The sequence below is a fragment of the Sciurus carolinensis genome, chromosome 3, assembly GCF_902686445.1.
Source record: "Sciurus carolinensis chromosome 3, mSciCar1.2, whole genome shotgun sequence".
Classification (NCBI taxonomy): Eukaryota; Metazoa; Chordata; class Mammalia; order Rodentia; family Sciuridae; genus Sciurus; species Sciurus carolinensis.
In genome coordinates, this window is record NC_062215.1 from 50,211,525 (window position 1) to 50,627,399 (window position 415,875).

At 39.6% G+C, this 415,875-nt stretch overlaps 4 protein-coding genes and 1 non-coding gene across 11 annotated transcripts; 2 read left to right on the forward strand and 3 right to left on the reverse strand.

The window, feature by feature from the left end:
* The first annotated feature begins 864 nt into the window (after window positions 1-864).
* Dhrs7c (dehydrogenase/reductase 7C) lies at window positions 865-18,511 on the forward strand. 2 transcript variants are annotated; one of them, XM_047545628.1, is made up of 7 exons: window positions 865-1,003; window positions 1,205-1,364; window positions 10,153-10,265; window positions 11,904-12,117; window positions 14,228-14,320; window positions 16,919-17,074; window positions 18,250-18,511. In XM_047545628.1, the coding sequence occupies exons 2-7, from the start codon at window positions 1,211-1,213 to the stop codon at window positions 18,456-18,458; spliced, it is 939 nt and encodes a 312-aa protein (XP_047401584.1). In that variant the 5' UTR covers window positions 865-1,003; window positions 1,205-1,210; the 3' UTR covers window positions 18,459-18,511. The 2 variants fall into 2 exon arrangements, with proteins under 2 accessions (XP_047401584.1, XP_047401585.1); XM_047545629.1 differs by having other exon boundaries at window positions 11,907-12,117.
* A 30,992-nt stretch (window positions 18,512-49,503) lies between these two features.
* Usp43 (ubiquitin specific peptidase 43) lies at window positions 49,504-117,355 on the reverse strand. Of its 5 annotated transcripts, none has more exons than XM_047546699.1 (16): window positions 116,731-117,355; window positions 110,144-110,275; window positions 100,393-100,493; window positions 91,707-91,799; window positions 89,914-90,049; window positions 87,588-87,723; window positions 85,672-85,807; window positions 82,904-83,015; window positions 79,156-79,259; window positions 74,832-74,909; window positions 73,937-74,063; window positions 73,517-73,844; window positions 66,167-66,325; window positions 64,461-64,628; window positions 56,368-56,457; window positions 49,504-51,181 (listed from the first exon to the last, which is right to left on the reverse strand). In XM_047546699.1, the coding sequence occupies exons 1-16, from the start codon at window positions 117,238-117,240 to the stop codon at window positions 50,109-50,111; spliced, it is 3,483 nt and encodes a 1,160-aa protein (XP_047402655.1). In that variant the 5' UTR covers window positions 117,241-117,355; the 3' UTR covers window positions 49,504-50,108. The 5 variants fall into 5 exon arrangements, with proteins under 5 accessions (XP_047402655.1, XP_047402654.1, XP_047402658.1 ...); XM_047546698.1 differs by having other exon boundaries at window positions 73,502-73,844; XM_047546702.1 differs by lacking the exon at window positions 56,368-56,457.
* Window positions 117,356-118,986: 1,631 nt separating this feature from the next.
* On the reverse strand, window positions 118,987-165,356 carry Cfap52 (cilia and flagella associated protein 52). 2 transcript variants are annotated; one of them, XM_047545841.1, is made up of 14 exons: window positions 165,233-165,356; window positions 156,079-156,278; window positions 155,557-155,693; window positions 151,640-151,768; window positions 148,587-148,686; window positions 147,171-147,287; window positions 142,131-142,231; window positions 137,940-138,110; window positions 129,825-129,973; window positions 126,725-126,870; window positions 124,094-124,245; window positions 121,484-121,586; window positions 120,596-120,707; window positions 118,990-119,503 (listed from the first exon to the last, which is right to left on the reverse strand). In XM_047545841.1, the coding sequence occupies exons 1-14, from the start codon at window positions 165,300-165,302 to the stop codon at window positions 119,328-119,330; spliced, it is 1,863 nt and encodes a 620-aa protein (XP_047401797.1). In that variant the 5' UTR covers window positions 165,303-165,356; the 3' UTR covers window positions 118,990-119,327. The 2 variants fall into 2 exon arrangements, with proteins under 2 accessions (XP_047401799.1, XP_047401797.1); XM_047545843.1 differs by lacking the exon at window positions 120,596-120,707 and having other exon boundaries at window positions 118,987-119,503.
* A 692-nt stretch (window positions 165,357-166,048) lies between these two features.
* On the forward strand, window positions 166,049-414,771 carry Stx8 (syntaxin 8). Its single transcript, XM_047546175.1, has 8 exons — window positions 166,049-166,177; window positions 170,834-170,933; window positions 174,267-174,361; window positions 184,243-184,353; window positions 213,860-213,984; window positions 227,190-227,282; window positions 311,430-311,531; window positions 414,581-414,771. The coding sequence occupies exons 1-8, from the start codon at window positions 166,161-166,163 to the stop codon at window positions 414,646-414,648; spliced, it is 711 nt and encodes a 236-aa protein (XP_047402131.1). The 5' UTR covers window positions 166,049-166,160; the 3' UTR covers window positions 414,649-414,771.
* Trnat-ugu (transfer RNA threonine (anticodon UGU)) lies at window positions 344,283-344,357 on the reverse strand. The gene has a single exon. It is a non-coding gene; the product is annotated as a tRNA-Thr (tRNA).
* Window positions 414,772-415,875: the final 1,104 nt, after the last annotated feature.

Genomic DNA, 415,875 nt, shown 5'->3' on the forward strand with positions numbered 1-415,875 from the left:
CCAGTGAGTGGCACACTTCTCATATGTATTAAACATCCATAAAAGGTTGTGGGGAGTTTTCTTTATTTTACTGCTTGTTCCTGGTTTCCAAGGGGGGAAAAAAAACGTGATTTCCCTCATCCCCACCCCTGCACATTGCTGTTTGCCCTACTTTCTGGTCAGCCTCATAGCCTTCACCACACAATTAGAACATTGTTGGGACCATCCTCTGAGTTTTCATGGCTTGAATAATTGAACTGAATACTTGTCTCTCCATTGCTAATTGTACTGAGTCCCCCTCATGAAATTAAAATATTTAACATGTAGGATAAATTCTTAGTATTTTAAATGATAAAAGATAACAAGAGTCATCTCCTTGTGGGTCAGGCAATTCCAGGTGCACAATTTGCAGTATCTTATTTTGTCTTCCCAACTGTTCTGCAAGAAAAGACTGTTATTCCCATTTTACAGATGAGGAAGTTAAGGCTCAGAGAGTTAAGAAATGCTCCCCAGACAGCGTTCTTTCTGTTCTTTTTTTTTTTCACACCTCCAATTGATTCCATCTGCAACATGCTTTGTTCTGTTCAATAATTTTTCTGTGCTTTTCATTCCCAACCAGAAGGGGAAGAACAAATAGCCTTGCTGCTGCCTCAGTCAAAATTTCTGGAAGCTCCCTTTTACAGGAAGATGTTTGGGCAGAGAATCCCAGGTCCTCCCTAATGCTCAGCCCCCAGTTGCAGAGGAAACCTCTCCTAGTCAAGCAAGCCAGGAGAGCTCTAACAGTCCTGGCAAGGACTTTGAAATCAGAGCCGGCCAGCATGTGTCCCTGAATATCAGAATAGACACTATATTTACCCTGAAAAGTCCTTTAGTGCAAATGAGAGCTATAAATAACCATTAAGGCCCAAGCAAGTGGCCTTAACACATGGATTTCCTTCCAAACATGCAGACCCATTTTAATTAAATTTGTAATTAACCTTTGGGAGAGCAGGCCCCCTGGATCCGGCTTGCTTTCTGAGACACCGTGAGTAATTTCCTATTTGTTGGACATTTGGGGATGAGCATGCTCACTGGGTGTTCAGCTCGGAAGGAAATTTCCCGGGAGCTTGCACAGAGCTGAGGTTCCAGGAGAAGAGTCCCTGGGTTGGAGTGACTGTCCCCTGCAGACCCGGGCATCAGAGTTTCTCTGCAAAGTCAATCCTTCTCTGACCCTGTTTTCCCCCAGAACAAGATGGGAGTCATGGCCATGCTGATGCTGCCCCTGCTGCTCCTGGGAATCAGCGGCCTCCTCTTCATTTATCAGGAGGTGTCCAGGCTGTGGTCAAAGTCAGCGGTGCAGAACAAAGTGGTGGTGATCACTGATGCCATCTCAGGACTGGGCAAGGGTAAGCGGGCTTCGCTCTGTCTGTGCTCATCTCCAGCCTGAGGGACCGGTGGTGGCAGGGGAGCGCAGGAGCAAACCTGCTAGGAGGGGAGGGATCAATTCTGTGTTCTCTCCTTGCATCTGTCACTAACCAGCAAGATTTTTGCCCTTTGGGAGGCCGCAGTTTCCTTACTTGATCAATGAACAGATTGAAATTTATCCGGTTGCAATCTCACAGCCTAAAGGCTAAAACTGATCTATGAATGTTCATGATTTTGCTTTCATGAGGTTTCCAAAAATTTTGAAATGCAAAGCCCTTAGCTGTGGTTGCATCTGGTTTTGAGCCCGGACTAGGGAACTGGGTTCAATTCTTGGTTCCTACACTTACCTTGGTCATTTCACTTCTCTGCCTTCAATTTCTCATCTATAAAGCAAAGGTGCCAGCAGTCTCTACCTCATAATGTCATTGTGAGGAATAAATGAATTCACACCTGGGTAGCACTTAGAAGAGCACCTGGGGCTCTAACAGGAGCCACTCAAGGGTTTATAATAATGATAATGATGTACAAACTTGGGCAGAGCATGCCCACCTCCGTGTGCCACTCCCCACCACTCCCTGTTGTATCATTCTTGGCCTGATTCTTTCAACCACCTCACCGAGTAGTCTTGAAGGCATTTACATTTGTAACCCTTGAATTATATAGTCCCAGGGGCCGCTCTGCTGGTGGCATCTGTGACCTGAGGGGTTCTGTGTCTTTGGTTTTGCAAGATTTTGACTGTCATTCCAAAAATGGTTGCACAACCCTCTCTGTTATATAGCTTGGGGGTGATTTCTGCTGTTGTTTTTGTTAATCTAGCATAGAATCCACACAGCCAAGCATTCATTAGTCACTCAACAAGCGACTGTTGGTCCACTGTGTCCTGAGAATTAATCCCTTTCAGAGTCTCTACTGGGGGGCTGGGCACTTCCTCCCCTGGCGCCGCCGTCATGAGAACATGTGTAACCTCCTCTCTGAGAATGCCCTCAGTGCCTTCAGCTCACTGGGGCATCCCAATGGGAGTCAATCCGCATGCTTTGAGGATGGCTTAGATTTCAGTGAGTGTTCAACTTGGGTCAACCATGTCAGGATAAAACAAAGCGTGAGGCAGATAGACTTGGGTCCCTACATGGCTCCTTCACGACCCCCTGAAGCAATTCCCAAAGGGGGTATCCTGCTTCCACCCTGGAGCCCTCCCTGCCACATTCCCCTTCCTGTTGGCCCCTGAGGAACTGCCCTCTGAGATCCCACAGTCCTGTGTGTCCCTGCACCGTCTTCAGCTCACTCCTTGGCTTGCACCCTGACTGTTTCTGAGTTGGTCCCCTAGACAAAGCTTCCTGATGGTGGAGCCTGACTTTTGTTCACCAGGCATCCCCAGCACCTAACTTGATGTGTGGCGTCCAGTAAATGCCCAGCCCATGTTTATGTGATGAATAGCCTTTAACAGAGACCATGGGTTCAGGGAAGTCACTCGTGTAGATAAGCATGTTCTTGTGTGTTTGCTTTATTGGTTTCCAGTATGGTCAAAGAATATACTCTGTGTGATTTCAATTCTTTTGAATTGTTGATGCTTGTTTCATGGCCTGGATATGGTCCGTATGGGTATCCATATTATCTGTTCTGTGGGGTCTTGGAAAGAATGTATATTCTGCTGTCTTTGGGTGGAGGGGCCTACAGAAGTCAACTAGAGCCTCTTGTTTGGGGAGGTTATTCAGTTCTTCTATGTCCCTGCTGATTTTCTTACTAGATAGCACTACTGTTCTCCCTATTGCTGAGAGTTGTATATCTGTTTTAATTGTCTCGTTTTTTAAAAATCTCAATTGGTTATAGTCACATATTGTATCAGGACCCCAGGAAATACATCTCAGGGCAAAATGGTATTTGCAGGGGAATGTGGCCTACTCTGTTCTGACTGCTGTCAGTATTCTTTCTTACTGCATCTCATTGACCCACCCTGGAAAGAAATGCAAAGCAGAAAGAAATGAAGTCCAAGTATTTAGAAGTAACTTGAGAAGTTGGGCATGTGTGACCTTAAGCAAATGGTCGTGCCACTGATTCCAGGTTCCAGCTGCTCCATTTCTCAAGCCCAAGGCAAGAAAAAAGTGAAGGACAGGGAGAGGATGAAGTGGGCGCTGTGCAGCCCACAGCACACCCTGAACCATGGAACCCGGAAGAACCCCCCGGAAGCATGGGCAGCGTGGAGGAGGCAGCACCAGGTGGGAGACTAGGAAAGTCAAACCAACAGACCAAGGTCAGGACATTCAACCCTCGCCCCAAATCCCCACAACTCAGACAAGTTGGGCATTGTGCCATCCTACACCTGCCGTGTCTTTGGCAAGAGTGACAAAGTCCTTCAGCCACTGCACTTGAACTGCTTCAGAGGGTTCCAACCAAAATCATCCCTGTCAGAGTTTTTATCACTTCTAAAATTCACAACATTTCCCCTTTAAACATTTCTAAAATCACCCCAGATACAGTGGTGCATGCTTGTAATCCCAGCACCTGGGGAGGCTGAGGCAGGAGGATAGAAAGTTCAAGGGCAGCCTGGAGAATTTAAAACCTGTCTTAAAATAAAAAAATAAAAAGGGCTGAGGATGTAGCTCAATAGTACAGCACTTCTGGGTTCAATCCCCAGAATCAAAAAAGACAAAAGCTGAGATCAGGCTATCTTTCAGGGCATCTTCCAATCCCTATAAAAGTTATCATTTCACTTCCAAGGCCTCTGAAGTCAGGAAGCATCTTATATAGTCAATGGCATCTAAGATTTGATGAAATATTGGGAAGCGTTCTTTGTGTGTTTTGGCCAGTGTCCTAGTGCCTGACACAAGATAAATGCTGAGCTGAGCTGATAAGGAATAAAAATAACACCTGGTACACCAAAAGCCTGGCCTCAGCAGAAACGGTTTATTTGGGAGTGGTGCTTGCAGTGTGGAGCACAAGAGTGGACTACAGCCTCCAGGGCCTGCCTGAGAAAGCAAGGTGTTAGCAGAGGAGAGGACGTGGAACCTCAGGAAGCAACCCTCCAGCCTGGCTGCCTCTCCTAAGGAGGCCAAGGCTGCAGGTTTAGTCTGGCTCCTGACAACAGGCCCTCCCCTCCCAGGAAACCCAGCTTGAGAGGGAGGGAGAAAACAGGTGGGGGACAGTGTACCCCCAACATGCTCCCTTCCCAGCAGTAGTGACAGCCTAGTGTTGAGAACAAGTTAACGGCAATTTGGATGTCAGACTTCAGATGCCTTGGCTTTACATCCTGGCCTCACGGCTCACTAGCTGTGGGACTCCAGGAAATTCAGATCAACTCAAGGAACCTCACGTCCCAATTTGTAAAATGTGACCAGCATGGCTGCTTTACACCCAGCATGGCTGCTACAATGTTACCGTTTGGATCTGGAAAGTCCCCTGTTAGAAATACCAAGGTGCCACAAGAAATCAAACACCTGCTCAGAAGCGGGTGGGCAAGGCAAACTTTACTTCTGACAAAGTGTGTACTGCAGATCCTGGCTAGCACCGGGCCTGGGCTGCCAGTCCGCCTGCTCTTATCCCTCACTCAGCACTGCCCTTCGCCCTGATAGGAGGAACTCTGGGTGACAATCCACGTGATTGGCTAATTTTAAAATTGGGGCGGGGAAAAAGGGAAGGCCTGTGGTTACAATAGCTACAATTGGATCTTACATCCCAAATAAGGCTAAATACTACTTTTTGAAAATGGACCACCCGACTTTCTGTTTTTCACACCCCACAAAAGCTCGTGTGTTGGAACATCTCCACCATTGCAGCAAGGTTCAGAAGTGGAAATTGTAGGGCATTTTAGGCAATGATCGGATGGTGAGTACTGTAACCTCCTAGGTAGATTAATCCACTTGATGGATTAATAATTTGAATGAACTACTGGTTGGTAACTATAGACAGGTGGAGTATGGCTGGAGGAAGTAGGTCACTGGGAGCATGGCCTTGGGGGCTTTGTCTGTCCTTGGCCTCTCCCCACTTCCCAACTGCCATAAAGAGAGCGGCATTTCTCTGCCACACCCTTCTGCCTTGATGCTTTTACAATGGAGTCTGTCGACTGTGAGCCAAAGTAAATATCACCTCCTCTAAGTGGCTTTTTTCAGGTATTTTGGTCATAGCGACAAAAAATTAACACTTATAGCCACTCAGAATTATGGCCTAAACTCCAAAAAGTTAGGCTTTGTCCCTCCAAATGAAATGTCTTCAGGAATTCTGTTATTGTCTAGGCCATAAATATAAAAAATGATTAAGCTAAAAACAACAATAGTTAGAACCCCACTCACTGGGGAAAATGCCATGCCAATGCTTCATTCTGATCCTTCCCCTTTAGGATGCTCATGGATATGACCATTTGTGAAAGAGACTAATCACGGGGTGTCCTGAGACAAATTGCCTCAGTCTCTTTCAAATTTATTCAAAGGAGGAATTCCTTCTTCTGCAGTTTAAGGGGAAAAAAGAAAAAGAAAGAGAAAGAAGGAAGGAAAGAAAGAAAGATCAATCAGGCATCCCATGGCCTTCTGGTTACTATAGATTATGCAAAATCCTTTGATCACGGTAGGTTCAAAAGCATAGCACTGATTCAAAAATTGGGATGCCTAGTCCAATATATAATAAACGTGTCCATTTTCTTTAAAGTTGAACTTTCTTTCCCCATCCCTACCACCCCCCAATAAAGCAAGTTGTAGGCTAGCTTCCTGCTGTTTCTGACCCTTCTAGGGGCAGAGGAACAGGAAGGAGAGAGAGAGAAGAGCAAGGGACACTCTTACCTCAACTGACATGTTACAAGATGTTTCCAAGCTGCATGGATCTGGCATGTGCTTAAGCCTGGCTGGAGCTGTAGATCAGCAGTTGAGTGCTGGCCTACCACGTGCAAGGCCCTGGGTTCCAGCCCCAGTCCTGCAAAAAAGCAGTTCATCTGCACTTCTGTGAAGTGGGGCATGTGTGCTTTTCCTCCCCATTCTCCCTTTGGTCCCTGGTTTTTTGGCTAGTCAACTCCATGGAGAGTCTCCTTTCAGAGTTCTACCTCCCTTCTAAGAGGTCTTCTTGGGCAGACTTCAGAAGAGCTCTCAAGCCAAGCATGGCCTACCTCTAGTCCCCTGTGACTGTAAGCTCCTTGGTGCTTCAGACTATTGTTCTCCAAGGAGCAGCCCCACTTTTCTTTGCCGCTGCCCCTGGCTCTTGCCCATTACATTTCTCAGGTGCAACAGCTGGCTTCTAGTAGCAGGGAACTCCTAGTAGGTTGTTCAGAGGGTCCCTCTAGTGCCTTCTCTCTGGGATAGAGGTGATAGGAAAGAAACATATCTCTAACCCTAGCCCATGGGCAGAAATTCACTTAACAGTTCTCTCCAGAGAAATCCTCCTCCCAAGTTCCCCTTCTCTCTCCTCTTCTCTGATCCATTTGCATGATTCAATTTTTGACTAAAGGGAATAGAATTTTATAAAATAGGGTTTCTGCAATTTTCTTTGAAAATCTGCATCTTGGACTGCCACCTAACTTTACAATTTTAATTATTATTTTGTTCTAATTAGTTATATATGACAGTAGAATGCATTTATAGATTTTGATAGATCATACATAAATGAAATGTAATCTCTCATTTTTCTGATTATACAAATTGTAGGATCACATAGGTCATGCATTCATATATGCACATGAGGTAATAATGTCTGTTTCATAGAATTTTGTATCTATTTCATCTTAGTGCTTCAGTTAAACTTTTAATTTAATATCCTGTTACATATAGATAAGATGACGTATCCTGTTATACACATAAACAGGAAGACATGATCAAGTTATAGTATTATATTTGACACCCTGATTTTAAATCTTTTTTTAAAACTTAGTTTATTGTGAACTTCTTTGCAAGTCAGTAGATGCATTTCAGCAAAATCAGTTTTAAGGGTTTCAAAATATTCTGTCTACACATACTATAATTTACCTTACCAATATCCTATTGTATTAGACATTTACAATTATCTCCAACTCTTTACCATTATAAATGGTACTGAGATAAACAATCTTATAACTGTCTATGCAAACAAATGAATAAATGCCTAGAGTAAGTGCTCTTAAAGATCCATCCAGTTTTTCTTCCAAAAGACTATAGCAATGTATATTTCACCAAACTGAAAGTGGGAAAATAGTACCCTTCTCTCTTATCTTGCCAAAACTATTACCAGTTTTGCTCTTGGTTATCTGATAGATCAAAATTCATGCTGTTTAAATGTGCATCTCTTTATCATTGGTATAAACTCTTACCCTCTGTACATTAACTCTTGGTCCTTTTTAAATAAATTGCTATCTCATCTCCTCAGTCCACTTCTTTATTAGTTTTTATCTTTTTTCTTGTGATTTGTATGAGTTATTTATATGTGAAATAAATTAGTTCTTCACTTATATACAGGTTATAAATGTTTTTTCTTGATTTGTTCTTTTTTATGTTTTTTTGATGTAAGTTTTTTTTAAAGGTAAAATCTATAAATCAAGCCAGGTGCAATGGCACACACCTTTAATCCCAATGACTTGGGAGGCTGAGGTAGGAAGATCCCAAGTTCAAAGCCAGCCTCAGCAACTTAGTGAGGCCCCAAGCAACTCAGCAAGACCCTGTTTCTAAATAAAATACAAAAAAAGAACTAGTATATATATATATATATATATATATATATATATATATATATATGATGGAATATTACTCAGCTTTAAAGAAGAATGAAATTCTGGCATTTGCTGGTAAATGGATGGAGATAGAGAATATCATGCTAAGTGAAATAAGCCAAACCCAAAAAACCAAAGACCAAATGTTTTCTCTGACATGTGAAAGCTAATTCATAATAAGGTGATGGGGTGGGGGGAGAAGGAAGAATAGAGTTACTTTATATTAGGCAGAGGGGAGTGAAAGAAGGGGAAGGGGTATGGGGGAAGGAATGATAGTAGAGTGAAACAGACATTACCTCATGTGCATGTATGACTGCATGACCAATGTGACCCTACAATATGCATAATCAGAAGAATGGGAAATCACACTCTATTTATGTATGATCTATCAAAATACATAAATGCATTCTACAACTAATTAGAACACATAAAATTTTAAAATAAAAAAAAGAACTGGGGGGCTGGGCTTGTGGCTCAGTGGTAGCCCACCTTCCTAGCATGTGTGAGGCACTGGGTTCGATTCTCAGCACCGCTTATAAATAAATGAATAAAATAAAGGTCTATCAACATTTAAAAAAAAAAAAAAGAACTGGGGATGTGGCTCAGTAGTTAAGCACCCCTGGGTTCAACCTCCAGTATCACAAAAAAACAACAACAAAAAACTATAAATCACTTTGGTTGTTTGTTTCTTCAGTGCATGCTCAAAAGACCTTTCCCCAACTCGAGAATATATATCCATCTCTACTTTCTTCTAGTTCTTTTATGATTCTGTTTTTAGTATACTTAGTATATTTTGGTATAATGCATTTAGTTTTTCCCTCCCAAACACATATCCAAACATCATTTTTTAAACAATATGTTCTTTTCCACTAATTCAAAATACTAACTCTATCAAATGTTTACTAAATTCTCATTAATGCCTGGCTCTATATTTACCAGTATTTTTTATGTATGCTTGAGTCTCACTGTGCTTTCATTTCTGTGTTTTCATATTTTAATAATTATTTTCAAAATGTTCTTTGTTTTCTTCATATTTATTATTCTGATTCAAATGTGCAAATTATCCCAAATAATATTTAGAGTCTTTTTGTAATTTCTCAAGACCCGTTGGGATCTTGATTTCCTGCATCAAATTAACATAGAGATGAATTGACATCTTTATTGAATTTTGCCATCTGGAATCATGATGGACATCCCCTTTCTCATAAACTTCTTTATGATTACACGAATGGTATGAATCTACATCTTGCACAACCATAGAAACAAAACGATGTACCCCAATCATGTACAATGAATCAAAATGCAGTCTGTAAAAAATAAAAAAATAAAGAAATAATTTTTTAAAAATTCTACATTGTGAGGAAACCATACATTTTCTGCAGTGCTGACAACTCAAAGTGATGTGATTAATGCAGACACTTGTGTGTGAAACTTACTGGGCAGACTGACCACAGCCCCCCTCCTTCCAGCTCTCTCCATTACACCTGTTTTTATTTTGTTTTGTTTTCATTTGTTTTCAGTGCTGTGGATGGAACCCAGGGCCTCCACATGTGGGGCCAGCACCCTACCACTGAGCCACGGCCCAACCTGTTTTCAGACCTCACTGAGATCTCCTCCCTAGAGCCCTTGACCTTCACTCCTGACCCTGCTTGGCTCAGATAGCATGGTCCAGCACCTCAATCGCTCTCCCTCCAATACCCCAACCCCTGTGCCCACAAAGCCAGCCAACTATCCTGTCCATCTGGCATCCCCCTCTCCATCTGCATCAACCTGCTGCCCCTGCAGGAGAAAAATCACACAATTACAAAATCACTTTGAACTACTACATACAGGTACCTAGCCCCCAGTGGATGCCCAGTTTGCCAGGCTATCCTTCAGTGTGCCTGGTCAGCCTGGGTTAATCACTTCTTGGTGCCCAGAGGATAATACTGGATACCATCCTGGAGGAGGGGATGCTGGTGCCTCCCATAGATCCCTGTGCTTGGCTGGTTCATCCATCCTCCAGGTGCTGTGCATCCCACCCCCAGGTGTGGGCTAATGGCTCACAGATGCTTTCTTTCCCAGAGACTTGTCCTCTGCCAATGAACATTACCTTGCCGACTTCTTCTCCACAGAGTGTGCCCGGGTATTCCATACAGGTGGGGCAAGACTGGTGCTGTGTGGAAAGAACTGGGAGAGGCTCGAAAACCTATATGATGCTTTGACCAGTGTGGCTGACCCCAGAAAGGTAAGGCCTTCGGCAATTGGCTTGGGTCACTCCTAGGTATCCTTAATCCCCAGTGATTGTTGAAGAGAGGCTTTTGGGCCAAGTGGAAAAACTGGTGACTGCTTTGGGCAAAAGGGAGGTGATGACCCCACTGACCTTGACATAGGCATAAGGGGTAACTTGCTTTGACTACTCATCAGGCCAAAAATTTGACCTCTCACCCTGATTCTGTGTAAGTTATACTCAACAAGAATCTAGAATACAGCAGATGTCCCAGGTATGAGCTGATTTTAGACATGGCTGGTTTTAAAACAAATAACAACAAAAATTCTCAAATGACCTACCTTCGAAGAAATCAGAAACATGAAGTCCCCTCCCAAGAATTATCCCAGGAAGCAACTACTTATCTCAAATGCAGCTATAATTTTCAAGCATTTCAGGAGCATTGTTTAAGAAGTTGCCCTTGAGGCTGTCTTTGGGATCTTCTGTTTGTTTTTAAATCTGTACCCTTGAGGTTGGATTTGATGCTTGTCAACAGCCAAAAGTAATATAGAGCTAAATTCAGGATTCGAGGCGATGGATCAAATAGTACAACACAGAATTCTCCAAAGCATTTCTTGGGATTTTACAGGTTACAAGGCTCTGCAGTCAGTTGTGTGGGCAATGTTCAGGTTTGTGTGCTTTCTTGATTGCAGGACCTCTCTGAGACTTCGATATGCTAGTGTGCATAGCGTATCTCCAAAAAAGGACTTGAAGAATAGTCTATATTTCCCACACAAATATGACCACACAGTGAGAACCTTCTCTTGAAAGTCATATCTCAGAACTAGTGTCTGTCATACACTAGGATTGTATCGACCACACAGTGCCACCCCTGGACCAATAGTCTTTTTTTTTTTTTTTTTTTTTTGTACCAGGGGTTGAACCCAGGGGCTCTTAACCACTGAGACACATCCCCAGCCCTTTTTTGGATACAGGGTTTTGCTGAGTTTCTAAGTGCCTCGCTAAGTTGCTGAGGCTGACTTTGAGCTTGAGATCCTTCTGCCTCAGCCTCCCTGAGCTTCTAGGATTTCAGGAGGCATGACACCATGCCTGGCCCAATAGAGGCTTGATAATTGCAAGTATCTAGAGCTGAACACAGTACCTAGCACATAGTAGGTGCTCCAAAAATACTATGTCGAGTATATAATTTGGGTCCAAACAAAAATGTGGCTTCAGAGTACTGTGATTGATCTGAATCTTTTAAGCCAGTCTGGAAAGCAATTTCCAAAAAGCAGTTCAGAAATGTTGAAAGTAACAATGTTGCCTTTTGGAGCCCCAGCAGGGTTGACCACTGTCAAGGGCAATACTCATTTGGATTTATCAGTTCTGGAATCTTGGCCAAAAAATCAGACTTACTACTGCATTTTGAGATTTGGAGTTTCTGTTGCCCTGGTCCCCAGAATGAATTCTTCATCCATCTCCTTCTTCCCAGAGTCATTTCAACTTCTTCTTCTTTGACTTTTTTGTTTGTTTTGGGTGTTGTTATTTGTCTTATTTGCAGTTATTCCATGAGCTTTGAATTTCAAAAATGGTAACTCTTAGATTGGGGATCCCCAGAGTCTACAAAAGAGGTGATCCCACACATTCCCTGATCCCACACATCTCTCATCGGTTCAGCAGACATTCACCCCGAAGCTGGTCCTATTGGATCTCGCAGACATCAGCTGTGTCCAGGATGTGGCAAAGGAAGTCCTGGATTGCTATGGCTGTGTGGACATCCTCATCAACAACGCCAGTGTGAAGATGAAGGGGCCTGTCGATAAGATCTCTCTAGAGCTCGACAAAAAGATCATGGATGCCAATTACTTTGGGCCCATCACCCTGACCAAAGGTCTCGTGAGTTTCATTTCCCTAAGGATTTCTGGGCCACAGGATGCCATGGAGGGCTCTGTTAGGTAGCCAGACAGGCATCCCATTCTGGACGGAATTCCCCAACCCATCAGAAAACTCCCATACTTAATAACATTCTCACTGTAAACACTGGTGACAGAAAAGGGCTCCTGGAAGAGTCTCACTGGTATATTCCAACCTCCCTCTTATGAAACCCTCTGCTCGCCCAAGTTCTGCCCTTTCCCCCTCTCTCCACACTCACACCCATGGCCCCCCTCAGATTCAACATCTCTGCACCCTGTCTTCATCTTTTGCCTGTATTTTGCTACATCATCCTTCTAGTTGTGCTGCTCATAACCAGGACAGTTGGTCAAAGGTTCTGTCCTCAGAAATGAAGGAGAGGAAGGGTTTATCCCCGAACTACAGGAGACCCAGTGTTCTTTCAACCTCTTCATAGAAACAGAGAAGATGCCTCCCTAAAAGGGTGAGCTGGAGGTTCCTATGTGGGCCACAGAAGAACTCTAAGTGGAGCTGCTGCGCTGCTGAGCTCAATGGCAGGTCCGAAGCCCAGGAGGTTAGGGATGGAGATCACTGTGAGCTAGAAGCACAAGTCAAAGCCTCTCCCTGAAAGAGAGAGAGAGAGAGAGAGAGAGAGAGAGAGAGAGAGAGAGAGAGAGAGAGAGGAAGAAAGGAAGAAAGAAAGAAAAAGAAGGAAGGAAGGAAGGAAGGAAGGAAGGAAGGAAGGAAGGAAGGAAGGAAGGAAAGAAAAGAAGGAAGGGAGGGAGGGAGGGAGGGAGGGAGAAAGAAAGGAAGGAAGAAAGAAAGAAAGAGAAGGAAGGAAGGAAGGAAAAAGAAAGAAAGAAAGAAAGAAAGAAAGAAAGAAAGAAAGAAAGAAAGAAAGAAAGAAAAGAAAAGAAAAGAAAAGAAAAGAAAAGAAAAGAAAAGAAGGAAGGAGGGAGGGAGGGAGGGGAAGGAAAGGGAAGGAAAGGAAAAGAGAGGAGAGGAGAGGAAAGGAAAGGGGAAAGGGAAAGGGAGGGAAGGGAAGGAAAGGAAAGGAGGAAGGAAGTTTTCTCCAATCAGCAGCTCAGGGGAGAGTGTGAGCCTGAAGAACCCCTCCCCACTTAGGCAGCAGAGTGTCCCGCAGCAGTGGAGAAGGCATGGCCTCAGAGACACCTTCCAAATAGCCAGCTCCCAGCCTAAGAACCTCCAGTAATGGGATTCTAAGACAGACAAGGGGAAAGAAGCAGTTGAGGCAGAAAGAGGACTTTCCAGAGCTTCTAGAATGGTACCCCAGAGGTAATGGTACCCCAGTCCCTGCAGACACATCAAGCAAAGTGGTGTGTCATTTCATCAACCTTTGATGCGGACTACTCTATGGCAGCAAAGTGAGGAACAAAAAAGTGAAGTGGGAACACATGGGACTGGTTTCTCTTCCTGGTTGGGCCTCTCACGTGCTAAAGGACCTGCATCTGGTCACCAGCTCTGGCCTCTGCTCTTCTCTAACACAAAGGGGCTAAATTCAATTGAAAGTTAGTCTTCCAGCACCATCTTTCATTTTTGGCCCCAGCCCCATTCACCAGTACCTTTCTCCACTTTTCCCCATTTTAAAATCAAATCCACCTTAGGAAGAAATATTTATCATACCAACATACCTATAAATACCTCTTCCCTCTCAATGAATAGAAGGCACACTGAAAACTAAGTGAAGTGAATTCTTCCAACACAGCCTGGAGGATGTTCAGTCTCTCTTCTCTTTGCGAAAAGATTTGTTAGCACTTGCAAGACAGGCATTAAAGACATATTAGACCAACATGAGATGTTGTTGAGACAATAGAAGAATTAAAAAGAAAAAGTCTTCCCTATTATTAAAATCAGTGTCGTTTAATTAATGCATATTGGTAGGTCATTTAAAATCATCCAGCCATACACCAGGTGAGCTGAGTCTCTCTTGGACACTGGGTCAATGATTGTGGGGTCCATTCCACCCCTGTCCTGCTGCAGTCTGTCACTGAGGTAGTGGGGTCATATGTGATGGGGGGGGCGGGGAAGGGACTGCCTGCTTCTGCCTGACCCCACTCTGATTTCTAACTGTGACTCATTGTGTTTTCCAGTCCTACTTCCCAACATGATCTCCCGGAGAACAGGCCAAATTGTGTTAGTGAATAACATCCAAGGGAAGTTTGGGATCCCATTCCGCACAGCTTGTAAGTTGCTAAGATGAAAATGGCGTGCCTCGTGTTGTACTTCTTATGATAAGCACAGTTGTGTCTAAGACCAGGCCTGTGATTGATTACACGGGGCAAAGGATGTCTCATCCATAGATGAGATGGTGTCTATGACACTGTGTCTTTTATTCATTCCTTTCCTATTTTTTGAGCATCTACAGCATACAGATCCCTTTGGGAGAAGGTAGGATGTAAGACATAAGGTTCCGCTCCTCCTGGAGCTCAGCCTCACAGATGGGCAGGACATGTGCTGGCTGAACATGACAAAGCCAGATGAAGGTCATGCTCCTTCCTGGATGCAAAGCCCAGCTCAAAAGCCCTTTCCTCCACGAGGATGATGCCCCTGAAGGACAGGAAAGATTGAAACTAGGGAAAAGAAGGTTGGGTGCACATCACAAAATGGAAGAAAGATGGAGACATTCTGAGGAAGGAAAAGAAAGAATGGCAGAATTCCAGGAGAGGGGCAGCCCCCAAGTTGAGAAGGTCAAGGAACAGAGAGATTTCCAAATATATGTTCATGGGATCTGTTGGGAAAGTTCTAGAGACATTTCTACCTCCAATGAGGTAGGCTCTGGCCATTTCCTTGTACTTGTGCCCACAGTACAATGTGAAAATTAGGAGCTCATTGAGCATCTAACGGACAAAGGGTAAGAAGGGAGAGAGGAAAGAAGAAAATTAAAATAGGCAGGCTCCCTGCATGAGTTTCTAGGTCTGCTATAACAAAATACCACAGACTGGGAAGTCTTAAACAAAAGAAATGTATTGGTTAAGTCCCTACTGGGCCACCTTTACCAGTGCAACCCGGTGCCATTCACTCCCATACTTTTTGATTCTCATTCTTCACTATTCACAAAATGGGTGTAATAGTTCCTCTACCCCTCTTCATTCAATATGCAGTCATCCCTCGCTATCCACAGAGGATTAGTTCCAGGAGTCCCCACACACCAATACCAAAGTCCATGAATGCTCCAGTTCCTTAAATAAAATCACACAGTATTTGCATATAACCTACACACATCATCCTGTGTAATTTCAATCATCTCTAGATTACAATACCAAAGAGAAAGTAAGTTCTATGTAAATAGTTACTAGATGGTATTGTTTATGGACTAGTGAGCAAAAAAGAGTCTGTACATGTTCAGTACAGATGTGACTTTTTTCTGAATATTTTTGATCCATGGTTGGGGAACCCATGGATACAGAGGACCGAATATATTAAAATAATGAGACAGCGAGTCTCGCACAGGTGCAGAGACTCACATGAAATGATGTCTGCAGCTTCATTGTACACATGGGGCAGGGGGCAAGCTGGGGGGAAGGGCTGCAAGTGGAGGCAGGTGCCCATCTGGGTTTGGTTCAGCCAGCATGATGGCAATTTCTTTTTGTTATTTAATATTTAGTTATGTAAATGTTGGGAGATTTCAATAAATGTCAGGATTTCGGTTTCTGAACAATCTGGAAGGTGTTGCCCCCCTTCCATGGCAACAGCTGACTGGAGCTGGGAGCACCTGCAGGCATAGCCTGCACTATCTCATTCACCTTGACTCCTGGGAGGCTTCTCTGTACTCATTGCTCACATTTTTTTACTTTCAAACCTAGAAACTAGAGTGGTCATACAAAAACTGACCACTTATCCAAGGGTTTCCATGAGCCAGGCACCATGTGACACCCTTCACACATGGTGCTTTGTTCAATGCTTAAGGCAACTCCTCTTTGGTGAGCCTCATTTTACAGGTGAGGAACTGGAGCCCCAGCCCTGCGTCCCAAGCCCTGCATAGTAAGGAAGCTGAATGGTTTTCCCAGGGCACTCTGGACCAGCAAGCATGAAAAAGACAGCCTGGCCCCTCAGACTGGAGAACAAGGAAAGGGCTCTGGTTGTAGGTATCTGTGCCTAGGGGAGGGCACAATACATTCACCTACTGCCTCCCTCTGCCTGCAGTTGACACATCTGAAATGTGAAAATGGCACCCACACATTCAAGAGGTGGCTCTAATTTCCCAAAGCTTTGGGAGTATCCACCATTTGGAATTTTTAGAACAATTCTTTACCCAATTCATGGCCTTTATGATTCGAACTGAATTTGGTACTAGATGATATGGACAGTTTCTCCAAAAAAAGGCAGTGGATGGGGGTGGGTTTCTCTCCTCCAGGCTTACCACAGCCACCAACTGGCCCCAAACCTTAGATAAGTCCCTTGGGTATCAGCAGTCCTGGGAAGGAATGGGAAATCATACCCAGGCTGGGCTTTTTACATTGGCTCATTTGATCTTCACAATAACTTGTCAAGAGAGATTTCATCTTCGTTTTTAAAGATAAGAAAACCAAGTCTCAGGTAAATTTGCCCAAGGGCACACAGCATGCAAACAGCTAAACTGGATTCAAACCCAGCTCCACATCTTTCTACCTCTTCAACAGGGCTTTGTCCTCATCTATAAAGTCAAGCGTGGACTTTTTAAGGCCACTTTCAGCTCTTGAGTTTGTAGGAATGTGTATGTTGGCCCTCTGGTCTCCAGTGTACCCATCAGGAAACAGGATTGGGGCCCTTCTGGCACCCACTTCTGACTTGTTTTCTTCTAGATTCGGCCTCCAAACATGCGGCCCTCGGCTTCTTTGACTGCCTAAGAGCAGAAGTGGAAGAATACGATGTTGTGGTCAGTACTGTGAGCCCCACGTTCATCCGGTCGTACCACGTTTATCCAGAGCAAGGAAACTGGGAAGCCTCCATTTGGAAATGTGAGATGTCAAAGGGAGGCTGGGAGCTTGGAGGTGGGATGGGGAGGGCGAGGCAGGGTTCCTGAAGCATGAGTCTGGGGTTGGTAGAACCTGGGCAAATAGCTAATGGCAGGCCTCAAACCTTTAGGACAAGACACCAGGGAAAGAGAATCCCAACCTGGAACCCACAGAACATGGCTGGGCTGTTCCACAGCCTGCCACATCTCACAATCAGCCTCCCAGCCTATTTTGCATGTTTAATAACCAGAATTTGGGCTTTAAGAATTGTCCTGTTAGCTAGGTATGGTAGCTCACGCCTGTAATCCTAGCTGCTGGGGAAGCTGAGGCAGGAGGATCATAAGTTCAAAGCCAACCTCAGCAACTTAGCAAGGCCCTAAGCAACTCAGTGAGACCCTGTCTCTACATAAAATACAAAACAGGACTGGGGATGTGACTCAGTGGTCCAGTGCCCCTGAATTCAATCCCCCGTAACAAAAACAAAAATAAAAAAAAAACTGTCCTGCTCCCCCTTTCCAAAATGGCAGCACAGAGTGTGGGCTAAGACTTTCAAGCCAGACCACCTGTACTGGAAGCTTGCCTCTGTTACAGATCAGACTGTTGAACACTGGCAAGTCCTTTAATGACTCTGTGCCTTGGTTTCCCCTTTACTGAGGGATAATAATACCTACTTCATAGAGTTGTTCAGGAGCCTAAAACTTCCATCTCACCAGCCCACAGTGAGTACTCTATAAATACATCATTATTATTCTAGAATATTCTAAGCTCTACATCTAGCCCAAGGCTCTAGGTATACATCAAAAAATCAGTATGAACCAAGTTGGAAGAAAAAGCAAGTGGTCCCAGGAGGCTCTGGACAAACACAGCTTCACAATGACAAAGGATGGCCTCCTAATTCATCTAGCACTTTCATATTTCCTAAACTCTTCTGTATCCCTTCTGCTCAAAATGCCCTAGTCAAGGTATTAAGAGGGCTAGGCCCATTTCACAGATGAAGAAACAGAGCCCGGGGGTTAGTGTCTCCCCAGGGATAGAGGCTAGTGGATGGCAGAGTCGACCTGTAAATGATGCTGCCAGGGATGGCCTACTTTTCCTCCAGATTTTAGGCAGGCAGAGGGTTCTGGGAAGTTTGCTCCCCTGCCAGGCCATAAACCCTGCCCTCTCCTGGGGCCCTTCAGTCTTCTTCAGGAAGCTGGCCTATGGCGTGCACCCGGTAGAGGTGGCGGAGGAGGTGATGCGCACCGTAAGGCGGAAGAAGCAGGAGGTGTTCATGGCCAACCCCATCCCCAAGGCCGCCGTCTACATCCGCACCTTCTTCCCAGAGTTCTTTTTCGCCGTGGTGGCCTGTGGAGTGAAGGACAAGCTCAATGTCCCTGAAGAGGGTTAACTGGAAGAAGCCAATGGGTTACTCCATGGAAATAAAGGCTTTCTTGGCAGGTGCCAGCTGGTCTGTCCTCTCCCCGGCACTAGGGTCCCTCACAAGCCCTATTCCTAACGCGTCGGAGCTCTCCCTGTGGAGGCACTCACCATCCCAGCGACGGTGGCTCTCGGAGCCTGCTAAGAAGCTACAAGGCTTCTGGGTGTCTCCCACTGATATTCCCAGGACACACTTCCAGAACCTTCCCTGCTCTGGAAGGTAACAACTGAGCAGGAAAACAGGAGCCACAATGCGTCCAACACCCACATTGTACACACACACTGTGGCCACTGACCTGCTCAGAGGCTCACTTGGAAAACCACCTCCACTGTATGCAAGGGTGACCTGCCCACATCAGCCTTGACTCAGCAACCTTTATGATAGAACTGCCCAATTGGACTTTCTTTAGGGACAGAACTATAGTTTGTATTGTCCGATATGAGGCTGCCAGCCATCACATGAAAAACTGAAATTTTAATTTTATTTGTGATTAATTTTAACAGCTGTTATTTAAGTATTATATAATGTAATTGTTATATATTAGTTATTAATATTAATGATATTAATATTTATAATGAATATATTATATAAATAATATAAATATATAAAATGATATGTTAACATGTATTAACACACTAATATCAATCATTGATATATTATTTCATATTAATGTATAGTTATAAATTAAGTTTAACTGATATTATTAATAGCCTCGCTCATTGGAGCAGTGCCACAGAGCTATGATAGACAACCCTGGCACCTTCCTTAGGGACTGAGTTCATTGGCCAGAAGGGTGGTGCAGCTGAGCTAGATTTTTAGAGTCTCAGTTTTTCTAAATTGTGCAGTGAATGCTGAGAACCTCTGGGTTTCCACTTCATTGCAGACTTTCTTATGTTCTCAAAGCAAAATTCATTTAAAACCTCCATTCACGTTACTGGTGAGCACTTAGTTTTTTTTTAATACAGTAGATGATTCTTGGTTCTTGGAAAATGTAGAGCAGGTTTTTTGCACAAATATTTTAAGTTGGCTCAAAATTGTATAATATTTATAGACGAAAGCAAAACTTTCTTTCCTGAACCTGTCATTTACAAAATTAACGTATACAAGGTACACAGATGCACATATAAATCTTCATTTAAGAAGTAAAATGCCCAGGATCACAGGATCACCCTGAAGTCCATCCGACCCCAGAACATGGCTGATGGGTGAGACCTCCAGCCATAGGAAAGCAAGATGTGGGGGTAAAATTTAGGAGGGTCAGTCAAAACTTCTTTTGAGAAGTTTTGTCATTGTTGGACATCGACACTACAGAGGTGCTCAGGACAGAGCCAACAGATGGCAAGTGGGGGTTTTGGGGGCACAACTGCAGCAGGAAAGTACTGAAACTTAATTAGTGGCCAGAAAGTAGGGATAGCAGCTCTGGAACAGGCGGGACTGCATCTGGGGCCACAGACAGCCAGTCCTAGGGACTCACAGGGCTGGGATCTGGCCGGAATTTGGCCATCACCCAAACCCAGGATATGGGTCCTCACCTGCTTCCTTTGGGACTCTACCTGGTGGCAGGTGAGTTCCAGACCAAAGGTGAGGGTGAGAGGCTGAACTCTGGGTGACACAGGGGCACAGTGGGGAAGGGACTGAGTCTGGAAGTATCCACTTTGGTACTAAAAGTCCCTCTCTGGGAGTGCGAGGACTCTGAGGTGCAGGAAGACAACAGACACCTGGGATTCCCCAAAAGAAGCCACCAAGCAACAGACTTGTAGAAAAAGGACTCTCCTGTGGACATGGGCCTGCTCACTGTTCTCCTGTCAGCTACCCAAGCGTGCACTGGAGCAGAGGGTGGTCACAGACCTATGATAGAGCTAGTAAGAGTGACTGGCAGATACACCCGGTCCCCCGAAGTCGGAATTCCTGTCTTGGACTTCGTTCTCTCCATGACTGAATATTCCCTGTTGGTTTCAGATGCCAACGAGTCTCCGTGTCCGTTCAGGAGGCCCTGCTGCCTTCTCAGGATGAGGTATCTCACCAACCCAGTAAATGAAAACCCACAACCTTTATGTGGAAACAGTGGGAAATTTTTTTTAAATGTCAAAAGGGCTAACACAAGAGGTTGGGGTTGGAGCTAGGAAGACATGCAGTATGAATAATGGCCACCAGGTGCCACTGTGGCTCCAAACCCATTTTGTCTGTAACTTCTCTCCACTGAAACATTGCATAGCAATAATGAGCTCACATATGATAGTCACAATTTCCAATGACCAATCACTTTCAGTTCATAGATGGCTGCCATAGGTGAACAGGTTTCCTTTTCCATGTGCTCCTGCCATGTTGTGCCTTGTCCCATTTGGTCTTCACAGAAACCTTAACTCATTCATTGCAAGGGCTGAAAAGCCATTTCACATATAAGAAAACTGAGGGTTCTTATGGGATTCCAGTGCTCTGGGAAGAATGAGTGCAACCTGAGGGTGATTGGTCGCTGAGACACAGAAGGTCCAGACTCTTGAAGGACCCGGTACCCATTGACTGTTCCAGACCACAGAGTGGCCACCCTGCAGTACTGCAGAGCTTTAAAGTAGACTTCACACCACGCTGGGGAAGGTGGAGATGATTTCCTGGGAGTTTCCCCCCCCAATATCTACAAAATTGGACTAAATAAGAAAGCATAAAGAAACAGAAAAAAAATCACATTCCCCAACAACCACTTTTAGCCTTTGGGCCCTACCCTGAGAAGTCCAGAATCCTTCTCAAGAGCACGTGGCTTGGAGTCTCAGGGGTCCCCCAACGTGCAGCTACAAGACCAAAGACACACTGCAGGGGGCAGCCACACCAGTGTCCAGGACCACCTCTCTTTGCCCCTCCAGATCCTGGTACTGTCCCATCTCAGTGCCTCAGGATCCTGGCCTGTGTGGACAGCAGTAGTGGGCTCCCTTGCTTCTTGTCTACTGACCTAGCTCTGCCCCAGGGGAGAGGCAGGCAGGAAGAGAAGGAGGCTGGAGTACTTAGGCCCCAGCTTTCTCCCTGCGAGATTGCTGTAGGTGACTGAACCCTTGCTCCCACCAGGCAGGTGTTGGGCAGGTATCCCATTGGGAATGGCTCCCTCCTTTTGTCCCTTCAGGTCTAGATGATAATGGCTCCTGCCATTGTTAGCCCTGGGTGTTTCATCACCCTTCCTTGGTTTCTCTTAACTCTAACCACATCTGTAACTAGTTCCTTCATTAAACTCTCCTTGATTACTTCATGTGATAGGTTGAATGGCGTGCCCCCAACAAAAAAGATATATTGATATCCTAGTCCTCAGTAGCTTAGAATGTGACCTTATTTGAAATGGGATCTTCACAAGTTGAAACTAGTCAACCCCTTTTCAGTGTGACTGATGTCATGATGAGATGTGACACCAGAGACACACAGGGAGAAGGTCCTGTGCTACTGAAGGCAGAAACTGGTGTTATGCAACTATAAGCCAAGGAGTGCCAAAGATTGTCGGAAAACCAGCAGAAGCTAGAAGGAGGCAAGGAAGTTGTTATGATTTGGATCTTAAATGTCTCCCAAAGTCTCATGTGTTAAAGGCTTGGTCACCAGCCTGTAACCCTGTTAGGATATGGTAGGACCTTTAGGAGGTAGGTCCTGGTGGAAGGAAGTTAGGTTATTGGGATCCCTGACCCCTTCCTCTCTCTCTTTGCTTCCTGACTGCTGTAGGTGCACAGGTTTCCTTTTCCATGGGCTCCTGCCATAATGTTCTGCCTTGCCACAGGTCCCAAAGCAAAAGGGCCAAGCAACCATGGACTGAAATCTCTGACACTATGAGCCAAACAAACTTTTCCTCCTTTAAGTTGATTCTCTCAGGTATTTATCATCAGAGTGATGGAAAACTAACACAGAAGTGCCTTCTTCTTCAGGTTTTGGAGAATCCAAGGTCCTACTGACAGTTTCAATTCAGACTTCTAGCTTCTAGAACTGTAAACAACAGATATCCATTTCAAGCCACCTAATGTGTGGCAATTTGTCACAGCAGTCCTAGAAAATTAATATATCCCATCTGTTTCCAGCTTGGACCTTGACACAGCCAATTCCCAGAAGAAGTTCATAAGACTCATTCAGAGACACTCTAGAACCAGAGGAAATAGCTATTTCTTCAAAGACACATGTGCAGTCTTCTAGGTGCACTTATTGTGCTCAAAGAAACAACTGGCCCTCTAAATCATCATAGACCTAAGCAGCTTCTAATTGAAGGGCCCTACTCATCCCAAAATTGCTAGTAAGAATCTCAAAATTGCTAGTGAGAATGGAACTTCTCTAAGGTTTAACTATTATCTGTAGAATATTCCAAGCAAATGTGTTCAGTGACAGATATCTGACTACACATGAGCAGAGGACTTGGCTGTGGAGGCAGAACTCACCAGAGCTTTCTACAGAGAGGGTCAGAAACACTGAAATCCTGGTGCCCTGAAGAAAGATAGTATGTATGACCAGCACGGTGGGATAAACCTGTACAGGAGGATGGACCCCTAAATTAGTGGCCCTGTACCAGCAACCAGCCAGATGTGGTCTGCCTGGCCAAGAAAGGCTCTGCTAGCTGCCAACCCAGATTCCCACACCATTCCTGTAAGGGGATGGTCTTCTCTAACATGGGATCCCTCACAAGAGTGATTCAATAGGCCGGCAGATACACACCATGAGCCAATGTAAATGAACCATGGGCCCCCTGGCTGTCCTTGACCTCTCACTGTCATTACCACTCCATATCCTGTGGCTGACCAAGTGAATCCTAGGAAGTCAAATGCTGTGTCAGTTATGATTTTGAGGGTTACAAGCAACAAGAATTCAACTCACATGTTTGTTCACCCAAATAACCAGGAAGTTTTTATTTCAGTCATCTTTAGAGTCCAACGTCCAAATGGTGCCATTAGTATTCCATCTTTTTCAGACATCTCTCAGCAACATACGCCATTATGTGGGCTTCACTCTCAGCTCTCCCTACTATCAGAATGAGATGGACATCAATAAATCCAGACTCATGACCTATCTGCTTAGAAGACAAATAGAAATAGATTTCTCTTTCCCAGTAGCTTAAGTACACATCCCCTTAGGGTGGATGGCCATTTGAAACAGCCACTGCCTGTCTAATTATCCTGTCTTGGGTGGGCCATGTGCCCATCCTAGGACAGGAGACATGGGGCAGCTCTGCCTCAACAAGTGCAGAGAGAGGAAGGCTACTTCCCCAATGGAAAACGAGGATGCTCTTTCAAGGAGAGAACACATATTTTGCAGGAAAAACAGCCTTTCTTTCTAAATGCTTGTCCCGAAAGAAAGCAAAGGAACAACACATGCTGGGCATTAACAACTCTCCTGCTGCCCTAGTTGAATCTCTCAATCACCACTTTATGCAATGGTCCCAGCAAGCCTCCAAGATAAATATTGATTCCATTTCTATTGATGAAAGAAATAGATGCTCAGCAAGCTGGACAGGTAAATTAGACAAAGTCACAAAGCTGGTCAGTGGGAGACCTAGGGCTTGTTTATGGAGATCTCTAGACCACTCAAATACCATGATCAGTTATCTATCATTTTCTTCTCCATGTGAGAACTGGATGAAGTTTCTGAGTATAGGATCAGATCAGGCCCCAGCTCCTGGTTTTCCCTGGTCAACAGTGGCACTGGAGAAGGTCTAGGTTGCTAAAGCAAGTCAAGGAACTTCCATCAGGATGGCTGAGCTATGGTGGAGGAGTTTGGTCTGAATTAGTGTTTTGTAGACACAAAGGGGAATGACCATGTATATATTCAAGAGAGGAATCTGAAAAATTTAGCAGACACTTTTAGTGCCCCCTGACACAACTTCCTCCCCATTCCCATTTTCAGGGGCAGCTGTGGTAAGAGGCTCCCATGCATGCTGACACCAATTCATCTCACCTCTCCATTCTCCACTTTTGTCTCAGGACTTTCTCTGAAGCTTGAGAGCTCCTTAGCTCCTTGCAGGACAGTCCAGAATTATAGAAGAGTTCATGTTCCTGGGAAACCTCCACCAACAGGAATAGGAATTGGTGGGCAGTGCCCCAACCTCATGCTTTGGAGGTGCAAAGGAGGCACATTCTACATGCTTCCTCACAAGGTCTGTGATAGGACAAATCAATAGCACAAATTATTGGCGTTGGGAGCCATGAATGAATTGTGGGCTTGTCTGAGCCATCTCTGAGTGGAGGTGTGCCCCTGGGAGAACTCTGTCATCTCACCGATCTGAGACTGCTCTGTTGCCTTGGCAACATCCTGCTTAATAGATAAGGCTGTGATACCCCCAAATTTATTGGTTCAGACAGCCCCAGGTTCAAACACAACTTGCCAGAGGTGGAAAGAGATACCAGTGCACCCAAGTAGGCTTGAGGTACCAGCTGCCTGGAGGAGGAAGGATTACTGCAGAAGTGATAAGGCTCCAATCAGGCCAACTTCCCACAGCCTCTTACCTCTTGTTTATCTTGAACCCCTCTTAACAATAAATTCCTTTGATGTGTTCCTCTATAAAATAAGTGTTGGCAGGCTTTCTCTCTTTGTTAGGATGAGACCCATCAGGTCTTTTCCACCTGTAAAGCCCCTGCTCTAACATGTGTCCATTGTCTTTGTTTCTTAATACTATTTTTCAGCCTTTTATTTCCAACTGGCCCACACCTGTTTGCTGATTCCCTCCCTCTGCAGGCCACAGTGAGATATTGGCATTTTATCTTTCCCTGCCTCACTCTCCCCATTCTGTGGCTTCTGCTTCCTGAGGGGCAGTTTGGAAGGGGGGTGCCTTCCTCATAGGTACCTCCTCCCAACCCCTATCTCAGATTCTTCTTTCAAAGAAACCATAAGACAAAATACTTTTTGGAGGTTGCACCATTTGAGGTGGAATAACATCATGTTAGGGATTAGTAGTTCACAAGAAACTGAAATTTACTCAAACTTTTTCACACAAAAAGGGAATTTATTAAAAGAATAAAGAGAAATTTCAAAAAGCAATGCACCAGGGTTCTTGGAAATTGAACTATTTGGAGAGCACCTCTCTATTCCTCTTTCTCTCTCTCTCTCACACTCCACATGGTATTTTGCCTGGTTCTCTCTGTGTCTGTCCCATTTTTCTCTTCTCTTGCAGGTTGCCTTCCTGTTTCCTCAGGATTTCTGTTCCCACACAGATCTGACTTGCACACAGCCTCAGCTTGCTAAATGTCAATCTCACCCTAAATCTCTGAACTCTCACAGCTTGATTCTCCAGAGAAAGATAAAGCAGTCTCTCAAATGCCCCCCTCCTTTTCCTAATCTGTGGCCAAAAAAGGGGGTCAACTTGGATCAAGGGTCCATCCACAGTTCAGTTACCTCTCAGGCTATCCTCTTCCAATTCATGTGGATGGGACTGGACCTGCAAGAGCAGAGTGAAGAGAAGGCAGTGACTAGTCAAGGAAATGAGGCAGAGCTGAGCTTCAGAAACATTAAAGTGGGCATGGGGGTAAGAGCAATTGGAATGGCAACAGGTCAGGGGAGACGTGTTAGGAGACTACTGGGCAATAAGATGGTGGACAAAGGGGGTCAGGTGGAATGAAGAGGAGAGGCACACAAAGTGATGCAGGGTACAACTGTCAAGATATGGTGACTGATTAGGAGCAAGAGGTAAAGGAGAAATAGATGACTGGGAAGTTTTACCAGGAATATAAGAGGATCAACTATACAGAAGATGCTGAAGTCTATGATATGCTCTATTTGAAGCAGAATATCTAAATATGAATCAGATAGGTCCATCTACATCCTTGAGTGGCAGATGTTTGGATATTCTTTTGTTCTGCATGTTGAGGTGTGGTTATTTATATAGGATTAAATTCTTTCTGCTCAAATTGAATTGAATCTCACATCCACATTTGCCTAGTCATCTAAGTCTTAATAAAAGTGAAATGTTAACAATACCCTGCAATGATGAAAAAAGACAATTTAGTCAAATAGAAAATTCTTTCCAGTTTAGATACAGCCATTAATAAAAGAAAGGAGGACAAATTATTCTAGGCTTAAATAAATGGATTAAGCTAAAATTTGCAAAATTAAAGATACAAAAGAGAGCAAATTTAAAATATCTAATGTTTGGAAATAAGCAAACTGAGTCAATATACTAAGCCTGTAAGTGAGGGAACTAAAGAAAATCAGGGAAGGGATGAACTGCAATCAGGAGGACAATTAGGGGTGGAGATGCAGCCTAGGTGAGAGGCAGGGTAGCTTCAGACACACTGGTGAACTTGGTATTTCTTAAGCTTAGTACTGGGTTCATCAGCGATGCTTTGTTATTCTTCCTTAAACTATTTGCATACATGATTTACACTTTTATATGTATAAAATTATATTTTTTAATTTTTACAAGTTAAGAAAAAAGACAACATCCTTCTTTACACCATGTGTGTAAACAGCTGTGTGTTCACTCTCCTCTGAGTGTGGCAGCTGTGCCTCCCTACAAGAGGAGGACCACCGGAAAGACCTTAGGGTCCGTACATGAGTTGTAACCTAAGAGAGGTTAAGACAGCTGCTGAAGTTTGAAGCCTCTGATTCTTCTCTGAGATACAAAGATTCTTGGGATCCTGATCAGAAATGCAAAAAAATTCCACAATCTAGCTATTGTGAACTGAGCTACTGTAAACATTGATGTGACTGTATCAACAGATGAATGGATAAAGAAACTGTGGAATATTATTCAGCCATAAAGAAGAATAATATTATGACATTTGCAAATAAATGAATGGAATTGGAGAATAGCATGCTAAGTGAAATAAGCCAATTCCAAAAAACCAAAGATCAAATGTTTTCCCTGATAAGTGGAGAATGATATAATGGGGATGAGGGTGGAGGGAGTGAGAGAATAATGAGGAAACTTTAGATTATGTAGAGGGAAATGAGAGGGAACGGGATATGAAAAATGGTGGAATGAGACAGACATCATTACCCTATGCACATGTATGATTATATGAATGGTATGAATCTACATCGTGTACAACCATAGAAATGAAATGATGTACCCCATTTGTGTACAATGAATCAAAATGCAGTCTGTAAAATTTCAAAAAATAAATAATTTTTTAAAAAAGAAAGAAATGCAAAAACTTCCACCTCCACAACTGACTGGTTGTGTGATGTTGTCTTTTTCAAGTATTAGTAAAATGGGTATGAAACTAGTGTTCACTATACAGCATTGTTTGTAGGATAAATGAAATGTTTTGCACATCTGAAAGTAAAGGGTACTCAGATGTAAGGGCCCAACTACAAATCTTCAGCATCTGTCAATCTTTGAGCAACCTGCAAGTGGGAAGCTATTTCTGAACCACTAGCCAATTAGAGTATCCACACAAATAGGGATTAGAAAGAGAGCTCTCAGCAAATGGACCAATCATGGGGCAAATGATCTTTAACATCCTGCTGGTTTCCACCCCCAGGCTCTGGGGTCTTAAGTCTGTTTCTAGCAGGAAAGAATCACAGTGGATTATTGAAAAGACTTAAAGGAAAATATAAAAAAGAATGACCCAAAACAATGACAACACCAATTTCAAATTTTCCTAAGCATAAGTTGAATTATGTATTTATTTTATTTTAAATAGCACTGAGTATCTGCCATGTGCTTTGCTATAGATTATGCAAAGACAAATAAGACTTGATGATCTGTTATCCCAAGACTATGACATGACAATCTTTGCATTGACCTAAATACCTAAATACTAACTTTATTGTTATTTTATAATGAACATCCCTACTTTTTATTGCCCTTTACATTATCAAAGTTTTATACATGTTCATCATTAAAATTCTTTACAGAAAAGGTAATATTGAAAATGAAGTCCCAACCTGCTTCTATAATTTCTTAGGGACAATATTAAGGATTTTAAAAATTCTTCCAAGTCAGTTGGCATATAATTTTTCAGTTTTTCTCTTAAGCATCATATTATACTACACTATTTTATAACTTGTTTTTTCTCTTAGAAGTATGGTCTTGGGCATTTTTGCATGTTCTTACATAGAGGCCCACTTCTTTATTGTTGTTATTGTTGTTATAGTTGACATGTTAAAAATTCCTTGAAATGTTTTATAAAGGTAACACATCAATACAGGGGGTGGGAAATAACACCATAAGAGATTAAAAAGTGAAAAGTAAAATTCATCTAATTTCTCAACTCAATACCAGTCCATAAAGGTGTCTATATGTTTTGGTAAACTTTTAGATTAAAATATAAAATTGTTATACAGAAAAAAAGTACACACCATCTATGGATTTTCAGTGGACTCAGTGGAAGATCAATGAATTTTTACAAGAGAAAACACCTGGCAACCAGCAATCTGTAATGCCCATCAATATTTCACTTGTTTCTCATCATTTATTTCAAATAATAAAAATTGGCATTAAACATCTCAAAGTAAAGCAAATACAGAAGATAAAAAGTCACTAACTTTGACAGTCATTAACTCAATGACATGACTCCAAACCCACTGCATCCCTCTATTTTCCTGACTTTCACATCTCAGAGGCACCCCCTCTTAACTCCTGGAAGCTTCCTGTGAGACCATTGGTTTTCAACCACTAGGTAAAACCAGGCTACACCACATTTCACATCACCCAGGTATGCCAAATGTCATTAATAGAACAATAGCACTTTAAAAACCAGAGTGAACCACTTACAGTCACCAAGACAACGTTGGGTGAGTGAAGGGAAGAGACAAATATAAGAACGGAAAAGAATAGGATCCAAACAGAGGTCAATTCATTCACAACTCACAATAAGGCAATTTAGTTTTCTTTTTTAATGCTTTTATTAGTGCATTATAGTTAGACATAATAGTGGAGTACATTTTGACATAATCCGACATGCATGGAATTTAATTTGCTGCATTACAATCCCCAGTGCCTCCTCTTTCCCACTCCTCCTCCTTCTCCCTAGGCCCCTTCTTCTATTCAGCTGGTCTCCCTTCTATTTATTTATTGATTTTTTAATTGATGCTTTATACATAAAGGTGGAATTTACTGTGGTATATTCATATATGTATATGTATATATATATATGTATATATATATATACACACACACACATAGTGTAATTTTGTCAAATTCGTTCCACACTTCCTCCCTTTACTCATCCCTCCTCCCTCACCTTCAATCTTCTTCCTCCACTCCACTGATCTTCCCTCAGTATTTGTGAGATCCAACATGCCCCCCTTTTTCCCCCTTACTCTGCTCCAGCTTCCATATATGAGAGAAAATATTTGACCCTTGACTTTCTGAGTCTGGCTTATTTCATTTGGCATAATATTCTCCAGTTCCATCCATTTACCAGCAAATGTCATGATTTCATTCTTATTCATGGCTAGAAAGTTCTATTGTGTGTATATAGACCACATTTTCTTGATTCATTCATCTGTTGATGGACACCTGGGCTGGTTCCATAACCTAGCTGTTGTGAATTGCCCTGCTAAAAGTATTAATGTGCCTGTATCACTATAGTATGCTGATTTTAGTTATTTTGGAATACATACTGAGATGTATGATAACTGAGTCATATGGTAGTTCTAGTCCTAGCCTTTTGAGAAATTTCCATACTGCTTTCCAAAGTGGTTGTGCTAATTTGCAGTCCCATCAGCAATGTATGAGTATACCATACCTCCCCCACCCCACCCACATCCTTGCTAGCATTTATTATTATTTGTATTCTGGATAAGTGCCATTCTAACTGGAATGAGATGGAATCTCAATGTAGTTTTTATTGCCAGGGATATTTAACATTTTCATTTTCAACAAAGGTGCAAAAATATTCAATGAAGAAAGGATGAATTTTTCAATAAATGGTGCAGGAATATTTGAAGTCTTTATGCAAAAAAAGACCCTCAAACTAAATCTCACATTATACAAAATCAACTCAAAAGTAATCATAAATATAAAGGTAAAAGGTAAAACTATAAAAATTTTATAGTTAATTATCATAATAATTTTTATAGTTTCTCCTATGTTAGGAGAAAATCTGTGGGAGCTAGGATTAGAAAAACTTCAGGTTAAGCAGAAACAAGAGCTATAATAGAAAAAAATGATAAATTGGACTACATTAATATAAAAAATTACTCTATATATGACATTTTTAAGAGAATGAAAAGATAAGCTATCAGCTGGGCAAAAATATTTGCAAATCATATATTCCACAAAGGATTACAATATATAAAAGAATGCTCAAAACTCAATAGCAAAAAAACAACCCAATTTTAAAAATGGACAAAAAATCTGAACAGAATACTTCATCATAAACTATAGAGAGAGAGTAAATAAGCATATGAAAAGTTTTTCAAAGTCATTAACCATCATCAAAATGTAAATTAAAGTTACAATAAAATATAACTACATTCCTGGTGGAGTGACTAAAACAAAATTACTAAGAATACCAAGTGCTGACAAGGGTGTGGAGAAACTAGAATTCTCACTTTAGGGGAATACAAAATGGTACCACCATTTAGGAAAACAGTTCAGCAGTTTCATAAGAAGCTAAACCATATTTATACCATGTGATCCATCAATCTTAAGCCCAGATATTTATCCTAAAGAAATAAAATCTTATGTTTATATGAAAATCTGTATATAAATGTTTAATACCAGTTCTATTTATAATTACTCAAATCTAGAAATGGCCCAAATGTCTTTAATAGGTAAATGATTAAACTGTGTTTCATACATACAACAAAATACTATCCAAAATGAACCACCTACACTTGTAACAGCTTGAATACACATAGCCCTTGATTCTGTTCTGTCATCAGAGGCAACTCAAAAGATGTCCCCTCAATATGTACCGATTACTATCTGGATTCCTGATTCTCTTCTCCAGGCTTCATTTAAAATGCCAGTTTCCCTTAATTGTCCTCTGTACAATGGGGTTTCCAGTTCACCTCAGCACCTACCTTTTATATATGGTAACAAGTAGCTAATATTCTTCTTAAAAACATGGCTCCTGGCCTGTGAAATGTGTGAGGGAGGCAGAAGATGAGAGGATGGTTAACAGGTCCAGGGATGTAAGTGGGTTCACAGAGGAATGGCTTCTCATGCTCTACAACTTAGGAGGATAACTATGGTTGGCAATAATTTATTGAATACTCCAGCATAACCAGTGGAGAGGATTTGGAATGCTTCCAACACAAAGACAAATGTCTGAGGTGACAGGCCAATTATCCTGATAAGATCATTGTGCATTGTATACTTGTGTTGAAATGCCACACTGTATGCAAAAATATATATGCAATTACTATATGTTGATTAAAAATAAAAATATTTTTTAAAAAATCCTCCCAGAACTAAAGATTCACTCCAAACATGATTTGACTAGCCCACAATAGGCCAGGATGCTTTCACCTACACAAATCTGTTTATGCCATTGACATTTTAAACCTTAAACTAACTATACTTATTCATGTTCTATTTGACCTTTGTTCTATTTGATCCATAATTGTTAGAGGAAAAAAAGAAATCTGCAAAATTGATAAGCAGGCTATCTCTTCCTCCAACAAGCTACAGATAAAAGTAAGCCAGAATCAGAAAGCAAAATGCCTTGAGCCTCACAGGATTTATCTGTCCTTACTTGATGCAACTAGTTACTGGAACCATAACCAAAAAGAAAGTAAACTTTCTTTTTAAAATCTTTCATTATTTTCTTCCCTTTTTTGTTTTAATTTTGTCCCGGAAAGCTGAACCTCAGTTCCAGTCTCCTAGTCTCCATACAGTCCTTGCATAGACATCTCTCAGCTGAATCACATTTATCTACCATGGGGACAATGGTCAAGGCAAGTAACCTGCCCTTTCACAGCTGCAAAATGGCTTGGGTTGGACAAGGTACACTCCAAAGCCCCTCCTAACTTTACAGTCCTTTACCCCAGGTAGCAGTATCTGCTGGTCAAGCTCCCCACATCGACCTCAAGATATCTGCAGAATCAAATCAACGCACTGCATAGAAATATCTGCTTCCCTGTCACCTCCCACAAGGGTCCTGGAGCCACATCTGACCAAGCTGCGGTGCAGTCAGAACAAGCATTTTGTTTCCTTTCTCCTTTTGGACTGAAAGTAATCACAAGATATCACTTAGAGTAAAATTGTTCTGGCATACTTAAGTTCTAAAGAAAACTAAATCTACCCATTTGCCTAGAATGCCAGTTTAAATCCAATCAGTAAAATAATTTTAAAAGTCTGGAAAGGAAGGAAGAGGTTGGTAATACATTTATGGGTCTCCCCAGTGATAAATAACTTACCAAATATTTTACTTGTCAATTGGCTAATCCTGGGTTCATTTCAATATAACCCAAGATAAAGTTTGCAAAAATTAAATTATTTTATGAATGAAGGGCAGAGCTACTGTGTCTAAACTGGGGAGGTGTGTCCTATGCACTGTAGGATGATTAGCAACGTCCTGGTCCTCTACTCACTAGGTGTCAGTAGTATCATTCCTCTTGTCCCTCCTCCCAACTTGTCTCCAGCTATTTCCAGAGGATGCCAGGGAGGCAAGACCATCACCACCACCCCCTCCACTGCTGAATTACTGGTGTACCTGAAAGTTAGCGGAACTTGGTTATACACACAGACATCTCACTTACCCTCCTGCCCTGACCCATTCCCAGAAACTTGTTTCTCAATAAAGAAAACAACATATTTCAGTTATTTGCATCTTTAAGAGAATGAGCTAGAAACTGGGTGAAGGTATAGCCTTGCCTTGTTCCCCAGCTGGTGAACCTCAGCTGGATGATGGTTGCTTCCTGAAACTTCCCCCAATTCACATTCTCAATTGCCAATCTGGTTTCTCCCCAGAATTTGAAGGGACATTGGTGCCACAAATGTCAAAGAGAAAGAGGCTTCCAGAAAGAAATAATAACTCACAGTAGAGAAGCAATAGAGAACTGAGTTGGAAAGGAAACCATTGTGTTTGGCCTTTACACAAAGCCATCAGCTATGCCATAGAAGAATCACTGCTCGATTGACAAGAGCAGTCTCACAGCCTTGGGTATGGCCAGCTCATTGCAATGAATGAAAGACTAAAAGGAAGATGAGGGAAAAGTGGAGAAATCCAGGGAAGATGATTGACAAAAACATGGAGAGCAAGATCATGGCTCACAATCTACCCACCCCTCACCTTCCTGGAACCCAGAGGGCCCTGGGGTCAAAGCTGGAACATATTCCAGTAATAAGCCATCTATCTGTGTGGAACAATGACATACCATTGAATCGTAAAGAATGGATTTTTCTATTGAGGTTAAAAGGAGCCAGCGGTCTTTTCCCTTCTTATAACAAAACATGTGCTTAACAAATAATCATTGATTTACGTATGATCCCTAGAGACTTAAAGACCTGTAAAGTAAATTCCATCCCTTGTCTCCTCTTTTGGAATTCCACATGCCTGTCTTTATCTTGATGGGTTCCTTCCTGTGTATTTCTCCAGGCAAATTTTACACACAAATGTTATGTTACTTGAATAAGCACAATAAATCCTGTCCAACCACTGCAATTTACCCAACCAAACAAAAATCTCATAAAGAAGGCTGACACAAATATTCATTACAGAAGACTTTAGAAGAAAAAAATGTTAACTATGAGGAAAGAATGTTGATGGCAAAAAGGGGGCTTGAATTGGAAGCCATATTAATTGCCAATCATCTCCCAGTTGTTTGGGGACATTACCTTGTTTTATTTTCTTCATATTATATATCACTATGAAAGTTTTTATTTGTTTTTGTTTTGTTTTGTCGTATCTTGAACAAAAATAGGCTTTGTGAGATCAAACCCTGATCAGTAGACTATCCCAAAGCATAGAACAGTGTCTAGCTCATAGCATATAGTCTATAAATGTTGATTGGAAGGCTAGGTGGATGGTTGGATGGATCCATAGGTGAGTGGGTGGGTAGATCAATGAATGGATAGATGAATGGATCAATTGAATGGATCAATGGGTGGATAAGGTGGGTGGATGAATGGATAGATGGGTATGTTGATGAATGGATGGATGGGTAGATGATGAATGGTTGGTTTAATAGCAGAAAGATGGATGGATACATCGATGGGTGGATGGAGCCCTTCCCTTCCCTTCCCTTCCCCCTCCCTCTCCCCCTCCCCTCCTCCTCCTCATCCCCCTAACCTCCTCTTCCTCCTCTTCCTCCTACTCCTCCTCTTCCTCCTCCTCCTCCTCCTCCTTCTTCTTCTTCTTTTCCCTCTCTCTCTCTCTCTCTCTCTCTCTCTCTATCTCTGTTCAACTCAACCCAAATGAAGGCCAATCTAGGCTCTGATTACAATCTCATACCATCCTTGGTCAACTGAGTTTTCAATGTTTACACAAGGTAAAGATGTTGACTCATCTTTTTATCTTCTGTTCCAGGTGCTTCTTTACTAAGAAACAGAGAAATAGAATCTGTCAGAACACCTCCTTCTTTTGATCAGTCATGAGTAATTCAGAATGAGAAGTTACTCTCTCATATCTAAGGAATTAAACCTGAGATTTCTTGGTGAGAACAACTTAGTCCCTTATCACACTTATTCTGTGAGTTACAAGACAGGGCCCTAAAGGAAGAGGAGGTTCTTGGATCTGTTGTTTCCTGTCTGGTCCAGCGCTATATAGCTATCAGGAAGTCAGAAAAATGGAGCCATTCCTAGGGATTCCCTTGAAGATAAAGAGGTTCAGGTCTATTTCATTCCCTGTGTATTCAATAAGAACATGCTCATTTTAGACACTGATATACATCAATGGTTAACATAATGAATAATCTGGAATGTGTATAAATATTCTCCACCTTTGCTCTGTCTACAATGTAAACCCTTTGAAAATGCCAATCCAGGTAAGTGTTCTTGTTCAAACTGAGGATGCTTCGTATGCTTTAAAAGAAAAAAATTTCAAAAATTTGAGTGATATGATCCTACAATATGTATAATCAGAAAAATGAGAAATTACACTCTACTTATGTATGATCTATCAAAAATGTATAAAAGCCTTCCACTGTCAGGTACAACTAATTAGAACAAATAAAATTTTAAAAGTTTTTAAATTTTTTGATCTGGTTAAAAAATTGGGGATGGTGTCTAGCAACTAAAAGGGCTATGGTTCCTTAAGGGCTCTATATGAACCCTTTTACAGTTAAAACCATAATTTCACTCTTCTTCTCTTCAATGTCAGCTCTTCACCCACCAGTTTTACCAAACCCTTCCTACTTATCTGTACACCCCACTTAGAGACTTGACATATTCCTAGAAATCTAAACTGAAAGGCAACACAGCAAAGCCTAGTGACCCCGGCATCACTAAGTGTGCATCACTAAGTGTCCACTTGGAGGAAGAGGCTAACAGGGCAAGCAGAGGCTGGAGGAGTGGACAGTGGAACAAGGCAAGGTGATATGGAATGAGCAGTGATGTGAAGGACTGATGTGGCCCAACACTGCAGAGCCTCCCCATTGGCCTGTTCTTTCTCAGCCATAATTCCTGCTGAGCAGGACACTAGAAATCAGTGCTCAACTCTTCTTGTCTGTGATTTTCAGTTTGAACAAGAACACTTACCTGGATTGGCATTTTCAAAGTGATTTTCCAGTTAGGACGTAATTATGCTTTCCAGTTCCTTTGTATATAATAGGGATCAATAAGTATTGCCATATAATATATCTTTTTGATGACTTCAAAAAGTTTAGGTTGCTTCTTGCCAATGTTTTCCAGAGTCCCTGAGGTTCCCCTTCTGCCATCTCAGCATTTCTGCAGAGGTGTGTTCATCCACCAGAAAACTAAGTCTTGGCTCTCTTCCTCCAGAAGTTACCACCATTTCTGGTGTATATCACCCCATCAATCATATTTACCTGTTCTTTCATTTCATATAAATGGAATCATAGAGTGTGTACTTTTGTATGTTTTACTTTTCTTACAAAATGTCTTTGTGAGTCATTCAGGTTGTTGCATATATCAGTAGTTGGTATTTTTATGTTTTGCTAGGAGATATTCTGATATATTTCACAATTCGTTCCTTCTAGGGTTATTTTCTATTGACCTATTTCTTTAGTTTGGATCTTTATCCCAGGGTGGTTCTACTGGGAAGTGGTGGAGTTAATAAGAGGTGGGGCCTAGTGGGAGATTCATAGGTCATTGGAGAGGTCCCCTGAAAGGGGCAGTAGGACCCCTGCCCCTTCCTTCCTCTCTGCTTCCTGGCTCATGATGAGGTGAGTGGTCTTACTCTTGCATGTGCTCCTCACCACGATGTGCTGCCTCACCACAGACCCAAAGCAACAGGGACAATCACTCATGACTGGAACATCAAAAATGTGATGAGTAAAAATGAGCCTTTTCTTTATATAAGTTAGTATTATTAAGAGAGCAAGAGTGCAGAAAAAGAGAGGTAAGATAGGAAACTATTACCGTTGTCCAGGGCAGATTCAGTGGTATGTACATGAGCAAAAATCATGAAGATGGAGAGAAGTACTTATGTTTTAGGTATCCTGCATCTCTTACACAGGTCAACTCTGCAAGCTCTGACTGCATTTTACTTCCCAAGTGCACTTGAACGTGGTGCTCATTATGAGTCTATTAAGCTTATCACTGTGCCTCACATTTTTATATGACTTCTCATTTGAAAAATGATGTGGGCCTCTTTTCTCATTGGATTCCCACAGCATCCCTATGAGGCAGGCAAGTCAAAAGTTACTTGAAGAGGTTAAAAATCACAAAACTAGAAAATGGCTCACATAGGAGCTCTGATTTCTCTTCTGGGCTCCCCCTACACCAATTAACACATTGTCTATCCACAAAAATCAAATAAACAGTTCCATGGAACTGTGAGAATTTAGCCCATGTTGACAAAGAGTTTACAGTCCAAGATTAAAAACAAGCCAGGCAAACATCTCAATATATTTTAACTGGGCATATTTTAACTTGTAAATGACCAATGCTGGAAAGATAGATACATAGATAGATGATAGATAGATAGATAATGATCGATCTCCACATGGACTTTCACTAGACAAGGGGAAGTGACCAGAAAGAGACTTATTTAGGTCATAGTAGAAAGTTATAGGGAATAGGAGAGAGGAATAAAGTTTTGGAGGATTTAGAGTATTAAAGCTAGAAGGAAATGTAGCAACAGAGAAATACTGTTTTGCAGATAAGCAATTCAAGGTCCAAAGAGGGAAAAAGTGACATACTGAGATAAATCTGTTGAGTGGATAAAAAGAGTGGTTGGGTTGGAAGCACGCAGGATGAAACTTATTGAATGAATGGTTCTGTCTAAACCTGCATGGGAAACAGGGAGGCTACAGGAGGTAAAATGCACAAGTGAATCAGATGAAGAGGGCAGGGCAGAGAAATGGCAGCCTCACTAAGGGTGGCTGTCACTGTCTCCTTGTTGACGCCCATTGGTAAGCACTCTCTCCTTCAAAGAGGGTCAGTAGCACCCAGCAGACATTCACTCCTGAGCATCACCCTCTGGAGCTAGAATCTTCTCCTTCTCTCTCTGACAGTCCCCAACCTCTGCTTCCTGTCCATTCCTTTCATTGAGTTATTTTGATCCTGACCTACATCAATCACCTTTTTGCCACCATTCCTTTCCTGAAATATCCTGTCTTTATCATTTGTCTTTGCTGCTTGAAAATTCTGGAGGGGTAGAAACTTATAGGAAATATGTGAATTAGGGACTCCCCACTGGTTGTCAAATAAGGTCTAAAGAACTTTGCTGAACATTTAGCCATTGACTGACCAAAAGATACCAACTTTATTCCACCCCAGTGCTCAGTGCATATTCTACACACTTGTCAACCCTAACATGTGTGAGGCCCTGGGTTCAGTTCTCAGTACCATATAAGAAAATAAATAAATCAAATACAGGTATTGTGTCCATCTACAACTAAAAATATTTTTTAAATATGTATGCTTGAATATAGGCTTTCTATCCCTGCTAGAGGCATTAACTAAACTAGAATAGGCCCCAAAAGTGGCAACAACTGATATGACATATGTAGATAATCCTTCCTGACATCCTATGAAACTCCAAATGTAAACCAGAGAAAGTGATGAAAGCTCTGGTTGCTCATCCTTGAATAATCTTTTCTAAATGAATGGTGTTTTCTCTTTTGCAAAGTGTAGTATTATTTATTCAGTGTTAAAAGTTCACACTGTTAACCAATTTAATTCTAGCATCGACACTGCAAGATGGGTATTATCATCATTTCAATATGATGAAACTCTGGCTCAGATAGATGAAGCAATCTGCCAAGGTCACAAACTGGGAAGTAGCAGAGCAGGGTTTGAGGTCATGCTTGGCTGGTTCCAAAGCACAGGTTTGCAACCCCTTTGCAAACACCAACTCTTCAGTTTTTGGAGATGTTTTTCTAAATAATCCTACAAGGTGTCAAGTGACTGTTTCCTAATTCCACTGCTGTGCTGGTAAATTGCCTCTCTGTGTAAAACAAAAAGTCCCAGTTTGTAATGCTTGCTGATTTCTATTGTGCAGATAAGTCTACTGTGACCAATTTCAAAATACCAACAAGAAGTTCTGAATATGTAACAATTGGCCCTCAGCAGTTGATGTGCACCCTTTACAGCATCCCACTGCAGAGTGCCCATTTGACTAATGAACAAGCCAAGTACCACAGACATTGATTTATTCGCCACAAGGTCATATAACTGATCGGGAATCCTGGACTTGAACTTAGCACTTCTACCAAAAGGCCAGCAATGACTTCCACTGCTCCATGTGTAGTCACCATGCAGATAAGAAAAGAAGAAAAGCACTGTTACCAAAGATGTTCTCCAACGTACCTTCTTGAAGGGGGAAACTTCTTAAAATTTGATCTCTAATTCAGTTTTTTCGATATTCTGACACCAATTGGGGTTTTTTTCATGGAATGGGCTAAATGGGGGGTCCTACAAAAATGAGAAAAAGAAAAAAAAAAGAAATTAATAAGGAAAAAGGGGGGAAATAGGATGGGAAAACATGCAGAAATATTAGCACAGGCAGAAACTAAATGAATGAGAGAATAATGAAACTAAATGAATGAGAGAATAATGTTTCTAGGCTACAAGAAACATTATTCTGTTCTGTCTGCCCAGTTCCCAGTCTCTGAGAACATTGCCCATGTCTTTGTTCTGGGGAATGGACTTTCATTCCCAGTCCCCAGAGTTTGGCCAGAGTTGCCCATATTTCCTGGCTCTAACGATGAACTTGAGGCCCAGGAATGATCAATCAGTGTACAACATGGACCTGGTCATATTGATGCTCATGTATGTTTTCAATCAATCCATATAAAGCCACTCAGAGGAACCTCTGGGTCTTAAACTAGAACTATTGGGAAAGAGGTCATGCTGGTGTCATATATGTCTGGAACTCCCTTCTTCCCACAGAGGGAGAACCTGCCTGAGCACAAAGTCAACAAGAAAGAAAAGTAAAGTCAAGACCTAAAGTAAAACTGAATCTTTTGCAGGGAGGAGGACCAGGGGTTGAACTCTGGGGCATTAGACCACTGAGTCACATCCCCAGCCCTATTTTGCATTTTTTTTTTTAATTTAGAGATAGGGTCCACTGAGTTATTTAGTGTCTCACTTTTGCTGAAACTGGTTTTGAACTCACCATCCTCCTGCCTCAGCCGTTCTAGCTGCTGGGATTATAGGCATGTGCCACCAGGTCTGTTGGAAAACTGAATCTTAATACCACCATGTGAAACTCAAGAGTCAATCATGCATGGAACACTACCTCTTGACTTTTCAGTTATGGGAGCCAATATATTCACTTGTGGTAATTTGAGTTGTGTGTTCATGATGCGTGCCACTTAAGAGGGTCCTGATTAATGCAGCTTCTGTATAGAGTTGGGGTTATTGTTCCTTCATCCTGAAGTGATGAATCTCAGAGGCACCTTTAAAAACACTGAAGGCAATCTCAGACTAGCATGAGCTTCAACAGGGTACCCCTTATGGGCAACATTCACATTATATTCAGATAGTTTAGGTCTCCCAAGATGTGAATATTGCCCCATGGATGTGATCTGTGACTTGGTGGCCCTGCCAACCACCCACACAACATAAAACCTACCTGAAAGAAACTAGGCTTCGGGCAACATCAAAATGATTTCATGAGCACAACTCTTTAATATTTTTTACCAGTTTGCTAATTTACTTGTCAAAATTTTTCCCTGTATTCAGCAATGCACAAGAATAAGCACAGCCTCTAGGCAGGTCCAACAGCTGACAGATGAAGAGATAGGATCTCTAAAAATGGATTCATTGGTCCATTTCCCCTAAGGTAGTGGGGGAAAAAGATTTTTAAACCTCCAGAATTAATTACATTTTATCCAGCTTCCCAGGAACCATCTCACTAATATTCTAAGGATATGTCACTTGGGCTGTCTCCTCAAGGCCCAAATCAAGTTGTTTCAAAAACCAGGAATTTTAGTTCCCAGAATATGACTGACTTTAATTCTCTATGGTAGATCATAGAGTTCTGGTAATGGTGTTAACTAGTGTTTACTTATTAACTCATCTAATATAATAACCTCATTATTATTATCTCCACTTCACAGATGATAGTAGGAGGCACAGAGAACTTAAAGTAACTTGCCCAAAGTCAAACAACTAAACAGTGACCTAGTAGGCTTTGAACCCAGGCACTGACTCCAGAGTCTGGTGTTGTCTATGCTCTCCACTAACTAAAAACTATCAGTGCTGGAGAGGCTCCCAGAGACAACCTGGTCCAACATCAACCAAGATCAGGAAAAGGAAGACCAGACAGATGAAGTGACTTCACTAAATTTATTCAGCAACTCTGATGACAAAGCCTCTTCAAAAGTTCTTGTCCTCCAATCCAAGGTGCTTCCCTCTGACAAGAGGAAGAGAGATGCCACTAGGTCAGATATGAAAGGTCCCAAAGTTCAAGTCAACCAAGATTTGAGGAATTCTTCCCCACAGACTCAGAGGTTAAGCAGATGTTGATGCAGAACTATGTACACAATCCTAATTTGAATCCAACCCAACATGCCCCCCAAGATTCAGTTCCATGAGTTTGACCTGGCTTTCCTGAATGTGAAGGTTCAGAGCATGGCCAATAAATACACAGAATTATTTCTTAGGTCTAGCCCTTTGAACCTCCCAAATTCTTGAAGTCTCCAAGCAAAACTCCAACAGGACAGGCCTGCTACAAAATATAATTGCCCTTGATTTCCATCCTTCATTTTATAATGACACAGAGCCTCTGTCTTGGTCCTTGATCACAACATGTATGTCAGTTTCCAATCCTGATGTTTCCTTGCCAGGATATGTGTGGGTACAGAAATCTGTAGCAACAGCCCCAGACCCCACTGTGTTGTTATCATGATGCCACACCAAGTTTTGTTCACTAAGGATGCCTTTGAGGGAAACTGGAGACCATACAGATAAAAAAATCAATCTAAAAAATTAAATTTTTAGATAAAACTTTAATCTAAAATATATCCATACATAGGAAGGACACTGTAGAATTTAAATATAGAATAATAAAAATGGATTACCCTCATTTGATTGATTGTGATTGCCCAGATTTAAGGCTGGCACCTAAGAATTAGTCTCATTTTTGGGGACACCCTGGTGTATTTCACAGGGAGGGCAATTTTCCATGGCTATTGTCAATCCAGAGAGACTCTTCTACTTAACTTGTGGACCAGGATTCAGTAGCAAGTATAAGTATCCACTCATGCAACGATTATACCCCCGCTTCTTAATTTATTCAGAGAAAGACCCTCATTAGAGACCCTTTTATTATAGAAATTCTGGAGATGGGTGTTCAAAGAATTGAAACAATATGCAGGATTCCACCAAGGAATATGTGCCTCACGATTTGTTCAATTTACATCAATCACAGCTTATAAAGAGGGTGCTATTACTCAATTTCTCACTGAAACTTTCCATACTCTCAGAAAAATAAGAAAATAAAGCTTGAAGAACAGAAAGCAATTTTTCTAAAAGCAAAAACATTAAGATTCACCCTGGGAAGATCAAGTTTTAAATTATATCTTGCTTTCAACCCTGGATGCAGCAAAAAGGGATGAACTTAGAGCAGTTGGAGATGCTTTCCCTGTCAAGACAGTAAAACTGGCTCTGCAGAACCAGTGTGGGTGTAGCTGGGCCTCCCACCTTTGCTTCTCTCCAAATATTCACTTCATTGACCACCACTGAGGAACAACTTGTCCGGTGGGCACATGATCATCCACTTCACATTAGATCCTCCCATTTCTGCCACCAGAGAGGAACTTGGAGTCCTCCTTTTCTGTCCCTCAAGACCAAAAATACTGATGGTGAGATGAGACAGACATCACTACCCTATGTACATGTATGATTATATGAATGGTGTGAATCTACATCCTGCACAACCATAGAAATGAAAAGTTGTGCCCCATTTGTGTACAATGAATCAAAATGCAGTCTGTAAAAATAAAAATCAAATAAAAAAATGACTAAAAATACTCTTCTAAATAACTCATGATTGAAGAAGAAATCAAAAGGGAAGTCAGAAGGTATTTCGACCTAAATGAAAGTGAAAGCACAACACATCAGAATTTGGGGAATGCCACTGAAACTTGTTAGGGGACCAATCATAACATTAGATGTCTACACTAGACAAGAAAGAATCACCAATCACTGGTGTCAGTGTCCACCTTCAGAAACTATAAGAAGAGCAAATTAAACCCAAATTAATTTGGAGAAAGGATACCTAATGATAAAAACAGAAATTAATGAGCTAGAATTGAGAAGAAAAAAAAAAAAAAACTCAAGAAAACCAAAACTTATTCTTGAAAAGACCAATATAATAAAACTGGTAAACTTCTAGCCAGAGTAATTAGGTAAAAAAAAAAAGGACACAAATTATCAATATCAGAAATGAGAGAAATCATATCACTACAGATTAAACATATTTCCAAAGAATAATACTGTAATTTTATCTCAGTAAATTAAACAACTTAGATGAAATGTGAAAATCCCTTGAAAGATGCAAGCTACCAAAGTTCACTCAACAAGTTGGTAATCTGAAAAGTTTACCTTCTTTGGAAAAAATTTGAATAAGTAGTTTAAAACCTTCCCACAAGGAACAGTCTATATCCAGATGGTGTCACTGACAAATTCTACAAAATATTTATGGCATAAATAATACCAATTGTAAACAAATTCTTCCAGGACATTGAAAAGGAGAAAATATTTTCCAACTCATTCTATGAATATAGCATTATTACCCTGATACCAAAAAGAGACAGATATTGGAAGAACAAAAACAAACCAATAAGTCTCATGAGCACAGATGCAAAAATTCTTAATATAACTGCAGAAAATAAAATCCAACAACATAAATTAGGATGGTATACCATGGCCAAATGAAGTTTATTCCAGGAGTGCAAAGCTGGTTCAATATTCAAAAATAAATCCATATAATACCTTCTGTTGACTGGTTAAAAAATAAAAATTATGATCTTCTCAAATTGTGCAGAAAAATTATTTGTCAAACTCCAAATCCATACCTGATTTAAAAAAAACAAAACCTCTCTCAGCAAATAAGGAATTAAAAGAAATTCCCTCAACCTGATTGGAATATATACAAAAAACCTACAACTAATATTACATGTAATGGAGAAACTCTGAGTTCTTTCCCCTCATGATCCGACAGAATATGAGGATATTTACTCTCACTAGTATTCAAATTATACTAGAGTTCCTGATGCAATATGGCCAATGCAAATTAAGTGCAATATGACAAGTAAAAGAAATAAAGGTATACAGAATGAAGGAAAGAAGGAAAACTATCTTTATTTTCACATAACACAGTTACCTACATAGAAAATACTCTAGAATAAACACAAAGGCAACCAGAAAAAAAATTAGTGAATTTAAATTAAGCCAGGTCACAGGATACAAGGTCCATTGTATTTCCACATGACAGCAGTAAAGTTTCAGAAATTGAAAAATTTAATGTCTCTTTACAATACCATCAAAAGTATGAAAATTGAGGAGTAGATTTGACAAAATATGTGCAAGACATATGTACTGAAAATTACCTAGCATTACTTAGAGATAAATAAAAAGACCTAAATATATGGAGAGATATACCATGTCCATGGATTGGAAGTTCATGGATTGTTAAGATGCCTTAATAAAGAACTACCTATCTAGTTCTCTTCAATTCTATAGATTCAATGTAGTCTCAAATAAAATATCGGGAACTTTTTTGTTGAAATGGACAAGTCTGTTCTAAATATAGTGTGGCAATGCAAAGAACCTAAAATAGCCAAAACAACTTCAAAAAAGGAAAATAAAATGGTACAACTTACACTACCCTGACTTCGAGATTTTTGTAAAATTAAATAATCAAGACAGTGTAATACAGATGCAAAGGTGGACAGATAGGTTGGTGGAACACATAAAAATCTAAAAATAGACACACATATACTGTCAATTGATTCTCAACAAATATGCCAAGGTAATTCCATGGAGGAAACTATTCTTTCTAGCACTACATGCAAAAATTAACTCAAGAAAATCAAAGATCTAAAATTACACAACTTGAATAAAAGATGGGTGAAAAATCACTGTAACCATAAGCTACAGTGATTTCTTAGATTTCTTAGACCTGGCACTAAAAATACAACCTATTAAAGAAAAATATTGATAAACTGAACTTTTCAAAATTAAAAATAACTTTGTTCTTCAAAAGTTAATGTTAAGAGAATTAAAAGTCACAGACTGGAAGAATATATTCCTAAGGTATATATGATGAAGGGTTTGTACCTAGAATACATAAAGAACTCTTAAAACTCAGTTTTGTGGGACTGGGGTTGTGGCTCAGTGGTTGAGCTACATGCTTGCCTAGCACATTTGAGGCACTGGGTTTGATTCTTAGCACCACATAAAAATAAATAAATAAATAAAATAAAGTTATTGTGCCCATCTACAACTAAAAAAATTATTTAAAAAATTTCAGTTTCGGCAAGAAATAAATTCACAGATTCCATAGGCTGCTGGATTACCCTGCCAGTTAAATTGTCAATCTTTCCAGATCTTTTAATTTAAAAATTAAGGGATTGTTCAGTAAAGAATGTGATATGACCACTGGAATTGAGATATCTGGGAGAATTCAAAACTTCGTTGGACTCTACTGAACCCAGAATGCTTCTGAAATTATCCCCATTGTGCTTCTTCTCTGATTAAATTGTGGCTTCCTCTTGGGAAAGGACTCATCATTTCCCTCAGGTTCCATCTTTCATTGTTGCTCCTTAGCAACCAAAGTTAAAATTCAACACAGTCTTTAGTATGAAATGGGGCTGAGTCTGTAGAGGGAAACCTTGGTTAGGGATCTAAGAGAAACCCTACAAATTCCTTAAAAGGGGAAAATTTTCCAGAGGATAAATTTTTTGAGCAGTCAGCCAAGATGGATAAAATGTAATTAGGGATCTGGCTCAACAATGATATGGACACATTTACCAATGAATCTAATTTGAAAATCAGCCTGCTGTTGTTCTAAGAGTTTGCCATTCTAACTAACATTACCTAGACCTTACTGTGTCCAGAAAAGAAATGAAACCAAAAGACATTAATGAAAAAGAAAGAATTCAAAGACCTCAGGAGATGTAGCCCCTTCACATAGCCCCCAACCTCTAACCTTGCCAAGAGTGGCGGATGAGTGAAGTAAGTAACAAAAAGCACCTAATGACTTTACTCAAGGAGGAATGCCGCTGGATAGGGCTGCTATTCTAATGAAGACCTTGATCTTCGTGGTAGCAGAACCACTAAGTGGCCAAGCCCAGTTAAGAGCAATTAACCATCAAAGGTCAAGTGGACATAGTCATGTAATCAATTCAGGGATGACACACCATGCAGGGAATGCTGTCTATAGCTTGGTTCTCCAGAAATTAAATCAATGGGCAAGCTATTTAGTGTTAATATTTCAAATACCAAAAATTCTCGGGTATGTAAATACCAGAAATCTGATGTATTAAAAGTCTTAACTTTGTGTGTGTGTGGTGCTGGGGATTGAACTCAATGCCTTGTGCATGTGAGGCAAGCACTCTACCAACTGAGTTATATCCCCAGCCCAAGAAGTTTTAACTTTTTATTGACCCGAGATAGTTTGCAAATCTGGACTCCCTTAAATGACAGGATGGCTGGGCACCATAGTACCCACCCACTATATCTGCTGCACAGACTTCTCTCCCAATCACTCCCAAAAGAAACTGTGGCCTTTTGCCTGGTCTGTCACTAATCCTCAGGAATCTGAAGCGCCACTTGGCTTGCTCAGTCTGAGTGGGGGCTTATGGTGACTTAGAAATAAATGAAGCTCTATCCCAAGATGCAAATCTTGGCAGGTCCAATGGAAATGGGACCCTTTTCAAGAATACTTCACTCTTCTGAGTGCTTAATTGGTCTTAGCAAGTAGCAGAATGCTACATTGGTTTCCCTTGGCCAAGTTTCATGTGATACATATACTTAACACTACCTGAAATTTATTTATATTTATTTACCTGAAATTACTTTCATTATGTTTACTGGCTCTTGGTCTTTTCTAACTAGAATATGTATGTTGCTTAAAGGCAAGAACATTGTCTATCTTATTTCCTATTACATTTCCAGGGCCTGAAATAGTGTTTACTATCTAGTGGACCCTCAAATGTTTATAGAGTAAATTATGATGGGGTCAGGAAAATGTCACAGAGCAATCCCTTCCAATAAATAAAGCGAATCAAGAACAAAATTGCTTCCCTACAAGAATCAGATGTTATGGCCACAAAGGCTTTAAACCCATCTGCTATGTCCTGATTCCTGTCACGTCTCCACTCAGCTCCCCAATTTGGTGCAAAACATTAATGGGATTTGGAGAATAGCTATCTTAAGACTTAATTAAGGAGTGAGTCCAATGAGAAGGGCTTTTCCAGATATAGTTGCCTTGCTGGAATAAGTAAATACAGCTCCTAGCACTTGGAAATAAGCTATCGATCTGGCAAGTCCATTTTTCTCCAGTTTGATGAAGAGGAAATACCAGAAGCAATTTGATTTCAATTGACAGGATTATAATGTAACTTCAGAGGGGTTGTGTTGCTATTTTCAGTGATTCTGAGAAGAACTGCAGACCCAGGGTTGCCTGGGTTCAAATCCTGCTCTCCTACTTACTAGCTGTGTGATCTTAGGTGAATTGCTTAACTTTCTGTGCTTCAGTTTCCTCATCTGTAAAACAGAAAATAGTACCTACCTCAAAGGATTATTATGAATTAAATGAGTGAATATTGTAAAGTGCTTAGAAGACAGCTGTACACACAGTAAAGTGCTAGTTGGCTCTAATTGGTAACTGCTATCTTTGCAGCTCTAGGATACAATTCAGTCAGGAGGATGCTTGATTAACTCACCATTACCTAGGACACCATGCTGGTTCATTGCAGGTGACATCCCAGTGATGGAATGTAGCTAGCATACACACCTTCACTTGTTCCCAGAACTCCTACGTAACTCCTGGTGATTATGGTCTCCCCTCCTCTAGGCTTCCTGGCTTTCTCCTCTGACCACATGGGTCCTTGAACCTGGGTCCTTCTGGCACTAACAGGGTGACCTCCAAGTCCAAGACTTGCAAGCCTTTCCTGCCACAAACAAGGGGAGGGAAAAAAGGAGGGCCCCAAACCTGAGGACCACTTTAGGAGTGAGAGATAGGATGTCACTATCAGACTGTGCCTCGATAGGAGGGATAGACCAGGCAGAGTTCTCGGGCTTCCAGAGGAGGAATGGAATGTCTCTCTGCATTTTGAGCTAACTCCATCTCTGGCTGTGCTATGGGACTCCATAGCTTTTAACTGTTCTCTAATTCCAGTTTACAAAATTTCCAGGGAGATCTTTGTGGTTAGAAAAAAGCATCCAAGTGGTCCTCCTATGCCTCCTCCCCCAGCATCTCAGGCTACCTACAGCCTGTATCCAGAGGCACAGCCAGTCTGGACAGAAATCTCACTCAGTTATTCTCCATCTTCTTCTTGCAAACTTTCCTACTGGTTCCTTCTAGGGGGAGAAGCAGCCTCAGGGAAGAGGATACAGAGACGTCAGGCATCTGTGTTGGAAACCTGGGAGACACATACATCCACCAGTGTCTAAATGTAAAGTCTTTCTAACTCCCAAAATTGAAAACCTGGGGTAAATACCCTAATCCATAGTATATCACTGAGAACACTGTTAACAACTGGGACCCTATCATGAGAGGGTTCCAAAGTATGCAAAGGTATCCTAAAAGCTGAGTCTTAGGGGAGAGAAGCCTGGAGGTACATGAGTGAACTACAATTCAGTCTCTAAGAGGGCAAAGAAGGTAGGGTAGAGCTCAATGCACGGAAACAACTGCTCTGAAGGGCAACAGAAAAGAAAAGCCAGATAAAGGAGAAAGACCGCTAAACTCCTATCACTCAAGGGGACTTGGACAATCATGTCTTCCACCATGTTGCCCAGAGTACAGTTGAAGGCTTGAAGAAACGTGAACTTCCTTCAGAATGCAAACACACATGCCTTTGGGGATACCTGGCGCCCTCTGGTGTCAGGAGGCTGGAGCTTCTGCTTCCTCTATTCTTTCCAATCTTTCTATTCTGTTGCTCAGAGGAAGGATGAGTTGTCGTTTTCACTGGGGTAAAAGAGGGACTCCAGGCTTAGCAACTTCTTAGAAATGATAAGGATATTTGTACAAATAGCTACTAAAAATGTGCAAAGCTTTAGAGAACACACGGTCCGTTAAGGGCAGGCTCAAACTCTCAGATACTGGCAAGTCCAAGTCCTCCAAGGAGAGAGAGCATACCGAGACTTCTACTTCTTTAGAGAAAATGGCATGTCATTTTAGTTACCAGCACTTTTAAATTTTCAGAAAGAACTCAAGTAACAACTTTCTAATAGACACAGCAATGAGACAAGTTTGTGCAACAGGAAAGAAACAAGGTACTTTATCAAACTTGAATAATTCAGATAGTCATTTGCATATTTCACTGACACGATTTTATTAAAATTGTACATAGATCTCATACTTTAAAAAAAAAAACTTCCTTTTTTTTCCCCGGTATCAAAATAGTTACATTTTTAAAATACCTTTAAAAACGTTAATACAATTACTTCATTATATATTAAATACTCTTCTAAAATATCAATCATTTCTCTTCCATCCCTCTTAGAATCTTGCTTTATTATAATGATCACTTTTTCTCTTTTTCAACATCTTTAACACTAATCCCAGAGAAGCACTAAAAGGAAAAGATTTTCCTTGCAAGTTCACTATTTAAAAAAGGAAAGAAGGAAGGAAAAGTCACTGATAATATTTCACATGACACAGAGGATTCTTTTTAGTACACTTATTCGCCCTGGAATTTTTAAACAAAGTATCAGTTCTTGCATTGACATGGTAATGTTAGCCCAACAGCATCCTCTGGTGGCCAGGCTATATCAAAGCAACCAACAATATAGTAGAATATTTGGATAGTAGGTGCTGGAAGTCCTTATGGTAACTTAAAAAAAAAAAAAAAAAAATTCCTTTTTCAGAGATCACAAGACAACTGGATTCCTAAAAACCCACTCTGAATGCAGGCTGCCTACAGCTGCTCAGCGCAAAGTCCCAAGAACGCCAGTTTCATGCAATACTGAATATTCCATCAGAAGCTGGATTCTGGTAAAGTTTTCTTTCGACCTAAGGAAAGAGTGTGGTATTTCACCCTTTGCAAGGTGCCATAAGAAGTCTGATCCCCAAGAATACTCCTTTGTGAGGTGCCAGTGGCATTGGTTCTCGGGGGCCTGCAGGCTTTGCGAGGGAGATGAAGAGAGCTAGGTGCAGATCGGACGTCCCTCTCGAGGTAGCTGCCCAGGCCCCTGGCCAGGCTGTCCTGCATCCTCAGGGCAGGAGAGGGGCTCTGAGCCTGCTTGTCCACAGCAGGGCTCAGCCTGCCACTCACCTGGGAGACTGGGGGCGCTGGTGGGGAGCCCCCAGTCCTGTCAGTCTTCCTATTCCCCTTCTTCCAAAACATAGACCTCAGGAGAGTGAATGTGCCCTGTGGGAGCCTGTCTTTCTCCGAGGTCCTTTCCTCCACAGCAGCCCTCATCTTGGCTAAGGTGTCTTGGCCACTTTCCTTACTGTTTCTAGACAATCCTGCAGAGGGAGAGGGTGGGCTGCTCTGGCTTCTCACCTGGCCACTTCCCTTCCAGCTCATGGTCTTCTGGCCCTCCGGGCGGGCCGATTTCTCATTGTTTATTGAGGGCATCACGGTGAGGGGCAGGTCAAACTTTTTGGGAAGCCTAATATCCTGGCTTGCATTTTCCTTTAATGTCCTGGCTGTATTTAGACCATCTGAGAATCCAGGGGCAGGATGGTGATTGGGGTGTCCTGAGGGACAGGGCACCTCGGCTAGTCCTCTCCCACTGGGTTGACCACTATCTTCACCTTTAGAAGAAAGGGTGACATTTGTCCTCGGCGACGCTGACTTTTCATCCCCACCAGCAGCGCCCGTCAGCAGTGGCACGATGGACTGGCTGGTGGATCGAGGTCTTCGTCTGGACTCCAAGTACTCCACCAGCTCCACAGATGCACCAGGGCGCTTCTCCCTGGGTCCCAAGGACCACCGGAGAGGCATGGTCTTGAAGGGCCCCTGCTTGGCTCGAGAAGGGGTGTGCACCTTCATGCTGATGCTTCTGCCAGGAATACCCCGAACCAAAGGGCTGGACTCCAGTCCACCTGAAAAAGACAACAAGACCATTAGTGCCCGAGTAACTCTCCCATTGCAAAAGGACTACCTGCAATGCCTTTCATCTAGCAAACACTGAACACCTCTGAAGTACCAGGTGCTGGGCGGGCACTAGCTATGCAGCAGTGAGCGAGACACACAGGCTTCCTACACTCAGGGAATGCCAATGGTCTCACCCATGGTTCCATGGAATCCGTTCACACCTCTGAAGCCACAGGGAAAGCCACAGCCAGATAAAATACGTTGCAGATGTTCCAAGTCCCTTATACGAAACGTGTGGTATTTGCATATGGCCCATGAACATCCTCCCATATACTTTAAATCATCTCTAGATTATTTATAATATCTAATACAATGCAAATGTGACATAAACACTATCACTTAGGGAGTCATAATAAGAAAAAATAGTCTGTACGTGACCTGTTCAATAGAAACAAACAACAATTATTTATTTATTTAGTACCAGTACTGGGGATTGAACCCAAGGGTGCTTAACCACTGAACTACATCCCCAGACCTTTTTTTTTTTTTTTTTTTTTTTTTTTAAAGTTAGAGACAGGGTCTCATGAGTTGTTTAGGGCCTCACTAAGTTGGTATGGCTGGCTTTGAACTCACCATTCTCCTGCCTCAGCCTCCTGAGACACTGGGATCACAGGCGGGCACCAACATGCCCATCTACAGACAAGGTTTTTAAAAAATTCTTTTCAATCCATGGCTGGTTGAATCTGCTGACATGAAACCCATGGATCTGGAGGGCCAACTGCATCAATATCCCTGGCAGAACAGGGTCCTGATAAAGCACATTCTTAGAGGCAACCAGCCCTAAGATAGAAATCATTTTCATCCATCTTCAAATGTGCCGGTGAAACAGAATGCTCAGCACGAGTCTCTGCTTTTTCAGGTCAAATCAGGTACTCGTACCTTTCAAATGCAAGAATCTCAGATATCCTACTCTGGGCTAAAAAGGATTTTTTAAAAAATCTGTGTTTAATTTTATCATCACTGCCATACACGCCTTGTATTGCAATAGCTGTGTATAGCTGCGAAGACATTTTTGATGTAGTGTTAGAAATAGTTTTTAAAAACAAGCATAATCCAACTTGCAAAAATATACATATGTGCTTATGTATTACACAAGCATGTGAAAACACACAAGTAGGGATGAAGAAACAGATACCACAAAAAACAAGGTGCAGAGTTTTAGGGTGCTGTGTATAACTGATTTTCTTCTTTATTCTTTCTTATATATCAGCATTTCTACAGGGAATATATAGAGAACCAACCCTATACATTTTTCCTTAAGAAATTTCCAGTCATCCATCATTGTACCATTAAAACGTCCTGATTTACATGATGCCTGCAATCACTGAGAAAGAAACCTTCAAGTGTAACACAAAATGCACACGGCACAAGGACGGTCATTAACATTGAGAAAAGGTGATCCGTCAAGTCTTTCTCCCACAACTGGCTGCTATCAATGTGCCACTCCCATCATGGAATATAGTGTTATAGACTAAAGGTTTGAGTCCCTTCAAATTTCACATATGGAAATTCTATGCCACAAGTGATGATGTAAGAAGTGGTACCTTCAGGAGGTGATTAGATTATAAAAGGAGGGCCCTTGGAATAGCACCCTTAAAGAAAAGATAAGAAAGAGCTAACTGGGCTTGGCAGTACACACCTGCAATTCCAGCAAATCAGGAGGCTAAGGCAGGAGGATCACAAGTTTGAGGCCAGCCTCAGCAACTGAGCAAGTTGCTCAATATAAAAAGGATTGAGGTGTAGCTCAGTGGTAAAGTGCCCCGTGTTCACCCCAGTACCAAAAAAGAAAAAGGAAAAGATAAGAACAAGCCTGTAATCTCAGCAACTTGGGAGATGGAAGTAAGAGAATTGCCAAGTAGGAGGCCATCCTAGGCAACTTAGTGAGACTCTGTCTCAAAACTTAAAAAACAAATAAATAAAGGACTGGGGATAGAGTTTAGTAGTACAGCACCCTCAAAAGGGAAAAAGGAAAGAGCTAATTAGATCTCTTTCTGCCAGATCTAGATCAACAAGAAACCCACTGCAACCTGGAAGAGGCCCTCCCCAGAACCAGTCAGGCTGCACCAGATCTCAGGCTCCTAGTCTAAAGAACAACAAGGAATAAATTTCTCTTGTCGTTAGGCCACCAGCCTATGGTGTTCTGGTAGAACAGCGCAAATGGACTCAACAGAGAACACCTCCAAACACAAAAAAGCACCATGGTCAGAAAAAGTCCCCCACCCATCAGGAGCACAAACAGTGTGCCAACTCAGTGTGCTCTATGGGGAGGGTCCTGTCATAGAGCAGTCCAATAGTCCGGCCACACCTTGTTTCTGGAATCTGTTTCTTCACCCATGTTTGTACGTGCACGCATGTTTTACGTGCACGCACCTGAGGTTTATAGGGGCACAGGCGACAGCTTGGGGAGAACAATGGGGTCACGGTGAACACTAGCGGAGGAAGCAAACTGCCCACAAACCACACAGCCCAAGAAGGAATGACCAGAGAGAAGTTGGGTGTGGTGACACATACCTGTAATCCCAGCCATTAGGGAGACTGAGGTGGGAGGATTCCAAGTTCACAGCCAGCCCCAGCAACTTAGAGGCCCTAAGCAACTTAGCAAGATCCTATCTTGAAATAAAAGACTGGGGATGTAGCTCAGTGGTAAAGGGACCCCGAGTTCAATCCCAGATTACCAAAAAGAAAGAAAGAAGGGAGAGGGAGAAGAAAAGAGAAGAAGAGAAAAGAAAGGAAAAGAAAAGGAAAGAAAAAAGAGAAAAGAAGAAGAAACAAATGCCTGGAGATGGAAGAAAGAGAAACTCATTACCACAGGAGGAACTGGAAAGCATCTCAGAAGTTTCTCCTAGGATTTTTACCTTTCAGGTTTTTCATAGACGATTTTTGATATGTTTTTTAAAGCATTTCTTTAGCATTAGCCAAGAATAGACATGATTTCACCCAAAATACTTTGTCATTTCAGTTTGGATTGACCTCGGTGCTCCATCATTAAATTCCCATACCTCCGGAAAGATGAAAAAAAAAAAAAAAAAAAAAAACCTGTTGTGGAGCCAGAGATATATGTGAACTTTTCTTTTTTTCCTCTTCCACAGCCGTGGGAAGAGCAGAAAGGCGAGCTTTGTAGGAGGACAAAGCTGTGACTTCTGCCTTTCACAATGTGAGAACATTGCCTGGAGCCCTGGCAGGTGGCTAGGGGACTTGGCAGCTGCCCTAAATAGCTGTCCTTCCCTTCTTCCTGGTATGAAAGGGCCGGAGGCCAGGGCTGACATCAACTCCTGCCCTACATGGCTCAGGAACCACGAATGCCCGCGGAATCTGCCTACGGAATCGTTTCTCCTCTTCGAGGCAGCAGTGAAAAAGCACCCTATCTTTATTTCTTCCAATCTAGTTCTCGTACTATTATAACAGGATCTGAACAGCATAAGGAGGGATAGAAATGGGAAATACCCGCGCTGATGCGTGCTCCCGCTTCTTGTCTTGGGTGGACGCGTGTCCTGAAGTCCCCTGGGGAGATGGGCCTTCCGGGAGGCTGGCAGCTAGAGGGAGGGATGGTGTTCAGGGAAACCTGAGCCCTGACTGTGACCCACCCCCACCCCCACCCCCTCCTCAAGAGGAGCCCATGGATTTGCTTATTTCCAGCCTGTCTGGCCTGAGAATCAGGCAAGTCTTAAGTCTTAAGCTGTTTTAAGGATATAAACAGTTAAGTCTTCCTGAAGGTTACGGAAGCTCCATTGTCTACAGAAGGATCTTCTTGGGTCCCACCAGAGCCCTCTGCACACAGATGGTGCGTGAGCAGATGACAGCACAGCCCACACCCCCATGGCAACTCTGGAGCTGGCAAAGGCTGCTCCAAGAAATGCCACCTCTGCTCTGTCTGTGTGGTCACCTGGATGCCTCTGCGACTTTCTATCCTTGGCTTGTGAAATGAGGCAGCAGTCTGAGCTCACATCATCTGTTATAAGGGGTCTGGGGGTCCTCCTCTCCCCATCCTCAGCCCACATGACTGGTCAAATGCTTCCAATCTCTAAGGACTTCCACTGTGCCTCATCCGTCTATCCAGTGATGCATCCAAAGAATATTTCATGGGAGCCTACTGTGTGCCAAGGATTGTTTTCAGTTCTGGGGATATTGCTGAAGGAAAAAATACATATATATATTTTTATATATGAAGTTCCTGTCCTTAGAAGGTTTAACAAAAAGCAAAAATGTACGATTTTACATAGTGTAGTGATAAGTGCTACAATGAAAGATAAGGCAGGGTAAGGAGGAAATAAGGGTGGCAAGTAGGTGATGAGTGATATTGGAGGGGAGACCTAAAAGGAGGAGGGAGGAGACACATGGAGATCTGGGAAAATAGGCTCCAAGCAGAGGGAGTGGTGAGTGCAAAGGCCCTGAGGCAGAGGCAAGCTCAGTGGGTCAGAGAAGCAGCACAAAGACAACCATGGCTGAATGGGCAGGATCAAAGGGCACCCATTAGGGATCACTATCTTCTTCTCTGCCCCCCTCCAAACCTTGTCCTGGGGATTAAACCCAGGGGTACCATCTACCATCAAACTACATCCTCAATCCTTTTTATTTTGAGACAGGGCTTTGTTAAGTTGCTGAGGCTGGCCTCAAATCCTGAGTCGCAACCTATATTTGGTGATATCAGTCTCTGGCTTTGGTGTCCAAAACAATTACAGGAAGTCTCTGTCCCTAGGTTTGTTGGTTTTTATGTTGTTTGTGATCTTTACAATTTCCTCCCAGGCACCCTTCCATTTCTGAATGGAAGTCCGAGTGCAACCCTGGACAAGTCTGACCCCAAACTTCCTTCCACTCTCCCAGAAGGTAAGGCAGAGACACATATGAGCTGAGATGTCTCTGTCACAAAGACTGAACCATCAGGCCAGGCATGGTGGTGTATGCCTATAATCCCAGTGACTTGGGAGGCTGAGGAAAGAGGATCACCGAGTTCAGAGTCAGCCTCAGCAACTTAGTGAGGCCCTAAGCAAATCAATGAGACCTTGTCTCTAAATAAAATATTTAAAAGGGCTGAGGATATGGTTCAGTGGTTGAGTCCCCTGGGTTCAATCCCCAGTACCAAAAGAAAAAGAAAGAAATTGAGCCACTAGTATGAGGCTGGGAGAAGAAGGGCTACCTGGCATGCCACCAGTCTTTGGGAGCCAAGTTCCTGCCCCTTCCATCACTCCAAGAATCGCTGCTATCCCAAAGACAGTGGAGCAGAGCCCTGAGGGCAGAAACAGAAAAAACACATATTTAGGGAGTCTAGCAGCCAGAGACTGAGAAAAAAACAGAACCCAATTAGAATGGGCCACTCGTGAAATAAGCTACCGGAGGAAACGGATGACAACTAATAACAATCCCATTCAAGTCGAGAACACCAGGGACTGAAAAATACGACTTTCGAGATTTAAAATTTAATAAATGAAGGCTTGCAGGATCACTGTCAAGACTCAAACGAACGTCAGAAAGATAAAGTAAAAGAAAGATCTCACATCATACAGCAAAATGACAAAGATAGAAAAACCATAAAAGAACAGGAGTCTGAGAAGCTGGATCCAGAAGACCCCACAGACAAACTGAGGAATCGGAAAAGCAGGAGAGATGATCATTTAAAAATAAAAAAATAAAAATAAAAAAGCATTTCCCTAAATAACAGCCTGAGTCTGTAGAAGGAAAGGTATCCCCAGGTCTAGATAGGGCTGGTACACAGAAGCACAACCCAGGCGTAGGCTACTAGAATTTTCTGAACTCCAGGGTCAAAGAGAGACTCTTCAAAGATTCCAACCAGAAAGAACAAGTGTCACTCACATGAAAGAGAACAGGCTGTACTTCTCACCTGCAACCCTGGGGCCAGGGAGAGCGTGGGAAAACAGCTAGAGAGGCCTGAAAAAAAAGGACTGCACCCACCCGTCCCGCTGCCAGGCAGGAAGTATCTGTGGCTATGCAAGGACGTAGAATATAGCTCAAAAGAGGACCCTACCAAGCACTACGGAAGCAAAGCCGTGACCTCAAGACAGAGGGTGATAAAGAGGAGAAAACCCACAGCGTACAGTGGACCTCGAGATCCGTGAACCGTCCACCCTACGTGGGGAAGGCCAGTGGCTCGGAATATCACCTCAAGTTGAGTCAGGATGTTTAAGACAGGAATGCTAGAACAGTCTGGAACAGAGTACCATTTCAGGAACACCTAAGAACTGGGGAGTCAGAGGGGACTTCTCCCAAAACACACCAGAGGGAGCACAAGAAAACATTTCAAAGGGAAAAGAATGATAGCAGAAGTATTATATCTTCTCACCTTATTGGGACTGGGAGAGGACAGAATGCATGTCTCACAGGAAACAGTGTCCATCTAATAGTTGGAAAATGTGGTTGTTTATAAATATTGAGAAAGCAGAAAGTAGCAGCAGAACTTCCAAATTAAGGGAAAGAGGGACCAAGCAGCAACATGATCCAATCAACCAAAATAAGAAAAGAAAAAAGAAAAAAAATTCTAAAATTATATGAATGAAATAAAAATTTGCAGATGTTACACTAATTATGAATAGACTGAATTTCCAATTATAAGACAGACTCTGGGGCTGGGGTGCAGCTCAGTGGCAGAGCATTTAGCTAGCATGCTTAAAGTCCTGGGTTCTATCCCCAGCACCACAAGAAAACAAGCAGGAAAGAAAAGCAGGTAAGAAAAGAAGAGGGGCTCTGAATTTTTGACATCAAACAAATAAAAAAGTCCAACAACATATCATTTACCAAAAAGCACTTAAAACTAATTCAGAAATAAAGGTTCACAGTTCAGCACAGTGGCACACACCCGTAATCCCAGCAGCTCAGGAGGCTGAGGCAGGAGAGAGCCAGCCTCAGCAAAAAGCAAGGCACTAAGCAACTCAGCCAGACCCTGTGTCTAAATAAAATACAAAATAGGGCTGGGCATGTGGCATACTGGTCAAGTGCCCCTGAGAGGGAGGGAGAGAGGGAGAGAGGGAGAGAGGGAGAGAGGAAGAGGGAGGAAGGAAGGAAGGAAGGAAGGAAGGAAGGAAGGTAGGTTGGTTCACAAAGCAAAAACAAAAGGATACCCTGCAAGTGCAAACAGAAAGAAAGAAGGACGGGGTAGGATTATCTATCTTGAACAAAGCAGAATTTAAGGTTAAAAACATTAAGTGGGGAAAAGAGCAATGTTATAATGATAAAAAGCACAATTTGTTAAAAAAAAAAAAAAAAGACACAATAGTCGTAAACTTGTAGACATCTAATAATGAAGCAGTTAATGATCTAAAGCAAAAATTATTAAAATTCAAGTAGGACGTGATTAAAAATACAGGAAGGTTTTAATATATCTCCTTTCTGTCAGGCAGTCCTAGAGAAGGTTGAATTTAAAGGCACAGAGGAACTAAATAAATGATCAACACACCTAATTTAATAGTTATGATACAAAGCTCACATTCCTCAAGTAGACAATGCACATTGTTTTACATGTACATTGAAACATCTACAAAATACTAATCATGGACTGAGTTACAAAGAGGGAATAACTTTTGAAAACCACATTCTTGGATCATAATCCACCAAATTACAAAATAACGAATAAAAAAGTGACTAAACAATATTAAACACTTGAAACTCTCAGATAAAGTCTAGATCAAAGAGGAAATGAAATACTTTCTGGAAAGAGCTGAAAGAAAGAGAAACAAAACCTTTGAGGCCCAAGGAAAGTTACAGAGAAATCTGTCAATAGAAGCTTGCTTGTGTTCTGGACTGGGGTTGTGGTTCAGTGATAAGCACTTGGCCTCATGTGTGTGAGGCACTGGGTTTGATCCTCAGCACCACATAAAAATAAATAAATAAAATAAAGGTATTGTGTCCATCCACAACTGAAAAAAAAAAAAAAAAAAAAAAAGAAGAAGAAGAAAAAGAAGCACGTGTTCTGAGAACCAGGGAGGAGGTCTAAGCCTAGGGATCCTTACTGAAAGGTGCCTTCTGGGAAGAACGCCTAGTACTCTTTCACATGGTCATATTTTCCTAATAATTGCAAAAGTTTCCTAATAACTAGAATAATTATATTCTAGTGCTTATAGAGTATCCCCCCATCTCCGTCCTGATTATATAAGACACAGTCTTACAAAACTCAGATCCATTCATTTCAGTTCAAATACCTTCTTTATTATACCATTCCATAGCAAGAGCTCCTGGAAGGACAATAATCCCAGACTACTTCTCTATGGAGGACTGCTGGCCTGTGGCAGGGGCAACTGTTTAACCAAACATCTCTGGGCATTGCAGGACACTCAGCATCCTCACCCCACCCCCAGGACTAAAGGCCAGGCATTGCCCCTACTAATTCTGACAATTAAAAAAGATCTCTCCCAACTTGGTACAAGGGTGCATGCCTGTAATCCCGGCTACTCAGGAGACTGGCAGGGGGATCACTTAAGCCCATGAGTTCAAATCCAGCCCAGACAATAGAATGAGATCCTATTTCAAAATGAAAAAAATTCTCTCCCATATATCATCAAATCCACGTCGGAAACCTCTGCACCACATATTTTGGTCTTGCCCACGTTGGGTGTTAATAAAAAGAGGAAAAGACTAGATTTTTTAAAAATCATGCTTTGGATTCAAAACGGATTTCAAAATCTGTCACTATCTTATTCAAAGCTCCAAAGGGAAAGCTCCCATTGGAAGCAAACCTTTTGCAGTGTCTAAAACCCTAATTAGAAACATATGTCTAAGAACCTCAGAGCCAAGACTGGTATCCCAGGGGAACAGGGTCATTTTTCTAGGGGTGAGCTTGTTACTTCCCTTCTGAGTCTGTTTTCTGTTTTGTGCAGGGCTGTCATTTCATCTCTCCTGGTGAATTTCAAGTCCGACTTGGATCATGGAACTAAAATGCCTGCAGGGGGCTGCAGGATAGTTACAGTCCCTCCACTAGCCCTAGGGCTGGGCCCCACATTGCAGGGTTGGGTCACCCTTTGGCATTGCCTCCTTATGGGGTGGGCATCACACACATTTCTCCTTGGAAGGAATGAGCAAGGGTCCAGGGCACTGCACTTCCACAGAACTGGGATGATTTTGTGAGCCTGTCACAGGCAGTACCTTTCTTGTGTTACAGACACTACTACCCACAGTGTACAATCATGAAAACCCGAAGGGAAAAGAAATGCCCAGACAGGGTGAGTCACAGGAGAGGGCTCTGAGGAACCCAGATGAAACCAAGATGTGTGCACATGCTACAAGCAGCATCAGGTCTAACACTGAAAGGCTGGCAGCGGGAATGCCAAATACTGGGGAATAAATTAACCCAACTGTGATACATGAACCATACAAATCAGAGGGCTGGACTCAATGATAATCTTATTGCTTAAAGATTCTATCATATCTATTCACTCATAAATATGTAACAAGAGCCTGGTATATGCCAGGTACTGTGTTGAGTACTTGATACAGTGGTAATATAAAGTAGAAGGAATCAAGCAGCAAGTAAACACATACATGATGCCCCAGTAATTCCACTTCTAGGTATACACCCATATACAGTGCAGACATATATGCACTAAAAGACATGAACAATCAGCAACTCAGGAGGCTGAGTCAGGAGGATTGCAAGTTTGAGGCCAGGCTCAACAACTCAGTGAGACCCTCAGCAACTTACCAAGATCCTGTCTCAAAATTAAAAATATATAAATAAAAGGAGCTGGGCATGTAGCTCAGTATAAATCACCTTGGGTTCAATCCTCAGTACCAAGAGGTTTAAAAAAAAAAAAAAAAAGGCATGAACAAATACATTCATAGAAGTACAGGCTAAGTATCCCTTATCCAACATGCCTGGGACCAGAAGATTTTAGGATTTTGAATTTTTTCAGATTTTGGAATATTTGTGGATATATAATGAGATACTTGGGGATGGGACCCAAGTATAAACATGACATTCTTTTGTGTATCCTATACGCCTCATGCACACCACTTGAAGGTAATTTTATGCAACATTTTAAATAATTTTGTGCATGAAACAGAGTTTCAGGGTATGGAACTTTCCACTTGGGGCATCAAGCTGGGACTCAAGAAGTTTCAGATTTTGGAACATTTCAGGTTTCAAATTTCCAGTTTAGGTAGGCTCAACCTGTACTGTTGATACTTTCTCCAATCTGAAAACAACCTCAAAATTGAACCACGATAGAATAAATAAATGTGGTCTGTAGAACAATATGGGAAACTTGGATGAAATGGTGCAATCTACCAAGAAGCAGACACTTTGTGCCCAGATAGTCCATCATGTAGGCTCCACAGTAAAAGGTGCATGGGTTTTTGGAGAAGCCATAAATATCTTGAAAATCCATATATCTGTAAATAATTCAAGGTTCTTCTTTTAACAACCAGGCCATATTTCTTCAGGACCAACCACCAGGCTAGCCTCTGTGATGGCTCCCAGCCCCTCAATGAACCTCCAGAAGGAGGTAGTTCTTCTGCCTTGCCCTGCACACTCTTCTTCCAAATTCCTGTCTTTGCTATTTTATTGACAAAAGTCAACAGTCTCTTTCTCTTATATATACAAGTAAACTTCTGGGCAGAAAACTATGTATCTCTGAATTGTTTTTGTTTACAAATAGAATACATGAAAAATTATTGCTATACATGACAAATAAATCTCGCAAAAATGTTAGGCTAAAGAAGCCAAATGAAAAAGAATACATGCCATATGGCTCCATTTCTGCAAAGTTTTAATGAGGGTAAAACTGATCTATGGTGTTAGATATCAGAATAAATGCTTACCTCCATGAAAGTAGGAAATGGTAATGACAGAGAGAACCAAGGGAGGAGGGTCCCAGAATTTTCCTAATCTGGTACATCCCTATGTTCATTTTATGATAATTCATCAGAGATACACTTGTGATTAGTATATGTTACTATATATAATATATATAGTTATAATTATATAATATGTAAAAATACATAAACATGTACTGTATATATAGTAACATACTGATCACAAGTATATATTTAAGGTTTCTATGTGTGATATTTCTCTATATATAATGTTTCTATTAAAATTTTATATAAAAACCTACATTAAGAGATGATAGGAAACATGAAAACTAAAGATGTAATTTGACCACTTTAGGGCTGAAGGAGCACAGAGGTTAAAGACACGCATACACACGTGCACACGCACGGACACACAGAGTTCTGAAGGACTTTATTTCTGGAATGATCTCCTTGCTCTCCAGCACTAGGATTAATTTTTCCCTCTAGACTGGATTGTCTGAATGCTAACATGTTCTATTATTTCCCATTTTGCAAAGAAAAACAAACAAAAACCACCATCGGCCCCTTGCTCTGCTGCAGCTGGCCCCTCGATCACACTGCATGATGGCCCGTGCTTGCTGTCACTTCCAGGACCCCAGGCTCTTCTCCACGTGCTGCAGCCAGGCTTCCATTCCCTCCAACCCACAGTGGATGCTCTTGGCGTGTCACAGGGGGCCCTCCCTCCTGACAGTCACTTGCCCATCCTCACACCACTCAGCCTCCCAGAAGTATTAGGCACAGCTACTTCCTTCTGCAAGAGGCGCTTTTCCGCCCCTGGAAGCCATACTTCCCTGGCTTCCTTCCCATCTCATGGGCGCTCCTCTCCACCTCTGCTTGACCCCTAGACGTGGCCGACTGCCTAAGTTTGGTCTTAGGTCTTCACTTTTTTCTACCTCTACTCTTTCTCAAGGAGAGCTCAGCAAGCCCTATGGTTTTCAATTCCTCCTGTGTGCTGATGACTCTCAAATACTTATCTCCACTCCCTAATTATTATGTTGATATGGATGTCTTACAGGAATCTAAACATTACCCAGCCAAAAACTTGACTTCCCTCCAAAATTGATCCTATTCCTACCCAACTCACTCCCAGCTCATGAACTACATGACTATTCACCTTATTATTTGTCTTCAAGAGCCTCAGTATATCTTAAAGAGCCATCCTGGATCATTCTCTTACACCCTGCATCCGGCATCAGAAAATCCTGCTAGCCCCATCTTCAAGATCCAGTCACGGCTTGGCCCTCTCTTCCCTAACACACCAGCCCAAGCCACCATTCGCTCACAAGGGCCTCCTAATCGGCCTCTTTCTTCCACTCTTGCCCTCTACCATGGACTCTGCACAAAGCAGCACAGTAGACTTTTAAAACTGTAAACCAGACCAATTTCTTCCCTGATGAAAACTCTCCAGTTCCACTGCCTTTGGAATAAAACCCAACAGTCTTGTCCTGATCATCTCTGGTTCACCTTCAATCAGTCTCGATTCCTCACTCATTCTGCTCTCACCACAGCTCCTCTGGTTTCTTCTGCCCCACACACACACCCCAGGCTCACTCCCAAAGACAGCTCTTCTCCTGCGGCACACTCCACAGAATTCCACGGTCACCCTCTCTCACTTGATGTCACTTTCTCAGAAAGGTCTTCCCCACTCACCCTACAGAACAGGATTCTGTATCTCTTCCCCTTTTGCCTCCATATCTTGTTTCCCAATTATGTGTTGTTTGTTCTTATCTCTGCTTTAAATCACATTGCTATCTTAGTTAACCTGTTGGCAACATGTGGCACAGTAAGTTCCATGGGAGCAGAACAAGAATGTAGAGTCATCTCTTAGTATCCACAGGGGACTGGTTTCAGGATCCCCTGCAGATACTGAAAACCTTGAATGCTCAAACCCTGATAAAAGGGTGTTGAATTTGCATGTAATGTACACACATCCTTCCATGTACTTTAAATCATCTCTAAATTATAATACCTAATACAGTGTAAATGTTATGGAAATAGTTTGTTACAGTATATTTTCTTGGGAACAATGACAAGAAAAAAGTCTCTATATGTCTGGTACAGGCACAGCTTTTCCCCCAAATATTTTCAATCCATGGTTGGTTGCATCTACCAACATGCGTCCTGCAGAAATGGAGGGCCACTGTATTATACATGGAGGATCAAGGATGGGGGATGAGAGGCAGGCAAAGGCAGGTCATGGAAGTCCCTATTTGAAAGATGAACAAAGAGGTGAAAATGCTGACTAAAACAGAGAGTAAAATATTCATCATAAGAGCTGCAATAAAAATTTTTTCTACACTTATAAGAAAGATGAATAAAACTCTCATAACACTGTCTACTCAAGGCTATGAAATGTCAACACTTTCATAAAGAGAAGGAACAATGGTTGCTACATAAAGTGAAAAGCAAATCAGCAAAATTCAGTCCACATACCCTTTTCCTGATTGCAGAGGCTGTTTGAAAGGACAGGTGAGTCAGGCACCTGAGCCAGGGAAGGGCAGGGGGCAGAACTCCAAGACAACAGGCTTCCCCTGGTGCTGTTGCCATTGTTGCTCCCGAGCCGCATGAGCCAGTGGTCAGACAAGGAGGAACTGGTGGAGCCTGTGGAAGAAGCACAGAGAGGGAGGCTGGACCCAAAGCATCCCTCTGGGCCCCAGGGGAGCTTCCTACGCCCAGATTCCCATTCCAACCACTCACCCCTGGAACCACAGAACCAGAGCAGAACTACAGATAAAAAAGTGAATGACCAGAGGGGAAACCTGCGATGGGTATCCATGTGACCAAGATTACAACTTTAGAGAGAGGCATTTGGTCACAGGAAGCAAAGTACAGCTGGGGATGTTGCCAGCTGGTAGAGTACTTGCCTAGCATGCACAAGGCCCTGGGTTTGAGCACTAGCACCACCAAAAAAAAAAACAAAAAAAAAGATTAACGAAAGAAAGAAAGATACATTGATGAGCATTAAAATGTTTTTCATGAAATTATTGATTGCCCAACTCTGGCTTCCTAAATATGCTTTTTTGTTTGTATTTGCAGACCCAAAGGACTTTATTATTCACATCAATAGTCATAGAGTAACAGCATTTTATCCCCAGGACCCATGTCCCCAGTTCATACAGGTCAACATTCAATAGCTATATCATAGGAGCAAACCTTAGATTCCAGGAAACCAAATCTTTTATAATAGGCATTAAGGCTGCCTGCCTATCCTTTGATCTGTGGGAGACGTCATTATACTGAAAAATAAGAAAACCTATCCATCTCTTATATGCTAAGTGTTTATTCTTCTTTGAATGTCTACCTTCTACAAATGGAAGTCAGACTTGCATTCGATTTTATATAGACCTGATGAGGGCTCTTGGTTTTATATGGTAATTTTTTAACAATAGGAGAAAATCAGATTCCTTTTTGTAAAGTGCTCTCTTGTCCCAAAGATAAGGAAGGCCACTTTGCAGAGTGGAATATGTCACATGAAAGGGTCAGCTTTGGTACTTCTCCCCCTAGAACTCCAAGCAAGTTTAAGGCTAACAAATGAATTGCTGGGGTGCTGTTAAGCAGCTACATTTTCTAGAAAGGCCCTGAACCCCTTATAACTGTTCTTCCTTTTCTAACAAGGTTAATCAGGTTTATTTGGTATAAGTTTAATTAAATCTGGCTTGATATGTCCAAGATTAGGAAAAAATGGAATCACACACCCCCAAGCATCACAAGTCTGCATAAAAATACTTGCTCCTTTCCCCTTTCTTGACTTGGAATATATCTATGCCACATTCTGACAAATGGGCTATTGACCTTTGGGGCTCAGACGTTTTTTGTTTTGTTTTTTTTTTAACTAGGGATTGAACCCAGGGGCATTATACCACTGAGATATATGCTCAACTCTTTTTACTTTTATTTTGAATCATTAAGTTGTTGAGGCTGGCCTTGAACTTGCAAACCTTCAGCCTTAGCCTTCTAAGTCACTGGGATTGCAGGCATATGTCATAACACCTGGCTTGGGGGCTCAAATTTTTATAGAAGCAGCCACTTTCCTCTTTTCAACCCTCACCTATCTTCTTGGTCCTGAATACTCAACTAAACACCTTCACAATTCTTAGTGACTTCCCAAACCCCTTCTTCTAATGAGCAACTGTACCCACCTCTCATGGAGCTGCTGGCTGACCAGGGAGGGATGCTATTTCGCTTCTGATAAAATAGGATGTAAGCTCCTCTGGTATTGACCTCATCTTCTCGAAGTGGTTCCACCATGCTGTCATCGTAACTGTACCACTGGCCATCCAGAGAGTTTCGGCAATAGGCTGCAAAGGTCCAAATTCCAAGTCTCAATTATCAGAGCTCCAAAGGACAGGAGGACATTTTCCACTAGCATAGCTGTAAAATGGACATGCTTATAACAGAATGAGAAAAAGAGTCATTTGGGGCAAGAAACGAATTTGTGGAATCACAAAAGATCAATAGGTTATACTTCCTAACTCCCTAATTCTTAATGATAAAGAGCACTGCTCAGCCTAAGTTGAATCCTTATGTTGCAACCCTTCCTCAGGCAAAAATCTCCAATAAACGGGAGCCCCATATTATGTATCCAGACAATATAGTCTACATTCATCCCATTTCTTGTGAAAAATTTCAAAATGCACATCTGTAATTAAGTATGCAATAAGTGAAAATGAGAATCACAGTCAGGATTCTGGTGAACTTTTCTACCTAAGAACTGGAGTCAAACCTTTCAGGAAAGATAGTAGATATGATTCTCACCACCTCCCAAGTAACAAAAAATATCCCTCTTCTTGCCCTTTATATTTCAGTGAACAATACCAAAACCCACTGACCTGAAGTTAGCAAACTTTTTCTGTAAAAGACCAGATGAGCAAATAGTTCAAGCTTGCAGGTCACATAAAGTCACATATGCTCTCTGCCACATATTCTTGCTCTTCTTTTTTCCACCTGAATAGTCATAAAACTTATAGGCTATACAAAAACAGGCCCTGAACAGAATGTGTCCCATGGCCCATAGTTTACTAACCCCTGCACTCACCTGGATCAGGCATCTAGGAGTTCCTCTTTGTTCTTTTCTCTTCCCACAAGACCCAATCCAAAAGTCATTCTTACTGACTCTACTTCCAAAACATGTCCCGAATACTCTGTCAATATCCAGTCAATGCTGTTGCTCACTAGAGCCCCAGAAACATTCTCCTAAATATAATCTCAACTTCTAGTCTTGTTGGAATCTACTGTCTACCCATTTCCAACAGAGCAGAACAACTATTTCAATTTGTACACTAGGCTATGTTGTTACTTCTCTACTTAAAACCTTTAAATGGCTTCTAGGATGTTTACTAAAATCCTTGGAATCATGAAAGTTATAGTGTCTTTTTCTATGCTGACAGCTCTTGGGTAGCTTTAGGATAGGACCAGTCACCAGAATGATCAAGGCAGGATTTGTAGGTTGGAACTTGCAGTCAATGAGACAAAAAAAAAAAATCAAAGTTCACAAATAGACCCAAACGTAAAGATGTAATATCTGATATTGGAGAGAGCATTACAAAGAATTAAGCATACTTTTCAATTAGTCATGGTCTTGGGCAAATCAGTATCTTCTTGAGTGTGTGTGTGTGTGGGGGGGGGGTGATTGGAGATCAATATCAAGATCTTCTCTCTCTCTCTCTCTCTCTCTCTCTCTCCCTCCCTCCCTCCCTCTTCAGAGCACCATGAAACTCCAAATAGCAGATTTAAATGTAAAAAAATCTAAATCTAAAAACCCCAATATTGCTAGAAAAAAAAAAAAAAAGATGAAGGTTTTCCACACATGACTCAAGATCCAAATGTCACAAAAGAAACAATTGACAAGTGGGCTACCTAGAAAAAATGAATTAAAAACATGCATAAATGCAGACCACTGAAAGAGTCAACTGGCAGAAGTCAGGGGATGTTCCAACAATCAGTTTGAAAAACAATCAAAGGATATGGACAGAAAGTTCACAAAAGAGAAACCTGATGACTATTAGATGAAAAGAGGCTCAAACTCACTCTTAAACTTATAGTCAGATATCATTTCCTCCTCTAGACTGGCAAAAATCCAAAGGTTTTATAGCATATTCTCCTGGACAGGATATAAGGAGACAAGCATTCTCTTACTGCTGGGAGGAGTGGAAATTTCCTACAACCCCCTGTGCTGGGAAATTTGATAGTATTTGTCAAAATCCAGATCCAGTAATGGAGCACTTGCTAGCATACAGGAGGCCCTGGGTTTGATAGCCAGCACCAACACAAAAACAGAAACAAAAATAAAACAAACAAATAAAAAACCCAACTCACTGGCTCCTTCCACCTTCAAAGTCAGTCAAGGTCAGTTGAGGCTGAGTCCCCATCTGCATCACTGACCCTTCTACCTTCTCCTTCCACATTTAAAGGACCCTTGGATTATATTTGGTCCACACAGCCAATCCAGTAGCATCTCTTTATCTTGAGGTCAGCTATCCCAGTTCTAAGAATTGATCCTACCTACAAACTTGTACCTGTAGGAAATGACATGCCTAAAGGGTTAGTACAGCAATATTGGTCATAGCAAAACAATAAACCAGGTTCAAAGTCCATCTACAGGACACTTGTATAATGAATTCATATACCTATTTGGTACGTTTACAGAAGAAGTGAGGAAACTTTTTGTAAATCTATAAAGATTTTCAAGACAGATTTTAAGAAGGGATTAAAAAAAAAGCCAGGTATAACACAGAAAAAATAGTATTTTTTCTTAACTTAGGGGATGAAGAGGAAACACACAAAAGGAATATATTCAAGTATATATGACCATATACTCACAATTGCCTGCATTTATAAAAAGACAGCATGAAGAAGAAAAAAGGAATTATTAAAAGTAGTTATCCTTGACAGAGGAGGGGACAGATAAGGGACAAAGATGGGATCCAGACTTTTCGCCATCCACCTTTTTTAGACTATGAGTTGTGTATAGAAACAGTGCTCCATCACTATTGAACATATTGAAAACGAGACAAAAGGCATTTCTGACATGTAGTGAAATGACCACGGTTCCAGAAAGCAGAAAGGAACAAACTCACAATGTCAAAAGACACTGGGGGTCTCAGATTGTGAGAGCCCAGAATAGAGATGCAGTGGCGTACCTCTCCAGCAGGGCTGAGGGAGTTCAACCCGGAGTGAGGGCGGCCGCGGGGGAGAGGCGGGAAGGAAGCCTGCACCAGGATGTAGCCCCAGAGGCTCAGAACTACAGGTACTGACTGGGTGCTACAAAAGGCTGGGTGAGGCGGAAGCCAAAAACAAAACCAGGATGCTTCAACAAAGAAACAGGACAAGAAGTTAAATCACGACAGCCACAATTAAAAAATGCAGGAATGTGGTCAGAAGGCAAAGCTGAAGCGATCTCCCAGAGTACATCAAAGAGAGACAAGGAGATGGAAGAGTGAAAATGAGAGACTACTGTAGAGTGTCTGAGTTTCCTAGTGTTGCTGTAACAAATTACCCTACACTCAGTTGCTTCCAACAACACAGATTTTCTACTGCGGAGTCCAGGAAATCAAAAGTCCAAAATGGGTCTCAATGGTCTACAACTGAGGTCTCTACGGGGCTGCATTCCTCCTAGTGCCTCTCAGGGAGAATGAGTTATCTCATTTTTTCCCAGCTTCTCAAGGCTGCCCACATTCCCTGGTTCCTGACTCTTCCACCTTCAAAATCAGTCAAGGCCAGTTGAGGCTGAGTCCCCATCTGCATCACTGACCCTCCTACCTTCTCCTTCCACATTTAAAGGACCCTTGGATTATATTTGGTCCACACAGCCAATCCAGTAACATCTCTTTATCTTGAGGTCAACTGATCAACCACTTTGACTCACCCCTCGTCAGGTACACCATAGTCACAGGTTCTAAGCCTTAGGATGTGGACATATTTGGGACATCATTATTCTGCCTACCACAGACAAGAAATGTCCACACATACATGAAGTAATACAATGTACAGTTATTCATTGCAGTACAGGTTGAGCATCCCTACTCTAAAAAATCTGAAATCCACAATGCTCCAAAAATCCAAAATTTTAAGTGTTGACATGATGCCCCAAATGGAAAATTCCTTACCTGACTTCATGTAATGGGTCACCATCCAAAGGCAGGCACACTAAAATTATTTTATACAATATTACCTTATATGCATTACCTTAAGAGTATGCATATAAGTGAATATGAAACATAAATGAATTTTGTGTTTACACGTGGGTCCTCTCCCCAAGATATCTCATTACAAATGTGCAAATATTTCAAAATCTGGAAAAAAAATCCAAAGCAATTCTAGTCTGAAGCATTTCAGATAAGGGATACTCAATTGCATGATAGAGAAAGTTTGGAAACAACTGAAATGTCCAAGAATAGAAGATTGGTGAAATGAACTGTGGTATGTGCATACCATGAAATACTAAGCAATTGTTTAAAACCAAGAATGGGCTAAGTCTCTGTGTACCGATATGGGAATATCTTGAAGATGTATTAGTAAACAAAAAAGCCAGGAACAAAATTACATATAACATATTCTACCCTGGGTTTAAAAAGACCATGTGGGAAGTAAAGCTTAGGACTGTGTATCTGCTTGTGTTTGCATACAGAAACTCTGGAAGGACACATAAAACCAATAAAAGTGGTTTGAAGTCCAATGAATAGGTGTCAATGTTAAAAGCAACACTGTTTGGTGTTTGTGTGTGTGTGTGTGTATGTGTGTGTGTGTGTGTGTTTTAACATCATTTGAGTTTTTTGAGCCGTAGGAATATATCTACTTTAATAATTGAATTTTAGAAATAAGCAGATATGTTAAGTGAAATAAGCCAGGCACAAAAAGACACGTACCACATGATCTCACTTATGTGGAATCTAAAAAAGTTAACCTCATAGAATACAATGTTGGTTACCAGAGAGTGAGGAAGGAGGAGTGGGGAAAGGGTGAATGGTAGGTACCAAGTCATAGTTAGGAGTAAGAAGTTTTGGTTCTCTATTGTGCAGTTAAGATGACTAAAGGTAATGACAATGTGCTGTAATTTTCAAAAAGTTACAAGAAAAGATTTTGACTGTTTTCACTCTAAAGAAATGATGAATGTTTGAGGAAATTGCTTACTCTGATATGAACACAATATAATGCATATATGTATCAAAACATCCCATGGGAGGCTGGGGATGCGGCTCATGGGGCTGGGGATATGGCTCAGTGGTAGAGCGCTTGCCTGGCATGCATGAGGCCCTGGGTTTGATTCTCAGCACCGCATATAAATAAATATATAAATAAAGGCCCACAGACAACTAAAAAAAAATTTTTTTAATGTTTTTTAAAAAATCACATGGTATACCCTAATATGTAAATTTTATGTGTTACTTTTAATTTTTATTAAAAATGAACACAAGGAAATTTCCAGATCTGAAGATCAGTCACAGGATCCCCTGAGTGCCCAGCGGAAAAGAATGAAATCATCCCCATGAAGGTCAGCCTGTAAAATCCAGAACACCAGTGATAAAGGACCTGAAAGCCTCCGGGAAGAAAAAAACAGATCCCAGATAAAAGAACAGAAATTAAACTGGCCTGACCCATTTCGACACCAAGACCTCCATTCCATTCTCATGATGCATCCCTGTCCAAAGATGGACAATGACCATCCATCTAGAATTCTATGTCCAACCAGGCTGCCAATCAAGGGTAGAAATAAAAGCATTTTCTGACATGCAAGGACTCAAAATGTATGCTCCCATCATCCTTTCATAGGAAGCTGCTGGAAGTTGTGCTTCCCCTAAAATAAAGAAGGTGGTGCTCATCGACAGCATCCTCTGCAGTTTGGGGATTATTCACGTTAGAAGTCACTCATCTCTACGGGGTAGAAACCATGGAGCCTGAAGAGCTGAGTGGCTCAGAGCTCCGCCATTTAAGCAGCAGTATGGGAACATCAGGAAGAAGATCCTGCAAGGTGGCACAGATGAGAGGCCCTAGCCCAGATCACTCCTGGGCTGCACCGGCTGTAGACACTGTCCTGCTTCCACCACTGCCAGTCCCCACTTCCCCTTGGACTCTTCTCCCCCTGGATTTAGTATTAAGCAGATTTTTTTCCCAGGAAATGGTGGCATAGAGTATGAGCAAATAGACCCTGGGACACTGCAGAAACTGAGTGTCTTGTCACTAGCTCAAAATTGCAATTTTTTTTCTTTAATGCTCACCCCCAGAAAGGATTTGGATTATGCATTTGATGAGACAATTTACTGGGCACACAAATACCAACCCTTCCCATTCCTATGCCCCCCTGATTTTACATCAATGTTGTTCATTTATGCTGAAGACACCCCATGAGTTTATTCATAAGAAGCCAGCACATGCAGCCTGTTAAATAACAAGACCCAAGTTCCAGTTGTCCTTATTTTCATCACTAATGTGTGCACAGGGACTAATTCATCTCTGAAGCTCACTGTTAAAAAAAATATATGTGAGGTTAATACAGCAAGAAAGATGTCTCCCCAGATACAGATGGATCGCAAGAATTTCTGTTGAGCTATTTTTAGCCTTGAGAAGGGAGACTGGAGAAGTGGCTGGACAGAATGGTGCTTCAGGCTACAAAGATGGCAAACCTCTCATCTGGTGCAGAGCAGCTATAGAAGAATGGGAAGGTACTGTACAGCAATAAAGGAACAGCACAGTGTCCACCGAAACCTTCAGTATGACCAGACCGGCCCCACCTCCAACCCTCCTCTTTGTCTTCTCATGTGCCCCCTGATTTGCTACTACATTCTCATTTCCCTCTCCCCATAGTGGGCATCTGTCCTCCATGGAAGAGAGCATGTCCTAACCTCTCAGAATCAGAAGGATCACAGATCAGCCTCCACTACTATCCACACAATGGACACTCAATTGCTGCTGCTTCCAATAGCTCTCCTGCAGGCTTTCTGTGGTCACTAAGATGTTTTCAAGGGACAAAAGCAAGAAATGACATAATCAAAAACAGTGATGGGTCATGATGCTCTCTAAAAGCACTTATGGGGAAGACTATGAACCACTGAAAGAGCTACCAAGTAATTTGCTTCTGTTTTTCAATTCATCTGTGGCTTCCAATTCCTCCAGATGAACAGAAAAGAAACTTACTCCATAGAATAAAAAGATACCAGATCTGATAAGATTTCTTGTGTTGAATCGCAGATGAGGTTAAACATCATTCTCTGGGTTCCAATAATGATCCTCCTACATTTAACGTGCCTGAAAAGTCGGCATGTAACTATATTTCAACCATGAACCTAACTCAACATCAGCTCTACAGGTGGGTCCAGGCACCCTCCTCTCTGGCACACATTCTGGTGTGCAGGTGGGAAGGAGTTGGCCACACCAAGTGCCCGGTCAGTATTCAAGGAGTGCCAATTCTTTTGAGGCCCAAGTCACAGCCAAGACACACAGCCACGGCTACTACGTGCAAGAGGCAAAGCAAGGCTCACCTGTGTAATGCCCACCTTGCAGACTGCCGTGGTGGTTACAGACCGCGTACAAATCATACAGGAAGTCCAGGGGGTAGGTGGTGGGCAGGCAGGCTGGTTGCTTCCAGGAGGGCCAGGGGCCTGGCACTGGTTTGGTGCTTCTCTGGGCCACGTGGGGAGCCATGTTGAGTCCAGAAAGTGGGAACTTCACCAGCGTGGAGAGCTTGTTCCTTCTCTCTCCCACCTGACAGAACCTTTTGAGGTGGATGATGAGGATGTCAGGCAGGGTCCACAGACTCAGCTTCACCATGCCCCGCTGGAGGACTTTGCAATGGGGGCACTTCCACGCGTCATCCTGGGCCAGCTAAAAAGGAAGCCACCAAGACCATCAGGCCTTCACCCACCGCAAAGCAGCCAGCCCCCTTCCTGGCCAGGGAGGGCACCCCAGGGCGGGACCTGCTCCTCCTTGGTGTAGAACTGAAAACATTCATCCAGGGTACAGCTGGGCTGCTGGTGCGTCTGCTGCTGCCGCCAAACGCTCTCCGCGTCCTGGACCCGCTCCTCCTGGAGGCTCCCAAACAGGCTGCATGGAAGGAGAGGACACCTGTGGTGTTCAGAGCTTCAGAGTTCTCTCTCCCCAGGTTCCATCTGTCTCTCCTAACAGCAAACCCGGTGGACAGCACCAGCCGGGGGGGAGTCACAGGTTCCTGCTCTTGCTCTATCTTATAGGAATCATCTGTCTCCCCCACCAGCTCCTCAAAAAACCAAGTCTCAGGCTCGTTCCCCTTTGTTTTCCTCTGTCCTAACACAATGCCTCACACCTGGTAAGGGGTCGTTAAATACTTGGACTGAAAAACATCCTTTTTCAAAGGTAGATTGCTGCTTTGTGATAAAGAGCCTGGACTAGAGGCAGACGGCCTGGGTTCCATCCCCAGGCATGTCTTCTAGGAGCTGCATGACCTTAAGCAATTGCTTGACCTCTCTGTGCCTCAGTTTCTACCCAAGAAATGCAGAATACAGCAGTACTCACCTCAGAGTTCCCTCACACACGATGTCATGAAGATTAACTAAACTGCTTAGAGTGAACAAAGTGCTGGAGCAGTGGCCAGCACAGGTGAGGGCTACCTGAGCATTTGCTACTCCTACCGCCACCATCATGATGACTGTTACTATCGTGACTACTTACATACAGACAGTTCTCACTCAGGTTTGTCAGAGAAACAAGGTACAATGGCATCAAGGATGTGTGCATACTGCCTGATGATGGCATTGTGGGGAACTGGGCCCGTGGAGGATTTGTGGGTGCAGGCAGGTCATCTCAGCTCTAGGGAGGTCAGTTCTGTTGACTCACCACTCCTTGGCAGAGCTCTCCCACTCCACGGCCAACTTAACATGGGGGGGCCCTCCTGGCTTCCTGAGGTGCAAGGCCCTATGGAGAGAACAAGGAACCCATCAGAAAACACAGAACTTCCCACAGCTCGGCAGGGCTCAACAGCCCGCCTCCAAATGCAGACACTCCAAACTGACAGTAAACTGAGGTGAGCTAGCTGGGCAGTTGCTGAAGGCCTAGTCCTCAACCTACTTAAGGCTCTCCCCTTAAGCCTGTGGGAGCTACTGGGTGTTAGGACATTTTGAATACTATGAGGGCACAGATCAACTTTTCCTCTGCAGCTCCAGTGACCTTCTCAATGTCTTCATAGGGCTGTTCCAAAGAACATCCCAGACAAATACACAATACTGAGGCCCTAGGAGACCTTTTAACTTCCCCACACCACAATGCAGAAGGAGCACCCTCAAGCCCACCCACACAACCTAAAAAAGCCTTCTCCTTCCAAAACCTCCAATGTACAGAAAGTCTCAGTGTGAGTCAACCTGTAGCTCTTCCCAAGTGCAGGGACTCAGCCTTTTCCAGAAAAAGGTTGATTAGTTTTATTTAACATAGAAGAGAAAGGACCAAAAAGAAGGGGAGGGCATGAGGTTTTGCTCTGAAATCAAGGACAGCAGATATAAGTGGTGGTGGAGTCCACACCCAAAAGACTGTTGAGAATTAGTAGCAAGACAAAAGGGGGAACGTCAGATGAGTTGTTTTGTCACCCACATGACTCAATAGAAGTTTCCAAGGGAGGAATCGTCCTAGGGTGGGGAGAAAATAGAGGAGTTAGAAGAGTCCTAGGGTGGAGTCATGGCGCCTTCCTGCATGGCTGAGAGCAGGTGGAGCCAGGATCAAGGTGTGGCTGGGAGAAGTTCTCCCAGCTCAGCGAGCCCTGTTGGTTCAGGGCTCATCCCTCCTCATCTTTCTGTCAGAGATCAGGGAAAACTAAGCCTTGAGCAGGTCACTGCCTTCCTCCTCCCTCCCCTCCCTCCTTCCCAAGGAGGGGAAGTGCCTTTTCTGATGGGTGTGATGGGGAGGAATCCTCCAGCTCTGCCCCTCTCCTGCCTCCTTTTCATGACCTGGCAATCTCCCTCACCCACACCCTGAGATTCCTGGAAGCGGCTCTGCCCCTGAGATTTGTGACAAATATTTGATTCAAAGGAGGTATCCTGGGAGACCCTCCATCTAAGCTCCTTTCTTAGGACCCCAAACTCCCCATTACTACCACAAGGGAAGGCTGCCACTGAGAAGCTCTGCCTTGATGGTGGGGGGAGTAATTTAATTCTGGGGTAACATAATTGAAAGTTCAAGTTGGATTCCTATCTAAGTCACATCCTGTTAATCAGTCTTATCAACTGGGCCACAGAAGGGGCAGAGGGATGGCTGTAGCCCAACCTTTGCTCTTTACATGGAAGGAATCACTGGATGGACAGCTTCCTCTCCTCTGATTACAGTCCATTCAGAATAGAAAGAGGACATTATCTGATACACATGAAGAGCCCCTATGTCAAGCACGGTGAGTGCATAAACATCTCTACCCAAGAAGGAGTTCAGAGCCTAATGGGGGAAGCACTGCAATGCACCCACCATGTATGTGGGGACTCAGAGGAAGCGCCTGGCTGCTCTGGAGGACAGGTAAGCAGGTGTTAGCCAGGTGACAGGTGGGGGGAAAGGATTGCACAGGCAGAGAGCTGAGCAGGAGTGAAGGTGTGAGCTGGAATATCCAAGACATGGTGAGTGGCAGCCCATCTGGTAAGAGGAAGACCTCATCCGTGGTCATGTGGACATTGCCCAGTGGGCTCTGGAAGGTCACAGAAGGATGTGTAACAGACAAGTATGAAAGCAGAGGGAGGAGAGGCATGCTGATCTGGAAGCAGGTAAGTTCAATAGGAAGCTTCCAGAGCAACCCAGGTAAGAGGTGAGCAAGGCCTGAACTCACACGACAGTGGTCACTGTGGAGAAGAGGGAATCGATCTGAAAAAACACCAGGATTTGGACAAACAAGATCTGGTGATGGACTGAATATAAAGAAAAGGTGAGAAGGGTGGATCAGGGATGGTCCCCAGGTTCCTAGCTTGGGTTCCTGAGCAGGTGGCAGTCACCATGTAGACAAAGAAAATGGGAAGAAGAGAGGTTTAAGCAAGAAGAGTTCAGATTGGCAAACATTCAGTGTCTATGAGACCTTAAAGTATGACAAGCGGGTGTGTATCCAAGAGAAAAATCTAGTCTGGAGATGTAGAACTGGGGCCCTCAAACTAAAGAAAGCTGATAGAACCAAGAGCAAGTAATCTAGAAATGGAACACAGAGGGAGAGAGCAGAGGGTCAAAGGCAAAACAAGGAGGTACAATGACATTTGAAGGCCCCAGAGAGGGAGAGGAACACCTCAAGGAGACAAAAAAAAAATTGTAAGAAATAAATGTCTATGTGGTATATCCATTCAATGGAATATTATTCAGCCTTGAAAAGGAAAGAAATTCTGACACATGCCACAGTGTGAATAAACCTTGAATATATGATACTAAGTGACATAAACCAAACACAAAAGGAATAAATGCTGCACAATTGTAAATACATGAGGTATCTAGAATAATCAAATCTATGGAGAAAAAAGTAGAATGGTAGTTGCCAGAGGGTAAAGAGAAGGGAAGCGGTGGGCAGGGATGGGGTATGTAGCTTAATGGCTACAGAGTTTCAGTTTGGAAGGATGAAAAAATTCTGAAGATAGATGGTGGCAATGGCTGTACAACAATGTACATGTATTTAATGCCACTGAGCTATACAATTAAAAATGGCTAAAATGATGTATTTTATATCATGTACACTTTATCACAATTTTTTATAAGGAAGAAGTTTCTAGAACCAGAAGGTGCTAGGATAGATAGGTGAAGAGGAGCTGAATGGAGGCTCTGTGAAGGAGGCAAGAGATTGATGATGGCAAATACTTGAACAAGCTGTACTGGCAGATGGGGCAGGAGGGGTGGAACCAGGCTACAGTGAGACACCAGGTGAATGGAAAGATGTGGATCAGGACAGGAACGTAACTCGACTCTCTCGCAGTGCTTCTCAAACTACCTATTGTGAAAGACCAGTTTGTTGGTTTGTTTCCAAACCATTACAGAACATTACTTTGATCAAAAAAAATAAAAATGTAATTTGGGTACAAGTTCCATTATTTTTTAAAAATTACTACATTCAGTATAGCTTACCTCACTCTATCCTATTGCTCTGACATTTCTAAGTGTTTCCTCTCAAGCTCTCGTCATGGACCCGTGACAATCCACCTGCAGGCTGGCACCCATCTTCAGAACAGACTTTGAGGAACACAGTTCTCATCTCCAACACTGAGCACCATGAGACTCTTCTCCCCAGTGCTGTATGTTCCTGTAAGACCCAGATGGGCCCTGGCTGACATTTCTCCTGCCTCCCTCTCTCTCTAGAGCATGTGCCAGCCCAGGGATGTAGATGGCATATAGGTCCTAAAACCTTCTAGATTACCCCCATCCTAATTCTAGTCTCTTTAGAAAGGGAGATAATTTTTTAAATGATAGACTTTGTACCCAAGTGATATTTTCTATTATTATTGATCAAACTAGTGTTCTGTAACGGTTTGGAAACACACTGGTCTTTCATCATAGGTAGTTTTGAAAAGCACTAGAAAAGAATATACCTGCCTGAGTCAGGAAATCAGAAAACCTTATTGAGAACTTCGAGTCTGTGAGAAAATGAGCAAAAAATGGCAATGACTAACGGACAGAGCAGAATTACCCCTTAGGTACTGCAGTGGCCCTTGCAGATGGCCCTGCCAAGCACAATGACTGGCTGTAGAGGTGGACATGGGGAGAATCAGGAGAGTCACAGGATGCATGGCCATGCTGGCTTTGTCCTCCAGCCCCACTTCACAGTTTAGGGCCAATGTTTGGATGGCAGCCTTTTCACCCATTCTAGGGGGGAATGCTCCAGTTAGACTCAGTAGCATGACCTCTTTAAAGAAATATGGGTATTTGAGTTAGACCAATCTGGATTCACACTTGGGCTTCCCTGTTAACTAGCTGTGTGAATGTAAGCAAGTTCATTAATCTCTGAAAAGTCCCCTCAACCTTTGAGATGGCCATAATAGTAGTATTTCTCTGGCAATAGGGGTAAAAAGCAGAAGTTCTCTAAGGACCCAAAAAGGCTGATGCTGGAGAGGTCAGTGATCAAGAATAGCTAGTATTGTGAGCAATTTTATTAATACATAGCCTCAAAGGAGTCTAGTCAAATAAAAGAGCATTTGTTTTCCTACCAAAGCTAGAGCCTCCTTACCTGTCAACTGCCCAGTGGCACAGTGGCCGACTGTCCTGTGGGGACAAGTAACTGCAGGCCAGGGAAAGCCCCACAACCCGGATGGAGAACAGAGACCCCAGGTTCTGCCAAGACAAAAGCAGAGGAGAGGGGTCATCAAGGGGTCATTAAGTGGTCCTTGTGTTGATTTAAACTGGACTCTAGCACAGAAATGACTCAAAAAAATGTCCATTGCTCTTTTCTAGTTTTTTGGGTTTTGCAGTACTAAGAATTAACCCTGGGCCATTCTACCACTGAACTACATCCCTAAGCCTTTTTATTTTATTTTGAGACGGGGTCTTGCTTAGCTGCCCAGGCTGGCCTTGACAGCCTCTCTCAGCCTCAGAGTCACTGTGATTACAGGCATGAGTCACCATACCAGCTGTTCTACAGTGTACCTTGAATATTCCTTTAATAATCAGTACTTAAATTGCCCAGGCTGGCCTTGAACTTGTGGTCCTCAAGTTCAAATGTGAGTGGTGGGAACATGAGGCCCACTGCACTGACCCCCACATGTTTTCCCTTTTAAAAAGCAATTCGGGCTGGGGATATAGCTCAGTTGGTTGAGTGCTTGCCTCGCAAGCACAAGGCCCAGGGTTCAAATCCCCAGTACCACAAAAAAAAAAAAAAAAAAAAAAAAAAAAAAAAAAAAAAAGAGTTCACATTAAAAAGCAATTCACCTGCAGCCCTGCCTGGCTTATGTTAACAGGATATGTTACATTCCTTAGCAAGCTATCTGTTATCTGCAGGAGAAATGCAGGCACAAAATAATGCCGATAAGAGGAACACAAGTTACCCTCAAGGAGAGACTTGTGTGAACTTTTTACATAGACTAGATCCCAGAACTTAGGTAGATAAGCATAATTCCCTCTGACCATAATATTTGTAAGAAGAGGTTCCAATTAGAACTGGTCAGCATGGGCCAAAGTGACCTAGAATGGTTATTGTCCTGGGGACTTGCAAGTTTAATGTCAGTCAGAAGTCAAGAGAGAGACCTGGGTGGAACTCTCTGGAAACTTCCTTGGGACCAATCTCCAATAAAACTGGAGGGCAGGAGAGGTGTGCTGTCCCTCCTCTCTCTGAGAGGACCCACTTTCTCCCTTGAGAGTGTCCCCTTTTCCTAGCCCTTTTAATAGTCTCATGCCTGTTAATCTGAGCAAAATGAAATCTTTCTGACTTGATGGCAAGAATCAGGGTTTGAAGGGGGACCTTCGTGGTACTGCCTCAGTTTCCCAGAAGGTCCCAGCATAAAAAGTTTTAAAAAGGTCTGGAGATGTAACTCAGTGGTAAAGCATCCCTGGGTTCAATCTCCAGCATGAAAAAAAAAATTCCAGGAAAGATGAATGGTGAGCACTTGGGAAGAGAGAATGATCCAAAACAGACTCAGAGTTGAGAGGATTCCTTTGGCTGGGGCAGCTCATATGTGCAGGGAGGGAGCAAGAGGAAGGGAGGACTGGAGGTGAACCAGAACCTGGCCGTAGAGGGTTGCTAGGATTTGGATATCATTTGTTTAATTTAATCATTCCCCAAAGGGCCATTGTTATCGAGGGTCCATAGGGTCCACAGGGTGGCATATCAGGAGGTAATAGAACCTTCGGGAGATAAGGCCTTGTGGGAGGTCATTAGGTCACTGGGGCACATCCTGGAAGGGACTGTGGACCCTTTGCCTGTTCTCTCTCTGCTCCACTTGGACATATGATGATTTTGTTCCTACACACATTCCACCATGATGTGCTGCCATCTGCTGCCCTCACCAGAACTGAGTCAGTCAGTTCCCAAGTCCTTGAACCTCCAAAACTGTGTGCTAAATAAACCTTTTCTCTTTACAAGTCAGTTTCCTTGGGTATTTTATTGTAGTCATGAAAAGCTAAGTAGTACAAAGGTCTTGAATGTGAAGTTCAGGGAGTCTGTACATTTGCCTAATCTATAAACCACACTCTAGTTGATCTGTGGCTTCAACAAAGAAAAATCAATGGCTGGAAGCCAGGTGACTTTAGGGGAATGGATTCAGGGTTGGCCATGGAAGGATATACTTCCTAAGAAGACCATTAATTTCAATCTGAGGAGAAAACATTTTTCTCTGTCACTCCCTGAGCCTTGCTGGCTGCATGGCAAGACCATCCATCAGCAAGGCACCAACATCTGCATGAGGGCAGCTGATCCTGCCCTCACACAAAGGAGTAGTGCTGGCCACACAAGCACAATTTTACAAAGTGACCATAAAAATGTTTCAGCAATAATAACCTTTTTCATGATTCATGCAAATGAATTCTGTCCAGCAAACTGGTCACTTTCATAAGAAATAGTTCATTGTCTTCCATTCTTGGCTGGGGAGATTCATTTTAGAACCTTCAATAGATGTTGACAATGTTTAATGTCTTCGGTTCACTGTTGAGAACTCTTAATATATTCTCTTCAAATTATTACCATATTGAGCCAATATTTAATATAGCATTGAAAGAATGATGGGTTAACTAGGTGGACTAGTCCTCACAACCATTTGGAAAACATTATTCCTACAGAAAAATTATCCTGACCACACATTTACCAATGAATCTATGGGAAAGCATAGGTGGACAAGTTGCAGGCTTCCTGTAATTGAATTTTGCTGGTCCCACTGATGGCTTGATTAGTTCCTAAAAAACTGAAATGATTATAAAGATATAGAAGCAAAAGTATCATATAATACTAGGTAAAGAACCAGGGCAGCTGAGAGAAATGTTCACATGAAAGTGGTTTCACCCACTTTCAACAACAAGCAGAAGCACACCAATTTAGGAGATGGCTAAAGCTATTACTAGATTTTCTGACCTACTTGTAGAGAAGTTAGTTTCTAACTTAGGCACCACAGCGGATCTGCTCTGTAGCACCATTAACAAAACCCTTTGGAGATAAAGGTTGGAACAAATGTAGTGAACTTAACCAAGTGGTATTTGGTGTAAACCCTAAATCAAACGTATGGCTTTTGTTTTCTGAAAAGGAAGGAACATGAATTACTAGGGTTATCTCTGAAATAAGACTGGCATATCCCCCAAATGAAAGACTCAAAGAGGAGAGTTGGGAAGAAACAAGATTCTGATACTACTGACCTGTTCCTAAAAATTTCAATATCTTCTATGATGATAAATGCCAAATATCAATGATTTTTAATTTTTTTTTTTAATTTGGGAACTACCAATCTAAGAATAGCTGAACAAGGCAAAAAGGTGTTTCCCCTTCAGTTCTGAATCTCAGTTTCTCAAAATTGGACAAACTTATTTTAATATCTAGACTTTCACATGAGGACAAAATCATTAATTGTAACTTTCAGCAGAAATGATATCTCCATTCCTTGCAATTTTTCATCTTTCTGTATAAATTTATTATATCTATAAATTTTACAATTTATTACAATGTGCTATCCTCTGGGGAAAACTATGGAAAACCATAAATTTACAAAATTGAGAATAATGTAAATGCTATACTTTTTTCCAGTGGTGTTTGGAAAAAGCAAAGAAAAAACTGTGCATGAAAGGTATTTTGTAATAATGCAAAGATTAAAACATTATAGGTCATAAACTGATTACATTCTTGCACATAAATCCAAGTTGTTGGATAAAGCAATGAACACTCTCGTTCACAGCAAATTCTTCTCTCTCATGAGTCACCCTGGATTCCATCCTCTTCCCCACACAAAACGCACACACACACATACACACACAAGCACCACAGTGTGAGAATTCACACTGACCTGTGCAGGGGCCTCATTCCTCATGAGATAGCGGACTTTACTGAGAATACACTGCTGGAGTTGGGCCCAGGAAATAGTTCTGTCTTCCCTGATGAGGAAAGGCGGTCCAAATCTGAAAATCCAAGGAAATCGGGTTATTTCAGCATAGGAAAGTCCCCAACAATACACAACAATCATGAGTGTTTGTTCCACTCAGGGTTCCTTCCAACTAGATAAGTAAAGAGTTAAAAGTCAAGCACAATACAAAACTACCAATCAGAAAGCATCATTACCTAAGAGATACTGCCTTGAGTGTCTCTGTATATAAGAGGCCCAGAGATGCAAAGCGAGGGAGTTATTGCAATGTAAACAGACTACTCCAAATGATCAATTGACTAATAAAATGCACGGTAGCAGAAAGAGACCAGAACATCAGAAGGAGAGGAAAGCAGGGCAGAGATAAATCCAGATGACACAATTGTCAGCTTTGTATTTGAGGAAAATTCTCATTACTGGAAATGTTTTCCACATCCCAATCTACAGAACAGCAGTGAACTTGTAGTGCAAAGAACAATGGTTGTGCCTATGGCTATAGGTCCCAGCTGTGCCTGGACATCACTGGACAGATCACTGACCACTCACTGTTCCCTGATCATGTGAAGACCCAATGGAGCTTTGTCCAGTAAACTTTGCTAAAACACAGCACAGATATGAAGTGATGTGTGTGTGCATCCACTGAATGGACAGGCTAGTTCATTAACTAATCCTGTATTATTAAACATTCAAGTTGCTTTCAATTTTTTATTGCTTATGGAAGGAGCTACATGTATTCTTTTACATACACTTTGGCTGTACATGACCAATTGCTCCTTTGGAATAAGGATCTAAAGTGCAAAGGCAAGACCAAAGCTATTTATCCCCAAACTGCCCTCCAGAAAAGCAACACCAATTTGCCAGTGAGGCAAGATCTCAATTCCCTGGACTCTTGCCCAGAATGCATATTTTCAATTTCTAAAGATCCCTTAATAATTTCAAAGTATAAGAATAGTATCCTCCCATTGCAATCAGAATTTCTCCTACTAATGGGCTGAATATTTAACCTATGCCTGTATTTCTTCTGTGAACTCATGTTCATCTCTGTAGTCTCATTTTACTAAGACTGTATTTATCTCATTAGTTTCAGAGAGGGAGAGCTAGGTTTTACATAATGGACATGAATCCTTCACCTCTCACATGACATAAATATTTTTCCTCACTTGTCCTTTGCCTTTTAAATTTGCTTTTAGTTTAAAAGGTTAAATATATTTTAAAGGTTAACCTTTTCCATTATAGCCTCCTGCCTTACGTGTTAAATATCTCCTCCACCCAAAGACATAAATATTCCCCTAAATTATCTTTAAGATAGTTTATGGTTTCCTTTTTTATAATTACCTTTCTGATCAATCTGGCATTTATTTATGTGAAGTCATGGCAAGGATAAAGAATTGATTATTTTAAAAAAACAGTCAATTAGCTCAGTCATACTGAATAATTCATTCACTCCCTAAAAATGTAAAATATATACCATTTTATTATATAATACTTAAAGATACTTTGGACTATTTTAGAACATTTATTTAATTGTATATTCTTTTGTCTATATTATAGTATTTAATAAATAAAACTTTATTTTGTTTTAATAATAATATCTTTTTTCCTTTTCTCCTCTTTCAATATTTTCTGGCTTTTCTTAACAACTTACTATTCCAGAAAAATTTTAGAAACACTTTATCAATCTAAACATATCTTGTCAGAATTCCCTCTTTCTCTCTCTCTCTCTCTCTCTCTCTCTTTCTCTTTTTGGCTGTACTGGAGATTGAATCCTGGGCTTTGTGTATACTAAGTATGTGCTCTACACCTGAGTTACATTTTTAGCCTGGAATTCTATCTTTTAACACTTTATCTGTATTTTTAAAGTTTTATTCTATTTTTAGTAGACAAATAATAGTTATACATATTTATGGGATTATTTTAATACATGTATACAATGTAGAATGATCAAATCAGAGTCGTCAGCATATCCATCACCTCAAACATTTATCGTTTCTTTGTAAACACTATTTAGACCATATAAGAAAGCTATCTGGTTTTGTTTATTTGAAAGGTAACCAGTCACTTTTTCCTGAATACTTCCATCAGTTCTACTCACTTTCTACCATATCATACACAAATAGCGGCAATTTCATTTCGTCTTTCATTTATTTATTTGTTTGTTTGTTTTATTCTTTGAGATGGGATCTTGCTAACTGTCCAGGGTGGTCTTAAAATCATGATCATCCCCCTCAGTCTCCCAAGTAGCTGGAACTACAGGTGTATACCACCACACCTAGCTTTTGGCAATACTGAGAATTGAACCCCCAGGGCCTTGCACATGCCAGGCAGATGCCCTGCCTCTGAGCAACATGCCTGGTCCTTTCCTCTTTTCATACAGCCAGTTTCTTTGAGCTTAGCTTACTGTACTGCCAGCCCTTACAACACAACACAAAATAAGAGTGGTGAGGGCAGGAATAATTGTTCTTGCAATTAATAGGAAAACTCTGATGTTTAATTGAGGATGATGTTAGCCATCTGCTTAAAGCAATTATTTCTAATCCTCTTGTTCAGAAAGTCCCCTACTCCCTTCTCCTAGTTTATTAACCTTGGGAGTGGATATTTAATTTTATCAAGTTAAAATTATTCTAGACAGAATCCCAAGTACAGGTTCACAAATCCCAGACATGAGGTTAAAAAAAGGATAAAGTGAAACATACCTGCTAGCCTGTTGCCCTGACCCCACCAGGTTACAGAAAAGGATTAGCACCTTGTTCTCACTGTGGAGAGGCAGGGAGAACCGCTGACCCTCTCGGGCTGCCAAGCGTGGAGACCCCAACAGACCCGATGAATGAGCTGGAGGACACAGAAGTATGTTAAAGGAGCTCCTTTGCTGGCCCAGAGCCTTGGCTTCTCTAGACCTCTTCCTTTCTAAGCATCTATTTACCACCAGTGGAAGGACATCAGGGGGTGATCGGGGAGGAGATGATAAGATTCATGGTACTTGTGCCATCAGTAACTGCCATACAAAGATCACATGCATGAATTTGGAGTTGTGTTTGGTCAATAATTTTAAAATAAGGGCAGAGGTTTAATGAACTCCAAAGTTACTTTTATGTCTTGATCAGAGAGCCCCCAAAGGTGAGTCTTATCTACGGAGGAAGAAGAGGGATTCAACTATTCTCCATTTAAAATCAGTTCTGAAATATTGACTTTCAACGAAAATATATGTGACCCATGAGTAAATTTGAAATGAGGGCTTGGTTTCACTGGGTTGTAACAAAGTCAGGATCTATCAGTGTTATGTTCCAGATTCCAACGCTCAGAGACTCCCTGTTGATTCAGAGAACATCAAGCATTCAGTTCTCATAGCCTGCAGCCACAGTTGGCTGAGGATTTGGGGCCAGAGCACAGGATTCATCTGGGGTATGGCAGTCGTCCCTTATCAAAAGAAAACACATTCTAAAGTGTTCCACAGATGCTGCCAAACCCTTAAAAGCTACTATGTTTTTTTTTTCTTATACCTTTATGCCTATGATAAAGCTTAATTTACAAATTAGGCACAGAAAGGGATTAACAAAAACAATAATAAAATAGAACAATTATGGGTTGAGGATATATCTCAGTGGTAGAGCACTGTCTAGCATGTGTGTGGCCCTGGTTTGACTTCCAGCACCACAAAAATAAATATATTAAGTAGAATAACTATAATAATATACTATAAAAGAAGTTATAAACTTATGGACTGCAGCACTGAGGGTACAGTCCGTGATAGTCAGTTGGCCTGGCATGCGGTGAAGATCCAGGTTTGATCCCCAGCATCACCAAAAAAGTTATGATATGTCACAATGTATCCCACTATTCGGTGTAAACATAATGCATCAATAAAAATATGTAATCATTCAAAAATTTATAAATTGTTATTTCTGGAATTTTCCATTTAATATTTTCAAACCAGGTTGACCATGGGTAACTGAAACTGCAGATAGGGAGGAGATAGTTGCTACTGTAATACTGGCACAAGGTCTTTAAATATGAGCCTTCTAGACAGGCTAATTGAGCCAAGACAGATGTATAAGAAACTGTTAGAAACTGACTGTGCCAGTTTTAGGTTTAGGAAAACCAAGCATCAGGAAATGGAATTATTAACAAAAATGCAATTTACTAACTTCTTTGTCATCTACTGCACAAATTTGTAGAAATTTTACTTCAAGCACAAATCTTGAATCATAAGAGTACTGCAAATGAAGACCATACAAGTACCTACACTAAGTAGTGATTCTCAAACTGTTGTCCCTGAACCAGCAGCATCCAAATCTCCTAGGAACTTGTTAGATATGTGAATTCTAAGCCCCACCCCTCTGAAGGCCTACTGAAACAGAAACTCTGAAGACAGGGCCCAGAAATCTGTTCTAATAAATCCTCTGGGTGATTCTAATGTTCACTAAGGTTTTGAGAACTCTACTATTAGCTGAATAATTTCTAATATCAACCCTCTGCACACCAAATTGCAGGAAAAAGAAAACTGACACTCTAAACACTAAAACTCAATGTTTTGTGTCTTAGCATTCAGAAAGGACCCTCTCAAACTATAAATCATAATATCTAAATGAAAGTATTCAAAGCACTATAGTACCTGAGAGAGTCCCTTGGCCAGGTGACGGAGGGACTTGGAAGGCATACACATTATCTCCCTCTGCAATGGTATTCAAGTCCTCTTCATCAAAGAAAGACCGCTGGAATCCATTGGGATACAGTTCAACCAAGATCACCTGAAATGAGAAGGATTATTTTTCCTCTTGATTTCTCTAAGAGAACCTAACAGATAAGAAATTGAAGTGACGAATAGTCTTAAAGCTCTTTTACCCTTTCCTTGCAAGTGGCTACACATTTTAAGTAATAAAACTCAGTAGTTATAAAAATCAGATTGCCCACAGACATCTCAACCACAACTCCTCCCAAAAAAAATCTTTGAAAATCTAATGTTTTATACCCAGCTAAACTATCATTGAAGAATTAGAATTAAATAAAGTCCCTTCAGACAAAAAGTGAGTGTTTACCCCTTACAGAGGTTCAATGAATAGTTTTACTAACCTTTTTTACATTATTCCATATGTGAAAAATATGTTTATGGAACACAAGTAAACACAAGGAGATGGTTTGGTAATGGAGAAGTGGGGTCCTGGCTGCCCCAGACCCAACTCTGCTGCCCCAAGACTGAAGTAATCAATATCTCAGCATTTATAACTCATATACCCATTCAAGGCACATCCACTGGGAAATTCCCTTGTAAAAGATACATTCCAGTATTTAGAAAAAAACTTAATCAGAAGGAAAATATGAGTTGTAAGAAGAAAAGATAAACCAAAGAAAATGGAAAACATAATGAAAACTACTTTTGCTACAAGTCAGGAAGAAGGTAAGAGGTATTATAATATAAAACAAAAACATCTATCTATAATTATCTAAATCAAAAAGGTATAAGGGTAAGCCAGGTGCAGAGGTACATGCCTATAATCCCAGTGACTAGGGAGGCTGCAATAGGAGGATCAAAAACTTGAGGCCAGCCTCAGCAGCTTAGCAAGACCCTGTCTCAAAATTTTAGAAAGGGTTGTAGCTCTATGCTACAAGAAAGAAAAAAAAAAATGCCTATAATAGCATCCCCAGTTTTTTCTATTTCTTTGAACCAATATATCACACTCTCACATTTCTGACCATCCTTCTACTATTCAAACTCTACCTCTCTGGAATCATCCCCTTTTGATATTTTTCCCAAAAACTTCTCCCCCCCCCGCCTCACACACACACACACACACAAGCACAATAGGTCCCCTAGAGTATTTTAGACTTTACAAAGCAAGATACATATTTTTCCCCTATTTAAGATCCTCGTTTAAAAAAAAAAAAAAACTGCAGAGAGTAGTAGAGATCAGAGAGATTGTTCTGATGGGGACAGGAAGGAGACGCAAGGGTGGTGGAAAGGCTCAGTAGCCATGGTGGCTATATGGGCACGTACATAAGTAAAACTCAACAAACCACAACTTTAAGGTCTGCAGTCTGCACACCGTATCACAAATATGTCATACCTTAATAAAAAAGTTAAAAGCATTTTTTAATTTAGCAAAAATTCTTTGAGGCGGTCAGAGAAGAAAAAAAAAGTTCATTTTACAGCTAAAGAAACAGCAGAATAACCATCACGTACACGGTCCAAGGTCAGGGAGCCTAAGTGTGGCTGAACCCGTTCAGAGCTCCTTCCATTCTGCCACACTACTTGTCACCACCTCTGACCCACCATGACACAGGGACCCCTCAGAAAAGTGAATTCAATCCTTTACCAGGACTCCCTAAAGAACGACAGAAGATAGCCATCCCACCTTCCCCCGCCTCTCCTCTCATGTCACACATCCTCGTCTCTCCCAGTTGTTCCTCATACTTCACGTTTTCTCCCATCAGCACCCCTGGTTTATATTCTCAGGAGCAAAAATACAGAATAGGAGCTCAGACTCTGGAACCAAAACACCTGTGTTCACATCCTGCTCAGCCACTTCCTAGCCGTGTGACCTTGGGCAAATCACTCAACCTCTCAGGACTTCTTCCCTCATGATCACAGTGAGGACACTTGTAATATTCACTTTATAAGATTGGTTGTGCTCAAATCAGCTGTGAATATAAACGGATATATAATTCACAGAATTGTGCCCAGTACTCGGTAAACATGCCTGAGGTTAGCTTTTGTCAGAATGATTCCCATCGCAGTCACCATCGCCTTCTTGGAAGGCAAAGCATCCTGCGTAATGTGGGGAAAGTCAAGGCTTGGTAACCTCAGACACCAGGAACTACTAATCAGACAGAAACCCATGAGTCATGCTGGAGTCACCTGGGAACCACACATTAGCCTAGGCAGCTGGCCAGGTCAGCATTCTGTCATCCAGTGACCAGGCCCCCATGCAATTCCATCACACCTCATCTGCAGGGACGCCTCCTTCCTCAGCAACCATCTTCCTCAGGGAGGCCACTGTGCTGAGGATCGGCACAGCCAGGCCAACCCGCAGGAACCGCTGGCTCTTACAGAGGAAGACCAAGGTGACACTCAAGAACCTGCAAAAAAGGAAGGGAGGCACATCCTTAAAGAATTGACATGAAGTGTCACCATCAATCATTGATAACAGCTCCTTTAGCACAATTTGGGTTCCTTGATGAGTCCCTGTACTTTAGGTATACTACCACCAGGTGACAGCAGAGAGCCAAATCTCCTAAACTGCTTTTCCAAAGAGTTAAAAAACAGAGTATTGGATTAAGAATCACTTCACAGAACTCTGATTCTAAGACTCTAATTGTTAAATACATAACATTAAGCAAAAGCAAACTGTAAAGTTTGAAAAATAGAGCAATCAAGCTCCTTCTAGTACAAATCAACCCTATTAATGATTCTCTCCTTTGTTTGTTTGTTTTTGGTTTGTTTGGTTTTTGTTTGTTTGTTTGTTTGTTTTGGGGGGGTTTGGTACTAGGAATCAAACTCACAGTGCTTACCACTGAGGTACATCCCCAGTCTTTCTCACTTTTTATTTTGAGACAGGGTTTTACTAAGTCGCTGAGGGTATCCCTAAGTTGCCAAGGCTGGTCAAAAACTTGTGATCCTCCTGCCTCAACCTCAAAAGTCACTGGGATTACAGGAGTGCACCATTGCACCAGGCTGATTCTCATTAATGGAATTTACCCTTGGAAATATTTGCTTCTACTTTCCACTATCCTGGCTGACTTACCAAAGGCCACTTTCCTGACTGATGTTTCTCCTGTTCCATACTATTCTATAATAATTGTCCAAGTCACACAGCTAATTAGTAGAACTTGGATTTGAACCTGGGCAGTCTGTCCCAGAGGCTACATTCTAAGCACTGAGCTATGCTGCATCAGGCCAGGAGTCTCAGATCACATCTATCACTAACACTATCTAATGACAGTATAAGTCAAGTTATGGCATAAGCCAATAGTTACAATTGTAACAGACAGCACAGGAAATTAGAGAAATGGAGGTTAAGCTGGCAGGGAAAGCTCTAAGAAGATGTGCCTGCAGCTGTATCCTACAGATAGAGGATGTCAACCGGTAAAGGGTAGGAAAGAGAATACTTAAGGAGGTAGGAAACACAATGAAGAAATGTGTCCGTCTCAGTGCCGGTGACAGCTCCCTACCTACAAGCCCCCTAATATTCCATGACTCTGACATGGGCCAGCTGCCTTCCCAGCCTCTGTGTAGCAGGCTGCAGAACTTTCACACTGCAGAGCCGTGGAGCCCTTACTGTTCCTGCCTCTGCTTCTCCTTTTCTCATCTACCCCTGAACAACCCTTTTCTTTTCTTTGCTCCTTTAAGAAATCATTTTCCTACAACTCACAAAGGAGAAAAAGCATTTTGAGATAAAACAGAGGGAAGCAGTGGTAAGTGATTTGCTCTGATTTGTTTCTATTCAACCAGGTGATTCCAAGGGACCCCAGCCAGCTTCTCAATGGGCGAGAGACATAGGCCTGGCCATGGTGCCCATACACACAGTTTTCTGTTGTCCTGATTCCCTCCGTGGCTAAAGAAGGGACATCACTTTGTCACATTCAATAACTGAATGTCACCTGACTATAAGACTGGTTTCTAGAGAAATGCTGAGAGGGAAGCAAAAAGAAAAAAACATGGTAGATGCAAGACCAGAAGACTCAATGAGCAAGGAGGGAAGTCAAGGGCACAGAGCCAACTACAACGCTCACATACCTCGTCTGGCGCAAGGGAATGGGAAGGGACACACACAGGAAAGGATCAAAGGTGTTGCTCTGTTTCAGGCAGTGGGGGCAAGTCAAGGAAGATCTGTGAGGACAAAGAACAGAGATCAGCGTGTAAACACATGGACAGTTTGGTGGCCCCTTGAAAAGTTCAACATAAAATTCCCGATGCATTTCTACTCCCAGCAATTCCACTCCAGAACTGAAAACGGGGGTTTGATCAACAGATACCTGTAAACAAATGTTCCCAATGGCCCTGCTGCTCACAAGAGCCAGGAGGTAGAAATAGCACAACTGTCCATTGACGGATAAGTGGGCAAGCAGAATGTAGCATAACCACACCGTGAAATATAACTCAGTCATAAAAAGGAATGGAGTCCTGATACAATGTGGGCGAACCTTGAGAACATGATGCTAAGTACTCAGAAAGATCTCAGAGGCAAAAGGCCACGTAATGTGTGATTCCATTTATATGAAATGTCCAGATCAGGTTAAGTCATAGAGACAGAAAGCAAATTGGTGGTCATCAGGGGTTGGGGAAGGGAGAATGGACCATGGCTGCTAACTGGGTACCAGAGGTTTATTCTGGGTGATAAAAATGTTTAGAACTACACAGAAGTAGTAGTTGCACAGTGAATGTCATGTAATGCCACTAAGTTGCACATGTTTAAACATAATTTAAAAAGAAAAGCAAAATGGTTTATTTTATAGTAAGGGACTTTCACCTCAATAAAAAAGAAAGGAAGAAAGTTTAACCACATGTAAGTGCATTAAATATGGGAAGGGACACTCTAACCCCTCTGGATCATAACAGCATGCCTGTTTTCCAACTGAAGGGATTTCAGAACCATCTTTGCCCTGGGGTCTCACCTTCCCTGTGCCCCAGGATTATAAGGGCAACGTTTTAAATATTCGGATGCCCAGGTCTACCCACAGAAGTTCTATTTCAAAGTAGGTGTGGAGGGAGCCCAGGCACCAGAATTTTAAAAGTTCCCTCGGTGCTCACCTGGAGTGGTGAGCCATGAATGCAGTCTGCTCACCTTATTGTACAGAGCAAGCGGCAACAGAGTTCAGGAAATAGCAGTAAATCATAATAGCTGACATTGAAACAGTACTTATAGGAACTGGGCATCACTCTAAGCATCAAGTACAGATTACCCCATTTATTTCCCATAAACAGTCACCATGTTACCCATTTAATGGAAGAGAAAACTGAAGCACACAGAGGTTAAATAGCTTGCCAAAGGATACACTGCTATTAAGTAACAAAGTGAGGACTCAAGTGTCCAGAGTTCATGCTCTTCATCATTCCTGAATTCTTGAGTATAAATAAGTAAGAAATTGCTTACTTCAGAGTAGATATTTATATATTTATATTATTTCAACTCTTAATTTAACACTCTCTTACTTTAACATGGATTGCTGAAAGTGAAGCACAAGTATATATTCCACACGGGTGCACCAATTTTATTTCCTTGACTGTATAATGCACCATATTATTCCAAAAGATGAGGGATTTCTGCAGTCTGTTCCTTATCCTAAAGTCTGCATTAACATCTTTGGGGATACAGAACAATGCCCTACGGATAGCCTGGCTCTGTGCTCTTTGCTCTGGACAAACTCACCTTGGTTAAGTCAGCAGTAAACCGGAGCAGGTATCAGGACCAGGCTTCCTGAATTCCTTTGCAAAGTGCTTGTCCTGCTCAATTGGTTTTCCACTGAGCAGACAAAATAGGAAAACCCAGAGGCAAGCAAGAACGCAAGCCTGGGGTTGCTACGCACGGAGAAGCTGAGCATCTGCTCACGGCTAGGTGAATCTTTTGGATGCCGGTTAACAGAACGAATACAAGTTATCAGAAGGTCAACAAATGCGTTTGGAAAACAGACCCCAGTGGTTTGGAGAATATTTTGGTTGTTTCATGAGGACTGTTTGAGGAGTGTTTTGCTTTATTTCATTTTTTCTAGTTCTGGGGGCTTGAACTCAGAATACTGTGCATGCTAGGCAAGCACTGGGCCACTGAGTTACACATCCCTGGCCCCCAGTGTTTTGTGTTCAATCTAACATTCAATCCTACTCTCTGCCTCTGGTAAACTTCCCCTTGGAGAACCATGGTAGTGTTTTGGTAAAGGCAGCATAAAAACCATAGCCAGCCAGGACTTGGCAATGCTGGGGGGTCTCCTCTGCTGTTGCCCTGGTTCCCTTCCAGTCCCCCTCCCGCTTCTCTCATCACCTACAGTGGCATAAAATTGTTCTGAACCATGTACTTTTGTCTTTGGGAAATTTCCAAATCTCCATTTCACATTTATGCAAACAAAGGAAAGAGTATTTTTTGTTGACTTCTTCATTTTTTTTTTTCAGCCTATTTCAACTAAGCTGGGCTGCATTTTTTTCCTTAGAGTAACATCATCTTAAACTGGTCCAGAGATATGACCTTTACATTGAGTCCCAAATGTGGGTCGGGGAGCAGGAAATGTGTAGTTTGCAAAAACCTCGGAATGAACTGATTTTATTTTATTCACACACTCATTCATCCTGCAGTGCTAGAGATGGAACCCAGGACCTTGCATGCGCTAACCATGCACTGTACCACTGAACTACATCCCCAGCCCCAAATCTCAGTATTTAAAGAATGAAAATATGGTATTGTTTGCAAAATGAACTACAGAAAGAATGGGAAATACACCCATTTCACCAAAGTTGAGAAATGAGGACAATCAATGTGACCAACAGATCCAACATAAGGAGAAGAAGCAATTTCACTTTTACAAAAAGCTCTGCCCACGGTAGCAGGCTATTGTAACAACCCAAATGTGGCCTGAGAGGTCCTTTTGCCCTCACTACCTCCCCCAGAGTACTTGCTATCCTGTGCTGTTATACCCTGGGCACTCTCAAAAGAAAGGGACAGAAAATCGCCACTGCTTTTCAATGTTCAGGAAACTATTACCCTATGGCATTCATTGTCCTTGTCAAATTGTTTTAAAACTATACTCTGCCTAGCTGGGCATGGTGACACACACCTGTAATCCCAGTTATATGGGAGACTGAGTAGGAGGATCACAAGTTTCAGGCCAGGCCTAGGAACTTAGTAAGACTGACTCAAAATAAAAAATAAAAAGGACTGGGGATGTAGCTCAGGGTTCGATCCCCAGTGCCAAAAATCAATTAATTAATTAATTAATTTAATTAAAAATATACTCTGCCTAAATGGGAATGTTGCCTGAAATAGGAACAACAGGTTCGATTTTCTGGAAATAAAGTCTATTAATGATAGGAAGACTATGGAACACCCACATACACGATCCCTGCTCTAGAGAAGACTCCAACATTGCACCAACTATATTTTTCCTGTAGCCCATAACCTCCAGCATTCTATTCCCTCTTCTCTCCTCCAGCCCACATCAAAAAACCAGCCCCTTAAAAAGGGTTTCAGGGGGCTGGGGGTGTAGCTCAGTGGTAGAGTGCTTGCCTAGCATATATGAAGGCCCGGGGTAGAGCCCGAGTATTTAAAAAAAAAAAAAAAAAAAGACTTGATGGAAAACGGAAAAGGGAGAACCTCAGTGTGCAGAGGCCTGTGAATTTCTCCATAATTCCACATCTATTCCCAATTTCACACAATTCCATAAGGAAGGTTGATAGCATCCTAGCCCACCCTCCTGCATGGGAACAGACAAGGAGCAGCAGGTGCCAACTGTCCAAGGCCACCAGTTGTCCCCACCCCCACTGCTGCAGAAAGTCACTTCTCAGACCTCAAAAGTCCTCACCTGGATAGGGCCTCTAATGACACTTTACTAAAGACTCTCCCGCACAAAGCGAGTATTTTTAGCGGTCACCAGTCCATTTTTAGCACCCACACCAGAAGTCTTACTCATCATCCTAAAGAAGAGAAATCTACCTAAGACACTGCTAGTCCTTAATATCTGATCAGCTCAAATGTCCCTTGCTCAGGAATCTCCCGATTCATCCACACCAAGCTGGGCACTGATGACATATACTTTAAAGCACTCTATGGAGCACTCACCAGGTAAAATTCTACAAAAGCCCTGGAGTCACCCTAGATGCCAGTATTTCCTCAGTCCCTTCACCCCACAGCCCTAAGCCCACGAGCAAGCCTTAGTGACAACATCCAAAACACAGCCCAAACCCAGCTGCCTCCTTCCATCTCCATTGCTACCTCCATGGTTCCAAGCACCCTCATCCCCACTGAGATGACTACGGCAACATCGAATCCAGCTTCCATTATCACCTCCCTCCATTGCCATAGCAACCGAGTCACCTCTTAAAATGATGAACTAGAGTACAACCTGCATTAACCTCTGCAGCAGCTTTCTGTGTCTCCCCGCCTCCTACCTGCTGGGTACTGGGGATTGAACCCAGGGATGCTCTGCCACTGAGCTGCATCCCCAGCCCTTTTTTATTTTTTATTTTTAGAGTAGGTCTTTCTAAGTTGCTGAACATCTCACTAAGTTGCTGAGGCTGGCCTCGAACTTGGTATCCTCCTGCCTCAATCTCCTAAGGAGCTGGGATTACAGGTGTGTGCCACCACACCTGGCTTCCTGTGTCCTTTGGACTGAAACCCACACATGGACTAAAACCCTTCCTTGCCCACCTCCCTGGCCCCATCTCCTGCTCTCTCACCACTTGGCAGTCACATTGGCCTTTCTACCTCTTGAACTTGCCAAGATCACTCCCCTTTGCCTTTGCCTCTGTCTGGAATGCTCTGTCCCCAGTTACTTGAATGGTGGACTCCTTTCACCCAACTCTAGGCTCAAATGTCCCTCTGAAAAGAAGCTTTGGTGATCACCTATCTAATGCTGGCTGCCTCCCCACCTCCCAAGTTACTCCCTGTCATTCTCTGAGGTTGTTGGTTGACTTGTGTATTGTCTAATGTTGCCCCAGTAGAATGTGAGCTCCATGGGAACAGGGGCTGGGTGTTGTTCACAGCGCCTAGAAGAGAACCAGGCACACAGTAGGGCACCCATAAAACATCTAGAGAATGGGAACAGCCATCCCACATATCCTCAGGATTGGTCCAAGGACCCCCTGCAGAAACCAAATTCCGCACATGCTCCTGTCCCTCACATAAAGGGAACAGTATTTGCACAGAACCTATACACATCTTCCCACACACTTTAAATCCTCTCTAGATGACTTTTCACACCTAATACAATATAAAAGTTCTACCATATCATTTAGGAAATAATGACAAGAAAAAAGTCTGTATATGTTCAATACAGATGCAAAATTTGGGGGGTGGGGGGTCCTAGGGATCAAACCCAGGGGCCTGTTACCACTGAGTGGTATTCCCATCCCTTTTTATTTATTTGTTTGTTTGTTTGTTTTACTTTGAGACAGGGTATTGCTAGGTTGCCTGGGTTGGCCTCAAATTTGTGATCCTACTACCTCAGCCTCCCAAATAGCTAGGATTACAGGCATGTACCACCACTTGGCCAGGTGTGACTTTTTTCCTAATATTTTTACCCTCAGTTGGTTGGCAATGTGAATACAGAACCCATGAATACAAAAAGTCAACTATATATATATATTCGGTTACTATTTCTCTCATGGACAAGGAGTTATAGTCCTCATGGTATTCACTGGGTCAAGCACAGCAGTAAGGACTTGAACATTTAATAGAAAGAAAAAAAGTGTATACATGGACATGAGGGGACAAGGGTAGAGAAAACAAAGTGAGAAAACAACTGGGTTCATTTATGCTACAAGGACACCAACGAATGGGACACCTCCCCCCTCCACCACAGATTCTCCCGAGTCTCCCCCTTTCCCTCCTCAATGTCTTCTTTCTCTCCCTCTATTCTTTTTTCTTCTGTCTCTTTATTTTTGTTTCTGGCAACCTCTGCTTTGGACACCTGAAGATAAGACAGATGCCTTGTCACGGCTAGGAGCTTTCAAGGTCTGCAGGCATGAAATCTGGGTTTGCTCTCTGCGTACCTCCTAGAGGGTCTCCTCACCTCTCAGGGAAGGAGCTGGTCTTCCTTCAAGCCCAGCAATGAAATTTAGGCTCATTTAGAAGGGATTTCTGTCACCCCATGTTCCAGCAACCCAGGGCAAGTCATTGCCCCTCCCCCCGTCCTCCCCCCCTCCCCCACCACACTGGTTCCTCCCTCCCTGGTTAGGCAGAGAACCTCAACTTCTCACATGCTATGAGTCTGGGGTACCTGCAAAGTGCTCTACTGGGTCTTTGGCCTTCCTAATACACAAACACCCTCCAAGATGGTGATCCTATCATATTTATCAGTGATTAAGGAATATAATTTAAATCCTAAAGCCAGTTAGTTTCTGGCAGTTTTAAGTGACCTCCTCCTGATCACATACGAAGAATACAATCCCCCAGAAGTATGGAAGCAAATCATTGTAGGTTGGAAGATTCTACAAGACTGAGCGGGTGTCACCTTGTTTAAAGAAAAGTAATTAAAAGAGGAAAAACAACAGGACAGGGACTGTCAATCCAGAAGAATCCTGAGAAAAGCTCTGCTTTGAAATGATTTATTGCAACCTCCAGAAGGGAAAAAATGTTTTAAGGTTTTGGTATCCATAATAGAAGACAAGATAGCCCAGCTTCTGTGCAATGAAAATCACAGAAAATCGCAATGAACAATCAAGGTGAGATGGAAAAGCAATGGAAAAGGAAGAATTACAAAGAAAGCAAAGGCAGGGCTCACGCTTCAGGGAATGACAGAAGACAGATGCTGGCTGTGCCACTTACTGTGACTACGTGCAAAAAGCCCCACCTCCCAGGTCACAGCACTCACCACCTGGAGTCTCACAGGATTAAATACAAAGCATATTTTACCCATATAAGTATATTTACATACACAAGAATGTATACAGCTCAATGGTAGAGCACTTGCCTAGCATGCATAAGGCCCTGGGTTCAATCCCAGCACTGCAAAATTAATATATTATATAAATGTAATAGCACAAAATATATATTATTTTATATATTCCATATATTATAAATATACATTTGTATTGTGTAATATGCTATGTATTATATCACATATATTTCCTAGATTTTATATAAATATCTGATAAATACTATTACATATAAATATAAGTTATAAACCAAATGCTGTGGTGCACACCTGTAATCTCAGCGACTCGGAAGGCTGAGGCAGGAAGATCACAAGTTCCAGGCCAGCCTAGGCAAGTTAATGAGATTCCGTTTCAAAATAAAAAATAAAAATGGCTGGGGATATAACTCAATGGTAGAGCATTTCTTGGTTCACTCCCCAGTACCAAAAAAAGTGTGTGTGTGTGTATGTGTGTGCATATTTTAAAATTATATATAAACATATACAGACTCTAAAAAAGTTGATCTCAAAGAAGTTGAGAGTCAAAAGGAGGTTACCAGAAGCTGAGAGAGTAGGAAAGAGGCAAAGATGGGGAAAGGTTGATCAGGTTGCTCAATCATCACTAAGTTACCGTTTGAGGGAGCAGCACCTCTGGGGTGCAATTGCACAGTAGGGTGACTATGGAGAATAAAAATTTGCTATATATTTCAAAAAGCTAAAATGAAGGATTTTTAAAATTTCACCATAAAGAAATGATAAATGTTTGAAGAAATATGTTTAACCTGATTTAAAGACTGCACAGTGTTCACACATATGAAAACAGGATATGGTATGCCCATTAATAAGCACGATTGGTATGTTTTATGTATCAGTTAAAAATAAAGTTTAAGGATTGATTTTTCTTTTTTGTTACCAGGGGCGCTTGACCACTGAGCCACATCCCCAGCCCTATTTTGTATTTTATTTAGAGACAGGGTCTCACTGAGTTGCTTAGCACCTCGCCGTTCCTGAGGCTGGCTTTAAACTCTTGATCCTCCTGCCTCAGCCTCCCAAGCTGCTGGGAATACAGGTGTGCGCCACCACACCTGGCCTAAGTATTGATATTTAAAAATAAATAAACACACACATGTACACGTGCACACATACACACCAGCAAGCATCTCACCCAAAGCTTTCCTATAACTAATGGTTTCCCCTAAATCCTGATCACTGTGCCCACTCCCACCTTTAAGCTTGACTCATTCTTGTTGAATCTGTTCCCTCCCCACCCACTGGCTCCTTATTCATCCTTTAGAACCCATCAACAGGCATGTTCCACTAAGACCCTGGAGGCAGGGTGGGGTCTCCTCTCTGACCTATTACAGCAATAAGTGTTGTGATACTTGAAAATAATCTGCCTGTGTTGAGTGTCTATACTTTCATTTAAAAATTCCCAAGAGCAGCACATGCTTTTTGAACTAAAAGGCTATGTAATTTATCTATTTTTATATCCTCCACAATACTGGGAACTCTTGAACTCGGAATGACTTGTTCAACTGGGCTCTCTGGCCGTAAAGAGCAAAGAGGAAGGATCTCCCCAGCTTTGGGGTGATTGCTCACTGGTGAGATCCCGGCCTCCACATTCATCCTCTATAGATTCGCCCTCTATCACCTCTTCTTCAAGGGGAGATAGAAGGCCTGGAAACTGGGAAGAAGGAAAAGAAGAAATATTGAAGGTCAGAGACAAGAGTGGTGACTAATTGGGGTTTAACATAGGAAAGAGAAGGGTTTTTATAGGGTTTTTTTTTTTTTCTTTGTAATCTCAGGGTCAAATGACCAGGGGAGAGCGGTTACCAGCAAGTCAGTTTGCTGAGCCCTGATCTTACCTGTATTGTGCTTGAAAGTGGCTTTGCACAAAACTTTGGCCTAGAGAAAGTTGGGCTGATGAGGACAAGTTCTCAGAGGGTTCATTGGCTTCTGGTGGCAGCTGAAAAGAAAGGAAGAAAGGATACAAGATGAGAGCAATCCCCAGGACCACCTGTCACATGACCACTTCGGAGATGAGACCCTTTCTCTATCCTGGGTTCATGTCATCCCTTTCTGAGCCTCAGTGGACTCTTGTGCTTCAATGCTGCCTTTAGCATCACTCAATGCTCTCCCAATCCCTCGATCTCCCCAAATCCCTAAGACAGCATGTGTATACTGGATGAGCAAGATGGAAGAACGAACCCTAGCAAACGCTCACTCATACCTGCCAGCCTCAACTCCTCCCTCAGGATGGATGGCTGGGTCTTTACCTCCATCCTGCTGGGGCCTTGATGACTAGATGCCCCTTGTACATTTCACCTGGGTGGGTGTCCATCACTCAAACACATCCACACCATATCTCTCCATTTTCCACCTACTAAACTTGCCTGTCCACATTTTCCAGCGAACCAGTTTCCTGCAGAGGAAGCAGGCTTTGAATTTTGTAATTTGATACACAGCTTCCTTCACTTCACATATATCATCAGTTCTGCCAGGTACCTCTTTGCACTCCCTTGTGTATTAGTTTCCTGTGGCTGCTATAACAAATTATCACAAACTGGTAACTTCAAACAACAAATTTATTTTCCCACAGTTCTTGTGACTGGACCTCCAAAATCAGTATCAATGGGCCAAAATCAAGATGTTGGCAGGGCCATACTCCCTTCCCGGCCCCCACACACACTCTGGGGAGAATCCACTCCTGGCTTTTTCCAACTATGGGTGACCACTAGAATTCCTTGGCTATGGCTGTGTCACTCTGGTCTTCGAGATTACCCTCTTTGAATCTCTCTTGGTTGTGTCTTCCCACTGCTTTCCCCTCTACATGTCTCCAATCACTGTCTTTTTTATTAGAATACTTAATATTGCATTAAAGGTCAATCTGGATAATCCAGGTTAATCACTCCCATCTCAACATCCTTAACTTAATCACATCTGCAGAGTCTTTACCATATAAAATAAGATTATAGAATGGAGATATTTGTATCTGGTATCATTGGGCATCATTTTGTAGCTATCTGACCTTGGGGCTTCTGCCTGCCCCAATGCCACCAACTTCCTCTGGACTCCTACCATTCCTGATATGAATTACCCCAAGCTCCTAGTTTCCCTAAATTTATTTTTAACCTCTTGTATAATTACTCCCTACAACACGTGAGACACAATTATTTATTAAAGCCATGCTATGCAAAAATCACTGAAAGATCTGTCCCTAAGGGCAATCCCATAATCAAAACCACCCCTACTCTTAAGCTAATTGTTTAAGATATAATATTAACCTATAAGAGCATCCATAAGGCCACCATAAAAGATGCCCTAGATCAGTGTAACTCAACTTTTCATCAGAGCTCCCCTCGAGGAGTCTTTTTAGACTTTTTTCCTAAACACCCCCACCCTGAAACCAGGAAATCACAGGTAAACTGTGCATGTGCCTATTTACTGTATGAATATCTGAGCATCATTTTTGGTGCTCTGGGGCCTTCAGTGCTTGTGGGATATCATCCCCCATAGAGAAGGAACATTCATTAGCAGAACCTTCAGGCAGCGAGCAGCAGAGGAAGCCCTGGGTGGAATTTGAGATGACTGTTGAAGGATTTTCGAAAGCTAAGGATGAAGGAATACATGTGAAATACCTGGGGTAAAGTGGGCTGATGTGCACAATTCACTTCAAAGTGCATCAGAAAATTAGCTAGAAAAGAAAGATAAGCAGATGAGTAAATGTGTTTTAAAGTTGACTTAGTAAAATGTAAATTGGAGGTTCCGTGTGGTAGGTGTGAGTGTTCACTGTATAATTAATCCAACATTTCCATGTTATGAAATTTTTCATAATAAACTATTGGAACGAATAAGTGACAAACACTCAGGACAGTCGTTGTTATTTGTCCCAATATTTCATTGTGGTCAGTTTGACTAAAATACAGGATGTGCAAAGGGAAGTAGAAAACAGCTAAAGAATGAGTCTGGTGCCACATTGGGTGAGGTCTTCAATGCCTGAGATAGACTGCGCACCTACTTCAGTAAAGAGTGAAGACCCAGTTCAAGAATACTGACTCAAAATCGGGGCATCATGGTGCATGCCTAGAGTCTCAGTGACTCAGGAGACTGAGGCAGGAGGACCACCAAGTTTGAGATCAAACTTGGCAAAGCTCTACGCAACTCAGTGAGACCCTATATCAAAATAAAAAATAAAAAGGGCAGGGGATGTAGCTCAGTGGTAAAGTACCCCCGGGGTTCAATCCCCAGTACCAAAAAAGTAATATAAACTCAGAAGTCAGAATACTGGATTCAAAATCCCTGCACTGGTACTTGACTCTTAAGAGTTACTCAACATCTCCGATCCACTTAAAAGTTACTCTTATTTGCTCCATTGAGTCCATTTTCTGTTGCTCTAACAAAGTACCCAAGGTTGGATGGTTTATAAAGAATTGGGGTTTATTTAGCTCATAGTTCTAGAAGCTGGTATGTCTGAAAGTATAGCATTATCCTCTGGTAAGGGCCTTCTTGCCATATCAAAACACGATGAAGGGAATTCCGAGGTCTTTTACTCACTTGGGTCATTCTTCCTCTTTTTCTAAAGCCATAAATACCATCATGAGGACCCACCCTCATGACCTCATCTAATCTTTATTACCTTCCAAAGGCCCAACTTCCAAATCCACTAACATATGAATTTGTGGATTGTTCCAACACATGAACTTTTGGGAAACACAGACCACACCAACTTTCCAACTGTAAGAAAAGGATCATGGGGGCTGGAGAGATAGCTCAGTCGGTAGAGTGCTTGCCTTGTAAGCACAAGGCCCTGGGTTCGATCCCCAGCACTCAAAAAAAAAAAAAAAAGGAAAAAGAAAAGGATCATGATAACCAATCTGACAGGCCTGTTTTGAGGATTTAAAGAATATATATTTTTTATTTACATATATTATTTAGGTTATACACACACACACACACACACACACAGTGTACGAGGTGGCTGTAACAATGTGGAGTCTCTGATGGTTTTAAATACATACTTGGAGAGATGCTTTAACTTGACAGCCATTCCCAGGCAAACAGGAAGCTCAGGGTACAGGTAACAACCAGGTGATCTAGAGCAGGAGCCATGAAGAGGAAAGGAAGGGGTGGATTCAACACACCCTGTGTGCCCAGCTCATAACCCAGCACCTGAGCAGAGGGAGGAGGAAGCGGGTAAACTTGAGCGGCTCCAGGGTTGCAATCCAGCACCCCATGGGGAACATCAGTTTCGATAATGGAAGTAGGAAAGTCAAAAGGAGAAGCAGGCTTGGGAAGGACACGTGGAGTTTGAGGGTCACTTAACACCCAGATAGAGATGTCAAACAGATGAAGGCCCCTGGACCAGCAGGGACACTGTGATGTTTGGGCTGCCTGGGACTCTCTCCTCCTCCTCCTTCAGTTGTAGTACCCCTCTTGGGACCCTGAATCTAGTCCCTGGGTGAGGAAGGTTCTTCTATCAGGGATCCTGCTCACATAGGAACAGAATCTACAACCCAAGAACTGGTGAGCTGTTCCTGCCCTGAGCGTGAATCATGGGTAAAGTGACCAGAGGGCTGAACACGTTCCCTCTAGCAGTTGGGTCCAGGCAGGAGAGCAGAGAGCAGTTTCTGCTACTGAGACACCCTCACTGTCCCTGAGCAGTCTGATTCTTGACTACTTCCAGCCTGTTTTTCAGCCTTCTGCTTGTTCCTTCTTGACCATCTCTTAAGTTCCCTCCTTGAGTCAGCTCAAGTGGGCTGAATTCTTTACAACCAAAAAGCTCAAAATATCACAGGATGCTCCTTCACAGGTGACAACATAAGTCATCGGGAATAGCTATGGATGGGATCAGCAGGGATTGGGTCTGGAAAGAAAATCCTGAGCAAGGCCAGGTGAGAGGCAGCACAAAGTCACCCATGAAGCATGGACTACGAGGTCATGTACATGGCTCTGCAGCCAAGTGACCCTGGGCATCTCTCAAAGCTTCATTCTACACCTACAAGAAATAGCTCTCCCTCAACATCAAGCAGCTCTGTGACACTCAAGAGATAGCATGTGCCTTTTGCCTAGCACACTGTAGATGCTTAATATGTGTTAGCTTGCCGGCTCTCTCCCCAACTGCATCACCTCCTTTATTCTACAAAAATGGCATTTTCTGGAAAACAAATGGCCACAAAGATTTCTGATGTATTGGTGTTGATAGGGTAGTAAAAATATACCCTTTTCGGAGGATGAAAACATTTGAGAAATGTTAAAGTAATGGAAAAGAAAGGGGTCCTTATGTTTTCTATTTCAGTTACAAATAAATCTAGCTATATGGCTTTCCTATGTCCTCAAAACAAAAATAACTTCAAAAAGAAAAGATCATTCAGAGTTACACAGAGCACGCCAGCTTTCCTTCTCCAAAAGGGAAAATGAAGTTTCATGCCAAATAATCCCAACAGCTCTGCTCTCTAACTTCAAGCAAATACAGTTAGGCTTCCTCGGGCAGCCCTATTTCCAGAGAGCAAATTTCAGAACAGGCTTTGACATGACCACAAGACAGAGAAAAAGATGCTTTCTGGTTTCACTGGGTCAAAGTAAGGACTGGGTAAGCTCCTCTCTCTGACCACAGCCACACCCTGGTCCTGCCTGGGAATGCCATGCTCCTAATATGCAGGGCCCACTAAGGGACAGAAAGCAGCAGATGTGATCCAGGACAGTGAGCCAGAGGGGCTGAGGGTCTGGAATCACGCTGAGCAGTTGGCAGGCTGGTCAGATAGGAGTCTAGATTCCAAGTACAAAGCAGGGGAGTGACATAATTCAATTTCCTTTCTGAGAAGATCTGGCTGCATTATAGAGAATATAGTAGGGGGACATATTAGAGTTGGGGGCTGGAGGTATGGCTCAGAGCACTTGCCTAGCAAGCATCAGAGTTCAATCCCTAGCACCTCCTTCATCCCAAAATAAGGAGGAGGTTGGAAGACCAAATAGGTCTGCTTTTACTAGAAGTCCTGAAGTTATGGAAAGGAATTGTTGGCATGCCCTCTTGGCTTAAATAAACTCAACAATATCTTAAGGACAGTTTTGGGATGGTGCACCAGTTAGGAACAGAGGTTCTAGGGCAGGGCTTCTCAACTGGTGGGGGAGGAGATTTTGCCCCCTTCCGGGGATATATTTGACAATGTCTGGAGGTATATTTTTGGTTATCACAACTGGGGATTACCACTGGCATCTAGTAGGTAGGGACATTACAAATGCTACAACCCATCAGCCACACACCCCACCAAAGATTTATCTGACCTAAAATGTAAAAAGTGCTGAGGTTAAGAAACCCTTGTATGGTGCTGCATTTCCTAGATTCAGGTCCTTCCTGGCTCTCCCATTTATTAGCTATGTAACTTAGGCAGGTTACTTAACCTCTCCGTGATCTTCTTAAGCCCAGTGACTTTTCCTGTTACCAAGGACAGAAGAAGAAAAATGAAAGGGAATTTGGAAGTCTGTTCCTATAGTTTGGATCTAGAATATCCTTCAAAGTCCTGTGCATTAAAGGCTTGGTCCCCAGCTTATTGCTATTAGGAGGTGGAGGACCCTTTAAGAAGAGGGCCCTAGTGGGAGGCCTTAGGTCACTGAGGGCATGCCCTCAAAGGGGACTATGGGAATCCAGCATCTTCTTATCTCCCTTTACCTTCCTGGCCACCATGCAGCAAACAGTTTATTCCACCACATGCTCCCAGCTGCTTCTCCACAGGCACGAAAGCAATGGGTCTACCTGCCCATGGATTGAAACCTCCAAAACTATGAGCCAAAATAAAACTTTCCTCTTTATAAATTGATTATCTCAGATGTTTTGTTACAGTAACAGGAAGTTAACACAGCTGACTTCCCCACCTACTTTCTAGGTAGAAAGAACACTCTCGAATAGCCATTGGGAGGGGAGTGGGGAAACAGGATAAAAGAGGTACCACCTGTCCCAAAGTCTCCTCTTTCCCCTAAGTAGAGAACTAAGAAGACGTGAGACACAGCTTTAAGAAAACGGATTCAATGCAATGGATTTGGAATAGATGGATCCAGGTTCAATTCTATTTCCACCAAGTATAGGTGACCCTGGGCAACTTACTTAACCTAAATCTCTATTAACTGTAGCGTTATCCTTATAAATATTAAAGCATGATAACTATTTAATTCAAAAGTCTACTGATTATCTACTATGTGCCGGGTAGTAATGTCACAAAAAGCACCAAGTAAGACTTCTGGCATAGAAAGAACAGTGTATTTATATATACATATGCACATGTATAAATATGTATATATAATTCTGATTTCAAAATGTTTGTTATTGTTATGGTTTAGGTGTGAGGTGTCCCCCAAAAGCTCATGTGTGAAACAATGCAAGACAGTTTGGAGGAGAAATGATTGGGTATGAGAGCTTTAACCCAAACAGTGAATTAATCCCCTGATGGGTTTAACTGAGTGGTAACTGAGGGCGGGTAGGGTGTGGCTGGAGGAGCTGGGTCACTGGGAGCACGCCTTTGGGGTATATTATATCTAGCAAGTAGAATCTCTCTCTGCTTCCCCATCATCATATGAACCACTTCCCTCCACCATACTCTTCTGTCATGATGTGCAGCCCATGAAGTGGAGCCTGCTGTCTATGGACTAAAACCTTTGAAACTGTGAGCCCCAAAATAAATTTTTCCTCCTCTAAAATTGCTATGGTCAGACTTTTAGTCACAGTAGTGAAAAAGCTGACTAATACAGCTATGAACTTACAGAATCTACAAGGTAGTGGACATATGTTTATCTGTTAAGCATTCTATTCTTTGAGGAGAAAAAAGTTGTGATCCTATAAAAGCCCTCCTTGGCCCACATTCACCCCCACAGGCATGTGACCCAAGTGTGCTCATTCAGAATATCCCATTCTTCTGGCCACATGCCCAGAAATGGCCCTGGAAACCAAGCTGGGGCAATCCACTCTTCCCTGGGCTTTCTCCGGAATCCCAGGCTCTAAAGATTATCTGAGCCTTGCAGAAGAGCTATGGAGGCAGAGCCAGTGTGAGACTGAAGCCAGAGACAAGATAGGGTGAGCCAAAGACCTGGTACATTGTCTGAGTCCTCGGAGCCAGTCCTACCTGAAGCCACTTGAACCCTTGGACTTGCAGGTGATGGTGATAAAAGGCGACAAATGCCTTTCCTTAAGTTGGATAAAGTTACATTTCTATCATTTGCAACTAAAAGAGTTTGAATAAGATAAACAGAAAATCATTGTAAATAAAAGAAAAATCACCCATAACCCATAACCCACAGAAACTACCATTAACCTTGGAGTATGTGTTTCTCCTAGGCTTTGTTGGGGTAATTATTGGCTATGTTTTTGGAGGTTGGAGGTCACTAGGGTGATTATTTTTTAAAACAACAGAATTTTAAGATAGATTCTCTTGAGTTAGACTCTTGATTCTGCCCCCTTTGACTGGGTGACTTTGAGAAAGTGACCCAACCTCTCAAATACAGGGGATATACATAAATGACCAAGTTGCACAAGGACATTTTATTTAGTACTTATTTATTATGTATTGAGGACTGAACCCAGGGGCACTCTACCCCTGAGCAATATCCTCAGTCCTTTTTATTTTTAGGCAGGGTCTCACTAAGTTGCTGAGGCTGAACTTTCTATCCTCCTGCCTCAGGCTCCCAAGTTGCTGGGATTACAGGCACAAGCGGCCATACCAGACACACCTTAACATTTAAAAGAAAAACTCAGAAAAAGAATAGTTACCTATGTGCACAAGTTTTAAAAAGAATAAAAGCCTGAGTTCCCTGGGCCCTTCATTCTTTATTAATCCAAAATGATGGTCTCTAAGCAAATGATGAAGGGATGGGAAACTGGGGCTGAACCATCAAAATGCTTTCTGTGATTTTTAAATTATTCAAGAGAGGGTTAGGAATCAAATGTCCAGATTTAAAGCAAAACAAAGCAAAATTAATAAAGCAGTTCTCCTAGCTATATCTGGATCAGTCATGTAATATGTACTGGATTAGTTGCCACAGCTCGTGAAACATCTTTTTAAATGACAGCAGATTATTCAAGACTTTTTAATTTTTTTCTGGCACCAGGAATTGAATCCAAAGACACTTAATGACTAAGCCACATCCACAGTCCATTTTTGAATTTTTTTATTTTGAGACAGGGTCTCTTTGAGTTGCTTAGGGCCTTGCTGAGTTGCTGAGACTGTCTTTGAACTTGTGATCCTCCTGCCTCAGCCTCCCAAGCTGCTGAGATTACAAGTGTGCACATTCAAGAATATTGTTACGCGCAGTGCATCCTGGGTCGGCGCAGCCATGGCGGCTCATGTCCTTTCCGCCTGTGTCCGCCGCCTGCCTGCGGCCTTCGCACAGCTGCCCCAGGTCCCCGCACTGGCCCTGGCCCTGCTGCTCAGCACCGTTTTGTGCCCCGCAGGGAACCAACGAGACCTGGACTACACAGCCAGCCTTAGTGCTCTCGCAGGTTCCAGAGAGTTACACAGTTGTGCCGCCAGTATAGTGACGCACCTCCTTTGACGTTAGAGGGAATCAAGGACCGTGTTTTGTGTGTCTTGAAACTCTATGACAAGATTGATCCAGAAAAGCTTTCCATTTTATGAAAGACCTGGGCTTAGACAGTTTGGACCAAGCAGAGATTATCATGTCCATGGAAGATGAATTTGGGTTTGAAATTCCTGATATAGATGCAGAAAAGTTAATGTGTCCACAAGAAATTGTTGATTACATTGCAGGTAAGAAGGATGTATATGTATATAAAGTATCAGACCCCTTTTCCTCACCAAGAGAGGATTCAGATGATCCTGGTGAGTGTGTGGAAGTGAGAACCCATTCTGGCGTCACCACTGACTTTGACAGAGCAGTTCTCCTGGACTTGTATTTAACTTCTCTAAGTGTACTGCCCTTTGAAAATAAATCTATAATAAAAAATAAAAATAAAAAATAAAAAAAAGAATATTGTTACAATAACTTTGCTCACTCATGATTTAACTTCACTCACTTTTACTTAAGTGAAAAATAAAGGGATAGCTCTAAAGCACAAGCCATTATTGATCTTTATTTAGCAAAGTCCATAAAGAACATAGCTGATGTATCAATTAACTGTGGCTATTATAAATTAGTGTAATGCTTTCCTCCTCCCAAAGGTCTGAGGTTTCATCAAAACTCCAAATGCTAAAGGCACATGTGTAAACCTCATCCATCCTGCATCTTCAGAAAAAAAGGTTAGGAACTGCTGCCCAGTGGGATATGTAATCGAGAAAGCAATGGTAGAATTGAAATGGCAAATGAGGAATGGCGCTCAGCCTCCAGACGAATGTGAAGAATATAGACCAAAAACATATTCTTTTCATTTCAAATTAAGTTCAAAATGAAACCCTACACACTACCTCACTGGGCTTAGGGAGGATGAGAAATACTGCAACAGGAAGAAATGCCTTGTCTAAAACAAACAAGAGCTCCAAGAAGGAAGCAGAGAACAGCACTGTGTATACAGCAGCCAGAACATGCAGGAATCCACATTGAATAAACATTCAAAGTGGGGTGGGTGGGGAGAAGAAAAAAAATTCTGTGCAATGATTTGATTAGCAAGTGACCAACCTTCTCAGACACCAGCCCTCGGGACGAGCCCTCCAAGTCCTCATGGACACGATCAAGCAACCAGAGCAGGAATTCCAGGGCGTCATGTTGAGAATTACCTTGGAACTGAGAGCCATACTTGGAAACAGCATTCTGAAAGGGAATCAAACAGAGTTCATTTCAAACCTTGATTCAACCAAATGAATGTCCTAGAAGCACCAAGCTATTGAGTGCTCATCTTTCAGCCTTGACCTGAGATGACAACTTGCAAACAACCCTGGGGTAGAACTGTTCTTGGCTGCCAACACTGCTCCAAAGTGGTATGAGGGTCTTGGTACAGAAGGCCCCTTCCCAGGAAGGACCACTAATGTGTCCTATGCCTTGAAAACCCAGTGTTGTCTCTGTTAGAGGATTTGGATCTGATGGGCTTCTGTGCTCCCTGAAGCTCTGGTCCTTTGATTATTGGGGTCCCACACTCTGCTGGCCTTCCCTCCATGGTTCTATTCCCATGCTGTCACAGGCAAACATCCTTCCCACCCTGCTTTCTCCTTCTGATTTCACACTAACATCATTCATTCCCATCGCTCCCGCTAGTTCTTGCGTGGGAATGACCACACCTGCAGCAAAGCTGACTCTCAAAGACCCACTGTATATAGTTCCTTTACTGCCTCTTTCAAATATGGATGAAAATTTAAGAACACAAAGTTCTCTTTCTGTGGTTTGATCAGTAAAAGATTGATCCAACCCTCTAGTCCTTTAATAAATTTGTCCTGAATGCTGCTCACATGCCTGGCACTATTCTAAGGACTAAGTCACAATGAACGAGACTGACAAGACCTCCTGCCCTGGTGATCCTCACATTCCCTGCCCCTTGTTCACTGTCCTTCTCTTAAACTGTGTAACAATTCTGTCATTCTCTGTGTAAATGCACATTCCAGTTTTTGAAAAGTGTATTTCAAAGGGTGATGGATGTACATACTAAGAATAAAGAATTCAAAATATAAAGAAGAACACTAATGAAAAGTGTTCCTTCTACTGGAACACTACTGTTCTCTATCCCTAATGACCCTCGCCAGCAGGTAGCCACTCCCAGCTCCTGAAGCATCTTTCTAGGGATTTCTGTTCTGCATGTACAAGCATCCAAGCAACTTAGTGTAAGCAAGTCTCACACATGCACATGCACAGTGCAGTATAGCTGTTTGTCCCACTCTTAGAATGCAGAGCCTCCAGGTTCATACCAAACAGGTCTGTCATCTGCTTATGCCTGCCAAAGGGGCCAGTCTGAGCAAGGCGAGGGACCAGGACAATCCTCACCACTGCCACATGACCTGAGCATTTCCTTTGCTCTTTCTTTTAATCTTCCCTTGAGACTTAAAGGAAACTTTAGGTTGAGATGAAGCAAAATTCAAGATCTAATTAACTGAAATGCTGGTTCTGAGTCTTTTATTCTGATCACATTAGTTTGGATTCTTCCCTAAGCTTTCCTATACTTAGATTCTCAAGGGCCTAAGTCCCAAAGTAGGGCTGTCCGATTTAGCAAATCAAAAAAGACATAGGGACTAGGGATATAGCTTAGTAATACAGCTCTTGCCTGTCTGCACCAGGCCCCAACACAACCAAAACTAAAAAAGGCTCAGTTAAATAAGCAATGTATAATTGTTTCAGTAGAAATGTGTTCATATGGGCTGGGGTTATGGCTCAGTGGTAGAGCGCTTGCCTAGCATGTGTGAGGCACTGGGTTCATTCTCAGCACTGTATATAAATAAGTAAATAAAAAGTAAAGGTCCATTGACAACTTAAAAAAATTGCCTATTAAAAAAAAAGAGAAATGTGTTCCTATATCCCATGCGATACTAAAAATTTATTGTTTATCTACAATTAAAATCAGCTGGGTATTCTCTGTTCTATCTGGCAACCCTACCCTCAAGGGACCATCAAACCTACATCTTAGTACCAACATTCTCTCCTGGGTGTCCCATCCAACTCAAATCTCTAAAACCAGCCCTTCCTCTTAATGTAGGTGTCATCTCTCAGATTCTCCCTCATATCAGCAACCATCAAGTCATCTGTCAAGCAGCATGGCTCCCAAAATGTCTCTGCCCTTCCCCCATACAGCTGAATCTCATTGCCAACATTGAGGTCTAACTGCTGCTCACCCAGAAGAGAAAACCTACCTAAGGAGGAGCCAGGCTCTGAGAATCTCCGCCTTCGCCCGCCCCCGCACCCTTATCTGCACTGCACTCATGGTAGACCAGACCAATCTTCTGCAGCCCAGCTAGGTACTCGAAATCCTTCTGTGCTCTTCTATTCACCACCTAATAGTCCAAACTTCTTTTGTGATCTGGCCCCAGTATATGTCTTCTACCAGTCTCCTGCCTATTCCAAGGGCCACTCAGGTACACCAAACATGCTTTCCATCTTCTGTAGTCTATATCTCTATTTTTGCTCTTCCTTCCATGTGAAATCCATTCCCTTCCAATATCAAGATAATCCTTAAAGATGAATTCTCTTTATCTTAGACTGGCTATATTGCCATAAAACCTCTCCAGAAAGAATATGACAACTTCAAGAAGCTGGACAAGATAGGACCTTAAAAATGTCCGTCTATATAAACACAGTCATTCCATTTCGGGGGCTTAGTCTAAGCGAATGAGAGATACAAGCAAAGATATTCCTCTGTGTTTCAAAGTTATCTGATGGAAAACTAATATTAGGTGGCCAAAACACCAGACTGATGAAGAAGGGATCCTGGTTTTTTTAAACAGCAATGTCTCTTGTACATCACTGAGAATCTAAAATTGATTTTAAGCACATAAGCTAAGATAAACTCCAGATGGCCAAAAACCTTAATATAGTCTTAGAAAAACTAGAAGTACATAAAATAGAACATCAAAAGGCATGACATAAATAAACCTAAAGCCTCCAGTACAGGGGTAGGGGGGAAAAGGGGACAATTTAGAGAAAATATTTGCAACAAATACGACAAGGGTGAGGCACTTACAGCAACAAATGAAAAGAACATTAAGACCAAAGCAAGATGGAAATAAGCAACATGAAGAGAGACTGCGAGAGCAGACTTATAACTAGTCAAGAAACACGGAAAAATCTCCCCCCCACTCCTAATCAAAGAAACAAAAATAAAAACAAGATGTTATTTCTTTTTGTTCAATAAATTAATAGGTGATGGAGCACAGCAACTATAACTAACATTAATAAATTACATACTTGAAAAATTCAAACAGAATACATCTTAAACGTTTTTACCACAAAAAAAGGTAAGTATGTAAGATTGGTGGATATGTTAATTAGCTTGAATTAATCATTTTACCATAAACACATACATCAAGACATCACATTATATATTGTAAATATGTACAGTTTTTGTCATTTATAACCATCATAAAGCTGAGGAAAAATTAATGAGAAAAAATATTCAATGTCCAGGAAAATATGCATCACTGGTATATCTTATCCTTGTCATAATTATTTGAAAGGGAATTTATCAATGTAGATGGTAAAAATAATTGAACCCAATAAAATAGATTTAAAAGTTAAAACAAAAAGTTATATGTTTAAAATTGGGGTGATGATTACACAGATACATTTGTTAAAACTCATTAAATTCTACACTTAAACAGGTTGTTCTTCACTGAATGTATTTTATACCTCAATAAAGTTGACTTTAAAACAACAGAAAGATAATAAAATAATTATACCTTTACTTTGACTATGTAATGCCCTTTATAGGAATTAAATTTATGGAAATTGTAACAGAGATGAGGATGATGATTTAAATAAAAGAAATTTCAATTCAGTGTGATAACTGGAAACATATATAGTACATTAAATGATATATACAATTATGAGAAATTGAGTTTTGTAGACTATTTTAATGATCAGGACAAAGTCTTAAAATAATACTCATGTGAAAAAAAGCAGGCTACAGAAATGGAATTTCCAGTCTGTCTATACTTTGCCTGTATATGCTTTGAAACACATCAACATGCTTACTATGATTGTCTCTAGGGGGCAGAGTTACAGATCTTTACATTTTCCGATTTTTTGCAATACCCATTTAACCGCATCATTAGAAATACAAAGAATTACAGATGAGGCTCTAAACAGAATTTTTTAAAGTGTTTTTATTCATTTGCTATTAAAACAAAGAGTGCTCCTCCTATCTGTGAGAGGCTGGAGAGACTCTGGGACAGGTAGGGACAAAAGCACAAACCCATCCCATATACAGAGCTGAGTATATACATACCCTAGTGTGCTGGCCCCTTCCTGGGTCTCAAGCTAACAATCCATCATAAAGACAGGTCTTCTTAACAAAACCTTATGTGCCTCGGCTTCTGCCAGTTCTCCAGCCTCTCCACGCGAGCCACATGAACTTTCATTAATTCATTTGGTGAAGGGGCTTTCAGCCCCACCCACCTCCACAGTTGGTATTTTCAGTTCCCAGAGTTTGGAAGGCACTTTCCCATCATCCATGTCCTTGTTAATACCTTATCCTTCAAAACTCAACTCAATATTTGGTTACCTCTTCAGGTAAGCTTTCCCCAATTACCCCAGGCCCTTCCCCAATCAAATCACATCCTCCTGCCATTACCGTCACAGCACGTTGTATTTTGCCTTCTTAGCATGTCAGCAGTTCTAATCATGTGTCTGTGGGATCAGTTCATTAACATCTATTTCCCCCCTAGACCACAAGCTCCTGGAGAAGCTGATTTTGTGCTTATCACACATTCTATGTTCCTGATACACTACCTAGATACTGAATAAATACATGTTGAATGAATGAATGTTTCATCATCAGTAATAAAATGAGCCCTCCTAGATTTCAATCCCTAATGTTTGAGAGCCCAGATTCTGGAATCCTCCACTTTACCCTCCAAGCCTGGTTACCTGAAAGACCTGGGAAACCCCAGATTATATCTCCCTCATTAACAGATTAACAACAACTCAATTATCCTTCAATTCCCCAAGGTTCACTGGGGAGTTCCCAGGCCCTGGAGAGAGAGGAAATGCTGGTGAGTCACTGAGAGTGAATACTAATTTGGGAGGTTTTTTTTCCCCAAACTACTCCATCTCTTCCATGCTATAGTAACTGGGTGGGAATGCATCTGGCAAGGGAACAGTTATTCAAAGATTACCTCCTTCCTTCCTTCAGGTCTTTCCAGGTAAGGAGGTGTAATTCGAGAACAACGGACACTTCTTAGGTGTCAGACATTGTTGTCAGTGTTCTGCATATAACTCAATACAACAACCTCACGGTCCCACATTACATATGAGAAAAGTTGAGGCACTGTAAAATTCAGAAACTTGCTCAAGGTCATGAAGGCCCAGAGATATTGGTCTTAACCACTATTAGTACTGCCTCTCATATTTAAAAAGCTAATGTTGCCCAAAAAAGACATTAATGACACCCACGTGACTGCTGCAAAACAGTGCTTCTTCATTAATGGAGGTGGGAGAGAGGAAGGTGGGGGTTGGCATCCTTGCAGATCACAAAGCAAAAGACTGCTTTCTCAGGCTGAAACTCAAGAGCTGTGATGCTTGTGGAATGAACACTGACAGGTTCCCCCCTCCCCCCAGGAACAACAATCACTGGTCTGTGGGGAGCTTCAGCTCTCTGCCCAGAGCTGTGGTTTTTCAGCAGGAAGCAAGCCATGTGCATCAATTATTAGGAACTCTTTCATCTAACTGGGACCCCAAACACATACCCCACTTTAACCCCGGGCAAAGTGATACGATTTGATTTACAATGTCTCATGACCCTGCAGCATCCAGAGCAAGTAGACCGTGATCCTGCAGACAATAAACGCAACCCCAAGCTAACACATTATAGGGGGGTTAATGCGCATGAAACAAAAGGATGCCATCTCCAAACTAGCATACTCACTGCCTCCCCTGGCCCCTCACTCAGCATATTACCCAGCCTATGGTTGGTTCTCAGTGTCCACTGAGCTTGGAATACAACCCAAAGTCTTTACCACTGCTTGCAAGGTCGTACATGATCTAGCGAACCTCGTCTGCTTCCGTGAGCTCCAGCTACACGTTTTTTTTCCACGCCTCCCTACTGGGCTCCTTCGGGAGGGCCTATGGGTACTTGCTGATTCCTCTGCCTGGATTACTCCTAGATTTTGACCCCGCAACATCCTTCTCAACAATCAGATCTCAACGTAAGCATCACCACTTGACCCGAGGCCTCGACCTTCAAAGTCTTGATTCCCCACCCTGCACCCTTCTTAATTGGAAGCAGGCGTTAGAACCCTGGCCCACCGCATTTGATACTTCAACAAATTTTGTTGAATGCAAAAATGCTAAATACACTTAAACCTGCCAACTCTCTCCACCCCCGCTCAAAATACTTGGGAGAAATTAATTCATAAAGAAAACATACGCAAGCACTACTGTAACTCATCATCACAAAACAAAGGCGGTAACCGAGGCTAAATTGGTAAATGAACTACAGAAGATTGAACTATGGAAGACCCCAAGAAAACCTTTTTCTGGTTGTGCACACACTTTTCAAGAAGCGAAATCACCAGGACAGAAAGAGGTTGCCGCGGAGCGGCGAGGGTGGCTGGCGGCAGAGCGCTGCCTACCTTGAACTCGGCGGAAAGTTGGGGCGTATATTCGCGAGTCCAGAGCGCGCGCACCAGCGCCGCCAGCTGCTCGGTGACCTCCGCGCGGCCGGGCGCCGCCCGGTAGCGCCCTAGCGCCAGGAACTCGGCCAGCAGGTCGGTGTTGCTGAGACACTGCACCACGGCGTTCATGAAACAGGTGTTGCCGTGGTTCTTCAAGCCCTGAGCGCCCGGTGGCCGCGCCCCGTCGCCCGCGGGGATCTGGGGCTGGGGTCCGGCGGTGCACTCAACCCCAGGGCTCCCGGGGGCCGCAGGAGCCGGGCCTGGAGGGCCGACAAAACCCCCCTCGCCGTCGCCATCGCAATGTCCCTGCTGGGGCTGGGGCCGGGACCGAAGCGGCGAGTCCCCGGGGCGGGAGCGACTGCCCAGCGCCAGCAGGAAGCGGCTGAAGAGGCGACGCAGGGAGCGGCGGCGGCGGGGCCGGGGCGCGGGCGGCCCCTCTCCTGCTGCGTCCCCCGGGCCCGGGTCCATGGCTCCCTCCGGTGTGGCTCCCGGAGCGCAGACCCCGGGCCCGAGGCAGACAAGCAGCTCTCAACACCTTACAACCCCGGAAAGGCGCCTACCACCGCTACCTGCGAGCCAGGTGTGCGAGGACCGGGCGGGGGCGGAGCCAAGGGCGGGGCCGCCCCGCCCCGCGCGGGAATCCGGCCTCAGGGCCGGCCTTAGGGCAGTGCCCGGCCTTCCGTGCCCCCGCCCTGTCCCCCCCCTCCCCGCACAGAAATGAATAAAAGCACTGGGAGACTGTTGTAGCCTAGTTCCCCACCCTTCCTTACCTCTCGTAAACCGAGGGACCTGGGTTTTACCTCTGCTCTCGTTCCCCGCCCATCCTTCAAGCTGTGGAAATAATACAGGAATGGAAATTTCGAAAGTGCCTAGGAAACTGCAAAGCCCTGGCTATTACTAATTTTCTAGGTTTTTAAGTTCAAATAGAAACGAAGAAAAGGGAGAGGAGAAAGTCTCCCAAGGGCAGTCTCAGGTGTGGTGAGAGACGCGCTTTGGGAGCTAAGGGGTGGGGAGCGATTTTGTGCACCGCTGGTTCCCCCACAGGCTCAGTTGTGTGCGGACAGGTGTTGCCATTTCCTTGAAGCCCGTCTGCCCCATGGAACAGGCAGAGTCTTTACTCACACCCGCCATCCCAGGATCTGAACTGAGAGCCGCGTTGTTGCCCTGTGAAGAAACACCCAGACTGGTAGTGGATTTCTTTTTCAGGCTACAGACTAGAGTCATGTTCCAAAAACTTGCGAGACTTGATCATCCTTGTTTTAACTGGTGAAGAAGTGGGCTTTAAAAGGTTCACCCAACGTAGGGAGGCCACCCGACCCGTAAGGAGAACCGGAACTCGACCCGGCTCGATGGATTGCCAAGCTCAGTCTTTTTCCAACCTCAGGGAGTTTTCCGGCTCTCAAGCGCGCCCCCTACGCGTTTGCCTGTTCACTCAACGCAAAATCGTAGCTGAATCATTGCCCAATCAGAGTAAGTTTAACCCTACCCGCCCTTGATTCCCTGAGTAACCCTAGAGGCCTCTGCTCACTTTATCCCATAACTTTCAGGTTTATAACTAATTAGGCAAATCTTGCAAAATAAATTATCATCAGTTTCTAGCTAAGAAAGAGGTCAGCAGCATGCAGGATGCAGTGTTACAATAGCACCCTGAAATGTTTTTTAATAAATAAGTGATCATCATTTATTAAACATCCTTGATCTTTCAAATAGGGTAAAATTACCTTGCTATAACAAAAGCAGCATTAAAGGATACAGAATATGCTTAGAACATAAGACTACTGTGACCTGGGGACTTGAAGTGTTTCTGGAAAAATGCCATCATTTACCTTCCCTGGAAAAAGATACCCAGCTGGATGATTAATACCCAAGTTCCATTTCATCACCCTTCTGGTGATGAGCACTGGAGGAGGATATCATGGCCAAGTTCCATAAGGCACCTCTGAAATTTCATCTTTGAGAATCACCCCAAAATCCCAACAGGCAGTTTAAGAACCCATTTGTACTAACTCTATAAGAAATTCTGTTAATGCTTTGACATTATTTCACTCACAATGGCCTTTTGAGCAAGAATTTATTCTCACTTGAAAAAAAGAGAAAAGTCAGGCTGACAGTGTTTTAAAAGCCTGCCCAAGGTCTGGGTTTAAACCTAAAGTCTTGCCCCATGCAGCTTGACCCATGAAAGTTCTTATTTTTAGAGAATAATAGCAATGCTCTCTGTGGACAGATCATAAGGAAAGTCTGTGGGTTTGGCAGAGTCACAGAAAAGAGATTATGACAGGAAGCCAACAACTGGGAATGTACTTGTAATTAAAAAAAAAAAAACTTTAAAAAAAAATTACAGTCTGGACAAATTATTCTTGAACATATTTCAATTTTATGTACAATTTAAGAATGTAAAATGCATTCTATAAAGGAAAGGAGAAACTTAGAGATAAAATATTTAAAGACAAAAGAACAAAGACCACCATGAGAGAAATCAAGACGAACGGTGGAGCTGCCCAAACTCAGTCTTCAGCAGGACTGTGCCGCGCCGTGGCCAGGGAGGTCCGGGGGCTTCAGGAGGCAAACGGGTACTTCCATCGCAAAATGGCTCCATCTGCACTTACGCTAATGATGTACTGATTTCCAGGACTGATGCGGAGGCGCGTGATATTGCCACTGTGTCCCACACCAACGTGAGTCACTTCCCCCTCGTTATAATCCCAAACTTTAACCAGATGGTCACTTCCACCTGAAAAACAGTTATACAGCATCACTGCAATAGACTAGTGAGAAATTACCCTGGCCTCAAAAGAACCTTTTTTGACCTGGTATCTTTCCAGCTTCATGATACAACTTCCCAAGTCACTGGGATTACAGGCATGGGCCACTGAGTCTGACAACCAGATCATTGCCAATGCATTCCCATGTGCCAATTTAAAGAAAAACCTATCTTTATATAATGCTTTGATTATAAAAATCAAGCATGGCTGGGTATGGTGGCCACACATTTGTAGTGCCTGGAGACAGAGGAGAGTCCCTTCAGCCCAGGAGATCCAGACCAACCTAGATAACATAACTGCCTATCATTACAAAAAAAAAAAAAAAAAAAAATCTATGCATGTTATAGTAAATTCAGGGGGGAAATGCAAAGAGATGAAATTACCCTTCATCCTATCACCCAGAAATAACTACTAATAACATCTTGGTTCAATTCCTTCCAGTCTTTTCTCTATTGGTGTACGGGTATATACATATATCTGTATGTGTGATTGGAGCACACTGTGTCTGGTTTGATATCCTACTTTTAGTCAATGTGTTTGTGGAATGTGTTTGTGGAATTTTAATTCATTGAGAGCATTTTTTATTAATGTCCTGAAGAATCAATCAGACTGGCAGGAAATTATACTGATATTGTTCCAATCATCATATTGTGTAGTTAATGCTCCCCTGAAATAATGGTGAATTCATTTATTGGAGGTGGGGGCACATCATAACATTCAACAATAAAAGGGGATGAAAAGACTGGCATTTAGGACTTCAGCAGAACAGAGTGAAGAAAGGCAACTGGATGACCCAGGACACCTAAAGGTCCATTCCAGTCATCCAGTCCCACCACAAAAAAGAAAACCCAGCAACAGAAGGCTCCTTAAGGCTCCTCTCATTGAGTGTGTCTTCTGGATCTTTCTCTTCCACCCACATTGGTTGTTGTCTTCAGATATGAATCTAATCAAACTGCCCTTGAGACCCTTTTGCCAGCTGCTCCAATTACCTCCCACAAACGAGTCCCCTGTTCCCATCTAAATAAGACAAGCTTGGCTTGCTTTTCTAATCCAAGACCAACCTGTGACAAAGTGCACTCCTTCCTGTGTGATATCCATACCATTTACTGACCCAGACAAGGAACCTTCCAACTCTCTGATTACTGACCCATCAAATACTTCCCAGTAAGCAATCTGGAATTCAGGAAAAAGCATTAGGCAGGATTCAGCTCAGTGGAATCATCCACACACATGCTAACAAAAGATGGTTCTACTTTATATAGAAGGTAGCGAAAATACACCATGGGATGGTATGGGCTGAAATTATAAATAGGCTACAGCAGGGGGTGGAGAAACCATTTTAATATTTTTAGTATTCCTTTTTAAATTTGCATGCTATTTAAAGGGATGTTGATATGCTGATAAACTGAGATTGTGACAGAAAGAGCTTTTGATAAGACTAAGCAGATTAAGTCTGTAGCAAAATGTAAAAGAAAGAAGAACCACTGACGGTTCTGTTTCTGCACTGAGAGGAAGACAGCAAAGCTGCTGGTGGGAGAGGAAGTTCCTCCCTTCCAACTGGCGAGTGAGGAGTGGGGATTGAGCACTCCCCAGAGTTCTGGAGATGGGGGCCTTACCCAGTCACCTCCCCACTGTGGTTGGACCCTCCCTCTTCCTGGACCTACCCACTCATTCCCAACTTCCCTTCTGCCCCAAAGCAACGGAACATTCCATAGGGTGGAATTTAAAGACAAATATAATGTTGGTCCTCTCCTAAAAAGGGGAACTAAATTAGGGGCCCGGAGAGAAAAGTATTGAAAGCAGGGAGACTTTTCTCTGAATATACAGTTATAGTAGCCCCGGGTATTAGCCAGGGAGATTGGTTCCAGGATCCCCCGTGGATACCAAAATCTGAGGATGCTCAAGTCCCTTATATAAAATGGCATAATATTGCACAGAACCTATCTTACCTTTCTATCTGTCCCACTGGTGATGATTTGGAATTCTTCAGGATGATAACACACACACTGGAATAGGGTATTGGCCAGGATCATCTGATTTCTCCTAAGACGCCTGAAAAGTAGATTCCAAAGCTGTGAAGCTCGACTTTCTCTTCCCTAGAAAATGTTCCAAAGCTGTGAAGCTTGACTTTCTCTTCCCTAGAAAATGTATTTAGTATTCAAACTGCATTTGGTACAAGCTTGGACTCGGGGTGGTTAATCTATCTCAGAGTTCTCACACTGTTCATCAGGGTAGCATTTGTATTTCTTCAAAATAGACTTCTGGTTACTCTGCCTATCTACTTCTGTATCCTCTCATCACTTCTATCAGTGGCTGTCAGATGATGATGGGCAGATAGCAGGGGCCTTTCCTAAAGACACCACAAAACCCAATGAGAATCCTTAAGTTCCAGGGAAAAAGGAGCAAAGGCTAAATTCAGAGCCAGCCTGCTGTCTCCTGCACAATGTAGTTGACACTCAAGGCCAACATTTGGAGCTAAGTAAAGCTCTCCATAAGCTGAGTGGCACAGTGTGGGGAAGAATCTTTTTAATAGACATTATTGAGCCTCACCTCTAGGCAGTTGGACTCAGAAGGTAGGATGGGGTCCAAGGATCAGTATTTGAAACCAGCTTGTCAATTAATTGTTCCATGCACAACAGTTTGGGAACCTCTGTCTTGGATAATACACAGGTTGAGTACCCCTTATCAAAAATACTTGGGACCAGAAGTATTTTGCATTTTGGAGTTTTGAGGATTTGGGAATATTGTATAGACTTTACCAGGAGAGCATTTCTAATCTGAAAATCTGAAATCTGAAATGCTTTAAAATTTCAAACTTTTTGAATACTGACATGATGCTAAAAAAGATTCAGATTCAGATCACTTCAGATTTGGGGTTTTTATGTTAGGGTGTTCCACCTGTAGCAAGATGTTACAATTGTTTTTCCTTGCACATGTCCATCTTATAGGCCAGGCTCTCCTGGATTTAAAAATGTACCTTCTGCACAGTTTCTTCTCTTTATGGAAGTTTTCAGATGTGGTATCTGAGCTAAATGTTTTAAAAGATTTGGGCACAAATTAGCAAAACATTCCTGCTGCACAATTGGAAGACTTTAAGGATGTGAAGTGGCCACAGACCATCTGTAGTTTAGACATTCCCTTCTGGTTACAAATTTTCCCAATGTTGAAGGTCAAAGGTAGACTCATTCTTTCTATAAGTGTGCTTGTTGGGCCAGTATTATCACTTAGAAGCTTATTAAAAATGCAGACTCTCAGGTGCCACTCTAAACCTATTAAATCAAGATCTACATTTTGATAACATCTCCATATGATCAGGGACCAAAGAGACACACTGGGCTAGAAGACAGAGGCTTGCTTTGCTTTTTGCTCTTTAATGTGTTAACTCTGCCTTTGTCTTCAGTCCTCAATCCCTTCTCTCCAATGAAAACATTTCATATTCTTTTGCCAAATCTCCTTTTTCCCATTTTTGCATTTATTCTAGTCTCTCTTGTACAGTTTTACAGTAGCAAAGAATTCCAGGAGTGGTAGAGGGTATATGGGGGGCAGATGGTGGCAAGGCTTGGGAATATAGGGTGTGATTCCAAAATAAAACATATACTGCAAGTGGAGCACCATGGTGCACACCTGCAACCCCAGCAACTTGAGAGGTTGAGGCAGGAGGACAGCAAGTTCCAGGTGAACCTAGGCAACTTAGTGAGACCCTCCCTCAAAGTAAAAGTAAAAAGGACTTGGGGATATGGCTCAGTGGTAGAGCACCCCTGGGGTTCAAACTCCAGTGTGTCAAAAAAAAAAAAAAAAAAAACTGCAAAAAAATGCTAATGGTCAAAAATTCAAAAATCAAACCGTGCGTGATTGTCAATGCCTATAATTCCAGCTACTCCAGAAACAGATGCAGGAGGAAAGCAAGTTCAAGGGCAGCCTCAACAATTTAGCAAGGCCCTAAGCAACTTATCAAGACCCTGACTCAAAATAAAATATAGAAAGAACTGGGGATGTAGTTCAGTGGTAAACACCCCTGGTTTAATTCCCAGTACCAAAAAGAAAAGAAAGTTAAAAATCACCTTTGAAAATTCTTTGACTTACTCCTGTGATTAAGTTCACATGCCTAGGTCTAGTTAGTTTGGAGTTATCACATTCCATGGAGATGGGATATGCTCATAGTGTAAGAGTTCTCTGGGAATGTGGCCAGTCAAGGGGAAGGACAAATTCATGCCTCTCCTGTCCCTCCCTCCCATGGCAAGTTCATCCAGGGCTTCACGTGACCGAACTGCTTGCATTACTTATTTCCCTTGTTCTTTTTGTTTGGAACATTTAAAGTTGAATTAGTGCAAGTTAAATCATGCTTTGTTACTTCCGTATCTATACAGAAACTTTTGATATTCACTTCTTCCCACTAGCATCTGTAAACCATGGACAGCCATGGAGGCCAAGGGCTTCCAAGGAACATCCCTTTGCTGTTAAACCTACCCTCCTTTGGGATGTCTGCTCATGTTCAATAAAATGCTGGCACGACTGGGTTTGGCATGTGTCTTGTCATCCTCCCCATCCCAGGTACCTACACAAGGTCCCAAATGATGCAAGTCCCATCAGTGCTGGCGGTGACACACTCCTCGTTGTTCTTCTTCACCCGGATGCAGGACACAGAGGACTTGTGCTCCTTTAGGGCCTCCTCCAGTTTCTGGGTCTGGCATCCTATCTGCCACACCCTCACCTGAAAGGTCCCAAGAGCATGCTCTCAATACAAATTGGGATTTTTTTATTTTTTATTTTTGGTACTGGGGATGGAATTCATGGGATGCTTTACCAGTGAGCCGCAACCCCAACCCTTCTTATTTTCAATTTTGAGGCTGGGTCTCGCTAAGTTGCTGAGGCTGCCCTCGAACTGCAGTCCTCCTGCCTCAGTCTCCTGAGTTGCTAGGATTACAGGTGTGTACCACCACAATGGACTACATATTTGGGAAAAGATCCCAGAAGATTGTTTCACCTGTGCTGTGTGTGTGTGTGTGTGTGTGTGTGTATGAGTGTGACTTGGTTTTTGAATTTCCTATCCTCTTCTCAGTTGGGTGAGGTGGGTAGGAATGGTATGATTGAAGGGTAAAAATATTCACATACAAGATGTAATTACCTTCCGTGGTGCTTGGAAAATGCCACCAATGATCCTGTACCTGTTTCTACTTTCAGGTTGAGAAATTTATCAGATACTCACTAGGAAAATCAATAATGTAAGGGCCTCTGCTAAACCAAGTGAAATATTATGTCTACTCATTTCTGCTGAACATTGCTCTCAAATTTCTGGTGCCATCAGGAAATTTCTTGGGTACCCCACAGCCACAGTTAAACATTCATATCAGCTGTTCAATTTTAATCATTTAAAACCAATGGTTCTCCACCCTACAAAACCCAGTACCCATTTTCTATTGCAAATATTTTGTCCTGTCTGTTCTGAAATGAAATTCACAGGTAATACAACAACCTACACATATTTCAACAATAAATATGACACCCTAATTGTAATTTTAAAAAGGATAAATGAAAGGTCTTTTGTTATTATAGTAAGTCTTTTAATAGATAAAGGCTGTTACAACAACACCAACTACACCAAATAACAGTAATGTAGTCAGGTGCTCACACCTTAGCATGAATATAATAGATTTTATGAAAAAGAGAACAGAGAGCTAGGAATGATGTAGCTCAGTGGTAGAGTGCTATCCTGTGTGAGCTTTGGGTTTCACTGTCAGTACTAGGAAGGAGGAGGAGGAGGAAGAAGAAGAAAAGGAGGGAGAGGGGGAGGGGGAGGAAGAGGAGGAGGAGGAGGGGAGCACAGCCATTATATACACATAGTACAAGACAGGGAAATAACAGTGGTCCAGGTGAACACTAGATTCAAAACTAGTGTTAGGATAAATAATAACTCTGAACTTGATTGTAAATGATAAGGGGAAATGACCTTAACTGAAGTAAGGAAAGCATTCCTACAGGCTTCCTACATTGTCAAAGTAAAGAAAATGAGGCCAGGTGTGGTGACTCACACCTATAATTCCTGCTACTCAGGAGACTGAGGTAGAAAGATCACAATTTGGAGTTCAGCCTCAGCAATTTAGTGAGACCCTGCCTCAAAATAAAAAGGGCTAGGGATGGAGCTTAGTGGTAGAGAACTTGCCTAGCAAGTGCGATATCCAGTACTGGTGCGGGGGCAATATAGGAGTATCATTATCTTTACACTTCAGAAAACTGGGGCACAGAGAGGTTAAAGCACACGCCCTGGGTCACACAGCTGGAAGTGATAGAAGGGAAATATAAGCCCAGGCATTCATCTGCATCACCTAAATTCTGCTAATGGCTCCCTCGAGACATTAGATCTTTCTTCTCTCTTGTAAAGTCTTCTTATGAGAAAGCTGAGGAGAATGTCCAGTATAAGCAAAGGGAAGGCTTTGGGATTTTTTTTTTTTTTTAAGTCTGGGGAATAGAGGAGAGGAGACCCTGAGGGAAACATGCCAGTGAAATGTGTTTTAAACGCTTCAGAATGATGAGTGTAATAATTTTAAAATAATGGCCAAAATGTGTGGGGTATTAAGGAATTAATTCTAAAAATATCATCTGCTTTAAAAGATAGAAGATAAAGAAAATGTAACTGGGCATCGTGGTGCACATCTGTAATCCCAGCTACAAGGGAGGCTGAGGCAGGAGGATCCCAAGTTTGAGGCCAATGTCTGCAACTCAGCAGACCCTTTGTCAACATACAAGCAAAAAAGACTGGAGGTGTGGTTCAGGGTAGAGCACCCCTGGGTTCAATCCCCAGTACTAAAAAGGAAACAAAAAGGAGGGGGAGAAAAAGAAAGGAAGAAAGAAAAGAAAGAGAAAAGGTATACAACTATGATCCTCAGAGGAAAGAACAAGTCTGTGAAATCTCTGGCAATACACCAATAGGATTCATAACTTGATTCCATATAGAGCACTTTCAAATTTATACCTTAAATGTCCTTTCTGTGAACAAGTACATTTATGTCTATTTATACTATTAGAACTTTAATTTATGATGTATTTTAGAATTTCATCACAATTTTAATTTGGCCTTGCCTGACTCCTACTATAGGTACATATTAAAAAATCAAATAGATGGCCTTCTGTGAGTTAGTTACTCAAATTGATGTGTTTAAAAAAAAAAAAAAATCTGTTTTCAAGAACAATACCTCCCCTTCCCCACCGCCACTGATGACCCTTTTACAGTCACTGGTGGTAGCGATGGCAGTCACTCCGATCCTGTGAGCGCTGTTGATGACATACATCAGCCGGCCTGTCTCAGGGGCGAAGGCTCGGATTTTCCCGTCGTCCCACGCTGGCATGAAAGGGAGACAAAAGGCAGCAGGATCAGTGCGTGCGCCCCTTCTGCTCTGCTACATCATGAACGAGAGCCGGAGTGCGGAGAAGAGGTCTGGATGCAAGGAAGAGCCAGCCACCACTCACTTCCCAGAACCCTCTTTCCTGAGGCCCTCAAACTGGTCACACCTGGTTGAGGGAAAGGGGAGGTCTATCTCTGTTGAACCTGCCTACAGGTGCGTCCCATACCAGGCGAGGGAAAGTGGAGAGGAGAGGAAGGACAGCTCCCATCTCCCCATGAGCCGCAGCCCAGTACACACGACTAACTAGTTCATAGGATGCCTGGGATGTATCATTTAACAAGCCCCAAAACTACTGGTTTGCCGCCCAGCCCCACCTTTCCATCTAATATTCCTCCCCCATTTGCACCATCTTTCCCATCTCAGTAAAAGTCTCCACCATCCATACAGTTGCTTAAGCCGAGAACCTCAGGGTTATTCTCGATTCCTCTCTATCCAGCCACCCAACCCAATCAAACAGCCAATCCATCCGCAAGTCCCGTCACCTCTACTGTTAAAAACACCCAGAACTCGACCGTCTTTCAACCCTTCCTCGGGCACCACCCTATCGGAGCCACAGTCACCTCTCTCCGGGATTATTTGACCAGTTTCCTCCCTGGCCTTCCACTTTTGCTTCCAAGCAGTCATCTATACAGGAATTGGGATGAACTTTTTAAAACCATGTCACCTTCCTGATCAAGAACATACCAAAGTGCTTCTCACTGTACCTAGAATGAAAATCCAACTCCTCTAATCCTGCATCGTAACCAGGAACTGCACCTACCTACCACTTCCGTCTCCCTGAGGCCCCAGCCCAATTGTCATCACTAAGCTCCAGACACCCTGACTTCCTTGTTATTCCTCATATACACCAAGGGATTTTCTCTCTGGGGGCCTTTACACTTGTTCCCTCTGCCTGGAATGCCTCCCCGTGGGTCTTTTCATGGCTGGCAGCTTCTCATCAACTTTAATGTCATCTTGACCTTAGCAATTTGAAATAGGATGCTCAAGGTAGATCCCATTACAGTAAAGATTTGAGGAAGTAAGAGAATGAGGATGAATAAACCTTGGGGGTGTTTGGAGGAGCAACATTTCATGAAGATCGAATGACCAGAGGAAAGCCCTCTGCAGAATGTGTTTGTGGAAAACCAAAGAATCACATATGGCTGGAGAGGGTAGGCAGTAAGAATAAATCAGAGGCACCTGGTGCCTGTGATTACAGTGCGGAGCCTGTAATCCCAGCAACTCAGGAGGCTGAGGCAGGAGGATCGCAAGTTCAAGGCCAGCTTCAGCAATTTAGCAAGACCCTATATCAAAATTTTAAAAAATAAAAAGGGTTGGGAGTGTGGCTCAGTGCTAAAGCAACCCTGGGTTCAATCCCCGGTACAAAAATAAATAAAAGAAAGAAAGAGCAAAAAGAAACCAGAGGCAGGAAGGTAGAGGTGGGGGAGGAGAAAAGTTTGTATAAGGCCTTTGCAATTACTAGATCTGCCCCACCGACCACTTCAATCTTCTCCATATCACTTTTCCTGAGCTCCCACCCCAACTGGGACTTTGTCTTTCAGAGGGTAAAAGACTTTTGAGACCTATAAATATCAATGATCTGAATTAACATTTCATTTTATTTCATTTTGCTGTGCTGGGGATTGGCAGTTACTCTAACCCTGAGCTGTGTCCCCAGTCCTGACTTAGCATTTTAAAATAGATTTCTGGCTTCTGTATTGAGAATAGACAGGGCAAGAGTTGAAGCAGAGAGCCTTGGTAGGAAGCTGTTGGAGTAATCTAAGGGAGAGATGATGGTGGCCCAGACGAGAGTGGAGGTGAGAAGTGATGGAACTTTGATATACTTTCATATGAGAGCCACCCACCAGGGCACAGATGTGGACATAAGAGGAAAAGCAGAGGCAGAAACAACTCCAACGTTTTTGTTTGTTTTCGTGCTGGGGACCACTGAGGAACACCCCAGCCCTGCCTCCAAGGTTTCCAACCTGAGTATTTGTCAGCTCTTGGTGTAACTGAGAGCTCCTGGTGACCCCTCTGGAGAAGAAATGCAGGTGGGTTGGGAACAGAACCAAAAAAAAAAAAAAAAAAAAAAAACAAAGGGGGGGATAAGATGGGCTCCTGCTGTCACCAAGTTCGTGGCTATACCTAAAGATGCGCTTGACTTCATCCATGTCAACCAGTAAGATTTACTTATTGACCACTGGGGAAATTTGCATATAGATTAAACACAAAACAATCTTAATAAATTATCCTTTTATAGGAAAATATTTTTAGATTTTTAGATTATACTGAAGTATTTAGAGGTGGGATATCATGGCATCTATAATATATGTTAAAAATACTTTAGCAGAAATTGAGTTTAAAAAATTCTCTTTGAAGTATAACTTAGCTTGAGTTGGGTTTTTAATCTCTTGTACAACAAAAAGGGTTCTAACACAAGAGTCCTGTAACTCACTAAAGCCTCAAATCCATTTCAAAATTGGATTACTAAATTTCCCTACTGAGAGAAAGATCTGTGCTGTACACAACAATTTGGGAGAACAGAAATTGCTTATTTGGTTCTTTCTAGCTCAGAAAATCTCCCAGCTGGAAGGGGACTTCGAGGGGAGGCTGATTAGAAGAAAGGAGGGGTGGACAGCAGGAGGTTCTCCCAGGTTATCCTCACGTAATGACTAGTGGGGACAGAGTGACACTGATGGAAACCACAACCAGAGAGGGGCTGCATCTTTTTCTTCCCTCCAAGGCAGAGACAGAAGTTTATTTAGGAAAGTAGAAACATACTCAAGGGAGAATGCGGGCCATCTCAAAAGAGCCACCTTTAGGGTAAAGCAAGAAATATGCACTCAGGGGAAAAGGCAGGCTATCTTCAGAAGGAGAAACAGGCGGTGCCAGATCTTAACGGAAAGGTTACCTGAAATGATGCTCTTGCCATCTCTCATGAAATCGAGGCCATGGCAGGTCATGTTGGGCACAGTGATCCGCAGCAGCTCCTTGTTGGACAACGTGTGCCACACCCTGATGTCTTTCTTGGCACAGGTGGCGAACAGCTCAGCAGTGCCACTACAAAGAAGCCAGCGAGAGATAAGAGAAGCAGTCGGAAAAGACTCACAGTGTTTCTCAGAGGCGTGTTTGACAACAGGAGGTGTGATGAAGGGCAGGATGTGTTTTAGATACTGATTCCTTGGGGACTTGGTGATCTTAGAGATTCCTTGTATGAACTGACATTCGATGCCCTCAAACCATCTTTCATAGTCCTCTCCCTTTAGGAAGAGTTGGGACCAAGTTGCTAAAAAAGAAAAGTTGATTTGAACTCTGTCTTGGTAGACTGTAGGATGGCAACATTAAATTTTTTAAAAATCAGTGTATTGGGGTACAGTTGACACAAAAGGCCATACACACTGAATGTATGTAATGACATGAGTTGTATACATTTGGTAAGTAGCATTTCTCTAGATAAATACATCCATTGCATATCTCTAACATATGTTTTGTTTTTGGTACTGGGGATTGAACTCAGGGATGCTTTACCACTGAACTACAACCCCAGTCTGTTTTATTTTTAGTTCTGCAACAGGATCTCACTAAGTCGCTTAGGACCTTGCTAAGTTGTTTAGGCTGGTTCTGAACTTGTGAACTTCCTGCCTCAGCCTCCTGAGTTGCTGGGATTACAGGTGTGAGCCATTGTACCCAGCTTATTAAAATTTCAGGGAAGAAAATGACAATGGTGATAGAATTCACTTACGCAGATAATCCAAGACCCTTCTTTGGTTAGTTAACAGAAAATATGAGATTATGGACAAAGAAGAGTACCCCAGAAGAATTGTCTGTCAGGCTCAAAAGAAAAAAAGTAACTTTTTTATTAATATATCAAAAGATTATGAATTATCCATAATCTTTGATAAGAAAAAAGAGTATATTGGGATATAATAAACCATCTAGTTTAGAAGTTTCAAGTTAGTCTCTGTGGAAACTAAAGTTACCCTTTAGATGTAAGTACTTCTCAGGCATTTTCTACATTTCTTCACAAACACATTTCAAAAAGGGAAAGAGCACCTCTCTCTTATTTTAACATCTACTTACTTTGGAAATAATTGAAAAAATTAATGGATCCCTTCTACCCTTTAGCTTTGGGACTCAGAATTAAAATTATGATGCAGGACTAGTAACTTAGAAGGGATACATGCTGGAACAAGACAGGAAGTACATTGAAGCTCCTACAAACAGTCCCGATTTACAGAGGTCCAATCAAGCCAATATTAGAATATTAATGGATTTTTAAAAACAAGACTTGTTTTATATCAGATACTGCCTTCAGTAGATGAAGTCCTCCTTTGGGGAAAGCAAGCTCTTAATAAGACATATGGATGCTCATGAAAATTCTTTTATCATGAAAGGACTACCTATAGAGAACTTTCCCAACTCCCTACCATTGATGGGCAATCCTCTACCTCAGCAAACTCAATCACTTGAGCCTAATCTGACAATGAATCATTCAAGTTAGGAAACTATTCTAAGTTTAGAATGGGAAAGATTAAGGTACAGAAAGAACAAACCCAACTGGATCATGAAGATGCACTAGGTCCACATGCTCCCTCCTTGCCACTTAAAATTCTGTTAAATGAAGACATATAGAGATTTAGAGGTAGATATGTATGCATATGTTTTTTCATATAAATAAAAATTCTCATAAATCATTAGAAGCAAATAAATCTTGTAAAGGATAGCTTCATCTCTGCACAAACCCACGGGTTGCTGCATAACAGTGCCAGTTCACAGGGGTACATGGGGTCAGGCTAAAACACTGCCCTGGGAAGCAGCAGAAATATCAGTTTATGCACACCATGGGGAAGACAAAATTTGCAGTTTGAATCCAGGTCAGTAATCCTTGGAGAATAGAGTTGCTACAACTTGTGTATGTAATGGCAAGTATTCAACAAAAAACTCCCATACCTGCGAAGAAACAGGACAATGTAATTCAGGGAAAGGTAGTCAAAAGAAACTGACCCTGGGGTTGAGGGTGCAGTGCAGTGGTAGAGCACATGCTTAGCACTTGTGAGGTCCCAAATTCAATTCCCAGCATGAAAAGAAAAATTAAGAGCAAAAAGAAAGGAAGAAAGAAAAGAAACTGTCTCCAAGTAGACCCAAGTATTAGATTGACAGCTTTCAAAGCAGTTACTTACAACTTTTTAATATATTCAAAATATTAAGGGAAACTATAATATCAATAAACATATAGGTAATTTCATCAGAGAACGAGAAACTATTTGTGTATTATAATTATATATTTTGTGGCAATTATATTTTTCTATAGGTGAAAGGTGCAAAAGCAAATTTACTATATGGACTCATTGGAGGTGTTAAAAGAATCGATGTACTTGAAGGCAGATATAATAGAAATTATAAAATGAAAAAAAAAAAACCAGAAAAAGACTGAAGAAAGAAAAATGAGCAACCTAAAAATCCATGGAAAAACATCATTTTTTTCAACATGTGTAATTTGAATCTCAGGAAGATAAGAGTTAGAAAGGGTGAAAAAAAATTTTGAAGAGTAATGGCTGAAACCTCAATTTGGTGGAAAACATCAGTTTACAAATTCGAAAAGCTTAATAAACTCCAAGCAGGATAAGTGCAAAGAGAAAGATACTTCACAATCAAACTGACAAAAGATAAAAACAAAGAGATAATCTTGAAAATAGAGAAAAATTACACATTACAAAGAGGGGGACAGTAGTGAGCATACAGAATGACTTTTCATTAGAAACCATGGAATCCAGAAGGCACCAGAATGATGCATTCAAATGCTACGGTTCTTAGGCTGAGAGAGAAAGACACCAGATGGCAGCTAGCTATATAAAAAAGAATGAAGAGTATCAGAAATTCTTGGGGGTAAACACATGCACGCAAATTTTTAAAATTTCTATTTATTTAAAGCAGAAATTATAATATTGTATCAGTGGACTTACTACCAGGTAGGAAATAAGGAAGTAGGTGAGATCAAAGAGAAATGTGTTGTCACAAAATTCTTATATTTTATTTTACTTGAAATAATTTAATGTTAACTCTTAGTATACCATGATATGTTAAAGACGCATACTGCCATCTTTAGCACAATCACTAAAGAAAAATTAATGCAAAGATACATAGCTAGAAAACCAATAGAGCAATTAAGTAACATGTTGGAGATGGTTAGTTGGCACAAAAGGAGGCAGCAAAGACACAACAGAAGAACAAAGAACAGGTAAAGAAAAAAACAAATTACATTAAATGTAAGTGCACTAAACATTCCAAATAAAAAGCAGAGATTTTTTGACTGAATAGAAAAGCAAGAATCAATTATATACTACTTCATGAGATGCACATTAAATATAAATATATATGATAAATAATAGGATAAAAAGATATATCATGAAAAGAACAAGCATAAGAAAGTTTGAATGTGCATACTAATATCATATAAAAGAGCCAGGCATTGTAGTGCACACCTGTAATTCCAATGACTTAGGAGGCTGAGGCAGGAGGATCACAAGTTCAAGACCAGCCTCAGAAACTTAGGGAGACCTGTCTCAAATTAAAAAATAAAAAGGGCTGGAAATATGACTCTGTGGTAAAGTACCCTAGGTTCAATCTCCAGTACCAAAAAATAAAAAATAAAATAATATTATTATCATACAAAACACTTCGTATCAAAGAGAATTACTAAAGAGGAAGAGGAACACTTACTAATTATAAAAATGTCAAGACAGCAGGAAGACATGACAAATAATTAATAACACCTAATTAACAGAGTTTCAAGATATACAAAGCAAAAACTGATGGAAATAAAGGAAGAAATCTACATTAATTGCTTGAGATTTTCAACACTTATCTCAGTAACTAATGAAACAAGTAGACTAGAAATCCATAAGGATAAGAAGATCTATATGATACTACCAACATTAAAAGCTTCCACAGAGAAAAAAACATCTCCAAAGAATATATAGAATTATTTCATTTACATAAATTTCAAAAGCAGGGAAAACTCATCTAAAGGGCTAGAAATCCAGGTAGTAATTATCTTCAAGTAGAATGGTGAGGGTAACAATTGGAAGGGGTGTTTTGGAGTTGAAAATATATTAATGCTATACCAGGGTGATAGTCACAAGGGGTGAGGATTCAAGTACACTTATGATCTATGCACTCTCTGAATTCACGTTATACTTTTTTACGCCTTGCCAAACTATTATTCAAGTCTGAGGGTAAAACAAAGACCTTTTCAGATAAATAAGGAGTGATATGTTCATACAAAGACTGTCTCTGAAAATGTGGAATATCTACACACAATGGAGTTTTATTCAGCCACAAAGGAAAATGAAATTATGTGATTTGCTGGAAAATGGATGAAACTAGAGACTATTATGTTAAACAAAATAAGACAAACTCAGGAGGTCAAGGGTCATATATTTTCTCTCATATAAAGAAGCTGGAGAGGAAAAAGGAAAGAAAGTTAGGGGGTGCAGGTGAGGATCTCATGAAAATCAAAGAAAGATCAGTAGAGAAAAAGAAGGGGGAGAGGGAGGTGGGGAGAGAGGAAAAGTGCTGGGGAGTGATATTGGCCAAATTATATTGCATGTACATATGTGTAACAACAAACCCTATCATTATGTACAACTATAAGGCACCAATAAAAAATGTGGCAAGAGAAAAAAAAAAAAGAATGTCTCTGAAAGAATTTTTAAAAAAGAAGAATCCAAGAGGATTGATGTATGAAACAAGCATAATAAAAGCAAAGAAGAAAATTTAGTTAAATCTAAGTACTTACATGGAAAAAAAAAGCAATCATAATGTAATCTGGTTCTATAATTCACAATTAATTTTAGCATGGGAGACCGTGAAAGAAAGATGAAGAGGGAAATAAAAATATTCTGACTCTTAGGTGGATGTGGTGGTGTACACCTATAATCCCAGCGGCTGGAGGTCAAGGCAGGAGGATTGCAAGTTTGAGGTTAGTCTGGGCAACTTAGCAAGACCCTGACTCAGAATAAAAAGGTCTAGGAATGTAGCTCAGTGGTAGAGTGCTTGCTGAACATGCATAATCCCATTAACTAACTCTCTCTCTCTCTCTCTCTCTCTCTCTCTCTCTTTCTCTCTCTCTCTCCCCCACCCACCTTCCCTTTATGGTAGATAGGATATAAATGTTGGTTAATTCCAGTGTTTGATAAAAAAATATATTTGAATATGTATATTAAAAATTAGCTGGGCATGGTGGTGCACATCTGTAATTCCAGCAACTCAGGAAGCCATGGCAGGAAAATCACAAGTTTGAGGCCAGCCTCATCAACTTTGCAAGACCTGCAGCAACTTAGCAAGACCCTGTCTCAAAATAAAAAATTAAAAGGACTTGGGATGTAGCTCAGTGGTAAAGTGTCCCTGGAGTCAATCCTCAGTACCAGAAAAAATAAGGATAACAATTAAATGAATAAAATAAATAGTTTCCAAGTTGTGTGTGGTGGGGAAGAAGGCTGGACCAAATAAAACATAATCACTAGAACAAATGACAGGAAAAGAATAAAGGTAACATTAAACTTGAACTTTCCAGATACAGGTCTGCTTCCCCTGCCAAACTGTTTTTTTGTTTTTTGCTTTTTTTTTTTTTTTTTTTCTTCTTTTCTATACTGGGGATATACCCAGGATCTGCACATGCTGGGCAAGCCCTCTAACACTGAGTATATCCCGGCTCTTCTTATTTTATTTTGATACAGTGTGTTGCTAAATTGCCCAGGCTGGCTTAAACCTGCAATTCTGTTGCCTCAGTCTCCTGAATCACCGGAATTACAGGTACATGCCACTGCGCCTGGTCTAACTGTCCTTTCCATCCAACACTGTCCTGGGGGATTTTCCCATGATTTCCAAAAAAAAAAATTTATGATTCAGAAGGCATTCTTCTATGTATTTCTAAGGCTTCTGCCTCACCATGCTACACATGGCCACACCCTTAGCCTCTCCTGTGCTTGACCCAGATCCTTCTAGCCCTCAGCTTCATAGGTTGACCTTGTATATAAAACTTTATGCCAACATATTTGAAAATCTAGATAGAATGGATGCCTTTTAGGAAAATATAAATTGCTAAAATGGATGATGCAAAACTGCATTATTCATAAAAGTAAAAAATGTGGAAACAACCCAAATAACCATCAACGAATAAATAAACAAAATAAGGCATAGCCACACAATGGAACTTATTCAGCAATAAAAAATGGAATGAAGTATTGATGCATCCTGTACTGTTTATGCTTAAAAACATCATGCTAAGTGGAAGAAACGGTCACGAAAGATCACACATAGTGTATGAACTTTTTATATGAAATGTCCAAAACAGAAACTTTATAGACAGAAAGTTGCCAGTGTTTGCCTAGGACTGGGGGATGGGAAGAGAGCAAAGGGGATGGGCAGTGATTGCCAGTAGGGTTTTGTTTTGTTTTGTATTTTGGAGGATAATGAAATGTTTTAAAATTAGATCAGTTGTGGCATTGGTTGCAAAACTCTTTAATTATGCTCAGAACCATCGAATTGTACACTTTGGGTGAACATTGTGGCACATAAATTACATTTTGATGAAGTTTTTATAAAACAAAGAAAAGAAAGCAGAGGTACAAAACCTGAAGGACAATTATATAAAAATTGAAAAAGATCGTTTAAAACTCTATCTTCATAAAAAGCATGAGGACCAAACAATTTCAGAGATTGAGTCTACCAAGCTTAGAAAAAGGAAAAATCAAGAGAGAAATGACCCCATTTCAAATAAAGACTCACTTAATTGGAAAGTACCTGCCATTTTCCCCTTTAGAAATACTTGGAACTGAATCACAAGGACTTAGGGAACCAAAACTACAGTTCACTGTCTTAAGGGCTGAGTTGCTTTCTTTTGTTGTTTTGCACTAGCGTAGTGAATTATTTTAATAGATTTCCTATCTTCGCCATGAAGTTACATGAGTTTTCTCAATTCAAATTTAGGCTTCTTTAGAATGTTGACTTTTTAAATGAGCCCATCACTGAAAGGGTATGTGCCTGTCAAAACTTTTCTGTTTTGTTAGTCACTTTTCTGTTACAGTGCTGAGAATCAAATCCAGAACCTTGAGTCTATTAAGCAAAGGTTCTGCCACTGAGCCACATCCCCAGCAGGGACTGAGTTTTGAAAATAAGTCTTATTGGTCTGCAGAACAGTGATTTTGAGTTTTGTAAGTTCAAGTTGAGCCCTGCAGAAGTTCAGAGCAAAAACTGTCTGACCAGCTTCATGGAATGGATCTCACCAAAGACAAAATGTGTTTCAAAATTAAGTAATGACACAATGACAGAAGCTCTTCTGGACATCGAAACTGATGGATATTTTGTTTTATTTGTTTGGAGTGAAATTGATGAAGAATTATAGCTATCAGATCCAGAGGAGCTCATGTCTACCACCATAAGGTCTGTCTAATCTGGAAGACCCCCAGCAGTATTGACAAATGACTGGAAAGAAGTTTGGAGAAAGACATTGCTAAGCTTTTTTTCAGATGGCATTGGGAACATAGAAAAGTTTTGACAGGCACATACCCTTTCCATAATGGATTTATTTAAAAAGTCATCATTCATTTTTTTGGAGGGGTACAGGGAATTTAACCCAGGGGCGCTTACTCACTGAGCCCAGCCCTTTTTTATATTATTTAGAGATAGGATCTTGCTGAGTTGCTTAGGGCCTTGCTAAGTTGCAGAGGATGACTTTGAACTTTTGATCCTCCTGCCTCAGCCTCCCAAGTTGATGGGATTACGGGTGTGTAACAACATGCAGGCAAAAATCAACATTCTAAAGAAATCCAAATTTGAATTGGGAAAACTAATGTAACTTTGTAGTGAAGAAGACAGGAAGTCAACTAAAATAATTCACTACACTAGAAAAATTTGAGGAAAAAAATCATAATTATGCTAGATGATATTGAAATACGTTCATAAATTAAAATTTCCTTGCATACTGCATCAGATTTCTACGTCCCCATTTTCCAGTTCTACTTACAATGGAAAGACAATGTCCTGGACAGCTTCAAAGTGGCATGTTGAAATAAGAGTCTCTTTGAAATCTGTGAAGTTGACACGATAAATGTGTGATTCTTCTGTTCCTACAAAAAACTGGTGCCCTTCTCCTCTCAGGGCAATAGAAGTGACGCCACCTTGTAACTGAATTTTCCTTTAAGGAGAAGCAAAAAGGTAAAGCAGGTTCACTCAAGTTAATGGACATATTTTTGTACCTTTTAAATTATGTATATGTATTCAAAATACTTAAAGAATAGGACAATGGAAAATGTAAGTTGAAATAAAGCAGCTTAACTTCATTTTTTTCTGAAAGAAAAAAAAAAGTAGACTCACTCAACCATCAAGTTATATTGCCCATCTGAAGCATTACAGAAGATACAAGTTAGGCAGTTGATTTGGGACATGCCACCAAGCAAGTGACACAATTGGAAAGGCACAAGTTATTCACAATGTTGTGTCCCTATGGCCAGCAAAGGGAGAGGTCCCCAAAGGTTACAATAGTCAGGGGAGATTCCTCAGTGAGATGTAGTTTGAAATGGGTTGTGCAAGACGGGCAGGTTTGTGGGTACAATGACAGTGGCAACTCCATGCTTTATTTATTAACTCCATTTCTGGAAAATAACCCTAAAATTGGGGCATGAGAGATACTGTATGTAAAAGGATGCTATTATAACCTTATCTAAAAGTAAAATGTAAAACAACCTAAATATCCAATTATAATGGAATGGGTAAATAATGATCTATGGGACATTGACTTCATAGAATATTTGCCTACCCATTAAAATTATGTTTAAAAGGTTATATGTAGTTTATATATATATTTGCCATCATAATAAAAATATCAGGTAGTAAAATTGAAAGTGTGTATGATGTCTGCATGAAATAAAAAACAGGCACATAAAATTTTATATATAAAATAAGCACAGTTGGACCAAGGGTGGAGCTCAGTGGTAGAGCACTTGCCTAGCATGCACCAGGCCCTGGTTTTGATTCCTGGCATCACAAACTATGAAAATAAAAAATAAAAAGCATAAATATTTTACTATATGTATGAATAAGAAAAGACAAGAAGAAATAACAAAATGCTCACAGTGATTTTCTTTGCCTGAACCTTAAAATAAGAATAAGAACCTTAATATAAGTCAACAAGGTCCTAGGAACCCAACCCATTGCTTTGCAACTTATTTTGTTTGAACAATAAGAGTTCAATGAGGGTTCTGGTGCAAGGAGCTGGCCTGGGAAATGGAATGTTTTAGGAAGATCCGTTTATTGGGAAGAAACAGAACAGTTGATGAAGGAAGGAAAAGCACAAGCCAGACCCCCCAGCTCCTTTGCTACCTGGAGGTCTGTGGCTCTGGACAACTTGCCAGAAACTTCTGGCCTCATTTTACACAACCACAGGCTAATTCCTCCTTGATAGGGCTGTGGTGAAGATTAGTGGTAACAGAGTCAAGTGCACTAGGAGCCCACAGCTGAGAAATACTGGCTCTGGTGTCTGGGATCCCTGAAGATGAGGTGAAATTCAGTGGTGAAAGGGAGGGCCAGAGGCCTGGGAACTCCAACAGTCTAAGTCGGGCAATTTTCCTTTTTTTAAAAAATGAATTTGATTACTCTTTTTTTTTTTAATATTTAGTTGTCAATGAACCTTTATTTTTTACTTATTTGTATGTGGTGCTGAGAATCAAACCCAGTGCCTCACACATGCTAGGCAAGCGCTCTACCACTGAGCCACAACCCAGCCCCAATTTTCCTTTCTAGACTCTGTGACTGCTCACCTGGGCTGCATTACCACTCTACTAAAACCCAAGGAGGCAGAAATCATTGGCTCCACCTTGAGCCTTCACTGTCACACAGGGCTATTTTGGAAACACACCATAAGCTTTGTAATAATTGCTCTGAGTCTAATTATCTTCATCACAATGGGAATGTTTGTATATTAAAAATTAGGGGACTAATTTACTATATTTACTTCGTGTATCCAGAGTCTATTCAGCTTTTTTTTTTTTTTTTTTTTTTGCATTATTAGGGATTGAACCCAGGGGCACACTACCACTGAGCTATATCCCCAGCCCTTTTGATTTTGAGGCAGAGTCTCACTATGTTTCTGAGGCTGGTCTCCAGCTTGTGATCCCCTGCCTCAGACTCCTGAGTCCTGGGATTGTGGGCCACACCCCCACAATATTGAGCAGCAATATTCTTAAGTTGCCTCTGTCCCTTGCCACCTTTCATATGAACAAAACCAGTCCAAATATATTCTTAATTAGACCGATTTCGCACTAAATTTAAAATTGTATCTTGTCCTCTGCCACTTTTCAATCCCCAGTCCCCTTAACTCTCTACCCTACTTTATTTTTTTCCATTGCACTCATCATCCATTAATATTACAATAGCCCCCTCTCCTCATGCAGTCTCTGGTTTTGCTTTCTTTGGTTTTCATTACCCATGTCATCTATGGTCTGAAAATATTAAATGGAAAATTCTGGAAATAAACAATTCATAAGTCTTAAACTGCATATTATTCTGAGTAGTGTGATGAAATCTTGTGCCTTCCTGATCTTCCCACCCAGGACACGAAGCATCCTTTATCCAGCATGCCCACACCACATGTCCCTAAGTCACTTAGTAGCCATCCTGGAAGTCAGATCAACTGCTTTGATAGCGCAGTGCTTGAGATTAAGTAACCCTTATTTTACTCAATAACAGCCCCCAAAGCACAAGAAGGGAGATGCTGGCAACTCAGATATGCCAAAGAGAAGCCATAAAGTGCTTCTTTTAAGTGAAAAGGTCAAAGTTCTCAATTTAAAAAAAACAAATCATATGCTGAGATTGCTAAGAACTAATCTTTTATCCATGAAATTGCGAAGGAAAAACAAATGTGTGTTAGTTTTTCTGTCAACTTGTTGTTAATTTCTTATAATATCTAATTTATAAATTAAAATTTATCCTAAGTACATATGAATGGGAAAAAATAATATGTGGTTCAGTGTTCAGTCCTATCCATGGTTTCAGACATCCACTGGAGGTCTTGGAATTTATATCCCACAGATAGGGGCATTACTGTATGTACTTTCTTGCTTATTTTATTATTATTCTTTCCCCTCCTAGTAGAATGTAAGCTCCATGAGGGCAGGGAATTTTTTTTCCTTCTTTTTTGATTCACTGAGATGTCCAAACATCTACAATAGTGCCTGGCACATAACGACTGCTCAGTACATATTTGTTTAAACAAAGACAGCTGGTGTTCCTTTCTACAATGCATATGCAAATACCCCTAGCTCCCTGAGGGTGGGCAGTGGCCACACTGAGGGAACTTGGTTAGGGGTATCTGGCTTTTGTTGAAATCAAGGTAAAAGTTTGGCCTTGTCTCTGCTGTGGAGTGAATTCCCTATCTCTCTATCCTGAGAAGATAACTTCTTTCTCTGATCTTCTCTACCATGATGTATTTTACCTTAGCTGGACCATGATGTTTGTGCTAATAACTATCTTCTACTGTGGTAACCTTCTTTTCCTGTGCAATATACCTTATCCCCAAACCAGACTGTAAGTCCCAGGAGGACAAAGACCATATCTTATTTTTCTTTACTTTTAAAATAGTAGCTAGCACATTGGTTTGGGGGAGGAAGTGATTGATAAGTACTCGTTAATGACAGTGTAGATTTTATTTACATTTATTTTAACTAGATGAGTGATGAAAAGTACATAGTACAATATGTGGCACACAAAAATAGCTATTGAACATTGCCTGTTTGTATTCAAATACATAACTACTAGCACAGGGTCTTAATCATAATAGGTATTCATTGCATAATAAATTTCATTGACAAAACCAATTTTGAAAGTTTAAAATTTGAGGGCTGGGGTGGGGATAAGTTAATAACATCAGATTTCCTTTGCTATGGATCAATACATTAGTTAAATTAAAACTTACAATTTAATAAAAGGGCAGTGTCCCTCTGCGTCACAGTGGACAATTTTGGTTTGATTCAACAGATGCCTTTTCATTAGCAAAGAAACCACTATATATTTATTGTGATTCCAATGACTCGTTTTAATAGCAAGATGAGATTCTTTAACCAAATATCACTTTGCCAATGTCATATTAATTGCTGACTTAAGATGAACCTCCCTCTGGAGGGTCTTGATCTACCCCCAATTCTGGGGACCCAGAACTTACTTGATGGGTTTGTAGCTGGGGCTTTTACAGAAGACCAGCAATCCGGCTCCAGAGCCTACCAACAAACCCCCCATCTTCAGGCATTTGATGGCCGACACTCCCTAGGGGGAGAAACAGTGCTATGAAAAGGCCAGGTGGTCTCATCATTAAAAATTAACACAAAGGGCTGGGGGTGTAGCTCAGTGTAGAGCACTTGCCTAGCATGCATAAGGACCTGGGTTCAATCCCCAGGACTGCAAAAATAAAAATAAAAATAAATCAATGCAGTGCCTGCCATGGTGAGCAAGGCCTGGGCCATGATGCTGCTGCACATATTGCATGGTGAAGTTCATGAAGGAACCATCCGGATGTACCCCCAGGCTGGCCAGGGGAATTTGATGCCAACAAAAGCTCATGTGCTAGGAAGTTGCCTCCCAGTCCTGCAAGAAGCAGACCTGCTTCCCCACACTTCCTCTCTACAATCATCTGTGCATTTTGCATAAATTAAACATTAATGCTTTCACATCCGCTTAAATTCAGTTAGAACAGAAGGCTTAAGCACAGCCACCGTAATGTTAGCCCTTCAGTTGCCATCATGTTCACCAGAACTTAATTCTTACAAATGCAAAGAGACCATATCTGACATCCAAAGACAGCACAAAAGACTCCTGTTTGGTGACTATGTTTTCTGAATTAAGGCACATAGTACATATTTAAAATTCAAAGTAATTTTCGAAGTTTGGGGAGGTACAATGACCAGTATATAGTATTCACTATGAACTTATTTTTAAATGTGCATTACTGTTAAGGTTTGAATGTGTCTCCCAAAGTTCAAGTGCTGGAAACTGAATCCTTATTACAGCAGCATTGGGAGGTGGAGCCTAATAAGAGGAGATTGGGCATGAAGGCTCTGCCCTTACAGGCGGATTGATGTCATGATTGAGGGAGTGGACTGGTTGTCAACAGAGTGGACTTGTGGAGGCTGGTGATGTAGCTTAGTGGTAGAGAGCTTGCCTAGCATGTGCTGGATCCAGGGTTTGATCGCCAGTACAGAAAAAAACAGAAAAAGGAAAGAAAAGAGAAAAAGTTGCATAAGAAAGTGGGCTTATTTTAAAAAAAATGAGTTTGGCCAGGTGTGGAGGCACACGTAAGTCGCAGCTACATGGAAAGCTGAGGCAGGAGGATCACCTGAGCCCAAGAGTTCAGGGTCAGTCTGGACAGACCCTATCTCTCATAAATAATAAGTAATTATAATAATAAAAAGTGATTTAGAGGGGCTGGGGAGATAGCTCAGTTGGTAGAGTGCTTGCCTCGCAAGCACAAGGCCCTGGGTTCAAATCCCTGGCACCACAAAAAAAAAAAAAAAAAAGTGATTTTGAACCTCTCTTGCTCTTTTGCTCTCGTATTCTCTTCCTCTTCTGCCTTCCCCCATGGGATGATGAAGCACACTGTCCCTTGCCAGATGCCAGGCTAAGCTCTTGAACTTTCCAGCCTCTGGAACCATGAGTCAAATAAACTTCTATTATTTATAAATTACCTAGTGTCAGGTATTCTGTTATAGTCACACAAAATGACTGAGACAATTTACCAATAATAGATCTTAAAATATTCAACAGTAATATAGCTAGAGAATTTATAGACTTGCTTCTTAATGAAGTTTGATTATTATAAATAAGTTACTTTCAAGTTACTGTAAACTGAATTTTGCCCGTTCTGGCTCACAAGTCATTCTACTGTGTGTGAAAAGAGAAACTAAGACTCAAGAATATAAAGGCAGGGACTAGAATTATATGCTTTATGAGATGTGTCCTTTGCAAATATTTTCCTCCCACTCTATGACTTGACTTTTTATTCTTTTTTTTTTTTTTTTTTTTCTTTTTCTTGGGCGATGCTGGGGATTAAACTCAAAGCTTCACACATGCTAGGCAAGCACTTTATCACTGAGCCACATCTCCAGCCCCTTCATTCTCTTCACAGTATTTTTTCAGAGCTGAATTTTTATTTTAATCAAGACTATTTTATGAATTCTTTCTTTCATGGATTGTACCTTAGGTTGTATCTAAAGAGTCATCACTAAATCTTAGGTCATCTGGATTTTCTCCAATGTTATCTTCTAGGATGTTTTTGTTGTTGTTTGGTTGGTTTGGTTTTTGTAATAATGGAGACTGAACCCAGGACCCTGTGAATACTAGGTAAGTGCTCTGCAGCCGAGCCATACCCTCAGCCCTTTTTATTTTATTTTGTGACAGTTTCTGGCTAAGTTGCTGAGGCTGGCCTTGAACTTGCAATCCTCCTGCTTCAGTCTCCTGAATAGCTGGAATTACAGAGGCATGTGCCACCATGTCTAATCATCTTCTAAGAGTTTTATATTTTATATTTAGGTCTTGGGGTCAATTTTCAGTTAATTTTTATCAAGGATATAAGGTCTATGTCTAGTTTTTTATTTGTTTGTTTCACATGTGAATATCCACTTGTTTGGGCATTTATTACCTTTGACCCTCTGTCAAAGATCACCCGAGTATATTTATGCAGGTCTATTTCTGAGCTATTTTGATACATTATTTGTGCCTATTCATTGACCAAAACTAGTTTTCTGGTAAATCTTGAAGTTGGGTAGTGTCAGTCCTCCAACTTTATTCTTCTTTAGTATTGTGCTGCTTTTGGGGGTGTTTTGCCTCTGTATATAAACTTTGGAATCTTGCTTGTCAATGTCCATGAGACAACTTGTTGGGATTTTGATTGCAATTATATTGAATCTATAGATCAAGTTGGAAGAAATGACATCTTAACAATATTGAGTCTATCCATGAACATGAAATATTTCTCTAAAATGTAGTTTTTGATTATTTTCATTGGAGTTTCATTTGATTTCTCTGTAGAGCTTATAAAACATGCATTGTTATTATCCTCATTGTTGTCATCATCTTCATTCATTTTAGTGCTTTATACCTAACAGGTTAAATTTAAACCAACCCAAGTAATTAATTAATTAATTTCACTACTGGAGATTGAACCTGGGGCACTTTACCACAGAGCTACATCCCCACCCCTTTTTAAAAAAAAATTTTATTTTGAGACAGGGTCTTACTAAGTTGGTTAGGGTCTCACTGAGGCTGGTTTTGAACTCACGATCCTTCTGCCTCATCCTCCCAGGCCACTGGGATTACAGATATGCAGATATAAACCACCATGCCTGGCCATCCTCAGTCATTTTTATGTTTTATTTTGAGACAGGGTCTCACTAAGCCACTGAGGCTGGCCTTGAACTTGTGAACTTCCAACCTCAGCTGCTCAAGTCACTGGGATTACAGGTATGTGCCACTGTGCTGGATTTCATTCCAATTCTTTGCCTTTCTAACCCTAAAGCAAACCTTGAAGTAGTGTTTCAAAAGGGATAACTGTCCAAGATCACCTGATATTCAAACCCAAAGTCTTCAATGGCACTTCTTACACCTTCCCTTCAAAGAATCATTTTCTTACTCTCTGTGTAAAAGGTATCTTGAAATCACTGCTTTTGTGAAATTGATCATCAGACCTGAATGGTCAGGAATGAAAGCATCACTAGGAGACCTGTATGCTAAATGTTTGAGGGACACAAAGACAGCCAGGATCCTTTTTGGAGAGGCACTCCATTCCCAAATGCTGACAGGCAAAAGAGTATCCATACCAAGTTTTCAAGTAGTGTCCTTGGAGGTATTTCAGGTGTTGAAACTGGCAGGGTTCTAGGACTTGCCTTTCTTTAACTTGATCTGCTTTGCTCTTAAAATAATTAGAAAAATATCAATCTAGCTACACTTTGATCTCCTGTGGAATTATTGCTACCTCTATACCTATTCTCTACCTATTCTAGAGCTTTTCTCCATTTTTTTGGATCACTTTAAAGACTTGAATTTTAAATGATTATATGATTAAAAAAATAACTCTGACATTTTCCCAGGAGCACAGTGCAATATTTCAAAGTTTCTTGAGAATATCTGCACAGTGGAGAGGATCTTAGTAAGCTTAGTTAGAACCATCTGTTCTGTTATCAGAAATGAGATAGGCAGGTGTAGAACTTAGGACAAACTTTTAAATTCAATTTAGTAGAAACAGCCCTTGGAACTTTCTGAGGGTGCTGGGAATAGCAGCCTTTATTATGTAAAATCATTGTTTGATGGTAGAGTTTATATTTTGTTTAAATACCAACATTGTTCAGTGGACTTCTGACCAGAATTGTTAGGAATTCTGAAAATCTGAACCATGGATTGTTTCTAGGTCTCATTCATGACTTACAATGTCAGCTAAGTCTAAAATAAAATCCAATATAAAGTTATTAGAATAGAAAAGGGAATACACACATATATACATATACATATATAGGTACCTGTATGTGTGTGTTTCTTATAGATCAAAGACACCTTTTTTTTTTTTTTTTTTTTTACATATAGCAACTGGGCTAGAACCAATGTACTTTAGGGAGGTGAGAAAATAAATGGTACCAATTTCCTAATCAAGGGCACCTAGTTAAGTCTTTATACTGAAAAATAACCAGATGCCAGGTACTCTGGTGCATGCCTGTAATCCTAGTAATTTAGGAGGCTGAGACAGGACGAACTCAAGTTTGAAACCAGCCTCAGAAACTTAGAGAGACACTGTCTCAAATTAAAAAATAAAAAAAGGACTGGTGATGTAATTCAATGGTTAAAGTGTCCCTGAGTTCAATCTCCAGTACAAAAGAGAAAGAAAGGTGAAGGAGATGGGGAAAGAGAAGAAGGAGAAAAAAGAAAGAAAAATAACCAGAGATAAGGACTTAGAGAAGGGGCTGGGGAGATAGCTCAGTTGGTAGAGTGCTTGCCTTGCAAGCAGAAGGCCCTGGGTTCAATCCCCAGCACCCAAAAAAAAAAAAAAAAAAAAAAAAGGACTTAGAGAATTAGCCAGTGAACTTTGCAAATGTAAGTGTGGCCTTGGGTATGTAAATGACTTTTTATTTTTTTCTACAGACTCTTTCCTAGTGAAAGTCTGTGTTGCTAGGAGAGTAGGAGAAATGACAGGGCAGAGCAAAACATGTTGGTCTCTACTCACTAAACTGTACTTGTCTTTCACAGGTCCAGTGTCTGCCAGAAGTTTGGTCCTGGGGTTCATTTTTAGAATATCTCCAGTTGTGGTGCCAAGGTAGAAAAAACTGTCATCATCAGCCATCTGAGAAGAGAGAAAACATAACCTGAATACCAGTTTCCTCAGTGATCCTTGAGTCCCTGATAAGGGCAGGGGTGAGCTTCCCCTAAGACTCCATGAAGACTTCTGAAGATGCTCATGGCTACTTCTACTTCCCCAGACTCAAAGGTGGTGGGTAAAAATAGCTCCAAGAGGAGCAGAATCAAGGCCAAACACAGACCTGGCAGAAATACCAGGTTCCAATTAGCCTGTGTCTTTCACTTGATGTCTACTTGGGTCTGATGTTAACAAGCACGCCCTGTCAGTCCTGACTTCTCAGATGCCTTCAAAAAGCTCCTAGGACGAAGGTGGGTTTCACCAGAGGGTATGCATTTGCTTCATTCCTTATTTTCCAAAGAATATATTCATAAAATGACTATGAATTAAATAAGAGGAATAAGTCAATAGAGAATGAGGTTATATGCATGAATTATAAATCCAGACTGAAAACATATTGCCAGGCACAGTGGTGCATACATGTAACTCCAGCTACTTGGGAAGCTGAGGTGGAAGGATCACAAGTTCAAGGTCAGCCTCAGCAATTTAGCTAGAGCATCAGCAATTTAGTGAGACCCTCTCTCAAAATTAAAAGTTAAAAAATGGGTTGAGGATATGACTCAGTGGTAGAGTGCCCCTGGGTTAAATCCCCAGTACAATAATCAAAATTAAAAAATGAAAAAATAAAAATAAAAGTGGTTGGGATGTAGTTCAGTGGTAAAGCACCCTTGGCTTTATCAGTATTGGGGAAAAATTAATCATTCTCTTTATGGTAGAGAATAATATTTTAACAATAAATTTTACTATCAGGAATCATACTTCCAGTGGCAAAAATAGCATTGGTGACATAGAGATACATTGTAGGCTCTGAGCACCACCTGGCTACACTGCTTCCATTAGAGCCATGTTCCTTCCTGGTGAAGTAGGTATTGGGCATCTGATGACAGCCTGTAAAACTGAAGTGAACTTATAATCCCAGAGACTTGGGAGGCTGAGTCACAGTATCGCAAGTTCAAGGCCAGCCTCAGCAACTTAGCAAGGCTCTAAGTGACTTAGCAAGACCCTGTCTCAAGATAAAAATAAAAAGGGATGGGGATATAGCTCAGGGATAAGGCACCCCTGGGTTCAATACCCAGTACTGCAAATAAATAAGTAAAACTGACATTCCATATGTTACAATTTACCTTCCTATCCCCAAGCCAACATGCACACACACCCCTTGGCTGGTACTATTAACAGGAACTTGTAGTAATAGTTGCTTAAAATAATATTTGAAGTAATACTTACTGTAATACTCATGGCTATTCTTTTCATCTGTCCTGTTTGGCACTCAGTTGGCCAGATTTTTCTGTTTGGGAGATCCAGTTCCCATACTCGAATTGTCCCACTATAAACAAAAATCACAATCAAACAGATACTCATTTAATCACTTTCTCATCTCTTTTATGTTTTCTGTATTCTCTTGAAGGAGAAGCTGAAGGGAAGAGAACATTTCTGAGGGTGTTTTTTTTTTATGGTCCTAGTGCTGTAATTAAGATCTTTCACTCAATCCTCACAACAACCCTAAGAGGTAGGTTTTCTGATCCCTCCAAATCATCTCTCCAAATCAGAGAATGCAGAGCTGTACACAGCAGAGCGAGAACTCATGCCCAGCTGTCACTCACTTTGAAGAGCATTCTCTGACTTCTATTCTGAAAACAAACACACCTAAGCAAGGAAGGAAATGCACAGAAAAACCAGTTTGTTAAGTTTCTTTCCCTCTTTTTTCTTTTTCTTTTTTTGCTATTTAAATATATAATTTGTTTTCCCCTTCCTATCTTTTAATTGGCAAGTAAAAATCGTATACATCATGATAAATAGACACTGCATACATATACACACATTGTGGAATGGCAAAATTAAGGTTTGAAAAATAGGTATTGCCTCTTTGTGGTGAGAATGCTGAAAATCTGTTTGCCATGTTCAATGTACTATTTCATATATACTACATAAATATATTGTGTATGTATATTGTAAATATACATTATATGTGTATATATATATTAACTGTAGTCACCATAATGCACACAATCTGAGTACCCCATCAGAAAATGAATGGATAAAGAAAATATAGTATATACACAAGAGAATATTCAGTCTTAAGAAATCCCATCATTTGTGAAAGTGTGGATAAACCTGGAAAGACATTATGCTAAGTGAAGTAAGACAGTCACAGAAAGACAAGTACTGCCCAATCTCACTCAGGTGGAATCTAGAAAAGTGGAACACATAGGAACAGAGACTAACATGGTGGTTACCGAGGCTAGGGTAAGAGGAGACACTTGTTTGGGACACCAAATTTCAATTAGACAGGAAGAATAAATTAAGGTATTGAGCTGTAAAATAATTTTTAAGGGAATTACTTTAGTATAGACAGTCCTGTCTCCAAGGAAGAGAAATGAGAATAAGCAACTGAAAGTTTAAGTTAGCAGCTAACACCGTACTTGATATATGGTTGGTATGTAATCATTGTGTGTTGAGTTAATCTGAATAATTGTTTTAAAATGTCAAGGTCAACATCACAAAGACTTCAGCTAATACCTCAAGGCAGAAAAGATTAATTAAAAATTTATCAAGTTCAAGTTTATTTTTTATTTTTTATTTTTTGACCTCCAAAATGACATTAAGTGCTCAAAAAATATTTTAAATGTATTTTCCAAGTTAAAATAAGAGCTTTTCCATGGCTCTCATGGTACATAGCATTTGGATACTGAAATCCTGGAATGTTTAGGGGACAATATGATGGAATACACAAAATCAGAATTGTGATAGAGAACCCAGGTATACATGGACCATGACGGAAACCTTATTTGAAAATGTTAACTTTCTCAGTAACTAGTGTCACATGAAATTGAAGCAGAGTTGGAATACAGATTGTTCTAAAAATATTCTTATTGGTATAAAATTCCAATTTTGACTTCTGGTGAACATTGCCCATGGACCTTAGAATGGATCAAAGCCTTCTGCATAAGCAGCCACTAAGGAACAAAGGCACTCCATAAAACAAAGCGTAGTCAATCCACTTTGTGAACCCAAAGGGCGCTGGGTCATCTGTGGCTTTAGAAGATAGAGGAGGGCATGGCTAGTTGATCTTGCCTTAGAGCACTGTCCTCATGATTGCTTGACAGGGGCTGATGTTCACATAGGACAGCAAGTTTCAGAGCCTCTCAATGAATCTTTCCTCATAACTAGCCATGGGATAAATGTAGGCAGTATGTCACAAAGTGGGGACAGGAAACAGTGCAGATGTAGAGCAGCATAGATTCTTTACTCTGGCTGGAAAAGTAACCACTGTGTGTAACTTTCACAGAAGGGAGATGAAGATAACAATGTATACTTCAACCCTACATTTTCAGATTTCTCACCTTTGAACTGGTACATGACATAGAAAGGAATGCTGTTATACATGTTTAACCTTCCCTATAACTCCATACAGGGCTCTGATTGTCCATCTGTAATTAATTTATTCTGTTAGAAGCAGGCCTCTGTTCAGATGTTCAACTTGGTCACTGTAAGTTGCTTAAAACTGATCCCGCTGGAAATTATGTCATATGGCTAACAATCCAAACATTTGAAACTTCCTGGCACAGTTTGTTTGCAAAATATCATTTCATGAGCAGGTGGTAAGAAACACCAACCAGTAAGTGAATCTGTGCAATTGTGCAAATTACTTTGTGAGCACAGATTGGAAATAATTTGTTTTCAACAACAAAAAAAGAACCTGAGCCAGGTATGATGGTGCGTGCCGGTAATTCCAAAGACTTGGGAGGCTGAGGCAGGAGGATCACAAAGTTGAGGCCAGTCTCAGCAACTTACAGAGACCCTTGTCTCAAAATAAAAAATAAAAAGGCAGGGAATAATATTGGCCAAATTATATCGCTATATTGTGTGCATGTATGACTACGTAACAACAAATCCCGCCTTTTTGTACAACTATCATGCACCAATAAAAAAATGGAAAAAAAAATGAAATCAATAAATCAATAGGGCCAGAGATATAGCTTAGTGGTAAAGCATCCCTGGGTTCAAATCCCAGTACCAAAATAAATAAATAAATGAACTTGAGATGAGTTTAGCAGCTCAGTGGACTCTTTCAGTAGGAGTCACAGAATTTTCATATTTAAAATGGTATTCAGCTAAAAGTCCTTCAACTTCCGGTGACTCTGAAAGCTCTGAAAATTATAACGTAAGGTGTTTGTCCAGAACTAAAGACATGGTCCCCTAAACTGGAATAGCCACATTTCCTATGCAAGCAAATTGTAGTAATTTATGACTTCTGAAACTAGACTGTGGAGACGTACTTTCCAGCAGTAATGAACATCTCATCCCGGCACCTGGAGAACACCACAGTGGTGGCATTCCCAACGTTGAGGCCAGCTGCAGGACTGCCACAGATGGCGTCTCTCTGGGCTATGCTCCAAACCACCACACTGCCAAAACAAGCAGGAAAGGACTATCAGAGAACATCCAGCTTTCAAAATAAGAAAACAACTATTTCAGTGGCTCTAGAGAGAAAAAACAAAACAGGTTACTAACAAAGGAACAAAAACAAGTCTCTAAAGCCCCAGACATTTCCTCTCTCTCACTGGATATGAGAAGACAAATAGTGAAACTTCCAAAGCATTGAAGGCAAATGATTATGCGGCTAGCAATCAGTGAGCCCATCAAAGTCCGATGCTAAAATAAAGACATTTTCAAACACAAAAGCATAAAAATTTAGTATCCATTTATCTCATGTAAATTTTTTTCCTTGAAGAAGTATTCCAGCAGCGGTTAAGAGGATGACCTAAGAGAGTGTTCTCAAACTTGAACATGCAACAGAATCAGAAAGACAAGATACTTACCCCATCTGATTATCCCACACCATACACATGGATCAAATTATCACACTGTATCCATACATTTGTTAAATTAAATAATAATTTTTAAAATAATTATTGATGGCAACTGCCAGGTCCCTCTCCCCAGAAGGGAATTTAGGAGATCTGGGGTGGAACCTGAAAGTTTGCTTTACTTACAAGTCCCAGCTGATGCAGATGCTACTGGTGTGGGGACCACACTTTGCTTTAGGGTAACATTTCCTTCTTTCCTGGTACAATCATACAACTTAGTCCTAAACTGAATAATGTTTGGATAAGAGTACCAAGACTGTTGGTGAAACATATCATGCTAAATGTTTGAATCAAAATATTTAAAGCAAAAGAATGCAAATGTTACAAACCTTGTTAATGTAAAAACAGGCATATCTAAACTTTCCTCATTATCTACATATAGAATGTATTATTACAGGTAGTTTGTTTTCATTTGTTTGTAATTTCCACAACCGCAGGGTGCTGGGGATTACGAACCCGGGCCTCCAGCATGAGAAGCAGGCACTCTACGAGATGGGCTATATGGTCTGCACTCACAGGTAGTTTAAAACCAAGATATCACCAACATCACTAGGCGTGAGGAAGAGGAAGTGGGGCAAAAGCTACAAATTCTTCTTTTTTCATAGTGGGAAATTGAGAGGTCAACCACTTAAAAGGTTAAAATGATAACTAGACAATGAACAACAACAAAAATGAAGACTTCACATCCAAGAGAAATGTAAACATGGCCACAAAAAAATCTCATGCATGTGCTGGGTATATTGGTACACACCTGTAATCCCAGCTACCTGGGAGGCTGAGGCAGAAGGATTAAAGTTCAAGACCAGCCAGGGCAATTAGCTAGACCTTGTCTCAAAAAATACAAAACAAAAATAAAACCCCAAAAACAAAACAAAAAACTTTTACATGAATGTTCATAGACATCATTAATAATAATCGCTTAAAAGTGGAAATAGGTCCCAGAGACTTGGGAGCCTGAGGCAAGAGGATCACAAATTTGAGGCCAGCCTCAGAAACTTAGTGAAACCCTAAGCAACTTAGTGAGACTCCGTCTCAAAATAAAAATACACACACAAATAAAAAGAGTTGGAGATGCAGCTCAGTGATAAAGCACCCCTGGTTCAATCCCCACCCCCCCACCCCCCCCACCCCCGCAAAAACAAATCGGGAAATGGTGGCTGGGAGCTCACTCACAGAGCATGTTGTTAGCATGTTCAACCTTAGCACCCAAACAAACAAAACAAAAACAAAAACAAAAAACTAAAAACAAAACAAAAACAAAAGGCCCAGAGGTTTATCAACTACATTAACTATTGCATGGATAAAGAAAATAGTGGTATCCACACAATATTATTTGAATATTATTTGATTATAACAAAAAATGAATATATATGCTGATATATCCTACAAACGGATGGACCTTGAAAGCATTACACTTAGTGAAAGCAGTCAGCTAGAAAAGGCCACATATTGTATACTTTCATTTATGTGACATGTCCAGAATAGGTAGGCAAATATACAGAGGCAGAAAGTAGATGAGTGTTTGCCTTGGGTGGGAGAGAGGAGAGATGGGGAATGATTGCTAATGGGCTATTGGAGTGCTTTTTGGGATGCTGTTGAAAATGTTCTAAAATTAATTTTAATGATGGTTATAAACCATATATACACTAAAAACCACTCTATTAAACACCTTGTATAAATTTTATAATATATGAAATATATCTCAAAAAACTGTGAAAAATGCAAGAGTCTCATGGTTCAAGTACACGTGGAGTGGCTCTGGAATCATACTTTTGAATCTCGGATCCTTTTGTATAGGAGGGCAATATGTTTTATACACCTAGGCCAGGTATAGCTTTAATTTTTCAGAAGCAAATTTAAGATTTAAAAGTAAATAAATGTCACCAACATAGTGAGTTGGCCAAATAAATTTTGGCACATCTGCACAATGGACTTGTGTGTAGTCATTGCAAAGAGCCATATATGTGTCTGTGTGTACATACATAGAGATGTCCTTGGTGTGAGCTGCATTAAAACATGGATAGTATGATAGCATTGATACAAACATTTCATAAATAGACTACAAGACATAAAAGGTAAATGCAAACTGTAGAGTGTCCACTACAGTTCACAGCATCCCTTTCATTTCTCCCCCTTTGTGTAGAATCCAGGTGACTTGGGTAGAATGGACCCCTCCCGCAGGTTCAAGGTGATCCTTGGTTGTCCAAAACCAGTCATCAGAACACCATCTTCCTCCCCACAGGGACTAACCAGGGGTAGGCATATTGTATTTTACTAGCAGGGCACACATTCATTGGCTTCTCAATGTTCCCCAATTTTCTGTGAGCAAGTTTTAGATAGCCTAAGGTCAAGTTTAAAATTACAAGGAGAATAACAGTTCTGCCAGGTTAACCTTGGCGAAGGGGCCATTTTTTTCCCCAAAGACCTACTCTCTCTGGCAGGGGGAAGAGGAGGGATGGCCTACCAGTCAAGCTCCAAGAATGTCCATGGGTAGGATGCAGGCATCAGAATTTTTACAATCTCCCCAGGTGATTCCAGTGTGCACCCAAGGAAGGTAAGAATTGTGTGTGTGTGTGGCGGGGGTACTGGGAGAACCCAGGAGCATTCTACCTCTGAATTACACCCTACACCTTTTTTTCCTTTTTCTTTCTTTCTTTTTATTTATTTATTTATTCTTCCTTCTTTTATTTATTTATTTATTTATTTTTTTGTTCACCCCAGACCTTTTAAAAGAAATTTATTTTAAGACAGGATCTCATTAAGTCGCTGAGGTTAGTCTCAAACTTGTAATCCTCCTCCCTCAGTCTCCCAAGTTGCTGGGATTACAGGCACGTGCCCAGCTCTGAGGTAAGAATGTTAGAGATGATTTCTGGATATGTTCCTCATAAAAGACTGTCAAATGGGGATAGTCCAGGGACGGTGTGACCACTTACTAGCAACCACTAAAGGAGGGAAAATCATGAAAAGTTTGTTGATTTTCTATATATTAAGAGAACCGTCAGTAGATAACCATACATAAACACTAACTTCCTTTACAACAAACCCATGAAGCTCAAACAAGGAAATACTGTATACGTAAAAGCATATAGGGCTAGAGTTGTGGCTCAGAGGTAGAGTGCTTGCTTAGGACGTGTGAGGCACTAGGATCGATTCTCAGTAACAGCATATGAATAAATAAATAAAATAAAGGTCCATCAACAACTTAAAAAAAAGTGTATGGAAGTATTAGTAGCTGGGTCAACAGACAAAATTGCTGGGACAGGATGCTTGAAACCTCTGGAAATATACCTGGTAGAAAATAAGTGTGAATAGGTTCAGTTCTTTACCTTCCATCATCTGGGCCTCCCAGAGACACCAAGTACAGGTCATTTGGTGAAAAGGCCAAAGCTTCAATTTTGCCCTTGTGAAGTGATAGCCGAGCAATCAACTCCCTTTTCTTATAATCCCACAAAATGATATCTGCCTGTGGGCAAGAATACGCTGTTAGAGAAAAGGCTTTAAAAGAATTTGAGGAGATAGCAACCCTTCTTGGTGAGAAATAATCAGGAATGACACTTTTCTAGAAATTAGACCATATTTTATAAGCACGCCAGAGAGCAACAGAATGGGAACAGTTTTTAAAGCAGGGTCTTTTGTTCCTGACCATTATCAGTCATGAGCTGTGATATCTGGTGTAAAGACATCATTCCTTCCCTCTCAGCCTGCTGGAAGGGAAATGGGTTTAAAGAGAGGTCAGAGGAAGAACGAAGGACAAAATCCAGGGCAGCACAGAATTTAGGACCTGGAGTGGCATTTCCAGGGAGGCATCCTCTAAGTATATTGACAGGAATTGTTTTCAATCTACTCACCTTGAACCCCATGAATGTGACTTGTCCAGAGGCAATGTAATCTCCATTCTTGGAGATAGTCAAACAGGAGACATTGTTTCCATGGCCATGTAGGAATCTCTGCTCATGAGTATTTATTGCTTGAATGAGGACTGTGCATCCCAGGGGATAAACCAGATGCTCCTGGTCAGGATGGCATTTGAGACCAGTAGGAACATGTCCTAAAAGACAGAGATTAAGAATAATTATAATCAGGTGCAAAAGTACTTATTTTTTAAAACTAGAATACAAAAGACAACACTTTTAGAATGACCCTTAGTTCAATGAAAATAAGTAAGGGACAACAGGTAATTTCATTCCACAAACAAGAAGGCTGGTGTAGTACATCCCTTCTCAATCTTTGATGTGCAAAAAATCTCAAAGGGATCTTACTAAAATGCAGGTTCTCCAGGTCTAAGGTAGGAATGAGATTCTGTATTTTTTAGTTTTGAAGTAAATATAATAAATGGAACCCACGGGTGCTCTACCACTGAACTACATCCCCAGCCCTTTGTGGTTTTTATTTTGAGACAAATTCTTGCTAAATTGCTGAGGCTGACCTCAATCTTGTGATCCTCCTGCCTTAGTCTCCTGAGTCACTGGGATTATAGCATGAGATACCATGCCCAGCTGAGATGCTGCATTTTATATAATCTCCGAAGGGATGCTGATGCTGGTCGAGAAGCTTCATCATGTTGGACAGGAAGGCCCTAGGGTCAATTCTTGTAATACTGAGAAGCAGGAGTGCATGGAGCAGGGCAGTGTGTTTGGGTAAGAGCATAGGTATACGAAGAATGTGAATCCCATACCTCAAACAAGATTTTGGCAAAGACAAAGCACAATGTCTTCCAGGTTCATCTTCATTTTTGCAAATGGCATGATTTCTTCTTTTAAAGACTGAATAATACTAAAATGTATTTGTGTGTGTATTTCACATTTTCTTTATCTGTTCATCTGTTGATAGACACTTAGGCTATGTCCGTTATCTTGATCATTGCAAATAATGCTACAATGAACATGAGGGTGCAGATATATTATCAAGATAACTGATTTCAGTCAGGCACAGTGGTTCATACCTGTAACACAGTGGCTCAGGAGGCTGACACAAGAGGATTTTGAGTTCAAAGCCAGCCTCAACAACTTAGCAAGGCCCTAAGCAACTCAGGGAGACCTTGTCTCTAAATAAAAATATAAAAAAGGGCTGGGGATGTGGCTCAGAGGTTAAGTGCCTTTGGGTTCAATCCATCATACTGAAAGAAGAAAAATAAAAGATACTGATTTCATTTCCTTTGAATGTATACAGAATTGGGGTTGCTAGATCATAAGGTAGTTCTATTTTTGATTTTTTGAGGCTCCTCCATGCTCTTTTCCATAATGGCTGTTGCTATTTTACATTCCCACAAACAGTGTACAAAGGTTCCCTTTTCTCCACATCCTCACCAACACTTGGTATCCTTTGCCTTTTTGATAATAGCTATTCTAACAGATGTGAGGTGACATCTCGTTGTGGTTTTGATTTGCTTTTCTCTGATGATTAGTGATGTTGAGCACCTCTTTATATACTTGTGTGTCATTTGTATGTCTTTCGATAACTGTCTAGTCAGGTCCATAGCCCAATTTTTTAAATGACCATAAAGAACATTATGCTAAATGAAATAAACCAGACATAGACAGACACATAACAATTGTACATATTTATGGGAATCCAGCATGATATTTCAATATATATATATAATGTTTAATGATCAGATCAGGTAAGTGAGTTATCTATCACTTTAGACATATATTATTTCTTTGTACTGGGGATGTTCAAAATCTTCTCTACTAGCTATTTTGAAATATTCAATTAATTGTTGTCCACCATAGCTACTGCAATGTGCTATATATAGGACATCAGAAGCACCTGTTAGCCATTCTCTCGCCATCCCTCCTTCTCCCACATCCTTCCCGGACTCTGGTAACTGCTATTCTATTTTCTACTTCTTCGAAAGAAACTTCTTAGCTTCTGCATGTAAGTGAGAACATGTGTTTTTTGTCTTTCTATGGCCAACTTACTTCACTTAACATAATGTCCACCAGTATTCTCATTTTCAAATGATTCCTCTTTCATATTAACTCCTTCTGGAATTCATTTTGTTGTATCGTGCAATTCTCATAGCTAAATAGATTTTTTTGTTGTTGTCGTTCAAACAGCCAAATGCAGGTTTTGGTTTTTTGTTTGTTTTTTGGTATGGAGGATTGAACCCAAGAAGACTTAATGACCGAGTCACATGTCCAGCCCTTTTTTAAATTTTGAGACAGGGTCTTTCTAAGTTACCTGAGGCCTCACTAAATTGCTGAGGCTGTTTTCAAATTTGGTATCCTCCTGCCTCAGCTACCCATGCTGCTGGGATTATAGGTGGTGGTGGTGGGGACACTGTGCCCAATTCAAATGCAGTTCTTGGGGCTGGGGTTGTGGCTCAATGGTAGAGTGCTCTTCTAGCATGCATGAGGCCCTGGGTTCAATCCTCACTACCACAAAAAAATAAAATAAAATGAAGGTATGGTATCCACCTACAATTTAAAAAATACATATATATGTATATATATAATATGACATTATATATAATAATTATGACATTATATATAATAAACTATTTATATATATAAAATGTAGTTCTTGAATAAATGATTCCTTTCATTTTAATTGTGAGTATTCATTTTTTTTCTGTTTTCTTTTTTCTTTAAATGAAGTAAGTTCTTATAAAACTAAGGTTTGGTCGGGCTTGGTGACTGTAATCCCAGTCACTTTTGAGGCTGAGGCAAGGGGATCATGAGTTTAAAGTCAGGCCCTAACCAACTAGGGAGACTCTGTCTCTAAATAAAAAATAAAAAGGAAATGGCTCAATGGTTAAGTGCCCCTGGGTTCAATCCCCAGTACCAGAACAACATCAACAAAACAAAACTGAGATTTGTGCCTTTCTGAGTGTTCTATTCCTACTTAAAACATGTTATTATTTTTGTAATTGTAGGTTTCTTATAAACAATCATATGGCTATCCATATGGAAAAAATAAAATTAGATTCCTATCTCACACCATATACAAATAATACCTTCCAGGTAGACCAAAGACATAAACATGAAAATAAGACTTAATATTTACACAGATGTAGGACATGACTTTTTAACCACGTACAAAAATAGCAAACCTAATGAAAAGATTGATATTTTTATCCAGTTATGTTAACAAAAGACAAAATGAAAAGAAAAACTCTATCCAGGAGAAGATATTTGTAATGTATATAATAGACAAAGTATCATTGCCATAATATATGAAAAACTTCTACAAATCAGTAAGAAAAACACAAACTTTCCAACAGAAAAATGAACAAAGTATATAAAAGGGCACTTTATGGTGAAGGAAATTCAAAATCAAGTAGACGTATGAAAAGATGTTCAATTTTGCAAGTAAGCAGAGAAATACAAATTTTATCCAAAATACCATGTCATATCCACCATAATGCCCACAATTAAAAAGGTTGACAGTACCAGGCATTGGTGTTGGTGTGAAACTAAGGTAACACTTATACATTGCTTGATGGGAGAGTAAATGGGAAGAATTGCTCTGGAAAACGGCGTGTTTATATTGATGATGGCTGAATATGTACATGCCCAGGACCAGTTATTCTACTCTTAGGTACATAACCTGCCCAGAAATGACTTTAACATGTAGGTGTGTGTGTCTTCATAGTTAAATTTTTTGTACTTAATAGTTAGGATTCTCGATTATAATCAAGAAGAGTGAACTCTGTCCAAATGCAGAAAAAAAGAAAAGAAAAAGAAAAAAAATAGTGGGAGGAATACAAATAGCTCACAGAATTGATAGGAAGTATAGAAAAATCACACTTGAAAATGGGCAAGACTATAAGAAAGCAGGACCAAGCAATATGAACTAAGGAACACACGTTTCACATTGCTCAAAATTCAATGTAACATTCAACTCCCACAGTACTCTGCGCCTTTCCATTATTCCCTTGAGAGGGGAAGTTCTGAATGGGAAAATCTGATTGGCTGAGCTTGTTATGTACTATCTTCCTAAATTGGTTGTTTTCAACAGGAATATCTGCCTCTTAGACTCTCATCAAAGACACAGCGGCAATTTGGCAATTTGAGAGTAACAATGTCACTGTCTTAATAGCGTTTTAAATTTTCTGGGTAAAGAGGTAAAGACAATTTATATTTCTTATATTTATGTTTCTTTGCCCATTATCAATTTTAGTCACAAATATAGTAATATTTTAGACAGTAAATATTTTAGGCTCTTTGGGCTATATGGCTTTTGTGGCAGCTAGTGCTAGTGTAGTGTAAAAGCAGCTACAGAAAACACATGAACAAGCGGACATTCCAATAAAACTTTATTTATAAAACAGACAGTAGCCCACAGGTTTTAGTTTGCAGTCTCTTTTGTTGTTGATGCTATTTTTAGTTTGTAAGAGCTCTTTGAATAACAAAAATTATTTAACCCAGTCAATTGATAAAACTGACCATATTCTTAATAACTATAACTTTATAAAATGTTTTCATATTCAACTCAGCTATATTTGGTTTCCTTATGTGTTAGTCATTTTTTTGTGTCTGTGACCAAAATACTCAACAAGAAAAACTTAGAGGAGAATTTATTTTGACTCAAGTGTCAGAGGGTCAGTCCATGCTTTGGGCCAAGTCTATTGCTCTGGGCCCAAGGTGAGGCAGGACATCATGGCAGAGAGTGTGGAGGAGGAGCAGTGCAGCCATCATGGCTGGCCAGAAAGCAGAGAGAGGGATGGGGGAAGGGGCCACAGGAAGATGCACCCTTCAGGGCACCCCCTCAGTGGCCTATCGCCTTTAGCCATGCCCCACCTGCCTTCAGTTACCACTCAGGCTAGGATGGACTGATTAGATTACAGCTCTCACTATCTAATCATGTCACGTCTGAACATTCTTGTATTAACATAAGAGCTTTGCCGGGACATAAACATTACACCTAGAAGAGACAAGTACATTTATATTTGCACCTTCAAGTTCAACTTCAAATTTAAGAATATAACCCTACCATGAGTTCCAGTTCATGATAAAATGGGCCTTGCTTTTACTTCTAATTTGCATCCCCAAGACATCTAATCTTAATTATCTGGCATTTAAGCCCTCTGGAATCTACCCCCAGGTGCTCTTTCCTGGGTTATCCTGCCAGTGCCTGACCCTGAAGTTTCACCAAACTATTTGCCATTCCTTAAACAGGCCCCATACTTTTCCTTCTTTGCTTCACTGTTCCTGCTACTTGGGATGGTGTGCCCTTCAATCTTTACCCACTGACTCTAGCTGATTTTTAAAAGTTACTTGAATTTAAAGAGGCCAGTCCTTCTTTGATTGAGAATAAAATCTTCCTCCCAAACTTTTACAAAACTTTGCTTATTCTCTTTTCTGAGAGCTGGTGTATTAGTTCATTTTCTGTTACTACAACAAAATAGCTAAGACTGGGTCTTTATAATGAAAAGAAGTTTATTTAGCTTACAGTTTTAGGGGCTGAAATTCTAAGATCACATGAAGGGAAAAACAAGACAGGAAGCCAGAGAGATTCAGAGGCCAGGTTTACTCTTTCGTAACAACCCATTCTAGTAGGAACTAACCAGGGTACTATGAAAACTACCTTGATCCCTCCCAAAGGCAGTGACCTAACCAACCTTCCATTAGTTTCTACCACTTAAAGATTCTACCATCTTAACACTGCCTGTTTTAGTCAGCTTTTTTGTTGCTGAAACCGAAAGACCTGACAAGTACAATTTTAGTGCAGGAAAAATTTATTTGGTGTTCTTGGTTTCAGAGGTCTCAGTTTATATGTGGTCAACTCCATAGCTCTGGATTCAAGGCAAGCAGAACATCATGGTGGAGGAAAGCAGTCCAGGACATATAATCAAGAAGCAAAGAGAGAGAGCTCTGCTCATCAGGGACAAAATATAAACCCCAAAAGCATGCCCCAGTAAAATACCTCTTTCAGCCACACCGTATCTGCCTACAGTTATCACCCAGTTAATCCATTCACATGGAATAATGCATTGATTAGGTTAATGCTCTCATAACCCAATCATTTCACCTCTAAACTTTCTTGCACTGTCTTATACATGAGTTTGGGAGGACCCCCCATATCTAAATAATAACACTGCCACACCAGGGATCAAGCCTTGAGCTCATGAATCCTTTGAGGGACAAACTCAAACCATAGCAGCTAGTATAGCCTTTTTAAGTAAGCATTTTTCTTTGGAGACAAAATACAGAAAACTCAATATCCTTTTACCAAACAAACACACTTATAATGATAGCCCAGACTAAGAAGAACATTTCTGCACTCCAGATATCTTCCATGCAACTTTTCCCAGTCTCTATTTCTTGAAAGGTAGTCACTATTCTGACTTCTCTCTCTACAGGTTAATTTCTCTCATTTTGGAACTTTATATGAATGGAAGGACATAATGTGTCCTCTTTTGTGTCTTGTTTCTTTGATTTCACATTATGTTCGTGAGATTCATCCTTCTTGTCATAGGTAGCAGTTGTTCATGCTTTTTTCTTGCTGTAAAGTAGTCTATTGACTGATGTACTACAATTTATTTGCCCTTTCTCTTCTGATGAACATTTTGGTTGGTTCTAGCTTTCAGCTACTAGAAATAATGCTATTAGAAATATTCCTAAGGGTTGGGGAGATAGCTCAGTTGGTAGAGTGCTTGCCTTGCAAGCACAAGGCCCTGGGTCTGATCCCCAGTATCGCAAAAAAAAAAAAAAAAAAAAAAAAGAAATATTCCTAAACTCTAGTACCCCTATCTTTGGGTTCACTTTCCAAGACTTCAACTTACATCTGAAGTCTAAAAATATTAAATGGAAAATTCCAGAAATAATTGTCTACCGTCAACTGAAGTCTGAAAATATTAAATGAAAAATTCCAGAAATAATTAATATATTTTAAACAACTTCTGTTATACTATATTGTTACAATTATTTTATGTTATTTTCATTATTGCTGTTAAATCCTTCTGTGCCTAGTATAAATTAAAATTTTAAATAGGTATATGTATATATAGCCCACAACACAGCATATGTAGGATTTGGTACTATCCTGGTTTCAGGTACCTGCTGAAGGTCTTGGAACCTATTTCTCATGAATAAGGGGAACCACTGTTTATTTTTTGTAGATATTTCTGTGGCATATATAATATTTGGAGGATACATCAAAGTCTTTAGGATGTACTTATTACTTATTATCAGGAAAAAAGTTAAAGAGCTAAAAGATTTAGCTATGCAGATGTTCTTTGTAGCATTTTAAAATAAATGTAAAAAATAGAATTATGCTAAAAATTAATAATTATTTAAATAAATTATGGCATCATGATGCAACAAAATATATTAACTATTACTTTAAAATTTATAGTATAAAGTATATTAATTTCCAAGGAAAGATTTACACAGCATATTGTTAAGTGAAATAAATTCTGGTTATAAGAAAATACATAGACACACACAAAAATATGATTCTACTTTCACTTAAAAAATATTTCTATGTAAGTGGGTATTTGAAAGGATCACACCAAAAGATTAACAGTGATATCTTTGGGAAATGTAACGATGACCAATTTTTCTTTCAGTTTCACTATATTTTTCCAGTTTTCTGAACTTCTTAAACATGGCTATGCATTTATCTCTATTCTCAGTCCATAGTGTACTATTTGGTATATTATGGTTCTAAATAAAAGTGTGTTTGACTATATTAAAAAAAACATAAATGATCACAAAAACCAACAAGATGAAAACAATTCCATTAATTTGACCATCCTAAAAGACTAAAGAATTAGTAACTACCATGAAAGACACAGGATGTAATATAACATGTTTGCTCCTGGGGCTCTACAAAACGGCAAGAATTCAGTTGCTCAGCTCTGTGTGGCTGTACATGGCTCAGCAGGGAGCCTTTGCAACTCACTGGAGGCCACTCAATTCCTTTACCAGTGATCTTATATCCAGTTCTAAAGATGGTCAACATTTCAGAGTATGAAGTGCCACTTTCTGCAGAGATTGTTAAAGCAAAACACTCAAGGGCTATGTCCTAGAATGTGCTCAAAACTTGTCAGCGATTATTCTGCATCTACAGGATTGTAATTTTAAAATTTTCAGGCATCGCAACACATTTTTTAAAAAAGTTTGCTTTTTCTAAAATTCAATTAATTGTTTTTTCTCATCCCCCAAACAAACCACACACACAAAACAAAAACACGACATCTTTCCTCTTTTTTGCGGGGGAGGGGAGGAGAAAGCGTACTGGGGATTGAAGCCAGGGGTGCTTAACTACATTGAGCCACATCTCCAGTTCTTTGTTTTTTATTTTGAGACAGGGTCTCACTAAATTGCCTAGGGTCTGGCTAATTTGCTGAGGCTGACCTTGAATTTGCCGTCCTGTCTCAGCCTCCTGGGCCGCTGGGATTACAGGCGTGTGCCACCTCTTTAATGTGCACAACCACAAGCAGTCACAAATAAGATGTAAGCCCAATGGTCAGGCCTCTCCTGCGATCAAAAACACCTCTTTCCTCTCACTCCCCCTGGCGTCCCATTCACTTTCTATATTGGCTTGAAATCTTCACCTTTGAGAATCCTCACTTCGTGTTACAGGACCCAGATCATCCCCTAAAGCTGTTACTCAAATTCATGTTCTCTCCAAGCCTGTTCTTAATAGTACATCGGCTAGGATTTTGGAAGTTTCGTTAGTAGGTCCCAGGAGTCAACACAGAGAGCATCCGGCGGTGACCGAGGGTCCAACGACTTTGTGGTGCTCAGAGCCAAGGAGGGCTGCCCTGATGGAGAAAGGTCACAACCACACTTACTCATTCATCACGTTCCGGTGAGGAGACATTTGGTCCCTTTTAGGTGCTGGTACTTATCTGAGCAGTTTAAAAAAAAAGCCATCCCACTCTCTGAGACTCGGAACGAGGAAGTGACTCTCCAAAATCCTTGGGCGAGCGAGGACGCGGTTCCCCGGTCCTTGCTACTGTCCCGCTCTGCCTTTCAGATGCCGCCCAATTTACACTTCGCGTCCTCGGGGTTCCTAACCCGCCTAGCTCGTGGATGCTCCAAGTCTCACCATTGAAACCGATTACCGCATCAAGCTCCAGCTCGGCCACTTCGGCCTCGGGCGAAATTTTCTCATTCATCACCAAGAAATCGCGCTCACTCTCTTTTCAGCCCCAGCTGGTACAGCGTCTCCCGGTCGTTATGGTAACGGCCGTGCGCATGCGCACCAGATCCACGCCGGCGCAGAAACTCTTCGGAGTTTATTTGCTTTCCTGCGAAAGTAGGGAGGGCTTCCTTTTTCTTTCCATTCTGTGGAAATTTGGGGGCTGGGAGCTGGGGTGAGCACTAACTGTACCGAACCACTTCCCCTCTTTCCCTTGTAAAGAGCCTGTGACCTTTTGGGTAATTATATAATTAAGCACCTATTGACATTTAAAAAATACTTAAATACAGAGGATTGCATTTGATGAGTGGACTGCTATAAAATAATATGTAATTGATAATGCATTGGGCCCCTTGTTGGAAGCAGAATAAAACAATTCTTAAAAAGATTTCTTGAAAGCGTTATTTGAAGGTATAACTTACATATTATAAAATTCACCTAAAGTGGGTTTTAGTAAATGTATACAGTATACATTTATCGCCCCGATCCAGTTTTGTTTTGTTTTTAAAGCAGGATAAAAATCTAAGGAACAGCGAGAAGGCAGGCTTGAAGCGCTTTCACCTTCCTGGGGAAATGCTTAGATTCTGTACAACAACAGTTTTAATTGCGCCAAGTAGTTTGCATCTTTTAGTGGAAAAAATTGCTCCAACCTACTGTCCTCACAAGGAGTGCTTTTCTTTTTTCCCCTCATAGTTCTGATGTGCTAGTGTACGAATTCACTTTGCAAACTCCAGGCGGTCGCGCACCGGCCGAACCGCGGAGACTGAGCCGCGCGGGCCGCCGTAGTCAGCTGCTGCGAGCAGGAAGTGTCCGAGCTGCGGGCGGAGGCGGCACGATGGCACCGGACCCCTGGTGAGCCCCGGGTGAGGGCGGCAGTGCTTGGAGGGACCGGGGAGGAGACCCGGCTTCCAGCGAGCGAGACAGTTGTTCAGCGTTGAGGCTGGAGGCCTGTCCGGGTGAAGAGAGTAGCAGCGAGGAGTCCGAGGGGGACTTAGTTGCATCCCACCACCCTTGGTGTTTACATGGGTGACCCTGGAAGGAGACGGGGTAGACTTCTGGGATGCTGAGGACTTGAGCCGAATCTTAAGAGTATTTCTCCAGCCCTTCTGGGCAGCGTCTCGCCTCGGGGACTTCCCGCCTATCCTGGTCGTGGGGCTGACTGGCGCAGACTTCTCTGGACTTCTGTAAAAGTGAGATAGAAATAATGTTTTTGTGAAATGTCGGTGCACCCGCTGAACTCCGTAGTGGAGAAACCAAGGTTTAGAATCCACGGTCACCAGCTAGGTAGTAACTAGCTGGACGTAGATCTTGTGGGCCCTTCAAAAACTTGTAGGAATCTGCGAGGGAAATTATGCACTTGTGATAAGGCATTTTACCCTTTCCTGACTTCGTATCATGAAGACTTCCATCAGCAGCTACTTCTGCAGAAAAACAACAGCTAATAAGGGTAATTTTTTCAGCAGCTAAGTCCCAAGGACTGCATGATGAAAGATACAAGTCGTGATCCCAAGAAACAAATCGATAAACTTAACAGACTTGACCTTTCTCTTTGATAATTTATAACATTGTAGTTCTATAAAGTTCTTGTTGCAGTATGTCTTATGTTGGTGTTTCTAATATGTTTTATTATTGTTTCAAGCAATGTGTCAAGGTCAAATTTACTTGGGATCTAGATTATCTGGATCAATTGCTGAATTGAACATTATCTTTTTCACCTAATTTTAATAATCGTGTATACTTCTAATAGAAAATTTAGAGAATACTAAATATTTGCAGAGAAGAAAATAAATGACATTTTAACTTTTATTTGAAAATAGCTGTTATTGATATTTTATTTTGGATTTATTACTGTAATCTTTATACACACACATATGCTTTACAAAACAAGCAGATTTGTCCATATCACCAAATGTTTTCTGGTTTTTTTTTTCTTTGAGACAGGGTCTTGCTAAGTTGCCTCAGCTGGCCTTGATATTGTGATTATCCTGCCACAGTCTGTTACCTGTCTGGGATTTCAGGCATGCACCATGAACACAGGAACTGAAAACATTTTTATGGTGTATATCAGTGATATGAATGATGATTATTTATTTTAGGTTTTGGTTTTGTTTGTTGTAATTTGCTATTGCAAAATATGTTCCTTTTTTTTCCATCTCTTTTCTTTGGCTCCCTTCACAGAAGTAGAAGTATTGGGTTCAAGATACAAACATTTTTAAGGCCCTTGATATATCTTGCTAGGTTGCTTTCCATCTAGTGGAAGCCACCTTTTAGAAAGTAAAACTCAGAGATAAGGAGACCTTTTCCCCCATCCCAGAAAACCTGCAGAAAACCAGATCCTGCTACAACTTTGCCTTTGTACTACTGAATGTCATAGACCATTGATGACTTCCTTCCTCCTGAACTGTGTTCTAATATTTAAAAATGTAACAACGTAGCAGGTACTGTTTTAATGCCCTACCAAAGCAAGTGATAAACTCTCTGTTTAATAGAAGTAGCAGATGATTACTGTCTCTGAACTGGTTCTTTGCCAAAGTTAATTAGCTTTACTATTAGAGCAGCTTATTTGTTGATGATACACCGTGGAAAAATTATTTAAACCTTAATAGTTTTATATTCTGGTTGAACTTTTTTTTTATATTGGTAGTGGGTTTCTTTTTTTTTTTTTTTTTTTTTTTTTTTACTGTTTTAATTGTTATGGAAGGTAAAAGATACATGAAGTAGAATATTGTAATGGGCCCCTTCATACTCATCATTGAATTTCTATAATTATCGATATTCTGTCCTTGTTTGAGTTCCATTCTCCACCTCCACATCACTTTTTCTTTTCTAGGTATATTTTAAAGTAAAACTTATATATTAATTGTACATTCAGTGTTTGGTTAAAAACAAGGACTGGTTCATAGTCTGTAAACTTCTTTTATGCTTCCATTTCCAGTTTCTTAGTCTTTGTTTTGGTATCACCATCCTCTTACTCACCTAAGCCTGAAAACTAATCATTTACTTTTTACTTACTCCTCATAACAGTCTCTCTTTTTTTTTTTTTTAATATCTCTAACCTTTTTTTTTTTTTTTTTTTTTGCCCCTATTCCTGCTATAGTCCAGCCTTCTGTATCCCAAATACCCTGCAGATTGTAAGATTGGTAACTGATTGTGGAATTGAATAGCCCAAGAAATCTACTGGTCACCGGCCATTACTCTCATGTTCTTACATTACTATTTATATAAATGGAATTCAGATTAATTTTTCTAGACCAGTACTTTAGGTACTGGGGTGCTTGACACCATGATGAGGTTGCCCATTATCTCTCTGTAGAGTACAGTGGTACCTGGGGAGCTTTTCAGAAATCCTCATATCCAGGTCAAACCCCATTCTAATTTAGTCAGTGCTTGTGGGTAGGGGGGGAGTTAGGCATTGTTTTTTGTTTATTTGTTTGCTTGGTTTTTTAAAAAGATTCCCCAGTGATTCCAATGAGTAGCAAAGTTTCAGGAACCACTACTTTTGAGGGGCTAACTCGAGAAGATGAGAATTAGGAGTAAGACATCTGAGAGTTTGTCCTAGCTGTGTGACCTTCAACATTTCACATGTCTTCAAGGCCTCGCTTTATGTGTTAAAGTGTCTCCTATGGCTCTAAAATCCCCTCATAAGTCAAACCTAATTAGTCTGGTGTTCCAGCTCTGCAGAAACTTAATTTCTCATCTCCACTGTTTTATATTGTACTTCCTTCCAGGGCCACTACTCGGCCAAGTATGCCAGGCATGTTTTCTCCCCTTGATGTTTGCTTGCTCCACAGCCCTTTTACCTTGTCTAGAATGTGTTCCTCCCTCCTCTCTGAACAAGAGTCCTGTGTTAACCTTGAAGTCAGCCCATTGTGTCCTCCTGAGGCACTCAGTCAACAGTAATTTCTTCTAGCTCCTGAAATACTTCATTTAAACATTACATTTGGCAGAATTTTATTATGGAGTTTGACATATTTAGTCTGGGACCACCGAACCAGATCCAAACTTCTCTTGTCATAGGTGTTAATATGGAGGAAAATAGGTAAAATGTGGCAAAGCTGGGACCAGGACCCAATTTTCTCCATTAGCCCACTATTAATTATGTCTTATATCACCTGCTCTTTTCTCATATACATATATACCCGAACACATTTACTTGAATGATGGCACTTTAGAGTCTAGGGTTAGTGGCTGAGGATCCTGCCTCCTAGGATCCTTTTGAAGTTGATAACATAAAGCCCTCAACATAGGACCTGGCTCAGATCAGGCACTTAGCTGTTAGCTATTGCTATATTTACCATGGTAAGATTCCTAAGGGAAGCAATTGGAACGTCTTCCTTCATTCTGAAAAAACTACTTATCAGGTTCCTGTCGTGTATAAGTGATATGTGGGAGTTGGGAGATTTTTAAGAAATAGACTGATTCTTAAGCAACAATTGGGACATTAGGGCCAACAACAGTTTTCAGTATTTTGTAATGGGTAGTACTGGAAAATAATGGTCATGTAAATACAGTACAATCCATTTTTTTAGGAACAGAAAGTCAAGTAGGGAAAATGAAATATATTCATGCTTAAATATTTTCTGCAAAACAGAAGGTAGAAGTTCTATGATAGGAGAAAACCAGGGGCTATTGGGAGTTCACTATGAATCCTTTAAAGTTCCCAACGCTGCTAAGTAACAGGTGGGTTGGTATATGTTTTGAGAGAATCTGGCAAACTGAGATGTCAAGTGGACACATGTCTTATGTTGCCAGAGTGTTTTGTTGCAGGATACATAGCACTGCTGTTCCTGGACAGTGGAGCTCTTCCTCAGGCAGATCTCCATGGCTGACCCCTCACCTTTCCCAGGGTCATCTAGTCTTAAGTAGCACCTGCCCATCTGTCTGTTCCTTCATTCTACTTCCTTTTTCTTCTTAGCACATGTCAACATCTGACATACTATGTATTGATTTGTTTATTTTTTAACCATTCTCCTTCCCTGGAATGTATGTACCTTGAAAGTAGGGATTTTGTCCGTTTTGTTCCCAGCTCTATTCATTCGTAGTGTGTGGAACAGTGCTTAGTACACAGCACAGGATGTGCCAGAAATGTTTGTTGTGTTTTACAAATGAATGTCTACAAATGCTTTATCATCTGCAGAATATGAGGTGGTTTAAGAGCCCAGGCTCTGGGGCCAGACATTCTTGGTTTACAGCTCACATTCCCACATGAGCAAGTTCCTCTACCTTTTTGTGCCTTGTTTCTCATGTGTAGATGGATGTGGTAATGGTACGCAGTGTGGGTACCCAATGTGGTTGTGTGGATTAAGTGAGTTTTTACAAATGAAGCATTCAGAATGGTGCCTGGCGTCTAGTAAGTACCATTGGATACATGCTACTCTTAAAGGTCCTGTTTATTATCTTCTCTTCCTGTTTGAACTTGTGACTAGAATTTAAAACTCAACTTGGACATTGCAGACGTTTCTTTTAAAGAACCTCAAGCACTTTTCTCTTTGTATGACTTTAATACAGGTTCTCCACATATGATTCTACCTGCCAGATTGCCCAAGAAATTGCTGAGAAAATTCAACAACGAAATCAGTTTGAAAGAAGAGGTGAAAAGACATCCAAGGTAACACCAGGAGAGAATTAGTCTTAAAATGATTTCTTTGAGCTTTGAGGTCTGAAAACCTTCTTATATCTGAAGGGGTGTGTGTGTGTGTGTAAATCTTTGAAATTTATTTTCTGTGTTGTAGATTTTATCCATTTTCTAAATTATGAATCTTCCCAAGATGTGAAATATTTCATGTTTCACTCACTGAATTTTTACATACCTGCAGTGTTCCTGGGCCTTCTGTTGATGCAGTTGGTAACTGCCAGCATCATACTCAAGTTTTGTTTTTTTTAAATAATGTCTTCGTATCCATTTTTTATGGCCTCCTTTATTACACATAGTCATGGCTTTTCTTACTCTGTTTCATTTCTCCTTCTCTCAAAGTAATTTTGTGAAACATTATTTTAAAAAATGTTGTGCTTTGCCTCAATTCCCACTGCTTCTCCAATAAAAGAACTCCAAATGGGATTTTGAATAGATATGTAACACATTTATAGATTAAACTGAGGAAGATTTACATTTTTACAATAATATTTCATTTTATTCCTACTCTATTGTTACTATATGCCAGGCACTGTGTTGTATATTTTTTTAGATTTTGTTGGTCTTGTTAATGTAAATTTTTTTTTTTTTTGGTACTGGGACTTGAACTTAGGGGCACTCAACCATGGAGCCACATTCCCAGCCTTTTTTGTATTTTATGTAAAGACAGGGTTTCACTGAGTTGCTTAGGGCCTCACAGAGTTGCTTAGGGTCTCGCTAAGCTGATGAGGCTGGCTTTGAACTCTCAATCCTCCTGCCTCAGCCTCCCCAGATTCTGGAATTACAGGCATGTGCCACTGTGCCAGCTATTAATGAAATTTAAAAAGAACAATTGAAAAAATTCTATCTGGTTATTACTTAAATTTAGGAATGCCCTGGAGTTTTTTCATTGTATGATTTATAACTATTGAATTCTTTTAAGTAGTCTTTCAGTTATTTCTTTTAACTTTTCTAAGTAGACTATATCTATCTACACATAATGGTACTTTTGTCTCCTTTACAGTTGATCATATAGTCCTTATATGGTTCATTAATTTGTCTCATTGCCTTGACTAGACTGTCTAGACCAAAGTTAAATGATACTGCAGTTCAGGCAGTAGTGTTCTATTTTTACTTTTTCTTTTTTCCTTTACTTTGTTTTTGTTTTAATTTTTCCCATACTGTATTAATCATATATTTATTCTATTTTTAATCATTAACACCATAAGCTTTATATTTAGGTTGTTTGGTTTCAGACTGATCTTAAGGTACTAGAATAATTTATATTTGGCAATATTATATTGTCCTTTTTAATGTAATTCTGAATTTGTTTTGCTAATTTTTTAAAAAAGAGTTTTACATTTGGGCTGGGGATGTAGCTTATTGGTAGAGTGCTTGCCTAGCAGGCACAAAGCCTGGATTCAGTCCCTAGTACCACAAAAAAGAAAGATTTTTGCATTTATAATCTTTGAGTGGGTTTGATGTATGGTTTCCTTTTTTTGGTTATCTCTCTTGGTTAGTGCTTATGACCAGGGCCGTGGTATCTTAAAATATGAATTAGGTTTTCCACCTTTTTCTATGTTCTGGAAGCTTCTGTTTAATTATGAAAATGGAACTTTTTCTTGATTATAAAGGTATCATTTTCTTATAAAATGATAAAAAAATTCCCTTACTTAATAGATATTCACAGTTGGCATTTGGTATATTTAGTTCCTGTATTTTTTTCTGTTTGAGTGACATTCTATTTTATGACTTGATTTTTTTTCTTTTAATAAGTTATGATGGCTGTATTTCTATGCTAACACATTGAACTTTGAGTCATATTTTTCCATATTTTAGAGTCATATATGTGCATGTGTATGTGTATTTTTTTTTTTTTTCTTGGTACTGGGCATTGAACCCAGAGGCACTTTACCACTGAGCTACATCCCCAATCCTTTAAGTTCTTTTTATTTTTTTATTTTTGAAGCAGACTCACCAAGTTGCTTAGGGCCTTGCTATTGCTGAGGCTGGCCTTGAACTTCAGTCCCTTTGCCTCAGCCTTCTGAGTTACTGAGATTATAGGCTTCCACCACTGCACCAGTTTAGAAACATATGGCTTTGTACTCCTTCATCTCTTTAATTCTGTAGACTCTTCATAGATGTGGTTGTGTTTGTTGCATGTGTGTGTGTGCATGTATGCGTATGTTTTGAGACAGGGTCTTGCTATGTTGTGCAGGCCTGTCTCAAATTCCTGGGGCAAGTGATCCTTTGATTTCAGCCTCCCTCAAATGCAAGCCATCGTGCCCAGTTTGTTGTGCTTTTTTTGTTTATGTTGCTCTTTACTCTGTAAATGAGAACCTGCTTTCCTTGACATTCTCCCATAAGTATTGTGGGTGGTTCTTCCTTGGTTTCCAGAGGTTTTAGAATAAGGTCACACTTTTTCTTGGCTGCTGATACCTTGGAGGGTTGCTTGATGTGTATCCCTTAGCCAGCCTCTGACTGTGTCCTTGGCTGTTCTAAGGAAGGGGCATTTGCTTTCCCCTAAGTTGTGCAATTGCTGCTTTAACAAGGTAGTGAATGAAACCTGTGATGTTCTACCTTTTTAACGCATCTCTGATTTCATCCAGGCTTGAATATGTTTTCATTTAAATGGGAAGCTTGGTTTTTACCTTTCCATATTCCAGAGAGCTCTCTCCCCACCCCTCCTTCATCCTTTAATGTAGCGCTTTGGAGTCACAAACAAAAATTTCCTCTGATTCTTTAGAATGATTGGAGAAAATTCACACAGTCCTGGAGAAAGAGTCATGTGTGGTTAAAATTCCTCTAGTATGGAAAGAACACATTGCTGTAATTGTTCAAATGGTTTGAAAATATACCATTCTGTTCAGAGACTGGTCAGGATGGTAATGGGACTTGATGCCATGTCATCTGAAGCATGGTTGAGGGAACTGGGGTGTTTGCTGTTGAATGAAAACATTAGGGAACACAGTTTCTTGCAAGGCTCCAGGGCAGATTAATAGGATCAATGAGTAGAAGCTCAGGGGACAGAATTTAGCTGAGTGTGAGGGCAAATGGACAGTTTCTAGTCAATGTCCATTTTTAGGTATGGACCCAGTAGCCACTTGAGCAGGTTGTAGGGAACATAAGAACCTCAGGTGAGGTGTCTAGACCAGGTGACCTTTGAGACTCCTTATAATCCTGAGTTTGTCATTGGGAGGCTAAGGATCTTTTCTAGCCCTTCCTTGATTGAATCATAATCTGTAAAGCCAAATTTCCATGATTTAAGTTAGTAGATTCTACATCTCACCTCTGGGTTTGAATACTTAGGATGTGTTCTTTTCTTTTCAGCTTACAGTGACAATCAGAACTTTGTTGCAGAATCTGAAGGACAAGATCGCCCTTTTGAAGGACTTATTGCTCAGAGCTGTGTCAACACATCAGATGTATCCATGTAAACATTTCCACCTCTTTTCTAGAGTGGGAGGAAAAGGAGTCTTATTTTAAGAAAGGAAGGAATCTGGGTGTGGGCTACCCAGATTTTTCCACAACTTGAGGAGGACCTGGTTTTTACACTGTTGCCTTTAATCTTGATTTCTGTTTTAAGTTCCTGTTACATGTTTTACAGTGAATATGCTGGCAAGGCAAACCCTACTGAAGTAAAAGAATTAACTTGTTTGGGTGTGAACTTCATAGGAAAGGAAGCTAATAAAGGTTTCTGTCAGTGTTATATTTACAGAACCCTGCATTGCTCTCTGTCCACTGCTTTGAGGATGACCAACCGCTGCTCCAACAGTGAAATTTCTTAGGCTGTGATTCTGTTTCTGGGATTTTCAGAGTTTGTAATGATCTGTTTCTTCCTGGGGAGGCCAATACCAGTAGAGATCATACAGCATTTTTAACTATTTATGTAGATTATTAAGATGTGACTTGTTTGCTGTATTATTTTTCCAGGAGCACAGATACTGCCCCTAGTTTGAGAGTTTTGGGGTGGAAAGTAGTAGGAACTTGCTTTAAAGCAAGTTGGGCCATCATCTTAATCTCCTCTCAACTGTCAAGTGTGAAAACCTTTTTTAGAAATTCATAATCTGATCAGTGTAGAAAAATATAGTGACCTGTTACCCAAATGAACCCTTTAAACCCAAGTTTATATTGGTATAGAAACTAACCTCAAATGGTCTTCTCTCATTTCTCTAAATTGTGAGTAGTTTATACCAAAGATCCAATGTTTAGTATTGACTTTGAATATGTCCCAACTTTAAATATGGGGAAATGTAGAAATATAGCTTTTCAGGTAAAGCAATTGAAGGTGTTTAAAAAATATATTTTTCCAAGTGTAACTCTTTTTATATTACCAGGAAGGTTGATTTAGATTAGTTTCATGGTTTTCCAAGTAAGCAATTATTAATCCACTAAGGTTTCTAATAAAAGTTTGATTTCAGTAAACAGTTGGGACCTTCTTTTTCACATAGTTGGAATATTCTGATACACTGAGTTTGTAACTTTACCCTCCATCTGGTATTATTTGTTGCTGCCCAACAACAGCAACAGTGTGTTATACCAGGAGCTTTTACTTTACCAGAATCAACATGTACTAAATATGTAGGCATCAACTAGTTTCACATGGTCAGAGATATTTCCTCTACTAAGTACTGGGAGGTCTCCACATGAGATCAAGTTGTGAAAACTCATTTTAGTGTTATCAAAAGCACATACATGAGAAAGGTAATTATTGTTTCATGGTATAATATTAGTACTTAGGTATTTGCTAGCTCCATTAAGATAATTGGCTAGTATTCATCTTATTTATATGCTAAATCTGCAGGGCAAGAGAAGTATATAAATTAAGAACTCTTACTTTTTCCTATTAATAATGTATGCTAGCTGTTAATTAGAGAGTATTAAGCATGCCACAGTAACAGCTGACTTTGTTCTCCTGAATACTTATAGTCTGACCATCCGCTGAAATCTCTTGGATTTTTGGTGTTGGGGTAATCTCAGAAATTACCTCCTAATTATTGAATTATGAACTGAACTTTAAAAGCACTGAGAAGAGTTGTCTAAAACATTACAAAAATATTTAGGAACTTTAATGTAAATAACCCAGAGTTTCCTGGGAGAAATAAAAAACACAACTGAAATACATCAGCTTTCTTAAAAATTCTATTTTTTTTCAAATAATTCCCTATTGTAACTAGCCAGCATTGCAGGGGGTGGCATGCAGATAATCCACCACATGGGGGCGCTCCTAAACCTCTGTCTTTATAGGGAGCCCATTTCTCTTGACAGAAGAGAAAGGAGGAAGCTTCTGTATTACAACAGCCTCTTTGTAATTCTCCTTCTGCTCCCCAGTCTTTCCATTTGCTGACCTTCTTCTTAAATATTTTAAACAATATTATAGCAGTTATCTTCCCGATTTAAGATACATCAGATAGCAACTTCTCATTCCTAGTAGTCTTATATTATTGGTTTGTTTTGGTGAGTCCTTCTCTTCTTTACAAAAAGGGCAGTGAGTCCGAGTCAAACTTTGCCCCTGAAGTCACTGATGCAGTTGGAAGGGGAAAGCAGCAGTCTAGCAGAGGAGTTTTTACACTGTAGAGAAGTATCTTGAGAACTTTTAGTAATTCCCAGCACTCCACAGCTGGGAGATAGAAGAGCCAGATTTAAACACAAGGCTGTCTGACCCCAGAATTAGTCATTTAAAACTGAATTCTACTTTAGTAGAAATAATACAGTTAACTGTCACCTGGCACGTATTCAACTAGAATTCTCTATTAATTGGCATGTTGCTGTAGTGCCAAGACAAATTCTTTTTATAATGCAAACCCTCAAGAACTGTATTAATCATCAGAAAGATTAAACAGTGTTCACTGTGGTTTATTAGGTATATACTTTATGATGTTGTAATTTCTGGAAAAAAATTTGAGTATAAATCACTTTTAGAGTGACTTTTTAATCCTTTTTTTGAGGCATAATTTATTTTGGGTGGCTTTGTAAATGTGAATATTTTGAATACCACATTTCTTTATTGTGCTGGATAGTTGAGAGTTTATGGTACTTTGCTTAATAAATTAGTGACTTTCTGCATTATGGAGTTTTCCAGAGAATACTAGGAATTGCTAGAAAGATAAGTCCTATGAAAATGCTTTCAAAACATTTCATGGAGTTTAGGCATGAGATGTTATGCTCTTTCCTGAAGAAGTATTCTTCTCCTGGGAAGAATGGATGTGAAATTAAAATAAAAGTTCTGTGCTTTTGAATCTGTTAGTTTGCAATTAATAAACCCAAATTCTACAGCCAGAGGGTTTAAAATTTCTGGAAAACATTGGCTTCTATTCACAGTGTTTCTTTGAGGTGAAATTATAATGGCCTCACCATTGAGAGAAGGTGCATGCTGCGGGAAGCTATGTGTGAAATTTCAGGTATGCCCAAAATATCCTCAGAACTCGCTTTACATGAAGCTTGTCCTTTTGTTAGCATTTCAAAGTCAGCACCTTTTGCCTCTTTAAAAAGAATAAAAATAATCTCTTTACAAAGGGATTCAATATCAGAAGGTATTTTGGTGCCTTGGAGAAGGCCTGGGGAAACAATTTTTTTAAAAATCTATAAATAACTTTTCCCAACTCTGTATTTTAGGGAAAAAGATAGGTAGATAGAGAAACATGGCCATCACTGTGTAATGAATGTGAATGAATGTAGGCATGGAGAGGCTAACTGCATCGACTCTAGAAGTATCCCTAGTGGCTATAGTGGAAGCAAGGTGGTTCCCAAATACTGTGCCTCGAATTCTGTGTTTGGGACAGAGTTTTCACTGCTACCTGGAAGCTTGAGACAAATAAGGAGAAGATAGTGTTTATATATGTAGAAATTTTCTGGCTTGTAGTTAAGTCACATGATTCTTTCTAGTTTTGATGTTAAAATCTCCTTGCTTTTTCTCCATAATAGTAAGAATAGATAGTTTTATTTGATTTCTTTTGTGGGGGTGGGAGCTATATCCTGTTCATACCTAGCAAAATGTATAATTGGTAATTCTAAATTAGTACTTCCCCTGTTCTCCAGTTTGTTTACTGGTTTATGAATCTGAAATAGGTGTAGTGGAACAACACTGACTTTGAAACTAGACAGAACTGAGACTGAGACTGAGAACACAGCAGTTTAGCCTTTCTGAGCCTTAGTTTCATCATCAATTAATTAGGATTAATCTTATTTTGCAAGGTTGCTATGAAAGTTGGAGAAAGTTGGTTTTTTTTTTTTTTTTTTTTTTTTTTTTTGTGGAACCCAGCACCTTGTGCTTGTGAGGCAAGCACTCTACCAACTGAGCTATATCCCCAGCCCAGGGAGAAAATATTTTTAAAGGACCTCACAGGACTAGCCCCCTGTTGTGGTGCATGTTCAATAAAAGGTAGTCACCAACACTTAGTAACTGTAACCTTAACTGAGGTGCTTTGCGTACAGTAAGTCCTTCTTGAGGATTACCTTCTATTTATTATTTATTATTTTATCATTATTATAAAGATTATTGCTGCCAATAAGAATTTGTGGATAGTCCTTCCTTTATTGAATTTATAATCAGGTAATTTGGTTCTATTAAAGCACATGAATAATGATGGTATTAAAGTTGTACTTGCAAAATGTGATCAGTACTTTGAGGAAGGTGAGGACTTGGCCTGGTACATAATAGATATTTAGTGAAGTTTGTTGACTTTAAAAAAAGTGAGCCATTAAAATCTTCTGGTCTCACAAACTTTAAACTGTCTCCTTGCAGCTCTTCTGTTATAGCATGGAGAAGTAATTATCTGCACCCTTCTTCCTTCTCCAGAGCAATTCATTTACAAAGTAAGACTTACCTACATTTTTAAGTCTTCCACTAAGTTTTAAGGAAACCCAGGAGCTGAAGTGGGTTGGTTTGTGGCAGGGATCCAAAGACCTGTCCACTCCACTGCCTCTTCAGGTCATAGTGTTGACCAGGTTGTAGCCAAGAAGCTGGGCTTAAGCACACTGGGAGTAGTTATTAGTAATGTGAAATCAGGATCTAGTTTCCTTTACAGCTTACGTTTCCATGAATTGCCTAGAATTACATTGAAAATCAGCTGAGCCAGTGACAAAGTACCATGTAGTTCTTTCTCCTCCTTATTCTATTCTTTGAATTTCTTCCTTGTTTATCCACCAATTTGGTGGGAGAGGAGGTCTTCAGCACCAGTCACTGATTGTGTGTCTTATTTTCTATTATCCTTATTTCCTCAGGTACACTCTTGTCCCCACTCCCCTACTCTACCCAACTGTCATAGCTATGTCCACATACATGCAATGTAGATTGTTGCCTGGATGATTCTTTGATCTCTTATTAACATTCTGTTTAGTGTCTTGTGTAGAGGGTCTGTTACTCTAGTCTTCTACCTCCCCTCACCCCAATTCCTTATGGCCTGTTCTCTCAATATATTAAAATAAAACAAAATAAAGAAGCAGAGTGTTCCTAATTGGATAGTTTCTCCAAATTTACAGAGAGTCTCTGGGAATATTCTGAGTTAGTATTATAGGTTGAGTGTGTCTTATCCAAAATGGGACTTCTGGTTCCATGCATTTAGATTTGTTTTTTTCAGATTGTGGAATATTTACATATACATAATGAAGTATCTTGGCATGGGACCTAAGTAAGCACAAAATTTATTTGTTTCATATACACTCTATGTACATAGCCTGAAGGCAATTTTATACAATATTTTTAATAATTTTGTACATGAAACAAAATTTCCCAGTATGGAATCTCCACCTGTGGTATCATATTGGTGTTCAAAAAGTTATAGATTTTGGAGCATCTCAGATTTTGAATTTTTGGATTAGGGGTACTCAACTTATACCAGTACTGTTTTTTCAGGATTCTAAGAAGTGACAAAGTAAAGTGGGCAGTGCTGGCAGCCCCAAAATGGAGAAACCTTTCAATTTTTGGTGCCTAGCATGATGTGGTACAGAAGGCCCTGACCAGGGGCAGAAAGAGTTTAACTCTACCCAGCTTTGCCGTTAACCATCAGAACAACTTAGCCGTGCTGGACCTTAATTCCCTGTCAGAAAAATGAATTCAATTTGGGGATCTCAAAGACCTCTTCCTGCATCAAATGTCTGTGATTCTCCACTTACTAACCTATAAAATATAATTAGCAAGTTTAATGCCTTTGAAATTGATCTTCTTTAGTTGTTGGTTCATTCTAAACTTTAGTTTGTTTTTACGTACAGTCCTGGGCATTGAACCCAGGGGTGCTCCAGCACCAAATTACATTCCCAGTCCTTTTCATTTTTATTTTGAGACAGGGTTTTGCTAAGTTGCCCAGACTGCCCTTGAACTTATGATCCTCCTGCCTCAGCATCCTGAGTAGCACCATAGCACCTGACTTAACATTAATTCTGTAACTAGTATTTATTAAGTATTAAAGATTACCTTGAATTTCCTTTATTATACAAAGTACTTTCTACCTCTAACTATACATTTTGCAAGTGATTCCTCTCTATTCCACTTCCATATCCTGCCCCATCTCATTCCTCATAGCTAATAATGTCAATGGTTAGTACTTCTCAGCCCAGACTTTTCTAGGCATGAAATATGTACATATAAATATGAAATTCTTTTGATGATAAAAGGATCATATTGTACAGTTAGTTCTGAAACTTTTGTTTTTATTAATTAACCAATGGCAGAGTCACACAATACAAAACAATGTTCAGTCTCCCTCATACTCTGAATTTTCAGTTTTCCTTCTTTAGGGGCAGTTATTTGTATATACTTTCAGAAATTTTTGTTGTATGTACAAACATTTATCTGATTTTTTTAATAAAGTGGGAGCATACAATTCTCCATTTAGCTCCTTGTTGCTATTACTGCTACCCCCTTTCTTGGGTTAATACTGTATTTTAGAGCTTATTCCACATCAAATAATTCATATGAATGCTCATAAATGCTCAAAAATGTTAATTGCCATTATTATCAGTAGCAGTTTTCCTATTCCTTTTTTTAGTCTGCAAAACCTTCCTTTGCACAAGATGCACTAGTTCCTTATTGGTGAACTTTTAGGATATTTCTAGTTTGGGGTTATTATAAATAATGCTGCAGTGAAGATCTTTTTTCCAAAGTCCTGGTATGGAGTATGAATGTATCTGCAGGAGAAATTCCTGTTAAAAGAATGTACTTTTTTTTTTTTTTGCTGGGTGAGGTGGCACATGCCTGTAATCTCAGCAACTCAGGAGGCTGAGGCAGGAGAATCACAAGTTCAAAGTCAACCTTAGTAACTTAGCAAGACCCTGTCTCAACATAAAATTCAAAAGGGTGGGCTGGGGATATGGCTTAGTGGTTAAGCTCCCCCCGAGTTCAGTCCCTCATACCCATTATCTCCCCCCCAAAAAAAAAAAATCGAAAGGACTGGGAATGTAGTTCAGTGGTAGAGTACTCCGAAAAAACAAAACAAAACAAAAAAAGTGACTTTTAAATTTTGTTAGATATATAGAAGGCAGTTTGGCAGTTGGTTGAACCTGTCTATATCCCCACTGTGAATTTAGGAGAATTCCTGGTTCCTTGACCCTTTCCCAAACTTTCTTGAGCATAGCATATTAGACAAGGCTGACTTTAGAATGTAGTTAGTAGTTTATACAATTTAAAATTCTCGTTTTGTCTTATATAATTTTGTGGGGGGCTGTGCTGGGGATTGAACCCCAGGGCCTTGTGTATGTGAGGCAAGCACTTTACAACTGAGCTATATCTCCAGCCCTTGTCTAATATGATTCTTATCACAGCTTCTGTTACTTCTGTAATTTGTGTGGAACTTGTTTTAGATGGAAAAGCCTTCTGCTTTACTGACAGTTTGCCATTAATTTGAAAGACATGGATATTCTTGATATTGCATCGATCAAAAGGATAATATTTGACTCTTTTATTAATACAGAAAAATAAGGTCATTGTTTTTGAGGTACTGGGGATTGAACCCAGGGATGCTGTACCACTGAGTCACATCCAGCTCTTTTTATTTTTTATCTTGAGACAAGGTCTTGTTAAGTTGCCCAGGCTGACTTGGAACTTGTGATCCTCCTACCTCAGCCTCCTGAATTGCTGGGATTACAGGTATGTGTCACTGTGCCTGGATGAGATCACTGTTTATTAGTTATAATTACTACTTCTTGGTTTCCAGGATAGGGTACTTAGTGACTGTCATCAAGTGGGAAATGGAAAAGTAATAGTAGTAATTTCACCCAGGGAAGTGTAGCATTCTGGAATGTTAAGAGAACTCATTTGTTATTATTTTTCTTTTTTAAATATCTAAAGCCATTAGCAGTGCTCAACTAGATTGTTTTGGGGCATTTATGATTTTTCAAACAACTGTTGTTGGAAAATTTTGCCTGGGTATGTTTACCATCTAGTCAGTTCTTTAATGTACAAAATGAGCAACAAGATTTATAGATTCCCTGGGCTATAGTTTTCCCATCCAGGCAATGTTGATGCTACTACTTGATTCTGTCAATTCCTCAGAAACTTTTAGGCCAGAATGCAATGTTTTTAACCCTTTTTAAGAGGAAAAGTGTAAATCCAAAGCGGCAGTCTCACTAATATCCAGCTATTATTACTAGGACTAGGTTTTTGTGGTCAGGGCTTGTTTGAATCACCAGCCTTCCATGTCTAATTAAAGAAAGGCCACAGCTAGGCATAGTGGTACTCACCTCTTATCCCTTCTTTGGTTGAGGCAGGAGGATTGCAGGTTTGAGGCCAGCATGGGCAACTTAGTGAGATCCTGTCTCAAAATAAAAAATAAAAAGAGTTGGGGATGTAGCTCAGTAGTAGAGCACCCCTGGGTTTCATCCCCATTAACACCCCCTGCCAAAAAAGAAAAAAAACAACAACAAAAAAAAAAAAAAAACCCAACAGCCAAAACAAGAAAACCAAAGGCCACTTGATAAAAAAGTAAAAGACAGTTAAAACCTAGTTGAAGTGTGTTTGCTTTTTGTGTTCAGTGCCAGCTATATCCTTTCAAAAGTGTTAGCTTTCTCTATTCTTTTTCTTCATGGCAGAAGTTTTCTTCTTCAACATTTCCTTTACTTTGTTTTTTAAAACACCCACCCCACACACACTCACGTACTCACACAGCCTTAAACCTAGAAGAACTTGTGTAATTTGTTTCAAGAAAGTGTATAAAACTAGATTTAAGGGCTGAGGGTGTAGCTCAGTGGTATCCTCAGCTTAGCATGCATGAGGTCCTGGATTCAATCCCCAGCACCAAAAAACAAAACTTTTGGATTAGGTTCTGATTTATTATTGTCATTTTTAAACCGTCACTTAAGAATTAGAAAGCTGGGCGTGGTGGCCCACACCTGTAATCCCAGCCACTCTGGAGGCTGAGGCAGGAGGATCACAAGTTTCAGGCCAGCCTGGGCAATTTAGCAGGACCCTGCCTCAAAATAAAAAAATAAAAAGGGCTGGGATGTCGTTCAGTGATAGAATAGCCCTAGGTTCAATCCACAGTACAAATAAATAAATAAATAAGTAAATAAATGAATAAATACATAAATAAATAAATAAATAAATAAGAATTGTAACAGCTGATTTGGTGTTACATATAAAAAGAGATCCCCAAATGTAAAGTAACTGATTTAAGATTGTAGATAATGGTCAAAATAGGACTAAAACTCTAGTCTTTGAAATTTCTACTTGAGCATACTTACAAGAATTTCTTTGTAATTTTCCTTAAAGATCATGTAATATATATAAACAAGGAACTGATGGTGACAATTTTTACAGCAAATTATCCATAAAGTGGCACTTTAAAATATATATTCCTGGTCTATTACCAGGTGTTAAAAAGCAGGCAATTTAAAACATGGTATCTTGGAGCTCCCTCCACCCCAAGTTTGATCTCAGTTGGGGATCAAACTCAGGCCATACATACTCTAGGCAAGTGCTCTACCACTGAGCCCTATCCTCACACCTGTCTTAGGAAAACACCCTTGAACACTGACACCTAAAACTCAAAACCTAAAGAATCACTGAGCCAGACTGCTCGTTTGACTGGTCACTGGAAGGAAAATATTTACTTCGTGTATTTCTCAGTGCAAGAATTTCTGTAGTGATCTGTCAATGTTCATACATTCCTTTGCAATAGTATTGGCAAGGTCATTTACCTGGAGGATCAGTGGAGTTGAAAGTCAGAGCAGGAAAAGCTGAAGAACGGGTTCTCTTCTGGATAGTAGTGATTAAAATGTAAGAGCTGCAGGTGACTTGAATAGAACCTTTAAAAACATAATAGGTAAAACCAGGTAACACATCCACCACTGGACCTTAACAAGGTGTCCTCAGAACACAACTGGAAGGGGATCGGAGACAGAACCTACTGGATGATCTTGTAACACGAGAGAGACTACTTCTGGCATCCTTTAAGAATGAGGGTGCAGAGCCAGACCTAATCAGGTATGATTTTTTTTTTTTTTTTAACAGGAATTACTTGGCGGGTACAGATTTACTTGCTGTTATTACAATTGTTTCCAGAATGGTTTTAGATCTTTATAAAATCTTTTTGGTTCATTTGGAGTGTTTGAGTAATTTTTTATTCAGTTTAATTTTTATTTTCTAGATTTAGTAAACTGAGTATGTTTAGCTGTATCCCATATTGGGTAGAACATACTCAGGAGAATACAGCATCAGAAAATTTGATTTACATTCTTTGGTTGAGTTTTCTGCATTGTTAGCTGCCTTGTAAACTCTTAAAGTCACTACTTAATCAACGTGGGGAAATGAGTTTTGTTTTTAAATTGGTGTGTTGAAAAAAATGTGTCCTGGTAAGACTGTAGTCTGGGGCTCATAGAGGTAGGGGTTTGCATTGGTTGGGTTCTTTTCCTGGCTCTTTGCCACTGAGTGATTCACACACTAACAGAGCTTACAGCTGCTCAGAACTGAGCTCTGTTGGAAGACCTGGAGAAGGAGTCTGACTTTCAAGGATGCAGTTAATGAACCATAAATTGTTACATCTTTACAATTGGCCTCCCCCCTGCTTCTTGAATTCTCTTAACTTCTTTGTGGAAACCATCCCAGAAGGGGTGATGTGTTCATTGTGGAGAAGCTGCTAGTTTTTGCTTAGTTCCTCATAAAGAATAATAAGTTCCCTGAGGGCAATGTTGTTTTATTTACTTATTTATTTGGTACTGGGGATTGAGCCCAGAGGTACTTTATTACTGAGCTACATCCCCAACCCTTTTTCATTTTGAGACAGGGACTCTTTAGGTTGGTGAGGCTGGCCTTGAGCTTGTGATTCTCTTGCTTCAGCCTCCTGAGTCTCTGGAATAACAGGAGTGCACCTCTGTGCCCAGCTCAGGGCAGTGGTTTTTGACCCTAGACTTGCACTACCAGACTTCTCTCCAGCTCAGGCCCAGTGGGGATCTCAGGTGATTCTCATAAGCAGTCAGGATTGTACCCTACCCTAGGACAAATGGAAGAGGATCCAACACATTCTTTCCCACTGGTCCCAGGCATCTTAGGAGTAAACAGTCCAAGGTTTTCAAAAAGAAATTATGAAATGCAAGAAGTTAGATGAAATGATAAGTTATTTCTGTGGAGAAATGAAATGTGGAGTCGGCAATGGAGGAGTTGTGATCTGCTCTGGGCAGTGTCCTAGGCAGGGTTTTCAGTGTAGACTGTAGCTTGTGGTGGGCTGATTAACTGTGGCCCCGAATAGTCTCTGCAGTATTCAGTCCCATGGATGCAGAAGTGGATGACAACAGTGATCTTGGCTGGAATAATAGAATAGTTGAGCAAAGGAATCCAAGAGGGGCCATTACATTAAAGGAAGAGGTCTGTTTAGTTAAGAAAATAATAGGGGCATGTTAGGGGGAATGTGTTTCATGGCGGAGAGGGGATCAAGAAGAGAGAAGGTGGTCAGAAGGGAGAAAAAGCATTTAAATAATTGTACTTGGTCATGGCAGAGGTGGTCATGATAAATAGTAATTTTTATCATTTGGTAAGAGTCTGTTAGGAGGCCAGGAAAAAAAAAAATCTGTTAGACACCAGACTCCACTTATTGCTCTTCATTAACTGTAATTTAATGATGTTGAAGGGGCCAGCTTGAGAATTAGCTGACCCTAGCCTTGCACTATTGGCTGGGCTGTGGTGGGTGGGGGAGGTCTGGGGGTTGTTTGCTAGACTGAGGATGGCACACATCCAGGACCTCACACATGCTAGACAAGTATTTTTTCACTGAACTACATCCCCACAGGTTTTTATTTGTTTGTTTTTTTTAAATTTTGAGACAGGGCCTCAATAAATTGTTGAGGCTGGCCTTAAACTTGTGATCCTCCTGCTTCAGCCTCTGGAGTAGCTGGGATTACAGATGTGCACCACCAGCCCAGCCCTTATGGCTTTTGTTTAGTTGTTGTTTTGATTCCTTCTTGCCTGTCTTTTCTCTCACCCCTTATCTCTCTCATGATAATCTCTGTATCCTTGCTATTCCAAGTGGGGCCTGCAGAGGAGCAGCATCAGCATCACCTGGAAACCTGTTAGACATTCCGAAACTAAGGCCCCAACCCAGACCTACCAAATCAAAATCTGTATTTTAACAAGATCATCAGATGATCTGAAGGCATACTACAATTTGAGAAATACTTTATATGGTTTGTAGCACTCCACATATGGTTTGTAGCACTCTGAATCAGAATTACACAAGGGGCTTACCAAAAAAAGAAAGAGACAAACAGAAAAATACAAGGGTTTGGACCATATACTTGGAAAATATGATTAGTCATCTTGGGGTAAGGCCTGGATAGCAGTAAGCCTGGAGGATGCTCTAGGTAGCAGGGTTAGAGCCACTGCTTCCTGTCATGGCACAGTAGTAATGATACTAATCTACATCTGCTGTTTGTTTTCTTTGTGCCAGGATTATGCTTGGCTTTGCCTGTGCGTTTGCTCAGGAGATCTTTACATTATCCTGTTTTACAGAAGAGAAACTGAGGCTCGGTGGTGTTAATTCTAAAGTTCATTGCACCATACAAAGAGCTGAACTAGGCTTCAGAAGGACCCAGCTCTTTAGCTTAGTTGTTCCTCACTCATCTGGGCCTCAGAATCATTGATCTTAAACTGGGGTATGTGTTCTGTCCATCATTTATGGTTGTTAGGACCCAGTGAGGTGATTGCTATGTTAAGGACTGCAAACTTTAAAACTTTTATACATACAAGGTGATATTACTGGAGCATTGTGTCTCCATCAGGTTAGGAGGGAGCTCACGTTACTTCCTGGATGTGGATACCTTATGTCCTGTTATACTTCCAAGTTCTATAGGATCCTGACCTCTTCTATCAATTTTGTTCCATGTGCTGCACCTGGACCTCTGCCCTCCCATTCTCCCCTTCCAAATTTTGTTTGTTCTGTGTCCTCTTTGATCAGTGCTTAGCTTGCTGCCTATTGTCTTATTAGTAGTCACTCTCACATTAATTCTGGCTATGGAATCAATATCTGGCAGTGACTTGTCTTCTGGAGATATTTTAACCAAAGCCTACTTGAATCCTAGGATTTAAACTGAAGTAAATTAGTTGATGGAAGGTTTTGGGGAAATTGGCAGGTTAGTTGTAGAGATGGGTTTTGCTTGTTGATTGTTTTTTTTTGGATGTAGGCCTTCTGAGGTCCTCTTAAATCCTACTACTAGGACTGCCTCCTGCTTGTCTGTGTATATAGCTGATACACATGGAGGCCTAAGCTGTTACTAATTGGTTTGCTGGTGAATGTTTGGGGTGACTTGGGGGCAGAGAGATCAGAGTGATGAGAAAGTGTGAAATAAAGGTAAGTGAAGTCTTGAGCATTGTAATAACTAAGGTAACTGACCAGACTTACTTACATGCTCTCAGTGTGAAACTGAGGGGTGTGTGTGTATGTGTGTGTGTGTGTGTGTGTGTGTGTGTGTATACTTTGTCTTTTTCATTTAGGAACAAAAGTCTAGAATCATTCAGAGTAAGCTTTCAGAAGAATTCTGTTTAAAAAGTATGTAAGCACTGTGGAGGAGAAATGACTGCTGAGGAGTGATAGGGAGAAGGTGCAAATGGACATGACAGATGGTGATGATCCATTCCACATGGCATGGAGTCTGGCCAAAAGTGAAAAAACAATGTGACAAAGAGATATCGACCAAGAAGAAGCCAAGAAGCCAAGAAGAAACAAAATCGTTGCAGGTTAAAAAAAGGAAAGAGAATAGCAGATGACCTGGAAGGTGGATTCCTTCCCTCCATTGGTGAATCCTTATTGGGACAAGATTGCTTTAGAACACCGCATCCACCCTGAAAGGAATATGTCTGCAGATACTTGTCCAAAAAGTGCGATAGACATTCCAGGGGAGTCAAATCAATAAGGAAATGAATACTAGATAAAAACCACTCTGAAATATTGCATGAAGGGACCCCTGTAGAAGGGTTATAAAAAGTGTACACTCAGATTGCATTGATCCAGCTGGTTGGGGAAGACAGCATAATCACTTACTTACAAGCAAGAAGTGTAACAATGATTTGCATGAATGAAGTCAAAATAGTTCATCTTAGATCCTCTTAGAATCAGTGTTTGCTGGTCTTTGATTCCATTCACCTGCTTATATCATAGTGTTATTTTCGCCTTCTTTATCTCTGATCCTCTTTCTTGAGACCTCTTCTTCCATCCCTAACTTCTCATACCTAATAATTCTTTTTCCTGGACCTAGCCTCAGCTCTGAGTGTCTGAATTCAGTCACAGACATGACCAGTTTCAGCTCACAATTTGACCGTACGCTCTGGCCTCCCGATTGTCAGGTTGCCCACATTTTTTTTTTTTTTTTTTTTGCGGTACTGGGGAGCGAACTCAGGGCCTTGCGCTTGCAAGGCAAGCACTCTACCAGCTGAACTATCTCCCCAGCCCCCCAGTCATTTTTAATATCAACTGTTAGGACTTTTCAATCTGTAGAGAAACTTCATTTCCTTCTCTGCCTGTTGATTTCTCTGGTGTCCCCAGTGACTCACAAAGATTTCCTCAATTCTTTTCACAGTTAGTTTCTAGTTTTGGGCTCCTCTAACATTTTTGTTTACTTCTGAAATTCTTGATACTAGGGAAGTCAGTTTGGTTACTTCGTCACTTTGGGATGGGCCAGGGGCACATGTGTTTCCCTTAGATCATGCCTACCAAGTTGGCCAGAATGCTCTGTCAGAACTTAAAATGTTACTGACTTTCCCTCTGATACATTTTGTCCATTAGTGCTATATTGTCACTTTAGAGAACTGGAGTTAATCTACTAACCAATGTTTCAGAGTTCCATAATTGCTCCCAGCAATACCTCAAAATCACTTGCTCCCCCAGAGCTCTTCTTGAAACCCCATGAACCTCTCTACCTTCCTAGAGCTTCCTACCTCAGTTTCCCTCTTTCTTGTTTGCTTTGTGCAGTTCTCTTTTCTTCCCCATCCTTCATTCCCAAGAATCCTTGTACTTGGCCCCTTTCTTCTTTTTGCTCTTCCTCCTCAGATGGGACCTTATTAAGGGAAGAAGAGTATTGTCAAACTTCAGTTTGGATTAGCATTTTCTTTAAGCAGACATTAATGTGCCAGTCACATAATTGAATGTGTAGCTGTCATGTGATGGAATCTTCATTTTACCTTAGGGATTATTGGTCATTATTCTAGAGCAGTAATCCTTTGTCCAAATAAGCAATGGTTGACTAATTTAGGGCATTTGGCAACTCGTTAAACAAGTCTCTGTGCAACAATGTCTCTTAGAAGAAGATAAGCCCTGACTCATAAAGCTTCTGATTTAAAAGCCCACCGCTCTTTATATTTGGGAGCATTGCTAAATCTTACAATTAGTTAAATCTTTATCTGTAAAGAGAAAGAAAAATCATTGCATACTCCATTGCTCTGTGACCATCTCAAAGATTATGTGATTAACTTGACTGCAGTGGGTGGCTAATTGGCTAAGCTTTAATCTTCACACCACCAACTAGGTAGAGGATTATAGGGAAGAGGAAGTTATTTAAAGTTTGAGTTGGTAGTTATATGTCAGGAAGAATGTTAAGAGGACCAATTGCTAAAATCAAAAGGAGGTGACAGTGAAATGCTCACAATTTCTTAGAAAGTGAATCTTTAATTTCAGATATGTACTTTTTTCTTGAGTGCTGAAAAAACCCTTGGTATGTCTGATATCTGTTTCCTGTTACCATATAGGTAGACCTGATAGGCAAAAGAAAAATTTACATTAAATCTTACATGAAAAATACCCCTTCCTCATTTTAAACCATTGAATATTGTATTTCAGTTCAACATTTGGTTTATAAGGAGGATTTGTATCTGATAGTATTTGAATTTCCTAAAGAGTTATTGATCTTATACTTTGTTATTTAATGTTATTAACCCATGACAGACATATTCTTCTAGAAGTTATGAGGAAATATACCTACATCATTAGCTAGCTCATGTGAGACAGTGGATAAGTCATAAATACTTGTTGCTTTTATTTATGCCCAGAAATATGGTAACTACTAGCTTTTCTGACATTGAATGTGCTGAGATCAGTAATGTTTGACTTTCCTCTATTTAAAGAAACCCAAGGATACTTGGGCCAAGGAGGTATTAAGGACAGTCAAGAATATTGAAAGTGCCTGCTAATTTAATCAAAGGTAATTAAGCAAGAATATAGTGATAAAGCCTTCTTTCCTTAAATAGTTGTCTGTTGGGTGCCTACTGTGCTGGGAATGTGGTGGCAAAAAGCCAAGAGCAAAACACCTACATTTTTGCAACTAAGCTGATAGTTCAATGAGTTGCCTATCTTGGTTACCCATACAATGATATGGAATACACAATGATGTAAAATGAAAAATATCACATCAGTAAGTAAATTCAGTAGAAAAGCATATTGTGCTTTGAGAGAGTATCAGTGGGAAACCTGTTTTGCTAGGGAGACCCCATGGCTTAATACCGAATCATTTTTCTTTTTTTTTTTTTTTTACAGGTGTGTATTTTGTATCTTGATCAAGATTTTACATAACTCTGGGGCAAGAATCAAAACCTACACACTGCTGAATGAGTATTTGTTTAATGAATGGACATTGTTCCACTTTTTTCTGTGTCTCCCATCATACCCACAGAGTTAGGTGTGTAGCAAGCAACTTTTTGCTGATTGAAAGGTTGACTGAGTCAGGATGTGATAGGTTGTGCTGTGATACCTAAACAAACCTGGGATGTCAGGCTTTTAATATATGAACGCTTTCTTGCCTGCCTAATGTCAAGTCTGGCAGTTCTCTTGGATGGCATGATTCAGATTGATTTTGTTTCCATCTTAAGTGTATGTGGTCATGGCACAAGACCTCCATGTTTCCCCAGATTGGAGCAGAGAGGGGATGTGGAGAACTCACACCCTCTTACATGCTTTGGCCTGCAAGTTTCTTATATTCACCCCATTGACTGTGATGAGTCTCATGGCTCCAAGAGGTTGAAGACTATAACCCCTCTCTGTGCTTAAGAAGCAACTGAAATGGGACATGAACCTTTGTCTCTGCCTCACTGATTATTTTGAGTAATTTGATGGAAAGATTAGTGACTCTGGTATAGTTTTGCTACTTTCTTAGTCCATAGAGATTAGAATTGGAAGTTACTAGAGACAGATAAGGTGGGATTTGTTCATTTATAATGCCTATTCTTGAAGCGGTCAGTCTGGTAAGGGAAACAAGAACAAACATCATACCACAATAAAACAAGGGTGAACAGGTGTATAAATGTTGTTTCTGTGGCAGTTGGAGGAGGACTAAGTGCAGGGTCTGAATAAAGAAGATGGTACTTATTGTTCTGCTTACTCCAACCAACAATTAGGTGGATGCCTGAGTTTAGCTCCCTATACTAATATACACTACTCTCAACTACAGGGAACATGTAAATGCTGTTCAAAGTGGATTAAATAAAGAAAATATCACATAATAATTTCCAAATTTAAAGCAAGAAAAGGGTTGATGAATTTACCAGCTCACTGATGCCATCTAGTATCTGGGTTCTTCTTTTCTTGTTTCTTTGGTGCTGAACCCAGGGGCACTTTACCACTGAGCTACATCCCCAACCCCTGCTTTTTTTTTTTTTTTCTCTTTTTTTACAGATTGCATTTTGATTCCTTATACACAAATGGGGTATAACTTTTCATTTCTATGGTTGTACACAATGTAATTTCACACCATTCATGTAATCAAACATGTAATCGGGTAAGAATGTCTGTCTCAGTTCACTAACTTTCCTTCCCCGCCCTGCTCCTGCCCCATTTTCCTCTACACAAGCCAAAGTTCCTCCATTCTTCTCTTACCTCCCATCCCTGTATGTATCATTATCCACTTATCAGAGAAAACATTTGCCTTTGTTTTTCTGGGTTTGGCTTATTTCTCTTAGCATGATAGTCTCCAATTCCATCCATTTACCAGAAAATGCCATAATATTATTCTTTATAGCTGAGTAGTATTCCATTGTATATATATACCAGTTTCTTTACCCATTCATCAATTGAAGGGCATCTAAGTTGGTTCCATAATCTGACTATAGTGAATCGAGCAGCTATAAACATTGATGTGGCTGCTTTACTGTAGTATGCTGATTTTAAGTTCTTTGGTTATAAACTGAGGAATGGGATAACTGGGTCAAATGGTGGCTCCTTTTCAAGTTTTCAGAGTCATCTCCAGATGCTTTCCAGAGTGGCTACACCAATTTGCAACTCTATCAGCAATGTATGAGTGTGCCTTTTCCCCCACATCCATACCAACACTTATTATTGCTGTGTTTTTGATAGTAACTGTTATAATTAGAGTTAGATGATATCTTAGGGTGGTTTTAATTTGCATTTCTCTAATTACTAGAGATGATGAGCACTTTTTCATATATTTGATTGATCACCTATATATCTTCTTCTGTGAAGTGTCTGCCCAGTTCCTTGGCCCATTTATTGATTGTGTTCTTTGTATTTTTGGTGTAAAGTTTTTTTAAGTTCTTTATAAATTTTGGAGATTAGTGCTCTGTCCACAGTATGTGTGGAAAAGATTTACTCCCTCTCTGTAGGCTCTCTTTTCACATTTTGCTGAGAAAAAGCTTTTTAGTGTGAATCCTTACCATTTATTGATTCTTGCTTTTATTTCTTGTGCTCTGGGGGTCTTGTTAAGGAAGTCTGGTCCTAAGCCAACGTGATGAAGATTCGGGCCTACTTTTTATTTTATTTGGTGAAGGGTCTCAGGTCTAATTTCTAGGTCCTTGATCCATTTTGAGTTGAGTTTTATGCAGGGTGAGAGATAGGGGTTTAATTTCATTTTACTGCATATGAATTTCCAGTTTTCCCAGCACCATTTGTTGAAGAGACTATCTTTTCTCCATTGTATGTTTCTGGCACCTTTGTCTAGTATGAGATAACTATACTTATGTGGGTTTGTCTCTGTGTCTTCTATTCTGTACCATTTGTCTACCTGTCTATTTTGGTGCCAATACTATGCCATTTTTGTTACTATTGCTCTATAGTAGAGTTTAAGGCTTGGTATCGTGATGCCTCCTGTATCATTCTTCCTGCCCAGGATTGCTTTGGCTATTCTGGGTCTTTTGTTCTTCCAGATGAATTTCATGATTGCTTTTTCTATTTCTATGAGGAATGACATTGGGATTTTAATTGGAATTGCATTAAATCTGTATAGTGCCTTTGGAAGTATGACCATTTTGATAATATTAATTCTGCCTATCCAAGAACATGGGAGATCTTTCCATCTTCTAAGGTTTTCTTTAATTTCTTTCTTTAGTGTTCTGTAGTTTTCATTGTAGAGGTCTTTCACCTCTTTTGTTAGATTGATTCCCAAGTTTTTTTTTTTTTTTTGAGGCTATTGTAAATGGAGGAGTTTTCCTAATTTGTCTTTCAGAGGATTCATTGCTTATGTATGGACATGCTTTAGATTTATGTGTGTTGATTTTATATCCTGCTACTTTGCTGAATTAATTTATTCTAGAAGTTTTCTGGTGGAGTTTTTTGGATCCTCTAAATGTAGAATCATGTCGTCGGCAAATAGTGATAGCTTGAGTTCTTCTTTTCCTATTCATATCCCTTTAATTTCTTTGGTTTGTCTAATTGAGCTGACTAGTATTTCAAGCACGGTATTGAATAGAAGTGGTGAAAGAGGGAATCCCTGTCTTGTTCCAGTTTTTAGAGGGAATGCTTTCAATTTTTCTCCATTAAGAATGATGTTGGCCATGGGCTTAGCATAAATAGCCTTTACAATATTGAGGTATATTCCTACTATTCTTTTTTTTTTTTTTTTTTTTTTTTAGTATTTGAGCATGAAGGGGTGCTGTATTTTATCAAACACTTTTTCTGCATCTTTTGAAATAATCATATGATTCCTAACCTTAAGTCTATTGATGTGATGAATTGCATTTTTTGATTTCTGGTTGTTGAGCCAACCTTGCATCCTCAGGATGAACCCTACTTGATCATGGTGCACTCTCTTTTTAATATGCTTTTGTATGTGATGCCAGAATTTTGTTAAGGATTTTTGCATTTATGTTCATCAGAGATATTGGTCTAAAGTTTTCTTTCCTTGATGCATCTTTGTCTGAGTTTGGTATCAGAGTGATACTAGCTTCATAAAATGAGTTTGGAGGGGTTCCCTCCTTTTCTATTTCATAGAATACTTTGAGGAGTATTGGTATTAAGTTCTTCTTTGAATGTCCTGTAGAACTCAGCTGAGAATCCGTCTGGTCCCAGACTTTTCTTGGTTGGTAGGCTTTTGATGATTTCTTCTATTTCATTCCTTGAAATTGATCTGTTTAAATTGTATATGTCCTCCTGATTTAGTTTGGGTGGATCATATGTCTCTAGAAATTTGTTGATGTCTTCGAGATTTTCTGTTTTGTTGGAGTAGATTTTCAAAGTAGCTTCTAATGTTATGTATTTCAATGGTGTCTGTTGTGATATTTCCTTTTTCATCACAAATTTTAGTAATTTGAGTTTTCTCTTTCCTCTTTGTTATTGTGGATAAGAGTTTATCTATTTTGTTTGCTTTTTCAAAGAACCAACTTTTTGTTTTGTCAATTTTTTTGAATTGTTTCTTTTGTTTCAATTTCATTGATTTCAGCTCTGATTTTAATTATCTCTTGTCTTTTACTACTTTTGGTGTTGTTCTGTTCCTCTTTTTCTAGGACTTTTTTTTTTTTTTTTTTTGCGGTGCTGGGGATCAAACCCAGGGACTTGTGCTTGCAACGCAAGCACTCTACTGACTGAGCTATCTCCCCAGCCCTTTCTAGGACTTTGAGATGCAATGTTAGGTCATTTGATTGTTGACGTTTTATTCTTTTCTTAATGTGCTTCATGCAATGAATTTTCCTCTTAGTACTGCTTTCATAGTGTCCCAGAGATTTTTGATATGTTGTATTGTCATTCTCATTTATCTCTAAGAATTTTTTATCTCTTCCTTGGTGTCTTCTGTTATCCATGCTTCATTCAATAGCATATTATTTAGTCTCCAGGTGTTGGAGTAGTTTGTTTTTTATTTTATCATTGATTTCTAATTTTCATTCCATTATGATCTGATAAAATACAAGGTAGTATCTCTCTATTTTTTTTTTTTTTTTGTATTTACTAAGGGCTGCTTTGTGGCATAACATATGGTCTAATTTAGAGAAAGATCCATGTTGCTGATATTCACTTGTTGATGGATGGAATATTCTATATATGTCTGTTAAGTCTGAGTTATTGATTGTGTTATAGAGTTCTATGGTTTCTTAGTTCAGTTTTTGTTTGGAAGATCTATCCAGTGGTGAGAGCAGTGTGTTAAGGTCACCCAGATTTATTGTGTTGAGGTTTATTTGGTTCCTAGAATTGAGAAGGAATTATTTGATGTACATGGATATGCCATTGTTTGGGGCATAAATATTTATGATTGTTATGTCTTACTGATTTATGTTTCCCTTAAGCAGTATGAAATGTCCTTCTTTATCCCTTCTGACTAACTTTGGCTTGAAGTTCACTTTATATGATATTAGGATGGAAACCCCTGCTTTTTTACTGAGTTAGTGTGTGTGGTATTTTTTTTCCCATCCTTTCACCTTTAGTCTGTGGATGTCTTTTTCTATGAGATGAGTCTCTTGAAGGCAGCATATTGTTGGGTCTTTCTTTTTAATTCAATCTGCCAGTCTATGTCTTTTGATTGATGAGTTTAGGCCATTAACATTCAGGGTTATTATTGAGATATGATTTGTATTCCAAGTCATTTTGGCTTACTTTTGGTTTTTAACTTGACTTGATTTCCCCTTTGATTGGCTTTCCTTTAGGGTGGTTCCTCCCTTTGCTGACTTACATTGTTGTTTTTCATTTCCTCCTCATGGAATATTTTGCTGAGAATATTCTGTAGCGCAGACTTTCTATTGGCAAATTCTTTTAACTTTTGTTTGTCATGGAAGGATTTTATTTTGTCCTCAAATCTGAAGGTTAGTTTTGCTGAGCATAAGATTCTTAGTTGGCAACCATGTTCTTTCAGAGCTTGAAATGTGTTGTTCTAGGCCCTTCTAGCTTTTAGATTCTGGGCTGAGAAATCTGCTGATATCCGTATTGTTTTCCCCCTGTGTGTAATCTGATGCTTTTCGCTTGCAGCCTTCAAAATCCTATCTTTATTTTGTATGTTAGGCACTTTCATTATAATATGCTTTGGTGTGGATCTGTTGTAAATTTGTGCATTTGGTGTTCCATATACCTCTTGTATTTGATTTTACACTTCATTCTTCAGGCTTGGGAAATTTTCTGCTATTATTTCATTGAATAAGTTGTTCATTCCTTTGGTTTGTATCTCTGTGCCTTCTTCAATCCCAATAATTCTTAAATTTGGTCTTTTTTTGATATCCCATAGTTTTTGGAGGTTCCGTTCATGATTTCTTACCATCTTCTTTGTTTGGTCACCTTTTCTCAAGATTAAATATTTTGTCTTCATTGTCTGAGGTTCTGTCTTCCAAGTGATCTAGTCTGTTGGTGATGCTTTCTATTGAGTTTTTTATTTGGTTTATTGTTTCTTTCATTTCAAGGATTTCTGTTTGTTTTCAGAATATCTATCTCTTTATTGAAATGCTCCTTTGTTTCCTACAGTTCCTCTTTTAATTGTTTATTGGAGTGATCACTTGCTGTCTGCATTTGCTCTCTTATCTCATCCTTTCTTTGTGAATCATTTTAATTATGTATATTCTGAACTCCCTTTCTGACATTTCTTCTACCCTTCTGTCATTGGAGTCTATTAATATAGAATCTTGGTTTGTTTGGAACACTTTCTTCCCTTGTTTTTTCATGTTGTTCACTTATCTTCACCTCTAGCAGTGCAGATCTGAGGTATTGCAGTTTCCCCACTATAGGCTTAAAGTGACCCTGCAGGTTTCCAAAACTTCTCCTTTAATGGGGAGATCTATAACAGCAGCACTCAGTACAAACAATATGCAGCCCTAAACCAAATAGCCCCTATGAAGGTATTAACAGTATTATCCTAATAAATAGAGGATAAGTTCAATTATTATCTATAATATAATCTATATATTTGCAATGAGGTCTACAGTTTCTAATGGTGGACAAAGAGGATGGGGAGGGGTGTAGATCTTGTTAATGCAAAAAGAAAAGAGTATATAGAGGTACTAGGTTGTAGGAAGAGTGAAAGTGGAATCAAAAGAAGTTGATTGTTAACATCAGAAAAGGGACAAGACTCTAAGGAAACAGGTAAACAAAAGGAAAATAGAGCAAGAAAAATAAAGAAATAAAAACTTAAATATTCCAAAAAGGAGAAATAAAATCAACACTATAAATCATATACTATTTAAACCTCCCAGTCTTCAGTAGCCTGATGCATGGGAGGTACCTGACAACGAGCTTCCAGTCTCCAGCAGGCATCTCAGGATGGGAGTTGCCCCATGTAAAGATGGCGGCTTCTGCTTCTGGGATAATCCAAGATGGTTGCACTGGCTTCCAAAGTGTTGGCAAATGGGTAGGTGCAGCACAGGCACCAATTGGGTGTGGGTGCCAAGTTCACACGGGGTGTGGACAGGGCTGGGGGTCCTGAAGACAGGGCGTGATAGATTGGGCGAGGGATCCTACAGGTCCTGGCTGTTGTCCCAAAATGGTGGCAGCCAATCCAGCGGGCTGTGACAGTGGACTTCCAGGCAACAGCGGGCAGCCAGTGATCCGCTGGTGGTCTGTGGGCTGTCTGCAGGATACCAGTGGATGATTGACAGGTAGAACTCGGGCAGTGTGTGATGGGTAGATGAAAGGCAGGCGATGAACAGGCAAGAGGTAGGCAAACGGGCAAATGGTGGATGATAGGCAACAGTCAGTCAGCGATTTGCACTCAAAAAGTAGACGATATGCTGTCAGAGGGCCGGTGATCATGGTGGACAAATGGGTTGAACAGCAGGTATTGATGAGCAGCAAAGACTGCCTCATTGAAAAACAGATTTTCCTCTACTTGAAAAATAAGGTATGGAGCGACCAGGAGCACAGCCTCCCTCTAGTTCACCACCTCGAACCCCTCCCCCCCTTTAATTTTTTATTTTGAAGCAGGGTCTTTCTGAGTTGCCAAGATTGCCCTGAAAACTACAATCCTCCTGTCTCAGCCTCTGGAGTAGATGGGATTACAAATATGCACAACTGCACCAGCCCAGGATCCTGGTTCTTGATACTCTTCATTTTGCTTTCCTCAGAGTGTTGACTTTCTCTTCAGACTGACTCCTCTTCTGGTCTCAGAATAGCCATAGCAGTTTGAAGGCACACTCTAAGCATAACACTACCAGAGGAAGGGGATATTTTGTATAAGCGAGATACTCATATGGCTAAGAAATCTAAAAAGCACTTAACAGTATTCACTGAAGACCCTATCACTGTCCCTCACTACTCAACAAAATTGTTAATAATTTTTGGTATATCCTTCTTCCAGGGTTCTCTTACGCATTTACCAACAAATACAATTGCATTTCCTTATTTTCTTCTGTCTTTCACACAAGTGGTAACATATTGTATGTACCATTCATTCTACAGCAATCTTTTGTCACCTGATCAAATATCTTGGGTGATTTTCCCATTGAGGACATAAGGTTTTGTGTTTAGCTTTTATAGGCTTAGAATATTTCATCGTATACACATAACCATAATTAACTAGTCTCTTAATAGATAGGTGTGTTCTCAGTCTTTTTCTATTACAGAATCATAGCAGTGAATAACTTGAAATGTAAGATATTTTGCACATATCACTAGACAGGTTCTTAAAAGTGGGATGAGTGGGTCAGAGGTATGTGCATTTGTAATTTGGATAGCATTTGGCAAGTTGCCCACCAGAGGGCTAGATCCAGTTTAGATTTGTGCCAACAATTTCTGTGAGTGCCTGTTTCCCTGTGGTTTTCCCCAAGGAGAGTTACTAAACTTTTGTATCCTACTCCCAACTGATATATAATGATAGTTTCATTATAGTAATATCTTAGAGTTTTATGTAATTACTGCATACAGTTATGGTGAACTAGGGTTGCAAAGTAATTCTCCTGTTTTTCCTAGTACTTTTGTTTTATAACTTAAATATTTGATCCATTTAGAATCTAAGTGACAAGGAATATAAATCCCACTTTTTTTTTTTCCCTACCTCACTATCCTATTTTTGTGTCTGGTTGTATTTCTTTTATCAAGAAGGTTATCTCATTTTCAAATTTGAGATTCTGACTTTATCATATAGTACATTCCTATGGACTGTTTCTGGACTTTGATGTGTTGTGTTGGTTCTTATGTGTTAGTACCTCAAAATATTGAGGTTTTCAGCTTTAATACATGATAGAGCTAGTCTTTTGTCATCAAACATCTTTTTAAGAGTTTCACGTTTTTTTGAATGAACTCTTCAGTCAGCTTATTTGATTCTAAAATAGGGGAAACAATTCATTTAAAAAATTAGATTGTATTAAATCTTAAAATTCTTTATGATCTTATTTTCCTATCCAAGAACATTAGATCCCCCCACCACCATTTGTTCATGCTATCTTTCAGTAGTGCTTTCTTCAAATAAGCTTAACACATTTCTGGTTAAATTTATTCCTGATTATTTATTCCATTATGCTTTGTGATTGTTGTTTGTATAAAAACTTTTGCTACCTGATGTAACATTCTCTGAATGTTTTTAATTGTTTTTTCTGTTGATTCTCTTGTATGTTCAAGTTGTCTTTTAAGAGGAATGAAGCACTTCCCAGAAACTTCTCAGTTTTGACTTTGGCTCAAGATAGAAGTAGACTAGGTTGTATCATATGACCATGTTATGCCAGAAACATATGAGGGTGTGGGGTTGTTGTCAGTGGCTTGATTTATTCTGGATAGATGTCTTCCTGAACTGAAAACCAGGATGGGGTCATGTTCTGTGGGTGGATGAACCTTCACTCAGGTTGAAGTTCTGATTGTAGGAGAGAAGAGACATAAGGCCTTTGGGTGGGCAAACTGCAGTGACTGTCTCAGCTCAGCTCCACAGCTCCCTTAGCAATAGATAGCAATAGATAGCTATCTATTGAATCAGTAACTCAAAAGTTCTTCAGTTCTTTGACTTTATTAAAAGAAATTTAATGTCTGGCTATTTGGCCTGTTCCCAAAATCCCAGAGAAGTAGCAACTCACTGGCCTTTTGAATAATTTAGGTAAGCTCAAGTAGAAATTGGATTGTGGCTTTTACTCTCCAGTTCACTTTTTTAAGGAGTTGGGATATTTATACCTATCTCTGTCTTCCAAAAGAGATAGAGAAGTATAAATGAAGTATAACCAGTTATGACCGTACCAGATTTACAGTTCGATCAATTTGATTTCTTCTGCAGATAATCTTTTGTTGTTGTTGTTGTACTGGGAACTGATGAACAATGTTGACACTGGAATGAATGTTCCAGCGGCTTATGGGAACTAATGAAATAGAATATTTGTTTTTGAAGAATACCTTAAAATATAAATTCATTTTAAAGTGCACATGAGGTAAACACTTTACCAACTGAGCTATATCCCCAGCCCCTGCAAATAATCTTGTGTATTGTTAATTCCTGTTTAATTCCCTTTTGAGAAGTGCAACAGGTTCATTGGGTATATGAACTGATAGTATGACAACTAGAGTAGTATTTGAAATAGAGACTGATCTGAAAAATTTGGCATATATGTTGCCTGAGCACATTTTCTCCCTTATATTAGCTAGTGGGCTGATATTAGCCATAACATATGGTTATGGTTATATCATATGACAAAGTTTTATTTATTTTTTTTTGTTTTTGGTACCGGGTATTGAACCCAGGGGTGCTTAATTATTGAGCCACATCCCCAGCCCCACCCCTGCCCTTTATTTTGAGACAGGGTCTTACTGAATTGCTTAGGACCTCACTAAGTTGTGGAGGCTGGCTTCAAACTCGTAGTCCTCTGATCTCAGCCTCCCGAGCTGCTGGAATTACAGATGTGCACCACCACACCTGGCTCTTTCCTCCCTTCCCTTCCTTTTAATCTCCCTCTCCCCTTTCTTTCTCCTCCCCCTTTCCTTCCTTTCTCCCTCCCTCCTTCCCTCCTAGTGCTGGGGATCAATCCCAGGGCCTTGTGCATTGTAGGAAACTGCCCTACCCAGTCATATGATTCTTCTTGGTAGAAGAGATTATTAGGCCACAAAGTTGACACTGGAATGAATATTCCAGTGGCTTATGGGAACTAATGGAATAGAATATTTGTTTTTGAAGAATGCCTTAAAATATAAATTCATTTTAAAGTAGCATGTTATGTTTTAAAAAGTAAAACTACAAATGAAAATCAATGAAAATTGAGATTCCCTCCCTGTTCTAAAATGCAGTTTCCCATTTCCTTCCCAGAGGGGGCCACTTTTAATAGTTATTTGTGTATCCTGTCAAAGAGATTCTCTATGTATACTAGGATACACACACCCATCTTTAGTCTCTCACCTTTTTAAATTTTAACTTGAATTATAATGTAATATACTCTTTACTGTGCACTTTTTATTGCTTAAAAATATATTCTGGAGATAATGAAATAGGATGTTTAAACTAGTTAAATATCTTTCACTGAGAACTTGGCAAAGTAGTATTTGAAGTTTTTAGGGTATGTATATACTTATGAGACTGGTCATTGCTTGAAAGTTGATCAAGCAAATGAAACCAAAGACCTTGAGATCTGAACAAATATTAGTTATTGTAACTGCATGTTATCAATCAAGTCAACAGAGATATTCAGTTATTACCATGGGAAATAGGTATGTCTGTAGGTGGTGAGCAACCTGGAAGTTTCTCCCTTGAGAAGATCCAGGCAACAAAGAAATCATTGAAAAAAATTTTAAAGATTCCATTATTTGTATTTAAAACGACATGGAATATTTAGGAATAGGTTAAAGGAGATCTCTAGACTGAAAACCATGACACATTATATAGAGAAGCTAAATAAAACCTAATAGAAGATTATACCATATTCAGAGATGAGAACACTCAATACTGTAAAGGTGTCAGTTCTTTCTGAATCAGTTTGTAGATACAGTGCAAACCCATTTATAGTCTCCAGTTGGTTTTTAGTTTGTCATTTGAAAAGTTGATTACAGCTACAGCTTACCTGGCAAAGAGACAAGAAAACCCAGGCAGTTTTGAACAAAAAGGTTGGAAGATCCACATTATCTGTAAAGATGTCATAAAGCTGTAGTGTGGTGTTGGTAGAAGAATAAACAAAGAATCCAGTAAAACAAAATAGAGCTCAGAATCTGTCCTCCACACATATTGATACCTAATTTGTGACAAAAGTGACAGTGATTGCAATGGAGAAGGTAGACTGTTCAATAAATGATATTAGGTCAACTGAATGTCCTTATGGAAAAGTATCTTGCTCCCTGCTGTCACCCTACATAAAAAATAAATTACAAAAGTATTGTTTTAAATGGGAAAGGTCAAAGAAGATAACTTTTAGAGAAAACATAGGAGAATGTCTTTATGACCCTGGAATAGGCAAAGATTTCTTCAACAGCTCACCAAAAGCACTAAATACAAAGGAAATGATGAACTGGACTTCATTCAAATGAGAAATGCTGTTTACCAAATATACTATGAAGAGCAAAGACAAGCCATAGGATGGATATCTTTATTAGCAGGGCATATATCTGATGCAGGAAATGTATCCAGGATATATGAAGAACCCCTATAATTGAGAAAAAGACACCCCACTAGAGGGGAAAATTGATAGAGGACTTGCACTTCACAAAAGAGGATATCCAGTAGCTGATGAACAGAGAAAAGGTTTCAACTTCACTAGTCATCAGGAAATTGCAAGCTGAAACCAGGATATCACACCATTATATCTATGAGAATGGCTAAAATAAAATGACAGATATAACAAATATTGGTAGGATGTGGTCTGGAATTCTCTTATACTACTTACTGGTATACTCTTTGGAAAACTATAGTCACTAAAACATAACTGTACAAAAGACATACACAAGGATATTTATGGCAGTGCTGTTCTTAATAGTCCCACCTGGAAACCAACAAGTGACCTCTACAGCATAATGGCTAAATACATTAGGGCATGTGCATACAGTGGTGCTGCACAGCAAATGAAATGAACAGTTTACAACTATATACCACACTGTAGATGGGTCTCAAAACATCATGTTGAGTGAAATAAGCCAGCCATGAGTACAGATTGTATGATGCCATTTCTGTAAAAGCAACATTTATTCATGATGGTAAGAATCATGAAAGTGGTTCCCTTTGAGAGAAGTAGTGAATAGAAGGGGATGCAGGTTCTGGTAATGCTCTGTTTCTTGCCCTGGGTAATGGTAGAAGTATTCACTTGGTAAGTTATCTTTGAGCTTTATACTTATGACTTTTCTTTTTGTACATTCTACTTGAATTTAAAAATATGCGTTTAAGTACAAATATACATTATATACTACATATACGTTTGTTCTGCATGTGTATATTTGGGAGTATATATATATATATAACACCACACATACTTTACATATAAGTGCACTCATACACACACATGCCTGTTACATATGCGCACTCTGAGAGCTATGTCCTGAACAGACCACAAGATGGAGCTATAAGTCAATAGAAAGGAAACAACTTCCTGGTTGCTATATTTTGGAAAAATTAGTTTCTTCCTTGAAAGCAAGGAGAGAATGTTAAGATTGCTTGTGCTTCCTAACTTTAGGAAAGGCATTGTCTTTGACCTTTCAATTCCCTTTGACCTTTTTATCCTCCTGTCCGAGTAACTGCAACCCTGTTTACCATTTTTATACATCCTCTTTTATCACTATCTAGACTGTGCCTCATCCCTAGTCTGTCTCTGTATTCCTTTCTTTCATCTTCCTTTTTTACCTTTTACTTTCATATTTTTTTTCTTCCATTGCTCTTTCTCCCTGAAAAATTTGCTTGATTTTTGGCATTTCTTGATTTTAATGTTTTTTTCCCCCTAGATTTTAAAATAAAAGGGATGAGTTCCAGTAATAACTTGCCAGCCAGATGTCATAGAGTCCCAATTCCCTCAGCATTGAGGGATGAAATAAACAGGGGAGGAGGGATTGAAACTGAGAGCTGCTGAACTTCCTCATACTGAGAATAAAACTACCCGTGCCTCCCGCTGGGCTGCCATTGACACATTCCCTGGCTTGCACAGCCTAGCTGAATCCACATATGTATGTCACCTGGTTTTTGTTTCTATAAATCGTAACTGCCTCTGTGGGGTTGGGGGAGAAAGCCTTTTAGATGCTTTTCCCCAGTTTGATCAAACTGCAAAAAATCGATTTTTCCTTAAAAGAAGAGGGATGCTTTTAATATATTTTCTAATAGTTTTCACATAGTTGTCATTTACTTTTTTAAAGTTTATTTTTAAAGTGGTACATAAAAATATAAAAATTATCCGCAGCTCCTTGGGAAAAAAATAAATAAATAAAAATTGTACATATTAATGGGGGATGTGTAGTGTTCAATATGTGTATGTATTGCTGTGATTCTCTATTCCCTATTATCTTCCCTTCCTCGTCTCTCTCCTGTACTCTCAATGGAGCTGACAAATTCTTTCCAACAGCTGTTATTCTGCAATAGAAATATGCAGTCATTTTTTCAACTACTACCCATTTAATGGATGTTGGGTCATTTTGGTTTTTGCCATTACACACAATGCTGAGGTAAATACCCATAGAGACTATGGCCTCTCTTCACATTGGACAAAGTCTTTGAACAAAAGGAACGGATATTCAGATTTTGACAGGAACAGCCCCATTTACTTTTTAAAAGTTGTAGTGCTTTATGTTCCTCCAGCAATACAAGGGAGTATTAGGGATTGAATCCAAAAGCACTTAACCACTGAGTCATATCCCTAGACCTTCTTATTTTTTATTTTGAGTTGCTTAGGACCTGGCTAAGTTACTGAGGCTAGCCTTGAACTTGTGATCTTCTTGCCTCAATTTCCTGAATCACCGGAATTACAGGAATGCCCCCCTAGCACCCAACAAGAGAGCCCATTTCCTGACAACTTGGCCATCAGTGGGTGTTGATGAACTTGGTGGGTTTTGGTAATATATGGACAAAAATGATATCTGTTTTGAATTTCAATATTTAAGTACTGGTATAGTTATTACTTTGGTATGGAAAATAAAAAGATTCCCTATCCCTGTATGTAATGATTTTAAATCAAAAAAATTTTGTGAATTGAAAAAGGAAGAAAATTCCAGTCCATTTATAAGCAGGAAGAAGAAAAAGGAGTTACCTTTACATATTGTATTTGACTTTATTATGTGAATTTTTAAAAGAACTTGTTTAATACTCTCCAATTTGTGGATTTTTCTTTTTCTTTCTTTTTATTTTAATTTTGAGACAGTGTCTCGCTAAGTTGTTGAGGCTGACCTCTAATCTGTGACTTCTTATTTTATAGTGATCTTCAGAGGTAAGAAGAGGATTACTTTTTTGGTTTAATAGATGAGTAGGCCAATTTTTAGAGCTAAGTCGTTACTTAAGTTGAATCAGTGGCAGAGAACTAGAGCTTAAGTCTTCTTGTCCTTTGCCTTAGGTTTTGTTTCCTAGTCCTTTTCTCTTTTGCTTTTGGTTTCCTACCACAGTTCCTTTTTAGGGGTCCTCACTTGTCCATTGCTTACTGACTTTGAGTACTTTGTCCTTTTTCCTGTTCATTTTACCTACAGGCAGCATTATTCCTCCACTACATGTTCAAGCAGCATATTGCTAGTTTTGCATTGTGTGATTCAGTGGAAGGAACAAAAGATTTAGTATGAGAAAGCCTGGGTTTGAGTTCTGACTCCATTTCATTATATGTGAGATGAAGATAATCATGACTTTTCCAAATATTATGCGGTTCAAATGAGAAGAATGTCTGTGAAGGCTCTTTGTAAACTGGAAAGTGCTTTATAAGCATGAATGAACACTTGCTGTCCCTGATCTTGGCAGCAGGAAATACATAGGTGGCGTGCCATTTGGGGGAAGTCTCTCTTGCACACAACATCTAGAGGTCAATATGAGTAGTGAATATTAAGGTGCAAAACTGGGTGTATGGGCCATACGTAGTCTACATTAGAAAAGAGAGAAATCAGTTTCAGGGGAGGAGTTTGAGGAGAATATGGAAGAAACACACTTGAGATAGCCGTGGTTAAGTGGGTAAAATTTTTTTTTCTCTTGTGTACTTTCTTGAATCCTATACTTTTAAGCTTCCATACCAGATTTGCACTTTGGTGTCCTGCTGGTTGCATAAAAGTCACCTGAGAGAGCTTACTGATTTCCTGGGTTCTGTCCCCAGAGGAAGAGTTGCCATGGCTAATAGAGTGGGTGTCCATCTCAATCATTTGTATTTTTCAGTATGATTTAGATGAATTGATACAATGAAAAGCAAGGTCATTGGGGTGGAAATGATGTCTATCTATGCAGTCCTTGATTTTTATGCATCTTGAATGTATATGTATTATTCATTGATACCCTTAAATAGTCTTTTAATGCCAAATTTGGATTTTTGTACATCAGTTGAAAAACCCAAAATTCTACTTCTGTTGTTGGCACTGCCTGTCACCCAATGACTTTGTTTTACTGCCCTCACATCTCAGTCCATAGAACAGTGTTAATTTTCATACGTAAACATTTGATTGCATTTTATCTTTATAAAATAAGTCAGAATGGAAACTTATGCTAACTAAGAGGAAAAACAATAGTGTCAAGATAAAGTTGAGACTCTTTAGACATACCAAATGCCTACATGCAAATTGCAAATTGTGCTCGTCAATTGGACACTCATTGGATTTGTCATTTCACAGTGTTTGTGAAGAACCAAGTGAAGGAAGAGCGGAGTTGTTATTAAGGACAGGGTCCAGAAGGCCTGGCTCCAAGAACAGAAGCTTCCTTATACTATATGAGCTTATTGTTGACTTTTGCACAGTCTGTTTCTAAGCATGTTTTCAAAGGTGCCTTATGTAATAATAAAGTACAGAGCTGCTTGCAGTAAAAGTTGACTATTGGATTGTTGTACTTGAACTTGAACCACCAACCAGCAGATGGCTCTCTGTCACCATAAAGTTTAGCAGTCACTTCAGCTCTTAGAATTCTTAGGTGTTTTGTATATCAGGCTTCCTTGCCCTCTTCTACCTTTTAGGTACCCATGGCAATCAAACACTTTAAGGACAATGTCCTTTGGATTTATTTGGTTTTAAATTTCCTGGATGACCTTGAAGAACAGTATTCTCAGATTTCTGAGATTTGGGTTGGAGAGCCAAAATAATAACTTCTGATGGCCTTTTCCACCCCACATTTCTATTCTTCTGTGAACTGTCTTATTAAGGTTTTCATTACTATTAAAAGGATAGGATACAGGAAAAAATAGGATGGAGTGTTAGACTGAAAGGAGTTAACAGTCTAGTAGATACGGCTACAAGCATCCATTCATCCACACAGGTCCTGATCTTGAAGGAACATTCTTACTTTGGAGTTGTTATTAGCTACTATAGTGAAATTTAAAAGATAATGAAAAACTTCCCTTTTATCAAATTGTGCTAACTCCCCAAGGTAAATTTGGCTAACAACCCAAAAAAAAGATTGGTTTAAAATTAGAAAAATATTTGCATTAGGTTTTCAAGGTCCTGTGGTATGATTTCCTTGAATGATAAGGAAAATATTTTCCTTGTTTTGAGTTCTTATTTGCTCTGGATTAATACTCAGTGAAGATTATTTACTTAAATTAACAAAAATATTTTGAGAATTTCTTTTGCATTAGGTACAATGTTGGACCTTTTTTTCCCTAGAGTGTCAACTTCATGAGGTGAGGTATTTGTTGCTCTTGTTCACTTCCAGTTCCCTGAGATGAGCACCTGAAACGTAGAGAGTGCTCTGTATTTGTTAAATGGTTGGAGGGATGGATGGTTGGGGTACAAAAATATAATGGGATGGAGTATTGGACTGAAAGAAGTTAACAGTCTATAAATATGGCTACAAATATTCATATACCCATAGAACATGAGCTTCAAGGAGGAGTGTTACTTTGGGGTTGTTATTAGGAACTGTGTGATGCTTGAAAGGTAATGAAAAATTTCCCTTCCTAAGTTATGTCCATTCCCCCAACTCAACCAGGTCTGGAAATCTTTATTCCTATATCCAGTCTGCTCACCAGTCCTTGTGGAATTTCCCTTTGAATCAGTATGTTAATTGTCCCTTTCTCTGTGTTCTCTGTTGTCCTTTCCTTTGTCCAGACCCCCATTGCTGCCCACCTACATCACTGCACAGCCTTTGGCCTGCTTCCCCACTGCAGCCTCTCTTCCGCGTAATCCAGTCTGCATCTTGTTGCCAGACTTTGTCTCTAAGGAATTTATGTCAAAGAATTTATTTCTGATTGAAATTTGAGCCTCTGTGCATCTTTATATTCACAGAATGAAACTACACAAAAAGTTTTGAAAAAGGAATTGCCCTTTCATACCATAGTAGCATTTTCACATCTATAGGCAAGTCTAGTTACGAAACTTTGCAGACTCAATTCAATTCACTGACACCCTAGAAATAGCTTTGCTAGTCCTAACTGCAAACCTCCCTTGTGGTCTGTGAATACTCAAACACTGATATTTCTTCCAGACAAAACAAACATTTTGTATAGTCACTCTGACATCTTTTTGAAAAGCTACTTCTTGGAATTCACTGCCTTTTCAATTCTGTATTCAGTTGATAAGAACGCCCTCCCTATGAACTCTAACAAACTTCAACTTCATTTGTCAACAGAAAGATGGATTATCTGTGCCCCCATAGTATTATAATTTAATAACATATGCAATTTTCTTTTGGGGATGAATATGAAATCATTTTTTGTCCTTAGAAAGCGACCATGAAATCTTGTGGTAAGATCTATGTAAGACAGATACTAACATTTTTATTAATATGGCATTTATCTGATAAGTTCCTTTTATTAGGTAAGTTCCACTTACCTAAGAACTTGGATAAAAAATTATATATTTTAAAAAGATGGGAGCCAGGCACTGTGGTGTAGACCTATAGTCCCAGCCACTTGGGGAAGCTGAGACAGGAGGATCTTTGAGCCCAGAAGTTTAAGGCAAAGGACTCAGGGTGTGGTTCAGGGGTAGAGCACTTGCCTAGCATATGTGAGGCCCTGGGTTACATCTCCATCAAGGGAAAAAAAATCAAGTCCATCCTAAACTCAGCAACATAGGAATTAACATTTTCTTTCTTTAACTTAGTTTGCAAAGGAAAGGAGAAATGCTCCTTGCTTGTCATTCCAAAAATGAGGTTGAGATACAACATGTTTACCAAGAAATTCTCTCCATCTGCTTGAACAATATCAGTCTTGGCTGCTAAAATCTAGAAGGCAGGTAGCAATTGATAAGTAGGATTTCTTTTTTAATCTGTCAAAATGAAAATGTTAAATACCTTCTTCATTTTGTCTTCCTTTGGCTTGAAGCCCTCAGGGTCCCCAGTGGTTTTCCCAGTTCTGTTTTGTAAACATTTACTGAATGCTGCTTCTCTGGCATATTCTGAAGCTGTTTTTTTTTTTTTTTTTTTTTTAGGGGGGGTACAGGGGATATAAACATGACTGTCATGTGGCCTCTTTCCTCACAGAGCTCATAATTTAGGAAGGGAGACAGATGAGTAAATAACTAAGTACAATCCTGCTTGATAAATGCCACGTTAGAGGTTGTGAGCAAAGTGCCATGGGAGCACCAGCGAGTGATTGATTCGAGGGAAGGGGGATGGGATAGGGATCAGGAAGGACTAAGCAGCAGAAGTGACATTTGAGTTGAGCCTTAGGGGATGAATAGAATTTTGCCAGATGGACAAAGAGATGGGGGTGGGGACACTTCACACTCATACAAAAACATGAGAGTGTGAAAGTTTGTGCCTTTGTCTGAGTGGTTGAGCAGTGTGTAGGGCTGAAGGAGAAATAGGGTGTGGAAGGGGGGATGTTGGAAGATGATAATGCAGAGATCATCAGGACCATCTTGTTAAGCTCACCCTTGACCTGTAGCTTCTGGGGAGTCACAGAAGTTTTGAAATATAGAAATGATACGGTGAGATATTTTTTTTTAGAAAGATAATTCTGGCAGCAGAGTATAAGATGATTTGGGCGAGTGTGACTGGGAACACGGAGACCAATCAGAAGACCATCACCATAGTCCTCATGACAGATGATGAGAGTCTGAGCCAAGGCTGTACCACTGGGGATGGAAATGAGGACGTGGACTTGAGAACCACCTCTGAGAGGCCTTGCCACTGATGCAATGTGGGAGAGAGGAGACAAAATCATGGCTTGAATGACTTGCTAACCAATATAGAGAGCCCAGGAGAAGTAAAGGTTACAGGGTGAAAATACTGAATTTGACTTTGCATATGTTGAGTTTGAAGAGGAATACCAGTTGGAGATTCTTCAATGAAAAGGCACAAATGTTGATAGTACCTATAGGAAAATATCATGGGTAGAGATAAGTTGGGAAGACTTTAACACAGTGATTTTCAATTAGGGTAAGGGTTGGAGGATATGCCTTGCCTGAATTTTTATATGTGGGACTTCTTTTTAATTATTCATGTACCATTACTTCCCTTACCCCCAGATTCTGATGCAGCTCTGCTTGGGGCCACTGTATATAGAACTGTACTGAATAATAGGCATCATCCCAAATGTTGAGTGTAAAAGGTAATATAAAGAAAACAAAGTGTTCTGCATATAAAAATACCTATGATCTTAATACCATACTGGCTTTTATTAGTAAAGGCACACACATTGCTAGATTTCCTGGCAGGTTTGGGACATCAGCAAAACTGAAACACTAAAACAGAGAGGAGAGAAGAGAGGGGGAGATGGGAAATCAGCTTTGGGAATTGGATAACTCCAGGAAATCTTTCCTATATGTCTGTTGGTAATGTGTATTTAATAGTAATATTAAATTGTGCCTGTGTTGTCACTTTTATTCTCTAAAAGGTGTTTAAAATACACACATTGGTGAAGTCCTAATTTGTCATTTTTTGAGGTTGCTAAAAGAAATTGTACATTTTTCCCTTTTAATATTAATTTGTGTGTGTGTGTGTGTGTGTGTGCATGCACTTGCTTGTGTGCTCTAGGGATTGAACTCATAGCCTCACTGGTATTAAGTGTGTACTCTATCACTGAGCTATACCTCCAGCCCTTTTGTATTAATTTTTAAAAGTATGTGTTATCACAAGGATCAACAATGGGACATTCCAGCAATAACTTTAGAGAAGCAATATCAACTAGTTGCAATATATTTATTTGAATGGATGCTGATAGCTGGTCGCTGATGCACTTCTGAGGTTACTTTACATGCCTGTGATCCATGCATTGGAGTGAGCTGTATACAGAATCCCACGTGGTTCCTGTTTTGACAAAGGCTGGCACTTGCAAGATAGTTTAAGGGTTTAGGGGGGTATGCTTTGATTGCAAATTTACTTCTTTCCTTGCTTTTTCTTCAAAGCTAGGTAGAATTGAATAATTATTATATGGAATAAATCTGAAATCTTGACATCTTGGATTCTTGGGGGCCAATCATGTGAAGTAAGGCTTTAAAGAACACATCTGTCTTTTAGATAAAGAGAAAGTGTTTGACATGCTAATTATAGTACACTTGAATAAGAGAAACCAGCTATATGCTTAAAATCTTAGTCTAAGGATTTCAAAAATATTTTCCCCATTTGGCCTGGCTGTGTTTCTTGATACATATTATGTTCTTTGGTTTTAAAGTGCTAAACTAAAAATGAAATTAATATAGCTTTTGGGGTTTAAAAAATTTCAGTGTCTCCTGTGTATATAATACAATCATTGATATAATGATAAGTTACTTTCTTGAATGATTATTACTTTCCAAGGACTACATTAAGTACTTTGCACACATTTTACACATTGTCCCCTGCACCCCACCTCTGCCACACGCACAAGCTATAATGAGAATCTGCACTTTGTAAGGCAGAGACTTTGGTCTGTTTTGCCTGTAGTTGTTTTTTCTTTATCCCTGTTGATTAGTGTCTACCACATAAATAAATACTGAGCAAAAAAAAAATTTTTTTTTTCTAGGGATTGAACCCAGGGGCAGTTAACCATTGAGCCACATCCCCAGCACTACTGTCCCCCCCGCCTTTTAATATTTTATTTAGAGACAGGGTCTCACTAATTCACTTGGTGCCTTGCCAAGTTGCTGAGGCTGGCTTCAAACTCGAAATCCCCCTGCCTCAGCCTCCCGAGCCACTGGGATTATAGGCCTGTGCCACTGCACCTGCCACAAATTTTGTTTTGAATAAACAAACTGTTTAATCCTCCCAGCACTCCTGGAGGTGGGTTTAACTGTCCATACATTGCTGGTAAGTGATGTACTGTTAGCTGTTCATTCAATAATGGGAAACAGGGTACAGACGAGTAAAGGGTGATTTTCCTTTTTCTTTTTCTGCCAAGACTTATTTATATAAAAGGCTAAGCAGTAGGGTATCAGTTATTTCTAGACAATACAAGAGATACCATCAGTGCTAGAAGAATGATCAATGATGGAGAAGTGAGTGAATATACATAAATGGATAGAACAGTGCCTGCACATAGCAAATGCTTAATCGTGTTAACTGTTGCTGTTACTCCCACTACTGTAATGTTGCTGTCATCATTATTGCTTTTGAATTCAATAAGTGCTGTAAAGTGAACATTCATTTGTGTTGAAGTGGTCAGACATGGTTTCCAGGACAAGGTGAACCTCACTGCTCAGACACAATGTAGACACGTTGGGGCAGGAGAGGCGGAATTTGAGATGAAAAGAATCCAATAAACTGTGACTGAGGCAGAGATTGGTCATTTCCTGTTCCTGTACGGGTGCAAACAGGGCATGTTGGTTACTATAGGGAGTGACAATTAAGATTAATAACTTGGACTGTGTTGATTATGTTATGAATGCTACATTATAATCATAAAATTGGATTTGAATGCATGCATTTCTGTCTGTAAGCAATTAAGTACCATTTTATGGGAAATTATATTGTCTTTTTTATTCTATTATCTGTAATCAGCATTGTATCTGGTTGAGAAATATTGTTTGTACCTTTGGTGTCACATAGCCTGCGAGAAACTTTGCCCTAGTAGGAAGACCACTTCTAATTGGTCTTATATTGTTGAAATTTAAGAACTTCATCTATCAGTCACTTCTATTATTATTGAGTCAAATGTATCTTGGAGGACTATACGAGTATTATTATGTTCTCCCATCTTCTCTTTAACAGGCTGTAATTCCCTGGGAATTAAGTTTGAGCCTTATTCATCCTTGTAACTCTTATAGCACTAAACACAGTTCTTGGAATAAACTAAGGATGCAATAAATTGTGCAAATTGAATTTTCAAAGCATTTGAGGCTGGCCACCCCTGCACTTGTGAGAGGAATTTGCATCTGAGCTATATTTTTTGAGATGTGTAATGCATTTATTGTGGTTCTTAGGTCCAGCCTGATGAGTGAAGAGGCTAAGCGAGGAGCACCCAACCCTTGGCTCTTTGAGGAGCCAGAGGAGACCAGAGGCCTGGGTTTTGATGAAATCCGGCAACAGCAGCAGAAAATCATCCAAGGTACTAAATACCCAGAAACCTTGTCTGGTTTTTGACAGTGGCCTTGAATGTTCCTTATCCCCACTAAAAATTGGAGTGAAACTGTTGGTCCTCTAAAGCTCTTGGCATTTTTGTGCCTCAGGATACCTGAAGACTGGACAGCTGTTGTCACCTGTCTTACTTAGTAGCTGATAGAAGCAGTGATTTTCCACTGGGCGAGAACAGGTCTGAATCTGTGAAGTCCAGGGGACTTGGTGCATATGCTGTTCTCCTAACACAGGACTCTGCCTTTTTTTTTTTTTTCTTCCCATATTTTTTTAGCTGTCCATAGACCTTTATTTTATTTATTTTTATGTCGTGCTGAGAATTGAACCCAGTACCTCACACTTGCTAAGCCAGCACTCTACCACTGAGCTATACAATCCCAGCCCAGGCCTCCACCATTTTTGTCCCTAAAATAAATCAGTTGACTTTCACCTTCAAGTTCATCTTGCTCATTAGTTATTCAATTTGACAATTATTTTATAACTTGTATTTTTTAAATTTCAGAAGTAATGTATACTTGCTTTACAAAGTTCAAGCACTGTAGGAACAGATAAGATGAAAAGCTATTTCGTCTTCAATCTTTAACCATAAATGGATCAATTGTATTTCCTCAGATTTTGTATATATGTGCATATATTCAGTATAAACACACATGAGGTATATAGCTGTCTTTTAGGTATTGTTCCATAGGTTTATTTTTCTTACTAATGTGTTATGGACATTTTTTTTTATGTCAGCATGTACAGATATATTATTCTAATTCTACTTTTTAAAGAACAGCTTTATTGAGGAATATTTGACATTATCATAACTAGCTCATGTTTGAAGCATATGATTTGATAAACTTTGACATATGTATACTCATATGAAACCATCACTACAGTCAAAATAATGAACATAATCATTACTTCCTGAAGTTTTCTTCATGTCTTCTCAAAATTCTTCCTATTACCCCTCCCCCATCCCTAGACAGCTGCTGATCTGTTTTCTGTCACTATAAATTATTTTCTGATTTCTATAATTTTACTTAAGTAGAATGATACAGTATGTGCTCTTTTGGGAGGGAAGGGGATCTGGCTTATACTAGGCATAGTTACTTTAAAATTCATCTATGTTGTTGTGTATATCACTGTTTCATTCTTTTGTGTTGTAAATGGTATCCCATTTTTCAAATTTACCACAATCTGTGTAACTGTTCACTTACTGATGGATATTTGGGTGGTTCTCAGTGTTGGGCTGTTACAAGTACAGCTGCTATGTTCATTCATGTATCTGTCTTTATTTGGATATACTTTGTGTGTGTGTGTGTGTGGTACTGGGAATTGAACCTAGGGGCACTCTACCACAGCCCTTTTTATTTTTTATTTATACTCTGTTAAGTTGCTGATGTTAGCTCAAACTTGCTCTCAACCTCAGCCCCACAAGTTGCTGGGATTATAGGCCTGTGCTACCTCACCTGACTGCATTTTTACTTTTCTTAGGTAAATATCTGTAAGTGGAATAATTGAGTTATGTCTTAGGGGTATATTTAACTTTTATTTGTACATGTGATGCTAAGGATTGAACTCAGGGCCTTGCACATGCTAGGCAAGTGCTTTACCACTGAATAACTCCAGCCCTTTGACTTTTAAAAAGTTTTTTAAAGTTTTCAGTAGATAAGTAAAAATTGTGTATGATGTTTTGAAAATATGAATACATTGTGGAATGACTAAATCAAGCTAACATAAACATCTCATATATTTATTTGTAGTGAAAACACTTCAAGTCTCCTCTTTAAGAAATTTTAAAGTATGTTAGTCACCATGATTAAATCTTTTTTCTTTCTTTCTTTCTTTTTTTTTTTTTTTTTTCTTTTTTTTTCTTTTTTTATAGGTACTGGGGATTAAACCCAAGGTTTTGCACACTAAGCTACATCCTCAATCCCTTTTATTTTATTTTGAGTAAAGGTCTTACTGAACTGGCTTTGAACTTCATACCGGCCTTGAACTTGCAATCTTCCTGCCTAAGCCTCTAAACCTGACACAATAAGAGCTTTTAAACTTATTTGAAATTAACTGAAATTTTGTGTCCTTTGACCAATCTCTTTAATTCCCCCAACCTTCCTCCATTACCTAGGTCCTGGTAACCACATTCTTCACTCTGCTTCTGTGAGTTTAACTTTTTTAGGTTCTGCATATTAATGAGATTATTAAGCATTGCCTTTCTGTGCCTGTCACTTAACATAATAATGTCTTCCAGGCTCATCCATGTTGTCATAAATTACAGGATTTTCTTCTTTTTACGGCTAAATAGTATTCCATTGCTTATATGTACCACATTTGTTCTATACCCCTTAGTGTTCTTTAATTTTTTTTTATTTTTAAATATTTTTTAAATTGTTCTAATTAATCATACATGACAGTAGAATGCATTTTGATACATCATACATAAATGGAGTATTACTTCTCATTTGGTTGTACCTGATATAAAGTTACACAGGTCATGTAATCATATGTGTGTATAGTGTAATAATGTCAGATTCATTCTATCATTCCTACCCCCATGCCCTCTCCCCTCTTTTAATTCCCCTCTGTCTAGTTCAAAATACCTTTACTCCCTCCTGCCATTGTGAATTAGCATCTGCATATCAGAGAAAATATTCAGCCTTTGGTTCTTTGGGATTGAACTATTTTGCTTAGCATAATATTTTCCAGTTCCATCCATTTACTGGCAAATGCCATAATTTCATTCTTCTTTAATGCTGAGTAATAGTCCATTGTGTATATATACACCGCAGTTTCTTTATCCTTTCATCTATTGACAGGCACCTAGGTTGGTTCCATAGTTTAACTATTGTGAATTAAATTGCTATCAGCATTGATGTGGCTGCATCACTGTAGTATGCTGATTTTAAGTCCTTTGTGTATAAACCTAGGAGTAGGATGACTGGGTCAAGTGGTGGTTCCATTCCAAGTTTTCTTAGAAATCTCCATACTGCTTTCTATAGTGGTTGCACCAATCTGCAGTCCCACCATCAATGTGTGAATGTACCTTTTTCCCCACATCCTCTCCAACATTTATTGTTGCTTGATGATTGCCATTCTGACTAGAGTGAGATAGAATCTCAGTGTAGTTTTGATTTGCATTTCTCTAATTGCTAGAGATGTTGAATATTTTTTTCATATATTTGTTGATTGATTGTATTTCTTCTGTGAAGTGTCTGTTCAGTTCCTTTGCCAATTTATTGATTGGGTTATTTGTTTTTTTGTGTCAAGTTTTTTGAGTTCTTTATATATTCTGGAGATTAATGCTCTATCTGAGATGCTTGTGATAAAGATTTTTTCCATTCTGTAGACTCTCTTCACATTATTGTTTCTTTTGCTGTGAAGAAGCTTTTTAGTTTGAATCCATCCCATTTATTGATTCTTGATTTTACTTCTTGCACTTTAGGAATCTTGTTAAGGAAGTCAGATCCAAAGCTGGCATGATGAAGATTTGGGTCTACTTTTTCTTCTATTAGATTAGGGTCTCTGTCCTAGTGCTGAAGTCTTTGATCTGCTTTGAGTTGATTTTTTTTGCAGGTGAGATATAGGGGTTTAATTTCATTTTGCTACATATGGATTTCCAATTTTCCCAGTACCATTTGTTGAAGATACTATCTTTTCTCCAATATATGTTTTTGGGGTCTTTGTCTAATGAGATAACTATAATTTATGTGGATTTGTCTCTGTGTCTTCTATTCTGTGCCATTGATCTATATATCTGTTTTGGTACCAGTACCACTGCTGTTTTTGTTACTATGGCTCTGTAGTATAATTGAAGGTCTTTATTGTGATGCTTCCTCCTTCAGTTTTCTTGCTAAGGATTGCTTTGACTATTCTGGGTCTCTTATTTTTCCAAGTGAATTTCATGATTGCTTTTTCTATTTCTATGAAGAACACCATTGGAATTTTAATAGGAATTGCATTAAATCTGCTATGCCACATTTTTTAAATCCATTCATCCACTAATGGGCACTTAAATTGATTTTTTTAAAAAATCTTGACTATTGGGAGTAGTGCTACAGTGAACATGGGAACTGACATCTAAACCATGAGTCCCAATCCATAATATATATTTAATTCTAAATAAATGTGTTTATTTAGTTCTTTAATTTTTCCAAAAGTGCTTTCTAGTTTTCACTATACATATCTTGTACATCTTTTATCAGATTCATCCCTAAGTATTTCATATTTTTATTCTATTGTAAATAGCATTTAAAAAATTTTAGTGACTGTTGTTCATAGATAAAAACACAATTAATTTTTTTAAATATTGTTTTTGAATCACACAACCTTTCAAAAATCACTAGCTTGTTCTAACAGTTTACTTGTTGAGAATGTAGGATTCTACACAAATGATCATGTATGTTAATAAAGACAGTTTTGTTCATTTCTGTCTGGTTACCTTTTATTTATTTTTCTTGTCTTATTGCACTTGCTACAACCTGTAGTACAATGCTGAATAGAAATGGTGAGAGCAGTCATCCTTGCCTTGTTTCTGATCTTATTGGAAGAAGCATTCACTTGGATACCAGCCATTGTGACATTTTTCTTTATTCAGTACTGGATATTTTTTAATTTGTAGAAATATTCTTGAATTTCTATGGGATGCTATTGAGTTATTTGAGTCTTGCTTTATAAAACAGACCAATGAGGTATTATACAGCAGGAGTCAACAAACCATGATCTATGGACCAAATCTGGCCTAGTGTCTGTTTTGTAAGTTCTACACGTTGGAAATGACTTTTAAATTTTTGAAATGGTGAAAAATAATCAAAAGGAGAGTATTTTGTGATTTGTAAAAATTATATGAAATTCGAAGTTTAGTGTTCATAAATGCAAGGTTTTTTTTTTTCTTAGTTGTAGATGAACATAATACCTTTATTTATTTTTATGTGGTGCTGAGTATCAAACCCAGTGCCTCGTATGTGCCAGGCAGGCGTTCTACCACCGAACCCAACCCCAGCCCCATAAATACAGTTTTATGGGAGCACAACTGTGTTCATTAATTTATACATTATCTATAGATGCTTTCCTGCTTACAGTGGCAGAGTTTAGTGATTGCTCTAAGGATCATATGAACCACAAAGGCTAAAATACTTACTATCTGCCAACTCCATTCTAGAGGTAGTTTATCCCACTAATGAGGCAAAATCATTCTGAGTCTTCTACATGATGCTGCATATATAACGAAGTAACTTGGTTGGTGGGAATAGGAACCATGTCTGATCTGGTTGAGCCCATTTACTGTTTAGAGTGATTCTTTTCTCCATTACTCATGCAACACTCAGCTAAAGACTCACTGTGAATGCAGTGCAGGTCTAGAGCTCTCCCCATGCAGATCTGTCCTCTGTGATAGTACCCTGCATGCTTGAACCACTTTGACCTATTTGGACTCTTTCAACTCAATTCTGCCAGCTTCCACCTGGACTCTCCCAATCCCCCACTATAGGTGAGAACTCTCACAAGGCAGTAATCAGGGACAGTCTTAGAGTTTAGCTTATTTGTTTCCCATTGCTTGGGGATCACTGCTCTTTTTCTCCTGACATGTGCGTTTTCAAACTTGTATATTTTGCCTGTTTTTTCTCCCTTCCCAGTTATTTCAGGTCAAAAGGAAATCTGGTCCCTGTCAGTCCATCTTAGCCAGAAGCAGAAGTCTAATTCTATTTTGAACTTCCTTTTACAGTGAAATTGTCTAGTAAGTGAAACACAGCATCTCTCTTGGGTCTTCACCATAAGTATATTTGAAGGAAAGTGAAAAAAATGAAAAGCAATACACCTTTACACCTTGCACAGTGATTCTTGTACAGCACATTTTTCTTCAGGATTTACAATTCCTGAAAGGAATGCCCTCATGCTGATTTTTATAGATCAATCTTTCCTTTATCTTTTAAAAAATATTTTTTGGTACTGGGGATTGAACTCAGGGGCACTTTACCCCTCAGCGACATCCCCAGGTCTTTTTTTTTTTTTTTTTTTTTTTTGAGACAGGGCCTCAAAAAGTTGCTGGGGCTAACCTCTAACTTGAGATCCTCCTGCCTCTGCCTCAGCCTCCTGAGTCACTGGGATTGCAGGTGTGTGTGCTCTGATGAATTTTTCTGGCATTGTTGCCTTTGCCAAAGAAAAGCTGTTTTCTGTTAGGGAAAGTATCTGTGTCACTAATAAGGGACTGCATTCAGGGATTGCTGCCAGTTGGATATGAGAGAATGCCCCTGTTGAGCTTTAGTCATGGAGTCTGCAGAACAGAGCACATCTATATTGAGTTTCTCACTCTTTGAAGGCCTGCTGTCCTATGGGGCCTGGGAACAGGAGGATGATGTGAAGGGGAGGGATGTGGCATATTTTAAATTAGGTTTTTTTCCTTTTCTTACCTTCATGTTTTGAAATGCTGTGTTCCTTGTTGCTTTGTGAGCAGGCTGTTTTTCAGGGGTAAACACAAACATGGAAGTAATCTTTATGCAAAACCCTTACTAGCCTTTTCTCTGCCTCAGGAATCTTGATGATGTGCTGAGGTTGCTGTGGTTTTGCCTCATCGCCACGTCCTGCATTAGATAAAAATAAAAGCCAAGAAAGATCATTTTTAACTTCCTTTTTGTCCATGGAATCCATTAGCCCTTCTTTGTCCTCCCCCACCTTTTTTTTCCTGAGGTGCTGGGGATCAAACCCAGGGTTTTGTACATGTTAGGCAAACGGTTCTACCTCTGAGCTATTTCCTTGGCCCTTTTTATTTTTACTTAGAGACAGGGTCTGACTAAGTTACTGAGGCTGGCCTTGAACTTGAAATTCATCTGCCTCAGCTTCTCAAAGAGCTGGGATTACAGGCAAGCACCACCATGCCCAGCCAGTTAGCTCTTCTGTGTGTCTCTCGATCCTTTGAAACACTTTGAAAAATCATCCAAAATTGACAATTTATCGGTAGAATTTAGACTTCAGGGCAATGAATGCCTTCCTTGCCTAATCTGGAAGCTAGACCTCCTCGTAACCAGTTGGCTTATCCTGGCTTCTGTGTTTTTTAAAGCTGAAACTTGAGGCATAAATGGGTATTAGGGAAAGGTGGCTGTGGTGGTGACAATGACTTGGTCACCTAAAACATTCCTAAGATGGAGCAAAGGAAGGAAACTGGATATAGCTAGACTCTTGTCCCTAAGTTGGAAGAGGTGCGGGGTGCCTCACCTTTGCTTAGGAGGTCTCTGTTGATGGGGGTCTCTTAATTGGCACAATAGAGTCTTCTTATTCTGTAGATGTTCTTTCTAGATTTGAGCAGAAATTTGCATATTTATTCTAGATTTCTGTGTTCTTAGGTCTCTAAATGTTTTCATGTGAAATGAGGGGAAGGTGGCTATCCAGACTCCATTTTACACTGAGGAAGCTTAGTTGCTAATCTTTGAACCCTTGTAGTCACAACTTCACAAGTTTCTTGGAAGATGTCCTTTCTTGGAGCTATCCCAGAGATTAGAAGGTTCCCTTTCCTAAGATCTTAAAACTAAAACAAAAATTAAATCATCTATTCTTAGGATTTGTTCTTAGGGTCTTCCTAAAGTTGTAATTGACTCCTTTATCTAGTTGGATCCAATCTTTCCTTCCTTTGTTTCTACTTTTCGTCTAGGGAGAACTGCTTACGTATGTTAAATGTGAAAAGTTTTATTGCGTCTCTCTAGACACTGGATAACACAACATCAATTGCTTTATCTGCTGTATTACTTTCAGGGCTATCTAGTATTGACCTGATCCTTTCCATCTAGCAGAGACTGTATTTTTTTTTTTTCTTCTATAAACCTAGAGAGCCCTTTGTTGTCGTTTGATTGATTGAAACAGCAAGTGCTGCCTGTATAAGTCCTTAGGTGAACCTAGTAGTGCCACTAGCTGGGCTTGCATTGGTGGCAAGGACAAGAAAAGACACATTCTCAGTCCTTGGGGGTCCTTGTCATATGCTCAACTAGGGGACTGTGGTTGTAGCTCTTAGGAATGTCCCTGTATGACTTTCCAATGACTTCAAGAAAATATAGGGTCAAAACTCCAATATACAGGAACAGGCAAGGACTTCCTTAATAGGACACCTAAAGCTCAGGAAATAATACTAATAATTAATAAATGCATTGCATCAAATTAAAAGCTCTGCACAGCAAAGGAAACAAATAAGAATGTGAAGAGAAAACCTACAGAATGGGAGAAAATCTGTTAGCTACTCTTCTGACAGAGGATTAATATGTAGACTATATAAATTCAAAAAAACTTAATACCAAAAAAACCAGAGTTAATAAATGAGCAAATGAACTAAACAGATACTTCTCAAAAGAAGAAATACAAATGACCAATAAATATATGAAAAAATGTTCAACTAGCAATTTTGGAAATACAAATCAAAACTACACTGAAATATCATCTCACTGCAGTTAAAATGGCAGCCATCAAGAATACAAACAATAATAAATGCTAGAGAGGATGTGGAGAAAAAGGAATACTTCAACACTGTTGATGGGATTGTAATTTAGTACAAGCACTGTGGAAATCAGTATAGAGGTTCGTCAGAAAAGTAGACATGGAACTACCACATGACTCAGCTATACCATTCCTTGGTATTTGTACTAAAGAATTAAAGTCATCATACTGTAGTGATACATGCATACCCATGTTTACATCAGCACAATTCATAATAGCCAAACTATGGAACCAGTTCAGGTGTTTGTGAATGTGTGAATGGATTAAAAAAAAAAATGTGCTTATGTGTACCCATTGGAGATTTACAGCCATAAAGAAGAATGAAATTATGTCATTTGCAGGAAAATGGATGTAACTTAAGAACATTATGTTAAGCAAAATGAAACCAAAGTTAGAAAGTCAAGGTTGTATATTTTCCTCTTATATATGAAAGATAGGGAAAAGGAAAAGAAAGGTGGGGACTGCAGACTTCATGAAAATAGAAGGGGGACAAATAGTGTAGAGGAGAGGGATCAGAGGGAAGAAAGAGGGGAGGGAAGGAAGAACTGGGAACAATATTGACCAAAATCTATTGTAATATATGTGTTTGAACCAATATGTAATAATGAATTCCACTATTATATATAATGATAATGCATCAGTGAGTAACATGGGAAAATATGGATAAAAACAGAAAAAAAATTTACTTGTTAAAATATTGATAATTTTTTATTGTGGAAAATTTCAAACCTGAAAGTAGAGTAAGATAATGACTCCATTTCCCCCCTCATACTGCTTCAGCAATTACACCCCATAAATAATCTGACTTCATTTATATGTCTACCCACCCACCCATCCCATGGATTATTTTCAAAAGAAATATCAGACATATTATTTTGTTGGCGAATCTTTCAGAATATATCTCTATGTTTATAAAATATGAGGACTGTCGTTTTTAAAAGAAGTATTGTTCCTAGGTAATTATCATCTCTACTAGATTAATAATTTCTTAATCAAATATCCAGATAGTGTTCAAATTTCCTTGATTGTTCTGTGAGGATTTCTTTTAGATTGCTTTTAGACTGTTTAGCGTGGTCCAAACATTGCAATCAGTTGATATGTCCCGTAAGTTTCTTTTTTTTTTTTTTTTTTTTATTGTAAACAAATGGGATACATGATGTTTCTCTGTTTGTACATGGCGTAAAGGCATACCATTTGTGTAATCATAAATTTACATAGGGTAATGTTGTTTGATTCATTGTTATTTTTTCCCTTCCCCCCCACCCCTCCCACCCCTCTTTTCCCTCTATACAGTCCTTCCTTCCTCCATTCTTGCCCCCCTCCCTAACCCTAACTCTAACCCTAACACTAACCCCTCCCACCCCCCGTTATGTGTCATCATCCACTTATTAGCGATATCATTCGTCCATTGGTTTTTTGAGATTGGCTTATCTCACTTAGCATGATATTCTCCAGTTTCATCCATTTGCCTGCAAATGCCATAATTTTATCATTCTTTTCCTGTAAGTTTCTTTAATAAAAAAGGTCTTTTTTTTTTTTTTTTTTCCAACTCTCCCTTTTTCCTCTGAAGTTCTAAACGGTGCTATTTGCCTTGTAGTTCCCACTATGTAAATTTCACTGTTTGAATCCTGTGTTGTTTAGCATCATCTTCTCTCCCAGATATTTTCTGTAAATTGGTGGTTAGATTTAGTGAGTTGATCAGAATCAGGTTTGTTATTTTTGGCAAGAATATATTCTGATGATTGTCCCTTTTGTTGTTTTAATCTGCAGTCACCAGATTGTCTTCCCACAATTACATGACATTCATTCAGAGAATGGTTTTCCTGAATGTCTAAAGATAGGAAGTATCCACATACACCATTGCTCCAAAGGGATTTTCAGAAAACGATTGTATTAAGTTTTCTGTTGCTGCTGTAATAAATTAGCACCCGCTTAGTGACTTAAAACACATATTTAATATTGTGCAGTTCTGTAGGTCAGAAGTTCACAGGAGCTGCATTCCTTTCTGGAGGCTCCAAGGGAGAATCCATTCCCTTGTCTGTTCCTGCTTTTAGAGGCCACCCACATCCCTTGGCTCAAGGTACCCTTCTTCCTTCTTTGAAACCAGCAATTGCATCTCTCTGACCCTTCTTCTTATGTCCCTCTGACAGCATCAGCTGGGAAGGTTCTCTGCTTTTCAGGACTCATGATTATACTGGGTCCACCTAGTTAATTGACACTAGCTTCCCTTCTCACTCCTGTTGACCTAAATCACATCTGCAAAGTTCCTTTTGCCTGGTAAGGTAATATATATTCACAGGTTCCAGGGATTAGGACATGGACATCTTTGAGCAGGAGCCATTATTCTTTCTACAACAATGATCATCCATCTTTTAAAATTCACACCATTGTAAACCTGAAGGTTTTGTGGTCCATTGTCAGTGATCTATTATGATACCATAATGTCTTGGGTTATGTGATAGAGTAGGGCAGGTTATGGAAGTGAACTGTAATTATGACATCATCATAGTTTTGCTAGTTGCAATAGACTGTTTGCATGGTTCATGGTTATTTTAACTTTTGTGGGTGGCAACATTTTGATTATTATCCCTATGTGGCCATACCACCTACTCTTAGAAATGCTTCTTTATAACTTGGAGAGGCTTAGGTGGTTGAACTTCTCAATGACCCTCACAGAGTCTCCATGTTCAAGATCTTCAGTGTCTTTGGATTAGGGAGTGAAATTTTATTATAGTACTTTAAACATGTTGAGGAGATGCTAAGGTCCTAGAGAAATTACTTAATTGGAGCAGCATTTTTAGTCCTCTTTCTGTTATGCATTAGAAATATGGCTTTTAGGTAGTTGTTAGACAATAAATTTGAGAGAAAAGAAAAATGTAACTATTTTTCATTCATAATGTATGTCTCTTTTAGATAAAACAACTCAGGACTTTGATGACTCTTAACCTAATTGAAAGCACTAGAGAAATCTCCTCTTATTAAATTGTTTTACCTATTAATTCACTCTGACAATTTACCTTCAGTCCTATGTATAGATTATTCTGCAGATGCATTTAGAGTTTTACTGTAACATCAGACATCCTATAACAGTGTTTGGTTGATGATAGATTTCTCTTGGAGGCCATCCAAGAAGTTGTTACTAAAGACCAAAAGAATCTCATTATAAAGTGATTTTACTATAAAATGGTCCCTTGGAATGGTCCCTAGAGATAGCAGGTCATTTATAGTTTAAAAAAAATACAGTGTCAAAAAATGTCACTAAGGTATCCTTACCTCACACTTTTAGTTAAAATAAGTTCCAGATGAATCAAAGAGCTAAGTGTAATGGTTCAATGCCATCAAAAACCTTTGAAAAAATATAAATAGATGTTAATATGATCTTGAGTAGGATGACCTTTGTGATTTCTGCTTTCATAGATACACCTTCACGTGAAATAGTCATTTAAAAAGCCCATAAACAAATGGAGTCACAGCTGGCATAATCTGCCTTCATCTGGCATATTGTTTGGGTGAAAAGAGTCAGTAGACTCAACTTCAGAGGGTTCTTTCCAATGTACCTGAAAACAAAGGAAAAAAAGATTGTGGTCACTGGATTTCACATGCATTGAAGTAGTGCTGCCCTCTAGCTAGGGTGTCAAGGAAAAGTGTCCATGGGGAAGTATCTCATTGGAGGCTCTCTTATTAGGAAATACACAAGCAAGGCACATGTACTGCTGTCCACTAGCCACTGCACACTGGAAAAGCTGACATAGAAGTTGCAAGCATTGACAGATTCTGTCAAGAGACAAGGCTCAGGGACTAGGGTATAGCTCAGTGGTAGAGCACAAGCTTACCTTTGGGTTTTAGCTCTAGCAACCACTCCCTCAGAGAGATAGCAGGCAGTGATTGTGGTGGGAGACAAGACAGACAGACAGACACACACACATACACACACATCTACGGGCCAGGGGGAAAAAACCTGGCAAAGGAAAAATATATTTAAGGGGTTCACATAAATTTTCAGAGAACTCAGAAAAGATGATTTTGGAGCTGAGAGACAATGAATTGATATCCAGCTTCATGTTTAGTTATCTTCAGGGAAATACTTCAGGGAAGATCTTTGTAAATACATCATTGCATATTATCTGAATGTTTTCTTATATATGTATTTCTTATATATACTCCATAGACTTAGAAGTGATAGACTAAAAGGGGCACAATCTACTCTCAAGAAAGATTTCGATCAATAAATTGAACTTATCCTCCTATTACATAGTACTTCAGAGCTTCTAGTTCGTCACACTTCAGTTACCTTAGGTATCATTGTTCTTTTTAATCCTTACAAATATGATAAATCCAAAAAATCTTTTTTTTTTAAATTAGTGGTGTCAAAACTTTTTTTGTGTTATTTTTCCCTTCTAAAATTCTTTTGTGTATTTCCCATCTGTATCCTTTGCTCATTTAAAAAATTGGGACATAAGTCTTTTTATTATTGATTTATAGATGCCCTTTTAAGTACCAGAAAGTTTGTATAATCAAATTTTATTTTTCATATTTAAAATTTTAATTCTTCTGAAAATAATTTTGGTATAAGGTGTAATATACTTATTTAATTTTTTGTTTCTATGCTAATTATTCTATCCCTTGTATCATATATTGAGTTGTGTTACATGCCTAAGTATGTTTATGGACTTTAAATTTCTTTGGTTTTTAGATAGTTAATTGTTTTTCTCTTTCTTTCAGAACAGGATGCAGGCCTTGATGCCCTTTCCTCTATTATAAGTCGCCAAAAACAAATGGGACAGGAAATTGGGAATGAATTGGATGAACAAAATGGTAAGAACTAGTTTGAGATTTATCACGTTTGCCATTTGGTATAAATACTATAGGCTTAAATATTTGTTGAGAGTTTTAAAAATATATAACATAAAGTGGTTTAATATCAATGGATTGTTAAGGATTAATGCAATTGAGGGTGGTTTGTGACTGATTTTGACTGTAGTTATAAAATACTATGTAAGGAAATATGATTTCAAAAATATCTATTTCTCAGTCACTGTTTATTTTATTATGATTTTGTCCAGGGGGGTTACTAGTGATTTAACCCAGGGTCAATTTACCACTGAGCTTTATCCCCAGCCCTTTTTTATTTTGAGATAGGGTCTCACTAAGTTACTTAGGATCTCACTAAGTTTCTGAGGCTAGCCTTGTACTTGTGATCCTCCCATCTCAGCCTCCCAAGCTATTGGGATTACAGGCATGACTCAGTAGCTGCTTTTGAAAATACTTGTTTTATGATCCATTTGTCCCAAGAGCTTTTGTTTCATATGGCAATGACATGAAATTGCTCAGTGCTTGGTACACTCTGATTTAAGATTTAATTAGGCTGTGTGGACCTCACATTATCTACACAACCAGTCGAGTTTGGGCTTCTTTGACTATACATACCAGGTTGCAGGGCAAAAGAACTGTTAAAGGATCTTTGTTCAAGATTTGATGTGACACATGTAGTTTGAGAAAGATTAACTTGAAAATGATGGCAGACTGGATTGGGAGACACAGAGCTTTGAGACATGGATGGTACCTGAAAAACTCTTGCTTGAGCTGTATAGTGTGAGGAGATATTATGGTTTGGATACAAGGTGTCCCTCAAAAGCGCCTGTGTCAATGCAGGAAAGTTTGGAGGTGAAATGATCAGGTTGTGAGAGCTGTAACCCACTCAGTCCATCCTAGTTAGAATGTACTGGGTGGTGCCTTGTGACTGGGGAAGATGGATCACTAGATGCATGCCTTGGAAGGGTTCTTCTTCCCTGTTGTTGTGTCCTCCATTCGCCACTTCCTGGCCACCATGAGGGTAAGCAGTCCTTTCCACCATGCCCTTCTGCCATGATGTGCTGCCTCACCTTGGGCTCAGAGCAACCAACTTGGTCTGCCATGGACTAAACCTCTAAAACTGTCAGCCAAAAATAAACTTTTCCTCCTTTAAGTTATTCTTGTCAGATATTTTGATCGTAGGACCCAAAGTTGACTAAAATGGGATGAGAGCCTGAATCAGAGTTGTAGCAGCAGGAATGGAGAAGAAAGGATGGATGCAAGGGACTGACAGTGCTTTTACTGTGACTGACAAAGGGAAATTGAGAGGAGTCATCTTGAGTGAAGAGCATAAGACCAGTTTGGACATGTACAATCAGTGAAAGGTCACTGAAAGGTCCAAATGGAGATGTTGGGTTGATAGTTGGAGACATGGTACCAGAGCTCAGGGAGAGAATAGGAAAAAGAAAAAGTGGGAGAAACGTAGCATAGAGATGGTACATGAAAACAAGAGTGGGTGAGGTTCTAGTGAAGAACCTTCATTTACAAAAGCCTCCCTGCTGTGTGCTAAGCACTGACATCGATGTCATTTCATTTATTTTCCCCAATATCAGGAAGGCAATATTATCCTTATTTGTTAGAAACAAAACTCAGAGCAACTGAGAGACCTCAGAATGCCACATCATTTATAAGTGACAGGATTGAAATACTGACTCAGGGTTTCTGATTCTGTTGTGACTGACTTTTCTGTTACATCAGTTTCCTTTCAAGGCAGATGAAGTAGGGAGAAAAAATACAAAGAAAAAGGTTCTGAGAACTTAGCTTTTGGTGATGGTACCATGATAGAATGACTTCCAAAGAAAGTTACCATGATGTATAAGCCAGCATTGAAGTCCTGGTAATGACTTCAAAAGTCTCGCTGTGAAGGGAAGGCTACATTTGTCAAAATTATGTAATGGGCACTTCCTTTCTTGTTCCTAGGAAGAATGAGTTCATTTGTTCCCAGAGTATTATTCCATTTGTCTATCACATCCATTTATTATCTATCACATATTGATTATTAAAGCAAATGGAAAAACACTGCATAATCTTAATAGTGGTTTTTCATAGTTTCAACATAGAGAGGAAAACAATTTGGTCCTTTTCCTGATGCTGCTAACATCAACATATATGCAGTTTATGTTTTTGCATATAATTCATTTGTTGGTGAGTTCCTTAGTTGAAATTGTATCAGTAAGAAAATAAGCTTTATAGAAAAATCTGTCAGGGTGAAGATATAGCTAAGTGGTAAGAGCTCTTGCCTAGCAGTTGTGAGGCCTTGGGTTTGATCCCCAGAACCATTAAAAAAAAAAAGGAAGGAAGGAAGATATGCCTATTTGGTGTAAAATTGTTCCTTATCCCAAAGAAATTTAGCTTATTCAATGGGTCTGACTACAAAAGATTCTGGCCCCAAACTGGCAAAGCATGCCCATCCTGTGATGTGTGTGGATAGGCCACAATATCTATGATAGATTGTTAAGAAAAGGTGTATAATTCAGTGGCGATCTTACCAACTTCCCAGGTGAAATCACATATTTTTCCAGCACAAGCAATCATACTAGCACAACTTTATATTGCTTTTACTTTAGTGGTTATCACACTTTGCTTCCAATTAGAATCCCCCAGGGAGCTTTTTAAAACTTGCAAAGCCTGGACTATATCTTCGTTAGTTTTCTATTGCTGCTGTAACAAAGTTAGTGGCTTAAGATAACAATACCAACCTAGCTTACTGCTCCATAGGTCACAAGTCTGTCATGGACTTCACTCGGTTAAAACCAAGATGTTGGCAATGCCACATTTCTTTCTGGACACTCTAGGAGAGAATTCATTTCTTGCCTTTTCCAGTTTCTAGAGGCTACCCACATTCCTTGGCTCATGACCCCTTGCTCCATCTTCAAAGCCAACAACAGTAGCTTGAGCTCTTCTCATATTGCATCACTTCTTCTGCTAATGCTGCCTCCCTGTTGCACTTTTAAGGACCCTTCTGATTATGTGGGGCCCACCCAGATAATTCAGTGTGATCTCTCCACTCACAGGTCAGTTGATTAGCAACCTTAACCTGCAGTGTGGATGCCCCTTTGCCATGTGACCTTACATATTCATAGGTTTCAGGGACAAAGACGTGCACATCTTTTGGGAGCCATTATTCTGTCTCCCACCAGTACTTTATACCAAGTCGATTAGAATCTTCAGGACTGGGGCCCAAGCATTAGTACTTTCCAGAGCTCCTCAGATTGATTTCAGTGTGTTGCCAAGCTGGAGAACCAGTGACCTTGCTGAATGTGCTGAGAATATATCTAGCACTATCTTCCTCTGCATCTCCCCAATCCACATCTCCATTTGAGACCCGAGTGGATACATGTGTATATAGACAAACATGAGGTATTTTTCCCTTAGCTGCCAACATAAGCTGGATTTTCTCTGTGGTGGCCTCCCAGGGAGACGACAGTTAAGCTGGTGGTTTTCTAATGTGCACATTTTCTCCTCAGAGATAGGGCAGAGTCAGCCATTTTCTCTCACAGGAACTGAGGGAGAGACTCTCTGAGGATAAAAAATTATATCCCTGTCAGGACAACAGTCAGCCTCTATTCGTTTTGTTAAAGTGAACAAAGGCCATTATATCCATAGGTGGTAAGTGTAGAATTGCAGCCCCATCTGGATCTTTATTGTGATCTGAGTGTGTCATAAGTCAGGGGCACTGGAGAAGGATACCACTTTTGTTGTAAATATCTCCATATGATTTACCGAACTACTGAATTATTCTTTTGGTTTTCATTAAATGAGAGAAACAATAGGCTGGGATAATGGCCAGCCAGGCCATTTTGGAATCAAGTATCAAAACCTTACTAACAAAATCATTGTACTTAGAACATAACCACAAAACCAAAGGGTCAAATTATCTTCAATTTAGAAATTCAGTTTTCAGTCTTCTCCTAGAGAGTTAAAGAGCCTGACCCACACCAGTCATTACCCTGTTCATATGCCAGTGACAGGGCCTAATGAGGAAGAGGATTAACAGTGAAGTGAAAATCCCAGTGCTGGGCACTCAAAGGTACACTGGTTATGGGGGATGGCAGGAGGGAGGGGTGCGGAGCCACTGAGATCCCCTCATGGAACCATTGAGTTTGTGCTCTTCAGCTCAAGGTGAACTGTGAGAATGGGTGGGCACAAGGGGTTGTGACAGACCACCCAGAGACTGTTCCAAAACCAAGAGCTATGGTACTGGTTTATTGGGAAATTCTTTACAGTTCATGCTCAAGAAGACAGACTTTTTAAAAACATGAAAGCAAGAAAATAAATGGGGTTGACTTGACCAAAGTCAATGCTCTGAGAACTAATTTTGGCATTAACCTCAACAGCAGCACACACAGAACTGTAGAGACACAATTCTGAGGGTGAAATGGCACAGAAAGCACATCTCTCCCAGCATGCGTAGGGTCTTCATTATTCTCTCAGTTGCTAAGATATCCCCAGTTGACCAGTCCTTCTGATGTTTCTCTCAGTCTGTGACCACGTCCTTGCTTTCTGCAAGAATAAGATGTTCCAGGCTCACCCTTTTCAGACATGTCCTAATCTTGGAATCAGCTTTCTTCAAGAATCCCTGGCTCCTTTCACTGGGAAATGGTGTGAAGAAACCAGAATTTCTGTGCAGACTTGCCCATTGCCACAGGGGTGCCCTTGCTTTTTAAGCAAGGGTGCTTTACCACTGAGCTACAGTCCCCAAACCTCACCTTTAATTTTTTTTTTTTTTTTTTTTTTGAGAAAGGATCTTGCTACATTGCTCAGGCTGGCCTCAAACTTGCAGTCTTCCTGCCTTGGCTCTCTGAGTCCCTGGGATTACAGGCATGTGCCACCATACCCAGCTCTCTCTCTTGTGTGGATGAGAGAGGGAGAGAGAGAAAGACAGACAGACAAACAGACAGACAGACACACACACACACACATAAAATACACACACACACGTATACATATATATATCACCAATACTAGGATTGAGACCGGTTTTTCCTTTGAAAGAGCTAAAAAAATGATTCTTCTCCTTAACACAAAATGATCTGATTTCACACATATAGCAGTGAGTTGCCTTTCATTGATTAGTTGAATTTTCATGTTAAAAATGGAGAAAAATAATGTAGTAGGCTGTATAATGAGCCTCCCAAAGACATCCACATCTTGATCCTCGGAATCTGTGAATATTATCTTGTATGGCAAAAGGGACTTTGCAGTTGTGTGAAGGTAAGGTTATCAAAATGAGATTATCCCAGATTATCCAGGTGAGCCCTAAATGCAATCACAGATGTTCTTATAAAAAAGGTGTTGTAGGGTGCTTGCCTAGCATATGCAAAGTCTTGTTATTTGGTCCCTAGCACCTGCAAAAGAACAGAAACAAAAACAAAAAACTGAAGGAGAGTTGGAGGTTTGACATGGAATAATAAAACAATGCAATCACTGAAGAAGGACACTACCCTCCTGGATTTGAAGATAGAGGAAGGAGTCACAAGCCAGGATAGCAGGAATAAAGCTCTAGAAGCCAGAAAAGGTCAGAAAATGGATTTTCCCCTAAGCCCCTGAAGGGACACCTTGATTTCTGTCCAATGAAACTGGTTTCAGATTTGTTTCTAGAACTATAAGGGAGTCAGAGTGTATTGCTTTGAACTGCTAAATTTGGGATACTTTGTTATAGCAGGAATAAGAAAGTAATTGTGGTAATCCCAATGTCCTTTTGTCAGTTGTCAGTGAATTCAGATTAACCACCCTTCTGCTAAAAAATGTATTTGGAATTACCATATGTCTCTAGCTCTCTTAGCTCTTAAGGTGATTTCTTTAAAGCTCACTTCACAAGAAGAGGCTTACATTGCTAGTACCCAAGTCAGCCTCTGTCCCAAGTCTCTCAATCTGTTTGCTTAGCTCTTTGATGACAGAATTAGTCTTGCATGGGAAAATTTTATGTGGGCAGTTTGATGAAGGATCCTTTGTGTATTATCCAATATCAGAATCTCCCAAAGCATGCTAGGCAAGCGTATTTTAGATCATATGGAGAGAAACATTTAACATTTTAATAGTTGTATATTTTATTGTATGTTAGAAATAAAAATGACTAGCATTTAAAACCTATGGATTTTACAGCCTTATAAAATTTCCCTACTCAGTTAACTTGTATAATCCAGAAAAATAATAGTGAATTGATATAAAGAAAAGCTTTAAGCATATTTGGTACAGATGAAATATCAACATGGCAAAAAATTCTGAAGGTGGTATTTCAAGTGTTGAAGTTTGGGAAACATGGCTATAGGAAGATTCTTTTTTGTTAAAATCTAGGTTGCTATAGAGCCTTTACTTCCGTTTTGGCCCTGTCCTGGTACAGTGACTTGTGATTTAATTCACGCAGTTTTCCACTGGCCCTCCTGCTGCTGGGACCACGTGTTAGTTGATTGGAGGGTTAAGAGGATCTGCTGAAATGATGCCTTCATAGCCCTGGTTGCTTACTATGTATTTGCTGAATTGATTTTTTTTTTTTTTTTTTTTTTTTTTTGGGTGCTGGGGATCGAACCCAGGGCCTTGTGCTTACAAGGCAAGCACTCTACCATCTGAGCTATCTCCCCAGCCCCGTATTTGCTGAATTATTAGAAAAAAATATATGTGTGTAAAGAGGTGACTGTGGCAGAGGTGATGTTATCTAATGCTGCTTGCCCAGAACTTGAGTATGTTTACCTTTTGAAGAAAGCAAGACCAATAGGAACTGCTTTCTTTAAATTAAATATAAATGAATTTGAAGTGGAGGGAGCTCCTGTTTCTGCTTGTCAGGTGGAATGTGAGGAGGAAAACATCCCACCCTGATCCACTCCTCAGAGCTTTAGCCAAAGATAGGCCATCATGACAACTTCTCATTGTCCTAGACAGATTATAAGTCAAGCAGGCATTTATGTATTGTCCTGGCTCAAGAACCCAACCTTCCCCTTTTCAAATTTGGGATATGGAAAAATATGATTGTCAGGTGGGGAAATGGTTTTCTCTAAGTGTCTATGCTGGTCTGATTTCGGGTTTCCTTTAATGAGATTCATTCAGTACTCCTGGGATTAATGGAGTCTGCTTTTCATTCATAAATAAATTTGCCAGTTGCTTAGTCTCAGAGAATCTTGGATTGGAAAGGAGTTTATGAGGTCATTCCCTTGCCCTACCTCCTGCCATCTTTTCTTGAAGAACTTCCACCTCGTCATCTCTGACCTGTCATCTATTCTTTCTTCTAAGATCTTCCCAGAAGTCATCGTAAATTCTCTTGATGTGTGAAATCAGCAGCAGCAGTGGCAGTTCACCTTTCTTCTGTCCACATTTGTCCATGTGTGAACATTTTACTGAATAACTATCCTTTGTCTAGATTTAATAAACTTGTTCCCTTGCTGATAAGAAAAGACCTTATTCTAGTAAGATTTTTTTTCTAGAACCAAAGTGAAGTTTTTTTTTTTTTTTTTCTTTCTTAGCACATTCTCACATTTATTAAGGAGATACTGAGTGCCTGTTAAGTGCCAAGCACTGGACTAGAACCCACATCAACAGTTGTGGCAAAAAACATGGCTCCCTCCCTCATGGGATTTTTGATCTCAGGAGGGAGGCAGTTGAGACAGACACTGCATAGATATGCCATTGGTGGTTAGATTGTGGTAAGTAACAGAGAGTTACTAGAGCATATAACAGGAGAACCTGGCATGGTTTGAGGGTGAGGAAAACCTTCCCTGGGGAAATGATATTTGAGTGGACATTTAAAAGTATAAACCAGGGTGCTGGAGGTGGAGTTCAGTGGTGGAGCTTGTGCTTATTGGCATGCACAAGGCACAGGTGTGATCCCCAGCACTGCAACATAAATGAATAAATAATAAACAGGAGTTATCGATATGAAAAGTGAAGGGCAGTCCATCTCAAACAAAGAGAACAGCATATGCAAAGGTTCTTGTTTGCAAAGGAGCATACATGGTCAGGAAAGCTGGGAGAATGCCAGTCAGTGTACCAGAATGCAGAGAGCCGGGGGAGGAGATGGGAAGGCGAGTCTGCCGACGGGGGGGAGTCAGGGCTAAGGACTCAGGGCTCAGGGCATAGGTGTGGCCATCGCCCTATGTCTTATGATAAGTCCAGTGATTTCAGTTATGTGAAATTACTCAATTTGCTACTTAATTCTGTGATTTTGTCCATGTAAGTTACTTAAAATAAAGGAGACATATAATTCTCCAATACATATAATTTATGTATTATGCATTTTAAAAGCATCTGTTAGTTGGCTAACATGCCTGAGATGATCAATTTATAAAGAATAAAAGTTTGTCTTGACTTAGTTTTGGAGGTTCCAGTCCAATCCTTTGGCTTTGGGCCTGTAGCGAGGAAGCACATCATGATGGGAGCATATGGTAGAACAAAAGCACTTACCTCACAATCTGTGGAGCAAAAAGAGAAAAAGGAAGGGACTGAGTTCCCATATTCCCTTTGGGGACATGTGCTGAATGACCTAAGGACCTCTGCTTAGGCTCCACCTCTTAAAGTCTCTACCACCTCCACATACTGCCATTCTGAGGGACAGTCAAGATCCAAACCATAACATCATCTTTTTGTTGTTGATTGTCTTATTAAATTACAAAGGGATCAGGGAATTATGTTCTGTATGCTACCATTTCTTTTGAATTTGTTAAGATCTCTTCTCAGGCTTAGTTACGACTTTAAGTTCATAGCTAACTCCATGTGTGACTGAAGAGAATGTATATCTCTAGTATGAGGGAGCTAGGGTTTTATAACATTTATTAGATCAGGCTTATTAATTATTATGACAGGCTTATTAATTATATGTCTTTACTACCTCCATTTCTGTCTGTTCCTGAAAGAGATGTGCTAAAATCTCCTTCAGTGTTTGTGAATGTAGCAGTTTATCCATGTAATTGGTCCCATTTTTTTGTTTTATAAATTTGAAGGAAAGGTTACTAGATTTTTAAGTATATGTATTAGGGATATGTAAAGGTTGTCATGTATGCGTACACAGTTATTTTTGTTGGTTAAATCTCTTTGTTCATTATATAAATACCTTTAATACCTTCCATTTTTAGGTGTCTTCATCTGATATCACTCTATAGACTTTCTTTTGGTTACTTGTACTTAGTAACCAGTTCTCAAGTTTGTGGTTTAGGACCTTTATGTTCTTAAAAATTATTGAGAACTCCTAAGAGCTTTTGTTTGTGTGGGTTATATCTTTTGAGGCTTATTGCATTTGAGGTTGAAAGAAATATATTTATTAGTTTTTAAATAATAGGCCATTATATGTTAATATAAATAATTTCATGAAAAATAGCTATATTTTTCAAAACAAAAAATTAGAGGAGTCACATTGTTTTATATTTTTTTCAGATATCTCATGTCTGGTTTAATAAAAGACAGCTGGATTCTTGTATCTGTTTCTGTATTCAATCTATTGCAATATGTCATTTTGGATGATGTAGACAAAATACATATCACACAGATATGTAGTTGAAAAAAGGAATATTTTAATAACCTTTCCAGATATTATAATTTTTCTTCTTTAATACTATACCAAAATTTAACAAGTAGTAGTTTCTTAAGGGTTAGTTGCAGTGTGGAATCTGAAACCATACCAATTCATTTTTTTGTACCTGATGTTTAGATGAGGGGAGAGGGACCATTACATTCTGTTGGTCTGTCTCACTTTGAATGTGTGTTTTACCCATGTGTAATTTTGTAATATCATGCATTGATCATTTGGAAAATACTGATTCACCAGTTTAAACAGATCTTCCAAATGTTGACACATTTCATTATACAATATTTCAAAAATCACATTTAATATAAGCACTGATCTCATCAGGAAAGTCTTTAAGTATTGAGAAGCTTTCAAGCTTGTGGTGGCAGATACAAGTTTTCCAAGATTCTAATTTCCACTTGAAAACTCAAATTTTATTAGCACCAACCAACACTGTTAGTCTTTTGCTTTCAAAGTGACATGCTTACTTTGCTCATTTTCAAGAAATTGCCTGCCAAATAACTAAACTTTTTAGCTTTCCAAATGTCGTTGCTGATGTCGTCTCTTCCATCTTTTTTGTCTGTTGTGTCTTAAAAATAAAAATCACAATGTCATCATTTTCATGGGGTTTCTGGGAAAGGGCAGAAGTCAGTAAAAGAATTTATTCAACCTCACATCTCTAACCAGAAATGTATTATCCAGATCTCTTGTTTTTCTTTCATAGTGCCCCTGACTTGCCTTACAGATTGTTCCTTTTTTGATCTTGTTGAGAATTTTAAACATTTAAAACTCTCTCTGATTGTTATATAAAGTTCTTTGAGATTAACTTTCCCCTTCATTACTTTTACATCACTTCTCTTATGGTGATTTTTGTGTTTTGTAATTTTTTGTGTATGAGTTTATCTTTCTGTATTTTATGTATTATATCCCCTGCATTAATTATTTTCTGTAGAAGATTCTACAGTGGGTCCTCGATCATAGAATCATCTCTGTGTTCTTGTGTTGTGACTACTACTACTATCATCTTATGGGGACCACTGGTTGCAGATAAGTTTTAATATTAGTTTCTTGGCTCTGATGAGAATTTGATTTCTTAGCTTCATAGAGCACTGGTCATGACAATTAGTTTTGTTTTGTTTTTTTTCTGAATATCTCTACAGGTTTGCAAGTTATATATTCTATTTCTCTTGTTTTATTGAACCCCACACCTTTTCATCTAGAAAAGTAGGTTGAGAGACTCTGTCGGGATAAGTTAGGTTATGCTGTCATAAGAAATACACAGCTCCCAAATATAAGTGGCTTAAAACAAAAAAACTTTTAAATATCTAAATATATTTCCATTGTGGTTCAGTGGTGGACTTAAGATCTCTGTTTTATAGAACAGGTACCATTTCAAACATTTCTGGGCACTGTACCAGAAAGTAAGAGACTTCTAGGGGTCTTGTCCCTGCTGTTAAACACTCAGGCCTAGAAGTGACAAGTCAATTTCATTCCCACCTCAGTGCTCACAACTAATTGGGAGCCCCATCCAACCACTAGGAGGTATAATCTTACCTAAGGTTTGGATGGGGGAAGAGTTACTGAATATACTTGTTGAATGGCATGAGCAAATATCACAGTGGTAATATTTTTGAGTTGAGATTTAAACTGCTTCTGATATTTACTAACCGTGTACCTTATCGGAGTTTCTATAACCTTAACTTTTCTCATCTATAAAGTAAGAATACATAGAACCTATTTTATACTGATATGAATATGAAAGAGGTTAGTATGTCTGATGCCCACATTGTAAGCACTCTGAAGGTATTTTTTTATTACTTTGTTTGCAGTATAGATTTTTGGTTAAAATGGTAGACTGAGCTAGTGACCCTCCCTACTTCCTTTTCCAAACATGGATCAAAAGAGAAAACTTACAACCTATTTAGTTTAAAGGTCTTAATTGACTTTAATTCACGGTTCTAGAATTGGGCAGCCCTCTTAACCAGAATAAAATGAAAGAACTCTGGGGCTACAGTGTAGTCAGGCAGCATTTAGGGATAGAAAACTGGGAGTGAGCATAGTTGGTTTGCCTTGTTTGAATTGATTGACTGCCTATGAGTGACTGAAGTTCAGATACTGTAACTAACCCACATTTGTTACATGAATAATTCCTAATAAGTCAGTTTTATTTAGTAAGAATAATTCCATATTGTTTGGTCTGTTGGGTCTAGTACAGGAGCTTAGCCCAAATCAATGGCCTCCTACAAATTTTATTTAACACATAAAAATGCATTTTTAAAAACTGTTTTCAAATTCCTAGCTGAGCTTGAGAGCAACAAAGGAAGTTCTCCAGGTACCAGAAATGAAGCTGCTAATCCATGCCAGTGACTAGATGGGAGCCTTGTGGCTCTCAGAGGTAATGGAGCCCATCATGCACCTTAGAGCCTAGTGTTTCCATACTCATGCAGGGATGAGATTGAGGTTATGGTTCCTATGCCTTGCAAGCAGCTGGAAGTGAGCTTTGCAGAGAAAGCTAGAAGCTGGGAAATGGCAGTTTTATGGCAAAACTAATTTCCCCCTTCCCCACTCAAGATGGGACACTTGGACCACCCACCTTGGGCCACAACATTTTTAACATGCATACCTAAGTTTATATTTTTCAAACAAAGTCTAAAGCATATATCTCTGAATAAATCAAGCTTAGAATTCTTAAACCTCCTTTTCAACTCCTCATCTTTCATGTTTTAAACCAAAGCCCCCCTTTTTTTCTGTAGTGATATTTTATTTAGATTTACTGACATTTTACTGACTTCTGTTATAATTGCTGTATCCCTTCTATTCCTAAACTCTTCTAATGGGCTTTTTTTTTCTTTTTTTGGTGGTGGTACTAGGAATTGAACCCAAGGGTGCCATACCACTGAGCTACATCCCTAGCCCTTTTTATTTTAAGACAGGCTCTCACTAAGTTGTTCAGACTGACTTTGAACTTGCAATCCTGCTGCCTCAGCTTCCTGAGTTGTTGGGATTACAGGCATGTAATCCACACGTAGCTGGATTTTTTTTTTTTTTTTAATTTGGGGGAACTATAGTTTTAAACACCAAGAAGCTTTAATATAATGATTGCTTTTTTCCCTGTAAGTGTGTTTTTAAGGTGGTACACGCTTCTAAAACTTTGATTGATACTAGTTAGAACCAATCTATGTATGTTATTTCTTTTTTTTTTTTCTTTTTTGGTACTTAGGATTGAACCCAGGGGTGCTTAACCACTGAGCCATGTCTCCAGCCCTTTATATTTATTTTATTAAAATATATATGTTTATATACCTATATACATATATATATATAAAATATATATATATATTTAAAATATATATATTTTATTTAGAGACAGGATCTCACAAAATTGCTAAGTGCCTCGCTAAGTTGCTGAGGCTGGCTTTGAACTCATGATTCTCCTACCTCAGCCTCCTAAGCCACTGGAATTACAAACGTGCACCACCATACCCAGCTTGTTTCTTGAGGTGAGTTTTGGTTTGTTAATCTCTGTCTTTCTCTTTCATGCCGTTATGAGCTGAATTATGTTCCCCTTCGAAATTCATATGGTGAAGTTCTTCAGAATGTGACTGCATTTGGAGAGGTTAAAATGAGGCCATTAGGGTGGGCTCTAATCCAGTATGACTAGTGTCTTTTAAAAGAAGAGATTGTGACTCAGATACATAGAGGAAATACTATGTGAAAATAAAGGGAGACGACAAGCTACCGAGAGAGGCTTCAGAGGAAACCATCCCTGCTGACATCTTGGACTTCTAGACTCTAGAATTAGGAGAGAATGCAGGTTGATGAAACCACCCAGTCTAGTGCTTTGTTATGGCAGCCCTTTGCAAACTAATACACATACCATGGGCTTTCCCTTACGTATCTGCTAATTCTTTATCGACTGTTGATGTTTTTGAGTTAAAAGCTATTTTTGTTTAGTAGGAAGGTCGCTGGGATAGGCCTTCATTGTATTGGGGCAGGTTTATTTATCCAACAGTCTGCTTTCTTGACTGCGAGGGCAGGCTGTGTGCCCTGTAAGTGGGTTTCCCTTCAGGTCTGTGGTTAAGTGGGAGAGGGTAGCAGCCGACTCATGAGCCTTTGCTGTAACTCTCACCACAATATTAGTAAAGTAAGGAGGACTTTCACCTTGGAGTGATATGATGTCTTTTATATATTTTACTCCTGTGTCTATCCCTGAGTCTCTTCTTTGACTCATTTCCTATCCTGGGCACCAAAACCACAGACACTCTCTCCAGAGAGAGCTGTTCAAGGGCTCCAGCTGGGAGCAAACCTTGCAGACTGCAGCCCCCACAGGGCAGGGCTCAGGGCAGCTGGGCTCAGCTGTTTAGTAGACAACTCTCTGCTCAGAGGCCCTGACATCTGCCTTACAGCCATTTCTTTGTAGGCCATTCTGTGGCTGCTAGTAGCCATTGACTATAACCTTGGCGCCTCTCCAGTGCTCTATTGGGAGAAAGGGCTCCTCTCTGTAGCTTCATGTATTTCAATTTGCACCCCTCAAACCCACCCCCCACTAGTTTTGGTTGATCTTTTTAATACCATCTCAACTGCTCTTCTTTAAGTCAGTGAACCTTCAAATGACTTATTCACTGATAGTACTACTTTTGTTGTTAGTGCCATGGTGGATTCATTCTCATAAAAAAAAAAAATTTCTCACTGCTATTTCATTGTGCTCTTGGGAAGGAAGGAGGCAACCATGTGTGCTTACTCCATGGTCTTGAGCTCAAAGTCTCTTACATTTTTTTACAAGGTCCCAGTAGCTATAGAAATTGCTCCTCTGAAACAGTTGGTGTTCTGGAGGCTTCAGAAAAATAATTATTTAATATGGTCTATGAAAGGTGTTCCTAGAGCCCCTGTAATTTTAATGGCACCACCAGGTTCTCACCTGGTGAGATGTACTCAGAGATGAGCTTCCCTAAAGATAATATAGTTAGAGATAAGGAAGAAGGCAGTTATTATCTTTGCACTTTTGGCACTAAGTACTTGGTGAGAGTGCAATCCGTTCTTTTTCAGAACATTCACTATTCATTTATAGGAAGGGGCTAGTTTATAGTATCAGGGATTGATGAGAGAGCAAAGAAGAGAGTAGGTCATTTCAGCAGTTGTCTGACACCAATTGGGAAATCTTACAATTTCTGACACTGCCCAAAGTTAGCATCAGACTCCAGAGGCTTAAGGGCTCATCCCGCAAGATACCAGCTATCAGTACTCTGACTGGCTATGAATTCAGGGATTCCCACATCCTCCTTCAGGATGTGGTAATTCACTAGAGCAATTCACAGAACTCAGGAAAGTGCAGTGCTTATAATTACAGTGTGGTTATAATGGATACAGCTCAAGAAGAACCAAATGGAAGCAGTACATAGGGCAGGGTGAGCAGTGGGGCAGAGCCTCCAGGGCTGTTTAGGTGCACTATCCCTGTCGCATACTGAAATGTTCACTGACCCAGATGCAACCAGAACATTGTTCAGGGGTTTTATGGAGGCTTCGTTACATAGGCTTGATTGATTAAGTCATTGATCACTTGATTGATCTCTATCTCCAGCCTCCTCCTTCCTGGAGGTTGGGGTGGGCCTGAAAGTTTCAACCTTCTAATCATTTCTGTGACCAGTCCTTCCCACAAAATTATCTAAGGGCCTACCATGAGTTACCTCTTTAGTGTAATTCCAAAAGGACTCATTATAAATAACAAAAGGCACCCCTATGAAGGATTTTTGAAGCTCTTGCCAGGATCCTGGGGTAAAGACTATATATATTTTATTACACCCATAAGAAAGAATTCAGATTCTGTGATTCTGTTGACAACACTGTGTTTGTCACATGGCTTTGGTGCTAGCTTTAGCTCTGATGAGGAATTGGGTTTGATCTACTTTTTAGTCACAAGGACTCCTTTTGCCTTTTCTGGTCTAGTGCCTCCTTTGCTGCTTTCTTCTAGGCCCATATGTTGGTCTTAACCCTGGTTAGGTACCAGTCTGGGAGGCCATCTTATTAAGAGAGAAGCAAGGGTTTTCCAGAGGAAAAGCTATGGGAACACTTGTCAAGGAAAAGGACATTTATCCTCTGGTCCTGGTACAGCCGGTGAAGGTGACTCATCAGGCTTCTTTTCCCCTGGGCTTTGCCACAGTTCCTATTTGACCTTCAGGAGGGAGGCTACCACAGACCCGTCCAGCTGTAGCAGCTGAATTGGAGAATGCTCTTCAAAATAGCAAGCCAAAAAGAAAGGCCAAAGAGAATCTCAAAGGAACAGTCAGAGTGATCACAGATGCAGAAAGCAGTTCATACTGGAAGCTCCACCTCTTGCCACTCTGGCACAAGAATAATGTTTTTCCTCTTCCTCAGTACTAGTTGCAGGAAGGGGAAACCTGGAGCTCTTCTTGGAGTCTATGTTGAATACCCCCTAGGCCACACCCAGGTTTGATGATTTCCCAGAAGGAAAAAGAACCTACCAGGATGAGTTGCTTTTAGGATTTAAGATTATAAATCGATGTGAGATATGTATATAGAGATGTACATATTTCCCTTAGGAACAGTGGTTCAGTACTTGCTAATTCAGTGTTTGTGAAGACTTTTAAAACATAACTTCTACAAATGACAAGAATCAACTTGCTGTACTCATGGTTATGATTTATCACAGAAAAAGGACACAAAACTAAATCAGTGAAGGGAAAAGCCTCATGAGCAAAGTCTAGTAGAAACCTGGTGTAAACTTCCAAGAGTCCTCTTGCAGGGAATTCACACAGAGTGCACTTAATTCCCTCCAAAATAAGTTGTGACAACTACTGAAGGCAAATCTTAGCTCTTTAATAGTACCATCTAGAATATTTGTAGGCCATCACCATCATTGAAATGAAGATCTTTGGTTGAACTTGGCTTCTCTTTAGACTTATCAGAGAATGTGCTTTCAAAATTAGAAGTTGTTTAGCACATGGGGTGGTAAAAAAGACTGAAGAACTTTGGTAATAAAAACCAAAGCCACAGGAAGGAAGTAGTCAGGTTAGAACCAAGTGCTTAAGCAGGGAAAGACAGCATAAGAAAGGAACTGAAGTTGCTGAGTAGTAGTTTGAATTGATTTAGAATCCTTCAAGGAGCTTGAGCCAGAAGGTAATGTGGTCTTGACGGTTTACTTTAGGGAAAGACACTATGTTCTCTTTCTTTCCATCTGGATCGTCCTGCCAGAAGAGGCAACTCAGAGAAAACATTTTGAATGCAGTGATAAGGGCTCTTTATTTTGTTATTGTTTTAACCATTTCAAAGAGTAGTTTGGAAACCAGATTTATATCAAAGGTGAGAGGTTTCTGTTAACCAATTTGGTTAGTTTGAAATATTGAAGGGTTTATTATGTACCAGAAAGTCAACAACTAGTCATTTAGAATATGTGTATAAGAAGGCTTTGACATGTTTCAGTGATAGTTGTGTATCTATGAATAAATGAACTTAGGGAGGTTCCCGATTTTTTTCTGTGTCCCTTGGGTCCTTTGCGTATGATAATTTCAGGAGCAAGTAGTGACCTCACTTCTGCTTCTAGACTCACTCCTAACTCATGTAGGGTTCGTGCTGCTAAAGTCATTCTAGGCTTTGGCCATTTCTAGGGTTGAAAGTAAAGAAAAACACTCATTTTACCATTTTTATTTGTCATTCAATTGAAGAGCACAGGAGTAGCTGTTTTCGTTTCACTGTTTTAAAAATAATACATTCTCCTTGTCAGGAATGAGCAGAGTATAGGAAGAAGTAAGTCCTTTTGTTTATGGAAGATGTGTTTTGAGTTTGGTGTTGAAGGAGTGGTGTGAAATATAAATTAAGGAGGTGAGCCAATGTTTTTTCATCTTCTATCACATATGTACATGTAACCTGACTAATATCACTAAACTGTAGTTGGGCCTCAGTTTTCCATTTGAAGGATGAGAGAGTGACATGATTCATCTTCAAGATTGTATGGGAGAGTGTGTTTGTGAGAGAGAGACTGTGTGTGTGAGACAAATCTTAGATTTGGATGGTGATACGTCTAATCATTTAGGAGTTTGTGATCCACTAAAGTGGGTTAGGAGTACTCTGCTCAAGGGAGATTGATGACTGATCAGGTAGGTACCCCAACTGTCTCAGTAAGAGTTCTGTTGTATTCCTGTATTTGCTTGAAACAACACAAAAGATCAACTTAGGCTGAGCTGCCCAACCTTCTTCTAGTTTGGATTTTAAAGACCTTTGGTGAATAGGTCACGTAGAGCCTCCTCTATGTGGTAGCAAGATAATTATAAAGTTATAAATTATAAAAATATAAAAATAATTTTGTTCAGCCATCTTGCCAACGTGAGCCACTTACCTTGAAAGTACATTTCTTTTTCTTACCCAAGCATTGAGTCAGGGATTGGATTCTCTGTGGGAGCAAATTCTAGAGAGAGTTTGGTGTGCAGGATGTTTGGGGAGTGCCTATGGGATCATCATATAGAGACTGATAGTTGAAGGCAGTCTGCCAACAGTACTCCCAGTGACTCAGGCCTTCCTTGAAGTGGAACTAGGTGGTGCATTTTCATGTTTACCACACATGGGATATTTCTCTGCCAGTATTAAGCATTTGAAAACTGTAGGTAAAGAGTAAGAAATCAACCAGGTCAAATGTTGTAAGAGTTCCCTAGAATGCAAGTCTTTGAAGATGGTGCCCACACTTAAGATTTTTATAAGATATTTAACAATCCTTGAAATGAAGCCAGTATAATGCTTTTTGTAACCATAGCCTTGTTAGCTACACTAAAAATATGAAACTTTGTGTTTATTCCCTTCATCTTTTAGGGTTAAATGTATAATGTTATGGGAGGTATATATTTTAAGGCCTTTTGTGTTTAAAAACTATGATTCAGTTACAGCTCTTTCAAAACAAATTGAATCAATCTGTTAGCCAGATAGAAAGCCTATACTTCCAAAATTTGTGAAATAAGAATTAAAAACCCAAACCCAGTAGAAATGATTATTTGCTATATTTTATAATCTAACCACTAGCCCAACTTCAGCATTTCAGCCCTGTACCTTTAAAAAAGATCAGCCAGACTTTATAGTTTTTGTTGCTGTTTATTATTTTTATTTTTTGCAGTGGTGGGGATTATACCCAGAGCCTTGTGCATGCATGTGCTTTACCACTGAGCTACATGCTTAGCTCTCAGGCTTAGTAGTCTTCTTTTATTTCATACTTACATACTTACTTAGTCATTCTTACTATTAAATAGTTTATTTAAAAAGAGAAAGTTGAAATGGGTAGATTTTGAATTAGAGACTGAAACACTTGCCCACAAGAAAGTGATTAAAGAGCCCAACTCTCTCAGTTCAGTTGGAAATACAGTGGTTTCCCTTAAGAACTAACTTGTCTGCTGTCTTTACCTTTAAAAATTAACAAGTGCCTCTTTCCCAAGTAGTGTTTTCCTGTATCTACCATACCCAAAGATCCATGCTGAATTAACCTTTGTTAAAAAACTGAAGGAGAGTGATGGCTGTGTTGGATAACAGGCCCTTAACGTGACCAAAACAACTCAGAGGGTCAGAGCAGGTGACCCCCGGAGTCTGCATCCCAGAGTCTCTGATCATTTATCATTCCATACCCAGAGCCTCCCTGGAGAGTGGAGTATGCACAACAGGCCCCCCTCCTCCAGGACAGGACATCCCCTGCATTGCAGGGAAGCAGGAGTGTATGGGAATGATGGTTTCGGTTACTTCCCTTTTGTTGTCTTCCTTTTCTTCCTCCTCCACAGTGAGCCCTTTCCAGGAAGTTCTTTTCTTCACCTCATTAACTGAACACACTTTCCACCCCTCAAGGGAAAGAAAGTTCTTCTTAGCCGATTTCCTCTGGTCACAGTGTCGTCAGGAAGGGAAGGAGTGGATGAATATTTGCTCTGTTCTTTAACACTGGAGACAGTAGAATCTTAGTTACACTCTTACAGAGTTCTGGAGCTAGGCCTTGATTTCACCCCCTGCAACAAAGCCTTAGTGGCTTAGAAGCTTAGAAGCTTCTGGGATTCAAGCAAATAAATCACTTAACTTTTATATGCTTCGGTTGTCTTATTTATAAAGTGGAAAAAATATTAGCACCCACTTCATAGGCTTGTCATGAAGATTAAATGAGATGAAGCACATAAAGGGTTTAGCACAGTACCTAACATATAGTTCCAGCTCAGTAAGTGTTCATTGTTATTGATATCATGGTGTGTCTTCATAGGTGATTGGTGAAGATCCTACTGGTTCTCATAGAGTCACTGGGCTACACCACTGTTCCAGTTAACTCCATCAGGTCAAGGGTGTACTGGAGGAAAGTCTGTGTCACTTTTGTAGGTCTATGTTATTGGGTAGGGATTTAATATCACCATACTTTTGAGGATGAAATTGGATAGGATCTGTACCCTTCTTGAGTTTTTGTTTGTTTGTTTGTTTGTTTTATTTAGATTTTAAAGACCTAGCAAATGTCTGTCTAATGATTGTTTCCATGTCTTACATTGAAATTTCAGGACTTCTCAAAAGCCCAAAATATGTTTCATCTTGGAAGTACAGGTTGAATATCCCGTATCTGAAATGCTTGAGACCAGAGGTATTTCATATACCTCATTTTTTTTTTTCAGACTTTGGGATATCTGCATTTACACAATGAGATTGGTTGGGGATAGAATCCAAGTCTAAACATGAAATTCATTTATGTTTCATATATACCTGATATACATGGCCTGAAGGCAGTTTTATACATATTTCTAGCACACCTGTGTTTTGACTGTGACCTGTGATGTGAGGTCAGGTGTGAAATTTTCCACTTGTGACATCATGCCATCATTCAAAAATTTTGGATTTTGAAGCATTTTAGATTTTGGGCTTTTAGACGTGGAATATTCAACCTGTGATACTTAATTTATCTTTCAAGATGATTAATGAATTTAGTTTACCCTTTGGATATAGGTTCTCTCATGTTTTCCACAGCCATCCTATGCAGCAAGTACCTAGTTATGTTCTAATGTTTCTTCCATCTAATTTCCCACTTTTTCACCTTTTCCGTGAATATCAGGGCAGGAGAAAGGGGGAAAAATATCAGATGAACAGTGACCAAAGAGCAAGGTTTTGGAAATGAAGAAATCGACCTCTCTCCATTTTTTTGCCATGTGACCAAGAATGGTTTACTCAGTCTTTCCAAGCTTTGTCCCATCTGTGGAACAGGGATGGTAACACCTACCTTCTGGATTGTGAGGATGAAACTAAATACAGCCATGTGGATGCAGGACTCAGTGCAGCAACTGCCCCAGGTTTAGTCCTGGGCGTCCTTCCTAAATAGCAGCTATTGCTGCTGCTGTTGTTGGAGTGATCAGATACCGCATAGCACTGTTGGGTTTTTCATACTCTGTGATGACAGGCGTGCTGCTTGAAGAAATGTTTGAACTTGCCTTTTTTAAAGTTCAGTCTCTCCAGGTGATCCCGCACACCTGTGATATGGCTGATCTCAGGGTATAAATTTCCCCAGCACACCAAATTTCCTTTTCACCACGCACAATTCATTCCTGATATTAGTCACTGAACTTGGAACCTTCTGGTTTTGATTGGCTAGTCAGGGTTCACTGAGGCAAATTCTTTCCTGAGATTGCTCCATATGTTCAGGAAAGGGAGTGTTTGTGAGCTGTACAGGCAGTAATGTAGACATGAGGCCAGAAGACAGCAGTGTGTTGCCATTTTCAGCTACTCCCAGTGGGCAACTGGGCAGGATGATTAATATTTTAGCATCTTTGTTCTCTCTGTTTAGTTATAACACCAGAGCTTTTAAATCACTCTGAAAATAGCATGCCTGACATTTCTCCAATTTTAAAATAAAACCAAAAAACCCCTTAAGTCATAATCCTCTGCTTGTTACTGAGGAAGTGTTTTGGTGAGAAAGGAGGAAAAATTGGATGACTTAGGGGAGAAGGATAATTCCAGATAGCTTCGTGGTGGGGAATACATTAAAACCTAAAAGACTGAAAGGCATGAGGTGATGTGTTTATATGGGAGGATGACGTTGGCATCAGAGGGCACTTTATGTACTGTAGCTGGTCCCTGTGCTGGGCTTCTGCACTTGTTTTGAACTTTTATTTTATGTCTACACTCTTCACTTAAAACACACACTTGAGATTTCTTTAGCACATACAACCCTCCAGAAGTCTCACTATTGTACTTAGTAAGTACTAGAGACCAGAGATCATGGTTTGATTTCATCTTTAATTACTTGTCTTTCCTTCTTATGTTATAAGCCTCAAGTCGTTCAGCAATCTTGTATCCAGCCTACTCTGTGTAAACCATGAGGCCAAGTTTGAGATTTTAAGAATTGTATCCTAATAGTAAACTTATAAGATGGATGTAAACATTTGTCTTAAGTCATGGCTATATTCCTAACATAATTGCATGTCTTGAAAGATCATAATTGCAGATCATAATTTAAATCCCTCGGCACACCTTTCTATTTCTAGGAATACCAGAGAAAATCTTCTTCTAAAGTACCTATTCTTTTTCATAATTGCCTCTTGCAGTTACTGAGTTTTAAGAATCAAATTTAAGAATATATGGGTAACTGATTTAAAGCAGAATATTTCAATCCTATGATAAATACAGTCTTTGAATTAGGAAGGGAAAATGATTTTGATTTGGAAGAAAGAACTTGATACTTAAAAAAGAGTTTCAATGAAATAGATTGCAGTGATACCTTTTATTATCAATCATTCTTTTGCAGTGAGACAAACATGTAAATTACATATTGGGTGCCTGCCCTGTTCCAGGAACAGTTCTTCCTTGTTTTTTTTTTTTGTTTGTTTGTTTTTGTTTTTGTTTTTGTACTAGGGATTGAACCCGGTACCACTGAGCCACATCCCCAGCCCCATTTTTTATTTTATTCAAAAACAGGGTCTCACTGAATTGCTTAGCACTTCACTTTTGCTGAGGCTGGCTTTGAACTCGCAATCCTTCTGCCTCAGCCTCCCAAGCTCCTGGGATTACAGGCATGTACCACCATGCCTGACTCAGTTCTTCCTTGTTTACAGGAAAGTGTTGTATTTAATCCTCACAGCAATCCTATGAGCAGCAGTCTTATTCCCATTTTCTAGATGAGAAAACTAAGAATCAGGAAATCGAACACCTACCTAAGGTCTTACTCGTAATAAAGTGACATAGTCTACTTAAGCCCTGAACCATTCAACTGATTCAGCATAGCTGAATATTCTGGAATGAGAATTTGTTTACATTATTCCTCTATGAGACTCTTTCCCTCTCATTAGAAGAGAGACCTTGCTTCAACACCTTTAGGGCCCAGGTCAAATGAATTTTGGACTTCACAGGATTGCATTCCTGTCTTCTGGTGCCTAGGAGGTATGGCCAGCTCCTTGGCTTGTCCCTTTCTCTTACTGGTTCTGACTCTTCCTTAGCTAATCCTGCCCCAGTGTAGAGGAATCCAGAATGTCTCTATACAGTTTCACTTTACTAAAAGGAACTGTTATTTAGAATAACAGGCAATTGTTATTTAGAATTTTATGGGCTGTTTTATCACCTCACATACTATTTTCCTGATGGAAATTCTCAAAAGATAAAAGGACTTGGGATTGAAATAAGGTTTTGTTCTTAGTTCAGTCACAGATTATCTCTGCCTTGATGTGTTGGTCAGCTTCCTATTACTATAACAAAATACATGAGATAATTGATTTACGAAGAGAAAAGGTTGATTTGGGCTCACTGTTTTATAAGTTCAAGTTTGTGATCGATAGGCCCTGTTGCTTTGAGCCTGTGGCAAGGCAACACATAATGGCAGGATTGCATGGTATAGCAAAATTGCTCATATCATGGACCAGGGAGCAATGAGAAAGAGAAAGAGGGGAAACTTCACTTCATCCTTATGAAGTTAGTACTATTATTATCCCCGTGTAACAGCTAAGGAAAGTGAGACCCAGGCAGAAAGTAGCTTAGCTACTAAGTGTCAAAATTTGAATTTGAACCAGGATCTGTTTGATGATCAACTGTATTCTTTTCATCACCATATATGTTTACTGCCTCCTTACATGCTGAAAACAAACCGTTATAAATTTAGTAGTTCTTTTAAAGATATCTGAAGAGCAAATATGACTGTATTCTTGTCCATCCCTTTCCTCCCAAATAACAGAATGGGAGTGACAGTAACATCACAAATATGATGAATATTATGACTGTAGAAAGAGGGAATAAACTGTAGTCTCTGAAGCTAAATAAGCAGTTCCAAAATATACATGCTGTTTTTTATTTTTTTTTCTTTGCCTTCTTTTAAGCATTACCCTCTAAGCTCCTTTATTGTTCCCAACAATGTCTTTGCCACTGGCCCCCACAGGCCAGTTGTCTGTTGTACCCTTTATTGTCTCTCAATTCTAAACACATCTTTCTCTGCTATCCTTTGTGATGCTGGAGCAGGAGTCTGCAAGCCACATTTCTGCCTTGGCTGCTTTATTAAGCTCTGCTAGTAGGGAGTGCTAGGAGGATGCTGCAAAGCTGGAGGACAAAGAGGCCCTTCCCGTTTGCTTCCTGTGCATCACAAGACAGTGTGTCTTCATCCTGCTGCACCAATTCTTTCTTGAAACAGCAGCTGAATTCAGTTCACTTTTTTGCCAACAACTTGTAGAATCGGCCCTGCGGGCACCCATGAGACATTTGCTCCAGCTGGGCAGCATCTCTTCTTTAGAAGCTTCCAAAGAACCCTCTCCCAGGCTCCCCGTTTGAAAAATCCTAACCCCTTCCTTTTGTTACCTGTACTGCTCCCATGATGCCTGAGAGTTCCCCTTTTACCCTCTCTGTTACCTAGTTAACGACTTCACATCTTGTTAACAATTCTTTCCTAAAATAAATGGTGTGATTTCTACCTCCTGATTGGACCCTGACTGATGCACATATAAAATCCAGATGTCTGGTACTTAACTTCTTCTTCATTTTATCATGTGCCACTGTCTTCATCTGAGAGAGCTGTCCTCTAAGCAGCCCTGAAAGCATGCTTGTGCCATTGGAAATGCTGGATTTCTGATGATTTTTGAGGACAATAGCATGACAGCAAACTCAACCTTAGGACTTTGGATATGTTTTCTAGCAAGCCATGGGGTGGGCTTCCCAGTTATGATTACTTCAGATAGTACTGCCCTAGATCAGAGTGTTTTGGTAGAAAACAATGGATTTCAATTCAACTCTCTTGTTGCTAGTAGACAATAGGCCTGCATTTACATGTATAGTCATCTTGTATTTATAAGGGATTTGTTCCAGGACCCTCGCAGACACCATAGTCCACAGATGCTTATGCTCTCATGAAATGGTGAAGTATTTGCATATAACTTAATACACATCCTCCTAAATAGATTGTCTATAGATTACTTATAATATTTAATACAATGTAAATACTATAAAAATAGTTGTTAAAAGGCATCATTTAGGAAATAGAGACAAAAAAGATCTGCATGTGTTAAGTACAAATGTAATCTTTTCCCCCTGGTTTTTTTCAATTTGAGAGTGTCTGAATCCATGGATGCAGAACCCATAGATATTGAGGGTCGATTATGATAGTATATCCAGAAATATCTGTAATTGGAATACATAGTAAAATTCTAACTGAGCCTTGGTTTTCTTGGAAAAAGTGATTTTAATACCTCCTTCACAAGTTTGATGTGAGATTGAGGTGACATGAAAAACATCTAGCACAATTCCGTACAATTTAGTAATAAGTGCACTTTAAATAATAATCCTCTTCCTTTCTTGGTATTTGCTGCACTGTTGTGAGTAGGATGGTTGACTCTTTAATCTATCCTAAGTTATAAACCTGTGCCAAGCACAGTATACCTATTCTTGTCATGGGTTAATAATAGTCAATGATCCATCTCAGCCAACTAAACATGAAGAAAATCTGTTGTAGAGCCCATGGCAAAAATTTCTTACCTTCTAAGAAAGAGGTTCAAAAGCATTGGCTCGCCCTTTTATTCCTCTGATATGTTTGGGTATGACTTTGAAACTATTCTAAGTACTGTCTTCTGACCTTTAAAGGAACCAGCATGAAAGCAAAGCCCCCACTGAAGCTGAGCCATACAGAGATTGTGGTAGGCAGAATTATTCCCCCACAGATGTCATGTCCTAGTCCCTGGAACATGTGAATGTTACTTTACATGGCAAATGAGGCTTTGCAGATGTGACTGTGTGAACATGGAACTAGAGATGGGGAGATTATTTTGTGTTACCCAGTGGGCCCACTTTAATCATAAGGGCCCTTAAAGTGAATGAGGGAAGCAGGAGAAGTCAGTGTCAGAGTGATGTGACTTGAGAAAGACTTGTCCAATCATTGCTAGCTTTGAAGGTGAAAGAGGACATGAGCCAAGGCAAGCTGGCAGCCTCTAGAAGCTGCCACTGGCAAGGAAATGGATTCCTCCCTTGAGTCCCCAGAAAGGAACATGGCCCTGCTGATACTGATTTTAAACTGATGAGACTCCAATAGACCTCTAAACTCCAGAACCATAAGATAATAAATTTGTGTCGCCTTTAAGGTACCGAATCTGTGGTAAGTGGTTGCAGTAGCAGTAGGAAAGCAGTTAAGAGAGATGAAGAGGACCTGGGAACTTCATGTCTTTGCTCTACCTCTAAATCAACCATCCTGGAGCTAGCCCTGCATTTCTTATAATGCGAGACACGTCTCTATGTTGTTTAATTCAGTTTGAGTGAGATGTTCTGCTACCTACAATCTCAGTTGTCCTAAGCATGATACATATGCTCAGCAGAGCACTGTGTATAAGGTGGACCCTAAGTGAGTATTTGTTGAACAGTGAAAACATGTTGGGGAGAAGAACCAGAATTCACATCTAAAGAAGCAGGACTGTTTTCTGATTCATACTAAGTATAATAACTTAGAACTTTTTTTTTAATAAAAGACACAAAAGATGTTTGTAAGGATGGATAAATTATTTGAATACTGAGATGGCCTGCAACTTCAGCAGGTGCACTTTCAAATTGCCAGATTCATTTCCTATTATGACCTCCAGGCATCCAAATTCTCTTTTCCGAAATAACATTTCAGCAGACCCTGTGAACATGCCAAGAAGTGATTATTTTTACAAATCCAGATGATTTCCTAATTTAGGATAGCTCAGGCAGAGAGGTAGAAATGAAAGGAAACATAGTCTGTTTTTCCATCTCCACAGAGTAGGAACAGCCTAATACTGGCTTTAAACAAATGTTGCTGACAACTATGAACGTGGTTATCATCGGACAGCTGTTCAATGGCCTCCTTGAACTCAGCTGGAGGCTCAGCCCAGTTTTAGATCAGAGAGGCCAAAGATCAAATGCTATTTCAGTTGGTTTCTAAGGTTTTTCCCTGCTAGTTCTGGGTTTCAAATTAATTTTTGTAATTTCTGTTCCAAAGGCCATTTAGAGACCCACAACCACCTTCTGCACTTGCTCCATCTGCCACCCTCCTAGCACACTTGCTCAGCCTTGCCCCTCCCCCTCCTCTCCTTTTCTAATAAACTCTTTTTCCAAAGTGAAGTTCACATTCATGGGAGAGTGGTATCCAGCTGCTGCCTATGTAGTGAGGGTCTTCTCTATCTTCTCTGATGATTGCCTATTTAAATACTTAACATCCTTGATCAGGATCATGCCTACTAGGATTCAAATCTGGTGCACTCACAGTTGTGGGGAGGGTTTGTGGGGAATAGTAAATTGTGCCTCAAATCCAGATGGAGGATAAGCTGCATGCCACAGATTGGTTAGTCAGTTGGGTTTTTCATAAGAAAAATGGTCAGAACCTTAATTAGACTTATTGGTTGTTGACTATTCCTTAGAGTAATAAAGTTACAAAGTTTTGTAAAAAATTTTGAGGGAATCTTGGATAGAAGACTGTATGCGTAGTCAACCCACTTTGTGAATAGCATTAGTAACATACTATTAACCTACTTTCTGCAAAGCACTAACTGTATTACTGGAACTTCGGTATTGTCCATATTTTAGGCTCCTCCATCCTATACTCCATAGTCAAAATCTTACTGTTTTTTGTTGAAATGCTGTTTTCATTACCTATTACTATAGACTTTTCCTTTGTACATTTTTCTTCTTCACACCAACCTGCCAAAATATTTTCCTTGCTTTACCTTCCCTTATATTCATAAGCCTTCACTATTATTCATCTACTGTTGTGAAAATGAGTAACCAAGGGCTAGGGATTGTACTTAGTGGTAGAGTGTTTGCCTAGCATGCACAAAGCTCTGGGTTTGATCCCCAGCACTACAAAAAGAAAGAAACAAAACAAAATGCATCTCTGAATATATGACTAAATACCAGCTACTTCCTTAGGTTTCCAAAAAAAACTCTTCCCCCCTGAAAAAGTATATGTCCTAGCTTGGAATATATACTTGCAGGGATACAGTTAAAATAATCAGAGTGTTGAGGTTATAGCTATATAGTTAACCATGAGATCCTGAGTTCAGTTCCCAGCACAGAAAGGAAGTGAGAGAATCAAATGACTAGTTGTCATATTCAACTTACTTAATGATACATATTTAAAATAATTTTTAAAAACATTTAGAATTGTAGCTGTTTCCACTTTAACTTTGTGAGACATTTTTTTTAAATAAGCCCTTTATGCAAAAAAAAAAAAAAAAAAACTGAGCAGATACTTCTCAAAAGAAGAAATACAAATAGCCAATAAATATATGACGTTTTCACTAACATTAGCAATTAGGGAAATGCCAATCAAAACTACACTGAAATTTCATCTAGGTCCAGTTAGAATGTCAGCCATCAAGAATACAAACAGCCGGGCATGGTGGCACACACCTCTAATCCCAGTGGCTCAGGAGGCTGAGGCAGGAGTTCAAAACTGGCCTCAGCACAAGTGAGGTATTAGGCAACTCAGTGAGACTCTGTCTCACTGGGTATGTGGCTGAGTGGTTGAGTGCCCCTGAAGTCAATCCTTCATACCCACCACCCCACTCAAAAAAAGAATACAAACAGTAATCAGTGCTGGAGAGAATGTGGAGAAAAAGGAAGACTTTCACACTATTGGTGAGATCGAAAATTAGTACATCCACTATGGAAATCAGTATGGAAGTTCCTCAAAAGACTAGGAATGTCTGGACACTGGCACACACCTGTAATGCCAGTGACTTGGGAAGGTGAGGCAGTAGAATTGCAAGTTACAGACAGGCCTCAGCAAATTAATGAGGCCCTTAGCAACTTAGTGAGACCCTGTCTCAAAATATAAAAAAGGGAAGGTAACTCGATGATAAAGCACCCCTGGGTTCAATCCCTGTTCTCCCCCCACATCAAAAAAAGAGACTAGGAGAGACTAGGAATGGAACCACTGTATGATCCAGATATACCACTCGTGGTATTTATCCTAAAGAATTAAAGTCAGCACACTGTAACAATACATGCATACCCATGTTTATAGCAGCACAATTCACTTTAGCCATACTGTGGAATCAGCCTTGTATCCATGAATGAATGAATGGATAAAGACAATGTTGTATATATGCACAATGGATGTTTTAATTAGCTTTTTCAGTGCTGTGACCAAAAGATTTGACAAGACAGTTTTAGAGGAGGAAAAGTTTATTTGGTGCTCATGGTTTCAAAGATCTCAGTCTAAAGGTGGCCAACTCCATAGCACTGGACTCAAGGTAAAGCAGAACCTCATGGTGGAGGAAAGCAGCTCAGGAAATGACAGTTGGGAAGCAGAGAGAGCTCCACTCACCTGGGACAAAATATAAACCCCAAAGGTACACCCCCAGTGACCTATCTCCTCCAGCCACACCCTATCTACCTACAGTTAGCACCACATTAGTGATTAATGCTTTGATTAGGTTAAGACTCTCATAACCCAATCATTTGACCTCTACACTTTCTTGCATTGTCTCACACATAAAATTTTTTGGGACACCTCATATTTAAACCATTACAATGGAGTTTTATTCATCCACAAAGAAAGATGAAATTATGTCATTTGCAGGAAAATGAATGGGACTTGAGAACATTAAGTTAAGCAAAATAAGCCAATCTCAGAAAGTCAAGGTTTGTATATTTTCTCTCATGTGGAAGCTAGAAAGGAAAAAAGAAAAGAAAATGTGGGGAGAGGATCTCATGAAAATCGAAGGGAGATCAGTAGAGGAAAGAGACTGGGGGAGAGAAGTGGGGAGGGAAAAGGGAAATACTGGGGAGTTTTATTGTCCAAATTATATTGTTCTATTGTGTGAATACATGAATGTGTAATAACAAATTCTATCATTATGTACAACTATAATGTACCAATAAAAAATCTGAAAAAATCCCCATCTCCTTTGCATCAGTATTTTTGTCAGTGAAGACCAGCTTAGAGCAGCATTTCAGAGCCCATACCTCCCTCTTCCCTGTTTTAATCCATGCATCTCTGTCACCTGCTCAGTAGGTCCAGAGGCTTTTACATAAGCCCTTAACAGTAAATCCTCTTGGGAAAGCAAGAGTTTCATGGCACATTATATTTATTTATTCAACAAATATATATCCAATATCTGCTCGTTACACTGTGCTAAGTGCTAAATACAGAGGTAAATTGGAATCTGTTCTCTTGGCCTTGCCCTACTCCCAAAGGAACGTACGCTTTGATGGCATAGATTGCATCATGAATAGAGATTTGCAATTTTTTACAAAAAAGACAGATAGCAGGAGGTATAAAGTGCTCTTTGAAGATTTGTATAGTTTCTGTCTTCCTGTCTAACCCAGATCTGGGCCTCTACCTTTCATGGTCTGTCCAACAATTAGAGCACAGTGTTAATAAAAATATTTTCTCCATGGGGTCTACATGATGATGATAAAATTGCTTTAACAGTGGCAACTAAGTGATTTATAATGATCTTTCTTGCTTTTCCTGGATTTTGACAATGACCTAGACCAACCTGTACTCTGAACCAGAGTTAGTGAGTTTTGGTAATGTCCTAGGACATTAAACTTTTGGATGCCCACACTGAACTCTAGTCATGTTGGGCCCTAGAAATGAGAAGGGGCTGAAAGAAAGCTGAGGTCCAGCCCATTCTGCTGGGAACATGTGGTTAACTGAGTGTTCCCAAATGGATTTTGACCTTAAAGTCATGAACAGCTGAAGGGGTTCATTGATGGAGCACCCTTCTCATATAACTGAACTCTGTGTATCTCTTAGGTTGTCACCAGTATTCAAGAACTTCTAGTTCTGCTGCTTTCACCCAAAGCCACCATCAGTTTGGGAAGTCATTTGCCCCATGAATTCACTACTTTGCTTCCACTGCATCAGGCTCAGCATCAACCCCACCCCCCCCAAATTGGGTACTTCTACCACCCACTTAAACCTTTCAGAGCTGCAATGTGTTTTAATGGACTAATTCCCTCTAAGAGGATATATTATAATTGACTAATTAAGTACCGGTGTTCAGATATAGGAATACATTTATATTTGACTTCTAGTTGAATAAAGATTTATTTTTCTGTTTGGTAATTAAATTTCATTGATGATAGAAGAGAATTATTTTTTCTATTATCCCACCTTCCTCCAGCATCAACTTTCTTCCTTACAAACATTCTTGTGTTTGAAAGCAAGAGAAATAGAACTAATTATTTCAGGTATTTTCAGATAAGATGAAGGCTTTACCAAGAATCTCTCAGGTACTAGGAATATCTGGGGTGAAAACAACCTGATGAGAATAAAATGTGAAAGAACATACCAGAGGGACTGTGGTTGTAGCTCAGTGGTATAGCACTTGCCTAGTATGCATGAGGCACTGGGTTCAATCCTCATCACCACATAAAAGTAAATAAAACAAAGGTATTGTGTCCATCTACAACTAAAAAAATTTTTTTAAAAAGAACATACCAGGTTATGTTATAGTTACTGAATAACTGCTGATATGTGTACCAGCCAGGTTGTTATATAATGAAATTTCCATTAAAATATATCTTATGGTTACATGTTATTATTTGAGTAATAGAATAATCCATGCATTTTATATTAAGGAGTTGCAATAATTCATCTATATGTTAACTATAAATCATCTTAATTGGATTGAGATAAAATCATAAATCAGCTTGAATTAAATTTTAAGAGTTATCAAACTCATATTTTCTAGGAAATGAAACTTTTGTTCAGTTTTCTAAGAATCCAGGATCAGTTGGTTTATCTGTCTGCCTGTCTCTTTCTCTCTCTGTGCATATATACATACATATACATATACATGCATGTGTGTTTAAGTTGCACATTTGTTTCTTTGAAGTATTCAAGAATCATTGATCATTTAAATACTCATTTGTTATTGAGAGTTTAGAGATGCTGCTTATTTATAAAATTATCAAAATAATTTGGACATATGTATTATAATTCTTGGAATGGGGTGTTAGTCAGCTCTCCAATAATGTAATAAAATACCTGCTATGAACAGCCTAAAAGGAGGGAAGGCTTATTTTGGCTTATGGTTTCAGAAGTTTCAATCAATGCATGGTTGGTTGGCTTCATTTGCTTTGGGGCCTGTGGCAAGGCAGTACATCATGGTAGGAAACTATTCAACTCATGGTAACTGGGAGGAAAAGAGAGACAGGAAAGGGCCAGGATCCTAATATCCCCTCCAAGGGTACAGTCCCAGTGACCTCATTTCCTCCAACCTCTTAAAGTTTTCCAAATAGTACCTTTAATACATGGGTCTATGGGGAACATTTCAGATTGAAACTATACCATAGGAATTCTAGGGTCTTTTGCCTGATGCAAAGTACATAATATTTTCAGTTTTATATGTCATTGGACACCATGAACTCTATCTAGCAGGGGCCATATCTATATCAGAGGTATCATTTTATTTAGAAAAATCATGAAAACCATTGTACTCAAAGGTAATTAGTGCTACCTTTGGAAGGTTACATTAAAAGTTGAAATGATGCCTTGTTTAAATTCTTGAACAAATGTCTGTCTTCATAGAGCACACATTTAGTAACAAAGTGTGAGATGAAAAGATGAGATGAAAGGATGTTGGCTCTTGTGACCCCATTTTTTTCTCTACAGTGAGATAGATAAAAGTGAGACTCAAGCTCTAACTGCTCTGAGTTAGGCTTGAAGAAGTTAATTCAGAAAGTAATTGCTAGAAAGGGGGAATAGTATAAACAAAGAGAATTTTTAAATATTACATATGCCAGAAGCTTTGGGGATTAGGTTTATGTAGGCTCAATTGCTTTAAATAGTAAGTCTATCTTGTTCATTTTGTGTGTGGTTCTGAGCACAGGGCTGGGTGTATGGTCCATGGTAGGCAAACGTTTGCTGTGTTGTTGGAAAAGGGCAGAAAAATGGCACCTCCAATGGAGGAAGGCCACAATAATAAAGACTTGTTTCAAATGCTGGTTGGACTTCCTCCATTGGTGGCTTAGAGTAGATATCTCTATAAGATACTACCAAGAAATTGTTTTGTGAAAAGAACTACCATATGAATGAGAAAAAGATGCTGATTTGAAATTAATTAATTAGGTTCTACCCTGCCAAATCACCATGGTGGTTTTTGCTGGAATGGCAAAATTAATTATATTTTTAAAAACAAAAGTAAATCATCAGTTTATGAGCTAGCTCAATAAAAATGTGCCTGTGAACACTGGTAAAAGTCATGAGAGAATATGAAGGAATATTTATTACTAAAGCATTATTATCCTTTATTACCTTTCTGTTGTTAGGTTTCAGCTATAATTTATATATAAATTTATAGATATGTTTATATATAAAATTTATAAATATATGTTAATATATATATTTTGAACATTTTTGTGAACAGCTTAATGAGCTTTGATAAATGTTATCAGGACATAGAACAGTTCTATCTCTCTAGAAAGTTCTTTCAGGCCCCTTTGCAGTCAACTCCTCTTCCCATCCCCAGCCCCTGGACATCACTTGATTTACTTCTTTCTATCCTTGCGGTTTTTTCTTTTCTTTTTTTCTTTTTTCTTTTTTTCAGTTGTACATGAGTATAATGCTTTTATTTGCTGAGAATTGAACCCAGTGCCCCACATGTGCCAGGCAGGTGCTCTACCACTTAGTCATAATCCCAGCCCCAGTTTTGCCTTATCTAAAATGGAATATAAACAGAATCATGAAGTTTGTAGCTTTTTTTTTTTTTTTAAGTTTTTTTTTTTTTTATTATAAAATTGTAAACAAATGGGATACATGTTGTTTCTCTGTCTGTACATGGCGTAAAGGCATACCATTTGTGTAATCATAAATCTACATAGGGTAATGTTGTTTGATTCATTCTGCCATTTTTTCCCTTCCCCCCCTCCCCTCCCACCCTTCCCCTCCATCTATACAGTCCTTCCTTCCTCCATTCCTGCCCCCCTCCCTAAACCCAACTCCAACCCCAACACTAACCCTTCCCACCCCCCATTATGTGTCATCATCCACTTATTAGCGATATCATTCTCATGAAGTTTGTAGCTTTTTGTATCTGCCAGTTTTCACTAAGCAAAACACATTCAGATTTCATCTATATTGTTGCAATCCACCTACGGTTCCATTTTATTGCTGAGGAATATTTCATTGTACAGTCATACCTCAACCTGTTCCTCATTTACCAATTGAAGAATATTGAGCTGTTTCCAATTTGGGACAATTTTGACCATAGCTAATACACACATTTGTGTTTGTGTTTCTGTGTGAACAAATATTTTTATTTCTCTGGGTAAATAGAAGTAGGATTGCTGGTTTATATGGTAAGAATATGATTGTTTTCCAAGAAACTGACACATTTACAAAGTGACTGGGCCACTTGCATCCTTGTCAGTAATATACGAGTTTTCAGTTGCATCTTATTCTTGCCAACACTTGGAACTGTCATTTTTTAAAAAATTTATTCATTCTTACTGTCTCTTTAAAAATTGGTTCCATTAATATTTTTATAATATAGAGAACTTACCCTTCCAAAGCTGTCTTTTTCTGAAGAATAAAGATTTTGTATTAAGGTCATTTGGCAACACGTGGGTTAGGTAATTCAAATTTCACAGCTCTGTGCTGGTCTATAAGTGACTATAAAAGTAAGTGCCTCTAGTATTGTTTAGGAAGTTAAAACTAGATTTTAGCAAGTAAACAGATTCATCAGTATGGAATCCATGAATGAGCTGTATTTTAATATTTTAGAAACTGCTTAAATTTTGTTCTAAGTTTAAATGAGTCGAGTGATTGGTTTAATGTCAAAAGTAATTAAATATTTTGTTGCAATAAATTGATAAGAAAATAACTGAACAAACCAGAACAATTTGGAAAGAAAGTTGCTTTAAAAGGGCCTCAAATTCTTCCTAAGATTTTGTCCCCAGGCAAGTGCAAATACCTGATTTTTATGTTAGAAGATCTGTGTACCAGTCAAACCTTTTAAGTTCCCACTTCATTCTTGTAAAGTAATGCAAAACACCCAATTTTGCCATAGGAATAGCTGCAGGGTATGTGTTTAAATTCAGAGACAGATTAATGCACTTACCAAGCCCAGATTTTCTAAAAGTAATTATAAGTTTTCTAGATTGACTGCCAATATGATATAGGTCCCAAAGAAATCACCCCTCTTTACTGAGACAGAACAATAAATTGGTTTTCCTGAATACAGTGGGTAAAGAATCCAAGTTCTTGACCTTGAATATTTCACTGGTAGTGTTCTATGCAGTGGGGAACAATCAGGATGACATTTGCTGAAATGTCTGAGATTTATAACATAATAGCTTGAGCATATGTGCCAAAAAATAAAAATCTTAAATCCTCTCAGATCAAGATTAATCACCTATTAAAATGCTAACAAATAGTATGGTGCAAGTGGTGTAATAAGCCATCTCTCTTCATATATTGTTACAAAACAAACGATTTTGGCGGTTACATGAAACATCATGTATCTTCTATCTCGCTCTCAGTGGGAAAACGGAAAAAAAATGCTCCGTCAGTCATTCTCGGTGTGGATTTTGGCATTTCATTAGGAAGTGCTATCACAAACCTTTTCACTGAAAAGCAAATGCAACTCTCTGGAAACTGCTAAATTTCCTGGCTTTGTACTCCTGCCAAAAACCTGTTGCTTCTCCCCATCATTAACCACTACGTATTTATTCCTTTCCATCCTGGTGGACAGAACCTGTACAGAACTCCCATGAAAAGGAAAACAGTAGTTTGCTTCCTCCCCTTCACTAGCCTTGAAGGAATTAATCCCACAGGCTAAATTTCTTCTTTCTCTTCTGCTTTCATTTATGTTAATAGTTCCAACTGTTGACCAGGTGGTAATAACTGAAATGATCAAATGATTGTATTCCTTCAGTAAAATGATTTTTGGAAGTTGTGGGAAAATTAGTCATGACCTTTTATCATTAAACCTTCTATTAGCCTACAATAATAAGTCATGGTGTTGCTAAGTTGGCTTCCAATGAATAGTTAGTCAGCAAATATTTAGTGAGGATCTATTATGTGCCAAACCTTCTTCTATGCTTGGTGACACTGTGGTGAATTAGGTAGTCCTGGCCCTGTGTAATTATTCTCTCTTTTTTGTGTGTGCTACAGCCCTTGGTTCAAATGTCCTTTATAGGAACAGGATGGAAAAGAAGTGGAATAACTGACCAGTAAAATAAGTGTACTTAAAGTATCATGGTTTTAAAAGTAGGTAATGGGTCTGTAAAATTTTTTGGATTTTTAAAAATGATTTTTTAAAATGCACAATTTTGGAAACTTTAATAACTCAAATTTGCACTAAATAAAGCCCATCAGGAAGTTAATTAGTTTTTCAAATTTGTAACTTAGGTGCTAGTTTTCTTAAACAAGTAAATATGCCTTGTCTGCTTGCATGGTGTTTCAAAGCTCTTCATTTTGTGAGCCCTCATCCCACTCTGCATTCTAAAAGAAACCCAGCAACATTCTGTTGTTTTGTTTTTGTTTTTGTTTTTGTTTTTTTTGAGATCCTGGACCATCTAGCTATGAGTGATGTAACAAGCCATACTTCTTCATTTGTTTTTACAAAACAAACTCTTTAACAGTGACATGAAATATCATGTCTCTCCTTTCTCACTCACAGTGGGAAAAGGGGGAAAAAGTGCTCCTTGGTCATTCTCTTTGTGGATTTTGGCATTCATTGGAAAGTGCCAATAGGTATTCATTTCTTATGTTGTTCTGGAAAGCTATAAGCAACCTTCCAAGTCACAAAGCCAACTCAGTCCCTAATGGTTCTCCAAATGCAGGTCAGAAAGGTGGGAAACTTTATTTTTCTAGGCAGGGAGTACATGAATAATACACTTGCAACCTGCTTAGCTTCCCCAAGTTCTCCGCTTTAGCCAGCTTCTCCACTCAAAGAACTGCACATCAATCTGTCACTGATGGTCAGCAGTGCAGCAAAGAGCCAATGTTATTGTGAACCTACAGTGGAATGACTTGCTTCCCAGCTGGTGATCAATCTGTATTAGACAGCAACATGTTTGCCTCTACAAATGAGCTGGGCCCCTCTGCCACATCTCTTTGCCAACTTTTGAAAGAAAGAGTCTGTTTCAATTCTTTTCGGGGGTAAAGACAAAAGGTCTGTCTCCCTTTATACAACCAGCTATTGAACAATTCTTTGCAAAGATTCACAGCCAGTATCCTAAGGAAATTGTTTTTGAGAAGGCAGGAAGTTGCCCTAAAAAAAGAAGAAATGTATGTAAGTATGTATTTATGCACACATACATTCATGGTAAATACCTTTTGTTTTTCCTCAGTCAGGATGATATGCTCAGGGTCCTAGTTGCACTGTCTCCAGAGACTTCTCACTTAAATATAAAAAATATTTTTTTAAAAAATTCTGGGGCTTAGGATTTTAGTTGACTTCTTCAAACTCAAGGTGAAGGCAACATTGTGAGGATGCTATAAAGAATGCTGCAAAACTTTAATCAAGTTTTATTATTACTATTATTATTATTATTATTATTATTGCAGAATGACCAGGTCTAGGCTGGAAGTAATTCCACTGAATCAGTGCTAATCAGAATACACATGTCTTCCCAGAGTGAACTTTTGAGGGAGACATTTCTTAAGGTTCATTATGGCAGAGGTGGAACAATGTAATCCAGAAACCATGACTTTGGGTTGGTAGAGCTAAATAAGTAATTAAGAAAAGAATGCATGAAAGGTCATGTGAATGAAGAAGGGAGAGGATGGAAAGCAGAATTGTAAGAGAGGGCTCTTTGTGTCAAACTAGCTATGATATAGTACTGTGGTACATTTGGGGTTAGTAGGAATGAATGACAACAAATGGAATTATTCATGGAAGAGGATGGTAAAATGGAGAGTTTTGGAAAAGGATCAAAAAGAAAATGTGTATATTTGGGTGGGGATTTAGTAAAAAGAACTGTTGGTCTTTCTTACCTATGATCAAGTTAGTGAACATACTTCATTTAGTTATCATTTAGTAAAGAAGTATAAAGGAGTAATAAAGTTTTTGCACCTTAGGGTAAATAGAGTTTCTCATTTGTCCCTAGAGAGTAAGGGTCTCCATGGAAGAGCCAATAGGAAATAATATAGACGAAGCAGGGAAATGGGAACTATGGAAAGAGTGTTGGAAATTACTTTGGCCTCAAATTACTGCTCAGCTGGGCCATTCCCCTGGAGCAATAGAAGGGGTTTCTGGGTTAGTAAGCAATTACATTAGATGAACTTAATAGTACCTTCTAAAATCATACCACATGAAGCTTGCAGACTATACCACATTGTTGAATTTAAAGTTCCTACAGAGTGGGAAATGTCATCTTTGTGCTCCCCACTTTACACATTGTATGTACTCAATGGATGAGTAACTCAGTCTTCAGTTCTGCTCTGGCAAAGAGAAATGAAGATTCTATGACTATTTTTAGCAATCCATTTAGCTATTCAGCTTCAAACATGGATAGTCCCAAGTCATAAGAATCCTGATGTTGCCTTCTTGGGTTGGACATATGACCCTCCTAGTCCCCAAACTTGCCTCTTAAGGTATAAGGAGGACACATTACAGAAGGACGTGATTATCTTCTTCAGTGTTTACTTTCATGACTACTAATATCTTCTCAAACATCTGAGCAATTCTCTATAGCCCCCCTTCTCTTTTATCTACGCAACTAAGTAGTGTAGTCTCTAGCCAGAATGTCTTTAGATTTACCGGATTTCAAGATAAATTCTCATTGATATTAATGCCCAGTGAAGCTTGATATTAATATCCATATCTCCCCAACTTCCTCTTTAATTGTTTTACTGTCCTTAGGAATCTGAGCTTCTAATAATCTACCAGTGCTGCTCTACCACTTGGAGACTATGTTTGCCCCTCCCCCCACCATGACTTGTCACCAACCACCATTCACCTCTTTTTCTCCAAGATGATTAATTAATTTTACATTTTAAAAAATATGGCTTTGACGTAATGTGGATGATGGGTAAGAAGATTAGGATGAAATGTAAGGAAACCAGTCAGGAGGTGGTTTGAAATGGTTAAGTAGAGATGGTATTGGCCTAGACTGCAATGGTTGGGGTAAGGAGATGATACAGAGAGAAGTGGACAAATCTGAAAGAAGGTAAAATTAGTAGAACTTATTGGTCGATTGGATTCTTGTGCAGCTACATCGATATCAATGCCCCTTAGGCACCCAGCGAAAACACATGGAGATAAAGTGAGAAGACATGAATGCCTGAAGTGCTCTCGGGGTAGTTGTGTCAGAAATAGTATGCTGCTTTGGAATTGAGCTCAGTGGGAATTTAGATCTGAGAGTCAACACATGGACTGTGATCACAGCCATGTACTGAAGATAGAGGAATAGGATCTTAAGCCTACAGCAGAGCTCTGATGAGCAACGTTATTCTTGGAGAGGGTATTGTCACATAGCAACCTGAGATGTATGAGAAAAGGTAGGAGAGTATGATTAACAAGTTCAAATGATATTTTGACTAAATGTCTAAAGGTCTTTTCTCATTAATGAACTCTGTTTTATTCTACCCATCTTAGCTTTTGCCCTGCCATACTCAGAAATAGAGTATTAATTATTCAGTTATATCTTTATGCTTCCCATTTGGCTCGAGGTAGAAATGTTGAGCCCCATTTGAAGGTGAGGAAACCAAGTGAGAAGGGTTGAAACAGAGGAGTGAAATCAAACCCTAGGTGCTGGAGAACAAGAGAAGTCCAGTCAGCCAAGTGAAGGAGGAGTGGGTGATAACTTTGGGAAGACTATTATGGGGCTAATATTTTAATTATTGGGAAACTACTGAAGATCATTTAGAATGATAGTTACTTTGAAAGAACAGTGGTTCATTATGGATTGATCAGGCAATGAAATTTCATTGATGTCAGTGACCAGTTGGAGAGGACTGCAGTCAATTTGGGTTGAAGCATGAACTAGGATGGTGATAATATGAATGGAAAGAAGGGGTACCTTTGAAAGAGATTCTAAAAAGGAAGAATCTGCAAACTTTGATGATAGATCTAAAGGGAGTTCTTAGAGGAAGGAATGAATAAGAGATGACTCATAACCTTGGAGCCCATATGACTAGATAAGCAATGGTACCAATGATAGTTCTCCAAATATTAAAGTTAGAGAATGTCTTTAAAAGTCATCTGATTCAGTGTTTTCCAAATAGACTCTGAAGGGGGAACCCATGTTGGAAACCATTAGATTATAGGAGTAATTCTCAACTCTTCTGAGTTCCCTTCTTTCTGCCCTTTTCCAGTGTGATTTTCCAGGGTTCTTGAAATATATTAGCTTAAAGCACCCCTTTGGTCTTCAGGTTTTCTCTAACCTTCCTGGGTAAGGTTTGAAAAATTCCATACGAAGAGGTGTTCAGTTGTAGAATATATCCTTTGCCACATACATTTTCTTTTCATTTTTTATGTACACTAAGCACCACTGGGGTGAGAATTTAAAAGATAGAAAATCATAGTACATTATTTTCCTTCATCCTACCACGAAGATTGGCAATTCTTTCCTGATAAAAATTACTGAATTTATATGGAGGAAAATGCAGTGGTGCCAATAATCATCAACTACTCTAGTGTAGAGAATATATGACTACCAAGATCTAAGTTCATTTTGCAAAAAGGTATCAACCTTTTACTTGCTCATTAATATATCATTCAGCTGAATTATATGCTGCTACATTAACATAAATGTTGTGTTAGGCATTGGTTTACACAGAAGGAAATCCTGAGAAACAATGGTCTTAACTCTCCTCAGTAAAGTAGAAACATCTGTTGTTTTAAATGTTTGCTTTTTGCTTTTTTGGTTTTTTGTGGTGACTATTGAACCCTCACCCATGCTAAGCACCACTGAGCCCTGCCTCCAGCCACATTTGTTATATTTGATTCAGTTACACATGCCACATTAATGAACCAGAATATGTTACCTAGAGTCAGGGACCAGGCCCAGGAGGAATTGGCAGATAATGTCACATGAAATACTAGAGTATAGAGCTGGTGTCAGCAAACTACGGCTTGTTGCCTGTGTTTGTACAGCCTATAAGCTAAATGTTTTTTTAAAAAACAGTTGGAAAAAATCAAAAGAAGAATACCATTTTGTGATACGCAAAATTATATAAAATTCAAACTTTGCTGTCCAAGAAGTTGTATTTTTTCTTGATACAGTCCTGGTTGTTTGACTACATATCTACAGCTGCTTTTTCACTGCAACAGCAACATTAAGCAGTTGCAACAGAAACATGTGGTCTGCAAAGCCTAAAATATTTACCATCTGGCCCATGGCAGAAAATGTTTACCAATCCCTCATCTAAAGCCATGTCTCCCAAACTTTCATGTGCCTATGAATTACCTAGGAATCCTGCACAATTGCGGATTCTGATTCAGGAGGTCTAAGGTGGGACCCAGTAGTCTGCATTTCTGATAAGTGCCCAGTCAGTACCAAAACTACTGGACCTTGGATCACACTTGGATTTGCAAGTGTTATTTAAGATGGGGGTGGGGAAGGAGGGTTCTGGGGGCATAAGTTCAGTGGTGGAGCACATTCTTAGCATGTACAAGGTCCTGGGTTTGATCCCTAGCATCAAACAAAACAAAACAAACAAAAAAACAAAAAATGTGTTCTATAGGAGAGATTGTCAAGTTCTTCTGAAACAGAAATGACTTGTTTTACTTTATTCTAAAGGTTGGGATAAGAACCAATGGGTGTGTGCCAGCTTTGATTTTTACCTTAAGAAGAACTTTGTAATGATTTAAGATAATTATAGAACCATTGCAGTGACTGCAAGCAGAGGTTAAGATGGGGAGCATTAGAGAGGAGATTTCCACTCTGGGAAAGTAGTTGGATTGGTGGATGCAGTCTCTTCCAGCTCTATTTCTTTGACAATGATAAGGCAAAAAGAGAAGATGAGATGGGTAGGTAGACATTGAATTGTACATTGGCACGTTTAGTCTAACAGGTATGGTAGTGATCAAATTAATCTCTCTTAAGTGACTGGTTTACCTTTATAACAAGAATAGCAAACTGTTGAGACCTTATGTTGAATAAATTCATAAAGAATAAATGTTTGGGACTGGTGATGTAGCTTAGTGGTACGGAGCTTTTCTAGCTTGTGTGAGGCTTTGGGTTTAATCCCTAGCAAAGCAAATGGAAAAAAAGAGTAAATGTTCAGCTGTGAATTTTATAATTAATTTATACTTAATATTACTTGTGTGCACTGAAAAAGCTGTAGTTGTCAGACTTAAACAATTTTGCTTGTTCACTTACGATTCAGTTAAAAGATAATCCCTGCCCTTCTTATTTTCCTCTTGGGTTCATTTCTTCCACATCCTTCCCTGAAGTCTGTTTTATCAGCCTTATGAATAGATGTACACTTGTAGTCAGATCTACCAGCTGCAAGTCATTTTTGGCCCCGACAAGTGAATCCTCTTGTTAATGGCTCCTTTTAGAAGTACTTTGGGAGGTGGGGGAAAGAGGAGGAAAGAAACTAGTCATTTTCACCAAGCTGATAAATGTTGGAGACTAGCACACTTAGGCATATGAGTGAGTCATGGAGTATTTGAGAAACCTGATATTTAACCATTGATGAATTTCAAAACCATAAAACTCATTAATAGTACAGCTATCTGCCCCAAATCCAGTGAGTGCCCATAGTAGTGGTTTCATTGTATTTTTCTACTTTGAACGCTTTTTATTTCAGCTTGTCATGGGTCTTTAAAGACATGATTTATGCTTCCTAATCCCCCAGGGAGCTTAAGTATTTTTATATTTATTGTGCGGAAGAGCATTCTGTGATTGCTTGCCTGTCCTGAAGTCAGTTTGGCTGGAAAAGGACATGAGAATTCTGACCTCAGCTCTGTATCCAAACCAGGAGTCAGCAACTTGAAAAATGTGAATCAATATCTTGCCCAGAGAGAGAGTTTGTTTCATCCCACCAACTTGGGAGAAGAACAGATGGTGGGGAGGCAGCAAGCAAACAATGCTGCTTTTTCTTTTGTAAATCCACCTGGATCCCTCCATCCCAGAACTTGGGTCATAGTGATAGAGGCCAAACATCTTTCAGGCTTTTGAGACAGTTCTTCAGTATCTATCATATTAAGTTGGTTGCCATCCTAACTATTATCCTGACTATGAAAACCCGAGCAGTTCAAAGAGTCTAGGTTCTGTCCCTAAGCATGTTAGTGATTTTACTCTCCATAGTTTGTGTGTTTGTATTGGCATTGTTTAAAATTATCATTTTGTGTTGCCCAGAAATCCTTTTCTATTCTTCCCAGTCCATCTTCTGATTCACCTTTCATTACAATCCTTGGGTTTATTATGATTATTTATTTTTTTGGTAAGTCAGAGATGGGGAACATTTTAAGAAAAACATTTTAGGCAGGGCACAGTAGTACACACCTGTGATTCCTCTATCAATAGTGTGGGGGAAGACGGAGAATGAGAGAGAGAGAGAAACCATTTTGGATTAAAAATAAAGGCTGGAGGTATAGCTAAGTGGTGGAGTACTTGCCTAGCATACATGAAACCCTGGGTTTGATCCTTATCACTCTAATAATGATAATAATAATAATAGCAACAATAATAAAAATGCATTATATATCTCAAAATGGTTAAGAGGGTATTTTGAAGGTACTCACCAAAAAGAAATGGTGAAAGTTTGGGGTGATGGATATGTTAATTTCTGAGTTGATCATTTCCCAACGTATACCAGAATCAAAACATCACACTGTATCTCATAAATATGTACAAATATGGCCTATCAGTACAAAATTAAAATAAGTAGTGTTTTACCATTAAAACACTTTAGGACCCACGTGTTGTTCTTCCTTAGCTGGATGCACTCACTGTAACTACCTCACTGCAGGACCAGTGACTTGATTCTCACATTTCACTCCTAACACAATAGATTTTTCTTCCACTCTACATTCCACTCTCTTTTTATTTATTTTAAATTGTTTTAATTGACAAAGACTGTATGTTTTCTATGTATAATATGTTTTGAAATATATATATGTTGTGGAATGACTGAATCAAGCTTAAACTTTTAAAAATACTGTTGCATGATTTCTATCTCAAGAAAAACTTTGGTTGTTTTCCTATTATCGAAAGGATGAAGTTAAAATTCCCTAGGCCATTATTTAAACCCTTCTTAATCCAACCCTAATGTTCTTCTATTCCATGTAAGCTACTTCTATTTCAATTCCACGAATGTCTTTCTTTTATTTAGGAGTTACTGTTTTAGGTACTCTGTAAGGAGTGGGATAAAGTCTTAGTTTTAATCTCTTTGGGAAGACAGTATGTTTTCACAGTGCAGATAAATAATGATACATGCATGTTTTTAAGTGTGAACTGATTAAGAATAAACTGGTCTCTTCAGGGCTTTGTCCTTGTTTTTCTCTTACCTACTTTGTATGCCCTTATTGGGGTCCTGTCCTATTCCTAATAGTTAATATATATCCTAATTCATTCCTGTGGCTTCAATCATATATGGTGCCCATATTATTTCAATCTGTATTTTTCCACAATCCCAAATCCTTATTTCCAACTTAACATCTTCACCTACGGGAGCCTCAAATACAATATATCTAAAATGCAACTTAGTGTCTTCCCACCATCCTATTGTGCTTCTTATCATCATCATCATTTTGGTAGTAGGAATTGAACTCAAGGACACTTTACCATTGAGCTACATCCCCAGTCCTTTGGATTTTTTTTTTTTTTTTTTGAGACCAGAACTCACTCAAGTTGCCCAGCCTTGAACTTGCCATCTTCCTGTCTCAGCCTCTTCAGTTGCTGAGATGATATGCATGTACCACTGTGCCTAGCTGCATGTCTTAACATTCTTTATCGTGGTCCTTGGTGTTGCCATTCAACTTAACTTCAAGGTTAGACATTTGCAGATAGTCACTTGATTCAGTTGTTGTTACCTCTGCAGTGGTCTCACATCTTTTCTCCCCACCACTCCTGCCTGTGCTTTCACCTGAGACCCCTGCCCCCTTTCTCCCTTTGGAGATTTTTGCTGTACCTCCATGCTTTTCCTTTTTCTTTCAGTGCTACAGTCTGTTTCTCCCTCTGCTGACAGAATTAGCTTCTTACAACACAACTCTGATTGTGTTATTTTCATGCTAAAAACCTGCAATAGTTTCTGGTCATATCAGAATAAAATAGCAACTTTCAAAGGTTTGCATCTTACAGTCTGTTTCAGGCCCTAGGTAGCAGCATTTGTTCTGTACTCACTGACAGCAACCCATTTCACAACTCTTTGCCTTGTTAGAGATTGTTCCACAGCTTTGTGACATTCTTCCTGCCTTTTTTATATGAAAGATTTGGTCTGAGTTCAGATGTCATCTTTGTCCCCACTTTCCTAGGAGGAGTTGGCCCCTTTCTTAGGAACCCCATAATACTCTATGCATAATAGACCCCATTATACTCTAAAGTATTCACTATTTTGGAATCCCCCCCAACCCCAGTAATTTGTGTATCCCTCAAGAGTAGGGACTTTCTCGTCGTTCATTTTTCTTTTTCTGCAAATCAAATGCTGTGCATATTTAATGTATACAACATGATGAGTTGGGAAATAATTATAAACCTGTGAAACCATCAGCATAATCTATTTTAAAAAAGGAACTGCAATGATTTAACTTTTTATCTTCAGTAGAGCCAGTAGGCAGTGTTTGGGTGAATGAATGTTTCATGAGTGATATTATGGGCTAAAGATGTTGAGACAGGCTTAGTGAGAAAGGATCTTTGAGTTCATCTAAAACCACTAATCAAGCATCTGTTCAAGTACAATAGAACTTTGAGGTGATTATTATCATTTCCATTTTATACATATGGTTAAATTGTTTGGTTAAGACAATGTAGCTAGTAAGTGGAGGAGCAACATTTGAACCCAGAGCAGACTGAAATCTACCAAGTCAACATGCTAGAATTTTGAGTATATCTCAACAGTGAATTGTAAGGATAGTGCTTTGGTGATTATAAAGCACTTGGGAACGCACAGAGGAAGTCTGTGGTTTTGTTGAAGACTAGAACTATTTGCACAACTGGTTTCCCTGACCACATCCATATCTGTGTGGCCTTAATATTGTTTGATTCACAAAGGAAAATTGTTGATCCAGAGTGAACTAGTTCAACTTTCGTCTCCTCAATCTCAAGGGTATTCCATGGAGGAAAATGTTTTAAACCGCACCTGAGCTATAAACAATTTATTCTGAAGGTAACAGTGTTAGTATTGCAGTATGTAAACCTTTAGCTAATAAAAATCAAAGTAGCCTAATTTGGAAAGTACACAGAAGGTTAGAGGGAAAGCTTGTAAATGTTTTCAAAGACTCTGTATTTAATTCTATCACCAGCTAGCAAAATAAATAGTCCAGCTGCTAACTCTGAAACAGACACGTGTTGGAAATGAAATGTTAATAGTTTAAATGCATTGGTCATTAGAAATCAAAAGGAACATGAAGTACACTTTCTAGTTTATGAGAAACAAGGTGAAAGTTCCCTAAACACATTTGTGGTGACTGCATTCAAAATTGCTTCCTCATCTTTTATTTTAGTAGCTAATACTTATTATGGCATATATGTGACTATGGGAGCATTTTTTCCCCCTATTTAGATGCAAGGTTGGGAAATAAATGGAGAGTGCAGATCAGGAGATGTTAAATTCCACTTTTCCATGTGTCTAAGCTGTTTGCCGTAGATTGCAAGCTGCATGCCAGACTTTTTCTGAGGAATGGGAGGTTACTTTCAATAATGTGCTAAGATTGACCTGAAATATTTAGACAGCACATCTGCTTGCAAGCACTGGCCTTATGTGAGGAAGTTATACTGGAATTAATTAACTCTGTTTGGTACTCTGAAATGTTTGCTCCACATCTTGTTTTGCCATGATAAAGCTTATAAAATGAATTGGGGGAAAAAGCTAGGTAAAAAAAAAAAAAAAAAAGAATCTGTAAAACCATGTTTTCTTGCTTAAAGCAAACATTAAAAAATAATAAGCATTAGAAGTAGAATTTATTTCTTCAGGTATTTCTTTTTAACTTAAAATTACGGTGAAGTTGTATATCTTTCATTCGTTGTAGTGATACCATTTTAAAACTGTTTGGCTTTATTCTGGGGAAAAAGGAGATTGAATAGAGAGGTGTACTATGTGCTGAGGTACTTACAGCATTACAAAATATTTTGTGAACCAAAATGTTATCCTAGAAACACTTCAATTTCGGAAAGAAGAAGGAAGGGAGATTTCTCCGAAACTTTTGTAAACACAGCCTTGACCTGTATTTGGAGACAGTATAGCACTCACATCCAATACCATGACATTAATGCCAGGGCATTTGGCGTCACTGTATTATCATTGACTTGTTAACCCCAAGAGCCTTATCAGCTTTCTTTAGTTAGAAAAGTTGGGAGGAGGCCTCCCTTCTGGATCTCTACCACAGTATCAGCATCATGAGTCTTTGTTCCCCTTCCTTCAAACCTGTCACCCAGTGAAATGCTCAACAACTATTTATTAAAATAAACAAACAAAAAGGAGCAAATCCAAGTATCCATCAATAGATGGATGTGTAAACCAAATATGGTATGTACATACGATGGAATATTACCCTTCCATCAAAAGGAATGCAGTTGTGATATGTGCTACAACATGGACCAATCCTGAAGACATTGTACTAAGTGAAATAAGCCAGACACAAGAGGTCAGGTATCATGTATTTCTACTCCTATGGAATATCCAGAATAGGCAAAGTTACAGAGAAAGGCAGGATGGATTAGAGGTTGTTAGGGGCAGTGGGAAATGGAGAATTACAATGTAATAGTTAAGAGTTTCTGTCTGAGAGAATAAGAGTTTTAGAAATAGTGATTGATGGTTACTCAGCATTGTGAATTTAAAAATAGTGAAAATGGCAAATTTTGACAATTCTGTGCTTTAAATGGACAAATTTACGGTGTGTGAATTATACTCAATAAACCTTTTAAAAACATACTCATATAGTTAGGAGGGGGAATGTTCTTGGTAATTAAGGATTAATATGTTCACTTTGAAACTAACTAAGTCAAAGTTACTTTTGTGTGGAATATAAGATTAAGAACTTAAAAAACATTTTTTATGCTTCATTAAGTTGCACATTCTTTGAATTCTTTTTTCTTTTTTAATTATGATGCCTTGGTCTCTGTAGAGTCTCTGAATATCACTACTGTGCACTACAGTAGTCACAGGTCACTTGTGACTATTGAGTGTTTGAAATGTGGCTAGTCTGAACAGAGATGTGCTATAAATTCAAAATAACACTGGGTTTGGAAGACTTGGTATTAAAGAAAGCAGAAGACCTTATTAATAATTTCTGTATTAATGGGATGGACTATAGCTCAGTGGTATAATGTGTGCTTAGCTATGTTCAGTCCTGAGCACACACACACAAAAAAGTTATATTGATTACATGTTGATTTGACAATATTTTACATATATCAAGTAAAATATATTGCTAGCTGAGTGCTATGGAACATGTCTGTAATTCCAGTGACTTGAAAGGCTGAGGCAGGAGGATCACAAGTTGGAGGCCAGCCCAGGCAACCTAGTGAGACCCTCAAAATAATAATAATATAATAACAACAACAACATGATGATGATAATGATGATGATGGCTGGGGATGCAGCTCAGTGATAGAGTGCCCCAGGGTTCAATCCCCAGTATTGCCTTCCCCAGAAATATATATACACTACTAAACATATGTTTCTTTTTACTTTTTAAATATGACTTCTAAAAATTTAAAAATTACATATGTGGCTTACATTTCTTCTATTGCACAAGGCTTATCTAGAAATCAGACTAATGTACCAGGATCAACATATTTTGAGAGAAATTAAGAATCAATTCTGATGAATAAGTAGAATGCTAAGAATTCCCTGAGGTGACATGGATATTGAGAGAATTTACCTCCTGAAGGATGCCTTCTCTAATTCAGAGTTCTCAGAAATGGCAGACTTAGGAAAGAGCCTTCTTTAAGTAGGTAGAGATTTCTGAGGATCAACAAGCCACTGATCCTAGGAGAACAGTTTGATCTGCCACTGCCCTTGGTTCCATAACACAAGTTAATTTAACTGAAAAGCCGGAGGATGATGTCAGTATCTCCTGGAGGCTGGATTGGTTCATAGGCGGTTTTACTTTGGCAGGAGAGCAGGAATAGCAACAAAGGAAAGAGCCCTCACAGGCTGCAGATGCCCTTTCAACTCAATAGGAAGAAAATTAAAAATTGAGTACCTGCACCCAGAGGTCTCTCCCCAGTATGGGCACCTCCAGTCTTTTAGGACTGTGGGTTTCTTGTGGGGGTCCCTCCTTTGAGTCCACCTTAACAGCAGCCTTCTGGCTCAGAACTTCACTGTGTCTGGGAGCCAATGTTGCCACTCTGTTGTCGTTTGCATGTTTAATATCCCTTGTGGCAGCCACAGCCAAGCTGCTTGCCTAGGCTGTCCAAGTCTTCTCCCTAGGTATTAATTATACTTTTGGTTAGTGCTCTAGTTACATAGTTACATGGACTTTGAGTGGTCCACCCCAACAGTGTTTTCCACCAGAAACCCTGTTATTTTTAGAGTGTAATTTTGCAGGATGTGAGATTTTTCAGGAATGCATATATTACATTGTAGCAGAAATACCACAGTGAACTTTGTCTTGCACATTCAGTAGACAGATCTCAAGCTGCCAAGGTGACTGTCTGCCACAGTGGGAAGATGTACTCCTGGCATGCACAATAAACTCAGATTCAGATGTGTACATGGTGATCATGCAGGCTAGATTAATTCTGTAACTCTTAAAATGTGATGTGATAGGCCTTTTGGGCTGCCTAGGAACTGGTGTACCATATACCGTCAGCCCTCCATGGGTTCTGTATCAGTGGGTTCAACTAGCCTGGAATCAAAAATGCAGTTAGGCAGATGGTTGCATCTCAGTTGAACATATATATTCTTTCCCTTTGCTATTATTCCCTAAATAGTACAGCGTAACATCTATTTACATAACATTTACATTGTATTATGGATTATAAATACTCTAGAAGTAAAGTATAGGGGAGGATATGTGTAGGTTATATGCAAATACTATACCATTTTTTATAAAGAGGTTAAGCATCATTGGATTTTGGTATCCATGAGGGATCCTGGAACCAATGTTCCACAGATACCAAGAGAAAAATGTACACAACACCATTTCTATGGGAAAACGTATTCAGTATCCTTGAATTCTAAACAGCCAACTCATTACTCCACTTTGGATTCATCCTTTTTGCAAGTTGACAGATGCCCATAAACCTCTAGATAATTCTCTTACTTCACCATCAGTTAACAAGGTGGAACTTGGAAATGTGGACTTGGAAAGCCAAAAGTAGTTACAAAATCATAGAAAGTCAAAAGTAATTGATGGTAAAATGTGAATTTGAAACAACTTTTGTACCTCTTAAGTGGTAAGTACATGTAGATGTAACTTACATGGAATTATTTTCTCAGCTCAAAACAGATTTTGTCACCTTGGTTCTTTATTGACATAAAAGGAATCCTTTAGAATGTTAAAATTCAGGATTTGGAGTGTACCCAAATTCAAGATAGGCAGTGTATCAACTAAAAAGACAAATTATGTGGGTTGTAATTAACCCTTTTCGTGGTTGACCAATTTTACTTGAGAAGAGAGAGAACAGTTATTACAGGTAAAGGACATCACCTTGAACTTGTGTGTGCATGTAATGGGAAAGAGGGGTCCAAGATGGACCATCTACAGAAGTCTAGGCTTTTAAATGTGTGTATTGAGCTTTTCTTGGTTTCCATTGCCTGGGCTGATCTCCAAGGATCTAAACTAAGTAGGACCTTAGTCTGTCTCAGGGAGAAACTTCTATGCTTATAGAGCTTGTAGAGCTGCTCAGTTTACCCTTTACCTAACCAGAAGTAAGAACTGGCTCTTACACTTCAATTATTTTCCAAGTATTACTGAAGAAATCATCTTAATGAATTGAAAACTGTACTGAATCCTGATTTGCTTCTCACTGTGTTAATGTTTAAAGTTCATGTGTTGCTAGTTTGGTATCTCAATAGCTAGCAGCTATAATCATTAAGTGCAATTATTAAGCAAAGTGCCCCTCTTCATTTTAGGCACACATCTTTATTTTAATGACAAAGGAAACTATCACATTTATCATATAGATGTTAGTAGTGTGCATAATTTTTAAATACAATGAATATATGAGTAATGGGGTTCATTAGACTATTGAAAAGAATGAACCTGCACATATAAACTAGAAGTTCTTGAGATTTCCTGGAGGATTGAATGATGACTCTCTAAAAGATATTTTTCCCTGTACTTTGTTGGATGATATAGTGTAGTGTTTTAGACAAAAAGCTAGCTCATTAGAAAGAACATATTGACAGAAGGCCAGATTTGCTCATTATTTAATACATAGGATTTGAAAAATATACTTTCTCCTACTCAAACTATGGCCTTCGTCCCGCCCCACAGAGTTCCTGATCATTCATCTATATCAACTGCAACTGCTGCCTCCTTCATGAGCCCTTTCCTGTGTGTTCCCAGTTGGAGATGATCTCTTCATCCTTTACCCTCTGGGGCATTCTGAAACCCTCTTGTGTCACGTGGTGGCCTTTGCTTTGGATGATTTATAGTTTTTTTTTTTTTTTTTTCCTGGATTTGCCTTTTCTTGACTAAATTTTAGACTTGACTAAATTTTAGTTCCAAGGGAATGGAACTGGCATATCTTTGCACACTGAAATGATATACAAAATATTTTGTATGTACGCAACATCAAGAAAGATATTATTTTCAGTCTTAGATTGCTTCCTCAGTTAAGTTTTTTTGTAATTTTGAAGAAAATATACCACACGTATCCATTGGGCCCCAGTGAATCTGCCCAGTACACTTCTATGAGAAAACTGATACTCTAACTAGGACTTGATCAGTAATGGGCTTTGACCTGTAGGGAGGAGACAAAGGATCTGGAAACAGTAGTTTCACAGTGGGAGAAGCAAGTATCAGGGGGAATGGAGATCCCTGCTGTAAGTGAAGGGAGAAAAGCTAGGTGCTCCACAACGTGGGTCCCAGGCAGGGACACTGCAGTGTTGTTAGTCTGTCTGGACATCTCTAATGGGTTGACAGATAATCTGAGCATAGACAGGGAGTTGTGTTATACTGATCCAGGGGGCAGGGTTGAGGGACAGACTGAGATGGTGGCCTATGCAGGGCCACCATCTTGCAGGGACTCATAAGGATACAAGGAATGGGCTAATTCTTGACACTGGGGAACACAGGGTGAGGCCTGGGTGGATGTAAAAGTGCCCTGCTCCTGTGCTGCCCTGCCCTGCTGTTATTCTCTTGTCCAAATTCAGATCTGGCACCTAGCCCAGCTTCAAAACTGAGAGATCTGCTCAGCCATAGAACCTAGGGTACTGCTAGAGTTGAGGGGTGGGGAAAATCTAGGCTTAGAGCAATTTGTTCATAGCCTGTGGGAAGTCTCAGTTTTATGAGGTCAACACATCTGGAAAATGTTTAGGGGCATCAGGATGTGAAGATAAACCCTATAGACCAACCTGTCATGGCTGACTTGTGTTCCGAAGCCTAAGTCACCACCATACCAAGCTCTGTGGCAGTAGAGGATTTGCAGTGTCCTGTGACTGACAGATGCGACATGCTTTTCAATAATAATCATCAGAAAAGCAGGACTGAAACCTAGCCCAGGACTGACATGAATAGCATCTTAAAAGGTCATCTGGTTCAGCATGTAACTTTCTGGCAGAAAAAAATTTAGTCCTGGTGGAGGCTTTTCTTTTTTTGTTCGGTGGTTCTTCAGAGGGTCATTGATCTACAATGATAAAAATAAAAATAAAAAAGTGATAGCTCATACAAATACATAATTCATGCCAGATATTAACATAGCATTTAAATTTTTTCTCTTTTCCTTCTTTAAAAACAATACTGGATTTCTTTTTTACTGTTCTAATTAATTACTATTACTTCTTTTAAAAAAGACCAAAACTAAACAATGTAATTTTCTCATGTAGTTAGCATCTGTGGATAGTGCTAATAAAAAAAATGCACGAAGGGTCAGGGAGAGGATGGGCAACAAGTACAATGTTATTTGAGAGAAGGAATAAGTGTTGGTGTTCTGTGGCATAGCAGGGTGACTATAACCAGCAACGGGGCATTATCTACCTCAAAATAGAAGGAATTTAAATGTACTCCCCATGAAGAAATGATAAAAGTTTAAGGTGGCAGATATGCTAATTACCCTGGATTGATCACTACCTAACGTCTATATGAAGCAAACCATCACACTGTATTACATACATATGTACAAACATTATGTGTTAAAAGCAATTTTTAAAAAATTAAATTTTTGGACAAAAAGTATGTAGAGAGTTAGAAATTTCAGACAGTCCAAAAAGGTACAAAATGAAAAGTGAAAATTGTGATTTTTAGAGAAGTTTTATGCAGATAAGTATATATACGCTTAAGTTTGGATTATTTTTTAAGAAAAAACTATTGTTTGTCTTTGGTTTAACTTCATCAACCCTAGTGTTCGGTCTATATCAGTATGTATAGCTCTTCCCTTCTGAGTTGTGTATTGTTGTTACATTGTTTTGTATTTACAATAGTTGAACCAGTTCTCTAATGATAGTCATTTTATTTTCAGTATTGTTCTATTCCAAAGAGTGACCGTTAATACAAGCTGATTCTCAGAGTCACTACTTATGAAGATAGGGGCATAGTCCAGTCCAGGGATTGGCAGACTTCTTCAGCAAAGACCTGGACAGTAAGCCTTGTAGGCCATTCACCATTGTAGTTGTAGTGCCAAAGCAGCCATTGCTGTATAAATACAATGTTGTCTGTCTACACAGTGGGATATCATTCAGCCATGGAAAGGAGTGAATACCGATATGTATGTGCTGCACCATCAACGAACATGAAAACATTTGAAGTGAAAGAAGCCAGACACAAAAGGTCACGTGTTGTCTGAGTCCATTTGTTTGAACTGTCTAGAATAGGTAAATGCCTAGACATAAAACTCGGATTGGTGACTGCCAGGGACTAAGGCTATGGGGAGCATCTGCTTAATGGGTATGAGTTTATTTCTGGCATGAGGAAAATGTTTGGAACTAGATGGATGATCACTCAACATTGTAAATGTACTAAATGCTTCTGTTACATGAATTTCACCTCAGTTTTAAAAACAACAGTTACAAAGTTCACATCCCATGGGGTGGAGAATAGCAGCTATAGTCAATATGTAAATGAATGATCATAGCTGCATTTCAATACGTTGTACATGAACTTTGTTTATGGTAAGAGAAGGCAGGCCAGATTTGGCCCCTAGACAGTAGTTTACCAACCTCTGGTATAATCTGAAATATGGTTTGATAGTAATGTGAAGGTTGGATTAGATAAGATATAAGAATTAAGGAGATATAAGGACTTGAGACAGGGAAACTAGTCAAGAGACTATGACAGTACTCTAATTGTGTTTCTAATTGTGTTTTCACTTTGGAGAAGATGATAAACTTCTCTGAGAAGTTGATGACACCGTGGGACTCTTCTCCATCCCTCCCCCAATTTTATGTGCATGTACTTAAGTTTTTCTATGAAAATGTCCACAATTCCAAGTTGAGAGACTGTATTCCAACAGGATGAGAGGTTAAACTCCCAAGGAAAAAGGGAGGAAGGAAGTAGGTTGTCCAGGGTCCTGAGTTTTAAGTACTGTAGGAAAGTCGATAGAATGAAGCTTGATTGCAAATAAACTATTGGAATTCTCAATTAGGTTACCTCTGTAGGAACAGTGTCACTGGAATAATGGCACCGTAAACACAGTGTAGTGGGTTGAGAGGTAAAGAGGGTTCAAGTCATAGGGGTAAGAATTGTAGACTAACCTTTAAAGCAGGTTGGTTTTGAAGGGAAGATGGAGGCTTAAAACACATGAGCCAGAGGGCTGGTTTTTCATAAGAAGGGAACGATTTGAACATGTTTACAGACTGAGGTGTAAGGAGTGGGTCCTGAGGCCAGTGACTTGACAGAAAGTTTTCATTATCCACGGTGAGCAGTCCTGGCATTGTTTTCTTCTTGATTCTCTTTGTGACTTTTTAAAAGAGGTGACCACCCTACCTTTGAAACTCTCCTCTATAAGTTCCACAAAACATACTGACTTGTCCACACAGTGGGATATCATTCAGCCACGGAAAGGAGTGTTACACTTCTCTGTGCTGGTACCTTTTCTTCCTTTGGAGTTTTCCCAGATTTCTCTCCTGGCCCCTTTTGGTTGAAATAGTAATGAGTTCTCCTGAATTTATTTACAACTTTATAATGACCCTCGAGTGGGCAACTCCAGGGATTCATTTCCCTTGAGCTCTAGTTGTCTGTCTCCTAGTATTTCAGCAACCATGTCCATGTCAAGGTCTCAACCTTACTTAAAACATCTTTCTCTACTCTGTTTTTTACATTAGAAGCACCAGGGCTCTATTAAGTCACACAGTAACTGGGCTTCATACACTGAGATTCTGATTTGGTTGAGCTGGACATGGGGCTAAGACTTTGATTTCTGTTTTTTGGGTTTTTCCCCTTTCTGCTAATTCTGAACATCTAAAATCACTGCCCAAGATTAATGCTTCTCAAATTGACTGCATACTGTAATCATCTGGGGGAGCTTTAAAATGCAGATGCTAGCCTGGCACATGGTACACCCTTGTTATCCTAGTGACTCAGGAAGCTGAGGTAGGGGGATCACATGTTTGAGGCCATCCTCAGCAACTTAATGAGGCTCTGTCTCAAAATAAAGAAAAGTAAAAAGGACTGGGGATGTAGCTCAGTGGTAAAGTGCCCCTGAATTCAATTCCCAGAATGAAAAAATGAATGAATGAATGAATGAATGAATGAATCCTGATAGGACACACTTAAGTGTCCTTAAATGCTTGGTTTCTGCTCCCAGAAATTCCGATTTAGTTGGTTATGGTGTAATAACTATTTTTTTGTCTTTGTCTCCAGTTTGTGGTAGAGTTCCTAAAATTTTTGGAATTTCCTTAGTAATATGTGTCTTTTGTTATTCATTACAAGCTCCTTTAAATTATACCTGAGTTTATGCCAACAAGGTGACTCTTGAGGAACCCTTAAATAGCTTCAGGATGAGGTCTGGTCAGTAGAAGGAAGCAACTACATGATTGTCTTTCAGCCCTACCCTGTGAGGAGCTGGAGTCCAGCCACCAGTGGCTAATGATTTAATAAAAAATGCCTACATAATGGAGCCTGCATAAAAACCTCCAAATGATGGGACTCAGAGAGTTCCCAAGTTGTCAGACTTAACCACGTGCCAGATGGTTGGCATGCCTACCTCCATCAGGGCAGAAACTTCTGTGCTTAGGATCCTTCAGGACTTTGCCTTAAGTACCTCTTCATCTGGCTGTTTATTCGTATTCTTATGATGATAAACTGCAATCGTTAAGTATAGCATTCTCCTGCATTCTATAGCTACCCCTTATCTCCATTCAGGACCCCATGCCCAGTTTTTACCACTTCTTAGATGCTGTCACTTTCTTCCATGGTTGGTTGGATGGGTGGATGGATACATACATTCAGACTGTCCCTGAAAGTTTTTTCTACCTAATTATCTGTGAGCACTCTCACTCTCCCTGTTGGCAGCCCCTTTTCTACAGCCATCCTCAGCCCCCCTTCATTTAGGTGCTCTTACTCTTGGTTTTCTTTGTATTCACCTATTTTTTAAATAAATATCCTACAGGTATGTGTGGTATTGGGGTAGTTTGAAACATTGGACACTTGGCCATGACTCCTCAAGGACTTAGGTCTGGGAACTGCCTTGCACAAGGTACATAAGAATAGAAAACAACTATAATAGAAAGATGAAGGGTACTTTCAAAACCCTGTATTCCTGCCTGTGGAATTACAGTTTGATGCTCAGGAAGCCTCTTTCTGGGTATTCCATCTCAAGAAGCAGATCTCCTTCCTTCACTGCTATTTTTCTTTTTTTAATTCCTGAGATTGCTCAGAAATCTCCAAAATACAGCTCCACATCTGGAGCCTAGGACTGTAGCCTCCTAGTCTACACCTTACCTTTGGATAGCACTTATTAGTTTATATATAGTAACATTGTAGGAGTTTGCCCTGCCACTCTGACTCAAGTAAAATGGTCCAATTAGTGCTAGTCATTCTACATGAGCAAAGAATTTTCTACTCTGTGACTAACTGTATGAGATCTACTCTCTGTGCCCCTCCTTTTCAGGCTTCTGCCACTTGCCTAGTTCAGCTCCTTGTTACTCCTCAGTGCTATCACACAACCTCCTCACTGATATGTTTTTTTTCTAGTATAGACTGTAAGCTTTTTGAGGATAGGGATCTTGTCTGCATCAATCACTCTTTTGTACCTAGTATTTAAACCAGTGTCTGACACATAATTGGTGTCCAGTAACTATTTATTAAATAGGCCCTATCTGCCCTATCACTGTTTTCTTCCTAAAGCAAACATCTAATCATGTCCTGAAACTCTTTTATTATCTTTCCCTTTGATTATGCCCTTTCTCGGCTTCCTCTGCACTCCATCTGTGGTTGAGCCACCTATTTTTGTCATCTTCTATCAGCACTCCAAAGACAAAGCACTTTTAAATGCAAAGGGCATTCTGTACACAAACATATTTTGACAGTTCTCAAAAGACCAGAGAGAAGGCGAGCTCTGAGGCCACCTTATTGGGTCCACCATTTATGGTGTCTTGTGGCATGGAACAGAGACTGGGTGTTGGGTGATGTGAGTGTGCCATTTTAGGGTTAACTTCCACTCTGCTTTATTTGAAATACTTTTTAAAAATTTGCTGCCATGATTAGTTATAAATAACTTTTAAGCATTTGTTTGTTTGTTTGTTTGTTTGTGGTACTGGGGATTGAACCCAGGGCCATGCTAGGTGAGCACTGTACCTCAGAGCTACATCCCCAGCCCTTTTTAAATTTTATTTGGAGACTTGATCCTGCTAAGTCGCTGAGGTTTTCCTCAAACTTTTGATCTTCCTGCCTCAGATTCCTGAGTAGCTAGGATTATAGACATGTGCCATCATGTCTGTCTAACTTTTAAGTGTTCATTTTTAACTAGTTTAAGATTTATAGAAAAGTTGTAGAAACACAAAAATCTCAAATCACTTACCCCACTTTCCCTGATATGTACCATTATATTCCTTGGACTGTGAATTTGAATGCTTTTTAATCTTCCTCCAAGTTGACTGGACACTCACTCGTTACTTTTGGGATTTAATATTTTCTTGAATAATGACAAAGATATTTAACTTTTAGACTTTCAGGTTACATATCCTGTTTTCTTTCACAGATAGTATATACCACTCTTAATGAAATGACTTCTAGCATTTTTTTCCCCAAGTACTAGGGACCAAACCCAGGACTTCACACATACTAGGTGTGTTCTACCACTTAAAACACCTCCCAGCTCCTTTCCCAATATCTTTAGATCATGATCCCAGTAGCCATGAGGTGTGACTTGAGGTGTAGCTTAGCGGTAGAGCACAAGGTGTCCTGGGTTTAATTCCCAGTTCCAAAACCAAAATCAAACAAAAAATTATGAGCAAATGTTCAGAATTTTAAATTTTTAAAATTAAAAATTATAAATATTATATATTATAATTAAGAATATAATTAAAATTATATACTGTTTTATATATTATATGACTTCTAAAAGTAGAAATTTTTAAAGATTGAGATTAAAAAGTAAGTATATTAATAGACATGTTAATATTTTTTTCCACATTCCAGTGAATCATCTTATACATCCTAGTTTGTAGATTATTGGTGTAAATTATCTTGGTTTAAACTTCTCCCTCCTTTTCCAGCTGAAATGGAACCTAGTGAGGAAGTGATGCCGTTATGTATATTGTTTTAACATTATCCTAGACTACGTAATGTAGGAATTTTCTGATGTGCAATGTGGAAACAGCTGAACTGCTTCTGAGAATCTTACAAACTGAGTTTTACTTGAAAACTTAGTGATTAATAAGTTAAAACTATTTCTCTTAAGGCAAAGCTATGGATTAGGTTTTTCTTAGGATTAAAAGAACATTAGTCTTATAAACAAGGATTTCACTGTCTTTATACTGGAACAAATGCTTTTTTCAGATCTTGTCCCCCTATGAAAAATAAGACTCTTTGCAAGGTGCTTGGGAAAGTTCTAAGTAGTTCCCCAGTGGTGAGGCCTTTGTTCTGGAGGAAGAGGCCTAACCTCAAGGGTTAATCAGAGAGACATGGGGAACATCAGTCACTGCTAGTATAGGTCAGAGAGAAAAGTTCACATCTGGGTGTTACTGACCACCAAGCCCTTTCTTGTGGTCCTTTCAGAAGTGATATATTGTAAAACATCCCTAGAGCACAAACCTCCAGGGTAGATTTATTGGAGCAAAATACTCCTTGTTCTTCTGATAAAGTTACATATTTACTTGCTTTGAATCTCAGGTAACAAATAAGGACTTTGTGGTGGTGATTATTTGAGTAAATATGCTAGTAAGTAATACTTGCCAAGTGTTCAAATTAGCACCTAATGTACTGATGTAGAGTTGATGTTTGTTGATTGCCTATTAGTGAATGAGTTTAGATTTTTACAAGGTTGATTGGTCTAGTATCGCACTACCAAGTTGGACAAGCACATAATGGTTATACAGTTTTTGCCTTGTAATTGTTTGTTAAACTGAATAGTAAGTCTTTTGGTTTTTTCATTGTTACCTCTCACAATAAAAATGTTTTTAAACATTTTAGGGCAAATATATTGAAGTAAATGCTATACAGGAGCTTGTTTCCTTTAGAGGTTTATAAAAAATACATTGAAATTTCCTTTGTCAAGTTGAAACGTAAACATTAGTGTGTTTGCTTGTCAACACATGGAATTTGTTAATTAATTTATATTTGGAAAACCTGTTCCAATTTTGAACCTTTTGGGGGAAAAAGATTTTCAAGTGTATCTTGCTAACAGCCAAGAACAGCTGCATTATACATAGTTTTTTCAGATAGTTTCTCTGTGACATCTGTGAAAATAGACAGTTTCACTAACTGAGTGTGCCCGATTGCATGGCATATTACAACATTTTATGATGTACAGGGACCAGAGTCTCCACTGTAACAGAATACTATGCTGATTTGTATAAAAATATTTATTTGACTTAAATTTTGTTTCTGTTAGAAACTTCCATGGTTAGCAAAAAGTGTACAGTACATTATGTAACTTTATTGACGAATGCTTAAATTCAAGAATAAAGAGATTATGGTTTATCAATTAATTCAATTTGTAATGCAAGTTACAAATCAATAAGAAACACAGATGGGCTGGGGATATAGCTCAGTTGGTAGAGTGCTTGCCTTGCAAGCACAGGGCCCTTGTGTTCAATCCCCAGCCCTGCAAAATAAATAAATAAATAAACAAATAAATAAATAAAAATTAAAAATTAATAAAGATGAACCCTGACAATGGTCTAATGACCATTAGTGGTCAGAAAGGAAAGGGAGCCCATGCCATTCATGCAAGCCCAAAACAGAATGGAAGATATCTGGGTGGGATGATGGTGGTGTGAGCGGCTACACCTGTATACCCATGGCTTTTATCTGTTCTCTTGCCAGAATGGTTTTTGGAGCTGTTTCACTTGCATTCCTCTTCTGTCTCTCTCAACCCCAGTCCTTTCTTCCTTACAATTCACAGGAAAAGACAAGATCAGTCTTATAAAAATCACCTTGTTAATTAGAGGTGACCAGGGGGCAGTTTCCAAGTTTATAGATGTTCAGATGATTAACTGTGGCAAAGGAAATTTCTTTTGCACAGACCATTTTAGTTTTTACTAATAAAAGCATTCACAAGGGAGGAACCACTGACCTGCCCCCACCCCCAACCGTGCTTCCAATTAGGGATCTATTATCTCATTCCAGATAATTGGAAAAGGATATTCAAAATACTACTTCGTGTAAATATGGCTTTTGCCTGCATTATATTACTACGAGTTCTGAACACATCTGGAGTGAAGGCAGCCCCAGGGACACTAAAGCACGCTGTTTTGGTTGGCACAGTGACATTATAGTATATGCCAATTTGTAATGGCTTTTGGAAACAGGCAGTTTTAAACTCTCCCTGAACTATTCCCTGGAGAAATTATTCAATTAAGTACAACTAAAATTAATGTTTAGCATTTTTTTGTTTAAATAAAATAGGCAGCTATAAAGGGAAATCTGTGATTCATGCTCATGTTCTTATTTTACTCTATAACCAAACTCCTAAGAAATAATTGGGTATTCTGGAATCCGTGCATTTTCTAGAAGACACATAGTTGCCAGATTCTTCTTAGCACTTTTCTTACTGTATAAATGACTGTTACTGTCTGGGCAGTTTTAGACAATAGAGGGGATTGCCTAGGCTCTGTGCTCCCAGGGTGGGTAGGGGAATGCAAAAGCCAGAAGGACTCCTTTCTCTATCATCTAAGTCAGCGCTTCTCAAACTTTAATGGACCTAGGTATCACCTGGGGATCTTGTTAAAATGAGGATTTTAATTCATTAGATCAGAGGAGGGGCCTGAGATTCTGCATGTCTAACAAGCTCCCAGGGGCTGCTGTTGCTGCTGGCCAAGGACCACACTTGGAGTAGCCAGGTTCTAAGTAGAGTGTGTGGGGGTGGGGCTGTGCTCTGGGGGAAGGCACTTGGACTTTGATTTTCAATTTGTGGCTTGGCTCTGAATGCATTTGGGTAGGTATGACTCTTATTTTCTTCTTAGTATATGTCCTTACTTATTTCTCAGAATCCCTAATTCTTCTGGATCTTCATAGATTTGGTCTCACAGCTCTTAGGTTCAGGACTTTGATGGTTAGTTTATTTGATGGTGGGACATAGTTAAAATCTACACTAGGTAAAATCCCTTGAGAGACTGATTCATAACCCAGGTGGTTCTTTATCCATAGAGGACAGAATGTTCTACAAGAAAGACTACAATGTATCTGCTGACTGGCTATCCCCTTCCTTGTATTGAAAACTAACTGATAGTTAAAAAAAATTACCAGATAGATGAAGATTAAGAGATTAAGACATCTTTGTCATGACCTCCACATTCACCCTTTCTCCACTCTTCTGATAGTCCTATAGCAAACAGGGTACAGGGCTGGGGATGTACTCAGTGATAGAGCACTTCCTAGGACTTGGGTTTGATGCCCAACATCACAAAACAAACGCAAGACAACAGAATCCAGAGTGTTCTTTCCTCAGTTCAGAAAATTTGCAAGAAATTTGGTGTATGTGTGTGTGTGACCTTCAGGTTCTCCCTCTTTGAGTTCATCTTTTTTTTTTTTCTCCTATCCCAGTATTTCCTAAAATGTAGTTCTGATCATGTCACTTACTTCTTCATTGCCTAAGAAGTACTTCTAAGCCCTTTATTTATTATTTATTTAATGTTCTTAAATTTGAAAGTATTAAGAACATCTTAAATGTTCTTAAATTTAAATGTATTATTTAATGTTTTTCTTCAAAGATTTAATCTTCAAACACACTTATTATTATCAAAATAATGCCTCTGCAAAGTTTGAAAATCAGAATTAGGCAGTTTAAGAGAAACAAAAGTTGGTTCTATTGGTTCTCCTTACACCAAAGTCCTACTTCCAAAAATAGTGCTTCTATTTATTTTAGTGGTTTATATTTCAGTGTCAGTAGTGCAGTATGGTTTAGTATCTATTGTTTAAAATAATATGCTGCTATTTCTTGATGTTTTCAGCCTTCCCATGTCGATTTCTTCGTAAGGAAGATGTTAATATAACTTGCAGTACACCTACATGTACACCCTTCTCTCTCCCCCACTGCACACACATTTCTGTTAAATCTATGTTGTTGGTATGATAACTATATAAATGTTTATGGCTGAGCCATAGGGTGTACTATGAGTAGATTTTTATTCCATTAGTATACCCTTACTGTCTAACTGTCTAAAGTCAGTAATTGTTCCTTATTTTTTGATTTGCTTAGTTGTCTTTTTTTTTTTTTTTTTGGTACCAGGGATTGAACCCAGGGGTGCTTAACTACAGAACCACATCCCAGCCCTTATGTTTTATTTTGAGACAGGGTCTTACTACGTTTCTTAGGGCCTCACTAAATTGCTGAGACTTACTTTGAACTGACTGACCTCCTGCTTTAACCTCCCAAGCCCCTGGGATTACAGGTGTGCACCACCACATCCAGCTTAGTTGTCTTATTGAATATTTACCACTGCCCCCATACTTCTGCTGGGATTATGAAATTCCTCTTGATATTGGTATATTGTTCATACTTTTCCTGTCAATTTCATCTTTTCACTGATGACTCCCCCTGTCTCACTCCTGAGTCCTTCATCTCTCTGTCCAGTTTGTACAGAGTGTTCTCAGGCTAATGTGGAACTGTCCTGAGACATTTCTTCTCCACCTTGTGGGGAATAAAGTGACCTTTGTCTCTTTTTAATGTATGTTCTCTATTTTCTGGATCCCACATGTCCCTCTTTCTTCCTATTCTCATTTTTGGTAAAACACCTGCTCTAGGAGCTTCTGAAGAAAGGGCGCATGGGAAGTAAATACTTTAAGACCTTGCATGTTTGAAAATCATTGTTTTCTTCCCTTCATGTTCAAAAGACTGACCACATTCTATCTGGGTGTTTTTTTTTTTTCTCAGAATTAGGAAGGCATCGCTCAGTCAGCTTCCGGCTTTCAGTGTTGCTTTCAAATCCTGCTGTTCTGGTCTTTATTTTATGTGAGCTATTTTTTCTTGTCCCATCTCTCTCTAAAAGCTTTGAGAATCTTCTCTTCATCTCAGGTGTTCTAAAATTTCACATCAACATGGGTGTGACTGTTTTCCCCATTTATTACCCTGACTACTTGATATTCCCTTTTAATCTGAGAATTCATGTCCTTAAATTCTGAGTTTTCTTGGATAATTTTATTGTTAATTTTATCCATGTGATCTCTCCTCTTTTCTTTTTCTATAGCTCTTCTGTCAGTGTTGGTTCTCAAAAATCAACTTCCCATTTAACCATTTAAAACATTTTTTTTCTTCAGGCAGGGGTATAACTTAGTGAAGAGCGCTTGCCAGGCATGCATGAAACTGGGTTCAGTCCAGTGAACCTATGTGCATTGGGCTGGGGAGCTAAATCAATCAAATGATTTTTTCATTTTTCATTGCTTTATATTTTTGCTTTTTTCTGAATTATGTCTAGTTCTGTCTTCCAGTACTCTTTCTCTTTCACATATGCATAATATCCTCTTTTTAAATTTTTTGTTTTTTAAAATAATTACAGATTCACAGGAAGTTCCTAAAATTGACAGAGGTCTATGTATGCTGTACCCAGTTCCCTCGATGATTACATTTTATCTAATTATCATATCAGGACCAAGAATTTGATATTGGTACATTGTGTTTGTACAATTGTACTATGTGTGGATTCCATGTAACCATTACCACAATCATGATACTAAACTATTATTGATGACCTAATTTCTAAGAACTTTTTCTTGTTCTCCGAAAATACCTTTTAATGATTTTTTTATACACTTCCATTTGAATTTTGTGAATACATTGCCCTCTCTCTCTCTCTGAGGGTATGTGAGCATGTTTTTCTTTTGCCCCTCTGTAGGCCGTTTCCTCTGAATTCCTCAGAGGTTTCTCTCCTCTGCAGTTTGTTTTGGAACCTTTTCTCAGATATTTGTTGATTCTTGGACAAATGTTCCTTCTTATCTAAAAGTGCGGCACCCAAAAGTTGATGAGAAGAACTTTGTGTAGGCTGTAGTTGTGAACTGGTAGGTTGCGTAGGGGGCACCCGGCCATTGTATTGTCAGAGTTTCAAATATCAGAATATGCACCCTTTCTCTTGGCCTAGTTTGTTTCTGCAAAATAAACCTCGCATCTTCTCTTAGGGAGTGTCTGCTGCTAAGGTTCTGGGTGCTGACTGTCAAAAGAGATCGGAGTTGGAGGGATGGCAAGGTGATGCGCACATATCTTAGTGGGCAGCATTTCATTTATTACTTCTGTTTTTACTATGCCATTCACACTTCCTCAACTGTGCCCAGAGTCCTGGACACAAGCCCTCAGTTGGGATGCAGACATCACTGGAGGAGGTGTGGCATTCTTCACAGTCCATTGGATATCAGAGAAGTTCCCTGTATTATTCTGGCCAGAGCTGGTTCCTAGTTACAGGAAACAGAAAATACTGCCTTTGGGGAAGGCAACTGAACTGGCAGATGGGGATCCACAACCAAGATTGGTGAACAGGAAACATCCTTTGGGGTAAGGCAGGGCAAGGCAGGTGTACACACAGGGGAATTGAGACACTGGGAGTCAGCTCCCCAGCCAGATGGTGTGAACCCTGAGGTCTGTGATGTCTGTGTCAGGAGGGCTGTGGCAAGATAGTGACCTGACCACAGCTGTGAGCTCATTGAGTGGTTGTCTGCTTTGGGCTCACAGCCGGGACGGGACACCCTTGGGTGTTCTCCATATCCATAGTCACTGATATACCCCAGATCTTGCAGAAGCCTTTTCTTTATCCCTTTCCAGTGCTCTCTGATGATAAAGCTTAACAACATGCTCACCACAAAGCAGAAATTCTCAAAGTGCTTAGCCCTTCTATTGCAAAGCAGATACTGAAGGGAGCTGAGAGTTAATAAATCAGTAACTGGCATAAAGGAATACAATGCAATGCAAAGTATTGGTTTGTTGATACATTTCATAAAATTGGGACATTTTCAAGTCAGTATTTCTTTCATTAATGGGGTATCCCTACTCTTTGTTGTTGTTGTTTTTCTATAATTCATGTAGTACTTTACATTGCTTGGAGAGAAATTCAAGAAGCAGTGTTGGAACAGAATGAACTATTATAAAATGAGGTATTATATATATGTATGCATCTGTCTGAGAGAACTTTCTGTAAATACCTGCCTCAGGAAAATGCTATTGTGGATTTCTTCCCTTTATACCTTGTTTAGAATGGTGAAACTCACCTAAAAATGTGTCTAAAGAGTCATGACTAGGTGGAAAAAGGTAGGAGAAATGTTTCTTCAAGTTACTTGACTTTTTTTGCTGTTTGGTTTGGGGGTTTTGTTTGTTTTTTGTGGTACTGGAGATTGAACCCAAGGCCTTGCACTTGCTAAGCACACACTCTACCATGAGCTACACCCCCAACCCAAAATACTGTTTTTTTAAGAGCAAGAGTACATGGTTAATTTCAGTTTTCTGACTGACAGATGTCATGATGCTGAATCTCTCAACACCTACGTCTTACCCAACTACCTCAGCTTCCTTAGAGATCTATACAAAAGAAAAATATGGGGAAACCAAGGTGATGTTCCCATGGAATGGGAAAAATGCAGACTATGTTTAGTCTGGAGTTAGACATAGACCTGAAATTTGAGACATGAGTGGCATGAGTTCCTGAGTAAAGCATTTACACTGAAACTCAGAGACCTCATCTTCTCAAACCCTACCACTTATTGGTCAGGTAACTTAGGCAAGCTACATAATCTCTGTGGGCCTGTTTTGACATCTGTAAAATGTGCTAACAGTTTCCCTGTCTACATTTCTGGATCAATAGGAGGACAATGAGATAATACATATTACAGTATTTTAAACTGTTAGCGTCATCTTACATATTATTAAAACTCCTCACTTATGCAAAATCAGATGGAAACAGTTGAGCATAATCCTAACTTAGAAATAGTATTTCATGAAATTTTCATGAAAAGTTGGACTAAAAGTTTTGTTGCGATCTAAAAGGAAGAACCCAGAGATAGCATTCAAGACTTTTTCAATCATTGATGTTCTCTTTTGGAACTTACATATTTTGTTCTAACTATGATGTAGGAATTTGAATGTTCTGTAAATATTCAGTAGTGGGGATAGATAAGGGAATGTAAGTCTGATCCTGTTGGCATTTCCGAGTCCTAGAGAAAAGGAAATTTATCAGGCAAAAAAATCCTTTTGGATTCAGTTGTAGACTATTTTTCAAAGGCATCAGAATTCTGGTACTTTATGTCTAGATATGACTCTCTAGAAGCTTAAGTGAAGATAGAGGTATAAACACTGTCTAGGGTTTTCTATATTTGTGAAACAGAAAATGTTAGCAAACAACCTTGGCTCATTTGAGACTTGATGTTAGGATGGTCGTGACTGTGACCAAAAAGATATGGCATAACAAAAGTAACAACTGTACTCTCTTACAACAATTAAGAATTATGTTTTTTGTTTTATTGCCTTTAAATAACTACTGACTATGGATAAGTCTGCAGATTACTACAAAATGTACACACAGCATACAGAAACATTCAACTGGATCATAAATTTTGCCTAATAAGCTAATATGTTCATTTTAGTAAATAATAATTAAATATTTACTTAATACTTTGGAAGACATTTATGGGGGAAACTTGAATGATCTCATCTTTCAAACAAAGCAAAACAAAACAGAATAAACAAGGCAGTCTTGGGATGTGTGAGCTGATGTTCTCCTTTTTCTTTCTGAATGTTGTAAAAAAGCCTTGGGAACCAAGCAGATTGTGATTCAGATTCCACCTTGCCACTATTGGCTCTAACTTTGGACAGATCATGGGACCTCTCTGAGCATCACCTTTTATAACACTGGCCTCATAGGCTATTCTAAGTATTAATGGAAATAGTACCTAGGTCATAGGAGTCACTCAGAAATTGTTGACCTTTGTTTAATATAATTCTCATTTTTGCATATAACTATAGATTCTAAGAAAATTGAAGAAATAGGCCTGCTGACACTTCTTATGGAACCTGAGGTTCATATGGATATCCTTAGTAGGAAATCAGTTGGTGATAAATGTGAATCTGTTGCCAGACTCTTTTGTTCCATTCACCTACTTTTCTATCCTTATATCAGTACTATACTGTCTTGATACTGTGGCTGTAGAGGAAGTCTAGAAACCAGGTAGTATAACTTTTACAACTCTGTGTTTTTCTTTTTCAAAATACTAACTCAAAGTGGAGAAAGTAGACATTTTTGCCTTGTTCCTGATTTTGGGGGGAATGAGTTTAATGTGTCATCTTTAAATATGAGGTTAGTTATAGACTTGGTTTTGTTTATAATAGGCTTTATTCTTTAGAACAGTAGTGCAAAGGTTTCTAGATACCCCACACTCTATCCCCTGTTGTTTACATCTTTTGTTAGCAGGTTGTTTATTCAGCTTTTATCTAATATTCTTTTTCTGTTCCATGATCCTGTCCAGGATGCCACATTGTGTTTAGTTTTCTTGTCTCTTTAGATTCCTCAGCTATAACAGTTTCTAGACTCTCCTTGTTTTTTTATGATACTGACATTTTGAAGTGTGCTGGTTAGGTATTTTGTAGGACACCACAGAGCTAAAATTTCTCTGTTTTTCTATTAATATTGAGCTTATTGGTTATAGCCATTTTCATCATACTGAGGGTACATACTATCAGTGTGATTTGTAACTAATTGTTTTTTTACTTCTCCACTGTAAAAAAACCAATACTCCTGATACTCTTGTCCCCTGACCCCTATTCCTGTACTACATTCTTTTATGGGAAGTTACACCATTCAGCCCACACCTAAATGCTGTTACTCCCGCCTCCTTGAAAGCAGAGTGTCTACATAAATGGTTTGGAATTCTGTATGAGATTCATCTCTTTTCCTCCAGCTATTAATTTATTCAGTCATATGTTTATGTCAGTATAGACTCACAGATGTTTATTTCACACTTTAGATTTTAACCCCAAACTATTTATTTTGTTGTTTAGAATCTTCCACCTTTAGCCACGGGTAACCCTTTCAGTTGGCTACTATGCTCCTTCAACACATGCCACAGCGGGGGTTTTGGGGGTTTTATTATTTTTTTAAGCACTTTCTTACTACCTGGAACTACAAAATTCTCCAGGCTCCTCTTATGTATTCCTTGACTCAGCTGAATAAATCATTTCTCCAAAGGGTCCTGGTTCCTTTTATTAGAGAATTATATTAGAAACCAAGATCTGGATGCTAAGTGTGCTTGTTGCTACTGGGGTTATTGGTTTTTTAAAATCTTCTCAGTTAACAAAGCACAGAAAGATATGTATATCTGCTAACCTGTGTGTGTGTAACCATTCATATCTATATTAAGCTAAACATGAATTTATCCTGTCTCTTGCTCTGATTCATTACCACATGTACTGTTCCACTGTTTGACTTTCATCATCGGCTTAATTGTTCAGTTCTGGTCCCATAAATAGCAGTATGAAAACTGTAAACCCCCAGCCCCCTGGGAAACAACCTTATCAACTAGAATTCAGTGTTTTTCTGCAGTTCTTTTTGCCTTTTGTCTTAGAGATGCAACTCTTTTCCAGAGCTACATAGACTAGCACCTTTTGTTCTACCTTTTCAGTGATGTTATTTCGTACATTCATATATTCAGTTAGATGTTTTGGACATTCATATGTTCATAGTTAAATCCTTTTATCACAGTCTGCATTGCTTCCTGGAACCACCAACCTCCTAAATGATTTTTTATTTTAAATAACAACATACATTAAGATTATATTTTGTACTGTAACATTCTGTAGTTTTTGACAAATGCATAATGTCATTTATCTGCCATTTGTTTTATACAGAATGTTTTTACTGCCCTAAAAATTCTTATGTATCACCTATTCATCCCTTGTCTCCTCCTAAACTCCTGGCAACCTTGAATTGTTTTACTCTCTATATAATTTTGTCTGTTCCAGGATGTCATATAATTGGAATCATACAGTATATTGTAGCCTTTTTATGCATGCAGGTTGCTAAGAAACACATGTTGGTTATCTGTAAATCATTTCAATCAAAGCTGAGCACATTATCATCAAGATTCCAGTCTTCTCAAATAATGGAAAGTGGTTGAGTTTTTAATTTTTTTCCTGTTCTCATTTTTGTTACCTTACTTAGCAATGAATCTGATGTAACTTACATTTTTTTAAAATAAACTTTTTATTGAAGGGCTAGGAAAACTGACGAAGTCTTTACTTAGTGCGCCTAGCCTAAGGCTATTAGTAACATGATGTATGTAACTCTTTTTAACAGTCTTCAAACTAGTAATAATAGTATCTTCTCTGAGCTCTGTGATTTTTTTATGACTGTTTAAAAGTTTTGTGTTTCCATACTGATAAGAGTTAAATATTAAGAGAATATTCTGGATCATGTAGAGCATCACTATATTGTGTTTTGCTAAGCTATTCTAGTCCACATTTGTATGCATATGTGTAATTGTTTTGGATTCCAACAGTTCTTGGCTGATGAGAGAAGGAGGTATATTTAATATGTAATAATGTATTTTCTTCTAAGAGAAAACCAAAGGCTGTCACTAGGCATTGTATAAAGTATGTCTCCACAGCTGGAAAATAAAGGATAGCAGGACAAACTAAAAGACCTATATCCTATCATGTTTTAAGCAGCAATTTACTATTCATAAAATAAGTTTTGTCAACATCATTATTGTTAAATAGAATTTTAGTGTTTTTTTTTCCTTTTTGGGGGGGATGGGGTGGGGGAGACCAGGGATGGAATCCAGGGTGCTTAACCACTGAGCCACATCCCCAGCTCTTTTTATTTTTTATTTTGAGACAGGGTCTCACTAAGTTGCTTAGGGCCTTGCTAAGTTGCTGAAGCTGGTTTTGAACTTGGAATCTTCTTACCTCAGCCTCCCAAGCTGCTGGGATCACAGACATGCATGCTATGCCTGGCTAGAATTTTAGTTGTGTAGTTTATTTATTTACTTTTTGATGGTACTGTGGATTGAACTCAGGGCTTTGTGCATGCTAGACAAGAAGTCTACCACTGAGCTATACCCCCAACCCATCATTTTATTTTTTTAAAAAATTTTAGTTGTTGGTGGACCTGTTGTTTTTTATTTATTTGTATGTGGTGCTGAGAATCAAACCCAGTGCCTCACACATGCTAGGAAAGCGTTCTACCTGAGTCACAACTCCAGCCCCATAGTTTTTATTTTTAATGTGAATATTTTCAGTACTATAAAGAGCCATAAATATAAAGAATATATATGTGCATTTATTTATATTTAATTAATTTAATGTAAAACATCAATACTGAGGGATGCAGAAGAATTTTTCTAAACTGTATAACCAACTGTATACACCTTAAGATTGGGAAACCATGGCTTAACACATGGCAAGTTTTCAGTAAATATTACTAGTTGTTGTTATGGTTTTAAATACTGTGAGCTTTTAGTAATGCACTGGTCTAGTCTGGCTGTCTTCCCTTCCCCAACATTTTGGCATGCATTCAGTTCTGCAAGTCAGGCAGATTGCTCCCTCCTTGCCCTTTCCTCCCACACCAAAGCAGCTTGAACACGGTCAGCATTACCTACCCCTTTGCCAGTGCAATAGACTTGGTCTGTTCTATACCTGCTTTTATCAGTTACACCTGTGTTCCAGCCTTCTCTTTGAGTTGTTTTGTTTTGTCTACTGCTTTGCTTCCCTTTGTTTTTCTTCTCTTGTTCTTTAAGTTTTGGTGTTCTCTGAGATTGTATCTTTACCCATGACTCTGTTATATATATTTTTTTTAATTTTCAAGTTAATATGCAACAAAATTGACTTGTGCATCTGTTTGTGTGTGTGTGTGGTTCTGAGCATCTTTACACATGTATAGATTTGTGTAATCATTACCACAAACAAAACTTAGAACAATTCCTTTTCTCCTAAAAAGTAACTTGTGCTATTCCTTTGTGGTCATATCCTCCTTCAATCCCACTTTGTTTTAGTATTTCACTTTAATTTTCTATTGAGTGTTTTACTGTGTCTCTTTGCATTTGCATAGATTGTTTTAGTAGTTACTAGGAATGACAATACCTATTTTGTTTTTATTTTTAAAAATTTTTATTTATAGGAAGGAATGAATATGTATATACATTTCAAAATGTATAGTCTACTTAAAAATCAATATTTAACCTCTTGAAGTGGAGTGTAGAAAACTTACCAGCATAGGCCCCTTAACTCTCTCCACTTTATTTTGACCTCTATGTCACACTTACATACACTGAAAACCAGACCTTGTAAGTTTGATTTTTAACAGTGAAGCATGTATTAAGAAGTCCATTGGTAATATATTTATCCAAACATTTGTCATTTTTTTGCTTGTCCTTCATTTCTGATGCCCCAGGTTCTCCTCTGGTATTCTTTCCTTTCTGTCTGAATAACTTCTTTGAGTGTTTCCTTTACAGTAGAACAACTAACAATAGATTTTCTTAGTACTGTTCTTCATCAAAGAATATCTTTATTTTTTGCAGTGCCAGGGATCAAACCTATGACCTCTCGTGTGCTAGATGAGTACGCTATCACTGAGCTACAGCCCCAGCCCTGAGAATGTCTTTATTTTACCTTCATTTCTGAAAGGTATTTTTGCTGAATATAGATTCTGTGCAGAAAGCTTGTTTCTTCCAGAAGCGTGCGTGCGTGCGCATGCGCGCACCCAAGTGTTCTACCACAGAACCACATCCCCAACATTTTTTATTTTATTTTGAGACAAAGTCTCACTAAGTTATCCAGGCAGAACTCAAACTTTCAATCCTCCTACCTCAATCTCCCAAATAGCTGGGATTACAGTTGGGCACTTCTACAAAAATTACTACTATAGAAGTTACACTTCTTTCTGACCTCTGATTTCTGCCAAGAAATCCACAATCTTTGACATTTTTGTTTCTTTAAAAGTAACATGTCCTCTTTTTTAAGTTGTTTTCAAGATTTTTTCTTTCTCTATCTTTAGTGTTTACAGCTTGGTTATGACATGGATTTCTTTGTGTTTATATTGTTTGGGGTTTGTTGTGCTTCTCAAAAAAGGAAATTTATGTTCTTAGCCAAATTTAGGAGAATTCAGCCATTATTTTTTTTTTCAGCCATTATTTATTAAAACATTTTTGCTGCCTTTCACTCTTTGCCCTCTCTTATAAGACTCTAGTGACATAAATGTTCTTTCCTCCCCTTGAGGCCATATTCATTTTTATTTTCCTAGCATGTTTTCTCTTTATTTTTTGTATGGATAGTTTTTATTGCACTATTTTCAGTTCTCTGCCTCTTTCCTTATTTTCTGTATTGTGCTACTGAGGTCATTCAGTAAACTTTCTAATTTGGTTATTATATTTTTCAGTTCCAAAATTTGCATTTGGTTCTGCTGTATATCTTTGTTGAGACTCTCTGCTTTTCATTTGTTTCAAGAGTGTTCACTATTACTTGTTGGAACATTTTTATTGTGGCTGCTTTAAAGTCTTTATCAGATAATGCCAAAACCTATGGCATCTTGGCATTTCATTTGTTGACTTTTTTCCTTGCAGCTTGAGATTTTCTGGTTGTTCATGTGCTGAGTATTTTTGAATTGTGTCTGAACTTTTTGATTGTTATAAGACTCTGACTTTGGTTTACTGTAGGGATGTAATCATGGGACAATACTTTGAGACTGTGAATATACTGGTCTCCATTGACTCCTCATTCATTGGTTTTAACATCAATTTCCTGAATCAATTCTTTTATAGGTGCTTGCAAAATGATCTGAATATTTGACTTTTGTGAGTGATAAAACTATATGGAAAAGCATGTAAATGTTATTAAAACTTAGAATGCATTGGAGGAAGAGGGAAAAAGTAATAATTAGAAGGCAACATAGGACAAGGGTATTATTGTTGAGACTTATTCAGCCTCTTTTTTCTTTACATTGGTAATAATTAAATGGTTATTCACTGTGATAATTAGGACTGGGATTGTAACTCAGTGGTAGAGCTCTGGTCTGGAATGTACAAGGCCACAGGTTTGAGCCCCAGCACTACATAAAAAAAGAGAGAAAAAGCCCATGTTTTGTGATAATTGATTTATACATATGGTTTTTGTATTTTTCTATATGTGAGGTATGTTTCACAACAAAAATTAATATTTTATTTATTTATTTATTTTGGTACCAGGAATTGAACCCAGGGGTGCTTAATCACTTATGCACATCCCCAGACCTTTTTTATTTTTTTATTTTGAGAGAGGGTCTTGCTAAGTTGCTGAGGGCCTCATTAAATTGCTGAGGCTAGCTTTGAACTCATGGTCCTCTAGTCTCAGCCTCCTAAGCCTCTGGGATTACAGGCATGCACCCTTGCACCTGGCAACCCAACCAATTTTGATTTTCTTTTTTTTTTTCCTCACTTATTTATTCATCATTTGGAAGTACTTCCTTAAGTAACTTTATTTTTCTGGAATGGTGCTTTAATGGTATACACACAGACTTTGAGAGGATGTTACAATGTTGTTTATCTCTGAAATACTTTTCTAAAAAATGTGTATGGGTATATTTCAGAAAAATATATATATAAATAAATAAAAGTGATTGTATATCCATATACATACATGCACCTGTAACAGTTCATTTTGACACATTGTTCATTTATAATTTTTCTAGCTCTGAATACTTAGGCATGCTTTCTGTAAATGGGAGCTAGGCCAGCAGATTATATCCCTAGGCAGTGAACATTACTGCAGCATGGGGCATTTGCTCGCAACCATTTAGTCCTCCTAAACTGAATGTTTTTGCATGTATTATTTACTATATTTAGTCTTTCTACCACTTAATTTGTGTTCTGACAGTTTGGAGCTCTAATAGCTGGCAAAAGTATGTAAGTGATATTGCTGTATCTGTCATAAAGAAATATAGGCAGGTGATTTTGCTGGATTTATAAAGTGCATGTTTTATGGCAGCTCTGGGTGATTTTAAGTACATAGAAGTTGAAGATGAACAGACAGGGATTTGGACAGCCCTTTGCTGTGAAGGACATTACAAACCTCAGTGCAACATGGAAAGAGCAAACCAAGAAGTAACTAAATAATATTGGGGAAATTGGGCCAAAGGACTGCCTGCCCTGACTTCAGAGCCCCCCAAGCAGATTGCCATCCTGTGATGCTTAGTCCTTTACTGTAACAAACCTGTGTAGTTTGGTCTCATTTAGTGTGCTTGTTTTCATTACCTCGTTCCCTATATTAAAAAGATGGGTGTGTGCTCTCTGGCTGTGTGTACCATTATATCTTTCTTTTATCCATCAGCATCCACCACAGCATAGCTAGATATATTTATTTACCTATTATGTGTGTATAAATATGTTACTATGTTGCCAGGTTGGCCTTGAATTCCTTGACACAAGTGATTCTCCCTGCCTCTGCTTCCTGAGTAGCTGGGATTTTAGGTGCACAAGTGCACCCAGCTTGGAATGGCTAGGTCTTGAAATCATAGATCACAGTCTTTGTCCTTACTTTGTCCTTACACATTTTTCTACTCCATTGTTTTCTGGTATTTAGTGAGTCACTCTCTGAAACCAGTTTGATTTTTTTCCCTTTGTTGTTAAGCTTTCTTTCCTACCTCTCGCTTATTAGAATGCTTGTAGGATTTTTTTCTTTATTCTCACACTTAGAAATTTTATAAACATTGCTAGAACCTTTTCATTAATGTTGCACAGAAGTGAGGTTTTCTGTTATTATTTAGGAAGACTCAAGTGTTTTATGAGCTTAAGGAAATTTTTTTCTTTATTTGATTATTGTTTCTCCTCCTGTTTTCCTGAGTTTTATTCCTGCCTCTCATTTGTCATCTCTAAACCTTTTTCCTTTGTCTTCAGGGAGATTATTCAAATTCATTTTCTAAACCTTTTACCTATTTTAACTGCCTTCATTGTAATTTTTTCTTTGACAATTATGCTTCTACTTTATATAGTGTTATTAATAATATTAAGTTGTTCTCTTGTTGTGGCGCTCCGTTCTTGTTGCACTGATTTAGTATCCTCTAAAATCTTTTTTAAAAAGAAAAATGGATGGTTTTTCAAGGTTTCTTTTTCTTGAAAGAATTTTGTTTCCTAGGGCACAAAGGGAAAGGGAAAGAGAACAGTCTTTTGAATACTCCTCAGATGTTTCTTTATTTTGAGCTTTTTATTGTCCGTTTGCTCTGGCCACATGTAAAATGTGGCCAAGGGAAATTTCTCCTAGGCAAGGGAGCCATTCCTATGGCCTTAAAGCCTGCCTGGCTCCCAGAGACCCACATGGTTCTACAGGGGTTCCCATCAACTTCCCTGCCATAGGGTGCTTTAGATGAGTTGTTGCTGTCCTTTTTCTCAGAGGTTAGTGTTTTCTTCTGTCCCTTTTTTCCATGATATATTTGACATCTCTTCTACAGTATTATTAGATGTCACCATTCTCATTTTTAGTTTCCATTGATCATTTCAAGTATAGATTAAATGGTAGGAAACAGAGGGAATTAAACTAATACTTTCAAGACAGGCTCTTTACTCATTGCATTGTATGTTTGTTTTTTGTTTTCTGCATTTTTTTGTTTGTTTTGCTTGAGGAACTGGAGTTAAAACTTAGGGACTCACACATGTTAGACAAGCATTATACCCCTGAGCTACATCTTTAGCCCTTTTTTATTTTGAGACAGGGCCTCACTTAATTGCTCAGGCTGACCTTGAACTTGCAATCCTTCTGCCTTCACCTCCCTAGTATCTGGGATTATAGGCATGCACCACTACACTCAATGCTTATTTTTATTTAGTAAGCATTTATCTTCAAGTGTCATTAGCAATGTTAAAGAATAGCATAATAGCATAATGATTGCATCCTTGAGAATCCATTATGCATATAAAAAAACATCAGATTCATCTGGAACTATCTGACATATGTTCTGCCTTTATATAGAATTTATTGAGGTTGTAATTGAGAGTAGAAAAAATTATGTAGTATAATTGGAGTCTGATATTTTGATATCATACAATATTTCTTAGCGCTTTTCATTGTCAATTTTGTGCTATCGTTACATTGTCCTTTTTTTCCCCATTCTGTGCTATAATGGCACTTGATATCACAAATGAAATGTAGGCTTCTTCTTGAAACTAAATGCAAACACTTATCAGGAAGCTAGATAACAGTTCCTCTTTGGAGGCCCAACTGTCAGAAATCTGAAATAATCAGCTGGTTGTTTCACAGCCAGTACTCGGAAACCTGTATTTAATTTGCTCTTAATAGACTGTGGTTAGGGGAATTCCCACCTTAGTCACTGTGGTCTGCAGAGGAGGAATTCCCTTAGGCTCCCTGGCTTAGAAAATCTCCTTGTCAGAGTAACTGACAAGTGGAGTAAATTCTACCAAACCAACCAACAGTGGCAGAATAAGTCTTTTAAAAAATAATTTGGCATTCTGTTTCAAAGTTCATAAAGCAATCATGTTGTACTTTGTTAATTTAAGGAAATGAATCAAAAGAATGAAAATGATAATGGAAGAAAGAATTCATTGATTCATTATTTACAAATAGGAATGCATTCCAAGTATTCGACAATGGGCTGTTACTTAATGAATGGTTATGTAATGGAATGAGTATTTTGTAACCATTAGAAATTGTAACTGCGAAGCCTATATAACTACATGAAAAAGTACAAATACTATTGTGTTGGGGAGACTCTTATACTGCAATTATGAGAAAAAATATTTCTATCAGTTTTTAGACAGGAACTGTCTTTGTCCATTTGCTACTGCTATAATATAATACCAGAGTCTGGATAATTTATAAAGAAAATAACTTTCTTGAACTTGTTGTCCAAGAAAGGGGCCCTACCTGGTAAGGGCTTTCTTACTGTGTGATAACATGGCAAAGGGCATTACATGGCAAGATACAGCTAGTGTGCAAGTTTGGATCTCTCTTCCTCTTCTTATAAAGTCACTAATCCCATCATGGGGACCCTAGTCTCATCACTTCATCTAACCCAAATTACTTTCCAAAGACCCCACTTCCAAATACCATCAATTTATTAATTTGGAGGTGAAGTTTCTACCACATGAACTTTTGGTGGACATATTCAAACCATAACAGTCTGCCTCCCAAATTCATGTGCTTCTTACATGCAAAATAAAAAATTCAATCTATTCCAGTAGCCCCAAAGTCTGGTTTCAGCACTAACTCACAAGTCCAAAGTCTCATCTGAATGAGATATGAATGAGACTCAAGGCATGATTCATTTTGAGACAAGTTATCTCTAGCTGTGAATCCATGAAATTACACAAGTTATCTATTCCCAAAATATAGGGGGAGACAAGCATAGGATAGACATTCCCACTCTAAAAGAGAGATATAGGCAAGAAAGAGGGATACTTGGTCTTAAGTAACCCCAAACAGGGAAAGTAACATTGCGTTTTAAACTTGGAGAATAATCTCCTTTGACTCCATGTCCTCACATCGTGGGCACACTGTGCTGGGGTTGGGCCTGAGGACCCTACCCCTTTGGCTTTCCTCGACTCTGTCCAGGCAGCACCTCTCACAGTTTGAAGTTTTATTCCTCGTTCTCCCTGGCTGGCATTGATGCTGATAGCTCTACAATTCTGGGATTGTAAGGGTGATCCTGCTCCTATGGCTCCATTAGGCATTTCTCTTGTAAATGCTTTCTGCAATAACTCTACCCCTGCTTGGACCCTCTAGTAGCCTGCATCCTCTTTTGAAATCTAGGCAGAGGTAATCATGTTTCCATAGCTCTTGCATTCTGCAGTCCTGTAGATTGACTACCTGTGGATGTTGCCAGTGCTTACTACTTGTACACAACTTCCGGACCAATGGGTCGGGCTAAGCCACAGCTGGAGTGATCAAGGAACACCATGCTAGAATGAGGGGAGCAGAGACCTGAGGTAGCTCTGGACCTGTTATGACAGGGCAACCTCCAAGATGTCTGAAACATCTTTCTTATTCTGTCTTAATGAATAGCACCTGGCTCCCTTCTACTTCTGTGAATCTCTTTAGTAAATAGTTACGTGAACATACCTTTAGTATTTTCTTCCAAACATTCTTTTTCATTTCTTACATGGCTGTCCTGAAAATCTCCTGACTCTTTCTTCTTTGCTTTTAATTATAAATTCCATCTGAAGTTATCTCTTTGCTGTGACATCTCACTGTGTGTCGTTGAATATAGCCATGGAGCAGTCTAAATGCTCTCATGCTTAGATAGTTCTTCTGCCAGATTTCCTAGTTCATCACTCTTAAGTTCTCCATTCCACAAAACCCTAGGACATGGACACAGTGTCCCCGTATTTTTTGCAACTGTATAACAAGGATGACCTGTACTCCATTTTCCAATACGTTGTTCCTGACTTTCAACTGAGACCTCATCAGAATAACCTGTGCTGTTCATATTTCTACCAGCATTCTGATGACAGCCACCTGAGTAATCTCTAAGAAGATTCAGACTTCCTATAGCTTTCTTCTTCTGGGCCCTCACCAGAATTACCCTTAATGTTCCATTTATAGCAACCTAGGCTCTTTATGGCCTTCTGCAAATTCTTCTAGTGTTTACCAGAGGTGCTTCCACATTTGAGGGTATTTATAAACTGCTACTAAATTGTTTTTACATCTTAAAAATTAGAGTTGGTTTAAAAATAATAACTAATCAGAAGTGGGTTACCAACCAAAATGAAAAACTTTGGTTTAGATTAAAACATTAATTCCCTTCATTGTGGACTATTGATTTTTGCTGAACTAATCTATAAATTTGTTGATTTACCTCTTAACATACTTGTGAATATTTACAAATTTAAAGAGTAATCTATATAGAAACCTGGTTTGCATATAACAGCTGACATATTTATTGTCAGACAAGGAGTATTTTGCACTTGACTTTCCTACAGCAACAGAGGCTATTAAACCCGAAGTTTATATTACATATTATGGCATTGAGACATAATGTGAAAGCCTGACTGTAATCAGTTACAAGAGAAAAATGTACTCATCAACTGTACAAATCATGGACAGTTATTGTAGAGTATCCTAATAGGGCATGAGGCCTGGATCATAAAAATACGTACTTTTTTTTTAACAGATTTTTTAATGTGATGCCTATGTATATATGGACAACTAAGAATAGGGGAAACCTGCAAATTAATGTTTTAACAAATTACAAACTGTTGCTAAAGATTTTATGCTTGAGGTTAAATCATTCAATAGTCTCTCATTCAATTGAGCAGATTAACCAATCCTTTTTATAAAGCTGACACGTCGTAGTAGTGTAAATTCATCTTTTTTTAACACTCCGTATTTGTTCCTTTTCCTACATCGAGTTATTAGTTGTCTCCTACATACGAAAATAACATTGAATTTAAATCAGCAAACAAAAGTGCAAATTTGTACAGCGAGGCTCAGCAGCAAAAGTGAGTAACAGTGAAAAGTGAAAAGCTTGATGGAAGCTACACAGAACAAGGACGTTCATGAAGGTCCTTGTCCTGTGCGCCACACAGTCAACATTTCATCCAAAAAATCCTTACTTTTAGATGCTCCTGAATATAAACATAACTGTGTTCTGTGCTGACCACACACAAATGAAACAGCTTCTTCAAGTCCTGTCATCATGTTTTAGGAAGAATACTGTGACTAAACATCAGGCATCGCAAGATTAGGAAATCGCTTCCTTTGAGGACTTGCTAAGGCTCGAAGTTGTCTTTAGCCTAAAGAAAAGACAACAGAGATACATGAGGAGACTTATGAAACAAAGAGCACTGAGATTGTGTCAGTCGAGAAGTAACTGAGATTGCAGTTGAAAGCAGATTTTCAGTTCATTATACAGAACTTTATAATAATTATAGTCACCCAGTAGCTCAGCCTTGGAACTGATTGTCTCACAAGTATCCTTGTTAACTGTCGCTGGAGTGTTCAGTGGAAGATTAACTGTTCCACTGCCAGGGAAATTGTAAAAGAGGAAGAAACTACGATGGAATGACTTCTTACAGTTCTAAAGTTTTGTTATTCTTAAAGCATTTCTTCCTCGCTCCCTTTCTCCTTACTTCCTTAGTATTTACTGGACAAGTGTAGGAGTATTGTAAATTGTAAACTTTAAATTATTCTTTCTGGTTTACATTTTCAATTGTATAACTTACATAGAGTCAAATGCACAGATCTTTAGTGTTCAGTTCCATGAGTTTTGATAACTAAACACATTTTTGTGACCATTTATAACATTTCCATCATTCTGAAAAATTCTCTTGTGTGCCTTTTTTAGTCAATCCTGTTTTAGGCATTTCTATCCTGTGAGTTGTATTTATCCTTCTTTTCATATAAATGGAACATAAAGCACTTGTTGTTTTTTATTTTCATCTTTTAGCCAAAAAAATCTTTTGAGATTTATACAGTTTTTGCATTCATTAGTAACTCATTTATTAACGCTAAATAATATTTGATTCTACAGATACACCTTGATTTGCTCACCATTCTCCTAATAATGGATATTTCAGTTGTTTCTATTTTGAGATTATACTAAATAAGGCTCTACACATATTTTTGTATAAGTCTTTTTGAGAAATATAATTTTATTTTTATTTAGTAAATACCTAGGAGTGAACGTTCTGACTAAAAGAGAAGATATATGATTGACTTGATTAGAACTGACGTATGTGCCCACATATTTCTCAACAATTAGCATTGTCAGTCTTTAATTTTAGTATTCTAGTGAATGTGAAGTAGTACCTTTTTGTGGTTTAAATTTGTATTGTCCTATGACTAATAATGTTGAGTTCCTTTTCTGGGTGTATGAGCCATTTATGTATCTTCTTTCGCAAAACATCTGTTCCGATTTTTTAAAGCTAGGTTGTCTTTTCTAGGGCTTCTTTAAATGGCGTAAGTACAAATACTTTGTCAAGTATATATCTTGCAAATACTATTTTTGCCAGCCTATGACTTGTTTATCAGTTTTTGTATAGTGTCTTTGGATGAGAAGAGATTTTTATTTTGATAACATCTGACCAAAGTATTTTCTTTTGTGAATAGTCTTTTTATTTCCTGTGCAAGAAATATTTGCCCATCCAAGGTCATAAAGATTTTCTCCTATTTTTTCCTTCTAGAAGCTTTACAGTCCTGGAATTTAGAGTTAGTTAGGTCTGCCTGGTGGGAGAAAAGTCATTTTATTTCCATGTATATATATCAGTTATTCTAGCATCATTTGTTGAAAAGACTTTTCTTTTCCCATTGGAATGACTTTGTTGATGATTTTATAGAAAATTGAGTGTACATGCATGTGTGCACACTGTCTTTGGACTTTGTATTTTGTACCACTGCTATTTTGTCCTTATTCTAATACATGCTGTCTTAATTAGTGTAAATTTATGATAAATATTGAATTTTGGTAGTTTAATATATCTAACTTTATTTTTCCTTGTTAAGATTATTCCAGACACTTAAAATTATTTACATTTCTATGTGAATTTTAGAATTGACTTGCTAGTTTCATTTAAAAAGCCTGCTATGATTTTGGTTGAGATTATATTGGCTCTACACATCAATTGAGAAAAGTGAATAGGTATCTTTTAAACTTTGAGTCTTCTAATCTGTAAATGTGCTATAATGTTTCTTTTTTGTTTTTTTAGGTTTTAATGTTTTTTCCCCAACAACATTTTGTAGTTTTTAGTGTGAGGATTTGTACATCTGTTAGATTTATTCCTAAGTACTTGATAAAGTTTTTGATGCTATTACACTTTATTGGGTTTTTTACTATTGTTCGTTTCCTGTATTTGGAAATACATTGCCTTTCACAGTTGACTTTGTATCTACAAAATTTTTAAGGTCACTTATTAGTTCTAATAGTTTTGAAATAGATTTCATAGTTCTTTATGTACACAATCATGTCATCTGCAAATACAGTTTACATCTTCCTTTCAAATCTTTTTGCCCTTTCTCTTGTTTTATTGAACAGTATGTCAGATTTCTGTCGCTGTGTCAAAATACCTGAGATATAACAAGTTATAAAGAAGAAAGATTTATTTGGTCTCATAGTTTTAAAGGATCCCACAACCTAGAAATAAAATTATCATCATAATCATTGTGTGTGTGTTTGTGTGTGTGTGGGGGGGTACTGGGAATTGAACACAGGATTGCTCTACCACCAAGCTATATCCCTGGCCCTTTTTATTTTTTATTTTGAGACAGGCTCTTGTTAAGTTGCTGAGGCTGTCCTTGAACCTGAGATCCACAGCCTCCTGGGTATCTGGGATTTCAGGCATGTGCCACCACACCCAGGTAGAAATAATCATTATTAACATTAGAATGCCTCATCCACATATATCCCTCTAGATATGTAAATATAGGAAGATGGATATAAATAATTTCACATAATTAAGATCATAATATGCTATTTTAAATGTCTTTTAAAATGAATTTAAATGTGCTTAATTTTACTTTTTAAAGATTAGCATAAAAAAAATGAACTTCACAGAAAGGATCCTTGCAAGAGAGAGTAATTACTAAAAGGTGGTAATTGCTAAAGGTTAACCAAAAAACGACATAAAGCACAATTGAAGTTTTAGTGGTTTTAGAAAGCTATACATTTCTATTTTAACTTTATAATGGCTTGATGTGACTTGCTATGAGAACTGAAAAAAATTATTTCAACTTCTTTTTACTTTCCTTCCCTACTCCCAGTGGTTCCCCAGTTTTTCAGTTGGAATTCTGTGTCACATGTTGTTTGCAACATTTATGTGTTTTTCTGTTATCCATATATTTGCTTAGTCTCAGTTCACTTTTGCGATGAATTTCATTCTAACCATTATGTCTTATGCCACGGTCTCTGGATTCTTCATTAGAGTTTTTTTTTTTTTTTTTTTTTATTCATCTCTTGCTTGGCTAGTTTTCTCATCAAGTGATTTTTCTCAAGAAGGGCCAAGGTCATGCCTGAAGTTTTGATACTGTCACTTTTATACTTTATTTATTTTTTTAGTTGTAGATAGACACAATACCTCTTTTTTTTTTTTTTTTTTTTATGTGGTGCTGAGTATCTAACCCAGGGCCTCACACATGCTAGGCGAGTGCTCTACCACTGAGCCACAACCCCAGCCCTCACCTTTATACTTGAGTTAAAATTTGACTGGGCATAAATTCATTGGGTCATGCTTTCTTTCCCCTGAATTTGCTATTATTTTTGTGTCCTAGAATCCCATTAAACCAGTTTTCTTTCTTTACTACTATTTTCATTTTGGTGTGTTTTAATCAGAATTGCAGTTTTCAAAGAATATCTGCATACCTTGTCACTCACTGTGCTTGAGAGATTATTACTAGAAATAACTACCACAACTTTGGAACTGCAGTGTGAGCTGGGGTATTGTGGAATATTAATCCTGCATCTTTGCTTTCCTTCACAGAGATAATTGATGACCTTGCTAACCTTGTGGAGAACACAGATGAAAAACTTCGCACTGAAACCAGGCGTGTGAACCTGGTGGACAGAAAGTCAACCTCATGTGGTAAGAAATGGTCATCATATGGCTCTGCTTCTTTGATCACTTGCAGATTCACTCTGCCTTGAGTTTCCCATTTGTCTAATTGTCGTGGGAATTTGGTTGCCCTTTTAATGCAGGTAGTACCATTTGATGAAACACTGAAATTGCTAAAAGATGCATTGATGATTATAATGAAATTGTTCGGGATTTAGAGGAATATCATTCATTATCTTTTTCTTTTTTAAATTTAAAATGTGAGACCTTTCTGATTGTAGAGATTAATGTTTAGGGAAGTTGTATGACATTATGCAGGTTGATAGTGGTAGTTCTTGTAGATTTTAAAGATGCTCTTGTTTGCTTTTTTGAATTAAAAAAAAAAAAACAAAACTCTTAGCTTATTATTGAACCTGCCTTAGAACAGTTAAGAATTGCTCAGGTTTTGAAGTCTGATCAAGTTAAGATCCTACATTTGGTGATGTTGTTTCTGTCAAGTCATTTTACCTCCTGATGCCTTATATATAAAATGGGGATTCATATTTCAAGATAAAAATCCCTTGGAGTACTTAACATACTTGGCTAGATATTCTGAGTGAATAGGTCTAAGGTGCATTATTTATTAAGAATGCCTAGCAGTTCTGATGCAGGTACTTGTTATTCTTCAGTAATCCCTATGCAGCCTTTTGTGAGGTTTAAATTATATATTGCCCGTGTAGAGTGCCTTGTCCAAACATAAGTGATAATAAATGTGGTGACAGTGGTAGCAATCACTGTGATTGTTATTTGTTGCTTCATCTCACAAAAAGTTCGTGAGATGCACCAAGTTTATAAAGCTAACATGTTTATCAAAGATAAACCTCTGTGCAGGGGTTCCCTGAAATGTTCACCTTGAAAAGTATTAACTTGCTCATCTGTATTTATTAGTGAAAAGAAAAGTCTAGAACAACAGGGTGAGAGAAAGTCAGGCAAGAATGGATTCCAGAACTTCAGAGGAAATGGAACCCTGCAGGGCCTACTTGCCTCCCATTATCACTGGTCCTATTTTCCTCTCCCTCAGCAGTGCTCGTTCATAATATACCAGCCCAGCCTGTGCTTCTGCTCTCATAGGCGTATGCTTCTGTCTGCTCCCTGCCAGAGGTTAAACCTCCACCATTTTGCTTTATCAGTCTTCTCACATAATCTCTGTCCATGAGGACTTCATCCTTCACACTCGATCCTGAAACTCTGAAGACAAGAGATGTGGGTTTATGCCTACCTCTGTCTCTTATTATCTTTAATTCTTGTAGAATCTAAACTTCATGAGTCTTAGTTTTCTTACTGTAAAAAAGTAGACAGCTTGGTTGTCAAAATTCAGTTGTGTAGAGAATGGCAAGTGTGTAGCACTGCCCATTTTCCCTGACTTTCTGCATTGATGTGAGAGGTGCAAGAGTGTAGAAGTTCAATATGTGAACTCTGGACCATGGCCTCATAGCCTTGGTCTACCCCTCACCAGCCGTGTGACCTCGGGAAAACTCCTTTTTGCCTTTGTTTTCCCAGCTTTAAAATGGGGATAATAATGATATATTCCCCAGAGGATTATTGTGAGAAATAGATGAGCTAATATATGTATTGCATTCAGACAGCATTTGGTAGGTTGAATGCACTGAGCAATTTTTTGCTATTATGTGTAAAGTAGAAAGTCTTCCCAGGTAAGCTTTCCTGGTTTGCTTGTGTTGTAAGCAATTGTATTGTTCGTCATTTGGAATGAATATATTCTTAGACATGTTGGTGTGTTTTGTATTTGCAACATGGAAGCCCTCAGTTCATATCACTCATGAAGTTGTAATGAATGCAGAATATTCTTGTACTGTTGTCTATTTTTTTATGGCATGACCAAATTTTTAGTGTTTATACCCATAAATGTCCACAATATCTTCTGAATTGAACTCTTAAGTCAGACTCCTAGAATTTCTGAGGTACATGTTTTCAAAACTTGAACCTTTATCTTTTAAGTCTAGGTTTATCTCATGCCTCATTTAGTTTTAGTTATATGTGTACATATTTTCTGTGACATGATTATATGCAATGAATTAGAAGGGAGAAGTACAGAAATACAGCAATGTTAAATATTACTGAGAAAAGAATATTTTAACATGGAAATGCATTAGAGATAACTCTTATCCCTTTGATTTTTTTTCTAATATTTACTTAACAGTTCCATCAGTATTGTAGAATAGCAACCAAATACCTATACTTTCATCATTTCTAATGCCTGAAACATTTGAAAAAATGATTTTTGCCTTATTTTTTTATTTTTAAATTTATTTGGTATTGAAGATTGAACCCAGGGGTGCTTTACCACTGAGATACGTCCCCCATCCTTTTCATTTTTTTATTTTGATGGGGGGGGTCTTGCTAAGTTGCTGAGGCTGACCTTGAACTTGGGATCCTCTTACCTCAAGCTTCTGACTTCTTGGGTTTACATCTGGCATCTTTTTGTTTTCTTTAAAAGGAAATTTGCAGTAAAATATGCATTCATTGACATACCATGCTAATGTTTGCATATTGAAGTTCACAGGTTTCTTCTAAAAGTTCTAGGAAGGTCAGATTTGTATTTAAGACACTCTGAAATTCCCTTCTAAGTCTTTGATCGATATTAAACCTGTGAACATAAGGCATATCACAGAAGTAACTGAGGCTTAGCAGGCCTTGATGGAATTAGCCTGACCTGATTTTGAAATTGTTTTTTATTGTGTTATAATATATTTAAAATAAAGTGTACCATTTTATCTATTCTTAAATATAAGTACATTTTAACTGTGCAAACATCACTACTATCCATCATCGGAACTGTTTTTATGTTTTGTTTTACAGTACTGGGGATTGAACCCAGGACCTCATACATGCTAGGCAAGAGCTCTATCACTGAGCTATACCCCTGGCCCACCAGAATTTTTTTTTATTAATATCACAAACTAAAAGTTAGTCTAAATAATAACTACCCAGTCCTCCCTCTCCCACCCCCTGGTGCCCACTTTTCTGCTTAGTATCTCTATGAATTTGACTATTCTAGCTATTTCATATAATTGAGGTTATAAAGTATTTTTTTTTTGTATTTCACTTTTTCATTTAACTTAGTGTCTTCATGTTATGAGTGAATTCATTGAAATGTTTATCCATGTTATAGCATGTATCAGAATTTCATTCCTTTTAATGCTAAATCATACTTCATTGTACATAATACACATATTTCATTTACCTATTTGTCAGTGGACACTTAGGTATTTCCATCTTTTAGCTACTGTAAATAATGCTGCTGTGAACATGGATATACAAATATCTGTTTATTTTACACACACACACACACACACACACACACACATGCACACACACACCCAGAAGTAGAATTACTGGATAAAAGAGCAATTCAGTGTTTAAGCTTTTGAAGAATCACTATAATGATTACTTCCAGCCTCTAAACTCTTCAATGTAGTTTCTAGTATTTTCTCTTTTTAAATTTTTAATTTGATAATGCCTATTTGCAGGTAGATATCTGGGTCTTCTATAGTCCTGAGAGGGGCAAAATAGTGGGATAGGAAATAAGGTCTTAGGCCCACTTCAACTCAGAAGTGTAATAGGAGACTCTTACCACTGGAACTCGAAAGAGCTATACCCTCTGAGTAATTTACACCCTTAAATTAAACTTGTACTTGAGGACTGTGGAATTGGCAGTATTGACATTGAACAGAATATAGGAGGAAAAGAAAGGTGGGGATGGGGGGAGTACAGTTCTAGTAAGCTAGGAGCACAGAAAGGCCTTCATGTGAATTTGCACCCTGGACATAATACACTCAGGGTAGCCTGGGAAACTTCATACCTTGAATTTGGATTGAGGCTTCAGTTACACATCAAAAACAAATGAAATGCCTATTAGAGGAAAAAATATTTATCCTAGGCCTCTAGAAACCAATGAAATATATATTTCTAAAGGCAACAACCAGCATGCAATTGAAGATAAGTGAGCAGAAAATAAGCTAGCATACATAGAAATAGTACAGCATGAGCAAGGATCAGCAATAGACTGATTTTATTTTATTGAAAAATAAAAACCAATCTGCATAGACTTGTAATTTAAAATTTATCAGGCATAAATTATAACATTAATTCCACTTATTGAATTAAAAAAAAAAAAAAAAAAAAGCCAAGCCAGGCAGAGTGGCGCACACCTGTCATCCCAGTGGCTTGGGAGGCTGAACCAGGAGGATAGCAAGTTCAAAGCCAGCCTCAGCAAAAGTGAGGTACTAAGTAACTCAGTGAGACCCTGTCTCTAAATAAAATACAAAACAGGACTTGGGATGTGGCTCCGTGGTCAAGTGCCCCTGAGTTCAGTCCCTGGCCAAAAAAAAAAAAGGCCAAGTTTGAAGAACGGTGGAATAATACAGACATTATTACCCTATATACATGTATGATTGCACTACTGGTGTGACTCTGCACCATGTACAGCCAGAGGAATGAGAAGTTATGCTCCATTTGTGTACAACGTGTCAAAATGCATTCTGTCATGTGTAACTAATTAGAACAAATTTTTAAAGAAAATTTGAAGAGACCAAATAGAACTTCTAGATATTAAAAATAACTGAAACTCAAAATGGAATGGACATTTTTTGTTACCAGCCAAAGAGAGAATCACCCAGAAGACAAATAATTTTGTTTTTAAAAAGCCATATTCTCTTTCCATAAATGCTAGCACTTAGAAGAGGTCATCCAAATGCCACAGAAGTTAAATTATGATCTCAATAGGAAAGGCATTTGAGGGGCAAGGGATTGGTTCAGGAGTCTCAAGACACAGCAAAAAATTACCTGTTCCACTCAAATGCAAAGCATTGATCATTTGCAGGTTGATCATTTTATATGTAAATGTATATATATCTGAAACTGCAGGCAAGGTGTGTTTTAACTAGTAGGGGTTAGGAATTAAGCAACTCCTTCAAGTGTAACGTGATTACTGTTCATGTGGTGCTGTCTTACTGTGTCACTAAGAGGACTTGAGTGGATGGCAGCCGGCACATCATCATTCTCCTCAAAGGAGTGCAAGACTATGTTGTGAGCCATGAAATGGCCTTTTGTTTCCCTATCCTGCACATATCTTCCTTGATGGTCTGACATACCAGTCATAGACGCTTGAGTAGTGAGGGAATTTCTAGTTACAAATACAGACAGAATTGCAAGGGGGCCACACAGGAGAAGGGCCTGATGATGAATTTGTTTGTTCAGTTGTTAACAAAGAATTCAAGCACCTCTTTGTGAACCTTTCACTCCAGAGCCCAGGCTTTAAAATTTTTGCTGAGATCTTTGTGTGTTTTTTTCCTCCCTTTTCTTCTTCCAACTGCAGCCCATGATAGCATCGAGCAGAAAACAATATTGGGATTTTTTTTCTAGACTCTAAAGGCAAATTAGACTGAGAGGTTCCCCTGGCACCTTTATGTATTTTCAGATCTGTTTCTTGTTTTAATAACATTTACATAAAAGTGGGATCTTTGTAATTGCGGTTTAAATATTCAGTGTGCCTGATCCTCATTAGAATTCAAAATAGAGCCTTGTCTGAGTCTGAGGGAGGGAGCCAATTGTGAAAGCCCAGACGAAGAATTCTGAATGACTAGGGTTGAGGGACAGTCTTGCTTCTCAGCACAGTGACTATTACGTAATGTTGTCTAAGCACATCTATTGTGATTTTAGCAGCGTTCTGGTGATGTGGTTAGAAATCAGCCCTGCTGACCTTGCACAGTCTTAACCTAGAACCATGGGGTCTGCCTTCAGCGCTGCTGGAGGTGCAGCAGGACAGGGGTTAAAAGAGTGCAGTACAGCACTGCTGGGCAGGCATCAAGCAGACCTGGGTCTCCATTTGGGCCCAGCCACTTACAGCCTGACTGACTTGGAGAGACGCTTGTGCTCTCTAAGCCTCAGTTTCCTTCTCTGCACAATGAGGGTAGCAGTTACAGCTTGAGTATTCCTAATCTGAAAATTCGAAATATGAAAATACAAAATACTCCACAGTCCGACATTTTTTGGGGTGTACTGTCATGATGCCACAACTAGGAAATTTCACACCTGACCTCATGCAATGGGTCTCATTCAAAATGCAGGTACACTCAAAATGTTGTACAAAATTGCCTTCAGGCTATGTGTATAAGGTATGTATGGAACAAGTGAATTTCTTGTTTAGACTTGGAACCCTTTCTCAAGATATCTCATTATGTTATATAAATATTCCCAAATCCAAAAAATATCTGAAATCTGAAACATTTCTGGTCCCAGGCATTTCAGATAAGGGATGTCCAACTTATACTAATACATGTGATTATTTTGTAGACCGGAGAACAATTTAGATAGCATAGTCTTTGGTACTAATGAGTCCTTACTAATCATCAGCTATGTTAAGGTATGGGTTTAAGTTGGTTGCATAGGGTCTCTTCCGTTGCTAAGACTCAAGGACTCTTGCTTCTGTTTGAAACCAGAATAGAACATTAAGGAAAAGCAATGACTTGAGTGAGTCATATAGGAATATTTTGAAACTACGAAGTTAGCATCCTTATTTGATTGGAGATGGAGCTGATTTAAAAAAAAAAAAAAAAAAAACCAGAATTTTGCGGTTGAAGTCCATCATCAGTCATGCAGTTAGCAGAAGCCACCTCTAGTGCACATGCTGCTGGTGATGATGTTGCCCTACCTTTGTATACTCCACCAGTGTGTTTTCTTATATTTTCTCTTTTGAACCTGTAGGTAAGAGACCAAGTTCTAAGTTGTATAGTTTATTTCAAAGACCTTAGAACTACTTTTGTCTTTCAAAGAATTGTTTTGAAAAATTCAAACACAAATATAAACAATTCATCTGGAGCAAGAAGCAGCTATGCTGGTGATTTTATTTATCTTATTGTTTGTTGGGAATATTTTTTTCTTAGATATTGTTTTCTTGCTTTTCCTCTTTTACTTGTCATTGCTTATTGAGATAAGCTAGTGAAATTCCTTGTCCCCATTTTCTTTGCATATGTGAGTGTGTCTCCGTACCCCCATGCCATCCTTATCCACCAGTGAATGTCTACCTTCAAAGTCATCTTGTCCTCTAGTTTTCTCCTTCATTCATTCTCTTCCTCTGTGCCAACATGGTTACCAGTATCACCTGGGTCTGGGAACGTGGCTGAGTATTTGAGTGCCCCTGTGTTCAATCCATGGTAGCCTCCCTTCTCTGCGTCCCCAAAAGTCCTTGATCCCTGCAGTTTTTTCAGAGACCAGACAGGAAAACTTGTCCTGAATGAAGTGGGCAACTGTGATTATATCTAGTGGCAAACTAGAGAGCAAACAGCAAGGGGTTTTTTGGTTTTACCAAGGGGGAAGGCAAGTCGAGAATTGCCAGATTTTTTTTTTTAAATGTGGCACTGGGGATTGAATCCAGGAGTGCTCTATCACAGTGTTACATCTCCAGCCCCTTTTGTTTTTTGTTTTGAGACAAGATATCACCAAGTTGCCCAAGCTGGCCTTGAACTTGTGGTCCTCCCGCCTTAGCCTCCCAAGTAGCTGCGATGAGAATGTGCCACTATGCCCAGTGTGTATCTTGAAAGAAGACTCTTCAAGTGAAATCTCTAACATTTTAGCATTGACAGTAAATTTACACTTAAAAAAATACCACATGGATCCAGGTGTGGTCGCGCATACCTGTAATCCCGGCTGCTCAGGAGGCTGAGGCAGGAAACTCAAGAGTTGAAAGTCAGTCACAGCAATTTAGTGAGGCGCTAAGCAACACAGTGAGACCCTGTGTCTAAATAAAATACTGGGGATGTGTGGGGATGTGGCTCACTGGTTAAGCACCCCTGGGTTCAACCTCTGGTACCAATTAAAAAAAAAAAAACAACTACATGGGTCAAATGAAAAATGTCCTAATATACTACCATGGGATCTCTTTTTCACATCTTTCTAGTCAGCCCCTAGCCCTGTTTGTTCTAATGCTGAATCTTTTCTCTTCCGTCCTCATTATCGCTGTTCCCCTCCTGTTTCTATTTAGTAGTTCTTTGTTGCACTTATGTAGCCATTAAAAATAATAATGAAATCTATTGGTATAGAAAAAAATGTGTATTATTGTAACTTTGGTATACACTCTGGTCCCCATCATGGCATTTTGGAATATTAATGTAGTAAACACCTACCCAGTCATCAACATTGCAAAAATAAATAAAATGGGTCCTTCTCCTTAAGGCAAGCTAATATTTTTAACACATGGTTTTTCCACTAATTTAAAACTATTTCTCTCCCCAGGCATAGCTGGAGTATTTTAGAAAAATGACTTTTCTCTATTGTGGCAATAATAGATAATAAGTAGTGAAACTATATAGTGTGAAACAATTAGGAGACCTACCACTGTAATCCAAGAAAACACTGTGGCATCTGATGTACATATTGGTATTGCTCAATATTCATTTCAGGGGCTAAAATGTCACCGACCTTCCCTTTCCTCAGCCCCCTTAAATATTCATTCTATCCTATACCCTGTGGTTGCTTATGAAGTTTGTGTAATGCGTGTGTTAAGTGTTTGTGGTCAGAATGTCTTATATGTAACCACATCACTGTTGTCTGCCCTGATTTTGAGTTCCAACTGTGGAAAAGCCTGTTTTTCTGCTAACAGCATTTATTTGGGGAGTGGGAATAGGAGCAGCAAGTTCAAATGTTGATGTTTCAGCTTAATCCAGGCAAAATGAAACCTTTGAGAGGAGTGCAAAATTGGAAAATCCTTACTTAATAGAACGTGATTGATAGGGGTTGACAGCCTCAGAGCTGTCACCGTGACCACCTCAGAGACCTCCATGCTTCTTAGGATCTGCAAGGAGGCACTGATTTTGCCATCATCAAGGGGTCAGGAATGATCACAAAGTATGATCATTTTTGATTATTGTTTTTGCTTGGTGTGGTTTGAAATAATCAGGTGTGATTTCTAAGAGCAGATTCTGTTCTTATTGAGTAATAAATATGCTGTAAGGGCCTTGATTGATAATGTTACTGATGTACATGTTTGTGCACGTTTTCTGGTAATGATTATTCAGTTAATTAATCTGTTCACTGTCCTATGCAATCAGCACATACTGGCTGGGTTGAGAACTGTCAAGAGTCTTGGGACAGTGTGTTTTGCATACTCAAAGAATGTCTTATTGATATTATTTGTCTTCCAACTTACAGGAGAAGGAGCACCCTAAGACCTGCTTAATGTGTTTTTGCTAACCTAGCCAAATCCATCAGGTGCTCATTATTACACTCCGGTGCTCCTTATTCATATATTGATTTTCTTTTATATTTGTAAATTGAAATGAAATGAAGAATTGGATTCTGTTTGTGTCTGAAATTAGGCAAGCTAGGTAAACCTGGGGAAGGAAATCACTGTCTTTTCACATGTATCAATGTCTGAGATTAGATGGTCTTTGCAGGTCCATCCAACTTTGTCATCCTCTCTTCATACTTCTTTGAAGAGAATTAAACACCCCCCTTCACCCACACACATTTTAGTCAATCAGATATGAACTGGAGGTCTATATACCTTTGTGAATCTTCTTTAATCCAGCATGACCAGTGCCAGATGAGATCCCTGTGAAATCATAGGGACTTTTACCTTCAGCGTTATGTATTATTATATCGGTCAAAAATAGTACCTACATATGTCATTTTTCTTATCAAAACAAAGCAAGGAAGATAGGAAGACGTTTTAAGGAAGATAAGGAGAAAACTTGGTGGGCTTAGTATGTGTTTGGATAGGAAAGTAAAGGAATGGAGTATCAGGAACTGCTACTCTTGGCTTCTGTGTTCAAAAGCAGTTGATAGAGATTCCTTATTTTTGTCTCTCAAGTTGACATTATAGCTCTAGGGCTATTGTTATTTGCATATTTACAAGTGAGCTAGTAGACATGTTTTGTTTTTTGAAAAAAATTCCCTAACATGGAAGTTTTAATACAGATTTTCTGCCTTTCTTCCTTTAAAAATTATAATCATAAAATGAATTTAATGGAGGTATGGGTGGTTTATAGGGTTATTAAAGTCACAGTTACTCATAAGGTGTTATCTCTTCTTTATATATTATCTAAAAAAAAATTCAAATACAAATTACCTACTTGACTTTCTAGTGTTTGCCACTCTTTTTAAGAAGCTTTCTGAGCCCCATCCAATTACTGGTATGTGCTCAGAGAAGGAGATACAGGTTTACTTTAATATTATGTATGATCCTCACCTTTGCTTAGACGAAACAATAAGTATTGTTAAATAAAGTTAAACAAAAGCAAGTGAAATTAAAGAAGGAATAGAAGCAAACAAAAATTTTTAAATTTCTATATTTTTAGGATTATAATAATATATGACTCCATTCATTGGAGACCCTATGTGGAACATCTTTGTCTACCACATTTGTTCTGTCCTTGAATAAATCCCTCTTCTCCTGCTGTGCAGGGGCATGCTTCCTGTGAGACCCTTCAGGAAGCAGCTCAGTTGCAAAGCAATGTCCATAGTCTAGAAACTAAGCTCTTATGACTGATATTTTTGGCCATAATGAAGTAGTTGCCCACTTCAGATTATACCCATTTAAATGAAATTCTAGGGGTTGGGTAGTATAAGGGAATTTGTGCTCGGGATAAAATAGACAATGCTCCTATACCAAATCCTTTGGAAATATAGTATCATAAGCCTTGGTATGAGCTTTTAAATAACTTGACTCCAGATGTTGTTGCATTAATGAATATTTTTATAGCTTCAGGGATCCATTAATTGGCTCCAACAGAACCTCACCAGTGACTTGGTGTTTGTTTTTTGGCTCACATTTCTATCTCAGAACCAGTCAATAATGACAATTTTCAGCCATTGAACCATGTTAAATTCCTTAGAATAACTGATTTGGAGTTCATTTTTAAATCACCGTTGATTTTTCTGCCCGTGAGTCTGAACACTAAGGTCAATTTACTTGGATTGGCAACAAATTGATCTTTGTATGAGACTTGGGTATCAGCTGCATCTGTGACACAGGCCTCCTTCATGGCAGGCATCTTGGGCCTCTCATTGTATCGCACTTTCCACTGCTCTGAAACCGACTGCTGAGTCCTGGGTACTGACATTACTTGATCAGGCATAGCTCAGTTGTCCATGAAGAACATGTGGCTGCAAACGCTCTTCAACACTTTGATTTGTACCCCAGACATCCCATGTATCTCTTTAGCCCTTAAAGTGGTAATTCCTCCCAAAATGATTTTTAGATTTATGAAGTCATGTTTACAGAATAATAGTCTTATTTCTTACAGATATTGTATCTAAGATTTTTCATCACTTTGTTGACATTTTTTCTGGTGTAACTTATTACCTGGGGGAAAAAAAACTGAAAATGGTCATGTTTAAATTTTAACAGTGAGTATGTAGCTACATTACTTGATGACTCTAATGGCCCCATTTATTCTGTCCACAAGCAATCCCTTCTCCTGCTGCTGTGCAGGTGCATTCTTCCTGGGGATGCAGCTTAGTTGCACAACAGTGTGAAGGTACTTAATGTCATTGAGCTGTGTACACTTGAAAATGATGGCGGTGATAAATTTTATGAGTATTTTACAGTAAAGTTTTTAATTTGAGATGGATAAATATTTGGTATATTCCTATTCCATAAAATTATGACAAATTTGGAATAATAACATTTCTAAAATTCCTTAGCATCTTCAAAATAATATGCCATACTTCTCCATACAACCATTTTTATGTGATATAATCAATTATATTTATATAGATTTAGCTAGACAAAATAAAAATAGGAACACAAATGGTTTTAAAAACTGGAGGACATCTCAAAATTAAATGTAACTGAATTAAGCATTACTATTACCCTACCTTATTCTTGCCATTTCCATTAATATATATATATATTTTTTTTTTTTTTTTTTTTTTTTTTTTTTTTTTTGCGGTACTGGGGATCGAACTCAGGGCCTTGTGCTACCAGCTGAGCTATCTCCCCAGCCCCATCCATTAATATTAATAAAGCACAGTTAACTGATCACTGATACGTAATAATACACTATACAAAATATGGCTATTTATTTATTTATTGCCTGTTTGGGATCTAGTGTTGACTTTTTTCCCCATGTATTTTTTACTGATGCCTTATAGTTGTACATAATGGTGGGATTTGTTGTTACATATTCATACATGCACACAATATAACATAATTTGACCACTATCATTACCCAGTGTTTCCCCATTTCTTCACCTCTCCCTCACCCAGTTCCTTTTCTCTACTCTACTGATCTTCCTTTAATTTTCATGAGATCTCCCATACTGACCTTTCTTTTCCTTTTTCTTCTCTAGCTTTCACACATGAGAGAAAACATATGATCCTTGACTTGACAACTTTGGCTTATTTTGCTTAACATCATGATTTTAAGTTCCATTCATTTTCCTATAAGTGACATAATTTCATTCTTCTTTATGACTGAATAAAATACCATCGTGTATGTGTGCCACATCATCTTTATCTATTCATCTATTGACAGAAACCTAGGCTAGTTCCATAGTTTGTCTAATGTGAATTGTGTTGTTATAAACATAGCTATGCTTGTATCACTATAGTATGCAGACTTTAATTCCTTAGGATAAATACCCAGGAGTGGTATAGCTGGTTTATATGGTGGTTCCATTCTTAGTAATTCAAGGAGCTCCATATTGAATTTTATAGTGGTTGTACTAATTTACAATCCCACCAATCGTGCAAAAGTGTTTCTTCTTCTCCATATCCTCTCCAGCACTGATACTGTTTTATTCTTGATAACTGCTATTCTGACTGGAGTGAGATGAAATCTCAGAGTAGTTTTGATTTGCATTTTCCTCATTGCTAAAAAAGTAAAACATTTTTCATATATTTGTTGGCTATTTGTATTTCTTCTTTTGAGAAGTTTCTTTTTAGTTCATTTGCCCATTTATTAATTGGTTTATTTGTTTTTTAGGTGTTAAGTTTTTTGAGTTCATTATATATTCTGGATATCCTCTGTCAGAGGAGTAGCTAGCAAATATTTTCTCCTAATTTGTAGGTTCTCTCTTCACATTATTGTTTCCTTTGGTGTCCGGAAGCTTTTTAATTTGATGCTATCCCGTTTATTAACTCTTGGCATTACTTCCTGAGTTTTAGGTATTCTATTGAGAAAGGCATTACCTGCACCTGTATCTTAGAGTATTGACCCCACATTTTCTTCTAGGTATTGCATAGTTTCTGGACTAATTCCTAGATCTTTGATTCGTTTTGAGTTGACTTTAGTGCAGGGTGAGAGATAAAGATCTATTCTCATTCTTCTACATACGGATAGCACATTTTCTTAGCACTATTTGTTTAAAAAAGCTGTCTTTTCTCCAATGCGTGTTTCTGTCAAAGATCAGATGACTGTATCTGTATAGGTTTGTCTCTGTGTCTTCTGGTCTGTATCCTTGGTCTATATGTCTGTTTTTATGCCAGTATCATGCAGTTTTTATTACTATAGCTCTTCAGTATAGTTTGAAGTCCGGTATTATGATAACTCCAGGATTGCTTTTTTGGCTTAGAATTGCTTTGACAATTTGGGGTCTTTTATTTTTCCAAGTGAATTTTAGGACTATTTTTTCTAGTTCTGTGAAGAATGTCATTGGTACTTTGATGGGGATTGTGTTGAACCTGTATGTTGCTTTTGGTAGTATGGTCAACTTAACAACATTCTTCCTATCCATGAACATGGGAGGTGTTTCCATCTTCTGAGATCTTCAATTTCTTTCTTCATTGTTTTTTAGTTTTTATTGTAGAGGTCTTTTATTTCCTTGGTTAGATTTATTCCTAGATTGTTAGTTTGTTTGAGGATATTGTGAATGGAATTGTTTTCCTGATTTTTTTCTCAGCAGATTCATTATAGGTGTATAGGAAAGCTATTGATTTTTTTATGTTCATTTTGTAACCTGCTCTTTTGCTGAATTTATTCACTCGCAATTTTCTGTTGGAGTTTTATAGATCTTCTAAGTAAAGGATCATATTATTTGCAAATAGTGATAATTTGATGACTTCATCCTTTCCAATTTTTATCACTTCTATGTCCCTCTTTTGCCTAATTGCTCTGGGTAGAATTTCTAGTACTGTATTGAATAAGAGTGGTGAAAATAGACATCCTTGTCATGTTCCAGATTTTAAAGGAAATTCTTCAAGTTTTTCTTCATTCACTATGATGTTGGTTTGGGGTTTGTCATATATAACCTTTATAATGTTGAGATAGGTTCCTTCTTTTCCTAGTTTTTTCGGAGTTTTTATCATGAATGGATACTGAATTTTGTCGAAGAATTTCTCTACATCTATTGAGATGACTGTGATTTTTGTCCTTAATTCTATTTATGTGGTAAATTACATTTATTGATTTGTGTATGTACACCATCTTTGCATCCTAGGATAAAACCAACTTGGTCAAGATGTATAATTCTTCTTAATTTGTTGTTGAATGCTATTTGCTAATATTTTATTAAGGAATTTTGCATTTAAGTTCATCAGGGTATTGGTCTGTAGTTTTCTTTCCTGATGTGTCCTTATCTGATTTTGTTATAATGGTGATACTGATGTCATAGAATGAATTTGGACGTTATTTCATCCTTTTCTATTTCATGGAATAATTTGAGGAGCATTGGCATAAGTTCTTCTTTAAAGGTCTGGTAGAATTCAACTGAGAATCCATCTGGTCCTGGGCTTTTCTTTGTTGGAAGGCCTTTTTTAACTGTTCCTATCTCATTGCTAGTTATTGGTCTATTTAGGTTTTCTGTGTCCTCTTGATTCAACTTTGGTAGGTTGTATATGTCTAGAAATATTTTTTGCAGTATAAGTTTTCAAAATAGTCCCTAATGATTCTATGGATTTCTGTGTTGTCTGTGGTGATTTCTCCTTTTTTGTCTCTAATTTTATTTGTGTCTTCTCTCTTTTTATTTTGGTTAGTTAAGGGCTTATCAGTCTTCTTTATCTTTTTGAAGAACCAACTCTTCATTTTATTGATCTTTTGTTTTGTTTCTTATTCTCAATTTCATTGATTTTGGCTCTGATCTTAATTGCTTCCTTTTTTCTACTCATTTTGAAGTTGATTTGTTCTTTATTTTCAAGGGTCTTGAGATGCATCATTAAGTTGTTTATTTGGGATCTTTCTGATTTCTTATGTAGGCACTCAGCTATAAACTTTCCTTTCTAACTGCCTTCACAGTGTCCCAGATTTTTCCAGTTTATTGTATCACTGTTCTTGTTCGAGTCTAAGAATTTTTTAAAAATTTCCCCTGATTTCTTCTATCACTCATTCATCATTCAGAAGTATATAACTCAATCTCCATGTGTTTATATAATTTCTGTAAGGTATTTTGGTGTTGATTTCTAATTTCATTCCATTATGATCAGTTAAGATGCAAGGAATTGTGTAAATATTTTTGATTTACTAGGATTTGCTTTGTGGCCTAAAATATAGTCTATTTGGGGGAAGGTTCCATGAGCCATTGAGAAGAAAATGTATTTGGCTATTGTTGGATGAAATATTGTATAGATGTCTGTTCAGTTCATTGGATATATAATATTGTTTTGGGGTCCTAAGAGACTTTACTGAGTTTATATCTGGATGACTTATCTATTGGTTAGAGAGGTGTGTTGAAATTACCCAATGTTATTGTATTTGGGTCTGAGTCTTTAATTGCGTAGTGTCTGTTTTATGTAATTAGGTGCACCAATTTTGGGGGGCATAAACATTTACTATCATATCTTCTTGTTGGATTGTTCTCTTTACCAGCATAAAGTGACCCTCTTTGTATCATCTGATTGATTTTGGCTAGAAATATGCCTTGTTGGATATGAGAATAGCTACTACTACTTGTTTCAGGGCTCCATTAGCATGGTGTATCAATTTCTATCCTTTTACTTTCAGCCTGTGGCTGTCTTTGCCTGTAAGGCGAGTCTCTTGCAAACCAAATATAGTTAGGTTTTGCTTTTCAATCCATTTTGCCATTCTATATCTTTTAATTGGGGGAAGTTAGACTATTTATATTCAATGATATTATAAAGAAATTTTTATTAATTTCTGCCATCTTATTTCTAATGTTTGATTTTTATCTGGTTTCTCATATGTTATGCTACAAATAAATGAAAGTTGTCCATGTGAAAGCTCTGGGGTTTGTTTTTATTTCTTCCATGTGAAGTAGTTAAGTATTTTCTGTAATCCAACTTAGTTGTCAGGGATTTACTTTCTGCTTATATTGGGAGGTTTTTATTTCGACTTCAATTCTGAAGGATAGTTTTGTTGATATAGCAGTCTTGGTTGACAGTTACTTTTTTTTTTCAGGGAACACACCATTCCAAGTTCCTCCTGGATTTTAGCATTTGTACTGAGAAATTGGAAGTAATTCTAAATGGCTACCTGTATGTGTGATATGACAGTTTTCTTTTGAGGCATTTAAAATTCTATCCTTTTTCTGTATGTTAGGCATTTTAATTATAATGTGTCTTGAAGAGGTTCTTTTTTGATCTTGTCTCTTTGGGGTTTTGAAAGCATCCTGTATCTGGATGTCTATCTCATTCTTAATGTTTGATTATTTTTCTGTTGTTATTTCCCTGAAGAAGTTCTCCATGCCATTAGACTTCATCTCATGACACTCTTCAATTCCAGTGATTCTGAAATTTGGTCTTTTAATGTTGTCTCAGAGTTATTGTATATTCTAGTCAACATGACTTTTCTTTATACTATCTGAATGTTCAGAGCTGTCTACTTCATCTTCCATCAGCAGTGAGAGTCTGTGTTCTACATGGTCTATTCCATTGTAGAAACTTTCAACCGAACATTCTACTTGATTTATTATGTCTTTTATTTCTAATATTGCTGTTTGGTTCTTGTTCAATATCTGTATGTCCTTATTGAGTTTCTCATTCTTATCCTGCACTGACATCCTTAATTCATTCAGTTGTTTTTCTGTGTTCTCTTGGAATTCATTGATCATTTTATAGTCATTCTTTTGAATTTTTATCTGATACTTCATCCACTCTAATATACTTAGAGTCACCTGCTTATGAATTATAAACTTTAAGAAACATTATGTTACCTTGCTTTCTCATATTTTTAATATTTCTGTGTTGGTTTTTGTCCATCTGTTGAGATGGATTTCTCTTCCACTCTTACGTGTGGGCCTTTTTGGGACACAGCCTTGTCTTGCCAAAGTGTCTTAAAGTGATCTAGATTGAGACCATTTGTGGGTGTGGTATCCACAGACTTTGTGTTAATTCTGTTTTGTTGTAGGAATGGATGTCTGTGAGTGGGATTTGAAGTGTTCCCAGCCATTCCTACTTGGGGCCTGACCATTAGTTTGGAGGTTTTGTCTCTTCTGTTGTTTGTATTAAAGTACCACTGAAGTTTTTAGTTAATTTATATTTAGAGCAAGGTGCACTTTCTCTTGACTGAGTTTAGTTCAGCAGCAGAGTGTCTACTCTGAACTCGTAGTGACCTTGGAGATTCCCAGTACCTCACAGAAAAGGAAGAAACAAACACTAGCAACAAGTACAAATAATATATAGCAGTAAAATAAATACCTGGTACCTACTGTGACATCTACAACAATTAATTAATACAAAACCAGAAATGGTGGGGTCAGCAAGTGCCAACAGCAAAAAGGAGAAACATCCATGGGCTAGATCTGGCATTAAAGTAAACAACATGTGTCAACTATGCTATCCACAATACTAATGATTGCAACACATGATTGGTGGGATAGGAGTTATATAAATCAAATAGTTCTAAAATATGGTGTAAGTACAGTTCACTAAGAGAAAAAGAAAATGTGATAGGAAGATAGAAGAGAGTTTAGAATGTTCAAAATAAAAACAGAGAGAATGTAGACAAGATGTAGCAAGTGACTGGTCATAAAGAAGGAAGAGAAAAAGAGAAAAAGTAATAGGAGAAAGAACAAAGAGAATTTGACTGTCAGTGGGAGAAGAAAGGAGAGGAAGACAAAAAGCAAAACCAAAATAAACAAAAAAAAAATCTCTAACCCTTAAAAGACAAGGAAGAATAACTATCATAAAATGAGAAAAGTGAGAAAAAAGGAAATGTGTGTATATGTGCACACTTGCATTCATAAACCAGTTAGCATAGCAAAAACACCAAAAAAAAAAAAAAAAAAGGAAGATTCTTAATGAAAATGAAAAGACTTGTCTTCAGTGAGGTAGCCAAAACTGTCAATAAGAATAGATGGTCACTGCTTATGCCCAACTGTATTTCTTTCCATTTCTTCTTGGGCTAAATACTGAAAAAGAAATCGAGAGTGAGTGAGCATGTATGCAAGTAAGAGCATGCCAGCACATGCATGCACACATGAGAGCAAGCAAGGGCTGAGGGTTATTAACTCCTTCCTCTTTTTGTGTTGCTCACAGAGCTGCCAGCTGGAGTGGGCTAACACTGAACTTGATTAAAATAGCTCTTAGCATCCCTTCTCACCAGTATAAAGTAGGATGGAATGGGAAGTACTGTCAATTGGAGTTTGGTCTACACAGACCAGCTGATGCACTCCCAGAGTGGAGCTCTTCAGGGTTCTAAGCAGCCGAGGCTTAGCTCTAATCAGGCCTTAGGGATTTTGTTGGGTGGTATCTTCTCTGGACAGATTACATCAATACACCCCTATGGGCAGGCAGATGCCTATCTTGGCTGGGTGTCTGGATCTCAGGAGCCTACCAAGAAGGCTTGCAGGGCAGTGTTGTCAAACCTCCACAAGTCTCACATACTTCTCTACCCACAAATACAGTTTTCCCAGGCTCAGTTCCTGAGCCTGTTCAGTTTCATGACCCTCTTCAACTGGTTATATGAGCTAACAGGGTCAAAGGGAAAGGTGGTTATACTTCCCTCCATATTTCTGACTTGAATCTCCTTGGGTACAATCTTCTCTGGGCCTGTTTCACTCAAGTAACTACACCCTACGCCACACAGTAGGCACTTGTTGGGACAACATGGCAGTGTCTGCTACAATCTCCCACAACAGCTGCAGTGTAGCCTTCTTAAGATGTCTCCCACCTCAACTCTCCTCTTGCCAATTGAGAAACAAAGCACTTTTCATATACCAGTTTGCTGTGCAGCCCCTGGATCAGCTAAGTTCAGGCTGCTCCTTCTGCTCTACAGGTTTTTCTAGTCAAATTTGTCTATTGTGTTTCCCTCTGTCTGTGATTCCCTCCCCTCTGCAATGAACCAGTTTCGCTCTGATGTACTTTGTTCAGTGCCCCTGAATTTCTGAGTCTCAATGAGATTCTGACTATCCAATATTGATTTTCGGTGAAATCCCTCTTTCACCCCTGTCACTGAGAAGCAGTACTCTCTCTGCTTATATCCCCAGCCACAATGCAACTGCAAATGTACCCTTCACTATTCTTCCATCTTGAATCAGCAATTTATTTTTGAAGCTTTGAAGGAAAGTTTTTTATGACTTAAAGGTATGCAGTGACTTTTCCTGTTATTAGTCCTCTGACATTATACTTTCTATATAATTTCAGTAACATCTATTGCTTTTGGCATATTCTTTATCTATCTATATCTTCCATCTTGTTTATATATAATTGAGTCTCAAAAGAGTTAGGGGATGTGCTTTTCATTTCAGTTGGCTAACTGGTATGTCTCACTGTGACATTGAATCTATTGTTTTATTCTCTTTTTCTTAAAGGTTAACTTTCTAGTTCTTCAAAAACCATAATTTTCTTTGTAATCCAGATTTACATAAGTATCCTTTCCCCCACCTATATTTCCTAATTTCCATTTCTGCTTTTCTGAATTTAAAAAATGTGATATAGCATTATTGCCTATGTTTTTTCTCTTACATTATTTTTTTAAAGCTGCGCCTTATATTTTTGGTGACATGGATGACTCCAATCAGTTTAATGGTCATAATGGGCTTCAATTTAAATGTATTTTCCTTCCCTTATAAAACTGCCTTTATGCCAGGGATGTGAATTAGGCTAATTTAATTGATGGACCGTAGGCGAGTTTCTTAGGAATAAAACCTTTTAGGCTATAAGTACTAAATGAACATATTTCCAGCCACTTTGCAAAGTGGGGACTATGATTATGATATAATATTTAAAGAGGGGGGAGAGAACTAACTGGAAGGAACCTCTCTTTCTCCTGTGACTGCTTCCTCTAACCTTTGTCAAGCTGAACATCCCTTGTCTTTAGCAAGTTAGTAGAGTTAGTGATTTAAAGACACATTTGGGTCCTTTAAACAAAGGGAAAATAAAATTACTGATTATACCAATAGTATCTTGAAATGAGCCCAGTAGTTTCAGTATCTGATTTTTCTTATATGGCATACAAATTGTGTTTATCTATAATGCACATTTCAAATAAGCCCAGACAATTGTCTTTGGCATTGCTGACTACCTGGAAAACTGCAGTTTGAAGGTGACAAATGGAAATAAGGAAACCTTTAAAGAACATCTTTTTGGAATTTGAGGATTTCTATTCAACTTTTCTTCCCAGGGTCACTGTGTTTATTTTTTGGGTAGTGACTTCCACAAACACTGATATCTCTTTTCCTTCCTGTTAATGTCCAAAGTTAGTTCAGGAGTCCTAGTTCCAGTGAGAGGATGCTGGAAATAATCCTAGCCAGGTCTCTCTGAGCAAACAGCCTTGTAGTACTAGCAACCCCCAAGGGGCTCAGCTTGGTGGACTCTGGACTATTACACATAAGCTAATCCAGTAGAGCTGTATTCACCCATCTTTAAATCATATTGCTCACTCTGGGTGTGGTTCTTCCCTGAATTCTCTGTATTCTTCCTCTCTTCTCTCTTTCTTGTCTCCTTTTTTCTCTTTCCCCTCAGTTCCTGTCTTCTTCTTTACTGATTTTCTCTATTCATCATCTCAGTCAAGATATACCTTTGAAAGTTCCTGGCACATTTATTTTCCCAAAATGAGAAATTAATCCTAGAAAACTCATTCCTCCCTCCTAGCCATTGCCTGTAAAGCGCTACCTCTTTTGGTTTCTTCTGTCTGTCCCAGCCAACTGCTTTCTCTCCTTGATGTGTCAGAGCATAAAGTCATCTGGAAGTGTGTTATAGAATATAACAGAACAAGCTGGGCGTAGTGGCACACGCCTGCAATCCCAGCGGCTCAGGAGGCTGAGACAGAAGGATTGCAAGTTCAAAGCCAGCATCAGCAAAAGCGAAGCGCTAAGCAACTCAGTGAGATCTTGTGGGGGATGGGGCTGGGGGGGTGGGGAGAAGAAGGAGAAGGAGGAGGGAAAGAGGAAGAAGGAGAAAAAAAACAATCCTTAAAAAAAAAGAATATAACAGATAGGACTAGTCCCAAGCAATTTTAAAATGTTATTGTGTACTATCTTTGCAGTATACTCCTCAACTTTACTTTTGAAAAATACCTTTTGTGTTTGTTTTCTTGCCATTTCCATTACACATTTTGAAGGGTATTGAAGACACTGAAAAAATACCTGAGTGATATAGCATGGCTGCTGTTTTGGAAAATTGGAGATCATGCAATTTTCTCCCAACTCAGTTTAGTCTCCTCATTAAAAAATGTTTGAGACTCAATGTCTTATGATCAGATTGGTTTACACACCTCAGTTATTTCCTGTCTTTTTCTTTGTGAAATAAAGAACCATGAGAAGTAGTCAGTGAATAAAGCAATGAACAGAAAGGACTGCTCACCATCCCCTATAGTTTCAAAAGTTGGAAGAAAAAACTGAAGAAATAATCCAACAGATGGGAATGTAGCTCAATGGTAGAGAACTTGCTAAACATGTGAGAGGCTTGGAATTTAATCCTCAGCACTGCCATAAAAGAAGAAATGATCAAGGAAGTAGACCAAAAGACAAGAGAGGGTATAAAAATTACAGAATTAGTCCAAGATCCAAATAATAAGAATGTCACCATAAGAAAACAGGAGTGAGTAAATTGTCAAAGGAAATAATGCAAGAATTTCCCCAGAACTGAAGGATAGGAATGACCATGTTGAAAGAATCCACTAGATACCAGCTTAAGAACTAAATAAAAAACTGGGTATGGTGATGCATGCCTACAATCCCAGCAACTAAGGAACCTGAGGCAGGAGGATTGCAAGTTTGAGGCCAGTCTGGGCAACTTAGACAGACCCTGCCTCAAAAAAATTAAAAGGTCTGAAGATATAGCATAGTGGTAAAGTTCCCCTGGGTTCAATTCCCAATGCCACAAAAACAGAAAACAATAAAACTAATTATTAAGAAAAAAAAGATTTTTTGCAAGGCACAGCCTAATGAAATTTCAGAACACCCAGATAGAGAGAAATTCCTATAGGCTTTACAGAGGTGTATTTGGGGGATTACGGGGAGACATCCCTATCAAAGGATCTAATTTCAGAATGACATCTAGTATCTCAACAAAAATAGTGGATGGTGGTAGAGTATTTCAGGAAGCTCCTGGCAGATTTACTCTCCCCAAATGAGAAAGTAACCCTAGAAATCTCTGGGATGCCAGAAACAAGGGAAGGAAATTAAAATGAATTTACAGATGATAGCAGTAGAAGCCAACAGACCCTAGGAGAATAGAACTGCAGATAAAGGGGAAAATGGAATATATTTTTCCACATGAAAAATTGCACTAAGAGACTGCTGGAAGGTGTGAGGTTTAGTGGGAGGGAATGAAGCAATTGAAAAATTGAGGCAGTTATTAATTCCAGGAAAACAAAAAGGAGTACAAAAAAGGAAATATGCTTACAGCACAGTATTGAAGAGTGAATTTGAACATATCCATAAATAAGGTAGATATTTAATTTAACTAAAATAAAAGATTTAGCTATAAAATAGATGGGAGAGTAGAGGTGGGATATTGAAGAACCAAATCCTTCTACAATGAAAGAGGAAGTGACTGTGTAATATCTAAAACTGATGGAATTCAGAGATGATAGTTTAGAACTGTAGAGGTAAATAAAAAACAAGAAACCATCAAAATAAGTGAAAAGTTAATACCTTTGTTGGAGGAGTCAGAAGGGATAGGTAGAAATATCTGGGTTTTATTATAAAACTTTTTAGAATTATCTGACTTTTTTATTTGTGCCTTAGTCATTTTGATAAAATAATTTACTTTAACCTTGAAGTTCTTTAGGTTTGTAGGTTCTGTTGTGTTTTGGGGACTAAACATATAAATGGCAAACAAAAATCTATTACATTAAAACAGTTTGTAGAATTCAGGTTGATAGAGTACTTTACACCCTTATTGGATTAAGAATGAACTGCAGAAATCTTAAACTCTACTAATTAGGTTTGTTCTTTACACTGCTGTTGAAGTAATTCTGAATCAACTATGTATTATTAGGAGAGAGAAAAAATAATGAACTAGGGAGATACAAGCAGTGAAGGGGAAAAGTAAGAATAGTCTTTATGGTGTTGGCTTTGAATTGGAAGTAACATTAGGGGCTCCTCCCTTTAACCACTGAAAGAGCCTCAATGCCGTGATTTACAGTCAGAGTGAGGATAGTCACTGCCCAGAGCTTGTTTTCTAGATACTGTTCACCACAAAAAGGAACTATGACTCTTTATAGAAGTAGCTGATTCCTGGTCTGGGACAGGAAAATATAACATCTTGTGTCAGAAACCAAGCAAGTGCATAGACAATGATGAGGCCACACAGAGCTGAAGATCACAGGAGCTGACTTCAGGGGATTCTAACCAGCCAGATTTGGGTCAATTAGAGCAATAAAAAAAAATGATGGTAATGGATTATAAATTTATTTATTTATTTATTGTCCCAAGGATTGAACCAGGGGCACTCAACCACTGAGCCACATCCCCAGCTTTTTTTTTTTTTTTCTTTTTTTGGGTGCTGGGGATCGAACCCAGGACCTTATGCTTACAAGGCAAGCACTTTACTGACTGAGCTATCTCCCCAGCCCCAGCTTTTTGTTTTTTATTGTGGGACAGGGTCTCTAAATTGCATAGAGCCTTTCTAAGTTGCTGAGCATGACCTCGAACTTGTGATCCACCTGCCTTAGTCTCCCGAGTCACTAGGATTACAGGTGTGCACCAACACACCTGGCTTAAACATTGATTCTTAACAATGCTTGCATGTGTTGAGTATCCACCGTGAAACTATAAAAAATATAAGATGGGGTGGGAATATGGAGTGACTGTTCCTGCCAGCTAAGAAATGTAGAAAAACAGTGATATTAGAAAATCACCTTTTGCTAGGTATAGTGTCACATGCCTGTAGTCCTAGCTACTCGGGAGACTGAGGCAGGAGGATCACTTGAATCAGGAGTTTGAGGCTAGTCTGGGCAATATAGCAAGATCCTGACTCAAAAAGAAACCCTGTCTCAAAAAGTACAAAGGACTGGAGATGTAACTGAGTGGTAAAGTACTACTGGATTCAATCCCCAGCAACATAAAAAATAAAAAATATGAAAAGGAGTTTATTCATGGCACAATATAAAGTAAGCTCCTTTATATCTAGTCTTGATCTATAAGAAGATCTTTAAAGATGAATGTGTTTTAGTGTGAAAAAAATTAGGCAAACATGGTGCTAACATATATAAGGTTATCATGCCCTATCAACTGGGGAAAGCAACATGGACTATTTTCATTATGGAATTTTCTCTGAAGATCCAGGCCCTCAAGAAGCCAAACCACATCATTGCCTACACAGAGTAAACTTACCTCAGCTTCTTTAGCTGGAGTTGTTGGTGAACTTGTATCCTCACTGTTCAGATTTCCATCCTTAAAGTTGTCACATTGTGAGGAAATTGGATGTTTATCTTTGACCAAGCTTCTTGTGTATAGATACTGTATCTAGCAGCTCTGATTCCCAGCAACTAGTAAAATAGCTGGTTTTGAATTTGGATTTATTTAAAAGACACCTGAAATAATGTGGGGGTAGATTTCCTGAGTCCTCAGACTTTTTATGAAAGACTTGTCAGTCTGAAAAGATAAATTTGAATAAAGTTAGAAAATATAATATGAATGGTATGGATAGGTTATACTTGGATTTGATTCTTTTATTTGATACCCAACTGTGTAGGACTATTAAAAGAAATACCACTGTCACACAAGAGAATTTCCACCATAATTCATTTTGCAAGAACTTCCACCAATACCATGTATTGGAATATTGTTCATCTCTGAAAAAGGAATGAAGTAACAAAGCATGCTATGATATAGATGACGACATTGGAACACTTATGCCAAGTGAAAGAAACCACGTACAAAAAAAAAAAAAAAAAAAAAAACCCACACATTATATGACCCCATTTAGATGATGTGTCCAGAATGGGCAAATCTCTAGAGACCGAAAGCAGATTAGTGGTTACCAGGGGCTGGGGAGTTGGGAGGAATGGGGACAGACTGCTTAATGGTGTGAGGTTTTCTTTTGGGGCATTAAAAATGTTCTAGAGGGACTGGGGTTGTGGCTCCATGTTAGAGAGCTCGCCTAGCACCTGTGAGTCACTGGGTTCAATCCTCAGCAGCACATAAAACTAAATAAATAAAATAAAGGTATTGTGTCAAAAAAACTGTATAAAAAATGTTCTGGAATAAATACTAGTGATAGTTGCACAACACTGAATGTTCTTAATGCAATGAATTTATACTTTAAATGGTAACTTCCATTATGTTTATTTCACCCCAATTTAAAAAAATGAAAAAGAAAAATAGCTTCTGTAGACAACTGCTCTACTAAACACAAAGACTGATTTTCATAATGTGTAATTGCTCTAGGCTCCTATGGTATCAAACAGCACAGACAATTTTGGAAGCCTGAGTGTTTCTGGTTTAAAAGATTCAAAATGTTTTTTATGGAATGACAATGGGTTATTAAAGTAAACCAAGGGAGCTGGGGTATAGTTCAGTGGTAGAGCATGTGCTCAGCATGCATGAGGTCCTTGGTTCAGTTCCCAATACCAAAAAACTTTTTTTTTTTTTTTAAATAAGTTAGGATATGTTGGGGGCACATCTAACTTTTTAAACTGCTTCTGTCTGATATGTCCCTCCATATCACTGTCATAAATCAGGCAGTGGTAACTGGGCACTGTGGCACACACCTTTAATCCCAATGACTTGGGAGGCTGAGGCAGGAGGATCACAAGTTCAAGGCCAGCCTCAGGAACTTAACAAGACTGTGTCCCAAAATAAAAAAATAAAATAAAAAGAGCTGGAGATGTGGCTCAGTGGCAGAGTACCCCTGGGCTTAATCCTCAGTACCAAAATTAATTAATTAAAAAATTTAACAGGCAATGGGAAGGCACTGCCTCTGACTTGATGTGGCCCTTCCTAGGGTGGTACTATGGCCAGTCAGCAAGTTGGAAATTCTAGGAGGTCTGCTTACTTCCTGGCCTCCTTGTTTCTGAATTTGTTTTCTTGATCCTAAAAAATACTTTATTTGGATACATGTGAAATCAACCCTCAGACATTCATGGTCTTGGAGGCCCCCCATGGAGGGTTCAATAAAGTTTGTGAGTTTTGTTAAGAACAGTGACCATATGTGGGTAGGGTTAGTGGTTTGTGGCCTTTGCTTGCTAAACTTTTTCTTTCCATGGTACCTCTGAAAAGTTCTTAATTTTCCATGACACACCAGAGTGTTGAGGATTGAGGTTAAGTCGGGTGGACAGGCAGACTACTGCAAGCTGAGTGCTCCTGTGGTGATACGTGGTTGAATCAAGGACAGACACAGAGAGGACCAGGTAGATGGAGAGGTGAAAGGAAGGAAATTCAGAAGACGAGAGGGAATTGGGTGTGTGGTTCAGTAGTAGAACATTTATCTAGCATTCGTGATGCCCAGGGTTTAGTCCCTGACACTGCAAAAAAAGAAAAGGGAAAACAAAAGAAGAGAAGAGAAGGAAAGGGGAGAAGGGTAGTACTGAACGGAAAGAAATCCTCCAGAAATGCCCCCACATTCCTTTAGGGTCTCTGCTTTGCTTGTCTTAGTCTCAGTGCTGGAGGGACCAACAGTGACCTATTTCTAGATTTTCTGAATCAGTTTTAACTGTAAAAAATGTGTGTTTGGATTGGGCATTGCTGATGATTAGATCTGAAAAAGAAAGGGAGGAAAGATCCGTACTTCAAAATCATTCTTGTAAAGTGTTGGTGAGGATATGGAGAACATGAATCCCTTGTACACCGTTGGGAATGTGGATTAGTATAGTCATGATGGAAAACCTTATGGAGGTTCCTCAAAAAACTAAAAATAAGGACTTAGGATGTAGCTCAGTGGTAGAGTGCTTCCTAGCAAAGCCCTGGGTTCAATCCCCAGGATTGCAAACAAAAGAAAGAGAAGGAGGAGAATACAATATTCTCATGATCCAGCAATTCCACTGCTGGGTATATATCCAAAGGAATTGAAATCACTGTGTTGAAGACATACATGCACTCCTATGTTCATTGCAGCATTATTCACAACAGCCAACATATGAAATAACGCAAGTGTCTTCCCATCAGTGGATAAGTGGATATAGTAAATGTGATATATAGACACAACAAAATACTATTAAACCTTAAAAATGAAGGAAATTCTGTCATTCGTGACAGTAGGCATGAACCTTGAGATTGTTATTATAGGTGAAATAAGTCAGGCATAACAAGACAAATACTGCATGATCTCATTGAATGTGGGACCTAAAAAAGTTAAACTTACAGAAGCAAAGAGTCAAATGGTGGTTACTAGAGACTGGGTGGGTAAGAATGGGGAAATGTTGATCAAAGTGTACCCCCCAAAAAACAACTTTCACTTAGGCAGGAGGAATGTTTACAAGATCTAGTCTACAATAGGGTGCCATAGTTAATAAGAAGTTGCTAAAAGAGTATACTTTTAAGTGTTGTTGCTACCAAAAAGGAGGTATGAGGCAATGGATATGTTAATTAGCTTGCTATAATAATTTCACAGTTGTGTGTATCAAAGCATTACAGTTGTATCCTACAAATATATGCAACTATTGGTAAATTAAAAATAAAAATCTAAAAGTACATGTTTTTTGTCCTCACTTCTAAAAAATTATTTTTTTAACAGTGCTTTCATTTAGAGAGCCATTCAGGCAAGAAGTCACAAATTCCAATTCCAGGCATGTAAAGAAACTGAGACACACAGACCAAGTATATGCCAGTTAGGTGTGGCAGGTCCCCCTGAAGTGTACCTGCCACCTAGACAGGGTCTTGCTTGTTAGCCCCACTTGTTTGCTGATGCATGGAACCATGGACTCCAAGACACCAGATCAGCTGCTGTGGTTTCCCCTTCCATCTTCATCCTACCTTTTCCCTCCTCCCTCCTTCTTTCTCTTTCTTCCTTCTGAAAAATCTGATTTTTTCCAAAATTTCTGATGTTTAGAGCACTGTTCTGGTCAAAATATATCTGTAAACTGGACTTGGCTCCCTAACTGCCAAGTTATGACTAGGAATTTAAGTCAGCAAATTACTAATATGGATGCAAAGGCTGGGTTTGGTGTGGGGGAATAGATGGAGGTCAAATAATTTTTTAATCACCTTTTAGAGAGTAACGTAATTGATTTTTTAAACATGTAATACCACTAGGAAATCATTCATATTTGGAAAATAGGAAAATAATTTATAACCTGAGTTGGAGTGTGGATGGAACAGGTGGGCAGACCCAGATAAGATAGCAGCACTGTGCATCTTGACAGGTCAGAGACAGTGGTATGAGATCTCAGAGTGCACAGATAAGAATGAGATGGAGGAACGGAGCAAGGCAAGAAAGAGACTAGCTGGATGCCACACACGCCTGTAATCCTAGCTACTCAGAAGGCTGAGGCAGGAGGTTGCAAGTTTGAGGCCAGTCTGGTAATTTAGGGAAACTGTCTTTAAAAAAGAAGACTGCCCATCTTCAGCATTTTACCTGGATCCTCCTTCCTTAGTCGTGGCTCCTGCTTGCCCAGAATCAAATTAGAAAGAGATTAATTATGCTTTAAGTGTTTGTTTCTGTATTTTGTAACTTATTTCATTGCACCACTCATTAGTTCTTATACCTGGGTCTCATCGTATAACCTTGGTAGGAAGAGGTGCATATAAACCGGTTGTGAGGGTTTTTTTTTACTCTTTAAAACAACAACAAAAAAAGAATTTCTTTTGAAAATTACGAGAACCTTGGTGAAAATTAATTCTATTTAATTAGGCTATTGATTGATTGCAGGACTGGAAATTGAACCCAGAGTTGCTCTACCACTGAAATACATTCCCAGCCCTTTTCATTTTTTAGTTTGAAATGGTCTCACTAAATTGAGTAGGCTGGCCTTGAACTTGCAGTGGTCCTGCCTGAGTGATCCTGGGATTACAGGCGTGTGCCACATGCCCAGTTTATACTTTTTTTTTTTTTTTTTTTTAACCCATGGGCTCTTTGCCACTGAGTACACCCCCAATTTTTAAAATTTTTTTATTTTTGAGATAGGGCCTTGCTAAGTTGCTGAGGCTGGCCTCGAATTTGTGATCCTCCTGCCTCAGCTTCCCAAGTAATTGGTATTACATGCACATGACACCCAGCTAGTTTACATTATTTTTTTATTTTATTTTATTCCAGGGGGGATACCAGGGATTGAACTCAGGGGCCCTCAGCCACTGAGCCCCATCCCCAGCCCTATTTTGTATTTTATTTAGAGTCAGGTTCTCATTGAGTTGCTTAGTGCCTCGCTTTTACTGAGGCTGGCTTTGAACTCATGATCCTCCTGCCTCAGCCTCCTGAATGGTTGGGATTACAGGCATGCACCAAGGTGCCCAGCAGTTTGCATTATTTTTAACTGACAAATAATAATGAACATATTTATTGGGTAAAATGTGATTTTTTTAATGTCTACATTGTACTGTGATCAAATCAGGCTAATGTATCATCTATCATTTCTTTGTAGTAAGACCTTTTAGAATCTTCTTAGCTGTTTGAAAATACACATTATTGTTAACTATAGTCACTGTGCTGTGCAGTAGAACACCAGAATTTATTCCTCTTCTGTAACTGTGACTTTGTACCTATTAACCTACATCTCCCCTTTCTCTGCCCACCCTAGGGCTTTAAAAGAATTTTTTCCCCTGAGACTGAAGATTGAACCTAGGAGGCCTCTACTACTGATCTTTATTCCCAACTCTTTTAAAAATATTTTTAAATAAGGTCTCAAGTTCCTTAGGGCCTTGCTAAATTGCCAAAGCTGACCTTGAACTTGTGATCCTCCTGCCTCAGCTTCCTGAGTTGCTGGGATTACAGGCATGTGCTACCACTCATGGCTTTATATTTTAATATCAAGGTTAACCTGACATTTTTTACCAAAGAACCCAAACCAAGGTGCTACAGGACTGGAAGCATGGTAGCAGAAGGGAGGCTGATTCACAGATGGGGAGGGTCTGGGAGGGGAAGGGGTTGTTCCTGTCATGTAACAGGAGCAGCAGTCTGTGGGAAGTCTGTTGTCAATCCTTGCCAGGGTGTGAGCTTATCTGTTCCCTACACTTCACCTTCCCCACTAATCTAACATCTGTCACCACCATGCCTGCCTCCCCTGATCTGATGGCAAAATTTATAGCAAAGTTCTGAAAAAGTGGAAAGGACATGCAATGGTTGGGGGTTGGGAGGAATGGGATCCAGTTGTGAAATGATAAATCAAGGCATCTTTCACTTTTGGATTCTTGACATAAGAGGCTTTTTAGAAGCATGAATGTGTGGAGTTTTTGTGGTTTTTGTTTGGATTCAGTGGCGGGGGATGCTGTTTTGTTTTGTTTTTATGGATCTTTGTTTTTTGGGGGGGTAATTGTTTAAGAAGGTAAGTAAACACAGTAACAGTGATCAGTTTAGCTGTTTAAATAGACGTAGTTTTATCATGGCTCCATCATGGCTGTTTTGTAACTAGCTATAGAGAAAATAGCTGTAATTAACCCCTTTCATCTGATTTTACTGTCCAGGTAAACGGAGCCTTATTCATCATTCCAAAGACTCAGTAAAACTTGGAGTTGTTGGGCTGGGGAGATAGCTCAGCTGGTAGAGTGCTTGCCTCACAAGCACAAGGCCCTGAGTTTGATCCCCAGTACCGCAAAAAAAAAAAAAAAAACTTGGAGTTGTTGAGGATACCCAAGGCAATGCTGTGCTCAGGTTTCTAAGGCCTCATGCAGAAGAATTGCATCTCCAACATTTCTTCTTTTGCTGTTTGTTTTGCTTTGCTTTTGCGGGGTGCTTGGGATCCAGTCTGAGGCCTTGCACTTGTTAGGCAAGTGCTGTACTCCTAAGTCACAGCCCAGTCACTCCATCATCTCCCGAACTGGAGCAGAATTGTTTCTGGGTTTTATGGTGCATATTGTCTTCAGGCATCTGCATTTCTTTCTCAGAAATCACCATCCCTTGTCCACAGCTGTCCTTGCCACTCACTTGCATCCCCACATTTGTACCTTTTATCTGCACATCTGTGTCTTAATCACCCTGTCATTTCCTGGCACTCAACATGTATAAACTAGATCCATTATTTTCAACCCTTAACCCAAGTACCATAAAGACATGTACCATATACACTTGAAACCAAAACAAAAAGCCAGCCCCACTCTAGTACTTGTGTCAGGCCCCACCATTCTCCAGTGGCTCAGTTTCTTTCACAGTTGAACTCTTCCTCCAGTGCCCTCTGCTCCTCATGTCATAGCATTTCTTATACATGGGGGTTCCCCATTACATTCTGTCATTATCCTTACGGGGGCTGAATTGCTCTGTCTGTACCTTCCTGAATGGCCTCAGTCTCATTTTTTCCTATGTATCTTAGATACAGCCGTCCATATGATCTCTGAAAGATAGCCTGTTCCTAGAACAAAAGTGTACCCACAGTCTTCAACTCTGGTTCTAAGGCCCTCAGTGGTCTCTGTATTTTGTCCTGTCTGCCTCCTTGTTCCTGTGCCCTCTCTAGAACCTACCACTCCAGCCAAATCAGTTATTTCCACTCCTCAAAACCTAGCTTGACTACTTCTGCTTCTCAACATTTGCTCACACTGGTGGCCTCCCCTGCTGCAGATCTGTTCAATGTCAAATCTTCCTTCAGCTCTATTTAAGTGTTGCATCCTGTGGCTAATACTGTATTTTCCCCGTGCCAATCATGTGTTTTTACTCTTCACTTTATTAAAAAATACCTGGCTATAGAAACTTTTGGGGGAAGGAGCCATGCCTTCTTCTCCTCATTCATTGAGGAAGATACAGAAGCAAGTGAGACTGGTGGGACATCCAACCAGAGCACCTCCCTACTGCCAGGGTCAGCCCCAGAGATTGTTGCCAGGTGTAAGGGTGGGTCTAATAGTGTAGACTCTTCTGCTGTTTTCAAGGAAAGACTGAAACCTCAAGTTCCATGTGAGATTGCTTAATTTGTAAACCTTCATATCATACTTCAAAAGCAATGACCACCAGAGGAACATATTCTCTTAAAATTACGATTGCAAGGCCATTTCATGTGCAACATAGATATTGTTTTAGTCAGCTTTTTCACTGCTGAGACTGAAAGACCCAACCAGAACAACTGTAGAGGAGGAAAGATTTATTCAGGGGCTCGAGGTTTTAAAGGTCTCTAACCATAGACAGCAGGCTCCATTCCTCTGGGCTCCAGGTGAGGCAGGACATCATGGCAGAAAACTGTGGCAGAGGGAAGCAGTTCATATGATGATCAGGAGGCAGAGAGAGACTCTGCTCTCCAGATCCAAAATATATACCCCATAGCCACCCTCCAGTGAACCAGTTCCTCCAGCCACACCCCACCTGCCTCCAGTTACCACTCAGTTAATCTCATCAGGAATCAACTCACTGATTTTTTTTTTTTTTTTTTTTGGGGGGGTGCTGGGGATCGAACCCAGGGCCTTGTGCTTACAAGGCAAGCACTCTACCAACTGAGCTATCTCCCCAGCCCCTGATTTTTTTAATCTATAACCAATCATTTCTCCTCCAAACCTTCTTGCATTGTGTCACATGTGAGCTTTTGGGGGACACCCACATCCAAACCATAACAGATATGAAATAGTAATAAACTCAGTGTGCAAATCTAAAATAGAGTAAAAATTCTACTTTTCAGAATGAGTTTCGAATATGTAAGAATAGATATCTTGGAAATTAGGACTTGAACATTCAGCCTGTGAATTTGGGGTTTACACAATGGGGGAAAAAGATGATAGTTTTTAATCACTTTTTTTCCTTTCACAGATGAATTTAGTAATATAAGGTTCCTACTAATTACCAAAACCAGATGCCTTTCATAGCTTCTTGTTTTCATTTTACAAAAACCTTCAATGGAATGAGATTTGAAGTGGAATTATACCAAACTGACATTAAAGGGCAAGCCTGCTTGGTATGGCTATTAAATGTTGAGAATGTCTGTATATTGGGGACAATCACAGGCCTTTCCTAGTTACATGAATGAGAGAAGGTCACTGGAGGGAATGAAGCGGCTATCCCCTTTGATAGACTGAGAAAACAAGAGTAGCTGGCCCCAGCAGGTGTTCAGAGAATTCCCACACAGGTGCAGATTCCGAATGAATGATTGTTTATTCCATTTGGGCTTCTGTGACATAGTCATCTTTCATCTCCTCGTTACACTTTTACTGATGCCTTCAGTGATGCTGTGCTACAGGGGAGAATCCCAAGGTCTGTCAACCTGAGAGTCCCACCTTTAAGTTTTATAAAGTCCAGTTGGAGAGAGTAAGAAGCATCACACCACAGTGATATGCAATGGCTTTGTGTTTCTTAGTTCTTAAATGGCCAATTTAAGACTTGAATCATAGTAATAAGAGCAAGCAGTTTCCATGGAGCTTGCAAAGGATACATAATGCTTCTTTTGGTTCTTATATCAGCTCTGTGGGAAAGTTCGGTATGTCTTGTCTTCGTGGTGAAAAAAGCCAGGCACCATTCCTAGCTCTTAGAGAAGCCTTTTCTGAACATAGGCCATTAGACTATTTAGGAATCAGGAATGAGGGTACCCTTTTCTACTGTGTTTAATTAACTTCCTGTAAGTTTTCTTGCTTTGTGTTTGGAAGCACCTTAATTAATATTAATCATGGATGTGCAGAGAGAGGAATTCAAAACACTTCCATTATTCACCTGTGCAGTGGGTGCCAGATTTGTATTCAGAAGTACAGTGTCTGCCTCTGAGATTTATGAGATAGCTCCAGTCTCAGGAAACCAAAGTCTTGCCTATGATTTTCTGGCTTTGGTACTCATGAGCCTCACCTTGAATGCTTTTTAAGATGCAGACATCTGGGTCGCATACACAGAGAAATCAGTTTAGTGGGTCTTGGGACTTAGAGTCTGATTTTATGATCCTGAAATAGGTGATCCTTGGAAAATCTTATCTGAAAAGCTTTGCTCTCCTAGAAGAGAAAAGACAGTAGACAAATGTGGCTACAGAGATAGAGTGGCTGCACTAAGGGCCATTTGAACGATCCATCCAAAGTGCTTCAGGAATTCAAGGTCGAGAGAGTTCATTTCTAGTCACCATGATTGGAAAACATTTGAGTTAGTGCAGGGGAAAAAAATGGGTGGTAGTTTGAAATATTAAAGAATTTCAGGCTAAGAGAGTGGAATGAACAGAAGCACTAAGGCAGGGGAAAGCAACATGTCTTCAGAGGATTGGATCAGGTCACTCTTGAGCTTAGAAACATAGCCCCTATATCCCCCAGGGCCCTGAGGATAAAGTCAAGCTTCTCAGCAGTTTCCCTAGCTAAATAGGATCTAGTCCAAGACCAAATCTTTACTTTCCTCCTTTCTGCTCCCCCTCCTTTGACCGCACTGCACCTTTGACCCCAACACACAAATTTTCCTTCTCTTTTCCCCACGGACTATGATCTACCCATCTGGAGTAAGTTGCCACCCCGCTTCCTTTATCTTTGGGGCTTTGCACATATCCCTATCTCTCCCCAGAGTACCCACACTTTTCTAGTCCTTGTTTTGCTTTGCTGACATTTTAGTCCTCAGGATTCATTTTAGATTCACAGCCTCTAGAGGAGCTCACACATAGCCTCTGAGGATCTTGTGTAAATGCAGATTCTGTTTCAGTAGGTCTAGAGAGGGCCTGAGAGTCTGCATTTCTAAGTGACTCTCAGGAGACCCAGAGTGGATGCTACTGATTCCAGGATGACCCATTGAGTGGAAAGACTCTAGAACCACAGTGCCCTAATTGGGCTACACATCAGAACCACCTGGGAAGTTCAACATATACCAATATATGGGCTTCCCTCCCTATAAATTCTGATTTAATTGTTCTGCAGTGTAGCAAATTGGAATTTTCTAGTTTTCCAGGGGTTCTTATGTTCAAGTTGAACCACTGCACTAGAAATTCTTCCCTGACTCCCCAAGTCTAGGTTATGATGGACACCTATAGGGTCCATCCTGTCAGGCACAGACTTATGGATGCCTGTTTATATCCCTTACCAACCTCTTAGCCACCCAAAAACAGAGATTATGTCTCATTTGTTTATTTGTCCATTCATTCAAGAAAGGTTTATGGGGCATCAGTTGTGTGCTGTGCACTGCAAAGTGCTGAAGATGTGGACCAGACCTGGATACTAGACTCAGAGAACTTTCAGTATAGGAGGAAGAACCATCAGTAAGCACAGTGCCTGGCATCCCAGGCTTTATTTATTGAATAAGTGAAGGAAGAGACAAGAAGGGAAAATGGAAAGATAATAGGAATAGGAAGAAACAGTTGTCACCAAAGCACTTTAAACACTTGAGGTACCCTGTATCCTTGGATCTGTCTGGCTTAAAGCTAGAAAATAGGAATCAACCCACCCTAGATTATCAGATCAGATGATTAAGCATTTGGAAGAAAGGCCAACCACAGAAGGGAGAAATGCTGCTTTACATACATAACTTCAACTGAGAGTGAATTGACTGGAAACTTCATGGGAGTGGAATTCTGAAGGACCTCTTTAGCAGGACTGGTAAATGGAAAGTAGCTAGACAATGTGAGGTATCACTTGTCTCCAAAATATAGATGCCCTGGATATTCTCCTTCAGAATTCTGCTTTTTACATTCCCTTTTATAAGCTCACTTACTATTTTATATCCGTTTCCCCATAATATTTTAAGTTCTTTAATTGTATTCTCTCCAGCAGTGGGGATATTTAGGAACTTTAACCCTCATATTCAGGGAGAGGTTACCACATTGAATTATGATACCATACTTGAAAAATTAAGAGTCAAGGAGCTTGAAAACATCAGTAAATAAATAATAAAAGGAAGGAATAGTCCTGTAGATGATATGTGATTCCCAGTAAGAAAATCAAGACAGTCATACAGAAAGGAAGCAGAACTGAGATGGGAGAAAAGAGTGAGTGGTCCCCAGGATTCTGAGGATCTTGCTTGGGCCCCATCTGCTGTCCCAGTAGCTGGGGAAATTAGAATAAGTTATCACCTTCCCTTGAAATACTGATGAACTATTTTTTTCTTCTACCAGTTAACCAGGGTTTTATATTCTGGGAAACAGCCTTTACCCTTTAATTTTTATACTTCAAAGTTTCTTTTTTAAATGGATGTATATTCTCCTATAGAATACTCAAGTTGTTTTCTCATATGTGTTTGTAGGATTAACATGTTTCAAAAATCTATTTCCAATCCTCTCATTCATTGCCTAAGAGTTTTTCTGATATGTAAAGTTCTCAATTCTCTGTTGTTGGCAGTTAGGACTACTTAATTCCACTTTGTGTTAGGTACATTTTCAAGAGAACATTTCAAGTTGAAATAGGCATTTATTTAAATGTACTGGAATTCTTTTCTCCCTAACTTCTTTCTGGCTCTGTTCTTGTAAGAAAAAGAGTAGAAACAAATAAAAATGATACTGAAGTGGATAACTTTGATGAGTAATTATTAAATATCCCATTTTACCCTAATATCCCATTTTATCCCTGCCCCAGGTATATTTACCACCCCTATAAGTACCCAATTAAAATCTAAAGTGTTTATATTCCTAATTCCTGGCATGGCAATTTTGCACCTAAACCTTCTATGAAGTTGTATTTGATGACTGGGTCTCTAACATTCCTTTTGGCTATTTCCCTTCAGGAGAAAGGGTTTTCACCCTGGTTTGCATTCAGCATTTGTTTTTCTGCAAGGTGCTGAAGCCTCACACAGAACAAGTTCATAAGTCATTGTAGAAGGGGTTTGAAATGCTAATTCACAGCTGTTGACAGGTATGAATACCCATCAGCCTGGAATGTCACACCTATTCAAAGTAATTGCACATCCTTGAATATAATCTCTTTCAAAACCAGAAATGTGAAACCTGGTTGCTTCAAGCTAAGAAAGAGAAAACTTCCTTGAGATTCCCATAGCAATTTTATCTAAAATAAATAAATAAATTGCCATCCACCCCCAGAGTGTTCCTGTATAGCTGTAGATGTAGCTTTTAGGCCTTTACACCTATGTGTGTTTTATGTGCATGTGTGTATGTAAGAGACTAACCATCTTGGATATCTATTGTATTAATGTAACTAATATATATTTTTCAAAATCCTTGAGGCAGAGATCTAGCTCATTGACTACTATATTATGTTTTTACAGAAAGCTTATTGAAGGTTTTTTCCAATTATAAAAATAATTTACCATAGAAAATTGGTAAAAATAGAGAACAATGAACAGAAATCCACCTTCTACAAATAAGGGATATTAACATTTTAAGTATATCTTTCCAGTCTTTTTTCTACACATACATATAACTATATGAATTGTCTTTTTCTTTTTTGCTATTTTGGGATCCTGTCTTAACGTTTATGAGAGTTGATTTTCTCATTTCCTGGAGTCTGAAAAATATCTCTATCTTTACGTTTTTTCAAACAAAGTAACTGTATAACTTTTTGAAATTGTTTCTGTATTTTATCCATTTACATGACCTCCTGCTTGAAGCAAGAGTAAACTTTTCTAGTATTTAGTACAAGATACATTTTAATTTGAAAGTTGGGAAGTATAGTACACTCTTCCATGTTCCATGCTGATGTTCATTTAGGTGGAGAAATACCCACCTTTAGGAAGTCAGTCTTCTGTACCATGGGTTTTCATATCCACGGATTTGACCAACCATGAATTGAAAATATTTGAAAAACAAATTTCATCTGTACTGAACATGTACAAACTTTTTCCCCTTGTCAACAATACAGTATAATAACTATTTACACAGCATTTCCTTCATATTTGGTATAAGTAATCTATAGATGTAATACTCTAAAATATATGGGAGGCTAGGGATATAAGCTCAACCCCAGGGTTTGATTCTCAGCACCATAAAAATAAAGTAGATGGGAGAATCTGCACAGGCCTATGCAAATACTCTGCCATTTTGTATAAAGGACTTGATCATCCACTGATTTTAGGATTGGGGGAAGGTGGCACCTCCCTGGAATGAGTCCCCCACGGATACCAAGGGATGACTGTGCTGCATCTCATTCTTCTACCTTGGGTGTGGCCACTGAAAGCCTTTATAGGCATGATGCATTTTCCTAAAGGTAGCCAAAAAATACCATCGCTTTCCTTGGCAAGTATGTCTTGGGTACTCAGTGTTGTGCTGGATGAGGGAGGATACAACAGAAGTCATTGCCATCATGGAGCTTATGTTGCAGTGAGGGAGAGAGGAGAAATGTTAAACGGATGCACAAAAATATAATCCTTACCAGTCATGATACAGTCTAGATAGCCAGAAAACCCTCTGGATCTCAAGGCTCTGAAAAACAACCAGTTCTGCATTACGGATTTTATTAACGTTATTAAGATCGCCACTAGAGAGTGATTTGGATAACGTAAGAGCATTAAGGAATTATGACAGATGAAAGAAATACAATACCATTGGCTCCATTTGAATGCATCATAAAATAGTCTCTAGTTACTCAGAAACCTTGGATAAGTGAAATGTCAGGGAAGATCCAGATCTCTAGAAGAAGAAAGCTGCTATTTTTACTGCTTCCTTTTGTAAGCCCTGTCTTCCTTACTTGGTGGATGATGTTGGCTAAGTTAACCAAAGGCAGCACATTGGTTCATGATTTGTAAACTCTGTCCTCATTGTTCATGTGTTTGGGGTGAGGGAAAATGGATGAGCTCTCTGCTTCTTAGTCATCCCCCCTGACTCCAACTCAGCCCTCATTCCACTTTGCCCAGTTCCCATTATGGAGCAGAAAAGACTGCTTAAGGACTGGTTTATTTACCTAATAAACTGGCTCTTGTATTGCCTGGGAAATGCTAAAATTTTTTAGCCAAGAAATCCTAGTAACAAGCAAACAGAGGTCCAGCAGTCAGGTCTGAAGAAACAAGAAAATGAAGGTCAGCTAATATCGCCATTATTCTCCTTCCTGGTGGCCATGACAGCACTGGGGTTTATTTGAAGATCCCAGACTTCGAATCATTGCTTGCATTGTTAGCTGCCCAAGTATTTTAGGCTGTGCCAACAGTTTCAGATATTAATGTATTCTAGAGATCAGTGAATGAAGAATTCCTCTGCACTTTTTTCCTTTTTAATTTTTTTTTTTTTTTCCTTTCCATACACTTTGTTTGCAGTGTCTTTGTCTGCCAGACGTTGCTGGGCATTTCTAATGAGAAAGCAAAGAATTGTAGAAGGAAAAAGGCAAAGAGGGGGAGGGAGAGAGAGAACAGGCAAGGAAAAACAGGGCGTGTTTAGCACTTTAACAGTAAGGTGACATTTTTACAAGCTAGTCAGGTGCACAGGACTCATTGGGGAAAGCAGCATTGGCGATGCAAATTCAGAGCGGAAAGCGCATTTTGGGGGATGTCTTAACTCATTGATTAGCTGCTCTGCAACAAAAATGCACTTTTATTTCTGAACATCATTTTCCCCGCAGGACACCCGGCCGGTGCTGCTTTCGTATTCATTCCAGCTTCATTATTGCAGCCACCTCGCAACCCACCCTGGGCAGCTGCTAAAAGGGGGAAAAATTAAAGCAATTCATACTCCTGGTGACTTTCTGCTGCAGAATAATTGGTTTCTGTTTGCAAAGAACATTATCACAGCAAAGCCCAGAAAACAGAAAGGCCTGTCTGAGAGAGGGTTTCTGGGGCTAGGGTAGAAGACAGCTGCAGGGGGAGGGCGGGGAAGGGATGTGAAAAATCACATCTCCGAAAAGGCAATTAGCTAATAATTAATTTTTAATATCATTCCATCTAGGATTTGTCCTTATGTGATATATGTACAGGCGCTGGTTTCTTAGCATGTCCTTTGATACCCCCTGGAAATGTTAATGAGACTAAACCAGTTAAAGAGCTCTTTAGACAGCGCAGCGCTTTGGGGAAGGCCGGAATGAAATGCAGACCCTCTGAGGGCTTCTTCTACACACAAGAAGTCCCTTTGTTTCCTGTTTTATAAACCAGAGGCATGTCTAAAATTGCAGGGAAAGTGAGAGGGGGCTGAGGAGTTGGCGCCGGGGGCCTGGCTTTCTATATTTAAAAAGAGGAAAAATTGTTCGCTAGTTATTCGTGCCTGGATTTGATAGGCAGTCCAGGGTGTTTTTGAAGTTCTGAAGGAAGGTTCTCTGAAGATGTAAGCGGGATCTGTCTTTCACTTAGACTTAATTAAGAAACTTGCTGGCTTTGTCTGTAGGGGGCCCATTACGCGCAAGCTGCAGCCCCCTCTGAATAGGGGCTCAGCCTGGAAAGTGTATACAAGGCAGACCGCCTTTGTGTCGTGTTGCCAAACTGGAGGCAGGAGCAAGTGCGAGCGGGGCTCTGCCAGAGGCCAGCCCTTGTTGTTCATACATGTGAACCCGCGTCCCAAACAGATCGCTACAGCAAGTGCGGGGACATTCCTGAGGGACCTAGAACTAATGAACCTTTTATAAAATGAAGATAGCAAACAAAAGAGGGGGTGGGGCTAGAAGAGAGTTTGTCTTGTTCTCCAGAGTCCTGTTCTTAAATCCTAATGATGGGCCACAGGGCTAACACGGAGGTAAACAGCATCCCGATTAGCGCTTTGTATGCAAACCAGCGGTGGCTAGAGCCTGGCTCAGGGCACAGCCTCACCCCAACTTGATCCCATCCAGCCCAGGGCGCAATTTTGCTGTGGTCACTGTTCTTGTAACCCTGAGAATAATTTCCCCCTGGTGGGCCACTGTGGCCTACCCTATTTAGAACAAAGTTGCTGAATGCTGGAGAATAAAGAACAGTTGGAAGGCTGTGAGCAGTGGTTAATCAGCTAATTCGCATTTCAAAAGGCACTAATAAGAGGTGATAAATTCAAATAAAGCCCTGGGTATGAGTACTTTACTCACTCTGGAAAGCCAATCTGGTGAGGCGCTCCCTTCAGTTTCTCTCCCCTGCCCATCTCTGCTTTTCCCTTTGAAGCTGTTGGGACCTCCCAGGGTATCCACACCTCTGCCTTTCCCCTCCTCCAAGCAGGGTCCTGCAGACCTTCCTCTCAGGGTCTATGGCTCCCAGTAACCCCAGTGCTGGTCCTTGTTTGCCAGGACGCTCTGAGTCCTCTCGCTCCCCTCCACCTTAATGCCATTATATGATCCAACCTTTTCCCTCCCAAAAAATAACAACTGCCTCCTTGTCTCATCTCTGTCTCTCTTGTTCTGTGACAAGTGGTAGCCCTTGGCCAGCCCTGCCCTGTTGCCATTTCCTTGACTATGCCGAACCCCGTGTCTTACTTTGGCATTAAGTACCCTGCCCCGTGTGTCACAGTTAGATCCCAACTTTGCGACTGCCTTAGTGGTCTGTTGAGACTCCCCACTCCACCCTGCAGCTTTTCTACCCTGCTCACATGTGCATGCTGTTCAGATAATATTAGGTGGGCTGCACCACGGGCTTTTGGTATGCTCCTCATAGTCAGGTCTTTCTGTGCTTACAGATTAATGGCTCTGTCCTGGGCCTAGTGTCCCTTACCCAGTGACTAGAAAATCACCCAGTCAGCTAAGTGGCACTGTAAAAATAGCTTTGTAATACCAAAGATCCTGTGATTTTTTTTCAGCCAGGGGTTTAGTTCAAGTATGGACACTGCGCTTGTTTGAACTCTTCTCACCTCTTCCCTCAATCCTTGGCAAAATGTAGAATATTATTGCCATTGTTAGAACATGCCTATAAAAAGAAGAGAAAGTAACTTCCTGGAGCATCCTTGATTCAGATACCAGAGGCAACATCACCATGTTCAGCACCTCTAGTTGCTTTTGCTTTTGTTTCCATGTGACCATTGCACAGGTCTGTCCTATCTGGTCCTGGGTTTTTTGAATCCCATGGTACCTTAAGCCCATTTCTGGAAATCCATTAGGAACTGAGCCACCATCTTAATTACATACCCTGAGGGAATGACATTTCATATTCTGGCCATGAGTGATGTGGAATTTCCCTGAACTCCAGCCCTGACAATTTGATGACATTTAGGGATATCCTTACAAGCCCTAAGATAACCAATGACCCTGAACAATGTAACTGGGAACTGGCTAACCTCAAGTTTTGTCACCCATGATTAAGGCTCTCTGCTTAGCACACCCAGTGGTTATTAGGAGTATCTTTATTTGAATACTGTTCAGATCATGAATTATTCTTGAAGATTCCTATTTTCAGAGGACGTGTAGACCAGATGACCTGTCTGTGTTGGACTACATAACATTCTTGTTCCATCCCAAGGGCCCTTGGTCCAATAAACTCTGCCTCAGGACACGGGACCCATTTGCTATTCAGCTGTATGTCAGGAAAAAAAAAAAAAAAAAAAACTCTTAGCTATAAGCAGCACAACCATCTCTGACCATGTAATGTGAAAGAAATATATTGAAAAAATATCGAATAGTTTAAAAAATAAATCACTGAGAAGGCTGGATGATCAGGCTCAAAAATGAGGAGGAATCAAAGATGAGTAGAACCATAACCATAACCCTTCACAGAACCGTCTAGTGGAAGATCTCATTGTCACAACTGCTGGATGTGCACACACCACTGGGTAGTACTGGATACAAGAGGCTATAGGTGGGAAACCACAACTGGTGTCCCTGGAGAATGAATTCTGCTGCCAGAATTCTCTCTTCTAAGCATCACACGTTCCAGAGTCGTATCCCCTGATGGGCTGTGCACTTGCCTGCAGGCAAGCAGTAGATGCCAACATTTTTGTCCTACCTAGACCTCTATAGAAAAATACTCTTCAAATGCAAGAAATGGGTTCAGATACTGGACAAGTGAAAAACTAATGTGTGTCCGCTTCAGACTTCTTTCTCCACTGGGAGTTATTTGTCAAGGATGGACATCTTCTTCCTAGGCTTTTCTCATTAAACCATCCAGAACCAGCTACATAATTTTTAGGGCCCAGTGCAAAGTGAAAATACAGGTTTCCTTATTCAGAAATTATTAAGACTATCAAGAGTTGGGCACAGTAGCACACACCTTAATCCCAGTGACTTGGGAGGCTGAGGTAGAAGGATTGCAATTTTGATGCAGCCTCATCCACTTAGTGAGGCCCTAAGCAACTCAGTGAAACAGACATTATTACCTCATGTACATATATGAGTGCATGACTGATGTGATCTGTAATATGTATAATCAGAAAAATGAGAGATTATACTCCATTTATATATGAGCTATCAAAATATATAAATGCATTCTAGTGTCATGTACAACAAATTAGAACAAATAATCAATTAAAAAATTTTTTTAAAATTTTTAAAATGGCTGGAGAAATGGCCAGTAGTTAAGTGCCCCTGGATTCAATCACCAGTACCAAAACCAAAAAACAAACAAAAACCCACTAGCAAGAGCAACAGCACAGCATTTAACCAAACATAGGACTCTGAATGACTATAGAGGTCAATACCTGTGAAGCTGGCCTTGACTTTAGATCCTTCTTAATGCCCATAAAAATGGGCTAGTATGGGGCTGGAGTTGTGACTCAGTGGTAGAACACTTGCCTGGCATGTGTGAGGCCCTGGGTTCCATACTTGGCATCACACATAAATAAATTAAAGACCCATTGACAACTAAAAAAAAAATTTTTTTTAATGGTCTAGTGTATCAGTGCTATTTCATCATGTATCCTATTTATGACTTGAGGTGTGATTACATTTATCCCTATGCTAAGTTAGAGCAATTGAGGCTAAGTACAGTAGTCCTGTGATTCTAACCCAACTCTCCTGACTCTTTAAGTCCCCCTTTCTTTGCACACATCACACTGTGCACCAGTAGTCTACAGAATGGAGAGCTGTGGTATCCCCTGGAATGTGCATGATGTTCTCTGGGTATCCTCCTTCAGAGTTGTTAGTGATGTATAAGATAGACCACTCCCTCAACTGACTTTGCTTTTCACTTTCAAGAACTGTACTACGGGAAGGAAGGAGAGCAGTGGTCATCAGGTGGTAGCCAGACCCCGGCCACACTCTAGTCTTCCATAAAAACAAACAAAACACAGACTTCCTTTTACAAACAACTGTATGTAATGCTTTTCTGTGACCTAGAGCAAGTCATTGACTCAGCTGCCTAGTATTTCAGTTTTCTCATTGATTAAAATCTTTGGCCACAATATAAGATCACAATATAGGGCATACCTCTCTGTTCTACGTACCCTATACCCCGCAGGTACCACTTCATTCCTGGGATTAGAGCTCACCTCTAGGGCCTATTATGCATTCCCATTCTGTCAGTTCCCTTTCTGCCTCCTGCTTTGGTCCCAAGTGTCCTCCTGATGTCAAGCACCATGCCTATAGTATATGCTGACTCCTACCTCCCACCCATTCCATCAGCAACCATGAATCCCTTCATAATTTAAGTCCAATGCATCCTGGAGGAAGGCAACCACTGCTTCCTTTCTTCCTTCTGCTCCAGTGCTGTAATACTTGTCCTTTTCTTCTCGGCTTCCCCGAGAGCCCACCACAGTGCCTTACCCAGGTGCTCAGTAGTCCCACCATTGTCATTAACTGCCTTCTCCAGTGTCTTTCTCTGTCCTTTCCCCTGCACCCTTTCTCACTTCCTTTCCCTGACCTTCACTGGGCACAATATGAGATTAAGGTATATTTTAAGAGTATTTGTGATGTTTGTAAAATACAGGGTTATTTGATGTGTTTTTAATTTAAAAATCATAGCTCTTGAACAAAGTGTAGCTCTTTTTAAAAAGCTATAATGAATTTAGTTGTTCTTTATTGCCGTGTAGTCTTTAATTGATTTTTTCCCCTTCTAAGATCCCCCCTGCCCACCGCCCTTATTTTAGACCCAGGAAAGGAGACATTTCCAAGGGTTATTAGTTCATTAGCTGTTAGAAGGAATAATTGATCTGTCAACTCAAAGGATTTATAAGGATTTGGCTCACAGAATTCATGAAAGCAGTGGCATATGTTTAAGTTCTGCTTCAAAAGAAAACATTTCAGAAGAGGCTTCCCTTTACTTTTTGCAAGATAAAAATTAGCATCCTTTTAGTGATGAAAGGCCCCTAATTTTTAAGGTCTTCTAGGAGCTATAGCCACAGTATTTGCACCTCCACCTGTAATAATTGGCTACATATTTCAAACACGAGGAGAATGCATCATAAATATTATAAGGTTTTTGGTTTCTTCCAGGTTTTTCCCCCCTTGTAAAAGGAATGGAACACAACTAACATTTCTTCAAACTCAAATGAGGTTTTTCTTTTTTCTTTTTTCTTTTTTCTTAAAGCAAATGTACCCAAATTGGTTTTGGTTCACAAAGGAAAGACTGACTGCAGAGCTAACAGACCCATCATTAGCCATCCCTGCCCTCTCAAATGGCCTGTCCATTGCATTGCTCACAATATAGGACTAAGGCCGTAAACAAGGGATCCAAGAGAACTCTGGACAAGAAGCATACAATGGAGTGGGATAAATTTCTTTAGCATAAATAGCAGTCTCCAAGGGTGACTGGTGTGAATGGATCCCTGCTGTGAGGGTCTCTGTGCCCACAGAGGAGATCTGTGGCTTTAAGAGCTCTGGTCCCACCCCCTGGGCTGTGGAAGTGCTCAGTCTCCCCTGCTGGGCTTGGTCCTCAGGCCCCCTGTGGGCCTCCTCTTTCCTTTCAAGCTGTGAGTCCTAAGGAACTCAGTGACAGCTCCTCTTTCATTCTGCTGTGCAAATCCTTGAGCTGTTCCTAGTGCTTTCAAAAGGGAAATATAAGACATTTTACTTATTCTGTCCAGCAGGACCATGGAAGTCTGGTAAGACCCAGGGTTATTCCAGCAGGAAGCCTGGGAGAGATCTTCCTCTTTGTAATGACTTGAGGTAAATTCCTTGAGATGACCAGAAGCCACAGCTTATACTTCGCACATCCTTTCCATCATGCTCCGTGGGATGCCATCTGATTATTGTTCTGCCTAGGACATGTGTACCTCTGCTGGTCCATGTCAGGAAACCCAAAAACAGAAACTATACTAAGAGAAAAAAGTATATCTAATAGTACATGTCAAAGGTTAGTTTCTTAGAAGTCATAAGCCAAAAAGTTCAGGTTCTAAAGTAGAAATTACTTTTAAAAAGATCTTTCAAAAGAGTTAGGTAACACATGTACACAGTTTAAAAAGAAAAGGTCAACCAATCTGCTGCCCTTTCATTCCTTATCCCATCCTCGTCCCCACAGGCAATCACTTTGGTTCATTTTTAAGCTTTCTTTCTTCTAGTGATAATTTGCATATTACTAAATGATGTACAGTTGTATTGAAGATACCAAAATCTGAAGGTGCTCAATTCCCTTCTATACAATGACACAGTGTTTGCCCATGACCTCCTGTATACTTTAAATCATCTCTAGGTTACTTAGATAGTATAATATAATTTAAATTATAGTTGAACATTGTTATCATGTATTGTTTAGGGAATACTGATAAGGAAAAAGTCTGTGTGTTCAGTATAATGCAGTGCCCCTACCCCAAGTGCTTTCAATTCTTAGTTGAATCTTCAGGTGCAGAACCCTTGGATGTAGAGGTCTGACTGTTCGCATACACATTATTTTTGATTCCTCAACTTTAGACTTTAAATGTTAATTTCCTGCTATGATATATAGATAGGATTTCACTCATACTTTATGCATACCTCTTCTCCTATTCCTCTGTGTGTGATACTGTAACTTTAAGTAATAAACTTATTTCCTCTTCCATTTATTACAGACAGCATCTTGTCTTCCCTTTCTTCTTCTCTCCTACTGACTTTTAGTAATGCTTGCCTTCCATTTTAACTACAATTAAGATTTCTATACTGTAATTTTTAAGTTGATTCTAGAACTTGAAGGCCAAAAGTCATAATCCTGTGTTAATCAAAGGCAAATACATCTATTCTATTTTCTTATGTCATTGGTCCCATTTTAATTTGCTAAAGGTTTTTTTAAAGATACATTTTTGTTTTTATAATTTTTGATTTTTTTTCTCATTGGTAGAAAGAAACATGGGCCTTTTTACTGCACCCCTCTTCTCACTTCTAACTCATTCTATGATTTAAAAGCCCATCTTTTCTTCTAGAAGCCACTGATTTCTAATTTGCTTATTCTGAGTTGATGCCTATGTATATCAAAAAGCTGTATACTGACTTTTATATTTTCTAGAGTTTACAATTGTCTTTGTTTTGAAGTTTTCTGAACTGAACTTCCCCCTTTTTTTCCCATGGAGTCCAAATCTTCAAGCCCTCAGGCTTCTTGCTCCAATCTGGATGGGATTTTGATTGTAAATACTATTCTCTGCTAAATCAAGTGGTATTATGTTTGCTATCCTGTATAACTTTGATTTTCTAGGTATTGATTATTCCATTTTACCTTTGGTTTCAGTGCACTTAAGTTTTCCAGATAATAGCTCAAGGTGTTTATTCATTCATTCATTCATTCATTCATTCATTCATTCATTCAATTCTTGGATTGCTAGTTTGTTGTTGACTTTGGTTTTTGATTATCCTAGAGAGCTCCCTTCTAGAACCTTCTGCTCCAATATGAAATCCATCCCCATCTTAGACTTTTAGAGCTATTTATGTGCTTATTCTCTTTCTCTGATCTCATGTCTTCTATTTTTATTTTAACCTTTATTTGTTAAACTGTATTCTCAACAATCTGAAAAATGGGACAAGAGTGGTATGCCTTATGAATATATGATTCTTAATTATGAATCATTTACCTTCAGAATTTTCTTTAATGTCTAATAATATACAGTGTTGCTTATGAGAGTCTGATGCTAGTCTGATTTATGACTTGTTTTTATTTTGTTGTCATGTTGTTTGTTTTTTACTCCAGAAGCTTTTAGAGTCTTTGTTTTATTGTTGATGTTCCTAAATGTCAGGACAGTGTGTCTCTTAATTTCTAAGAGCACTTTCTTGCTTTCTTTCTTTTTTATTTTTTGGTGCTGGGGATTGAACCCAGGGAGCATGGGCACTACCATGAACTTACCCTCCCAGCTACCAAAATTTTGTCTTATTCTTGTTCATTCCTTTTCCATTGAATCTGTCCTTGTTTTTATGGGTGCAATATTTTCCCCACATTTCTTCAAGGATACTAACTAGATATTTTTGTCATGTTATGTTTTATTTTCAAGACCTTCTCTTCTATTACTAAAATTAAAATTTCTGTATCCTCTAGAGTCTGTTTTTGAATTTGTGCTTTCAGTGTCATGCTATACAGTCTTTGCTGAAGTACTATATGAATCTTGGAGTGATTTCATATGTAAGACTCTGGAAATAGAAAGGCTGATAGGAAGGTGTACAAATGGACCAGTCTTCTGACTGATGGGCCTCACATCCCCTGCTGGGGAATGCACCTCACCCCTGCTCGTTCACTTAGGACTCTGTTCTAGGACAGCAGCACCTGCCTACCCTTGCAGCTCTGGTGACAGTTTGCTCAGTTTGGAGAGAGCAGACCAACTGTTTGTGAAGAGAGGCCTAGAGTTTCATCACTGGGTAACTGGGAGGGTCTGTATGACAGTCTTCCGTGAGTCCCGACTTGAGCCTTATTTTCCACTCTTGCATGCTTTTTGCATCTGGAACCTCTCAGGAATTGTGCTTGACAGGTTGGTGTCCCCTTTGGTTCTGGCCCCTCCTTGTGTGTTTTCTAAGCCACAACTTCCTCATCAGTTTTAGGAAGAAGCCTTTACTCATTTGCCTCTTGTCTTCCAGAAATTTGTGGAGCTCTTTCACTGATGATTTCTCCTCAGTTCTTTTCATTGTTACAGAGCTATAGCCCTTTCATTCCTCTCTTCCAATTTACCTCCTCTTAAATCATAGCTTTTCCACAGTAAATCTGATCAATGTCTGTTATTCCTATTGATCTACCCAAATATCTCTACAGTTATCTTAGTCTGCTTCCTTAGTGCTTCCCATTGGGGGAAAAACAGCTGTTTTCTCCTATTGTATTTTCATCACTCTATATTTCCCTTTTGACTGATGTGTGCATCAGTTCCTTTGTGGATACCAACTGGGAGCGCTCCATTTAACTCAATTCTGATACTATCTACCTAGAGTTAGAAGAACCCTCAGGTTAAGGGTTCAGTTGCACAAGACTGCCCCCACTTCAGATGCTGTTATGACCTAGATGTTTGTGTTCCTTCAAAATTCATGTTGAAACCTAATCCCCATTTTGGTAGTTTTAAGAGGTGGGTCTTTAGGAGGTTATTATAATGGTCATGGAGGTTCCTGGCACCTTATATGAAGCAGAGAAGTTAGCCCTTACCAGGCACCATATCTGGACTTCCCAAGCTCCAAAACCATAAGAAATTACCCAGTCGAAGGTATTTTGTTACAGCAACCTGAACAGACAAATATGTCAATCACAAGTCTTTGTCTCTGGAACTTCAATAAATTGGGTTGAGTGGGATGTTCCCATCATCCCCTACTCAGGTTTGATTAGTTGTACTCAGAGAACACTTTACTTATATTTAACCAATTATTATAAAAGAATACACCCAGATGGGAAAGAACCACAGGGCAATGTATTATGAGAATCTTTCATGCCCTCTCTGAGCACACCACCTTCCTAGCACCTCCATGAGTTCGGCAATCACAACCCAGAAGCTCTCTAAAACTCATCCTTTGGTTTTTGTGGAGGTTTCATTATGTGGGCATGATTGATTAAATTATTGACCACTGATGATCAACCCAGCCTTTACCCCCTCTCTTTCCTGGGGGTGAGACTGAAAGTTCTAACCCTTTAATCAAGTGGTTGATGCCCCTGGCAACCAGCCTCCAACCTGAGACTGGCTATCCAGGTGCACCCAGCCACAACTCATCTCATAAGCATAGAAAACGATATCACTTTGGAAATGCCAAGGATTTTAGGACCCATTGCCAGGAAACTGAATGAAAGACCAAATATATATTTATTATGAATCACAGTATCACACTTAATGTCACAAAGTTTACGGCTCATCCTCATGTCCTAGATAACATCTGAACTTTGGCAACAAGCATTTTTTGAGTGTGTCCTACAATGGACATTATAGGATATATGCAGATGTAAAAGATACACTCATAACCTCACAATCTGATGGGGAGTCCATAGCAGAAGTAAAGCAAGGCTTAAAATTATGGGTATCTTTAGAAGTTTAGTAATCAGGTTAAATAAATCTCAAACAAATTGGCTGACTACCTGGCAGTCCTTTCCCCCACAAACATGGGAAATCTCTCAATGATATAGTGGAAAACATATAATAATTCATTCTTCATTCATCAAAGATTTTTTAGGGTGAATAGCATTGTACTAGTAGCTGGGAAGAACACATAAGTCACTCAGATATATGCCTAAAGAACCTTAGTTCAGTGGGGGAGATAACTCATGTATACAAGTAACTCCTAAATACATGGCAAAATCAGATCAGTGGTGTAAGAGGAATGTAGGTAAAATGTTACGGGAATCTAAAATAATGGGAGGGAATACTTCTTACAAGCGTGTGTGAGGTAAGAGGAATTAAAACAAGCTCATTGAAAAATAGCCTATTAAAAGAGAGGACTTGGACAAATGGAGATGAAGGAGAGAAGAGGGCGGCATCCGGTAGTTCAGACCACAAAGACACATTCGTCCTGACGGTTTCCTCGGGCAGCACCAGCTCAGTGAGGCACTTTTTTCTTCAACAATTTTAACATCTCAACCAGAAAAATGCCTCCTTTCTCATCCCTCTCCCAGAACCCCGTTGTTCCCTTGCTGTCTAGTTCAGGAAAGTCCATGCCAGCTTCTTTCTGACTTTCCCTTCTGGGTTACAGACTTCGGAAAGTTAAAAAAAGGTTCATGTCTCAGACTCCATGTCACAAGGATCACACAGACGACCTGGCTTCAGTTTCACAAGACATGGAACTGAAATTACCAGTGTGAAGTATCAACTGTGCACAGGGGGATCAGGTCTTGAGGGAGGCTGGTGATTGGCAGTGTTTGGCCCTTTGGGGCATCTAGCATCCGATTCCTTGTGTACCCTGTGACCCTTAGCAGGCAGCTTCAGCAGTGGTGTTTCTATTGAAACCGTCTTATTGTTAGCTTTGTCCTTCCTGATCGTGTGTCTTCTAAGCCTTTCTGGTTGTCCCAAAGATTTTAGAAGCCCCCAGTACCCTTTTATAAAATCCCCCTTTGATAAAATAGCTAGAGTAGATATCATCAACTAAAAGTCCTCACTGATATATTTGACTTTCCAGTCAGCCATGCTCCTTGAGGATTTTGACACTCAGTTGGTAGTGACTACTTTTGCCTATTTCCCTGCCACCAAGCTGGACACAAGATTCACCTGACCTTTCCAACTGTCTGATGGGTTGTCATTTCTCCATCTCCATGGGCACCGCCTGGAGTTAAGATTATTTGGAACTGTCCCACCTCTAAATAGCCCCCTCCCTGACCTAACCTGTGGTCACTCTACTTCCCCACTCCAGTCACATCTGCTTTTTAGCCTCAGAGTGACCCTCATCTCATCTCATAAGCCTTCTCTATCCTCCTAATACGTCTGTCCTGCTTGCTTGCTTGTATATAGGCCCAACCTAGTGAGTGTTCATTTCAGCTCTGTTCCCCCAGCACTCTGTTCCCTCCCCTAAGATTTACCTGTCCTTTTACTGTTGCTCTTGATACCTGTTAACAATGTCCATTCTGGTACAAGTTTTCCCTATATTTAGCAATAAGAATATAACATGAGCTATCCCTTATAAGTTATTTACCATGTACCAAGCACTGTTCCCAGCATTTTAATATATTAACTCATCAAATCCTCAAAACACTTGAGACATAATGTCCACATTTTAAAGATGAAGAAATTAAAGCACAGAAAGATTAAGTGATTTGCTCAAAGCTACACAGCTAGTAAGTGGTTGAGCTAGGATTCAACTGACTATGTTCTTAATAACTTACTCTATTTGCAGTTCTTCATTTTTTTAAATCAAAATTCAGATAAGTGTGCTACACTGCTAACATTACTATTGTAGTTTCTTAAAGCAATGCTCCATTAATATACCCATAAATTTTTTTTTTAATGACACTTGTTTCTCTCACCCATATTCTGATTTAAATCTCAATTCTGTTGTAAAGTACAGTGTGGTACTATTACAGATGACTGTTCCAGGCAACTATTAAATAGCTAGGTTGATGGATTTTCTATATTACCTCATCAATTCTGTTACATTCCATAAGGCATAGTCTCATAATGAAGTACAGTCTCCTATTTTGGAATATTGACTAGTATTTTTTCCCTGCTGTCTTCCAAGATAAATGTAGCATGGTATTTAGACTTGGAGTTCCAAACTCAGATGGTGCAGATTTGAATCCCAGTACTAGTATTGAGACCCTGGGTGGGTTACTTAACCTCTCTAAGCTCCAGTTATTTCATCTACAAAAATGGGGACAGCCTCATTGCCAATTGAATGTGAGCAGATCACCATGACCACGAGGCCCACAACATTAATCTCAGCACATTTTCTCACACCCTCCTCCCAAAGCAAGCACATGACCCTTGCTAACACACAAAACAGCTTAGAATTTTGACAAATTATAGTGCTTATTGAAGGCTTCATATTGAGACAGAAGAGCAGGTTACATTATACCCCAAAGCAGATCTTCCTGGAAAAAATTGAGTCAGTACTTTTTCATCCACTGCTCTTGCCTCAACAGGTGCCTTCAGAATCTTTGGTCCTTGTCCTCCAGGCCACACAGGCTCAGGCTAAACCCACTCCAATTCCTCTGTTCTATCAGATGAATGGGAGGAAACCTAAATTTCTGAGTCACCAAATGATCTGTTTTCTTTTCATTTGGTGGGATGGGCACAGCATACTGGGGATTGAACACAGGAACATTCTACCACTGAACTACATTCCCCAGCCCTTTTTATTTTATTATTTTGAAACAGGGTCTTCTAAGTTGCTGAGTCTTGAATTTGTGGTCCCCCTGCCACAGCCTCTGAAGTTGCTAGGAGTATAGGCACTCTCTACCACACCTAGCCTGAGGCACTAAATATTCTATGTATAAGCCAAGCTGCAGAAGTATTTCACTCTATTAAATAGACTCAGCTTCAGAGAGTTGGTGATTCCTTGAGTATCTGGAATGACTGAAGGAATGCACTGCTGTCTTTTACAAAGCCTGGGGTTGCTTTTGGGCTACTCTCAGTGGCAATGTCATGCTTGTCAATACTGGCTGTTCATAGCTAGCAGCCGGAAGTACAAAGTCAACACTGATACTAACAGCCTCCACCATGACATTCCTTTGTTTAGATTTTGGTTATCAGAGTTCTGGTGTGTTTGTTTGTTGTTCATTTTTCTCTCTTGCCAGAAAATGAGGGCTCATTTTCTGTTTCCAGCTCTTGGCAGCATTTATTTAAGTCACTTTTCCTGGATATTTTCTTTCTAAAACATCATTTCAGGCTGCACATCAATTTGACTACTGACCAATATTTGCTCTAAGGAAAATCTTCCTATAGGGAAGATACATTTTATCATGATGGATTTGAAGGTGGTATTAATCAAGTATGAAGTTTTTTCTGTTGATTTGGAATTTATGAAGTAAATGCAAGGAAATTGATAAGACCATATTCTTACAGAGTTACACATTATTGGCTTTAGTGTTTGTACTTTCCTGTTTTAGAACTTAAAAACATCTTACAAGTGTGATGACCTCCCCTTTCCTTTAATTTGCCTCACATGTGATGATACTCATCAAAACTGAAGAACTCACTGTTTGAAAAGTTAAATGAAAATTCAGTGGAATGGGAGTATTTATTGCTTCTAAAGAAGGTTCTTCATTGTAGATTATCCAGGATCCTGTAATGAATGTGTATACTATCAGGGGCCAGGGATTTAGGGGGATGAATTTCCCAGGGTTTAATCATTTCATAAGGCCTCTGAGTGTGACTTTTTCCCCAATAATCTACTTATCTCAGTAATTTACCCCTCCTACTGCATTGCAAGGAAAATGAGTCTCCCAGGTTGTTTGCATGATAAGTAGCTGGGAATTGTGTGAGCCTTCGAGAAGCAGCCCTGAGTTAATTGTAGCAGCCTGAGCTAATGGTTTCCCATGTGAGTTGGCAGGTTAAGTGAAGAAGGGGGCTTGAAAACACCCTTTATCACAAGTACTGTGTGATTGAAAAGCTGAAATCTTATAAATGTTTGTTTCATGGAAGATATTTTCCCTTGCAATATAAATGGGTGAGAAAAATGTCCTTCTTGAGATAGGACTCACAGTTTTGCAAATAGCTGGGTTTGTTGGCTACTTGGAAGAGTTTTGGGAGGTTTTGGTTTTTGTTTCCAATGGATCATGCTAATTTGCTGTTTCTCTCCCCACCATCTTTTTTGGTTAAATCAGAATTTAAAGAATGACCCACCTGTTTCTTGCAGGCAACTAGAATAATCACTTCCAGGAAAAATTTAAGTAGGCTTCCTGGAAATAATTTTTTTTTTTTCTTTTTGAGATAGGCTCTTGCTGTTTGTTACCCAGGCTGACCTTGAACTCCTGGGCTCAAAGGATCCTCCTGCCTCAGCTTCCCAAGAACCTGAGACTACCAGTGTGTTGCTGCCCCTAGCTTTCGGCTTCCTGAAATTTTGATTGTGCTTTTAAAAAAATTCTTCCTTCATTTATCCTCAGAGTTTTTAATACAATAATCTATCAATCAGTGAGTACAAAATGATTTTTTGTTTTGCAGTGTGGGGCTTTGCACATGCTAGCCCTCTACCACAGAGCTATACCCGCAGCCATAGATTTTCTATTTAAGAAAACAAACAAACTAACAAATAAACAACAACAAAAAAAACCCATGCAGTTTTCTTTGGAAGAAGGGTAGTGGTGGTGTTACTGGAAAACAGAGAAGGTTGCATGTGATCTTGATAGACACAAAGGTGTAAAAATGGTATGGGAGCAAAGCAACTGTGGAAGCAATGGAGGGTCAGGAGTGAGGTGCAGTCCCATGTTACATGACTACCAGGCAAAACTTAGAATGTTCAGAAGGAGAAGAGCGGTTTCCTGTGGGACAGAGGCCATGGAAAAGGAAGACCAGAAGCCTCTGCTTTCTGGTGTCTCTGCTTGGCCAGTGCCTTCCCAGTCTTCAGATCTCAGTTCACACATCACTTCCTCAAGGAAGCCTTCTGATCCCAGTCTAGGGTGTCAGTGTGCTCTGACATCCTTCTTTCATAACACTTTTACTAATGTAATTTTAGATTCCTAATGATCAAATCATTGTCTTTCCCCACAAGTGAGCCTCCCAGTGTGTAAGGACCTGGACTGCTTTAACACACCATTACCATTCCAATAACTGATAGGTTCTCAAAAAAATGTTGCTGAATTAATAGATGAATAGGGAAGAGTAGAATTGTTAAAAAGATGTCTGGTGAAAGATGTTGAAGTGAATTATTAGGTGAACTGATGGCTATAAAGAAAGAATGTGAGAGACTTGTTACAAAGAATGGAGAAAAAGGAAGAAAATAATCATGAACCTGAAGAATGTGAAGAAATGTCGGGAGCACATGTGTGTATGAAGTTGTCTGTGAAGGCAAATGCATCTTGAGATATAAGAATTATAAAAGAATAAAATTTGGCTTTTTGTTTGTTTGTTTGTTTGTTTTTCCAAGAAACAGATGAGTGAATATATCAGCCAGGTTTCTAGCAGAGAACAGAAGGTATACTGAAGTGGATATTTACAGAGGTAGGCACGAAAAAGAAACCAACAAGAGAGACTGGGGCATGTAGGGGCAGAAAATTTTGATCCCTCTCCTCACACATCATAGGAGTATGACTGACACTCCACTAACAAAAGACAGGTTAACAAAAGACAAGCATAACAAATGTGTGTAATCAAATTTTTATATGACACAGGAACTTTCAGAAATGAAGGCCCAAAACCCAGGGAAAACTGTTTTTATGCTTAAGTTCAATGAAGAATGTATGGTTGTGTAGAAGTAAGATTGAGCACACAGGTAGGGTCTAATGGTGATAGGCCGAGGCAGGAGTCCAGCCAGGCCTATCTGTTAGGATTCTTCTTGGCCTCCCTGTGTAGCATCCCTCCCCTGGTATGGCAGACCCCTTTGGAATGAGGATCTTCAAGGGAAATGGGAGAGAGTCACCGTTCTAGGTTTTATGGCTGGCTTTTGTGAGGAGGAGTTCTAGTTTCTATGACCTGATTTGGGGAAGAAGAATGCTGGCTTCTGTGACTTGCATCAGGGAAGGAAGAGAGGCAAGAAACAGCATGGGAGAAGGTCATGAAGGCTTGCTTCTGAGACCTTCCAGTCTCTTGCAGTTCAAAGTACCATACTTTGGAATATCATGTTTTGAGTTCTAACAGGCACCTAGGGACCAGCAGTAGTGGGAAACTCATGCTCTCCTTCCTTGCCATATTCTCAGGAGAGAAAAACAGTGTTACCAGAGCACAGTAAGAAGTAGAACTAGGGCTGGGGATGTAGCTCAGTGGCAGAGGTTGCACCTAACATGCACGAAGTTCTGGGTTTGATCCCCAACACTGCCAAAGAAAAAGAAAAAGAAGAAGAACCATAGATGAGGACAGCAGAATGGAAATGTGGTTAGAAGAGGCATACAACCTTTGCTGAAACCACCCTGCTGAAGCAAGAAGAGAACTGGATAAAAAGTACCCCAGCTTCGCTTCCCTGACTCTGACCTCTAGCCAGTGTCTACATTGGCAGAACCCAATAGGAAGGCACCAGGAAGGCAGGAGAGCCAGTTAGCCAAATGGCTCCTACATCACTAAAGGATATAATCTTACAGGCCCTCTGACATATGTGGTCTGACTGAAATGTCATTGTATAGCACATGACTATATGGAAGATAGCACACTATGAACACTCATCTATACCTAGAACATACATTATTTTATGTATATGTAGGTGTATCTGAAGGATAAATTCTCAGAAGTGCAAATTTTGTTTGATTTTTGCCAGATTGCCCTGCAAAGGGATTATATGGTCTAATACTCCCAATATTGACTGAGACTATTTCCCCACAGCCTTGCCAAAAGAGTATGGTGTTTAGCTTTTGGAATTTTGTGAGTCTGATAGATGAAAAATATTATTTCTTTTTTTTAGGTGGAACCACATGAAATTTATATAGTCAGAAATAGTAGGAAATAGGTCATTTCTTATGGTTCTATTTAATAGGTTTGTTTTGTATTTTTCTTATAAGTGAAATAGAATACCTTTTGATATATTTTAATGACCATTTGAGGGATTTTCCCCCTAAACAGTATGTTGTATTCTTGCTGCAATTTTCTAGAGATTGCTAACCTTTTTTTTAAAACAACTTTAAGGAGCCCTTTATAAATTAGATTGATGCTTTCTGATAGTGAATTTCAAATACTTTTATCCTAATTTGTTGTCTTTTGACTTTGCTTATGATGAGTTTTTACAATTAAAATTCCTCTCTCCCTCTCTCTCCCTCCCCCCCCCCCCCCCTCTCTCTCTCTCTCTCTCTCTCTCTCTCTCTCTCTCTCTCTCTCTCTCTTCCAGTGCTGGGGATTGAACTCAGGGCTTCCCACATGCTAGGCAAGCGCTTTACCATTGAGCTACACCCCAGCCCAAAAGTTTCTCATTTTTATGTAGTTGTAATGATCATTTTGCCCTTTTATGACATCCCTATTTTTAGCCATGTTTAGAAAGGTAATCTCCAAGAACGCAAAGAAATTCTTTCATGGATCCCCTCCCAGGCTTTAATGTTTTTGTTGTTGTTGTTTTATTTAAATTTTTGACCCATCTGAAGTTTATGCTTGTGTGATAAACTCATCAAATGACTACTGAGTTGTTCTGACATTACTGTAGTCCATCCATATTTCTAATTTTGAATGCCATCTTAATCACATACTAATTTTGAAGATTAGGTCCTAGCAATTTATTTTTACTTTTGAACTGGAGATACATCTAAAATCTGCAATATTCTTTGTATTTTTTTTTCATGTTGTGAAATTAATACAGATCTCCTGAGGAAACTATAGATGAACAGAACTTAGGAAATGAAATAATCTTAGTGCTGCCATTTACCAAAGTCAACATTTTTGTGTATATGTGATACAAACACACACGCACACACACACACACTGGTAAAAGCTAAACTAAGATACCCAACCATGATGCAACAGAACAGGGGCTTATTGAACCCAGAACTGTATTTCATTTTCATGTAACCTCTCTGACATGAGCAGTCTAGGTTAGATGGAGAGGTCTTTTCTCTATGATATTATTGCCTTTTTCTTTCTTTCTTTTTAAAAAGTATATTAGCTTAATTACATACAGTAAAATTTATCATTTTTAGGTGACCAATTCTGTGAGTTTTGACAAATCTATGTCATTGTACAACCATCACCACAATCAAAACGCTGAATATTTCTCCCACTCTAGGTTTTGTTCCTCATACTTTTTTGTGGTCATTGTCTCCTAACCCTCTACCCACCCATCCCTCACCCCACATCCCCAAAAAACACTGATCTATTTCTAGCCCTATGGTTTTGCTTCTCTATGAGGTCATCTTGGGCCTACTTTCTTTCTGTCTTTCCTCTCTTCTATGCTTTATGGATCCTCATCCTCTCAGTCAAAGCTAGAACATAGGTACATCATGGCTACATTTCAGGAAGGGGAAGAGAGCATTAGCATGCAATGCTTGATGTCTTTAGGCCTGGGAGTGATCACATCATGTCTGCACTATTCCATTAGGGAGAATTTTGCTACATGTCTTCTTGGCTGGGAAGTGTACTCTATTACTGTTGAGGAAAGGGAACATGGATCCTAATGAACTGACCTAGGGGGCATCCTTGCTACCTAGCCACCCACATATCCATGCCATCTTTCCTGTACACAGACAACACATCCTTTCCCCAAAGAAGACAAGCCCAAGCCCCATTCAGTTACTGCATCCGCTCGAAGGACAAGATTTCCGGGTGGTAGAACATCTTCTCTAAGAGGTTCTAGGGTGGCTCCCTGTGGTCCTATGACTTCTGAACTAAAACACAAGCTATTTGTATCTCCATTTCCCATTCCCTCCCTGGAATTATGTTTCTTTTAAAACTTATAGGACTTCTGTTTGTGCCAAGAGCTAAAGTCATGTTCCAATTCTATAGATAGTTCTGGTTAATTTTCTGATTTCTACCTGGATTCTTTTTGCCTCCCCATTTTAAAGCAGCAACTTTGGAGCTACCTGAAACAATGAATATAGGAGGGAATACAGTAAACATGGTCTTGACCATGGGGCTGAGTCTCTTTCTCTGGTTTCAGGAAGGCCTTTAGGAGGGATCTTTGAGGTACAGCAATGGTTGATTTTCCCAACCCTGGGAAGCCCCAATTTGCTAGACTCTTTTTGTTCCTTCCCATCTTGCGATACTTGTATGCACTAATCTCTCATAATGGCTTACTGAAAGTTAATAAATTATGCATAAGCATTTTTTTCTTTAAAAGATTACTATCTAGGGTCTGGGAACATAGCTCAGTTGGTACAGTGCTTGCCTTGCATGCACAAGGCCCTGGGTTCAATCCCTGGCACCAAAAAAAAAAAAAAAAAGAGAGAGAGAAAGAATAGAAGACTACTGTCTAACCAACCTAGATACCTTTCAATGGATGAATGGATTTAAAAATGTGGTATATATACAAAGCCTTAAAAAAGTATTAAAGTATGGCATTTGCAGGTAAGTGGATGGAGGTGGAGAATATCATGTTAAATGAAATAAGTCAATACCAAAAACCCAAACCCAAAGGCCAAATGTTTTCTCTGATATGCGGATGCTAATTCACAAGGTAGGGGAGGTGTGGGGAAGAATAGAGGTACTTTGGATTAGACAGAGGGGAGAGAAAGGAGGGGAGGGGAATGGGGTAGGAAGGATAGTAGAATGAGTTAGACATTATTACCCTGTGTACATATATGATTGCATGACCGGTGTGATTCTACATTATGTACAACTAAAGAATGAGAAGTTGTACTCCATATATGTATGATATGTCAAAACGCATTCCACTGTCATGTACAACTAATTAGAACAACACCAAAAAAAAAATTTACACGGAAAAAAAAAGACTACTATCTGTACGTTATCTCTAAATATAATTATTATAGTTTTTGTTTGATTTTTGTTTTGATTTATTTTGCAGTGCTAGGGATGGAACCCAGGGCCTCATCTTCACTGGGCAAGAGCTCTACCACTGAGCTATACCCCCAACCAGTATTACAGTTATTTTAATAGAAAGCTATTAACCAGTCTCCTATCTAATTTTCAGGAGTACATCTGGTGGCTATGAGTAAATTGCTAGAAATTGACCCTTGTAAAGAGATATCATTAAAACACAAAAAGCAGCCTTGCCAGCTTACTTATTATTGAGAAGGGCAGAAGGTACGAGATGTTAAGAGAGAGTGTAACTGTGCTACAGAGTCTGTTGAGGACAGAGAGGATTCAGTACTCAACAAGTCTTTCTGTTTGGGAATTGCAGTTAGAGCCGATGAGCTATTTTGACAGGGAGAATGCAGATGTTATTTATCATACTCAATCAGAAAAGGCTAATGTATAGCTTTTAGAGGAGGGTGACCCCTCCAGCGCAGTTATCAGTTCAGATCATGGAAGGAATATAAAAATATAAGACAGGAAAAAAATAAGAGTAGATAACTTAAGAATTTCAATTAGGAATTTAGATAAAACCAGCTTAAGGAATGCAGAACTGAGAGAGGGGAGAGAGTGAGAATCAGTGCGTTGGAAAACACATAAACTTATAAACCTATAAAAGTAGGTTTATTGATAAACATTAAAAACTGTCTATTTTAAACAGTTACTTAAATTAATCATGTCAAGTGTAATGGCAAAAAAAAAAAAGTAATAAGAAAAAACAAAAGCACCAAAGCACCGTATTAAAAATGAAAGGGGATACAAACAATAAATGCTGAGTTCAAAATAAGAGAAGGGCTCATGGTGTAACTCAGTGGTAGAACACCTGCCTGATAAGAGAATACTATTTATAGGCACCAATTAATAGCTTACTAAAGAAGGTCTTCTAAAAAACTATATCATTTTTTGGTTTCCCCCCAAATATTTTAAAGAGTAACTAGAAAACCTAAATGAAATAGTAACTGAGAAAGAAATGGGAGAAGTATACAAAGAATTCTCTCTCCAGAAAAGGAGTTTATAGTCAATTTTTTTCAAACTTTCTAGGAAACATAACTTCTATGCTACATAAACTGTTTCAAAATACAGAAAAAAGGGAAAGCTTCCCTTTTTACTTGATGAAGTTGGAATAACTCTGATATCAAATCCAATCCAAAGATAGCATAGACACACAAATCTGTAATCCATTCTCACTTATGAATATCATTACCCTAGAAAGAAAAGTTTTAAATCAAACATGAGCAAATTAATTTTCTATTAAAAGATAAAGCACCATGTCCAAACCAAATTAATCTCAAGAATGCAGAGAGGTTAGCATTCAGAAATATATTAACATAATTTGTCTCATTAATAAATGGAGAAAAGTCCTATGATCACCTTAGTAGATACTCAAAAGACATTTAATAGAACTTAGTGTCTATTCTTACATCCTTTTTCTTCTTAAAGCAGCTCCTTAGAAACTAGGAATTAAAAAGTAGTCATTATCATACTAAATAATAATTATCACTAACTAAATGCTACCATTTTGCTTAGGGTGAAAAATTAAAAGAGAGAAAAGAATGTCCTCTTTTGCAACTAATATATATCATTAATTTGAAGACCTGGCCTTGGTAGTATGCGAAAAAATTAATAAAAGAAGAGAAAAATTATCATCATATTTGCAAATATTTACAATTATCCACTTGGAATTTTCAGTAGAATCAACTGAAACACTAAAAGTAAAGCCAGGTCCTTTGTCAAATATAAAATAAATTTTCATAAGTTCTTTGTCATATAGCACCATTACCAGTTAGAAAACTGAACAGATCACGTAAACAGTAGCTACAAAAAAATGCAACGGGAAATGGAAGCTCTGATGGAAACTAGAAAACACTTCTGAGGTTCAAAACCCACTCATACTAACTGAAGCAAAACGAAGGGGGAGCAGTTATCATTATTATAATTTGGGGAGGTTGCAACTCAAAGGAAATCAGGGCAACTCTAGATTAAATGACAGTTCCTAAAGCTCACAGGACTCAGTGTCTGTACGGTTCAGTTTTTAAGAATATGCAGTAAACCACTCTGCACCAAAGGGGATGCCATTCGTTGTCAGAGTAATAGTCATCATAGATTATGTATCTTAGATGACTGTTTATGGCATGTGAAATGGAAGGCTTGTTTCTGAATCACACAGAGATACCATTTGGGTTAGTGGATGAGGGGGTCCCATCTCTGCTTTGGTCACCTTCTTCCTGCAATGGACTGAATTTCTCTTTGTGGTGGGGAGCATGATTGCTTGAAACCCTGTATTCAAGTCCTTATTCTATGTTTCTTCCTGAAAACAATGAGAAAAGTCATGAGGAGGGTTTCTATCTGGCTTGGTGTGGACCTGTCCCTGAAACAGTGACATGAGTGGCTTAGCCTGTGGTCAAAGGTACAGACAGAATATTTCATCAGAAGGGTGTGTTTGTGAGCCAGGCATGGTGGCTCATGCCTGTAATCCCAGCAACTTGGGAGACAGGAGGATTGCAAGTTCAAAGTCAGCCTCAGCAACTTATTGAGGCCCTAAGCAATTTATCAAGACCCTGTCTCAAAATAAAATATAAAAAGGTCTGGGGATTTGGCTCAGTGGTTAAGTACCCCTGGGTTCAAGCCCTAGTACTGGGGTGGGGGGGGCAGGGAAGATGTGTTTGCTGGTCAGTGTGACAGTTGCTAGGAAAAATGATAGCTACAGACCGAGATTTGAATAAAGTGCAGGGATATGCCATACTCCCAGATAAGTTGGCTCAAACTGGAGAGGTATAGTTTTCTCCCCATGTTAATATATACATTCCACACAATCTGATTTAGAATTCCAAAGGGAATTAGGGAGCTACTTGATATCATGATCCCAAAGTTCATCTGCAAGAACCACATGTAGTGGGAATGGCTCAGAAAATTCTGCCAAGTGAAAGGGAATCACCTTAATGTATATGTTTTCATCTCAGTATGATTTTATCAATTATCCTAGTTTGAAATATGGCTCCTTTGTCACCTTTAATATCAATTACTAGTTTTTAAAGCTTTTTTCTCTGAGTAAATTTTACATAACCCAAGGAACTTCCTGAATTAGGTGTTCAGAGACCTAACATCTGAACTCTTCCATCACTCAAATTATTTGAATTTGAATGGTTGCTAAATAACTAGATTGCATGAAATTTCAATAGACATAGAAGACATACTTCCTTCCCACTCATTACTTAATATATTTGACTTTTCCAACCAAATATGGGTATTAGACATTGTAAGTTTGTCGTTCTTGCATATGCTTTGGGGAATAAGTTTTCTAAAATGAAAAGAGTAGAAAGTACATGCAAAAGATCTGATTTGAAGTTTCAAGTATATAGAAGAATTGAGGGGGAGGGCTGTAGAGGATTGGTGACCAGGGCAGTAGTGAATGACTTGGATTTTTAAATGTAAGGCTATCTGTGGAATAGTAGTAAGTTGTACATTTTCAAAGATGTATATTTTCAAAGTTGTACATTTTCAAAGATGTCAGAGTTGACTTAACCACAGAGCATGTATGTAGTACACTAACCAAAGTAATAAAGAGACAGAAAATATTAGCTTTAAAAAAAGTTAACTTGGGGAAAAACTGTTGCTCAGAAAAACTGGCATTTGTGGTTTTGTTTTGTGTTTGCAAATGGCACTTTCTTGGGAAAGTAAACGACTGCCTGAAAAGAAAAGAGAATGTGTAATGCATGATAATGCCTTTGCAATTATGTGTCATGTTTAATTTCTTTGGCTCTTGAAACAATTGGGGAATTTTCAACTCCAGAAATTTGTAAAAATAGTTGAGATAAATGTTTATCTTGTGTGATTTATATTCGGGCCATACCTAGGTTCACAGATCTTAATTAGATAATCATTTAAAGTTCTCCCAGTGTTAGAAAAGTTGGTTGATTGAGGCAAACCCAAACTCAAAGTAGATGAGTTTACATTTCATTCAGAGTAACAACTTGAAGGGATGATGTGCAGAGACAGAGGTAACCCTGTTCCACTGACTGGAAGCAAGAACTCACAGGATCAGCCATAGATAAATGAAGATGGGAACGGGCACGTGCACCTTTCCCCTCCCAAATCATGGGAGTTTTCTAGCTGAAATTCTGTTCCTTAGTTTGCTTTGGAAATGATAACGCAGGTATGATAAAGATTCAGCATTCTCTATAGCATATGGTCAAAATTAATCACATGACACATTCGCACCAACTCAAGTTGAAACTCACATACATGTGGAAAACTGTGGTGAGATAAGAATCTAAGAGAAAAGGTCACGGTGCCTGTTCTAAATATTTGTTGGAGAGGGCTGGTCCTGGTCACCATAGCCATCTGAAGACCATGAGCATATGTGAACCTAAGATGGCCCTGAGACCGTGACCCACACAGGCCAAAGGGAAATGACCTTCTTCAAGGAATGAAGAGCAAATGAAAGTGAGAGGGGGCTCTCAAAACACCAATGAGAGAAAAACCAGGTGGTAAGATTAGTGCATCTGGCTAATCGGTCACAGACTGTAAATTCCCCTCAAGCATCTTTCTTTTAAGCCACATCTGCCCTTGCTACTAAGAAGAACCTGCATCTCCTGAGGAGTTGCAGAGGAGTTTGCAGGGCTGGTTTTTTGGTTTTTAAAGTGGAACAACAAAAATATATTTGCTTACAGAGAGTTACTTGGGAGAGGGAAAGACAAGCAAGAGTGGGCAGTGGGGGAAGAGGCTGGAAGGGACTTGGGAAACTCTAGGCTCGTTTCCCCATCAGCTTTGCCATTGCTGGGAACTCTCCTGTGTATGGTTCCAGGGCTGGCCCCTGGGCAAGAGCGCAAAGGTTGGAAAGTTTCACCTCCTCCAATTCCCAGTCATAATGGGAAGTCTTACTTCCCAGTGTCTTCTGCTAAAGAGCACAGGACTCCAGTGAGTCCATTTATGCCTACATACTAGAGACAGAAAATGTTTTCGCAGCTGGTGACATTTCCATTTTACATGGGAACCAAGGAAGAGGATGACCTTGACACAAACAGAAATCCAAGCTCACTGAATCTGTACTGGGAAGACACTTGGTAGCCAAAAGGATTTCTTTTTTACTCATCAGGTTATTCCCACTGAGGTGACCATCTTGCCTTGTTGGATAATGAAGATTGCTAGAAATGCTGCTTAATGTACAGTGGGATCCCATATCAGCCCTTTATAAAGTGCCTCTGATTGTGTCCTGGCTAACAGACATTTATTGAGCACCTGCTCTTACCTAGCTTTGTGGCTATGACCTTTTCACAGTTTGGATAAGAAGTCACAAATGCTGAAATCAAACCTCCCCTCACACTCTTATATATCAACCAAGGAAGTTTTTCCACATCTCTTCTGTTGCCTCCTTTATCCCTGTTTATAACTCTAAGCTTACTCAGCATTTTAAACTCTCTGTTAAACTGGAGAGGTAGGAAAGGTAGCACTAATGAGATTCTTATGCTCAGTTCTAAAGGTGAATTTCTGTATTCATTGAACTTAACTGCACTGAAAGCATTATTCATTTTTTTTTCATAAATTCTGGGCTTATACTACCAGGCTATATGCAAGATGATATACGGTTTAGAACTGCAATTAAATGAGGTAAATGTGAATGAATGAATGAGAGGTAACTTTTACAGGTGCAGTATGCTTTAGGTACCCTACCAAAAGCTTCACAGCATCATGCCATTGATCACTTACACCCACTCAGTGTGACAGATTTATCATTATCCCCATCTACGAACTAGTAAATTTGGGAGCTCTGCCCTTAACAACTGATGTACTTTTCTGCATATGTGTTATGAGAAGAGGGCACTGAAGCCCAGAGAAGTTCAGTGGCTCATCTAAAATCACCCAGCTGGTTAGCAGAAGCAGAATTCAGCCACCCAGTTGTCTGACTTTAGAGCCCAAGTAGCCTCTACACTTTATAACTGTCTTTTACATTTGATTATAACTTAAAATCATGCCACATGGCAAGCAGTTCATACACATAACTGGCATTCATATTCTTCTGCATAGCTAATCCTTCATTTAATCATTTGGTCAACATCTAGAATCCTTATTTTTTTCAGTCTTCTCTCTAATCTCTTTCTTTTATTTTCTCCCAACCATTTACTTCTTGCTTGCTGAAGAAAAAGGTAACAAATCATGTCATGATGGCATTTTGAAGATAATGTCCTAAATTTGTTAATTTCTTAGTCCATAAACAATAATTAAATGCCTGTTATATGCCAGGGACTGGGACTATCAAGTTAAATAAGATGGCCTCTTCTTTCAGGGGGCTTAAAGTCTAATGAGGCAGACAGACTTTTTTTTAACTAAGTCAATAAAATGTTGTGGTTCCATGATGAGATTTCCATATGTACAGAGTGGAAACATCATGGAGGAAGTGACTTTGTTGAATGAGAAAGACCTTATAAAAGAGGTGATTCTGACTTCTCAAAGATAATTGTTAGCTGAGAGCCAAGAGGGTGGCAAGGCCAAGGTTCATTGTATTAGTCTGCTTGAGTTGCCATAACAAAATAACAGATGGGTGACTTTAAAAAACAGCAAAAATTGGGGGTTGGGAGTGTTGCTCAGTGATACAGCATGTGTTTAGCATATGTCAGGCCCTGGGTTCAGTCCCTAACCAGGAAAAAAAAAAAAAAAAAGCCCCAGAAATGTATTGTCTCAGTTCTGGAGGCTAGAAATCCAAGATCAAGGTTCTAGCAGGGTTGGTTTCTGGTAAGGGCTCTCTCCTTGGGTTGCATGTGGTTGCTTTCTTGCTGGGTCCTGCCATGGCATTTCCTCTGTGTCTGTATGGGTGGGGGGTGCCTCCCTTGTCTCTTGTTATAAGGACACCAATCCTGTGGGATTAGTACTCCACTCTCGTGACATCATTTAACCTTGGTTATCTCCTAAAGACGTGTCTCCAAATACAGTTGCATCCACGGGTAGGTCTTCAACATATGCATTGGCAGGAGCACAGTGCAGTCTATAACACCCAGGAGTTCCCTGGCCCACAGTTTCTTCTGATGTCTTATTCCTGAGGTACCCTGTGTTTCCCCTTGCTTTTTTAAGAACCCTTTTCTGAGTATTCTCCCTGTCCTGGGAAGTCTTTAAGTAGGGATTCTGTGTTAGAGGTTTGTTCCTTGATGTCTTAAGAGTCCAAGACTTCTCCCGCTTTAGATTTTCCCCATCATCTAGAGTGACTGTGGTAAAGAAGCAGCAGTTGCCTTCCATGCAGAAATCTTCCCCTTCAGTGATTCTGTTCCATTTCCAGTTCTCCTGAGTCATTAGGATGCAGCATAGGGTTTTACACATAGTGAGGGCTCAAAAAATGTGGGCTCTTCTTTCCCTTTAATACCACCAAAACTTCCAGCATGGAGATTGAACCTCCATAATAGCTCTTTGCTGACCCCTGAGCCAAATGAGCAAGATGTGGTGGCAAATGGTGCTGCAGTAGGTGCCAGAAGACCCAAACCTGAGCCCACTTATGGGCCAGGACACAGAATCTTCACTTACTTTATCTGTAAGATGGAGAGAATAAGACTTAAGACTATAAAGTGTAGCCAATTAAAATAGTCAAGCACCCTGTAATTAAAGCTTAATGTAAATGATATAAATAAAGGTTCCTTGCAAAGTACAAAGTGCAGTATTCGTTTTGAAATAAATTATAATATTTTCATTCCAGTGTGTTCTAGGTAGATCATCAGATCTTCTCATACCTCCTATCTTGCTGTAGTACATACCCAAAGAACCTTAATCAGATCTCTGAGAATTCTCCAAAGTGGCTTCATGAACCCAAACTGTCCTTCTACCATGCCCAACTTATATTCTCACTTAAAATTAAAAAGTCTCTAGGATTCCAGACCTTCTTTGAAGCCTTCCTAAACTGATTAGAGAAGCAGTGACTGACCTCCCTGGGGAACTGTTTGATATAGTGGTTAGGCTAAGACATCTGCAGTCTGACTTTCTGGGGTGGAGTCAGCTTCTTCAGGTAACTAGTTATGTGACATTGAGCACCCTTTGTTCTGTTTCTTTACCTGAAAACCAAACATATTGATGGGATCTACTAAATATTAGGATACTTTTAAGGATTAGAAGGGTTATAACATATATAGTCCTTAGAACAATGCTTGGCACACAGTAAGCATTCAGTATTAGTTATTGTTTTTCTTCATCTGCCCAGTATACTCAGAGACATATGGCTACCATCTCCCAAGGGTTACTTAGTGTTTTGACCCAATTCAATTATGTTAGTGAATTGAATTTAAATTTGCTTAACCAACCAGTACTCATGATGAAAGCTATAAAACATTTATATTGTATCCCATTGTCTGTTAGGTTATTATCTGTCTTGCAGATAATATCAAAAGAGCCTGCTTTCTGATCTGGTGTCAAGCTATGGGTTTGAGGAGAAGGGAGAGGGCTTTATGTTTAGATAAGTAGTGGTCTCAGCATTTGGGGCACAGAAACTGGGGAGCAATTTCTGGAAAATAGCCCAAAATATTCACTGAGGAGGTTTGTTGGTTCAAAAGGAAATTGTCATTTCCAGACCAGATTGTGGTACTTCAGGGAGATGATTCTGCAGGCCAGAACTGGGAGCTATATTGCTTAAGGTGGCGATTCTCATATTGAGTGGGATTCTTTCTAGTTGGTGAAGGGAAGGGAACACTGCTTTCTATAGACCTAAGGAGTAAGCATGCTGGAGAATAGCAAGTACCTAGAGAAATGTATGGGTGCTTTCTATAATTTTTACTGCATTAAGTCCAGCTCTGCAAAGTCTATTTTGTATTATGAAAGAGACAAGTTTAATAAACAGGTTCTATTTCCATTTTAAACTGTGGCTCAGAAAAGCATTCTAAATCTCTTAACCAAGAACTCAGTTGTGCCTGTTATTCCCTCTTCTCCCACACGGTGGTGACACACCTAAGCTTCAGGGGTGGGTCTTCCAAACTAGTGAACACCCAAGCCCCACCTGCTGGCACCAGGATTGGGATTGTGTCACTGACTTTTAAGATGCCCTTGCCCAATCCTTATAGGATTCATATGCTTAGTGTCCATTTATTTGTCGATTGCTCTTCATCAACAATGTAAAGGATTTTCCCAGTGGGCAGAAATAGCATCCATTCACCTCTGGGCTAGTTCCGTACCTGCCGGTTTCCCTCCACCTTTGCCCCCAACTCTTAGTGGCTCATTCCTGAATTCTAGTTCTGGTCTGGTTAGTTGGCAGCACCACCACTAAGACTCTGGAACACATAGACACATGAGAAAAACAATCCCACTTCCCCTTAGTTCAACTAAGGCAAGGCTGGAGGAATTCAAAAAGAACTTTTCCTTGGAAACAACAGCAAAATATACACAAAAGCATAAATAAATGGATAAGTTCATGGAGTTTAGGCTGCAGACCAAGACTAAAGGATAAAATAGCAAGCAATGAAGACTGGCTAGCAAGGCTTGCATCTTAGCCAAAGTTTTGTTTCCTCCCCCGCCTCAGTCTCTAAGAGTCTTGTAGAAGGAAGTTTTAACAAAGATAGCCCAACTTTTATCCCAAAACAGGTTTGCTTTATAATTTGTAACATATTATTCCAAAGAGGACAAGGGGGAGTTTATATAAAAGATGTATATATGTGAAATCTCAAAGCTGGTAAAGAAATAAAAAATGTTTAAATGAAGAAGAGAACATAAATAGAACATATCAAATCCCTAAACTAATACCATGTTTGATCATTAAATTTAGCACTGAGAATAGAATCCTGGAAAACCAACACAAAAAGGGGCATGTAATGTGTCACACAATGATGATATCTAATAGAAAAGAAAAGAAACATATTGTTTCAAGAGAGGCAAGCTTTTTCCTGGTGCTGAATATCTATCACAGAAATGGAAGGTTGTAATTCTGCAGTGACTTTATAGAACACACACACACCCTCTCTCCATTTGTTTGGGTCTATCCTACTTCTTTAATGACATCCTCATTTCTTCCTAGTTTTGTTTCTGTGTTCAACATAGCTGTGCTACATTCCTTTTTTTCTTTTTCTTTCTTTTTTTTTTTTTTTTTTCTTTTTTGAAACTGTCCTTGGTTAAATGAAGAAACCCCTAGAGGGGTGTCCTCCTCAGCAGAGGACACCAGACTGTAATGAGCCTCCCGGAGAACAGAATTATTCCAGCCTGATAAGAAGGGTGTGTGTTCTGAACCAGTCAGCAGTGTTTTCTGTTCTCCATTTTCCCTTTCCAAATGGTAGCTTCAACAGGGTTTTTAATCTATGGACATATATTAGATATATTGGAGGTGAATAAATTATTCAGTCATACATAGTATGCTTTGGAAAAAATGGCCATCAACCGGAGCTGTGGGACTTATAGAACAGAACCCTGTTAAACCAGAATAAATTGGTTTAAACCAGCCTCCATTACTTGAACAATAGATTTGGCCCTTAAAGAGGTTTCACATGTGGTGAACTACAACCTAACTTGACATGCAAGCTGATTATAACCTAACCTAAGTGTACTTCGTACACAGTAACTGACCCCTCAGCCAGTCCCAGGCTGTAGGCTACCAGATTATACCCACAAAGGGTAAAATCAAGCTGCACCCATCAAATCATATCTGTACCTTATTTTCTATCTTTTTGGTTTAAAAGTAGTCCACCACATTGCAAGGGGGGAATTTGGAACCATCTCTGGTCTAGAACGCTGTTCAGTTCTAGAACCTTTCTCTTGCTCAGTAAACATTGTTAATTTGAACTGGTCTATTTTTCTTGTAACCAACCTCATGACTTTCCTTCTTTTTATAGTAGCAAGATATGATTTAAGACTTTTCTCTTTTGGGGGAGGAAGTGAATGCAGTTTGGGGTTGTACTTAGAAGAGTTGTGTTATGATAAATGTGCTGTTATTGAGATTTTGTGTGTGCCTGTGCTCATGTACACTTGCTGGGCAGACCAGGGGAAACTGTAACAGACATGTTTCCATGTTTCCCTCCTCTCTCTCCTACCTTGCCTTCTCTCTTCTAGGACATCTCTCCAGTATGAGCAACATCTTTTTTTTTTTTTTTTTTTTGGTACTGGGGATTGAACCTAAGGTGCTTTACCACTGAGCTATATCCCCAGCCCTTTAAAAAAAAAAAAATTTGTTAAGGCAAGTTCTTGCCAGGTTGCCTCCTGGCTCAGCCTCCCTAGTCACTGGGATTACAGGTGTGCACCATTGCACCCAGCTCTGGTACCATCCGAAGATTCTTCATCATCTCTCTTCTATTAGAGCCCTTCTTTCCTGCACTCAATTTCTTCTTTCTTGGTTAATCCTTTTATTGTGATGGAATACATCCTTCCCAGGCTTTCTGAGAAAGAGTGCCTGAGAAGTAAATGTGTTGATATAATGCCTGTCTGAAAATATTTTTATTCTACTCCACCTAGAATTAATTGATTGATTATCTATAGAATGTTAAGTGGGAAGCAATTTGTGTTCTGAATTCTGAAGGTATTAATCATTGTCTCTTAGCTTCCAGTGTTGATATTAACAATGCCAGTGCCATTCTGCTTCCTGAACCTTGTCATATGCCCTGTTTTGCTTTCCAGATTCTTTTTTTAGCCCCAACATTAAAAAATTCACACAGAGGGCCTTCAAGTAATTTCTTCCTTCACTCCCTGTTACTATGTGGGTATACTGTGTATCCTTCACTTTAGGAATTTATATCTTTTGGTTCTGAAAATTTCTTCTTATAGTTTTGATAATTTTCTCATTTCTTTCCTTTCGATGTACCTACCCATTAGTGGGATATTGGGCTTTCTAGTATAATCCTCCGATTCCTTCACTATTTTCTCTTTCATTTGCCTTTTTGTTCATTTATAGAACGTTTCTTCAACTACATCCTAAAATTCTTCTATTGGATTTCTTTATTGCTGCTTTCTTATTTTTTTAACTCCAAAATGCTCACTGATTTTTAAATGTTCTGTTCTAGTTTTATAAATACAAATTTTTTCTTACCTCTCTGAGAATTATTGTTCCTTAGATGTTTCCTTTGTTCATTGCAATGTATCTCTTACAACGTATTGGATTCCTTTTCTTGGTTTTGTTTTTGTTTTCTTTTGTTTTTTATTTTCCTGTTTTGTCAAATATCTAGTGATGCTTGGATACCCATTAATGTTTAAGAATGAAACACTGAGGCAGGTAGATCACAAGTTCAAGGACATTCTGGGCAATTTACAAGACCCTGTCTCAAAATAAAAACTCAAAAGTACTGGGGAGGTAGCTCAGTAGTAGCATGCCCCTGGGTTCAAATCCCAGTGCCTTTAAGAAAAAAAAAAAAATCACTGAAAAGGCATTAGAAAGTTCCATGGATGGGGTCTGTTCAGTTTGGGATTCACAGAAGGACTATCAGACAGGGAAGGACCTATTCATTTTATTGGGGATCCCAATATTAGGGATCTAATGTGTGTCTCTCTGGTTATCCATTTCTACTGAGAGGCACCCTGTAGTCTGCCTGGTGAGCAGAAACTTAACTGTTAATGTCTGGGAGCCTAAAAGACAGAGGGAGCAGTGAGCTCACCATTCTGTGTGAAAAATTTTCCTTAATCTCCCTTCTAACCTTTCATTTTATCCTTCCTTTCTTCTGTGACTATTGCACTCATGTTTTGAACCCCGGTGGTCTTGAAAATATAGGGCAGAATTAGTTTGCCTGTATGCAGGGAGCCAGAACTCTGGTCCTCATATATTCTTTAACTGGTCCCCAGTTTTTTAGCATCACCTTTAAAGGTACTCTATGCCTCCCAGTCTTGAGTGTTTCTGAGAACCTAGTGTACCAATCACTTTGTGCTTTGGATTCCCAGCCTCACTTCCAATTAATTTGTTCAGCTCTCCTTGTCTTCTAAAATCACTTAACACTTACCATTTACTTTCCATCTTCCCAAATTTTATTCCTATGTCTGGTTGGATGTTACTTTCTCTCCTACTCTTTTGGTTTATGGATTTGTATCATATCCCTCTCCCACCTTTAGGTACAGTTTGGGAAGGGAGCAGAGATATTTTCAAGTGTGCAGTTTGCCATGTTTAATGAAGTCAGTCCTCATTGCAGCCCCGTGCAGCAGATAGTGTTGTCACAGACAAGGAATGAAGACCCTGAAAGGTCAAGGCCCCGTCTCCAGGTCATGTGGCTGAGGAGTGACAGAGGTGCAGTTTGAATCCAGGCAAACCTCTGAAGCCCACACGTCACACTTTTTCTGATTCTCTGGGATTGCACAGAGATTCCTTCTTGCCACACTGAACAATATTAATCAGGAATACATACCACACACAATCCCATGGGGCCACATAGTTCAGCTAACAGGGCTCTTTTTCTTGCCTTTGTTCCCTGAAGCAATTATTTCTTTATTTCATTTAAAGACTTGCCCTCTGCAGCTGCTGTGGACAGCTTAGAGTTGTCTAAAGGTTGAAGACGAGAACCAAAGCCATGAGCTTACAAGCTATCAAACTTGAAAGATGTATTGAGGTGAAATACCGCTGCCAAGCCTCCCCACCAAACCTTTTTTAAGTGCTTTTTCTTTCCAAAATGAAAAAGAACCGCTTGTACTACACATGCATAAAATCGTCAGCTCCGGCATGTTCGAAACAATATTTTTTTGTAACTGCCCACCCGGAAATAGCAGACAGTATAGTCTTCCAAAGCCAAAATAATTGTGTGTTGTGCACCGATATTTAGAAGTTAAAGATCAGTGTATGTGTGTGGGCTGAAACATGTGCCTTTCTTCCTTTTGGAGAAGAATCCTGTGCTGTGTAATAACTTTGTTTTCCTGCTGAATATGTAAGTTGCAAATCTGAGCCCTGTAGGCAGGGGCTGAGATCAACAGCTGAACTGCTCAGGTGCTTTTGGGGTTCAACCATTTGGGTAAAACCTAGGCTGACTTCATGGGGAATCATTCAAATGCAATTTTTCATCCCATTTATGACCTTGCCCTATTTTCTCAGCCTTACCAGTCTGATATTTCCCTTGGCATTTCTAAAGAGGTCCATATAGTCCTTGGCAAGCGTGAAGTGCCCTAACATGGGGGTTCCAGAAGAAGTCTGTTGCAACTCTTCAGAAGTATTTTAATAAGTCACTTTCAAAGGGAAAATGTGAAGGCATTATTTGTCTTGAAAGTGTTTGTTTTCCTCAGCATGAGCGCCTTAGCAACTGTATGTGAAGACAGGTTTATTTCAGCAGAATTTGTAGTAAACAATGTGTTCATTTACTACCAGGCAATGGATGGTACATGTAATAGTTTCTTTTGTGATTTTGCAGGCATGATATAAGCAGACCATAACCATTGCAAAACACATTTTGCACTGGTCATGGTGGCACAAGCCTGTAATCCCAGTAGTTTAGGACACTGAGACAGGAGGATCACAAGTTTGAGGTCAGCCTCAGCAATTTAACAAGGCCCCAAGCAGCTTAGTATGACCCTGCCTCAAAATTAAAAAACAAAAAGGGCCGGGGATGTGACTCAGTGGTAAAGCACCCCTGGGTTCAATCTCCAGTAACCCCCCTCCCCAAATTTTGCCACTTTGTATTTATGATTTTGTATGTCATGACTATTTTGGCTCACCCAGTTTGCATCCATAGATACCCTTACTCATACTGTGGGCATCATGCCCATAATGCTTTGGACTTGACCCTTACTCTGGAGGTAACTCTCAGAGCAATGACTAATCTGGATCAAATCAGGAACTGCTGCATCAAAACAGCAAGCAGTCCTGGTCCCCAGGTACATGGAAATGCGCTAGATATACCTCCTTTTTTTAATCACTACTTTGGATTTCATTGCTTTTTCTGGATTCTGGGTATTCTGTGTTCATCATACACAGAATAGTTTGGTGACTCATCAGCACCAAAGACAGTGTTTCTGTCAACTAGATGGTAACTGAGGTGTTTATTAAAATGCAGATTCCTGAACCCAGGCTAGGCTTACTAAATCGGATTCTCTGGGCCTTGGGGCCTGGCAATCTGCTTTTCCCACTAAGCACCACCCCAACTTGTAATTAGTAGGCATACCATATTATCCAGGTCCATATTTTCTAAATTTCCCTGATGATAAGAATCATATGATGTTCCTGCTAAAAATATAAATTCCTGGGCCCCATCCCGGAACCAGTGAATCAGAATCTCCAGGGTTGGGGCCTGGGAAGAATGGAACCTAGGATTCCAGAAAGATCCTACAGCCAAGGTTGCCTGCTAGAAACCATCAAAGGAAATAAACCCAGCCTCAACCAAGACTTGGCAAGATTTCGCATCTGTTAATTAAAACATAAAACAAGAGGAGAGACTGCAAAGGATATTTAGGGTCTTTGCACTCCAACCACCTTGAAGCAAAAAATTTTTAAGGTTAGTTTTACCTGTTTACCTATTACATTTCTAAGAATTTCTGAAGTTTTCTAATTCTGTTAAGTGGGAATCTGGATATAAAATCAACATTGTTGTGCTAATTAAAAGATCTAGAGGCAACTTTACATTTATTTTCTTCTCACTATTTCAAAAAACTATTTTTCATTTGCCTTGGCTTTCAAAAGCAAAGGTAGCTTTAAATGCTTTTAAAGAAAAAAAATTCTTTAAACAACTGTCATTTCTCATATCTTCTGAAGTTTCCTACTTCATCAATATGTAAACTGTGAGCTTCTGAGGTCCAAAAAAATATGTATTGTTTATCTCTGTATCCCCAGGGTGCAGATCAGTGCCTGGCACGTTAAGTGAATGCTGTATGAATTGTGAGGAAAATATTTTGTCTCTGGGTTTGTTTTCTTTAGCTAAGACTTTTGGAGTTAAACTTAACCTTTTTGTTTGTTTGTTTGTTTTGGTGAGCCTTCTTATATGTGGTTGAGTATTGATTTATTAAATTGAAGATTTATGAAAGGCAAAATGCTGATTTTAAAAGGAGACAAACCATACAATTGTACATACCTGCAAAGACCTGAAAAGAGCTGTCCAGATCCCCTGTATCCTGCTGAGGAAATTTCATTGCATAAATGGGTTACTATTAGTTGATGGAAAAATTAAGTTAACTGGAATCCCCAGTTCTCCGATCGTGCCAGTTAACTGAGGTATTAGTGTCCTGTTTAAACTCTCAGAGCTATTAAATTAAATGGTCATGACATGAAACCTCAAAAAAGTCTTATTGTTGTCTAGAAAGATTGTGTACAGGTGTTGCTAGCCTGCTTTAGAATAAAAAAGGCTTCAGTATTCTCAAAATCATTTCCTCTCCTGAGGAAATGCACCACGGTAAAATAGCCTTTTCTAGTACTGTAATTGCTGGCTTTTAGCTTCAAAAGAAAATCCTCAAATATTATTCAGGTTACAGTTTCCATTAGACTTTTCTGAAGACACTGTAATAAATTTGTGTTTGATTAACAAAATAATTCCAAAAAAAAAAAAAAAAAGAATTGTAATTTAATCCATAGAGACCCAAATTATTGGAAACATTTAGTCAGTCACAAATTTGTTTTTAATTTAAAAAGATGTAACAATTTAAGTTCATGAAATTAAAAGAATATCTTTCCAACCATCACACGAACTCTACATTCCAAGTTTTCCCAGTGAGTAGTTCTCTTGAATTTGTATTTTAACCTAGTGACATGAGAATTCTGTTTCAAACATAGAATAAGGTTGAATATTTATAGAAAGGGGAAAAAATAACCTCTTTCATTTAAGAAAAGTAATTTATTTCTTTTTTAAATAGCAGTGTAGGGGATTGGACCCAGCACCTTGTGCATGCTAGGCAAGCATTCTATCACTAAGCTACTGACCTTCCTCCATCCAAGAAAACTAATTTCCAATTTTCCCACAGATGCTAACTAAATGTTGCCATGAACAGAGCTATGAACTTCTTATGATAGATTCTCCTAGACACTGATCACGTAGAGTCTGTGAATGCTCCATTTTTCCTCTTGAGGATACCTATTAGATTTCTCTCTCTTCCCTTCAGGACCCCTTTTTAGGTTCTATAACAAGTACATAAACTCCCTTGCTTCTTGGCTTTCCACCCAACCTGCACTGGGATCTTAGATACTCACTTACTAGAGGAAGGAAGATGTGTTATTCTTCAGTTTTGGTAAAAAGGAAAAAAGATTTATCTCCATAAAGCTACTCTCTTATTTCATATATTCAAGTTTGTGAATTTATTCCTTGTCTGGATGTTTCTTCTTAGAATTTTTAAGTTGGGTAAGCTGCCACCAGGTGAGAGGGGAATTTCAATCTTCTTGGTACTATAGATTGGCCAGAGGAGTGTGTAATAGAGAAAAAAGCCTAGCTTTCATTTGACTGACCTTTTTTTTAACACTATGATAAATATTTAAGTCAAAGTTATAAGGTAATGTGAATGGTAATAAGTGAAAAAAATACACATCTAGAGATGCTAATTGTGTTAGCTTTCTGCTTCTGTGACAAAATATCTAAGAAAATCAACTTAAAGAAAGAAGAATTTATTTTGACTTGCAGTTTCAGACCATGGTTGGTTGGTTCCATTGCTCCTGTGTCTCTGACAAGGCAGAACATCATTAATCTTTCATTAATCAAAGGGATGACTTTCAACTGCATGTGTTTCTGTTGAAAGCTTTCTTACCATATTTCAAAACAGTATGTTTGAAAGAAGAAATAATGAATGAAGGAATTAATTCCAGGATACTAAAGAAAGAGAGATTATAGTATAAAAATAGTTGTCACTACCAACCAAAAAATATCAAATTTACAAAACCTAAAATATGTATGTTAGAGTCTTGAGGTAGAGGGAGGAAAATAGAGGAATTGCATCTGACTTGGCCACCATCAGGAGAGTGGGAAGAAGATCCCAAGAAATTTACCAGCTATCGGTGCTAGACCCATACCTGAGCCCTTTTAATGCTATCGTAACCACTCCAATGGGCTGTATCTGCTTTACACTTAGGATACACAAAGTCGATGTTGGTCTACATCCCTTACCACAATAGGAAAATTTTCTCCAGTGGCTTGCTACCGCAAAACAAGTTCTCTGTAATCCCAGTGGAAGAAAAGCAAATGTAGTGCTGTCAAAACTTGCTTGTAATAATACCAGGATATCCAGAACTGGGCTTGTGATCTTCTTCAGTCCTGTTTTTCTTTCTCTCATTTTCTATTTTGATGAGTGAGACCACCAACCACTCAGTGTCTCAAGCCAAATCTCTGGACATCATCCCCAATTCTGCATGGCCCCTATACCCCATCTGATTCCACTTCCTTGGTACCTGAGGAACCCATACGCTTCTTTCCTTCCCCATCACCTCAGCCTTCCTTCAGCTCCTAGGCATCTTCTGGACTATTCCTATTGTTTCCTGACTCATCACCTTGGATCCAGTTATTTTCCTTCCAGATTGTTCTCCACACTGAAGCTCATGGGAGCTTTGGAAAGTGCACATTTGCTTTTGTTACCCTCATCCCTCTGCCATCACTCTCCCTCCTAAAACCTTTCAGAGACTCTCCAGTGCCCAAATTCAAGATGGCAACCCTTGGGGCCCTTATCTCAGGCCCCCTCCCACAAACACATAAACAACTCTGTGTGCAGCATCTAAGTAATTATCATTTCGTGCCTCATTGTGCCACCACATTAATCTCTTTAGCAGAGGTTCTGCTTTCTGAACCTCTCTAAACCTTAATTTCCTTATCTGCAAAATAGTAGTCACCCTAGTTGCCTCACAATAATTTGGCATGTTTTTGAAAAATCCTGTTGCTATTTTTATTATTTTTATTATAATTAGACTAAATACTTTCCTGATGTTGATGTTGTTTTACTTTTATTTGCATATATTTCATACTGAATTTATTCTGATGTCATTAGTTTTTGTAATTTCAGTTTCTTTTTTGGTATCTTTTCCTTTTGCGCAAGCTTCTCTTCTGATTTAGAAACAACTTGTTCCTTTTCAGTAGGATCATCTCAGTGTGGCTGCAGCAGGGTAGCGGGGGGTCGTGTGTGGGTGAAGCGTGGCAGCACATCTTGGGTGCTCTCCTCACATGGGTATGTTCAATGTCCAAAGAATCTGCATCTAAACACTTAAGTTCATCATTACTATCTTTTTATTCATTATGGAAAAAATTTAGCACTTCTGACTCTGTGTCCAGTCTCCTTCTCTCACCATGACCCACCTTTCTTATCCAAAAGGAAGCCCTGGTAATCCTATTCTAAAATATGTTTCAGATCCCTCCATTGCCACTGCTACCTCCCCATTCCATGTCACCCTCTTGCCTGAATGCTGTGATCATTATCTCGAGTAGTTCTTTGAGGTAGTTCCCTTTAACTGATCTTGTTAATTTGGCTTGTACCTGGACACTATACCCTCCTGTCATCTCCACATAGTGGTACAAGTGACTACGATATAAATGGGATAGTGCCATTTTCTGCTTAAGCCCATCAGTGGTTCCTCAAATCCAGTTCCTTACCAGAGCCTCCCAGGTTCTGCAGAACTTAGTCTTGACTCTCTCACCAAACCTACCTTCATTTCTCTCCTCTTCACTGGTCAGTTCTAGCCACAGTGGCTTTGTTTCTTTTCATTCTCTGAATCCTGAAATGCTCAGTACTTCTGCTCCCTTGGGCTGGAATGGTTTCTGTTCAGCTTCACTTTTAGATCTCAACTGATCACCTCCAGAAGGCCACCTCTGACTACCTCATTAAAGTAGCTCTTATCATAGCACCTATGTCCTGCTTAGCTTTTATCCATGTAATTGTTTCATTGTGTGTTTTTTTAAATATGTCTCCCATTATCCTATAAATTCCTTTGGAACAGGTATCTTCTCTATCCGAACACTGTTATAGTCCCAGCATCTACCGTGGTACTTGGCTCAGTATTGGTTATAAGTGGATAGACGCTGTCTTCTCTCTGAGCAGCTTGAATTCCATCATGAACTATTTAAGTCCTGCTTTCACTAATTCTCATTATCTGTCATTTTAGCTGTTTCTTCCCTTATACCTCTTCCCACACCCTGTGCTCCAGAGACCTTTAGGTCTTCCTATCTGAGAAAATGTGGTAGGGATAGTCTTCAGAGTAACAAGGAAGTTAACCAAATATAGTGTGCTCTGTATTCAACCTAAGTCATGAAGGATGATCATCTTGATTAAACCTACAGACATTGTGGAATCTAGATCATTGTGGATGTTAAAAAGTGACTCTAACTAAAACTAATTTTGTTTATGTTTGGAACTCTTATCAATGGCATAAAAGGTCTAATTTCAGAAGCAACATCCTGCTGATGACCCCAAATCTTGCAACTGGGTATTTGTTCTTTAGTCAAAAATCTGTGCTTTGCTTAAAACACATTCTTCTGTAGCCTGAGATATAAATGTTAAACATTTGTTCTTTAGGAGATCTTTTGTTGGTCGGTGTGGGGCAGAGAATCACACATTTCTTAAAAAAAAAAAAAGGGGGTAGGTTTATTATAAGGATGCATGTTCCCATTGTTAGGAACCCAGGCAGACCTTGTCAGCCTGCCCTGCTTCTTATTTCCTAGTTAAATTCCAGAGAAAAGAATGTTTACCCAGCTCAGCTTCATGTGCTGGGCTGTGGATTGGCTGACCTCATTTTGTATGCCCAGTCACTGTGGCTCTGTGGATGGGCCATGGGGTATGTATCAACAATAGCTGCCTTGGCTTACCCCTTGGCAAAAGTTCTGCTAGATCCTATTGGAAGGGGCTATAGGCATGCCATGATGCATGACTGGCAAAGCCTTCATAAGAGAAGTGATTGTTTATTGAGCACCTATACTGTGTTATTGACACTATGCCCAGTACATGACATGTATAGGTGAGGCCCAGATGTGTTAAATAGATTACTCATAATCACACAGATGGGAAATGGGATAGCCAGGATTTGAACCTAGTTTGCTCTGAAGCCTTGGGCCTAACCATTCCTTACTAAGTAAACAGAAGATAACACGTGTAAATGGTTAAGGGTGGGAAAAGTAGAATTCTATTGACCAGGGAGAAGGGAGTAACAGCAGCATCAGAGAGCAGAGATGGTCTCCCTGCATCATTTGGGCCAGCCCTCCATTTAGAGGAGATGGGGAAGCTGTGAGACAGACAAGTTCCACCTTGGAGGCAATGGCTTAAGGGAAGGAAGTTCTCATGGCTGCTTGGAATATACTGCAGATAGGATCCAAGAGGTCTGGGTAAACCACCCAGCCTGATTGGCTGGAGCTAAGAGAATGGTTGTGTCATCAGAAGCAAAGAAGTGGGAGTTGTAAACAGACTATTAACTTTAATAGTCAAGTAATGAAGATTGTGATAGTTTCTGTGATTTCAGAACATGGTAAAGAAATTATATTTTTGGGAGACTTTGTTTAAACAAATGAAGACATCACTCACAATTTTTTTTTAGATATTTAGTACCAGAAGTTATGAACAAAGCAAAGCTGACATTAAATGCCACCTAGAATGTTGGTCAGGATCAACCCAAACCAGCAGGCAGGTGAGGGATCTGAACATGAAGGCATTATCTTTCCTATAACAAGACCAATGAGGTAAAGCTAGGTTGGTTGGCACATTTGACAATTTGAATACGAAAAGTTTACCTTCTTATTGAACTCTGGTAGAAAACTCTCATGATTAAGGACAGGTTATAGTCATCTCCCCAGAACCAACATGAGACTGGAATGATAAAAATATAAGTTGTGATTCAGTTACTCTAATCTTATATTCAGTACCATTCAACAAGAATGGAAAAGAAGCAGCACCTCAAATCCAGGAAACTGTCAAAAGGGACCACTTAGAGCAGATTGCAGAACGTGTTAGACTATACACCAACAGAGCCGCTGAATTGAGGTCTAGCCACATAAACACACACCCGCTCTGTGGCAAGGCTGAACAGCTTGGATTACCAATGTGAGACTTCGGACTGGGTGGGAAATCGCCAAAGCAGAAGGGCCTCCAGCCAATTATGCAATTAGCCAATAGCCTATGCTGGCCTCCATACTCATTTAGATAAATTCTGAAATCATCAGCAAGCTCTTGAGCCAGATCCTTTCTCCATTGTGAGGAGAAAGTCAGACTACATAAACCCATGCAGCGCCAGGCAGTAAGGCTGTGGGACAGGTTCCACTTCCCACCCCCCAGCAGGAGCAGAATCCTCTGTAGAGAGACCTCCCGCTGTGTGTGGCCTGGCATGGTCCTTGCTAGGAATGGGGGGATGGGTCCCTGCTGAGGGTGGTGACTAGAGCTGGGACCTAGGGACCAAGCTGTCCTAATCACGCTGCACACCCTGGCACACCCCCACCTTATTGAAACCTGCTGAGGGGATGTTAATTAGCAAAGACTGTGGCTCCAGGAGAGGAGGGGGGCTTTTAGCCTTCTCCATTCCAAGGAGATGACCTTTGGGACCCAGTTGCTTTTATTTGAGGCTCTCAGAGTGCTTCCCACGTATCTCATTTATCCCCATGACGCCCCTGAGAGGTAAGTTTGTTTGAGATTTATACAAAGTTATGATTATGCCTATAGATTGGAGTTCCTGGCTCTATGTCATTCTAAACCAGGAGTCTCATCCCCATCTCACTTTTCCTAACATAACTAAACCCTTAGGGGAATGAAACGTCTCAGGCTTTAGCCTAGCCAAAGGGTAACTTTTCCCCCCTTCCTTTTTTGTTGTTGTTAAGTTTGATTTATTACTTAGCATTCTAGCCAGGCTCGATGGATGTTCAGAATATTATAAATAATGTGGATTGAAAAGATTGTGCTGAAATGTTTATTGCATTCTTAGAAAGAGAACAAGGAATGGTGTGGAGAGTGTGGCAATGGGGAAGGAGGGGTGCTGGGAGGGAGGGAAGGCAAAGCCTGCTCCTAGGATACTTTAGTGTGTCAATAAAAGACAGTGCTCAGAAGGAAAAGAACTTATATTGCAATCCTGCTATCAAGAATGCAGAAGTGTTCCAGCGGGTGTAAAGAATAGACTTCAAGAATGTAAGGACCATAAGGAACTAATCATTAGACATTCCCTCTCCCATTTCCTTACCCACAGTGCTTGAGGAAGGCCTTTTTCAGGGAGACTGGGCCTGTACTCTGAAACTAGCTCTCCAGCACATTACTTTGGGGTACCCTCTGGAGTGGCAGACAGCTGTGGCTAGTTCCATGTGAGTTAGAAGGACCCTCCTCCTTTGGCTTAACTTTCACCTTTAGAATCTGGAATCTTTATTCTTTGGAGGCTCTAGAAATACAAATGTGATCCAAGATGAGAACCCCAATATGGAGAAATAATTGTCACACTAACCCAATGGCATCCAGTGGTCACATTTGAAGTTGCAACCGCCCCAGCTTCTTCCTGCCTGTAGTCCCATCCGTCGTCATTTCCAGTTCTTCTTCCTCCCTTAGAGCTTTTCCTTAGTCTCTGTGAGAAAGAAGAGTGAGAGTTCTTAGCAGCCAAGGCCATCTGTATCAACCTGATGCAAGGTGGAAAAATCTGGCAACCTGTTGGAGATTTTTCTTTGAACTTCTTTTTATTCTAAGCAGGAACAGTCCTTTGGCCACTCCAGTTGCAGCTTTAGACCCTGCAACATGTATTTATTGAGCACTCACTATGTGCCAAGTACTGTCTAAGCTGCTAGAATAGTCTCACATTAACTACCACTGAGTAAGAAAGTCATTGGAAATCCATTTTACTGACTCCTAATATTCTAAACTGTGAGCTGCTATCCAATCAACCCAAACCTATATATATATAAAATTTTATATATATATAATGAATGTAGTCACACACTGTATAATGACATTTTGGTTAGAGATGAATAAAATATACAGTAGTGGTACCAAAAGATCATATCACCTACTAATGCCATGGCCATTTTAATGTGTGTAAGTATACCTTCAATGTTCGAAAAACAATGACATTGCCCAATAATGCAGTTGTCCAGAATGTATTCCTTTCATTAAGTGATACATGACTGTACCATGTGACCTCTGTGCTAGGCACAAGTGGTAACATGCAGGTGCACAGACATGGCCTGTTGTCTTAAAAGAATTTACAGACTATCCAGAATGGTAATTCACAAGCCTAGTTAATCGTTAAGGTAACCAAGCCATACATTGCTGTATTGTCCAATTTCTGTATTCGGAAGCAGCATAGGAAAGCATTCCTAAGAGGCCTATGGACACAGGGAGATTTTGCCCTGGTTGGGAGTGTTTTGAGCTAAGGCCTAAAGCCAGTATCATATGCTGGGTATAGGGATGCTGGCAGACTCTGAAGCAGTATGAATGATCCCTGCCAAGGCACAGCACTGTGAGTGAGCGTGGCACATTGAGAGTGGGAGGCTAAGGTGGGAAAACTGGATCATTTCTTTGGGAATGTGTCATAACTCACCTTTTTTTGTTTTGCTTTGAAATGACTTCTGAAACATCTGACAGATCATGTTTAAAATAAGCCAGCAGGGCTGGGGAGATAGCTCAGTCGGTAGAGTGCTTGCCTCGCAAACACAAAGCCCTGGGTTCGATCCCCAGCACCGCAAAAAATAAAATAAAATAAAATAAAATAAGCCAGCAAATATTTCAAAGCCAAATCTGACATTCTGGACCATCTATTCTATTTTTTTCCAGAAGAATGCATAAGCAGGAGTTGATGACATCATTTTACTATTATCCTCAAACACCTTTTATTATTGGCACTAACAAACACACATTTGACAGGCAGATATTTTGTGTTCTTTGCCTGGTGAATGACAGGCAAATTCCTGGTATTGGCTAATATGTAACCCCTGACACTCTGTCGTGGTCGTCAGCATGCCTTTTGTTATGAGTGTATCTTTGTGGTCTATTTAAGCCCCTTACACATTGAACATCTTTATTTATTTTTGTGTTGGTGATTGAACTGAGATTTATGTGTCCTAAGCACTCGCTCTACTACTGAACTCCATCTCTAGGCCCACACATTGAACATGTTAAGAGGAAGAGAGAGGAAAAGGACATCTACCTTATCCTTAAAAGTGATTTGAAGCCAGGCACAATGGCACCTGCCTATAATCCCAGCAACCTGGGAGGCCAAGGCAGGAGGATTGCAAGTTCAAAGCCAGCCTCAGCAATTTTGTGAGGCCCTAGGTAACTTAGTAAGACCCTGCCTCAAAAAATAAAAAGGACCATGGATATAGCTAATGGTAAAGCACCCCCTGGGTTTAGTTCTTAGTGCCAAAAATAAGTATTAAATGAGTGATTTGAACCATACTCCAGGTCAGTTCCTGCAGATGCAGCTATTGTCCAGTCTTTCAGCTCAGCTACAGTGAATCCTCAGTCCTCAATACTTATGTTCATTTTTCTTAATAATAGAATCTTTGCTTAAGTTTTTCAGCTAACCATATTCTAGAACTTTGGGCCTGATATCTTGTCTGTGTTTTCTAATAGGCTCAATGCAGCATTGTCACAGATCTACTCACAATGCCTGCAGGTGTGTCTTAGGGTTGTGAGGGGGGTTGTAAGGCTCCCCCATTCTTGCTCTGAGTTTTCCCTTGGGAATACTGCCTATTACTACACTGCCAGCAGACTCTGAAAGCAGAAGCTTCCCTATGTGAAGGTCAAGTTTTACAGATTCCAGATGATATGCTGTTCATAGAAGGATGTCTTTGGGATTGGTAAAGTATTTGAGGATAGCAGTGAATGGAGGTGACATCATTGTAGATCCCCTATGACAAAGGGACAGGCCCCTTCACTCTGCAGTATGACTGGACATATATTTATACCATGTGCTTGGTGTAAAATTTCTGCAGCCTGACTGTCCCTGTTGCTCCTGTGCTTTCCTAGATTGATCTATCGGCCCCAGTACTGCTGTGGATAAAAGGCCCTTTTTTTGTGATCCATTGAGGAGCAGCTTTGAAATCTCCCTTTTTGTTCTCATTCCACCAATCTTTGTTGGGCCCATGGGGCTCACAACCCTGATGACTTTCATCCTGTTACTAATGAAAAGTTAGCAGTTGACCAGTGTGGGAGATGTTTTTCACCCCATCTCACTGCAATGATAGCCTTAAATTGTTGTCTGAAGGTCTAGGGAGAAGAGCGTCCTAGGCACTCTGGGTAGAAGATATACCTTTCTTCTAATAGAGCAAATATGAATTGCATTGTATCAACATATTCCTAATTTTAGTATTTTTATACCTAAAGGAGGATATACATAAATACAGGAGAAGGCATATTATACATATTGGGGGATTTTGTGTGAACATACATTTCAGAATCTGTTTTCATGCTAGAGTCTTGGAAGAGGGAGTGAGAGAAGATCATTGAAGAAAATCCTGGCAGCCATGTTGGGTTGTGCTGAGAATGGTCAGACCCAAGGGCAGGAGATGGACTCAGTTCTCCTCAGAGGTCCCTGTCTTGTGGCAGTGTTGTGCAAGGGGTAGGATATGGACAGCACCAAAGACATAAGGTGGTCATAGGTGGGGGAGGACCAAAGTGTCTTCTATCCAAGTGTCAATAATCATGGAAGCCACTTTTGTAGCAGGAATAATTGAAAAGGCACCACATGCCAGCGAGTGTGCTCAGCACTCACCATTTTATCTCATTTTGTCTCCATGGCAACTCTGAGCCAAGGATTATTATTCTCCCAATTTTAGGCTTAGAAAATTGGGTCCCTTACCCAAATAACAGACCTGGGATTTAAATGTGAATAGTCTGTCTTCTGAGCCCACAACTCAACTTATTAGACTCCAGAAGAGCAAAACCTTGTGTTTACACACACATCCATGCGTTGATGTCTTCTGTCATTTTTCTGAACACATAGTGCTGGAAGTTAGTGGCCAGAGAGCTTAAGACTGTTGCTAGTGACCACATGAAAGCTGAGGTGACCTTTGACCTTTTGAATGCAGTAGAGCCGATTTTTCTGCCTCAGTGATGGTGACAGTCTTCTCAGCCACACTGAATAATTATGACTTATGTTCTGGTTATTTGGGAAAAGACTCAGTTCTTAAAGTGAAAGCCCCACGTCTGACTGTTCTCTCACCAGCACTTTTTTCCCCTCTTATTTTTCTTTTCTCCCATAGCCCCTAACAGTCATCTTTCTTCTGCTCTCCCCACTGTGGCCCTCAGTTAAATATATAGTCTGTGTCACCTTGTAAGCCAAAGGAATGCTTGGACTAGGTGGGGGCAACTGTGGCCTCCAGGATGAAAGAGTGGCTCTCCACCTACCCAAAGCACCAGAAGTGGTGCTAGCAAACCCAACTTTATTGTAAACGCATTTACCCAAATTCTTTCAAATTTTGGGTAACTTGTGTTTACTCTTTTATCGCATGTCTCCTACCACAACTTGACTTTTTCTGGATTTCAACAACCAACTGGTGGCCAGCACTTTTCAGCTCTCAGCCAACACTGTGAGGAAGTGGAATGGCCCCTCATAAAGGCAGCAGCCATCAGTTTAAGAAGTATACTTTTCATTTGGACCGAGAAGGGGCAGAAGAGGCCAGTTGAGGAACAGCTGCTATCCAAGAAGCAGCACACTGCTTCTTACTTCATTTGAGAACCCATGCCCCCCCATAGACCAAGTACATACCAGGTCACTGGCTGGTTACCTCTGTACTGGAAAGTGCTGGAACACTTGATAAGTTCTTCCTCTCTAACTCTACTTTTTCTACACTCCATAATAAGTCCCCTTTCTGTTTCCAGTTGTCATTACATCACCCTTCATTCCAGCAAACTTTGGTAATGTTATTTCTAAGTAGTGTTATTTCTAAGCTTATATATTATTAACATTAAAGGGTGGCAGCTTCCTGATGCTGTGTAGGAAGCACCCTGATCTTACCCACAGTATATTTCCAAATCCCACTGTAGGATGGTCAGTTTCTGGAAAGTATTAGCACTCCCTTCTCAGTATTCCCTTCAAAACTTTGAGCCATCACCTAAGATATGAACCAAGAAAAGATAAGTGTGTGTGTGTATAGTTTTTTTGTGGTGCTGGGGATTGAACCTAAGGCCTTGTGCATGCGAGACAAGGACTCTACCAACTGAGTTATATATGTGTTTTTCTTTATGGGTTGTTAGCATATTCTACCTAGTGTATTACCTTATTATTTTTGTCTGTCACCCATCCCCAGCATCATTTCAATGAGGGTGGAGATTTTTGTCCATCTTGTTAATTGCTGGTATGCTTAATCAATATTTGATCAAAACTACCCCAGAAATGCAGAATACAAAGGATATCAATATTGTTTTTGCCTTTCTAACCATATCAAAAATGGGGAGCTTTTTTTTCATTTGTTACTTAAACATTCATTGAGCAGTTCAATGTATAATGTGTATGATGAGTATAAAGTGCGTAGCACCTGTGATGGTCCTGGACATGACTCTTGTTAGTAGCACCATGGCAGTAAGAACCATGTGCATTTTCCTGGGACCTGCCTGAACAAGAGATCCTATACACTGGTCCCCTGGGGAGAAGGGATCCCCATAGGGAAGGCTCTAAGCAACTAGTTTGGCCCATCCAATGTGTTCTTGTTAGTTTCGTTTACAGAGGGTAAGTAAGCTGTCCTGCCCTGACAGTTGGCTCCAAATACTTCTTGCCCCAGAACTTGAACCCATCTTTTTTAAACTTTGATTCTTCAGAACAACATCTATAATATTAATTAAAGAATACTTGTAAAATGATAAAATTAGTACTATGAAGAGTTGAGTTTGGTAGATATCTAGGAAAGCTTTGTTGTAATGGTGACATCTATTTCTGTTGGGATCTAGATATGTTCAAAGAAAGGAGATGCAACTCAAGACCACATGCTGCACAAACAGTGCCTTGAAACTGTCCGTTCAAGACTAAAGTAAAATCATTCTCATATTACTCATATTTTTCCAAATAACTAGAGACAAATAGTTAGTTTTGCTGATGATCTCTTTACTGAAAGATCTTGGTTTCAAGTAAGAGGAAATGACTTTGGTTCATTTAGATTTAAAAAAAAAAACATAAACTTTATTTGAGCAATGCTGGGGTACTTGTAAGAATATGTAGGATGATTGAGCCAATAACATCTAAGGAGGGATCAGAAGGAAGGTGGGTGTAGGACCCTCTGGGCTGTTTGTGGCCATTGTGGCTTGAGTGTTACCATTACTGTGACAGAGCCCCACTTATGCTCAGTTCAAAATCCAAAATTCCTGGAGAAAGCTTGTTTGGCTTCCCCTGGGCTCCATCACGTTAGCTGTGTACAGGGAGCAGGGTCAAGCTGAACAGACATGGTTGCTGGGCCACCGCTATAATATGTTGTTCTGAAGTTTGGAACTCAGTGACTGATCAGATCTGCCACCTAGTAGCCATTGGCATCTTGGTGAGATGATTTGCTCTTAACAAATCAGAATGATAAACATTTGATAGGTTGACAAATTGCCTCTCTGCCCTGCCTTCCTCTACTACAGTTAGAACTTTAGCAGAATTGCCCTGATGTCACCTTGCAGGTGTCCCTAATTGCTGCCAGGTGATAGCCCAGTCCAGGCAGGACAAATGAAGGCGTTTGTGGTGGTGAATCTGTAGCCTGACTGGAGCCATCCAGAAATCTTTTGACACTCAGTCAAGAGGGAATTGTCAAAACAAGATATCCATAACAGAGTTCCTGACCATTTTTTCCAAGACCCTTGAATTTCTGCCAGACTCCAGACAGATTCACATTCCCAGGGGTAACACGCAGCACAAAGAGGGGATATTTCTCAGCAAATATTGATGCGCCAGAGAATTGGCATTAAATTATTGACTTGACAACTCATAATACACTGCTTTTGATTGCTGATATGAAGGATTATCTATTTACAATTGGATTCTGCTGTTGAATTGTGGTGATTGCTGAGCTGAACTTATTTCAGGGAAGGGAAATGAATAACACTTTAAGAACACAGATGGGGCCTAGAAACTACTCAGCACTTTCTGTTCAGGAAGCAACAATAATGGCTGAGTTTTTACCTGCTCCCTGTAAGGAATGGTTATCATCTGCAGGGTTTTGTTTTTGCTTTGGGGTTGGTTAGGAATGGAGTTGATTTTCTGCCTCTCTCCTGAGACCAGCAGTCTCATAAAGAGTCAAATATGCATCTTTGCACCCGTTGGACCTGACACACAGTTGGCATTCAGCAAACATTTGTGGAGTCAGGTTCTGGTGTGTGTCCATTGAACTCTCTTGGGGAAGTCCTCTCCAGGGCAGTGCTCTTGTTCAGCATCACGACAACTTGACCGAGTCTGACACCTTGTTGCTACCTGATTTGCCCTGGCCTGTGAGTTGGGGTCTCCATTGATCAAAGGTTGGCCTAACTATGGCCTGGGGGGCTGCAGCTGCTGCTCCCCAGCTACCTGACGCCTGCCCAGGTGCTAGTGCCCTGGATCCCCAGCCCAGATTCCGGAGCCTGCCTCTTACTAGGCCGCCGTCCAGCTCCTCTGCCCCGTCTCTGGGAGTCTTAATTCCTTTTAATTTCCTGTTTCTAGGCCAGTCCTTTTTCCCCCTCGTCCCAACCCCCACTCCTTTTAGGTCACCTCCCCTGATTCCTGCTGAGAGTGCTCTTGTTCCCTCTGGCCCCCAGATGTCTCTCTCTACACCTCTCTTCCCCATGGTCACAGCCTTCTCTTCATTCAAGTTGCCACAGAGCTTCCTTCCCTCTTGTCAGCATTGTGAGGGGCACAGGGACTGGTAAGTGGCTCCTCTCAAGGTTGAACTGTGCCTTCAGAGGTGAAGGGTGAGGTGTCAGGGTTAGGGAGGGGCCTCTTTCTTCCCAAAGTTACTCAGCACAAATCCACCCAACACTACAGGCACTGGCCTGGCCCCTCCAGAGTCACCATGGAAAAGATCACAGTCCTTCCCCTCAGTAGGCTGGTACTTCTCAGAAGAACACAACCACCAGTTAGTAAACACTGGCATGTGCCAGACCCTGGGTCCTTGCAAAACATCACCCTGACCCCAATATGCAGCCTTGGGAAACATGCCTTACCGGCGTGACCCCTGAGGAAGGCAGCCTGCAGAGGTGTGGGTAGCTCTCTCGGGGCTGCAAAGGGGCCAGGCAGGTCCCTAAAGCCTTCCTTCTGTGTTCCTAGACCCTGTCTAAAGACAGAGACTGTTGATTACATTCATTCAGCATGATGCAAAATGGAGATAAAGTGAAGATCTGTTCCTTCGTTTTCAGTCATAACTAAAGCATAAGCAGATCCTTCAGTGGCTGACTTTTTGTCTTGTAATGTGTTTATTTGAGGAGTCACACTGTCACTTCCATGCCACAGTTCATGATTTGCCACTTTGGTCCTGCAGGATCTCGTTCCCCCCACCCTCTTACCTCCTCCCTTCCTGACCTCCTGGCTCCTGAGTCCCCTGAGCTCCATGATGCTCCCTTCCAGAGAATGTGACCATTTGCCTAAAGCCAGGCCTGTTGTTGACTGGCTGTCTTCATAGGGTTCCCTTAAAGAAGTATGGTTTAGGTACTGGGAGTCTCAGCTCTCCTCTTCACCCTCTTGACTTCTGAGGCTCCATTTTCTTATCTATAAGTTGGGGGAGATTGTTTCCTTGCCAACCCCATTTCATTGCCTTATGGTGACAATAGCATGGGATTTGGGTACTGTAAAACTTCATGAGCCCATGTACTTAATGGCATAACAGTGCTCTTATTCATGATTTCTGCTCTTGTTAGGCAGTTATTATTGGTCTTCTTAGTATCCTTTTTGTTATTATCACTATGACTTGTGCCCAAATAACCAGATTGCCTGGGCTCCCTGGCCCCTGAGTTCCTCTCTGCCCCTCCTACCATAAAGCTGAATGGATTGTAACCTTGGTTTCCCCTTTTGGTTTGCTTTAACCTTCTCTGCCCCTTGCCTGTGACCCCATCCTCAGTGTGTGCCCCTGCTTTGACCTCTGCTTCCTCAAAGGCTTTTACGTGTGGATTTTTCACAGTTCCTCTCACCTGGTGTCCACTTGGCTGGGCCCCCCTTGCCTTTTGACTTCAGCTAGAATTTGCCCGGCGCAGCTGCCCTTCCTGTAGCTAATAACCAAAACGGATGCTGCCAGATATTCCACTCTGAACTTCCAACCTTTCCTGGACGCCCATCATCACTGTGGGCCCCAGCTAGAATTGGTCTCTCTGTCTCTACACCAAATGCCACCCAGGTGTTCTTCTGTTTTTGCTCCTCTTCCCTGTCTTTTGGAATGAATGACATGTTATTTCTGTTGTTACACTAGGAGATTGGCTCTCTCTCAGGACATTTGCACAGCATCTGCCATACACAAGGCACCGTCCTCGGGCAGCTAGACAGGAACAATCATTGTCGGCATAGCTCCAATTTTTTGAGAGCCAGTTATGTTCTAGAAGTTTAATGGACTTTGCTTTATGGAATCCTTACAACAAGTCTATGAAGTTAGTGTTATTTTACTCTCATTTTATAAATGGTGGAACCAAACTCAGTTAAGAATCTTTCCCAACTTGTTATAGCTAGTAAGTGGCAGAGTCGAAGTCCAGTGTCCCTGACTGTACAACTGGTGTTCCTCCATGTTGGACTGCATAATCCATGTTTCTGGAGATCCTGTGGTCTAAGGAAAGAAATATTAATGACGTAAGAATTTGAAGAGGAAGGACAGTTGTTCCCAAGTCACAGCCTTGCTATAAATTATTCTGGGTCTACAGGATATGTAGGCCTGAGCCTGGAGGATGTAAACCAAGCTGTGCATCAAGATTGTGGGTCTGGGGTTGACTGAGGACAGGTCAAGGCTGTAGCCAGAGGGAGCAGACAGCTGGGGTCCACTGAGGGAATGGAAGGTAACCCCCTAGAGCTGTGGGGGAAGGTTGATCCATGAAACAGAAAGGAAACCTTGTAGAGTGTTTGGATTCCAGGGTAAGAATAAAATCAAATGCCAAAAACCAAGGAAGATTTTTGTACAATACTTTCATGAAAGCATTATTAGGGAGAAATTAACATGTAGACCCACAGGGGTAAAGTAGATTCAAGAGGGGCAAGATCAGAGGGTAGATACCCCTTTCCCCACCACCAGTGGCTGGTTCCATGGCCCAGCTGACTGCCAGGCCAATTGAAGGAAGGCTGTGGTGTCCACACCCTGTGGCCACCAAGCAGAGCAAACCCAGCTCCACAGTGGGCAGGTCTAGGCGGAGAGCTCAAGGGCAACTGCGGTTCCCCCTGCTCAATCCGGAATATCAGAATGTAAATACATCCACCTTCTCCACATAACCTACTCTTTTCTTAGCTTGTTTGCCCAGTAATGGGATTAAAGGGAACATTTACATGAACTTTTGAAAACAAATATTACAGGTCTTTCTCTTTTCTTGGTCATTCTCCACCTCAGTTCAGAATCTTCTATAGAGAATTCATTTGATCAGTGAGAACCAGCTGGTTAATACATAAGCAAATGTCACCTATTGACAGCACAACTGGAGGGAAAAAAAACAACAACCCACCACAGGAGTCATTCAGAAGGTTGCCCTGTTCTCAGAGGTTATTAGCTGTGTGGGGGTTGTTCATTGGCCCTGAGTCTTCCAGTGTAGAAATGTGAGATAGACAACAAGAATGTTTATTTTGATTCAAAACAACCAACAGTGGTGGGCTGCCAGGATGACTTTCCTTGTGACCAAATCATCCAGGTAAGAATACCCCTTACCTTTCCCTGCCTCCTACCCCTACACCTCTCCATTCCCTCTTCCCATCATGCTCACCTCCCACACTGCCCCAAAATGAACAGGATAGAAGGGCCAATGCAGAGATCTGTCCTCACCCTCCCAAGAAAAGCCGGACTCCATATATTCCTCCTCTGTCCTCTCTTCCTCTGTGTCAGTAAGTGCAAGGGCTGTTACCTATGCTCAGCTGTGGCAGAGGTGTTGGCAGGCTAGGCCCCATCACTTACTGGTTTCCAGTGTTTCACTGGAAAAAAGTGTAGACCATTAATCCAGATGAACAATCTTCAGAAAACACACTCCTGTTCCTGAGAGACTATGTTTAATGTCCTTTCCCCATTTGAAAAGAAGTTTGTTTTCTTACATCTTTTTTTAATTGCCATGAGCTGGACTTGTAAATATTGTAAGTGGTTGAGTAATACTCATCTGGTAAACTGACCAGAGGAAATGGACATTTTTTCCACTCTTGTAACCCTGGCACCCCATGCCTGCCCCTGAAAGGGGCTCTTGAGTACTGGGAGGGAACATCTGCCCTGCCAGGTGCCGGCAGTACCAGGGCAGGAGCTGAGTGAAGCGCAGAGGAAACGATTCTGAAGTCAGGAGCCTCGCCAGGTGTTCCGTGCTAGGGTCGGGGGCAGAGAGCATTCATTGTTTCGGAGTTGGCAAGTTCCCAGAGGTTCAACTGTCTTTTTCGTTCCAAAATGTCAAACATTTCCTTAGCTGGGGATAGATGACGAGACCCCCTGAGACTTGAGCAGTATTTGGAGGCTAAAGAACTAAGGTCTGTCTTTCATACGTGACTCGGTACAGCTCAAGTTCTTCCCAGGACCGTTCAGCAGAACTGTCTCCCACGACCTCCACGCTGGCTCTGCTTCTCTGTGTCAGAAAAGCTGGAGACTCTGCCCTGCCTCCATCTTTAGGAAGTTCCAAACCCTCTGTGGTTCTGTGTGGCTGTGCTTCTTTAGCAGGGTGCCTTAGCTTTTAGTGACACTTACTGAAATACTTGTAGATGAAATATGCCTGGGATTCACTTCCAAATGCTAATTGGAAACAGGGAGCAGGTGAGGGTGCAGATAAAGCCAGACCAGCCACTAATCGATCCTAGTTAAAGCTGAGTGATAGTTCATCATGGTTCAGTGTAACCTTTTTTGTGACTATTTAAAGTTTTCCACCATAAAAAGTGGAAGGAAGGAGGAAATATTGGATGAAGCAAGGAGAAACTATATCCAAGTCCTTCAGCCCAACGAGTCTGGGCCTCTTTTCCTGGTAGAGCACGTGCTCTGCTGGGCGTCTGACCCACTCCACACAGACGCACGCTCAGGTAGCCCAGGGCAGTGAAGAACGAGGCTGAGACCACACCCACTTGGATTCACATTCTAGCTCTTCTTACCAGCTTCAGGGCCTTAGGTAGGAGAGTTAACCTTCCAGAACCTCAGCTTCCCCATGCGTATACAACAAAGAGTGGTTAATTACAACACTCCTGTAGCACAGAGCACGGAGCCTGGAGCTCTGAGTATTCTGCGTCTGGTAGGCCCTAGCTGTCCCTGGTTTTGCACACTTCCTTGGTTACTGTTCCCTAATCATCCTCCATTCAGAAAGGTGGAGCTGTGATCACATTCCAAGAAAGCCACTGCTTCTTTGTGAGAAGGGATTACAGTGATAAGGTATGTAAACACCTTCTCTTTGGCCTCAAGAATGCTAAAGGCCGAAGTTGGCTTTTGTTGGCCCCTGTCACTTGCCACCTTAAAATGACTTCCTTGGTTGGCTCTCAGATGCACACCAATTTATTTAAGCATGTTAAAAATCTTTTCCCCAAGGACTCATGTTTGCTCTGAAAATGTTTAAAATGCAAATGTCTTATTTGTCATTGCTCTTAAAGTCCCCTTTTCATCTTTGAACAAGCACCCAGTTTATCACATTATCAACTTTCTGTCTAAGGTGTCGAGAGTGAAGTGCATTTTCATTCCTCTGAGGTAGTGTGTACCCCCTATCATGCCTTTTCTGTAGCATAATTTGTCTAATTCAGTTTCAGTGACAGACAAATTGGCAACTTTAAAAGGCCTCACTGTATCTTAATAGTTCCCATAGTCCCACCCACTCCTTGACTAAATAACTGCCCTATCAAAGGTCTCCAGGATCCAGGAACTTTTTTCCTTGTCTTAGTGTCTCTTCAGTATTTGTTGGTTGGTGTACCATGTTTTATATATTTTCCTCATTGTCCTCCTTGACATATTTTCTAAACTTCACCCTCCCTGCCCGCTATTCCTTCTGTGTCTTTCTTAGTGTCTCTTCGTGTACCTTCCAAACATTCATTGTATCTATTCACTTACTATATTTGCATGGTGCCTCCTTTAGTGTGCCAGCTTTGCATTAAAAACTGAGATCATGGTGATAAATGAGAAAGCACAGTCCCTACTGTAGATGCTTGAGGTGCCAGCAGAGGCGACAGACAGGGACAAGGTACCTACACCATGATTTTGGTATGTTTTACTGTGGGAACAGAGGGACAAAGAGTCTTGTGATTAGGGGCCCAGAAAGAGGCCTTTGAGGAAGCAACATGGATGCTGAGGTTTGGGGGATTAAGTGGGCAAGTGGGGGAGCTCTCCAGATAGAAAGGAAAGCAGGTGGGAAAGCCTCAGGTGGGCAGGAGTGTGGCCTCCTGAGAAGCGAAGAAGACCTGATGGCCAGAGCACAGGGCAGAGCATGGTCGAGGGGCAGCAGGGGCCAGAGTGCTCGGGCCCTCCGGGCCCCTGCAGAGTCTGGATCTCCGTCCCAGCCACTGGGGGACTTGGGGCAGAGGTAACCTGATCAGATTATATTGGCAAGAGATTGCTGCAGCAACAGTGTTGTGGAGAATGGACGGAGCAGAGCTGGAAGCAGGTTAGTGCACTGCAGTGATCAAGTCTGAGCGGGGGCGGTGTGGAGCTGGGGAGGCCTGGGGGCCTCCTCCTTTGCATTTCAGCCTTCATGTGTGTAAACTAAAACCAGATGGATGTTTTCGTCTTCCTGATCAGATTAGTTGTCATTCTTGATTCCTTTGTTCTCACCACTTATTTTCCTATCATCATCTCCCTGGGTTTATAAATTCAAGTTCATTTGTATGGGTCTCTGCTCTGGGCCATGGCAACCTGGGTTGAGGTCCCTTGCTGCACAAGGAGCTTCTCAGCCTCAAGTGTCCTCCCACCCCACTCTTCTCCCTGCAAGCCTCCCTGAGACCGTGATAATGCCCCTTCCTAAAATACTCTGCTTGTCTTCCTCTTTTCCTCAGGCAGCTCCTCCCCCTCATCCCAGGGGCACCTAGGCCCTGGAATGCCAGGAACTGACCCCATGCGCCCCTCATTCTGTGCCCCATTGTCTTCTCCCCACACTGCCCAGCATAAACTTTACACCTCTGTTAGGATGACAACAGGCATAGCAGAATGACCTCGGAATCGTAGAATTCCTACCCACTTGGAACTTTTGGTCAACCTTTAAATGTTTCCGGAGACAGAAATGAACAGAAAGATTTGTTCTGGTTCTGGTGAGAAGATGGACTTAGATAATGTTAACACACGCATCCATACTCTTCTCACTGCAAACATCTTGAAATGCTAGCTAAAATATTATAACCCCACCCTGAAATGTTAGTGCATAGCTGAATTTACAAGGAAGAAAGGAAATCCTTAGATGAAAGAAATGAGGGAAGGATTAAAAACCAGAACCTAAGGGAATGAATTGGTGGTGCAGCTGGGTCGTTATCAGTCATAGTGATATACCCCAGAGTCATGGCGCTACACAGCAGGGGTCGGCACACTTCTGTAAGGGACCAGATAATAAATGGTTCAGCCTTTGCAGACCACAGATGGCATGTCGCATCTCTTCCTTCTTTTACTTTTTTGACAACCCTTTAAAAATGCAGAAACTATTCTTAGCTCATGAATTGTACAAAAACAGACCACTATCAGACTTGGACCATGAACTGCAGTTTGCAGGCCCCTAATGTATATCTCAGGTTTGTTTCCAGTGATTGAAGACTGGGAACAAACCTTAGGTTCCTGAGAAGGGGGACTCTCAAAAGATTGGATCCTCAGAGAAAGAGGCTGTATTAGTAAAAACTCACCCACTATCACATGACAAGGAACCTCCCCATGTCTTCTAAGTCCTTTTTTAATATTCAAAATCATGGACAAGCAGTGCTTATGTGATTAGATTTAAAATTTACAGTACCTTGCCAGGTGCGGTGGTGCACTCCTGTAATCGCAGTGACTCGGGAGGCTGAGGCAGGAGGATTGTGAGTTCAAAGCCAGACTTAGCAAAAGCGAGGCACTAAGCAACTCAGTGAGACCCTGTCTCTAAATAAAATACAAAATAGGGCTGGGATGTGGCTCAGTGGTTGAGTGGCCCTGAGTTCAATCCCCAGTAACACCCCCATGAACCCCTGCAAATTTACAGTGCCTGATCTACACTGAACCCTGAGGACCTGTGGATCAAATTGAGGAAGTCTGTGAACTTGAATGGAAAAGCAAAGTACACTCTTTTTGAGGGGCAGGGGCAGTACTTGGGATTGAACCCAGGGCCTCCCACTAAGCGAGCACAGAGTTACATTCCCACATTCCCAGCCCTTTTTCTTTTTTTTAGACAGGGTCTCACTGTTACCCAGGTAGCCTTGAACTTACAGTTCTCCTATCTCAGCTTCCCTTGTCACTGGGGTTACAGGTATACACCACCACATCTCGCACAAATTATATTCTTATTTTCATTAATGTCATTGAAATTTAGCATTTTATTTAAGTACAAATGTAGGCAGCAAACCCAAGTGTAGAATGAAGTAGTAGAAGTAATAGTACTCGTGACTACATTGTCACAAGTAGAAATCAAGTGTTTTTATGTCAAAATGCAGTAAATGCATATTTTGATAAGTTTGTTTCAGCATAATTGAAAAATGATGAACATGCTTCTAAGTAATTATTGGACCAAAGAAAATCGGTTTTGAATACTTAAAAATATTTATAACTTAGAAATTAGGAAATTTTTCTGTATCAAAAAGTGTAGGTTTAGAGGCATAATGTTTAAAAGAAAGATGGAAAATGAGTGAGTTGATTTTCAATTCAAGAAGTTAGAGAAAGACTGAGTAAGTCCAAAGAAAGAATAGTATTAGCAAAATAAAAACAGAAATAACAAAACAGAAAATGAGGAAACAGATGATCAGAGTCAAAACTGGTTCTCAGAAGAGATTAATGAAAAGAGAAACACTTATGGCAAAGCTGGTCTGAGAAAAAGGAGCATTCACAAATAAGCAGCATCAGAAATGAAGAGAACACAGATATGAGTTCAGAAGAGAATATAGTGAATGGTTCTATGGTAGTCATTTTGAAAACACAGGGGAAAATGGGCAGTTTCCCAGAAACATGTAATTTAACAAAACTGACCCAATAGGAAGGAAAAGCCAAACACCCCCATGGAAGAAACTACCCAAGTAAGGGCTGGGGATATAGCTCAGTTGGTAGACTGCTTGCCTTGCAAACACAAGGCCCTGGGTTCAATCCCAGCACCAAAAAAAAAAAAAAGAAACTACCCAAGTATAGAGTGAATGTTTAAAAGACTTTGAATAGGCTGGGCAAAGTGGCACATGCTTATAATCCCAGCAACTCAGGAGGCTGACGCAGGAAGATCACAGGTTTGAGGTCAGACTCAGCACTCAGCAAAACCCTCAGCAACTTAGTGAGACCTTGTCTCAAAATGAAAAATGAAAAGAGCTGGGGAGGGAGCTCAGTGGTCACGTGCCCCTGTATAATGAATGAATGAATGACTTTGAGTAGCCGTGCATTCATTTATTCAACAAATATGCATTGTGTGATGTGTCCAGCTGTTGTTGTAGATACTGGGGACACAGCAGGAGATAAAATAAAACCCATCCCCTATGGCAGTGCTTATGTCAGTACTGCACAGTAAGACCTTCTACAATGGTGGAAATGTTCTTTATGTTCTTTATTGTCTGTCCAACACAGCAATTGCTAGCCACATGAAACTGTTGAGCCCTTGAAATATGGTTAGGGCAACTAAAAAAAAAAAAAAATGAATTTTTAACTTTATTTAGTTTTAATTAATTTCAGTGTAAACAGCCAGATATAGCCCTTGGTTACCTAGAGTACATCTCTAGTTATTAAGATCAATGATGTGGTGGTGGCTTGCATGCAACCTGTGGTCCCCTATAGGAATAAGGAATTGGACTGTTTGGATCCTGACCTTTCTGGAGTTTTGTTTGTTTGGAATTTGGGGGGCTTGTTTGTTTGGTTTTTATTTTTTAATTTTTAAAAAAATTAAAAATTTTTTATTCTAATTAATTATACATGACAACAGAATGCATTTCAACTCATTGTACACAAATGGAGCATAGCTTCTCATTTCTCTGGCTGTAGATGATACATTCACACCACTCGTGCAATCATGCATGTACATCCACTATCCTCCCCACCCTCACGCCCCCACCCCTTACTCCCCTTTGCCCAATCCAAAGCTCCTCCATTCTTCCCTAGCCACCCCACCCCCATTATGGATTAGCATCCCCATATCAGAGAAAACATTTGGCCTTTAGTTTTTTGGGATTGACTTATTTAACTTATCATGATATTCTCCAACTCCATCCACTTATCTGCAGATGCCATAATTTCATTCTTCTTTCAGGCTGAGTAATATTCCATTGTGTATATATACCTTAAATGTATACTACAGAGCTATAGTAACAAAAACAGCATGGTATTGGCACCAAAATAGACATGTAGACCAATGGTCTACAGAATAGAAGACACAGAGACAGACCCACATAAATACAGTTGTCTCATGCTAGACAAAGGCACCAAAAACATACATTGGAGAAAAGATAGCTTCTTCAACAAATAGTGCTGGAAAAACTGGAAATCCATATATAGCAAAATGGAATTAAACCCTTCTCACCCTGCACAAAACTCAACTCCATGTGGATCAAGGACCTAGGAATTAGACCAGAGACCCTGTGCCTAATAGAAGAAAAAGTAGGCCCAAATCGTAATCATGTCAGCTTAGGACCTGACTTCCTAACACAACTCCTAAAGCACAAGAAATAAAATCAAGAATCAATAAATGGGATGGATTCAAACTAAAAAGCTTCTTCTCAGCAAAGGAAATAATCAATAACGTGAAGAGAGCTTACAGAGTGGGAGAAAATCTTTACCACATGCACATCAGATAGAGCACTAATCTCCAGGATTTATAAAGAACTCAAAAAAGCCAGGTGCAGTGGTAGACGCCTGTAATCACAATGGCTTGGGAGGCTGAGGCAGGAGGATCAAAGCCAGCCTCAGCAAAAGCAAGGTGCTAAGCAACTCAGTGAGACCCTGTCTCTAAATAAAATACAAAACAGGGCTGCGGATGTGGCCTAGTGGTTGAGTGCCCCTGAGTTCAATTCCTAGTACCCCTCTAAAAAACTCAAGAAACTTAATACCAAAATAAATAAATAAATAAATAACCCTATCAATGGATGGACTAACGAACTGAACAGACACTTCACAGAAGATACACAATTGATCAACAAATATATGAAAAAATGTTCAACATCTTTAGCAATCAGAGAACTACAAATCAAAACTGCCCTAAGATTTCATCTCACTCTAGTCCAAATGGCAGTTATCAAGAACACAAGCAACAATAAATGTTGGCAAGGATGTGGAGACATTGCTGGTGGGACTGTAAATTGGTGCAACCACTCTGGAAAGCAGTATGGAGATTCCTTAAAAAACTTGGAATGGAACCACCATTTGACCCAGTCATTCCACTCCTCAGTTTATACCCAAGGACTTAAAATCAGATCCTACAGTGATGCAGCCACATCAGTGTTTACAGCAGCTCAGCTCATATTAGCTAAGCTATGGAACCAACCTTGTTTGTTTTTTTGCAGTGCTGGGGTTTGAACTGAGGGCTTTGTGCATGTTAAGCAAGTGCTAAACCACTGAGCTATGTCTTGTTTGTTTGGTACTGGGAATTGAACTCAGGGCTGCCGTACCACTGAGCTACATCCCCAGCCATTTTAATTTTGAAACAGGGTCTTGGTTGCCAAGACTGGCCTTGAAATTGCAATCCTCTTGCCTCAACCTCCTGAATCCCTGGGATTACAGGCATGACCACAGCACCTGGCCTGACTGATCTTTGAACCAGGATCTTAATCTTCCGTGAGCCATCCTGATGGCCAAATAACCTTTTGCGTTTGGCCCACCTTGTTACTTTATAAAACATCTTCATGTACTTTTCCTCATCTGCTCCTTACTTCCCCTTGGAGTTTCAGTTATCTGGGAGTCTTGGATTAGCAGACTTTTCTTGATGCTTACTCTGTAGTAGCCCTTCCTGGTTCTTTTAGGCTATACCAGGTCACCTGTGGCAGCTGGTACGCAGTAAGCTCTCGGAATTAAATACCGGGCAAGTGACTGTGGAAGTCAGTGAGCTCATTGAATGAAGCGACCTGTGTCTCTCAGGTCCGTGTCAGCAGTGTGCAGTGAGGGAATGGGCAATAGTACGCCCAGTTGCCTGGCCCTGAGGAGGTGGGGCAGGGCTGGCGGGCAGAACTAGATTTGGGGTAGACTGATTGCGAGGGCCCTTCACGGTCTCCAGCCAAAAGTGTTAGGAAATAAAACTAAAAAATATTAATCCAAGAAATATAGACAGAAAATTTCACTCTGCTGGGTACACTTTTTACAGAAGAGGGATGTGTTTTATACTCAGGAAGACAAAGTGAAATGGGTTGTGGAAAAAATGGATTCTAGGATATTCCTTTGTAAACTTTTCAGTCCTTTGCTTTATCAGTGCTTCATCACCACAAAATTCACTTGGGTAACAAGGGTGGACTCCTTCAACTCTCTCCACTGACCTTGTGGTCCAAGTGGCCACAGAACTGGAGCCTCAGTGTGCACTGCCTCCTTGCTGGCCTCTCAGTCTTACAGTCAGGAGTGCTGGCACAACTCTCCAGGTGACAAAGGCTGTTTCCAGGTCCCCTGGAGACAGCATCTACCAGCCTGCAAAGCCATAACTATGTCCGCTGCCCTTTTTGCAGATACTTCATACAATGTGCACTGCTTTTCTGAATCATTAAAAGAAGCATGTTCTTCTTCTGTTTTTCAGGGATGATAATGGTGATTTTATTGCTGCTCGTGGCTATTGTGGTTGTTGCAGTCTGGCCAACCAACTGATAGCAATAAAGGGACCACCCGCCGTGACAACAGACAATGATGGAATGGAAGCCCTGCGCCCTTTTGGTACACAAAACCTCTCAATAAACTCCCCACAGCTCTGAACTTCTGGTGTGTGTTGCCTCAGTAAAGGCACATAGCTCAGCAGCTTGAGAGCCACCTAGAACGCTGGCCCAGAGTGGCCCTTCTGGTTTTGAACTTGGTCTTTTTGATGCTGCTAGCCAGTGGGTCCCACAGGTAGTCCCCTCCTGACTTCCCCATGACTGCTAATAGATTCCAACCACCCCACAGTGTGCCGGGCATCCTGGGAGATGCCAAATTTGTAGGCAGTTTGTGACCTTGATGCCTGGTCCGCTTAGGGATGTTACACCCCCTGCAGGAAACAAGCAGACAGTTGTGTGTCTAGTGTGTCCAGGCAGTGAGGCTGGAGTGAGACTAGGATCGTGCAGAAGGGGTGGCCAAGCAGACGCCCATTACCCTGCCCCACATAAGTCACCCTCAGGGTTCAACACGCTTAGTGGCACTAGCTGCTGCTGCTTAGAGTGGTCCTGCTGGATTCTACTTTAGTAACTGCCTTCATCCCTGAAACCACCTTCTTTTTCATTTCCTCGGTGATAATGAACTCACTTTTCAATGTTGAAACATCTTCCTAAGCAGCCAGAATCCAGTCTGTTACTTGAGGGTTAGAACAGGGCGCTCAGGTGGTAAAGTACTGTGTAGGGTTTGAAGAAAGTCGTGCTGGTGGAGTCGGAGAGCGCTGCCTCCATCTGACTCCTGCGCTGGCTCTAAGAGCACGTGTGTGGGTGTCACAGAGCCTGGACTTGTGTGCATTTCTCAGAAAGACAGGATGCGGGGGTCAGCCTGTGAAGATACCAGGCCCTCAGGATGACTGAGTTAGGACACAGAAGACCAAGCATTGTGCCCTCTCCTCCCTGTGTGCAAAGCAGGATGAGCAGCTGGCCTTACTTTGCCTCCATGGCAGAAGGAGAAAGAATTAGGGTCAATTTCACAGCAGCTGCCAAAGCACATGAAATCTCTGAGGAGGGAATGAACCTGTGGTAGGGACTGGTGGGGGGTTCTCCTGTGAACTTCCTTAGGAGAATGTGACCTGTGTCCCTCTCTGGACAGAGACAGACACCAGGAAAAGTGCCATGGTGCAGTCTGGCATGATGTTATTTCCTGGGATCTTGAGACCACAGATTCCAGATGTGCAGGGAAGAGCTGGGA

Bases quoted from the DNA above. Each gene is read 5' to 3' on its own strand.
- Usp43 (XM_047546698.1), bottom strand. From the start codon at position 117,240: ATGGACCCGGGCCCGGGGGACGCAGCAGGAGAGGGGCCGCCCGCGCCC. The intron at 87,724-89,913 runs GTGTGATGGAAT...TTCTCATTTCAG, and splicing joins GAGGCGTCCCTGCAGATGAG to GTGATCTTGGTTGAACTGTA. The intron at 56,458-64,460 runs GTATGTGGACTG...TTCTGCCCTCAG, and splicing joins CCTCTGCAATCAGGAAAAGG to GGCTCTGCTCCACTGTCTTT.
- Dhrs7c (XM_047545628.1), top strand. From the start codon at position 1,211: ATGGGAGTCATGGCCATGCTGATGCTGCCCCTGCTGCTCCTGGGAATC. The intron at 1,365-10,152 runs GTAAGCGGGCTT...TCTTCTCCACAG, and splicing joins CATCTCAGGACTGGGCAAGG to AGTGTGCCCGGGTATTCCAT. The intron at 12,118-14,227 runs GTCTCGTGAGTT...TGTGTTTTCCAG, and splicing joins GCCCATCACCCTGACCAAAG to TCCTACTTCCCAACATGATC.
- Cfap52 (XM_047545841.1), bottom strand. From the start codon at position 165,302: ATGAATGAGAAAATTTCGCCCGAGGCCGAAGTGGCCGAGCTGGAGCTT. The intron at 138,111-142,130 runs GTAAGTTCTGGG...TTCTCCTTAAAG, and splicing joins CCCAGCTACAAACCCATCAA to GAAAATTCAGTTACAAGGTG. The intron at 124,246-126,724 runs GTATTGTTCTTG...GGGACCTTTCAG, and splicing joins GTGGCGGTGGGGAAGGGGAG to GTGAGGGTGTGGCAGATAGG.
- Stx8 (XM_047546175.1), top strand. The intron at 213,985-227,189 runs GTACTAAATACC...TCTTTCTTTCAG, and splicing joins GCAGCAGAAAATCATCCAAG to AACAGGATGCAGGCCTTGAT. The intron at 311,532-414,580 runs GTAAGAAATGGT...TCTGTTTTTCAG, and splicing joins CAGAAAGTCAACCTCATGTG to GGATGATAATGGTGATTTTA.